Source organism: Ciconia boyciana, chromosome 7 (assembly GCF_034638445.1).
Source record: "Ciconia boyciana chromosome 7, ASM3463844v1, whole genome shotgun sequence".
Lineage (NCBI taxonomy): Eukaryota > Metazoa > Chordata > Aves > Ciconiiformes > Ciconiidae > Ciconia > Ciconia boyciana.
This window is the reverse complement of record NC_132940.1, coordinates 55,492,826-56,050,883: the sequence shown is the minus strand read 5'-3', so window position 1 is coordinate 56,050,883 and position 558,058 is coordinate 55,492,826. Positions and strand designations below refer to the sequence as shown.

At 49.7% G+C, this 558,058-nt stretch overlaps 19 protein-coding genes, 2 long non-coding RNA genes and 3 other non-coding genes across 68 annotated transcripts in view; 10 read left to right on the top strand and 14 right to left on the bottom strand.

Annotated features, from left to right (window-relative positions):
- Positions 1 to 10,456: 10,456 nt before the first annotated feature.
- Positions 10,457 to 19,987, bottom strand: PTMA (prothymosin alpha). The gene is given in 6 exon segments (XM_072867167.1): positions 10,457 to 11,326; positions 11,785 to 11,858; positions 14,442 to 14,535; positions 15,213 to 15,284; positions 19,764 to 19,841; positions 19,844 to 19,987. Coding segments are annotated over 6 exon segments (495 nt in total). The 5' UTR covers positions 19,973 to 19,987; the 3' UTR covers positions 10,457 to 11,278.
- A 72,267-nt stretch (positions 19,988 to 92,254) lies between these two features.
- On the top strand, positions 92,255 to 94,834 carry NMUR1 (neuromedin U receptor 1). The gene is made up of 2 exons (XM_072868677.1): positions 92,255 to 93,149; positions 94,431 to 94,834. Exons 1-2 carry the CDS (start codon positions 92,255 to 92,257, stop codon positions 94,832 to 94,834), a joined length of 1,299 nt encoding a protein of 432 aa, XP_072724778.1.
- An 18,463-nt stretch (positions 94,835 to 113,297) lies between these two features.
- Positions 113,298 to 121,237, top strand: NCL (nucleolin). Its single transcript, XM_072867582.1, has 15 exons — positions 113,298 to 113,501; positions 114,202 to 114,309; positions 114,919 to 115,207; positions 115,556 to 115,702; positions 116,155 to 116,337; positions 116,561 to 116,644; positions 116,900 to 117,035; positions 117,421 to 117,557; positions 118,026 to 118,152; positions 118,375 to 118,508; positions 118,867 to 119,002; positions 119,110 to 119,261; positions 119,777 to 119,903; positions 120,352 to 120,572; positions 120,759 to 121,237. Exons 1-15 carry the CDS (start codon positions 113,484 to 113,486, stop codon positions 120,836 to 120,838), a joined length of 2,079 nt encoding a protein of 692 aa, XP_072723683.1. The 5' UTR covers positions 113,298 to 113,483; the 3' UTR covers positions 120,839 to 121,237.
- On the top strand, positions 116,752 to 116,821 carry LOC140655037 (small nucleolar RNA SNORD82). Its single transcript, XR_012043613.1, has one exon. It is a non-coding gene; the product is annotated as a small nucleolar RNA SNORD82 (small nucleolar RNA).
- On the top strand, positions 119,394 to 119,470 carry LOC140655040 (small nucleolar RNA SNORD20). The gene has a single exon (XR_012043616.1). It is a non-coding gene; the product is annotated as a small nucleolar RNA SNORD20 (small nucleolar RNA).
- LOC140655031 (small nucleolar RNA SNORA75) lies at positions 120,083 to 120,222 on the top strand. The gene has a single exon (XR_012043607.1). It is a non-coding gene; the product is annotated as a small nucleolar RNA SNORA75 (small nucleolar RNA).
- A 2,444-nt stretch (positions 121,238 to 123,681) lies between the features above and the next one.
- Positions 123,682 to 131,375, bottom strand: B3GNT7 (UDP-GlcNAc:betaGal beta-1,3-N-acetylglucosaminyltransferase 7). Its single transcript, XM_072867314.1, has 2 exons — positions 131,292 to 131,375; positions 123,682 to 127,180 (listed from the first exon to the last, which is right to left on the bottom strand). The coding sequence occupies exons 1-2, from the start codon at positions 131,300 to 131,302 to the stop codon at positions 125,974 to 125,976; spliced, it is 1,218 nt and encodes a 405-aa protein (XP_072723415.1). The 5' UTR covers positions 131,303 to 131,375; the 3' UTR covers positions 123,682 to 125,973.
- A 16,650-nt stretch (positions 131,376 to 148,025) lies between these two features.
- ARMC9 (armadillo repeat containing 9) lies at positions 148,026 to 220,680 on the bottom strand. Of its 8 annotated transcripts, none has more exons than XM_072866436.1 (26): positions 220,613 to 220,680; positions 220,139 to 220,226; positions 218,289 to 218,414; positions 217,553 to 217,723; positions 216,383 to 216,538; positions 213,581 to 213,673; positions 212,302 to 212,326; positions 205,760 to 205,917; positions 203,769 to 203,867; positions 195,995 to 196,030; positions 188,537 to 188,571; positions 187,216 to 187,327; positions 186,178 to 186,270; positions 184,805 to 184,895; positions 183,778 to 183,901; positions 181,724 to 181,863; positions 180,831 to 180,907; positions 178,753 to 178,827; positions 177,559 to 177,649; positions 176,183 to 176,241; positions 170,074 to 170,178; positions 169,187 to 169,302; positions 164,883 to 165,007; positions 161,271 to 161,400; positions 156,539 to 156,711; positions 148,027 to 153,096 (listed from the first exon to the last, which is right to left on the bottom strand). In XM_072866436.1, exons 2-26 carry the CDS (start codon positions 220,187 to 220,189, stop codon positions 153,074 to 153,076), a joined length of 2,484 nt encoding a protein of 827 aa, XP_072722537.1. In that variant the 5' UTR covers positions 220,190 to 220,226; positions 220,613 to 220,680; the 3' UTR covers positions 148,027 to 153,073. The 8 variants fall into 8 exon arrangements, with proteins under 8 accessions (XP_072722540.1, XP_072722539.1, XP_072722537.1 ...); XM_072866433.1 differs by having other exon boundaries at positions 148,028 to 153,096; positions 161,271 to 161,403; positions 220,613 to 220,679; XM_072866434.1 differs by lacking the exon at positions 220,613 to 220,680 and adding an exon at positions 220,359 to 220,599 and having other exon boundaries at positions 148,028 to 153,096; positions 161,271 to 161,403.
- Positions 220,681 to 227,369: 6,689 nt separating this feature from the next.
- Positions 227,370 to 231,227, bottom strand: LOC140654679 (uncharacterized). Of its 2 annotated transcripts, none has more exons than XR_012043495.1 (3): positions 230,868 to 231,227; positions 229,184 to 229,260; positions 227,370 to 228,237 (listed from the first exon to the last, which is right to left on the bottom strand). It is a non-coding gene; the product is annotated as an uncharacterized lncRNA (long non-coding RNA). The 2 variants fall into 2 exon arrangements; XR_012043494.1 differs by lacking the exon at positions 230,868 to 231,227 and adding an exon at positions 229,359 to 229,471.
- A 1,010-nt stretch (positions 231,228 to 232,237) lies between these two features.
- PSMD1 (proteasome 26S subunit, non-ATPase 1) lies at positions 232,238 to 308,190 on the bottom strand. Its single transcript, XM_072868793.1, has 25 exons — positions 308,033 to 308,190; positions 305,507 to 305,550; positions 304,386 to 304,459; positions 303,975 to 304,144; positions 302,882 to 303,087; positions 301,407 to 301,550; positions 300,328 to 300,554; positions 298,818 to 298,878; positions 296,971 to 297,099; positions 295,688 to 295,776; positions 294,950 to 295,028; positions 293,952 to 294,125; positions 292,867 to 292,978; positions 292,026 to 292,222; positions 291,352 to 291,447; positions 290,746 to 290,810; positions 258,570 to 258,684; positions 255,405 to 255,521; positions 246,831 to 246,933; positions 241,398 to 241,567; positions 239,524 to 239,616; positions 237,838 to 237,930; positions 235,307 to 235,453; positions 233,290 to 233,444; positions 232,238 to 232,447 (listed from the first exon to the last, which is right to left on the bottom strand). The coding sequence occupies exons 1-24, from the start codon at positions 308,046 to 308,048 to the stop codon at positions 233,298 to 233,300; spliced, it is 2,868 nt and encodes a 955-aa protein (XP_072724894.1). The 5' UTR covers positions 308,049 to 308,190; the 3' UTR covers positions 232,238 to 232,447; positions 233,290 to 233,297.
- On the bottom strand, positions 258,700 to 281,632 carry LOC140654912 (uncharacterized). Its single transcript, XR_012043566.1, has 3 exons — positions 281,303 to 281,632; positions 280,843 to 280,952; positions 258,700 to 259,644 (listed from the first exon to the last, which is right to left on the bottom strand). It is a non-coding gene; the product is annotated as an uncharacterized lncRNA (long non-coding RNA).
- On the top strand, positions 268,032 to 279,480 carry HTR2B (5-hydroxytryptamine receptor 2B). Of its 2 annotated transcripts, XM_072868794.1 has the most exons (3): positions 268,033 to 269,089; positions 276,068 to 276,268; positions 278,334 to 279,480. In XM_072868794.1, exons 1-3 carry the CDS (start codon positions 268,780 to 268,782, stop codon positions 279,212 to 279,214), a joined length of 1,392 nt encoding a protein of 463 aa, XP_072724895.1. In that variant the 5' UTR covers positions 268,033 to 268,779; the 3' UTR covers positions 279,215 to 279,480. The 2 variants fall into 2 exon arrangements, with proteins under 2 accessions (XP_072724896.1, XP_072724895.1); XM_072868795.1 differs by lacking the exon at positions 276,068 to 276,268 and having other exon boundaries at positions 268,032 to 269,089.
- Positions 308,191 to 309,446: 1,256 nt separating the features above from the next.
- On the bottom strand, positions 309,447 to 317,188 carry C7H2orf72 (chromosome 7 C2orf72 homolog). Its single transcript, XM_072868265.1, has 3 exons — positions 316,646 to 317,188; positions 313,235 to 313,351; positions 309,447 to 312,191 (listed from the first exon to the last, which is right to left on the bottom strand). Exons 1-3 carry the CDS (start codon positions 317,181 to 317,183, stop codon positions 312,100 to 312,102), a joined length of 747 nt encoding a protein of 248 aa, XP_072724366.1. The 5' UTR covers positions 317,184 to 317,188; the 3' UTR covers positions 309,447 to 312,099.
- A 2,465-nt stretch (positions 317,189 to 319,653) lies between these two features.
- LOC140654349 (uncharacterized) lies at positions 319,654 to 326,788 on the bottom strand. 8 transcript variants are annotated; one of them, XM_072867543.1, is made up of 4 exons: positions 324,491 to 326,788; positions 323,851 to 323,984; positions 322,218 to 322,341; positions 319,654 to 319,748 (listed from the first exon to the last, which is right to left on the bottom strand). In XM_072867543.1, the coding sequence occupies exons 1-2, from the start codon at positions 325,260 to 325,262 to the stop codon at positions 323,878 to 323,880; spliced, it is 879 nt and encodes a 292-aa protein (XP_072723644.1). In that variant the 5' UTR covers positions 325,263 to 326,788; the 3' UTR covers positions 319,654 to 319,748; positions 322,218 to 322,341; positions 323,851 to 323,877. The 8 variants fall into 8 exon arrangements, with proteins under 8 accessions (XP_072723644.1, XP_072723649.1, XP_072723646.1 ...); XM_072867545.1 differs by having other exon boundaries at positions 319,658 to 319,748; positions 323,851 to 323,945; XM_072867548.1 differs by lacking the exon at positions 323,851 to 323,984 and having other exon boundaries at positions 319,655 to 319,748.
- A 145-nt stretch (positions 326,789 to 326,933) lies between these two features.
- On the bottom strand, positions 326,934 to 330,650 carry RPL35A (ribosomal protein L35a). Its single transcript, XM_072867553.1, has 5 exons — positions 330,551 to 330,650; positions 330,084 to 330,126; positions 328,764 to 328,916; positions 327,656 to 327,800; positions 326,934 to 326,992 (listed from the first exon to the last, which is right to left on the bottom strand). The coding sequence occupies exons 2-5, from the start codon at positions 330,092 to 330,094 to the stop codon at positions 326,969 to 326,971; spliced, it is 333 nt and encodes a 110-aa protein (XP_072723654.1). The 5' UTR covers positions 330,095 to 330,126; positions 330,551 to 330,650; the 3' UTR covers positions 326,934 to 326,968.
- A 179-nt stretch (positions 330,651 to 330,829) lies between these two features.
- IQCG (IQ motif containing G) lies at positions 330,830 to 362,785 on the top strand. Of its 6 annotated transcripts, none has more exons than XM_072867537.1 (10): positions 330,830 to 330,867; positions 336,044 to 336,191; positions 339,648 to 339,892; positions 341,071 to 341,199; positions 343,327 to 343,408; positions 350,301 to 350,462; positions 351,153 to 351,227; positions 357,459 to 357,590; positions 358,826 to 358,927; positions 359,440 to 360,271. In XM_072867537.1, the coding sequence occupies exons 1-10, from the start codon at positions 330,836 to 330,838 to the stop codon at positions 359,581 to 359,583; spliced, it is 1,251 nt and encodes a 416-aa protein (XP_072723638.1). In that variant the 5' UTR covers positions 330,830 to 330,835; the 3' UTR covers positions 359,584 to 360,271. The 6 variants fall into 6 exon arrangements, with proteins under 6 accessions (XP_072723638.1, XP_072723643.1, XP_072723639.1 ...); XM_072867538.1 differs by lacking the exon at positions 359,440 to 360,271 and adding an exon at positions 362,427 to 362,785 and having other exon boundaries at positions 330,843 to 331,148; XM_072867536.1 differs by having other exon boundaries at positions 330,843 to 331,148.
- Positions 362,786 to 362,935: 150 nt separating this feature from the next.
- Positions 362,936 to 433,891, bottom strand: LRCH3 (leucine rich repeats and calponin homology domain containing 3). Of its 13 annotated transcripts, none has more exons than XM_072867287.1 (21): positions 433,595 to 433,889; positions 405,191 to 405,335; positions 403,507 to 403,633; positions 402,573 to 402,678; positions 402,252 to 402,388; positions 401,174 to 401,283; positions 396,766 to 396,859; positions 395,760 to 395,880; positions 393,047 to 393,195; positions 390,283 to 390,359; positions 386,880 to 386,975; positions 386,389 to 386,440; positions 386,092 to 386,232; positions 384,782 to 384,829; positions 383,601 to 383,654; positions 377,626 to 377,674; positions 377,005 to 377,118; positions 376,255 to 376,373; positions 374,620 to 374,757; positions 372,340 to 372,417; positions 362,936 to 366,727 (listed from the first exon to the last, which is right to left on the bottom strand). In XM_072867287.1, exons 1-21 carry the CDS (start codon positions 433,830 to 433,832, stop codon positions 366,599 to 366,601), a joined length of 2,322 nt encoding a protein of 773 aa, XP_072723388.1. In that variant the 5' UTR covers positions 433,833 to 433,889; the 3' UTR covers positions 362,936 to 366,598. The 13 variants fall into 13 exon arrangements, with proteins under 13 accessions (XP_072723388.1, XP_072723397.1, XP_072723393.1 ...); XM_072867294.1 differs by lacking the exon at positions 362,936 to 366,727 and adding an exon at positions 366,738 to 367,806; XM_072867288.1 differs by lacking the exon at positions 362,936 to 366,727 and adding an exon at positions 367,813 to 370,058 and having other exon boundaries at positions 393,131 to 393,195; positions 433,595 to 433,890.
- A 1,150-nt stretch (positions 433,892 to 435,041) lies between these two features.
- Positions 435,042 to 449,903, bottom strand: FYTTD1 (forty-two-three domain containing 1). The gene is made up of 9 exons (XM_072867302.1): positions 449,721 to 449,903; positions 446,196 to 446,327; positions 443,004 to 443,149; positions 442,113 to 442,225; positions 441,178 to 441,274; positions 440,074 to 440,135; positions 439,143 to 439,217; positions 438,195 to 438,321; positions 435,042 to 437,093 (listed from the first exon to the last, which is right to left on the bottom strand). The coding sequence occupies exons 1-9, from the start codon at positions 449,821 to 449,823 to the stop codon at positions 436,998 to 437,000; spliced, it is 951 nt and encodes a 316-aa protein (XP_072723403.1). The 5' UTR covers positions 449,824 to 449,903; the 3' UTR covers positions 435,042 to 436,997.
- Positions 449,121 to 483,394, top strand: RUBCN (rubicon autophagy regulator). Of its 6 annotated transcripts, none has more exons than XM_072867283.1 (22): positions 449,121 to 449,184; positions 461,851 to 462,004; positions 464,452 to 464,535; positions 465,501 to 465,660; positions 465,836 to 465,942; positions 466,515 to 466,655; positions 466,874 to 467,030; positions 467,267 to 467,824; positions 470,374 to 470,469; positions 470,646 to 470,761; positions 471,248 to 471,449; positions 471,819 to 471,920; positions 472,722 to 472,796; positions 475,559 to 475,619; positions 476,634 to 476,766; positions 477,125 to 477,270; positions 477,634 to 477,698; positions 478,263 to 478,501; positions 478,903 to 478,964; positions 479,164 to 479,317; positions 479,702 to 479,795; positions 480,711 to 483,394. In XM_072867283.1, exons 2-22 carry the CDS (start codon positions 461,966 to 461,968, stop codon positions 480,872 to 480,874), a joined length of 2,955 nt encoding a protein of 984 aa, XP_072723384.1. In that variant the 5' UTR covers positions 449,121 to 449,184; positions 461,851 to 461,965; the 3' UTR covers positions 480,875 to 483,394. The 6 variants fall into 6 exon arrangements, with proteins under 6 accessions (XP_072723384.1, XP_072723386.1, XP_072723381.1 ...); XM_072867285.1 differs by lacking the exon at positions 449,121 to 449,184 and adding an exon at positions 449,973 to 450,068; XM_072867280.1 differs by lacking the exon at positions 449,121 to 449,184 and adding an exon at positions 450,016 to 450,036.
- A 437-nt stretch (positions 483,395 to 483,831) lies between these two features.
- On the bottom strand, positions 483,832 to 487,638 carry LOC140654207 (deoxyribodipyrimidine photo-lyase-like). Its single transcript, XM_072867301.1, has 10 exons — positions 487,542 to 487,638; positions 487,126 to 487,408; positions 486,792 to 486,937; positions 486,454 to 486,636; positions 486,119 to 486,277; positions 485,587 to 485,785; positions 485,345 to 485,497; positions 484,944 to 485,065; positions 484,683 to 484,842; positions 483,832 to 484,486 (listed from the first exon to the last, which is right to left on the bottom strand). The coding sequence occupies exons 2-10, from the start codon at positions 487,355 to 487,357 to the stop codon at positions 484,332 to 484,334; spliced, it is 1,509 nt and encodes a 502-aa protein (XP_072723402.1). The 5' UTR covers positions 487,358 to 487,408; positions 487,542 to 487,638; the 3' UTR covers positions 483,832 to 484,331.
- A 21-nt stretch (positions 487,639 to 487,659) lies between these two features.
- On the top strand, positions 487,660 to 496,076 carry LOC140654206 (uncharacterized). The gene is made up of 6 exons (XM_072867300.1): positions 487,660 to 487,963; positions 489,071 to 489,820; positions 493,474 to 493,902; positions 494,090 to 494,206; positions 494,523 to 494,608; positions 494,855 to 496,076. Exons 1-6 carry the CDS (start codon positions 487,891 to 487,893, stop codon positions 494,927 to 494,929), a joined length of 1,530 nt encoding a protein of 509 aa, XP_072723401.1. The 5' UTR covers positions 487,660 to 487,890; the 3' UTR covers positions 494,930 to 496,076.
- Positions 496,077 to 504,481: 8,405 nt separating this feature from the next.
- Positions 504,482 to 511,908, top strand: MUC4 (mucin 4, cell surface associated). The gene is made up of 11 exons (XM_072867792.1): positions 504,482 to 505,223; positions 506,552 to 506,691; positions 506,983 to 507,147; positions 507,430 to 507,585; positions 508,075 to 508,205; positions 509,056 to 509,144; positions 509,592 to 509,771; positions 510,240 to 510,392; positions 510,610 to 510,729; positions 511,028 to 511,072; positions 511,219 to 511,908. Exons 1-11 carry the CDS (start codon positions 504,539 to 504,541, stop codon positions 511,233 to 511,235), a joined length of 1,881 nt encoding a protein of 626 aa, XP_072723893.1. The 5' UTR covers positions 504,482 to 504,538; the 3' UTR covers positions 511,236 to 511,908.
- Positions 511,909 to 530,042: 18,134 nt separating this feature from the next.
- On the bottom strand, positions 530,043 to 551,839 carry TNK2 (tyrosine kinase non receptor 2). 7 transcript variants are annotated; one of them, XM_072867558.1, is made up of 18 exons: positions 551,303 to 551,514; positions 548,771 to 548,916; positions 545,535 to 545,832; positions 541,486 to 541,663; positions 541,270 to 541,340; positions 539,820 to 540,032; positions 539,583 to 539,735; positions 539,111 to 539,388; positions 538,909 to 539,035; positions 538,667 to 538,813; positions 538,166 to 538,260; positions 535,051 to 535,245; positions 533,454 to 533,545; positions 532,883 to 532,927; positions 531,177 to 532,492; positions 530,636 to 530,731; positions 530,420 to 530,547; positions 530,049 to 530,314 (listed from the first exon to the last, which is right to left on the bottom strand). In XM_072867558.1, exons 3-18 carry the CDS (start codon positions 545,709 to 545,711, stop codon positions 530,308 to 530,310), a joined length of 3,318 nt encoding a protein of 1,105 aa, XP_072723659.1. In that variant the 5' UTR covers positions 545,712 to 545,832; positions 548,771 to 548,916; positions 551,303 to 551,514; the 3' UTR covers positions 530,049 to 530,307. The 7 variants fall into 7 exon arrangements, with proteins under 7 accessions (XP_072723656.1, XP_072723659.1, XP_072723655.1 ...); XM_072867554.1 differs by lacking the exon at positions 548,771 to 548,916 and having other exon boundaries at positions 551,303 to 551,839; XM_072867555.1 differs by lacking the exons at positions 530,420 to 530,547; positions 551,303 to 551,514 and having other exon boundaries at positions 530,043 to 530,314; positions 548,771 to 548,904.
- Positions 551,840 to 554,205: 2,366 nt separating this feature from the next.
- TFRC (transferrin receptor) overlaps positions 554,206 to 558,058 on the bottom strand; it is a 21,347-nt gene continuing 17,494 nt past the window's right edge. The window contains exons 17-19 of the mRNA XM_072866666.1: positions 557,195 to 557,416; positions 556,576 to 556,716; positions 554,206 to 556,289 (exon numbers count right to left, since the gene is read on the bottom strand). Coding sequence (XP_072722767.1) covers positions 556,047 to 556,289; positions 556,576 to 556,716; positions 557,195 to 557,416 — 606 coding nt within the window. The 3' untranslated portion in view covers positions 554,206 to 556,046. The remainder of the gene's footprint in view (positions 556,290 to 556,575; positions 556,717 to 557,194; positions 557,417 to 558,058) is intronic.

Genomic DNA, 558,058 nt, shown 5'->3' with positions numbered 1-558,058 from the left:
ATTTCAGATCCTGAATTCAGCCACTGGGTGTATGCGGGAGGGATACAGTATAATTTTTTTTCAGGTGAATTGAAGTTGGACCGTTAATCCCCATGAGAAGAATCCCCGTTATCCATTGTAGCAGCTTTCTCATGAGACCTCACTGGTGGCTTTCAGCCTGCTGGACTGCAGAGTCTTCTCAGCAGCGTGACCCGTCCCAGGCCAGCCTTCAGACAAAGATCAACCAAAACTGCCTTCTGCACCCAGCACGAACAACACCCGGTGATGGTGATCTCCGTCAAAGAGGAGAGACAAAAGGTGTCCAAAAAGGAAAAAAGTAAAAGGTCAAGGGTCTTGAGAGCAGGTACCTCTGTGTTCCAGGACAGACGCTCTGCTAGGCACACACAGCATGGCTCGGGCAGGGACAGGGAGAAGGCGTCTCCTCTTGCCACGCTGAGCTACAACCGGCTGCCGGGAGCCCTGCCCCGTAGCACAGGGATGCTCCCAGCGGGGCCGAACGTAACCTGGATGCCTTTTGCTTTAATGGCAAACAAGCTGTGAATTCTCGCACCCGCTTAACCCTCTCGGCGAGGAAGGCGCCTGCGGGGATGCCCTCCCTGCAGAGCCGCACACGCCGGAGGTCTCCGCGGGGGGGGTAGCTGCCACCGACACGCGTGGCTAGGGCTCCCGCGGGGTGAGCTGCCCTGGGAGAGGGCCCTGCAGGCAAGCGGGTCCTGAGGCGGCCCGAGGGGACCCTCCGGAGCCCCTTTCCTCCCCGCCTGCCCCAGTTCGCCCAGTTCACCCAGCTGGAGCTGGCCGGCCCCGCGGCGGCGGCTCTGCGGCGGGTCATTGCCGCCCTCAAGTGGCTCCGTGGGAAATAGCTGGCAGCTCACCCGCTCCTGTCCCTGGACCAGCCTCTCCCAGTCCCCCCCAGCACCCACCAGTGCGGGGCTCAGCCTCCCTTAAAGAACCGACGGAGCAAACGCCGGGGCCGGGGGAGAGCAAGGGGCCGAATCCAGCCGGCAGAAAGGGAGGCAGGGGGGAACGGTGTGGTCTGACCAGACACCACCCAAAACCCGAGTGAAGGGCCCCCAGGTGCTCGGAGCAGGAGCCGTGCTTGCCCCAGGCAGGAGGAGCCACGGGTGCCCCTCTCCGTGGGGCTGACGGGGATTTGGGAGCCCTGGGAGAAGGGGCAGGAGACGCTGCCAACGCACTGTCCTCAGCGTGTCCCATCCCCAGGGCCTGAGCATGGCGCGGGCAGCAGTCGGTTCCCCTGCATGTGGCTGTTGGCACTGGGGCAGCAAAGGCCACAGCAAAGGGAAAAGTGGGGCTGGAAAGGGCAAGAGCGGAGCAGGAGGTCCGGGGTGCATGTGTCACCTCTGCCACCACCCGTCCATGTGCCCAGGGTGGCTCTGGACGTGACCCGAGGGCAGCCTCACACCACCCTCTGCGCAAAGCTGGGTGGGGGGGGAGCAGTGGGAGTGGGGAGCAACACGGCGATCCCCCCTTTTATTTACCAAAAAAGCTCCCACCTGGAAACTCACAGCCCTGGCAGGCATCTCCGGGGCAGGGCAGCCTCCCCCAGCCTGGTCCACGTGCCGGGCTCTGCACGAGGGGAAGGCTCCATGGTGGCGAGATGGGCAGTTTGGGCGGGTGGGACCTGGCTGGGCCACGCAAGGAGCCTCTCGCCACACGGGGCCCTTCCCAGAGCCCAGTGGCTCACAAAAACCCTGGTTCATCTGGAGCTGGTGCCCAGGAGAGGGAACCGGCCAGATTCAGCAGCAGCAGCAGCCGTGGGGGAATCCCAGCTGAGAACCACGGCTTTCCCCAGCTCATTGTTCGCAGCTGGGGTGTTTTGGCCTCGGCAGCTCCTGTGGCAGGCGCAAGTGCCTTCCAGCCACCGGCACGCAAAGGGCATTTGTTTCTGCAAGAGCCTCGGGGCAGGGAACGTGCTCGGAAGGCTGTTCCTCGCCAGCCGAACAGCTGCCACGTGGGGCTCGCCCCCCACATCTGGAGGGCTGTGAGCCGCCCCAGCAGCCTGCGGAAACCTGGCGTTGAGAGCAGGGCGGCCCTGCAGAGCCCGGACACGCGGCCAGAGGCCACAGAGGCACATCGGGAGGTGGAGGAAGGAGGGAGGGAGAAGCAGGTGAGAGCTGGGGCCACGCACAGCCTGGGGGGCTGGCACAGAGAGATTTGGGTTGAAGCTTGTAGAAAGAAAACTTCATCCTCACTGCCCTTCAGCCACGTCTTTGTCTGGGAGCCCTCCGAGCCAGGGTGTTGCAGAGCTGCTGGGTAAAAGCAGCAAGGCAACACAGGGGGAGGGTGATGAACACCACACTTTTGGCTTTAGGGGAGCTCTCTGCTTGGTTTTGGGGTCCATCACACCCACCCCCTCTCCAGCCATCCGCAGAGGCTCCCCGAGGCACAGGCATGGCTTATGGCAACAAAAAACACCCACTGATGGGACTCGGGGCTGGCTGCGAAGCAGGAATGTAATTCCGGGTGCCTCAGGCTCTCGCCTCCATGCTGTGACAGGGGAGATGGGGGACAGGGCCAGCTCCTTCGCCCCACACACAGCAAGCACCGGGCTCTCTCACCCTCGCTGCCCATCGCCAGCACCCCTCCGGGGTGTCACCTACACCGGCTGCTGCCCAGGCACCTTCCCCGGCCGCCGCGGGGGCTCTCAGCCGCCTGACGGCCCAGCAAAGCCGACTGGGGCTCCCGCTGGCATGCTGCCCCAGATCTGCCCGGCCCAATAACGCTCAGGCGGGGAAGCAGAGCCGTCCTAATGCGGTTAATTAGCTGACTCACGAAGGTTACCGGCGAACAAAAGGCGCACAAACAGCCCGGGGCCACGTTAGCTTCGGTGCCTGCTTTGCTACTCTTACCTTCCTGCAGGTGTAGGCAGCAGCGGGCAGCCCGTGGGACCAGCGCTGTCTTGTTCCACCTCACCCAGCTCCATCCTCCCCCAGCAGCACTGGGAGGGGGACAGGAGGGCTGGGAAATTTCGGGTCCCTCTGGCCCCTTTTTGGGGCAGAGATCCCGCTCCTGGGTCGCCAGGACAGTGCGGGCAGAGCCCAAGCCAGGCATCGAGCCGCTCAGACACGGGGACCTCGGGGCTGCCAGGTGACTTTGGTGCAGTCCCACCCGTCCCCAAAGACCAGAGGGCAGCTGGGGCAGAGGCAGGACCCAAAGGGCCCCTTTTCAGTCCAAGGTGCCAACTCCTCCTGCCCTAGGGAGCCCCTGGCCACCAGCCCTCAGTGCTGTGAGACCTGGGTGCAATCGCTGTTGGGGCTCGGCCCCCACCTCGCCCCACTGCACACCTGACGCCCACATCCACGGTGGCTTTCCCCACCGGCATCCTCCACCACAGGAGAGGAGTGGGGCCAGCCATTGCCACAGCCCCCCTTGCAGAGCATCCCGTTCCTATGGGATCCAGCTCTGTGCCAAAATCCGGCCTGCACCACCCTCTCCGTGCCAATATCCTGCCTGCTCTTCCAGCACCCAGGGGATGGGCTGGGTGGGGAGCATGGCAGGCACCCAGCAGGGACAATGAGCTGAGAAGGGATGAGGTGGGGACATGGAGCAAGGGGAGGAGTGGATGGCAGGATGGTGCTGCAGAAAGTTCTCCCAGTGTCCAAAAAGCTGGGCTGGAAAGGGCTCGTGTTGCCCTGGGTGTGCAAAAGGGGAACAGCGACAAATTGTGGGAAGGGGTCACACTCACGCTGGCTATGGAAGGCGGACACCAAGAAACCACCAGGGATGCAGGAGAAAGCCACGGGAGCGATGTGAAGACCCTGGTGGCGAGGGGCTTAAGGAGCCAGGGTCATCTGGCTGATAGAGAAGCAAAAGCGGTCAGAGGAGAGTGCAGAGGCTCAATTTCCATGGGAGGAGACGGCAAAACCGGCAGCTGAGGCCAGATACATTTGGCTCAGGAACCGGGAATGTCTGCACCCCTTGATGCTTCCTGGGATCCTTGCAGGGGGACGCACCGTGCTGCCCATTCACGCCCATCACAAACAGCCTGTTTGGGTTTCCTGGCAGGCTGGCCTTGTCAGCACGACCCACGGACACGGGACCGCCATGGCCTGTCCCCACGGTGCTGCCATAGCTCTCGGGGGGAGCGCTGGGGTGCCGAGCTTCCCCATCCCACAGCACTAGATGGTGCTGCAATACAGCGATACTGCTCTGCGCTGCACAGCGCCGGCGGCCGAGCGGGGAGGACGCTGGCTTGGGTCACCGCGTCGGCCAGGGACCCCGGGAGAGCCACCAAGGGCCACCTCGGGCCAGCCAGCCCCACGCCAGGTAGGCTGGTGGGCCACCCAGTACGGGACGTGCCACCCGCTCTGGCCCAAGAGAGGAGCAGCCCTTGCGCTGGGCTGGAGCCCCGTGCCAGCCCGGAGCCCCCGGGGATACCGACGGGCACACGGTTAGGACCGGGGCTGCTCCCACCGCCGGGTGAGGTGTCCCAGCACCTCCCGCAGGCACCGACACCTCTGTGCCTCACGCCTGCCTTCATCCCTTTTTCAGCCCTACCCCTGCCAAGCTGGAGGATGCAGAAGAAGCCACAAGAGCCCAAGGCCATGGCTAACAGCCTGGTGGGGCTCCCCACAGCCAAACGCAGCCCCCAGCCTTCACTGGGAACTGGCCTGCTCTGTGGGGTGCCCCACGGCCACCCCATGGTGCAGCACAGGAGCAGGGAGCAGCAGCTCCAGTGCCTGCTTAGGGGCAGGTGCCCCTGCGCTTGCCCCTTCCCACAGCAGAGCCCCACAGCCTTGCTCTGCCGGCTGCTCACTCCCCCAGGACATCACCCGGGAACTGCAGCCTTGCTCCCACAGCCTGTCCTGGGGACGGGCCTTTGCGCTGGGGGGTGTCCCCAGGGAAGCAGCACATTCTCACCTTGGGGGGCATAAGCAGGGCTAAGGGGGATTTGCCCCAGGATAGGGAGCCAGCCCCTGAACTGGCTGGGGTTTGGCTCACCAGGAGTCTGGGCTGCTGGCTCTGCATCCATCCCTGTGGGGTGGGTGCACCCCATGGCAGCTGGGAGCCGCTATGAGCCCTCACGCTGCTTTCGAGGCCTCACATGGTGGTGGAGCCAACCCCAGGTAGGCTCAGCAGGCTCCCCGGCCCCACGCAGGACCACGCTCCCTGCCACCTCAGCCAGGCAATTTAGAGCCACGTCCCTTCCCCACCAGTGGATCCAGGGACTGGCAGTGCCCAGGCTGCCGGCTGGGGAGCAAGTGGCTCACACTTGCTATGGGTTGTCCTCCTCAGCGTTGCCCATGGGTCATGCACCAGCTGAGCATCCAGGTCTCCAGCTGTGGGCAGAAGCTGCATCATGCCTTGCACCCCCCCACCCCAAGTCATGAAAGAGGGGTGCTGGTTTCCAGCTCCCTGAAAGACCGGGGCTGGGAGCTTGCTCTGCCTGCAGCAAAGGAGAGGGGGCCAGAGAGATGCCCACAGAGCCTGGGACACCCCCATGCCCAAAGTGAGTGGGAGGACCCACACCCCTGCCCAACACCCAGCTGGCATGCAGGGAGAGGCAGAGCCCCTCGCCTTCAGGCCTCCCTCCTGGGCAGGAAAAGGACACATGCAAAGACCCCATCCCTGTGGATTTACAGCCTGAGATCTCTGTCCCTGTGGATTCTCCAGGGGCTAATAGCACTGAACTTCCATGTCCCCCAGCTGCCCAACTGACACTACGTTCTTTGGAAAGGGACACAAGAGCCTCTCCAGATCCCCATCTGCTCCCAAGCATGGTGCTCGCTGCTTCCTTCCAGGTCTCTTCCTGGATCACACAATGTGGCACTACAGGGGGGCCCTCCAAGCCCCACCACCCCCAGCCATCCCCCACCACTCCCTCCAGGGCTCCCCAGTAGCACAAGGGCTCCCCAGCCAGCCATGAACAGGAGCCATGGCCCTCCTCGGGGCATGCAAAGCTGAGGGTCCCCTGGAGCCCTTCCTCCTGCTCTCCCACCCTCCAGAGAGGATCAGGTCAGCTGGACGAGAAGGAGCAGCCATTGGCGCAGGGAAAGATGGAGGATTCCCAGTGTCTGTGCAGGAGGAACCACAAGCGCCCCAGCCCTGCTCCCTCTCCAAGGCTGCCACCCTGGAGCAGGGAAGAGCTGGCAGCAGACATTAGCATCCAGCTGGGTTTCAGATCTCGAGGACCTCTGCTGGGCTGGGGACTGCCAGGTCCCCACAACTGCCAAGTCAGGGTCCAGGACCAGAGCTGCCCCAGCTCACCGAGGGGGACAGGCCATGGGGCACGTGGCAGCCAGGGACCAGATAGGAACCAGATCTCCCACATCTGCTCTTCAGCATGGGCTGGGCTTTCCCGCTCCTGGGGCAAGCACACAAACATCCCTACCCCACTTGGGAGGCACATCTTTGCTCTGTGGGATGGGCCAAGACCAGCCAGGGCCCCAGGCTCCCCAGGGGGTCTGCTCCCCCAGGACACCTCGCACCCCGAGCCAGATGGCAATTGCTCTACCCGAGGATCAGCTCTTCGCGTCTTATTTTCAACAGCAACCCCCCTTCTGTGTTTGTGATCTTGCGGAGTCGTGCCTGGAAGGCAGTTTCACTCATCAGACTCTCAAGCAGATGCCAGTTATTTACCCAGACACAAACTGCACCAGCAGCCCCAGCCCATGTCTAGTTTGGCGTCCAAGTCCTGCGTTGCCCGCAGGCAGGTTCTCCACCAAGCCCTCGAGGCACTCCAAATTTCATGAAGGTTGTCAAGATACAACAAGAAGAGTTTTGGATGAGGCTGACTGAAAGCTACAGCTGGTGCAGGACAGGCTTGAGCTGATGAAACAGTTCCTAACCTACTACAGGCAGGAGGTCAGGACTGGAGGTAGGTCTGCTGGTCCATACCCAGTCCAGTTGCCCACAAGGCGTGGGCTCAGCTGTGACCTTTGGTAGCATGGCTCCACCAGCGCCTTGCCTTTCAGGCTGACCACATGGAAGTTGCTCTCAATTCACCTGGTTGCTCAGCCACATGCAGGACATCGTCATGGCAGCTGAGGCCCAGGCACAGCAGAGTCCTTGGGAAGGGCTGCCCTTGGTCCAAGCGGCCATGTGTGCACATGGGCACAGCCTAAGTCCTTCCAGGCATATACGAGGTACCCTGCAGGTCTCCCGATGGCTACGTTTGGGAGCTACCCAGGCCATCTTTGGTGGTCAGCAGCCAGCTAGCGCACCCCAGAACAGCTTCAGATGTTCACCTCCATGGCCTCCAGGACCAGCACAATCAGCAGTCCAGCCACGAATCAAGTCACCCATGACACATGGGTCACATCTGCAGACAAGGGGCAGCACCAGCAGTACTTCTGCTCCGCAGGTTGCAGCTGAACATGGGACCTGTGAAGCCCTGGGTGAGGTACCCAGTACCACGGTGCCCAATGGCCGCATGCTCTTCACCTCCGGTCCTGCAGCATCAGCCCCTCATGGAGCCTGGCTCTGGTCACCAGGTGGTGATGGAGATCATCTGTGCACCAGAGGTCCCAGCAGGCAGCCCCTGGCACAAGGCCGGCTCACCAGGGAGACCATTTCTAAGACATCCTCTGAGGTGCCTTCAGCTGGCACAACTCCTGCAAGCCCTCTCCTGCTGAGGCGGGACCTGCTGCTCCTGATCCCCATCTCAAGACACCATCCAGGTGAGCAATCCCTGTAGCATTTTGGATTGACCCAGAAGGCCCCGTGTGGCATCAGGCACCAAATGAGATGAAGAGCCACCTTCAAGCCCGCACCCCCTCCGGGACCGTGCCGGCAGCAGCCTCTGGCAAAGGCCCCTCGCCCCGCAGCCCCACAGAGGCAGAGCCCCGGCACTGAGGGGCCTTTATACCCCTCGGTGGGGTGTGGCTGGCCCTGATTGGCTGGGACAGCTGACAGGTGGCAGCTTCGGATTGGCTCAGAGCTGTCTCCCTCACCCTGTGATTGGTGAGCTGCTGCTGCGACGGGTGAGACAGCAGCAGAGACAGGTGGCGGCACGTGGTTGGCTGGGGGGGATGCCTAGGTGGCAGACCGGGATTGGTCAAGCCTGGGTGTTGCTTGATTGTGGTTGGTGGAAGCAGCACACGGGAGGGAGGGAGGTGGAAGGGGCGGCAGGGAAGGTGGCAGTGTGGGATTGGCTGGTAGGCTGTGCTGGTGCATGGGGATTGGCTGAGGCCAGGTGGCTGGGCAGTGGGGCTGGGGCGGGGCTCCCTGCGGTGGCCCATGCACCGAGCTGTGACCGGTCTCAGCCTCCAGTGCCAGGACCAGCCTGTCCCTGCCCCACTCCGTGCCCAGGGCAGCGTCTGCCCTCTCTGCACCGAAGACATGGGAGCACGTCCAGGGGACATGGGGTGGCAGGGGGCTGCCAGACCCCCTGGGACCCAGCCGTGACTGCGGGTTGGTTCCGAGAGGGGGTAGAAGCAGGGTGGAGAAACACCGGGGCTGCCCTGCACAGCTGGAGGTGAGGACACAGTGCTTGGCCTCTCCATCTCCAGCAGCTGGGGGGCTCATGGCAGCCAGATGAGGACCAGGAACTGTGGGGCTGGGGGCTGCCCCCAGCTTGCCCTCTCCTCACCCTGGCTGCTCCGTGCCCTACCCATCGCCAGCCTGTCTGGCTGGGAGGCCGGGGCAGCCTCCAGTTTTACCCCACAGCCTGCATCCCAGACCAAAGAGGACCCTACTACACAAGACCCCCAGGTTTTGGGGGGCTGCAGGCCACAGGACAGGTCCTGCTCTGCAGTGGGGGACAGCAAGGCCACTGCTCCCCCAAACTCTGCCCCCCGGGGGCCTCGCGCCAGCTGTGCATGCAGAGTCCCTGTGTTTCGGTGACACGCGGCGCCTGCTCTCACCAGCTCCTCAGCTGCAGAAACTTATTTGAATAATTTGCCTCGCAAATCTGCAAGCACCCGCTTGAATCGCACGTATTGGAGCCCATCGCGGTGCACGAGCCGTGCGTGGGGCAGCCGCAGCAGGGACACGGGCACGGCCCCCGGTGCTGCACAACGAAGCACCGCTCAGCCGTACGGCGATACTCAGCAGTACTGTTTGCCACTCCCATGTTGTCATGTCCCATCGGGGACATCGGAGCACCCGCTAATCAAATCTAGCGCCGGCCTCCAGCCCTGCCGCGAGCACCCCATCACCCAGGCAGGCGAGAGGCAGGGCTGGATGTGGCCCATGAATTGAGGCAGTAAATCTGATAAGCTATCAGCTAGCACCACAATTAGTTGGATAATTAAGGACAAGGAGCCAGATTTTGAGCTTATTTGCCACCGGTGTAAATGCAGAGTAAGTGACCTGACTGCTCCCAGGGATCAGGAGGAGCTGTGACCCTTGCAGCCAGTGCATTAAATGCACGATGGTTCCTCTTTTAAGAAAAAAAAAAAATAAAATAAAAATCACTCCCAGCATCTCAACGCTAACTGCCGGGATGGCAGGGCGAGAAGAGGAAACGAGACCATCTGGCACGGCTTCGGCACGGGGCCGGGTCAGCAGGGGAAAGGGAACTCGCTGGAGCCGGGGTGAGGGTTTGGGAGGCACAGATACAAGGCGGGTTCCTGCAAACGGGTCTCCGCACACCTGGCAGAGCAGGCTGAGCTATTCTGAGCTCCAATGCCCTAGAGAAGGGAGGAAAAATGAGTTGGAGGAAGGTTAGGAGCAAAGCAGCAGAGGTCTAGGCTAAGTTACAGCATTTTTGGTTTGGTTAAAGCGGACAGACAAACCCCAGCCTGCCTCTCAGGGTCCCACCACCAAACCTCTGCTAACTTGGCACCCCAGAAATTGCTGGGTGGCCAGCACAGGCTGGAGCATCCCTCAGGGACCAGTTCTGGCTGAATTCAATCCCTGCTGAACGCTGCCTCCTCCAGCACACACACCCATCCTACCCCGCTGCCAGCGACGCTGTAAACAAGCCCTGTGCTGCCTCACACAGCCCGAAGGAAGGCAAGGCGTTTGCACAGCCTCAGCACCCACCATCCCGCAACCAGAGGGTCACCCACCTGCAGCAGACATTGCAAGGAAGGATTTTTGGGATGGGTTTCTCACCCCCACTGCACCAGCCAAACACAATTCCCAACAAGTCTGATTGTAGAGGGACAGCAGGATTGCTGCACGCCCTGTACCCATGCACCTCAGCTCGCTTTCATTGAGCCTGTTCTCTCCGTTGGTTTCCCAGTCTAACCTGTCCCTACCGACCCCCAAGAGCAGCCAGACCGTGTGGGATCATGCAGAGGCCATGCTGGGGGCACAGCTGCAGCTCTCCACGGAGCGCAGCCATGAGAACAGCTCTGCGCTGCAGACACCAGCTGGGACCACAGGACCCAGACCCTCCCCATCAACACCCTGCACCCCTCTACCCTCTCTCCAACTCTCTTCCCAGCCCAAGTCCAAAGCAAAGAAAGAAAGGAAGGAAAGAAGGGGAGAAAGAAATAAAACACTAAAACAAATGAAAAGTAAAACAAAAAGCAGCAGTTGGGAGGCAGCCTTGTTAGGACAACTCAGCAAAATAAAATTCCGGTTTATTGTTGGACAACATTGTTTCACACATACATCAAACAGGCCAAAAAAAAGAAAAAATAAAAATAAACAGCAACTTCATAGACAGAAAAAAAAAAAGAAAACCTTTTTATCTTTGGCCTTGCCACCTCATACAAACCACGATCTATGGTACAGCTAAAGTACATACACAAAAAAAGTTACTGGAATGCTCAGAATAAGATTGTAAATTTTTTTTTTTTGCATTTTTGTCTTTTTTTTTTTAATTTTTTTACAAGGTTTTGTTTTATTCTCCTTTGAGATAATGGTTTGGGCCTGGTCACACCACAAGTAAAGTCAGAAATAGGTAACAAGAGAGATATACACTTCAAAGCCCCCCTTTTGGTCAATCCGAGATCACTTAAAAATGGCGGACCTCCTAACAATATGTACAAAAATATAAAATGTAAATAAAAAATACAAACAAATTCTCCTTTAAAGTACTTTTAAGAAAGAAAGCAGGGCCTTGAAGTTTTGGTGCTTGGGGGGGAGGGGGTCTGTGGGGGAAGGGGGTTTCTCTCCCCGCTAACGGGCGAATCGTTTTGTATGTTCGTTGAGTGGCAGCGCCGCGCCGGGGGGCCGGGGACGGGGTTCACTCTACTTGGTGAGGATGACCACGGCGGAGGGGGGAGGAAGGGGGTGTGTGTGTGTGTGTGGGGATGGGGTTGCAACGGGAGGGAAGGGGGGTCCCAAGGGTGAAGAGGACGCGCTGGCCTTTTTTGTTGGTTTGTTTTCCTCCTTATTTAAAAAAAAAATAATAATAATTTGCTGCCTAGTCATCTTCATCGGTTTTCTGCTTCTTGGGATCAACGTCGTCGTCCTGGGGGGAAAGCAAAGCTGTCAGGAGAGGGGACGAGGAGCGGGGCTGCTGGGCGGCTGGCAAGAGCCACACCAAGGCAGGCAGTGAGGCAGGAGAGGGTTTCAGGTCCCTCTCCCGCCTCAGGGACAAGAACAGGGCAACAGAAGTGTTTCCCCCCTCGTGCAAAATCCTCTCTCGCAGGCAGCTCGGGGAGCCCCCAAGCACCCCCACCCTGGCCCACCATGAGCAACCTGGGGCTCCCCAACCCAGGGCCAGCAGCTCCACGCAGCCAGAACGGACACCCCCCTAACCAGGCCAGCGTATAAACGGAACTGGGCTGCATCCCCGGAGAGGCACGGGGAACGCACAGGCAGGCGTTCCAGCCCCAGAGCCCAGCCCGGCCTCTCTGGCCCCACTGACGCTCCCCCCAAGCCCTCTGGGGACATGGGTGGCTCTGAGGGGCTGGTTGCTCTTCTTACCTCGTCGTCCTCAGCTGCCCGTTTGCCTGTGGCTCCCTCAGCTTCGTCATCTTCATCACCGTCCTCTTCCTCACCTGCATAGAGAAGGGGAGGAACATGAGACCCTCTCGGAGGGTTACAGCACGATGCACTTCCCCTCTGGGTTTAATTCTGTCTCAGCCCCCCAGTGCCACGTCCAGTGTCCCATCTCCCCAGCTGGCACAGCCCCTGCTCAGGACAGCAGGTGCCCGAGGACACAGGGGTTTTTGGGGCATCCCCCAACTGACTTGACCCACCAAAGGGGAAATAAGGATTGGCAGCATCGAGTCTGGCTCACACCGCGTTTGTAGCGCAGGCAACAGGACGGCAAAACCAGCACCTGCCGCGAGTGCTGAACTTGGAGAAAAAAGGGGGGGGGGGGAAAGGGACAGGAAAAAAACTCTTTCTAGTGGCTGCTCCGCCTAACCACTCCATATTACTTCTGCTTCCCTTCGCAGCTATTAGTCCATCTTTAATGAGTTAAGAGAGCCAGAACGCATTAGTTCTGAGTCAGAACACTTTCTAATTATCGGAACAGCAAACAAATGCTACCAACTTATCTTACAGCCAGAGAGGAGGATGAGCAGAGAGCTCATTTGACCCACTTTGAGCTCAAATAGGCCAGTGGATCAGAACGACCAAGTCCATCGCCTTTGGCCAGTTTTGGGGGGTCGGGGGCAAGACTTGAGGCCCCAGAGGTGGAACAACCTCTTGGCTGCCAAGACGAGTCTCTTGTGTAACAGGAGACCCTACTAAAACTTAGAGCGTTAAGGCCAGTAAGCTGGCTTTACACCACTGCCACGAGCCACACGTATAGACAGTCAGGGGGATTAAGGTCAGCCCATCCTCCCTTCCCCTCTCCTCTCCCCGGCGTGTGCCCAGCCACGACGTGGCCCATGCAGCGGGAAGGGCCAAGATTAGCTCCCAGCGATGGATCAACACCCCAGCAGCCATCACATGCACTGGGCTGGCCCGGCGGGTCAGGTGACAGCACCAAGCTGATTGGGAGCATTTTTAGTTCTTTGAGCTGCTTTAAGCAAAGCAAATAATGAGATGGGATGGGGAGAAGGGTGAGAAAAATATACCGTCAAGCTCCCCTCTGCTGTCAAACTCCAGAATGGAGTTTGGCCAGAAGTGCTGGAGAGAAAAAAAGCCTGATGCAAGCTGCACTTGCTGCCTTTAAAATCTCTCTCCTGCAGCGTTCAGCTGCTCAGGTGCAGGTCTCAGTCAGGGATCACCCGAAGGCAGTGGGCACAGACTGACAGAGCCCGTGCAGGATCCCGGCAAGGCGTTCACGCCTCCAAGCACTGCGTGCCAAATCTTGCCTGCGCTCAGTGAGCTGGTAAGAGCAGGGCTGGCACTGTGGGACCAAAGCTCCCCAGGCTTGTCACAGCAGTATCCAAGCAACACTTCCACCCCACACACATGTGCCTGTGGCACACGCATCCCTCTCCTGCCCAAGGGAAGCAGGGAGAGATGGGCATTCCCCCTCTTCCACCCTGAAGCAGGGTTGGAGGCAGATGAGCTCAGGACAGCACACGGCAGCACTGTGCTCTGTCCCCAAGGGTTAAAATCCAGAGTATGAACAGGGTCACAATTCCCAGTTTTTTCCCTAGTGAGCCAGTTCCTACCAAAGGGCATGGCAGACAGCAGGCTGCTGAGAGCAGAGCGCTACCCCAAAGGAGGCAGCTTTCCCTGCTTACACTGTCTGAATAGGCACTGGCCTAATGGTCATTAAATTTCCAGCCCTGTCCCTGTCTCCCAAAACTAACCAACAGGTTAGCAGGTCAGCACATAAACTGAAAATTCACAGGGGATTAACCTAGTAACAGCTAATCAAGGGCCCCGAGTTCATTTCAGCATAACAAGAATGGTTTTCTCCCAGTCTTAACGAGTGATAAAAATAAACAATGTTATTCATCCAAGTAGATCTTGGGAAAAAAATAATAGCAGGGAGGGTGAGAAGTGATTCGGCAAGTCACTGCTGGATTTCTGGTTGCTGCTGCCAAAACCCACTTCCAGGCTGGGTCAGGTCAGGAAACAGGGGAGGGCAGGGAGATGTGGGACACTGCAGACAGGGAAGGTTCAAAGCAAGCCTGTCCGCTCGCATTGGAGGGGCAGGGAAGAGCTGCAGGTTCCTCTGCCCACTTCCACATGGCATCCAGCCCGGGAAAGGGCCAGGAGAGGGGACCACCTCAGCCTTTGAGCATGCTGATCCATGAACAAGGATGGTGACCTATCCTTGTGCCAAGGCACAGCCATCCAGGGCTGTCCCCATCCCACCAGCTGGCACTCGCATCTGCCGTGGCCGTTGCGATCAGAAGAGTCAAGGGCAGGTTTTACTACTCGCACGGAAGGGCTAACGCGCTTATTCAGCGCCGCGGTATGGTGCCGTCTGGCCAGAGGAGGGAGGAAGGAAGGAATCTGCCCTCAACCTGCTGGAAGGGATTCAAGGCTGACTTCACTCCCAGCACCAGCAGCCCGGGCGAGCGAGGAAGGACTGAGCCCGGCTGGCGAGAGCCGCCCGGCCGCAGCCGCGAGGGGGAGATGCTGCTCTCGGCTCTCCTCTGCTTCCCGAGTCTGCTGTCCAGGGCAGGACGCAGCCACGGGATGGGGGCGGGGGGAACAAAGAAAGTTACCATCACCCTCTTCCTCCTCGTCCTCTTCCTCACCACCTTCCTCTTCCTCTTCGTCTACTTCGTTGTCAGCCTCCTGCTCTCCATTTTCCTCGTTCTCCTTGGCAAGACAAAATATCACTTAAAAAAATGCACCGGGGAAGGGAGAAAAGACGTTCAGCAGAAGTGCGTGTCCCCACCTTTCCTGCCTAAAGCAAAGCACCAGGCCACCAGAGCCCCGGCGTGCGTCCCGCTTCCTGCCTGCTTCCACATGACACAGGCAGCCCAGGCACGAAGGATCAAGTCTAGAGTAACTTGGGGCTGCAGCTTTGAGGCCAAGACAAAGACTGCAAAGGCTCTTGTGACACTTCGAAATGCAGCAGAGTGAATTTCCCCCAGCATGTTAAAAATAGGAAACCAACCGGTTTACTTGTACACAATGTGTTTCCCCGCTCAACTGATTGTAACACTGTAAAAATCTAGGGTTTGTTTTTTTTCCCCTCTCCTTATCCAGTGCCTAGGAAGGAGGTGGCACTGGACACAACCTCACACAGCTTTCGGGGAGGGGATCCAAGCCCAGCTGCACACACATGAACTGCCCACAGGCTTGGGAGCGTCTGTTGAACCTGAAGCCCCAAAGGCTCAAGGGCTCTGCACAGCACAGTGCTACCATTTGGAGGGGTCCCCTCTCAGCAGGGCTGGGGACAAGCTCGCAGCAAAAGCAAGAAGGGAGAAGAAAATAAAAAGGCGTTGGCGTAAGGGCTGCCTCTCCCTGCAGGTCTTAGCCATACTCACAGCATTGCCGTTGGCCGGTGCATCTCTGCCATTTTCTGTTTCTTCAACAACTTCCTTCTTCTCTTTTAGATCCTGGAAGGAGCAGAAAAGCAGAGAAGTCACCCCAATTCCAGGTGCCTGGGTCAGAGAAGCTGCAGATCAGGTGTGAAAAACACAGTCAGAGAGAGCAGGAGCTGGTTTCTCTTCACACCGATTTGCTCTGCGATTTGGTCGCCACGTTCTGGCTCCTCCTTGGGAACGGGAGAGCGTGGGGGCGAATCTCAATCCAAGTCAGCCTTGCCAGAGAGCAGCTATCTAAAAAAGAGACTGCTCTGTTTCACCTCTGAGCTCCCAAACACACAGAGCTGGCTGCCTGCATATGCTCAACAGCAGCAGAGCTGGCTGATTGCCCATCTTAGCACAGTCCACGCAAGCTCCTGCAATGCCATGGAGAGCCGGCAGCCCCGTCCAATGTATGGGCTCCGCTGCCCCAGGGCTGCGGACGTCCATGGCTGCTCGGTACCTTCGCAGCAGGAACAAATCCCAGGGACTCATTAGCAGAGACTGCGGTCTCTGCCCTGCCTGGGGAAAGTCATACAGCAAATATTACATGCCTGGTCTTTCTCACAGCAGCAGAGAGGAGACTCCAGGATCCAGCTCGCAGCTTTAAGTGTAACAGGATGGGGTGGGGGAAGAAGTCTATTTTTACACTGCTCCAAGAGCCGTGCCTGGCTAGTTCGGTTCAAATCTCCACCACGAGCAGAGCGAGAGCTTGTGTGTTTTTGCTATTGATCACTGTCAAAATGTCATGCCAAGTCGCTCGGCAAACAGGCTGAGAGGATCCAACTTTATGTTCCCGCATAAAGAACACTTGGATTTAACACTGGCATCTCTGCTTGCATCTCTGCTTGCATCCTCCTCCCCTTCTGTTCCTCCATCAGCTGGAGCGAGATCCTTCAGCACAAGGAGCATTACCCCAGCCAAGGAAAGCAGAGAGGCCCTTCCCCAGGGCCAGCAGCACAGCCACACAGCCGGCTTCAGCAGCGACCACGAGGTGTTTAGAAGTTGCTGGCAGCTCCCTACTTCGCTGCAGCAGCAGCAACAGCAAGCAGCTTTGCCCCCCTCCCGCCCGCCCTTTGCGGCTGCCTCGCAGCCCGCAGTGAGCAGGCAACTTTCACTCCTGCTGAAGCACTGTCACTTCCTCGTGGGAACACCGGCGGGTAAGAGCACGGCCCCGGCCCTGCTAGCGTGACTGCTGCTCCGTTTTGGGAGGGTTTCTACTACCCTGCAGGCTGCTTAGATGAGGCAGCGCAGGGGTTTTAGACCACCAGGTTATTTAAACCACTCAGACAGGCACGGACAGATGCTGTTACTGGAGGCACCCAGGCTGCCAGTGCACCGAGGAAAGACTTTCTTTGGAAGCAAGCTTTGGGGCAACTACACCTGTTGATCAAAAGTCACCTAATCAAACCAGCACCCCAGGAGTCTGGGGTAAAACAAACACGAGCTCCCTCCTCCTTTCACTGCTCACATACGAATCTCCCAGGCCATCTCCTCCACACTGCCCAATTCCACAGCAGTTTTACACCCTCAGCAGCTCTCGCTCCTCTATTCCGCAGAGGCTGGTCGCAACCATTTAACCTCTCGCGCACCATCGTGCCGCTGCGTTCTGCAACCGTTGCCTCACATCAGGCAAACGGGCACGAGGGCGACAAAGCATTTCCTAAGTTAAACACAGCGCAAATCAAGCAGTCAGAGTTTCCACATCTCACTACGCCCGATGGTTCTCTTCAAAAAGAGTCGTTCACAAAACGTAAGCAATTCTCCCGGTGAAGGAACAACTCATTCTTGGGGATTTTTGCTGGACAGGTCTCCAGCCCTGACCTTTCCCGCCCCACTGAAGACACTCTTCAGTTTAACGACCATCAGGATGCCAGGTCATGAAGTCTGTGCTAGCAACAGGGTTGCAGAAGGGACCACAGCTTCTCCCTTTCCCCCGGCCCAGTCCAATACAAACAGACAGATGTGTACAGCAGCCTCCAAACCAGGAGGCCATGCAGCAGGACTGCCTTAGCTCCAAAGCTTTGACAGAGCCTCTAATTATAGGTGTGGCGAGGCTGTTTGTCCATAAAATAGCAACGGCGTTTAGTCACACACCAACCGCCCGGGGAGCTCTACCTTCGCTCCTGCTCCGCGCCCGGGGCGCGAGCTGGCCAGCACTGCAACTGCCCCTGCAGCCGCAGCTCCGGGCGGGGAGAGGCCGCGGCCGAGGGCAGGACCCGGGCGGAAAGGGCCGGGATCGCCCCCGCCCGCTGCCCCAGCAAGGAGCGGCGTCCACACACACCACCCCCCCCCACCCCCCCCCTCCCGCAGCAGCCGCCGCAGCCCGCGCCTCCCGCCGGCAGGGGGCCCCCCCGCGCCGCCACGCGCCGGGCCGCCGTTCAAACCACGCGCCACTCTCCGCGCCCCTCTCATTGGCCGCCCGCCAGCGCGCCGGCCCGGCGCCCCGCGGGCTGCCGGGAAGTGTAGTCCCGGCGGGGGCGGCGCGGCGGACTCCGGCTCCCAGGGGGCGGCGCGGGCAGGGCCGCACGTGGTGGGCGCCCCGCGGCACGGCGGCGGCCGGGGGCGGCGCTCGGCGCGGAGCCACCGCCCGGGCGGGGCGGGACCCCCCCCCTCCCCGCCTCCCGGGAGCGCTCCGGACGGCAAGGCGGGACGAGGGCGAACGGCCCCGGTGCCTCCGCGCTTCCCCCCCGCCCCCCGCCACCGGGTGTGCGGGGGGGGGGGGGGGTCACCTTGCCGCCGCGCGCGCCTCCGCCCGCCCCGCAGCACGGATCCCCATGTGTGTGTCGTCGTCGTCCCCCCCGGAGGCCGAGCCGGGGACGAGGCCCCCTTCCCCCACGCTGTAAAGGGCAGGGGAAGGTTAACGGCAAACTTGGCCCCGTTCCCCCGGCGAGGGATGGGGATCGACCCGCCTCGCCGCTAACCGGCTCCGGGAGAGCCGGAGGCGGCGGAGACCGAGCCGCGGCCCCGGAGCGGAGGCAGGGCGAGCGGAGGCAGGGCGAGCGGGGGGGGATACGGCTGCGGGAGCGGGAAACAGAAGTGAAATCGAAATCTGCCAGAAACGGCATTTTGTTGGCTGTTTTTTTTGTAAACCCTCCTCCCTGCCGGTTTTTTTTTTCGCTCCAGCCGCGCTTCCCCCGGGAGCGGCGCGACCCGGTGCCGGCCGGGGCGCAGGGTGAGGAAGCCCCCGGGCACGGCCGCCCCATCCACCGCCGCCTTCCCACGCACCCGCCCGGGTCGAGTCGGGTCCCTCCGCAACTTTCCCGGCAGTGGCGGGAGGACCCGGCCGCGGCCCCGAGGTCGACGGGGCGCATCGCCGCCCACGGCCCGGCGGGGAGCGCAGCCCGCCCCAGTGCCCGGCGCCCCCGGGGGACGCTCCGCCGCGGCTCGCAGACAAAGGCGGGCGCCGGGAGCCGGAGCGGGGACTCCCGGGAGAGCCTCTCCCGGCCGGTACCGGCGCTCCCCAACCTCTCCCCATCACCCCTGGCACCGACTCGCAAAGTTATCCCGCTGCGCGGAGCTCGGCCCGGAGCCCCCAGCCCCGCCACCCCAGCGCAGCTCCGCCGTGGGGGCTGTCCCCGCCGGGGCAACTCCGAAAATAGCAACTGCACCCTCCCGCCACCCCTCGGCTCTGGGGGCAGCTCCAGCGCAGCCCTCTGCGCCCCCCCGCCTCCGGGGGAGACTCCGAAATAGCAACACCCCGCATCCGGGGCAGCTCCGACACAGCAACTGCCCCCCCCCAACCCTTCCGGGGAGGGCAATTCCGAAATAGCAACCACCCCCCCCACCCCCCCTTCCTCCGGGGGTAACACCGACACAGCAATTGCTCTCCCCGCATCAACCGGGTGCAACTCCGAAATAGCAACCGCCACCTCCCCCTCTCCTTTTCGGGAGTAACTCCACAACAGTCACTGCCGCCCCCCGTGCATGTTCCGGAGCGCTACCCCCGTCCCCCCCCGCGCAGGGACGGGGCCGAGCAGCACCCAAGTTTGACGGGGCTGTCAAGCTCCCGCAGCGGATTGAATGAGGCGAGCGCTGCCCGCCGCCGCCATCCCCCCGCCGGAGACGGCTGCTGAGGCGCAACCGTGCTCCCCCACACACACTCCCCGAGCCCCTCTGCGGCCGGACGGCCCCGCAGCCGCCGCCGACGTCCCCGGGAAGGCGGGAGAGAGCGGGCCGCGAAGCCCGGCGCGGCGGGGCTCACGGCACCGGCGAGGGCGACGAGCACGTTTCCCGCACGCTGTAGACAAAGAAACGGCGCAGGCAGCTCTTCACGGCGAGCGCGGCGGCGGCGGCCCCGCACCGAGCCCCACCACGAACTTCAACAGAGGTGAGGGGGGGGTGAGGGGAACGGGACGACGATGACGGGCGGGAAGGCGGGGGGGGGGGTAAAAAAAAATTTTTTAAAAAAAGAGAAAAAATATAAAAAACGCCAAAAATCGCTTGGAAAAAAAAATATTACAGCAGAAAAAAAGCGGCGAGCGGTGGGCGAGGCGCGGGGCGGCGGCTCACCTTGGCGGAGATCTCGGCGCTGGTGTCCACGGCCGTGTCGGACATGGCGGGGGCGTGCGGGGCTGTGGCGGGGCTGTGGCGGCGCGGGCGGCGGCGCGGGCAGAACAATGCCAAGATGGCTTTGCGCGAGCCAGTGGGGACTCACGCGGCGCCACGGGCCCTCTTATAGAGCCGGGGGCGGCGCGCGCGCTGCCCCGCGCCGCGCCCATTGGCCGCGCGCGCCGCGGCCGCCGGCGCCCATTGGCCGCGGCGCAAACAATGGGCACGGCCGCTTAAAGCGGCAGGAGCCGGCGCCGCCGACACTGCGGCGATGAGTTCGGGCCCGGTCTCAGCGTGGGCGAGGCGCGGGGCGGTGGGCGGCGGAGCCCCGCCCCCTTTCCTCCCCTCCCTTCGCGCTGCCTCCGCCCCCGCCGCCTCCGCCCCGCCCCGCCGTGTGAGGCGGCGGGCGGGAGGGAGCTCACACCCCCCCCCCGGCCCCCGCCGCAGCCAGCCCGCATGCCTGCGGAGGGGCGGGAGGCGTGCGCGCCCGCCCGCGGAGGGGAGGAAAAATAATAAGAGTTAAAAATAATAATAATAATAGTAATGCGGGAGAACCGGCGCTGCGTCGTCCGTGTGTCGTCGTCCGTCCCCCCCCCGGGCACCCCGGTCTCCCGGGGACCTCCCCGCGGCCGGGGAAGGGTGCCCGCCCGGGACTGCCGGTGGTGCCGGAGCAGGCGGGTGGTAGCGGGGAGCCCCGTCCCCTCGGTCGCCGCCGGGGTACCCCGTTCCCCTCCTCCCCCGCGCAACCTCCGCCGTCTTTTCAGCGCCGCGGAAACTTTTGCCACAACAACAACCGCCGCCCCCGGGGGGAGAGCGGGGGAGGGGCGGCCTGCCGGGGGTGCCGGCCGCCGCCGCCGCGCAGAAATGCGGGATTCCCACCCATTTGCTTATTTTACAATTAAAAAAAAAAAAAAAACAACCAACCACCCAGGCTGCCTCACCGCCGCTCTCCCCACACACCTTTTCTGAGCTCAAGGCTTGGCACGCACCGGGAGCTTCCCCGCACTCCCCTCTCCGCAGCCCGCCGTTACACCGGGCCACAGCCCCCCCGCCCCCCCCCCGCCAGCAGGCACCGGGCCACCTCTGCCCCCCGCCCCCCCCGCCGCGGGGTAACGGGGCACCGGCGCGGCAAGTGAGGGGGTTTTGCCACACTCAAGATGGCGCCGAGAGCCCTTCGTGGGGCAACCACACGGTTTTGTCACCTGCCGGGAGCCGCTCCGCAGCCCGCGACGGCCCCGCGGGCGAGGCAGCGCCGCGCCAAAGCGCTCCGTGGTGCGGAAGGCGCGAAGGACGGGGCGAGGGGGGTGAGGAAAAGCACCCCCAGACGGAGCAGCGTCTCTGCCACACTCAATATGGCCGCCAGGCCGACGCAATAGTCGGCAGAGCCTGTCCTCGGAGGGCGGGATATAGGGATCGAGCGATGCAGATTGGTCGACAGAGCTGAGCGAACGCTGTGCTGACGCTTTGCGGCTTATTATTGGCTGAAGCGCCCGTCTGTCTAAAGCGGAGTGGTTTTGAAAACCCGGAGCGGGCGTGGGGCGGAGCTGGGGCCACCTGCCTGGGGTGCGGGGCACCCTGCAGGGGCGCGACCCCCCTGGCGTGGCTGCCGCGGGCAGCGGGTGCGCTTCTCCCGGCTGCTGGGAGCCGGGCTGCCCCTGAGCTCCCCCCTACAGCTTCAGGAGAGCTGTGGAGAAGCCATGGCAGCCCACACACCGCCTGGCACCAGGCATCGTGGCACGAGGCGTCATGGCACCGGCCTCCCTCGCCCCATCCTCACACTCGCCCGGTGGCTGGACACCGAGGCCACAGGGCCCCGTTTCCAGGACAAAATGTCCCTCCCGCAAAACAGGATAGCACCACAAACTGGCTAGTCGGTGCCTGGTTGCACCATGGAGGACTTTTCTCCTCAGCCTTGGCGTCTTGCCCCACACGGGAGCAGCCCTGAGGTAATGACGGGGGGGGGTCGGGGCCTCAGGGCTGTGGCGGGAGCGGGAAGCACCGTGGTGGCTGTGGCCTCGTGTCGGCCGCTGACCCTCCGGCCGGCCTTGCAGCAGGGCTGGCCGTCCCCTGCCCCAGCCATCCCCCAGCCCCAGGGGCCACCTCGAGCCCACAAGCCAAGCGCTGCCGCAGGAAACTCTCACTTTGCATCAGAGCCGCTCTCGGCACAACGGTGCCTCGCTCACGGCTTTCGGGCGCCGCCGGCAAGCTGGTGTTTAGTCAGGAGGGGCCTTTTGGGGACACCGAATTTCTCACGTTGGATGTCCCGCTCTGACCCGGCGGTGGGGCCGGGCGGGAGTGGGGCGAGAGCCTCTCCACACGCTCGGGGGAAGGACAGGGCTGTGGAAACCGGGATTTCTGGTCGCTGCTGGCTACGCCTCTTGCTTGGTGTGTTCAAGACAAGGGCAGCTGCTGTCTATTCCCAGAGACGGCACTCAACAGCGGCTGCGGGTTTGGGGCAGGTTGCTACCAGGGCTGGAGGCAGGAGCGCCCTCTGCTACAGCCAAGCCCGGGGCTGGCGGACGGCGAGCCTCTAAATGTGTCCGAAAGAGGAAAAGGAAAAAAAAAACACCAAACCACCCAAGCCCAGTCCAAAAATAAAGCACTTCTGCTATAACTTGGCTTTAATGTGTGCCTTCTCCTCAAACCAGGGATGTTCTTTTGGACTTGGGGTTCCCACGTTTCGTAAACAGTTAAAAAAAAATAAAAAGAGACGTGAGATATTTGGGGAAGAAAATTAAGAATCCTCAAGGGATGGGCATACCAGGATCTCACAGAAGACAGGGCGGGGGGGGGAGGAAAAAAAAACAACCGAGCCTGGAGTGGAAGCAAAACTGCCTTAAACCAATCTGCGTCGGAAATCCATGTATAGCCCTTGCTGCCGTCCCTCCGTGCAGCAGGATAACCCGGCTGGTGAGTGCCCCTGCGCGTATGGCAGAGAGAAACAGGCTCAGCTCGGCATTTTATGCCTCAGCAGTCCAAAAAGAAACAACAACAAAAAAACTGTTGCCTGTAAAAGGCAGCTGCTGCTTTACCTCTTCTCCACCCCTCCCGCCGGCCGGGGCTGGGGAGCGGCTCCGCAGGGAGCAGCAAGAGGAGGAGGAGGAGGGTGGAAGGGGACTTTGCAAAAGTGCCCGAGCATCGAGGACAGAAGTTTCCAGGGCTGAGCTCTGCTTGGGACCTTGCTCCGTCTGCGGCAGGCGATTGCTTTGGCAAAGGAGTCGAGGTGCTGGAGGAGGCGGTAGGAGTTTTCCCTCCTCGTCGGCCGTTTCCCTAGCTCAGCAAGTAGCAGCCTCTCTAATCCCTGGTGAAGATCCTGCTGCTCGGGCGATTATTTCATCGCGGCAAGCTGCTCCTCGGAGGAAATTCTCATTACGCTCTTCGGAGAGGCAGGGGAGGGGCGACTGTCACTCAGCTGCTCTGGAAAAAACAGAGGGATGAGCCTGCAGCATCCCCCGGCTCCGGCGCACGAGACGTGGTAGTGTTTCTAGGTCAGGCTGGTGATGCGGGACATGAAGCCAGCAGAGATGACATCCTGACTGTGTCACCTTCTGTCCTTCGATGGGCAAGGGTTGCATGTGGGGGCCGTGGCTTTGCGGACGTTTGCTCTGCGGGGCTTGGAGGAGCCGGTGGGGAAGGAGCACCGCTGAGGGGGCTGGAGGGCGATGGGGAGGTGGGAAGGAGCTTCACATGCGCTCACAGTGGGGAGTGGAGGTGTGTAGAGCACTGGGGCCAGCTCACGGGTCCAAAAAGCGTCTTCATGAAACCGTGAGGCCAAGGCTGAGACCTCGCCGCAGGAAGCAGAGACCGCTTGGAGAGCACCAGCCGCCCCAGCCCAGGGAAGGGCCGACGAGGCTGCCCTCCTCCCCATGTCCCAGGCTGCAGCTCCTCCGTCCATCCCCATGATCCACGTAAACAGGAGGGAGCAGGTCCCTGTGGCGTGCTTTAATTAAGGGATGGAGACACCGACTTCACCTTTCCCCAGAGGATTGCAAAAGGCCCAGGCGGGCCCCACACTTCAGCTCACGGCCATCCCTGCTCCGACACGCGCTCTGCCCCCTGCATTACAAAACAGGGCTCTGACTCACTGGCCTTTCCCAGCCCGCTGCTCACCGAGCCTGGAGACATTTGCAGGGATCCCTCAGAGCGATGCAGGGAGTCTGGCTGCTCTGCACCCCGCTGCCAGCACCCAGAGCAGGACATGGCGGGCAGGATGTGGCATTGTACCACTGATGTCCTCCTCAGGCCTCCGCATGGAGCCCTGGGGTGAGGACAGCTTTCTAGGGAGATTATCCCCTGTGACTGGAGGATATGGGAAAGGGAGGGTGACCTCGCCAGGTCCCCTGACCCCAGCAGGCAATGACATGACAGTCCCTTGATGTCCAAGATGCTCGCCGGCTTCTCCATGGCTCCAGGAAGCCACCGCCCCGGCTGGCTGAGAGGTGGTGGCAAGGGAGCACCCTTTTCTGCCTCCCTCAGCTGGGTGCTGGCAGGAGCCAGGGCCAGTTTGAGGGCAGCAATACACCCCAGCACTGCTGCTAATCCTGCCTCTGCCTATGGACAGGGTGGGGACGTGATGGGGGGGGGGGGGGGGGGACGACACACGACACAAGGGAAGCCTCCAATTTGGGATGCTGGCTTTTCCAAGGGAGCCCACAACAGCAGGAGAGGACCCAGCATCACCTCCCTGGCTGCCGAGGGCCAGCGCCGGTGATACCATGGCCCAGGAGCTGGCGCTCAAATCCCTGTCCTTCCCTGCCTGCGTGCCAGGACGACCCCAGCTCGCCCCTGGCAGGCTGCTGAGGCCCCACAGCTGGGTTTAAAGGCAACAAAGCTGATTACTGCCTTTCTCCCAAGCGGAGGGTGAGGAGGGCATCGGGGCAACCTGCCTCAGAGGCGGGGGAAGAGACCTGTGCCCCAGGGCGTGGGCTTGGTGAAGTTGGAAAACAGTTGTTTCTCTCTTTTAATGAGTTTTCTGGGTTTTCCCCTGTTTTGAAGGTTGGTTGTGACTACGAGCCCGAGTGAATAATGCCATGGATCAGACTCGGGGCAAGGGCCTATCACACAGAGATTACACACCCACACCTTGCCCCGGGCCTGGGCCTTGGGCCAGAGACATGGTTTCACTCCTCGGGGCTCCCATCCCACTGCTCAAAGTGATGCACAGAAGAGATTTAAAAGGAGAGCAAGAGAGGAAGGTGGGAGGGAGGAGGCGAGGCCAGATTCTCTTCCCTCCTGCCTCTCCCAGCGCTTTGCAAACACGAGGTCTTTGCAATGTCCTCAGGAAGAGGGAAAACACCCCCCTGCACGTGCCCAAGGCTGGATGAGTGTTGGGGCAGGGATTGCTGCGCAGTGTGGCCAGGCCCGGGCACACAACCCCGATCACGTCCTGCTTTCCATCCCCCTTCCTCCCGCTGTCCCCAGCAGGACACCCCCCAGAGCCACCCCACGGGGCTCCCCACCCATCTAGGGCCACCTTCCTGCCCCAAGCCGGCCACGGGGCACCGATGGCCATCATCCTGCAGGGACAACTGCATGGAGAGCTACCAGTCCTTCGTCTCGTCCCTCCTTGCTGCATCGGCACACCTGGGAGAAGACGGACACACAACGCGCGCACACACATTCACAAAACCAACCCCAAATCTGGATCAGTATCAGAGAGAATTAATTACTGGATCATGCATATTCAGATGAGAAACTCAGCTGAACCTGGCGGCAGTTTGGCGCCTGGGGCAGCCCTGGAAAGGAGAATTCATCTGGAGAGATATAAATCACCGCTCCCCTCTATCGCTTTCCCCGTGGAGCACTACCTCCTGGGGAACGCTGAACCTTGATTTCCTTTTTTTCCTCCTTCTTCGTTTTCAATCTGTGCAGGGCCCCTGTAATTACAATGGGCTGCTTTAGGGCTTGAGTTATTTATTGGGTAACAGCGACACACCTACCCAGCTCCAGCCGCCTGCCTGCCCGCGTGTCGCAGCTTGTCCTGCCTACCCAGCAGCGCCCGCCATGCCGTGCCGTGCCGTGCCTTGCTGCTTTCGCTCGAGACAGCACCGGCAGCAGCAGCAAACAGGGACCACCAGCCTTAAGCAGTCCACTAAAGACGCATCCATGGTGGTGTAGCCCCTGTGAGCAGGGGCGAGAGCCACACTCTTGTTTCATTGCAAAACACCATCTCGCACACACATTTGTGTGCTGCTACGGTGGGTGGTGGGTGCCACCAAAGTTCACACCGGTTGTGAAATCTTTGGCCCCATTTTACAGGTGGGGAAAGCGAGGCATGGAGCGGAGAGGTGATTTGTCTGGGGTCATCCCGGGAGATTGGAAGAAGAACCCACCCCTCCAGCCGATGTGCGGCTGGGTGAGAAGATGCCGGCCATAGCACTTGGCTCAACTCTTTGGCTGGCAGGACCTGTCCCCTGTGCCTCCACGTTGCTTCCCAGCGGGGGTCCTCTGCCCAGCCCCGGCTCTGCATCCCCCTGCCCAACCCTGTTCCCCCACACAGGGGCTTGTGCGTTTGGAGGAGACAAGCGTTCGGGGCTGAAGACCACATGGCTGGAGGGAATTAAATAATTGATGGACCAGAAGTCTCAAGCAGCTACCAAATCTCCAGAGGCAGCATTTGAGAGGCAAAGCAGAGCCCTTGACAAGCCCCTTCTCTCTGATATGATGCCAGCATGTCTCACTCCTTCCTGGGGCTTCTGGTGGGCTGAAGATGTGGGGTGCCGGGGATGGGAGCACTCCTCCGCTCACCTCGCCTCCCAGCTCGCCCCCCGCGCTGCTGGAGCACTGGAGGGGCTGGCTGCCTTCCAGCCAGGCAGGGAGGAGCTGGAGGGAAGGAGGCTGGCACTTCCAGGCTGAAACTCTCCTGCATGGGATGGTTCCCACTGAGCAGCACCCTCGGAAAGAGCGGGCTGAGCGGGGAGGAGGAAAAAAGCCTGCAAAATCAAGGCGGGTGCGCAGCTCTTCCCTGTACAAGAGCATGGGGCCACCAGAAAGCAGCAAGCTCCACGCCAGTGAAAGGGACAGCTCTTCTGCCAAGCTGTGTCCTCTGTGCTGTGGGAGCATGGAGAATGGCTTAAAAATTTACAGGCAAAAAGCAACTGGATAAATTCAGCGTAGAAATCAGAAGGAATTAAATCCAACGGTCCCGCTCCCCGCTTTGGAGGTGCCTGGGCCCCAAAGCCTCTGCTGCTGGGAGAGGGTCGCTGGCGGACAGCCCTCTTCCTGCTCCCTGCCCTGAGCATCACGGCAGAGGGGCCGGTCAGTCACTGCTGGCACAGCCACGCCGGGCATCGGGGGGTCACAAGGCAAGAGGGCTAGCGCCTGTGCGATGGCCATGGCCACGTGGATCCCGGGTATCAGCCTCGTGGGGTCTCAGCGGCGGGAGGAAGAGGTCTTCCCACCCAAAGCACTGATGCAGAGCTGCCACAGGATTTGTCAGGCTGCAGCGTGAAGCATCTTCCTGCACTAGACATATTTGTTGGTATTTAATCCACCAATAAAAGTGGTGCATGACCAAATTGAATATTTAATTTAATACACGCTAACCAGGAGCCGGTTGGCATTTCACCCAATGGAAAATGTTTGCAGCCCTGTCTCTCTTTTTAACTGATTTTTCATGAAAAGTTGTTGATTTTTTTTTTCTTGGGATTTATTCACATCTTTTTTTCTTTTAGGTGCTGCTGTTATGATCTGAAAATGACGATTGTAATTTACCAGCTCAGGAGTTTAATGAACAAGCTATTTGAATAACCATTTGGACAAGTATTAAAAAAAAAAAAGAAGAGAGAAGAAGAATCCATTTCAAATCCTCAGAAATAGCCCCCCCTCCACAACTTCAGTAATTTGCAGAAGAGCAGTTTCTTTATTTTTTTTCCCCAGCATACTAGATGAAACAGTTGAAAGTGTTTGAAGCTGGCAAGAAATGCATTTCTAGCTACTGATGTCATGAAAATATAAATTTGCCGATTTTTCACGCTGGGTCAACGTGTAGCGATAAGCACAATGCCATACCTTTAGGAGCAGTATTTGTTGGTAAACAGATGGGAAGCAGCCTATAATGTCCATAGTCCATAATATACAGCAAATGTGCATTGGTGGGGTTGCTGTCGGAGCAATAAATCGTGCATCTTCCTGGCGGAGCCTGGACCATCCTGTGTGCAGGCACTGTTGAGCCTGTTGTGGGCAAAACACACAGCGTGGAGAATCGCAATGAATAATTTAGAGAGTATCCTTGTTCATCTCTCTTGAACTGCCCATTGAGTCATTTCTGCTGCTCCCATTTCAAGCGGCTGGAGGAATCCTTCCTATTTTCCATGCCAAATATAGCAGTTTTTCCAGAAATGCTCAAACACACAAGCCAGGAAGTTTCCCTTCTCTGGGTGAGTCACTGGAAGTTCAGGCTGCAGTTTCACGATTGCTTCAAGCCGATTGAAATCTGTGCCGCTGCCAAAAGCAGCCATCCAGCCCTGCCCGGTGAGTGGCCTTGCTCCCTCCTTGTGCAACGAGAGTTGGATTAGGGAATGAATCGGGCTGAAAACAAATCCTGCCGGGTTTTTTTTTTAGGAGGAGGTTGATTTTCAACCAAATCATTTGGCTGCCTCGTCTCATGGCTGTGCAGACTCGATAGGAGAGGAAGTTTTTCTGATCTGAGAGGTGTGTTATAAGGATGCTCCTTACACCAGGGTGACCAAAGGCAGAGGCAAAGGGGATATGGGGAGAAATGCCATGCCCGTAGTGTCACAGATGGGTGCGTGTCCCCTGTGTCACACAGCTCAGCTGCAGAGCCAACAGCTCAGCATGGGAACACAGGGAGGATCCCTGCCTGGAAGGGATTTACTTGGGTGCCATTTCTCAGGTCCAGGGCAAGGACACGATTTGGGACATCGGGACCAATCTGTATCTCAGGACTGTCCCCAGCTAGGCCAGGATGCTCAGGCATCCTACTTCAGTGGAGACACCCATGATATGCAGGATCTCAGAGAGGAGGGATATTTCAACCTCCTCTTTTGGGAACAGGACCGCTCTCTTCCTACTTCTCTCCTTTCCACTCTCCCACATCCCCCAGCATTTTTTCTAGCTACTTTCCACATGGGTTTCCAAAGCAAGGGGCCTTCCTCCCATTTTTGCTGCCGTTCCCTTCCAATCTTTGCAAACCCATGGAACCGATTTTAAACAAATTTGATGGGGAGGTGAGGGGGAGATCCTAGATCTCCTTGCAAGTGGCCTGGAAACAAGTGGCTAAGCAGGGGGGACACACTCACTAGCACCCCCCCCAGAGAGACTGGCCACTGCAAACACAAGCTTTTTATTAGTCACCAGAGAATCCACACCAAGCACCATGGCTGAAGCATGGTTTTGAAACTGCAATTTCCCCAGCACTGCTCATCCTTGGGGGTGCACCTCAGCTTCTCCCAGCTTCACTGCCCTTCACTTCTCCGCACCCCCTGCCCCTTCCTTAGTGGGCGTGGGGCAAACATTGCTCTTGCAAAGGCTGTGCCCTGGTAGGCCTGGGGTTTTGGGGCTGCAGTCCGCTCCAGAGGGCCCCCGCGTGGGTAAACCAGCCTGGTTTGTTACATGTTTCCAGTCCTCTCAAGAGGTGCAGCTTTCATGGCTGGGGGATCCCCATGGCTCCATGGACAGCTTTTAAGGAAGGGTAACTGAGGCCAGCAAGCATCTTGCCAGGTGGTGTCGGTTTGCTACAAAGGAACTCGCATCTCTGGTGCGATATTTTTGAAGATCAGCAAAGCAGAACAGGTTGAAAATCCCTGCTCTAGAAACCTGCATTATTTTTTTCCTCCTCCCAACGTTTGTTCCATTATTTCTCAGAGATGGTGCTCGCCTCTGCAGAGAAGCCTTGCTGACGGGCAATTTCTCTGCCTGCTTTGGAAAGGCATCCCCGCTCGCCTCCGGTCTCTCCCTCCCTCCTCCGAGGGAGCCTCATGGCCAGAGTTTGCTCCCACTGGCCCCGATCCAGGCAGGCACTTATGCAGGTCACCGCTCCAACTCGGAAGCGGGGGGATCGCTCCCAGGCTGCCCTGGGGACTAACAGGTTTTCCTGCTCCATCTCCTGGAGAAACTGGGGAAGGGAGGGGGGGTCTGAGCTAGGGCCAGAGCTGGCTCCGGTGCCTGTCTCTGGGTGAGGTATTGGAGGCACTGGGGTAGTTCTTCCCTACCCTATGTGACACTGCTGTCCCCAGGTGCTGGCACTGCAGGGTGGCAAAGTCACCAGGGTGGGACATGGCACCTCCTGGGCACTCCGGGCTGGAAGGGTGCCTGCAGGCAGCGGCAGACAGCTGGGCAGCCCCAGCACCAGGTGGGACAGCCCCGTCACAGACTGCTGGCTCCCACCAAGGAAAGTTCCTCCTTCCAAGGGCTTTGCTTCCTATCTCCAGCATTTTCCATCTGCCAGGGGAGACCGGGGCCAGGACTCACCCCTGCTATGAAAGCCTCCAGGCAGGACGTGCCACCATCCCTGCCTGCCCTCCTTCTCTCCAGGGTCCCTAGGAGGTACGGCAAGGAGCAGCCATGCTCAAACTGCGACTCCCTTGGGTCCCTACAGCTCCTGCCCCACCATGGGGATGGCTCCCCACACAGGGAGCCAGGCGGGCACTGGGACACTGATGGTCCCTCCACAGATCCAGGTGACTCAGGGTATGGGGACATGGTTTGGTCACCCCGCAGTGCTCCCCTCTCCACTGCTCGCCTGCAGTGGGACCCAGCAGCTTAGCTCAAGCAGGCACCTCAGCTGCCCTGGTGCAACGGGGACCAGTGCCTCCTTGTCCCCCTGTGATGGGGGCCTGGGTGGGACACACAAATCGCTCAGGCTGGACACCTTGCAACAGCCAAAATCCGCAAGTGAGACCTGAGATGGGCGTCTGCTTCAAAAGGACATCGAGGGAGCCAGGAGCAAGCAGGAACAAAAGGCACTGTGGGGGGACGAGACCGCTCGGCATGTGCTGAACCCGGGTCTAGCCCTCGCCCTGCCACCTCTCACCTCTGACGTGTCCCATTCCCCCCAGGGGACAAACCTTCCCGAGGCCACAGCAGCAGGGTCTCAGCACCTCGTGCACACAAGCTGGGGAGGCTTCAGCACACACAACGCTCCAAAAACCCATCAGGAGGAGGGGACAGGGGAGGCGGGGGAGCAGGATGGTTCTGAGCGCTTGAAGGTCAGCCCGTACGGATGAATTCAAGGGATGCTAAGCCCTTCCACTGCATCCTTGTGCCAGATGCCCCTGGGTCGAACAGGCTCTGCCCGTGCCGGGGGTAGCGGGGTCCCCATGCGGCCCCTCCGGCTGCGCCGCTGAGCTGCCTCCTCCCCTCCGCGGCCGCCCCTGGCCCATCCGTCACAGGCTGGGCAGTGGGTGCCGCAGGACGGAGCGGAAATGAGGCAGCTGAGGCCCTGCGGATCTGCTGTTTATCTCCACGCTGCTCGCACGCCCTCGGTTGGTCTCCAGAAGAGTAAATCACCTCGGCCTTCCCCAGCCACGCCATTTCCACCCCGGCTGGGACAGTGGGGTCCCCTCCAGCACTTCCGGCACCCCGTGCATCCCGCAGCTGGCAAGCCCAGGCTGAGATCTGCTCCCTTAGCGTGGCCGGGACTCCACTCCCGTTCCCCAGCTGAGCTGCGCGGGCTTTGCCCCAGGATGTGAATTTGGGTGCTGGAATTTATCCGCGGTTGTTTTGGCTGTGGCTGAACTCCACCTCCGGGCAATGACATGTTGTTTCCATAGTAGCTAATGGACTGGAGATGGAAGGGGGGAAACACATACCCGCACTAAAAAGGGACTCGTGAGTAATGTGGTTGCTCCCAGCGCAGAGTAGAAACAACTTTCTAGTACTCGGCAGAGCCCCTCCTTCGCCCGGCGCCTGTAAAGTGTCAAGAGGAGAGCGTGTGTGTGCAGAGCTGTGCGGGAGCGGGCACCGGGCGGGAGGACAAGGGGGTCCGTGTGGGTGCTGGGGAGCTTGGGGGTGCACGGCGCTGGGGAGGGGCTGCATGGCGGCTGTGCAGGGGCAGCCTGTGCAAGGAGAGGGAGGACATGGTGAGTATGAGAGCCTGTGGGGAGGGTGCAATGCAGGCGGTGGGCACACACATGGGTGGCACGTGTCTGCAGGGGCGTCCGCACCCTTTTGCGAGCAGAGGGGAGTTCCCGGAGGGAGGAGGGAGCAGCCTTGGGCAGGCTCCCACCGTGGTGGTCCCCCGGAGCAGAGGCTGTCAGAGGCAGTAGTGTGGCTGGGACAAGGCAGGCCACAGGTATCTGAGGGCTGTGCTCATCCACGGGACACTAAAGGGTGACAAGGACAAAGTCTGGAAGGTGGAAAGAGGCAAGGAGCTAAAAAAGGGCATTGGGGAGGGGTCAGGACTCTTCATCCCTGCTGGACCCCCTGTGCAGGCACTGGGTGGGTCTCGGTGTGAGAGCAGGGCGTCAGCCCCACCTCCGCTGCCAGCCCGCTCGCAGCCTCCCCACCATCCCCGAGTCCCACGGCTCTCCAGGTTTTCCTCCCACGCCGCAGCCCTGGGCTCCCCCCTGGTCAGCCAGGCACAGCACCGCAGGTCCACCACACTTTGACATTTCCATCGCACTTCCATGGACCAAGTCTGCCCTCAGGGGACAACAGCACCGTTACTCCACGTGCAAACGGAGGGTGGCTCTTGGGGCCATTCTCGTGCCCAACTCTGGCCAGCAGGCCCGGCCGGATCCCTGCGCCCTGACTGCTGTTACAGCATTTTTCTTCCACTTGCATGTTCCCCAGCTTGTTCGGTTGCGTAGCTCCTGCCGTGTCCGGCTCTTTGTGTTGTTTGCTGTTAAGTAAATCACTGGCAGCTCCCCAGAGCACTGGGTAATGGCAGGATAATTCCCAGCAAGACCCTGGTAATTCACTTGAAGGAAAGCAGAGCAGTGGAAAACAGCACTATTAGCCATTATCCTGGCCTCTCAAAGGCCTCCTCGCCTGCAGAAATGCCACACGGTGTGGCAGGCATGCCTGCCACGGCTCCCAGATGCTACGGGCCATGGGAGGGCCACAAGCAGCAGAGGAGGCCAGGTTTCAGCCTTCTCTTGCCAACCTGGACCAGCAGACGAAATGCAGGCGAGTGCCTCTGCCCGCCATGGGCACGAGTGAGTTGGTGTCAGCCCTGGGAAAAGTACCCTGAGGACGGGAGTCGGGCGATGCAGAAGTGCCCATCAGGCAGCGCAGACCTGCAGGATGCTCTGGCTTCGGGTCTCCCACCGAGTGCATGGGATACACAGCAGGACTGAGGTCTTGAGCTGCAGGAGTGAGTGACCCTTTGGCCACGAGCCACCAAGCACCTGCCCTGCCACCGGTGGAGGGCTGACAGCCAGAGCGGGGAGGAGGCTGTTCACGATGCTCTGGCTGCCGCGGGATGCTGGCGGCTCCTCTGGACCTGGGGGAGCTTTGCTGCCTGCATCAGCAAAGATAACGACCCTTCCAGGCAGCCTCAGCACCTTTCACACCTCCCTGTTGTTGGGACACCCCAGTCCTGGCTGGACCACGCTGGAGACCAAGAGCAGGGTTTCAGCCAGGGGTTTGCAAGGTGCGGCTCAAGCACTGACCCTGCCCCACTGGGCCACTCTGCGCCCACCAAATCCGCATCCGTATGTGGATATCAATGCCAAATGGCTTCATCAGGACTCTCCGAAGAACTCGCAGCTGTGTTTCTGAGTTGCATGGGTGTGTGGCATGGCGGGGGGACGCCGGGAGGGCAGACCCTCCAAAGAGCTTGGAGGCGGACTCGAGGCAATGGGCTCCCTTGCAGAAGCCGCTTGCTTTCTTCCAGCTCTGCAATGGGGCGCCGAGCTCCTTTGCAAACCTGCTCCTGAAGTGGCTGCCGGCGTTTCTGAGAGAGGCCTCTGTTTGCAGAAGTGCTGAACTTCCCCCTGAGCCTCCCAGCAGCAGGAGGGAGCCTGCAGCTGCCGGTGGCAGCCCCCCGCCTGGCTCCCTGCACCGGCACCCCGGGAGGGCGAGGTGTGCGCCGCTCCACCCAAACCCATGCTCACACCCCTCGGCATGCTCACACATACACGGGCACCCACACACAGAGGAATGCATACACAAAGGTGCACGCCCGCTTATATATATAGGCGCAGGTTTTCAGACGCTTCTCATTGGTTGGCTTCAGAGCAAAGTCCCTGCTTCGTTGGGAGCAATAAAGGCTTCCAGGCCAGGCTAGTAGTAAAAGTAGTAAACTTTAAGGGGAAAAGGGTTCTCCGACTGTTTCCGCAGCAGCGGTCGCCGTTGCCTGACAAAGGCTTTTCCTCTGTTCACTTTATGCACGTGCACATTTGGTGCTGATTAAGTGTGTGGGACCGCAGCTCCAAGTGCGTGGGGCAGCTCTGCTCCCATGCACCCGCAGATGCACCCACACCCGCCCCGCATGCCCGCTCCCATCCAGGTTTTCCTTCCCAGCAGCCAGCCAGGGTCTGGGAGACCCTCCCCAAAGTGCCATGGCTGTGGTTGCTCTCCCGCGTGCATGGAATGGTGCATGGGGGATGGTTAGTGCATGGAAGAGAGTCGTGTTTTGATAGTCAATGCCTGCACATGTTTCACAGCAATGCCCCTTGCTCGTGCGGCAAGAAATGAATGGCCCCGGAAACAGAGGGGGTTGCAGGGAGATTGGGAGCAGCCTGTCCCTCTTGGAGAAGTCAGTTCCACCGTTTTGGGCACCTGAGGAGGTCCTAGCCCCCACCCTAGTTGAGCATTGCTGTTACCCTTGAATGTTTTGTGTCAGAGGAAGGATAATGGCCCTGACCTTGGCTTTCAGGCTCTACCACAGCCTCACACCATGGAGCACCCAGAGACAAGGAGAGCTTGAACTCACCTCAGTAAAGATGTCAAAAGTCCATCCTTTTGGAAACCAAGGGCTTGCTTCCATTTCAAAGATGCAACGATCATTTCCGTAACAGCATCGAGGGCAAAGCATTCACCCTCATCAGCCTGTGTGGCCTCCAACCCTGAGATGCTGGCATGGAAAGCATAGGACAGGTTTGAGGTACTTTGCATGAGTTGCTGGAGATAAATGCGGCAACACTACATGCTCACTGCTGTCTCCTCAGGACAAAAGTGCTCAGGTCCAGGGTACTGTGCTGCTATGGAGCAGCCAGAAATGGTGGTGAGAAAGGGAGGAGGTGGCAGAGATGTGGCCAGGTCCAGAGGGACAAGATGAAGTCTGCCAGATGGAGCAAAGCTTTACTGAGGGATACTTCAAGGTGATAGCTGAAGGTGAGATTTTACCACCCCTAATATAACCATCTAAGACTGGGATGCCCGCTGTCATCAAGGAGGATGGAGAAGCACCTTCAGTGCCCAGTTCATCCTCCTCTTCCTCCCACCTTTCACCCATCCCATTGTGTCAGTGGCCTTCCACCAAGAAGGCAAGGAAAATACTTCTCCACTTCTGAGGGATGTGTCCTCACATCATGGCCTGACTCCTCCCCCTAGGAAGCAGCCTTTCACTACCGCCTGGAAACATGATGCAAGGCCAGCTAATCTGACTCTCGTCTCCCTTGCATCTCTTTTCCTTTGATTGCTCTGACTTCAGCAGGGTCTTTCCTTCCACCATCACAAGACCACATGTTGGGTCGCTTGTGAGAAGACAATCCTGGCATAGCTGCCGTAAGGCATGTGAGCAGCTCTGATCTAATGGGGCTTCCCTTGAGCACCATGATCTGGGGGCTAGGATTTTGAGAAGGAACAAGTTCCCCAAGTTGAGACCTCCAAGGAAGGCCCTGTTTGGTCTTTCAGGTTGGTGGCAGTTCCAGACACGTGCCGAAGATTTACTTATCAGAGAGACTCCCAGGCCTTTGCTGACTCTGGGCTGGGGTTAGCCATGCTTTGGCTCTCCGCCCTTGACTGTTTTACACTGCATATTAAGGGATCCCTCGAAGGTAGAGAGGAGGGCAAGCTGGATGAGCTGTCTCCCCAGCCTTGATTTCAGAAAGCCCATTTGCTCACCTCCGGGTCTTAGTGAAGCAGATGGAGGTGCAGTGCATTTGGGAGGATCAGACCAGAAAGAATGGCCACCCCTCCCATGTGGCTTCTTTTACACCACAGGCCATTGTATTTTGCCCACTTACTCCTACAGTGGATGCCGAATCAAACACCTTTTCCAGAAGGGAACCAAGTCTTGATCTGGAGATAAACCCATAGAGTCTCAGCCTCTCATTAGTTGGTTGGTTCTGATGATTAATCATGCTTCTTGTTGAGGAAGGCTGATCATTTCTAATGTGGGTTTACCCTGGCTTTGGAATGTAGCCATTGGTTTGTTGCCTATATTAAAGCATTTAGTGTTGAAATGGAGGCAGTTAGGCTCCTGAGAGAGTATTAACTTAAAAAACTTCCGCTCCTAGTTAAGGTTTTTTTCAGTTAGTATAAAGAAAAGAGTCACAGGACCTCGGATGAAGACTAAGGTGGATGGTTTTGTTAATGGAGCAATAAAACAATAAATTTCTCAATGTGTAAAGGTGCTAGATTAAAATGAGTGTAGATGAGCAATAAGGATATTTTAGCATCAGCTATCCTCATAAGACATTAACAAAGTCAGGCTGTATGAACACCACCTTCTTTAAGACACTTGTGAGATCAAGCACTGATAACGATCCATTAAGTGGCCCTAATGCTGCGACTAATGCGGAACTGATACGAATGTGATGTTAGCCAGCAGAGGTAGGTATCCCAGGTATGTGCTGTGGGATACCTGCTTGGGGTATGTTGAGATGAATATGTACGTTTGGATTGCTGTAGGGGATCGAAGGGCGTGTCTGAGGGTTTTGTTTCCCAGGCTGAGGTCTCCGACACCTGTGGTGCATCTTCCTTCTGCCAAGCCAGAGAGATTGGGAACACGATGAGAAACGGCTGGAGGTTTTACTTTGTTAGAACGCGTCCTTCATGTCAGCAACAGGCTATAGAGTTTATGTCTTGTTGGTTTCTCCTCTGTAAATGTTCGGTGTTACCTACAACAACTGAAATTAGCTTTCCTGTGGCCTTAGGAAAACACTCATACACCTCAATCTCCGTTTCATTTAGATAACCGGACTAAGCATGTGTGCTCTCGTTCTCTCCCATGCTCAGGCTTCCCTGCAGTGGTGCTTTTCTACATCTTCTCCCATGTTTCATCCCCATTAAAAAAAACCCCAAAACCAAAGCAAAACTCAGAAGCGTAGGCAGGACTTCTGCGTCAGCCATGTCATTGCTCTCTATTTAAACATCCCAAAATTACATTACTCCTTGTAGTCCCATATTGCAGTAGGAGTTCTGGTTGAGTTGGTTGCGTGCTCTGAACCTTTCCATCTTCCCGCTCGGTATGTGAAGTCCACAATCTGCTCCTTACATTTGACTTGCTAAGATGTTTGGTTTGAATGGGTTGAGTTCACCAAAGGAGCAAACCACTGAGCAGGACTGTGATGCCCTTATCTCCTCACCTGTCTTTCTGCCATGTGCCAGCATTATCAGTGGTGAGAAGGATTCAGGAGCATCCACCTTCCAGGGGAAGCCTGTGGGGAAGACCTGTGTGTGTCAACAGAGATCAACTATTTCTGAGGCCCACCTGTAGCTGGCTCCTGTAGGAAATACTTTATCATGTTGTATCGCAGAGTCCTCAGTCAAAATGTTCACAAGAACAATGTTGGGATCATGCAGTGAGCTTCACTTACCAAACCCTGGATCATTTTTGTATACCAAGCCTTGCTGCCACAAAACGAGGGCGACTCAGTATTTATATTCTTGCCTGTTAGCTCTGTGTTGGTTGAAGCTCAGATTCTCTTCCACTCTTTTGCATGATGCCAGGTTAACAGATCTGAGTTATCCAATGATCTCATTTGCCTTTTTTAGAAATTCTGGCAAAACATTAGCATTTCTCTGATCCTCTTGCACATAAAGATTAGTAAGGCAGGACACCTCTGCCAGCTCTCTAAGGACTCTTCTGGGCTTGTGAATTTACTCTTGTATGTGCTCTAATATCTTTCCAAGATTCCAGTGGTCTATACGATATCTCATCTGATATAAGTATATCCCCCTCCTGCTCTCCTAATGGAATTACTTACTGAGCACAACTTTTTCATATCACTGTTAGTTTTATCATCTCCATGGTGTTAGGTGGAGACTGTATCAATGCTGTCACTTCTTTTGTTCTACATCTACCTGTGTCGTCCTCACCCCTGCCCAACATGATTCTTTTCCTTGTTCTTTTTTAGCTTTCCTAATCAATATCTTAAGTTTCCATTTTATTGACTGGTTTTTAGTGTCCTCCCTCCCCTCCAGTTGTGATGTGTAGCTCTTTGCTTTCCAATTTGCCACTGAATCAGAATGGGCTTGTAGCCAAACCCGTTTCCTCTCCATTTGCACTGTGACCTACCAGCTATCAAAAACTCTTTCTGAAAAGCTTACAATATTTTCTCACATTTTTTCTAAATTATTCCTCCCAACCAGTTTCTCTCCTACTTTCTCTCAGCTTTGGTAAAATTAACCCTATGGAGCATTGCGTGTAAGTGAGCCAGAACTGCCCTTTTTTGCCCAGAACAAGCAGAATTGGGTCACGCTGACTAGTCCCCAGGCAACCACTGCCTTCCAGCCCAGCGATTAATTCATCTGTATCTATCATAACGAGGTCTGGAGTCACGTTATTTTGTGTCCTGCGTGGTTGCTTTCATGTCAGATTATTACCTACAGTTTCGGCAACCTTCATTCTTTGTTTTTTTACTAGTGGACGTGTCAGACTTTCAGGATGGGTCTTCACCCAGGTGTAATTTCTCCAAACAACCCAGTGTGTTTTATCCCGGTTCCCCCAATGGCAGGCCAAGGATTAATGAACGGCTCCCGCTCTCTGGTTCAGCTGCCTGGTGCAGAGCCTGGCAGGCAGGACTGCTCTCGGGTGTTGGCGTTAGCACGTCGCTCCATGTGCGGTCCAGATCTCACACTTCACAGTTATCAATAATTCTAAACCGAGGAAACAACCCGTTCATAAAGTGCTTCCTCCCACGCAGCTCTCACACAGACTGTCCTTCTTAAACAGGCTACAGCCGCGGAGTGCATTGTTCCCCTCACGTGAACCATACCAGTGGCTTTCATTCCTATCAATGGCATCAAGTTTTTCCTCATCAGGGAGGGCTTCCCATTCCTTTGGCTTGGTGAGCACACATCTAACTCTGATGACCAAGATCTCTTCCAGCCATGTCCTCTGCCACGTGGGCTCATTTTCTTCGTAACACGTTGTGTTTCAAGTGCTTTTATCTCCTCAGCATCTTTGCCTTGCGCTGTCAGCCCCGTCCTTCCCCAGACTGTCACCAGCTCGTCTCAAAGCCATAGCAGTCTCCCGCAGAGCCCCAGTCTACGTGCAGCTCTGCCTCCTGCACAGCCCAGGGCTTCATCTGACAGAACCAACACAGCTGATCACTTCTGAGACCTTCTTCCTTTTCTTTTGGGGCTGGAAGAGTCTTTACAGATACCCCTTGGACTTTCTTCCATAGGATGGACACCATACTGGTGGACACCAACAAAGACTTGTCAGATGACTTCAAAATCCCACCCAGCCTCACCGCTACATCTCCCATCCTTTCTTCCAGGAGAAAGCACAGCGTGCCCTATAGCTCCTGGGCTATTTAAACATCTCTGTTTACTTTTCACCTCTCTGCCCTAGACTTTGAATCCACTTCTCCAGTTTATAATCCTTCTCCTCCAAATGCCTGTGGCACCACTTGTCTGGGTGCCCAGAGGGTCTCCGTGGTGGCTCCGGCCTCCCCCCAGAGCCGTGTCTGCTGGGCTGGGGCACCACTGGGACACAGGCACCTTCGGGTCTGGAGCATCTCCCCCTTTCCCTGGGCTGTTTGGGGGATCCTCAAACTCATGAGCCCCCCAGGGTGTCTCGGCACTGGGCCAGACACCACGGGCACCTTGTGGCATAGCAAGTGTGGAGTGTGTGTGGTGTTTAACAGCCACCTGGCTGGACTGTGGGGGTAGAAATGGGGCAAGAAAAAGGGCAGGGGGTCATTTCCAGAACAAATGCCTCAGCCCCAGGCTGGCAAAGGGCACGTGGGAACCTCCCAGCCCTGCAGCCAAGAGGCCAAGATGATGGGCTCTCTCCTGGTGCCGCAGGCAGTCAGCTGAGGGGAAAGAGACAAGGGAGAGGAAAAGCCTAGAGCATCTCCTGGCAGCTTGGGGAGACCAGGGGAGCGCAAGGGAGAGCAGAGCAGCGTCCTCCACTCTCCCCATGCGCCAGTAGCCAGGAGGCCATTGTGATTCGGATCACAGCCCAGCAGGGCTCGGTGTGCCTCGGCTTGCCGGGAGAGGCCGGTGGCCCCAGGGCTGCGGGCTGTTTTCTGCAAAAATGAGACAGCAGCCTGGGGCACCAGAGCCCGCAAGCGGGGCAGTCTGCCTGGCCTTCTGTGGGCTCGTTCCTCTTCAGGGCCAAACAGCTCCTGGGAGGGACATTGCTCACCCCTCCCTGCCCCCTCTGCTGGGTCCCCATGGGCTGTTGCAAAGTTTCCTGCCCGGCAAAATTTTCTGCCAACAGTCGTGCAAGGGAAACAGCAACAAATCTTTTCTGTGTCCCAGCCCCGGGAGGGGGACAGGAGGATGGAAGGGATCTCAGAGCAGAGAGGGCTCTTGCTCACAGGGGACACACAGCCCATGTTCAAGTCTGCCCGCTCCCTCACCGTGACACCAGCCGTTGTCCTCCCCAGCCTTCTGCAAAGTGGCTTTTCCCGTGGTGTCCTCTTGTCACCCCAGTCCTGTCCCCAGGGGACCTTTCTCACTCCTGAGCCGTGCTGGTAACTCCTGGCCTCCAGACTGACGGCCGAAGGCTTGCCGGGGCGCCTGGGCAGCACGGGCTGGCAAGGGAGGGTGGCTTAGCACGAAGCTTTCTCTCTCCCTGCCCTGTGCACTTTGTTGCCGGGGAAAGTGAGAAACACAACGCACGGCCAGCAAAGCCAAGCTGGAAACAACTGCATCCATGCAAGCAGGCAGCCGGGTACAGCCGGCTCCCCCCGGGCAGCCCTGTGCGGGCACCAGGCTGCGGCGTTAAAGGGAAGATCAAGCTGCTGGTAATCAGCTCAGGGCTCGGGCCATCAGCATCAGGCCAGACTCTGAAGGCACGGTGCCAGTTCCTCAGCCGCTTGTTTCGGTTGCTTCCACAACTTTTCCTTCCCTTAGGCAGCAGGGACGAACCGCATCACGTAGCACCAGCAGCAGCTACGACAGGCTGCCGGAGGGTACCATGCTGGGATGCCGATCCATCTCACTACAATCTGGAGCTAATTCTTAATCTGGCGATGAGCTTCGGGGATTTCCCAGTGCTGACACACTCTGCAATTGCAAGAGCGTCTGAATTACAGCACCGATCCTCCCTCTGCGTGAATGCAGGCCTCTGTCCCTGCAGCGGAAGGAGGTGGTTTATAGTCTAGATCCTATGACACCGGCTTCTCCTAAAGCCACCTCCTTTGTGTATCCTGGCTTCCCAGAGAGGTTCAGCTGCAGGCAGTTATTTTTATGGTCTATTTCTTGGTCCTTTGCTCATGCAATGAAAACGAGCGACCCAGAAGCCAGATGGGACAGGTATTCCCAGGTAGGAGCAACTGGCCTCTTTTAGGGGCAAAAAAAAAAGCCCAGAAAATCACATTAGCTTTTAATGTGGAGGGAGGCTTGGTAGGACATAGTGCAGCATGAAATCCAGGCTGTGTGAAAAGGGAAGAGAGGTAGAGCGGGGCAGCCCAGAGGTCTGTCTGCACCACTGCCCCATGGTAGCTAGCCTGAGCCTGGATGTCTCTCAGATGCACCAGGGAGCAGTGCAGGAGGAGGAACTGCAGGGTGGGGTTGACCAGGTGGTCCTCTAGCCTCTGGCCAGCAGCAGCACAGGGACGTGGAGCTTTTGTATCCAACAGACTTCCATGGATTTTTCTTCCATGACTTTGTCCGCTTGTTTATTGGCCATGTACAAACGTCTGAGGACCCAGGGCCTCTTGCAGTGGGGAGTCCTGCAGAGAGTCCTTGCGTGACCTATGCTGCCCGTTGCACGTCTCCACCTTCAGTCTCCATTTGCTGCCCCGATCACTCTTCTGTTGGAGGTGGCAGGAACAGTCACCCCTCCTCACCTCTTCCTTGCCACTTGGGATATTTTAACCTTCTATCATCTCCCCTTGGTGTCTCTTCATCCACGTTGGCGTCACAGCCGTTCCCTGCACAGAAAATCCTTGAAATGCCACTCCGAGCCTCATCCAGCTCTAGGGAATCCTTAGGAAATGGGAGGACCGGAGCGGCAGGGACAGGACCTGCCATGGGCAGGGATGCAGGCTGCAAACAACCTCACCCTTCATGGAGCAGGGATGCACGGATGCAGGCTGCAAACCACCTTGCCCTCCATGGGGCAGGGATGCAGGGATGCAGAGATAGATGCAGCAATGCAGAGCTGCACTGATTCAGGCTGCAAACCACCTTGCCCTCCACAAAGCAGGGATGTGAGGATGCAGGGATGCAGAGATAGATGCGGGGATGCAGGGATGCAGAGACGCAGGAGTGCAGGCTGCAAACTACCTCTCCCTCCATGGGGCAGGGATGCAGAGATGCAGGGATGCAGGGATGCAGAGATAGATGCAGGGATGCAGAGCTGGACGGATTCAGGCTGCAAACCGCCTTGCCCTCCACGAAGCAGGGATGCAGGGATGCACAGATGCAGGCTGCAAACCACCTCACCCTCCGTGGGGCAGGGATGCAGGGAGACAGGGATGCAGAGATGCAGGCTGCAAACTGCCTTGCCCTCCACAAAGCAGGGATGCCGGGATGCAGGGATGCAGAGAAAGATGCAGGGATGCAGGGATGCAGAGATAGATGCGGGGATGCAGGGATGCAGAGATAGATGCAGGGAAGCAGGGATGCCGGGATGCAGGGATGCAGAGATAGATGTGGGGATGCTGGGATGCAGGGATGCAGAGATAGATACAGGGATGCAGGGATGCCGGGATGCAGGGATGCAGAGATAGATGTGGGGATGCCGGGATGCAGGGATGCAGAGATAGATGCAGGGATGCCAGGATGCGGGGATGCATGGATGCAGAGATAGATGTGGGGATGCAGGGATGCAGGGATGCAGAGATAGATGCAGGGATGCAGGGATGCAGGGATGCAGAGATAGATGCAGGGATGCCGGGATGCACGGATGCAGAGATAGATGCGGGGATGCAGGGATGCAGGGATGCAGAGATAGATGCAGGGATGCCGGGATGCAGGGATGCAGGGATGAATGGATGCAGAGATAGATGCCGGGATGCCGGAATGCAGGGATGCAGGGATGCAGAGATAGATGTGGGGATGCCGGGATGCAGGGATGCAGAGATAGATGCAGGGATGCCAGGATGCGGGGATGCATGGATGCAGAGATAGATGTGGGGATGCAGGGATGCAGGGATGCAGAGATAGATGCAGGGATGCAGGGATGCACGGATGCAGAGATAGATGCGGGGATGCAGGGATGCAGGGATGCAGAGATAGATGCAGGGATGCCGGGATGCAGGGATGCAGGGATGAATGGATGCAGAGATAGATGCCGGGATGCCGGAATGCAGGGATGCAGGGATGCAGAGATAGATGTGGGGATGCCGGGATGCAGGGATGCAGAGATAGATACAGGGATGCGGGGATGCAGGGATGCAGAGATAGATGCAGGGATGCGGGGATGCAGGGATGCAGAGATAGATACAGGGATGCGGGGATGCAGGGATGCAGAGATAGATGCAGGGATGCGGGGATGCAGGGATGCAGAGATAGATGCGGGGATGCAGGGATGCAGGGATGCAGAGATAGATGCAGGGATGCCGGGATGCAGGGATGCAGGGATGAAGGGATGCAGAGATAGATGCAGGGATGCGGGGATGCAGGGATGCAGAGATAGATGCAGGGATGCGGGGATGCACGGATGCAGAGATAGATGCGGGGATGCAGGGATGCAGAGATAGATGCGGGGATGCAGGGATGCAGGGATGCAGAGATAGATGCAGGGATGCCGGGATGCAGGGATGCAGGGATGAAGGGATGCAGAGATAGATGCAGGGATGCGGGGATGCAGGGATGCAGAGATAGATGCAGGGATGCGGGGATGCACGGATGCAGAGATAGATGCGGGGATGCAGGGATGCAGAGATAGATGCGGGGATGCAGGGATGCAGGGATGCAGAGATAGATGCAGGGATGCCGGGATGCAGGGATGCAGGGATGCAGGGATGCATAGATAGATGCCGGGATGCCGGGATGCAGGGATGCAGGGATGCAGAGATAGATGCTGGGATGCGGGGATGCAGGGATGCAGGGACGCAGGGGTGCAGGCTGCAAACCACCTCTCCCTCCGCGGGGCAGGGGCTGAGGCCCGGCCGGGGTCCCTGTTTCGGGAGGCAGTGGGGTTTGCTCGGGGCTTTGCGAACCGGTCAGCCCCCACCCCCCACCCCGCCCCGCCACGCCACGCCGCGACTCGCAAGCGTGGAGCAGGGCGCCCTCTGCCGTGGGAGAGCGGGGCTGCCGCTCGCGGGGCGAGAGGTTTTGGGGCGGCGGGGGGAGGAACCCCCCGCCGCCCCAAAACCTCTCGCCCCGCGAGCGGCAGCCCCTTAGGACGGAAGGGGGACAGGGAGACAGACAGAGCCCCCTTCCCTCCACCGCAGCAACCACTTGGAGAGGCTGGATCCCACTTAGCCCCCTCCTCATGCTCACTCCCCATCCCCCATTCCCAACCAAGGGAGCTGTGACAAGCCCCCCACGAGTGTCCTCCTCCACGTGGAGTGCAGCACCCTGCCGTGGAGCGGGACCTTTCACCCCAGGGGAAGGAGGAGAAATGTGTTTGTGCTCCCCGGCTTTTCCTCAAAGGCTCTTTTCAAGCCGCAGCTCCCAGTGAGAGGTGCTTTGCGGCGTGTCTGGGCTAGTGAGTTTGGCTGCCGAGGACTTTTCCGAGTGCTTTTTGTCTCGTGTGGCTCCTTCCCTCGTGCCCCACGGCCTCTTGACCCTCCCGGCACACTCCATCTCGCTCAGGTCCCTCCTCAGAGGGAGCCATGCATCCTTCTGAGCATCCCCAAGCTGCTTTATGCACCCTGGTTTGGCAAACCAGCTCCAGAAAAGTTGGCAACAGTGAGCTGAGACATCACAGCGTCCAGCTGGCTCCTCTTCTCCACTGCCGGAGGGCACTGCGTGTCCCTTGCATGTCCTCGATCCCTTTTTTGAACCTGAACGTGGCCGTGGATTTGTACTCAGGCCCCAAGCTGCAAACTCGGGCTTGGAGAAACATCCCCTGCAGCTGCTTCCACTTCCCCAGGGGAACGTCTGGCAAAGCCCGACACCAGCCACAGGCTGATTTATGCTGCCACCTGAAATAAAGCGTTGCCCGTCCTGCTCTTCATGCTGGGTGAGCCGAACCCGTTCAAAAACCAGTTTCAGAAGGAAACTTCTGTGATCACTTGGTGTGAACCAGGCCTATGCAGACAGGTACGGGGGCACGCTGCACCCCCGGGCAGGGCATGGCAGGGGTGTTCACAGCAGGGGTGCAGCAGGGATACAGGCAGCTGCGGGGGCAGATGCCCTGATTCTGCAACGGACCACGGGCAGGAGCTCCCCATGGCTGGCTTAGAAGAAAGGGAGCAAAAGGGCTTTTACTAAGTCCCCAAGTCCCCTCCATCTAGGCAGATCTGGGTGTCACTGCTCTAGGGGCACAGCATCCCACGGCACCCAGTGGGAAGTGGCGTGGGGCACAGGGCAGCACCTGCCCTGCTCATGCCACGCACTGGATGCTTGGGGCAGGGACCCGGCTGGCCTCAAATTGCAGCCAGGACCTGTGTGACTGTCCCCTTCATGCTCACATCCTCAAAGTGATGTCCACTGCCCCCCCAGCAATGTCCTGCCCTCTTCCCCGTCCCCCCCCCAGCTCCAAAACTGCCTTTTGGGGAAGGAGGTGGTGGTCTTTGTGCGCCTTTAAGACACGGCGATGCTTTGCCAACGCCAGCTGCTCCCCAGCCACGCACGCTCCCCTACAATGCCCTTTTCATGTGCAGTGGCCGTCTGAGCAGTGAAATGCCCCTTCAGAGCAGCGCCGTGCCCGTGCCAGCTGTGACTCTCGCAATGCGGGTGCTCTCTCAGCATGGCACAGCATCCTTGCCAGCTCCAGCATGAGCGATGCCAGTGAATACCCCTAGACTGCGGGAGCCCGCTCTCGCTCAGTGCAAACATGGCATCGGCAAAGGTCGCTGGGCATCGCAGCTGCCCGGTCCTCCGGCATCCCCAGGGATGCGGGTGCTGGGCTCTTTTCCCCTGCCCTAAATGCCTGTCTACTCCAGGTCACCCGACAGTGCTGCAGTCATAAATCCCGGCCACCTGCCCTCAAGGGCCAGCGCAAATGCTGCCTCGTTAGGTTTAGCTAATAAAGCAACAACAACAACAAAAAAAGAGCTAATCCCCCAGCTCTGGTGCTGGGCACTGAGGTACCATATTGCACCGGGGAGGAGCTGCGAGGCAGCTGGGCCAGGCAGGCTGCGAGCGGGGCGGAGGGGAGCCTGCGGCCATATGGAGTCAACCTCGGCTCTGCTGGAAATTACAGCAGTCATGTTTCCAGGGAGGAAGCCGGTGTCCCAGGCCTGGCAGGTTTATTTGCAGCCTCCAGAGAGGCAGTGCAGCCCCGGGTGCGGGGAAGGGGAGGAAATGGGTTCAGGAAGAGAAGCAGCATCAGGGAGGATGCTTGCGGGGTCGGAGTGGTGGGTGTGAGCCTCCCCCAACCCCATGGGGCTGCTGCCATGGGCAGAGGGGTATAAAGTGCAACGCCAGGCACCTCTAAGGGCCCCCCTCGAAATGTAGAGTGTGGCTGTCCTTGAGCCTTGAGAGATGCCTCTCTCAGCCCAGTTTTGCCCCCATTAAGACCCCCCTCAGCCCCAACACCAGAGCACTTCCAGCTCAACACACCCCAGCCCAGCGTCTGTTCCCAGCCCCGGTCCCACCACAGTGTGGTGGCATCATGCCAAGTGCCACAGCAAGTGGATGTCCCATGGGTGACCCAGCTGCTTCCTGTCCGAAGGGATGCCTGCAGCGGTGGGGAGCAGGTCCCACGGGTGATGCTGCTGTCACACCACTTCCCCTCACTGCCCTGACCATGGCTCCCCTGGACAGCTGGGCTGAAGTCGGTGTGAATGTTGCACCCCACTGGAAGGGGACCTGGCTCTTGGAGAAACCCCGGCTACCCAGAGATGGGCTCTCCAGGTGCTTTGGTTGCTTGGACATTTTGGGAGGAAGGTCCCTTTCTTAGTATCCTTCCCAAAGTCTTCCAGATGCTGTCAGCCCTGGGGACTATGCCCATCTTGGGCTGTGACTCCTACACTGTATCACGCCTGATGTGAAGCCATGCAGATGTCCTCATTGTGTGACCCTGCCTTCCTCTCTGTCACCCTTCCCTCCTCTCGGGGAAGTCCAACGTGGCCCACATCCCTTGCTGCTGACCGTTGTGCTCTTGTCCAGACTGGGAAGCAGAGCATCCTTAGCTTGCTGGTCAAGGTGGAGCATCACTTTCAAATGAGCCACACATGCTTGCGCCAAGGACTGGGGTGTCCCAGCAAGGAGAAGCTACTCTGCCCTTAGAGAGAGCAACGTTGGATAGAAACACTCCCTAGTGCGATGCACTGTTGGGTGCTGGGACTCACCAGCCAGTGTTAGGTGCCACGAGCATCAGTGGATTTGGGCATGAAAAGCCAAAAGGAAGCTGCTACGTCATGACTGCCTACCAGGGTGTCTGATGAGCTGGAGCCCATTTGGCTGCAACGCTTTGCAGTGCTGAGGGTGTCTCTCCTTCCTTGCTGTGGACAGACCTGGCCACCACGCTCCATCCCTGGCTCGCTGCAGGCAGCCAGCCCAAGGAGGTGTTGCAGAAGAGTGAGACATTCAGCATCTTGGCTTCTCCCTCAAAACATCACCAGCCTCAGATGGGGGCTCTTCAGCTCTTGCAGGCATATTTCCCAAGGAGAAGTGCGTGCTCACCACTTTCTCCTGAGCTGCAGCCCAGGTTGGTCATGAATAATGTATCAGATGCCTCCGATCAATGCGCCTCACCCAGACAGACTCGCCTCCTCAACGCCAGCCTTCCCCCAGCGCCTTTCTCATTCTGCACGGCTGGACCCGCTGCCACTTGTCACTTGTTTGCTGGTGGCATCATGCAAGGACAGTTGGGACTCACACCCGGTGGATGAGTGGAGTCAGAGGCGCCAGCAGCCATGGCCAAGCAGGGGACTAGCTCTGTGGATCATTTCATATCCTGTTTCCAGTGGGAAATTTGGCAGATCCAGGATCTTGCACCCCACCAGCGGTTTCCCTGCGAGGCAGAGCTCAGCAGCAGCAATAGGTAACTCTTCCCTCCACAGCAGCAGGGATGGGAGATTCATATCCAGTGGCCTCAGCCGGAGGAGAACATGGACCTGGGGATACAGAACCAGCTCCATCAGGAGACAGAGAAGGCAGGATCAGCCCCTGAGGAGCTGCATGTGCTTCGTGGATGGGAGAGCAGCCTCTTGCCACCACCAGGCCATTTGCTATGGGAATAAATGGGTGATTTTTATCCCACACCCTCTTTGGATGCTGTGTCACTGGGCAGAGCTCCCCAGGTGAGGGGGAACGGGGCACAAACCTTCTGAAAAGCCCTTTGAGAGGACGCCACTGAAGCCTAATGGGATTTGAAGCCAAGGGAACTGGGCCAGGAGCAGCAGCACGGGCTGAGACAACCTTGAGCGAAAGGGGATCAGCAGAAGCGGATGCAGATAAGGAATGGCCTCTCCTAGGGCTGCGTGTCTGAGCACACGCACAGCCACTTGCCTGGGGTTTGCAAATCCAGACGGATTTATCCTGCCTCCAGGACTTTGGCCAAATAACGTCTTGGCAGGAATTTCTTGGCCAGACGCAGAGACAGCTCTGGCCTTGGCAAGGCCAACGCTGAACCCTTCAGGGAGGCCAGGACCAAGAAAGTCTCCAATTGCCTTAGACTTCCAGTGAGATGCAGGTACCAGGGCTCCAGTCATCCCTGTTAACTGCCCAAGCATCCTTCTCCTCTGCAGCAGCCCATTCGTGGGGCTCCCACAGCACCTCTCGGGTAGCTCCTAGCCAGCAAGGAAAGCAGAGGGATGCTCCCAAGCCTTGGACTGCTGTGCTTCAGCTGGTTCCTATTGCATTTCCAGGTTGCTTTGGGTCAGGGTCACCTCTGTCTATCACCCACCCAGTCACCACCTTCACCAGCTGAATTGCAGCCTCCAGCCTCACCTGGATGCGGTCAGACCCCCATCCCCCACCGTCTTCTCCAGGAGCTCAGCATCTGGCTCAGCATCTCAAGTTCTCTGTTCCCAGAATGTTTTGGGATCACACCATTACCAGCAGGGCCAAGACCTGATCTCTTGGCAATGCTGGAGATTAGCTCCAAGGCCTTGAGTTGGCAATGGAAAGAGAGGCAGAGGCTGCTTGGGGCTGTTTCCAGCTGACCCAGGCACGTAGTGGAGGTAATCTCTCCCGCAGGCCACTGCCCCTGCGGCCACAGGGAAGGCGATCGCTGACAATCTCAAAACAGTTATGAATGGACAAGCCTTGCAACCTCCAAGGACGAGAGCCCAGTGGTCTCCAGACATCACACCCACGTAAGCTGGCCGTGCTGGTGGGCAGGAACCGCAGAGCCAAGCTCGGGCAGCTGCGCTGGCCTGTTGCTCCTGAGCGTTTCCCAGGGTATCGATGTTGCGTGAGGATGTTCCTCCCTCCAGATGATGCTGTCCGATGATGGTCCCATAGCCCCACTGATTCAGAGCCAGGAGCAAACCCCATGGGCTCACCCCTTCCTGGGGAGTTACCCTGCCTCGTCCCACTGCGCCTGCACAATTTAACCCACCGCCTGCTTTTCCCAGCTGACGCTGCTTCGCTCCACCTTTCCGAGACCCTTGGCTCCCTGCCTCTCCTCCTCCTGTCTCGGGGGAAAGTGATTCCCAAGGTGCTCAGAGCAGTGAGGCCAGAAAACCAGGGCACTTCTCCAGCTCACCTAATTGTTGGTTACTGTCCCTCTCCCTCAGTGCCTAATTAAATAGAGCAGGAGGAAAGCCCAGGAGAAGCTGCTGAAGGCACAGGAACACGTGTGCACGTTACGGAGAGGCTGGTGAGTGGCCTCATCCAGATGGGCTGCTTCAAAAACAACAGGAGGTGAGCAATGCCAGGGAAGAAGCAGGAGCAGAGACCAGACCTAGTGTCCAGACCTGGATGCACACATACGACGCGACATGCGCTTCACACACGCTTGCTCCTAAGTGAGCTACAAGACAGCTATTAGGTTAACAAGAGCAGAGAAGAGAGCTCATCCCAGAGGTGATGTGGTAGGGATGAGCATGTCCAGGGCTGGCAGTCAGGCTCCCTCTCAGGCTCCCAGCTCCCGTCTGGAGCATCACCTTGCTTGTGTCCCACCTCAAACTTCAAGCCAACCCTTTTCTATTGAATTTTCATCATGGCTGGCTTGAACCCAGTCCCATGGGTACATGGGACATGAAAGACCATCTCCAAACTGATTTCCTGGCTGCCTCAGCCTTGTAATCCCTCAGAACCGTGGGTGGAGTTGGGCGCTGGCCCAGGGTCCAGCTGAAAAGCCCTGAGCAGACATGACTCCTTCCCCCATCACTTTGAGAGGATTTCAAAAGACCCATTTCAGCTTTGAATGCTTGACTCAAATCTGCCGCAAGCCAGGGCTGCCTGGCCCAGCTGCCCAGCTGCAGTGAGTCGAAGGGGAGGAACCCCTCTCCATCAGTGCAATAACTGCAAAGCTGCGGTCCTTGGGAAGACGTCGCTGCAGGCAGAGGAAGAGCCAAGCTGGTATTACAGAGGAGTCTTTCCCAAACATGATGCCAGCCCCAGCTCCTTGCTGGGTCCCTGCATTCCGATGGCCAAACCAGCTCTGGTTTAGTTCCTGCTCTTGGCTGGATGAGGACAAGCGGCCAGACTGCCGAATTCACCCACAGTGTCCTGATGGAGATGGTGAACCTGCGTGCATGTCACTGTGTGCAGGCAGAGCCTCGCTCGACGCACGGCCAAGCCGCACGAGAGCAGTGAAGGCAGGAGCCTGAGCGCAGGCAGCACATGGTGCTGGGACGCTGGAGTCCTGCCTGTGCTCATGACTGCCTGCTTGCTGGCGAGCACGGGACTGGCTGCCTCGTGCTTTTCTGCAGCCTTTGGCTCTCCTCTTGCCTCCTGCCAGTGACATCACGTGCATTTTTCCCAGTGACAAATAGTCCCTTGATGTCAGCAAGGGTCGCGATGCTGTTACACTTCTCACTGAAAGAAGCAATAAGTTCCTGGGTGGGGTCGGGCCTTTCTGGCTCCGCATCTCCCTCCCGCAGCCAGCCTGGCCCCTCAGGGATGCTCTGATGGGCGGCGAAGCAAACTTGCCAGGACCCCGTTTAATAAAAAAGGGGGTTTTGCACGAAAGCTGGAACAAACGCTAGCGGGAGCATTTGCTTTGCCAGGATGCTCTAGCCAGCTCCAGCCAAACTTTCCCTGCTCAGTATTTGTGTTTGTTTTCTCCCCGTTGCCTGGGCTATTGTGGGAGATCTATCTTCAGGAGAGAAAAGGCAGCTGGGTTTGGTGGCATCCCGCTCCTTCAGGCTCCAGCCCATTTCGGGCCATGCACGGATGAGGGTGAACTTAATGTGCGTTGCCTGGGCTGGGCAGCGGCTTCCATTGGCCTCGGGAGGGTTTAAGCAGCAAGGTGAGCCCCGGGGATGGACGGGGCATCCCGAAGCACCGTGCTGCCTTTCCCCGCCTGCATCCCTACCCGAGCAGAGCCCAGGACACTTCAAACCCCCGGTACCCAGCTTGCCTTGTCCCACTTGTGCCAGTGCCGGCAGCCTGGAGACCTGCCATAGCCACCGAGGAGGTTTTCAGATGCCCTTCTGAGCAGGTCTGGTTTCACACATAGGCACTGCGACAGGGCTGTGTGGTTTTATATACACGGCGCTCTCGTTAAAGTGTGGGTTTTAACAAGTCTTGAGGCTGATGCTGTGTCATCATTAGCGCTGTCTGTCAGGGAGCCCCAAGCACTGCTAACCCAGACAGTTCAGCTCCGGGGTTAATTCCTGTCCCCGAGAAGCCAGCCTGATCAAAATCCCTCTATGGCAAATCCCTCTATCCCTCTTTACCTACCTGCAAAGTAGCAGCAGAAACCCAGAGCCAGGTCAGGTTCCCTACAGGAAAAGAAAAAAAAGAAATCAAAGAAACGGAGCCTGGATACAGCCTGTGTATGATGTGGCCTTATTTTTTTTTCTGTATACCTGCTGATCTTCCAGGTGGACTTGCCACGGGTGGGTCTGCCCCTCCGTCAGCAGCCACAGGAGCCGGCTTGCCCTTAGGGTGGGTCCCTCGCAGCGTGGGGACCCGTACAGGGGCTGGAGGGGGGGGAGCAGCGGGGAGGGCTCCTGGGTCACTGCTTTGAATTAAAATCTGCTTTTTTTTGGTAGGTGAGCAGGCTTGACACAGGTTGGCTGGTGCCAGCCTGGCTTCTGTGCCTCAGTTTCCCCTCCAGAGGATACCAGCTGCTCAGGAAGAGCTGCTCATGAGTCCGACAGAAGATGCATAGACAGGGCAAGAGGCCACAGTCAGACTCCATCTCCATTGGCATTGCCAGGGGGAATTTTTCATGAAGACATGAGATGGCCACACAGCATGGTATCAAGAGAGGAGTCACTGAGTTAATTTGACTGCCAAATTAGCAACAAGGGGAGTCGTTAATGAACACGTCATGGTTCTCTGTCCCGGCCAGCGCGTTGCTGCCCAGGGCACAGGGAGGTGAGCAGAGCTCAGCAGCTGGGCAAAGAGGACAGGTCAGGGGCCCCGGCGAGGCGTTCACCCCGTGCCCCGCAAACAAAGCCTGGTGCAAGCGTTGCTGTTGCAGAAATTCAAAGCAAAAGAGGGGCTTGGGATTGGTGTTCCCAGTGGCACCCACCCTCCCGCCTGCACCGGGACCCCTCGCTTCCCCAGCGAGTCCTCCCCTTCCTGCAGCCATCCCCAGAGCATCCATCCTGCCCCAGCAGGGCCTGGGCGCTGCTCTGTCCCGCACGCACCTGCACGTGCACACACACACACACACACACGCGTGTGCACACCCTTCCCAGCCGTGCGTGGACCGCTCAGTGCTTCCCCCGTAGCTTTGCTCCTGCTGGAAGGTGCCCAGCACCAAGGGGTGATGCTTCACATGCAAACCCGAGAAATTATTAAAAGAAAACAGGCCATGAACACTTCAGACTCAAGCCTGGGACACTTTTTAAAGCACCCAGGCTGAGGCACGATGGAGCTGGAAACTTTTCACATCAGGGTGGGATTTTGCAAGGTTTTGGACACCAGGAAAAAAACCATTTGTTTTTCCATCCCTGCTCTTCCTCTCTGCACGGTCACAGCTCGAGGCCCAGGGAACAGGAGAGGCATTGGGGTGAAAGCAGCCCCAGCCCTGCTGCTGCGATGAATACCCCAAAACTCTTTGGTGCATCCCGGGAGAGCCGAGGCTGGCGGCCAGCACTGCTGGGGCCTGGATGTGTGCTGGCTCCCAAGGCTTGGCAGTAAGAGGCTGGTTAAAGCAGGGAACGCAGTGTGGAAGGTCTGCAAGGAGCACAGCTCTGCTATGGGGGGCTCCAGGCTGGGGACAGGGATGGCAACAGGGGCCTGGGGCTGTCCTGGGCTCTCTCTGTGTAAAATTTTCCCTGTGCCTCAGTTTCCCCCTCTGTAGCTGGGTCAAACATGTGCCCAGGGCCTGTGAAGGTAAAATAACCCTTGGCCAAACACACAGCTACTGAAAAGGCCTGACACACCAGTATGAGCATTCCTGACTGTACCCAGTGCATCGCAGGACCGTGCTCTGCCTCTCTGCAGCAGGCAGGGCTGTCCCACCACCCCAAACACTCAATGTGCTCCGTCTGGGCCACCGAGCCCCAAAACATCCCCCCTCCCGCCCGGTGCCCTTCCCAGCAGCTCTGGCGGGGTCAGAGCCACCTTCCCACGGGTGGGACGGGGTGAAGAGGATTGCTCTGCTCACCCGTCACCCCGTGGGGTGCACCAGCGGCTGCTCAGCTCCGCCGTGCCGGTACTAGCGTGGGCAAGGGCAGGTTCCCCGCCGGCCCCGGGGTCTGGCAGCTCGCAGGGCTCCTGCCTGCCCGCAGCCCCGAGGAGCCGGCAAGAGGGGGACAAGGATGGGGACCGGGATGGGGGCCAGCATCCTGGACAAAAGGGCTGGATTATTCGGTACAAGCATACCCCCTGCCGACGAGCTGGAAAAACACAGCTCCCCGGACAACCCCCAAAAAAAAAAACCCCTAAAACCAGCGGACAAAACCGGGCGGGCCGGGGCGGCCCCGGGGCGAAGGCCAGCGGCTGGAGAGGGGCCGGGCGCCAGCAAGGGGCTGGAGCCGGGCGTCGCCGGCAACACGCGTGAACAGCCGCCCACCGCCGTTCCGCCAGGCCCGGCATTAGCAAGTTTTTTCCACAGGAGGTTTGAGGTTTCCAGCCTTTCCCGGCCGGCCCCTCCGCGCAACACACGGGACCCCTGCGAGCCCCCCCCTCCCCAGCCCCGCGGGCAGGGGGTGCCCGGCGGTGCCCTGGCCTGGGGCATCCCCGGGGTTGGTTTTTCCGGTGCTTGGGGTTGGTTTGCACTTTCCCCTCCGGGTTTGCTTTTTTTTTTTGGCCTTTTTTTTTTTTTTTTTTTTTAATTCTTCTCCCCCCCCCCTCCCCTTCCCCGGCGTGGGGGGGGGGCCCGCCGGCAGCGCTGCCCCGGCCCGACCAATCAGGGCCCTGTGGGGTTGGGGGAATCGGGCCGTGGGCTTTAAAAGCGGAGCCCTTTGTGCGCCGCAGCCCGGCGGGGCCCCGCACCGGCGGCCGGCGGGGCCGCCATGGGATGCGGGGCCGCCATGGGATGCGGGGCCGCCATGGGATGCGCGGCCGGGATGGGATGCGCGGCCGCCCGCCCGCCGGGAGGAGCCCCGGACCGCGCTGCACCGGCGGCCTCAGGACCCCCAGCTCCCCCCTCGACAGGTATTTCTTCCCCCTCCCCCCAAATAAACGTGTGGCAGCCCGGCCTTGCCCTGCTCGCCGTTTTTGCCGGGTCTGGGGTGTTTTGGGTTTTGTTTTGTTTTTCTTTAACCGTCTTGTTTCCTTCCTCCTTTGCACATTCTGGTTTGTTATGGTCTGGTCTACTGGATGAGGCTGGGCGTGTTGTGCTGGTGGCGTGGGGGGCTGAGGAGGCTGGGGTGATGGGGGCTGCTGGTGGAGCTGGGGGTGCTGACTGCTGGTGGAGGTGTCGGGGCCTGTTGGGGACAGCTTGGTGTCACTGGCTGCTTGTGGCGATGGGGTGAGCGTAGAGCTGCTCCCTGGGGCCTCTCTGTTATTATAGGGTCGCTCAAGGGGGTGGGATCAGCACTGCCCATTGCTGCTGCCCCAGGCTGGGTGCTGTAGGTGCACCTCCAGGCTCTCCTCCCAGTGCCCATGGCCAGACTCCCCCAAACCCTTTGAAATTTGGCCCTGAACAGGCCCCACTTCAGCCTCTTCCCAGGTACCAGCTTGGCTGGGGGGGGGGGGCACTCAAACCTAAACTGGGGTGTCCCTGCAGCTGCTTTGTCACCAGGTAGTTCCATGAGCGGTGGCCCCAGGCAGCAGCTGCAGCCTTGCTCTGTCCCCAGCCAGCCCCGCTGCAGTGGGACCTGTCTGCATCCCCCCAGCTCAGCCCTGGTTCCCCCCTGCATTTTGACCAAAGCCCTGTTCCATCCCAGAGCTGCGCTGTGTCCCTGAAAGCAGAAAAGCTCCCTCCTGAGCTGGGTGGTGACGGTTGGAGCTGGCCGACAGCACCACGGGCACTGGATCTGGCCTGTGTCACTCTTTCTTCCATGTCCCTGACTGCTGTGCTGGGCTGGGAGGGGACACACTGGTGGCCCAGGCTGGAGCTGGGAGGCAGGAGAGGGGTTGGGTACGTGGTGGTTAGCTATCCCACCTGGGTTTGCTCTTTGCTCCTGAGGGAGCCCCAATGCTGGTGGGGACCCAGGAGTGGTAGGGAAGTGGCAGGCTTGGCTGGGAAGCATGAGAGGCCCCAACCTTTGCACCGTGGGAGATCACGTAGTGAACTACGGTGAACTTGGATGCCAGAGCGGTACGTCTGTGCCAAAGCCACTGGCCTTGCGTTAGCAGAGGATGGAGGAGACATTGGTCACAGTCACCTCTCCTCACCCCTGCTGTTACAGGGATGAGACCACCCTGATTGCTGGCTGGAGTGTGTCTGAGCACCCACGCAGCTCAGTGCACCCCAGTGGGGCTTGCAGTCTCCCTTGTGGCCCCACTTGGGATGGGAATGAGCCCTGGCTGGGGACCAAGGGCAGGCACTCGCAAGCCCCCACGTACAGGCAGCCATTGGTGTGGCCATTTGCAAGAGCGAGAGCCAGGGCTGACCGCAGGAGCCGGTGGTGGCTGTGGGGGACCTGGTTGCTGCAGGGGGCCCGGTGGCCCCAGGGAGCAGCTTGGGGGCTGTTACGCAAATCAAGAGGAGCCAGGAAATCTGTTGAAGGGCTGCAGAGGGCAGAGGAGTGAGTCTGAATTTCCCGTCTTGCCTCTGAGTCACTGGGGCTGACTTCCCTGGCTCCAGGATGCTGTGGTGGTGCCTCACCCCACAGGAGGGACACAGTGCCCCAGCTCCAAGTGATGGCCACCACCAAGCACTCCACCCTGGTGTGGCCAGCTTGGCACCATCCCTCCTCCCTGCAGACCAAGCCACAGGTGAGCACATGGGATGTCATTTGCCTTGCACAGAGGAGCAGAGCCCAGACCTCGGAGCAGCCCCTGGTATGTTGGAAGGGGACAAGCTTACCCGGAGCCTGGCCTGGCATGGGGAAGAAAATTAGTTCATGGCAGCTAAAGGTCCCCATCACCACATGCTCTTCCCCAGTGCCTGCTGGAAGCAGCCTGGCAGGCAGATTTCCTCTGGCACAAGCAAAACACACGTGGGTAAATGCCCTTGTGCCAGAGGAGATGGGCATCCCAGCAGGATGAGGCGTGCACAGCCCCTGGGCTGTTCTCCACAGGAGGAATGCCCCATAATAATCCTAAAAGCACCTTTGGGTGATGGAGGCCAGGTACCACGTGGCCCTGTGACACTGCCTGCAGACTGGCACTGTTGCTCCAGTGGGACATGGTGACCATTTTTGCTGCCCCAAGGCAGGGTGAGCAGGATGAGCCCCTGTGCTGCTCGCTGGGCTCTGGCTCCTGCTGCAGCCATTTGCCCCTGTGCCCTCCTTCCCAGCCGCCTTCCTGTGCTGCAGGGAGGCAGAGCACAGCTGAAAATTCACCCACGGGGTCCCCCCCTTCCTGCCTGTTTGCTTCCTCCCCTCCTGGCCTTGCTTTTCAGCGTGGCTTCCTAAGAAAACAAAGGTCACACCGTCATGCTTTGCCTATATATACACACAAACACACACACGTGTATGTGCGGCTGGCGCTCTTCTAATAAACTTTGACCACATTTCCATCCCGGTGGACAGAGAGGCGGCAATCTGCAAACATGCGTAGGTCAACGGGGACAGCAAAAATGAGCAACTGGGGGAGGGAGAGAGAGGCTTTCCTTTAGCACAGAGGGGAGCTGCTCTGCAGCTCAACCCCTTATTAGACAGTGGAGAAGCCACACATGGGGCACCCAGCACACTCCACCTGCAGGAAGGACTGTGATCTGGGTTCACACCTGAGCCATACTGCTGTGGGAGCTCCCCAGGGAGCGATGGCATGACTGCCAGCCTGCTCACCTGGGCTGAGCCCTGACAGACTCATTCTACAGCTGGGGAGGAACTGAGATGCTGGATATAGGTATAAAAAAGATGCTTTTTTCTCTGAGGGGCATCTGCTGGTATCTAAAAATGCCAGTTTTCTTTCGTGCAGAATGGGAAGTGTCCCTCCTCACTCCCTGGCAACTGCCTGTGCCCTCCCTGCCTGCACCAAGAGCCTGTCCTCTCCCACATCTCCTCGGATGTATTTTAAGCAGTGGCAGGGCAGGAGTGCCGGGTGGCTGTGCCCGTGCCCAGCCTGATTCAGAAAATCCCCACATCGAACTCTGGCTGGGAATGGGGCGATGGGGCACAGGGTCTGGCTCTGAGCCCAGTACTAATGGCTGCCTGGCTCCCGAACCCCCTGGCAGCCCCAACCTGCACCCCACACACCCCAGAGATGCTTCTGGGGGGAAGTTGAGCGCCACCAACCCAGAGGCAGCAAGCTGCCACTGAACATGCTCATTCCGCAGCTCCCCACTCCATCTTCCCTCCAAAAAAGCCCCAACTGCCCAAAACCCACTACAAAATCCACCCATGGGTATTCAGGTTGAGAGCGCAGGGGTTGCAATGAGTTATCTGCTGTAGTTTTCCAGAAACTTCCACTCTGGACTTGGCGTTACCACAGTGTTTCCCTTCTGTCTCAGCAGCGGGGTGCCAGTGGGGACAGTGCTTCAGCCTGCACTATGCTCGGCAGCGCTCGGGACAGAGCCGGAGCTGCCTGTGGGCTGGGGACAATGAGCAGATAACCTGCAGTGCCCTGTGGGCCTTGCTTCCTTCACTCCGTTCAGTCTAAAAAATAGTTTAATTATTAAAATACACTTTGGGAAGAGCTTTAGGTTGAGCAGGTAAGGACAAAACCCTCCCAGGCTGCACGGCAGTGGTGCGTCTGGAGGATCAAAACACCGTCGCTGCTCCGTGGAGGTGTGACTCCTGGGCACGGCTCAGGACAAGTGTCCCTTTCTGTCCCCAGGCTGCAACCAGTGCTCAGGGGGAAGCACTCAACCGGGGGCCAGGCTCCTCTTCCCAGGACGTGACTCCTCCGGGGCTGTGCCCCCCGCTCCTGGGTGAGCGAGGGCTGCCGGGCATGGGGAGACGGGGCAGCTGTGTGCTGAGCCCTGGCCCTCAGCCCCCCAAACCCACCACTCCATGCTGCAGGCAGCTGCCGCGTTGCCCCGCGCCTCCCTCCGCAGCATGGCTGCCACGTGCGCTGCCTGCAGCTCGGCACGCAGGCGCCTGCCACCCCACAGCAGCCACCCAGTGTGAGCCAGCCGTCCCTCCGCCCTTCCCTGCCGTCACACGGGCTCCAGATGGGGTTTTATTGCATCCTGTTTTGCAACGGCAGCGGGGACGTGCCCATCGCGGGGCTTCGGCAGGTCCTGTGCCCCCAACCCTGGCAGGACGGGGCTGAGCTGGGGCAGGCGGGGAGGCTGCAGCTCTGCCGGCTCCCGGCTTTGGGCACTGACCGTTAACATTGCTTTTTTTTACACTCATTATCACCAGGACGTGGTTTATTCCCAGGAAGGAAGCTGGGCAAAAGCATGCTCTTAAAATGCTCCAGCAGCCTTTGCAGTGGGAAGCCTGAGGGCTTCGCCAAGCAGCTGTCTGAAATTAGGGTAGTGGGCTGCAGGGAAGTGGCCTTTGAGCACTGTCAGGCTGCCCCAGTGCCCCCCATCACCTCCCTCCCCTCTCACCCCAGCCTGGGGGGGGTTCCTGGGCTGAGCAGGGGGGGGCTTGGCAGCTCCCCTGTTTCGTGGAGGCAGGAGGGGGCAGACCGAGTTATCTCCTCTGCTGGGAGGGGGCTGAAGGTGAGCGCTGCTCTGGCACCCAGCCCAGCGGCAATTACTCCAGCGGCATCGTGCGCAGCGATGATGCCACGCTGTAGGAATGGCAGGGGTGGCTCGTTTCTGCTCCCAGAGCACGTGGGAGCCACCAGGCTGGTATGGGGCTCACCCGGCCATGCCCCATGTCGGGTCTTCCCAGCCCTCGTGGGGGGTCCTGAATCTTCCCAGCTGTGACCCCCCCAGCCTGGTGCTGCCCTGGATGTTTCCTCTCCTGGCTGCAAACGGGGAACTTCTGCCTTGCAGTAGGCAGGTACGTGGGGTGCACCCCATGAGGATGTTCCCATGACCTGGTGTCCCAGTCACCTGCATGCTTTGGGCTTGTGAGCAGGATTTGGGCTCTCATTTTGACCACGCATGGCACGTTCCTGGTCTTTGTGGTCGCAGAGGGAAGCTTGAAAACAGACCTGAAGGCGAAAAGAAAAGGAGCCCCTTGGGCTGGTGCTTTCTCCTAGGGGTTTGAAGACAGCTGTGGTGGTGGGACGTGACCTGGAGCTTTCCAGCCTCTTCTCAACCAGAATTCACTTCTGTTTCCCCAGCTATAACATTTACTTCTCTCTGAAAAACACCCCTGCTGCCATTGTCACCCTTGGCCTTGCCGTGCACCCAGGCGGCAGGATGTGGTCCTTGCCCCCCTGCAACAGCTGCTTCTTCCCACCTCTCCCCCCTCTGGCCCTGCTCAGCACTGATGCCCTGGGCTCCCAGTTGCACTGGTGGACACTGGGATTGTGGCTCTTGGCCAGCTTTCCTCCCTCGCAGCATGGAGTGCTAGCTCAGGCTCCCAAGGCTGGGGGTGCTCACACCCCATCTCCCTCCATCCATGGGTACCCGCTCCCCATTTGTCTCTCCAGCCTTGGCTCTGGGTCAGGGTTTGCTGCTGCTCTGCCCCAGAGAAGGGACACCAAGCCCCAGTGCTTGTCTAGCACTCAGGGCTGACCCCCCAAATAATATTTCTCTCCTTGCAGACCCCCATTAGCTCTGCTCCCCATGCCTGCCAGCCATCCCACGGGATCTCAGCAGGAGGACAGACACCCACCACCCAGCCCACTCTCGCTGCGGCACGCAGGGAGCCCCCATCCCCCCCATGTGACCTTGTTTGGGGCCTGATGGTTATTAATGCGAGCTCAACAGGCAACTCCTCTCGGTGAACAGGCCAGCTGGTACTTGAGGGATGGAGGGGAATGAGGGTAGGGAAGAGGGAGCAGCTCCTGGCCAGATCCAAACCTGGGCAAGAGATGCGGGGAGAGGAAAACCACACGTTGCAGCAGGTGGATGCACGGGAGAGCAGCTGGCAGCGGGGAAGGTGGGCCCTGGTCCACCCTGGTCCCCAGGGCCATTGCTCGGGGATGTGCTGGGGGATGTGGCGCTCCTCTCCTCTGCTCCCAGCCGCTTCTGCAGGAGGCTGGCACACAGCATCCTCCCAGACACATCTCACCAGTGCAGGGCACGGGCAGGCCAGCGGGTTCATTGCGATGCTGAACTCCTTTGCAGGGAGGGGATGGAGAAGGGAACTGAGTATTTAATGCCAGCAAAGTGCCTTGACGCTGGTGGCTGGAAGGCACCGGGGAGGGTATGAGAGCCGTGATAGGAGTACTGCTCACCGGCAGCTGCCCGGGGCAGGGTGGCACTGGCGCACCCGCCGTGTCCTCTGCCCTGGCTTTTTGGCTGCTCTGCTGATGAAGGCATGGGTTGCCAGTCCTGCTTGGCACCCAGCAAGAGCACCGTGGGGTAGAGGAGGTGGGGCACAACAGGGGCTGGGGGCTTGTGCATGCAAAAGCAGGGGCTGTGTGGCTGAGGATGGCACCGGGCCCTGGCCCCAGCCTGTTTGCAGGTGAGCTGTGCCCTGCACTGCTGCTTGGCTCGATTTCTCCTTGGAGGGCTACGGGGGGCAATGCAAGCCCTATGTGGGGGGAGATGTTTTGGTTGCATCCAGCTTAAAGTTTGGGTAGTGCCAAAAGCCAGGGAGAGCTGGGAAAAGCTCGTGTGCAGTGGGAGGCTGAAGAGATGGGGCTGTCATTGCCGGGACCAGATAAACCTGAACGGGGGAACGGAATCAAAAGCAGATGGAAGATGAGCAAAGGAGCCGGGAACAGCGCCTGCAACAGGGATTCGGGGGGAAGGATGAGGCCCTTGCAGGCGGGTCCCCGGGCCGTGGCGGGGAGGACTGGGCAGGGGCTGGGAGCAGCATCCCACCCGCCTCCCCTCATTCCCCGGCCTCGCACGCCCTCCAGCGCCGCCCGCTCCCTCCTCTTCCTCTTCCCGGCAGCGGCTGGGAGCCGCCTCCAGCCCGGCCCCGCTGCCATCCATCCCCCCGCGGGCACCGGCGAGCAGGACGGGGCAGCGGAGACCCCCAGGGTCCCCTCCCGGGCCCCCCCCCCCCCTCCCCGTTTCTGATGCTGGTTTTTGTGGGATCAGCAACGGGGGGCACGGCTGGGATCGGCCGTCCCTCCTGCCACCCGGGAGGGGACGGCAGCGGGAGGGACGGTGCACCCTTAGCACCCCGCTCTGCCAGGGGACCCTGCTGCCTGTCCCCACGGGGTGACACAGGGGGGGCACAGCACACCCCTCTGGGTGCCCCCCTAAAACAGCGCACCCCACTGGTTGCCCCCCCGCACAGTGCCCCTGCTGGCTGCCCCTGGGACAGCACTGCGCGGGGGTCTGGGGGCTCAGGGCTGCCGTCCCAGGGAGGCTGGGGGGGGTCAGAGCAACCTTTGCAGCACCCCAAACCGTGCCTGGGGTGTCCTTCTGTCAGCTGCCTCCCCTTGGGGCGCACACACACTCACACACCTACCCCTGCACCCTCACACTGGGCCCTTGCTCGCACACTGGGGAGGAAACGGCGGGCACAGCCTGGACACACAGCATGGGTGCCAAATGTGTGTGCCCCCACATGCACACTCACACACACACACACCCCGAGCCACACACAGACTCCCATGTACCCCCCCAGTGCTCATGTGCACACATGTGCACACTCACATGCGCTCTTGCTGTCACACCCCCTCCGCCTGGCACACACATGCGCACACAGCCATGTGAGCACACACAATGCTGTGTGCAGAGACACACGTGCACTGTCACACGTGAGCACACACGGTGCCGTGTGTGCAGGCTGTCGTGTGTGCATGCGCCCATGTGCAGACTGTCACACGTCAGCATTGTCCCACGTGCAGAACGTTTACACACAGTGTCACACGTGTGCACATACGGCGTCATGTGTACAGGATGTGTACACACAGTGTCACGTGTGCAGACTGCCATGTGTGCACAGACACATGTGCACTGCCACATGTGAGCACATGGTTATGTGTGCTGTCACATGTCATCACACCAACTCCCATGTGCACGCGCTCTCCCATGTGCACCATCACGTGTGCACAAACTCACACGAGTGCCCAAGTCATGTGCACACGCGGTCACGCATGCACACGTCACCTGTGTCTCTCTCCTGTGCACACCCAGCATCTCTCCGTGCCCCCCCTTGCACACCTGCCGTGTCCCTCGGGGACCACCACGGCCCTAAGGCAGCACCCTGTGCTGGGCTGCGGTGCGGGGGCAGGACGAGACCCGGGGGCACACGGGAGGGCTGGGGTGAGGAGGGCCGGCAGCACGGCCCCAGTGTTGCTTCCACCAGGCTGAGGCCGGAACAAACTCATCACACGTGGGCGTGAGCCAGGCCTGAAATAACGCGCCTCCTCAAGTACAACTCGGACATGGCGGGGGGTGGCTGTGGCGGGGGAGGGGCCGGGGGGACACGCGTGTCCCCGGCCGTGGGGCACGGGGCGGGTGGGGGCTCTTTGTTCCTCCCGCCGCCGGTCCTCCATGATGTGGAGAGGGCGCGGGCGAGGCCGGTGCTGCGAAATGGCGGCCGGGGGGGCGGGGATCGGGGGGGAGCAGGAGGAGGAGGAGGAGGAGGAGGGGAAGGCCGGGCGCCCTCCCCGCTCACGCCGCCGCGCACACAAAAGGCTGCAGGGAAAACACGGAGGGCAGCGGGGCGCCGTGCGGAGCGGCCTCCCCGGGACCCCGGGACGGGGCTGCCCCCCGAGCCCGCACCCGGGGGCGCGCCCCGGTCCCGCGGCGGGGCCGCCCCTCCCCGCAGAGGTGTGTGTGTCCCCGCGGCACGCACATCCGTGGGGGGGTGAGCTCCCGCCCGGGGCAGCCCCGAGTGAGGGATGGGGCGGTGTAAGGGGGGGGTGGGGGGGGGACACGACGTGAATCCGGGCTGGGGCAAGGAGGCTGGTGGGGGTGCGAGCCGGGAGCGGCGGGACGGATGGATGGAGGGAGGGACGGGGGTTTGCTCCGTTGCCCCAGCCGGTGCTGGCAAAGTGCCCCCACGGCCCCCATTTCTGGGCACATCCCTTGGTCCCCCAAGGGGGAACGAGGCATGCCGAGCTGGCTGGCGTCCCCTGCCCAGCGCGGCGGCCGGGCGAGCACCACCAGGAGCGGATCGGGCCACCTCCGCCGGTCCTGCACCCCGTCCCGGCAGGCAGCGCGGTTCCCGTGCCCAGCGCTGCATCCCGGTGCGCCCGGGTCCGTCCCACCGGGGAGGGCTGCGGGCCCAGCACCGGCGCATCATGGTGGCACAGCCGTCGAGAACCGGCACCGGGACATGCTCACGCCCATCCACGTCCCGGCCCCTCCGGGACAAAGCCGTGCTCCAGCAGGCTGGGAAAACTCGGCAAGTCCGGGCACAAAGCGGCTTTGTGCCGGGCTCTTTGTCTGAAGAGGCGCAACGGCTTATTCCCGGGTGGCCAAAAAAGGGCCCCACAGCTGGCACCCCACGAGCACCCCAGCAGCGTGCCCCCGCCCAGCCCCGGGTAAGGAGGATGCGCGTCGCTGCAGACGCTGGTCCCTTTGCTTTTTGGGATGGGGCCCTTCCTGGGGGAGAGGCTGGTGGCGGGGAGGGAGGGGACCCGCCGAGCAGGGAAGCCTGGGTCCCCCAGCAGGTCTGGCTTCCTGGGCAGGTCGGGCTGGTTCAGAGGAGCTGCGGGGCCGGGGTGGCTCTCCCCAGGGCCCGTGGCTGCTCCCCAGGGCCCGTGGCACGCACAGCAGGCAGCTGGCAGGGGGGGTTAAGACTGACCCACACGCGTGGGGCAAGCTGGCAGGGGCTGTGGGCACTGAAGCCCATAGAGCAGGGAGGGGGCATGGACCAGAAATCACCCCTCCACCCCCCTTGCTGTTAGTCCTCCCCTTCGTCTCCGCTGTGCCCGCATGTCATGAGTTTGTTCAGTCTCAGCCTCATGGAAATGAGGAGAGGGGCCAAGCTGTAGCCCCACCCCACGCGCTCGGTGTCAGTTGAGTATCTCCACCTCTGGGCAGGTTTGGAGTTGCTGCCTACCCACCCAAACCACATATGGACCCTGCAGCTTCCGCAAGATTTGCTTGTTTCCCTGCAATGAGGGCACCCCCTGCAGCAAACCCCCCTCCTGCAGTGCCACCAAGGGGCTGATCCACCACCCCGATCATCTCAGTAGACAGCATTGGCACTGGCAGGTGTCACCATGGCTGTCACCCTCCCCTGGCTGTGGTGAGGGGTTCTGCCTGGCTGGAGAGGCCAAACACGCGTGGGCCAGCACTGGGCAATGTCATCACCCCACAGAGAGCAATATCGCCCCTCACGCACCCCCCATGTCCCTCCACAGGGTGCAGGTTTGGGTCCCCAAAAGGTGACATGGAGGCAGGGCACCATCTGGTGGTGCCTGGGCTCAGCGCATGCCAGCCCACACGCACGCTGCCCACCCACATGCTCCCGTGCCCACTCACACAGTGGGGCCCCCACGTGCATGTGCACACACACGTGTATGTACCCCATTGCCCACGCACTCGTGCACGTGTGCACACACAAATATGTGCACTGAGCACACGCACACACAACCCCACATGTAAATGCACCCCTCCGTGTTTGCACACCCATTTGCACACACCCACGGTGCACATGCGTTCACCCATGCACGGGTGCACACAGCTGCAGGCACACGCAGGTGGGCGCACAGGTGAGCCCACAGTTGCACACACAGGCACGGGGCGAGCGTGAGGCTCAGTGGGACACAGGGACCCACGCGTGGGCCATGTGTGTGAGCATGCACAAACATGCGGGGTGACAGTGCGTGCAGGCAGACAAATGGTGCTGCACTCTGATTTTCAGGCAGGTGGGCAGCGCCAATGGGGTCAGCACATGTGCGTGGCATACCTGCCAAATTCCCCGCTCCTCTGGGGCAGCAGAGCTGGACCAGGCTTTTATTTCTTGTGCCCAGCAGGGATTTCCCTCCTTTCCTCCTCGAACCTGGGGTAATTTTCACTGCTCTGCCACAGCTTCCCTGGGGGTCCTTGGGCATGTCACTTGACCCTTCCCATCCCCTCCCGCTTGCCCAGGGTGGTGGCTGGGGTGGCTGCAGGCACTGGGCATCGTGGTGCTGGGGGGGCAGCCACAGGGAGCAAGGACAGGGCATGGGTCCTTCCCAGGACCCCGAAGCCTCGCAGGGCGGGCAGCCACTCTCCAAGGGGTGCGTATGGCTGTGGAGGTTTTGGCCACCAGCCCAGCTCGCACAGCTGGAGACGGAAGAAGAGCTAAATTTAAAGGTGTCTGGGGGGTGGGCCGGGGGGGGGACCGGCTGGCGCAGGGCTTCTCTCCATCCGCCTGCACGGGAGGCATGGGGCGCAGGCATGTTTTCGGCCACCGCACCCTCTTTCTCGCTGGGCAGTTGCAGGCCTGGCAGGGAGAAGTGCCTGTTTCATCAGCGGGAAACGACGCTGGGCGCCGAGCTCGAGCGGTGTCACACACCCCAGTGGGGACGTCCCTTCCCCTGCACGGCCCAACCTGTTCCCAGCACGCACCCACAGATACCCACACCCTCCAGCAGCCCTACTGTGCACACCCAGCCACGCTCACACACAGCTGGACATGTGTGCACATGCACAGCTGGACGTACGCACGCAGGGACACACACTCATACCCCCCCAGACCCTCTCACCTGGGGCCAGCCCCCCTCCCATCGCAGGCGCTGGGTGCACACACGCCCCCATCCCCCCCACAGCCCCGGTCCTTCACCCCCCACAGTGTTTTGGGGTAGTAAAAGTACCATTTGAGGGTGCTTACAACTTTTATTTAAAAGTCCCTTTCCAAGATTATTTTCAGGGCTGCAAGCCAGGCACAAAGCCTGTATGCGAGCCTCTCACGGGCACAGAGAGGGGCTAAAAAACCCACAGACAAAAAATGGGGGCCACACTGCGCCCCAAAAGCTACCTTTGGCCACACTAGCCTGCAAAGACAGGAAGCCCCGGGTAAACCCTGGGGTTTGTCAGTGGGAGCGCCCATGTTTTGGGGAGCAAGGAGGCATCGAGCTGGTGGGGTGCCTGCGATGCCACCCCAGCACCCGCAGGCTCTGGGTCAGCTACATGGGTGCTCCCGGCCCCCCTCCCCATCAGACCCAGGACCCGGCAGACGCTGGCGGGCTTGGAGTTGGCTAAAATGAAAATAGAAAAAAAAGCCTGGGACGCCATCCAAAACTGCTTAGCATTAATTAATTCGTACCCGCGACGTGATCTGCCCTCAGCCCCAGAACATCCTAACATAGTCACGGCCACGGCCGCCCGCCCCAGCCCGCCTGCTGGCCGCTGCCTTATTTTAGGGTGGAGATGGTGCGGCCGCTGTCCTGGCCCTTGAATACAAATTGCTGCTTACCACCAGGCAGGTTTCCGGTGGGTGCCGGGGGCTTTGGGACGTGGGTGGTGGAGTGAGGGCAGCCATGCCAGTGTGCATGGCCTCAGCTATGGGGCTACAACCCTGGTTATGGGGCTACAGCCCCGCTTGCCCTATGGCAGCCTGCCAGCTCCCCGAAAACCACCCCAAAAAACCCCCGGGGGCTGGGGCAGCACAGCAGTGGTGCCACAGCGGGGCACCCCATCACCCCTGGGAGATGAGATGGGGGCCCGCTCATCTCTTGCCCCCCACGAGGCGGGATGTGGGCACCGATGTGCTGGGTCTGGCAGGCGCCCAGTGCTGACACCTCCCTCGAGGGCAGAGCAGAGCTGCCTCGTTTCCCCATGTCCCACCACTGCTGTTACCCCAAAACCCCCTTCTCCTGCTCATACAACCCATTCCCCTTTGATGGGATGAGGGGGCCGGGCATGGCACCCCAGCCTGGCCCTCGCCACGGGGTGCGAAGTGTCTCCTTCTGCCTCCGCCTGCTGCTGCCTGGCTATTTTTATCCCTGGCAGCAGGCAGGGGCTGTGCCGGAGCCACAGCTGCCGGCGGGTCTGGGGGCAAGGGCTGGGGCTGTGCTGGCAAGCCGGGCACTTCTCGGAGTCTGGCTCTCTGCAGTGGGGAAGCAAGGGGACATCCTGGTGTCATGGAGTTGGGGACAGCGATGCCACCCTGCAGAGTTTGCTCCATAAATCCCCAGCTACTGGAGTCCTGGGATGGGGGAAAGTGAAGCCAACCTTGAGCCTGGCCCTGGGAGAGGCAATCCCCCATAAGCGGGAGTGGAGCTGGCTCGGGGGACACCAGCTACCGCTTTTGGGGCCAGGGGTGGGAGGGAGGGAGGGGGAGGCAGGGGCGAGGGGAGCAGGCAGCGCCGTGACTCAGCCGGGGGTGGCAGCGGGTGAGGTGTTTGTGTTTAGTTTCTAACGTTACGGTTTCCACAGCACCGGGAAGCAGCCCCGGGGGGCCGTGGGGGGCCGTGGGGGGCCCGGCAGCACCGAGGGCGGGATGGGGCAGCAGCGGGACCAGAGTAGCCGCTCTGCCACTAACGCCACGACAGCTAAAAATACTGCGGGCTATTGTCGCCGGCAACAAAGCAGCTGGTGTATTTTTAGCATTATCTTCGCTGCCATCGGCTCTGCCGCCCTGCCGGGAAGCCCTGTGCCCGCTCCACCCGGGTACTGCCCTCAGAGAGCTGGGCAGAGCCTCCCACCTGCCCCCGGGCACAGCGCCCGCAGCCGCTGTGCCTCAGTTTCCCTCCTGCACACTGTGCTATGGTGCCAGCCCTCATCCCGCCGCTGTCATCCAACTCCCTCCACCCCACAGATGGCCCAGAGCTGCCACACTCGTCCCCTGCACGTCCACAGTGTCCCCTGCCCCTAACAAGTGCCTGGGGACGCGCAGCTTGCAGGGCGGCCGTCTCCATCCGGGCAGCTCCAGTCCAGCCCAGGCAGCTGGAAGGGGAGGGCAGAGACCAGATGCAATGAGTTGTCCGAGTGTCACCAGGAGACCGGTGACACTCCTCCCTCCTCCCTGCCGGGGCAGCAGCCTTCCCCTCCTCTGCCATTCCAGCAGGCAAAGCCAACGAGGCTGCTAAGCCGCCCCGTCCAGCCCCACTCAGCAGGGAGCTGTCATTGCTCGTCCTGGGTGAAACGAGTTGGCGTGGCCTCAACACAGTGGCCAGGCGGCCGGGGAGGCAGCAGGGAGGGCTGTGCCAGGCTGTGTGGGCTCTGCCAGCAGCTGGGCACAGCCCCAGCCCCAAAGCACCAGGATAACACTGGATTTGTGCAGATTTCCCCACCAAAACAGAGAGGGAGGGAGGTTTAACTTGCCTTTTCCCTGCCAGAGCAGCTCGGCTTTCCGTCCTTCTGGCGAGTCCTTCTCCGCGGCAGAGAGAACAGATCGGAGTGACTTGTCCGCAGCAGCTCTGGGGCAGGGACGGGGTGGCGGCGATGACCCAGAGCTGGGCTCGGGAGGTGGGTGGCTGGAGACAGGTTGGATCCACGGGTGGGCTGCGGCTGCCAGCGCGACTGCCTATGGGCACTTTGCTGGGCAGGGGGCACAGCCAGGGCAAGCAATGAGCCCGTCTGGTTGCGCTTGGATTTCACAGCACAGCCCTAAGCTGGGGCTGCTGTGGCCTCACTGTGATCCCTCCCCAGCCAGCTGGCTGCACCCCCCCATCGCCCGTGTAGGAAGCTCGGGACCAGGGGACCGCTCTCATGGCAGCACAGGGCAATTAATAACTCGTCCAAGGCCAAGCAGGAGGGACTGGTCACCCCTTCCCTCTGCTCCTCAAGTACCTGCTGCCCCTCCCGTCCTCAGAACAGTCCCAGCATGTTCCTCACTGCACACTGGGAGACCCTTCTGGTTTGCACAGGGGTGGTGGCTCTGCGCCCCTCTCCCCTGCCCTGTGCTCCCTTGGCATCCCGCCCCGCTCTCAGCTTGGGGTCCTGCTTGCTCTAGCTGCAGAGCCCCGGGCAGAGCACCCTCTCCCCGCAGCACAGATGGTCGGGGGGGTCCCTATTGCAAAGGGAAAGGGGGGTGAAACCTGATTCGGAGGGGCTGGGAGTCCCCCTTCCCCGGGGGGGGAGGACGGCTGGGGCTGTGTCTCTGCAGCGGGACTGAATGCTGCTGATGGGGCATCCGTGGCGGTGGGGGGGGTCATCTACGCCCCGGAGAGGGGAGAGCTGGGTGGGCACCCTGCCAGCAGCACCCCTAGAAGCAGAGACTGAAGGGCAGGCAGAAGAAAAGGATCTGGTAAGACCAGAGCTGTGCACGTATGTGCAGGGGATGCTGGGGAGCAGAGACCGGGGATACATGAGACAGCAGCACCCACGGGAGAAAAGGGGGGAGGGGGGCAGACCTTGCAGGAGCAGAGATTTGGGGCGGGTGGGGGAGGATTGCAGCGAGGGGGGAATGAGACCGCATCCCCCACTGCAGCAGGGACTGGGGGGGCGGGGGGGGATCGGGGTCCTTCCCCAGCCGCAGTCCCGGTCCCCGGCCCCCCGGCAGCGGGGCGGGGAGCACGCAGCCCCCCCCGGCCGGGCCCCGCGGTGGCGGCCCGGGGGAGCGGGAGGCAGCGGCGCAGGGCGGGGAGGAGCGGAGAGCGGCGGCGCCGAGACCGGCTCGGGCGGCCCCGGCACCCGGCCGGCTCCGGCACCGGGGTGGGTCGGTACCCGGCGGGCTCCGGGCTCCGGCGGCTCCGGCACCGCGGCGGCTCGGGTACCTCCGGGCGGCTCCGCACCCGGGCAGCTCGGTACCTCCGGTACCCCTGGGAGGCTCCGGTACCGCGGCGGCTCCGGTGCCCCATGGCGGCTCCGCACCCCGGCGGCTCCAGCGGCCCCGGCGCAGGGCAGAGGCGAAGGAGGCAGCGGCCGCGGCCAGGCAAGCGGGCGGGGGCGGCCGGGCCGGGGCTCAGCTCCCCCCCCCCCCCCCCGGCACCCCCTGCCCGCGCCCCCACCGAGGGCAACAGGGCACCCCGGAGGGATTCGCCGGGGAGGTGAATCCCCGGGGGGCCAGGGGGGTGCATGCAACCCCCTTGTCGGGAGCGGGCCGGATCCGGGATTTGCAAAGAACAAAGGGGGGGGGGGTGGAAAAATACCGGCGGGAGGGGAGGGTTGTTCGGCTGCAAACCGGGCTTGGGGGCGAGGGTGCATCGTGCGAGGGCTGGGGGGTGTCAGGGCACCCTGCCTGCAGCACCCCACCGGGCTGGGGGGCTGCTCGGAGCTGGGGGCTCTGCAGGGGACAGGAGTTGCTGCCATCCCGACGGCTGGGGGTGAGGGAGCTCTGCCCCCCCCCTCCCCCCCCAGCCATCCTACTGCAGGTTTCAGGGTACAGAGGGGGCTGGAGGATTTGCACATGGATTAGGGGGTGCCCAGAGTGTGGCACGGGGGGTGAATATACATGTGGGCATGGGGGTCCCCTGCAGGGGCTTTGCGGCTCTGTGCGAGGTGGTTTTAGGGGTGCTGTGCTTGTAAAGGAAAGTGGGGGTGGCAGTGGGGAAAAAAGGTGGCTGGGGGGGGCAGATGGGAGATTCATGGGGCTGGCATTGCCCCTTCTCTGTGCTGGTGGCAGAAATGGCGCCTGCGCTCGTCTGCGCGATTTGCCCACTGCTCTGCCAGCCACCTCTCTGCTCTGCACCCCAGTGCCCTCGCTGTGAACCTGGAGATGGCGGACTCCGGGAGAGTGGGCTGTGCTGCACAGGCACCGAGGCTGCAGAGGACTTGCACGAGGGCAGCGCTTCCCTTTACGTGATCTCGGCTATGTGACCGAGTCTCGCAAAACGAGATATTTATAGTGCTGCTCCACTAGCCCGAGGTTTGCAGGGCCTGGAACGGGGCTGGCAGCTGCCGGCCTCCCACCCAGAAGCCTCTGGATGCAGCTGAGCCGTTTCCCCTGCGGGGCTGGGGTGGGTGTGAGCCTGCAGGGTTAAATGGGTTGCGTGCAAGACGCTGGGGCTTGCTGCCAGACTACAGGTCCCGGCGTGCTCTGCTGCCTGCACTGCTGCCTGTGTGCTGGGTGCTGCAGAGGCCTCGCAGGGAGGGCGCAGGGAGCAGCTTTTCCTTTGGCCTGGGCCAGGGAGGCTCCGGCAAAGGAGGATGGTGCTGTGCAAGGATGGGGACAGGGGGGAGAGGCCACCTTTTGGCTTTGCTGTGAGATGCAAATTGGTCAGAGCTATTGCAGCCTGCGGGACGAGGTGAGAAGACAGGCTGGACTACGTGTCTGGGAGTGTTTGCCACATGCGTTGTTCCTGTGGTTCCAACCACCACGTATCCCCAGGCCCCAGCAAAGGGAAATGGGATGTTTGGGAACTGCCCTGAGTCGATCCGTGCTGCTCCATGCTCAGTGTCTGGAGCAGCCTTCTCTTGGGTCCTCCCAGAGCCACCAGCACGTGGGGATGGCCAGAGCTGGAGCCAGGCTCCTTCTTTGTGTCAGATGGTCCTACAGACTTAGTCCTCTCCTGACCAGGCATCTGCTCTCCTGCTTCCCGTGGTCTCTTCCCTCCCCTGGCACGATGCCCTGCAGTACACAGCGATGCCCCTGTGCATGCCCAGGATCCTCTCCCAGCCCCCGGATCTGCATGGTTTGCACGTGCCAGCCAGATGCCGTCACTGTGCTGCCATTGCTGCCACGTCCTGGACCCCCTCTCCCTCTTTTCACCCCCTCAGCCCTAGAAACACCGGCGCTGGGCCGGCAGCTGTTTTCCACCCTCCTGCTGCGCTCGCCGGGTGGGTGGCATCTGCTCACCCTTGGGTGGGAGGGAGGAGTGGGGCAGGGCGAGGCGGGAGCGGGAGATCAGGGTGAGGGATAAAGCCAGGCCTATTTTTATACTGCAAAGTAATTACCAGAGCTTTCCAATCCTTAATCTGCCGAGAGCACCCTGGTGCGATTGGATCCCTCCCCGAGCCTGGCAACAATTCTCCCATCACACGTCTCCTGCGTCAAAGCCCCGTAAACTCCCACACTTGGGCTCACACTGGGATACATGTGCTGCGGAGCTGCTGGCACGACTGCCCCCCCACCCCTGGCAGCCCCCAGCCCAGGAACAGGGGTGGGGACCCCATGTGGGACCCTGGTTTGCAGCTGGGAAGGGGGATCTCACTGCTGACCCCAGTGAGGTGGGATGCAGCCTTGCACCCTTGGCCACCTTGCTCAGCTGCCGTGGGCATCTCTGTCCCTGCCCTTTGGCTGGAGCCAGTGTGTAGATCTGGGTCCCAACCCTGTGGGCACGCTAAATCCATTTTCCCCTACAGCTGCCTCCCAGGGGTTTTTGGCCAAGGTTAGTGGCCCACACGGCACCCTCCAGCACCCATCCGCCTTGGCTTCCTGCCGGCATGGCTGGGGTCTGCGGGGCCCCTCTGCCGGCGGCACACGGAGTGGCTCTGGCCGGCGGTGCCAAGTCTCGGCTGGCGCCTTTCCCTGCCTCTCCCTGTCCTGTCACCGTGCCAGGGGGTTGCTGAAGAACCTGTTCCATAGCTCCCGCCACAGAGGAGGAAATGACGGCCGCTGTTTGCGGCAGCACCTTTCATCCCGGGGCTGGGGGACGGCTTCGCCTCTGCCAGCGTGCAGCTGGCTCCGGGGTGGAGTGCAGGAGCTCATCAGCCCGGGGATGGAGGCAAGGGCTTGGGATGGCTCTCGCCTCCCTCCAGCCACCCTGATCCTGGAGCCCACCATCTCCCTGGCACCTCACCCCAAAGCTGGAATGGGGTGTTCAGCCCTGCTCCATGGCGGGGGCCTTTTTGTGCCACAGTTCCCCCATTCGGGACCCCATGGAGTTCACAACACCCTTGTCGAATATTTGGGAGTATCCCTCGCTCCATCCATCTCAACGCATGGCAGCAGGCACAAAGTAAACTTGGCAGCATGCCAGATGCGGTGCCCCCAAAATGCTGCTGTTCCACGACAGGACCCAATTCCTGGGGTTGTGGAGGGTGAGCCACCTTCAGGGCATCCCCGGGTGACCCCACCAGTGTCCCTTCCCCCTGCCTGGCAGGGACCCGGCAGGCTGGGAAGCCACCCCAGCTGCCGCCCTGCCGGAGCTGATGGCCATAAAAGGCCCTGAAATGGAGGAGCTGGAGGGGGGGCCGGGCTGCTTCTTGAGCCCGAGCGGGATCGTCCGGTCTGCCCACGCGGGCCAGGCTTGCCAAGACGTGGGAATGGGGGGCTGGAGGGAGGAGAGCAGCCCCGGCAGCCTGGATTGGAGTCAGGGGGCTGGGGCACACTGGGCTCCCATCCGCCTTCCCCTGCTTCCCCGAGGGACGCGTTTGGGCCATGCCCCAAGATGCCGGGGATCTGCATCACCTCCCACGGGGAGCTCAGGGCCGGGGGGGGGGATAAAGCTGCCTTTTCATCGGGCACCTGAGCTGTGGGGTGGTGGGGGCCGGGGGGGGCCGAGGGGCACGCAGCAGGCTCCCCTGCCGGCCCCCCGCCACTTCTCCCCAGACAATGGCCGCCCTTTGTTGAGGTTTTACGCGCCTGGCCCCCTTCCCCGCGGCCCAGCTGGTGACATTTTACCACCTCCACATTCACATGGGGATTCAAAGGGCACAGATGCACCGTGAAACCACAAAGCACTGCCTCCCCCCGCTCCCCCTCCCCAGCGCCTTGCATCCCCAGGGAGGCAGGGCTGGGATGCACGCACCGGGAACCTCCCTCTGGGACTATTTCAAGGGCGACCCGCCAGCCCTTGGGGCTCCCTCCGCCCTCCTGCCCTTCCCCTGCCATCAGCCCTCGCATCCCTTTGGGACCCTCTTGGGGTCCTTACCCCCATCCCTGGCCCCAGGGGGTTTGGCATGGCGGACACCCGCTGATGGGAGATGAAGGGAGGCAGCACGGTGACCATTTCCAGGCTGGTGACGCTTGACCTTTTGGAGATGGAGCCGTGTGGGTGGTTACCCACCTCTGCCCTGCTGGCGCCTGGCTGCCAGAGCAATGCCAGGCAGGCTGGTGGTGCCAGCCCCAGCATCGCCCTGGGCTCCTGGGTGTAGCCAGTCTGTGGGATGCAGAATGGCCTCCATCCCTTCAGAGAGGTCCCAGCGTGCAGGTGTCCGGCTCCTGCCCCTTCTGTCTCGCTCCCAGACCTCCAGGGGGGTTTCCCTTGAGGACCTGGGCGAGCAGCCCAGTTCTTCCCAACTGGTCATTGCCTCCGCAGGGGCCTTGGGAAAACAGCCTGTAAACAGGCAGCCGGAGAGCATGAGTCACAGCGACCGAGAGGGAAATAAATGCATTAGGGGAATTTGCAGCGTGCGTTAGGTCATGGGGATGAGCCCAGCTTCTCCCTGCAATGGTGAGTGCCCCGCAGAGCCAGCTGTCCCAGGAAGGGGTTGTTATCCTGCTGACGGGACTGTGTCCAGTGAGCTGCAAAACGGAGATCTAGCCTTCTTCCCCACCAAAAGCAACCCCTGATCCTTCCCGCTTTCATCCCAAGGGATGAGCAGTCACCACCCCGGAGTCGGCTGCGTTTCAGCACGCAGCACCCTGCCCATACAGCCGTGCAGACAGCTTCCCCGCTGAAAGTCACCCCGCCATGGTTATTTTCGGCTGGCGGCAGGGCTGGAGGAGCTGGCTCTCTCCCAGCCGCTGCAGCGCACCCCGTTTGGGATTACATCTTGAATGGTGGGTAGCGCTTGGGTGAACAGGCTGCCTTCAGCATCCTCTCTCTCCTGCCAAATACCTGCCAGCTCCCTCGCCCGTGTGTAAAGCAAGAGTGCTATCTAGTGGCTAATCCCATTGGGGACACCAGTGACGCTGGGGATTAACTTCTGCAAAGGCCTCCGGTGACACCGGTCACCTCTGTGAGCATAGCCTTACCATCCCAGTTTGGAGACTGGTAGTCCAAAGTGGTGAGATGTTTATCCAGGGTCCAAAAAAGCTGCTCTTTTCCCTGGCCTCACTTGAGGCTGGAGGGACATCCAGGGCTCGGAGCCACGGGAGAGGGTGCGCAGGGCCTGGGAGCGTGTTTGCCAGGGTGAGGAGTGCACACATTGGGTGGGGGGAAGGATGCACACATATTTGCTTGGGGGGCAGGCAGCGTCTCATGCCAGGCGCTTCGTCCAGGGCACACTCTCACCCGGCTGCACCCTGAGGAGCCGGCCTAAACCTCTTCATGCTTCTCCCTCCGGAGCCACCGCCCGGTGTCCCCCAGGGTGGACCAACCCCGTCCCCCTCCCCAGCTGTGTCGGGGTTAGTGCCCCCTGCCCGGGCAGGGTCGGGGTACGGCCGGGGGTTCGGGGGGGTAAAAAGGGGCAGGGCACCCCCAAACCCCGTGAGGGCCAGACGGGGCTCATTTCCTTATCCGACCCCCCTGCGGTTGGCTGCAGCGGGCCCCCGCGGTGACGTCACTAAGATATGCAGATTTATGCGCGTTAAACCTTTTCCCGCGGGGCTCGGGGGCTCCAGGGGAGAGGGCGGCTGCGGGGCGGGGGGAGCCCGCCGCTGCCCCGCCCCCCCCCGCGAACGACCCCCGCCTCCCTCCCTGCCCGGCGGGTTGCCGTGGGAACCGGACCGGGTTTCTGATGTCACCGGGACGGTTGCTACGCGACCGGTCCGCTCGCCCGTCCCCGCGTGAGGTCACTGTCGCCATGGCGACGGGCCGGTGCGGCGGGAGGGGGGGGCGGGATGCGGGGCCTCCCGGGGGGGGGCCGGGGGCCGGGCGGGGCGGTCTGCGGCGGGAGGGCGGCCCCCGGGGCCGGAGCCGGCGCCGCTCGGCGGGGGGAGCGGCTGCCGCCCCCCGGTACGGACCCGGGTGCTGCCCTCAGCCCGGGCGGGGGGCAGGCACCGGCGGGGAGAGTGGGGGGGGGTGTCCTGCCGGGGGAACAGCGAAAGCTTCGCATTAAAGCAGTGAAAAAAGGAAAATAAAGCTTTTTTTGGCTCGGCCGGAGTTGTTATTTTTAGAAATCCTGGCGGAAAAGCTGCCCGCGTCGGGAACGTCCTCTCATTCCACGGGAAACGCAGTTCCCTGTGGAAACAGGCAGCGGTAGGGCTGGGCTCCGTGGGGAGCGGGGCACGGGTGGGCCGGGGCGGGCTGGGGGCGATGGGGCCCGCCAGGGTGGCATCGGCCCCGCACCGGTGCTAAAGCAGCCCCCCACTTTCTGCTCCGGTCCCAGTGCCCGTGGCTGCCGGGAGACTGTGGGTTTAACATTGCCCCCAGCTCGCATTCCTGCTGGAGGCGATTTATTCCTAAGCCCTGACATCTGCTGCGTGGAAAGCGATGGAGCTGCTCCTTCCGAGGCACAAATCCCGGCTCCCCTCCTGCCGCCGGCTTTGGGACTCTGGCTGGGCCGGGCAGCGTCGCAGCCGGGTGGCTCTGCTCTGCCGGGCTGGCAGCGGTGGCCCCGCGGGCACGCCTGCTCGCTGCCCCTTCTCCCTGGGGACATGCCCTGCCTCTCTGCAGGGCCACCCCCGGAGCTGCCCCCCGCCCCGGCGCTGCCGGTGATCCCACTGGCCACGAAGCCGTGGGGATTAGCAGCTTCCTCTGGCTGGGGATTTAGCCAAAGCTACTTAGTGAGAGCCAGGCGAGGTGGGCAGTGGCCAGCTTGGTTGGAGAGAGGATACAGGGAAAGCCAGGATACGTGGCCTGAGCCCTCCTAAGGATGCTGAGTGGGAAAGGAGGGCTAGCCCGGGGTTAATAGCTCAGCATCTCTTGGTGAAGGTTCAGCCAAACCGGGTGTCCCGCAGTGTCTTCCTTCACTCCAGCGAGCCCCCAGCCTCCGTGTTATTTCCAAAGCCTTGTAGAGACCGTCAAGCCAAACGTCCGTCCTGCGCAGGCGGGACAGAGGGACGGGGAAAGGGCAGACCCCGCTTGCAGGGCGCTGCCAGTCGAGATGTAGGACAAGAGCTGGCAGATGGAGCCGGGCAGATGGAGGAGCACGAGGCTGCACCGAGACGCTGTTTGCTGTGACGGGATCTTGGCTTGCTGCTGGTTAAACAGCTGCTGAGCTTACTGGGGCTGGGGGGCTGCGGGGCTCTTGGGGGAGGAAGGGGATGGGGAGCTCCGGTGACTCCCCAGAGTGGGGGGCAGCTGGGGAGAGAGCAGGGAAGGGCTTGCCTGCTAAAATCGCAGAGATAAGAGGTCTGGCTGGAGCTGTGGCTGAAGGATGGAGCAGGGGATGGAGGGGGCTTGCAGCCCCACCCGGGACATGTGCCTGTCCTGCCGATGGCAGGGGGAGTGCTGTGTGCATTGCTGCTGTGTTGGATCCCCTGGACTGCTGCAGAAACCACCAAGGAAAACTCCCCGCTGAGTCTATGCAAACTTTGCAGCAGGTGAAGCTGTGAGCAGCAGAAAGCCCCCACCCTGCCGAAGCACACAGGTGAAGGGGGAGCTCCATCAGAGGGACCCCAAATCTGCTCTGGGCTCCCCAAAGTCCCCTCTGGAGGCCTCATCGCCTACTAATGCATGTTGCCTTATGGGGAGAAGCTCAGAGGAAAATCTGGCTGCAGTGGGGGGAGAGGAAGGACCCCATGTCCCATGGGAAGAGTTCAGCAGGTGGAGGAGCAGGGTGGATCCTGGCCTGCAGCCACCAGCCCGGGGCACAGGGCTGTGCTGGGGATGGAGGAGAGCCTGGCTGCCGGCTGAGAGGTTTAGGGCCTAATCCTCCTGGTGCTGAGCTGCCTGTGCAGGATCAGCTGAGACCCTTGCATAGCATGTGGTTTAACCCAGGTGATTTGTAGGGATGCCATCATTGCAGTCATTACACTCCCGAGCCCTCTGTGGTGGCCTTCAGCCTGGCCCCTACTCCTTGCCCAGGCTACTGTGGGACAGGACAGGATGGTCAAAGCCCTCATCTGCCAAACCCGGAGCAACGAATCCTGGTCGCTGCTGAGCAGCCCCCACGTGCCCCGCCAGCTGCTCAAGCACAGGGCATGATCTGTCCCGCTGGCCCCTGCTGAGATGTAGTCCTCCCAGGGGAGGGGGCTCTGGTTTGTCTGGCAGGGTGGGGAGGTGGGAGGCTCTGTCCCTGCTGCGGGGAGGTATGGGCCAGGCACAGTGGCTGTGTGCACACCTGAGCCAGGTGAGGTTTGTCGAGAGAGGTGACAGCAGATGAGACCAAGGGATGGAGCAGAGAAGCAAGGACCAAGTTTTAGACGCCTCCCTCCTGTTTTACACCCGGAGCAAAAGCAGGAGCATCCAAAGCTGGAGGGATGTGGAGAGGAGGTGCTGGTAGGGAGCTGTTGCACAGCCCTTACCCTAACCCCCCCCACAAGTGGGGCACTGCCAAAAAAGCTGTCGTCTCTCCCAGGCGTGGGGGTCACACAGGCCTGAGGCCCGGGGACAGGGTCCTGCCATGCCACCCCGGCTGGGGACACCGCTCCGGGTCTGGTGCCATCGTGTGGACACATGACACTTCCACAAACCCCTCGTCCCCGTCCCTGCGCTCCACAGTCTTCCCGGCTGGAGGGACAGGGCTTGGCAGCGCTGCTTTCCCAGGCTGTCCTGAACACCAAGGGGGTTTAGCCCTCCCACCGCCCCATGTCCCCCGAAACCTTGCCCACTGCCTGCCTTTCCCCCTCAGCCACCGGTGCGGTGCCCTCCCTCCCCGCCCCATCACCCTCACTGCTGTACCCCACCTGCTCTGGTCACCCCCAAACTGTGACTGCATTAAGGAGTCAAGATCCTGCTGATCCGGTGAGGACCGCCCCCCGCCCCCCCCGCCAAGCCCCCTGGGCAAGGGAAAGGGGGACAATAAATGACCACAAGTGGCCAGACACAGAAGGATGTGATGGGCCTGGGGGGGATCCCCTCTGTCCCTCCAGCCCTGAGAGAGGCTCTCCCCTGCATGCCACCCTTCTCCCCCGCCATTTCACACCCCTTCTCCCCCTGTTTCACACCCCTTCTTCCCCATTTTCCACCAAACCCCACACACCCCTCCATGGACAAGCCCAGACCTGCTCCAGCCCCCCCTTTTCCCAGGGGGTCACCGTGCCAGCACGTTCCCAGGGTGCCCCCGTCACCGGCTGCACCCGTGCCCAGCCATGTGGGCACTGCTGCCCTGGTCCCTGGGGGCTGCAATGAGCGGGCACAGCGCGGCCCCCCCAGCCCACCACCGCGGTGCAGCGGGGATGCAGGCAAGTGCCTGCCTTGCCCGGGAGCCTCACACCAGCGGGGCCAGACGGTGGCCCGTGGGACACGGAGCTCCCACCAGAGGGAGCCAAAATGCCACGAATCGTAGCCACGGCACGGTCAGGGCCGCCCATCATTGCGGTGTCGGGGCGCCGGGCAAAGCCACAGCCCTGGGAGGCAAAAGGGGGACTGTCACCCCTCCATGTGGCGTGCAAAGCCAACCTGCCAGGAAGCCCCCTTCCAGCTGCCACACACCCCGGGGAGAAAACCCGCGTGTCTGGTCCTCCGTGGGCCAGCCGGGGGGCTCACAGCTCTCCTGTCCCAGGGGGCTCGTAGCCCCTGTCCCAGGCGGCTGTACCCCGCTGCCAGCACTCTCCCCCAGCCCAGCTGCCTGTGCAGTGAATTTGAGGCTGGTTGCGTCTGGAAACAGTGACTGCAGCAGCAAAGAGGGTGTTGCCCACACCTTGGGGTGACCCCAAATCGCCTCTCTGACAAGTGGGTTTCTCCCAGTTCAAATCATCACCCAGCACCATGTCCAAACCCAGAGCGGGGATGAAGAAACTCTGCTCTGATCACTTTAAAGTGGACGTAATTAGTCTAAATTAATGCAGACGTAAAGCACCAGAAAGGGAAGGTTTGAAACAATGCTCCTGGTGCTCTTGGAACAGCAGCTCGTGGCGTTGCACCAGAAGCTCTTGCCCATTCACACCTCACTGTTCCCTGGGTTTGGGTAGCGTTGGACACATTATTGGTGGGAAAAGGGAGCAGGATGGAAATAACCTGCCAGATGGGGACAGGAGGTGGGTGGAGGGAGAGTCAGAGAAGAAATATCACAGGCAGTGCTGCATGGTGCCAGAGGAAAATCTCTCCCATTTGCCCAGCATTTGCTTGTTTATTTAAAGCCCATCATTATCAGCAGCCACGTGGGAGGGGATTCACACCAGTCCTGAGTGAATCAGGTGCCACATTTTGGCCATGTGTCTAATCCACCAAAGTCCTCTCCAGATTCCTGCTTTCCACTGGAAAATGCCGCTTTCTGCAGCGGCCAGGAGGTCTGGGGATCCCAGCCCCTCACCTGCACAAGGGAGATTTTGGGCACATCAGACGCTGGGGCTGAGAGCAGAGGGCTGCCATGGTGTCAGCAAGAAGGAGAGAGGCTATGGGCCAGGGAAAATCATGGGATAAATGGGATCTGGGCCAAATCCAGGCAGGCAGCACCAGGCTGCCACTCAGCACTGCTGCCAGAGCAGCCTGGCACAGCCGGGGAGAGGAAATCCCAGCCAGCTTGGGCATTTAATCCTGTCTTCCCAGTGGAGCGGCTGGAAATACCCAGCTCCTGGGGACTTTGGGGTACAGGAAGCAACCAGAGGCCAAGATGCTTCTGGGAGACCACCAAGCCTGGCTGGGAAGCCCCCTCCGAGAGCTGCAGGTCCAGCAGGAGGGACACCCTTTTAGGGGCTGCATTTGTGCCCCAGACCCTTCCCACTGGTCCCAGCGATGCTGGAAGCAGCGTGTGCATGCCCCAAGTTTTGTGGCAGGCCAGCTGGGATGGGGAAAGATGCCTGCCTGTCTGGGAAACACCTCAAGGAGGGACAAGAGGAGAAAACAGGAATTTCCTTAGAACCACAGCAGCAGGCGGGGAGACAGAGGGAAACTGAGGCATGGGAGAGTGGACTGATGGGATGGGGTGGGACAAGGCAGTTGAAGTGTGTGTGCCAAATATACAGGTGCACAACTGTCCCCAACCCTCTCCTCTAGAGCTGCTGGTGAGGGTGGCATTAGGCTGGTGGCTGGTGAGTAGAGGGTTAACCCAGCCCATACCTTCACCCAGGTCCTGCCCAGGGCTATAAAGGGGCTGAGGGTGGATTAGGGAGAGGCTGTAGGAAGGGCTAATAAGGCAGAAGGGGATGCTGCTGCCTCCAGGCTTGGAAAGGGGGTGGCAGCAGTGCTGTGCTGGGGTCTGGGCAGAAGTGGGGGTGTGTGCAGTCACCCTAGAGCCTGTACCCTGGTTTGGGAGCATGTTGTACTGGACGGCACTGGGAGTCTTCCTGTGGTGAGGCTGTGCTAGCCTGGTGGCTTTCACCCATTGGCAGCCGTCCTGCCAGAGAGGGAAACCGGACTGGGTGGATTTGCTGTGCCTGTGAGATGTGTGTTTGGGCTTATCCTCAGTGCTTGCAGGTGGGATGTTTAATTATTCATTCTGGTTGCTTTCTGAGTGTGGAAATCAGGCTGAGAGTCTCTCATCTCTATCCCTCTACTTAGAGAGAATTATCATCCCTAATCTTCTTCCGTCCCCTGGGTGTCCCCAAGGTCTCAGCTAATGGCAGGGTGACTTTGCTGTCTTGCTGTCATCTGGACCTGCCACCATTTGGTGTCTGGCTTTGGTGTCATCTGGACCTGCCACCCTGCAGGTGTCCACTTAACCTGTTAGTGCCTGTGTCCCCACCTCTGGCTTCACTCCATCACTATACATGTCACACCATAATTAAACTGATGTGACTTGGCCCTGTGGCTTCTCATTCAGCCCATCCTGTGCCACACTGAGTGGGTGGGTTTGCCAGCATCCCCGGGTATGGTTACTATAAGTCTTATGGTGATGGTAGACACAGGTTGGATCTTCGCCTCCTGCCCCATCCTGTATGACAGCAGTGAAAGAGGGGCTGGTGAGGGTTGCAGAGGCAGGGAGAAGGAGGTGGGTGGTGGGGTTGTGCCTTTGGGCTGAGAGAGGTGTGTAGCAGCACTGATGGGTTTGGTGGGGTGGGCAAGCCATGGAAAGCAGTGTAGGCCAAAGGTAACTTCATCTCACAAGGGATGATCAGCTGGCCTGAGATGTGGTGAGCTGTCACCCTTGGGGGCCATCGACAAAGGCAACTCCTGCCTGCCCACCTCTGTGACCTCCGCTCACTGCTGGAGGGAGTGAGGTGATGCCAACAGCCCTGGGAAGTGCAGGTGAGCCCTCTGCAAAGCCCAGGCCACGGCATTTCTCCCATTTCTGCTTCTTGCCCATCCTGGTGTGATATATCTGATCCATCCCAGAGCAGAAATAGATTTCCTGGATGCTTCAGTCTCCCTGGCCTCTGCGATAGTCCCTTCTCCCTGAACCAAGGGGACAGTCGGGCAGGTTATACAAGGAGCTGGGAGCTTGCCCTGGAGCTCTCCTTGTATCCAGCTCCAATTTGCTGGCAGCAAAACACTACAAGTTTCTGAAGGGTCTGGATCCGCTGTCCTGACCGGTGGAGCCTGAGCATCCCCCGCTCTCTAGCATGGTACCACTGCTGGCAGCCATCTCGCAAGTTGAGGTGCCGTTTGCTGCCTGTGCTCAGAGATGAACCCTGCCAGCTCCCCCCGTTTGCTAGATTTCTTCTTCTCAGTGGGCAGGACTATTCCAGGTCATTTGCTCACATTTGTGTTTTTTTTTTCCTTCTGGGGGCACAGGCCACTTTTGTTCATGCTAAAGTTGCTGCATTGGCATCCCTGAGAGCTCATGGTGTGCCTTGAGTTTTGATTCTCTCTAGCTGAAGCACAAACTTTCTGCTGGAAAAAGTGAAAGTGTGTGCATGTGTCCCACTTTTTTGAATTGAATTTATCTTTTGGATGCAGAACAAGCCTGGAAAAGTTCAGCCCTGAAGTTTATCAGTGCCTGGAAAGCGAGGCTTAGAGTAAAAACCTGTCCCAGGATCTGGAGCAGAGCCTGGTGTTTCTTGCGTAGAGAAGATGCAGGGAGAGCATCTTGTCCCACGCCTCGCAGCTGGGCTCCGTGGCCATGTGAAAAGGACTTTGAATGTGGCACGTGGGACAGGTAGGTCTGTATGGCGGATTGGCAGCACCCTTGGCTGCCAGCTGGGTAGGGAGGTGCTGGACCCCACCAGGCACCCTGAGCCTAGCTCTGCTGGGAGATCCCCCCCTTTACAATCAGCACCAGGGTCCATACTTGGTTGAAATGCTGTCTTGGATTGCTGTGACATTTCAGGTGACAGGGTGACCATTAAGACAGTGTGACTCTCCCCAAAGCCTTCTCACCTCTCCCACCTGCCCCATGCAACTTTTCCTGTGCCTTGCAAGAGGATGCTGCAGATATGGGGAGGGCTCCCTGCTCTTCTCCCTGAAGCAGGGAGAGAGCTTACCTCTTACCCCCAGCCCTTTTTTCTTCCAGTGAACCAGGAAAGGAGCCAGCAACCAGTGTAAGATAGTCCCACTACAGACCTTATGATGAGTTTCCCTCTTTCGAGCCTACATCTCTATTTGCTGCCACGTTTGTGTTTTGTTGGGATGTTGTTGTAGCCGGTTATTTTGTTTGGGGTTTTTTTTATGGCTGGAAGGTTTGGTCTTGACTTGGAGAGTGAGTCATTATGTGGCAAGTGGGATCCCATCACAGAGACGTTATTTCCTTGCCTGGTATTCTTCGCAAACGAGGTTTTGCAGAGCTCAAGCAGCTGCTTTTCCTTCTAGCTGAAAACGTCTTCCCAGTCCCATTTAAAGGCTTATGAATCGGGTGCTAGGAACAATGTGCAGGCAGGGAATGTATATCTACCATGGGCCAGGTGGGAGAGCTAAATAAAAGTCATGGCAATCAATCCTGGGAGACCTAGCAGGCACCTTAAATCAACTTGCAAATGCAAAGTGGCCCTGAACCAAAGGCTGAGGAGAGAGGCTGTCCCCATGCTGTGCCATGTAGTTATCCATCTTTGATAACTTGCAAAAGAGGAGGTTTGGAAGAGAATAATTAGAGACCATAAAGTGACTCCTTGATGCATGGGAAGATGCCTGGGATCTGTGCTCCAGAGAAGGTCTTGCTGTAACCGAGGTTGGCTGGGATATTTTCAGCTGGTGAAATGCTCCTTTGGGTGTCTCCTGTCTTGGCTGCATTGCTGGGTGAAGGCAGGGCTGGTTTGGTGAGGTGCCAAGCCCCTCCTGCCCACCAAGTGTGTTGCAGCCTTTGCCATGGAGCAGCTTTCAGCCAGAACAAGGGATTTCCATCATGGCTTGTTTGCTGCTCCTTGGGCCCACGGAGTGCTCTGCCACAGCCCTGGGACCTGCTGCGGGCTGCCTCTCATCCTCCCCAAGCCGGGATTTTCCAGATTAAGGAAAATGTGGCCATGGCTGTGCCCTGAGCATGGGGCTGGGGGATGCAAGACCTCCCTGCTTACAGCTGTACCTCTTCTCCACAGGGATGCTGGAAAGAGGTAAAAAAATGCCATCTGCATTGCTGCTCCTGGTGCTGGCATCTGCTCCGCCACCTCTGCAGACCCTGCACAGGACCACAGGGCAGTGTCAGACAAGAGCTGAAGGAGGTGGTGAGGGGGAGGCAGGAAAACGGTGTGTTATTAGCAAAGCCCTGGCCGACAGACACATCTGCAGCTCAGGGAGAAATAACCTGATGCTTTTTTGATCTTGGGTGATTCATCCTGGCCTCAGTAGAAACACATGGTCTCCAGCCTCGTGCTGGATGGGGGACGCAGCGCTGGGGCTCTGTGGCTTCTCTTTGGGATGCCCTGGCTGCAGCCAGCCCTCATCCTGCTCTATCACTGCGCAGGGGGTATGGCCAAGGCAGCACCCCAGGTCAACTTGGCCTGATGGGGATCTGCAAAAGCCCAGTGCTCCTGCCAGGTGAAAAAGCATTTCAAGTCTATGCCAGCCCTGATTAGAAAAATTATGGTTGCCATGGAGCCAGAATACCTGCTCAGAGAGTGCCTGCCTTCCCCGTCCCCCCAGCAGACTTGGGGGACACATGCCATGGAGCAGAGGCTGATCTTGCTGTTCCTTAGAAAGCTGATTGCTTTTATCCCAGTGAACATTGAAATGGTCCTTTTTTTTTTTTTTTCCCTTCTTTCTCCTTTCAGCCCAGTCTGGGGTGGAGGAGAAATGCCCCTTCCCAGCAATTTCTCAGATGAGCTGTGGGGCTATAGGTGCAGTGGTTGCTGCAGGGAGAAACCCTGGGCTGTGAGCAGGGTACACAGGGTACCAGCCCTGCATCCCACAGGGATGAGGTTAGCTGTCCCAGAGGAGCAAGGGCTCCTTGCTGGCTCCTTTGCTGGGTGCCTGCACCCTGGAAAGGGTGCTGACAAGTTATGACCAGCTCAGAAAAGGGGACTTGGAGATCTAGAAGGAGCTACCACTACTGGGAGAGGTTAAGATGTCACCTGCTTGGGCTGTGCGAGAGGGGATGAGGAGGTAACAATGCTGAGATGAGATTTTTGGGAGTGGGTACAGCTTTCACACAGTGGAAAAAGGCCTCTGGAGAGTTAATGACTGGAAATGCACAGGGTAGTGAGTGATGGCCAAGAAATTACTAGAGGAGGGTGTCCCACACCAGACAAGGATGTGTGGGTGGGCTCTGCTGGGTAAATGACAGCAGCACTGCTTTGGAAAGGCCATGCCACTAACCTGTATTCACCCCCAGCTATGTTACTGCAAAATCACCCAGATCCAGGTCTATTTGGTGCCCTGTGGGTCTGAGTGGCCCTTCCTGGCCTTGGGGACTGAAACGAGCATCTTCCTGCCCTGTGAGATGCATCCTCCGGATGCTTCACCTCCAGGTGACCAAAGAGGGGCACCTTTGAGTAGGCAGCTCCCAGCAGGGAGAGAAACCCCTTTTACATCCCCGTGGCCAAGAGATTTGCTTGTTCTCCAAGGGGAGAGGGTTCATTCTTGTCCCAAAGCTTCATAACCCTGTTCTGTCCATGCTGGCTATCCCTGCCTGGGAAGATTTGCTGCAGCAATACAAAGGGGCTGCTCATCCGCTTACTTCGGTGGCAGTGAGGGATGCACCCTGGGGGCTCTTGCCTGCTGCAGGATGGCATGGAAGGGACAAGTGACTGTCCGTGCCTCAGTTTCCCTCTCAGATGCAGTGTCACTCAGTGGCTTTTTGTGTTCAGGTCCAGAGGGTGTTAATTAAAACTGCAAAGCAGGGGAAGAAACAGGGGGATGGAGCACAGACAGCTCTGTAAAAGGCTGTGCTGGTCTGCTCTGCGATTACCGTGAGTGATGTGCCCTTGAAAAGAGCCGGGAGTGGATGCAGTTGGTTATTAGGGCTACAGCTCTCAAGCTTCAAAGCCACTGTTTGTCTTCTCTTTCGGCCTCTTAATTCTCCTGTCAATGCTGCAGAGCTGGCCTCGCTCAACCTCTGTGTGCCAGCCTTAACCCGCATGTGGAGGGACCCAGGTATTGGCAAGAGACAACTTCTGCACTGGCCGGCTTGCTGGGAGGGATGGGTGCACGGCAGCGAGCAGGAGGAAGACTGGGGAGAGGAAGTTTGGCGAGATCCCTTGGGCTGGGGTTATGTAGGGAGCCTCGTGGGTGCCCCTGGCTTGCCTACTTGCTGCTGAAATTTCCAGCCCAGCCAAGAGATGCTCTGGCCATGGAGATGGCTGGGCTGTGGCTGATGGGTCGTGGTGAGGAGCGGGTTTTGGTGTGCTGCCAGCCATCCTCCCTGCTGCCTCCCCAGGAAGGGTTAATATAATAAAGTACTTGGTATGGGGAACAGGCTGAAGGGTCATGCTCCCATGTGCAGTTCACCCCCTTTAAGCAGTGGGGGAGCAGTAGTGGAAGAAGGATTGCCACCTCCTGGTTATTTGGTTTATCAGAAAATTGAAAACCAGAATGGATTACTCTGAAGCACTGTCAGGCCTGCAGGGACTCAGGGTGGGGAGGGCAGGTAGCAAGAAACAGAGATGCCAAGGGAAAAAAAATGATGTGCTGTCCCTGAGAGCTACCAACTCTTCCCAGAGATATGACAGCAGGTAGGGTGGGAGCAGTTGTTGAGGCCCTGGTTATGGGGGATGCTCCAGCGGGCTGATGAGAATGATGGAGGAAAAGGGGAGGCAAAGGGAGAAGGACCCCCAGCCCAGTGGTTCTGGTGTCCCAGCAAAACTGGGGCTGGGAGAGCTGGACTGTGGGTGAGCAGCACACAGAGGTCTGTTGCCACCTGGAAGCCAGGATCTGGCAACTTGTGGGGGACAGATGGACCCATGGTTCAGCTCTGAGTGAACCAAGCTCTGCCTGGTCCTTGCTCCTTGCAGACCATCCTTACCATGTGCCTGTTGTCTTCAGCTAGGAAAAGAGACTTCAGGGAAACAAATATTGAAGTTTAGTAAGAGCTCAGCAGCATCTCCATTGCTTTGCTCCAACCCAAGCAACCTCCAAACACCCCAGTCGCAGGAGACATCCTGTCATTCCCATGGGGGTGCAGGACAAATGAGCTGTGGGGGTCCCTGCAGGGACAAGGACACAGGTGCAGAGCTCAGGGGGCTCCCCAAGGGCTGCCCTGCAGCAAAGCCTGGGCAGGGGCGAGGAACAGGACAGGGGTGGGAGGCATCGTGGCTGCATGCAGGGAACAGCCTCTGCCCCAAGGATGGGGGAAGATAGCTGTGCCACAGTGCACAGAGCCAGGGGAGCAGCTGGGACTGTGCTGGGAGCCGGCTGCATGTGTGCGTGCTCAGCAGGGCAGCCAGAAAACAGGGGGAGGCAGATGAGGGAAGGAAGGGAGAGAGAAAGGATGGAGAATGAGAGAGATTTCCAGGAATTCTTCATCTCCTGATGCAATCTCTCAAGTGGGCTTTTGTTTAGACTCCTGGCGCCTCAGTGGTACAGCACAACCTGCCTCTGCACCAGCACGGGTCTGTCCCCTGCCTCGGGCATCCCCCAGGGAAAAAGCAGCCTGTGCTCCATCCAGAGGCAGGGACAGAAGTCTGTGCCCATCAGCTACTGTTTCTGGCTCTGCCACCCAGGAGCTGTGGCCTGTGACGTGCCAGCTCCCAGGCACTGTTGCCCACCCCAGCATCTGCCAAGCCAGCCCCACTGAGCCCTTGCCACCATTGCCCGGCTGCCATCCCTGCTGTCACCAGCCCTGTGACATAAACCCCTGGGTTTTAGCATGTCTCCATCCCCAGAGGGGATGAGCTTTCTTTGCCTTTGTCACTCCCATAGGAGTGCGCAGCACCTCTTCTCCCTCCCAGTTTTGGACACTATTTCCAGATCGTTGTTTTTTTTCCCCTTGCGTAATGTCTTGTTTACAGCCATTTACCCTCCAGCCCTTTGGCTTCAGTAGCTCCTCTCCTCTGCTGCAAGAGATGATGACCTGAGGAAAGTCACATCTCAGGGCAGCCCTGGACCCTTCCTGCCCTCTGCATGTTTGGTCTGCCAGCTCCTCTCTGTTTGCAGCCTGTTTGCTGCCCAGAGCAGAGGCAGGGCCAACTTAGGGCCACCAAGCCAGCCCAGAGCTTTGCTGGTCTTGTCCTATCATCCCTTGCCTGCTCTGAAATTTATTTGAGCATTGAGCGCTGCTACAGACCTGGACACGCAGCCCTTTGGGGCTGGCACTGGCATGCAGTGCTGCAGCGATGGCTCCGTTGGCATCCCTGTGGCCTTCCTCCCCCCCATCATTGTCACCCGGCAGGGACAGAGCCGGGCACAGATCCATCACTCCAGCACAGCGGGCCGCAGGCCAGGGAGGCCGTGGGCTGATTTTGCCTTTGCTGCCAGCCCATGCAAGAGGGGCAGGGTGTGCAGAGGCCAGGCACTCTCAAGGCTTTTGGGATCTTTGTGTCTTATTAAAATGGGGAGGAAAAATGTCTCCAGGGCTTTGGGGAATCAGTTCCCACTGTGTGAGTCACCCCCTTGGGCTGGTCCGAGCAGGCTGTCCCCACCTGCCACCCCTTTCCCCCTGGATGCCATCCCCTGCTGCTCTCCTTTGGCTTTATTTCACCAGCCAGTGGGGAAATGGGGTGCAGCATCCCCCCCAGCATGCAACTGGCACCCCGCAGCCGGAGGGTGCCCTGGAGCTGTGTGCCAGGGTGTGCGGTCCACGTGGGTGGCTCCCGAGCAGGGGCTGTGCTGGGTGCTCTGCCCCAGTGCCAGGCTGTGCCCAGTGGCCCTGGGGACATTTGCGCCCACCCGCGCACTGCCAACCATCTCTGGTTGCAGCCAGGCTCTCTTTGCTTCCCTCCACAACAGCGGTGAGGCAGAGCGTTCCCGTGGGCACTGAGCCTCCTGGGCGGGAGGGCACCAGTGGTACCTCAGTTTCCCCCTTGGGCTGTGGGAGGGAAGAGGGGTGAGCGGTGCTGCTCCTGTCTGCTGTGTGCTCTGGCATCAGGAGCGGGATTTGGGGGTGCAGGACCCCAGGGGCAGTGTCCTGAAGCTGGAGGCCACTGGATCCAGGCAGCTCCTCACAGCCCGGCCGCAGGTGCCGGGCTCAGCGGCGCAGCGAGCTGTGCAGGGCGGGAGCGGGGGACGCGGGGCTGGAGGAGGCAGGTCTCTCCAGGCCCCTTCTCCAAGATCCCTGTCCCGCCTGCTTGAATCCAGCCCCGCCGGAGGCTCTTCCAGCTCCATCCCGCCCGGCTCCCCCGAACGCCTCTGCGCACAGTGAGGATGGTGCTGGGGCAGGCTAAACCGGGGAGGGTCCCCGGGATGCTGGAGCCCTTCAGGGTGTCATCCCGGGGGGGGGGACCGGGTCCCCCACCCTCGGAAGGGATGAAGGGACCGACGCGCGTACCTGTCCCCACGGGTGCCTGCCCGTCCCGCGGGGTGGCAGTGCCCTCTGCCGTCGCACGGAGCGGCGGAGCGATGCGCAGCCGCCTCCCCCCTTACTCCGACACCCTCCCCGCAGGCACAGCCCCCCGGTGTCACCCCCTTACTCCGACACCCTCCCCGCAGGCACAGCCCCCCGGTGTCACCCCCTTACTCCGACACCCTCCCCGCCGCCTCCTCCCCGCCTCCGGGGGCCAGGAGGGGCTGGAGAGCCCCGGCCCCCCCCCCCCGCAGCCGTCAGCCCTGCTTCTCCCCACGCAGGAGCGTGAGGCAGCGGCGGAGCCCGGCGCGGGGCCGGGGCGGGCAGCCGGGGCGGGCCGGGGCGGTGAGGAGGGGCCGCCCGCGGGATGCGGGCTCGGGGGCGGGAGCGGGCGCCCGTGGGCTCCGCCGGCTGCAGGCTGGGCTCGGACCGGTAAAGCAGGTGTTGGAGGAGAGGGGAGCCGCGGGTGGAGGGGAGCCGCGGGTGGAGGGGGGCCACGCAGCCCTGCCACGCGTCCGTGGGACGCAGGAACGCGTGAGTGCGTGTGTGTGCGCGTCTGTGTGTACATGCGTGTGTGTGCATGCGTGTATGTGCGTGCATGCGTGTGTGTGTGCGCGTGTCTGTGTGCCTGCATGTGTGCATGCATGTGTGTGCGCGACTGTGTGCATGTTTGTGTGCATGCATGTGTGTGCGCACAGATCTGTGCGCGGCTACAGAGCAGGAGTGTTGCCCTGCAAGCGGGGAGTTATCAGCAGGACGGGGTGCCAGCACAGAGGACAGCCAGGAGTGCAGACAGACGGACAGACACTGGGCATGGGGAGGGAGCAGACCCCGGCGCGGAGTGAGGGGTGACGCTGCGAGCACAGCAACTTCCTCGCACCAAAGCGTGACAGGAGCCGGCTGGAGCCACCTGCTCCATGGGGAGTGATTCAGGTGACCCAGGGGTTGCACATTTGGAAGCAGGGACACCTCAGGAAGCCACTGGGTCCGTCTGCATCTGCCCCAGATGAGCCCGGATAACTGGGTGCTGCGCAGGCCCCCATGCCGGGCAGCGTCAGGACGGCAGTGGGGCCAGTCAATGCCTTACTCACCGCGGAGGCCACGCAAATGGCAAATCCCTGCGTTGCAAAGGCTGCTGGTGGGGCTGGAGACAGCCACAATGCCCTCCCCCAGGACCCTCTGAGAGTCAATGGAATTTATTACTTTAACGTATTTCATCTCTCTCTCTTTCTGAAGAGCATCTATTCAGCAGTGCTGCTTTGCAAACGAGGAGCCAGCCCCCGGCAGGGGTAGTGTCTCAGCACCGGGCTTTGCTTGCCCGCCGTGGGAGGGGAAGCCCCCGGCAGCCCCCCAGCTCACCCGCCAGCCTCTCTGCTGAGGGAAGACGAGAGGGAGAAGGTGGATAAGGGCAGGCGGCTTCTCTGAGCTGAGCTCCAAGGGGAGAGCAGCGGCAGGATCTCATTAGCCTGCCTCTTAAGGCAGTGAAGTCTCCATCCCCTCCCACGCTCCCTCCCCAGCCCGACCCTGTCCGGCGCAGGGGTGGTGGGACCAGCCTTCGTCTGGAGTTTCTGACAAGCCGTAAGTCCTTCCTAGGGAGGAAGATCAATTTTTCCCCCTGGCTGTTTTATGGTCACCCTGTCAGCCCCTCTGCATGGCCGGTAGAGTTGGAGTCGGGATTGATTTTGGGGGTTGGTTTTGGGGCTGTATCCTGCTCTGCTTCAGGAGCAGGGAGAGGGGACAGCCCTGCTGAGATCCCCCCAGCGAGGGGGTGAAAGGGCCAAGGTGGGCTGGGGAGCTGCCAGGGCTGTTTGTGGACGGGAAATGGGGCAAGGAGTGCTTGGGAATGCTGGAGGGCGGTTTGGAGATTTTGGGTGGTTTCTCAAAGGAAAGGCTGTGACTGTGGCAGGATGGGCACGAGGGTGTGGAGCCATGGTGATCAGCATCTTCCTGGCACCCTGACACCAATGGGGAGAGGGGCAGAGGGAGCAGGGGCAGCGGAGGGGTTGGGAAAGCTTCCCGCAAACCTCGCCGTCTCTCCACAGCCATGAATCCCTACGTCAACTGCTCCGGCCCTGAGTTCCCCCTGTCCCAGCGAGACTTTCCCATGGAGCCCATCAGCCCTGATCTCTGCAACAGAACTTACCCGGAGACCTTCTTCGACCCCAAGGATGCCAACCTGACGGAGGAGCAGCTGCGGGATAAGTACCTGGGTCCTCGACGGTCCAGCTTCTTCGTCCCTGTCTGTGTCATCTACCTGCTGATCTTCGTGGTGGGGGCTCTGGGCAACACACTCACCTGCATTGTCATCCTCCGGCACCGGTTCATGAGGACGCCCACCAACTACTACCTGTTCAGCCTGGCTGTCTCCGACCTGCTGGTGCTCCTGCTGGGGATGCCGCTGGAGCTGTACGACATGTGGAGCAACTACCCCTTCCTGCTGGGCACCAGCGGCTGCTATTTCAAGACGCTGCTCTTTGAGGCTGTCTGCTTCGCCTCCATCCTCAATGTCACAGCCCTGAGCGTGGAGCGCTACATTGCAGTGGTGCATCCACTCAAGGCCAAGTACGTGGTGACCAGGAATCACGCCAAGAGGGTCATCGTCACCATCTGGGTCTTGTCAGTCGTCTGCTCCATCCCCAACACCAGCCTCCACGGGCTGCAGCCTCTCTACGTGCCCGGCCGAGGGCAGGTGCCCGATTCGGAGATCTGCACCCTGGTGAAGCCGCGCTTGACCTACAATCTCATCATCCAGATCACCACCATCGTCTTCTTCTTCCTGCCCATGGGGACCATCAGTGTCCTCTACCTGCTCATCGGCCTGCAGCTCAAGAAAGAAAAGATGCTGGAGGCCTTGGGAGCAAAGTCCGGCGGCGGCCGCGACTGCCACAATGCCCAGGGACAGAAGAAAGTCAAGAGGAGGCAGGTCACGAAGATGCTGTGTGAGTCTGATGCTGGGGGGTCTGATGCTGGGGATGGGCAGAGCCAGGGAGTATCTCCCAAGGCTGTGTTGGGAGAGTACTGGGGGGAAACTGAGGCACGGCCAGTCCAGAGCTGCTGGGTCATCCCAGAGGAAGGCTGCGGGGCTGGCTCATGGGGTGTCGGGGCAAAGGCAGATCTGGTGGCTCTGGTCCAGTGGTGGGGATTGCTCGTGTCAGCTCCCTCCTGGCCACAAGACCTCCCCTCCTCCAGGAAAGTGCTGGGTGAGAAAGGGAAAGGAGGTGGGATGGGATGCGGGAACCTGCCCCCATCCCCCACACCAGACCTTGTGTGCTGGTGGTGGTGCTGGGATTTCCCAGAGAGGGACCAGTTCCTACCCAGCCCTGCAGCTTCTGCGACCGACCTGGGGCAGTGATGCACTGACCCAAGGCTGGAGTGGAGCATTTCTCTGTCCCACCGCTCTGCACCCTTGCTGCACTCCCCAGCCCCATCCCCGCCGCCTCTGGCCCCCTTCCCAGCAGCAGGAGCTGGCTGCCCTTGGGTAGCTGTCTCTCCTCAGCACGCTGACCTCCGCGTGCTCCCAGCCCCGTGACGGCACTGCGATGGCGGGTTGCCCAGCCCAGTCCATTGGCGGGGCCAGGGCTGCTTCTCTGCCACGTCCCAGACAAGTGGTAACTGCTCTCCAGCTTCCCCCGGCACCAGGGCTGGGAGGGGGACAAAGGGGGACTTGTCCCCGCATGCCACAGAGACGCAGCATGGCACAGGTATGGTGCCACATCGTGTGGGTATGCATCAGCAGACCTGGGTTATAAAAAAAAATGAACAGAGCACAAGGAGAGGATGCAAATAGCTCTCGCTCCTTGGACTTGGCCGTGCCCCATGGGTTACCCAGTTAGCAGGGAGTGCTTTTGCTTTGCTGGCAGAGGTGGTAGGGTGCCCAGAGGCTGGATGCCCACAGAGGCATGCCCCAGCCATGCCGTGGGGCTGTCGTGGGGCTGGCTGGCTGCTGATGGGGAGCAGAGATGCGTGGCACAGCAGCACCTGGAGCAGCCCTGGCAGGAGATGGAGAGAGGGAGATCCTGCCCAGACGTCCAGCCCCTCCGTGGCAGGTCAACAAGGCATCGCGGGGGCCTTCCCCTCTCCCTCTTCCCCTCTCCCATGCTTTTTTGGTGTTCTTTCCTATGGCCAAAGCCAAAACAGGGCAGTGCTTGGCCAGGGACTGGAGGTCCCTGGAGGGGTGAGCCCTATGCCCCCAGTAACGCCAGCTCCTCGGCTCCCCACAGTCGTGCTGGTGGTGGTGTTCGGGATCTGCTGGGCTCCCTTCCACACCGACCGCCTCGTCTGGAGCTTCGTCTCCACCTGGACCAGCCACATGCTCCACATGTTCCAGTATGTCCACATCATCTCAGGCATCTTCTTCTACCTGAGCTCGGCCGCCAACCCCATCCTCTACAACCTGATGTCCACCCGCTTCCGGGAGATGTTCAAGGAGGTGATGTGCTATCCTGGCCACCGCCCACCACAGTCACGGAAATACTCACCCAGTGTCACCCATGCCACCACCCGCAGCACCGAGTGCGAGCCCATGCCCAGCGCCAATGGGTTGCCCCTCTCCGACGCCGAGGAGTACGAGCTGGAGGAGGTGGAGGGGGACCAGGCCACCATGCACGCAACATCCCTCTGCTGATGAGCAGGAGGACACATGGGGACCGGGACCAGCTTTCTCCACCATCAGCATCCATCTGACTGTGGCACCCATCCCATGGTGGGGAGCGGGGCAGGAGCGATGGAGGGGTCCCCGCCTCTCTGTGCCATCCCACTGGGATGTGAAGGCTGGTTTTCTCAGCAGCGCTGCTCTGGGGACACGGCAGCGGTGGCCATGCTGTGCCCTGGATGTGTTGCACCTGCTGTGCTCAGCACCGGGGCTGGCCAAGGCCAGAGCATCCTTCGTGGTGCGGGGACGGCTTGCTTCTATGTCAGGGATATGCCAGCAATCCCCAAAAACATCCCATCCCTCCTGGCCCAGCGGGGTGAGCCTGCAGGTGCAGGTGTCAGGGGTGTCAGGCACCCTGGGCTGTTTTGGGACACCGTGCTGGATGGGTGCCCCGAGAGGTGCTCGCACCCGGGCTGAGACCCACTGGGGGGGGAGAGGTTTGCACAGGATGGAGTGGGGAAAAAAAGGTCTGTGGGTGCCTTCTCCCTCGAGACCTCCCCAGGGGCACCTATGGCACCTACATGCCCCTGATTTTCTTGTGCATCCCTTCAGTGGTGCCAGCCAGTGTCCAGCTGCAGGGTGCCGGTACAGCTCCTTGCTCCCAGCCTTCCTCCCACCCCAGCCCCCGGAGGGCAAAGGAAGGAGCACGGTCGCTCCCTCCAGAGCTGGAGCCTGCGGGGGGAATACAGGACAAGGGGAGCCCCAGGCTGCCTGCAGCGCCGAGGCACAGCTCTGCGCCTTCAGCCGTACCCCACAGACGCGTCCCACTCTCTCCCCTCCAACGCACATCTGGCGGGTGCCACCCTCCTCTTCCTCAGCCCGCTGTGGACCCCTGCACCCCTGGGAAATGCGGGGAGCCCTCCTCCATCCCTGCCCTGCAACGGGCTGAGCCTCATGGAGAATTAAAAAAAGCTGTTGGCCTCATTTGTGCCCTGGTTGCGTCCCCCAGCTCTGCTCCCAGCACGGGACTGAACCCGGGCCATTCCCCTGGGGAGTGACAGGCAGGACATGTGCCAGGGTGATGGGCACCAGGGGTGTCCCACCGGCTCTGCCTGCGGGCTCTGCTGCCATGGCGGGTCTGCGGGGCTCGGCGGGCTCAGGGCACGGCACAGCAGGGAAGGTGTGAGCGGGATGCACGCACCGTTCCCCGTCTCCGGGATGCTCAGGCCGAGCTGCCGCTGGGGCCATTGCAGAGGGGGAGCTGCCTCCGGAGCAGTGGTGATCAATCTGTCCCCAGACACGCAGCTTGGGAAATGTCATGAAAATGCCAGGGAGCGTGGGCTGGCTGGTCGTGCTCCCCCAGGCTGGAAGGACCCATCGATTTACTGTCTGAGATCGATGCTGCTAACTTCCCGGTGTATGCCAGGTCCTCCCTCAGGATGAAATATCGAGGCTCTGAAATGCCACCTGAGGGGCTGTCCGAGCAGCTTGAGCTCTTGCCTCGCACAACTTCCCCAGCCTCAGTTCACCCCCAGCCAGCCGGGAGGCTCCCCTGGCTCGGCGTTCCGCAGCCGTGCCTCTGGGCAGTGCGGATGTGCCAGCGGGGCTCACCTGGGGACCCGAGCAGAAATACCGGAGGAGCAAGCCCCAAGCAGAGCACTGGCAGGGGCATCACTGCCTGCTGCTGCTCTGCTTCCAGCCCCTCCCAGGCACATCACATGGGACCACGGCCAGGCCGGCAACTGAGAACGGGTAGGATTTGGGGCTTGCAAACTCCCTCCTGCCCCCATCGACCCAGACCCTGGCTCGGTGGCAGTGTGGCCGGCTCCCCCCCCACTTCCCACCCCCACAGCGGGGTCTGTAGTGGGCAAAACCCTTCCTCGGTCCTTGTGGGGTCCTGCTCGGTGCTGCTGGGTGAGGGTGGGCATGGGGCTGCAGTAACTTTGCCCTTCAGGGTCCTGCTGGCTGCTCGCAGCCTTTCTCCGGAGGATCTCACTGTGGCCAAGGGCATCGAGATCCATCTATTTCCTTCTCTCTCCGGCTCCCATCCCTGATGGTCCTGGCAGGGGACAGCACCCTGGCAGCCGTGCGGGGCCCCTCATCACTGCTGCACGGGTGGATGTGACTGATGTCTCCTTCATGGCCGTTATTGTCCCATCTCACTTCACCTGGCCACTTCCCTGGCCACAAATCTCCAGGGAATGGCTTTTTAATAGGCGGTCGATGGCATTTTATTATGCAGCAACAGCCGCCTGCATGGAGCTTCGGGGTCCCTCGTGCTGTGAGTTGGGAGGACACGTCCCCCTGCTCGTGAGCAGCTGGGCTGTGCGAGGATACGGCTGCAGCCGCTGCAGCTCAAGCTCCTTGGTCAGTGCCAGAGGACAGTGTGTGTCCCCCCAGGGTTTTTTGGGGGTCCTGGGGCTCAGGACAGCTGGAGTGGAGTTCAGAGCAGCCAGAAAGGTGAGGCTTTGCCTTCATCCAGCCTTGTGTCCAGAGCTGCCCTGCTGTCCCCTGATCTGGGACTCCCCATCCTCCTCAGCTACCCCAAATTCTCCTCTCTGAGATGCAAGAGGGGAATGTGCTGCTGAGGCCCTGGCGTGTCGGGCGGTGATGCTGGGGGCTGCCCCACTGCCTGCCCCCCATGCACAGCTAGGCCAGGGATCACCCTGAAAAACATCCCAAAGGCTTGCCAAAGCCGCAGCTGCAGCATGGCCGGTGGCACCTCCTGGGTGGAGATGTGTGGGCAAACTTTGCTCCCCTGGCTGGGGTTTTGCGACAGCGTGTGGAGACAACCCTGGGTACCGCATGCCAGCCGGGCTCACGAGAGATGCTGCAATCGAAGGCTCCCAGGCAAGTCCTTTAATCCCATAATTAATTTTAGTAAAAGCTGCAGCCAGGGCATGAAGCCTAATAAAAAAGGAACTGATTTCTTGGGGGAGAACGGTTTCATGGAGAGGGTTTTACACCTCTCCATCACTGTGAAGGCAGTGGCTGCTGGCTCCTCTCTGCCTCGGGCTCATTGCAGCCCCCAGGAAGGGAATTATGGAGCCTGTTTGCTTCAAGGACGATGCTCCCTACTGCCTTGCGCCCTTGGGGTCGGCCTGGTCCCCTGCCACCTTCCCGGTATAAATTAGAGGGATTATTCCTGCCGGGGAGGTGGTATAGAAGCAAAGAGCCCTGCAGGGTGGGAGGCAGCAGAAGCCAGGGATGGGGCAAGTTGCTCCCGCTGCTCCCACCCGTGTAACTGGTTGGGGGATCAACCAGCGCTTCAGGATGGCCGTGGGGGAAGGACAATCCCAAAACACTGCCTGGGAGTTCTGACCAACTAAATGATCCTTTCAGGACCCAAGGGAGCCTGGAGGGGACAGAGCAAAGGGACGTCTGGGGGCCGGGAGCTGGGGGGTGTGTGCGGATGCCGTTGCTCTGGGTCTTCGCTCAGAGCTGGGGGAAGCATCTCTCTGTCCCTGTAATACAGAGCACGTGGCTGGGTCGGGCTCCACACCACCATCTCCTCTTCAAATGCTTTGTTTCCAAAGAGCCATTCCTCAAAAGTTGTCCATCTGTCCTCCCAGATTTACAGCAGCGTCTGTCCAATGGCCAGTTCCTGCCTAACCGCCCGCTCCCGGCCCCAGGGGAACCCTCCTGCCCCTCTGTGCCCACTCAGCACCCCCACAGCGAGCACCCATCCCTCCTCCTTCACCTGTGGCCCCTCTCCCAGGAGAATCCCTCTCTCCCAGCAGCTCATCGAGCTGTTTTCCCTCCACGCTGCCGCACGCCTTGAGTGACACAGTATCTCCGGAGCTTCCAATAAAAAGATTTATCACCGTAGCTTTGGGGATTAAAAAGCAATCCATCTATGAGGCTGCCCCAGCCTTGTAAGGCTTTTTTTTTGTGCTGTGGTTGTTTGCAACAGGCATGGGGTGGGTTTTTTTTCCTTTACGGAGCCAAACTCAAGTTTAACAGCAATTGCCTCATATATTTGGAACCATGATAGATGGCTCCAGAGTGTGCCAGTGGATTTTTTGCTGTGTCTCCTCAATAAGCCAAAGGAAGGGTTGTTTTTCACTTCCTTCACGCAGCCATGGTATGGGAAAAACTCATACAGTGTGAATTTGGCAAAGCCCTCCTGTGCCTGGGAGTGAGCGGTCCCTGGCTGGGGCCGGGCGGTGGGGTGGATTTGGGCTGCCTGGCTGTGGATACGGCATGGTAGCCTTTCCCACCGAGCCCCCAGCCTTTGCAAGGGAAGCAGGGAAGCAGGAAAATGTAAGTGCCAGGAAACTGCAAGGATGTGCTGGGTTTGAGCTCGGCACTGATTTAGGCTGCTGTTTGAACCATATTCCAATTATTCCTCTTACTCCAGGATAGTAGTGGCAGTGAAAAGCTAACACCTAGGGCCTACAGACTGGTGATGGGCAGCATAGTGGTAGGAAGGAGGACAAATGGACAGGCAAGGGAAATGTAATACATGTAGGGTTTGATTCTGCTCCTCAGGGACACCTGTGGGCTCAGTTTTTAGCCCCACGCCGAAGGCAGCCCATCTTCCTGCCTGGCTCCTTGGTGGCTTCCCAAAGAGCCAGGACTTGCACAGGAACCAGCTTTCCAGGCAGAGGTGCACTGCGGGGAGGCTGGGGAGAGGCGGCATGGGAAGCACAGCCCACCCCAAGGGCCCTGGATGGAGGAGCTCAGCCGCGGCTCTGGATGCTTGGACTGACTCACAGCCATGTTGTCGTGTGACTGTCACCTGCTTTGGGGATGGTTTTCTTCACGTCACAGCAAACCCAACAGCCCTGGAGGGGTCAAGCCATGTGCAAGGAAGGGATGGGCTCCCCGTACCCGACTTCTCCCTGCTTAGGGCACGCAGGGAGAGGACAGATGGGCAAAGGGCATCTCCAGGAAATGAAGGTCTGTGTGTTGTTTAAGGACCCCCCTGCCTGAAATCCCACCATCCTCATGGCAGGGTGACGGGAAGGACATAGGTGCCATGCACAGTGCCCTTCCCCACAGCCTAGCAGCAACGTGCAGGGACAATTTCAGGGGCAAAGTGGCCCATTAAAGCCACTGGGCACCTTCACAAGCATCACCTGGGGCAGGGTTAAAACCCCACTGCAACAGGTTAGAAGAGACAGACCGTCTGGTTAGCCCACACCTTCTCCCGTCATGATGTGTTGTTGCTAAAGATGAGAGAATTGATGTCAGAGGAGCCTGCGTGATGCTTAATTTGATTCATGGGGACACTTTGGTTAAGAAATGAAAGTGATGCGTAATTAGCACGGCAGTAAGTGGATTAAAGCTGGCTGGATGGCAGAACTCCGGGACAAGCAGAAACTGAAAACAACTGGCTGTGATTGCTGGTGGGGCTGGGGTGACCAGGCTCAGCCCAAGGACCCCACATTGTCCCTAAGCATCGTGCCTGAGCAGGTCCCCATGGCTGGGGAGGTGCAAGTGGCGGACCCCGAGATTGACCTGGAGGACAACAGTCTGCAAAGGGCTTCCCCACAGCGCACAAAAGCCGTGCTTGGAGTCCCCAGCACCCCGGCACACAGGTCACAGGGGTCTGGGTCTGCTCTGGTCCTCTGCGTGGATGGGGATGAGGGGACACCGGGTCTCCGGTTCTCACTGGGGTGGAACAAATTCCAGCATGAAGAGGAAGGCTGGGATGCCCAGACTGGAAAAAGCTAACTTTTATCTAGTTTTATATATATTTAGGACCAGTGAAACATGAACACAAGTTCCCAAGAGCAGTGGTGGAGTCCCTTGAGGAGAAATGCCTCCCCACAGATCGGGTGCTTTTCTATAAGGTCAGCTTCTCTTCAAACACAGTTTTGAGGGTATTTGCTTCTGCTAAGGACCCAGTCTGCGTTACAGTCAGGAAAAGAAGGGCAGCCCTCATTCCCCCACTCCACCGTGCGCAGACGATGTCTTCTCGTCCCTCTCAGCACCCAAAGCACCCTGCGGTACCTGGGCTGACCCCCTCCAAAATGAGTTTGCAATGAAAACAAGTAAAAACCCAAGACACAGACCTGTGCTCAGGGCTAGACCCCAGCTGTCCCTTCTGCAATGTTATTATAGCGGCAGACTTTAATTACAGGGTTTTATCGCTCTTTGTGCTTATCACAGCAGCCAGGGTGAGTTTGCCTTCTTAGTTTGGGACTATTTAATGTGACACATTGGAGACAGCTGTCCGAGAGGCATCTGGAGGCCAAACACATCTTCCTTATTATCTTTCCTGAGCAGGTAGAGCAACTGTCTCACATTAACGACCATCTCACATTAATGATGCTGAGACCAAGTGTGAGACATCCCCTCCTGCCCCTGGAGCTCGCATCCCGCACAGGATGATCCCAGCTGGCCCTGGTGCTAAAAGCCAGGCCAAAAGCTCTATTTCACCCAGGAATCAGCCTGGGGCTGCCAGGAGAGGAGGACACAGGTCCCCAGAAGGTATTTGGCAGAGACAGGATGGAGCAGCTTCCCCAGGCAAGCCCCTCTCCATGCACCAGCAGGCAGGCGGGTGCCTGCAGGCATGGGAGCTGCGAACAGGCAGCAGAAAACAGAGGGAGAAATAAATCATTTTTTCCTCAGCTCCTGTGCCTGACCTCTGCAGGGACAGCTGATAAAACCCCTTTGCTGAGCGACACTTGCCTGCACAGACTGGGAAAGAAGCTCAGCAGTGCTGCCCTCCTTCGTCCCCCAGCCAGGTCCCGGCTGAGGGATGCTCCTGAGAGGGAGAAATCCCCAGAGGGCTGCAGGTTTATGGCAAGTGGTGAACAAGGTCCTGCTTTCCTCAGGGCAGGCTTTGGGCTTGTTGGTCCAAAGGGCTTGCTTTCAGGCGACTTCCAGCCCCAAAAACTTCCCTACAGGTTGCCTGTCTCTGTTGGCAGGGCCAGACCCCACAACCCATCAGTCTCCATGTGTCCTCTCCCACAGCAGTGGCCTCAGCACACACATGGGTGTCCCCTCCCCAGGCAGACCCCACTGTGGCAGGCACCTGCTTTTCAGTGTCCTGCTTGCAGGGAGAAATGTAAGCCCTGACCCCACTTCTCCCTTCCTGGCATCTCCCACTGCCCCCATTACTGCAGCCCTCAGATTATCACTGGCCCAAAGCACACCCTCCGCTGCACACCAACCCCTCCAGCACTTGGCTTGGTTTAATTCTTTTTAATTTCTCATCCTGTGCTCAGACAGCTGGGACCAATTCACTGCTGCTGTCACCACAAAGAAATCAAGTTAATGACAAGAAAGTCATTATAATTTAGGAGACCCATCAAGCCTCACTGCTGTATTAATGAGGAACAGGGGAGGGTATTGTTCCTGCCTACCCTGCTCTTTTCTCCCACTCCTACAGCTCAGCCATCCTGGGAGCCTGTTAACAGTCCCAAGCTCAAGCTGCCTTTTTCCAGGTACTGCCTTGTATTTGCACCATGGTCTGGGCCCCTCTGTTTAAGAGCTCTTTGCTCTTCCTGGTGTCTTCAAGTGATTTCTGTTCCAGTTAAAGGAAGATCCACATCTCTCTCTAGCTCTTCAGTTGTCCAAACTAATCCTGGCCCCATCTCCAAACCTCTCTGCCGAGGCTGATTTAAACAACCGCCTTGCACAGATGGAAAAGCAAATGGTTCGAGCTGGGTTTCATTTCTGTTTTTCTGTGGCAATCCCGGCTTGCAGGCGGTGAGTCCATCTGGCAGGAGCCTGAAACACAACAGCAGCAAGTGCCATGCAAAAGCATCATCTGCGTGAGCTGGGAGCTCCGCAAGATGAGGGCTGGGTGAGGACTTCCTCAGCCCCCTGCCATGGAAGGGAGACAGATTAGAGTGATTTCTGCTGATTGTGTGGTGCGTGGTTGAATTAAATATACAGCAGTGAAAAGCTAAAAGAAAGAAAACACAGTAAATGGTGATAATGGGACTGAAAACACCTGTTTGTACCCAGTTAGTGTGGGTGAGTGTGGCAACTGAAGTGTTTAGAGGTTTTTCCTCCTGGAAAGAGGATTTGTGTCTCTCTGCTGATTGTCCTTGTGCAAATGTAACTGGGAGATGTAATGGAGTTTAACCCTACTCCAGAAGCCATGGATTGCAGTAGGAAACCACCCATCCTTGGAGCTGAGATTGGTCTGACGGGTCATACGCATGAGCACCTCCTCCCTTGCTGGGAGCAGCAGCCTTCGAGAGGTCTCCGCGTCTGCTTGCCGGTCCTCCCAGCTCCTGGCCTGCTTCCTTGCCCCAAAAGTTTAACATCCCCCCGGCGCAACAGCTCCAGAGCTGAACAAGGCCTTTGGCCGAGACTTGTGCAATTTTAGTCAGCACGTGTGGGTTTGGAGAGGCTGGGGTCAGCAGTGAGACACCCTGTGCATGGCTCATAGTTTTCCCCCAAAACCTGCTAGAAATAGGTTTGGGGATCTCCAGCCCCATTCAGGGGGTCCCAACACCCGGCTTTTTTGTGCCAGTGATAATTTTGGTCGCAAAGCCTGACTGCACTTGAGCCAGGATTTGGGAGAACAATTTAAAACAATAGGAAAGACCAAGCCAAGCAATCTGGTATCCTTTCAATTTAGCACTTGGAGAGAGCCGGAGCATTTCCAAGAGCAAGCTGCAGGGAGACGTGGTCCCACTACAGCCCTGCTCTGCCAAGGGGCTTGCTTCAGCCACGTCCCCTCCTTGCCGGTGAGGATGGGTCCTCTCCTGTGCTGCAGGACCAGTGGGTACGAATTCACAGGTCACCCCAGGGTAACTGTTTTTGGCAGCTGGAATGCTCACAGGTGTGATGTGGATGATGGGCACTTGCCGGCATCTTCAGGACCTTCTGGTCTAATTTTCCCTCATCCAAGAGGCTGCTCTGTGCCTGGTGCCAGCCCCACAAAAACAGGCTCATACCCCAAGAGAGGGTTTTAATGTTTTTTGCAGAAAACAGGGCACTTTGCTGCGAGCCACCGCGTTGCTGCTGTCCCTTCTGAACCCCCTCGCTGCCTTTGCTCCAGCCTCAGCAGTGGCAGGAGGAGGATCTCCTTTCCACAGGTGAGAGCAAGGGCAGAAGCAGAGGTAGAAAAACAGATCCTGATTTTGTGCAAATACCCCCTCGGTTCCAAGGAACCAGGGGAAAAGAGAGAGGACTGTATATGAGTGAGCAAAGCAGGACTCTCCCTGCTTGGTGCATTTTTGCACACTCCAGTCCTTTCAGTGCTAAATGTACCTTTTAATACCTAGAGGATGAAGGTTTAGGCTATGCAGCACTGCACAAGTCCTGCACTAATGACAGTACAAGTACAGCTTGGTGTTCTTTGAGACCCACTAAGCTTTGCCTTTAGCTAGTTTTCCAGCAAAGCCGGTGTCGGGGACAGGGACTTGGGATGCGCTCGTCTCCCCTGCCTTTGCCAGGAGTGGGAGCAGCTCTCAGCCCCCCACACTTGGCCAATCTGGAGGATCATTTCGTTAGCTCCAACACAGTTTTTGGCCAAGGTTTTGGCAGAAGGTTGATGGTGAGACCAGGCTCCGTATTAACCCCTGTGCTGCCGCTGCCCTGGTGTGCAGCAGGGCTCAGGCCAGTCCCATACCGAAACCGCCTGTCTCCTCTCTGTGCACAGGCAGCCTTCACCTGCAACATGACGCAGCTGCTTGAAAACTGAAGGCCAAGGAAAACCCATTTAAATAAAGAAACATGGCACCGCTGTGGCTGGAGATGTTTGGGCTTTCCCTGAAATTTCCCGTTTCCCTTCTGGACCTTTCTCCCAGGGGATCTCCTTTCGCAGATGGGTTCGCCCCTTCCCAGGCTGTGGCTCATCTGCCGCGGGTGTTTTATTACATTCAAGGTTCTGGGCGATGCTGGCCCTTGGGCAGGAAGCGCCTTGTGCAGAGGAGCTCAGTTTCCCTGGGAGTGATGCCCCAAGCCAGGGTGAGGATGCGGGTGCAGGGCGAGCCCCAGCAAGGCAGCAGGACCGGTTCGGGTGCTCCTCAGCCGAAAGGCACAGGGCGATGCCACCCGCCTTGCAGGAGCCCCAACCAATTTCAGCAAGTTTAGGCACGAGGCTACGAGACTCACAGCCCGGAGGGTGCTGGGTTTGGGTATGGGCTGGCACCCATAGCGATGATGATTCATTCTGCTCCCGAAAAAGGGTGCAGAGTGAGCACTGCTCCACGGCTCCCTGACCTCTGCCCATCGCTGCACGGGCACATCCCGAAGCCTCAGAGCAAAGGGGTGCAGAGACCCAGCAACAGCAGCACGCTTCCCTTACCCTCACAGCATCCTCAGGAAACACGTTTCACTCCTAAAATCCCAACAAACCCTTAGGAAGGCTTTTATACACGCATACATACCAACATAGGTATGTATTTAGGCTAACCTCGGTCTCGGAAAGGCTTTTCTAGAGAAAATGCAGCAGCTCACCCAGTCAGGGCTGCCTTACCTGGTGAGGTGGGAGATTGGGAGCACCAGGCACTCCTCCTCCCAGACTCAGTGTCCGTCCCCCCCCCGTTAGCCATTCCCAAAGAGCAGAAGGCACCTTCTTCCTTGTCCCTGGAGGCTGTAGGAAAGCATCTTCCCTTCTCTGTCTTTCCAGACTTTTTTTTCTTTTCGACTCTTTAAAGAAATACATTTAAAGAGTCTAGATTTCAAGCGGTGAATCAAATCTTTGGGAGAAATGTAACTTCACGAAGCTAAATCAGGCAATAAACAGTGCTCAGAGGTTACTTACCCTGCTCAGAATAACTGTAAAAACCCCTCTTTTTCTAAGCAACAGGGTACCCAGGGAGCCTGTTCTCCCAGACAAGGCAGAAAGTGCCAACTACTTGTAAATTATATTAATGGACATTTTATTGGGCAGATGCTACATTATTGGACTATGGCATGGGGCAGAGAAAGTAATGAAGGCAAATGGTGCAGAGCCACCAGAGAAACAAATCAAATAAGGGTTTGACAGCATGATCTGCACTTGTATTTGCTCAGAGAAAATTGCAAGTACTTTTGGTCTTTGTGCTGGAGGCCAGGAAGGGCTGCGTGGTCTCCCCTTATCCTTGGGCAGGGGGTTGCTGACATGGATTTGAGAACTTAGCTGGAAATTTTGCCTCTGGTGGCTTTTTAGGCCATGTCTGCTCTGCCTGTCAAAGTGGCCGCAGGGGAGCTGCTGGGTTGATGCAGCGTGCTGTGGCTGGAGAGGCAATGCCTTGCCCATGGGGAGGTGGGAAAAACTCAGCAGAGGATGGCCTTGAGAAGTGTCCCGTCTCCCTGTGCTGCTGTGGGTCCTTCCTTCCTCCACCTTCTGTAAATGGGTCTTATCCAGCCTGCCGGGCCATGGGACATGGGACTCCTGCCACGTGCCGGGCTTTGAAGTCCCCGCAGGTGGGAGGCTGTGCAGCCCCCATAGCGATCTCCATCCTATGCCAGGTGAGACCCCTCGGGGAGTGCACGGTACCTGCCGGCACACCATGCTCCAAGGGTCGACACCGCCTTTCCCAGCAAGCAAATCGCCCTCTCCGGCTTGGAGCAGCGCTCGCTTGGCCACATTTGATGTGGTTAATCCCAGGCAGTGTGCAGGCTCTGCCCTGTACTCCACATCGTCTGCATAATAAATATGCTAAAGCAGCCAGCTAATTATTGGAAATACAGAGCGTGGCAGGAGGTGGGCAGACCCTGCTCATGTCTGCGCCATGGCTTGTTATAAAAGGGTTGCTCTGCTCAGATTTATCTTCCTGATCCCATGGCTGACAATATCCCAGAGCTGTGCTGGGGGCAGCACTGGTGCTCGGAGCCCAGACACCCATCCCCACTGCCCATCCATCGTGTGGCTGGGGGGCTTCCCTGGGGTAGGGGCTGCCTGCCCCCTCCACGGTCCTTCTAGCCCTTCCCTGGCCCCAAGCTCCCGGGGAGAAGCTCTCGCTCCTGCAGGTTGTTACAGCACTAATTCAGGTCCTAAGGTTTTTCACTGTGAGCTCCCATCCCACGTAACTATGATGTTCCTTGGGAGCAGCTCGTGCCCCTTCCTTGCCATCATATAAGTGATTATTAATGCATTAGTGTTGGGCTGCTGAACCATAATATCTTTATAGTCAATAGCGTTAAGCATTTAATTACCCAGTGGGATGAATCGATGGGCTTCTTTCTTTGCTCTACAATTAAAACTGAGCAGGAGACATGCAGTGTAATTTTCAGTCTGCTTTAAGCTTCCTCTGCCGTTTCGTGCATGGGGAGATGAGCTGATGGCTTGTAAGGGACAGGAAGGAGAGGACTTTTCCCCAAGAAACCATGTTCTTACCTCCCTCCCAGGATGCAGACATCATGATCACACACTCTCCCAGCTTAATGAGACACTGCTGGGTCGTTCAGGACCAGGTTTTGGGTCTGACAACACCGACAGTGGGAAAATTATTGCTCTGAGTCTTATTTTTAACTACAGTCATAGGAAGTTTGAAAGCAGTGGTTTTAACTCACACCCTGCCAGTGGGAATTTCTGCGGTGAGAGCTGGTAAGTTAAACAGCCCAATGTGCTGTGGGGACGAGGCACAAACAGCCCAAGAGCGGTCTGGGCTGGGGAAGTATTTCCAGCCCTTATTTTTAACCTCCTTTTGATGGAGCTTGCTGCAGAGGCTGGTGCAGATGGATGGTGAAAGCTGGGTGGGCTCAGCATCCCTGGTGCTGTGCTGGTCACTCCTGAGCTCTGACCTTCCCCGGGCCGTCGGGTGGTTTGTACAGCTCGACACCAGCCCGGGTCGCTTGAGCTCTGCAGGTACAGTCAAGTGCAAAGTGACCCTTTCCAAAAAGCTTGGCTCGTGGCTGGACCTCCCGATGCAACCACAAAAGCCTTCAGGATGGCTGGTCCCTTGCACTGGCAAATCTCATGGATGGGGCTTGGTGGGCAACTTTAGCTGGGACAACACAGCACAGCAGCTCCCTGGGGAAAAAACAGACCATTTCCCACTAAGGTAAAGAAGCCACCCGGCACGCTTTCCACTGGCACTGATGCCTGTTTCCAAGGGCAGTTTTGACTTGGCTCTGCTGGCTGGGGCCTGCCGGCTCCCCTGGCCGAGGCTGGGACATGTTATATTGGGGACAAACGTGTGTGTGTGCCTGGGGGCTCGAAGGGGGGCCCCGAGAGCAGCGGCACATTGTGGGTCTGCTCTCCCCAGCTGCATTTAGCTCTGTCCTGGTTTTAGTGGTAAGGACATGGGGAAGCCCTGGGTTTGCCATGCCACGCTGCCACTGCCTTCACTGAGCGGTGGGTGCATGCAGCTCCCGAGGCAGGGCTGAGCTCAACCCCTTGCTCGGATACAAATACAAAAATGCAGGGAGCAGAGGGAGATGCCTGCTTTTTCAGTTGGGACTCAACAAAGATTCAGTTTTTTGTTTGAGAAGGAAAAAAAAAGAAAAAAAATTCCCCTGGTTTGGGTTTGTTCCAGGCAGAGCGTCTGCCTTCTGCTGGCCCCGCGCCCAGGAGCTGCCGTGAAATGGAAATAGCCCAACACAAGCCTGTGAGCAGAGGGAGCTTCCAGCAGGTAAGATGTGAGCGAGCTGAGGCAAAGCCCTGGGCCACTGCACTGTGGGCCTGTGCCAAGGGGCAGATGTGCTGAGCCACAAGCAGTTTGCAGATGTTTTACTTGAATCTCTCGACAGTCATCTCCAGGGACCTGGCGCTTGTCTGGATCCCGTTCCCTATTGCCCCGGCTCTGCGAGATGAATGGGATGCACAGAAATGCCTTGTGGAAAGAGGAGCTTCCCCCTCTGAGCTCCACAAAAGTCCTGCAAAGCCTTCCCAAGCGCTGTGGGGCAGCGCAGGGAGATGAGCAATGGCGTGGGGTGGTGACGGGTGCACTGGCTGCTGGCCTGGGATCGCTGAACTGGGATCACCCGTAACTTCTCCCCAGGTTGACTTCCCTGGGGGTTATAAAGGTGTTTGCATGTATTGCTTCGAAATGCCTCCCTGTTCCCATCTCACCAACTTTCTCCGTCCTGATGGAGAGAGGAGGGTGCTCCCAAGCTCCCCTCTTGCCACCTGAATTGCTCCACAGCTCCCTAGCCTGGTTTCTCTTCTTTATCTCACACCTACCGCAAATCCTCTTTGTTTCAGTTCCACTTCTCTCCCTCGCACCTTTTTCGACCAGGGTTGCACTTGTTCCTCCTGCTGAGCGGAGCCAGAGGGGAGTCCTGCCTGGCCCGGAGGCTCTGGGCAGCTGTGTGGGCTTGCTGGGAGCTCACAGGCAGGCTGCAAGGTCCCTGCAAGGCTCCAGGCAAGGGGTGTTAGGGAGAAGAACAGGGCTGGCAGAAGGGACATCTTGCGGGAATCAGCTTCTTCTGGAAATAGAAAAGCCTTTTTTATTCTGCAGGGTACCAGGAATTATCACTTTGAAGGATTCTCAGAGGTCACGGGAAGACTAAATGCTGCACATACGAAACTCTCCGTGTGAGTCACCAGGACATTTCCTTGCCACAAACCCCAGCAAATGGCACAGCCTCATCCAGGAGAGATGTGCTGGGTTATCACCCACCATCGGCCGGAGGGGCAGAGGGTGTGTCTGGCTCCAGGGGCCCATGCCAATCCCTGCAGCATCCCACCTCCGGAAAGGATTCTCCCCAGAGAAGAAATTCCGTACTCTGCCAGGCACTGTTGACTTTCATCCCTGCAGCCCACCAGGTCCCGAGGTGCTCGTTTCAAGGCACAGGGTGTGGGCTGGCACGCGACCGCTCAAATTAAATGCTGTTTGTCACGGCAAACCTTGCGTCCACTTCACACTCATCATCCTTGAGGGCTCTCCTATCGGCATGGCCATGTGGGTAATGAAGAAAAGACTTAATTAGGGTACAATGCAGACTTGTCTCATTTGATGCCCTGCATTAATCAGGCCATGGGGAGAGTCTTCTCCACACACTGGGTATTTAGATGAGGTGCGTGGCTGGGAAGAGAGAGGACAAGTCCTGTGTGGCTGGCCCCGCTGGATTACCATCCATCAGCCATCCTGCGGTGCCCGCTGGGGTGGCTCTGGCTGGCAGCAAGCAATGGGCAGGGGAGCAGCGTGATGGGGCGAGGCAGGCACCGGTGGCAGGGGAAGGGGCTTTGCTGATGGGACATTGGGATGCTCAAGAGGTTTTAAGCAGCGTCTAGACCTGGGATGGGTAAATTTGCTTTTTTTTTGCTGTCACCTTTGCCATGCCATGCCCACACCAGGCCACTGCTCAGACCACATAGCAGCTGAGCTGTGATGCCAGGGAAGCAAGGCTGGAGCTGGGGAACTCAGGGCCACATTTGCAGGCTTTCCTAGCTTGTTCCCCCCCCTCTCTGGGCACCCACGGAGTGTTTGGTTTGAGGTCCCTGACCGTTTTCTGGCAGCAGATGCCTGCACAAGCCACAGGCAAAACTTTTCCTCTCCCCACTGCACTTGGCTGCTACTTTTATCTGATGGGTATCAAACGTGGGGATCGTCTCAGACCCTCCTCCGTGTCCCGAGACCTCCCGGGTGAGATGCAGCAGGCAGGGCCAGATGTCCTGCTCAGCTGCACCCACGGAGGCTTGTTTTGGGGAGCCAGGGTAACCCCCCCGGCCTCGGGACAGGAGTTGCAGACGTTTGTCACCATCTAGTGGAAACACCTAGCCGCGACCAGGCACAGGCTGAACATGACATTTGGGGATACTCACTACCCCAGCTATGGAGGTGTCCCCCTAGCTGGGCACCCATCTTGCCTGGCTTTTGGGGAGCCACATTTGCCCCTCAGCTCCGCTCCCTTCTAGCCCTGGGCACCGGCAGCCGGGCAAGGCGTCCCCAGCACTGCCAGGCTGGGGACAAGCACAGGGAACGAGTCTCTGCTGTGCCAGAAACTGTGAATCCTCAGCAAATCCCTCCTGGGGTCTTCATTAAACCAGCTAAATTCCCTTTAACTGTGGAATTAGATCAACGCTCCCAAGGTGCAGACATGCTACAACAAGAGACAGCCATAAAAGCACCTAAAATACACTTACTCCACAAATAGAGCTCTTAAACCTGCTCTTTTGGCCAAATTACTCCCCACTGATGCTGCCCTGCAGACCTCCCTTGGCCCTGAATCTTCTGGCAGTGCCTGCAGAGGAGCAGGGCAGTGCTGCACCGCTGGGACAGCCTTGCAACGTGATGTGTCTCCAGAAAAAGGCTGGCCTCACTGCTGCTCTGGCATCCTCCTGCCCAGTGCTAGGGCTGCCCGGAGGTCCTGACCACAGGTGGGATACGGAGAAATGCCAGTGCCTGCAGACCCCTGGCTACTTTCCTCCCCGTGGCATCCCTGGCCCTTTATGGCCACAGCAGTGGCTAGCAGAGTTGGGCCGTATCCAGACCTGCTCAGTGGTGCATGGATTAACATGGTGCATGGATTAACGCAGCGCTGCGGGCAGCATCGGTTCTCGCTCCTCCGCACTTGGGTCCAGCTGCAGCCTCAGAGGTGCCAGCGCCGAGAACAACCTGCCAGCGCCAAGGACAACCTGCCAGCACTGGGGACGCTGCTGGGAGAAGAGATGGAGCACAGGCCATAATAAGACGGCCCCTGCCAGGGCTGGGAACCGAGACTGGCCAGCTGCCAGCCCAACCCTTTGCTGATCCCACCGCTGGCACTATGTTATTAGACGCACATAGTGCCCTGGGTGCCAAAACTGCCCCTGGCTGAAGCAACAGTTGTCCCTTTCCCATGGCAAACCAGCCCTCCTGCAGCATGGAGAGGAACCAAGGCCAGCCCCAGCACTGGCAGCAGAGCTGTAAGAGCAATGATAATATGGAATTTTGTTGCACCACGTGCAGGCACGGTAAGGAGGGAGCAATCAGCTCTTGCTTTAGACAGTTAAAAATTCCTGCCAGGCCTCCACCTCCTCCATCTCCATCAATCAGCATCCCCATGGGCCACCCTGGACCTGTGTTGCTGCTTCCCCTGGGCACTCGGGGATGGCTCCTGCAGCACGCGGTGGGACATGAGCCAGATGTTGCTATTTCACATGCAAAGTCCAGCTGCCCTATACAAGGGGTTTCCCCAGGTGGGATCCCCACCTGCCTGCTTATGTGACCAGGGCCAGGATGTGGGCAGTGTGTCCCCCCCCATGCCAGCTCCCTCCCCGTACTGGCTGATGGTGGCAATCTCTCCACAGGCTGGCTTACTCCTAGAGAGGCTGATTGATCCCATCACCTCTCCATGAGCAGATGCCCTCAGCTATGGCTCTGTCTGCCTGGAAACTGCCTCTCCTCACCCAGCAGAGGAGAAAGAGGCACTAGGACAGCCTAGTAGCTGGGTATATTGCCTCACCCACAATGCGTCCCTTGCTTTCAGGTGGCACTGAGCAACTAAGGGGTGTCTCCTGAAGGCCATCAGGGCCCTGTAGGACTGTATTCATGGAGCTTCTCTGTTTTTTTTTTTAGGGCTCCCTAGGATCTTGTGTTCCCCAAGTTAAGGTCTTCTTTTGAGCAGGCCTCAGAAGGGCAAATTGCTATAGTCACACGTGTGTGTCAGGAGCTCCCAGGAGCTGGCTGGGCGCCCAGTTTGAAGTGGGAGGGGATGTACAGCAGTGGGGAAGCCCCAGCAATAGAGGCTGCTCAGGTCCTTGGGGAGCACTGTGCCAGGCAGCGGCAAAGCAGCACTCAGCCCTGCCAGCAGACTGGTAAGCTAAACAGGGGTGCTGTACGCTGCCCTGTGGTCAGTCCTACCCCGACTTCATAGCCACTGGGGTAAAACTCCACAGGGAGAAAGCTGGTGTCTTCTTTCAATGAATGAATTCAAAAGCATTCATCAAGCCAGCAGTTTTATTTTTTTCCTCCAGCCTTGGGCCTTTTCTCCCCGCCAGGAGCCAGTGGGGGGCCGCAGCTGCACGGTGCTCCTGTGCCAACTGCAACCCCAGCAGCTGCACACCGCCCAGCTCCTGGAGATGCTTCAAGCTGTCCAAGGGGGCTTAGTGCCTCCCGAGGGTCGGGGAGGGGACGCTGGGGGCAGCGGAGGGGTGTGGCAGAGGCAGCGCTGGGGAGGCCCCAGCCCTGTCCCTTTACCAAGGCCAAAGGAAGAGGCAAAAGCGTGCTCAGGCTGAGTTCCACCCCCGGAGCCGAGCTGCTGCAGGGCCGGCCTGGAAAGCGGGCCCCGGCGCCGCGCACAGCGGCTGGCTCCCGGCCCCGGCCCCCCGGCCCCCCGGGCCCCGGGCCCCGGGCCCCGCTCCCGGCCCCGGGCCGGCTCCACCACGTGGCCCGCCGATCGCCACGTGCTCTCCCCCGGCCCCGGCCACGCCCACCCTCCGCTAAGCCCCGCCGCCCAATCAGGGCGCAGGCGCCGAGCTGCCGCCCTCTCATTGGCTAACACCGATTCCTCCCGGGCGGGCAGCGCGTCCCCCCGCTCTCGCCCCCCACCTCAAAGACTCGCTCTCGCCGGCAGCTGTAACGCGCTTTCCCGTTGGCTGATCGCAAAGCGCCGGGGATTGGCGGAGTGGCTCGAGGGGCGGCGGCGGCGATTGGCCGGGCGGCGCGGCGCGCGCGTCGATTGGCTGAAGCGGGGGCGGAGGGGGCGTGGCGTGGCGGAGGGCTAGGCAAGCGAGCGGAAGGGGCCTGCGCTCGCTCTTTCGTTTCAGTCCCCGGTCCGGGTCGCCAGCGCCTCGCCGCCGCTCCCTCCGACCGCCCGGGGCCCGCTCCGCTCCTCGCCGCCGCCGCGCCGGAGGTGCCCACCCTTCTCCCGAGACAGCTCGGCCGCCGCCCCTGCGCCGCCAGGCACCGCCGCCATCATGGTGAAGATCGCCAAGGTGAGGGCGTCGGGCGGGGCCGCGCGCCGCCGCCAGGCGGGAAGCGAGCGGCTGCCGCCATGGCGGGGCGGACGAATGGCGATGGGGGGGAGCGGGGGGGAGCCGGGCCGCCTACCCGCCGCCGTCTCCTCAGGCCGCGCGACGGTTTCCAGGCCTCCCCTCCCTCACCGTGAAGATGGCGGCGAGGGGAGGGGCCGGGCGCTCGGTGGGAGCGGTCTCGAGCCCCGTCCCGTCTCGTTCTCCATGTTGCCGCGCGCGGGGGCCCGGGAGGGGGAGCGGGGCGGGGGAGGGGAGGGGGCCGCGCTGTGGCCGTGTCTGTGTGTGTGTGTAGGGGGGGGCACCTCGGCGCGCGCCGCGTGCGAGCGAGCGCGCGCAGCCCGGGGGGGGCGGGGCTACGCCGCCGCGCGGCCACGTGGTACGCCGGGGAGAGCGAGCACGTGGGAGCGCGGGGCGCCCCCCGCCCGCCCCGGGAGGGCCCCGCCGGGGCGCGGCGCCGGCCGAGCACCCCCGCCGGGCCCCCCGCGGCAGGGCTGCGCCGGCCCGCTGGGCGCCGCGGGGGCGGGCGGGGCGGCCACGTGGTGGGGACAATTGTCCGCCGGTGCAGCGGTCGCAGGTGGCCGGGGTGCCTCGGAGCGGGAGTGTGCTGCTCGCTCCCAGGCGGAGAAACGAGCGCCGCCTAACAGCTCGCTCTCTCTTTCAGACTCCCAAGAATCAGACCAAACAGAAAAAAATGGCTCCTCCTCCCAAAAAGGTCGAGGAAAGCGAGGAAGAAGAGTCCTCGGAGCTAGAGGAGAGCAGCGGAGAAGAGGTGACCGAGCTGGAAATGAAGTCGAAAGGATGCACGTGTTACAAAAGTGTCATGAGGGTTGGGGGGCACTTAGTACGTGATAGAGAACCAACATTCGTAACCGATTGGCTTCTGCTAGTGTGGCTGAAGAATAAGCTGGATTTCATAAGAGGAAAGCAATGTGGGGAAAACTAGCTTAGCTGCTGAGTCTGTGCTTCCAGGCTTTGGAAGGACTGCTGGGATCTCGAAGCTGTTCCTAGTACTGATGAGCAAGTGGATGATTAGTTACTCTACTAGAGCATCAGCGATAAGTGATTTATCACACACAAATCATAGGCAAGACTAAAAATTTCAAGCTACTGAATGCTACTAGAGAGGTCACTGGTCTTGCTTTGGGACCAGGGAATTTGGAGATGCTTTAATGTTCCATAAGTAGTCTGTTAAAAGCATGAAAAAGCTGGTTTTGAGCCTTACTAATCCGACAGAGTAGGCAGTTAGGGTCATTCAGCAGAAACTAAAGTCTGTCAGAAGGATATGCTTTAGATTGCAGTTGCTATATACTTGTCTGACATTGAAGTCATAGTAGTTTAAAGGTCCAGCATAAGAGTCTTACACTAATGTGTGTTTCAGATGATCCCTCAGAAGAAACAACAAAAAGCAGCAGTTACACCAGCCAAGAAGGCTGCTACCCCTGCAAAGAAGGCCGCTACTCCTGCAAAAAAGGCAATTACACCTGCCAAGAAGACTGTGGCTACTCCAGCTAAAAAGGCTGTTGTTCCATCACCTAAAAAGGCTGCTGTCCTAACCAAAGGAGCAAAAAATGGAAAGAATGCCAAGAAGGAAGAGAGCGAGGAGGAAGATGAAGATGATGAGGAAGATTATGATGATGAGGAGGAGGAGGAAGAGGAAGAAGATTCTGGTAAGTTACTTTTGAAATATGTGTGCATCCTTGTATAAGGTGACTAAAGCTGGTCCAGTCAGGTAGCTGAATTTGCGTACCTTTGGAACTGAAAGTTCAGTATGATTTAATACTCTTGAGAGGGGGATTCATTGATTAAAAAGTGGTGAGGAAAGAAAGGTGGGGAATTGGTGCAGTTTGCAGGAGAACTTGGGCTGCAGCTGCATGGCATGCAGCATGTGAAGCATCTTCTAGTTTCCTGATCGTTCTTCCCTGAACTTTGCCAAAATCTTGTGAAAAAAAGTACTTTACTAGAAAAGTTCGAAGGCTGAGTGGTATGGGTAAACACTTGCTGTACTGTTGTTGCAGATGAGGAAGAGGAACCAGCAATGCCTGTGAAGCCTGCAGCCAAAAAGCCTGCAGCAGTACCAGCCAAAAAGCCTGCAGTTGTGCCAGCAAAGCAAGAATCTGAAGAGGAGGAGGAAGAGGATGAGGATGATGAGGAGGAAGATGATGGTATGTGGGATTTAGAAAAACTTTGTTTTACTGACTCTAAAAAAATTTTAGAAGATGTTAAACTAATAAATGCTTATAGGGAGCTGGGGGGGTAATGTAATGGACTAGTGGGAGTGATGCAGAGTGTGTGTGTGTGTCCATTTAGTGCCCAGCTGATTTTAGCTGGCTACTTAGCTGGCTAGTGTCCATCAGATGTGGCTGAGTGGGTGTTTATTGCCCTGTTGCTAGTGGAACTTCTTTTTACTCTTGGGGAACAGGTGTTTAATGCAGTAAAACTTGAGGGAGAGGTAGCTTTTATAAACACTATAAATATATTAAACTCCTTTCCTAAGAACATGCGAACTTGAGGAGGCATGAAAAACACTATTTTACTTCAAAAGATTTTCTTTTCTTAGTCTCAGAAGGGGCTTAATCTTGAATGTGTCTGAAATCTTGTGCTCAACTTGTTTCAGAGTCTGAAGATGAAGCCATGGACACAACCCCTGTTCAAGTGAAGAAACCTACTCCAGCAAAGGCCGCACCAGTGAAAGCCAAGGCAGACTCTGAAGATGAGGAAGATGAAGAGGATGATGATGAAGATGAGGATGAAGAGGAGGAGGATGAAGAGGATGCCGAGGAGGAAAGTGAGGATGAAAGTGAGTTTAAATGTTTTTGAGACCATAACTCTCTAATAACAGGAAAGATGCCTGAGCAAAACTTTAGTCCTATCATGGTCTTTGGGCTGAGGAACAGTTGCTGTGGTGACAGGACAAGGTCTGGTCTGTATGACTGGTGTAAAGATTAATGCTCCTGTATTGATCCAGTATAGGAAAAGTTGTTTTGTACTTTTATTTCAGTGTTGTTTGTTCTCTATCACAGAACCTGTCAAGGAAGCACCTGGAAAGAGGAAGAAAGAAATGGCCAATAAAAGTGCACCAGAGGCCAAGAAGAAGAAAACAGACGGTAGGTGGTGTGGGATCATCAAATGATGCTTGTTTGATGGACTGTTATTGGACTATTGGGTGAGGCATGTAACTGAAGGGACAGGATGCTGAGTGGGGGTTTTTTTCAGCACAAATGATGATTATAAGGGACTTAATACTGAAGTATGATGTCACTTTTGAGCAGAAACTGATGTGCTAAAGCTGTCTGGAGTCTGGCTTCCAGTTCTTTTTAACTGCCTTTAAAAAAACCCCTTGATTATCTTTTCATTTAAAGGGCCCACTTCAGCCTTCTCCCTCTTTGTGGGAAATTTGGTCCCCACCAAGGAGTATGAAGAACTGAAGACTGGCATCAAAGAATTCTTTGGGAAGAAGAACATCGAAGTTTTGGATGTCAGAATTGGTGCTTCCAAGTGAGTTCATCAGTAGAATTTTGCTGCTTTTTTTTTTTAATTGGCAGTAATTTGTTTGGAGAGGCATAAGTGTGCTGATGCCGTTCCCTTCAAGGTGCTGGGATGGTTGCTTGATAATGTATGGAAGCTGGAAGAGGCACAGTACTGATAAGGGTATCATACTTGCCTGGCTTGCAGCATTTTCAGGCAGCATCTCCCTAAAGGGAGAGCAGCCACTTCAGTACAGAGCTGTTCTCTACTGTTTTGATTATGTGGACCAGTTCGCATTTATTTTGTTAACACTCTTAACTTGACTAGTGGGGACCTCTCTGGTTCTGGGTTTCTGTTTGTGTTCTCTGCTACAAGAGATGGATTAGCTTAAATAGTAAGGTTACTCCTCTTTCAGGCGATTCGGCTATGTAGACTTTTCATCTGCTGAAGATCTGGATAAAGCTCTCCAACTGAATGGAAAGAAGTTAATGGGTTTGGAAATCAAACTGGAAAAAGCAAAGAGCAAGGAAACGATGAAAGAAAATAAGAAAGGTATAGCCCATAACTCTGCATACATGTGCACATCAAAGAAGAGTAGTCATAATCGGGCTTGCAGTGTTACTGTTGGCCACTCTGCTCTTTTAAGGCAGATCTTCCTGGTTTGGGCTCTATATCATAAACAGTTTCTCAAGTGCTAACGTACAGATAGGCAAGTTCAGACTAGTATATCTGGAAATGTGATCCCAATAAATAGTACATACTGGGTGGTCTGAGGAGGAAATGTGGCTCTTTCTGAAGCTTTAGGACCCGTTTTCTGAACTTGATGCCTTTAAGAGAAGCACAATGGCAGCCTAATTAACTGTTGTAACAGTTGCTTTTTCAGCTTCTGAAAATGTGAACCACAATAGTGGTTTATTTTCTGCTGGATTGACTCACTCTAGTTCTTGCTGAACTGGCAGTGTAGATGAGAAGGGATTTTTAACTGGTAATATGAAAATAACTTTTTTTCTTTCTTTGCAGAGAGGGATGCTAGAACACTGTTTGTGAAGAATCTGCCCTACCGCTTAACTGAAGAGGAAATGAGAGATGTGTTTGAAAACGCACTAGAAATCCGAATAGTTATGAACAAGGAGGGGAACAGCAAAGGGTATGTAGCAGAGAAGACTGTTGGATGTTTGCTGTTCCTTAAACTCTTGGCATATTTTGATAAGTTCGTGTCCTTAAGCTACCTTGAGGGACCTGCTGCATTAGGTGTACTGAAAATGCTACTTTTTGAAGCATTTTTCTTCCACGTCCTTTCCCCCCCACTCATGAACTTAGTCATTCTTGGACGGAGGCATTTGCTTATGTTCTTTTCTGTGCTTTATAGGATGGCCTATATTGAATTTAAAACAGAAGCTGACGCAAACAAAGCTCTGGAGGAGAAGCAGGGCACAGAGATTGATGGTCGTGCCATGGTCATTGACTTCACTGGTGAGAAGAGCCATCAAGATCATCAGAAAGGTAATTTTCCAGACCAATAATGTGCATGCAAATGACATCGAGGATTTAATTCCACTTGTTTTGGAAGCTTGCTAGGGATATAGCAACTTGAAGCACTGCAGGAAAACTATAAGGTATTAGGAAGGCACCTTTTGCCTAGCTTGTGCTCTGCATGCTATGCATTTCATGTCTCTACTGCATGTTTTGGACAAGGGCGGGGGACAACTAGTCTAGGTGACCAAAACAGTGTTGCACTTAGCCTTGTGCCTTACCTTGAGGTGCAGAGGGAGCAACAACTCTCACCTTAGAGAGATGTTGTGCCTAGAGGAAGAGAGAGCTCTCCTCCAAACTTGCACTTACAGCACTGTTTTCTCCATAGGAGGTGGAGAGAGGGAGTCAAAGACCCTAATTGTCAACAACCTCTCATACGCTGCTTCAGAAGAGACTCTCCAAGAACTGTTTAAGAAAGCTTCTTCCATCAAGATGCCACAGACCAACCAGGGCAGGCCTAAAGGGTATGTTGTGCCTTTCTCTGGACCCCGAGTTAGTTGGCATTGCGAATGACTTACCTCCACAGATCCCTTGTGCTCCCAGCCTGAATGAAATCTTCCTCTCCAAATAGGTATGCATTTGTAGAATTTCCCACAACTGAGGATGCCAAAGAGGCATTGAATTCCTGTAACAACACAGAAATTGAAGGCAGAGCAATCAGACTGGAATTCAGTTCACCAGCATGGCAGAAAGGGAACATGAATGCAAGAGGAGGATTTAATCGTAAGTGTTCTATGTTTGATCATTTGGTCTTGAGACATTTGTGGCAGGAGTGCACCATTCATGCAAACTTAGGGCTGCTTTTAAAAAAAAAGTATGTCTGTGGAGTGAGACTTGCATTGTAAGCAAGTGTGCTGGATATGATGACTGATTATCTGAAATGCTGATGAAACTATTGCCGAAGTCCTCTAGATAGTCAAGTGCTGATCCAGCAGTGTCTGTCCAGTTAGTATCCCTGTTGAGAAGATGCAAGCATTTATTAATTAAAAAAAAAGGAAAAAAACCCAATTATTTTGACAGTACCAGGTTGGCTGATGGAGATACTTTGACATCAGGTTCTAACTGCAGTCTTGAAAAAGTTTGCAAGGACTTTAAGTGCCTGAGCTGTTACTTCAAAGCAAACCCCTTAGACCTGTGAGCTGTTTAGGAGCCAGTAGTGCAAGCTGTATGTGATGTTAAGAAACTGACAGTTGCCTTGCTCAGACATAATGATCTCTGAATGTATTCTCTTTCCATAGAACAAAGCAAAACATTGTTTGTCAGAGGCCTTTCTGAGGACACCACAGAGGAGACGCTAAAAGAATCATTTGAAGGCTCTATAAGTGCTAGAATAGTCACAGACAGAGACACTGGATCATCTAAAGGGTATGTTAAACATCAGCTGGGATCAGTTTAGTTGCTACAAAAAGCCTCACTTTAACTGATCTATGCAGTGCAGGGTGTTTGTAATGCTCATGCGGGTGATTCTTTGAAGCTAGTAAATTGCATGGAAGCAGAGAACAAGCTTACAGCTTTGGGTCTGTTTGTAGAGGGCAGCACGTGCTCACTTCTCAATGAGCTCCTTCCTGCCAACAAATCCGTGGCAGCCTATGGATTCGCACGAGAAGAATATTAACCGTTCAGTACTGGCAAACTCACAATGGGGCTCCCATCGATTGTGATTAGCCACTGCTGTTCCACAAGTAACACAGACCTGATCCCGGTGTGGTTGCAGAAGTGCAGGTGTTGTTTCCAAAGGGATTGCTGTTGAGTACCTGTAGGTGGTGCTACAGCTCATGGAGTTTGACTGTCTTTCTGTTAACCCGTTTCCTAGGTTTGGGTTTGTGGACTTCAGCTCCCCAGAAGATGCCAAAGCAGCTAAGGAAGCCATGGAGGATGGAGAGATAGATGGAAACAAAGTGATCCTTGATTTTGCCAAGCCAAAGGGTGAATTTCAACGTGGCGGTGGATTTGGTGGTCGTGGCGGCAGAGGAGGAGGAAGAGGTGGATTTGGTGGCAGAGGTGGTGGCAGAGGTGGTGGCAGAGGATTTGGAGGTAAGAAGAGACAAATGCTGCTGTCCTAAGGGGGTGTGCTTAAAAATTAATCCCAAACCGTTCTTGGGATTATGGTGTAGTGCTACCACAGAGCGCTTGAAGTGAATCAGGATGGGTTTGGAAGGGCAGTGGTTATCTGTGCATGGATACCTGTAACTCTGCTTCTTGACCTAATTTTCTTTCTAGGCAGAGGAGGTGGCTTCCGAGGAGGCAGAGGAGGAGGTGGAGATCACAAGCCGCAAGGGAAGAAGATAAAGTTTGAATAAACTTCCCCTTTTCTTTCCCTTCTCCTGCTCTCTGAGACTATCTGAAAGGACTCCGGGGGTTTTTATTCTCCTTTTATCTTGACGGAGCCTTCGGAGGACATTCCAAGATGCGAAGCAGTACTGTGAGCCACTTGGAAGATACAATTTTCATTTCAAGGAAGAGAGAGCAAGCCATTTTGACTGCTTGCCTATTCAAATGAACTTTTTAAAAAATGAGCGCTAGATGTGGGAGTTTAGCCCTTGTCTGTGAGTTGTCTTGAATTTATAATGTTTTACCCATGTACAAAAATATTTTTTTTTCCTATAAACTTCTGTAGCATTTTTGCTGTAAAAATGCAGAATGTTTTATCATTTGTGCTTCAGCACCCTGTCTTGGACAGATTAAAGGACCTAAACTGGTTTGTGTTACTTCTGTGCTGCTAAGTGAAGCAGGGCTGTGAGAAATAGTCTGGCTTGAGCCTTCTCTCTCTTAAGGTCATTAACGTCACAGGCAGCAGCTAGTGTCCTGCTTCTGCTCTAGCCTTTGCCAGCTCCCAACAGTGTACATGTGCTTGCACAAAGGAATAGGGGAGAAGAATACAATGGCTGAGGTAAGCCCTGCCTACAACCATACTCTTTTTTTTTTACTGAAGATGTATGTAATGTTGCATGCTAGCCAATTGGTTTTTTTACTTTTTTTTTTAAACAAATGAGTAAATTGGATCTTGTACCAAGGCCCTGCACCTCAATAACACTCTTAAAGGCATTGCCTCTTGTCTCCTCTTGACTTGTTCCTAAGTGTGAAGCAAATAAATTGAAATATGGGGTCAGGGGGAGTAACTGTGCTTGCCACCTTGACTTCTGATGTTCCTTAGAGGCTTGGTAAGGGCAATTGCCTCCACCCGAGGGGCGATGAAGGTGCTGGGTCCCTCAGCAGCAGTTACAGCCAGGCACTTGGCTGGTGTCCTGCAGTGGCAGCTGTCGGGGGACAACACTGCTCTCGAGTGACTGCAGCACACGGGCGCAGGAAGCAGCAGAAATGGCAGGGGGCAGCTGCTGTTGTGGTTCAACCGGGGCAGTATTGGCTGCAGGGCTGCGTAGCTGTCGGTTAAAGGCTCCCCTGGGCACAGGTACCCCCAGGCTCGAATGGCAACTGCCTGTGTCCCGCTGAAGGTCCCCTACCAGCCTGTCCTGCTCTGGGCTTTACTGCCCACCGGGCGGGCAATGACCTTAAGCCTCAGCTCCACCCTCCTTGCCTCTTGTAGCAATAGTGGGAACTTTATTGCCATGCAAAGGCCTTGCAGCCCCTCGTAGCCCCTCGTTTCTTTGTGCATATAGCTTCCCGCCATCCAGCCCCTGGAGGAGGGGGAAAAAGAGGGTTTCTCTACAGAGAAAATGTTTTTATATTAAACCAGTGGGGAAGCGGTTGCTTTTGGTTTGAGGGTGACCTGAGGAGGGGGTGTGCGTCATCTCGCCCCCTCCCTTGAGCACGGGGGTGCTCGCCAGCCGTTTGGGTAGCAGCCATTTTAGAGCCGCCGCCCGAGCCCGGCGGCAAATGGTCGGAGGGCGGCGGCGGGGCCGGCCGCCAGGGGGCAGCACCTGCCCGCGCTCGGGCGGGGCCGCGGGCACAGCGGAGGCACAGCGTGAGGAGGCGAGGCGGCGGGAGGCGGCTAGGCGGAGCGGCGGGAGGCTGGTGGCCTGCAGGGCCGCGGAGGCCTCCCCCGCTTATGCGTGAAGGGGTCTGGGGGCTGCAGCATCCTTCCCACCCCCTATCCCTGCTGTAACTGCCTCCTCATCCTGCGGTCAACCCCATTCCTGCCCATGGGGCCCATCCCACTTTCACACCAGAACATGGGCCCTGTTCCCACTGCAGGACCCTGGATCCCTGGCTGCTGGAGCATTCGCTGGTACCCTGGGGAGGAGTCCCACAGTGGGAGCAGGCAGCCCTGGGTTGCACTGGAGAGGGAATGGGCAAGAGCGTCCATAAGTGCAGTTGTTCCGCATTTTCTTTTTGTGCTACCTGTGAAATCCAAGATTCCACAGGGAAGCTGGCCCTGGCAGCAGGCAGCCCAGTCTGCCAAGTCCAGCATGGGCTGGTCCCCATTGGTAGCCTCTGCTCCGCATCACCGCGCCGAGCGGCCAAGCCATGTTCCAGCCCTGGAAACTGAGCCCCCAGCACCCAAAGAGCGAGGTGAGACCCACGGGCTCCTGCCTGGCTTTCCTCCTCTTCACCTCAGCCAGATTCAAACCTGATTCAGGTTTGTCCCTGCAGACATGGCTCACTCTGCTCTGGGGTCAGTGCTGACCCATGGCGTGTGTATCCCATTGCGCTATGGCCAGGGGACATGGTGGTGCTTCAGTTGGGGGAACAAAGGCAATAAGCATGGTCCTGCCATGGAGAAGGCGATAGGGACAGTGAGGTGGTGAGCTCCTTCAGCATGAGGAGGAGAGGGTGTTCAACAACACAGGTGAGTTTCCAAACCTGCCGAAGCGGCTCTTCCCACAGAACTGGAGGTGAGGAGCTCCTCGCTGCAGGGCACCAGGATGATCTGAAGTTTAGCTGGATCTGAAATGCAGCTGGAGGAGTGTATGCAAGAGAGAAAATATCCACCAGCCCTTGTTAAACACCACGCCAGGCTCCTCAAGGAAGCCGTGCCAAGGAGCAGGGCAGCCACAGCCCCAAATGCCCACTCCAAGCAGTGGTTTTGCCACTGTAGCCCATTACCAGGTTTCGTTCCCAACCAGCCAGGTTGTCTTGGCCAGCAGAAACCCACTAGTAATGACACGAGGTGAGGGCTTGGGTTTTTTTTTTTTTCTTCTCCTTCTTCTTATAACCTTTATTTAGAAACTAAAATATTCACCAAATCTACAAGGTTTCTCTGTACAGGTCCCGCCAGGTGAAGAGCAACACTGAGAGATTTCTGCATGCAGCCCTGGCTCGCCGTACGCATTGCTATGGAGAGCGAGAGCTGCCCCCTGCATATAGAATAAATACACAGCCTAATGTACTGTACCTGACATAAATTACGAAGGTGTCATTTTTGGAAAGTATTTCTGAACTCACTCCCATTGGAAGGAGGGAGGGGATGGGAAAGTGAAGGAGTGTTGTGTGCTGCCTAAGCCCAGCAGGCAGCGAAAATGCCCTTGGGCCTCTGCTCTGCGCTGCCAGCACTTGCCCCAGGGACATGGTGCCGCTGGGTGCATCGAAAATCAAATTTCACAGTATTGCCGCCAGCCCCGGTACCAACGGCCAAGCCCAGGGCAGCAACGGGCTCTTTCTCTTCCTCTTCAGCTTTGCAGCTTGTCTGAGCAGACGAGGGGCTTTTGCCGAGAAGTGGCGTGGCTTGGCGCGAGGGTGCCTTTTTTGGCTGGTTTATGCCCTTTTTTGTTTGTTTTCTAACCTGGGGAACATACAGACTTGGAATAAATGAAACAGGCCCGTTTCCAAAACACATTAAGAAAAGGAAAGAAAAAAAAAAAAAGGCACTGCACAGGGGGACCTTTGAGGTAGTCAAAATTTTTTCCTTTCAATGTCTGGCACCAGAGAGGGAGAGAGAGCGAGCGCGCATGTGCCTGTGTTTCACTGTGCGTGATCAAGGCCATGGACGTGGCTGTGTGTGTCCACCCATGTGCAGGGACATCTGGGCGTGCAAGCCCTGCGCACGGGGACACCTGCATGTGCAGAGCCTGTTGCCTGGGAGCTGGCACGCCAGTGCCCGTGCACGCGTGTGGCTTTGCACATGCCTGTGGCTTTGCTCATGCCTGCAGTCAGTGGGTGGAGAGTAATCTGTGGCCCCATGTGTGGCCGCGTGTCTCTCTGTGTTGGGGGTTTCCGTCACAGCACCTGGCTTGGGGCTCCCCTCAAAAGCTCCAGCGGCCCTTTCAGCCCAAAGAAAAAGGGCCATGTCTTGTGATACCTCTCCCTGTTGTGCTCCTTGGCCTGCCTCATCCTGTAGAATAAACACTGCAACAACCCTGAGAGGAGCCGACGTGGTGCAAAACACCAGCCCTCCTTCACCTTGTCCCCTTGGACCCTGCTCCATGTCCCAGCGCAGGACCAATGCTCTCCAACCTGCCCTGGAGCATCGCGCTCACTGCAAAACCGGGGCTGAGCCCTTAAGTGGGCACATATGGAATCCTTGGGGCTGTTGTCCCCCTCCAAGGCAACCTCACCAGGGCACCTCTGCTGCAAGGAGAGAGTCTCCTTGCAGCAGGTCCTGGGGACTCCTGCACCCGAGCAGGGGTCCTAGGTGTGATAAGACCCTGGGCTGTTCCAGCCAGGGCTGACTGGCTTTCTCTGCCGCTTCCTTGGCTGTGGGCAAGGACAGCCAGCCTCATCCCTTCCCTTTCCTGCCAGGAGGAACAAATCCCTGAGGAATTTCGTCTGGGTGCATTCCTCCGAGTGCACACACAGCGAGGCCGGCAGAGGGGCTGGGGAGACAAGCACAGCCTGGGCTGGTGCTAGGAGCCACCATCATCTGGGACCCTCTATCGGGGACAAAGACCACAATCTCCTGACCACCTGGCTGAAACCCTAATGGGGGCTTGGGGCTGGCGAAGTCCGGCCTAGGAGGAGAGCCCCTTTCCCCAGCTGTGTAGTGGGGACACAGAGAGGACTTTGGCAGGGGTGCACCCAATGCGCACAGGGTCAATGTTACTAAAACCTTGCATGGAGGAGAAATTTGAGATAACAAATAAAATCCCCTTGACTTTTGAGTTGTGAGGGGGGCTCACGCACTTGTAAACCGCTCAACTCCCTTGGAGAGGCTTCCTTGGACAGCCAGACCCTGAATATCTCCAGAAAATGCCTGTGCCACATCCCTCCCTGCCTCCCTGCACCCCCCTGTTCATCATGCTCCGGTAGAGTTGGTACCTAAAGCAGAGCACAAACCCCTCTGCCCTCTCTCTCCCTCTCTCTTGATTTTGTGCTAGATTTGTTGTGGTTTTTTTTCTCTCTTCTTTTTCAGCAACCCCCAACCCAGCTGGAGATAAGTGAACTACATTACAGTACAGGAACAAACATTATCACAAACCCTGCCCACGACTGCCCTCCTCGCCCTGGAGGGAGATGCCCCTGAAGGACTTGTGTGCCACCAGCTCACCGCCGGGATGGGCTGTCCCGGTCCCTCCAGTCCCAGCTCTCCAGAGAGCCTGAGCTAAAGGATGTTGACTTTTCTCGAGCACGTCAAGTTACTATGGACCAAGTCCCACATTTGGAGCAATTCTGGAGGCAGCAGTTTATGAACCACCAACATACTCCGGAAAAAACACGGCTCTTTGTTCATCTTGCTGTTCTTATTCTTCACAATGCCAAAAGTTTTGAAGCCCTCATGCCCAACAGGTGATACTTTAAGGACCTCCAAGCACATCCCTAGGAAGACGTCGTCGATGGGGTACAGCTCCAGCGTCTCCGAGGCCTTGTGCAGCCTCTTGGCCAGGGGCCCATCCATGATGAAGCCCCCACCCCCTGCATAAGGCGGGTAGTTGCTTTTGTTGTAGAGGGCGCTGGGCATGTAGTACTTGTTCTCCTTCTTCCGGATCGGCTTGGCCTTGTAGAGGACATCCCCCACGAAGAGGTCCTCTCCCTCCTTCTTGTCCTCCAGGAACTCCAGGATGTTCCTGGGACTCACAAACACATCGTCGTCGCCTTTGAAGATGAAGCGGACGTTGTCGCAGTAGATGTTCAGCCACTTCAGGAAATGGACTTCTTTGAGGGTGAGGTTGAAGAAGCTGTCCAGGAAATCCCACTGCAAGATGTCCCCATAGATGTGGTTTTCGTAATCCAGCAGTTTCTGGTAGTTGGTTCTCTCCTCCTCCTTGGAGGCCGTGCCCAGCAAGAACAGCGTCCTGATCCTCTTGCCATCCACCTCCTTCTCCTGGCCCCAGGTCCTCCGGATGGCCTCGCGGCGGTCATGCTGCGTGATGATAGACTTGACCACGATGAGCAGGTAGACGTCTCCGCTGCATTTCTCCGGGTGGTTAATCATCATGGGGAAGTAGCGGCAGTGCCGATAGAGCAGGAACTGCTGGAAGTTGGGCTCCAGTCCTTTGAACCAGTCCACCTTGCTGAAGTTCTGGTTGGCTGAGCAGTTGGTAGTGGTGACGTCCCAGGATTTTGCTTGCTTTGCTGTCATGCTCTCCTCCTCGTCCTTCACAGGAGCTTTCTCTTTCTTGCTCTTCCAGAAAGTGCTGGTGATGGAGAAGGCACTGTTTTTCTTCTGCGTTTTCAGGGGCTCTGGAGGGGGCAGCTCTTTCTGCTGCTGGCCCTGCATGAACTGGCTGGGGGCCATTCCCCGTTGCAGCACTGTCACCGTGATCACCAGCAAGAAGGAGAGGCAAACCGTTTTGTAGATGGTCTTTTTCCTAAAGGGACGAGACAAGGGGGTTAAGGAGAGGAAACTGCAGGCTGTGAGAGGCTTGTCTGCAAAAGCACCTCCTGGAGAGCTCATGAGATGCTCATAATCTGTGTCCCTTTTGACAGGCAGCAGCATTGTGGGAAGAGCTGTGGGACACAGCTCTTGCAGGGTCATCCCACCCTGCTGCTGCAGACCCATTGCCCGGGGAAGCGGCTGCCTCATGGGACAAACCCTGGAGCTTGGTAGGGGCTTGAGAGGGACCCTCCTGTGGTCCGTGGAACAGCGGGAAGGCTGCACCCAGAGATTACTGAGGCACCAAATACCCCTCCAGCCTGCTTTTCCACACAGTTAAAGGTGGGTTTCTCACCCTGCTTCCGTGGAGGAGATGAACTGCCCGGTCTGCCCATCTCCACCATGTTGCCCCCAAGCGCCCAGCTCCCCTCCACAGCTGGCACATCTGCACCAATTTCCTCCTGCCTCAGTCCTGCTTGCTCCAGCTGCCTCGGGCCATCTCCCTGTGCAAATGAGCACTGGGCACAGGTTGGCAGCTGGGTCCATGTGCCCACAGGGGTCTGGACGGCTTCCCGAGGACAGCCCCGTCTCCAGCTGCTCCCATGTAGAGGGGACACAGAAGGTGCCCAGTGGCCCCCTGAGCTCCTTTCCCTGCTGGCGGGTGAAGGGGACCTTGGCTGGGGAGCCAAAGGCGATGGAAGTGACACCCGTCTCATGGCTCCCCTGCACCCATACTTTTGGTGACAGAAGCATGTCCCAGCCCAGGTGCCACCTATTGGGGACAGCCCCTTGGCCTCCCACTCTCCCTTAGAGCCAGAAAGGTCCAAGATCATCTCTACCAGGCAGATGGCACCTTCACTTTGGGATAGTCCCGAGAAGGAGCTTGGGGCTGAAATCTGAAACATTTAACCCAAGTAATTTCCAGATAGCCAAAACAACAACAACAAAAAGCCTTGAAACTCTCTTGGCTCTGGGGGCCAGATTGTGATCAGCACTGCCAGGAAGCTGCTGGGATTTTGGGGCACTGGCTGCACCACAGCACCAGCTTGGTGGGACACCCCAATGCCCCTCAGGCTCCCCAGGGCAGGGGACAGCATTGCACTTGGGGACTCTGTCCACCCTGAAATGCAGGAGACCCAAGCAGGAACTGGGGGAACCAGGAGCTTTCAGGAGCTCCTGTCTCCGGCTTCACCCTCAAATACAAAGAACTTTTCAGCCCTGCGTTTACGTGGGAAAACTGTGATCATGTGGGAAAACTGTGATCGCTAGTGTGGACTGTGAGGGCGAGCGTGGAACTAAGTAATTACGTGTAAATGGATGGATATTCCCAGTCTGGTTTTATATGTGGCCACTCATCTGGGACTGATGAGGGAGCAGTTCTGATTAGATCTCACCATCCCTTAACCCTCTCCAGCCCTGGCCACACAGCTCTGAGGCTGTTCTTGGAAACCCTTTGGTCTGATACAGTGGCAACTTTAACCCCTGCACAGCCAAGCAATGTTTAAAACCTGTCATCAATGCCTGGCACTGCAGCAGAAATAAGCCTGGTCAACCCTGTATAATAACCCCAATTGCACCAATCCCATCCTGACACCCCAGCCTCACTCCCACCCCACCCCATCCCATCCCATCCCATCCTTGCACGCCCCACCACCCCAAGGTCAACATGTGATAACATACCCAGCCTGAAGGATGGCCAGAGGTTCCCCAGAAGCCATGGGCAGGGAATTACTGATATAATTTTAAAAAATTTGCATAGACCAGCTGTTGCTAACTGGCACGGATGGGTCCCACCCTTGTCAGGCTTGGCCTGCGTAGGCAGGAGCCGCATGGAGCTGCTCACCCCCATTACCCTCCTTGGGTCACTGCTTTTTATTTCAGCCCAGGCAGAAGACACTGACCTGGGGGTGAGGGGAGAGCTCCATCTTTTAGTAAGTAGCCCAAGTACGTCTAGATACATCGGTGAGGTGTTGCACAACAGCGCAGAAACTTATTCCTCCTTCCTTCAGCAGACGCTGTTTCCCAGCTCTCACTGGTGCAACGTGCAATTTTTGCTTTGTTACGAAAAACCTATTTGGGATTTTTTCCTGTAGGTCTGACTCTGCAAACGACGGGGGCACCACCGGGTCCAGCAGGAGCCGGGAGCCCTGCAGCCACCTTCTGCCCTGCAGAAACGTGGTCCCTCCACTGGCAGGAAAGTGATGGGGACTGGGGGGACCCTGAGCCACAACCGCAGGTGATTCCCACAGCAAACCAAGGATCTGGGGGGGCAAAAGACTGACAATCATGTGCGCGTCTTTGCTGATCTCGAATCTTTCTGCTCTGTGGTCTTCTCAGCTGGGAAGTACTTGAGGGGGGGAGAAACCAGGTCCTGCTTTCGGGAGACCCCAGGAACCACTGCTTGGCAGGAGGCGAGGGAGCTGCTTCGGATTCGCTGCCATCACAGAGAACTCACCTTGCTGAGCCCCAGCGCCCTGCTCTGGGGCACAACCCCCAGCCTGTCCCTGCCAGCGTCCCCAGGGGCCTGGGGCACCCGGCACTGCGGGGCCCGGGGACAGCAGCGACCCGGGGACAGCAGCGACCCGGGGACAGCAGCCACCCGTGCTCCGTCCCGGCTGGGCTCCCACCGGCGCCAACCGGGACCGGCTGCCCCAACCGCCGGTGTCGGTGCCATCGAGAGAGCTTGGAAAGGGTCCCAGCCCGCTCCTCCTCTTCCCTTTTCTCCACCAGGAAAAGCTGAAAAGCCTCCCTGTGAGACGGCCGCGCCGCTGCCGGCTGTGCCCCGGGCGGTTAAATATAAACCCCCAAATTAGAGGTGGGCAGTTTCCCTTTCAGGTGGTGATGCTGTGGGGCAGGCGAGGTCCCAGGAGACTGGAGCTTTCGGTCCCCAGAGGGGCACACAGCCACTTTTGATCCGCATGAAAACCTCTTTGATCGGCCAGGGCTATCTATTTATTTGGATTTTTCTGGCCCCTCAATTAGACCCAGTCACGGAGCCGGCGGAGGCACCGCCGGTATAGAGACATTTCTGTTGATGGTGCCAAGGGCCTGGGAGAGGGGATCTTATCCAGGAGCAGAGGCTGGGCAGAAAGCACCCGAATGTCTCCAAAAGCAGCCCACGCCGGCTGGGTGCAAGCGCCGAGCGGGGCCCCAGCTCACGACGGTTGTCCCCAGTCCTGGGGTGTCCGGGGACACGTCCCCTTCTTATAAGAGACGTCTGTTTTCTTATACAGGCGGTAAAAACACAGGGCTGGGAAAGAGGCAAGAGGAGAAACCCTGGATGTTTCCCCTCCGTGGGCATCTGCCCCCAGGCTGGCGCTGCCGTGGGACGGGGACCCCACGGGGCAGGTCTGGCTGCCCCACGGCCCCGCTCTCCCCCGGCCTCGCCACACAAACCAGCCCTTTGCAGGGAAGGGCTGGGAAAGGCATCCCCAGGGAAGGGGGGGACTGACCGCCGGCCCCTGCCCGGTGCCCCCGTCCCGGCTCCCGCCGGGCCGGAGCTCCGGTGCCCCGGGATGGGGCGAGGTTTGCGCTGGGAGCGGACACCCCAGAGAGCCTTCCTCGGGGTGCCCCGGCCCGGGGGTGATGGGGGAGGACCCCGCCCGGGAGCTCTCTGTAGAGCCGGGGCGGGGGGGGGGAGCGTCTCTCCCGGGACGGGGACGGACGGACAGGGGACAGACGCCGTCCTTTGTCCCTTCCCCATCCGCAGCCTCCCCACCCAAGTTGCCCTTTCCAGCCAGCCGCCCCCGGGGCATCCCTCGGAAGGGACCCGGCGGGGTGGGGACCGGAGCACCCCTCGGAAGAGACCCGGTGGGATGGGGACCGGGGTGCCCCTCGGGAGGGACCCGGTGGGAGAGGGACCGGGGAGCTCCTCGGAAGACACTGGGCGCGGCGGGGAGCGGGGGACCCCTCGGAAGGGACCCGTTGGAGAGGAGACCTCGCAGCCCCCAGGCTCCGGGCAGGGCGCAGCGCCGGGACGGCGGTGCGGGGCGGCGGGAGCAGAGGGCAGGGACACCGGGTCTCAGGCGGGCAGGAGCGGGGCAGGAGCGGGGCAGGAGCGGGGCAGGAGCGGGGCTCGGGCTCCCCGCTCCCCGGCCGGCACTCACCACTGGAACATGCTGGGAGTGGGACGGGGCGGCCGCTCCGCTGCTGGCCGGGGCTGCCCGCGGTCCGGGCGCTTCTCTCTGCCCTCTTCCTCCTCCTCTTCTTTTTTTTTCTTTCCCCTACTTTTTCCCTTTTCCCTCCCCTCGCTCTCCGAGGTGGAGCCAAGAGGGATGGCAGAGCAGGTAGGTTAACTCTTGCCCTGCCCCTCCGCTCCTCCCCAGCCGCACCAGCAGGCAGAGACTCCCCAGTGCTGGCAGGGGAAGGGGACGCGGGGGTTTAAGGGTGACACCCCACACCTCCTTCTGGGGACCCTCCCCGCGGCACGCTGCTGATGGGACACCCACCCATCAGCAGATTGGGGGTCCCACCCCAGCACCCCTCAGGGTCTTCTGCACCCCGGGCACAGTGCCCTCTCTGGGGTGCGTTAGCCCTGCCCCATAGCTGTTAACTGCAAAGGATCCCAGTTTTGGGAAGGGGATCCCAGTGCTCAGCAGGAGAGGTGCTTTTGGCAGCTGGGATTTGATCTCTGGAAAAGGAATGTGGGTCTTTTCTGCCTCCCAACGTGGGCAGGTCACTTTGGGATGAACCCCAAAATGGAGGTGGGGCCCAACCCCAGTTTCACAGGGACGCTGAGATCCCAGCCTTGCCTCTGTGTTTGGGAGCACAGCATGGTTGGGATCCCTGGAGCAGTGGAGTCACACCTCTCTTGGGACCCACACCTTGCCTGGGACCCACATTTCTCCCAGAACCCACGTCTCACTCAGGCTCCACACCTCATCAGGGGCCAACACTCCACCCAGGGCTCCCACCTCACCAGGCACTAACGCTTTGTCCAGGACCCACACATCTCCTGGGACCCACACCTCACCTAGGGGTGCAGGGAGTCAAGGGAAAGGGTTACTGCAGCAGGAAGATACCTGCTCAGCATGTGCGGACCTGTCTCATAGGTCAAATTTCCACCAGCACCACAGGCAGGCCAGGTGTCCTTCCAGAGTCTTCCTTCAGCCCTGGTTCGAAGCAGTGTTTCTCCAGCATCCCTGCTGCAGCCATATCAGCGTGGGACATCCCATTGCCCATTGAGAAGCAGATTTAAGACCTTCCTTTCCTCTTAAATGTAGCATTTCAGTTGAGGGTCTTTTACAGCCTTGGAAATCAGCCCCCATCATTTCTGATGTCTCCCTTTTTGTCATCCTCCCATCCCCACCAGCCGCTTGTATCAACCACAAAGCCAGGCTGGGAAGCCTGCAGGAAATCCTTTGGGATATTTCCTTTCCTGCCCAGCAGAGATATCCCAGTACCTTTCCCCGCAGCCCCTCTGCATTCTGCACGAGTGCTGAGGGTCAGGGTATCTCACAGCTCTCACAGCCCCCCGGACACACTGGGATTGTAATGGGAAAGGCTCTTCTGTTCTGAGGCTGGAAACGTGGTAGGACCCATGCAACTTCTGCTACTCAAACAGCATTTGGCCCTCTTCCAAGAAACCCCCAAGTCCAGCTCAGTTTGGTGAGGAAAATTGCATTGCTTTCTCCAGACTCGCTTCTCTCTCCTTATCTCGGCTTATCACTTTCCCACCACAGCAGCTCAGCAGATGCCCTGCAGCTCCGCATCTTGGGGGCTGTAAAAACTCCCCAGAAAACATTGCCCAAACAGGCTGCGCCAGCTCTGCGGCAGCCCACAACCTTATCACCACCAAAGGTCCCTACGCACCTTCTCTGATTTCTTTTTAGTCTGTTCCCACTGCCCACAGGAAAATCTGTATCTGCTGAACTCATGGCCCAAGAAAGTCATGGCTGTTAGATGCACGGAGAAAGGGTGTCAGGGGTACCTTAAAGATCCACATTGAGCATCAGCTTGACCAGAGCGGGATGCGAGAAGGACTCATCTCACCCCTGTAGCACAGGAATGGTGGGTGCATGCCAGCCCATGGCTGGGAATTCACCCCACTCTGCACAGAGGGGCTCGTGGTGGAGGGGGACCCCACTGGAGACCTCCCCTTCACAAACAGGCACAAAGGGATGCAAACAGCAAAGCCTCGAAAGTGCAGCCACCATCTCCTCCTTGCAATGTGCCCTGGGACCACGATGGGGATGGGGACAGCAGCATCCCTGCCATGGGGAGCTGGAGTAAAACCCAAAACACAGCCCTGGAGCAGCTGCTGCACCTGCAGGGGATGCCCAGATGGTGTGGGCTTTCGACACACTGCCAGGGCTCTCTGGATCCGCCGTCATCAGCGTGTCCAGCCGGCAAGCGCAGGGCTGGCCGCGGTGCAGCGTGCCCGAGGGCTGTGCTGCTCTGGCATGGAAGTGGCACTGCTGTGGGGCGAGGCGGGCGCCTGGCAGCCTGTGGCAGAGAGCTCTGCCAGCCATGCTCCCAGGCTCCTGCCTCTCCAATGGCTGCTTCCGTGCAGGAAAGTGGCAGGGCTGTGAGCCCGTGGACTTCCCGGATGCTCCCGTGGTGCTGCGCAGGGCTTCGGCTCGCATAACTCCTTCTGTGCAGGCAGAGCCCGCTCCCACCTCCCCCTGTGCAGGAGAGATGCACGTCCCGCTGCATGAGAGCATTGCAGACCTGGGGCGGGATGGCTGTGCAAAGCTTTACTTCTGATGTTCACTAAAGACTCAAATTGTGTCAGGTCTGGGGCTACTAGTGACAGAGATAAACACTGTCCTAGGCACCCCTGGCACCGCCAGCTCCTGTTTCAAGGCTGAATCTTAAGATGACACAGCATTTTTTACATTTGTTTCAACATTACATAGAAAAGTTTAGGACAAACCCAAGTTTTCACATTCTGGGGATTCACCCTGGGAAAGCAGAAAGGTGGCAGGAAGGCTAAAACCAAACTGAAAGTGGTTTTTTTTTAAAAAGTCCTCCTCCACAAACCTTCTCCTTGCCTCTTTCCAGCACCCAGTGAGAACAGGTTTTACCCAAGCAGCCACAACCCTCTGCTGAGAGCGAAACCTGAAAAAGCAAAACCTGAATTCTTTTGTTTGCCCAAAACTGGAGCTGAGGGCAACATCACTTTGCCATGAGCAGACTCAGCCACCAGCAGATCCCTGGTGCTCCTGCCTGCCCCTGCCTTCAGCAAAGCAACTGGTTCTGTCACCCTGCCCCTCCTTCGCTGCAGCACCCTTATTTCTTAGGTCTAAGCCATTAGACTGAAATTCGGAGGCACTGAGTGCCTGTTTAGCACTGTTGGCAGAGCTGCAGGTATCTGGAGAAGGGCTCTTGGGTGGCGGGTGCTGCTCAGGCATGGGAAAGCCGAGCTCCTTCGCCTTGTGCAACGCTGGTGACATTTTGAGGTGTGCTGAGCTGCTGGGGTCCCGTGAAAGCTGGCAGGGAACCGGCAAGAAATAACACTCAGGAACATTAATGTTGCATTGTACGGAGAGGCAGAAGGGGAAGGTAATGCACAGACCTTCCTGGGTGACACCCCAGTCACAGTTGGGGTGACATTGGCTTCCTCCTGACAGCAGCCACCCCCATGGCCGCCGGCTCCCAGGACCCATTTGGAGACCGCTGGTACCAGTGCCACACGCTCGTCTCCCACGCGAGCATCCCTCCCAGTGTCACCACTGGAGATGGGCCAAGAGATCTGTGGGGACATGAGGCTTTGGAGCTGGCATCTAACGGGGCTACGGGGCATCGTTTGGGGCAAAGGGAAAGAGGAAGGACCTGGGCGATGCCAAAATGGCTCATTTAGATGTTCTCAAAGCAAACCACAATGCTTTTTTTGTTTCAAGAAGCCTCTTTTCATTTCAAAGTGGACCTGAATTAAAATGTTTTATAAAAAAAAATAAGTACAAAGAAAGAAGTGAGCTTTTTTTACGAAGTTTATGTAATCCCAGAAGACTGGCTTGTGGCAGGTTGACCCAGCCAGTGTTTTCCCACTGATCATTTGGGTTTTGTTTCACTGGGAAAAGCTGCCCTGGTTTCTTTGCTCCAGGTTTTTTTGGTGTCGTTTTCTGATTTCTTTCCATTCCAGCAAATTATACATACACAGAAAAAAGTCTCATCTCTTCTCCCGGCGGCTCTCACACCTCCTGGCCACTCGTGCCAGCGCCACGGTCCCCTGGCTGGGTTTCCTACACAAGCCAAGGTCCCGTCGCTCTGTGATGACCTGTGGGGACACCCAAACCAGCCCCCTCCTCCCCAAACCTCCGAGCGCCTGGAGCAGGACCAAGGGCTCAGCCTGACCCGAGACTGGCAGCACGGGGTGGTCACACATTTAGGTTTTTCTTCATTAAAGGTGCTCACCTGCGATGTGCCCCGGGGTGGGAGGGAGGCTGAGACTTGCGTCCCACCAAGGTCTCTTATTTGTTTAGCTGAGCCGGACTCGCACCACAACGTCAGGACTTCGCACGCACTTGCAGGCAAACATCCTGGATGCAATAGGACAGGAAACGTCCCTTTCTCATTGCATGTTTGTTTTCTAAGCACTTTTCGTAATGCTGCTTGAACTTTGCTGATAGGTAGAGAGTAACCCTGGCAGGCTCACCTGTCACCGCTGCTCCCATGCAGGATGCTGGGGCTATGACCAGGGACCAGCACTGCCTCGGTCCCAGCCCTTGCTCAAGAAAGTCCCCCGGGCCAGTTAGGATTAATTATTACCCTGGTTTATTGTTGGGTGAACACCTCCAGCTTGGAAGCTGGGGCAGGTACCATGTACGGGCCGGGTCTGATGTGGGAGGCCAGAAAAAGACAGCCACACCCCCAGAAAGCTCCCTCGGCTTGCCCATCGTTAACGGGGCCATAAACCAGACCCGGAGCGTGGGAGGCGGGGGGTTATTTTACCCATTAACCCCAGGGCCCCACGGCCATTTCCATCCCAGCGCCTCTGCCAGAGCGGGGCCGCGCTGGCTCTCGGGCGGAGGCAGGAGGACGTTTCTGCCTTCCCAAAGCCGAGCTCTCCCTCCCGCTCCGTTGGCCTCGGCAGCTCACACCGAAACACCAGAGGCTGCCGAAACACCTCGAGTCATGGCCGAAAGCAATGCCCGTTGCCCTGCTTGGAATGAACCTCCCTGGCATTTGCATGATTTCTTCCAAAAACGAGGAAGGAGGTGAAGTTGCTTTGCAGAGCGATGGCTGGGCCAGCCCCCCCTACTCGGGGGTCCCCAAGCCGCTGTTGCCCTCTGCAGCCCCAGCCTGCCTCTGGGCCACCCCATGAGAGCATGGTGCTCGGGGGGGGACACAGACCCCACAGCTGCAATATTGGGGAATACGAGGATGGGGTGAGACCCGAGTGCCACGGGCTTAGGGAAAGGCAGGGGACAGGGTGGTGGCATGGTGTCGGCGGAGGTGATGCTGTTGCAGCCATGTCTCCAGGTGGGGCACGAGCCGGGGCTGGCTAGGAAGCGCTGCCCTGGCCTTTGTGCCAGGAACCTCAGGAGCAGGGCAGGGGGAAGCACTCAGCAAAGCTGGGGGAACAAAACCCTGGGGCTGGATCCACCAAGGGTTTGCATTTTTGGGCTGCCCCTTCCTCAGTTTCCCCAGCAGAAAGGCCCCCCTCCAGCTTTGGGGCTGCCACCTGGCAGGGATGCTGCCTCTTCGCCCCGGAGGATTTGCGCCCCTGGGACGCCTGGGTCTCCTGGGGAGCCTGGTGTGGCCGTGCTGTTGCTTTAAATCAGCAGCTGGATCCAGCTGTGACTGCGAGTAACCCTCGCCACAGGCCTTTTATGCATTTTCCAGCGGTTCCAGAGGCGCTTGGCGGCAGCATGCAGGGGAAACCGGACTCATGCTGGCGAGCAGGGAAGGGAGGGGAAAGGGAAAACATTTCCCTTCCCAAAGGAGCAGGGGGAGCCCGATGCTGCGGCTCTGGCAGTGGGCACGGGGGAGAAGATGGCTTGTGGGGCTGCTTCTGCGGCATGATGCGAATAGCCTTGTGGTTGGACACAGCGAGACAGAGGCTCTGGCTTGTCTCTCCCAGCCCAGCGTGCCCCTGCGAGAAGTGCTTACCCCAGTGTGCCTCAGTTTCCCCTCCTCTACTCACTCAGTTCAGCCTCATGCAGAAAGCCCCGAGGTCTGAGTTTGTCCCGTGAGCCTGTGGCAGGATGGCATCCAGGCACCGAAGACAACAAGCCCGTGAGGATGGCAGGATGGAAAAAGCCAAGAGGGATGGGAATGTGGGGTTGAGAAGGGAGACACGTTCGTGCTGCCCAGACCCAGAAAGGAGGGAGGAGGATGTTGGCGCGCCTGGCTGCAGGAGGGGAAGGGAAGGACCCATCCTGCTGCTGGAGGGGACTGCTGCATCCCGCTGGAGGAGAGGGAACCAGGAGGGAGAAGTTCCCAGGTTGGAGGGTTGGGAAAGCAATGTCACACCAGCACTGAAGCCAGCAGTCCTGCCCACAGAGATGCTCCTGCCTGCTGCAGGCACCACGGACCCATCCTGCTCAGCCTTGCCACCCTGACTGTCCTGCAAAGCTGGCCACGGGCACAGGCTGAAGGTGAAGCCCTGGTTGGGCATCAGCCCACAGAAGCCGCCCTCCCGGCTCCAGCCTGGGAAGGGCTGGGCTTGGGGGGCCGGCACGCTGCGCTCGCAGCCCCGCAAAGCCCTGCTGCCTGGGGGTCTGGCACAGACCCAGAAGCCACAAGCTGCAAGGCGCCGTGTTTTCCATTGGGCAGGAGAGCACTCGCGACGTCTCTCATGAGTCAGATGGAAAGGGCGGCTCAGGAGTCACCTGAGCCCGGCGGCTGCCTGCCCGCAGCCCCTCTCCAGCCCAAGTGGAAAAACATACGGCCCCGGCACAGCACATGCCTGCCGAGACCCCGAGCTCCAGCCGGGCCCCCTCCTGGGCCGGCAGACGCAGAAACGCTCACGTTAGCCTTTTTTGGTCAAATGGGTTTAGGAGGGAGGCAGAGGCAACTCAGACATCCCTGGCTCTGCCACTCTGCTCACCGTTAATCATCGCTCCGCTGCTGCTCGTCACCTGTGCCAAAACCTGGGCTCTGCTACCGCCACTGGTGGGTCTATCTCCAGCAAGAGATGAAGCGAGGGAGAAGGAGGGCATGCGGCTATGAATGTCCCCCCCTTGGCTACGGCTACTGGATTAAGGCCATGGCAAAGCTCCTTGCTTCTGCATGCGCAAGAAGGGAGGGCAGCACCTAGCAGCCAAGGTGCCACCCCCCGGGCAGGCACCCACCCAGCGCAGGGGATGACCCTTGCATGGGCATCACTCCCCAGCCCAGCTCAGGGAGGTGGCGGGAGAGGTGGCAACAGCTAGCCTGGGAGTATTTTAGCCATGCGAGAGCCCTCAGGAGAGGAGAAGAGAGCCGGCACACCCAGCTGCATTCCTGAGGTTTGGTTTCCATGGTGGGATGTTCACCCAACAGTGAAGTCATGCTGTGGGCTGAGATGGCCAGTGAGTTAATGCATGGATCCGGCTCCTTCCCTTATTCACAGCAAGCGCAGCTACAGCCCTGTGCCATCCATCGGGCTGACGGTTCTGCCACGCTGCCACGGTTCTGGTGTTTCTAGCGTCTTGGTCCGGGGAGGCTCCAGACACCGCTGCTGGGTTGATCCCTGCCTCACCGTGGGAAACTGGATCCTGCTGCAGGGTGGAGGGACAAACTGATGGCTCTCATGGGTCCTTCCAGCCCATTTGTATCATCACGCTGTGCTCCCTGTAATGTTTTACTTCTCCATCCTATTGCTGCCACTGGTGACAACAGGACAGAAAAGCACCACCCGAAGAGGCCACTCCTGCGGGGCCAAAGCCTTGAAGATCTGCCCAGTGTTAGGCAGAGGTGGGGAAGGACGGAGAGCTGGACAGCGTGGAAAGAGCAGGATGGAAAGCCCATCGTCCTCAGGGTGAGGTGGCAGGGACACTCCCTGGCACCAGCAGCTCATGGTGCCAACGCCTGGCATGTGGCCATGGCGTTCAGCTGTGGAGTCCCATGGATCAACGAACCAGAGGTCTGGTGGAGGAACTGGCGCTGGGATGGCAGCCAGTAAGCCAGTAAAATTATTCCAGCCTCTGGAGTGGTTTTCTGTAGGTCTGGAGGCACAGGAACATGGCTGGGCTGCCCAGGGCCCCATCAGCTGCCCTCCCCATTTGCTCAGCTGGCGAGACCTGGTGCTTTTGGGCTGTGGTTATTCATGCTAGACGGAAATGTCTAGCGTGACTTTTCAGCAAAGATCAAGTCCTTTGCAGTTCAGTCAACCAAAACCCCATAAAAAATCATATCTGTGTATGACGCATCTCCCGATCAACCACCACTGGAGCGCTTTCTGCACATACCCTCTCCACATCGGTCCAAGCCTCCTGCTGTCCCCAGCAGCCGTGGGCTTGAGGACAGGGGCAAGCTGAACCCCAAGGGGCCTCCTCTCTCCTCTTGCGCACAAACTGGTGTCTCACATGATCACCGATGCCTCTGGAATACAGTACGACACGGCTAATGCTCAGACATGTCGGGGGGGACCTCTCCGGGTGCCAGCACCCCCGTGAGCAGGGCTGTTTGCTTTTGAGACGGACCTAGACCTTCCCATGCATGTTTGTGTTCAAGCTAAACCAGAAAACCCTCCCTGCTTCTCATCTCACATGCAGCCAGATGCGGCGGTCCTAGCTGGGATATCCCCAAGAAGCCAAGCTCCCTTTAGGGGCTGGCACTGAGCCACCAGCAAGGACCGCTGCTCCAGGAGGGGACAAGCCACCTCCTGGGCCTGCCAAAGCAGGTGACATCCCTAGGGATCGGGGAGATGATGCTGAGGATGCAAAAGGGGCTGGCATAGCCTGGCAGCCGCCTGGGTGTGTATCGGCCAGACCGGGAAGCGCTCAGCCAAACTGAGCTCGAGCTACAGCCAAAGAAAACCGGTGACTCCAGGGCTGTTTTGCACCAGCCGGGATGCAGCACCAGCTCTGCAAGCCGGCGCTCGGGGCATCGAAGGGTGACAGAAGGCAGCTCCCTGTCTTGAGGACCCCACGAAGCTTTCCAGGGCTCTCCCAGCCCTTCCCCAGCCTTCGCTTGTTTGACACCCAAAGCCACATGAAGGTTAAGTGATGTACCTGGGGTGCACACGGACCCAGCCTCCGCTGCCCCCTCCCCGTTCCCACCCCTGACCCCACGCACAGACCCAGGTGCGACGCGAGGGTCCCTCAAATCCCCCTGCCCCTGGAAACGCCACCTCCCAGCCTCCCTCTTTCCTCCGGCCCTTCTGCCTTCACTCCATGCTAATGATATTCATTTCACCGCCTTTTCCTGGGGTGCCGGCCCCTCCAGTAGCAGCTCTCCGCTGGTCTCCTCCGCCGGCTCCCAGCTGCCCTGGGTGCCCAGAGCCTGGGTGACTCACGCTCAGCACACACTGAGCCCTTTCAGCAGCCCTCGGCCCTGAACACTGCCCCAGTCTTCCCAGCGCCGGCGTGCCGAGCCCCCCCCCAGCGCCCGCTGCCGGCACAGGCTCTTGGCCAAGGGGAGACATCCGCGTCCTCGCTAAGAGAGAGAGCGGCTTTCACGGCCGAGAAGCCAAAGCCCTTCCCGGAGTGATCTGGGCTAGGATGAGGTGCAAGCAAGCGGTCAACCGGCTGGGACGGACTCGCAGCCCGGGTCCCTTTGAGCAACGGCCAGCAGTCTAAAAAAAATAAATAGATGTATTTGAAAAGAAAAAAAAAGGATCACAAGCTCCTAACGGGACCGTTCTTGGCTCTGACAGATGAAACCTGCCAGGAGCCTTTTCCTCCCTTCTGCCTTCACCAAGCTTTCTCTGATCAACAGTGGGGCTCTGTCTGCTGCGCAGGGATGGGGACAGAGAAGGGGGTCCTCTGTTCCCCAGCCCCCAGCTGGCAGCGGGGTGGGCACTGCCGTACAAACCACCCCTCGCCTGGAAACGTTGCAAAATCCCCCATCGGAGGAGCCGCTGGAAAATCCGTTTGCAGAAGGAGTTCTTCGGAGCCAGGGCTGCGCAGAGAGCAGGCTGGAGGCACGCTGCCTGCGGCACAGCACCATCCCCTGCGCTGCACCGGGCCCTGCTTGTGCGAGGGGACTTGTCGCCCTCCCCGGGGACTTGTGTCTCATGGCCTGGGGTGAAGTGCTGGAGCCTGGGAAAGTCCACGCGTGGTGTTGCAGGGGAGGGTGGGGCTCAGGTGTACCCCCAAAAAGAGCCTTACCCACCTGCCACAGCCTAACACCAGGGCTTTTCAGCTGTCACAGCCTCTCCAGAAAGGTGTGCACACCCCAAGGGACCCAAAGAGAAAGGTGAACTCTTGTGAGCATAGGTGACACAGCAGGGACGCACAAACCCAGGGGAAGCCTCTGTGCACAAGTACCTCCTGCCTCTTCCGTTGCTGCCTCTCACTGCCTTTTTTGCCTGTGATTTTCTGTTCAGTTTGCCAAAATATCCAAACTACCTGAAAAAAACAGTCACAAACTCCTCTGGAGCAGAGGTAGAAATGTGTCTGTGTCCCGGGGGGGGTCATCATCATTGCAGCTCTCAGCAAAACGAAGGGGCTGACCCTCACACCCCAGGCAGCATCGCAGGGTCATCCGCGTTGCCAAAGCTGCGCCGATTTACACCCGCGGAGCACATGGACACGCATCAAACCCAGGTCCGGGCTAGGGAACAGGGCTAAGAGAAAGGGGAAAAACCTACAAACCTGACTGTCTGCAGGAGGCAGGCAGCCAGGCTCAGTGGGGAATCCCCACCTGCGGTTTGCTACCGACTCTCTGACGAGCCTCTGCTCTCGCCCAGGCATCTGTCCTTGGAGGGGACAGCGGAAGGATGTTGCCCAGGGGCCAGGCTTGTTCATTCTCTTCCAGAAGTAGGGCCAGAGAGGCGAAATCTCAAAATCTTAGTGGGAGGAATGCGGTGTCTGAAGGGCCGAGATGTGCATCGCAGCCACCCTCCCCTCTGGGTGTTTGCCAGGCTGTAGTAGCGGTGGAGTTCCTCTTCAGCTCCTATCTCCAGTGAAACTGCCACAATAAAGTTGTGTTTTATAAGCCCAGACAGAGGGGTGAGGGCTTTGCAAGTTGTGCTTAACCTGGGAAAGGTCACCCAGAAGCCACAGTCCTGGCCACGAGATCAAGCTGCTGGTGTGTGAACACCACTGCCAGCGACCAGCAGTCACAGAGAGCCCTGTGACTGGTGGCAATGGTCCCACAGCCCCAGTGTAGGGGAAGGACGCGGCTCGTCGCCAGCCCCCCCATATCACAGCAGTGAGCGCAGCCCACGGGGCCGAGCTGTCTCGGAGCAGAGAGCAAGTGCTGCTGCATCAGGCTGTGGCAGAAACAATGCCTGGCAAAACTTTTCCCACTCCCTCCCTCCCTGGTTGTCCTTCCACCATCGCCTGATCTGTTAAAGACTCTGGGGTTGGATCCTATCACCCCCTTAGCACAGCCCAGGGAGTGCATGGGGATGACGAGACCCACCGCAGGGGGCAAGGGCAGCTGTGCCAGATGTTACGGTGCCAAAGGGGGGTGATGGCAGCCACAGGGAAATGGCTGATGGATAAGGCTTAAATGTATACTGACCCCTGGGAGTCCTAGAGCCCAGAGGGACCCCATTTCCCAGGCCCAGTGTTGCAGAAGTGGAGAAAGGGCCACTGCACATTTCCCATGCCCCAGCCCTGCAGGGCACTGGGGTGGAGCCCTGCCCCTGCAGGCAGCTCCATCCTGGGCTGGTCCTGCATCCCAGGTGGGTCCCAGTCCACTGGAGCCATCCAGAGGTACCTGCCACCCCCCTCACAGGGCTGAGGCCAGTATCGGTATTAGTCAGACAATTTATTCCGGCCTTGGGATCAGCCATCCAGCAGCAGAGCCTTGGGCCAAGCCACAGTGCTGCCAATGGCATTATCTTCGTTGCTTGCAAAGGGAGAACCAATACATTTCATACCCAGGAAATACAGAGATTCTTTTCTCAATAATCTGGAAAAGCAACTGATATATGTGTGGAGGAAGGGGAGAGGCAGAAGGATGTACACGGTATTTATGGGGCTTTTATTTGTCACTGGTTCCTGCACAGCCAACCTGGACAGCTCTAACCTGCTCTAACCCGCTCCCTCCTTTGTGCCGGAATAAATTGTCTGACTAATACCCAGCAAACATACTGAACCAACAGAAACCTGACCAGATGCTGCCTGCATAAAACAGTGCGGCAGGAAAAAATAAAATTCAGGCTGCGAGCAAAAGGGAGGTGCATTAGTCCTTGCAAGGAAGAGACATGTTGCACTATTATTTTGTACCTCGTTAGCCGTGGGTGGTGTAACAAAGGAAAACCTGGGCTGGGTTTATGCAGCCCCAATCTTCAGCATGGGTTGCGCGTTCAGTGGCTGTGGAGGAAAAGCCAGATCCCGTGTAACAGCACTTAGCTGATGCAGGTACAGCATGGGCTGAGTTTATGTAGATGCACAATAAAAAGTTTTGCAATTTCACTGTGAAACTAATAGGATGTAGGAGCTATCCCCCCTGAACCACAGGAGTGGGGGAGACATGTGGTTGTCCTGACAAACAAAATCTATTTCTAGCCCTCAGGGTCACAAATACTAGCTTCAAACTGTGCCTGGAAAAGAAAATAAGCTGGTACTAAATAAGCTAGTACATAAGCTAGCTTATTTATGTGATCATGAGCCACAGTCTCTCCAGGGGTATACCTGCTGCAGTGTAGACTTATCCACAGCCACAGTTGCTTTGAGGTGCACCTGTCCAGCGTGGCCTTCTCCACGGGCACAATACCTTCAGAGATACACCTACTCCAGCGTGGCTTTACCCACAGCCACAGTCCCTTCAGAAGTAAACCTATTCCAACATGTCCTTACCCATGGCTGCAGTCCCTCCAGGGGTGTACCTGCTCTGTTGTGGGCTTATCCACGGCCACACGCTTTGAGGTGCTCCAGCATGACCTCATGCACAGCCACTGATGCTTCAAGGTGTACCTGCTGCAGCATGGACTTATCCACAGCCACAGATGCGTCAAGGTGTACCTTCTCCAGCGCGGGCTTATCCTTGGGCAACAATCCCTTCAGAGGTATACCTGCTGTGGCACAGACATAACCACAGACACTTCAGGGTGTCCTGCTCCCACGTGGACTCATCCACAGGTCACAGTCCGTTCGACTTGAGTTCACACTGGAGTTCCAGCCTGTCCAGTACAGCAGCACAGAAACAGCAGCCCTGACCACCTGCCAGCCCAGGCACATCGCCATTGCTGTTGTCAAAATGTTCTCAGGCACAGCAGAGTAAGATGATCAGCAGTACAGCAAGCAGTGTAAGCAAAAAGCAGCCACTAACGAGCACTAGACTCTAATATACAGTAAGGCAAGCAAGCCCTATGGCAAGCACCCCCATGGCAAGCACAGGAGCCTGCCGATTAATAGCTAAACAGCAATAACAGCTATAAATTCAATCTAGCATGTTCCAATCAAATCTGTCGTTATCTCAAGCCCTTCAAGCCCCACATTGGGTGCCAAAAAGGACTGTGGTGGTTTAACCCCAGCCGGCAACTAAGCACCACACAGCCACTCGCTCACTCCTCCCCTGGTGGGATGGGGGAGAGAATTGGAAGGGTAAAAGTGAGAAAAAAACTCGTGGGTTGAGATAAAGACAGTTTAATAGGTAAAGCAAGCTTTCCTGGAAATGGCTGAACACCTGCCTGCCTGTGGGAAGCAGTGAATGAATTCCTTATTTTGCTTTGCTGGCGCACACAGCTTTTGCTTTACCTATTAAACTGTCTTTATCTCAATCCACGAGTTTTCTCACTTTTACCCTTCCACCTCTCTCGCCATCCCACTGAGGGGGGAGCGAGTGAGTGGCTGTGTGGTGCTGAGCTGCCCACCAGGCTTAACCCACCACACGACCCTAAGGTCGTGGTGATAACACCCCCTCCATCATCTCCAACACGCCTAAGCAAGGACATATTTCCCCAGGAGCTGATTTTCTAGCAAGGACAAGGTATTCCCGGTACAAACCACACTCACAGCCCAGAGGAAGGTCATTCAGAGAAACGCATGGGCAACACCAGTAAGCATACCAGGCAGCAGGACCAGTCAGCTCACAGAAGATAAGGTAGTCTGCAACCTGCTGCTTTGCCCAGCGCAACAGCCAGTGTTGTAAGAAAGAGGCAAAATACGCTGCCAGCTCATCTAGCAACCCACTGTCCCATTCCCATTCCCCAGGAATGGTTTGAGAGGCATCTAATGAAGCACAGAGGTCTCACCGTTGGCAATTTAACACTTCAGTGGCTGACCTGCCCTAAACTGTTCTCATAAGGAAATGGTTTTGCATAAAGTACTGGCGTCAAAAGTCAGATGGTAAAGCTAATAAGAGATTTAATCAGCCCCAGCACAAAAGGAAGGAGATTCCTGCATAATACCAGGGATGGAAAAGCTCTCCTTTGGGATCTCTTTGGGATCAGGTCTGCGCTGCAGAAAGAGGCTGTGGTACAGGTGAAAGGAAAGGAGCTACAGCCAGCAAGCACCAAGCATCCAGGAAATTTTCGGAGAGCTCCAGCCAGGCATGAGCACCTTTCAAAGCCTCCTTTGCCTCTGTAATGCACAAACACGATCCAGCCCTGTGGAATAATTCCCATTGCAGGAAAAAATAAGGCAACCCCCCCAAACAAAACAAAAAGTTAGAGCAAGGGAAGGAAGGAAGAGACAGAAAACAGACAGAGACAGGAAACCACACGGACACTCTTCAGAGAGGCCACTGCTGCAGGATAAAGGGCCAGATTTTTACACATGTGCTGAGGTTCCTCCTGAAACTAATTTCAGGCACCTGAACAAAACAATCAGCTTTCCACAAAGGCTCAAACCATCCCCTGCTGCCAGCGAGGAGAGAGTGCTTGTAGAAAACTAGCTGCCTCCTCACAGCTGCTCGGGGGAAGATGGACTGGACTGAAATAAGGACATACTTCTATCTCACCAGCAACAAGGAAGGAAAATAATGAGACTTACAGCAAGTATATATCTTTTTCCAGATTGGATTCCACAGACGCAAATGTGTTATTGTTACCAGAAACGTGTAAGATCACCTGGGTTGGTTTTGGTTAAAAAGTCTTGGTCTTTGCCCCATGCATGAACACAATCCAGGAGCCAAGACACCCTGCTGGCACTCGAGATGAAATCGATTCTCATTGCTGCCATTTCTGGGTGACTTGGGAAGTGACATACAATTGCTAACACTGGCTTCTGCTTTAGTTGCTGTAAAGGTGGTTTCAGAGAACCTCAGAAGCCCCAACAAGATTTGTGGAGGTTCACAATTGCTTAGACCCACACCTTCCTGCGATGCTCAGCGCAGCTTTGTGAATCCTGCATCCTCACCACCTGCATATTCAGAGTCACGAGGATAACAAGGGTTAGAGAGAAACACAGTCTTACGATGCTCTCTCCTTGCCCCTGCCCAAAGCATTCTGAGGTTTTAAACTACGGTACAGAAAACAGCCATTTAGCTACTCAAAGTTTTTCATCTATGTGGAAAGCGAATCAAAAGTAAATGATTTCTCTCCCATTCTGCACAAATGGGGAACCATGCTCTGCAATGGTCAGGTTCTGAACTTGAGTGAGAAGATGACACCAAACTTCAGGTCAGCTCCACGTACACATGACTGAAAACTCAACCAGACCAATTTTTAAGCTTTGGGAGAAGCAAGCCAAATTCTTCTTGCTGTTACTGTGTATTGTGGTAGTGCCTAAAAGCCTTAGTTTATGGGCCAAGCTGCTTGCGTCCTCATGTCACATAAGCACTGAGGATGACTATGAGCTATGGGACCAGTTGTGCTGGCTCCCAAACCATTACTTGCCCCCAGCTGCAGTGTACCTACACTGGCGCAGCCGCTCTGGACAGTCCCAATCCCTGGATCTGGGCAGAAACAGGACAGCAACGGCTGCTGTAGCCAGTATTGCCGGGGCACGGCTGGAGTGATGGGACCCTTGAGAACTGCTAGTGTACTTCGCCTGTGAACCACTCCCTGAGGTGGTGGCTCATGACTAGGAGCTCCCTGGCATGGAGCTTTTGGTGCAGTTAGTCAGGATGGAAATTCTGGCTGTTTCAAACAGCCCAGTTTCCACAGGACTTGAGGATGGAAGGGGCTTAATCGAAACAGAGCTGTTGTCCTCAAGTCCCAGAGCTGCCTCATTTCAGTTCCCAGCTGCTCACTTGGAAGAGGAGGAAAAAGAAAGGAGCCAGTTTCGTGGAAAATCATGGTAGGCCACGATCTGCCGAGTTAACAAAGAAAAATAAACAAGTCATCTGCTTAACAGAAGCCAGTCCATTAGAATACTGCAAATTCGATCCAGGGGGAAAGCAGTTGGAGAAAAGGGTAAAAAATTCAGTGAGACATGCTGCTTGACAAAGAATTCATTTGGTGCTAATGGTCCTGCTTCTTGCTACCAACATGAACCACACTCCCAAAAGGCAGTGCATGAGCAGACATGAACAATAAAGCGATTTGTTCTCAGGAAGCATTCAACCTCTGCCAACTGTCAACTGGATCCAGACAAGAGCTAGGGCAGTCAGACCGGCACATGGCAGACCAAATGAGGAACTGTATCACTTGGCACAGAGCTGCTATTTCCAGCACTTACATCCCATCCTCACGTTAGCTCAACTTTTTCACTCTTCAGAAAAGGACTAGGTGTCTGTAATGAAATCTGGATCTACAAAGGCCAGAATTTTTCCTTGAGAGCAGCAGAGGGAGGTGTCTTCACCTCCCCAAATCCCTCAGTAGGTGGTCTGGTTTTTGGATGGCCTCTGCATTCACAGCTGTCAGCTACAGCCTAGTATGTAAGGCACCTTAAACATCTGCAGGATGAATGTTATTGTTTCAGGTATCCACTCCTCTTTATTTGTCCTGTTTATTAGCTCTCAGCATCATTAAAAGAAAAACAGGTAAAACGAAGTAACACTTTAAAGACTTTTAAAATTAAAACCATCAAGACATACTGGAAACCATTTTTTAAATTAAATACAGTGCTAGGTCACTCACACTCAGAGTGACCAAAATAACGGACATTCCCCAAACCTGTGGACTTGAAATCATACCAGAATAGCATTTCCCACATTTGAAGAAGATAAGAAAAAACCAAACATTTAAAGCTGTCACCTGGATTTCTTACTGTTTCTGTGAAGCATTTTCACTTTCACTGCAATAAATTACTGCCCTAGTTTCTTGGAAACTTGGACCGTATGCCAAGGACTGCTGAGAGAACTTGTAATAAAAGGAGGACAAGTTCCAGAAAGTTATTAGATGTCCTGGGGTGTGCCACTCAGCCTGTTGTTTGGAGAGCATCACATCCTTAAAGGGAGGAAATTTGGATCATGATCCTGTAATTGAATACAATGCCCTTCCACTGCAGGGTAGAAAGCAGCCTGGAGTTGGGAAGAAACTTGCTTTGAAACATCAGATCCCAACCACTGACAAGATGCCAGGCTAGAAGAATTACTAGTCTGATAACACAGTAGGACAATGTTCTATGTTCTGCACCCAGAAGCTGGTTTCTTTGTAAAATCTATTAGCAGCCGATTCCCATACAGCTTGACCAGAACAGTCTGGTCTTAAAGTCTGTTTTGTTTGCCTTGAAACATCTTGCTGTTTCTCACCCATCAATAAATTCTCAAGAGTCCCACTCCTTTTACAATTTATATGAATAGCAGAGGTTATGAAAGTGCAGCATGGCCTGGAGAAGCCCACATTGCTTAGTTACAGAGGTATTTTGGTACTTAGTTCCCACCAGAGTCAGTGGAAGCTTGCAAGGCTACATCTATATCCTCTTTGCCAGCCATGCCCACGCACCTCCTTGAGCTCAGCATGCTGCATGGCACAGCCAGCTGTGTCCAAGGTGGCCTGCAGAGCTCACACACTCCCTGGTTAGGTCACGCTCACTGAGCAAGGTGCACATCCCAGCTCTCCAACATTTCCTCTCCTGGGAAAGGGCTTGTTCCAATATTGAGCCAAACTGCAAGCAAGTGTGAGGATGGTCCAAACTGCCAGGACCATCCTCCAGGAAGTTCTGGCTCAAAGATGAATTCAAGCCGCAAGCTAAAAGGTAAGTCTGGATGTACTTAAATACCAGGGAGGAAGGTAGCCTGTTTGCTTTTCTGCTACCACTACTCAAAGATGTGCATGAATGCAACACAGCACTTTTTATCTCTACACTGTAACCTCCACCATGATTTATAAATACTAGTGGAACTTTGTTTAAAGGAAACAACTCAAAGCCAAACCAAGTAACCACTGTCCCTCCCCATCATGGCAATATTTTTCCTCCAGAGAACCTCCTTGCTTGTCTTCCCTTACACACTTAAAATCCTCCAACAAATAATACTTCTGACACCAAACCAATGTTACTGGTGGCATCGCACATGCCCAGGCTCTGCTCATGAAAGACCACGAACAATGAGTGGTTCATGCCTGCTTTCAGACAGGCCAGGCTGAACAGAAGGGAGTTGTGTTTTCAATTCAGGTGTTGAAACTCTGTTGTAGACAGAATTTGTTGCTAATAAAACAGAGTGAAATGTAAACAAATGCACACCCTAAAAGTTCATGAAACCCCAAACAACCCTATCAAAAAGAGAAAGAAAAAAAAGAAATCCCTTTAGAAGCATTTTTACCCAGTCACTGCCAGATAATTTTAAAGCACTTGTACAGAGTAAGCCCTCCATGCAAATTTAGACTTATGCAGTTTATGTCTCATATAACACTGTACATAAACAAAATTACACTGAATATAGAGAAGTTATATCCAAAAGGCATGCAAGCACCACATAGCACTTTGGTCCCAGAAAAACTTCCCTTGCAGATCTGTGTGTCAAATGCAATAACTGTATTTGCTTATTGTAAACAAAATCACAGCCACTTTAAGTAGAATCACACCCCTCTCATTCAGGCAGGCAATCTCCACTGCTCCCATTATGTATTTACCAGGGTGGTGTTGCATCTAGCAGCAGCCTCTACATGGCATATACGAAAAATACCTAACAACTTTTAAGAGTGAGGTGCAGAATTTGTTATGTGTCTGTTACTGACCTCTATCCAGGGACCTTTCAAGCCCGAATAGTGGAGTCCTACTAACAACAGCAGAATCAACATTTTTCATTAGCTTCAAAACCTTCCGACTGGCTTCACAGGGGCTTTTTGTGAACAAGACAGAGAAAAGGAGGACGCATTATTTTGTTGGCCTCTCAAATTACTGCTCAGCTGATAATTTATTTCTAAGCATATCCATAGTTTCTCTCAAGTATTTGGAAAATGAAGTTTCTTAAGCATTAATATAAAAAATAGTCTCAGTTTTCAAACTCTATACTCACACTCCAAAACATCTAAGAGTTGAACATGGAAAAATGTACATATAGAGTTCTGCATTGCAATAGGCCCAAGTAAGAAACAAACACACAAGTACATAAACTTCAGCTTGTTCCTTTCAGTCCAGTTCTGCAAGATGCTTTTTGTTTTTCACGAATCTTGATCTGCTGGAGCAGTTGTAGCCGTACCTACCAACTACCTTCAGCTGACTTGTAAGGAGTGATACAGTTTTGACCTTGACTGATGGTGAAGCCTGTGAGATTTTGGGGTTGTTGTCCCCCCCACCCAAAACAGTCTGCACTCAACACTTTCCAAAAGCTGCTCTGCATCTCAGAGAATCAGATCTGCTCCAGAGAATCATATCTGCTCCAACATGAAACTCAGCACTGCTGTAAAATAAGTAAAACTCAACTGCTGGAGCACTCTGTGTTATCTGCGTATGCAAATGAATGTGCTTAGCACTTCAGTGTTAACAACTTGGCCATTGATATTACATGCTGGAAAAAAGACAGCATTTCAGAGGAAAAAGAAAAGCTGCTTACCCTGGAAAACCACTAGGTGAGTTTTTATGGCTGTTTTCCATTACTGCCCTTTTGTGAACCAGAGGACATTTTTCCATTAATTGTGCTTATCAACTCTGAGAGGAGGTGGATGAATCTAAGCACAAGTCAGAGATTTTCTGTGATTTCTTTGTCTAGCATGGAGATCTATGCAGGGGCTATCAACTGTCTATAACAACTTTATGTCCTATGTAGTTTGGGAGTTAAAGCAACACCTGTCCTCTGCCTGCTTTGTGTTAGGCCTATGGACACCCTGAAGTTACTGAGCAGTAATTTGTAACTTCCACACAAATATGACTAGATTTTAAACTGGGGGATGTCTTCTCCTACAAAACATCCTGATTCCAATTTTAAGTCTATTATCCAAAGGGGTTACCTGAACTTGTTGTGTGAGAGCCCTTTCTGCAAACATCTGACATGGCGTCACCGATCTTGGTGGGTCTCAATGGCAACTACATCACATGAGGAAATGGCCTTGCCTCTTCAGTTGCCACCAGATACCAAGATGCACAATTCAAGGTCTCAGAAGAAGCATAAAGCTTTCTTTTGGCCCTATGGAAACGATTGGTGGCTTTACAACTCTTTACTCTAGGGGAAGGGACTGTCACTATTGGAGTTACTTTACCTTTCAGGCTGTGTTCCACTTCTCAAACAAGCGTGAAAATCCAAACCAAAAGCCTCACCTTCTCCCTTTTTGTACCTGTTAAAGCATTTGCTTTTGAAGTCTGCCTATGGCAAATACAGTCCCTGCTTTTTGTGCATTTCTGCCTCAGTGGCAGCCAAGTTCCAAGATAAACTGCATTTCTGGAAAAGTTGTTGCTGTTGTCCTAACGGCTGTGTCACATGAGGGGATGTTACTGAAAAGCCAACCCCCAGTGAAGACTTCAGTGTTTCCTGGTCACTGTTACTTTTGAGAGAAAGAACAACAAACAGCACTATCTTCATAATTCACTGGCAGAACTAACTGCTGTTTTTTTATTTAGTGGAGGGCTTCCTGATCTCTCTTGCCTAGCCAGCATTTCATATTCACTGAAGACCTGCACAAATTCCATAAAGACATAACCAGTCATTGCTCAGAAGTGAAGAAAATAAAAAAGCAACAAAGACCAAAGAAGATGGTCCACAGCCACATGTAAAGAGAAAGTTGCTTCTCATCTGTTCACATTCTCATGGTTTCTTCTATGAATGAAGAAACAAAGTTCTTCATTCCAGTTGAAAAAATGGATTATTCATTCCATAATGTTAAACAGTAGAATTAAGAAAAAAACGTAGGAAGAAGGAATAGGAGTAATTGCCGCAGATAAAGCTGCTGATCAGATCCTTAGAGGTGAGCATGGAAGCTGCCTTTGGCACTGGCACAGTGTTTTTCAACTGCCACAGGTCAATCAGAAGTTGATGAAATACTTTCTCTCCAGTCTCTGGTGGTCAAACACAGATCTCACTCCACACAAGACTGCTCCAGGCAGTGAGGTTTTGCACATATGGCATACATTTTCCCTCCCAGTGCAGATCCTTTGAACACAGATATCTCCCAGCTCATTCACAAAGGCATAATTTAAAAAAAGCAAGTGGCAGGCTAGTTCAGCAAGCAATATGTAAACAAGACAGTTACTTGGTCAGACTCCTGTGCTGAGCCCTACATACCGTCTCCAAAGGCCGTTTACTCTGACACAGAAGGCAGAGAGCAAGAGTTTCTTCTCAAAGTGGCAATGTCACTCTAGAGTAAACTATCGGAGACACTGGGACTATATCCATCTCCCATATCAGTCCTGGGCTGCTGCTGAGACCTTGAATTGTAATAACAAGGCCCTTGTCTTAGCCAGCTTTAGAGACAACAACAGATGCATCCCATCAGATAATCCCTGAATCACCGTGCAAGACCTACGCCGTGCAATGTCAATAACCTCACTCTCTTCTCAGTGGCAACCCCAGTAGAGCTCATTACAGGAAGCTGGCTCTGTCCTTCAACAATGTGACAGGTGATTCTTGAGGAAAGAAACTGTTCTCACTTCCTGTAGGACTGGCTGCCTGCAAAAAAACAGCAAGAAAGGGTCTGTCAGCTGAAAGCAGGATTTATTACAAGACAGGAGCAGCCTGAGGGCAACACTTGTTCAACCTGCACAGTGACACAAACACCACAAAGAACACACACAAAGGCACCTTAACCACTGATGTTGCAACTTAAAAATGCAGAACGTATTTATGGCAACCACTTGTCAGGGGACACTGAAAGAACTTGTGGAGAAGCAGGGAGTCACCAGGGCTCAGTCGCACTCATGACTAAAATCATTCCTCATTCTTCTGGTAGAGATTTTTGTATTACTCTAGCTGCACTGTGCCCTAGACAGAACTTGGTACACTGCAAACAGCTTGAGCTTGCCGATGCAGAAGAGCTTGGAACAGATGCAGAGTAAGGAACAAGACAGATTAAACCATTCAACCATGTCCACATGGACCACATACGTGCAGTTGAAAAAGTCTAGATTTGGAGGTCCACCCTACGTTTTAGCCATGCTGCCAGTGTCATTCCTGTACCAGCTAGGAAGTGGAATCCACAGAAAATCCCAGCATGGCTGGTTTTATTTGGAGGATCTTGGTTTTGCTTTAAGGTACAGCTTTAGAGCTCAGCTAACAGCAGTGGGCTACATCTCAGGCAGGAATCTGGCCCCAGGCCTCTAGCTGCACTAAGTACCTGTGCTTCCTCTGCATTCTTCAGGCATTCCACACACTGTATGCTCCAAGAGGAGCAGTCCAGCTAGTTCAGCTAGGTTTATCTAAAAGCAACTTATTTCCAGAAAATACACCTATAATAAATACTAAATGCAAGCTAAAAATGTGCCTCTAAAATAAGTGAGCACATCAAGTTCAGTACAATCAGAAACTCATCTTTTCCTCATCATGCCCATCAGCTATAAAACCTTGTATTTCTCCAGAAATACCAAGAAATCCACAAACTAAAGACAGTCTTCCACTGGGACAGAGTCTCTTGATATGTAAAAACCTACATACCTATGCAGCAGACAAATGGGAGGCAGCAATTGATGAAATCTACTGATTGCTGATATCTGTGCATTTGATACCATTTTTTACTTACAGATAAGTCAGCTACGAAATTAAAGGAACAGTAGCACAGAGCTTTACTAGGGAAACATTAGGGGTTCACCTGCTTCAGATGCCTCCCTGCACCTTTAAGTAACAGCTGGGAATTTAATTACCTTTGAGAACCTCAGGTTTGGACATAGATGCTTAAAGCCCTTTTTAGTCCTTTAAAAATCTGGTCCTTATGACCTTCCTCTCACTTTTCCCAACCATAAAAACCTGTGTGAAAGGCCCTGCAAGATGGACAATAACTAATAGGTGCTCTGTGACAGCAGACAACAATGCAGGATACATATACACAAAGTGAGTGGAAGATGACTTGTTTGAAAAATAATTTCTTTGCTATTTTTAGCAGGAAGATAAGAGTTTAACATTCAGTTGCTGACACCAAGTCTGTCTCATGGCACATGTGGACAGATAGAAGACAATTACCTGGGACCCCAATAGAAAACTCGGGATAAAAGGCAAATGGACAGATAGTAAGATGTGATGCCTGCTATACATTCAGCTTTAGGATGCACAGACAAAGCAAAGATAAGAGGTATATTGTAAGACAAATTCTATCCAATAAAAGCTAGAAGAGCCCAAGAGTCTGGACTTACAAATTACATATACTGAATCAACAGAGAAACCCAAGCGATGCAGAACTTTGATCACGCTCTGCTTTAATGCAATTTCAAAATAAAATACATTATACACTGTGCCACTGGAAAAGGAACTTATTCCAGAGTCCTGTGAGAGCAACATATGTATGTCACATCTTTCATAGGACACATGCACCTAGGAGTGTAAAGCTGCCCTGGAGAAACTAGAATATTCAGAGGAATTTTTGTGTGCACACGCACACTATGCTTTTCCCTTCTTCAGCAGAGCTTCTGCTTTTCAATGGGCTAGTGCTTTTGTAAATGAACCGAAACAGGAACCAGGGGAAGACTCTCGGGTGTTAACACCACATTCAGTCGGGGCAGAACAGTGCTCCTATCACAGGAAACAGAAAGCACTGATCTCAGAGGTAAAACACGGGGCACACACAGCAAAAGTAAAGCCGAAAGAGCTGGCAGTATTACCTAAGCACAGGACTGTTCAAGCAAGTACTCTCTAGGTCAAAATCTCCCTCCCTTAACCACTGAGGACATTCCCTTCCATTGCCTCACCTGTACTACCTGAATGAAACCACCCCATCTCCCTGCACATGCAACTGTGTGGAATGACAGTGAGTGAGCAACACAGAAGACTTAGGAAGCTCTTTCCAGCTCTGTTGCTGATTTACTAGGTTATTTCAGTTCTCTGTGTTTCATTTTCCCTACCTGTAATGAGGAGCTAACGATATACACATACCTCAAATTTCTTGGGAAGGTTTGCAAGGTATTATGAGTTACCATGTTTTTGTGAAATGTTTAAAGATAACAATTACAGCTAAAGGATACAGCTGATGTTACATTGTGATCACATAATCATTACCAAACCTCCTACGATACGTTTGGAATAAGAATATACAGCACATAGCTCCTGCCATTTTCATAGATGATAGACCCAGAGGCGTATTTGAATCCAGCTAGTCCTATCCACACTCCAGAGACAAAGCTTACTCATTACTGAAGAGTACATCTTTCTTCCCCTTCCCCCCCAAAAAAAAAAACCCCTACAGCTTACACACCATACATGTGTTTACTGTTGTGTGAGCATCTGAGATCAACATTTCCACTTTACTGGGCTTGTGTTGGCTGGCTTAAAGAAAGCGCCCATCCTTTCCCTCTAACCTCAAGTCATGGCCCTCCTCTCTTCTGAGCCCACTGCAAACTATTACTGCTTAAACCTCTTCAGGTGACAACACATCCATATGGTTCTAAAATACAAATATCCAGCTGAATGATGTGTACCACAAGCCGCACACCATGTTTGGCTGTCTGCTTACTAGGCTGCCCTGAGCCCATCTTCTGAACTGCCTGACATCTGGTCTACATTCAGTTGCAGTGTAGACACACCCAGGGATCCAAATTCAAGAACATTAAACAAGTTACACAGCAGAGTGAACAAGTGTCTAAAGAAGGAAAAAGTCTAATGACATCTAGAGAAAGTCTAATCTGAGACTAGAAGCTTCCCCCCAAACTTCTGAGAATTTGGGCCACTTTTCTCCACCCAGAGACAGGAAAAAGCATGTGTCTCAACTGCTCAGATGACAGCCTGGAAATAGGAGCAGTGTTCAGCAGGATACAATTACATGGCTGTACATCCTGCAGGTGACAAGTACAATGTCATATACTCCTGGCACATTTGTAGCATACGACTTCATTCCTGGAGAGCTACTACAGTGCTCCCTCCTTTCCCACCCCAAGGACTGACAAACAGAATGATGACTTTTTCCACTTACTCTGTCTGCTCCTTGTGGATGATCCTGAGGAGCTGGGACGGCTTGTTTGTTGGGGTCCAGACTGAGAAAACTGGGGGGCAATGGCTGGGATCTTTCCCTTTCTAGGGCTGGCACTCTGCACTTCAGGAGTGCGAGGGATCTTGGGTTTGCTAGTGAAGGCTGAGGGAAACTCGCTGTAGGAGGAGATGGAAAGGGTTAGCAATGCATGGAGAAATATGTATGCATAGTAAGTCTGCAACCAAGTGAAACCTGCAGTACATGCTGTGACAGCATGACAGACTGCTCAAAATTCTGGGAGACTGCAAATGGAAAGGAACGTGGCACCACAGTTACTGCCCTGGGGCATGTACTCACCGCACAGCCTCTAAACCTGGCTCTATCGACCTGTCTATCCTACTCAAACCTGGTTCTTTGGACAACAGGATTGAACAGGTTCAGTTAAGTCCCCTGCAAACAATTAATAGATCTTTAGCTTGTTTCCCATTTTATTTATCACACACACAGACTCAATCTGAGGTGCAAAAAACATATAGAAATGCTACAGCACAGGAATACATCCTTTCAGGGCACAGACACTATTATTTCTCCTAGGTATAGGTCACAATCTTGGCAGACACAGGCAGCCTCCCTGGCTCCCAGCTGCGGTAAGGTTTGTAGAACTCCCTGAAAGCTTTGTCAAAAGAGCAAAAAGCTGTGATGGCATCTATGAAATAAATTCCCTAAGCACACAGGTTCCTTGTTCCCACTGAGAACATAAACCAGCTGCTGCTATTTCACAGTCTGCATGTGCTGCAAGAATACCTTTCTTTAAAATTTAGTCCATGACTGTGTGAGGATACACTGTCCTTCCCTGCCCCCAGCATCAATATATTATTTCCCAGGTACAAAGATGGAGGCTACCAGGAAATAGCAAGTCTCTAAAATAACTCCGAATCTATATTCCTGTTTGCTCTAGTGAGTCAATTTTCTCTTAAAAGGAGAAAAGGTTAAACTGAAATAACAGCTACATGAAAAAGCTCATCATATTTGAAAAGGAAATAAAAGCAGAGCCAAAGGCAGGAGATCGAAAAAGGTGCCATCTAAAGACAGGCGATTAAAATGGAGTCCCCGTTTTATTACCTCCATCAAAAGAACCCTTTGTGACCATCAGGAAGGGTGATCAGGAGGATTTTCGAGACATTTAATCTCCCCTCCTCCCCTGGGAATGCTGCTGAGTCAGTGCTGATTAGCCCTTCCATACCCCTGCTTCACCTTGCAGGGAGATTTGAGCAAGTGTTTCTTTTGTATCTTAAATAGCATTAATTGTCTGTATTTTGCATACGTATATGCTAACTGTTAAGGACAGAGACATGCTAACTGGCCTGCTAAGAGCCATCTCTGCAGCCCATCTCTGAGTACTACAAATATTGCACTTGTCTCATTTCAAAGGAGGAGGTGGCAGATGGCAGCAGAAACATACTAGCAAAACCAAAAAAGTAAGATTGGCTCGATAAAACCCCAAGCCGTGGACCACAGACATATTTAAATATCTCTTTCCATAAAATAGTCTCATTGTTATTGCTTTTTTGTCATTTTATTCACTTTGGTTCAAGAGCTGGGTTTTCAATTCACTAGTGCTCTTCATAGTAATCTTATGTGTACTTTGACATGCTAACATAGATAAAAAAGGAAGATCCAACAGCCTCACAGCAGTTTTTGAGCCATAAATGAGCTTTTTTTTCCCTCATTCAGCAACAGATAACAAAACCCTGGATCTGTATTCCCATACACTAAAAAGCGTTTTTATAGCCATCAACAATCTTCAGAGTTTCACTACAGTAACCCAGGCAGCTAGGCTATAAGCACTTTGGAGACAAAGCAAAGTAATGCAACCAGATTCACTATACTTTACCAAAGACAGATACACAGAGTGGTCACACAGGATGGCTCACATCTTTGCAAACTCTTCAGGAAAGGATTATATGAAATAAGCTGGTAGCAAACACTGTAAAGTTGAAAAAAACCCTGCTGTTTTTCTGACAGGGTGCAGAGCAGATCTCACTCTCCATGTGCCCAGGTGTCACAGAACCACCTCATCTTTTACTACATCAATAAATAGGCCAAGATCAACAGAAAAGAATTAATCCTCAGAATAACACAGAAAACTGATATTTGGCATCCTTTAGAACTTGATGAGATGAAGAAAGCAGCAAAATCTACTGTGGGAAAATGTTCCGTAGTATTTGGTAAAGGAGTCATTTACGACAAAGTGTGGTAATTTGAGAGTAAGTGCTCAAACAAAAAAAAAAAGCAACCAAACAAAAAAACAAACCCACAACAAACTCACACAGAAACCTACATTTGCATTGAGAAGAAAGAAAACTGTTTACTTGGAAAAATGGAAATAATTGTCTATAAAAAAGTGCACAACAGACTGACACTGGGATCAGAATAATCAACCAGGAGACGTGACAGGACTTGAACATACAAAGGTGAGTTAGACCATTTTCTCCAAGAGAAATATACTTGGACTTTTGGCCATTTTTACCAGATTATCAGAAAAGCAAGACCATTAGAGACCTAAGAAGGCCCTACAGAGTTTAAGCTCTTTATTATGATGATACTGGACACAGTCACAATAAAAAAATAAGGGCTTTTTCAGCCAGCCACAATTGTAAACTCAAGTCTATTAGAAATTTATCCTTGATTAGCTAAAAAGCACAACAGATCTATATTCTTACATGATCAAAATGGAGCAAGGAATAGCAATGCAGGGGCAGCTGCCAGTCTGACATGCATCAGCTAGAACAATCATTTGTTCCTGTGGAAATAAAACAACTGCAATAGACATGTCACTACTAGGGCCTCGTTCTTCTCTCAGACTGATTTAGCGTAATTTCACTGATCTCTGTGCAGTTAAATCCCCAATTTATACCGCTAAGGAAGAGGGGAAATAACAGTGACTGCTTCATCACCACAACTCAGCCCTCCTTTTCTCATACATACCTCTTCTAGGAAGGTCTCGGTATTTGCCTAGTAGGAAGGAGACATCTCTTACAGCGGTCAAAACTATGACCAAAGCCGCAATTTATTCGTTCTGTTTGTTTTGCAAACAAACTAAAGTATGCTTTCAAGAATGAAAGAATGAAAAGGCAGGTCTAGCTATTGCAACACCAACATATTAACAAACACCCTTGACATAGGAAACCTGTGACTGTGAATGGCTACATTCCCATATCCTTAACTCAAGGCTGCATTTGTAAATACAAATTACTGTACTTATGCTAAGGAAGCACGCAATGAAAAGATATTACCTTCTTCTGCAGGATAATGCATCTGTGCCTTCAGTTAGAGATCCATCTATTACTGAGATTTAGACATACATTTATGAAGAAAAATGAAAGATTACTGGGGTTGTCTTTTTAATAACAGATTATGACTGTAGAGAAGCAAAGCCTCTCACCAAGGTGGGGGACAAGATGCTGCCAATTTGGCTTGCTTCTTGAAAGCCAAAGCCTCAAAAATAATCTTTCTCTCTCCATCACACAGCAAGCAATTTGGCCATAAAATTCTCATGGTCTATTTGTATTTGTAGTATTTGTGTTTAGCTACTGTTAGGACAGGCAACAGAAATAAAACCAGTAATGCTGGAATAGTGGTATGACTACTAAGCACTTCAGCTGCTAATGAGATATAATTTCTCAGATATTACATGGAAACAGCACAACAAACCAAACCCCCAAACCACACCAAACCCCCAAAAAACCCCAAAACCACACAAACGCATCTGTAGGACAGAAGGAAACAAAGCTCTAAGCAGAGTCCAGTTTTCAGAAGTGCTAGAGCTTTAACTGACACAAATAACTAAGCACTTCTGAAAAATCAGATCCATAAAGAGTTGGTAAAACCTTTCCTTTAACACCTCTCCACCCATTCTGTGTTTTACTTCTGGAATGTACTTGCTTTTAAAATTGCTCTACACTCACTGTTTAAAACTTGGCCCAATCAAATTAGCTATAGGAAAAAGCTGTTAATGTCTGAAGGACACACGTGGGCCCTGAAAAACTTTGGTAAACCTTGGTCCAATTGCTAATGAATTCCTAGCTCTCATCCAAGATATAACATCACAGTCCTATATATGACAAAGACTTCACAGAGGGCTAAAGGTATGAACAAGAGAAGGAGAGCAAGATTTTTCATCTTCTTTTGACGGAAATGGTTTCAAGGAAGAGTTGAAACCCATTACTGGGAGAACTCATAATATTGCCTCCCTTGCTATACCCATCTAGTGGATAAATGGGGACTCTGGTTAGCAGTGCTAGCAACTCAGCATGTTTAAACACTCTGAATCCACTTAAATGCTTAATTTTTCTTCCTTCTGCAAGTTAATTCCTGCCCTGTTCCCACAGTCCTACCTATTTCTTTACCAATAAATGATTTTTCATGGGTTAGAGCCGAGTCATCTAAGGAAGCAATCAGGAAGTTTTATTTGCAGAAGACTGCATGTGAAGTTCATTAATAATGTCTTGCTTGAGATTTCTCCCATTCTGGACCAGATGCTTAGAAATTGAGCAGCTGCCTCTGGCACAGCTAAGGGTATTTTGTTTGGCAAGCACCACCACAGCTGTCTCAGACCAGATTACATCATACAACAAATGACTTCACAGATTGTCTTTACAGCAGCATGGAATTAAATGGTAAGTCCCCTCAGACTCCTCTTGCACTTTTAGATACTCCTCTGGATAAATCATACCTATGCGATTGCCCATTTACTTTGTCCTGGGTGAAGTCAGTAGATTGGGAAGACAAGATATCATCATCAGCTGGGATGCTTCGGTCCATTCTATGGCCTGATGAGAGTACTTTAGATGGCTTCATTTCAACTGCTATTTAAAAAAGAAACACAGTTCACTGAGGAGTTGTGTCTGTACAATTTTACCAGAAACACAATCAAGTCACAGTTCCTGCTGTATGAAGGAAGCCTTGAGATAATGGCAGGCTACTGAGTTAGTGCGGCAGAGTACATTACAGCTCATCAGCCGAGCCAAGCCAACTGCAAGTGTGCATACTTCCAGCCCTTTGCAGTTGGAAAGTAAAACATGCTTGGATCATTTTCAAAGCAGCTACACTCTGCATTTGCAATGGGCTAGGAGCATGCAGACCATCAGTTAACATGTATCAGCTAGTGACCGATATCTCATTGAAGCCACAGGAATGCAACCACTTGCAGTGGTCTGTACATACCCATAGTAACAGGTAGCCACTGCAGACAAAAAACAGTGTTTTACACCTCTGTCAGACTGCAGGTCTATTACATTTGTTCAATATACCTCACTTTCTGCCTTGCACTAATGAAGGGAAGGACAGTCAGTTTGCTGAGAGACACAAGGCTACCAAGATGTGCAAGTTCAATATGAGTTTAGGGAAAATCCCTAGCCCCATTCCTCCCATGCTCAGGACAGGTTGCCATCCTGATTTGCTCTCACATGCTGATATGGATGCAGATCAGGTCACTTTCAGACAAGCATTTGTCTGCCCAGAGCATGTTCTGTCTGACATTCAGCATAATAAGTGTAGTAAGATGATCAGGGTTCATCTTTAGTCCACAAGTTTTCTGCTCGCAGGAGACAAAAAAGAAAAAAGAGCCAGAATTACTGATTCTTTACCAAAGTGATAAAAAGGGAAGATGGACCCAGACAAAATCAGACTGACTCAAGAACAGCTGAATATATCCAGGCATGGAGGACATTAAGAACTGCTCTCATTTTTAGAAAACAAAACAGGATCAAGGTTTCTTGAGGCTAAACTTAGCTTCCTTGAGATATGACCTTGATGATGCTAACTGTTCACATGAAGCTTTTATTCTAACCATTTTTTCACTCTTGGTCTCTTACTATTAATTTAATGACTTGACTGCATGACACTGTGTATCCCAAAGTATTCATGTGATACTGGAAAACACATTCTGAAGCGAGCAGGTTCCCAGTACTGCATAATGACCATCAGACCAAGATCAGAACTCAATAAACTCCATATTTATTTCACAGCAAAGATGTTTGGCAGGGCATGATGACAGTCTCTAGAAGCAGTACAATTATTTTTACACCTTTCTGTTATGTACTGCTCCCTGCCATATCTTAGAAGGCACTAGAACAGAAAGAGCTTATTTTGCATTGTTTTAAATTAAAGCCTTTCCAATTTAAAAATTACAAAACCCACTGCCTTTTGGAAAACAGAGGATGTCTAAAGACCCAGTCCAATTATTATACAGAATGAAAGTCTTGTCACCGACATGAACAACCAGGGGATCCAGCAGTGCAGTCTCTCTTTTCTTTTCTCCTACTCCTCATTTCTAAATCCCAAAAGGTAAGGAAGACAAGCACGTATTTCACTGGCTACTTGCAAAAACCTGAAACAAACCTCTGGCAATCCTTCAAGTAGTTCAGTGTTGTTTTATAGCCTGGCTTAGTGCTAGGAAGAACTGTCTCTGCCACACACAAAAATTATTTGTCTTGCTACATGTATAATGCATATAAACTTGCAATATGCTGTATATTCTGACCTCCAAAATTTTTCTACAAGACTATAATCTAGCAGTCTTATTGGTATCCACCTGCATATCATTTTGACTGAAAACAGCTAACAGACTGTTTTAGAAGCTACAAGCAAAGTTCTGACAACATGAAACATTAAAGTTGGGAGGAATTTCTTCAGCATGAAGGCTTTAAATCAGTATTTGCCATCAAAAATAAACAACATTTACTTTGCTGACTTACTCGGGCTCCCTGTTTAAACCTCCCCACAAATCTCTACAAGCAAACTGTCAGACAGCGTCAGCAGCACAGAAAAAGTGACAGAGGTGACTGAATGCATTTCTCTGGCAAGATATTATCAAAATGTGGTTCAGAAGGCATGCTGGGCTCCTGGTGGCTGCATAATGCCTTAGAAATTGCATCCAATTACACTTTGAAAGAGCAAATAGGAACACCTTTGATACCTGCTTGGCTTAATTTCCTTTATGAAGCATGAGTATGTAAAACTCCATTTTATTTTTTTCTTCTACATAGGAAAACTGTCATGTCAGTATGCTTTTGATTAGTTTACAGCCTCTGCTGTTCTGAGTGCTGCTCCGGGTCAGCTAACCTCCCTGCAGAATGGGCTCAGCTATACTCAAGGTGCTACTGCACAAAGCGAGGCTTGAGGACATCAGCTCTCATTCCTACACAACAGCAAGAACCCAAGTGCCCATCTTGAAGAGGAGCTTCATCTGCTTCTGTCATACGGCCTTCATTCAGCATGTTATATTTATCAGGTCTAGGCATTACGCAAGCAAATTCCTGTCTGCAAGACCTGGGTTACTTTTCTCAGAATCCTTTTCATTTCCTCTAGGAAATTTAAAAAAATAGAAGAGAGAGTAAAAAGTATGCTATTTCTTTAGTGCTTCAAAGCATATTTTTCAGCAAAGTAAAGGCATGCTTTGTCTGAGCTTATTAATAATTCTGTACCGGATATGCTGCAAGATCCTTTATCTAAGACTGGAGAACATTTCGCCTTAAATCTCTAATTGGAAATGTTAATGAGTCCCTGCAAGAAGGTTGAAACTCCCACATCTGAAGTTCCATGATCCTGTGGATATCAGAAGTTCAGAAATAAAGTATTTCAGAAGCCTATAACCTTTTAAATTCCATCACATGTTTCTGAGCTCTCAGGTCCAGCTGAGTTTGCATTAATTTCAGTTTAAGTTGCAAGGACAGAATCTTTAGCAGCATCACCCACAATGTAGCTATACAGCACAGGGCTTCCCATCCTCCACAACCTTTTATGGTTTGAATGTAGCTGCAAATCTAAGCAGATAACTGCAGCTGCCTTCAACTTTAATACAGAGGTCTAGCCACAGAGCCTGCAGGTGCCAGCAGACAGTGATTCATTTAGATCCAAACAAGGGTATATTTGATCAAGTAAGGGGCTTTGCGGGTTGGGAAGTGCACTGTCTCTGGGCTGCAGCTCTTTCCCTAGGCAGAGGACATTGTGGAGTGAAATACAGTATACTTTGCACATCGGAAGCCCTGGGTATGATCCTTGGCCCTTCCACAGAAGCAAGATGGAGCGAGGCAAGTGAGACCATTGGCCTCTGCTGACCACACATTACCTTCTGTAGCCATTCATTCAGCTTGAGCCAAAATCAAAAATCAAATCAAACTGTGTGCCCCAAGGTCTTGCAGACTGCCCCAGGGTCTACAAATGGAGGGCCAGTTCCAAGGCTACATTTAAATAAAATCTACAACACACAAGCTAGGCCCCAAATGCCTGCCCCAGTCAAGAAAGACAGCAACAGTTAACAACAGCATTCACAGAATATCCTTACATGAAGGGGAAATGCAGAGGTCAGAAATGCTGGACCTGCTCCCACCACAAATGGGAGGATGACCACTTGGTAGAGACTGCAGCTTCTCATCCTTATCATGACAAGAACTGGTATCATTTTCTGGCCTGGAGGAGAAAGGAGAATGCAGGGTGATGAACGCTCGCAGCATAAAAAGGTGCATGAGAGTAAATTCTAATTTATTCTAATTGCCTGTAATGACATAGAAGATATTGAAATTATTTTGTATTTCATATTGCAAACTAGTGCTAAGGACATAATTTAACTGCATGACTGTAGCTCCCCCAAACCAGCTGATGTTAGACGTATTTGAAATTAACATTTTTTCCTACTGCAATAAAAGAGCTGAGGAAAGGAAACCATAACTCCTTGCAGTCTGAAGACCCAAAATACCAGCAAGACACTTAAAGAAAAAGACTGTAGCAGCGGGCCTGAGAGGTCTTCAATACCTAGCTTTTTCAAGGATTTAAGATTTGCTCCTGAATATTACAAGGATTTCACTTTACAGAGCAATATGCAATACAGACCTAAAACAAAGTAGATAAGAAGTAGAACTGTTGATTTCCCAAGTGAGGTGGATCAATGAGAAACTGAAGTAGCTGAGGGACAGAAAAGGGACAAGATTGCTTAGTAATAAGCAATAAAACACACCAGAAGCAAGAGGGGTGTGAAAAGTGTGTGAAAAGAAGTTGGCAGCCACAGAAAGTTTCCCTGCCCAATATCAGGTTAAGGTAACTAGACTATATTTCTAGTTAGGAAGGATGCAGTTAATGATTTCACAGCTAAATCAGTTTCTAAGGAAATAGCTAGCAGAATATTAAGTAGTTCAGTCCCCCTTGAGTGATCTCAGCCAGTCAGCCTTTAAAGCGGGGGGGCGGCGGGGGGAGCAGCTTTCCAGTATTTCCTGGCTCCCTCAGCTCCACACAGCAAGAGCTTGTCCATACAGGGATCCCATGACAATTCATCTGAAGTAACTAGAGCCTTGTCTGCACTGGGAAGTCATAGAAAAATTAGCATGGAATAGCCGCTACATGTGCAGTGGCTATTTTGCATTAATTTTCTGTGTGAATACTTCTATTCAGCACTAGAAATCTCCCCCCACCCGCCCCTTTTGGAAGTATGAACCAACAACTCAAAGAGATACGTTATAGTATCTCCAACAACTGCTTCCTCTTTCATGATGTTTTTAAAATGGAATATGTTACATCGAGTCTCACATGAAGAACTTCAAACAAGTTATATTCACTTCAATTCTGAATGCAAGCATTTACACAAATTTTTAATATAGTTTAACTACTCTGCTGAATCCAAAACTTCAGATAATCCAGATCAACTGTCCTGGGCTATCCCTGGGTAGAGAAGCTACATATGAGGCTAAAAAGTCTGACATTTTTCATGCCATTTCATTTGATACAAACACAAGCCACTTAAATTATTTAAAATATGAAATACATCCACTTCAGATATTTCTTTCAAATTAAGGCAGCTAAGAGTTGGTCACTTTGTCTTCCTCTTGCAAGGCTTCCTAAGAGAGTATTTCCTCATTTTAGTAAATGAATTAATACTAAAATTAGAACAGCATAAAAGCCATCAAAGCTTGTCCTTTTCTGTTGTAAAATCTAGTTCAAGAATGTCTTCATCTATTTACTGCAGTTTTCTTGCGCACAAATTAGTTAAGGTACAAAATACAAACTTCTAATTCAGGGTGGTATCTCATGCTTCCTACTTAAAACATGGGAGCACCGAACACTCATATTACTTCTACCATTTGGCCAGAGCAGGAGGGAAATTAATTTTCACATATTTTCACCATGTTAGATTTCTGCTGTTTACGTTTTTCCTCATTGCTTTGTGCAGTGAGGCAATCTGTAAAGACTGCTTCACACCATCAAACTAACACTTCTCTTAGACCCAAAGCTACCAGAACCAGTATGGTAGAAAGGTGTTTTTAATTTGTACCCTGAAGCCGTCTTGTGGAGGCATGAGCTGCACAGCTGTTCATAAGGAGATTCAAGTTTTGACAAAATACGGGACCAGCGTCTCTTCGGTATCCCAGGATACTGTTAAGTAAACATACTGCGTAGATGGTGGTAGAGACATGCGATCACTTCTAGAGATTATTTCTGATGCATAAATTGCAATGCGCTACATGGCATCAGGAAATAAAAGCTACTCCCCTGGGTTTGCCACCGTTTTTCTGACTTCCCATAGGAAAGTCATTTCATTTTCACAAGCTTGTCTTTCTCTCCACTTGTAAAGCAGGAATGTAATGCTTAGACACTCCAGTGGTAACTAAGATTTATTCCTGAAAAATAGTTTCTAAATAGGCTGCAAGACTACCCTAACAGCCAATTCCACAGAATCAATCCCAGTCTCCTAGACCACCATGGGCAAAATACTGTGCAGGGAAAGTAGTACCTTGACCTCAGTAACACTGACCCCACAGTAAAGTGGCACCGTATATTTAGTCATGTATTAGCCAGTTTAGATTTTTAAGGCCTACAGTTCTTTCGGAGGACTGCAGGAAAATGATTAGATAATCACTGTGCTACTAATATGAGCTTGTATTAATTAGTTGCTGTTTTCTTCTTACACACAAACACACACACATTTAATATATAGTGAGAGGGCTTGCAAAAGCTGTGGACATTATGATGGTGCAAAAGTTGACCACTGTGAGAAAGTGGACACAAAGTAAAAACTCCGAATCCACATTCAGGCTATACCAGGCCGAAGAAGTAGGCGCCATGCTCAAACGGATGCCATTTTTTCCAGGCTAGTACTCAGAAGAAAAATCAAGACTGTGCAAGACAATTTCTGCCCTGGGATAGCCAAAGGTTCTTTTTCTGCTTTGGAAGTGTGTGTTTCATTCAGCTTGCTTTTTAAAACAAAATAAATGTCTTCCAGAGCTTTTTCCATGCCCAGATCTGGTATGTTACACTTGTCCATTCTAAGGTCCTGGTAACATAACCGATATAATCCCATATGAATGGTACAGCTGCCATGAAAGACATATTTGGATGTCTCAGGAGGGCTCCCAGTCAGATCACCTGCTTGTATGAATGCTAATGCCAGCACAAGACAGGGGGGTTAATAAACATGGGCAAGATAAAGCTGCAACCACTCCCTATCCAAAACAGTAGACTTCAATCAGATTCAACTACACCTATGTAACTACAGCCTAAATCAGTCCTCACTGTTTTCTGTATGGATCTTCCACACTAAAATGGGGAAGAAATGTATTTTAAGAAACAGAAAATATGAACAGGAAAGCAAAGAGTGGCAGGGGGATGAGATGGGACAGTCTTCAGACTCCAGGACTAATACATTCTTTTAAGAACCACCTCTACATTCTAACTTCATTACACTGTTGTATTTCAGGTTATCCATTCATTTTAATGTACTTAGCTATACCAATACTGTGATGTTTGAGTACTATTATTTATACTTCGTTAGAGTGACTTGTAGTCTCTCAGCTTAAGTATCTGCAGAAATGAAAACATTAAATCCTCATGATAACCTACTGCCTGTATCGTAGCTACCTGGATTTGATCAAATCCAAAACTGTATGTAACTGAAAGTCAAAAATAATTTAAATTTGAGATCCCATTGGTATTTTACTTCCTCAGTCAGGACAGTGAAAAAGAGAAGTCTCATCTCAGAAATTAAAAGATTAAGATATACTTGTTCTAACAGAAGGCAGAGCATATTCAAGGAGGTCTATACCATAAGATTTCTTTATTCCATTTACAATGCAGCCTTCTACCTCTGACCTCAGTCACACCAAGAGCAAGGTGTCACAGGCCCTCCTGCTGGAAAATGTATTTCTTCCAAAGCAGGAAATCCAACATAACAAGATTTTTGTGTTTCCCATTTTCTTTTTAATCTGTCCTCTTATGGGTTGCTAGCAAATCTCCCCTGAGCAATATAGTTTCTTGCTTATAAAGTGGAAGATCCCAGGCATTTTAGACACTCCATGCAATAGAATAGAATATATAATGAGAAGATGGACTATGAACATGCAGGATATAATGCAAATCTAAATCAAACTGATCAGTAAACATTTACTCAACTATTCAAAGTATGTGACCTCAGCCAATGGACCTTTCTCTGCCTACAATATTCCTCTCCTTTCTTTTTTTGAAATTATCTTTAAGGAATGACAATGGCAATGCACTTTTAGGTAGGGAAGGTTTATTTATCAGACATTGCTGCGGGTTTTTTTGTTGTTTTGTTTTCTAAAGGAGCTTAAAAAATCCAACTTGGTCTCATTTGTTTGGCCTTACGTTAGGTACACAGTTCTGTGGTAACCTGGCGTCACAGGTCTCTGGAGAGGCTCATCTATACTCTGACGGACACCAGGAAACAGCTTCTTCTTGGTTTTTGGAGTATGAGTCATTATCTGATACACAGGAAATAAATAAATTTAAAAAAAAATTAGAAAAAAAAGAGAGAGATAATGCAGTGGAAAGACAGGTAACTGGAACCATAGAGAAAATTCTATAGAAACATTGCATCAGAAACTAAGTTGCATTCTGGTGTCACTAGATAAAATTGCCTGGAATCACTGTAGGCTGTTCCATGACATCGTATCTCAGGTCATGTTTCCATCGTCAGCGTTGGTAGACCTATGGATTCCGAGATCCAGAAGGCATACAGTTGTGTTTACCCCGAATTAGTCACAGCACACTAAATGGCATTCATGCAAACTTTATGCTTTTTTACTTAATGGCTTTTTGCTGCTTGAGGTAAGACATACAACACTTGATCTGGCATAACACCTGCAGGAGCAGTTAACTTTTCAACTTTTTTTTTTTGAAATAATTTCAGACCAGCAGAGTGTTCCAGTATTAACTTGCTCAGCACTTTGCTTTGTGTGCCCACAGAGTCACTGATGTAGCACTAGAACCCTAAGGCTGCCTTTAGCTTATTATTAAGCCACAGCTTGACCACCTCCTGTGAAAGGGTAGCTACCTTTCTCAAACTTATTCTACTACTTCTGAACAGCAGCTAATAAAACAGACTGTGAAAGACTTGGACTGCTATGCAGGTAGAACCCAGCTCTTCAAGCAACAAATTGAAGAAAAGATTTTAGAAAGTGATTAAACTACTGAAATTAAACACTTAATCCAGCAAATTAATTTATTTCAAGATCCTAATGAGTGGTACTCACTCCCAAGTACTCAGTTGTTAGCAGCTTCTCTCCTGCAAGCTCTCCCACTTGAGGCTGCAAAACCTCATCTTTGTCCAGATCAGCCTCCATGATGTCATGGTCCTCCTGCAACAGCAACATGCATGTTATTTGAGCCCAGGTTCCAAGAAGTTTTCATTTCAAATTTAGTTCTCACTTCAGTAGTCACTTGGATGATACGTACTGTCCAGATAACTGACTGTTAGTACTGCACATGTAAGTGGTAATGTACAAGATTTTCCACCAAAAAGGCAGACACCTAAAGACAAACTCACCTAAACTTTTGATATAACCAGAAACTAAAGAATCCTGAGAGAAGAAAAAAACCACCCCTTTTCCACAAGCGCTATGCCGAAAATATTTAAAAGTATGCATTTGATGTTTATTCCCCAAGAAAGAAAAAAAACCCCAAAACATTTTATTACTCATTTTCAAGAAGTAGAGGTATAATTTTTAATCACTCAAGACAAAAAAAAAATCCTTACTGCTGGGCATTCAAAACCCCTCCTCAAGTAGTGGTTCCTGAAAGGTGAGACCACGGGTGTCCGACAGCAGCTGTTTTTAGAGCAATGTGAAGAAGCAGCAGCAGCAGCTACTCAGGTTTGCAAGGAAGCATTAAAGCTGACAATATGGGGCTGGTAAAAAATTCTTGGAATCAGTACTTTAGGATACAAATATCATACAAGAAGGCAACAATCCTCTGTTGACTTTATTCCTCAAAAACCAAATGTAATCAACTTCTCAAGTGAAAAGTACCAAGAATTCACTCTCCTGTGCCTATTTCTAGTATAACTATGGGTGATTCATCTTTCATGAAACATTCTGCAGCTTCTAGAGATCTACAAGCCAGGAAATTTTAAAGTTTGAGAGATGACTCCAGCAAACCAAAAGTAGTAATACATGAACAAGAGAGTATTTTTGCTTGTGTTTTGCTACTGAAAAGAATTCTCTTCTGTGCTGCACAAGATACCTTAAATAAGACCCACTGCAGATGAAGAAAATGTGCTTTGCTTTTGAAACAGGTTGTGACAGTAAATGTAAATGACTGTCAGAAAAAGTAAATGAATAATTCTAATAAGGTATATTGTAATAGTAACGTAGAGAGCCTGGCATAAACTCCATTAAAAACAATTGCCACTGAACTTTGATGAGCCCCAGAGCACAAAGAAAATGAAAAGCAGTTTCGCTTTAGTGAGATTAGGCTCAAATAGTTTTAAATAGCCAAAGTAAGAAATACCCTCTGCCACAAAGATTAGCCAATAATATAGAAGCTTGGACAGTGCTCTACAAAAAGAGCATGAGGAAAAAAACATTGGAAGTGTGTACAGGGAAGGTATTTCCTACAATGGAGATGGCCGACTGATTCCAGTCTTTGTCTGGTGACTAGACTGGAATCTACCAAACAAGACTACCATCACTCAGACCAAGTAGGTGTTGGCTTCCCCAGAGTTCTACAGGCTTGCCTTTTTTCAAGTTCAGTGACCCCTGTACCAAATGGCTTAAAAACATAATTTTAATTTTGATTTAGTTATTCTTATTGCTCATCACCTCCTCATTCACAGGTGTCAAGCAGAGATAAAAAGTACAGACACAGAGGGCTCAATTCAGTAGCCCACAGTACCATCCAGTTCAACTTTGAAATATCTTGCCTGGTCTTCCACTGCAGCTCTCAAAGGGCACAAGCCTCCCACAGGTCCCAAGTCATATCTGACAGCCTTGTGCAGGTGCTTCCAATGCTGTAGTTAATCTTAAGAGACATTAGATGCCTGTGTGTGAACAACTGAAGCAGTTACAGAAATACTGCCAATAATCCACACAGTGTTCTAAGGTTTAGAGTAAAATTTTTCCATAATGTATTTGTTCATGCATGGATTTAATAAAAAACCTAATTCTTCTGTAAGTGCTTTGAAGATACCAGATTGTTAATCCTCTTCATCCTCCTAAAGATGTATTCTCTAGACGCTCACCATAAAAGATAAGGCTGTATAGGACCTCGGGAAGATGTTCTATCTGCCTCTATCTCCAAGGCAAGATAAATTACAATCAGCTCCTAATTACCTGGGAAGCTGGGTAGGTGTGAAAAATAACCCAGATAATGGAAAAACACAGATAAACACTTGTAAACTAGACAACAATCATCTGTATCAAGCAAAACAAAAAAACCCCACACTCCAAACTCCACAATATACTGTACTTTGAAAAAAATTTAAAAAGTGGCAAAGATGAGCTTTATAAATAGTCTGGTTGAAATTTTTTTTATATGGTATGTTAATGCAGCATCAAGAGCTAACAGTTTTCTTCAAGGATGCTTTATAGAAGACTGCCTACACTGTGCCTGGGTAGAGTGTTACACGGTACAGTCAGAACATCACCCTGCTCTTTCATCCAGCTCTCTGCATGCATGATGTATTTAACTTCTCACAGATTGCCTTGGTTCCCCAGGTTCCACCTCTTCCAATATTCTGGTTGACATGTTTTGTCAGAGAGAGAATGCCAGTTTCTGGTTTCTGGGAAGTACCTCTCCCTGCCAACCTCGCTTCCTGACGTTATTTAACATACCAGGTAACTGAGCCTGAACATGTCCCTCCTCTGCCTCCTTGTACAAAGAGCTTTGACAGACATGCCATCATTCCACTGCTGAAATAACACAATTGGTGCCCTGTTCACCATTGCTCACAGGCTGCAGCAGACATTGGCAGCAAAGTCCTTTAACGTAATGGCTTGAAGTCCTGGGATTAGGTCTGTGATTAAGCTCTCTTTCTTTTGAGGTACTCTCTAGCTGAAGTGTATTTTCACACTGCAGTTTACTGATTTTATTGCCAGGTGCTGAGTGACAGGGGATCAGAGGGTGTCTGATAAATTGTCACTGTACAGTTATCTAATGTAGCTCAAGTTTGTAACTAATTTTGAATTAGAGCTACAATATCACATATTCACTTTTACAAGCAGCTTTTAAGGATGGTCCAAATCAAATAAAAAGCTAATTGAAAGATCAAATACTGAAGATAAATTAAGTTAGTATTTAACAGAACAGTGGAGAGAATATTAAGCACCAGAAAATATGCACTGTGACTGTGGGTATCAACACACCCCAGATGGCTAACATAACGAAGGTGGGTATATACTCCAGAAGCCAGTGCATCCTGAGCTCTACACTAGTTAATTTAAAGCTCAACAGACAAACCTGAAAGCCAACTTATTTGTGATTAACAGTATACACATAGACTTTTTTTTTCAGTTTATATGCTCCAATGTCACACATTACAGAATCTTAAATTTCTGAGTGTATGATGCCCTTAGAAATCCCAGAATTATCCTCCAACAGGCTAAACCACATCTTGGCGGCAGTGTTTAGGAGAAAGTAGTCATTACCACAAGATCTGCTCAAAGCCAAGACAGAATTCAACAACTCTAAATTAAACACAGATAAAAGCAAAAAACCATGAAAGGTAATAGTAACAGTATAGGCAACCTTTGCATGCCCTTGGAAACAATAAAAGCTGGGGCAAAACCTGCAAATTAAGTCTGCATAAGAGTCTTTTTGTTGTTTCTTAAGTTGTGAAGGTATAAATATTGATATTAAGTAGATCAGCAACAAATGATAATATCAACAAGTTTGAATGCATGTCATTAAATTGTCAATATATGGACATATTCTGAAATACATTCAGTCTATAGTAGTTTTTAAAAGTTATGTAAAGGCAAGACTTTTGATAAAGTTTTCCAAAACTTTCTGTTGCCAGATTGCAACATCAGATGTTATCACAGAACCCCAAAGAACAATAACTCACAGCATTTCCAAAATACAAAAGGGCTCCAAGCATTGAGGCAGTGAGTCAACAAATCTTTGCTTCTTTGACAAAGTAACAACATTATGCATTTTGTGTAGCATTTTGCTGCCATGCTGTTTGTATACTGTATTTTCTAAACTGAGGGACTAAGAAACCAGGCCTCCTTGCAGCAGAAGAGAATTATAGTTCCCAGCAGTAATAAGGATTTAGAACGTGCCACAATTAATGTTACACTAGAAACAGTTTTAAAATTGGCTGAGACTTTTTATTTTTAATATAATGGCAAAGCTAACGAAAAACTGAAATCTGACACTTCTCTGTTTCAAAAGCCTACTGTTATTTTTGAGTCAAATAATAAGAAGTGACAGAAGTCCATTCTAATCACATGATGGTTCAGTGGTAAAAATGCATTTCAAAATTATTTGACCTAGAGCCTTGGCTGGGATTGTGAGCAGCAGCAACTTGTCTAGTGGGTACGACTGAATAGAATTCACCTTCCTTTCATTCCCGAGAGCAGGTAAAATAATGAGTGTTCAATGCTATCAGGCAATTCAGTGCCACACCTTTCATGAAGGAGTTCCTTATCTCTGTGCCTTCCCAACAGAGCGCAGTATCCTTCAAAAAAGTATACTAGAGTTCAAGCGAACATACCACCCCCTTGGATTCTCATGATACACCTAAGACCCTCAAAGCCTTGGAACATCAGTTAAAGGGTGTTAAGCAGCATATTAAACAAAGGAAAGTTATAATGATTAATCCCCAGAAAGCCCATCTTGCACATCAAGCACTGATTTTGGGTGGGAGGAGCAGAAAGATTACTGAAAACTCACTTCAGGACTGCAGAAGGTGAAACAATTACAATGATCTAATCCTGGAGACTGCCAGCCAAAGGCTGGATCCTGCAAGGTGCTGCACTTCATAGCAGCTGAGAGCACGCCACACCTTTTACAAGGAGGACACTTAAATTTTTCTCTGCTTTCAAAACATAAAAGGCTCAATGTGCACTTGAAAATGCACTCAGTCACCCTGCAGTAACAAGGCAAGTTTTACGCTGTAGCATGATTGTCACTGTTCACCAGCATTTGCATTGATGAGCAACGAGCTAGTAGAACATGGACACAACTGACTTGGTTAGTTTTGTGTGTTTTATTCTTTGTTGGTTCAGGACAAAAACTTACTTTTTGTCTAAAAACTTGGTTTTCAGTAAATACATTCTCTAGTAATATTTCTAATACAAGAACATTTTGCAGAGATCACTAAGTCTCAATGTCACTGACCTCTTCAGGGCAGATACATGTTATAAACATATGTGCATGTATACACCCATCTAAATATGTTCAAGCACTATTCCAAGGACATCTACCACAGCTGTTCTTTTACATTTCTCATGCAAGACTTTTCAATAAAAGAAAAGTGCTATGTGGTAGACTTCTTTCAGACAAACTCCTGTGTAACTGCCAACACAGTATATTTTCAACGCTCCCCCCGTGCACTTATGGCAACGTAGCAATGGCAACATCACCAGTGAAGGCTGGGTTTAACATTTCCCTTGCATCATTTACACCTTGCTTTGCTTGTTAATTTAGATGATCAAGTATGCTGTGTTGTCTACACCTGGGATCCCATTATTCTATGCAGACAGCTTCTTAAAAAATGCTGAAGTTTTGGTATAAAATGCGTTTATTAGCAGAGCTAGAAATACACAGCTAACCGGTATGTATTTACTATGATAGTTTCTCATGCTTACTTTCTCTTTTTTTTCCCCCTTTTCTCTTTTTATGGGATTTATTTCTCAAGTTGTAATTACTGTTTTCCTTCATTACATACAGACAGTTTATTAAATATATTTTAAAGTTTCTAAGCAGCAAAAGAAGTCACACCCTGAACAGATCATGATACCTTAAGAAAAAGTAACAACCTGTTTATAAACTATTCTGGCGATATAGTGGTTCATTTGCTTCCTTTATTTTTAACTGCTGAAATGGGTCTGCTTGAAAGCAAGATTTCTACTGCTACAGTAACTCCTCATCTCTTTACTTATTTCAAGCTATAATCGTTTATTTATCACAGAGGTGGTGACTTGCCAAAATAAAAGAGTAGGACTTCAAATGAAGATAAAGTAACGGAAACAGATCCAATTTTCTTGTTAATACACCCTGGTAATTAAATAAAGGTAAAAAAACCAAACAAACAAAAAAAACCCCACCCAAAAAACCAAAGTCTGGCTTATTGACACAAATATTTTCTGTCTAGAAGGTTAAGGATTTTTCTAAAAGGTGCCTGAAGGCCTTTAAACTTACTTCCTCATCCTCCTCTTCCTCTTCATCGTCAGACACAATACTATCATTTAATGGCTCTTCTAGAAAGAAGCAAAACAAAATGGTATAAGAGTACCTGTGCAACTTACAGAATCTCTAGTTATTGCTCCTCTTTTACAACAGTAAGATTTAGCTTGCTTCTCATATAGACATCCCATTCTTTTCAGGACAACTATTGGAATTATTTACTCCTATAAAGCATTCTAGAAATCACTGAAATCAATTCATATTTTGGAAAATGGCAGAAACACTCTGGAATAGTTCTTTTCTCATAAATCCCACTATGATGTCTCAGTGTATTTACCAACAAGATTGAATGAAAGTGTGTGCACTTTCAGGTTTGTCTATTTTTCAATTAATTTTTAATAAAAGACTCTACTTCTCCCTACAAACACTTCAATATTGTACTGCTTTTATACATAAAAAGATAGTACTCATGTAGAATACTTATTGTAACTTTTGGACAAACTCATTTCCTTAGAAAAAAACAGCCAGGCTTATACTAGAAATCTGTACACTCAACTTTTACGAACCAATCAGACAAAAGCCTTTAAAAATACTATTCACAGGAAGAAGAGGAGTGATTCTATAACCTTGATGAAGAAATACTGCATAGTGGCAATATAGTGCTTAAATATTTCATTTGTTCTTTTACAAGCTAGGACCATAAAGACTGCTATCTTCTGCTCTTTCCAAAAGCCAAAGCAAGCAGTCAAACTTGTTCTATTTTTACTGTACAGAAAGATCTAATCAGACTTCATCTCCTTTTCATTATTTGTTTTCTCTTTCTTCAGCCTTCCTTTCAGCCACAGGGAACAGAAAATACAATAAATATTCCACCTCCTCATACTTGTCTGTATTCACACAGCATCTACAACTCCTAGGACCCATCAACATACTCTCCAAAAAGGATGGTCTCTGCCCCCTGTTCAGGAAAAGCCATTTCAGATTAACAAAGCTACACTCCTCAATAGAGCAAGAGGTGAGCAGAGACAGACCTAGTCCCTAAATCCTGCTTTACAAATTGTATCACCTGTTTATTTTTGCCATTGACAGCAGTCTCTCATTACTGTGAAGCCACTAGCATGAAAGAAAGCAGTCAAGGCCATTCTAGTTACAGTCTCAAAACTTTGGAACTGAGACCTACTTGGCCTTTTATTTCTTCTTTATAATTGTAACACAAAAGGTAATTTTAAAATACATCTGACATTCACATTCTGACATTCACTATTCACACTCTCTCAGACCATCACACTATTGTTATTCTTTGAGAGTTTCAACGCCAAGTAAAAACATGAGCTTTCTTATGGCTTTTGTGAAAGATTTACAGCTCAGATAGCTGCATCTGTTCTTCTGACCTGAATTGAGCTGCTTGATAATAAATTCAATCTGTCGGATCATTTCTGCATTTCCTTCCTTGATAAAGCAGCGCAGAATTTCTTCCATTCCCTGGATGTAGTAGAAAACATTGCTAGATCAGTATTTCATGTGACCACAGTGACAGAGTTTCGTTAGCTAAAATGTCATTTTTTTGTCAGGAAAAACAAAGGTAGTGTGAAACAAATCACCATGTCCAGCTCTAAGCACTCCATTTTGTCCATACGCTTCCCAAAGACAAAAGAAATATGCTGTCTAGATTGCTTCTAGGTTTAAATACGGAAGTATCCATGATGAACAGCAAATTTTTACAATAGATCTGCTGCTTCTGCCTTCTGAACTCAGTACACAGTAGTCAACAGAAAAGGGCGAATTTGCATTCACAGATACAACAGTGCAAGGTTCAGAGAAGGAAAGCAAAAAGCAGGACCAACTTTGACCTTCTCTTAAACCCAGTTTCTCTCTTTGTGGCCCCTTATAGGCTTGATGTTGTGTCTTTAATCATTTAAGATGACTTCCAGTCCTCGTGCTTTGTGAGGTAAAACATCTGACAACAATTATGTCTGCATAACTCTCTAGGTTAATCCTTAAGACATAAAGATACACTGCCTTCCCAGGCACAGCTTCCTCAAATCCAGAAGTCAAAATGCATTCATTACCATTACACTAACTTTCACAGGAGATCAATTCCTAGTTCTGCTAAAATCTTCCTCCCACTGCCTTCCCCAGCTAACCATGGCTACACCAGGCAGAAACAAAAGCAGCAAGAGGAAGTCATCCTCGTAGTGGCTATTCACTAGTGCAGAATGAGTTAAATAAGAGGAAAAAGTAGCAAGTCAGCTGAAAGCATCTCCTGGGCCATATCCAGTCTATGAAGTGCTAGATGGATACCACTATTCTAAAATAACACCTTTAATTTTAAATTTAGATAGAATCCTTCGCACTGCTGGAGCTCCAGTTCTGGGAAAAGACCAGCAAATATGGCAAAAGTGTTTGAGACATACATTCATACCTACCTGAATATCAAAGGTGGAGGGCCTCCTGTGGATTCCCTTCTCAAATACCATGGCTCTTACCTCACAACCCTGCTGCAACACTGCTCAACGAGTACCTGTGTGCATGCCATCTTTGGCATATGCGATGATCTTTGTGCTATGCAAAGCAGCACTTCTTACCATTGCTCTGGCTTCTTCTCGGACAGAAGGGATGGCAAGAATGCTGTACAGTGTTCCATTCACATATGGTTGTATCTAACAGGAAGAAATAGTCATACCACTAAGAAAAACTCTTACATTCACCCCAGTTGACTATAAGCAAAATTTAAGAGTGAAGGTGCAGAACAACTATGTTCAGACAGTTTAATCAGGCTAGCCCACACTTGCAAAAATTCCCACTTGGGAAGCAGTGAACTTCTAGGATGCGAATATACTGTGATACGGTTGATCTGAATCAGTACTGCTGCGTGCAGATTTCCCCCCCACCCCTTCTGAAAATGTACTCTTGCAAATTGACCTAGCCCTAAAAAAACCAAAAAAACCCCAAAGAAAGTTAGTTTGTGACAAACACTAGCGGCAGTACAAAAAAATAGGACAAAGAACAGGGACAAGACTGTGTCAGCATGCGCTCAAGACAGGCTTCAAGCACTGTAGCCTTAGGCACCTTGGTAAAAGCTCTGGCAACTTCAAACATCCTCTCACTCTGCTGCCTGCTACTGTCCCTCAGCAGAGGAAAAAAAACAGCTAGCATGAAAGCTCTGTATTATGATTAGTGAAAGACACCAGATCTGTCAAATTAGTTTTATCAGCACTTATGTGACCCTTTGTATTGGCCAGGTACTGTTGGAGCACTAAGATTTCCAGTCATCCTCTGTCTATACCCTTGGAAAAATGAACAACGAGCTCAGCTGGGAGCAGGGGAAGCAACGAAAGATAAGGGACTGGGATTTACACAAGGATTCCACAGCTGCTCAGAAAGCTCTCCTGGCACCTAAGAGCATTGCCTTCTACCTTCAACTTTGATAACAAAACTTCTGTCAGCTGCACTGGTGCAAACTAGGTTGTAAGAATGCACCCTCTGAGAGAAATTTCATGGCCATTCTAAGGCACAGACTTCAACGGTATGATAGCATTTTCTAAATACTTCAGTCTAGGGACTGGGATGTTATTTTGTGTTAGCATGTATGTATTAACTTTCATCATTCATAAAAACAAAGCTAGGGAAACAGTACAATAAAGGTATGCCAAGTTTCATCTTAATCAAAACAGTGCTGGTAAAGAATTTATCTACATCTTCTAATGAATTCACAAAATGTGGAGTAAACACTTGATTCAAATTTATTCTCTAGTTTCAGTTTAAGTGATAAACAAAAAACCTGATGATACAATCATTGTATATAAACATGAGACACAGTTTATATTTCGTTGCACCTTGCACAATAATCAAGGAATCAATCTAGAATACCCTGCTAAAAATTCTGCCTCCCTATGATTTCAACTTCATATAATATTTGCCCGCATTTTCTCCTGCCTTGAATTTTACTCCATGGTTAAAGAAGTGACCCTCTGCAGAGACAGCCGAAGCAATGCTTTATATAGCAGACAGCAGATATCAGAGTGATGTGTTGAAAAGCATTAGGTAGAAATAACTAAGAATTTTCAGCATTTTCATCTGAGGTAGTTTAATTTAGCATCTAAGATGCAAGCGTGTCTGGAGACAGAAGAAACTTGAACCTCAAAAGGGTTAAGTGGCAGGTTAAGTGAAGTGGTAGATAAAAACATATTAGGGCTTGAATGTCACAGGTGTACTGCTTTCTTATAATATTCCTTAAAACTACTAGCAAATTTGCTTCTTTGCACCTGAGGTTTTGCATAATGGCTTGCACCACACATTGTTCATCTAATGAACTATTTAAGCTTGAGATGGTTTGGTGTGAGATGACATTTAAACAACATCAGAAACTGCAATCAAGAAGGCACATGGACTGCATGATAACTATGCATCTAAAAGACTTTCATTCTTAGCTACCAACATTTGTTAAAGGAAGACATAATTATGTCTAGAAAGACCAGTGCCCAATGAAAAAAATTTTACATAATCGTGAATTTTAGGAAAATTTCACACAACTTAATTACATGAGGCTCTAACAAGGGAAACAAAACCAATTTACTTTTTTCCATTTCTTCCTTTCTTGCCTTTTTTATCTTTAATTTTTCTTTCCACCTTTTCCTTAACCCAAAGTTCCCTGTAAAAATACCTCATGATTCTCATGGCCAAGAAGATCAGACAGAACTTTGAGCACATGGTTTGCGATCCTTGCACACATTTTCTTCCCTGCAAAGGGAGAAAACATAAATATGCTTGAAAAAATATAACAGACCAGAGCAAGTTGCTTACTTCTTAAAATCAGCACTAAATGTAATTTACACGGAGTGATACTGTTCCTTGTCCCTGCCAAATGCTGCTCAGCATAACAGCTGAAATCAGTGGAGTTACTCTGGATTTACACAGTTGTAGTCTTGGACAGGATGCAACACAAAGGGATTTTTAAAAGCTTAACAATGACATTATTTTGCTTATGGCAAGCAGTCAATTTTTCAACCTTACCTTACTTTCCTTTTTAACAGGAAGCTTACTTTAAGCTTCTTTTTAAGTCTCTTGGACTTAGACAGGACCTTACTTTCTTGGGCAGAATCTCTGCATTGTAGAAGCGAAGCATGCAAGCATTTCACTCCACAAGGTGAAGGTTAAGCCCCTTGCCATTACTGATCAACTCAGAACCAACTTTCTTTTATACAAACAAATCTCTTTCTTACATAAGTAAAAAGTGTCCTTTGAAAAGTGGGCCTGGAATGTAGGAATGGCAGTCCTCACATACAGCTATGATTCAAAGAATCGAATCTGAGAGGGTCCCATTGATTAACTGTTTTCTTAATTCTTTAGGTTTTGGTCAAGCTAACCTCCATAGTTCGGGATTCTTGGGAAAGAGATCTGCTCAAAAGCATTGGTTATAACACTCAGATATCTCTGGTCATGTGAATCCCTGCTACTAATTATAGTCACTTGAAAGAATCCAGGTATACCAGAAAAAAGGATTCACAATCTTCCCTATCCACTTCTTGGAATAAGGTAATTCAAAATGTAAGACACCTGCACTCCGCAGACAAAGATTCATGAGCAAGGCAACAGAATACTCCAGCGTGTAATCAGACAGGCAATCTGTATCTGTTAGAACATCAACCAGCCAGAAAATGAGCCCATCTTTGATCATTGCTGACTGCAGTGCACGCCTAGGATTAAAAAACAAGAAGCCCACAAAAATCAGACCACATCATAAATAGCTTTCAAATATATTTATAGCTAATATAAGCACATTAAACCCCTACTTCATCTACCTGCTATACATTAGTCTGCCAACAAAAAAAACCCCAAACTACCCATTTTGGAAGAATCAATTAAACTAAGGAATTAACAAGCCTGAAGAAATTGAAGATGCAGATTCCCATAGGGTTAGAGGACTAAAACGTTGGGTGGGTTGGTTTTTTTGTGTTTTGCTTTGTTTTTTTAAACCTGCAAACTGCTGAGGTAAGTTTCTTCATTGTTTTCTAAGGCTTCTAACTCCACCTAAAATTGCATTTTCAGTTGTCTTAAAATTGGTAAAAAAAGCCAGCTACACACAACAGACCCATAAAACAAATTAATTACTACTTCTGCCATAGGTAGCCATAGCACTATAGCACTTTTGTACTGTTGATTTGACAAATGAGATTTTTTTGCTTAAAACTATTTGCTCTTTTCTCTAGAGATCCTTAAATCACATATTCTTTTAATTCAACCTGTAGTTGCCCTCGAAGAGTATACTGAATCAAGTGCTAGGTGGTCAACTGTGATCTCCTACAACAGAAATTCCTTGCTTTACAATACAAAAAAGAAGTATATACTGGTAGAAAGGTCTTACTGCAGAACACCATTTTTAATCACATTATTTCCAACGGGCATAAAGTCTAAATGACAAAGATCAAAGCAGGTATTTTCCTGGTCTTAGTACTTGGGATTTGGATTACTCCTGAAAGCTCATACACATTCTCAGTCCTGGATCTTGCAGTAGGTCTATGGCATTGACTGAGCAAAACAAGGGAGCATCTGACCACACATTAAAAGAGTCCCTCATGTCAAGTGTCTGGAATTAATCTTCTATAATATTAGCTATTATTTTTTAGAAAGTAAAGAACTTTCAAATTTTCAGTAGCTTAGTGCCTAGGCCCCAAAATTCAAACTAACTTGTACTATCAACAACTGCTTTAATAGAAAAATCATTTTCTCTAAAATTGGTTTAGGATTTCAAGCAGTAGGGTATGAAGATTTATTCTCTTTCATCTCAAATATGTATAAGGTACCATGTCAGGAAGCAGTCCAGAATTTTACCCAAAGCACATTTACATGTGCTTCATCCAGACAATTCTAAATGAGGCAAATCCAAAAGCAGCCCCCATTCTTCAACAAGCCCAAACAAACAAATAAAAAACCCCCCAACACTTGCAATCTTAATTTAGAAGAAACATAAATTAAAGTAACAAGAGCTAAACACATCCATCTACCTCCTTACATTTAGTTAACTATTCAGGGCTGAATATTCCTCCTGAATGCTGTGAAAACAGAGTTCCTAGATCATATTTATTTGATAAATGGGAGCAACATCATGCCCTTTACTGCTTTTGCATGATATTTCTTTTGTGGTGGGCATTTGAGTCAGATTGTTAATGCAAAAGAAAGAAACAAGACAGCCCATGCACAGACAGCTCCAGGAAAGAGGATCAACAGGATGAGGATGAAATCCTTGAAAAATGTTTGCAGAAAGGATAATGAAAACCTTATGCTTTGGAATGTAATGCAACTCTTTTTTTCTATGTAGGATCTTCAGAACTTTCTACATTAAGATTTTCACTTTGTTCAATTAAGGAATACATATAAAGCACACAAGGCTATGGCAGATGTACATTTTACTTGAGTCTTGACAGCTGGTAGGAAGTCAGGTTAATTCAGTCAGTTCTCCTCCATAATAAATGACACCGCTTTCACCAGTCATCAGAGGTTCTGATGATTGTTATGGGAAAATCAAGTGCTCTTCTTTCCTCCCTGAACAGAGCATAACTAGCCTGCATTTCCTCTCCTGCTGTCACCACTGCGTGCTGTGCTTTCATCACCTGAGGCTGAATTTCTGCAGAGCCCCCAGAACATTCTCCCATGTAAGGGAATCCTTGTCTTCAGCTTTCAGTCTCTCCTCCAGCATTCGCAGCAACGTTGGGTTCTGAGAAAGGTAGACACGACCTGGTGCAAAAAGCGATGAAAGAACAGATGCTGAGATATCAGCTTATGACAGAAAAGCTCCCTCTCCTTGGAAAAGTAAGCAGGATTGACCTCAGTTTCTTCTTGACAAGCCACAATCTTGTGCCAAGACCCAAACAAACCTGCACAAATGAGTTGTCTAGCAGACCAGTTGCATTCAATCCAGCCACTTGGGACATTAGAGGCTCCCACTTGCCAAGTTAGTACCACACAGAATGCACTATCCTCTTTCAGTACATGCTTTCTGATCTATCACAGTTTTGTATACTCTAGGAAAAGAACAGAGATGTCCAAAGAGCTGAGGAAAGTTAGGTGCACTACTGCTATTGACTTCAAATGGGATTTCTGTTCCTAGCAATAGGTAGCTCCTGAAGTAGCACCAAACCAAGGGCTAATTTGGGACAGGCAGAGATACAAAGCTGCATATATATGCAATCAAACAGCAGTGATGCACAAAGATTTATTCAGGTGAGGACCAGGAAGATGGAAGAGCAGCTGCACTAACTACTGTTGCACAGACTGGTAGCAGGTTTGCCTACAGGACCTTTAATTAACAGGGATTTTTCTTCCTTTTTTCTTTTTTTTTTTTTTTTAACCCTCATGAAGAGACTGAAGACTATATTAAAGACAGCACCTGGCTAAGTTCCCACATAGATCACAAATCATCAAAAGAAGTCAGAAATGCTGAATATATAGTGTCAAAATGAAAACTTTCCAGGTACTGAAAAACTGTTTTGAATTCATGCAACAAAAGACAGTGAATCCCTAGAAAAAGGATGCAAATAAGGCTCTAAATTTCCACATGCCATGGCATGCACTTGTGAAGTACCTATAAGCCAGCCTTATGTGAAAATGCTGTCTTTTTTTTTGCAGCAAATCTCTTACCTTCTGCCAGTGAAGCAAAAGCATTGATGAGCCTTGCCATATACTGTCTGACTACGTCACTCTTAGAATGTAATAATTTGAGGACACTTCTCTGAAAAAGAAAGCAAACATTAATAAAAACTGACTAGAGCAGAAAAAAGCCAAGTTAGTCTTCTATAATGTTTTAAAAGCGTCATTAAATTTTCACAGCAAACGAACTTTGAATGCATATCGATATCTTAAATAATGTCAATATAATTTAAAATTTCCCAGTTTCTTTTTTTATTGCCAAGGGGCTGAGGGAGAGATGGAAAATGAACAAATAAGCAAATTAGTGCTCCTCGGCTCAGTCTGTTAAAACACCATTAAGCTCCATAGTGTGGGGTGAGAATTATAACAAACCAACACAGTTATCAGTTAAAGCTGATATCTAAAATTAATATTTAGTCAGTGACAAAAAAAACCCTGTTAATTTTGTTGATGAACTTGCATGCAGTAATGTTACCTGACTAGGAATGCTTTTGTTTGACAACTAAGAGTGTGGGAAAGCAGCTCAGTAATTTACCAAGAACAGCACATTGCAAACTATTTTTAATCTGGTTTACTTCAGGCATTACTTATACATAACTTTCCTCTTACAGAAATTTACAGGGACAAAACCAGATCATTGATTTAATAATCCTTTAACTTTTCTAGTGAAGTTACTGTTGCAATGACAATGGGAGCCACAACGTAACAAGTAGGCCCAATGCTTCAAACACAACTGGGAAACTCAACTATACACAAAATTCACTATTACACTTGAAAAAAGTTGCACTTTTGTTAGCAATAGTATTGGATTATCAGTGACCGAAGCAACCTTTCAAAATCAACATACCAGCAATTCTCCTTTCTAAAGAAAGGTAACAATCCATTCCAAATTCACGGAAATACTATTGAACATGTTATTACAAGTGCATAACCAGATATTCTATAGAGGTATTGAGACTGAAGTCCTATTTTACTTCTTATCCTAGATGAGTGAAATGGATTGAAAATATTGTCTAACAATACATAATCACTCAGAAAGAGACATAGCATCTGATAAGCAAGATCTAACTCCTAAGGAAGGGGCTCAGTAGGCTTCTGCTCAACTCACGGACATCAAGCACAAGGAGAGGTGACAAACTTCCACTTGTCTACAAGAACTGTATCTACACTGAGACCTCTTGTAATGCAAAGCTTTGCCCATCACATTTAAAGACTGGGATGCAGAAGTTAAATGTATCACATGATTTTGGCACTACTATTTTTTTTTTTCCCTTCCAGAGTGTGATACATTTTTCTGATCAGCACTTTATAGAAACAAATGAGAATATCACATACAAGTTAGAGGAAAACCCTTTCCAGCTGACCTGACAGTTGCTGTGGCAGTCTAGGAGGTCATTACTGATGTAGGCTTGCAGGACAGTGTCTCTCTGTTCTCCAGGATATGATGTTGTCAAGCGCTAAAATAAATAACAACATAAATAAACCAGTCAAATAAATAAATGGTAATGTGAATCGATGACCACTGAAGATTTTAAAGGTGCTGATACACCATAGTTGAGAAACCTCTTCTCATGGGGAGAAGGAATTCAACCTCAGTGATCTAAGGGAAAGAGATGAAATTAACTGACCTGACCTCAGCTCAGTGATCCACTACAAAACTGTTACTTGGGAAGCTGTCATCACTGTCCATACAGGAAGGATACAGCATTACTTCCCATAAAGTTAAAAAGCCCCTCTAATAGCTACAGATGTGGTGCTTTTGTAAAACATCTGAGAGTACTGGGCTAGAAGAACCACTGGTCAGACCCAACGGATGTTTTTTTATGTGAAAATGGACATTGAAGTTTGATCAGAATTCCACTATTATCATCTTTCACGTCTGTCACTTTGAACCCATCAGCTTCCTTTTCAGCAGGAAAATGGAACTTCCTGTTGTCACCTTTCATTTTTCTGAAATATCATTACATGATCCGAGTCAACCAAAATGTAGGCTCTTGTAGAATATCTTGATTATAAAGGAAAACTGGTGATTCGAGTCAGGTCTTTCCTTGATACAGCAGTATTCATATAAATCTAAAACAGGGCAATACACGGAAAAGGAACTGCCTAAAACAACAACAATTTCCTTGAAAACACATCAGCAATTACTTCCACTGAAGATCTCAGGAATTCCTATCTGGCTTTCCTCAGACGGGGAGAGTACTGCTACAAATACACACCTACTGCCTGGGCTTTCTTCATCATCTCAAGAGCCTCAGGAAGCTTCACTGACAAAGAGAGAAGTTGCCTATAATGCTGAACTGATCACCAGAACAATCGCCTTGCTCACAAGATGGATTTTAGTCATGGACCGCTCCAGAAGGGACCTATTTCTTTATTTCTGCAGAGGCCATCTCCCTTACCCAGCGCAGAGCCTGCAGTAAGAAGGCCTTGAGACGATCATTCCCTGTAATCAAATCTTTCTTCAGCTTCTCATAATCCAAAGAGGGCAACAACGGCACATCCTGCATCTTCCTACAATGCAAACGGGAAATACATTAATCAAAACTCTCTCTTCTTATTCAGTGCAGCTGATGTTACTGAGGTGAGAAGAGCCAAAACAGGAAGTCTGCTTCAGGAAAAGAGCTTCCACATTTTTACACCTTTGTTACTTTTATTACCATTACCATGTTAGAACAACAGACTTTTAAAACTTGGACTTATTTTTTCACCATGCATGCAGCTCATTTACCATCATAACTTGCAGACACTAAACTCTGACAACTAGCCAGTTGATGATCTGAGCTTTTTAGTGGCACAAAACAGTACAGGAACATCCTTTTTTGCCCTGTGTTGACCACAAGGACATGAGGGCAGCAGCTTGTGGCTCTTAGTACACAGTTATAAACGGACACAGTAACAAGCTGGAGCTCCAAATTCACCTCTAAGCACTCATGCACACAGAAATGTCTTCTCCAAGGCAAAGGTGGTAGGCTGAATGAATTTTACAGGCTGGACTGTGTTGGCTTAACATAAGACTTAATACAGGACCACTTTCCATGCACCGGTACTATCTTGCTATTTTCAGTTTTAACACTGCAATAGAAGTTTCACTTAACAAAACTGCTTCCAGTCAATGCTTTAATTTTGATATTTAAATATTCCACTAAACAATTTGTATTCCTATCTTCCTATCCTACCACTTTTCAAAACAAATTTTATGTTGTAAGTATAATTGTCCCTTTAATTATCTTGTAAAAAACAGAAGGATCAAAATGGTGTCTCAAAAATTTAATAAAACCTTCACCTCAGATATACCATCTCTATTCGATCTTATAAGCCAAAATTTGTTAAGTCAGTCACAAAAAAAACCAACCTTGAACCACCAAAAAATCCACGTTACCGATTCCCACTTTTCCTGGATTTGTGAGAGGCAAACCAATTACAACAACAGTACTGTACTATGCGGAAACAGTAAAGAAAATACAGCAACCAACTCACAGATGTCGAGTGGCAGATTTACGGGATTAGCAACATCCTGCTGAAATTAGGATGTTACTGAACATGCCCATAGAAGAATACAGATCACACAATATTTGCATACAATGTTCACTGAGATCAGAGGAAGCATACAGAGGGCAAATGATTCCCATTTGCAGACAACTGGCAGTGCACTTCAGTTTACAAACCCCTCCTCCGCCTCTTCTCTACAGATATAAATGAAGCTCAGCAATAAATACTTACACAGGGGCTAAAGATGCTCTTAACATTGTGGAAGCCTGGATCAGAAAAACAAAGAAAAAAATAAATCACAACAGATTAGTCCAAATTTCACACCAACAGTGTTACTAATGAGGTCCACAGTGAATTCTTTCACTAAGGTTTTATAGGAAAAGAACTGCAGAACCTATGTTGCAAAATAGAAACATAGCTAAAGACAGAGGAGACTTCAGTGTTTATCTTTCTTTGCCTTAAAGTGTTTCACAGGTAAAAACCTCTTTTGTTATCATCTGGCTACGCTATCTTCACTGTCATACTCCAAAAACTACTGACACTTGAAGCATTAAAAAAAAAATAAATAAAAGGAAAAAAAGTGAGTAGAAACTACCATCCGAAGCCCACTGAGGAAGATTAAGAACTTACTAAACACACTTATTGACCTCAAAAATTTTCATACCTTAAACTTGCAATAATATTTCACTGGAGACCTAGCATGTATTACTGCATCCAAATTTGCTATAATTCTTTGTTTCAACACTAATGTTATCAGAGTGCCTGTTGCTACTAATATATACCCCTATATACAACTACTAACATGTAAAGAAAAGACTATGTATTCTAGCATGGATAAAACCAATATGGAACAGCATGCCATTTCTCAGTGGTTCTACCTAGGATAAATTCAATTTAAGCCTGGATATTTCCTCTGTGATGCAGTGTGACACAGAGCATATGCAGGCACCACTGCTGACCAAGTCAAAACTTAAAAAATATCAACACCATATGAAAGTTCCATATAAAAGTTGTCTGCTTCAGTAAATACTTTTTGCTAGAGCTAATTGTAGGTGAGCCAAGAAGCAGCAATTCTGGCATAAGCATGCTTCATATCATGCATTCTGATGTCAACTACCTGCCATATTCGCAGAATATTCGGTGTCGTCTCTTTGTGTTGATCTCCCAACTCACTTTCTAAAAAATCTCTTATTACCACTTATGTCTTTAAAACCGGTCTTCTCTTCTAACCTAGCCTCTTTCAATGGGAGCTATATAATCGATGTCTATTGTCAGATTTAAAACTGAGGGATTTAGGAGACAAAAAGCATGAAATACCATAGAGGATATTGAATTACACCAGCTGACATATTCTTGAACACACTACCTCATGGGTATCCTTCGTAATACAAGGAACTGCTCTCTTAGATGTGAAATAAGCTTATACGCACATTAGAAAGCATTTTATATTATGTTTAAGTCAATGAATGACTTGTACACAATAGACAATTAACAGGTCATACACTTCAAAATTAACCTGTCTTGCCAGCAGTTCTCAAATCATACTTTACTTTACACAGTACAAAAGTCTTTCAAAGTATCATATCTACCTAAACTGTTTCCCCCTCATTTATTTGTATTCATTTTTGTTAGCATTTTTTATAAATATCAAAAGTTAACTTTTGTTTAAACAAAACTGTTTTCCCAGTCAAAACCTATCACCTTGTACCTGAGTGCGCAATGAAATCACAAATCTTTCTCGTTGCCTTCCTCAGCACCCTTCTCCGTTGAAGGAAATGGGGAAGAAAGTGACTATAGTATGTTAAAGCAAAAGAAATGACAGAGCTCTTGAAGATGAGAAGGTGAGATGAAGAACAGTAGTGAGAAAAGAAATAGAGCAGGTCACTAAGAATAAACAATTGTATACAAAAGCTCTCTGCTTCTCAGCAAAGTCCTTTTTACCCACCACTTCTTTGCTGCCTTAGAAAGAAAAACATGTACTCCAACCAAAATCTAACTAAAGGATATATAGTTGGTAAAGATACATGCATCACCCTTCCACACAAATAAAACTTTTTGGCAAGTGTAAGATTTTGCAAGCTTTTATAAATTTCAAACTACAGAAACTTCAATTGGAAAAACATTTGGATTTTAAAAAATCAATCCGATCAAGCAGGACAAAGTCCTATAAATTCCCAAATTACTTTTTAAGCCGGCAGATGGAGCCCAGCAAAGCATTTAGTATGGTTCGGCTCTGTAGTCTACCTACACCAAAAAGGCACCACAGAGTGAGGCAGACCCTATACTGGAGCTCTGAAGGCTGGACCACTGAGATGGAGAGCCTTCTTGTCCAGCACTCACTCTTCTGATCAGACCCAAGTTTATCAGTCTAGAACGTGCACAGGAGGAAGGAAGTACTCTCGGGCTTTTGGTGATTCTGGGAAAGCAATAAGCATACAGTACATATTATGTCAGATTCAGTCAGGCAAACAGAAACAGGGAAAAGTTTTTCAGGGCTAGTTTGTCCTTTGCTGCACCTTCATTTCTGAACCTGACTGACTATGGTCAGTACCACTGATAAACAGAAAGAATGCAACCGTGTTACAGGCAGATATTTCCTTTCTTCATCTTCATCTACATCATTGCAATTAGTCATAAGTAAGCTAATCTGTATCCGTCCAGTATGGCATACAGAGTAAGACATTAGCTTGGGTCTCAAGAGATACGGCTTCTAGTCCTGATTCAGCTACCGACTGCAGACAGAATTTCAACATGTCATTTCACATCACTGGGCCTCGATTTTTCTCATCTGGAAAGCAGATACAGGCATCAGTCTCTTGAATAAGCTGTTTTTTGAGATCTACCAATAAATGGCAGTGTGCAATAACTAAATATTATTATTTTGCAATTAAATAATCGAATGCTCATGGCACAACCACCACAAACAGAAAACCAACAGATTTAGTGTTTGATTATGACAGAGTAATTCTGCAAAATAAGTTAACAACAGCTGATACAGTATAGTATCAACTCTGGTACAAGTATTTTCCTGTCTTGGAATTTATTAGGCCTCTATTTTAAGTAATTTTATGGGAACAAGAATTGCAGTAAAATATCTCTAGGAAATTCTATTTCTTCACTGGGCATTTTTTGGCAGTTACACAACCCAGCAGCTCTCCTGTGGCTCACAGGGCTATGATTTCAGGGTCCACACTACTTCAGGTCAGACAGCTGAGGCACCCTGTGAAGCACAGAGCCATGCAGCGTGCCGAGGGACAACATCACACACTCTCCATCTATTGCTCAATGTGTTTGAAGAGATTTTCAATCAGTTTAATTTTCAAACAAGTGATCCACATACTGTATTGCTGAGTGCTGATCATTCAGTTTAACATCCAGGCTACCTCTTGCCATAGGATCTCAACTTTTCATCTTTTTATCCTTGTTTTTAAAGAGGAAAGACACGCGGCACCCCAGACCCTCAGAGCCCTGCTATCCTACCAGCCTCTCCTTTCCTCATACCATGGCCTCTTCAGCTCTCGCTCCCAGACCACCGTCAGTCTGGCCGGCACCACCTCTGCATCCATTCCTCGGCTGCTTTTGCCGCCTCCTGCAGCAGCAGCAGCAAGGGATGCCTGTCCCAGCACAGAGCTCGAGCTGATACCCCCGACAGGCCACAATGGTTCGTACGAAGCCCCATGCCTCATTTTTAATGCTGGCTGATTTGACCAGTTGGAAGCAGCCGTTCTCGGCAATAGGAAGCACTGGGTTATGAACTCAGGTGGAAATTAAGCCTGGGGAATACAACCCATACTCTGCTGAAAATTTCATGGCTTCCTTCACAGTAACATTTCTAATTAAAGGGTGAATTAAGGCCCATCCTAACATTTAATTTTAACTTGGTTTAATACTCCTATACCTTAAGCAGAGCGCTCTTCGCTTCGCAAAGTGCCTTGCCCCACGCAAGCAGGGAAGGGTAAATGTGCGTTACAAATTCCCTAGCAGGCAGCCCACCAAAGCAAATACAATTCCTCCTCAGCACCTACTTTCGCATTTCACTAGGTAGTATTTGTTTGCTTGTTTCTATTTATCCTCTTTGGTATGGATCTGAGATGTCCCAATCTTGCGATATTTACTCAGTTAAATATCTTTATATAACCTAACCCTCAAAAGCTCTAGTTCCTGACGTGCACATCAGCTTTAACAAAAGGAAAATCACACCTCAAATACAGCTGGGTCCTACAAATAATCTCTTGCGTTTACTTACATCAGCACGTTTAAGACGTATAATCTCGTCAGTGGAAAAAGGTCATTGTGTTCACCATTATCTCTGCACATAGCAGATCCAAAGCCAAGCTTCCATATGCATGACTTCTGGCAGGAGTGCCAGCTGAACCAGCCTTCACCCCTCTCAACACACTGCTACCACGGAAAGCAAAAGCAAGAGATTCTCGGAAACAAAAACCTGCCCTACCACCAAATTAATAACAAAACTCTTTTTAAGTTCTTTGCAAAACTTTAGCCACATGCTTTTAAAAATGGACTTATGTTGCAGATACATGTAAAAACATGAAGCCTTTTTAATTTATTTTTAGGAACAAAAGGGATACGTTTAACTGAGGAAAAGGTTAATATTGAAGTCTGGAAGTGGGCAGAACAGAGCCCACTTCGGCCTTTTGTTTTTTTAATCCTCACAGATCCTTTCTTCTCTTTGATGGTGTTCATTCTCAAATCTAAATGCTGAACTCTGATATCTTGTCATTTCTGTGGCAATACTGCAAAAACTCCAACTCTACCGTGTTTTTGAGAGAGAGTACTTGGATGCTGGAAAGTTGGGACTCATTTATAAAAGCTGCTTTTAAATAATTGGACAAGAGAAAGTAAAACCATCAGCACTGTGCATTCATAGCCCTCAAAACACTCTATAGAAAGTAAATTCCTAATATTCTTACAAAGTTAGTAGAAACATTATGATCTTCATCTCCAAGTGATGAATCCAAAGCCACAGACTGAAAGGCAGAGTCAAAGGCACTGCTGACAGGTAGCTTCCTCATTACACATCTATCATGTCAACCACCAGACGATGCCTCAATCAGCCAAGTTTACGTAGCTCCTCTTTACTAACAGTTTTCTTAGACTAAAAGCATTTATTTTCTCAGCATTTTCTCCCAAGCCCCTTCCCCAATCTTACCTTTCCTGGAACAGGTTAAATATTAATTCAAGCTTTTGAGTAACAGTATTCCTTAAATTGACAGTCAATGAAAAGACTGTGAAGAACATGGGGTGTACATGACTCATCTGCAATACACGACTCCCAACATTCACAGATTTAATCTTGAACAAAATACTTTTCATGCAAAACCTATCTTGAGACAGAACCATTGGTCATAATTGAAACACATGCAGAAACTAGGTGTCTTAAGGAAAGGAAAAGAAACAAGCACAAGAAAACAACAGTCCAAGCATAGCTCATTCTGGCAGGATCATGGGGTATGACTTATGTTTGTGCTGGTTCTTGCCAAAGCCAAACCAGGTACCATATTAAGTCAAGTAATTCTGTCACGATGCAGATTAGACACAGATGGCAGCCCTTAATTTTTGAACAAAGCGAGGCATGAATATGAACAGCATGGAATAAAACAAAGTTCAAAGGGGGAAAAAAAAAATAAAATCAATATTTATAAAAGAAAACAGATGCATTTCATGTGCGAGCCAAAACCACAATTGATTTTATCAAATACTGCAGCCTGGTATTCAAACCAACTCCTCTTTGCTATTTGATGTATATATTCGTAATATGCTGAAGGCTAAAGCTGAAAGCCAGATTCTGTCCACAGTTACCACTCTGAAAACGTGCTGTAAGAATTCAGTGTAAATTCAATGCAGATTCAGAATTAATAATCAAATATATGTGATGAATATGTGAAGAGTAAAACCAAAGTTTGAGCAAACTTGTACATATCATTAGAACTCACAAATTTATGTTGAGCTCATTTGTTATATGCTAATGACAACAAGCCTGCTACATGCAGAATGTTACAAGACTCTGAGCTTGTGTAACCTGGCAGGTCTACTGGGGCTATGCAAATTTATTTCATAAGAAGATCTTCAAATGTTTTTAATTATTTTTTTTTCTTACTTATACTAGAGATACGCTGTTATGAAAACTATCCACTTGGCATATAAAACAGGTTCTCCAAGACATCTGAAGTGTACATAAAAAAGTCACACTGTAATATTATGTGATAATGTAATGACAAGACAAAATGTCAGAAAAAGTATAAAATACTATATGTGAACAGTGAGGGGAGGCTGAAAGCTATCTATGTATTCAATAAATACCTCAGAATTAGAGTCAGATAGCTTTACAAAAATTTTATAAACAACTCTGTGTTGTAAGTTACTACATTCTACATTGTATAAAGTTACATTTAACTAAGGCTACCTGTATAAAGGCAAAACTTTTCTTTAGCAAAGATAATTTAATTCATAATTTCTCATCTGTAATCAACTTTTCTCAATCTCAAAACAGGCCATTATGACAGGGAACAAAATGCTAAATGTCAAGCAAAAGGTGTCCATTATGACCATTCACATCATCAACAGGAACAGATTGATTGATAGAGGTGATCTTTTAACACAGGTAAATGTGGATAGTATTCTCTACATCAAGATAAAAAGAAGCACGTAAGGAATAGTCCACTGCATTCAATAATTCTATGACCATTTCTCAAAACAAAATGTTGTTTTAAGTAGGAAGTTGAGTGCCCACAGGGTTTACTGTAATTCCAGGTGATGAATACGTTTGGAAAAAAAAAAAAAAATTACAGTTTTTCTTGGAAGGTGAAATCTTGTTTTACCCAAAGAAAGTGATAGAAATACAAATATGGATTATTTTAAAGTAGAATACTGACTGACATTTTTCAGATTTGGTGTCAATCACTTTCATGATTTGATTTAGTTAGTAAGAGTTACTTAGAAGTAACTTAGTTACTTAGAATTAGACTAATTTCCTCCCTTTGCAAAGAATGCACTGACTATGGGCAAAATTAGATACTTATGGTGTACTTGTAATATTGCCAGAATACAAACCATCTGGGTTACAGAAGTCACAGGCAGTACACAGAATACCGTTTTGCTTTTTCAGTTTTCAATGAAAGAGGATCCATTTTAATTGTATGAAACAATTTGATAATCTTTACTACAGAAACAAAGTTTCACTTTAGAAATTAAAAATACAAAATACGTAAAATACCATGCACCTCTGAAGAGCACAACTCAATTTGCTGTATTATCTTAAGCAATAATATTTATCTGCTTACTCAAAGATGTTGTGGGATCAGCTGGTGTTGGCACACTTCAGAGACATCGTATGCTGTATACACTGATGTTCATGTGGAAAAAACAATTGCTTTCTGCATGTTATAAAGAAGCTGTGTTTCATGTAAAAGTTGTGGACAAAGCTGTTCTTTTGCTGACATGCTGGGTTACGTGTATTATGAAGCCATAAGTTACTCAGAACTTCTGTTCTGTTCTCCATGCAGAAATCCCAAGCCTGGAACATTTTTTGGCTCTTTATAAACCATACGGTTAATATCATGGCAAGTTAAAATGCACTGAAAATTGTTACACATTGTGAAATGAAGAGAAATATAGACTGTGACAGACTGAGCAGGCAATGTGAAAGGATATAAAGATATAGACACTTACATATCCGTCATCACAAGGGCTCATAGAGTAATATCCCTTTACAGGCAAACAGGCACACATTAAAATAAAGAAGATTAAAAAAACAAGTTAACATAAATAAATCACAGAGAAATGCACAGTTCTAAAAAACCAACAAACCAAAATTAGCTAAAAATTAACAGACTATTAGCTTTGAAAATAAAAGTGTAAGCACCTTCTCCCAGTCCATGTACTTGTACGTTTTAGGACTAAAATCAGGGTGTCTCTCCTGTGATATATTTACATTACAAGTTCTCCTTTCAACACCTGGCAAACATACCTAGTCTGCACATTATTCCATTATAACTGTCAGTTAGAATAGCTACGTACCAAGCACTGACACATTTATGTGAATATATGACTTCTATCGTTCACTACACTGAAGCAGCTAAGAGAGAGATACCAATGAACGTGATATCAATCAAAAGATCCCGGCTTCTGAGAAAGCAGCTGCAAGTATTCTCCATACTTGCTTTGACTGGAGTTTCTCACCAGCACATAATGAAAGCTGAGACACCCCATTTAAGGTGTTTCAGCAATGCTATCAATTCCTCATCCCAAAAGGCTCCAAGGATAAATTAATAAAAAGTCTCTGGAAGGAAACCTAAGATTTAGTTACTAAAATAAAAAATGGTGATAATTCATGGTTTGAGTAGTTTAGTACAAAATATGCCATATTGTCTTTAATTAGACAAATATTTAACTTAGAACAGCTTTGTATCTAAAAAGAACAGTCTTAATTCAAAATAAAACTACACAGTTCAACACAATGAAATAAGACAACATTAATTATTCTGCTTCTAGTCTTTTTGTGCAAACCTGCCAATACTTACTTTAGAGGACATATTTGTGCAGATGAATAAGCACATAAACAGGGTATTTTGCAGGTTCCTCTAACAGACATATACAGCCTTATACAGAAAGTATAAGAAACTTGCCACTTTTCACTGTGAGCAGAAAATAAAGTTCTTTCTATTCTTTAACCAATTTTAAAAATCTGACATTCTTGTTATTATCATCACGCTCAGAATTCCCTGATATGAATGAGCATTTTAACTTTCATGGTGCTATACACACATACAGACAGTTCCCAGCGAAGACATTTTAAAATTAAGACAAAGGACAACATTGATAGAGACCAATAAGTGAGCAAAAGAAACCAGGAGATAACCTGTATCATGAGATGAGAGGACATTTCAACACACGCATGACCTGAGCCAGTGAAAATGTACGTAAACATCAAGACAAAGATGACATTAAAGGAAAGTTTTGACATTAAAAGGAAACCACAAAAGGTTGGACCAGGCGACCTTTCAAGGTCCCTTCCAACCTGGGCTCTTCTATGATCTGAAGACAATAAGAGGAAAAGTTTGTGGAAACGCCTACTGATGGCAACACCTTACCTTTAGGGATGAGGAATTTATGCAAACAAAAAAACCTGCCCAAGTTGCTGCAGGTAGTTTTATCACCTGCAGCAACTTGTGAAAAAGGCATCATATACCATATCTGCAGAAAAAAAGAACTTCTCTTTGCTTACATATAAAGAGGTAGGCTTGTTTCTTCTTTACCATATATAAGTGGTAACATATAAGAATCATCCCATGGACAGGGATGGAGAAGACTGATATATTTCACCCTAAGAAAAGCTTGCTTAGGGTAGATGCTGTTTGCTGTAATGTGGATATTATTTTTAAATGAAAGAGCGTACTTCCACATAATGCTTGGTGAATCCACTCTGAATGGTTCAGAGTAATAAAAAAAAAAACAAAAACAAAAAACTTCTGTTACCCTGTCTCCTAGGTTTCATGTGGTCTCCTGGTGCAGAAAACTCTTTGACAAGTAAGAAACAGAATACCTGCCACCAACTATTACAGATTGATGGCATGTTCACGTTTGCAGTAAAAAGCATGTTTGAGGAAAAAAGCACAGAGCACAAGAAAAAAAAGGAGCCCATGCTAGTCTTTAGAGCTATCCCAGAAAATGAAAAAAATTTCTCCTTGTTTACAGTTTGTAAATGACAGCTTAACTTTACAGAAAAGCTGGTGCTTTTGTCCAGTGACAGAACTAAAAAAAAAACCAACCAATTTCTACAGCTTCAAGAGCTGTGCCAAAAGAGACCTAAAACTTGCAAGGGACATTAATTCACATAATTGTAGCTACAGGTAAACATAATCAGACTGAATAGCAGTAAAAACATAATGGGCATTTATTCAATTCAGTGGCACAGGAGCAATATATGCAAACAACTATACAGCTTTCTAGTCACAGAAAGATTCTCCAGTCATTAACACATCTTGACTATTGACAGAAACTGCGCATCTGAAGAAGCAGTTCCTGTTTTCCCTTTAATTCAAAGCTGAGAGAATCTTATTACATTATCCCTAATCCAAGAAATTCCAGGAAGGTGTACATCTTACTTGAATCAGAAAATCTATTTGTGGGCTTAAGACTTGAGCCTGTGATACATTTGATGGGCAGTGATTGTACAATGCTTCAGTGATAAAGAGCCAGAATCCTCTTGGCTTCATGATATCTATTAAACTGAAAACTGCAGGCATCAAAAAACTACAACCCAGGCTTCTTACCCACCAGATAAATCACTATAAGAAAGAAAAAAAAAAAAAAAAAAAAAGTAAAACTTAAGTTATCTCAAGAGTATTAAAGACATAAGGGACTATGATAGATCATTGTATTTAAACTATGCTTTTCAAATTTACCATTACCCACATCAGTTCCCTGTCCAAATGAACATTAGAAAGTCAGGAATCTGATTAAATCTTCAAATGAATGTTTCCTCAGCTTGTCAGACCTGGTGCTCTGACTGTCTATTCTTAGATCCAGACCTTTTGCTCTGACAGTTCTCTCAGGTTTCTTATCTCCCAAATCAGGACCACACATGTCAAATGACATGATGGAAGATGGAGATAAGATTCAACTGCAGCTAGGAAAAAAGCCTTATGGTAAAACAGGGCTTTAGAGAAGCCTTGGAAACACTTCCCAACCGTAACCTGTAACTGTAGCGTGGCCTCTCTCCCACTACATGCAGCAGATGCATCCTGTTAATGGATTGTAGATCAGGCTCATAAACTGACCCAGAAGGTCACAGAGCTGGCAAGAGGCATGAAGTTGCTCTGTGAAAGAATGAGATCCAATCCAGCTTACTGGAGAGCACAAAGAAACAGCCAACACCAGAAGCCCTTGCTAAGTAAGATTTCGTGGGTATGAGTACACTGGGAAAGTCTTTTGGTTAAGAGACATGATTGCCTCAGGTCTTAAAACCAGTTTGGTAAGAAAGACTCGTTCTGGGATTTGTCCTCCCGATACGAATTTCTTCCAGTGTGAAAGGACAGGCCTTCACCCACGGGGAGGTGCGGGGGGTGGCAAACCAGGAAGCTGATGTTTGTACAATAACAGCACACATTAGTAAGTGATACATGCTACCTTTATTGTAATTTCAAAGCCTGAGACCTCAAGGATTTATATTACACAATACTACTTTCCTGACATTAAAAATTGAGCACAGAGTACAATGCACCAGGAACAAAATCAAGTTTGCATACAAATAATGCTACCAAGGATATAATCCAAGGCATACTCTTTAATTTCCTTGGGCGACACTTCATTTTGGTTACAGCACTGGTACAGTCCTCCATCCCAGTATAACTTAAAACTACCAGTGTAGTGTATCTGATTTAACAAAACATACTGTAGAGCTCAAGTACACATCTCAGAGAACTGATGCAGCTTTCGCATTTTCTGCTCTCAGAACCTGCTCCCAAACCTGGACTGTCCCCTGAGTTGCACCAGTATAGCTGACTGTGAACTCAAGCACCTCCTCTTTCCAAACTATGTAATGCACATCCACTCATCCCCTAAGTAAAAGTGGTAGAAATTTAAGGCTGCATGTCAGTAAAACAAAAAAGTAATTTCCTTGCTAATGATTTTCTTTTTTGCTCACCTACTTAGAGATACTGATCCGCCAAAACTAATTTATTTAAGGGTCTGGTCCTGACATTGGTGATGTCAGTGAGATAGGGTCAAATCCTGAATACTCAGTGCAACGTGGGGAAAAAAAACCAAAACAAACCACCATATTTAATGCCTGCCAAAACTGTTTAGACATTTACTTTTTTTTTTAAACCTCTCACTTATCTTGCCTACACAGTGACCTAATGGTAAGGATGAGCAAAGGAACTGCCCCTCTGGTAGTCTCTTCCCTCTGCAATTATACAGGTGACTGCCCCTTACAGCAGAAGGAGTTTTATGAAATGGAGTAGCTGGAAAGACCACACTCTAGTGTCTCTAATGAGTTATGAGCAAAAAGTGAAGGGACCTTCCAACACAAATTCAGCACAGATGCTGCAAACTCATGCTACTACTTAGTCTGGGTCATGATGCCTCCAGCTTTATTCCAAAACTTATGTGAAAACCTGAAACCACTTAAGGATAGAACAATAACATCTAAGTGTATAACAATGAGGTATTTGGAATCCTTGAAGAAAGAGTAATGGGATGCCTTAGTGGCCTAGTGGCAAACAGTCAGAATTTGGTTTTTAGTCCATCTCATCTGGCTTCCTGGATCAACAGAGTCAGGGATTGGTTAGAAGTATTTTGGGATGATGAGGAAGGAGTCTCATTTTTCTTCTCAGAAGATGGACTGTATATATTTTTTCTTCTTACACTTATTTGTGTTTCTACATGTTTGATATTCATGTATAAAAACAGAACTCTCCACATGGGAAATAAACAAGAAAATACGATCAATCAAGTGTGGACAAAAGGATAAGATGAGGAAACCTGGTTATGATGCAGTGAAGGTCTACAAGCAAAGACTGGGATTAGCCCTCCGAAACTTGGCTAATGCCTCAGACAGCCTGAGTGTGTAGGTCTCCTTAGAGAAACAACATTAGATTTCAACCACAGTAGCTACTATAACCTCACTGTCAAGGAGTGACCTAAACCAGTCGAGAAACCCTTAATCTAAACAGTCTCAGTGCTATAGCTGTCCTTCACTAGAGAACTTTGCTGGCACAGCAACTACCTCAAATAGCGTGGGTGAAGGAGCCATAAAGTCACACAGAAATAGTTATGCCAGTAAAGCCTAGTATAAAAATAGATACAACTGTGCCAGAAGAACACAGCTTTACTCAGCTTAACCTGGCTAATTTGGGACAGAAGGGAGGCAAAAATTTACTTCCAGGAGGGAAAAAAATCCACCACCACTAAATCCTCTTTCTCTGACCTATCTACATAGCTGGAGACTTTGCTAAAGTGGCCATAGTAGCGTAAGTATAGTGGCAAAGACGCTTCCAGAGCAGAAATGCTTTTAGAGACACTTTCAGAGAAGCAGGAGTAAATAAACATGATGCATAAAATCAACAATCATGTCACAATTGAGCAACTTTTAGTAGAAGGAAACAGAGGAAGTATGGCTGCAAGAGATTTTGAATGGTCACCTAATCTGTCCTGGAGGAGCAGCCAAGCATCAACCATTCCTGGTAAATGGTAACCGTTTGTCTACCTTGTTCTTAAAAACCTCTGGTTGCAGAGATTCTGGCTGAAATACTGTGCTTATACACTGCTGCTTACCCACTTCTTCAATGATCACTTATTGTTCTTAAAACTCTTTAAAGTCTTTTTTTCATAGAAAGGGAAACAGATGCCTATACCTAAAGGCTAAACCATACAAGGACAGACGTTTATGCTAAAATAGCATATGTGATAGGGGTACAGAAAGACATATGCAGTCTAACAATAATCCACCCAGCTTTCATCAGTGAAGACACAGCTTCAGCCACTTCTGCACTCTCTGCAGAGCGGATAAAGAAACAAATCAGCACCTTGCACAAGGATGACACTCTTCCGTCTGCCCCCTTCCCAAAAGGGTTCAAGAGATCAGAGGATTAACTTATGATAGAAAGAAAAGAAATAATAAGAGTGAAACCCTGGGCAAATGGAGCATCTTGAAAGTACAGGAGAAAAAGAGAAGCCTTGATGCAAGCAGAGAGCAGGAACAGATAGAAGAGGGCATGTGGCTGTACAGAATGATCTCAGTACAGCGAAGGGGAGCTGGGAGACACACACAACCCCAACATCAGATGGCAAAAATGTGGAAGACTACTAGGATACATAAAGCATTATCTTGGAAAGCCATTGGCAGGGAAAGAGGGAAGACCTCTGAAAACTGCTGGTTAGAAGAAAGATGGGGGGGTACGTTATGGGGTGGGAGATAGCATAACCATGCACCACGGACATGGTGTAAATCTGAGGACAGAGGAGTTACAGACAGCCCCTAATGTTGAGGTAGCAAACAGAGAGTATGGTTCCTTCCTGAAACCCTGGGATATGCAGCCTGCAAAAGCTGCTAAGAGTGCACCTCCTAAATACATGGCAAGTCAGAGAATGGAGTTCTGACCGTTAACACGGAAGTGAGGGCATTTAAAACATCTTGAAGAGCAATGTGGAATAATATTTATCTTTGAAAAAATACTAGCACATAGAAAAGGGAACATTTTTATTATCTCCTCATCTTTCTGTAACAGATTTTTGAGAGGAACAAAATGTACCCATAGCGTCATTGTTATTAAAATCCTTGGCTAGAATAAGGAGCAAGAATCTTATTTTCTTCTGCTTTTTCTTTGACACTTCACAAAGCTCCCCTACTACAAAGTTAAGTATACATGAACATCTGCCATGGCAAAAACAATAAGCACAGTTCATGACTTTGGCTTGCCTTTGTAAAGCAGTGGCACACAATATTTTAATATTAAAATGTTTTAATGCGGTTTTAATGTTAACGCTTATTTGAAAAATTTGAACAAGCTAGGTATTAAAAAAGGTTGTACCACTGAACAGCTCTTACACTATCATTAAGGCAAAATAAATAATTGTATCTGTTGCCGTTAAAATTTCATACCCCCAGGCACAGTTTCACAGCACTAGAAACTATCCTAAGCTGGTTCTGCTGCTGGGGGAAAAAAAAAAAAAAAGCTCCCTCTCCATTTAGGCAGAATAGATTGAGCAGAACATTAACAGGCACAAGCAGCTAGGTCTACTGCAGCCATGTGAAAAGGAACAAGAGGCTGGTGAAGTGGGAAGAAAAAAACCCTAGGGATCCTGAGCTGCTTATGAATGATATCAAAGATCCTTAGATATGGGGTTAAAGCCCACCATGTAAATCAACAAGGTGGCTTAGGTGTATCATCTAACTGCTCATCTAACAACTCTCTCTTACAGAAAAGGGAAGTCCTCCCTTCCTCTCTTCCCCATTTGTTCTCATCATCCTGTCTGATGCTGCTCCTTTAGCTGCCTAAGCCAATTCACTCTGGGGTTATAAGAGCATCACTGACAGCAGAAAGGAACAGAGCATGTGCCCAGAGCTGAGCAACACCACCACCTCTTTTTAGCTAAATTAAATCGGCTAAGATGTGCCATCAAACCATATTCAGGACATTAGTTTTAGTGTTTGTTTTGGTTTTTTTTCTTTTAAAAACATTCAGTTAGCATTTTAACAGATACACAGCTTACTGTTATAACAACAACATAATTAATCATAGTTATGCAGCTATGACCGCATAACAGTGTCATTCACCAGCATTTGAGATCAACAAAACCTTATGTATTGCTATATTCTTATACAAGCTTGGACACATTATGTTTTGTCTTTACTATCTCACATTCGTTGTTCAATATACTGCTTAAGTGGTATTGCCTTTTGAGATAGTTACTGTAAAAAACCCCAAACATTAATACTTACAGTTCCAGGCCTTGTGAAGTCAATACTATGTGCTACACTTTGTCTCATCTGATTGCTAAACAAGCGAACACAAACACTTTGAAGATACTCTGGTGTGATCTAAAAATTAGGAAATATAAAGAGAGAACAGGATTATATAAAACTTACACTTTCTACCAGACAAGTGTTTCTATACTAAAGTTTGGTTTGTTGTTTTTTTTTTTTTTTAAGAGGGCAAGAAATCACACACCTGAGACTCATCGATGCAAGCACAAGGTATATACTGCAACTACAGTTCTGTTCAGAAATTAAGAAAACTGTAATTTTCCTCTTCATCTTTTCATTTGGGAATAGTTATGTTATTCACAAGACTAACACTAAACACTTTCAGAGAGTCTAGAATAAAAACAGAATTTGTCACACCTGTGTTTGCATACAGACTTTCCTCAATCAAAAGGTAAGCTGTCCAACAGTAAGTATGAAGCAGTTTTGTGCTTTAGACTTAGTCAATGATATGCTCACGTGTTGTCTAGCTAAAAAGCAGAACTTATACAACTGTCTTGTACAGCAGAGAGAATAAATATGAATTACACAGTTCAGCACTTTGTGTTTCAATGCAAAACATCTCAGCGGGTTTAGTTTTTCTGTTTTGGGAAATCTACACCACAATAGAACTGCTTAATTTCAGAACAGTTATTAGCTTCCCCAGAACAGAAGTGAGAGGACTGAAATTATAGAAACGTGAATGGGGACACTTCTGATATTCTCAGACCTACAGCGAGACAACAAAACCCTTCAAATTCAGAATGCTGTAACTTCAACATGATTTTATTCAGTACCCAACTCCACTTTGGATTCAGAAATGACAGAAACCAAGATCCATAACGAAAGAGCACCCTCAGCTGGACACACTTGGGAAGGATCAAAAGACTGCCCAGCACAAGGCTTACAAAGGAAATTAAACAAGCATCCACAACAAAAGATAACTAGTGTCTGGTTCCTCCACCACAGAAGGCACTGAAGTGTGAAATGGGAGGCAGCAAATGAATGACTATGTGTTTCTTATTGTTACCAAAGCTCATGTGAGCAGATACCTTTCCTAATCTGCTATAAAGCAAAATGCACACCTACAGGCAAATTCTTCCCTGCAGTAATGATGTGAGCAGACAGTGATCCCAGATGCAGAGTAACAAACTACAAGATGTTCACGCTGATGACAGGAGGAAGGTACATACTGACTTTTCAGCAGGCAGCGCAGGAAATCCTAGGTTATTCTCCCTGCTAACAATTCACAGCTCCTTTAAAAGCATCTAGAGGCCACTAACATGTGCCATAAGAATAATCTTCAGGTTATACAGAAGTTACAATACAGAAGCATGCTTGCAGAGAAGATAGCACAAAAGATGAAGCATAAAATCATCTTTGTATAAAAAATACCCATAAGGAAGTTGTACCTTCTCCAGTTACATACATGTGGCCCGTTTCACACAGTGAATACCTCATTCACTCCTACCCCAGTTCCCTTTACCAATTAAATTAACAAGTTCCATTAGCAGAACAGAGAGCAAAGCTTTTCCTCACCAAAATTTTGGATGAGAAGATTGTTTCCACCACAGTGTAACTTAAAACAGACCTGGCAGCAGTTTTAAATATATAACGACTTCTGATGGGCTAGATTGCAGTCAGTAATCACATAAATGCCCTCTAATAACTGCTGATGCCAAAGCTCAAAAGGGGACTCTCACAAGAGATCTGAGATGTCTTGTGAGATGGTGATAGTTTCTTCAAGATTTCTGAGCCAGCACAATTCAACCCATCTTCTGCACTACCTTTATCCTAGTACACAGGGGCAATGGAAGAATCTCTCATCCAAAGTGCTGTGTTTCATTAGTAGAGACACAGTACTTACAAAAATGCTCACAATTACGAAGTTTAATTCACATTTTAGTGGCATTCTCTCTCCATTTTCTGGGAGGTGGGGGAAGCACGTACACATCTGAGTCATGTCTTACCATCTTGCCATTGACTGTGGCCTCCAAGGAATCCACCAGCTCTGCAGTGACTCCAATGAGATTATGGTAGTCTGCCTGCATTTTGTTAAATCGTTTCAGGTAGGTCATGGTCCTGTGCTCAGATTCCACTAACTGTTGATGAAGATGTTGCAACATTTCTGTCAAGAGAATAATAGAAATAACATCACCTTTTCAACTGAAAGGACAAAAGAACTCACAAGCATTTTTACTGCTCTGAAGGGACAACTTTAACTGCTGCTGTGGAATTACTTTTATCCAAGGGGTGGAATTTCCCTGCAAGGATAATTCCACACTACTAGTGTGATTTCATTTCATCGCAACAGCTACAAGTATTTATTTTGCCTTAATTGCCCAAAGAAACAATTGTTTCACAGTTACAGCAGCAATGCAGCTATTAGACAGTAAACATCACTGAATACATTTGTGAAGAGGATACTGTTTTAAAGGTCTCTTAATACAAGAAGTTCCATGCTATCGGAGACAAAAACGAGGCTGTGGGCATCAAATCAGAAGAATATATGACAAAATGCAGCTCAGACTTGGTTAACTGAACTTGCTATCTGCAGATGAGATTCATGCACTATCTTCTACATTCACTAAAGTAACAGTGGGTAAAATACATTATCACATCAAGCAACTGGAAAGGTCAAGCAGCCACTTCAAAGATAAAACAACAAAACAGGAGAATGACAGTACCCAGAAATTCATGCCAGTGTTTATTAGGTTACACTGTGAGGCTGGGTGTTTTCTCCAGCTAATTTATAGAAATAGACCACTAATATTTAGGTTATGTGGTGCTTTGCTTATTTTAAAATAAATACTAAGTCTTCTTTCTTTTAAGGAAAATGGTACAACTCACAACATTCAAGAAAAAAAAACAACATTCAAGTTACCCAGTTCCACTCCAATTTTTATTTTATTTCTGTCTAAATTTAAAAAAAAAAGAAGTTACATTCCTGATACATTTTGCTCCTTCGGGTTCAATTACTTCAGAGCGGAAAGAAGCTAACTAAGCACCAACATATGCATCCTCCATCCCAGTCTCAGATGTAGCCAAATTAGCATTCTACATGGAAGTCAAGCACAGAATCTGGCGCTGTGTACCACAGTATACATCTTCATGACTGGACAAAACTATGAAGGGAGGCACAATCATTCTATTGTTACTGCTGATGCTTATGTATTTTGCTAGAACATTATGTTTTAAATTAGTTTGCTGAGAAGCCAGTATTGCTCTGGTGTTCTAAAAATGGCATCACGCCCATCTGCAAACAGACTGAATATTTGTGATAGGACTTTCTGGTAAACAATGGGCAGGAATCAGCTTGACTACAAGGTTTCAGACAGAAGTAGGATTTGTTTTCACAGATTTAAAAAATTTTGGGGTTAGAGTAGAGCATTCCAAACAGCCCAATATGACACGATTTAGGTCCAAACAGACCCAGAGGGAAGAAAAACAAAGTAGCTAAGATGCAAAATTGGAAACTAGAAAAACTAGTTCCTACTCCTGGCTTTGAACAGCCTTTGCCCATGATCTTTGAGGAAAGCATTATCCTTTTTCATGATTCACTGTCTCTTTCCGTAAAGATGTAGATCATACATTCCTGCAACATAGAAGCACTGGGAAACATAACTGATACAAGTAGAAATCTTTGGGATCTTCATCTGGAGAATCCTAAGCAGTACAAACTTTCACTGCACAGTTATGCTCTGTGTTTAAAAAAAAGCTCAGCATATAATACCTTGCAGCTATGATAAACAAGCTCTGGAGAATTTAGGTGTAGTTATTTAAAAACTGTCCCTTGCCATTTGCTCCCCTGCCCTCTGAACTCAGGCATGAACCTCTGCTGTCCCATGGCAGCTGGCATAGGGGTGGTAACCTTAAGCAGAGGGAAAAATGGGGAGCGGAAGTACCATATTAGCACCACAGCTTACCTGGTAGAGCCTTCACAAGTCATCTTCTACAATGGCGATTTAGTTATATTGCAGGTAGTGATGTACTAATCATGCACAAATATCTGCCAAACAACTTCCGACAAACTGCTTCAAAAAGCAGTAAACACGTGAACATCAGACGCAAAACTGCCAGAAAATTACTATTCAAATAGAACTGTTCATAAAGCTTTCATTACAAATCAAAAAGATCAAAGTCATTAGATAGCTCTACGAATTCAGATGTTGGAAATTGCTTTAAAAACTTGTCACATCTTATGAATTTTTAGGGTTTCTGAAATAGGCTGCTTTCATCTCATTTATATGAAAAGCAGTAGATGGCAGAACAGCTTATTTTTACTTTCAGAAAATTTAGCAAAATTATCTTTGTAATGGGATCTTTTAGAGAAAACATGCATTAATAGACTTTAGCTATAAACTTTAGCTATAAATTGACAGTCTTAAAATAAAGCATGGAATACAGAGAAGGTACATTTTCTTAATTCTAATCTGCATTTTTTCAAAATTTATGAGTTAAGAAAAAAAAAAGGCAGTTATTTTACTCTCACAGCCTCCTCCCCTCTAAGAATGGCTACTATCGGAGAATCATTCATGAATCACAGTATTCTGCACCTGCAGGATTTGTGACAGACACCTGATATCAAACTGCAAATCAAGCCACCCTTCTGATATTTTTCTTATACTTTCTAGGAGGGAGCCAAAACTGGTGTGAAATAACAACAGAAGCCAAGACAAGCCACAGGTCCTGTTCAAATCCAGCAAAATGCACTTGGAAAAAAAACAAAACAAAACAAACCCACTAGAACAGCTCCCAGTAACATTAAGTAATCTTGCTGAGAGCGCCAAACTTTTTACAGTTCTTTAAGCTGTTAAAACCATCTCAACTGCAATCAATATTCATCAACTTAAAAACCAGAAGAGTTAAGATAGCTTTCAAAGACAACCCAAATTATTCTTCCTTGATAATAATCATTCAACTTTGATTTTTATTCCACAGCCATCACTGCTAAACTGCTACCACAGCTTTAATATGAGACACCTCCAAAACAAGAATATTTTTCTAAACTAATAAAGATTTTGAGAGCAACCATTGCATAAAACTAGCCACTTTTCAGCACTTTATTCCTTTGCCTAGATCAGCAAATTGGAATACATTTTTATTTAAATCAACACATTTGATTCAGAAATTTCCAGTGGATGTATCTAGAGCATGACTTTCACTCAGCGGAAAGTTGGAAGCACCAAGTCATGAAACATAAGCCTACTAATAATTTGCTTGCTTTTCACAGCCCAGTGGGGAAAATTTCCAGTGATGAAAATTTGTCTTCCAACTACAGTCAGCAGGAAAAACTGCATAACCAACGCAGCTCATGAATGCTAGTCTTGGCAAGTAAGAACCAGGGTCCAACTTACCCCTTGCCTGTTAAATCCAGGGATTATCAGTTATAAACACTGGTCTTTACTGAGAAAAGAGAGTCAAAGAGAGGAATCACAAAGTCTTGACATATCTTGCATTTTTTACATCACTATCTTCTCACACATAAGTAATTTTACTAAAAAAGGAAAAATATTTCATTAAAGTTTCTCTTACCAAGATGGCAGGAAGCTTTCATCATTGACATGTAGCTGACCCAAGTACAGACAGCTGTTGGAAGAGCTGGTCCTGCGCTGCCCCATTCCCCCCTTGCATTCCTGCTGTATCCCCACAACCAGTAACAGCATTTGTGCAGACAGATCACGGAGCTACCAGTCCAGGTAAAAATTAATATTTAGTTGCTTGTTTAAAATGTTAAATCATTGCCATCTGAGTCAGGATAGGGGAGAAGGAAAGAATGCCTTTCAGAGGCAGTTCACATTTAAGTCCCCTTGCAGCAGAAACCAAACTGCACATGTAGTAGGAAGCAGAGAGTAACACAACACATTTGGCTTCTCTCTTTCCCTCTCCCAGACACAACTTCCAACACTGACAAATGCTTTCTACATATGATAAGCTTATGGGGGAGTGGGGGAGGGGCAGGGGATGTTCTGGACCTAATACCTACCAGAACCATTATTTATCTGTGGAGGAAAAGAGGGGAAAATAAAGGACAGAGGACTAACCTCCTGGTTTAGGAGGATACAGTGTACAGTAAAGCTTGTGCTTCTGCCAAATGAAGATGCTGGCATTAGGCATCACTTGAACTACTGCATGTTTCTACCAGTATTCTTGCCTGCTCTCTCATGCATGTAATTGTCAAGCCTTTTTAATGTTTTGACTCCAGTTCCTATGAGCAGTGAAGGAGTTACACATATGCACATAATTCCACAATAAGCTTTTCTCTCTAAGTAAGAGATTGGTCATTATCCTTTATGACAACTTCCCTACACCTCAGACATGCTCCCTGAACTCGTGCTTGCCCTCTCTGTCTCTCTAATCTCAGCCCACCCTCACATACTTTGCTAGAAGCACTGACTCTGGCCGGGTTGAGCTCCTGCATACAATGCAGCAGAGCTCTCAGCAGAGGAGTTGCAGGTCCCAGGAACTGCTGTCAGACACCAGGGCTCCTTAGGTGACACCGAAACCTTGCTCTTGGGAGAGGCACTAGTTACCTTGTCTCCTTGCTTACCTCACTTCCATAAAAATTACTATCCATATTCTAAACTGACATCTTTCCACATTAATAGTCATTCAGGCTATAGCAAATCTTGACAGACAGGTAGGTCACACTTCACCTTCTCTTGTGCAGCAGCCTGACACACTTCTCCACTCTCCCCTTTCCCAAAATGGTGGAAGAGTGGCTGTGAACTCATCCACAGATTTGTAATGAGGCAGTGAAGGGGACAGTAGCTGAACACACTTCCAAATACTTCATTCCCTCCATTCCTGTTAGCACAGAGGCCACACAGAAGGTCTGAAGCTCTCTGTGGAAGATGCCAACCATTCTGCAATTCTCTTTCCAGCCAAACTGAAAACATATAGGAGAGCTGTAAGTTAAGCACAACTCCCACACAGATGGCTTTAAAAGTCACACAGGTATTAAAGTTTTTTAGCAAATGGGTAAAAAGCCAGACTGCAGCAGGTTAATCAGGAAAGGTAAACACACTAAACTCTCCAGGACACCCTCAGGAGCATATGTACCACCCCGCCCAAACTTGAAGTGCTTCAGGATGTCAGACTAATGACTGGCAACTATTTACAAAAGGCTGTTTTCAGGACTCTTTGCCATACTGGTCTTCATTCCTGTGTTGCCTATTAATTTTCTTTGCGTTTCTCCTTCACTGATAAAGTAAACATTCTCCAACAGCGAGTATGTACTGTGGATCCCATATGATCTGAAAAGCGTACTGCAAAAATAACCTCTCAGATCCAAAACTTTCATACGAGACAGGCCTCAAGTAACCTTTATGAAAAATCCAACCCGACTCAACCTCCAAGGCACGTAACAGATCTACACATTAAGGCTAACCTGCATAGATTCAGTACCATGACAGTCCCTGTACTTGTACAAAGCACAGAACCTGTCCAAATAAAAAATAATTAGGCCCAAAATAGTTCAGGCCCACCCAATCATGTAGTTATTTCTTTTTAATCAGAGTATGGAATTATTGCCTTCAGGAAAGTCCACCACAAGGAATAAGAGTAACTTCTGGAAAATAAAACTCCACAAAGATCTTTCTGTTATTCAATGAAAGTCTAATGCAACACAAAGCACAAAATAACAAAGAAAATACCTGGAACTCACAGTGGGAAATGAGCCTAACTTTCTCCTTAATTCAATCCACAAATAGTAAGTGTAAAATTACAGATTAAAATAAGTCAAGAGGAAAAGTCATTTTAGGAACCCAGCTGGGCTCATACAAATCCCTACCGATAAAGTGAACACAGAAAGTCAAGTGAAAAAATGAATGCAAGGGAGTTGGGAACCTAAGTTCTATTTAGTGAACTGATTTTTAAAAGGCACATATTTCAAGCACCATCAGCATCTAATGGGATTCAGTGACAAAATTATTTTTTTTTATAGGACCCAAGTCACTTACACACTTAAGTGTGGATGAACAGCTTACCCAAAAATGCAACACATCAGAGAGTCATACTTAAATTAACACATACTTATTCAGGAGATACCAATATGTACTATTTTAGGAGTTTAAACAGGATGAGTGAATAGTGAATTAATCAGACAGTCATCAGAATAACTGAATGAGATTTGAAATCTGGAAGATGCAGATCAGCATAAGCAGGTATGGGAAAGGAATCTGAGGAAACTTACTTTCATCGTAACTAAAAATAGAAAGCTGGTATGCACTTTGTACAGAGTTCTCCACTTGTTTTTACTGTATTTCAGGACAGAATAGACTTAAAATACAAATCCCACTACTAGGCCCCCTCCCATTTCTAGTACGTGCCTATGCTCAACTCTACTGACCTCAAGCAGTGTAGCAATAACTATCACCAAGATAGGGGTCTGGATTTCAAAGGACTTTTTGCCACGCATCACTAGTTTCCCTGTCATTGCAGGCGTACTTTCCACTACTATTATAGCCCCTAATAATCTTACAGAATATCCTTACCACATCTCAGCATTTACCTTTGTTGCACTGTCCATTCTCCTTCTGTTGTACGAGTAGGAGCAGTTCAGGAAAATGTGTGTCCTTTCAGTATGTGTTTGTTCCAGAGACGCAGAATGAGAAATTCAACCCTGGCAAACCCAACCAAGCCAAATATTCCTACTGTCCCAGGCAACAGCCAATGCCTGATGCTTCACAGGAGAGCAAGAATAAATGAATCAATAATAAATACATAAAAATCTCATAAGTGCACAATGTACAATGTTGCATGGAGACTTGAGACTTTTTGCTGACTTTTAAAGATACTAGATTCAGCCCTGAAGTATAAGATATGGTAACTCCAGTCTAAATGTATTAACATCAAAATCAAAAGTCAAACTGCTGATTTTACATAATATATGCAAATGGTTTAGGGCAAGTGATATTTTATACCCAAGAAATATTCAGGGCTCAGTTAGGATCCAGTCCATTACCCCATAAAGAGGAATAAGCAGAGAAAAAATTTTTTTCAACTGTTCTATGCCAGACTCCCACATAACCATCTGTAACATGGGATTGAAAGCAGTGTTTTGATCACTGCTCCCCATCCTGGCAAATGGACAGGAATGGAACAGAAGGAATATAATTTCCAGCTCATCATTCATTACCACCAGGGCAAGATGCTGCTTTAGAATAAAGAAAGATGTACCTGGAAAAGGACTTTCAACTTCTCCTGTTAAAAAAAAAAAAAAAAAAAAAAGCCAGAACAAAGCCTCCAGTTCAGTTCTCTCTACCTTGCCCTTAACTGTATTGACCAAAAATGGAGAAGATAATTTGTCATATAGCTAGTTAGTTTGCAAATTAGGCCTGACAACACAGCTTAAACACTATTGTTAGAAAAACAATACAGTCTGAAGCACAAGCCATTTAGTAAAACAATAATTTCTGGAACCCTTAAAAGCCCTGGAAAACTTTCAGCTAGTCCCTGAAATGGCTAATTAAGAAGACTAACAGCTTTACACATGTTAAGAAAGAAGTCAGGTCAGGTCGGTGCCTTGGGGTATCCTGTACTTTATACATGGAAGCAAAGAATTGTCATATGATAAATATTCAGGTTCATATGCATCTATACATTGTCTTTACATAACTTTTTCAAAAGGTTTTTTTGAATGTGGACTATAAACAATGTTTCCTAAAAACACTGAACTGCAACATTACTGCAATTCTGCAATAAATCTTAGCAGCATACTCTTCCAATAAATTATATTGCCTCTTTATAGTAATTCTAATTATCTCCAAAGTGTTTTCTCAAAAGGATACAAATAAAGTGAGAAGCCGGGGAGTCTGTCTGGCTTTGAGAGCCAGAGTTAGGAACTTTTCCAATCTTGACCTTAAATCCAATGTCCAAGAATCCTTGTGAAAAGAAAAACAAATTATGACAGTTGTTCACCAAATACGTACGCACTGCTGAAAGTACTGTTTGGATCACAGCAACCTTCCACTAGTAATCAAGGCAGCCAGCATTGTATTGAAAAGAGTTTCCCTTCACTGTTACTGAAGTGAATGTGTTTGCTAACTAATATACAAGTGTACAGAAGTTAGAAGAGAGTTCAGTATTATTCCTAGACAAGAGTTCTAAAAACACAATGTAGCTTTATTTCACGTGTAAAACTATTATATAGTGTTGGTGCCTTGTATGCACATGCAGCAACTGCCCCTAAATTAGAAGTACCTTTAAAATATAAGCAACTTGAGAAAAAGATAAAAAGATGAATATGAATTTTAGATTTATTAAATAGAGTACAAAATGAATAATTTTCCATTGCTCAGTTTTCAAAAAGTAATCACTGTAGTCATCTTTCACTCCTAACGAGATCTGAGAATTGTAAATTTTGTCAATAACTATTGCAAGGGTTATGACATGACATCAGTGATCAGGGTACAACATTTCTAAAGTAAGAATTTGGAGAAAAACAGCTCACGTACGAAAAATAGACCAACATATCAGCCACTAACAGGAATGCTGTCTTCTGCCTGACATAGTGTCTCATAAGCACAAGAAAATAACAGTTAAGGAAAAAAGCCAAACTACATGTAAGAATTCACTGAATACTCATTTCTTCTATTTCAAACCTTCAGTTAAGCTAGCTTCTGCTTGATGAAAAGCTAGCCATGAGATGAAAAAGCAGTATCTTCCAACAAGCAGCAGGAGCTTCCTAAATTTACTGCTGTATATGTATATGTTGCAAGCTGTTCTCGCAGCTCAGATTTGCCCTTATTTCACCATGTTGGAGAGCGTACAGAATTTACTTGCTGCATTTACCAGTTCAGTATCCAGACAGTGGTGCACCACAGTACGCTGTATATTACCAAAGAAACCACGTCTCCTACAGAGAGGAGTGTATATTATTTTTCAAGATGTATTACACAAACAGACAGGAACTCCAGCTATATAAAGCATCAGACGCCTGAGAAAAAAAAAAAATGCCGTAAGAACACTGCTTAGCAGACTAGTGACTCATTGCTGTTCTTTCTCAAACGTAAAACAAGCTGTGTTTCAACACTAACACGGAATGAGCTGTACAATTCCCACAAGAAAATATGAGTGACTGTGGACTAAGAGCTTGGACACTGGGTTACTATGAATAAACCTGAGGATCTCATCTTAGATAAGGCATTCAAAAAAAAAAAAAGCTGCTAAGTATAATTAAAAAAGAGTAGTCATAGCCCATCTCTAAGGTCAACCAGTATATCTCTTAATTTATAGCTAGTCCCAAAGGAAAATGGCAGTATATGCCTTTTTTTGGTGTTAAACTGGAGCTCCTCATCAGCTGGTACATCCAAAGTCAGCCCTAGGGCAAGTATCACACAAGCTTTGATTTGATATCAAAAAAGGTGTGGCAGCAATGCAGGCTGAGGATATCTCCTCCCACCATAACAGCCTGCAGCTCCTTAGATAAGCCAGCACAACTGTCCATGTAGTAGGATGGTGAAGCATTTCAAGCATATAACCCTGCAAAATATTATACATATTTTACAAACAAATTTGTGTATGTGCGTGTGTGTACATGGGAGCTGTATACACACGCATTCACAGGCAATAAAGCAGATCAGTTCCTTGAGCCAGTCCAAGTGCAACCATATAACCAGCCACTTCCAGCAAACAAAGAAGTTAAGGCACAGTTCCACCGCAGGAACAAGCTGTCAGCAGGTGGAATGGCAGCTGTACCCTCCCCATAGGAATTGCCACCAATACTTTGGAACATCAAACCACAGCTCTGGGCATCATCTTCTAACCATCCACCTGCATGATGCCCACAAAGCAGTCAATGTAAGGGTGTTTTATTACCCCTTCATCAATAGAATAACTGTAGATCATCATCATATTGAAAATGCACCTGCAAATGAGATCTATTTTGAAGTTCAAGCACACTAAGTTTTACACTCTATTCTCACCTTGCACATGCAAGCCTAAGAACTGAACTCTGAAACAGCCATTCAAAGGCAAAGGCTAAAACATATTTAACAAAAAAATTAACTAGGAAAAACGCCTGCAGCATGAGTCACCAAACCACTAAGCACAGCTATGCTCTTCCAGCATTTTTTTTTTTTTAGGAGTGGGGAAGAATCTCAAAACACAGACAATGGTGACTCATTCTCTGTTACAGGAGGATAACTTACAAACTTGACTTTCTCTTTTCCACATTAAATGAAACTGCTTCAGTCTCTTATGCCTAGCTATCATGTTTTAAATCCAGCTATATATACACAGATAGTGGGGCTGGGCAACAACCTTAAAGTAAGCGGACTTAAACTACTATATAGCGATTCCCAGAAGCACGCGTATTTCAGGGTTGTGTGGAAGGTAGGAATTCGTATTTATTGACACAAAGCTGGCGTACCATTTAGGACTCAAGCAAATATAAAATACATTTAAGATGGTACTCTGTTATTGATAGCACTCTCACAACCCTTCCTCCATCAAATATATGATCTTCTATGATTGTATAGTTTCTGTTAAAGGAAACAATAAAAGCGATTACCAAACTAAACATCATTCAATATCTATCACCCCATAAGAAAAATCATCATAAATACCATCTCTGCAAAATAGATACTTACCTGGAAAAGTTCTTTAAATGAAGGATGTACCATGGGGTTTGGAACAAAAGGCAAAGCATAGAAGGGAAGAAACTCTGTAGTCTGGCTCAGTGCAGCTCCTTTTGTTTCCAGGTATGCCTTAAAACGATAAATCCTTTCCTCAAGTTCAGCTTTGTCCTAGGAAATAAAGCAGCATATTTATTTAGAAAACTACCACTCTGAATGCACTGTAAAGCTGGCAAATATAAGCAGAGACCTAAATACATTAATATCAAGTTTGAAATCCCAGAATATCTGTTATCTAAACAGCAACATTTATTTAACTAGAGAGCGTTATATCTTGTTTTCACCACTGCAGTTTTCACCATGTTGTTATTTGTGTCGTCCAGGTCCAACAAAAGTAGAGACGGACAATTGCTTTTTGAATGTAAATTATTCCTGTCCACTTCAGGCTAGATTTCTAAAGCAGAGTGCCATTTCCACACTCAGAGCAGAGAGGAAACACCTATTTAGACATGCTTTATTTCAGTGATAAGTGCAGAACTGTAAAGTCCACTCACATAGCACCAGGAAGGGGAGCTGGCACACGGACAGACTAAAAGCTCCTTAGAAGCTGGAAAACACACTGAAGGCATCCAAATACTCCTGTAGCAGCCGACAGGTGTAAGGCAGGAGCTATTAAGCCCTCGCTGATCTGGCCGACTCCAGGCTACTTAAATGTCTCTTCATCATAAAAGTCACATGTAACAGAGATTTTATTTTATGACAGCTTGGAATTATAGTTTTCAATATGATATATTGAGCTGGTCGAGATTCAGCTTCCTCATTTTATCAGAAATGTTTATATTTCAACACATAGCTTCGGTCCAAACTGGAAGCAAAACAAGTGTTTTAAGAATCTCCTATGGACTACAATTAGAGGTGCGAAAGTATCAGCATGCTGGTATTTTCCACGGTAAAATACTTCCGGAGCTCCAAGATAAGGACATCTTCAAATTCCATCTCTGTACTTCACAATACAAGGGGTCTGGTTCAACTAAAATGCAGACTGAAGTCCAAAACCTGGATACATATTCTGGGAATTCTTCTTACTAAACATCCCATCCTCATCAAATACATGAAATAAATGACAAACAAGTGAAGTAAAACAAACAAAAACAATTTGAAGTTTGAATTGTGAACTAAACTTACAGGCTTTCCCATAGAGTGTTTTAAGAGGTAGGTGGCAAAGTGAATGTGAAGATAGAACTCCAGCTTCTGAGCAACCGGTTCATTGTCCCGGACTGAAGACGAAATATGCTCCTCCCAGAGCTGGAAGAAAACTTTCTGCTCACCATTTTCAAATGCTGTAAGCAGATCTTTCTGCAAAGGGGAAAAGCATTCAGTGAAAAACAAAACACAGAACAGCTACATTTTTTTTCAACAATAGGTTAGTGAATGAAGAATTCAAGTGCCACCTGAACACTCTGAATGAAAAGTTTTATCCAAAATCTCTCACCATTCAATGACCACCTAAATATTCTTCTTCCCCCTGTCTTTAATATCTTTGAGAGCCTGCATCAACCATCAATACAAGAAGTAAAGCCCAAATTTTCAAGCATGTCATCTGAGGACCCACCTTTACCATAAGGGAAAAATACATGCCTACGGTGTGTGAAAATCAGTCTTATCAAAGTATGGCAAGCTAAAAACCTAAAATAGTGTGAACCAAAACTACTGTCTCAGGTTCAAAAGAACCGGAGTTCTGCAAAACAACCCCAAACTTGAAGATTCCTGCACTCCGAGAAGACTGCTTGCAGACTTCTTCAAATAATCAAGAATCTGTTCAGCCAGTTCAGATAATCTCACTGCTGTAATAATTCCATGGTGGTTAGTGGCCTTTAACTGTTTTTAGTATTACTCAAACTAAGTGTAAATTATGCATTACCTGAACAGGCAAAGCTTTTGAATCTCTTGAGGAAACACCTGCTGGTTTAGGTAGTGGCTTCCCTTTTATTTTACATTCCTTTGTAAATACTTTCAGTGTTTCTTCAAATTCAGCAAAATCCAAATACTACAAGACAAAACCAATATTTTTTTAGATTATTAATGCCTCATTGAGTGACCATGAATTGCCAAAGTCCTTTAAAGTTTCTCTGTAGCAGGGTCCATAAATGCCAAAGACTGCACAGCAACAAACCAAGAACGGGTACCTCATGTGGTAGGAAAATACCATCTCTCAACTAAACTTCCTCCTGCATTCTAGAGAATAGTACTGACAATCAAGCACATCCTCTAAAAGAACGATGCCCCTCAATTTAGCCAGTAATTTCATTCAACCAAAGAAGAAAAAGAACTAAAATCCATTAATGGTATACCTTGGTTGAAGAAACAAGTAAATAACTTCCTTGCAAATAATGTTCTCAGAGGGCACAACTCTTAAGTGTGACTCTCATCTCCACAGCAGCAGTCAGACAGCTTGAATTCTAAGCCAGGTCACTCATCTGAAGCTGTGCAAGCCAAATTAATGAACAACTAATCAAGCACAATTCTTCTGAGAAAGAGATAAACAGCGCTGCCTCTTCCTCCCGCAATGTACAGTCACTATATTACATACAACCTTCCCCTCCTCCCCCCATCTCAGGCGTCTTAGTTATTGGTTGCTGAGGCAAGACATCACATTTCATTTTGCAAACTTGATCGGGATGCCCAGCATTGCCACAGAGAACAGGAATCATTTACTTTCTTCACTGTTAACATAAATAGTATAGTAGCAATTAAGTACTTAAACCTCTTTTTAGATTTGTCTTCTGAGATACACAAAAAGATTTAAGTTGTGTATGATTTTGCCATTTGGTAGACTCTTTAGGGCAGGAAGTAACTGTCCAGGCTTTCAACAGACAGCCTGGTGAAAGCTGGGTACAGTGACAGCTGACTGCTGCTCCTGATCACCCCTCTGCAGCACCGGCATCTGTGGAACCCTGCAATAGGTTGGGTCACACAAGCACACAAGGCAGGGTGGTTAGGTTGTTGTTTTGGTTTTCACTTGGGGCTCTAAACTAGGCTACCAACACAGTGTTGATCAAAGGAATGAGGCAGTAACAAGAAGTAGAGATGACAGTTTGTGTTCTTGTTCCAAATCATAAATATCCCATTTTAGCCAATTTATCCAGAAGGTTGAAGCACAGACTACCAGAGAGGCACCTACCCTTGAAAGTTTGTCTGTCTTTTTCACAGGACCGTTTCACACTTTAGAATATCTTCTGATGACCTCTTATGGGCAATACGGGTAGAGGAATGCCTAGCTGGAAAATCCTGCTTCGGCATTAAACCACGGAGATCAGCAGTCTCAGGACTTCAGCCTGGGCTTTGTCAGCTCTAGGGTTTTTATACGCCTCTGTGATTTTATACACATACGGAATGAGGTAGCAGCTAAGCAATCACCATTAAAGATCTCACCATTATCACAGGTTGGACCTGAGCCCCAAAGCTGTCTGTGGATCTAACCAACTTAACTGTTCCTTTAATGAAAGCCTCATTTGCAATGAACAATAAATAGTTCTAGATTGATTTGATGTTTGACTGCTGGCATTTAATGGACATTAAGCCCTTTGAATCTACAGAGCATGACAGGAGTCAATATGATTTCAGGGTATAGCAAACACTTGGCCAGTTAAATAAATCCAGAATTTAGACGACAGTTACAATGCCTGGCTCTGAATACAAGCATTATGAAGTTTTGCGTTGCTCATACCAACCAAAAAAAAAAAAAAAAAAAAAAAAATCAAGAAAACCAACCTCTCTCACTAGTCCGAGTAACTCAGCTTCATAAGCTAGAACGTCACCCATCGCTAAGCGTTACTGCTACATCTCATCGCTGATACACCTAGAAAATTGTAGAGAAGGGGGGTGTTACAGACAGCACAGCAGTTCACAGAGCCCCGCCACACACAGCCCGTTAGCAGTCTCATCTCCAAACAAACCGCATGAGAAAGATATCCCCCCCCCAGTAAGGCACCTCCAGAGAAGTTCCGAAGCCGGTCCTCCCCGACCCCAACCGCTGTTCTCGCCAGGCCGCGGGGCGGTCACACCGGCTCTTCACGCAGCAGCCCGCGGGCGCGGCCCACCGCCCCCCCACCGCGGGCCGCGGCGTTGCGGCCGCCCCCTCAGGGCCGAGAGCATGCGGCCCCACCAGCTCCTGAGCCAACCGGAGGGGAAGGAAGAGAGCAAACCCCGAGTGCCACCGGCATCACCGCGGCGCGGCCTACCTACCCCGCGGCCCCGCGCCGCCGCCGCCGCCGCCGCCTCCTGTCGCCTTGGCAACCGCAGCCTCTCGCCGCGCCGCGCCCCCTCCCGCCGCACATGATCCCTCTCAGCCAATCCCAGGCCGGGAAGGGCGCGTCACGTGACGGGGGTTCTCCACCGTGCCGGCGGGCAGCGCCCCCTGGAGCGCGGGAGGGGAGCTGCAGCTTCCCGCGGGTTGTGGGGGAGAATCGCTTTTTGCGGGTCGCCACTCTCTGACGTAACTTGATGAGAGTTTGGGGTCACGTTCATTTATTAAAATGCTCTGCCGTCTTAACATATGGTTTTGTACCCCCTTGCCATCCTGGGCAGGCCAGAAGTCTAAAAGCGCACCACACTGTGTGCTTGTCCATAGGCCCGTAGTTTTCAGCTGCACAATTACATGATTTCTTAATTACAGTCACTACAGCCATCGGGCGGTATTTGCCCCCACCACACCTGCCACCAAGCACTGTGCTGTCTGAGGGGATGGAACCTTCCCGCTGTGGTTAAAGCAGCCCGTGGCCAAGGCCGCCTGCTCCACTTACCTCACCGCTGGGAAGGTTCGTCTGAAAAAGATATCAGGCAAAACCAGGCAGGGCCTTGCTGAGACTGAGCACTGCATGACGAGCCTGAATCGCAGCCCCAACACGGCCGGGGTGAGGGACACCGAGACCAGCCCCGTGCCTCATGCACGCACGGCTCCGGTAGGCGCACGTCCGACATGTCGTTACTTCATGGAAGCCTGACCAAAACAAACAGGAGGATTGGCCAAGCCCCTTATCGAGGCTTCGTCCCATTTTTAATTAAAACAGTGGTGTTAATGAACCTCTTGCCATTAACACCAAGTTTCTAGCAAGCATTTGCTAGACGCAGCAAAATGACATTGTATCACCAGTGATGTCCTGCCCGGGTTTTCGATCTCACCCCGTGCAGCCTTGTTTACCACCACGAAGACCTAGGAAGACCCACATCCTCCAAACGTCCCACAACCAGACACAGCACAGCACCATCTTTCTTCCTTTAAAAGGCTCCTAAAGCAGGCATCTGCATTTAGGCATTTGCATCTGCCCCCCCCCACGGATTATAACCTCACAAAACCCAAAAGCTAATCTCACCAGCCAGCTCAGAGGCACTGCTCTCCACTGGGACCATTTTCCAGCCAAAACTTAACTTTCCAACACCAGCGTGGGTGAAGGCAGTTCAGGGTATAGCCTTCCCTTGGCTTGTGATCTAAGGGTATTCTTCTCCTTACACAATTAAAAAAACAAATTAAGGAATAGGAAAAAAGAAAAGATCACCCTTGAACATTCTTGCCAGATCTAAAATTATCAGCTTGATAGGTGAAATGTTTGGAAAGAGTGAGGTGATGGGAAGCAGAGTCATGACAGATGGTGAGCAGACACTAGCCCTCTATCCACAACCTGTGGGAATTATTTCACCGGTGCTCCATGGCCAGCCAGCGGTGGGTTGGTATTTGTGAATAAAATACTGAGGCAGACTGCTGCTCTTTGGGAAAGGAAAGGCAGACATTAAATATCTTACGAAGGGCAGAAGCAGCCTTGACAAATCTATGCCCCCTCCAATGTCTTGCTGCTTCAAATTATGGTTGTCCTGGTAAGGGACAGAGCAATGGTTTGAGTCGGGGTTGTGCTAAACCACCCACGTTTTACTTACTTGCATTTCATGTGATGGATGAAAAGGTGCCAGGAACAGGTCACTTCATCCATCACCTCTGTCTGTTTCAGAGGCCCTTGAAAACGTCTCATTCCCCAACTCAGCATGCTTGGGAGACATTCTCAGTTAAAGAAATCCTGCTAGGGAAGGAGCTTCTCCTGGAAATCAGGAGAAACCTCACCAGTCTTCTTCAGGCTGCCTCCTTCCCCAGCACTCCCTGCAAGTGCATCACAACAGGTGGGGGCAAAGGGACAGACGAACAGATTCCTGAAACGCCAGCGAGGACCCCACCACTCTCAGCGCATCGCAGAGAAGTCTGCGGGGCACTGCAGTTTGCGTCGCGGCGCCCTGCCACGTGTTGTTGAAAGATGATACAAGCCCAGGCCAGAGTCGGTGGGGTGGTGTGGTACCCGTCAGTGTGTCCTGCTGCAAGCCAGAAGGACCTAGGTGGAGGAGACTGGCTGCTTGTCCGGGGTCATTGCAAGCAGAAAGGGAATGCTTTGGCTGAACTTGGGCAGAAGAGCCCCAGGGCGAATAATCTAGCAATACTGAAATCAGGCATGAGGTTTTCCGATTAAGGAATTGGTCAGGACCACGGGTGGCATTTGTTCTGGAAAGGAATATGAGCATCCAACACTTTGTGCAACACCTGCCTTTGCCATCTTCCCTTGAGCAGGTGCATTGGCAGCTCAAAGGACTGCTATGCTTCCAGGGTTTGCCACTGCATCACTGTTCAAAGGTAAAGATAAGTATGCCCCCTGCTATTTATTTTAAAAAACAGACACTGCAGATAAATTTTTGTAGCCCTGTGGCTTCTTGGAGGATATTGACAGCCTGGAGTTTGGATCAAAGATATTCCTAGGAAACACACTGTAAGTCTTAGAAAGCACTCAGCAATGCCTAGAAAGCAGTCTGCGATTTCTAGAAAGCAATGGGGAATTGCTAGAAAGTACTGGGAAATTTCCAAGGAAGTGCTCTGAAATCCCTCAAAAACACTTAGCTATTTCTAGAAATGTCTGCAATTTTTAGAAAGCGCCTGAAAATTCCTAGAAACCACAAGGAAAGGCCTAGAAAGTGCTGGAAGTAAAGCATGTGAAAGCCAGCTGAATTTCCTAGGAAGCACATAAAACTGTTCAGAAAGCACCCTGGAATTCCAGTCTGTAATACCTACAAAGTTCTCTGCAATTCCTAGAAAGAACAAGGATATTCCCGGAAAGCACAAAGAAATTCCCAGAAAGTACGGGAAAATTCCTAGAGCCCAGTCTGAATTCCTAGAAAATTGTGGGAAATTCCTAGAAAGCCTATTGAAAATCCACAGAAAGCCCACTGAAATTTCTAGAAAGCACATGAACATTTTTAGAGAGCACCAGGGAATTCCTAGGAAGCAAAGGGAAATTTCTATTCTAAACATTAGGTTGTATTCCCATTGCTCACTGGGAGCTTGACAATTAGCATTCAGATTGGCTTTTGTAGGTACTGTGTGCACTGGTAAGTGGTCAGGTCAGTACGTGATTGAGCTGGTAATTGGAATTTCTGGGTTTGGTGATTTGTATACTAAATACCAAACTTTTATGTATATAAACAAACATAACATTTATATGTATGAAACTTCTATACTTAATAATACAAATAGTAGACATACTCTGTGTATATGTAGAGTACGTCTACAGCCAGAGGTTCCTTCTTTCTGTTGCATACACTTCTACAGAGATCTCACAAGGGCAAACTTTAAATATTTATGTTGAGTTTTACCGTGCTAGAGCCTATCAGGCATTTAGTGCATCCCCAGCAGGACAAAGGACTGGGTCCCTCGGCCATTTATAGCCCACTTGCCGCCGATGTGTGTGCAGCCTTCTGGGCTCCTTCTTGCTCCAACTGAAGGAAGGCAATGGGGCTGTGAACTCCTCCTCCTCCTGTCACCTGTCCCTCTAACTTTTTAAAGGAGTAAATGACTCTTAGAGAATGGTCCCAAGGTTTTGGAGCAGACCAGCTGCAGCTGCCCTCCTTCTTTGTAAAAGCAGCTACACTGTCCTCTGTGTTCCATCTCTCCTGCTTTGCTTTGGTGGTGATCAGGCACTGCCCCTGGGGAAAGAGAGACAGATTTTATGCTAATTTTCTCCTTTTCCCATCTTCAGGATGATGTGCATCCAGCTGGCTTTCTCCTCTGAGCAGGCAAACAGGACTGACATCGTGCTCTGGGCAGGATGGTGGGAAGGGCTGTGTGGGATCTGGGCTTTGCTTGATCATATTTTTTCTTCTTTTTCTCCTCCCATTCTTGTAGAATTCCCCTTCCAGCAGGCAGGCAAGGCTGCTGTGCACACACTGCCTTGCACATGCTTTGCCATGCTCCTAGGGTGCTTGGGCAGACACCCCTTTTCAGGGAGGTGCTGTCCAGGGGTGAACACCCACCTGCTGGCCAGCACCTGGGGTAAGGTCAAGAAGATGCAAAGCTTGTGCCTCAAACCTGAAAAGCAGGACTCCACTGCCCTGCGTGCCCAAGGGAGGACCTTCATCATCACCTGGGGCATCACTCCAGCTCCATAGTTTAGGTTTTTCTTGGGGCAGGTGTCACCGCCACCTCTCCCAGGGGCTGAGCATTCCTGTGCCTGGGCCACCGACTCTGCCAGCTGCAGGTCCCAGACTGGATCATAACCTGTTGCTTGATTAAGAAACAGAAGGCTATTCTCTATGCCCAAGTGGAAGATTTTGCAGGAAATGTCTTCTTGCAGTAGCCTTTCCAAGTGGTTGCATTAAAAATAAAAGCAAGCAGGCAAGAGAGGAACATTTTTCAAAGCTTAAACATGCTGTTATTTTTTGAGTCAAACTTCAGCTTTTAGTTCCCAAAAAAGATTTTGCTTTGGATTTTCAATGAATACTTTGAAGGAGCATTTAGGCAATAAATAAATAAGAAGTCATTCGAGTTTTGAGTTGATGACATGTTATTGTTGGTTGGAGCACGGACCGGTTCCTACTGGGACTGGCTGGACGGCAGAGAGGTTTGCTTGGACCAACGTTCTGCGCTCGGGCAGAGCTCTTGCCCAGCAGTTCAGACGCTGCTCACATACCAAGTTACACAGCAATGCTTCCCCAGGGCCCTCTGCAAGGAAAACCAAGGCAATGGAATTGCAAAACCTCTCTGCTCTCCCCAGCATCAGGCTATCATAAAGCTGCTCTGTCTCCCTTGGATGGAACTTGTTTAGCTGCTGCTGAGCCTCGAGTTTCACCTCTCCCCACCTCTCCCCAGAAGGATGCGGTCAGCCTGTGCCAGGCTATTTATATGCAGACCCTTCTCCAGTAATTTCCTGTAACCAAAGTCCCTGACCAGGAGAGGCACAACGAAGACTTTGATTTTGTGCCACAGGATGTGTGAAGGAGGCAACAGGGTGAACTCAACTTTCCTGCTCAGCGCAGAGCAGGGAGGGACTGGCTGGTGGGTCCCCCAAAACCTCCTTTCAGCTCCATTGCAAAATGGTGAAGGAGGCTCCCAGACACCTTGCAGCTCAGCATGGAAGGAGCCAGAGCTTTCTTCTCCCAGCAGGACTTTGCAGATGAGGACAGGAGCATCCAGGGCTCAACCTATTGCCCTGCAATGTCAGTCCCCCACATCCCTCAAGTGTCCACCTGGAGAGGAGACGCTGCTCTGCAAAACCTTCTTGCTGCTGCCACCACCCCGGTGCGGGCTGGCCAAAGCCCAGCCCAGGCTGGAGGAAGGAGGGAGTCCACCAGCGCTTTCTCTGCTCCTCCACCCCGACAGATCAGCCCATGCTGCCTTTCCAGCCGTGGCAGAGATCACCCTTCAGAGATCCCTACAGGGATGGAGCTGACAACCAGGAGAGACTGGCTGCCTTTGCAGGGCTGGGGGGTGCCTCCGTGGGGGATGACAGCAGCTCAATGCCCTGGGCTCGAAGGGGAGCCCAGCTGGGCTTTCTGGCATGTGCTCATCTAAGACATGGGTCATTAAGCCCCCAACCAAGGTGAACACCAATGCGTGAGAGGGTTTGGCTTGCAGTAACGGCAAGGCTTTCCAGCCAAAAATGGCAGGGGGCTAGGAGGAGGGAAGAGCTAGAGATGCTCCATTGAAAAAAAATAATATGGAGAAAATAGTCTGGGAAACTGGGTGCACAGAAACAGCAGGACAGAGCTTCCTTGTCAGGAGAAGCATCCCCAGTCCCTGTGCCAGCCCCAGGGAGCCTCACTGCCTTCATCGCATGGGCACAGCTTTGATGCTGCCACCAACACAGACTGATGGCCATCTGTCCCGCACCACTGACGCAGACCGATGGTCACCGGCCCGATCCCTTGGGAACAAACTGCAAAACGTCCAGGCCTGCAAGAGGACCAAGCAGCAGGTTTCATCTATGAATGAACCCATGAACTCTGCTGTCCAATACAGATGTTTCTAGCAAATTATTTTCAGCTGCTTCTTGTTCATCCCTGAACCCCAGATTTCACGCTTAAGCTAAAAATAAAAAAGATCTCTGTGTGAAGTTAAAGTAAACAGAGAATTTGCCCAGCCCTACAGGAGCTATCTCAGCTTCTCCTCTGGGAGGACATGGTGGGGAAACAAAAAGTTAATTCATCTTGGTTCTCATTGACACAGAATGGAGAAAAACAATCAAATGGGAGAGCCAGCCTAAAGCTGAGAACAAAGACAATGCACCAATATTTCAGGTCTTTTTCCTTCAAATCTGAAGGGGAAAAAATTGCTCCATGCTTCATCCCTTGCAGGTTATCTTTGGAAGAACAATGTCCCCATAATTTCTGCTGACAATTAGCCTCGCCTGTGCAGAAAGTCTTCCCTGGGTCACCAGAGCAGCTATATTTATACACTTGGCCAGGGATGCTGTTGCCACCGAACGACTGCCCTTGGCCAACCCCAGAGCCAGCCCTGCACCAAGGCTGTGGGCAGCGAGCCCCAGGGTGTCCCCCCATGCACCCTGCCCTGCTTGCCAGGACCCGCTTCACCTGGACCCTTACAGTATAGACCCTCCACCATTTTCTGCACATGCATTGCAAACGCAATGAAAAGAGACATATATGTTGCTTAAACACACACATGCACGCAAGTGTCAGGCAGCAGGGTCCATCATGAATCCCACAAGGTTGGGATGTCTGGGGTTCATGATCTCCAGGACCTCTGATTAGCTTGTCTCCTAAGGACCTGGGCAGAAATAGGATTTGCCTCGAGTCACCTCTCTGCAATATGTGGGTAACACCCATTCCCTCCCACACTAGAAGAGATGGCTCACTGGAGTACCTGCACAATACTACTTCTGAGCAAAAAGTAGATCTTTAGTTGTGCAGCCAACGCCAGGAACTGGAGTACAGACCTCAAAACAAAACTCTAGACCCAGGCTGCTACCAGCTGGACTATTTGACCATGCAGAGCAGGATTTCAAAGGCCAAGTCAAGCCAGTCCTGAGCTGGAGCCCAACAGCAGAGGCTGGGGCAGCATTTCCTCCCAAGGCAGAGAGTGCAGGCCAGCCCAGTCCAGTCCCACCAGTGCCAGAGAAACACATAGAACCAGATCTGCCAAAACCAGTTATCTTCACTGAGGGAGTGAAGAGCCTTGCTCCCATGTGAAGCCACCCTGGGGAAACACCAGCACCCTTGGGTGAAGGCCTTCAGGCCCACTGGTCCCATCAGAGTTTGCAAGCAAACACCACAAGCCTTGCACGGTCCTGCAATGTCCGTGCTCCCCATCTCCCCCATCCTGCCACTGCCGCAGGGTTAAGGTGTAGCCAGAGCTGGGCTGAAAACCCAGCCCATCACCAGCGCGCGAGAGCAGCAGGCAGGAGAACAGCCTGGGGCAGGCTGGGGCGAGGGTGGGGATGCTCCAGCCTTCAGGATGTAGGGAGATAAACGGCCAACGTCGCCATCGTTATCAGCGGTGCCCAACCTTCATGTTGAATGGCGAGGAGGAAGAGCTTCGCCTGGCCCTGGAAGGAAGGGGAGAGATAGGGAGGGCGGCACCGCTGCAACACGGAGAGGTGGGAAGACGAGATCTGCTGAGTGCCTGCCACTGCTGGGCCCCTCCTTGAAGACCCCTTACCCTGGGAGCTTTACCTCCAGCATCTCCATCCCCGCTTTTGTCCCCAGCACGGTGCTGAGCAGGGGGCTTGTACCTGAGTTAACCATCAGAAAGTGGAGACTGAGGACATGTCCAGGGCCTCCTGGAGGAACTCTGGGACCTGTCAGAAGCGGCATGCTTTTGAAGTGATATATTTCTCACCAGGGTTAAGGGGGATGAGGCCCATTAGTCAGGAGGGACAGAAGCATGCTTCCTGCCACCTTGGCCTCTTCCTCCGGCAAACCCAGGAGCAGTAAGTCCAATTAGTCCCTGGCAAACACCCCAGGGGTGGGTCACTCCGCAGCATCCCCAGACAGGCCCAGGAGAGCAGCACTTCCTAAGAAATCAGCACTAATGAGTCACTGTGGCTAAATGGCATTATTTAAAGCAGCAGAGAAGGTTTCCAGGGTCCTGCCATGCCTTCTCCAAACTGGAGATCAGAAAGCCAGCAGTGGCCTCCGTCCCCTGAGCACAGCACTGAGCCGGTCCTGCAGTGACTGGCCCCATCTGTCCCCAGGGAAACTGGTCAGGCCCCTTAGTGTGGGGACAGGATCCAGCCCAGAAGGCTTTACCCCAGTGCTTCCATTGATTTTCAGTACTTCCCTTGCCGGGCACCATCTTACAGGGATGCACAAACCCTGGGAGAGCCTGGTGCAGGGGGATGCAAGGTCTTGGCATCCACCACAAGAAGCCAGGGAGCCCAGGGAGGCATTGGAAGGGGAAGACACCCACTGCAGCACCGAGAGCTGCTGCTGACTGATCCACAGTGAGTGCTCTAGCATCTTTCCAGAGCCTTCCCAGAGGTTTTCTAGTACCTTTCTAGAAGATCTCTGGAGGTTTTCTGAGCCTCAGGTGGTCGCAGAGCAGCATCCTCAGCAGCCTGATTGGTAAACTGAATAAATATGTAGAGGTTAGAAAAAAAATCCCATGTATCAGATCATTCTATAGTCAGGACACACTGTTTTGTATCCTATGCTCTCATAAACTCACCATGAGAGGATCTCTTGTCCTTGTGCTGCCTGGAGTCTTTTAAGAGGTGCCCCCTGAGCTAGACACATCTCACCAAGGCACAGGACCAGCATCCTCCCAAGCTGCGGCGTGGATGGGAGACGTTTATCCTTTATGAACTTACAGGGCCTGAGCACGCGTACCTGAGGGGCTGCCCACTGTGCAGGAAGCTGGGAAGGACCTGGACGCTCCATGACAGAGCAGGCTCCAATTGCACAGAGCTCAGCCGGTGAATTCCCCAAGGGGAAACCCTGTCTACTGATATCAAATTCACGAGTAACCAACGAGCTGTTCATTGCATGCACAGCTTTCTCTGCAGAGAGGTGTAAACAGGCACCACTGGAAGCCACTTACTGTGCATACTCCTGCCAAGAGAGGAGCCACTTCTCAATCATCAGACCTCCAGCAAAAGGTCGATTTGCACTTGCTAGAAAACACTCCTCATGGTTGTTCCGCCCCCCAAGCACCATCCCACCGAGTTGCCCTTTCCTGCTTCCCCCTCAGCTCACAGCAACTCAGATTTGCAGTGTGGCTGTGGCTGTCACCTTTCCTCCTTCACACTGCTAATCCATTTGCTTCGCCCTTTAACCAGCAGCCACCTCTGTCGACGCTCCTCCAGCTCCTCTCCCCCCTCCCCTGGACATTCTCCCGAGCAGGAAAATGCAGAGCAGCCGGGGGAAAAAGCCAAGACAGCGGATGCTTTTCTGCGTGCGTTCTCTCTGCAGCGTCAATCCTAAACCACGCAGTTTCCACGTGCGTTTACACAGTGAAGACAAAATGCAGCGAGTGGCAGAGCCAGGGAAGTGAGAACAGACAGGCCAATTCCCAGATCTCCCTCCTGGTGTCCCCAGCCTGGCACACGTGGCCTTTTTCTTCCACAGACACCAAAAGCTCCTCTAAAAATCTGACTGCCCGAGTGTAACCTTGCCACATGGCCCCAGAGTAGCAGCTCAGAAATCAATTCGGGGCTATCTGAGGTTTTTTAGTTTGCTTGTGCCAAGGGAGCTCCAGGAAGCATCACTGCCAGAGGCAGGAGTGGTCTTACAAGCACAAGAAAATCATTTAGCACAAGAATCGAGTCTCCTGGATGGCGCCCCAGGCAGTACATGGCTCAGTGGGAACTGCTCTGTACGTACAGATTTACACAGCCGCACTGAGAGCCAAACCTGTAGCAAGCGCCAGGAATATACTGGCTATGCTGAAACGTCTGTTATAGTGTGAAAGGCTTGGCAAAAAGTCCTGTGAATAGAAACAGACTGTTCACAGCTCAGCCAAGGCATCAATATAGGACTTCAGGTCCTTCTGAGCCAGCTACTCCCAGCATTCCTACTCGGACTCTAGAAATCTCCCAGCAATATCTGACCATCCAGCAGGTTGCTGAATGACCTGAAATGATTTTTTTTTTCCTCCTCCCAATGTCCTCCCCTCAGCACAGTATTTTGTAAGATGACACAAGGCATTACTAACAAATTACAGAAAAACACCACATACCGCACTGGTTGGCATCAGCAGAACATGCAGGAGTAGGGGATACAGGTACCCATTCCAAGGGAAGGGATTCCAGCACCAGAAAGACTCACATAATGTACATGTGTCCAGCTTCTGTTTCTTGTGCCACAATACCAGGTCCCACTTTGAATGACAATGGGATTGGAGCAGTGATTCCCTCTTTGTTTCCAGTTTTACTGACGGTAACATTGCCTGTAGCCACTTCAGGTTCACTCTTGGCTTTGCTCCATGGGAGAACAGTTCTAGATCACGCTGAGAACTGCGAGCTCTGACCAGCACCCTTACTGAGACAGCATTTCAACTTCAGGGACTTCTGACTGAAGCCTAGGACTCAAAATTGGCTTTCAGTCCCATACCTCTGCTCTGTACTGCTTAAGCTCTGCAGAGAACAAAGGCGGACTATTCTATTGCTATAGTAACATTCACCAAAATAAACCATCTGCTGGAAAAGCTCCCAGGCACTACATGCAAGATTTGTCTTCCATTATTACCGATGCACATGAGCTTGTGGTATGTTCACATGGAGCAAAACATTCCCAACATACATACAATAAAAACCTCATTCCGTTTAAGTGTTGTTTCAAATGATGGAGCTTCCCCCAGCATTTGGGTTACAGCTGACCAGGGCCACAGTCTCTGGCTTGCCGGTGATGCACCCTTTGAAGCGTTACAGCCCAACAGGTGAAGGGCTGGCTGAGCTGACAGCAGACGGTCGAGCTGCATTCTTTCCTTCTGACTGCTACTCATTCCATACCCCTGACTGCAAATCCCCCCTTGGCTAATGATGCACATCAGTGTAACAACCTGCATGTCTGGATTCACCCCATCCAGGCCTGTAATGTATTTCTAGCTGCCTGCTCACATCAGCTACTATGTTCATATCTGGTGAAAGCAGTGAAAGCACACAGGAAAAAAAAAAAGGGATTCTGTGAAACAAAGAGAAACGTGCCTCATTTCCCCATCACTAACATCCAGAGCCCTTCTATCAGCCCCACACTGTTGCACGAATACCAGGATGAGCAAGGGGGAAGATCAGTGCAAAGTCAGTATCACAGAGGTAATTTGGAAGCAGACCTCATCTGGACAGCTGTTGGCAAGCAGAGACCTGCCCTCTCCGTAGCATCAGTGCTATGGCTGGGCCAGACTGGAATTGGTGACTTTGATCAGCCTAAAGAAATGCTAGAGAAAGCAGAGATGTGCACAGATCCCAATGACTCTACAGAGGAGCAGAGTCAGTCAAGCTTTGCTGGAGGAAGATGCACGACTTGGGTCTAGTTTTTAACATTTGGGGTGAGCGGAAAAGACTGTTGTTAGGCTTCCTTTTTTTTTTTAAAGCAGCAAGTTTTCTGTCAAGAGTTTTTAATATATTTATTTGAAAACAAGGTTTTGTGAAAGAGTACACTAAATAGCATATATCTGTTCTTCAGCCATAAAACACGGACTATCAGCTTTAGCTCAGCACAGATTGGGGCTGCATGCACTGAACAGCAGATCTCGATAGAAAGGTCTTCATGTCTGTCTTTCTGATATCAAGCATAGTGTCTTCTTTAGAGGACATGATCCTGGAGGAAGGGGAGAGAGAAACCAGAAAAGCAAACGTATTTAACTAAGGCTTCTTGTGGTTGGCCCCACACACTCGCTCGAGCCTGCCACTGACGCAACATTTACAGTTTTTAGCAAGGAGTTTGTTTTCCTGCCCATCCACCAATTCAAGTGCATAATCTTTGCTCTTGGGAGCACTGGGACATGCCAGCCCATATTTGGAAATAAAGCAACTGGGTTTCTGCCTCTCAGTGAGAAACTTGCACATCAGTTCAGGCACTTTAACCAAGGAACCTGAGAACCGCACCATTCATTGCCTGGAACAGATCTACAAGTATCCTTATGTCGGGCTCAGAGAGCACCACAGAGCCCATGATGGGAGCGTCTTTAAATTCTGCTCAGAACTGCTGGGAAGACAAGACAACCCCAGAAAGCAGAGTAGTAGTTCTCTTTTGACCAATCCTGCCACACTGAGGTCAAGTAGATGACAGCTTTGTTACATACACCACTTGCCCCTCTGGGACCATCTTTCATGAGCTGATTATTCCCAGCTCAGCTGTTGCCTGTGACCCCATGCACTGCTCTAACTCTGCCCAGCGAGGCTCTACTCAAGAGTAGCCAAGCCTGCGAGATTAGAGACCAGATCCAGTACAACTAGGTCAGGCCTGATCTGGAAGAGTGGACTTCTCTTTTACTGCTGCCAAACTCTTCAAATCGGGACAGAGCATGTTTCTGAATCTGGTGCAGAAGCCGTCAAAGAGCTAAAACAAGAGTGCTGGGTGCTGGTAACTGCTTCAGTTGATCCAAAGAAGCTTTTCCTTCATTGGGATTAATAAAGGTGAGTCTGCACACTACACTGTACCTCAGGTCTTAATCATCAATGTACTCGAAGGGCTCTGGTGGTTCAGGTTCCTGCTCCTCTTCCTCAATCTTCGGACCGTGAGCCGCCACGGGTTCAACCAGCTCCTCCATATCCTCACTGGTGTCCTTCAGAATGATGATGCCTCCGATGGAAAGCTGCAAGACAAGTGCAGTGAGCATTAGAGCTGCTTGCCTCTGCCTCGTGGTGGAGTGTTTGTGGCCACAATGTTTATGCTAGGCCATATGAGACACCTCAGCAGGAATGAGTTTCAGAGAGCAAAGCATCTGACACTCACCCAGATCCCTGCTTGATAAGGGGATGGAACAGATGGAGCCTATCCAGGCTACTTTTTGCATTTCCACTATCTAAGTCTCAGTTCGATAGCAAATGGCATCTGGATTCACAGCTTTACCCCAGTCTCAGTCCGGGGCTTTCCACATGAAAACTAATTGAACATAATTGCTTTATAAGGCTCATCTTTTCAGGGCAACGAAGCTTAGTGAAGCCTCTGTGTAGCCGCCTCCCAGAAGGCTATCTGAAACAGAGACTAATCTCATCACCAGCTTCCACTGACTGAGGAATCCTATTAGCAGAACCTCGTAAAAACAAAGGGGAATTAATTACAAAGATCACAACCAAACATCCTGGCAGGCTGAAGCAACTCTGTGCGTCTCCAGGACTGAAACACAAGGTGTGAAGAGGCAGTGCTGTGTCACGCCTGGCTGGGATCAGGGCCTTTGACCACAACAGGATTCCAGGCTATATACAGCATTTCAAAGAGGCCTTTTACTCTGGCCTTCCCCAAAGCTGAGCAAAGGTCCAGAACAGCTCCATTTCGAGAGCCTCCTTGGTTACACACCCTAATCCCAGCAAAAAACTGCACTGTTCTGTTCTCTTCAAAACCTATTTATGGGGGTTTAAGGCAGGAAACCGCACTCCCCTCACCAAAGACTCAGCTCCTTTTGAGACTGAAGCAAACAGCTACATAGGTCCACATTTCAGCTGCATGAGTGGACACTTACTGGACCACATAGCAGATCTTCCCAACCCAAATACCATTTGGGTCACCTCCTCTCTTTAAAGGATAGAAACTGAAAAACCCTTCCACAGCTATGCTAAAGGAGACGTTTCAAAAGGGGATGGTGGACAGAGAATTTCAATGTGTTGATGGAATTCCAGGAAATCAATTTATTAAAAACATAACTATTTTCCTGGAAAAAATATTACTACTTCTGAACACCATTTCCCATGCAGAATCCTGCAAAAGGGGGAAGTCAAGGGTGTTATTTCTTGAACAAAAATAAAGGCCAGAAGATTTTGACTCATGAGATTTAGAGATCAGGAGCAAGCTTATTAGCTTTGCAATATATTTGAGCATCTCACAGAAAAGTTAGTTACCCCTTGGGCTTAATGCTAAAAGATCTTTTTCATTCTCCATCTGGCAATCACATACTATCTCTTCTGTATGTTAACAAGAGATGAAGGCACTTTTGATTAAGATGAAGGTCAGATGTAACTGAACAGAAAATCTGTTTAATGAAAAACCCCCTCCATTTAGGTATAAATCCCACTGCAGGATAATAAAGCTCCAGCACAAGTCTTAATGTATTTCACTGCTTTGACAATGAGCCTGTATAACTTCTCAGCCCATTGTAATGATCATGGCTCAGTCTTTATGTCCCCAGCAATGTCATTAATGCAGAGAGTATGTCTGATCGGTTTCCACGTTGCAGCGTTTGACGTAAGTAGAAAGAAAAATAAAGCAGCATTACATGGTGAAAAGGTTTGCAGCAGCTCTGGCTTTCCCCCAACTAGAACTGCATGTGATCATTTGGAGAGAGGAACATGAAAAAGCAAATATTACAACAGTGAAGTTGCAAATCTCTATAACACATTGCCTCTCTCAGCTGGTGCACCACTGTATTCTCATGTACACATAGAACTTCTGGGTCCTTACGCACAAGCCCAGCACTGGGAACACTCTGTCAAGCACACGGACTAGGAAGGTGACACTTACTGGTTTGAAAGGCTGATATCGGCAGCTCTCTGTCATAGTGAGAACTTTGAGCTGAGCAGGCATGACTCTGGCTGGGTTGTCCAGAAGCTGGAAGTTGGGTTCAGGCTCTTTTTTCTTTTCTTTTTCATCCTTCTTTTCAGTCTCATCCTGTGGAAGGGGAAGAGAACATCAACATGATTTTAACAGTAGTCTCTAGCCCTTTCACAATTCAGGAGGGTAAGGTACAACCTGCTACACTCTTAGCACAGGCAACAATTCCAGAGCATGGTGAGAAGCCAGCCTCTTGCTGAGGAACAAGCTAACACGTATCTATCAGCTGGCACAGACAATGCCAGTGTGGCTCTAAGCACTCTCATCATGGCAATGCCTCACTCTCAACAGCAGGGGAAAATAAGTTCACCAAGAGGTGGTAGCGGAACAGTTTACCTCTGGCTTCCCCTTCTAATACTTCCTCTGTAAACTCACCACTTTTGGTTCACAACTGAAGATTCTTTAATATCACTATTAAGCACATGAAAATTGCCAAAAGCTGCCCTTCTATTTTTGCAGCTATACAGCTATCACTGACAGCAGCTCAACTAAAATGACTCAATCTCACTGACTCCCTAGGGAACTGCAGTTAAACCCTCCTTTACCAATGACTCAGCAGCTGAAGGCAAAAGCTCAGAAGGAAAAAAACACAGCATCCTTTACATGCTTAAGAACACAGATCATGTTTTCCCTCTTGCTTGGGAATATCTGAGTTGCAAACAAAAAAGACTGCAGAAAAGATGGAAACAACCAATAGGAAATTATCAGGAACACCACCAAATGCATGGCACGTCCTGTAACAGCAGACAGGACTTTCTCTGGCGCAGTGACTGCTTGTTGCTGTGCAGATCTCTTGGAAGCTATGGATTACTAGTCATGTAACAGGCATAAGAGAAAAACAGGAAAGCAATTATACCTCTAAAACATTAGGACAATGGCAAAACACTCGACTCAAACACAGCAGGTGGCAGCAAGCTCCCTTTTTACTATCCTCGTTTTTCTGCTTGATTCAGCCAAGAAAACTTTTCAGACATCTGGAGCATACACACACAGACACGACACGTGAATCCTTTCTAATATATTGCTTCCTCTCAACACCTGTACTTAACTAAGTTGTAGCAATTTTAGAAGAAACATGCATCTGTTCAGCACATTTTGCTTAGCATATAGTGCTGTAAGAATAATTCAAAGAAAATGCAACGTTTAATGACAAGGAAACATTGATAAAGGAGCAAAGAGACAAAAACCAGAGATTCTACCTTGCAGCAAAAAGACAAAAACCAGAGATTCTACCTTGCACGCATGAGATGATTCATTTTCTGAGCCAACTGTATAAAGTTCAGTGCCTACAATATGGCTGCATTTAAGTAGGTCTTGGAAGGTTTATACATACAACTTTGATCTTATGCCACACTCCCTTCACATACCATTTGTGTGTTTCTTTTTAAAATTAAAGAGGCAAAAAATTCTGTGACCACATTGCTTTTCTCACAGAGATGTTAAAGTGGAATCAGTAAGGTTTCTACTGAGCATGTCAGCATTACTCATTTTCAGCTTACAGTTGTTCTTGGCATATTTGCATCTGTTAGCAGAGCATAAAAGGAAGGGTCCTTTGTCAGGGTACAGCAAGAATTTTAGCTGCCAAATGTTTTCCAAATTACAGCAACCACCAAGAATTCATTATCCAGCCATTTCTCTATCCCTCAGCTTGCTCTAGGATGATACATTATTCACAGATGACGATGACAAGTTCCAGTGTCAGGTCTATGAGCTGAAAGAAATAATCAGAGGACCAAAGCAATCACCATAACTACTGAGCAGCATACGGATCCTATGCTCAAAGATCAGCTGGTCCTGAGGTGGGTGTGAATAAACATTTGGCATTTTGATAGATAGGCAAAGCATGTAAGAAATTGCTGCCAAAAAGGTGAACATTTCAGAATGGGGGGTTAAGCATGTGCAAAACCAGAAAGTTTAAACTCCTCCGTGCTTGTAACTGAATTAGACACCAAACACATACTACAACATTGAGTTCTTTTTAAAAGGTCAGAGGTACCAAGGACATGAAATTATTAAGACTTTTTCCACATTAATAAGTACATGGACAAGAGATAAAATTCCCTTGGTCTAGAAACAGCAGGCAATGAAATAATGCACAAAAGGTTCATGCAGTTAAAGGCACATAAATTTGTTAAAACAAGCTTCTGCCTTTAAGGAAGTCAGTTACTTAACAATATTGAGGAAGATTTATTTCTCAGAAATAATGTATTCATAAATAATACCACCTCTTGCCTCTAACAGTGCGCACATACACACACACACACAAAGTAAAGATGCTAACCAGTGTATGCAGTACACTGAAATGTGTGTTAACGCTTTGTTCAGAACCAACACAGGTGGCAGGGGGGACAGCATTAAGTGGGTGCCAGCTTTCATGACACACCTTCCACATTTATAAAGGGGGGAGAAGACGACAATTAAGTTTCAGTGTTTGCACCCACCACTTCCATCTTCTCCTCTTCCTTCTTCTCTTTCTCCTTCTCCTTTTCCTTCTTCTTGGCTTTTGCGGTGATGGACAGCACAGCAGTGGAAACCTGGATATGTCAACAGAGGAGGCATTCAGCATGACTGCAACACCGTACACTGTGCTTCAGCTCCCCAGGCAGGAGAACAAAGGGAAATCAGCGTTAGGTCAGTTCTCAGTGCAGGTGTCAGTAAGACCAATTCCACTTCCTACCCACTGCTCTGTTTAAGAGACAAATACACCACCACCAAAGCAAATAAATTGCACAGATGGGACAAAAAAATACCATGTGTGCAGACTGGGTCCAGCCACATATGCAGAAGGAGAGCAAACTTCCTAATTTAGAGATTAATCATTACTGTCTGGGTCTCTATGTGAGAGGTTGGTTTGTTTATTTTTAACAGAACAACAAACGGAATTCTTGTTACAGGAAAACCTGTTGCCAGAGTCTCCAAGGTAAAGAAACATGTATACAGCTACTCTTTAGAATGATGTAAAGCTGTTCCACTGTCCCAATCAGACGGCTGTGTTTCTCATTGATCTAAAGAAGTGGATATGCAAAATGCCCTGTGGAGGAGCCCTCAGGAGACTTTGGCACTCCTGAGCCAGAAAGTACCCAGAAGCAACACTGGAATACAAGAATTCAGCACGTCTCCCTTCCAGTGAGCACATCTCTCTGTCCACAGTAACTGTCCCTGTAAGGCAGTAACTTGCTCAGAGGGACAGGGAACAACCACATTTGTCACGTTGCTGGTGAGGCTTTCTAGGCTAAACGTGGGCTCTTGGCACATTTTAATTTTGGCCAGGAAAGTTTAAGAGAAAGGATTTGTCCAATTCCCATCCTATTCCAAAGGCAAGAAAGCAGCTATGAGCAGTGAGCTTTGCCTTTCATCAGAGTTCATTTCTGGGTTCCTTGGTGGCTTGGAAATCTGTCCTGCCCAGCATTCAATCCTGGCAAAATGTTTTACAGTTTTCACACAATGTTATTCATCAGCATGACATGCCTGAGGTCTCCACTGCTGCAATTGCTCCCTAAGGGCTGCTCTGCCTGCTGCTGTGGTCTGCTCAACAGCTTTTACCATCTTACGCCAGGAGACAAATTGCTTCCACTATTGTCCCTCTTGTCATCCCATAGGTCTCATCTCTTCCTTTTCAATACCCAGATATTCTCAGTTGCACGCTTACCTTTTTGCAATCCACAGGCCCAACAGCTATTATTCTAGCACATGGGCCCACTGTCCTGAGCCCATGTACGCTTCTGTCCTTCCATATGGGACTATTTGAGAAGTGTCCCACCTAATATTCTCAATGTTTGTACTGCCTTAGCATTGTGAAGCCCACGTCATGAACGAGGACCCCATTGTGCTTGGTACTGCACAAAGATGATACACACATATGAATCAGTAGCTTCTGAATACGAATTCAATGCTTCTGCTTGAGCACTGGAGAGAAGGGAGGTTCCAGTGACTCAGTAGCACAGCAGTTGTATGCCATGATCAGCAACAGTCCCAGGCACAGCAGGAAAAAATAGTTAGAATTCTCTTTCAGAGACAATAGTGCCTGCCAATTTTTCTTTTGCTCTTTAGATTCCCTGTTAGTGCCACCAAAGTCCATGTTTATACTAGGAGTTAGTTTTTACAACACAGAAAGCTAACCCAAATACCTTTTCTTTCTCCTTTTCCTTTGGTACCTCAAGAGGTGGGGGGTAGGCAAATGTGGACGGTTTACAGTTGGACTTGTACTGGACTTTTGGCATCTAAGACAAAGAGTTAAAAAAAATTGTTAGAGAAGAGAAAAGCAGGGGAAAAAATCCACAGCAGAATAATTACTTTAGCTTCATTTTCCTTCCAGCAGAGACAAACACAGATCCTCTAAAGAATACAAGCTTCCCCTTCTCCCCCTCCGGAAGCTGAGAAACTGTTATCAGTGGCAACAGTTCAACTAGAACAATGTTATTTAATTATTCTATAATTTGACTCTGGCAAGCCCTCCTGGCCTCCTCCATACAGTCCACACTATTCACACCATGCTTTGTTTTCATTGTTTCGAAGCTTTTGTGGTTTTGATGTTGTTGCTGTGCCTGCTCATATTAACACAAAATTGGTTTAAGATCTAAGTGAAGATCTAATCTGTCAATGCATGCTAAGGCAAACCAAGCACTGCCTGACATTCACCTCTTGCAAAAGGACACTACATTTTGGGGGTGGGTTACCAGTGTCACATATTCTCTTAGCTATTTAAGCAAGGGCAGAAAGCATCTTTTGACGGCCAATCCAAATTCTTAAACTGAATTAATTTCTGCAGTATCTCAACTCTCTTCCTTTACAACACATCATGGAGCAACAATAGAACAGGGCCTGCTCTGAGGAAGCAAGGTGGGTGTGGTGCAGCCCACAACATACATCCAGCTTGTAGCTGGCTTTAGAATGCAAGCCAAGTTATACAACATAACCTCACCTACAGCCATTTGGGCTCTCTGGAAACTCTAAGTGATGGGGAGAGGGAGTCAAAATGGCAGTACAAAAAGGTGCAAGGCAGCAGCCAAAAAATAATGGCAGCAGCCAAAAAATAATGGCAGCAGCCAAAAAGGTGCTGAGCCTATCACCGCTGAGGAGGTGAAGAGACAAGCAGCAATGCAACCTCTGGGAAGTATTCAGGACAGAGATGGGAGGGGGAAAGGAGAAAAAAAAAAAACAAAAAAGGCATTTCCATGCAAACCTCTCTCTTCAAACACAGTGAGAATTTTGAGCTGTGTGTGGATTGACTTGATGCTCAGCCTGAAACAGATGAAGAAGAGCAACCTAGAGCCCTAAGGTTTTGGTCCAGGGGCTGCAATCCAGCAAGCTGGCTCAGTCCCAGAGGGACTCTGAGAGCAGCTCAGCCCTATGCAAGCTCTGTGCATCACAGAATAAGGCTGCAGCAATGACAGGAAGGGGCTGCACACCCCTGTGCTGCCACATTCGGAAGCTTTTTTGTGGAAGTTACTAGCTCAGGTCTTCAGCACAGGAGTCCCAGCATGGTACACAGCTTGCAGGGGCCATACCACAGCTGATCAGCTGGAAGAACAGATGCATAAGAAAAGTGCAGTACCCACAACTGCTTGGTTTTATGTTTACTCCCCAAGGAATCCAAACAAATCCTGTTTTCCCACTGCCAGCCTTCCTAGGGGACAATATCACATAATTTATTTGGGAGGGCACGGGGGCAACACACTTTTTTTTTTTTTAAATAACCTTGACCTTCTGGAGTGATAATGGGGTGGTCTCTGCCCATGCATACTGACTGAAGTTCCTTTCTTTGTAAGCTACTTTGAAGTAACGGGGTCAAAGTCTGCTCTCTACATTTTTCTTGTCCCTATTCCCACTACCAGCTCTGCAATTTAAGCCTGCTTTTCAGACTTCTTCCAGTTAGTCCCTTTTCTGGCACAAATGAGCTGGAAACATGCAAAGAAAACCAACAAATCCATGCACAGCCGTCCCAGACCACTCGAGTCTTCCAAGCACCTATCAGCACCTCTTCTCTCTGCTCCTTACATACCTTAAGATCCTTGTTAAGGCCAATGACACAGGTTGGGGTGAAAGCCAGCGACAAGAAGTGTGACAGGGGGAACCAGAACCAGAACTGGGTGAAGACCAGAACCCCCACCACAGAAGGCATGTGAGTATGTCCTGTCCTCGACTGCAGTGAAATAGTTACGTTGTGGCCCCCTGTAAGGAATCATAAATGAAATAAGTTAGTTAATGCATTGCTGGGTACTCCACAAAGACACCTAAGCGATGCATCTCTAAAACAGCTGGGGGCTACACAGCACAAGCCAGGCAATGCTGTCAGCTTTCTCCTCTGGAACACACCTCCCTCCTTTACTGTGATCTCAGTAAAACGTAACAACCAAACCGCTCTATCTGCTAGATATTACCCAAACACAATCAATGAATACAGCCCTTCCACGCTCATTTTGCCAGGATATAGGTTAAACAAAAGTACAATGCAGAAGGCAAGGAGAGGGGGAGAAAAAGGCAAACCTTTGCCATAAGCAGTTTTAAAAGATAGCGTGTAGATGATCCACAAGACAAGACTCACAAGGAAAACAGCGCATATAAAGCAGTGCATACAGAAACTTTTCTTTCTGTGGCTGCCTCCCTGAACTGTCAGTTATTCAGAAGAAATATGCCTAGGTTTTTATCCTACACCATCTCAGTAGAAAAAAATGTAAACAGCAGCAACTTCAGAAGTTGCTTCTAGAGGTTATCAATCTAAGCAGCAAAGAAACAAGCTCCTGCAGTCTTTGCAGCAAAATTACATCTCTGCCAGACAACCAAGTCTTAGCTTTGTACTTGCAAAGCAGAGACCAAAACAACTCCATATGTTGATGTAGTGCAGAAACATCCAGCTAGAAACCAAATTGAAAGACTGGGCTTGCAGACAGTGAGAAAGTGTTAACCTGATCTTCAGTCTTCTGATGAACACAGTGAATTGAGTTGAAGAGGGCACCAGGCAAGTTCATTACCGCTGAGGAGACCAGGTGCAGGGAGGTTAACTTTGTTAAAATACAAACACCCACTCGTTGCAAGCCCACAGTGCTTTGTAGCTGAAAATCCTGAACTGGAGTAGCATTCCCTCGCCTCGCACAAACAGCCACCTCGACAGGGCCAGGCAGCAATGGAGCTGTCTGAGTTTTAAAGACAAGGAAAATAAATTTTTGCTGCCAAAACTAATGAAAGCCCTGAATGAAGCAGTAATCTCATCTTATGTATCTGTCAGTGTTAGTCCCACCAGAAGCAGTAGAAGATGGAGGATTTTGATGCCCTCCTGTAAGATACTCTGCATACATACTATCTACTTGCTTTTCCTTTTGTGGTAGCAATAGATCTCCTGCTGTTTGACTAGAGAACTCCTTCCAGCTGCCTCTTTGAAGACAGACAATTATACGGTCTCGTCTTTTACTACTGCTAGGTCTGCTCTGCTTCTCATTATCTTCTCCAATACCAATCTCTCGCCCTTATACTTGAATTTGCCACAGCATTAAGGAGGGACTGCCTGAGGTCTCGTGCTAGCCTTAAACATATCAAACACTGCACACTCAAATTTCTGGTCCTCTCCTGCATCTTTACTTTGAACTTTTCTTCACTGCATCACTGTATAAGGGCCAGGTCAGCGATCTGCAGATATTCTGGATCAAGCAGCCCAGTGAATGTTGCACAAGCAGCTTAACTAGACTTTATCAAACTTCTGGACTTTTCAGAAGTTTGAGAATTTATTTTAACGTTTAGTATTATGTTATCCAATCTCTGGAATTTCCTGGATGAGTAACAGATTTCATATTCAAAAGATGCTGTCATGCTACTTCTTTCTGCTGTTTTACACCCACACACACAGCCCACCCTCACTCCCAGGGTTTTGCAGGGAGCAGGAAAGGTGGGGAGACATGATATTGCACAACTGTGATTTATCTTCATGATTAAGTAGCAGCCCTGACAGCCTGGAAGGGAACACATTCCAGACCTTTGTCTGGATGGATGAAAGCTGTGACATGATGCCTGGAAAAAGAAAAAAATTTCAAAAAACACACAAGAAAAGTTTTCAGGGCTCCTTGGGTAGTACTATAAGGTCCATCTCCCAGAACTCACACTGCCCCTGTGCAAGGTTTGCTGGAATTAAAGTGGCTGTTCTGAAGGCTATGAGGATTTGCTGCCTCAAGTTTAATGTCAGTTAACAAGAGGGGGAGTGCAGCAAGCAGACACCAATGATTTATATACTTTGATGAACACACTCTTTACATAGTCATGGTAGCACTTGGTAATACTCCGGCAGTGTAGCCCGGGACAACACACCAGCACAACAGTCATTAGATAAAGATGCTTTGTGGACCTTGGAGATTAGTTTCCAACCCCGGCCTAGGCAGCATCCCATTTTCAAACAGTATCATACTGTTTCTTTCTCTATCAGCAAAGACTTATAATCCGCTTCATCAACGTAGTGAACCAAGATGACCTGAAGTGTTAGCAGCAGCACATAAAAGTCAAAATCTCACAGGACGAGCCATCAAAACCCCGGCAGAGTTGATTTCAGCATGTGCCAGTGACCTGATTCAAACAGGCAATGAAACACAAGGTAGCTCTAATCTAATGGACAAAACCATTAGCGCAGGATAATGGCTTTTTTCCTAACTACCAGAGAGTTAGACCCAACTTTACATGAAGAGCTTATGGAACAGGGACAGACAAGAGAAAGGTGGGAAACAGTAGCACTGAATTCAACACATGGGAGAGCAGACCTTATGCATCAAAGTTTATTTTTTGTACTGAAGTCTTTAACATCCAAAATATAGCACATCATGTGAGATGCACATTTGGAGAGACAGCAATGAGGAGACAGGCAACTCCTTTCTCTGTAATTTCGAGGACACTCTCTTTGTCATCACTCATTACAAATGTGTCCAAATTGTGTAGAATCCAGTACATCCACCATCAGGCTGTCAACCGCTTCTTTGGCTTCAGTCTGCACTGCCCAATGCTACAATCTGTCCCCAACCCATTGCACTGCTGACCCCACCCAAACCTTTCCTAAATACCGAGAAAAGGATTTTCCAGATATACTACACAGATATTTGTGTAGTGACTGCTGCTCCTCCTTTTTTCTCACTGACTGAGAAATGTGGCATTAAGAACCAAAGAAGATAACTAGAATCCATAGGGCAAAATAGTTTTCAAGCAGGTAAAATGCTGACATCTAATTAGATCAGTATATCCCTTTTGTAGCTCACATTTACAAATACATACTCCAGAAAATAAAGCATATTGATTTTGCAAAGAACAGAATGGGAGTAATCAGCCTGGAACAAGAGAGCGTGTTTATACATGAAGGGGAGCGTTATAAAAGTTCAGAGGTTTGGGGGGAAAAAAGAATCCCTAAATTTAAATTTAGAGTGTCTAAATTTTTCTTATTTTATTAAAGAAGTAAAAATGTAGCTGCTGAGCCTAACAATTAGACAATGACCAAATTCTTCATTTCAACTTCAGTGCTCCCAAGGTACCCTGCTCCTTCCATGAAACCACCAGTCTAATGACTGCCTCATTATCAGAGAAAAAAAAACCCACCTCCCGTGCATCATTTCCCAGTCACGCACTGGAAATCTTGCACTTTTAATCAAAGCCTGTCATTGGAAGAGAATTATACTTTTCTCCTTCCCCCACCAAAAAAAAAGAAAAAAACCAAACACAAAAAAACCCAACAAAAACACCCAAATTCAGTTGCTCCAGCTGTGGCAGATGACACAAAGAACCTTTTCTTCCTGGTAGTGATAATTAAATTCTATAGCTCATTGTTTCAGATAAGCACTTGCAGTTGTATGGGAGAGCTAAAAAGAATTTATTCTTTTAAGAGGCTCTAATAGAAGTGGAAATAGGTTAAGAAAGGGTAGTTCACAGCCTTCCCCCAGCCGCTCAGCAAGAAATAGAGAGGTTAAAGTTGGCACACATTGACATGTGGTTTATTAAAATTGGATGTTTCTGGTTTCCAAGTCATTATACAATACATGAGTGACACAGGAAGCAAATAAGGTTTTAGCTGCATTTTTATGATTTAATCTTAAAGGTCGGAATTCGAAGCAGGTCTGTACCGCTGAGAGAAAAATCTGGGAGCCAGCTGGGCTCTGGCTTCCCAGCAACACAGTATGAGTATGGGAATGACCAAAATTATTCTAACAGTCTTGTGCCAAGAACATTGCTCAGTCTGAGCTCCAGGAGGGGTATCTGGGAGGCAAGAAAGATGAAGAAGGTGGTTCCTGTTGCTTTCTCCTCTGAGTAGCCCTACTCATAAAGCACAGAGCACCCTGACTGCCACATGCCCACCAGGAAGAGAGCTTTTCAAGCATGCTTCCACGCAGATAGGTGCAGGCAGCCCTAAGTTTTTCTCCGCCCACCACATGACTTGGAGATGTAGTAATTTCATACGGACACTCTGTAACCACAGTGCATGGTGCTGCGCTTAAGCCATGCCACAGAGACAAATATATGAGACTCCGTTGCCTATGTGACTTCAGGACTAATGTTGACCTCGGAGTATAGGGAAAACCAGCTTGTTTCTACCTACCACAGGGAATAACGAAGTACATGGCAAGAAGAGGTGACAGCACGAGAGACCAGATGGGATAAACTGTTTTTGGAAACTTGGAAAGGGGATGCTATTGACACACACAGCACAAGTCAACGCCAGTAGAAGGAAAAATTCAAACCAAAACATTGTCTGTCCTCTTTGCTTACAGAAGCCTTCCTTAATAGGCCCTGCAATTCAGCCCTTGTGAAATGCTAATGCCTTTAGAGAATCCTATCCCTGGCTCAACATTTAGTCATTAACACTCATGAAATGACATTTCCTCTGCTAGAAAAAGGTAGTAGTCTGTGAAACTAACTAGGTCTTCTGAAGTAACACTGATGCTGTTAACTATGCTTCCCTCTTTGTGCAACACCTCTCTTAATAATCAGGAAAGAGGCAAAGCCTAGTTTTTAAAAACATATCTAACACGTATATATATTTTAAACTGGTTATGTCAAGTTTTAACAGAAAAAGCAAAATATGAGGACTGGATACCACAAGGTATCCAAATTTCTGGAGCAGGTGCTTACTTAGAAAAATAAAGCAGCAACCTATCATGCTATAAATCAACATTCAGGGTGACAAAACAGACTTAGAGCAAAAAGATCATATTTGTCCAGACTTCTGGACATGAATTCTGCCCCAATAACTGGGTTGAGTCTCTCCTAACAGAAGCATGGTGATACAAGCTGAAACTACAAATCGGGGTTTATTTCTTTAATTAGCTAAAATGACTTGAAATTTGAGATTTCTTGCCACTATTACATGACAGGCATAAAGCCAGCACCTCATCTCCCAGGTGAAATTTGCTATTACAGCTATTGTAGCCAGAAAAGTTTAAGAAATTTTGACTGCTTTAAATGTTTGGGGAATTACCTGCATCCAAAATGCCTTGTGCCAGGATTGCTCCAAACTTTGCCATAACATCATCATGCTTATCATTGATCACTTTGGAATAGAGCTGTCTGAACTGGCTGACCTGGATAAAAAAAAAAAAGAAAAAAAATAGAGAGAGATTATAAAACCGACTACATGAGTCAAATATTCTGTCTTTAATGGAAGCATGCTGGATTTCTGCATCCTAGGACGACATCAGTCTTTTCAATGGCTTTAGTCAGTGGTGTTACAAGTCATCCACTAAAAATTAATTACAGAGGTTTTCCCCACTCGAAGATACCCATATAGTGATTTTAAAATAGTCAGGATAGACATGCATTCCCAAACCACATTTTGCAGGCCTTATAGGAATAGCTTGAGAATCTCTGGAGCATCACTGGAATAAAAGACCAACTGATGAGTTTGTAGCAAGAACTACTATAGGTTCTTAGGTGCGTGACACTGCACTTCATTAAGTCTCCTCCAGTTCCTACTGCTGAAAACCTCAAACCTATTCCGTTTTTCCTGTACAATATTTCTGCTGTATTGGTAATGCCCCTATGGTGCATCATCAGCAAATTTTGCTACTGCACTCCCACCTTTTAAGTGAAAAACATTAATGAAAATATTTAATAAAGTAACAGTTTATGCCATGGTACGTTCACCACAATATCTTAAGTGCACATTAGTAAGGGAAATTGCTAAACCTTTGCTTATATTATCGTCATTGCTTCGAACAGCTTCACTGGTTCATTAAGTGTTGAAGAGAGAACAGTATCACATCCAGCAATATCTAAGGCTTTATCACAAATTAATAACTTATGTCTTTTAATATATACAGTGGAGCAACAATACAGCTCAAGTAATTTTTATAGCCGAAAAAGCAGACCAGGAAATCCCAATCTGCAACCCAGTCAAAACCTGGGAAGCTGCATCCCATCTACAGCATGTCTGGAAGAATCTTTTATACCTCTTCCCTAAATTAATTTTAATCCAGATGTCCATGTGACATTTTGTTTTCTTTTTTTTGTTTTTGTACTAAGCCTTCACTTGACATGCTCAAAAGCAAAGGAGGTCTTTTCAAAAAGGCTCCTTCCGAGGTGCCTTGAACAAGCTCCTCCCCACTACTGGTCCACTTTGTTGCTGTTATTCCAAGTCCTCTTCCTACACCTGCAGCCATAGATGAGAGGACAAACTTCTAACTCAAGGCAATAGGGCCAGACACAGCCACCAGAGACACAGAGCAGTTCCTAGTATTGCAAACAGTTAAAGTTTCCAAGTATAAAACCCTCATACCTGACAAGCCCCTAGCCACTTTTTCACATGAAAAAAGCACGTGCCTCCCCAGGGACACCAGTGATATTCGCTCAGTGACAAGTATCTGAAGAAAGGTCCTACCTTTCAGCTGTGAAACACACTTAGTGTCTGCTGTAGGCAAAGAGGCCAAACTTTACCACCACCATTAGGAATGTACTCTTGCACAGCCTCTGATGCTGCCAGCACCTAATTGTACCAGTGAAGGAGACTTAAACGCTGACTACGACACTCAGGAAACTCTTCTGGCTGATAACAGCACCCAGCGAACAGCCGGTACCCCATCCATGCAGGACACCACAAGCTCCAGAGCTGTGCTAAGGCAGCACAGAGCACCAGGAGCAGCCTTCCAGCATCACTCCTAGCACATGTGGCCTGTCTTGGGGTGCACTAGGGAATCTCAAAGCGCTTACAGAAAGTTTTCGCACCTGCGAAAAAAATAACCATTCATACAACTGAGTCAGTGACATGAGAACTATGCTGGGAATAACATTTTGTTAAACTGGGATTCATCAAGGTACAAAAAAAAAAAGATCAAAACAGAACGAAGAGCTCACTGAGGGGATAAATCAAACTGCAGGGGTTTCTCAGCAAAGCACGAGATCAGATTCCCCAGTAAAAGCACTTCAGAGCGATGAGGTAATCCTGCAGCTGAGGTAATGCTAGCAATAAATTTCATCACATTTCATGTGTGAATTTTTGACCAGAGGCAGTAAGAAGTTGAGGCTCTACCTTTGAGAGATTATGGCCAGTGTCTGGGATGGAAAGAAGATAGAGGTTGCTTCTCCAACCCATGAGCATTATACACAAGAGCCACAATGCTGCTTGGCAGCCCTACTCACTTAGTGAACACTTCAGATTAAGACCACGTGTTTTCTGCAAAATAGTTCTCAATGCACATTAACTCATCACACCATTTAAAACACAGGTGCCCTAAAGGAACAGACACTCTCTGGTTGATACACTCCCTGCCTTTGCTCTTTCAGCCACTAACGCAGCTGTACTACTTGTCACCTCGACTCCCTCAGCACTGATGGCAACTAACCTGATGAAATTTAAACCAGTCTGTGACAGCAAAAGACACGAACATTCATACGAAGAAATCATGACCTGCTAAACATGACTGTATTAAAATTACTTTTTGTTTCACACAAATGGACAGTCTCACAACTGTGAAGCACCAGAGCAGCCAGCCACTTTTAAACAGGACCAGCAAAGCTGAACAAAATAACACTTCTCCAGTAGAGCAGGAGGCATTTATTAAAACTGACAGGGGAAAAACAGCAGCTATTTCCATTTTTCAGTCTAAGTCAGTCCAACAATTTGTGTGCTAATATTAGTCCTCTATTCACCAATTCCCCTTTGCATTAAAAAGTTTTTAGTAACTAGTCCTTCTCCCCAAAAGGAGGTGACTTAAATTTCCTTGCATTTATTAAACCTAAGAAAAAGGAGCAATGTACATTTTCAGGGCAGCCACACAGACAGATGTGTGGCAGGGAGATACTGCACACACAATAAAGGATTTATTCTGGATATACTGACCAAACTCTGCTCTTGCTTCACTCCATTTATGCTTTTTCACGCTCTCCTGATTTTTATTTATAAAAGCTTACACTGAGGTTTACACATTTAATATAAATAGTTTGTTTCTTACGCCTGACCTCCTGCACACTGGAAAAATACCTTAGTTTGCATTTGCAAACTATGGGCCTCATGCAGTATCAAGGGCAACCACGTGCAGACTAGGTGAACCAAAGCCTTCAGATATTATTCGGATCAGACACACAGAGACACAGAAGCAACATGTAAAACTATTCCTCTGGTTGAGCTGAGCAGTAGGATTCCAGTGCCTCTGTTCAGAGCACATAATTCCCGTGACTCTGGGCTCAGCTTCTGGGTTTGGAATATTTATAAAAACAGATGGATGTTACAAAGCTCATTTGGTGGATTGTAATCTGGAATTTACACCATAATCAAATCTTCAGAGAACGAAACCCTGGGTGAAGCGAGAAGACATTCAGCAGAACTGCTGATGTTCATGCTGGTATCTGAAGTCTGATGGAGCAGCACCTCGGAACAGAGGGCAGAAACACCTCACTTGGGAAAGGCGAGGCAGGGCTAGCAGGGGAAGTTGTCCACTTCCCCTGGTTGTGGCACGCTGCCCCTCTGAGCACCCTTTCCCTAATATGCCTTCCACAGCTCCTACTCACATGTACATTAGTCCAGAGCAGAGAAATGAAACACCCGGGCAACAAGCCCACCAGGAACCCATCAGCTGTGGCATCAGGACACTGTGCAGGGCAGTGAGCTAACTGGGACATCGACAACTGCAAGGGACCAAGGGACAGAAACCTGGCTGCTAAACCTGAGCGGATCAATTGCCACCTCTCCAGGCAACACGGACAGGTTACACCAGGGAATCAGCTGAGAGCAGGCATTCAATGAACAAGCACTGAACAGCTACAATAAGAAATAGTCCTTATACCCTCTACTTACAAAAATACAAAACATGTAGTGCCCTATCAAGAGTGTTCTGCTTTCAGATAAATTCTGCATACCTGTGCATCGTGAGCCATGGACCACTGACAACCCTGGAAAATGTATTGAGCAAGCGTGCCCTTTCTGAAGTTCTACTTTAACATTGGTGGAAGCAAAATAGTTCTATGAAAGGGTGGGAGACCACCCTTCCTGGCCTTAGGGACCAGGCAAACCCAGATCAAAGGACTGCCTCAACATTCGAATGCACGGTAGGCCTGCATGCTTATTCAGGCTGTTCCTATAAAGCAAATGCTTCACAGGAATGGGATTTTTGACTGGATCAGGTCTCAGCTGAAAACCTTCCTTGCTGCTGGGGAAAGCCTGCTTCGGCAGCTCTAGCTGTAGCAGTTCAGGAAGATATCATCCTCACATGGAGCCATTGCTCCATCTCTTTGGAGAAAGCAAGAGCAGTACAGACAAAAGCTCAGTTCTGCCTTTGTTGTTGGGGCACTCACCTCCTACAGAATGGAGCAAGATATCAACAGACAGTAATTTCTTAAGCTGTTGAAGCAAAATTTGCCAGAGTTTGTCTAGTAGAGCCCTTTAATCTGCTACTATTTTTCCTTCAAACCACAGCAACAAGCACAACCCAAACTACTGAACAGGTTTATTGAACGTGCTATAAAACCCATAAGCTCTGTTTCTCCCTTGAAATCTTCAAGCACTTTAGAAATTTTATAGCGTTTGGAAATACTATCAAGAAATTTATTTGGGTGACTTACAGGAAGAACTCTTAAACGTAGGCAGTGACTCATTTCATCTTTCCTAACAATACATACACGCCATTACGATAATTAGTGCTGGCCTAAACAACATGCCACTGATTTCAAATGAAGCCAAACGCACAACCTTGGAAACACTGAGGAAACAACACAGGCTTTAAGACATGAGAATGATACAGCACCATTTCCTACCACAAACCTGAGGGGCTGTCATTTATCAGGTTGTTTACCACTTCTCCCTCCACCAGTCAACATTCATGCACATGAAGCCCATGAGACTGTTAAGAATATGACTTAATAAACAGTTAACTAAGGGAAACAGTGGCAGGTGATGTGCACGATGCTTTTTGCAAATGCAGGGCCTTAAGAACAAGACTATTTAGGAATCTGTTTTTTAATAAAACAGGTTTTAAACTGTTTGCATGTTCTATCTATCTTCTTCAAAAGCTGAAGTTATTCTATATATGCTTGCTCTCTTGAAAGAGCATACAGCATGCAGAAGCATCTAACAGTAACACGCTTACATGAAGGAATGTGAAGGTGCTACTAGAATATAGCAAAAATCATTCTTGTATCCTAGCAAGACCTAGCATTTCCTCTAAATGGCGGGGGGAGGGGAAAGAGCAATCTGGTCCTGGTTTCTTCACAACATCTTAAAGATAATAGGCCAAGATGATCAAAGGAGAGTGGAGGAAAAGCCTTGACCTTGTTTACTATCTTCTCATTTTGCCAAGATGACTATCCTAACACAAAAACAGGAAAAAGTAAAATCAATTCAAGATGTTAGACATGTAGTTTATCTCCAAAATTGCTGTCTTAATTGCCCTGCAGGTCACAAATACATAATGAAGTTGTCATTGATTTCTGTTACAATGATCTCATCACATCTATAATTTAGGATTCCATTTCACAAAATGAACTTGTTATTGTTCTATATCCTGCAGTAATATGGTTCTTAAATGTATCAACAGAGGTCAGGAAAAATCATGCTGGCTGCACATGGAGGAACTGTGTTTCAACTCCAAAGAGGCCAAATCAGCTTTACACAAGATTTGCTACCCCTTTTGGCACTTAAGCAACTTGCAAGTTCAAGTGACACCCATCTAATGACAACTCTTTATTTAAACTCTTTATTTAAATTTAAACTCTTTAAATTATTTGTTTAAATAAAGAGTGAGCACACCAAAGAGGAAGACGAATACAAAGGAAAGAGAACAGCAAAAGTGATTCAAAGGCATACATCTACATTCTCTCACAACAAAAATGGTTTCTTTTAAACCAAAATACTTTTATTCTTAAATCTGTTTATTGCTGGCATTTCAGCATTGCAACGCTCAGCTCTCAAAACTCTGAAGTTATTTTATTCCTGAAAAATCTAGATCTATTCAAAGAAGATTGTTTGCTACTATCTTCATCCCAAATTATCACCAGAGAATTTAAAGTCCTTCTAACCCAAAGCTCACAAACAAGAAGTTACCAAAAGAAAAAAATAATTCCCAAACCAGACAAAACTGAAAAGTAATGACAGGAAGCTTGTCAGACTATACATCACAATCTTTATTAAAGTCACCATCTCTCACATGCAAAGCATCGTGAAGTATTTAGCAGCAGTGAGATGATGATACGTAAAATTTAGCTTCTCTGTAACCCCATTAAGACCACACGTACAGCTTGTGGGATATGAAATCCATCATGCTCCTCTTACTAGCTGCTTATCCAGCAATGCAAATACTCACATACATCAGGTTAGGCACTTTGGCACACAGTGTACCAGCACGCCACTTAGGAATCTAATCAGATCAAAATATGTCACTGTAATCCAAAAATGGCTAGCTTTCTGAACTCCACCCTTTCACATCAGAGTAAAATAATTTTTCTTCAGGCTGGCAGAAAGCTCAAAAAAGTTTCCCATGGATAATAAATAACTTAATTGGCAGCATATTCCTCAAAATATTCCTTTTACTTTTGAGCAAGAAACTATGATGGTTATAACTAACTTTTGGGGTATTCAAAACAAATAAAATTTATATATTCTGTGTTAGTTCCTGAATTAGAAGAATATTTCAGGGATTATATATTAGTTTATAATATGTAGGGTTTTTTTGGGGGGTAGGTTTGTTTTTTAATATCTGCAGTGCTTCTATGACTGGGTAACGAATTGCCTTCTGTATCTATATTATGTAACACCACACAAATTTTGGCTCAAACAAGGCCTAAAGCTGGCATAAAGCTTTTTCCAGTTCCTCTCCCCATTTTTAAACAAGCCACTGAACCCCAGACTATACATCTCATCCTGTATTTGCTAGCCAACTATTTTAATCACCCATTTAACAAGCCTAGATATTACACGTGCCTCTGAAGTCAAGGTTACCAGGCCTCTTTGGGGAAAGAGATCTGACTTATTACACACCTCAAATAATCTGTATTTTTGCTAGCTGTTTTCCTGTCTGCACTTTTCTTTAGGACACACAGACTCTTTCACCTATCATCTCAAAAGGAGTGAAACTCCAATAAACAGATTCAGCAACTAATCCACAAGTCTTGGATGTCTGACTGATTCAGAGCAGTCTGCAATTCCCATCCCAAGAGGATTAGGGTGCTTTGCAAGCTAAAATGGATTTATTCTCATAATGTCCTTTCATAGAAGAAAGTATCATTGTTATTTCTTTCAGGTGGGAAACTGAGGCACAGGAGAGCTATACAATTTGCCCAACATTAGAGGAGCACAGAATGATTAAACCTGATCTCCCATATTGAGGGCTGGCATTCCAAGCACCTGACCAAGGAAGAAACAATAAAAACAACAAGCAGTTTCTTTCCATAGAAAGATAATTCAACTTCACATTACAGAGACTCTGTATCTTGGAAAACAAGGGGATCCAACAGAACTCTAGTGTTCTCCGCTGGCTTATTCAGTTGAACTACAATTCTGATAATATAAACAACGCTTCCGGATTCTGCTCAATGAAAACTAACTAGTTTATTTTTTTACTTTTTCCTTTTTTTTTTTTTTTTTTTTTTTTAAATAATTCAAAGGAACAAAGTGTCTGCCAGCAAATTTTCATGTTCCATGACTTGGAAATACCCAAACACCTGTATTTGTAGATTTCCTTCGCTGACTTTCCCAAGTAAAATTTTCCACTGGACAAAGAGGTTTTTTTTTTTTCTTTCTCCCCATCCAAATGCAGTAAAAAAGGGGCTGTTTTTATCACAGTTCAATTTCTAAAATGACATCAATAAAAGCAACCCATATATGACAGCTGAGTACTAGCTACTGCTCTGCCTCAGCACTCACCAGAGCAGATGAAATGTGGAACCTCAGAGCTTCTATTAATGTGGACTTTTAGTCTGTACAAATGTTTGCATATTATCATCTGTCATATATTCACAGGGCAATCTATTTTTAAAAGCTAAACACAGCATATGCAATCCTTTTTGCGTTCTGAGCAGAAAGAAAAACTCCATTAAAAAAGCCTTTCCTATAAAGCCACTAAGCCCGTTCTGACAAAAGAAACTGTTTCACCTGAAAAGTTTAAGACTTCTAGCTAGAAAAGAAACATAGTTATAACAGGACTTCCCTGCAGGATGGCCCCATCCAAAACTACTTTACTATCATCAAAAAAAAACTTCTTTACTAAATAACAGGGTTCACATAAATCATGAGCATACAGGCCTCAGTGCACGTTAGTGGAAGACAGTCACTTTCATATCATTACAAGATGCTTTTAGACCTTTTAAGAAAGAGCATTTATTGTTGTAACGCCTAGAGTTAAAATGCTGTCATCCATCAGGCATGTTTCGATCAGCATGCATCGCTCCCCCATTCAAAAGTGCATGCTCTGATCCATGCAGGAGCTTCCTGCTTGCATTCAGCTCTGGCTCTTTACAAGGCACGTACACCCTCTTGCCAATGCTTACGTGCAGTGCCAAGTGCTAAAGATTCGGCATCTGAGACCATTTTTCCACCTAACAAGCCAGTATGTAAAGTATGCCACATTACCTTTGGGCAGGTAATCTCAGTCTGCTGGATCATGATAAGGGCAGATGCAATCAGAGCTCCTTGACGTACATAGTTCACAGGATCATTTGTCATTGGCTCAAGCAAATTAATTGCTTCCTAAAAAAACCCAAGAAATAAGCAGTCACAAAGTTAATACTATTATTTTTAGTATCCCAGGATTCAGTACCCTAATGGAAGGTTACCAGATTGATGCTGTCACATATACTTTTTAATATATTTTGCCTGTTCTTGGTAAATGAAGCAGAAATCTGTATTTCCGTGGATTTTCATCAATCAGGGAGAAAAAAAACCACAAAAAACAAGTGATGGATGGAACAAGATCTACCTGCAGAAATAGGGCAACAGATAAACAACAGTTGTTGTAAGCAACAGATGCCTTCAGCACATTAGAAGTACTGACATGTCTTAAATAGTACACATAAATTAGTCGTACACATTCTTTGCCATTCTTACCAACAAAATATATCAGCATTACCTTCATTTTCTGCGTAAGGAACAAATGAACCAGAGATATCAAACAACATGTTGGAGGTTATAAAATGAGATGGTAAAACAATCCAGGTCCCAAATTCTTGGCCTGACACTTTATTGTTAGAACTTTTAACATTTAGCAGCACATGAAAGCACTCATGTCAAACCTACATCAAGTAGGTGCCTCTGAGCACCCATGTAGTAAGTCTAGGTTTTTAAAACATTTCAAAACACTCTATTGCTTCTTCAAATTCAGTAACTTCCCAGCTAAGAGCAACAGGAACATGATCCATGATGGTCTATCAATAAGCATTCCTTTCAATGCAGTCATTGATTATGAAAAGCTATAAGAGAGGCTATTGTAATAAATGCTGCTTAGATGTACCCAAGACCAGCACGTGCAATTTGCAGGCATCTCAAACTAAATCATATCTTTAGGCACATTTTTTTATCTCCATTTACAGTTCTGCCACTTTGCAAGCCATGACTTAAACATACATAGAATTATTACAGACACAAATTCATTTCTAACCATGCAAGGTCCTCAGTGCACATTACACAGGACAACTGAGCTCATCTAAACTCACTGCTGCCAAAACAAGATCCCTCTCTTTCCTCAATTTCCCTTCAGCTATCCAGTCTCTCCCTTTTCCCTGTGCTAGCTGCAGCCCTTGTCTCACCTCTCAGTGAGCTTTTCCAGCTCGATAATTCAACAGAGAACTGTTCCTTTTTTTGCTGTTGTTATCTGGGTCAGTTTTCTGTGAGTTTGTGTCTGAATCAGCTCACTAGGGAGCTGGACATGAGACAGAGCAAAGCAAAATTTGGCAGGAGGGAACAAGACTACCCATTTTAACAGCAGCAAGCTGTTAGTGGGTTCAGCCAGCCTTCACCCACCACACTCTTCAGATTTAAGCGGAATAAACCTTAGATAGCAGTTTGTACAGCCATAGGCTGCACAGATAAATTTGGTCTGTGGCAACACATGGGCTGTCTAAAAGCACTCTGAAATGGCACGTGAAGTAAGCTGTTAGATACTCTTTGGAACAGGAGAGATAACAGACATCCACCCTAAGCAGCTTGAAGAGCTTTTTTAATCTATTATATGATCTTCTGATTACAGAAGTCAGACAGAATCACTTGGCGATCTCTTGTACGGAGCTCTCTCCTGTCCATACTGAGGACATCAGCAAATAACTGAATGAGCTTCCCAGCACAGACCCCTCTCGGTGTTATTTCTGTCAGGGTGAGGCTTTTAAAAACAAGCTGATTTTATACAAAACACTATTTCTAAGAACCACTTCTAGAATAATATCATGCCTTCGTTTAGACTGCTTTTGCCAATTGAGCTGTCTTGAAGGCTGTGCTGCTTCTCCACCTGAAGGTGACTCATTCATTCTTTGGCACACATTCAATACCATGTATGGAACATCCACTATGACAAAAAGCTGAACTTTCCAATCTCCAAAGTTGAATATATTTGGGCCTTCAAAACCTACTAATATAAGCTCTGGAAAACATGTCTGTATATAATCAGATGGTTTAGGTCTTTATCACACAATGTATCTGGAAATAAAACAGACTTTGTGCAACCTAAAGCATTTCCACTTAGATCAACTTGTCAGATGCAGCAGGTTAAAAATAATTAGCTCCTTGATTCCACTTTCCACTTGAGAATAAAGTAACCTGGATAAAAATAGGACTTTCAGTTTGCTTTCAAGTCTGCATGCTTTAGATACTGGAGATGGCAGGCACTGCATGTCAGCATTCTGTGCATTTCACAACACAAGGGACAGGCTGGGGAGCGCTCACTTGCAAGAGCCACAGACCAAGTGTTTAATACTATCTGAGGAAGAATGATACACATAAGCGTGAGATTTATCAAAGACTCAGAAGCACGACATATTCTTCCACATGGACAGTCTGTGCACCTGTTTTGAAACTGTGATTCAGTACTAGTACAGATTATATACACATGTGGGTGAAGTAAAGGAAGCTTATACCCAAGATTACTTGCTGCTTGTCCCAATGAGCACTCACTTCCCACAGCAGAAGTAGGAATCCTTCTACTTTAAAAGGTCCCTTCTATCTGTGAGAGTTACCCTTCACTGACACTTACAAAGCGACAATAAAATTTACTGGCTGTGAATTATACACCTGACACTACAGTAAATTTCATTAAATTTCATTGCACTTGGCTTTACTACATGGATCTTCCATGAATTGTGTATCACAGAAAAGAAAGGAGCTAGAAGTTACGCAAAACACCTGCTGTTTTCCTGTCAGTGGCATCCCCCTATTCTCCCTAAAGCAGTCTGTAAAAGATCAACTCCAAGGGCAAAGGAGTATTGATTTTGGAGTACTGAACATACATTTAAAGTTCAGTGGCAACTTGACAGTAAGAAAACTCTAAGAAAAGTTTTGAAGACAAAATTCCAAGAATGTGGCAATAATGTATAAAAACATTCTTCTAGTTTATCTATCCTGTACAAGCAGGAAAAGAATCTCTATGCCCAGGACAGTTAAAGAATTTAAAGAAGTACTGCTCTAGTCCAGCTAGCTAGCAGTGTACACGTGCAAGAAATCTCATCTCTGTGTGTGACGTTTCCATGCAAATGTCTCTGTGGAAGGAAAGAGCAGAAAGAATCTTGTCAGCAGATGGCTTCTGGTCCTCACCTTGTTTCCAGTGCCCGCACAGCAGATACCCAAAGCCATGGCAGCCCCATAACGCACATGGGGATTGTAGCTCTCTGACAGCAAAGAAACCACACTTGGACACTGCTCAGGAGTCCTAAAGAAAGGCAAAAAAAGAATGTTGTTTATTATTATTGTTCTTCAAAATATGGAGACTTCACTGTGTTCATACTGGAAAATTTAAAATTGTCCTTCCACACTGTATGTTTTGCATCTCTCAAAATGTAACCAGAGGGGTGGAACAAATGGACTAAGAGGAGAACAGGGAAGTGCACAAATGAATAAACTTCCCTATCACTGCAGATACCATGCACAGTTCCCACTACTAAAGTCTTCCTTTTCAGTGCACATTTTCTTCCTTTAAAAGATTACCCAGCAGAATGACATATCTATTGAGACTGAGGTCTTTATCTCTAGAAATCATGCTGCTGTGACAGACTTTCCACTTGCAGAGGTTTAGTCTCCATGACAGACACAGTACTAAATCCCCCATGAGCAGACACAAAACCCAATTCTAGTATTCAATCAGCCTTCAAGGTTGGTGGGTCCCAAACTCCCTTTTGCAATCACTTCTGCTGACTCCTCCTCACCCCCACCTACTGCTGTAAATCAAAGCATGTGAGGAAATGCTGATACAACACACACTTCCAACCAGTGTATCAGCAATGTCTACAGTTGCCTTCTTACAACATCAGGCTGTGATTTTGCTGCCTTTTAAGAGATCTGAAAAGGTAGTGTATGCTCCATGCCTCGCCCCTGGGAACCAGTGTCCTGTTGGTCATTACAGCAACAGAACTTCTAGCCCAGTGCTGGGGGAGATGAAAGAAACCCTTAATTTCCTACAGCAAGAAGCACATGTTGCTAATGCAAACAGTCTTGTGATGTTGCTAATGCAAACAGTCTTGTGAACATTGAGTATTTCTGAAGTAGGGCAGAACTCACTTGCAGGTGTGGATATATTCATTTCCCTCCTGTCTTTGTAGTCATATTCATCACTCTTAATTTTGATGCCACACAAACCACTTCATAACATCATACACTGCCAATTTCAGCATTTCTAACGCAGCAAAGGCAAAATTGTTTGTAAAATAGGCATCTCTGCATCAGACAAGTCTCCATTCTGAACTCATCGCAAGCACATTCATCACAGCTAATCTGTTAATTTTACCCAATCTCATGACATCACAAACACAAGAGCAATGCAGGAATATGGTTGGCAAGTACATGCTCATGAAAAAGAAAGATGGGAAACTATAAATTGCAAGTGATTTAATTATGTCTGTTTTCAAAGTGCACATCATCTCGTTATCCACTCCATCTCACTGTGTCTTGCAGCCCAGGCTAGCTTTTTAATTGTCACATTCACAATCCTAAAAGCAGTCTTGCAAGCCATTTACTTTGACTATAAACTGATTTCAGTCTGAAACATACAAAGGAAGAACCAAGAAGACCTTAGTTTTAGCTTCCATTCTTACATTTGCTATACTGAAAGATGGAGATTGGAGGGTGGCGGCAGTACCTGTTGTACACAGGAAATATAGCATCACGTTGGATCATTGTCTAACAAAGCACTCAACAACTCAAGAGGTGGAAAAATCATTATAGAGTATGCTCCACCACTGGTTTTACTTAAATGAATACCTGAATCATAGAAAACAGAAGTTAAAAAAGCCTTAAGCAATAAGCTGGTTCATTCTCTTCTTTCACTGTGACTGGGGACCAAAGACATGCTCATATAACCACACACTCATACTTCAGTTAAACTCTACACACAAAATCAGTTAATTTCTACTGTAACTATTATCTCTTCCCATTTCAACACTTTCCCATAGTCTCCTCTGATAACTAGACCTACAGTCCTCTTTACACTCCTCTCTCCTGCTCCAGCTGATCGCAGACAGGCAGCACCACCACACAGGCTCCAGTCCTCCTCCAGAATTGCTGAAGGACCCGAAGGCACCCAGGTTTCAGAGGCTACTCAACCCCCCAGCAGTAATGGCAGCAAGTACCCAGATCTCCTACCTTACCCCTGCTTCCAACAGTCTGCTGCTTTATGAGTTTTCCTAAAATATCTGCATGGGGAAAGAATCCCAGCTGCCACCACCACCTTAACAAAAAAAACAAACAGCAGCAAAAAAAAAATACACACAAGAAGAGAGGAATGAACACAAAGTTGCTGGAAACTCTGCTGCCTCCAAGATGCAGCCGTGATGACAAATGTTAAGAAAGTGTGAAGAGCTGGGAAATGGAACGATTCTGTCCTGCAAGCAAGCAGTAGAAGTGAAGACTATAAACTAAAAGACACATTTAAAACTACCTGTCAGTCTCTTGCTCAAATAACAGCTTGGATGCTGACAATGTTGTTTTAAAAATGAGCTGATGTGGAGACCAGGAATCACAAATCCTATAATAAATGAGCCCAAGCATTCAGCTGCACAGAAGACTTCAGCTCTTGCACAAAGACTCTTAACACCTTTGTGTTTGCTTTACTTCAGCAAATGTTGAACAGGCAGATTGTGAGCCAAAGAAGAGAAAAACATCTTCTGGCAAAGATGTGATTATGCACTTTGAAACATTAATCATTAAATTCCTGTTCAGAAAGCTGGATTTTATAGACTCATTAACTTGGACACATCTTTGTGTCTGAAGGCTCAGAAGTTCCAACACAATTCTTATTATAAAATCAGGATTAATGTACACTAATTGATTCTGGAATTCTTAGCCAGATTTACATTATTTGTGGCCATTATTTTAAATGCTTTTATCTCAAATCTATCCATAAAATGATCCAAACATTTTGACAGGGGGCCTTCTGTAAATCCACTTTGGGAGTTAAAGCTACTTAAGGGGTCCCACCACTTTCCCCAGTAATGCAGTCTTCTCACACCCACAATCTTCAAAAAGTGTCTTCCCACATAACAGAGAACTAGAAGGCAGAACCATAAGTGGGTTGAGGAAGCTAAAGAGCCTTGTAAAAATGTTTATCAGAATAACAGGACTTCAGTACACAAGAGCACTGTTGGCATCGATGCTTAAGCAATAACATTTGCTTGCTTGCTTTATGGCTGAGACGCTTTACAAAGTCCTACAAGCTGTTGCCAAAGGTTAGCCCATATAAACCCAAAATCACACTGAAAATTCGTAAAACGCAAAACAATTCTGCCAAGTGATCAAAAGAAAAAAGCCCTCATAAGCAATTACAGGCTGCAATCGTGCTCCCATGGCATTACTTCCAACTGGCAATCCAGTTGGGGAATATGTTTAAAATATGACCACGTTCTCCTCCCCCTGGCCTGAGGCTTTCACCCTTCATTTAGAGCACAGCCACACGAGCTGCTGACTTGACATTCAGCACAATGGAGGGGCAGTCCTGCTGCTGATGGAGGAAGTTTCCACTTCACTGGTACCAAGCCCTGCGCAGGTTCCCAAACAAAGTCCACCCCTCTGGCTCCCTGCTGGAGACCTCCACCACTCTGTTGTGCTGACGGCTGAATCAATGTGGTTATTGAGTAGAACCCTCTGGTGGGAGAGGGAGAGAAGTAACAAAGTGTGAGAAAACTTAAAAGCAGTATTAAAAAAAGATAAATGGTTTATCACAAGTCACACTCAACAACAGGCTACTCTTAGTCAGTCCTAATACGGACATCTGTCATTACTGCAAGTTAAACATAGAAGATAACATCACATGAAATACCAGGATAATATCTGGAGATTTAGTGGGCAAAAGTTTCATCTCCAGACACAATTTCCCCCCCTTCTTAAAAGTCATAGTAAAAATTCTAAATCTGGAGTATATTTAATGTATTTTGAGGTCAGAAGCAACATACCACAGTCCTCTAGTCTGACCTTCCCATAACAGAGTCCAGTAATTTCATCTAAAAATTCCTACATTAAAGCCTAAGATGTGTCTCTAAACTGGGCTGTATATCTTAGAAAGACGGGCAATGTCTATTTTTAAACTAAATTATCTTTAATGCACTGGTTCCTTCCTTTTTTCCTAACACTGGTTTTGCTCAAGCAGTTTGCTTTTGCAATTACATTTTACTACAACAGCAAAACAATGACAAAAGAATGGCCTGATTATTTCCTTCATTTTCATCTGAAAATTGCTCAACTGCTCCTACATAAGGCATCAAAACACAGATGTCAGTGAACCCAGACCCATATACAAAAACCAAACATCACAACTAGCTTCAACTTTGTTCTCTCTGTTACCAGGAAACTAAATGAATCAAGAAGCCAAAAAAGCCTAAAAGTTTCTTCTATAGAACTTCAACAGAGTAGTCAGCTACAGCTTTGTTTCCACCCTACACCAGGATCAATTCTACTGTTGTGATATACAGGCTGCAGATGAAGGACTTCCTCCAAGATCCAGTTTGGTTTGTCTCAGAAGTCATTAACAAAACCATAAAGAAACATAAAGATGCACCAAGACAGTAATGAGAGATTCTCAGCAAAATATAATAGCTAGCATTTTATTCGTTTTACTCATCAGCTGGTTGCACTCAAAACTTCCACGAGAAACAAACACCCTATGTGGCTAAGGATTTTGAATCTTCACCAAAACCAGAACCAGAGAAAACACAATGGAGCTGCCTAACTCCTGCCCAATGACCTTAGCCTCAACTTTCATCTCACCCCTGGGGATGTTCATCTCCTGGATATAATTAAATTTAAGTGACGTTTATAGACATATAAATATTATATAACATATATAAAAAGCTGATACTTAGCTTGTAAGCACCCTAGAATTTCTGAGAAACCAAAGAAAGTTTTGGATTCTTCATTACTTCCGAAGAGAGAGGAAAGAAAGTTTTTCTTAAGCTGCCAGTGCAAAAATTCACAAAATAAAAACCAGGCTGTTGATTGTTACTAACACAGACTAATATGACAAAACCACCAGAACAGATCAGCTGGACATGGAAGGTGGTCAGTTTTCCTTTCAATCCATGATGTTGACCATGGAAGGTTCTCCACAGTTTGCAGAGAACCCTGAAATTGTATTTCCTTTTCACCACGGAACATTTCTCACAGCAGCATTATTAGGAACCTGTAAGGAACCTACACTGGTTTTTTTTTTCTGAAGGTAATTACAACTGCAACATCTGCAGATACTGTAATTCTTAGTAGGCTTTGCCTACAAGAGCCTTATTGGGCTACTGAAAGTTGAGGAATGCTGTTAGGTACATCAACTCTGTTTAACAATCCACTTTAACCTTTTTTTCCAAGATGCATGCAACAACAACACAAGACAAATTAAAAACTCAGATTGCCATATCCTGAAGCATATTCCACTTAGTTTCTTAGATCACAGCCCAGTTAGAATCGCATCCAAATACCTTTGCGCAGTTTATCTCCAATTCTGTAAATTGCACATCTTGAAGGTTAGAGGACTACCGCCATTTCTCTTTATATTTCAGCAATATTTAAACATGAAACCTGTATATGCATATAAGGTAGTATCAATAAATAAACAAACAGAATACTGAAAATAAACCATCACACTGGTCTTGTGATTGAGACTAAAAATGGAAGCGTCTGAAGCATCACTAACATACACTTATTTTTTAGTCTAAATATTTAAGGACTTTACAACTCATTGAAAAATGAAATGTCAGAGAATTAAAGAACAATGTCAAATATATATTTTGAATTCCTTATTAACTCTCCCCAGTAATATTTCAAAAGATTCTAAATATTTATGACTTTCTAAACGATTGGACATGAATTAATCATTTGATACAGAACTATTTCCACAAGTTGCTTTGGTAGTGCAGTGGCAGATAAAAAAAAAAGAAAAGCTTAACGGAAGTTTCATTTCATCCATGAATGAGTTAATAAAGGAGGAATGCAGATATCTAATTGCACAATTTGCAGTCATTTCTGAAGGGCGTGTGTGTAGGCGAGGGGGGGAAAACAGAAGACGGAAAACCTGCAGAGAAAAATGCAACAAACTGACATTTCAGTGTAGACTAAACATGGATGTAAACCCCATCTCTTTCTCTCTTGACAAAAAGGATCTGAGCTATTCCCATGCCAGGAATTTCCTGCAACTACCTCGTGTGCAACACAGCCTCCTTCTCCACAATGTTCTTCTCTGAAATGCCTCCTGATTGCATAAGCAAGACTTGCTAAAGAATGAGAACTTCTAGGAGGCCTCCCACTGTCAGGAGGGTGAGGCTGAGTGCTGCCAACAGGCACAGCAGGTGAACTTGAGGGACATGCACTGACTGAACAACACTGTCATCGGTGTCAGCTCACGTCTAATGTAGACGTGGCTCCATTCAAATAAAATAGTATCGGCAGTTTGAAAACAGAAATAACAGTAAGGGGTGGGGAAAAAAATAATATCTATGCACGGTTCAAATATTCTGGTTATGGTGGACCAGGAGTGGGGTCTAGCAAGATTTAAGGTTTATCATCATTAACACAGGAGAAGAGCTGGACGTGGGGGCAGGACAGAGGCCTGCACAAAAAGCCTGGCCGGAAGCACGCAGTGAAGAACCTGCTGCAGATCTGTAATAGATATACAGGAGGATGTGTTTCTCAGAAATGACTCAAACCTGGGAAAGTTAAAAAAACATCACAAGAGGCAGATAAGTTTTCTAACCATCTGAAATGAAACAATGCACCAAGATGCTACGCAAGCCTACATGCAACTAAACTCATATCATCTTCCTCTGCAAGTTCCTAAGAAAACTCTGTTTTCATCTGTATTTAAAAAAAAAAATTTCCTTTTCAATTAGATATGAACATGTTCATACAGCTTTCATCAGAGCAATCTGCAGGCAACAGTACAGCCTTCAGCTGGTGCTTCATCAAGGTGCCTCCCCGCTCCCAATTTATTTAATTTAACCATTCTAGTGGCTGAAGAGAAGATTTTGTCATATAAATGACATTACAACATCCACTGAGGCATTCCAGAGAAGTGGGAACACTTGATTTTCACTTTGACCAAAACAACTCTTTACTGCAGTAGCCAACAGTGATGCTTCTCAGATGGTAAGATCTGTGAAGAAAATTTATAAAGAGGTAATACAGAACTCAAGTTGACAAAATTACACTTCTATAACTCTGATACTTCCCCCACACTGAAGTGATTGAGGGATAGCATCTACTGCACTGTGAAAGAGAAAATGTGAAAAGCAAAAAAAAATAAACCCCTTCCAAGATAATGCTTCAGCTCCAACACAGGCTTGCACCAGTAACTGATGTTGATGATTAGCAGATGGTTCTGACAGATGCATTGTCTATTTTTTTTTTCCCCAGAAGTTTTAATTCTGATATTTAAATTCAGAGATGTGACATGAAGATCTGCACGTGGCATGCACCCACAAGTAGACCACTGAAGTTGAAGGATTCATCTATCTTTTACTATGCTTTGGTGGTTTTACTCCAGAACATATTTTTTTTCCATTTATGATGCAGACATACTGCCAATAGCTCCATCTCCAGAAAGCAGTAATGATTCCAGCCGCCTTTCAACAAGGAAAAAAATAGCTCAAGTGTCAATGATGAAGGAAAACAAGTTTCATCTGTACAATCAGAAAGAGTGAACACTGGCTGTGTTTAATCCAATGGAAATTTTGGTAAACACTTCAAGTACAGTTAGATTAACGCCAGGAGAGCCTTCAAGATTTATAAAATAAAACAGAAGTTGATTAGACATAGTTGAGCTTAAGTAAAAGTGAATCCAAATGCTTATTAGCCCAACACAGTATTATCCTGTCTTGATTTCCGCTTTTTGTATGTTTTCATGTGCTCTACTCTCTCAGTACTGTCAAGGGTGACAATGGGGAGGTGGTCAGATAAGGAAACAGAATTACCATAGCTGGATTAATCTTTATTTCCTAATATATACTTTTATGAAGAATAAAGATACCAGAAGTCAGTTGCAAATGAATACAGCATGGAATCTTACCGAAGGTTTCCTTTAAACAGGAAAAATAAGGAACAAGTGAAAACTACTTTGCTGGAAATTCTGTTGTATAATCTGAACACACTTTAAGTCAAGTATTTCTATTAAATTTCTGTCAGCAACTTTCTCTTTGGCCCCAAAGTAGCTGTATCCTAAAAATATGAATGCCTTTTTTTTTTTTTTTAAACAAATATAAATTGATTCCCAGCTCAAGCCTGGTGAGCACTAGCAATTCATGGAATGTAACGGCTGGTGACATACAGGGGGTCAGACCATGTCTGGCCTTAAACGCAAGGACTCTATTACACACTTGTCCAGCTAATGTCCTTGGAAGTGAACTCTATTTCCATTTTAATGCAGAACTATAAGATGACATTAGAGACCATACACATATCTGACAAAGCTGGAAGGTAACAAGAGAACACTCATGGTAACAAAAAGCAGCTGCATGAAGAAAGACTTAAAGTAACAGTGCACACACTTAAAATAGCGTGCTAGACAATACTTTTATAAAATTAGTGTAAAAAAATTGGAGTGTTTACAGGGCAGCAGAACTTTTTAGGGTTAACTCTGCCTCTGTCCAGAGAGCGAGTGCGCACACACTACCGTGCATATACCTACGATATCGTAGCGTGAAGGGTCATTTACAGGATCTGCACATCCTGATACAGCTACAAGGAGCATACATCATAGTACTGGAGCACTGAATCAATTAACCCTCTCTGGCTCTTTTCCAGCCAAACCCCCACTCATTTACTTCCCTGCCTTTCAAGCACTGAAGCTGGATACACTGGAACGAGTCAATCAACAAACCAGGGCTGCAGCAGACTGTGAGCTTTGCTAATGAACAAAGAGAAAACTGCACATAGACTCTGCTAATCACTTAAGTAAAATCATCAAAAGAATGGAAGAGAAAGGACAGCAAAAAAAGAACACAACCTTATTTCTATCTTTTTTTAAATGTGGCAAATTCTTCTCCTCCATTCAAGAGTTGGAGAAAACACCTGGATAAGAAATACAGTTTTCCCAAAACAGAAATTCTTAATCTTGGTGTTAGAAGAAACATAAGTGCTAAACAAAAGCACACAAAGAGACAAGCTTTAGAAAAATTATAAAAATCAAAACCAATGAACAACTTGTTTTCCAGAAAGCAGTGAAAAAATCTTATCTTAAAATCCACCATGTGATGAAAAAGAAAATTACAAAGGATCTTCCTGGATGCAAAGCGAACTCTACTAAAATGCAAGAGAAAGAGGTAAGGCTTTCTTCACCTGAAAATTGCAACACATCAAATCTTCTCAGTAACTGAGCATTTGTTCAGCTTAACACCGTGACAGCTGTTTCACTCTCTGCTTGAAGGGGGAAATGTAAGCGTTAAGTCTTCAGCAGAGTTGAGAGAGAGACAGACAGAGAGGGAGGGAGAGAAAAGGCTGTGCTTAATAAAAGCCCTGCTCAGATTACAAAAACAAGTGGTTTACTCACTCCCCCCCCCCCCCCCCAGTAATGGGTAAATTTAGATGTCTCAGTTCCATAAATCTTTACAGTCCCCTTGAGACTGTCACCAGTGTTTTATCGTCTACAGCTTCCTGACCCTCACCTGATAAATTAGGAACTGTAGACATTAAAACGGAAACCTCATACATCACTTCTGAAGATATTTTTGGGGTCACCCTCTGTGGAGAAATAGGATTCTTAATAAGGGGAAATATGGGAACTGCCGTCTGCCTACGCACACGCTGCTGGAGACTAGACACTTGGGAGAGGAGGAGTTGCATACACACAACGCAAGCATCTGCCTTTGCATCAGTTTGTACTTACAGAGAGCAAATCTACGTACACTGTATCTAAAGGGAACCATTTGGCATCCAAATTCATCTATCACTTTTTACTGCTGTAGAAAGAAAAAAAAAAAGGAAGCTAATGCATTGCTTACTTTTCACAGCTATTGAATTGTCTCCTATAATCTTCTGAAATCTGAACCTCGCTATAAAGGGGAGACCAGACCACTGAACCCTACCAACCAGAGATGGACACAAGACAGGACTTTCATTTTTAAGACTTAATTGCATCCAGCAAGGCACAGGATAAAAAAAATTGGATACCAGCTCAGACACGGTTACAGTATCTCAAAATAGCAGATGACCAGTTTACCATACTGACCATGCTGGCCTTTCTTCAGGACCATCCTGGACCAGAGAGGAACAGTGAACTCTTACGCCATACACAATTCCTGTGCAAAATACAGCTCCTGAATACATTCTGCTGGACACAAAAATGTCCTATCCTTTACATTTCTTGAACGGGTCTGGAGTTGGCAATGGATCTTTGTCACCTCTCTCAGTAACAGGAGAACCCAAGCAGGACTACCCAAGCGATGAACAAGGAAACAAAGTGCGTTGGGCAGCTTTACTGATCCTCCTGGTGATAATCCCCACCATTGGGGGGAACATACTTGTCATACTGGCAGTGTCTCTGGAGAAAAAGTTGCAATATGCTACCAACTACTTTTTGACGTCCTTGGCAGTGGCAGATTTGCTTGTGGGTCTGTTTGTGATGCCGATTGCCCTTCTCATAGTATTATTTGGTAAGTACAGCACGTTTGTTTTGTCAGGCTAGTATATGGGGTACAATTTGGGAAGGTCTAATTTAAACAGAAAAACTGTTTGCTTTCCACCATTACAATTTTAAAAATCACTTGGATGAGGGCTGCTAAATCTTCTCTCCCTCTCATCTTAATATTGCTTACTGTCTTTAGGGGAAGTATACCCACTGTGAATATTCCTTCCTTTGAAACAAACCATTCAAAAATCACCTGAGACTTAGAACTGATACTAAATTGGAGCTGGACACGGGAAATTATATTTTGTACAGTGTAATATTATTTTTAACAACATCAGCACAATGTTGGTATCTGTTCTATTGGATATTACACTAATCACAGGCAGTCTTCTCTTAAGAAACATGAAATGAAGACTAGGTATCTGTTCAGTACACTGAACAGGTTTTGAACTTTCTAGGAGTCAGGCACCTGATTTTACCTTAGTATTGACTCCAAGCTCCACGAGCAGTCAGAGATGGTCCCTGGCACCATCGGTGTCAAAAACTTTACCAGTACTGGTTTCAGAGAAATTGATTTTCTCCCACCCTGGGGAAAGTGGCAGGTTCGTAAAGCGTCCCAAAGAATTAACTGATCTGTCAAGCCAAGGAAGCCTCAATCTGTGTACCTAATGTTTGAGACTCAGATTTATCATTTAGTCTGGTTCATATGGAACAAAATAGGTGTTTTTTTACATGAGCATATATTGGGTATAACATTTTCTTTCTGGTTAGTCATTACAGAACAAGCTTGACTTTTTCATATTCTCTCATGTCCAGCTTAATTCAGATATTGCTTTTGACAATCAGAGGCAGCTCCATGGGAAAGTCTCTTTTACCCCTGAAGTTTCTTTAAGAATACATTTTAAATAGTCTATTTTCATATCATACAAATGGGAAAAAAAATCAACGAGACAGGTTTTTCAATAAACTTAGGGATTTACACAATTATCTTTAAGGTATAGATACCACTGGGCCCTAGATAATGAAAGGCTGCAGGAGTTCATTTTTCCTATGCTAGATCTCCAAGAGTTACCTGAGCAACAAGCAAACACATTCATAAACTTTATTTCAGAAAGGCCATCAGTAGCTTTTGTTTGCTGCAGAAAACTGGTATCCCTTTATTAACAAATGTGTTTATTCACTAAATGCTGTGAGACTGAATTTCTGTATGTTACAGACTGCTTCTCCCTAAACAGAAGTATGAACTGGAGGTCAGAATTCAGTGCTGGGATCATAAAATAGTCTTTTTTCAAGCAACAGTTTCTAAAAAGACAAATGAACATACATGACCAGGACTGTGATTTCTAACTTGAAAAAAACACAGCCACTTAGGAAAAACCTTGGTATGTCATGTATGTTCACATGTGTGTGTAGAGGCAAGAAATAGGTATGTACATACATACAGATACTGTAACTGCTTTGTTCCTGCCAAAGGCCTCATTAATAATAAAACTAAAACTACTAACCATAGAAAGTACTAGTATTGGACTAGCAATCAATACAAAGGGAAGGCAAGCTCTGGATTTTGTGGAGTTGTTTTATGGTGGTGATGGAGTTTTTTTGTTTTGGATTTTTTTTTTTTATTATTTTCCTTTTGCCAAACTAATAAATCTTTTCTTTTTAACTTTATAAAGAGACTATTGCTCCTTAATCTCTCAATTAATCCAGTGCTAACCTTGGTTACAACAGTTTAAAACACGCTAGGAATCTTAATTTAAAAGTCAAACAAAAGCATCTTTCATGTTGCAGGAAGCTTACAAGAAAGTAGCAAAATTAGTTATAATTAACTAAGTAAGACTGTGACCAGCCTTTCACATAGCAGTGGTTAAAACTGAAATTTCTTGCATACAAATCTCTCTTTGGCAGCCAACCAGAAAAACTGCTTTGCCTCTTCACCGACTGGGAGAAGATGCTGAGGTGTTTATAGAAGTTCAAAGCATGAGAAAAACATGAGGAGTTACTGGAACAAAGCTAGAACAGACATTTAAATACATAACAAGTCTAAATCTTGAAGCTACATTAGCCAGATAGCTACTTGAACATAGAGTAATCATTGATAGCCAGAGAGCCAATTAAATCCAGGCTCCTGGCACTTCCACACAGGAATGTTTCCATAATAATGAAATAGCTGGGTGCAGCTTCTAGATACAGAATACAAATATTATGCTTCCGATTTGGGACTGATCTCTAATTATGAGGTGAATATTTGAAGGAAAAGGTGTGAACTAAAGTGCAGTCACATTAAATGATCCTGACTGTAAAAACTAATGTGTCACAGAGTGTTCAAATTCAAAACCTACTACAGATATTGGCTCCATGCCCTGACAGTACGCTTACAGAAAAATCTTCAGAAATAGACTGTCTCAGTAATAAAGAGCTGCCCCTTTTATAAAATAAATAAATCTGTAACTCGCTCACAGGTATAATACCACAAACAGCAGAGTGACCAAGATGTACTCTGGTACAAATACACATTGCAATTTTAATTTAGGAGTGCGAGTGTCAGAATATACAAACAGTTCATTGCTTTTATTGCTTGCTAAATTCTTCTAATTTCTCCAAAAAAAAAGGAGGGTGTGTTAGGAATAATTGCATTCTCTGAAATCTAGCTTTCAAAAGAGTTATCCAAATTTCTAACACTGAGAACTTTTGAAGGAAAGCAAAAATGTTGCTATTCATCGGATAGCGAAATTAGCAAATAAACTTGAGAGATCCTCTCATTTGCAAAGCCTGCATCAGGAAGAAGTCTGTTATCCCCAGCTTGGTGGGCAATGGGTTACTTGGAGACAGTGCATGTACCATCTTTTAAAATATATTCTCTATTCCTGATACTCATCCACTTAAAAATCAGAAGGTAATGCTGATCATCCTAGGCTGCAAACCATTATTTTTAAAATCTGTCACAAGCAATCGCCATCTTAATCTTCCCTCATTACTGATGACGAACCACAGCAAACCTTCCCTTCTTGCTTGCGCAAACTACCAGAGAAAACTGCTTTAACTGAGGGCTACTTTCCAAAATCTCAAATCTAAAGATAAGACAACAAAGGTTTATTCCTCACAAAGCAACTCTAATAAAAAAAATTACTTTAACTAAATTCAAAAAACTATGTGACAGTGAACAACTACTGTTGTAGCAGAGAAATAAAGGCAGGCAACCACGGGGGTGAAACAGCAAGACAGCAGCCTGGAAACGCCAGGCCTATGCAGTCCACAAAGCTGAATACTGACACAAGGGTGAACACCACACATGCAGGCTACAGACACACACACACCAATTTGAAGACTGAAGCCTAGGCTTAAGTCAGCTAGTGATTAAAAATACCCAATTTCCATCTCAGTAAAAGCATAATTATCTAACAGCAACAAAATCCCTTACAGGCAACACATTTCAGCAGCCTGTAACAAAATCCTTTACAGGCAACACATTTCAGCAGCCCTTATAGCAGAAGAATAAACTGTTTCCAAGTCTATTTAAAGATCTCTCTTAATCATGCTTATATATGTACACAAGCAGTACTTTCTCCCAAGCTTTCAAAAAACCTTTTGGCTTATGGCAAAAGTAGCTCTTCTATACTGTACCTTGTTTTAAGGATTACATGTTTCCAAGGTATTTCCTATAAATAAAGCTTTTCTTAAATAAAGATTAATCAAGGGTAGACAGTTGTGGTAAAAGCTCATCTTACTTCTCTTAAGGTGCAAGACAAATCTTAAAAGACGTATTTTATCTTGTATTGACTCAAAATAAGGAAAGTAACCTGCAACAGCAGCACTGCTCGCTGCAGTGCTGGGAAGATCCGAGGCAGGGCTTGTAGGAAGGAGGAATATCTTTTTATCTTATACCACCTGACAGTTGGAGAAACCAGACAAGTTTTCAGGCAGGCAAGTTTGTCAGGTAACCTAGGCATTTTAAAAAAAAATTTAAAAACCCAATCCATTAGCTTGTTTGAATCAGCATTTCAACTCCAAAAGAAAAAGGAGGTGGAGAATCTCAGTCAGCCCAGTAAATGCTCTGGTTTGCTCCAACAGTGTGGATCTATACTAGGAGAATCAGAACTTGTAACAATCCAAACTAAGCATGACCTGCTAATGGTTTCGTATCACCGCTTGGCAGGACATACTAATTTTACCTTCAGTCTGAACTATAAAGCAGGACAACAAACAAGCAGGTCACTGTCATGTTCTAGGGTCAGAGATGCCTTCTGGAGTCCTGAGGGGAAATTAATATTCCATCTTTTCCCTACTCCTAAACTAACAGAATAGGCCAACATTGATACACACCACCACCTCCAGGAAAGCACAAAATCTCAGCCCAGAGCAGTCCCTCAAACACTAGGCATAGAGCTTCTAACACAGGTGTAACCAACAAATCAAAATAAGTAAAAGCAAAATATACCACAGTATGAATCCTAGACAACTACATGACTCTTCTGGACTTTGAAGTATCAGTTTCACAATATTTGTTTTGTGTAAATAATAAGCACATTCTTCAATTCTTATCAGCCTCTGCATTTAAAGTCTACTCTGATTTTGTTTGGATAAAAACATCATATCATACACACAAATATAATAGTACATAATGCTATAATCATGAATGTGACAACTTACTGCCTTCTGCACCCAGTTCAAAACAAAACGAAAATAAAGAGAAGACAAAGCTTTCTCTGTTCAGTTGCACTTAACTAACAAAAGCTCTTACAACTCAAAAACATGCAAGGTTGCTTTGCATCAGACAGCTGTTTAAATACATCTATATTTAAAAGAAGGAAAAGAGCTTTTTGTTGCAAAATATTTAAGGGTTTTCTTCTGCAAAGAGTAAATTAACTACAAAAGGAAAGAATTTATCACACTGCAATTCTGCAGAAAGCAAAGCAGTTATAATCCACGGAGCGGCTTGTAAGTACTCTCCAACAGAAGTATTAGCTGCTTGCTCACTTGAAATCCAGCTGTATTATCTGCCATCCTTCAAGATGTAGAATACATTTTCCATTGTTCACGTTTTATCTGAACTAATCCTTCATCACAGAGTCAAAAGTGGTTGTCTTATTTTTCTGGAGCAAGCAAAAACATTTAAAGCCCATCAAATCAATTATTTCTTTTAACTGTTTTTTTTTTGTTGTTTTGGTTTTTTTTCTTTTTTTTTTTCAGCTGGTTACATGAGCCACAAGACATTTTCGTTTTCCTTTTTTTTTTTCCTTCAGAAAGGCACCATACCTTACTGCCAGCTGAAAATGTAGATAGAAAAACTAAATATGAGTAAGCGTTTCATAATATACTAATTACAACTTTCTCATACCTGCCTGACAGAATAATTTTTTGAAGCATAATTTCAACCATAATATCTATTTTAGGAAATATGCAGCTAGATACTAAAATTTACTGGTTAATGATTTGAAAGTAGACCGCCTCTTTCCCTTCTGCCTCACTGCCTACGTCATCCTCACCTGGAGTCCACTGCTTTGGGGATGGGTGAGGTTGGGTTCAGGGCTCCATCCATCCGCTTTCCTTGTTCAACGGGCAAGGTTTCACACCATAGGTAAGAGTGCGGACAAGTATGTGCTACGTCTGACTTTATAAAATTTTCCATCCTCTGGAGTTTATAATTCAAGTCAAGGCAGCACCATTATAATTTCCATCTACCAGTCACATTATGAAAAAATGTTTTAATCTCAAACTACTGCAACATTACCACACTGATAAGACTGGGCATTACAATAGTCCAGCTCATTTGACATTCTCAGCACGCAGATCTATTTATTCAGATCAAGGAGATTAAAACCAATGTGATTTGTTAGAAATGTCTTTTTTTTTTCCTTAATTGTCATTCAGCAAAGAACTGATTTCTCTGGCAATACTATTAATGTGCCTACTGATTGAGTACAGCTGAATTTTGTAAGGAAGGAGAATATATTTAGTAGATCAACTTCTGCCATCAGAAATAGAAAAAACTTCTGTGTTCACACATTTTTCCCTAGGACTAGAGAACATTCTTACAGACACACAACACTAAGGTGCACCTCAAATTGAACACTGCTAGCACTGGATTGCAATACAAACTACTTGTGAGTGAAAATAAAGCAGTTAAGAAAAAAAATAATCAGAGTTTCATTAAAGTTCATTCGCTTTGGTATTGTAAACATTGATGGGGAGACCCAGCTCTCAAAAAAATATGAGCCTTTTGGAAAGCTGAACAATACAAAACCTTTATGTTGGACACAATGCAGTTGACAGACCCTATGTTTGCTATAAAGATTAATATTAAGACAGATAACTACTGGAAGAAGTTACAGGATGCCAGACTTAAAATCCAAGCCATCACTCTTGGGGGGGCGGGGGGGGGGAGGGCCCGCCGGGAGGGGAAAGACACACATGAAATCCCTTCAATTTTTATCAAATCATTACTGAGACAGAAGAGCTTTGCTTTGCCACATTAGTACTCAACTGTATCTGGTCAAGTGACACAGTAAACTAATTTTAAAACTGTGTGAACTAGATTCTTCAAGGTCACCACTAAGATTCAACCACGGTTCTGCACTGATTGACTAATAGATTGGGTATGACCTGTTATCCCCTCCATTTAATACAACCTTGAATCATAGGACTATCAAGTAGACATAGCTGAAAATAATCATTTAACAGCAGGGTGCAAGGGCCAAGCACAGTCATGGCCCATTTTTAAAAAACTTTTTTATCCAGAGTCCTTGCCACAAAAAGCTTATGATCTAAAAAGAACAAAAAGACAGGAAAAGGCTTGTAATACACAAACAGCCTGATCAATATGATGGAAGCAACCATGCCAGTTAGGAGCTAACTAAAACGTAAGACAGAATCTGGCTGAGGCAGTGGCAAAGCTCAGTTCCTGTAGTATTATGAACTTCTCAAAAGGTACTGATGCCAAGGGAAAACCACATACTGAAAACTCTCAAAAAGCTTAGATTCTAATGAGTTTTCTGTTCTCTTTCAGACAATGCCTGGCCTTTTCCAGCTGCCTTGTGTCCTATCTGGCTGTTCCTTGACGTCCTCTTTTCCACAGCTTCCATCATGCACCTCTGTGCCATCTCACTAGACCGCTATATTGCGATTAAAAAGCCAATCCAGGCTAGTCAGTACAATTCATGGGCTACAACAATCATCAAAATCATCGTGGTTTGGCTCATTTCAATAGGTACGTGAGACTCAGAGACTGGAAAAGGAATGCAGAAACTTTTCACGTCCAAAACAATAGATGAAAGCTGGACAAAATGGAAAATTTGGCCAAGTACTATTGATTAGCAGACCCTAACACCCAGGCTGGCCTAAATCCACCTCTTGGATCATAAATAGCTACATCATAAAAATCTGCCTGAACCGCTCCTTATCAGGCTTACCAGAAAGGGCAAGGATTGAGTAGGGATTATCATCATTCTTCTTCATGTTCCTAAAAGTCCAAAAAAACAGAAGACAATATCTGCATGCATAGCATGTCTTCTGGGAAAGCAAGATTTCATGTTCCTGTGGTAGTATATTCTGTCCCAAACACAATTTTAAGCCTTGAGTAGATGCTGCTAAAATCTGCGCCTTACAATTGTCCCATGAAGCAAGTAACAAAAGGTTAATTACTTACATCAAAGATTGAAAGATAAATGAGTGGCTGGTAACATTCACACTGAAGACTGAGATGCACTGGCAATATAGCATATAGAAAGGCTAACTTCTAAGAAAAAAAACAACGAAACAAACAAAAACAAACCAACAAAAACCCCCCAAAAACCCAAACCCTGAACAGTTTATATAAAGTATGCCAATGCATAAACTTTTATGATATTAGCACCTCTGTGATGTGCATGTGGCACCTCACCTTAAAAAAATCTGTTAAATGAGCTAAGGCAGTGAAAACATTTAATTCGAGTAACTTAATGCATGCTGCAGACAGCCACAGGCATAATGCTGTATGCTCTGTGTGCAAGAGAAAGAACAAAATTATTCTGGATTATTAAGGCCAATGATGCATAGGAGAATGGGTACATCCATCTCCTTGGCTGAGGCATACATACCTAAACCCAAAAATCCCAACTTGAAAAAAAATCTGGAAGAGCTGCGATGATAGGAGAAAAGATGCTATCTCTATTTTATCACAAAAAAGGAAACTGTTAGCATGACAAGACATTTACAAGTTGACCTTTTAACGCCTGATTTATTGTTATTAATCAGTGCTGTACTTTTTCATTTATTTTTTACTTAACAAAAAAGTACTCTGCAGCTGAGCCAGGGTTCTCCAAATCAAAGGTTAATTTGGTTCAATCCTCATTTTAAATGTCTGCTGTATCTGAAGGTATGCCTCTTATTAAGAAAGGGATCAAGTGCCTGAAGGGTAAAGCATTTTGCTCTTGCTGCCTTCAACCAACTTCAGTAAGCAGAGTAGCAGAGGAATACAGTAAATCCCTAGATCTCATTAAGTGGTATCAGGAAACATAGCACAAATAACCTTCACCAGACAGCAAGGAACCTATTGTTTTTGTTGTAATGTCAGACTGCTGGCAAATGAAGTGCTGACTATAATTTAGTGGTTATAAAAAATTCATTTAAAAGACAAGACTGCTAACATTTTTTTTAAACGAGTGGTGAATTACAGACCTAGCTAGCCTCATTTAAACACTCTTAAATATGCAAGAGACTTTAAACAACAAATCCATCTCAAACACACACTGCATAATTCTGGCACCTATTTAACTACTTGTATATATGAAAGAGTCAAGCAGGGTGAAAAAAATCAGCTGTGTCCAGGCACTTGATGTGGTTAAGATAAGAGAGAAAGAAAAGTTTTATGTATTTACAGAACTGCCCTTCAAAAAGTGCAAAGGTTACCCCGGGGTGGGGGGGAAGCAGATAGCATTAGGGAAACATATTTCACTGGAGGAAAAGCCATACTAATTCTAACAACCAGAGTCAAAGCAATTAATGTGTTTTACACTTGAGAAGTTGGCAACTTTTATACTGCTTCCTCAATCACTAAGGGTTAGGCCCAATCTCCTTAGAAAGGGCACCCTGCTCAAGCTGAGCTTGCCAAGTCTCACAAAGTACTATTTGCCCAATTACCTACATGATGCTCTCAACAATTCACGTTCTCTGTCATCCTGTGCCTGCTCCAGAGCTCAGGAACTACCTTTCTTTAGAGACCCTGAGGCTTCAGGCCCAAAAAAAGAGATTGCCAGCGATTACCATACGCTAAGTACTTGGTTTTTCTCCTGTAGGCATTGCTATTCCAATCCCTATCAGAGGCATTGAAGATGGAAATGGCAACTCTACAAACATCACATGTGTCCTGATGCCTGATCGTTTTCATGACTTCATTCTGTATGGATCAGTGGCTGCGTTCTTCATTCCCCTCGCTATCATGATAGTCACTTATTTTCTGACAATCCAAGTGCTACGCAAGAAGGCCTACTTGATCAACAAGCCACCTCAGCGTTTCACTTGGTCAACAGTGTCCACAGTATTTCAGCGTGACACAACACCTGCCTCCTCACCAGAAAAGGTGGCCATGCTAAATGGCTCCAGAAAGGACAAGACTTTATCCAATGACATGCCTATCTGCAGAACATCTACGATTGGGAGGAAGTCCATGCAAACCATAACCAACGAACAAAGGGCGTCAAAAGTTCTGGGGATTGTATTTTTTCTTTTCTTGTTGATGTGGTGCCCATTCTTCATAACAAACATAAGTTCAGTTCTGTGCAACTCCTGCAACAAGGAGGTTTTTCAAAAGCTTATGGAGATATTTGTTTGGATAGGATATGTATCCTCAGGAGTGAACCCTCTTGTCTATACACTCTTCAACAAAACATTTAGGGAGGCTTTCAGCAGATACATCACTTGCAGCTATCGGACCACAAAGCCTATCAAGGCCCTTCGGAAGCGCTCCAGCAGGATCTCTTTCAAAAGCTCTGTGGCAGAAAATTCCAAGCTCTTTGTCATGCATGGGATGAGAAACGGGATTAACCCCATTATGTACCAGAGCCCAATGAGGCTGAAGAGCTCACCCATCCAAGCATCATCGGCCATTCTGCTGGATACATTGCTGCTCACAGAGAATGAAGTTGATAAAACAGAAGAACAAGTCAGCTATGTATAGTGGAATGGCAGCCATGTCCATATCATAGTATTACTGTATGTATTATTCTAGGTAACTGTGCTATAAGAGGGTATAAATACTATTGTTTTCTGTTATTTATGCAAGCAATATCTTATAAATTTATATTAATTCCTCTCTTCCAAAGTCTCCTCCACTTTAACCCCAACCCCACGGTGGCAACGACAACTTCATTCCATGAAAAATGACTAATGCAGAACTGTAGCCTACAGGAAGAGGGAAATAAATAAAAGGTAAATCAGCTTGAGTATCTGACCTCAGTTCTCATCATCTTCAGTCCCTTCAAAGTACATTTTTTATGAGAAAAGCATCTGTACAAACACTACTTTAACATTCACTCTGGCAAGAAGACAGAACACTCTGTAGGTTGATGCTCTATGATGAAATTAGCAGGGGGATACAAGCCTGCTGGTTTTAATTTAAATCCACCTTTACTCTGTGTAAACAAAACAGCACACAAGCTCACTGCATTGCCTCCTACAGACACATTCCTCTGCTGAGACTGTGTATCCAAGTACGAGCTTTTCTTGTTCTCTGAGGGTATGTATATCACAAGCAGAATCACTTGCTCCAGAGACCAGAAGGTGTACGTGCCCATTCCACAGGGGTAAAACTGGTTCTTAGCAAGGTGAGAAAAAAATTCCACGTGCTGAAATTATCCCTTTGTGGTTTTACTATAGGGTGGGCAGAATCTCCTACCCACCTGAATTTCATCTCCATTACTCTCAGATACACATAAGCCTGGTATTGTCAGATTTGTCACAGAAAATTGCCCTTTGTTCTTTTCATACTAAGAAAATGAGAGCATTTAACCAAAATAGCACAATACCACATCAATGATCATGAGTAAAACAGGACAGGCAGTGCCTGGAACATCCCTTTAGTTTTTATGAACAAAATTCCTTTTTTATGACCACTAGAACTTCAGTGAAAGCCTTGTCTCATCCAATATAGTTCCCACAAAGCAGAAAAATCACAGATAGAATAGCTATTTCACTTGAAAATAAGAGCAACTGTTTAAGAGACAGCAGAGACAACAGTACTATCTAGACCTGCACACATTTGCAGTTTAGCTTAGCTGAAAATAATTTCATTGGACTAATGGCATAAGATTACAGATCACAACCTGCACTCTCTCAAACATGCTCAAGCCTTCCATCAGAGCACAAAATTCATAGAAAGAATCGCTCCTCACAATCCGTAAAAGCTACCAGAGTCTATCATCTGGGAAATCAGGAGCTTCTGACAGTTCCAGACCATCTCTCTTTGGGAAGGGAAATCTGATTTCCCCAAGGTACTGGAGTTCTTACAGGAAGCAGCCAGCTCACCATAATTTTCAATAGTTTCCATTTACAGTAAAATTTTCAGCTTGGGCTTTGCTTTAATTTTTAATGTTTTCAGAACTCTTTAGTTACACACTAGAATGATGTACAGCAGAAGGCTTAGGTTTTTTCATCCGCAGAACAGAAAGTACTAAAGATAACATGTCCTTCCAATATTCATTTTTATATATGTAATTTAAAACGTATGCAAGTTCAAAACAGAGCCTAACATAACAACTGCCAGAGAGTTCCAGGTGAAAGTATTAAAAATACTTCTGTGGTACTTACAGTAATTTGTCTCCTTCCTTCCCTTTTTGGTGATAGTCACTAGCCACTTAAGTTAGAGTAAGCTCTAACTGCTGTTACTCCTCTTCCGCTAATCAAAATTTAAGAGGATCCTGTAGTTAAAAGCAAGAATTGATGGATTGCTATAGCTGTGAAAGATGCCTACATCTAAAAATATTTGAGAAATCAAAAGCCTTTAATAAGACCTAGATTACTCTGAAGCTCAAGGGGGGAGGGAGTAGGAATAAAACAAACCCGAAAAACCCCAGAACTTCTGGGTACATAGCTGAAAACATCACAGACTAGTGTCTCATTTAACCTAAAGCAGTCACTCTGGAACCAGGTAAAAGTGCAATCACATCCATGCACAGAGTGATCACAGCAAAAAATTAAAAGCATCATTTGCAATGCAGGAACCAGCCTTCATGAGGGATAACACCAAGAGGCAAAACAGGCACAGCACCGTTCTTGAGGGGTTATTTCCCAGCAGCCAGAGAGCAAGAAGCAGTCATCTTTGAAAAGTTATCTTGCTACTTAAATAAATCCATGCTGATTAAACAGAAACCACTCATACAACAGGCAGCAATCATCTACTTTCAGCAACAACTTAAATTTTCCCTTTCCAGCAGGAACATCACAGCTGGCTCACAGCATCTGGAAAGAACAAGAGGTAACTGAGTTCTCTTCAGTCTGACCCTGTTCTTGTACAACTATCAGTCTGCAATAAGCAATGACACGAGGAGTAATTTGCCCTAAGTGTCCCACAGAGAACAATTCCAAGGCCTCTTCGTAATCAGTGGTTAGACTCCACCAAAAGGAAACAATCCTTGAAAAAGTCTCACCCAGCAAAGATGTATTTTGTCAAGCCAGCATATAGATTTCTCAATTTTAGTAACCATAAATAGAAGCTCAACATGTTCCAGTTACTGAATTTAGTCAGCAACAATAAACCTCAATCAAAAGGACTAGTGACTAATCAAAAATACAGTCCTCCTACAGAGAAAGGAAATTTCTCCATAGACAGAAACACATCATCAAGAAAACATGCACATTCCATTTAACACACTGACTGTAAAAAGAAATTGCTTGTCCACTGACAAAGCGAACAAGCTAAGAATTCAGGTAACAGTCTTGGAAAGCGTAAGGACAGATGGAGAAGAAAGATGAAGAGAAGATACAGAACTATGAAATAAAAGGACAACATAATGGACAGCAGAGATCTTGTTTTAGCAACTGTATCTACAAGAACAGATTTGAACAAAGACATTACCTTCATTAGCAAGACATGATTGAAAATAAGAGAGTCACTGCAAGCTACTGTAAGAAAGCAGAAGTTTGTTGTATGGTAACTAAGGACAACACTGCTCGTGTGGTACAACACTGACAAGTGAGACAGGAGGCTCAGGACTACATACTACATCCACAAGCATCATCTTTAAGTAACGCAAATACATAAAATATATTTTTACATGCTGGCTGTGAAGTGAGAGTATTTTTATAGCTTCCAGCTTCCTTCATAAAGATAGCAGCCTAAATAATAATTGGTAACAGGTTTACAGTCACTTTTTAGTAGAACACAAGACCTTTTTACAGGAGAAAGGGGTCACGCACTTCCCATTTAACCAAAAAAAGCCCCACCCCATTCCTTTCTCTGGAGTGAAATGCTCTCAATTCTTTCAGAATCTGGCCATGCCAAACCAACCACCTGGCCAGCTCTATGGCCTCTATATACTACATAAAATGATAACTTACACAGTTAGGTAGTTCAACTTTCCTCATTATCACAGGAACTTCTATCTGGCATATTTAATTTCTTTTTAAACTACTAGAGAAGCAAGACAGACAAAAGTCAAAGCTGATCTGCAACATACAAGCACTATGGGAAAAAATACATTTTAGAAGAACAATGGACAAGTATGGGGTTTTTTTGTTGTTTAATTATTTAAAATACATTAGGAGATATTTAGTTGATGTTCTGGCTGCCTGTCTAATTAAAAATTACAGCACAGACATGGACATAAGGACTACCTATAAATATATCCACCTCAGCAGTCTTGCAGAGGGCAAAATAATGGAGTTTGAAGCCTAACAGAATGAGTGAATGCAAATAAAGGGAATACCTTAAAAAAAAAACCAAACAAAGCAACAAAAGACCAAGACAAAATGAAGCAAAAACACACAAACAAAATCTTTCTTAGGATGGCCTTTAAGCCATCCTAAGAAATAGAGAAGGAAGAAATTCAGCTAATCTCAGCTGTGGTGATATAAAACACATTTTGCAAAGCCAGTCCCAAACCACCTGGGGTTCTATAAACTGCAAGCCTTTAGTTTAGATTCTATCAGAAAACTTTTAGGCAGCCAGAAATATTTACTCATCACTTATCTTGTATTCTCCAAGTGTAAAACTCTTCCTAACCACATCACACCTGGCCGTACTAGTATCAATTTTCAAATGCATCAAAATAGAGTTAAAAAATCCAGTATTAAGCAAAAGTCAAGGCACTGAGAAGAGACACTGGATGCTATAAAGCTGTTCACCAGCATACAAGACGCGCACTGATTTTTTATGGTGCTTCACAGAAAATGTCATTTTCCTACACCATTTTCTTATTGTGGAAAAATCTACAGCCCTGCAAGTTGGTATGAGAAAGCAAAAGCATTACTCTCCTAAATCTTCTTCTAGGCTGTCATATGTAACATCAGCCTTAAAAGGTAAAGTACTACAAGCACAGTAAACCTGGTAAAGGCATACTGAACAACCTGGGACACTGGAGCCCAAAGAGGCAGGACACTTGCCAGAGCTCTTCTGGCTCTTTGCTTTGCAAGCTGGAGCCAGGAGTCCCAGAGTTCTGGCCAGTTCTCAGGACTAATTTAATATTACCACGAAGCATTAGATTTCTTTCATCAAATTGATAAAGATGCCTATGTACAACTGCTAAGAAGCACTCCTTTGTTTCACTTCCCCTTTGGCTCTCTAGGTAGCCATCAACATGGCAAAAACAACAGTCAGGAGAGAAGTAACTTCTATATTTTTGCTTTGGCATTGACACCACAGTGTTTACTGTCAGTGTCCATTCCCATGAGACGCGCTGTTTTCTCCAGTTGTGAAGAAAGGCTTTTGCCCTGCAGAACAGGAGAGGAAGCTTTTTCATTTTTAAATGTGAGGCTAGTTACAAAAATAGGAAAGATGGCTTGCTGTCCATTTTTACTCTTATTTTTAATAATTCATGTCAAACCCTACTTGCCTAACCACATATAAGATTCCTTGCATCCAGGTATTGAGGTCCTTTCCAACCTCTGAAAAACAACATCATGCTCTTAAAAATAAGGAGCTTCTTGCTCTCTGAACTATCCTCTTTACAAATGTTCTAGACAGGTGATAGCAACTCATCTTCAAATTCATTAAACCCTGCACAACAAATGAGCCTTTTATTCTGCAAGATGCACATCAATACTCCCTAATAAAATCCAATAGGAAGTTTTTGCCATAAAAAAAATAATTCATCAACTTCATTTAATGGCTCAAAGAATCTCAGCATTTTTGATGACTTAATTTGAAACTCCAGTCACTGAACAGTTGTTTTAAACCAAATTCAAGGATTTGGTCAGACAACCAATTTAGTTATAAATCGCACTGCTTAAAATGTTTAGTTACTCAGTTAAAAAGCCTTAGTGTGTATAATCTGAGAAGCTGAAAATATTTTTCTGGAATTAGAGGTGTGGGGGGGAACATACTAGCCTGGTTTCTCTCCCTCCTCTCATGCACACTGTGATTTAGTGATCTGAAAATCTTTATATATAAGCTTACAGGCGTATTATGGGCACTACAGGCAGTATTTTTAGGCCCTAAGGCACAAATGACCTCCCGAAGGAATACTTTTGAGTTTTCAGCAGGGTACAAGCTAGGCTGAAGAAACTCTCTCAGATTTAAACCAATCATATTAATCTACTTATCTGTGTAGACATTCCAGTTTACAGTAGGACGTTAAAACACTTGCTGAAATTTTCAAAAGCTCTCAAGTGATATAAGGCTCTGAGCCCTATTTTCCAAAGTAAGTAAAATCTCATGCATACAAATAGTCTAGAACAAAGATAAAACAATAGCAGGGAAAGAATTAATGCAAAATGTCATAGTGCAGTGTTTGAAACAATTAATGTATTTGTGCAATCTGACTGTACAGCTATAATTTTCATTAGAGATTAGATTAGTTTTGCCAGAGATGCCAAGGGACTTCTCCAATGCACTACAGTTCGGTCAGTGAAGACACACAGCTCTGTTTCCAGTTTCAGACCTGCAGATAAAGGCATTTTCAAATCCACAAAGACTTCAGTGAAAGTATAGGGCTTCTTCTGATTATAGTAAGATTTCTGTTACTATTAACCTTTCACTGAAAGGGACCCTCATACTCCTCCCTAGGAAGACTGAATAAGACAAAGATAAAATGGGTTGGAAAGTAAACAAAACCCTTTTAATCTTTCCTATGCAAGAATTAACAAGCAGGTATGTTTCACTAAATTCCTCTACTTCACAATTAATACACTGAAAAAGTCACTGGTACAGATCACATTAGAGTGACTGTTAGCCTCATAATTACACAGGAGATCTGCTGTCTGCCTACTGCATAAAGGTAGGTTGCAGGAGTTAAAGAAAACAAACTGTCCAAGTCTTCCTGGAACAAAATCCAAGTATCTGATCTGTGTTTGCTTTAAAACAAATATATAGTGTTAAAATATCAAAGGCTATGTAAACACGAAGAATACAAAAGCAGGAAACATTTGTATTTCACTTGCATCATCCTAAAATGAAGCACTGAACATAAGCCACGCAGAGTTCTCCTTGTTTGGGTAGCCTACACTTATCGGCCGAGACTACATCTTCCTTTCTGGACTCTCTAGAGGCTGCATTGTTCCTTCTCCTGCCCTTAGCCTTTTCCCAACAATATTGCACCAAGGCAGAAGCAGCACCACAACTTAAGTCCTACTTCCCCATGGCTCTTATTCCCCTGGACTTAACAACTGCTATGAGAGCATTAAACCTTTTTAGTTGATGCTTTCAAGCACTGCTGCATCCCACATTGAAGCCTTCTCCCTACCAGTTTTGTTATATCTGACATCTACCTCCTCATTTCTTATATAAACTAAAGTGTTTCAATACACTGCAGCATTGCTCTAACATATAGCAATATAAAACCAAAGCTGACTACATAAACCAATCACATCTCATTCTGCAATATAAACAAAGATCAATTCACGATCTAAAGTAGAAAAAATTAAGATAAAAATAATTCTTTCCATTTTAAAAAGTAAAACACTTTAAATTTATTGTGTTTTCCATCTCACCGTAATAGTGTTAAAAAAAGAAAAGGGCTGACCAGAAATCACAAGTGCCTTAAATGCTGTTTTCCAACAGCCGTGATAAATATTTTATAAACCACTTTATCTGTTAGTCCTTCTTTCTACTAAACATCAACAATAAGGTAAGTTTGCTATCTACGATCACTGGCAAAAGTATCAGGACTAGGAAAACAGAGACACATTACAGTAGCCAAGTCCATACATCACTTTTCTTCTTGCTATTTCACAATACAGCTTCTTGTACAGCCCTGCATCCACACTGCAATCTCCAAACATCTCAAGCTTTATTCATGCCTCTGTACCATTTTACAATAACATTGTACTTAAAAAGTGTCTCCTGTAAGAGGTGGCCATTTTTAAATAGAGAGAAGATGTAAGAAGTCTCAGGTTTTTATGCCGTACTATTTTGACTGTCTTGTGAGTTGTGAAGAGGAAGAAAGGAGGAGACAGTTTTGAAACAATTCTCTTCAACCAGAGCATTTTCTGATAATTTAATATGGTGGCATGAAAATGATCAGTTGCAAAATACATAACTAGTGCCTAATTTTTGTAAGGCACTAAGCTGAGAGGGAAAAAAGCCATACCAAGTCCTACAGCCAGCAAGCTGTGCTTTCGATCCCCAGTCTGCAGACCTGTGGTCTGCTTCTAGTCAGCAAAACCAGAATTAACAGCAGCAACACTGCTGGTCAACAAGCTTCACTTCTACATACATGGCCCCCTGGAAAGCTTTAGGGAAACCTGGAAACTAAGACTAGAACAAGGAACTTAGTTTTGTGCCATATGAACAGGACCCCACAAGGTACTCTGCAGCTCAAGCAGTATGATTGCTACTGCTTTGATCCCTGGAGTGACTTGCCTGCAGACGTTCACACAGCCAAGCAAGCATGCATCCAACATCCAAGTGTGTAACTGCTATAGCAACATTAACCCCTACTCCCCTAATCCCTTCAAAACTCTTTGCGCCATAGCTGATGTTTTGAGCAATGCAGAGTCCATCAAGTGTTCCTTACATGGCTTACCCTCAAAGTACCACAGGACTTGCTGAGCAAACACAGCTAGTGATCCTGTTGCAGAAGCAAGAATTTCACCAACTTGTCACCTTTGTTCCAGGCAACAAAGACAACTTTGGAAAAGAATGTAGGAAGAAAACTCCTGAACACTGATGAAAGTGCATTTTAACATTTTTTAAGTTATCTGAGAAGATAAAAGGTATTGCAGTTACAAAAAATCCCAACTGATACTAATTTAAAGAGAGCCATAACCACAGACTGTTTTCACTTGGTATGTTAAGGAATATAGAAATTCTCTTAAGGAATTACATGCTAAGGAAAGTACCAAATGGCATAACTGGGTAATTTGATATCTTTCATAACACACTTGAAAATTTAATCTCGCAAAACTTAATAACCTAGACTTGAACATCCTATCTAAACCTTGACTCATGAATTTTGAACAATGAAGTAGCGATACACATTCTTTTGTAGACTTTTCCAGTAATTAAAAAGTGCAAAAAAAAAACCTAAAAAAATTCCTGTGCTTAAAAAAAATTTTAAAAGTTAATCTTCAAGTTAAAGCAAAACCTTGTTGCTTTAAAAATTGTCATGTTTTATTACATTACGTTCTATCACATTTTACTCTGTTTCTATGCTGCTTTCATTAACTCTGCTCATAAAAGCCAAGCTGTGGCCTTGAATGTACACGGTTGCATGTATGTGTACATGCAAGGAAGGAAGAGGTAAACAAGGTAAACCTTCCTAGCAAGGAAGACTCAGAGGTAAACAAGGACAGAAAAGCCTTACAGAATGTTCTGCTATGCAAACATATTACCTAAAAATAGCTGGCTTTGTGACGTTTATGACACTTTTAGTTCAAATCCAAGAGGAAGAACATTTATTCACAGACAGCTGTAACTAAAGGAGAAAAACTAGGTATTTATGATACAAAGTAAATTTGTGGGCTCTAGCTCTGTCATGTTCACCAATGGTGCTTTTAAGGAAATTACTACCCTCTGACTATGTAACCTCCACTCTTATATGGATTATTCCTACAGGAGGAACAGACAGAAGCACAAGTCTGTGCATACTGCTGCTGCAGTGTACAACCCAGCAGATGAAGTTATACTTCCAGCATGTTCAACCCTACAGTAATGGCATGAATTCCCCAAGAAAAATGTAGACCATATTAAACAAATTTATTCTCTTATTTCAATCCTGACTTCACAGTTCCCTTTTTGGAAGCACATACAAAGAATTCAACGAGACCTCTTCTCACAGGAGCTTCAGTCGTGTTCCTTCACATGAGACAAGATTAATTTCTGGGGCTTAGCCCACTGTGTTACAGACCTGCTCACCTCCCATCACAAAACACTTCATTTGAAAGCTCTGCATACCTACCAGCTAACAGATCACTGCCTCTCGCCAGTATTCAATGCTGTATTAGTGGTCTTTAAGACAAGTAAATCCAGTTAGACTTCAACAAACAACAGTCCTAAGAAAGAGATGTTATTTTAGCCATGAAATCTGACAAACTCACAGCTCACTTGCTCTATATGTCTCTGCATGCCTGCAGTGTTGAGACAGGCCAGAGCACACAATTAGTGCTAACTAGCAGTTTCAGCAAACAGGAAAGGTAAATGTAAAACCAGCTTCCAGATTCCCTACACCGATGGACAATATTTCTTTCCAGGAATTGAAACATGGCTTTTGGTTTATAATTAGAGTAATGCAGGGGGTAATCTGTGGGGCCCTCTAAGCAGAAAATCCCTTCCATTGCTGCACGTGAATGCAGGGGTCTGGGCTAGACAAATCAAGGGCTCCCTCCAGAACTGTGTCTTAAAGCAAAAGAACTGATCATGTAATTTGTGAAAGTTATCAAGCAAAAAGCGTTAGCAACTACAACAGCCTAACACAAGCCTTTTACCTTCAGAAGCCAGTGATAATCAGCTAAAAAGTTTTAGTCCTTTGCTACCAAGTAAGGTGGACACTGGAATTTACAAGGAAATGTTCCTTCCTATTCTGCAAGCAGGTTTTGGACTGTACCTCTCCAGAAAGGGAAGGGAAAGAGGCAGGATAAGATCTGAACCACTGCAGAGCAGGTGAAAGACTCAAAGATTATGTCACTCATTTCCTCATTGCTGGATATGGAGAGAACAGGCCCAGAACTATCTTGCTCCAACAAGATGCCAGCACATGGTAAATGGTTTAGCTCAGAGCCTTGAAAGCTTCTCATTTTGGTAGGAGCTATCAATGTCCAATTATGTTTTGCATTTGTTGAAAAGAAAAATTACACTGAAATCAGAGATCAAAAGTGCTGTGTCACAACCTGTTTGGAAAAAAGATGCCTGAAACTATGGAAGGCCTGCATGGAATTTTCCTTCTGTACACAGATGCAGAAGCCAGTTAAACAGACCCTTTGGCTTCAGGAGAGACACAGATTGCTATGCAGCAAGGAATGAGCTGTGCTCATTGAAAGCAACAGAGCAGAAGCTCTTGGGAGACACCTGCTGCCCACAGAGAGAATTCGTTCTGTTTGTAAGCTACACTTAATTGCAGCCAGAATATGCTTCAGACAAAACAGAATGGAGCAAAGTAATTTCTACGTGAGGAACAACTTGGTTAATGACAAATTGACTGGTCATATCAGTAACGCAGTTTTTAAATACCAGCTTTATGCACCTCTTATCCTGCTTTTTAGGATGAATTTACATACTGCCACTAACCCAAAGAAGATGCGAACAAAGATTTTTAAATTGGAGTCCTGGACTCAAGTATCCACTGCCTCCTCTCAGACACACTCAAAGGCTGCAGCTTGGCTCAGTGCTCAGATCACACAGATTACTGTATTAACAGATGAAGGTGTAGTCCTTGGGGAGCCTTCTAATTCCTCAATCTAATAATAAAAACAAAACAAAAACCAAAAAACCAACCACCCCAAACACCTCTTACCTAGGGAACTATAGAGCACTACAGAGCACTACAAAATACCAGTTCAGAGACAGATTTCACTTTAGAGAACCAAAGCAAACATCATGACTATTTTGTGATGTGCTTACACTACCACAACATAAGCCCAGTAACTTGTTAGGATTTAACAGTGGATACTTAAAAAACAACAAAGACTATTTTGACATCCTTCTTCAGATTATTTTTACTGAAGTCACAACCTCCAGGAACTTTTTAGATAGCAATTAGGCAGACATATTTGAGTACTGATGCCTTTAAGAGGCCTGGCACAAGCACTGTATATTTAATTTTTAATTAACTCTCAATCCTGCAAATATTAATTTTTCATTCTATTTGTCAACTTCATCTAACTGTATTCAATTAAGCCGTAAGTCCGGAAACCTACAGAAAGGCTCGTTAAGCATCTGCTGAACATTAAGGAAGGCTTCTAATTCTGAACCAAGTTTTAGTTTCGCTCGATTTTTTGACTTTTCAACCTCCATTCAGTTAGCAATTGAGTCATTTTGTGAAAGCAATAACATACACATTTCCTGAAAATGTAACAGACATCAGTTGAAGGCTGTAGAAGTAACCAAGGAAGATACTGTACCTGAACAGAATGAAACCAAGTGACTCGACAGCTGCTCGCCTCACATCATCATTCACATCACTGACCTACAAAAGGGAAAACAGGACATTCAGAAGATAGTTAAAACACTTGAGGACTCTGCAACATTTCAGGCCAGGTGTCAGGGACACAAGTTAATCAAGAAGGCAGGATTATAGAGAAAGTTAACAATCATGTTCAGCCTTAGCTGAAACAGCCTCACCCTTGTTCATACACTGTGACTGCAAGCCTATCAAAGAGCAGACAGACCTCATCTTTTACAGCTTAAGTTGTTTTTTCCCCAGCCCATCATTACACAGACTATTCACTGCAAACCCATTACCAACTACTTTAGGATCATGTTTTATTTTTTAATATGTTCCTTTTTTGTGATGCCAGGTTGAATATTCTCTTGCTGAAAGTCTACTTATCCTAATGTCAGAAGAGCCTGTTATTTCTACTCATAGTATTAAGGAAAGCTTTCATCACTTCACAATCTCTGATTTGGACCAGAACATTAACACTGTAGAAACAAAGCCTGTCAAAGTGATATGCTTATTCTCTCACCACAAATTTCTTGCTATGTGCTCCTAAGCCCACAGTACTTACAGCCACATGCAGTAGGCGTCTGATAGCCTTGTTGTTCCCTGAGCCACAGTATGCCATAGCAACAGTGTACATGCCAGAACGACGGAGAATTGGATCCTGGAACACAAAGCATCAATATTTAACATCCATCCAAACAGGGACTCAGTCATTCTGACTTTAAATCTGTTCCACTCTTGGGCCTGGGATCTGCAAACAGGTAGCCTCACTGATTAATTGTTCATTAGGGATGAGTAACAGGACAATCACCAAAGCAGGGTTGTCATTACCAGTTTCAGAAAGTTACTATGCCACAGAATGCCAAAGAGAATATCTGGCAGATGTGTCATTCTGCTTCTTATTCACTAGCTGCTATTGACCACTACTAGATCCTTCAGGATGACCCACCTACAGCAAGTTTCATCTGTTTTTAACCATCACACCCTGTTCTGCTCCTTGTTGCTGCTCACAGGACTATGGAGACTGAGTATGAGACTAAAGAAATACACAGCTAAGCACTGCTGTTCTTGTATTTTTGATCAGAGTGAAGCAACCTGTGAAACGGCCCCACTTCAGACCTATGTAAGAACTTCCCTGGTTCGAAACAGCCAACCCACCATAGCTGGAGATTTCACAAAAGGACAGGAAGGTCACCCGTGCAACAAAAGGGACAGGAATTAAGTCACAGCTAAACTTACCTTATCTCTGCAGAGACTCTCAATGAGAGCATCTGCCTCCTCCATCCTCCCATACATGACCAGAGCAATTCCAACCGCAAGGCCTCGCAAAATCTTTTCATGCTGGGTTTCCTGTGCATAGCCAACCATGTCCTCAATAGCCTGAGCATTTTTAGATCCCAACATAACCAATCCCAGTGCCAGGCCAGCTGCCTCACCTGCACAGCACAGAAAAGCAAAAAAGTCAAGCGAACTCTGTTCCCAGAAGCAGTAAATATTACATCTAGAGAATCACACAAGATGTAGGCCAACAGATCACTTCTGGACACCACCATGCCCAGCAACTCCACTATTTATGGCCAAATGTGCTTGTAATGATAACCTACCAGCCACAACTTAGTGCTCTTCCCTACCAAGTTCAATTTTCTCTTCCTTGGGCCAAGAGCTGTTGAGATAATTTTCCTGTGAACCCCTGCCAATGCAGCAGTAGCCCCCACAAGCTTCTCCAAGCCTATCTCTCAGCCAAAAAGGGCACATGGCTCTGGAGATCAACCACACTAAATAAAAAGCATATGACAAAGGAAAGAATAGAGCAAAATAAGGGATTGTTTAAAGACCTAGCATGTCATATCAATATTTGGCATAGTGCCACGGACCAGTCCTGACAGGACCTCTGAACATTACCGCCACATAACTAAAGAACCATGATGATCAGGAAAAGGTCAGTAAATAAAACGCAGCTAAGGCAACCTAGAAGCAATCTATGCTGCTAACAGAAAACCTGAAAAAAAATCCCACCAAAAAAACCCAGATGCCTGATAAGGCCTCAGATGGTTATTTGCTTTGAAAGCAGAACATTTACCTGTCACTGCATCATCCTGGTATAGATTTGTTTTCAGCAAATCGTACACATCTTGACGTGCTGTCCCCATGGCAGCCAGACCCAAACCCAGGCTGCCACCATGTCGGACAATCTAGAGAAGCATACACAAGTTCAGTCATTATAAAACAGGGAACAATATGGCTTCAGCTGAAGCAGACATCTTTCCATCAATATAAAGCTGCAAACTTTTAGCCCCAAACCACCCAAAATGATCCCCTGACCTGTTAGAAATACCACTTTCACCGTCTCAGGCAGTAACTCTGATGAAAGAGGCAAAAAACAGAATAGAAACAGCAGTTCAAAAGCCCATAAACAATGAGTATCAGAAGCTTTACACATAACACGAGATCTGAAGTATCTTTAAGGTCTTTTTCCCCCACTGAGTGATTTATGTAAAACCATAAATCTGTGCCATGTGTAAAAACTGCTGCCTAGTAATAGCTTTTGAATAGAACAGTAAATCAGTACCCACTTAAACAGTCTACATCCTCTTTTGTTCTAACAAAGGACACAGGAAATGCAGTACATTTGCAGTAAGACAAGTGGGATCCGTTCACAGAATTTTTAAAGTAGCAGTCTGAAATTCCCCAAAGAGAAGAAGGGAACATATACTGGGAAAATACTCATCTATTCCTAACTTAAAAAGAGACTTTTCATAGAGGTCTACAAACAGTAAGTGGTGAAGTAAAACACTTCTTTTTGTATAAGATGCACTAAACCCACAGGGCAGCAGAAGCGTTTTGTGGCTTGTTCCTTTGACAGCTAAGCCATAAGCAATAACAGTGCCTGAATACTGCAGGTTCACTAGCAAAACAAAGTAGATATACGAGTAGTAAGGAAGATGAAGCTAGATTCACTGTTAAATATGTAAGAATTTCCTAAAAATCTTACCTAAACCTTGAGCAATAGGTTGTTAAAACCAAACTTTATATTTAAGGCCCACAGGAGGCGTATCACACTACTGCCATGGTCTTAGTTACCTCTAACCCCCACTTCTAAACCAGCTAGCACCCTTCTGGATATTCCCAACAAAACAAATGTTCATTACTGAACCCAGTACATACATCATTACTGGCATTCTTCAGCTGGTTCAGCAAGTAGTCAATGATGTCCCCGCCATGGTTAGCATGAATGAGACCCAAGGCATAGAGACCTCCGCCTTCCTGGTAGGCTGACCCTGGAGAGGTGTCCTTGGGTAGGTATGTTGCCATTAGCTGTAATGCTTCCTTCTCATGACCCTGTATGCCCAGTGTGCAGCAGGAAGGGACGACAGTGGGAAGTGAAAGGTGAAAAACAGTGGATGCAAACACTTCACAATAATATTTAAACAAGTCAGGAGAAAACATGTTATAGCCATTACTTTCTCCACAAAAAAAAATCAGCCTTTCAGTGCTGTACAATCAGCAAAGAATCCTTCTGCACTAAGGTTTTATTAACCACAGTACACGAGTATTCATCAATCACTTGGTCACTGATCTAAAGCAGGACAAATTTGGCCTGAAGCTACACTAATTCATTCGCTAGAGCACTTTAATGAGGGTTGAGGCACACAAAACAATTACAAAGACTTCCTGCTATTTCAAAACAGCTTTAAATATACCCTCCCTGTGAATGAATTTGAAGAAAATGACCACTATTTAGGTCACCATTCAAACTTACTGAAACTTACTACAGTAAGGACTTTGGTACTGTCCCAAAACCACTTAAGAAACACACACCTGCAATTTTAATAGCTAGAAACTACTGACTCTGTTCAACTCACAAAGGAAGAGGAGAGCTGGGAAGAAGACTCTCTCCTTGAGCCATGTCATCCTACCACCTTTTTGATGCTCATATCTCGTCTGATATCCGATGCCGTAAGCCACATCGGATATCAGACGAGATGGACTTGATAAAGCACAGCTTTTCTTTAATGCAAATATACAAACTGTGTTACAGCTGTGCCTTGCAATAGACTAGGTAAACTGGAGTGCAGGCATTATTCAGAATCCCAATTTCAATGCTTTCAGTGTTCACAAGTCAAGCATTTATACTGAACAGAGGGAAATGAATGCAGTGTTACCTTGTGTATAACACCCAAGCTGGCAGTAGCAGTAAATTTAGCCCAGTTAGTGGCCCTGGCCAGCCACTCCAAATTGTCTCTGGAAGACAAAAAGATAAAGGTTATACAAAGTTTTTCATACAGCCCGTTCCTCATCCTGCAAGCAGGGTTTCACAGCACTAAAGACTACTTTCAAACCAGAAAGCAGGTCCAGAAGGCAAGGCGGCCAACCACATTTCCACTTTATACCTCTCTCCCCTTCATCAGCCCTGATTTTTGGCTGGTCGTTGTCAAGCTTTGAGATACTGGTGACCTCAGTGAAAGAAGGAGAACAACTGCTCAATATGCAGCCCATCAACTCTCTGAGAGAAACTCTAGCAGAGTTTCTGGAGCTTTCCTCAAGTCCCTGGTAAGGTCAGCCCTGACATTTCCCTTCCAAGAGTCATTCAGCACTGTCAATCTCTACCAAAAGATATACATCATCTCAGAAATTCTCCAACTAGTAAACAAAGAGAACATGAATTCCAGATCTCCACTCTCCAAACTGCTCATATGGTTAGCAGTCAAATAAAGCCAGTTTGTGAGAACAGAGAAAAGGAAACAATTCCAGCTTCTTCCCTCTGCCACCACATCAGTTTTCAGCCCCTTTGTTTATTCTTCTCTAAGCCCATCAAGTTCTGCAGCCACCCTTTTGAAAGTATCAAGCCACGTAGGAAGTATCGAACACCTCTAAATGGAGCTTCCTTGCCATAGATTTACCTAAGGAACTGGTCACTGGTTGTACCACAATGCATAAAGGAGTTTGCTATAACCGTTGCTGTATGACACACGGAATTCCGCACTGCATCCTGAAAGAACAAAAACAATCAGTATCACCAGTCAGCAAAAGATATGCCCTCGGTCACTTAACATGCTTGCCAGTACACTAGAAAAATAGATTGTAATTATGCTCAATTTAACCGGCAATTTCCCTTTAATCAAAGTTAATAGATTGTTAATACATTCTAATATATCCTCAACCCATCTTTCCAGTGCAAACCAATCCTTTCTATGAGTTTCTGCCAGAAATGTGATTACTTCAATTGCAGCTTAACTGGAGAACTCCCCATCTGGTTCTCAGAGTTGAGCACTGCAGAGCGTGTGCTGCTGACGTTTTCAAGCCATCCCTGGAACACTATGCAGGATTACTCCCAAGCACTTAACCAGCAGATGGAAAAGATTTTCCAATACATCTGAAGTGCCTCCTGAAACAGATGAACCCACTGACAAGCATCCCGTACCATTTTTGCTGATAATGTGCATCTCATTTCACATATAAAAAACTTCTCCTATCATTTCTAATAATCATTTAGCTTAAGATAGTCTAATTTACCTGTAAGTTTTCATTTACCCATCCTTGAGTAGCACCTTCCAAAACAAAACCAGTTACTCAATTCACTAGCACTGCCTACATTACAGTATCTGATCGGTTTTGTCTTCAATGTGGAAATATTAGTCTCTGAGCACATATCAGGATTTCTTTAGCCAAGCTGAAAATGTGGTTTCACATAACACCTCAACCAAGATACCAACATACTGTAATCTACAGTCCTGGCTGACTCCCTCCCTCCCCAACCAGCAGCATTTACAATGGATCAGTCATGGAGCTGGAGGGTGAGTTCGTCCATCTTACTGACCAGATGGAAAACAAACCCACCAAAAAAAAAGGGGGGGGAAAAGGATTAGTTTCTACAACCAATCAGCAAGGAAAAAAAAAAACAAACAACACGCTAATAGCAACCTGTCATTAGGTCATACTAGCTGTAAGTTGAAACAATCTGATTATATGGCCTTCTTTGGGTGCAATCAGCTCTTCTTCAGCCTCACACGTTCAAGTTTTAAATGTTAATTTATTATGACTAAACCACAGATGTGTATCCTCAAAACCCAGGAAGGCCATGCTAAAACATAAGATGATGTTGTAAAATAACAGCAACATGGTCAAAACAAATGCAGGATGAATCCGATGAATCCAAGACAACCATATCTAACAAAGCCCTTACCTTTGTGTTTTTGAGGATCATGAGGTCTGTATTGTTGTTTCGTATTAAAAACTGCAGATGTAACTCAATGGCCATTTCCCCACTTAAAATTTTAATCATTTTCGAGATCTGGTCCTTAGGCTCTGGGTTCTTCACATACAAGCAAAAAGAAGAAAAAAACAGGAGAACCCAACTATGGCTCTGTTAAAATACAGTTCATGAGAAGCCACTCTGGTATGTTCCCATCACCATATTCCAAAATCTATCAGGTTGTAGGACTAAAAGGACATTGCTGCACAAGCCCAAACCTCCCAGATAATCAAGTCCCTTTGTGCACAACAGTGCAGGTGGGAGAAAATCTTTGAGAAGAAATGTATTCTTTCATTGAAAGCAAAAGGATATGAGTGACATCTGATATTCTGCAAGCTGCTGTTTGGCCTTACAGGTACAATGACTCTCCTCCAAGAGGCAACTACTTTTATAAATGTGAACCTGTACTTCCATGGAAGTTTTAATGGAGAGGACCACAAAGCCACAACACTTTGCATGACCCTGCTGAGCTGCAGCATCATTCTTGTGAGCTACAGGCTTTATTTAGAACAATGGCTAGTAGAACTAGGAATCTAATACATTCATCTTCCAGAGCTCTTTGAGAAAGCCTTCTTCTTCCTCACGATGGAACAGTTTCCACAGATAAAGTTCCAACTGAAGCCCCTTCTGAGCAGGGTGAAAAGCACACTGCAGCTTTTTGTACTGACATTGTTAGTCAGAGACCAGCCAAGCATGAGTAGTTCAGCCCTTAAACTAATCCTCTCAATTATTTCTTTGTAGTCAGCATTCTGAATTGTGGAAGATTAAAAGCTCAAGAACATTTCTGGCCATATATCTAGTTTTTATATACTTGTCCCTTGGCACAGTCAGCAATGCCAATGCAGCAGAAGCTGATTCAAGGCACCTTTCCTGCACAAAAGCATTGTTTACAGGTTCCTTGATGAGGCAAGAAACTCGACCCCTTTTGTTTTCCTTGTGCAATATAATTTCAAGAAAAAACTTCTTTTTGCCCTTGATTAATTTCTAAGTGATCTGCAAGACTCTCTCAAAGGTTACCAAGTCTAGTTTGCAAACATGCACCATGGGGAAAAAGAAAAAACAAACTTGTCTTGGGTTTTACTTTCCTCTCGAGTAGCATTTCCTTTCCTCAGCATTAGAAGTGTCAGAATTGCATTAGTTATTCTACATGCTGAAGTGCAACTGTATGTGCATGTTAGAAGTGGAACCCACTTTCTCTAATACTTGGGAAAAGAAACTAAACAAAAAGATTCTAAACAGCTGGCTCAGCAACACAGCCACCATGCTAGCCAGAGGCAACACCTTCCTCCTTCATGGAAAAGAAACTATGGTGTGCCAGCATCCCCTCCTGCCATTCCTGCAGAACCATATCAGTTCTATCCAGCCAGAACTACAGCCGGCTTTCAGAAGGAAAAGAAAAAAAATGCATCAAGCTAATTCATCAGCTAAGGTTCTCAGCAGCAGTCAAATTTCAGGCCCTTTCTTCTCGAATAAGTTAATTATTTCAGTATTAAGAAAAAGCAAACATGTGAGCCAGATCCTTCTGTCCCCTTTTTGGGGGCTCAGTAATTCCTGCCAAAATCTACCCACTTCCCACTCTCCCCCAACTTTCAGTATCTGAACTGCTGGACTTTCAGACTGTCAGATATTTGGTCCTCAGAGATCATCCGTCACCTTGTCTCCAAGCAAGACAGAAGTAGAATTCCATTCTTAATTAGCCAAACCAATTTAGCAACCCCAGAGATTCAAAGAGAACGCAAAACAAAGTAAGCAAGGCGTATTTTGGAAATGGCACTCACAATTTCTGCAGACTTCCCTGCACAAGTGCTTCCTGGTTTCTCTTCTGCTTCCATAGCATCACTGAAACAAAATAAAAACAAAAAATGCAACCCAGTTCATCACTTGTAACTAGTCAAGCACTGTAATTATGGCTGAACACTGCCCTGAAAGAGTAGCCTGGGATTTGGAGATGATGACTGGAAACAGGACTTGGACAGGACAAGGACTGACTATCTGGAGGTCACTGCTGAGAAGCAAACTCCTCCCCAATTCAATTTTCAGGGAACTTGAAGACAAAGGCCCAGAAACCCCCCCCTCTTATTCCATCTATAGAGACAACAAAAATAGACATGCTTGTAGGGAATGAACAGGCAGAGACAGGGCAGAGACAGGTGAGAAAAGAAGGTCAAACAAGGCACCAAGGATAATTATATCCTCACCCAAAAGCCTCCAGCTCATCACTATTAGGATGGATGCTAGAGTGTTGAAATGGAAATGAAACATATTAAGCTGTTAGCACCTTGTCCTAATGCTTCACAGCTGACTTAAATTATTCTGTGCCTTTCCTTTTATTTCACTGGAAAAGAAGAGAGGAGAATGCTTGCTATGCCCATATCACTGATTCAAAAGCATTTAGACCTAGTTCCTCACAGCTGCATAAGCCCTTATATTTAACCAGCCTTGATCTAGGCAGCATTCTCCATCACACACTATCAAAGACAGTGCAGGGACCAGGTTGTGTACAGAGATGACAGCTCTGGTGATTAAAGGGTAGATGGAGCACAAACTTCCTCTGCTGCCCCCAAGCTGGGCAGCAGCCTTAGCATAGACTGGCCAATGCTCAAAAAACAGAGGTTTAAAACAAAACGATCTCAGTTACCTGTGAGCCATCAAAAGAAGAAATAAAGAATATGGAATGGTTAGTGCCAACTTTGGTTTTCTTAACAGCGGCTTCCTGCAGCTAAGATCCAGTGATATTGACCATTGAACAAGTTTTAAATGTCAGGACTTGTAACAAAACTCAGACTAGATTTGAACTAGCTTTTTTTAACTGCAAGTACAAAAGGGTCTGTAACAGTACAGCATCATCTGAGCTCACTCTTCCCACAAGCAGGTAGCAGACCACAAGCTATGATGTGAAACCAAACTTGCACATAGCTGCGATGAGCTTTTTGCTTGCACTCTCCCCTTCCTTAGCTTTACAAGTTGCTGCAAAAACCACACGACATCAGAGTATTCCCGAGCAATTCACACTATGGCTTAATGAACTACTGCTCATTAGCCGAGCCACAGTAACTGCATCATGCTTACCTCAACTGCAAAGGAAAATGCTTTCTGTCAAACAACAGTGGATTCTGGTAATATACAATTTTGCCCTGAGCACATAGGACGTCTTGTCTATTACCCTGACTTAAATGAAGGGGAGTAACTCCATTGCTTGTAATGGGCATCCATAAACAGAACAGGAGGCTCCATCAGAGCAGGACTGTAACCGAACAATTACACCTCTTCTCAAGCCAATCTCCCCACCTGTCTTTCTCCGATCCAGGGACGGTGCCAGTGTTGGTGGATCCAGGCACGGACGCAATAGGAGTGCCAACCGTGCGGAGATTCTGGATCACAGAAGACAAGAATTGCTGGCTCGCACTTTCGTACAGATCGAAGCAAATTTGGTAGGCCATGAGAAGGTTATCTTCCTTCACCAGTTTTTCCAAGATGTCACTCACAGCCTGTGGGTCATCCAGGAATATCAGGCACTGAGCGGGAGGAAGGGAAGAACGGGGCGGGGGGGGGCAGAATAAATAAATCAGGAGAAGACATTACATACTTCAGAATGAAAAAGCAACACTACCCGAGGCCACCCAACATTTTCCCCATTCCCTCATCTGCCACTTCCACTGAACACCCCTCCAAAGAAAGAAAAATTCTCTCTCTCTCTCATAGGAGATAACATAAATCTTTGAAGAGTTTTCATAGGTCAGTTTAAAAACAAGACCAAATATTACAAATTCAAGACACACCAGTCAAGCCTTTCTATTTCTGCAGCTTTATCTTTGGAAATTGACAGTGTTGTCTTACTAAAAGCAGAAATTTCAGAAGCAAATTAAAGAAGCATCATTTTGTAGGGATGCCTCAGCTAAAATGGAACAGGCATAACACTCCTGAGTCACATGTACATGGCATACCAAGATTGGCAAAGGCCTGAGAACACCTAAGTAACTTCATAACTGGTTGTCTAAACACTTTCAGACAATGGCTTATGAAAAAAACAAAGCATTGTAAATGTTCTTTGGAGGAATAAATAAAATTCCAAGCTGTGAACCTACTATCTGATACTCCCTACATAGGCTTGAAATATTCTGCCAGAGCTGTCTATGTCCCCAAACCACCTTTGAACATGTTTCTTTCTCTATAAATTGACCAAATGTGCAATATTTGCATCTCTTTTTCAAGTCGATCTCACTTTGATATATATTTGAAGCATGCAACCAGGAAAAGATATTTCATTTAACTGAATAAAAAACAAAGATCAGGTAGATGTCAAATCAAATACATCTAAAGAAGAGTAACTTTTGATTGATCTTTAAGCACCAGTCCGAGAAGTTTACCTGGCACACGTTGATAAAGTCTGGTTTCTCCAGATTCATGTAGATTTTAACTAGAACTCTCAAGACTTTATTACGGAACTGTTTATTCTGCATCAAAGACATACAGAGCTTCAAGCTGTAGGCTAGCATCCCAGGAACGTCATTCTGAAATAAAATTCAGGGATATCAAGTCTGGGTTTGGACTGACAAGCAGGATTTAGAAATTAAAATAAAGCTACCTCCTTTCTATTTTAAAAAGCAGAGCAAAAGACATGCACACATAAACCTTCACAGTTTCCTTTCCCATTTTCAGAAAAGGTTACTTGCAGGTGTATTGCAGTTTATAGAAAAAATACTATAAAAAATGTACAGGACCAATATTTAATTCAGTAGTTAAAACATGCAAAAGATTCATTTAAAAGTTCAATACCTATTTCCCCTTCTTCACCTTTCTTGTTTGAATAATCAAGAAAAACAATAATCTTGTTTGAATAATTTCACTTGAATGCAGTGAAATTCACTGCACTAACATAAAACGTCAGCAAAACAAACCATGCACCAAGAAAAGATCCCCAATACACCTATTTCTTGCTAGAGACTGAGAAACAGATTTGGTTACTAGACCTCAGAAAGGTAATTTGAAATGAGGGATTTATAATGGGCAATTAAATTAGTAAATGCATAGGACAGCAAACAGAACAGAGAAAGCAAGATGGATGCCTTATGACTATCATTCCTGTATACAGAAATGGGAGACATCCAAAAATACAGGAAAGCTGTAAACTGAAAAGTGGTAAAATTTAAAGGATTTAAACCATGTGTCTGGCATATGATTGAGATACTGCAGCGTAACAAGATTACACACAACCACTGAGCTGCTGCAAATGACTACAGGCATGCTTCTCTTACTGCCATTACTAGGTAACAGGACTTACCTTAAACCCCCAGTGAAAGATGTTAAAGCCAGACTATATCACCTTGCAGTCAGGGCAGGCTAAGACTACACACAGCCACTTACTGAAAATTAGAGCAGCCCACCCAACTACTGGATTTTTTTGTTTTGTCTGCCATAAATAAATCACTTACCCAGCCCTAAGGATCCCTTCCCACAGTGAATTACAGCAGATGACAGGCACAAGGTAAAAGAGCTGTTCTTACATTACGCTGACCTAAGGTCTGCCTAGTCTAGTATCATATCTCTGCTAGTAGCTGACAGAGAATACCTCAAGAAGAGGGCACACAGCCAAGTTTCCTGGGAATATTCTCCCAGCAACTTGCAGCTTAGAGATTTCTTAAAGGTAGGGGTCTCTATACTTGATAGCCCTGAGTGGCTCTGCCTTCCATGAACATGTTGAATCGAACACCCCTGAGTTTCATCTTTTATTCTGTTCATACAAAAGAGGGCAAGTTCCAAAGCAACATGGATCTTGCATTTCACTTCTGGATCCATACCTGGAAGAGATTAGCTACATGCACCTCCTGTCCCTTGCACGTACCGATTCAAGGATGGTTTTCTCAAAGATGTCCAGCCTGCGTGTCTCTAGAGCAATGCCAATGGCCTGCTTGTACTTGTGGTCATCCAAGCACCGCTGAAACATTTTGTTCACTATCCCTTCTAGCCTTTCATCGACAGGTTTCTTCTCCCCTTCTGGCAGCTCTGCATTCTCCACACACTGCTTGGTATAGTGGTCGATACATTTTGCTGAAAAGATATTGAACAAATACGGGGGGCGGGGGGTGGGGGGGGGTGTCAACTTCCTAGATGTTTGCAGGTTTTTTACAGATGAAGAGACCAGTATGTGCATACACACATTCTACCAGCAAATACAGCATATGGAAAACTACACAAAGGTAAGGCACAAGAACTATTTGTGTAGTCATATACAGATAGTAGTGGAAGATACTTATATTATCTCCTAACAAACTCCGATTTTAGTGCCAAAACCAAGTAGATATTTTAAAAATGGAACCAAGGACATGATCTTTGTTCAAGTGTCAGGATATTTTAAATAGATGAGGAAAGAGCAGTAAGAGACTTCCTAGCTCCACTGTAAGCACTAGCTGGGGAGACTGAAAGCCGGCCCTGGTCCATCATATCCTGTACAAGGTAAGTGATACTAGCAGACAAGACTTTTTAAAAGACATTCATATTATGCATGCACTCAACATCTGACTTGGTATCTTGTTAAGGGTGGATAAAAAAAATTGTACCCCTCAGTTAGGTGCACAGCTACACTTATTAGCTGATTATTTCCAAAGTTATGCTGAAATTGGTAATAACATTAGCACACAAATGAGAGAAAGGACAATAAACAACCAAAGCAATTTTCCTATTAAGAACTTGCAATAGAATAAGGGTTAAGAATAGGAAAAAAATGCCAGAACTCCTAAGTCAGTTCCATTACAGAATCTCAAAGCAGGAGAAAGAAAGCATAAATAAACGGGGTAAAATTAGCTGCAGCATCAGTTTAAATGAATACAAAGAGAGGAAGAGGAATATGGAGAAAAGAAGCCAAATCAAGTAAAATCTCAAAGTTACAGTAGTTTTGGCAACACAAGAGCTTTTCTTTTGCAACAATAGTTGTTTACCAATGATCGTCTCCACATATTCCGAGTTGTCGTTGACATTGAAGAGGTCACCTGCTCCCAGGGCATAATTCAGCGATTCCTCAAAAGCTCCCAGGTGGTAAAAAACTTTAGAAGCAACTAGAGCAGCAAACTGCCGGCTCCGAAAGCCCTCATCTTCATAGAGAACTTCACTGCAAAGAAGAGAAAGAAGATCATCAGCTCTGTGTGCTCAGTTCTCTTTAAGGCCACGTGATCGAACTTGCATCTTTGGGACTACAGCTCCAACCCCACATCCACTTATATTACTGCTTTCTGGAAAATATGGAGCTAGATGCTGTACTAGCCAGTATCAAGCAACCAGAACTACATTCACTTCATATCTCATGTTCTTTTTAAGCAGCACACCCTGAAGTAATAAGTGTCTTCTCTTACATTTTGTCCACTGACTCAGAGATTTCTGCCCAGAAGTCATTGACAACAGCATTCAACTTGTGAAGAGCAAATTCCTACAAAAAATAATAAAAATATATATTACATAAAAAATGCATTTATTACCTTTTCCCAGTAAAAATGAAGTACCACCTAAGACTGATATCATAAACACTGACCCATTTCAACAGCAAATTCTACTTTAAAAGATCTTTGCAAGTCCTTTGCAAATAAAGGGCTGTTAATTTAACAGATAAGACAACCCTGATGTTCCTTCCCATGGCCTCTCTGTGATGAATGACTGGCTAAAATGACTGACAGGTGAAATTCCTTAAAAGTTTTCAAAGTCTTTGTGGCAACCTTTGTGTAGCACATAGAATTGGCCTGTGGTCTATGCCAGCCAACTCTATTTATTTATTTGGACACAGTACTTCAGCAGATAAACAATATCCGGACTACAATCAGCCCACTTGTAATCAGTTAGAACAAAAGCAAGGCTCATTTGGATCTGTTACCACCTATGTCTGCTTCCAAGCAAAACATTCAGGGGACTACCAATATTACAAGATGCACCTCCCCCTCCTAAAAGGGGCTATGTTAACCGCTGAAGTAACTAGCATCATCAATACACCACCACTTCGAGTGTCTGGTGTTGTCCTATGGATTCATATACTCTGTGGACTGTAAAGTTTCTGTGGCTGTTTTCTTCTCCTACTACTATTGTGATTTTTTTTTTCCCAAGTGAAAACTGTAACTGTGATTTTGTTTTACATTGCTTAAATTATGCTAAAAACTCAAGATGTTCTTCAGCTTTAAATTTTACGTACGCAAAATGCAGTGTCTGGAACACTTTTAAGTAACAAAGCCCCGTTACCATCAGAGAGCTGGGAGCTTTGGTGAATAGAGATCTCTGCATGTGAAGCTCCAGTTTGATTCATGTTCAAAACAAGGAAGTTTGCCATCTGTTATCATGTTATTTAAGCCCTTCCTTTCAGCTTTCAGGCTAGATATGATCTGGGGCCCACCTGTTGCTGTCCAACCATTGAGATCCACTAATTTCTGATTTTAAGCTCTCAACATAATGCATTTGCTGTTATTTGCTCCCAGATGTAAAAGCTTACTACCTTGAGCTGTGGCTCTTCTTCGTCCAGAAGAGAGATAATTCCAGCTGCAAAACAAGATCATAGTCAGTTTTGGACACTCTCTGTTTCAAAAGTGCATGTGTTATTTAGTTCAAAACCAACAAAACAGGAAAGAAGGCTGTCTCTGGAATGCTGGTTTAAAATCTTCAGTATTAAAATTCAAAGATCAGATCCAAGTTTGTATTAAACATGATATAAAATAGTTTAGAATTTATAACTGAAAGGTATACTGTTTCTAAAAGATGATCTTTCTTAGAGGAAAACATATTAGATAAGAACTCAGAGAATCTGGGATTTACTTCTGGCTCCATCACTAGTTTGCTGACTGCTTTCTAGCAAATCAGTTCCCACTTCCCCAAGGGGCATAAAGAAGATCACGTTAAAACATCCTAACTTTTTTCATGCCAAGGAAACAGGCCTCATGGCTAAGAGAAGATGATGTATCTCACAGCTTTAGCAAGACTCCTGATGCTGTCCCAGACCATTTGTACAAACAGCTACAGAAATACTGTTTAACTGACATAACTGAAAGAGAAGTTCACAGTTATTTGGGGAGCTCAGTCTGAAGAATGGTTATAGAGGGTTTCATTGTCAGACTGCAAGGACGCAACTGAAAGGGTTGGAACAGGATCTGATCAAAGTCCAACACAATTCACTGCTTTTAATCTATCATCTGTTGTATAGATTGATAAGCTTTTTAAATCTAACTAAGACATCAAATTGGAAAGGCCAGCAAGCCTACTGGGGGGCTGAACTGGGCTTTCAAAGGATCTCGACAAATTTCAAAGGAGAGTGTGCAGGTCAAAACTAAATTGTACAAACATAGAAAGGAATCTGAATAGGACAGTGGATTAAGATGAAACATAATTAATAATATCATATGGCTGCAGTGGGAGGCAGAGAACCCAAACTTCACACTGAGATGTGTAAGTGAGAGCGCTTCTTGGCAGATATGAGGCAATCCTTCCCTCTGCTTGGCACCGGCACACCTGAGCCAGACCGCTGTGTCCAGTGCTGGGCACCATGTTTTAAGAGTTATGAGCAAACCAGGGTGTTCAGAACTGAGCAATAAGAACAAAGAGGTCTAGCAATCGGGACTTACGAAGGTTGACTGGGGTCTGTAAACGGTTAGGCCACAGAAACCTGGGAAGGGTACAGAGTTCATATATGTACAGGGCAGCTGCCAGCAGAAAGAGAATGATATGATCTTTGTGTCAGATATGAACAGGAATAGTAAAACTAAGCTTTATTTGGAGCTTCAAAGATTGAGGTTTGATGATAAGAAAAGTATTCTGACAGCAAGGCAGTTATTCACTTTGCCTAAGAGGTTGTATAACCTCCATTATAAGAGATTTTTTAAAACCAGGTTAGACACATGTGCATCAGTAACAACTGAAGGAGCACTGATGTGGCCCTTAGGCAAGGAAGGCAGGTTCAGTAGCCCACCCCACAGCACTCCTTCCAGGTGTTTTCTGCAACTGTACTCCAAATGTATGATTTCACTTTTTTTTTTTAAAAAAGCTCCTGCATTTACCTGATCTAATCTATCAGGAGGAAGCAATCCCACTCCTATTCAACCTACCATTTCTACCTTTTAAAAACCCCTTTGAAATGAATTCCTACTTCTCCTCAATTAAAATAAGACTTAAACATAAAGCAAAGGGTTCAGAAAGAGAAAGCTACTTGCAGACTACTACCCTCTGCACTGTTTCTCTCACAAAGCCACAACCAGTCACGTATTACTTTTGGAAATACTTCCCATGTTTTTTACACTATTAAGTTCTCGGTAGATACAGAAACAGTGTTTAACACCTAATTGCTCACACACTCCATTAGCCCAGACTCTTTAGGTTGGCTTTTCCTCTGCAAGGCATTTGACCCCCTCCAAAGTTCAAGTCTGCCTCTTCCCCCTTTCTCATTCCCTGCTGTACCTCCTACAGACCCCTACCGCCCACAGGTTTTACACCTCCCATGCGTTAGTTATCCACTTTAAGCAGGCGAAGACCTTCAGTTCACGACTGCGGCGCAGGAGCACCCCACTGTCTGCCAGGGGGCTCGCAAAGCCACCAGAGTGCCCTCTTTCAGTACCGGCAGGAGGTGGACGCGGCGCCGGGACGGGCAGGCAGCCGCCCCTGCCTCCCGCGCGTCCCCACCGAGCCCGCCGGAGAGCCGGCCCCGCTCAGGCCGCCGCATCACCCGGGGGAGGGCGGGAAGCCGCCCCGGGGGAACACGGGCGAGCACCGGGAATGGGGCAGCCCCCCCGCCTCCCGCGGCTCAGGCTTAAAGTGACGGTTGCGGCGAGCCGCCGGGCACCGGGGAGGCCTCCCGCTCCCGCCGGGGCGCACGGCGGCTACCGGCCAGGGGTGTCCGGGGCGGGGGGAGGCCCCCGTGATGGGCGGCCCCACGGAGCGCTGCGGCCGGCGCCCCCGCGGCCTGCGGCGGTGCCCAGTCACGGCCCTGACTCAGCGAAACCCCGGCGGGTAACGCTACCCCGCGCCGCTCCCTCACCGGCCGAGGTGATCATGGTGCCGCCCGCCCGGCCCGCGGAGGGAGGTGGGGTCCGGTCCGGTCCGGCCCGCTCCGGCCCAGGTGCGGTGGTGCCGCCGCCCGGGGTCCACACCGCGCCGCTGCCGCTCCGCCGCCGCCCGGCCCGGAAGTGCCGCGAAGGGCCCCTTCCGGCAGGACCCCGCTGCTCCCGGGAAAGGTGCCCGTGGCGATCGCCTGCGCGGGGCAGCGGAGAAACAGCCAGGCGCGACCGGGGCAGCTCTGCCTCCCGGGGCCTCGCACCTTCCTGTGCCCCCGCGCCGCGGGCGCCGCCAGCCCCACGCAGCTCGCCACCCCCACACGGGGCCCCACGGACTCCCCACCAACCCCACGCACTCCGCAGACCCCACACCGGGCCCGCAGGGCGGCCACCTCATGCTTGGCCGGGGAGGGTAGGGAGCCGGCAAGGGGGGCTGCGGCGCCAAGGGCTGTGGGATCCCCACGGGTGACCCCGTGAATGCCCACGTTTGCGCTGTGCCCCGACGCACGGCTGCCCCCTTCTGCCAGGCTGCACCGCGCAGGCGGCGGCTCCCCCCGGCCAGGACAGGCTGCCCGCAATGGGGTGGCATTTTGGGGGGCAGAGGCGTGTCCCCCGGCATCGCGGGATCGGGGATTTTACCGCGTGGATTCACCACCTCTTGCGGGCCGCCTCTGTGGGCCCCGGCTCCTCACACATACCTCGTAGCCGTGGGGAAAGGCCTCACAAACCCGTTTCTCTCTTAAAAAGGGAAGCACGCGTACAGGTGCATCTGGCAGCCCCTCGCCAAATCCTTCTCCCCAGCCGTCACTTTGCGGCACAGGGCACCGTCCCCATCTCCCACGCACACGTGTGCCTGAAGGTGCCCCAGTTGTGGAGGAGCGTGGAGTCATTTTGGCTTCTGCTTCGGTTCCAGTACGCACAGATGGGAAATTCAGGCTGGTGGATTCGCCCCAAGGAAAATCCAGCTCAACAGCAAATGGTGCTGCACAAGAGATCGAAGCGCCCAGACTTCAGCGACACTCGTTTCTACCTGTTTCTACTAAATAGGAAAAAATACTTTCTGAAGGGCTGGAGTTCCTTGAGGAAACCTAATGGCCTCAGTTAGCGAATGTTATTAATGAACGTTATCAGAGCCCTACCCACCGTGCCAGGAGGGTCAGCCCCGCTCTTCTCAGACAGCCGAGAGGGTCTCCAGCCTTCCCCACTGCCCACGGGAGAGCAGCCTGCCTGAGCTACACGCAGACCGATTCTGCTGATCTTCTGGATACCATATACTGGGGTCACTTCCATTCCCTCCCAATATACCTTTTATTTAAATCAAGGGAAATATCAGTTAAACCATGCATAATGCTACTTTAAGGATAACACCATGGCAAACAAAAAACAAACCGAAGCATGTTCCAATTCAGAAATTAAACGTCTTTATTCTTTACAAGCAAGCATGTAAGGTAACAGTGCCCTTAAATTATTAAATCAATTAAACATGTAAAACTATCTGCTGCACCTCCGCATGTCCAGCTGGTGAAAAAAAAAAAAGAAAAAAAACAATTCAAGTCACTTTTATTCCTCAGTCAAAGGAAAACAATACTTGGTCAAATATATTCCCACTCATACCTCCTAAACCCCAGGCAGTTCATCCACTTCCACAAAAGTCTCACTGCAAGGGTAAACTTGCTTGATTTACTTTAAAATTACCAGTAAATAAATCCATTGGATTTGTAGCACTAAGATAGGTTTCTAACTGCAAATCTGTACTCTTGGGCCACCTCTTCATTGGTAAATTCTAGGCGGCAAAGGCCAAATACTGCAAGAAAATAAAGATTCACCTGATCATGCTGTCAAGTCCTACTGGACTCCCCTAACCAAGGGCTTTATCGGGAAAGTACGTAACTGGCAGACCTGGGCTCTGCTGTGAAGACGAGCAGAGGGACTCCACTGCATGGCAGACCTACGTGCTCATGCCAGGGACAGAGCAGGAAGATACCTTCATCTCACTAAGATGCACTTGCTACTCAGTGCTGAAGCCCAAGGTCACGAATACAGCCACCCACGCCAAGTGACTTAATAAAGTCATTTGGTTACATCTGTATTTTCGACCTGGTCATAAGCAAAGAAAACCTACAGAAATCCTGCAGGCTGGAAGGAGAGTGGGTTCGGTGCCCTCTCTGCAGAGCAACACGCTCTGACAATGTCAACTATCTCCTAGGTTCACTCTCCGCAGCCCACACCCACACAGGAAAGTGTTTCTGCTGTGAAGAGCTGCCACACGCACTTCCCCAAATGCTGCTCACAGGGACTTGGCATCCACCTACCCCCTCGCTCCCGCCTTCTTATGGAGCAGCTACAGCACCTTACGGCTGCATTTCAGGCAAAGCTTTCCTACGTAGACCAAGCCTAACTATCCCAACACATTCACGAGCAGCATAACACAGAGACTTGCTAAGCACACCTGGAAACGCTCCCCATCTCTCCCACTCAGCCCCACCAGCATGCCCCGGACACCCTCAACTGCTCTCTCCCAGCCAAAAGGGCAAAGCACCATCACAAAAGGGACCGAGTCTAAACCCAAGAGCTGCTAAGCTCCACTCCAGCATTAACATCATTGCTCCAGCGAGGTAGGTAGGTGTTGCTGTCCCCATCCTACTGTTGGGGAAACTGAGGCACAGAAAAATGGTTTGTTGAAAAACGTTGATGATCATTATCATGAGCAGAGCGGGGTAAAAAAACCCATTCCCTACTCCAGGTAAGAGTTAGAGGGATGCCGAAGGCACACTGCTGGGAGAGACTACTGGCCGGAGCTGGCAGGACTGCAGACTCTTCAGCTGCCACTGGGAAAAAAGGAGCAAGAGGAAGGACAAATGTGCACGGAGGACGTACTGCCATAATTCAGCAGCTAACCCAGAGAAGAGGTAGGCAGGACATGATGGACTGTAGTTTCTGGCCTGAAACTTCAAAAGGACAGCCACTGCCAAACAAAACCCAGCTTGTGCTAAAAATAAAACAAGACCTGGTTTATGTTGCATTAAAGTAAAAATAAAGGAGGTATTCATACCATTGTAATAATATTCCTCATAAACCAAGGATTTATAATTAATTGTGTTGCCCCACAGGCTACAGGCAGCCCTTTAGAACTACTTAAATAGATTATATTTTTATATTTATTTATGAAGCAGCCACATCTTGTTGAGAGGACTGCTGCAGGCCACCTCCAAGACCTGCCACCACATCGCTGTGGAGATGTCCCAGGTAAGATGGGCCTCTCCCGTAACACCATCTAGCATCAGCCACACCGTAGCATCCGTCTGCCACCCCCTCCAACCCAGGCAGTCCATCAGTCAGTCTATGAGCACCAGGACAAGCCAGAGGGATGGATCCTGCTCCAAACCACACCCTGCTCCAGCTGCCATTACTATCAGTATCTTTTGTGTTACTCTTGCTACCCACAGTGGGCTGCATTACTGCATTTCTTCACATTACACAGTTACATTCAAGCCTTTTCAGTAGCTGGTAGATCCGAGACCTCATATTTAATCCCATTGCAGTCTCCATGCTACCCTGTTATTTGTCTTTTTTTTTTCCTGATCAGAGAGAGGGCGGGAACTTCAAAGCAGCAATAAAGCAGGAAAACAAGGCAGCAGAATCTGTTTGCCAGGGAGGCCAGCCCCAGCAATCTCAGCAGGGAACTTTGCTCAGAATTAGAAAGCGTTCCTCTTTCTTCAAGCAGGTGGCTGCATTTCACACACAAAGTCCCCACATCATCTTGCCCAGGACGTGAGATACATCCCCAAAGGGCTTCTCAGAAGCCCAGTGTCCATTGGCAGCTCCAGGCACCCCCGGGCAGCAGGGTGCAGCAGGGGATGGCTCTCTGGCCCAGACCTCAGAGGCTGTTGGCAGCTACAGAAGACCCCGGCGAGCTAAGCCGAGCAGCTTCTCCCCAGAGCAGTGGGTCCTCAGAGGAGAGGGTGAGTGGGCATGCACCAGCTCCTCCTCCCACTGCTCCAAATCCACCGGATAGATCTGGGACACAGACTGTGCTGGGCGCCCAGCAGATCTAGGTGCCCGTGTCTCCAGCAGCTTCTTCATAGTTTCCATTGGGAGAGAGGATGGTCAGAGCCACGTCTTCCTCGGGGTCCTGCAGGTCATCTGCAAAGAGCAGAGAGACCTCAAGGGAGATCTGAATGAGAAACCCTTCTTCATGCAAAATGCAACTTAAAAGAAAGTATGGGACAAAGCAATTGATATATACTTACGACCTAAACACAGCTGATTTTTTTCATAACTGATTTTCATTTTGCTTTACAAACTCAACATTGGTTCAACAAACAGGGGTGATCTATTACCAAAGGAGCACGGGGCCCAGCTCCCTGGCCTCCTGCAGTCTCAGCAATCTCAGAGCAAGCTGCATGGCCATGATGCATCACCTGCCTGGCACTGACTGCAAGATCAGACACTTATATTTTCTGACCCTAGGGGACATGTCTCAAAGCTGCACAAACATTTCAGTTGTTTTCTCACACCCTTATGCTTTTACAGTGGAGGAGCTTCCCTTCCTCTACGTGCTCCGAGGGGCAGTCTGGATCTCCACACCACGCACCTTGTAGCCTCCTGCATGGGGGCTCTCTGCAAAAAGACAATCACTGCTGGGAAAGGCAAGCAGAAGTGCCAATGGTACAGCAAAGACTGAACATGAGGCTATTTGGTACCTGAACCCTTTGAATCAGGGAGCCCAAGGCTGACCGCCCTCTTCCTCCTCCCCCCTCCCCCCAAATTGCAAGTGGTTTGGGGACACTCCTTCCAGCTGTGTTAGCAGAAAACATCATGTAAGATCAGGGTGATGCTTCCAATTCATTGTTTGGATGGACAGCAGTTCTGCTGCCAGGAACTCCTGCAAAGTGCAGCTGAGTCCAGCACTGCTCCCAGGGGTGTAGCTGGGCACCAGAGCCAGTGTATTTTTATTTAGCCAAGCAAAAGGTCAGAAAACAAGGGGACAGCAACACAGCAGCCAGGCGTGTGCTGTTTGTCTTCAGGTTCTGGCCAAGACACGGCTAGGGAAGAGATGTCAGCTACGGAGCTGGAAATAGCTTAAGGAGGCCACCAGCAAGGGGTTTGGCACCAGGACCACCAGGGAGTCAGTGAGGAACCTCTGACAGACACAGCAGGAGTACAAGGGAGGGAGCTGGGCATACCTTCATGAACATTGTTTGCAGCTTTTGCTTCATGACCATTTCTCTGGCTCCTCCGGCTCCAAGAAATACACCGCAGAAAGGATGGGAGCCTCCACCTCTCCCTGTCTTTCCCCTCTTCTGGATAAACCAGAGAAGACAAGATCAGACTGGCAGCAGGTCAGCCCTGCTGCTCCCCCACCTCCCCACTGCTGACTCACAACATCTCCCCTCCACGAGCCCAACTCCTCGGAGCAAAACTGGGTCCACTCCACAGAGCCCACCTCTGGAAAGCACAGAGCAGCTCCTGGCAATCCTTACTTCAGGCTGAAAATCTCTGCTGCCCTGGAAATTTGTCCCCAGTGTCGGTTTCCACTTTGCCACCTCACTGCCAAAACCATCCTGGATGTGGCAGCCCAGAGTGAGCAAGAAACCTGGCAGGAGCTCAGCCAGCACACGTGGCAAGGCTGGGGACTGACACGGTTAGGGCATTCCTGCAGAAGGAAGTTTTTCTTTTGTATTATCACATAGCTTCTGCCACATCAACCTATTTACTGCTCCCCACTTTATTAAGCAACTCCTCCCTCCCAGGGAGACCTGCTGGACACGCAGACTTGCAGCGCACTGAAAACTACCGCTGTAACTGCTTGCAAAATGCAGAGAGCACGTGGCCTCCATCAATGTATAGTATTTATTCTGAAGGACAACAAAGGTCACAGCAAGTTACTACAGGCTTTCAAGCCATTATAGTAAAACACTACAGCAGCTTGTAAAACACTACACCAGCATATTTTATATGGTCTCCAACAGCAGCAGTTCAGCATCTCCATTGAAATATTGTCCAGCCTTTCACCTCCTAATCAGATAACAAATGATAAACCACTTCAGTGCTTCAGTGTCCTTCAGCTTATCAAATCATTGCGACACTAAAGGGTTCACAGTGGCAGTGTTTTCTGCCAGTCAACAAACCAAAACCTCCAGCCATAAACACACCCCCTCCTCGCAGTGCGTGGGGACTCTGGGCACCACTCAGGCATGCCAGGATAGCAGCCCGGCACATTTCTGCTTAGACCTGAGAGATGCAGGAACCCCATTGCGATTCCTGTCCCAGCTCCACCACACGAGTAACAGTGTCCAGGACCTTCCCAGCATAGGAGGGCTGCAGTTCCAGAGCAACTGTCATGGGCAGAGCTGAGCAGCCATGTGTGTAGAAGAGGAAAAGGCTTTGAGGCTGGGCTGAAATAAAAAGGGCACAAGCACACGTACACAGAGCGTTACACTCGGTACACCTCCGAGCACCCTTATCCAGATGCAAGAGCGTCTTTTGTCAGCTTAGCACAAGCCACTTTCAAAGTCAAGAGGGGAAACAAGACAAGCTCAGCCCTGACCAAGGACATCTTTACGGTGGCATCCCTAGAACCTGCTTTGCAGGGTGCTCCACAACCCCATGCCCATCTTTCCCACAGTCCTCCTTCACATTACATTAAAGATACTATTCCCCTTCTGCTTGTGGGAAAGCCATGGGGCAAAGGAGAGCAGGCTGCAAGGAAGCTGGTGCCTGGCACTGCCAGGTCCCCAGCTCTCCAGGGGCACAGCTATGCCCTCCAGAGGCACGGATTCTGGACTGAGCTGATGGAAAGAAGCACCTGAGCTGCAGCAGCTCTGGCCACATGGAGATTTTGGAAGGCAGCGCTCACATGGACATGGAAAGAAGCTGCCCCTGCCTAAGGCTGAACCCTGCAGCTGATGAGCATCCTCATTACACATGCAGGTCCTGGGACACTTAAATGACTAAGAGCACCAGGCAGCACATCAGAGGTGAATTAAAGCAACAAGCCGAGTCCTCCTACCCACCATGCTTACAAAGCACACACAAACAGGCTGCAACACCCGCTCTGGCTCCTTCTGCTCCTCTTTCTCCTCTGCTGGCTGCTATGCTGCTTCCATGTCTGCACGAAAGACAAAGCCACAGCTAGCCACAAAAATACACGTACTGAGCCAAGCGCCAGCAACGTGCAGAGGTAGGAAAAAGTCACGTATGCTGGGATGTTTTACTGCCTCTGCAGCTGCTGTCCCACCAGGCTGCTGCAACCAGAACCGGAGGGCTCACTGGTTTCTGCAAGCACACCAGAAATTCTTGCAGGAGGAACAATGTGAGGAACACAAAAGCCCATAAAAGAAGAGAAGCTGGAAAGGGGATCATGCGTGCCTCAGTATAAAGGGTTGGCAGAAGACAGTCCTGCACCCTCACAGTGGGTCCTGGCCATCTTAAAGCTCCTCAACGTTCAGATCCAGGATTCTGGACTGAACTGATGGAAAGAAGCACCTGAGCTGCAGCAGCTCTGGGATCCCAGAGGACACTGTCAATGTGCTGCAAGCAAGTGCCAGGATCCTTCAGGGTAAAGGCAGCGAGAGAGCAGAACACCAGAGCCCCTGGAAATGATGAGGAGCAAGGGAAAAGTGGGAAAAATGAAAGAAGGGAGAAGGAAAGGGAAACAGCCCATGACAAGCAGTGCCAAAGATTAAAGTGAGCCGGGGCTGTTTTGTGTGGCTCCTGTGAGGGCAGAGCCTGCCCAGCTGCCCAGCGCCCCGCGTTCGCACACAAACATGACTCGCCTTTCGCTCCAGGGCAAGTGCTGTTCCTCAAGGCTTGTTTCACACCCAGCTTTCATCCTGCCATCCTCATATCGCTTAAAATGGCCACCAACAGACGCATGGTTTTAAACCCAAACACCCACTTGCTGTTGTTCTTATTCATTATGCAAAGCCAGCACAAGCACCTTCCTCCCGCAGAAAGGTCAGGTCCTGCCTGCACCCTACAGCAAGGGCTGCACCCCAATCCTGCGTCCTCAAGAACACACATCCATAAGCATGGATGGCCACCGCGTCACAGCCGTCAGCTGCCACATCCCTGCTATCCAAGAGTTGCTCTAGTGCTTCCCAGCCTGCTGGGAAGTTTGTCCTTCCCAGCTGCCAGGACTGGGAACCCCACCAGAAAGAGGCAGAACCCATTGGGAAGGCTCTGATCCCACCAGCATGAAAGAGATCCCACTGGGGAAAGCCAGATGTGATTGGGTGGGGGGAAGATCCCATCAGGAGTGGTCAGAACCTAATGGGAAAAGCAAGTTCCCATTGGGTGGGGGGAGAACCCATAAGGATTGGTCAGATCCCAATGGGAAAAGCCAGATCCCAGTGGGGTCGGGGGGAGATCCTGTCAGGAGTGCTCAGAACCCAATGGGAAAAGCCAGATCCCTTTGGGTGGGGGGAGATCCCATCAGGAGCGGTCAGATCCCATTGGGGTGGGGTAGATCCCACCGAGGAGAAGATCCCACGGGAAAACGGAGCAAATCCCATTGTAAAAGCCCACGGCCCCCGGGTGAGGGAGGGAGCGGCCCGGCCACCCGCTGCCCCCCGGCCGGTGTCCCCCCCCGGTACCTGCGGGGTGCTGCAGGGCGGCCCGCAGGGCGCGGCAGGCGGCGGCGCGGCAGTCGCGCAGGGCGGCGGGGCTGCCGGGGCTGTACCGGGCCGCCTGCACCGTGCCGGGCGCCGGGAAGTGCCGCCGCAGCGTGGCGTCCAGCACCGCCGCGTCCTCCCCGTCCCCGCCGGGCAGGAGGACGCCGACGACGGCGGGCGGCGGTGCCGGGGGCAGGCGGCCGCGCACGTCCCGCACCACCTCCCGCAGGCGGGCCCGGGCCCCGCGGCCCCGCGCCGCCCCGCCGCGGCACAGCACCAGCAGCAGCCGCGCTCCCAGCGCCCGCCGCCCGCCGCTAGCCCGCCGCCGGGACCGGCACCCCGGCCCCGGCCCCGGCCCCGGCCCCGGCGGCACCTCGTCGCCCAGGAGGTCGCGGGCGAAGGCGGCCAGCGTGGCCGCCGCCGGGGCCCCCTCCGCCACCTCGGCCACCAGCAGCACGGCCCGCCGCCCGCCCGCCCGCTCCACCAGCGCCCGCAGCTCCTGCAGCTCCGCCGCCGCCATCCCCCGCCGCCGCCGCCGCGCACCCTGCCCGGCACCGCGCACCGCCCCCGGCACCGCACCGCCCACTGGCCCCGCCACCGGTCCCTCGCACCCTGCATCATCCCCGGCCCCGGCCCCGGCCCCGGTCACCAGCTCCAGCACCGCCCGCCCTGCGCCACGCACCGCCCCGTGCGCCGGCCCCGGTGCAGCGGGGGAGGTGAAGGGTACCCCCCCCCGCCCCGTGCGAGGCGGCCCGCAGCACCTCCAGCCCCGTCCCGGCACCCCCCCAGCTCCCTCCGGTGCACAGCCCTTGCCTGCTGCCCGGTGGGCACAGCGGCGAGGGTGCTAGAGGGGATCTGGGGCCCCCGGATCTGCCACGCAACCAGCCCCGGAGCCCTTGCACAGGCCTCCTGCGAGGCTGGTCCTGTTACCCGTGGGGAGGTGGTAAAATTCAGGCAAAACCCACGCGCTGTGGAGGGGCTAGGAAGCTGAGAGAGGGATGAGTGAAGGCTGTGGTGACCGCCAAGTGGGACACACACAAGACCATGATAGAGGAGCAGCTGATCACATACCCCCAAGGGTAGAACGTGCCCGCCGGGGTGTAACACACGGTACCCCAGGGCAGCGATGGAGTGGCCTCTGTGGACATCGTGCTGGAGGAGGCACTACGTTGCTGCGCAGCCTGGCCAGGCTACAGCCACATTTGGGAAACAATTCCACTTTGGGAAACAATTACGCCCTCAAAGGCCATACCCACCCCATTGGTCACAAGTTCCCCAATTCGTGCACAAGTGCAAAGCCGAGCTGCAGCCCCCACCCCACACGTTGCACCTCCCAGTCCCTACCCAAGCTGGTCCCCTTTGGCTTCCTCTCCACAAACACCACATCCATCCCTTTCCATGCAAAACGCAGCCCATAGTCACAGCCCCACCAGCATCGGCAGCGCTCCACAGTGACATACACATGTCCTGTCAAAGCACTAAATGTTTGCAGGGATAAGTACGGAGCTGTAATCAGAGCTGCGGTGTTGGCACATGTTACGCAGCCCCAGCATGGGAAAAGGCCCGTATCCCACGAGCCAGCTCTGCCAGCCCATGGTGAATGAAAGCCACGTGACGGCAGCCGCTGCGCCCGGCCCTGGCAGTTGCTTGGTGTCAGTGTGCCTGGCAGATGAACCAGGAAGCTCCGATTCACGGCACATGGTAAACACTTCTCCTGTTCCAGATCAGAACAGGCTCCTCCAAACAGGTAACATCTTATCACAAGAACCCGGGAGGGGATAAACAGCTCAAAGGAGCAAACGTCCGGAGTCACCTTGGCCACTCACTCTCTGAGGCCGTTGGGAGCCAAACCACCTCTGTGGGACGGATGGAGGAGGCTCCAAGAGCACTCGAAGTGAAAGCAGAGCAGAAATTCACGTGCCTGCCCTGGATCAGTCATTCCCAACGCGTGCATTGGGGCACACTCATGTGCCACAAAGGCAGCTGAGCCAGCGTGCCTGCTCCCTGCCTGTCCTCTCGGCCACCCGTCCCCAGAGCCTGGCAGGTCGGCAGCCACCGCAGGGAAGGGACGTGCCACGGGCTGGTTCCCAGGCACAGCAGAGGTGTGGCAGCTCAGGAAGGTCGCTGTGCCACCAATTTTAAGCCAGGAAAACATTTACCCCAGCTATGACAGGCTTAGCAAACACTGCCCTATGCCAGCACTGCGGGGGCCGGACAGCCTGGGCAAGGGTTTCAGAGAGACTTTCTGCCCTGGGTCCTAGCAAAAGTAACTTACACATTGACAAGTGCTGATAAGCAAGTCGGGGGGAAATAAAACAGGAGGATTAGACTCCTCTTCCAAAGATCAGGGTCTATTGTCACAAGAGGCCATGCTTCCATGCCAGTGGGGGAGCCCTGAGAGCAGCTGTCAACATGGTAGAGCTACAAAGTCAGACATAATTCAACAGCCAGGTCTCGCCTTTGTGTTGCCCAGATTTTGTATTTACAAGGATTTTTTTCTCATCTGGTCAGAATCCTGCTCATGGTCCTGTGGAGAAAAGCCCTGGGTGTAATCAGCACCATGAGCTGTGCCAGCAGCAGCAGGAGGGGACAGGAGCAGGTGCTGGTCCCCAGAAGCCCTCACCTTGGGGTTTCTCTGCTCATACTTTCCCTCACTACAGAATTTTGGATACAGCCCTCACACAGATTTGTTCATAAGCCAGTCACAAACGGAAGGTCTCTGGGAAGAGGGACCAGCAGCTTTGGCTGCTCCCTGCAAGGAACAATCCAGAGACAGACACTTGCTTTGGCCAGTTTGACCGGGGAAGCCCAGGTCTCTTGAAGTTGGCTCTAAGGAGGCAGGATGCTCCCTGTAAACTGCCACAACAAGACCCACAGCATGTTTAATCTCCACACAAGCTGCCAGCACAGGCTGTGGTGTGATGGTGCCAGTTATAACTTGTCTGATGCGCAAAGACCATTACAGCATGCGTCTCACAGGGCTCTCTTTGAGCAGTGCTGTGCCAGTGATTCACACAGAGACCCCAAAGTGCCTCAGGAAATGGGCTTTCAAGCAGGCGATTCCCCAAATTTATGAAGATGATTCCTGCAAAGAAGGCATAGAAAAAATTGAAATGGTCTTCCTAAGTCAGCTCAGAAGAAGCACCACTGGCTATTTCTCTGCAGTGCCTCTGATGTTTAAACTGCCAGCACAGCCTCTAAAAACCAATATTTGGGACCAGATAGAGCTGTTCTTCGTGGCCGCTGCAATTCTCTAGTTAATTTTGGGTACACATGTACCATTGCCAGCAGAGGCTGGTTGGAAAGGTGAATGTCATCTACAATACCCAAACAACTTTGTTTACATTTCTTTATTCATTAACAGAGGTAAGATCTAATAGCAAATACAAATTTATCTTCTTTTGTGTTACTTAAAGAGGTACAGCTCAAACAGTTCAGAGACAGTCATGAGCTCAGCAGTATTTGTAGTCCCCGACAAAGTGAATTCAGAGCTCTGGCAGGCATCAGAGCAAAAACACAGATGTATTTACAAGGCCTGACACTCCTTCAAACATCCATCTGACAGTCACATTTGTAGAAAATCTCTACAGATAGCCCTAAATGAGGGTAATCACATCTCTTACACATGCCCATGGCTGTTCAGAGCAAACACATCTGCTCAGTTTGGACTTCAAAGGAGGAAGAGAAGATGCTTTGTTCAGAGAAATAAATTTATCATGTGCCTTGAACTCTAAACAAAATCAAAGGTCCATTGGATTAGGCCCCTTAAGAGATGCATTTACTAAGATTAACCTCTCTTCTGAAAAGAGTAGAAAAAGGACAGGTAAAAAGGATTCTCGTGCCAATTTTGATGACAGGAGTGGAGAGAGGCTAAACGAGCAAGAGGGAATCTGTGGGAGCAGCTCTGAGCCCCTGTGTCCAAGACCCAGCCCAGCTCCTTAAGCTCTTCCTCTCAGCAGCATCGGTGCTCACAGGGACACTTGGAAAAGCCTCTGTGCCAGCTAAGAGAGGGAACTGGCTGCTGACAAGCTAAGCCTTAGCAAACCTTTGCACAAGTGCTCTTTCGCAGGACCTGTTCTCCAAACCTGCTTCCACTTACTGCTTTAGAAAAACACATCATCATTACCAGATGCTGGAAAGCATCTGCTTTACTTGTGCAGCACTACCAGCTGCCACCAGGAGCATTGCTGCAGGGCACCGCTGAGCAATTCGTCCATGGAGATCTTCTTGGGTGTCCCAAAGAAGTATCAGAGGAGGGAATTGCGAGTGAAGAAAATACCCCAAACCCCACCTATGCCCTCGACCTGAACATCCCAGTCCCACTGATCCCCTTCTAGCCCCTGTCTCCTGTTCACTCCTCCATGGCTCTTCCCATCTCCTCCACTGACCTTCCCCAAAACTCCCCTCAACCTTTCTAGCCCCTGAACCCAGATCCCTCCCCACTTTTCACCCACTGAAGCTTGAAATGTGTTAAACCAGACATGGATCCTTCCTGTGACAAGTTCAGTCACAACTGAATCCAAACTGGGTGGTCACTTTGTTCTATCCCAGCTCCCCACACCCCAGACCCAGCCACCTCCAGGGACCACTGAGGCAGCCCAAGTTTTGCTCCCCTGGCAGCCTGTGCCGATTCAGCCCTGGCCTGGATCCATCCAAGTCATCGCACACCTCTGAGCTCCGCTCAGCAGAGGATATACCCCATCAGCAAATAAAGCTGGGAATTCCCTGATGGGGAAACGCCAAACCTTTCCCTGCCTCTCTTCTCCAAAATCCCATTCCCTTTGAAAGCCATACCTCATCCTGCCCATGTCTGCAGTTGTCCTAAGTTTCCTTGAGTCACCGTCCCATTCTGGATGGCAGAGGGGCATAGGAAGGTATTTCTGAAGAGGAGGATGGGGACCTGGCACAGGGCCCTGTGCAGAGAGCCCGCGGTGTTGGGGCAGCCCTAATCACACGGTAGGAGGGATGTCTCTGCCTTTCCCCTTGGAGAGCGATGGAGGCTGCCCTTCAGCCTGCTCTGCTCTTTGCTCCTCTGCTGGAAAAATGTTCAAAAACTGGATGGCGATAGACATGAAATCAGACCCAAGGACCAAGCTGCCTCTTCTGGCCTTTTTCTGGCTGTCCTGCCAGAGGCTCAGCTGGACCCTTGCCTTTGGTTTGATGACAGGACCCAGGACTAGCTGTTCACAGCCACCAGCCTCCATTTTTTCCCAATACACACGTGCCTCCAACACCAGCAGTCCAGCTTTTTGTGCGCGTACCCTTTGCAGAACCTCTTAAAAGTTACCCCAGACCCCAAGGTCATTTTCGCCCCATCCTTTAAAGCAAGTTTTTTCACAGAACCAGCACCTCATCCAAGAGGCTGCCAAGCACCAGCACCACCCAAACACCTACAGCAAGGTTGTTTTGCTTCATAAAGCTACACTGTCTTTAAGGATGTGGAAAGAACCCATATTTGAAAAATAACCTGGAGGATTCTTTCCCTGAGAAATGTTCGTTCAGAGGCTCTGCACCACCCTCAAATCCCCCCCCTTCTGTACTATATTGCACAAACCTGCAGCTTCAGCAGGAGTTTCACAGCCTTTGATGTTACACACAGACACACAGGGAAATTAAATAAATACCAAGTTTTTAATACTTCTTTTGGTGATAGTTAAGATCTTAGGTGGATACAAGATCTGTAAAAAAACCAGAGAAGAAATACATATAAACTCCCACTGCAAAAACATGCAGCTAACCATAGTGCCTTGCCATGCCCAGAGAGGATGTGAAATGAGTTCAGCTATTATATGAGCCATTGGCCTTAGAAACAAAAATAATCTACTGCTCCCACAGTTCCTCCCACCCAAAATAACCCATCCCAGTAATTCAACCTGCTGGATGTCTACTGGTACCCACTTGTATGGAAGGCCAGTTCTCTGCAATAGCCCCTTTAATGGGCAGTGGGCTAAATGTTGGGTTTTCATCTGCATAGATTTTTTTCTTTTTTTGCCCAGGAATGAGGAGGAGTGAACACAAATGTACTGTTTTACTTGGAGTGCCTCTAGTTTGAAGAGGATGCTGATTGATTTCCTGTTACAGAAGGGCTCAGCAGTGTCAGTCTGCACTCGGGCACAGATCAGGACCGTCCTCCAGCTGATTCTCAGTCCTACACATGCTGCAGGTTCAGCCCACACCACTCTCAGTCCTCCCCCAAGAGCTGTGCTGACACCTCCGTAAGCCAGCACTCAGACCCTGATCTACAGATCTCAGTGGAGTTTGGGTCAAGATACAGCAAGCTTCTTTCACCCATCGTATTGAAGGGACACGACATTCACGGGCTGCTCAGGCAGCAAGCATGAAAACATAGCATGAATGACAGCAAGGCGTTGCATGCCCAGACACACCACGCTGAGCTACCTGGCAAGCCTGGAACAGCTGCACGTGAAATAGCGAGTTGCAGAGCATGCTCTGCACATAACCATCCCCAGGTCCTTCCATCAGGGTAGGTGGGAAGGATCCCATGGATCAGTGTAACAAATTTAGACAGCTCATCCCGGACCCTTCAACTATTCTGGTGTGAGGACAGTAGCTTGAGAAAGGCCTAATGGCAAACAGCACTGCAACAGGAGACGGGCCTTCATCTTGTTTGCAGCATCTTGTCCAACAAGCGAGAGGGGGCAGCAAACTTTGCTCTCCCACCATCCTGTGACTACAAAGAACCCTGGGGAATTTCAGGAACTTTGTGCTGATGAGAACTACCAGAGACCCCTGCATTCAGGCTCTCCTGGGAAAAAGCGGTCTTAGGTCTTACATCTGGGTTTCTTTCACTATCTCAGTTTTGGGACAGTCTAAAATCCAGAGGCAGCTGGCCTGCTCTCACTCCCTCTCTGTTGACAGCTGGTTTCTTGGGGACAGCCCAGCACATTTCTTGGGGACATTTTGATATTTGAGCAAGGCATTTCATGCAAAGCAGAAACTCAGTGATTTTTGATAGCAGTTTCCTGGGGTAGATTGTTCAGCCAATGCAGCAAAGAAATCTGAGCTTTGTAGCAAGGACAGCGTGATGCTGAAGGAGCAGTGTCCCCTCCTGGCAGCAGCCACATAACTGAATCATGCCTGTGCAAAAGGACTTGGCAGACAAGCAAGGCACCCAGAGGGAAGTATTTCTACAAAGGGACATCCAGGTGAACAGCACTAAAACCAACCTGCCAGATTCTGCTGCCCAAGGGAGTTCATTCTCCAGCTGTCTTTGATACCTCGTGTCGCATATGTTCAGGCAGAGCACAGCAGTAACTGAACTCTGGGAGCAAAACAATAAATGGACCCCAGGAGTCAACTTCTAGGAGAGGAAATGCGTGTGATAGAAGAACAGCAGGCATCATCCTGGTGAAAGCTTTGGCCTATTGCTCACCCAAAAAAGTTGGTGCATCCCTCCAATGAAGAACGCAGGGTCAGTGAGACCGTGAAGCTGTTAACAATCATGGAAAGCCCCAGCAGTGGAGTCACGACTGCAGTTCTTACACTGAGCAGCGTCTCCATAGCCACGTGTGTTTTGGGGCAAGGAGCAAGAGCCACCACTGTCCAACTTGGAAGAGGACACACAGTTGGCTCACACTACATTGTCCATCCCCACCCCAGCACTTAAACCCTCATTTTCATTTCCAGCTCACATTGCCTGCAAGTTCCAGCTTATCTTCCTTCCTGTATCTGAACCTGGCCATCAAGCATCAATTTGGTCTACAGTGTCCCTCAGACCCTTCCATGCCCCACCCTGAGCATGTTTTTGTTTCCAAAAAGCCTGTCTCTCTGTCCCTCACCCCTGAGTTTAGCTATGTTCCAGGATACCTTCATGGCAGTTTAAGACTTCTCTCAGTGCTCTACATGCAGCTCTCTTTGCCTCCAGGATACCACCAGGCTGGCCTGGTCTGTAGACTGCTGCTTCCACCACCAGTTGCCAGGCCCCATCCAGCAGACACTGCATTCTCCTAAGCGCTTCCACTGCCTGGTCCAGCTGCTCCTGGACGTCTGGATGGATCATCACAAGCACCAGAACATCCGGCACGCAGGGGAGGAAGTTCCTCACATTCCAGAGAGCCTCATCCAGGTGATCCCACCGCATGAGCTGCTTCAACACAGTGGCATGCCAGAGCATAAAAACCAGATGTGGCCGAACCTCCTCTTCCATCTTCTCCACCTCCTGTAGTTTAGCCCTGATGTTGCCTGTGCCACACAGGTCCTGGGAAAAATCCACCAGCACCAAGGGAGCTCTCACATCATCACTGTCCACCTCCACCACCAGCACCCGTCCATTCTGCCTCCCCACTATGTCCAGCAGGTTGAGGAGCTCCCAGGTGGTTCGGTCCACAAAGAAGCAGACAGCAGGCTCCTCTGATGCCATAGCTTCCTCCCACACAAGTCGTTTTGCTGCACTGCTGGGGAAAGGAGTGGAAGGGGTTTGCTGTAGCAAAGGCACTCGCATCACACAGGCCTTGAAACAGGCTACGCCTGCTGCTCTCAGCAGCCACCACGTACCATCAAACACACTGGTTTTGGTGTGACCAAATGAATGTGAAAGGAAATAGCAGTTTTGACACAAAGATTCAAAAATTGTAGCCATATGCTATTTGACTTTGGACCTCCCAGGAACAGGCTTTGTACCTCAGTAGTCTGATACAGTAGAAAAAGATGAGACAAAAGGGATCATTACATATTTTTGGGCACCTTACCTCAAACTCAAGAGCGCTTATTCCCTTCTCATCAGCAAAATCCAACCACATGATAGGGACCACAGTCCTACCAACCTGCTGCTACAGCCCAATTTGCCCACTACGTTTCCTCCTCCTTCCTCTGGTAATGCCTAAAACTGGAAATTCAATTTGTATTCCACCCCATCCTTCTTTGAATCCTATGTGTACAACCTGCTGGTATTTGCGGAAGACTAAAGCCCTGCTTGACCTGATCCAGCATCCCATAAGCTGCAGTTTCTCTCCACACATTTAAAAAAAAAATGCAGCTTTCCACTGCAAGCGTTCTCCTGCTGCTGAAGACAGCAGTAGCAGCAGGTTTAATTCTTGAAGCAAGTCCAGCAAAGTAATTTCTATACCAGAGCCAAGTAGCCAGGTCCAGTTTTTGTTTGAATTGCCATTCAAAAGAAAGTCTTAATTTACCCAATAGCATACTCTGAATACATGACTACTCCACCTCCTTCAGAAGGAAGAGGATTAGTTATGAACTACCAGCCCACTGCAGGAGAGAAGCAAAGCTCGCAGCTCAGAGGGCTCCCTGCCGCATGCAGGCAGTGGGGCCAGGCAGAGAGGGGGAAGCTCTCACGGGGAAGGAGGGACCTGCACTTGAGTGGGACCAAGGGAAGGTTAGGGCAACGACTTACCTGCCTCACCAGCTAGGGGTGCTTTCCAAATGGCTGAAAAACTACATGGAATCAGTGGCATCATCCACCCAGGGTACCGACGGGTCATTTTGGGACTATGACATCAGCAGTAACCACACCAACCTGCAGCTGCCTGAAACCTCCCTTAAAACTACCCCGTATTCATGAGGGATGTACTAAGAAACTGAAGGATCTTTAATTTTTCACCACGTTCTTGTTCAACAAACCTTAAAGAACTCATGAAAGTGATACACCAGTCTGACGTAAGGATCCTCCCCACCCCGCATTACATATTGCGATAAGGCTGGCCAGGAAACCAGCAAGCATTAACACCCAGGCACTACAGAGTTGCGTGATGAAAACGTGTCTAAACAAATTTCACAGAGCAGATGCTACAGGCATGCATGCTGCCCAGGTACATGTGGTCTCATTCTTCGTGACTCTGCTAGAATCACTATTTTTAGATGTGAGCTAGGACTTACACCTGCTAGGATTTAGTGTCCCATTACAGTTTTGTCTCAAGAGCAGTCATCTCCAAGCACAAGAGAAACAGGAGTAAGAAGTTTCCCTCTAGTAGGTACGCAAGGAAGTATTTCTCATGTTCTATATAAAGCTTGTGTGCACAGCGTATGAGGTTGTAAACATTTATTGTTTAGCCCTGCAAACCATTCGGATTCCGTGATGGGAGGCACAGACAGGTCGCAGTAAAAGCTCCCAGTTATTTGTCTTTAGAATGTAGTCTGCTCTACAAATGCCTTGCCAAGCACGGGTCGAATCTCCATTTCACTGACTAGCCTAGAGCCACTACTCCATCCCTGTGCCGTGAATTCTGATATGTTACTGAAAAAGAACAAAGTCCCTCAAAATAGGTGGGGGGATAAAAATAGAAATGTACAAAAATTAAACAGATTCTCCATTTTATTTCCAGTAAAAATTTAGATCCTAGATGGATACAGCATCTGTAAAAGACAAGAATAGAATCGTGTTACAAATCCTGTTACTGGACTGTACTATTTTAAAGACAAGTTTTGCAGTTACAATCTAGATCATTGATCTCTTCAACTACTATAAAAGCAACCCCCCCATTTACACAGATGAGGTGCAAGAATGAAAAAGTGTAGCAACATCACTAGGAAGATACTGCATCAAAACTCTGGGTGATGGTCCTAAAGGGACAGTCTCATCGAAACCTTGTGGCTAAAACAGGTCCTAGTGGACAGCTCAGGACAAGACAGCCCTCAATTAAAACATTTGGGAGGTAGGAGAAAAATCTGTCAACAGGTAGGAACTGGAGAAGAAGGGTGCAAAAATACATGTACAGGAACTGGGGAAAAGAAATCAAGGCAGCTTTAGAAGGGAGCTAAGGAAGAGTCCTGGAACTCGAAGAGCCTTTCCAGACAACCTGAGCAAGCCTACAAAAACCCTTGACAAGACAACCCCCCTTCAGCACAAGAAGCCAGCAACAAACCTCTCCTAGCTCCAAAAGGAGCACTCAAAGAGCCATATTGAACACACAACAGCAACAGAACAAAACCATAGTTCGAGTTTTCCCTCGTACTATGTGGGGTTAAAAGGCACCCCAAAAACTGCCAATATGTTGTTGCTAAAATAAATCCACTTACCACCCGGATTCTGTGTCCAATGGCCTTGGCAGGAAGGTTGGAGCGGAACTTGGCACGAACCATGCCGCTGTTCCCATGGGCGCGGGTTACCTTCCCCCAGATCACTCGTGTCCTGTTAGGCTTGCCACCGGGGGTTACAGTGTTGCTGAGGAAAGAGAGGGAAAGAACCGCTGAGCCCACCCCATCACAGCTCTGCACAGGACTGACAATGCAGCCTCTTTAAGGCACTTCCATAACTGTATTCCACAGCCATCTTTAGTTCACCACATTCCACTTACCTGTGAAATTTGCTAGGCCTGGGATTTTCACTATACCTTCCAAATAAGGTAAGTATTGCAGCTTGTAATTTATCAGAAGATCCACTGGAGAACTATTAACAGGTCACAAAACTTAAAAATTTGGAAAACACTAATGCTAAGATGATCAAACCAAAACCTAATCCATTGGTATAAGACTGCAAAAAACTGCTTTAGAAGGAAAGCCACGTGCCGTCTTGGAAATGATGGTGGTCAAGTTAACAGTCTGATCACTTTTATTCAAGGCAATTCTGAACTCTAACAACCACACTCAAAGAAAAAGTATGTGGAAGGTAGTAAGTAATTGTTCTTAAGATCTCCACCAATGCCAGCACAAGCAGAAGTGACAGTGCTCTGACGTAGGCATGCAAAAGCCAGGATACAAATTCCTCCAAGCTTCACAAAATAATTCTGCTGTTCAAGTAATTCAATAGCTCATCATACTTGACACAAATTCACCTCACTTCAATTTACTCTACCAAGCTGCCTTCGGTTTTTGCCAGTCTCAGGCAAAATTTTTCTCATCCTATTTACTAACGTAACATGTTGTAACATAACAAGTGAATGATTATTTCACATAATTTCATGATCTAAATTAAAAACACACAGACCAATTAAAGCAAAAATAACCCAGGACTTTAAAAACGAAACCAACCCAGGAAAACTGGTCTACATAGTACTCCATAGACATTCTATTGATAAATTGAGCCCAATTTATTTTTGTTCTAACAAAAGCTCTATAAGCAGACTGCTCACATCCTGGCATTTGCAAAAACAGAGAGAGGAGTTCATAACAATAAAGAGTTACTTACTTTTTAGCTTTGTATACATAGGCACACCTCTTGCCCAAGTAGAAGTCTGTCTCCTGACGGGCGTAAACACCTTCAATTTTCAGAAGGGCAGTGTGCTCCCGCTGGTTTCGGAGGCCACGTTTGTAGCCAGCAAAAATGGCCTTGCACCACAGCCTAAAGGCATTGAAAACATTTACAAACTATAATTCACTCCAAAGTATCAAATGTAAAAACAAATAATGTGCTGTTTCAGCAGAAACTATTTCCACACCAGTAGAAATTTAGCTGAGGAAAAATCCCACTGCTTTTGCTTTTACTTAATTACTGCAAATCCTTACATTCAGCCAACAGAGGAAAGCTAAGTAACGGGGACATGAAGTATTTATGAGAACGTTGTATCTTTCTTCTTGTTATAAACTTCTGACACTACAGGCTTCATATGAAAACCAAAATGCTTCAACATTAGTAGGTGTTATGTCTTCAAATGTCTACAAACACTCTGTGATGAGTAAATATCACTTTTTTTCTATACACCACATAAACTGAGTCTCCTGTGTTGCAGTAACTACAATAGGAGAAGATATTAATTGCTGTTAATTTGTAGCCTCAAAGGAATTAACTGCAATCTATGGGGACAGCCAGAGAGACAGCCCCTCATGCACCGGACAAGTAACAAACTCCTCAACAATTACAACAAAGACCTGTCTGTGCTATGCATGTAAAGCAATTATAAGGCTCACTCCACACATCATGTATACATCATGACTGTCTCAACTGCATCCAGCAACTGTCCCATAATACAGCAGTATTAAACGAAGCTATCCAGTTCTACCGTCCACACATGCACAACAGAAGATAAACTTCACAGATAAATATTAAGACAAAGCGCTGTGATTCAGATTCAATCCCTCCACCATTTACCACCTCAATCCCTATATCCATAAGAAAACTCGATGGCATAGTAGCTCCCTTACTCAAGGAAAACAGAATGTCAAAGCCTCTACTGTACACTGAAGGTTCGCAAACACTGTGCTAATAAAAACACCATTAATATCCCGCATCTACTGACAGGCCCGGGAAAGCGTGGCACACCATATGAACAGCTACAACCAGTTTAAGGCAGAGGCTTCGGAACAGACACACGACTGTGGGCGTTTAACAGAGGGCCCAGCAGGATACCGGGCAGAGGGGCTGTCCTGGAAAATGAGAGCAGCCACAGGAAAACGGATCACTGCCCGCAGCTTTAACAAAACACTCTCAGAAACGCGCAGTTTGCAAGAAGACCTGTCAAAAGTACACCGTAACAGCGAGCCGAGAGCTAACTCGGGGCAGGTCACTCACCTCCCGGTCATGGTGTCCTCCTGAAGCCCTGGTCCCAGCAGGCCTAGAAACGACACACAAGGCATGAGCCTCCCAGGCCGGCAGCTCTGTCCAGCCGAGCGAGTGGGAGCTGCCGCAAGCCCGGTCCGGGAGTCAGAACATCCTGACGGCCAGGGGCCACCCACAGCACGGCGACGAGAGCACGAGGGTCGCCAGCCTCCCCAGGACGTGCTCCGCCTCACGGAGGAGGGAAGGAGACCCCTCCGCTTCCCCAGAGAACAGGACGCTCCAGGCGCCTCAGTCCCCCTTCAGCTGCGGGCCTCAACCTGCGGGCGGGACCATCCGCCGCACATCGGCGCCATCCCGCCTTCTACCCGCTCCGCACGGCACCAGCCGCAACGCCCCGGGAGCCCCGCGCCCGCCGACGGCCCCATGGCGGGGGCAGCTCCCCCCCGCGCTTCACCCCGCGCCGCCGCTCCACAGCTCACCCCCACGGCGGCGAACCAAGATGGCGGCGAAAGAGAGAGCCGCCGCGCTGCCTTCCGGGATATGGGCCGGGAAGGACCCTCTGCGGCGGCCGCTAGCACCGCCTGAGCGGGAGAAACCGAGGCGGCCCCGGCGGGGTGGGTACACCGGCCCCCAGCGCGCCCCTCGCCCCGTCCCCCGCGTCTCCTTTCTGCTCCGGGTGGCGATGCGGGGAGGGCCGGCCCCAGCCCCGCCGTGCAGGCACCCGCCGGGCAGCCCCGCGAGGCCCCCGGAGCGTGGTGGTCGCCATGGAGACGGGCGCCACGGCCGCCGCGTCCCGGTGAGCGCCGCAGCGGGCCGGGGCCGGGGCCGGGGCCGGGGCCGGGACCGGGGTCGGGCCCAGCACCGGCAGCGTGCAGGCGGTGCCCGGCCCGGTACCGCCGGCCCAGCCGCTGTGGGCAGGGCCCTGCGGCCGGCCGGGGTGGGAGCGGCGGGAGAGGTAAATCGCGGCGCGGAGATGGAGGGGAGGCCTGGCAGGGCGAGCGGGGCCGGAGCCCCGCAGCGAGAACCGGCTGCGGCGGTGGAACAAGCCGAGGAGCCCTACGAGGGGGCAGCGAGGAGGTGAAGGGCAGCGCTTGATGCTTCTGGGTTGGCCAGGGCTCTGGGGCCCTCTTCTGATGGCAGCTCTCCGGGCCCTGCCTGTCTTCCTCCGTTCTCACCTTGGATTAGTGAATCATCTCAACATTTATTTTACTCCTGATATCGCCTCGGTGACAGAAAACATGTATTTCTATGCTCAAATCCCTGTAATGAAGTCACACATTCCTGTGTTTTCCTAAATAAGAATAGGTGCAAGCATGCACTTAGCCATTTTCCCAAGTCAGGGTCATTCACTCCTGATTTCTGTCACTTCCCTCACATAGCCAGAAATTCAGGTGCATTTTCAGAGCACTTTAAGTGATTTAGGAACTTACTCCGACGTGAAATGTGCCTTGGCCGTCCAGACTTTCACTGTAACTTTGTTCCTAAGAGTCTTAAGCTGCATTTGGACATGTGCCCAGAGTGCTTTTATGAAAAATTGGATCTCAGGAACAAAATCTACTGTCATCTTGTCACCAGCTGGGCTTGGAGAGCTTGAACCTGAGACTGAGGAATTAGATCCCAATCCAGGAGGAGAATTAAGTCTATCGGTCCTTTGCTGGGCCAGGTTAGAAGCACTCAATGCCTTGTAAGCATGTATAAGCAGAGGTTTTTCTTAGAAGAAATTGTTAGGAAGTAGGAGCAGAGAAAGGATGGAATATTATGAATTCTCCAAACTATTCTGTTGGCTTCTACTTTAAGGAAGAGGTAGAAAGCACAGCAACTCTCAGTAATCTACCCAGTTAACAGTGTCAAATGTGTGGTAGGAACCTCTGCTCAGAGAAAGGACACAATCCCTGCTTTGAGGAGAATAAACTATCTATCAAAACACTGTTTTCCAGCAGTAGAGAAGCCACAGCCAATAAATGCTCCCTAAATCTTATCTTTTCCTGTCCCATACAGATTTAGTCCCATATGGGACATACAGCTAAAAGTAGCACCACATCTTTCATTCCTGCACTCGGTTCTCCTGGGTTCTCACCAGTACAGCCTCAGAGAGCAGGAGCGGAAAGTCTTTCTCTACAGTCAGGATGAAACCTAAATTGCATCTTTAAGCCAAAACCAAGATTACTTCAGCTTTTCAAGGTTTCTTTTCTTTTATATACATATAATTTTTTTTCAAATGAGCAACTTATGTTCTCACATGTGTAGTGGTAGGCAGAGTTTTGTAGGGACACAACTATTTTGCTTGCCTAAGAGACCTTTTTTTGGTAAAAACTAAGGTGTTTCTAATTTATGGCCCAGCCACTGCCACTGTGGATATTTAGAATCTCTCTTTGCCAATCATTTGCAAAACAGAGCTAAAAGAGTTGTGACATTCTCAGCTTTGAATTTTCTCACTGGAATTCATCGGTATCTCCTTAATTGACTAAAAGGAATGCTGCAAAAAAATGTTGCCTTTGAAGCCATTTTAGTTTATCAGGCAGCAGGATGGGAGAAATGTGCATCCAGGACTCTCACACAGCAGAGGGAGTTGCAATCCCCAAAGGAACAGGAGGCCAGACCTTTTATACAGTTGTTTTAAAAATTATTTCTCGATATGTTTTTCTTTCCCTTTAGATCAGCAGGGAAAGAATGTCAACCTAAACTCTTGGGGGAAGCTGAATCCTTCACATACCTCTTTTTTTTTATTAGAGAGTTTAATGAAGGAGTTGAGCAAAGTGCAGTGATTAAGGTTGATGCCAATGGCTGAATCAGGATGGTCTGTGGGCACTGTGTTAATGCTCTCCCTAATCCAGGGAGAGCAGCTTGCTATTCATGGTGTTTCTTCATGCCCCAGACAGTGGTTTCCTTCTCGCTTCCAAGTCAACATAAGCACAGAGGGTACTGGCTTGGCACATGCATCTGCTGAGTGAGTATATGATTATAAGAGGGGATCTATAGGAGGAGCAAACTAGCAGGCTTTAGAGAAACATTCCAGCTGTGAGCTTTCTTAAAACGTATTAATATCTTGAGTTAATGCTCTCTTGGACAGAAGCTGCTGATGGGATGGAGGAAAAGCTATTGCAACCTCCTTTGTTTCCAAATAAGTAACTTTTTCCTATGAGAGCTGCAAGTGTTATTTCTTCTTTCAAGAATGCTGTTGTAATCATCTGTCACAGCTCTCCCACAACAAATCTTTTTTCACCATATTTTTAGCATTAGGACTCCACATGTAATAGATTATTCTCATGTTGTTTAGACTCAAAATATGGATCATAGATTTTTTAAAAAGATAAAAATGAGTAAAACATTTTAAAAGTATTTTATTAGTGCCTGTTGACTGGAAAGAGATATCGTCTGACTTTCTCCATGTAAAAATTTGTGCATCTCCACTTCTATCACTGATTCCAAGTTTGAAAAGAAAGCAAAAGCGATGCTTTTAGTTTATTACATAGATTATTAGTTATTTATTTGTTAATGATATTATCAGATTCCTATCTCAAGCTGTAGCAATGTTTTTTTATAATTAAAAGACAGGAGAGAAAAAGTCTCAGAAGTAAAGGGAGGAAATCAGTTCCTTCTTAGTCATAGGTGACCATCAAAAGCCCTGAACAGTGGGATTAATTAGGTAAGTCAGTATAAATAGTAGAAGAAGGATAGTAAACGTATTGATAATTTTCAGAATTACTCCTTTGCTGTTATCTTTTCCTGCCATGATTTAAGCAGGCTTCTTCATGAAATGATTTAGGGTGCCTTTACCATTATCTTGTCTGGAAGGCTGTTCCATATCTTCATCCATCCAGAAGTTAGAAACCTCATCATAATTGCCTGGCTTAGGGGAAATTACACTTCTTTGATCCTGGACCAGTATTATCCTTTGACTTAAATAGCTCTGTTTCTCCCTGGTATCTACTCTTCATATGTATTTGCAGGCAGTAGTCACAGTCCTCAATTCTTTTAACCTCTTGTAAAACAGAATTTCTATTCCCATCATCACCCCACTAGCCATCTTCTGTACCTGTGCATGTTTTTTAACACAAACGACTAGAAACATGCACCATGCCTTATCTGAGGTTTACCGATGCCTTATGTGGCGGCACTAATACTTCTTTATATCTGCTGAAAATACCGGTCCTGCTACATCATAGCACTTCGCATTATTCATGGTTCATAACATTGGAGTCATGCCACCCCCCGAACCCTCTCTTCCACCCTGTGCTCCCGACCTCATAGCAGAAATTCTTGTGAAAATCCTTAATGCAAGACTGTGCACCTGGTAGTCTTGCATTCTGAGATATTATTCAGTTAATCGAAGAAAAGGGTCTAGGCTGAAAGGAGCAATATTCCAGTCTTGTTGACTATACACATAGCTGTCATGAAAAAGACTGCCACTCACACACCAGGCTTTCTAGTTGTAGTCTTATGCACAAGGAGAGGAGGAGAGCTGTGTCCTGTTACAAAGGACGGTACATTTCATTACATGTTGCATTAAACAACTTACTGCAAGAGACAGGGACATCAAGAAACAAATATATAAAATCTAAGTTATTTTTGTTCCATTTACCTATTATGATACTAATAAACACCTACTAAACCTGCACTGAAAAGTGACCCATATTTTCTGCCCAAGTGAAATTAATTTCATGTTCCAATTGTAAATTACTATATTTTCTTCAACAAAAGCAACAAAAAAGGACAATGACAAATGGTAACAGTTTCAGAGAGGTCACAGTAAGTATGCATTTTTTTAAACACTTGTAAAGTTGTTTATGAACAATCACTGATTTCCAGTGATCTAGAGCATAACTGCATCTAAACCTCTTTAATTTCCACAGAACGTGGCCATGTCTTACCCAGTTAATCATGCTAGCAGGCATTGTCTGATGTATTTCCTTGGCATGCTTACAGATTGGACTGTAATATTCTGCAGACCTAGAATATGTTTATTCAAGGGTTTTACAGATGGCACAAATCCAGTTGTAGGTATAGTGCCAAATGAAGATTTTGTTAGTGGATGTTAATGCTGCCATTGCAATGGCATTCAGGATCTCAGTCATCTCAGACTCCAGTTGTGCTAGGTGTTATACAAGAATACCTCTTTTGTGAATATAGGGTTTGGAGGGATTGTTTAATGGTTTACCAAAACATTAAAAATCTCAGAGAATTTCTCCATTGTTATGCAAGTGTTTTCTTATACATTTTTCTAAATGGACCAATTTCACTTCGATTAATAGTGAATTTCCACCGTTCCCTAGATGCACTTTCACAATATTCCATCTGTAAGCAAGGCAAAGGGTTGCTTAATTGTGTATCAGAGCAGTTTCACATTTGAAATGCAATTTAGAATAAAAAAACAGAGACTGTTAAAGATAGTTTACTTAGTCTAGATATTGTTTCTTGTTTGACTTTCAACATCTTAAGGTGGCAAGAGTTCCTGCTGAGGGGATTGGGATCACAAAAATGTTAAGGCTACACAGTAATAACGAGGAGTGATTACAGCACAAAGGTTCACTGTCTGAGATTTTATAAGACATGTGGATTTATTTTTTTTTCCTTTTAAAAAGGCACCTTCATTCCTTTGTTTCCCAAAGAACAAAGTCTGTCATGAAACATGGCTCCCCCTTGAACTGAATGGTGAGGCCACATCACCCAGTCTGTGCCTTCCATATCCATTCCCTTCTCAGCCTATCTACCCAGATCTACTGTAGGAGGGACCAGGACCTACTTTGTTTTGTGAAAGCTAAACATTCCCGCTGTCCCTGCATGCAGCCATTAGCAGAACATGGCTCCTCTTATAAACAGTGTATGAAAGGCTATAAACAAAGCTAGGGAAGTATACAAAAGGCTGCATATAAGGCTATTTCAGGTCTACCTTTAGTTTAAACTACTGTTACTAACGTTACTAACACCATAGCGTCTTTCTCATTGGTATCTTTGGTCTTTGTTCCTCTTAGCAAGAATACAGAGACTAAAGAAATGGAAAAATTAACTCATCTGGAAGCTCTGCTGTTCACTGCTGTGCTGGAGAATTGTGTCGATCAACTCTCAATTCTTGGATATATCATGCCGGTTTCACATGAGGGCAAGCCAGACCTCAGCCATGTATGTGCCTCTATCCTCCCTGCTTAAAAAAAAATATCTCTTTTTTCTTGTCTTGGTTTTATGTCTTCTACCAGCATTTTTTAAAAATCAACTCAGATATTTTTTCTGCTAAGTGCTCCATGACCCTTGGGTGAAGAAACACAATAAAAGTGCATGGATGATGACCAATTTTAATATTTATACTGCAGCATCATTGAGAAGCCTTTGTCAAGACTTTGTGCAAAGGACCCTACTGACCCAAGATGAGGTTCCTGGGCTTATAATTTTAAAATCTCGGTGGTTAGATGACAAGCAAAGGATTAGGGAAAAGGAAGCAAAACATATCTAGGTTCTTACGTAGATACACTGCTATTTTAAAAATACAAATGAATAGGATATTTGAAAGTACTCAAAGCCAGGGTAATTCTGTTCCTCTCTAAGTCCATGATAAAGTTCCTTTAGTTCCCACAAACAATTAATTAAGAAAGATTCCACTTCAAAATATATTAGTAACTACCCATTCTCAATGACCGTTATTAATTAGTTGATTTCTAATAGCATCATACCTAAGAGGGCTTGGGCAGAGATATAAAGAACAGAGAAGAAGCCCTAATGCAGCCCAAAGCTCGGGCAGAGGTTTGTTGCTGTGGAGGAAGGTGGTGTGATATTTCTGGTAGCTGATAGACATAGGAAACAGGATGGGACCATCCTGAGGGGTAAATGGTTCTAAGTTCTGTTGTCATACATTTTAAATGACATAGCAGGCTGCTTCCAGCTGAAGCAGGGTTGAAACTCTTTTTTAAGAGGAACGCAAAAAAGAAAAAAGTGTGTGACCAGGATGGAAATAAAAACTGGGATCCGAGTTTTCAGATCTAGTGCTGTTCACTCTGTCTAATGTACCACTTGAGAATGCAAGAGAAAGGTAAATCAATATGTTGCTTTCTACGTGTTTCCTTTCCATACTACCTTCTTTTCAAAAAAATCCATTGCAAAGCAGCCGAAGCTGTGACAGTGAATTTCAGGGCGTGAACGATGCTTAGACTGTGCAATAGAGGGCACTCCTCCCCTGGGAAGAGCCCTGTGAGCCAGCCTCACCTGCTTCCAGAGGATCCTTCTCCCTCACAGGGCCGGCTGGGAAACCTCTTATGTGCCAGCAGCAAAAGCACAGAGAAAGAGTGTCTCTCTAGGACAGTAGGAGTTGTTCTTCAGACACACAGACTCAGGCTGATAGACCTACTAAAGGTACACTTAAATGATAGAGAAAACACCTTAGCTTTTCTCTTCAATCACAGATGCTCATTTTTACCAAGTCACTTCTTAAAACACAATTTTCTCACAGACTATAAACCCTACTTGTGTTCTTAAAGATGCCAAAACAAATAGAGAAGGAAACCATTTAGAAACAAGAAAATAGCTTAGGGAAGCTACTTGCTAACTTTTGTGCTCTGTAATTTGCTTCTCCTCCCCGTTTCTCAGTTTACATTTGGCTGTTATAATTGTATTTGTAGAAGACCTGTATTTGCAAAGCACCCTGGAGCTCTGTCAGTCAAACAAAGCAATGTCATTTTCAAAGACTGACATCTAAATTTCAGTTGATGACATTTTTGAGAGGATTAATCACAGTGTTGGCCAGCACCTCACTGATTTTCCAAATCGAGGACTCTTGTACATTGCATCCCCCAGAGGAAGGCAGCCTTTCTATTTGCTGAATTTTGGGCAAAAGACTAGCAAAAGGTAAACAGCTAGGAGACTACACAGATGGTAACACATGCAGTTTACAAACTCCTTGCTCTTACATAGTTATTTGGTAATTATTAGTGTGTAAGTCCCTACTGTTTACAGACAATCCAGTTACAGCCCATCTTGAACTTTCCCAGACATTAAAAAACATCAGAACATTCATAAAATCTAAATTATATTAAAGCAGTTTGTCTGCCAAAATTAGTCCTTTCTGAAGTACAGCCATCACCAGCAAACTATTTAAACCCTTTTTTTCTAATTAACTATGTAATATTCATTTGTCTGTGTATACTTTGCATGCAATTCATTTAATGTAAATTTAACTGTCCAAAAATTAAGCATGTAGTCACCTAGACTCCTTTTGTAGTCAGTGGTGAGTTAGGCACTGCCAGAGGCTGATTCATCCTATCTGGAGATGTCCAAGATACTCAGAACGAAGCAGCCCCTGTGCAATGCCCTCACGGACTACGGCAGCATCGCAGACCACTAACGGAGCCTCGCTTGACAAGTAACTTCTTGGAAGTACTACTGGCAGACACAGTTGCCGCCCTGACCGCTTATTTTTACTCTGCCCTCTATGCTGTGTTGGCACAAACGTGTGTGTGATTGTGGAGGGATCTGGACTGAGAGCTGGTGCTGCTAAAAATATTTTTTTTTTTCCCTTTTTGCTGGAAAATGTTTAAACTCAATGAGTTCTCTAATCCATTTCCTCAAGCAGCCAGGGTGGGGAGTAGGCAGCTATGGACTAGGATGGGGCTGGCAGTGACTGCGTTAGCTGGCTTCAGTGGTACTGCTATTAAGTGTTCAGAGATGCCAGTAGGCAAGCAAGAAAATTTTCTCTTTTAATGTCCCAGTGTATACACCTGCATTCTTATCCATAGCACATAAAGCAGAGAAATTCCTCGAAGCAAGGCCTCAGCTGATTTTATAGTGTGCTTTTGCTTTTCTGGGGCTTTTTTTGTATATGGCCACAAGATACCTTTCCATGTAGAAGAGGGCTGCCAATATTTTGAATTTCTTCTTTGAATTCATGTTATACTTCCTCTGCTGTCACTCTCTCAAAAAACTGAGCTAAGCAGATAGCTGATGTCTATCGCTTTTATTTCCACACATCTCAGCTCTTGTTATAACGATAATGTTGTACGGAAAGGTCGTGGTGACAGGCAGTGGGAAATGGCTAAGATGGAGAGAAGGCAGAGGGGAAGCAGGCCAACAGTTTTCCAGTGCATAAAAGGTGCTGCAAAGGAGGACGGAATGATTTGTTCTCTGAGCCTATGGAGACTAGGACAAGAAGCCAGGGGCTCAACTGCAGCTGAGGAGAAAAACACTTATGGTAAAGATTGTTGTGATGTACACCTCTGATGTGCACCCTCCTGTACTGGCAGAAGGGTGCATAGCCTCCATTGCTGGAGATCATTAAGTACATGTCAGGAATGACACAGTCTGAACCATCATCTCTTGGGGCAGATTAATTCACCTTTTGAGGCCTTTTCTAGTCCTGTCACTTTAGGACTTTTGATCCCATAAACTTTAATAAGCTTACATTGTGTGCTCAAACCTAACCAAGATAAATATTTCTGCTCTTCTACTCTTTGCAGAATGTAGCATACACTACCAACTGCTCTTAGTATAGCTTCATTCTAGTTAACTGTTAATTTTTCTTCTTCTCACATAATGTTGCAGAGGGTTTACTTCTACTGCCCAATGTGAAAGCAGGTCTCTCTTATTCCCTTTTAGACTGGCACCCAGGAAATGAAAGAAATCATAGAGACCCAGAAGGAGCTGGACATTAACTGCCAAGAGCTTATGTCAGCAAGGCAATGGAGTGGGGAAACAGTTACCTCCACGTCTCTCAAAAGCGTCGAACACAAGCAGCAGCTGAGGAAAACGGAAGATCTAAAAAGTACCCATCATCTTTCCAAAAGGGCCATGAAACACACTGCTCTGTCTGTAGAGAATCTCAGAAAAATTCAGGCTGACAGGTGAGTGAAGTGCAAATATGATGACTGTGGGGGATGCTCAGAGCTGTAAAGTTCTCAGTCTGTCTCTTGAAAGCAAAAATACAAGCTTCTCACTCTCTCACTGCTGGTGTACCTCAGTCTTGGTCTGGAAGGAGTAGCTCTAAAGAGAGCAGTGGGGTCTAGTTTTATAGGCCATTTAGTTCTGGCCTTTGCTTGCCTCTGGATGCCAAGTAATGACAATCAGTTTATTTTGAATGGAGTTGCAAAATATTACCCAGTTGATAATGGTTGCTTGGGTGGAATTTGTGCCAGGGACTAGCCAGTGCTGATGTTCTGGTGTCTGGAGTCAGGTTCCCCTAGCATATATGTACAGGCAAAGTGGGATCTGGGCATTGTCTTGTGAACTCAGTGCTACTGCAGGGCACACAGAGCCTCTATGGCAGCTACAGCCATTCTCCTTTATAGAACAGATAATGTATATAAAGACCAAAGAGTTTCTTTCTTTTTTTAAATAGATTTTATTCCTGCACCTAATCCAGTGCCTTGATTTGCAGAAATACCAGCAGCTTTTGGTTTAAAAGACAGACTGGGGAGCTGAGCATTCAGTACCCATTTTTCTGCATCCTGGCTTCTGTCTTTTAATGTTATTTCAACAAAGGGCTTAAAGAAGATCCTAACACAAATGAAGAAAATGCAGCTAAAATATAAATACCACATGCACCATGAAATTCAATAAACTGTACAAGCCCATGTACTTGTTAAGATCAGCTTAGGGCTGTACTGGGATGTTTTGGCACCCACATATCCCTTCATAGACACATTTGTCTGCATCCTCAGGTCTCATTTTCCAAGATCCACGTATCTGTCATCACTACTGCAGGCCAGCAGCCTTCTTCCTAATGGCAGCACAGTCTGGCACAGCATGGATATGTTTGTGCCTCTTTGCTCTTTCCTAGAGTAGCATTCAGGGCAGCATTTTTAAATTATAAATTTCAACCAGCTCCTAATACAGAGTTCTCCAGGTGTACAAGAAGCAGATATAATGGGAGAAGCACTCCTGGGTTTGATAGGACATAAGAACAGAAATGGGATCTTATATTTCCTTACCATTTTAGCTGTAAACAATAATGGATAAAGGTGCCAGACACTGTAGTACCAGCACCTATAAATTATTGTTGTGTTCCCTTTCTTCCTGGCAGGCAGTATGCAAGTGATGTAATTACAGTCACTATGAAAAAGATACAGGAATCAGGAACATTTAATAGCCTAACAGAAGCTAATGAGAGAGAGAAGGCAAAAAAAAGCAAGTTTCATGACATCCTCATCAGGTCAGTGTTGTGTTCAGTACTTCCCTGCTTAACTGCTGAAAGCCAAAGCCCATTCCCTCTCAGTACATGCTAAAAATGAAAAAAAACCACCCCAAAATACAGAAAGGATTCTGCTTTTTCAACTTTAATTATTCTGTCTTCTTTACACACTGCACTTCTTTCCCCTTCAGAAAGAAATAACTGATGGTTCTGATACTGATTTGAGCTATGAATTGCCTGAGCTTTGACCACGGTGGACACCAGTGTCTGCATTAATGCAAATGCTGCCCCATATCAATTAAAACATAATGTGATGTAGGAGCTCCTTGATCTTTAACTCTTGTCCCCAGTGAAAGGCAGAGCAACAAAGAATCTGCTCAAACCAGGGCCAGCAACATATGGTCTTTAGGGTATGTGATGCCCAGGAGAATCTGCTCTGACCCATATGCTAATGTGCTCCCTTTTCCCAGTAGCGGCGAGGGGCTAGCACAGATGGTGACAGAGCCAGTTGTCTTATTTAAGACTAATCCACCAGCCACTGTGTTACAGATGCTCTTCTGTCCCAAATCTTATAGGGTACAGATTCGTTACTGTCTCAACTCAGACTGGTGATTCCTTAGCTCAAACTTCTGTGCACTAGAGGTTTGGAGTTTTTTTAGTATGGGAAGCTCTGGTTCAATCCCAAGCCTGTCAGAGAGAATAGCAGTTATCAGAGAAGTATTTGACCATTTTAAAGCTACTTTGTTCTGTGTAGCAGCTCAGGCCCATCATTTAGGGTAGACAGCAAAGCTGCTGTAAGTCATGATTTGTCATGAGTCCAACCTACTGGAACAGCTTGGTGGTGGCTCAGGCATCTGCCTCTGGGGCAAGTCCCCAGCTTCCAGTGAAATGTGTGATTTCAAGCATGAAACCCAACTCTTCCACTGTCTAAAACCAAGGGATTTATTGTTTAACCATGGAAGGGACAGAAAGCAAAACTGAAAGCAGCAACTGCTTGTGGAATAACTATCCAATACTGGAAGGTAGAAAGGAGCAGACAAATTATAATCGGAAAGGACATAATCCTTTTTATTCCGTTCTGTCAATCATATCTAGCCACTATGTTGTCTGTTCTACTATACATTCTTCTCATGGAATGAACTTGATCTGTCTTTTGATATAATATATACTTGTCTGGTTTTGTGTCAACATACTAGTGTGAAAGCAGTCTGCAGTAAGACTAGAACTCCTTATCAGGAGCTTTTGTTCATCACAGCCACCCAGCTAAGGACTCTGAAAATGAAGTGCATGTTTGATTGTAAGGTTGGGATAGCGTACGAAGTCTCAGGTACCAACTGTAGTATTTACTGGCTTTAAATCAAATAATAAGCATAAAAACTTAGAAAAGCACTCTGACTGAAATAAGATACTAAGACCTAGAATATTACTGCATCTGTTTTGTTTTAGACAGGTAAACACTTCTCTAGCTTTTGGCCTTCACTCATACCCCTTCATGGATCTCGGAACCTGAGGCAGTGTTTTTTGAAAGATTTTAGGTCTGATATGAAAAAAACATTCTCCATACATATAATGAAGCATACACAATTTGGCACTGTCTGCTGATTAGGCATGCTTCTGCACAGAATCAGGGAGATTTTTGCCTGAAACGCAGAGACTGTGGCTCAACAATAGACATCTTTCCACTCTGCTGTAGGAATCGCATCATCCTCAAGTCCACTTCAGGCTTTCAACAAGAGCATCCCCTGGTTTTTGGCTCATTCTCCCTTTCATTCCCATCCTCCTTGCTCAGTCTGTGCACCTCTTCTTTCAGGATTTACTTACCAAGTCACTGCTTTTGGTGAGAAGTCTCTGTTTCTGACTTGCAGATGTGCTGCCTCCCCAGGGCTCAGAGTGAAGAGATGAATGCCTTTTTTGCTACTCAGCCACAGGAAGCAGCTTGTCTTCTGCTGGTGTGAAGAAGCAGGACAAGCTTTTGTGTGCACTTCTTTTAGTTCAGCTGTTAGAAACTCATTGAGTAAGCAGGATAAGTGGGGCAGTGTTCAGCTAGGTGCTGCAATGTATCGGGAGATGGGAAGTTCCCCTTCTAGGTAAACAGCTCTTGTCTTTTTTGATATATTCAAGTGATTGTATTTTCCCATTTTTCTTCAGGGAGGAGGAAGGAAAGAAGGAGATAAAGTCACTCGAGAAACAGCTGCAAAATGTCAAGAAACAAACTGAAATAGAACTTCAGGTGAGATCACTTAGCACTGGGCATCACGCCAGGGGGGAAGCTTGTTAGCAAGCTTGCCTCTGCTGCCCAGGAACTATCACTCAGATGAGAGGATGTGTGGCATATATAATGATCCATCATTTAGAAATATAGAAGCAGAATAATTGCAATAAAGATTTGTATTCTGAATAAGCCTGCTAATGACTTTAAGAGCAGTGTCCAATCATTTCCAAATGGGAGCTCAAAATACTCATAATCATAAGAGACCATGATCAAATTAGAATATCCCAAAAACACTGCTGGGAGTGGCAAAGCACAGACATCTGCAATCTGTAAGAAAGAGATTATCTGCAGATAGAAGTATCTAAGGTTCTGTCATACTTACTCATGCAGACGTGACACCTGGCACAGAAGAAAGTGTGACAATGAGGGTGTGAGAAAGACAGACACCTGGCATAGGGGCATGCCATTTTTCTACTTACAGTTTTGTCTGGGGAAAATTACATTATTTTAATCTATTTTTCTAGGCTTCCAGATATTAGAAAATCCCAAACATGGGAGTCCTACACAAGGGCAGATCAATGTTATTGCACATACACTGTCAACTTGATCTTTCTGGAAAGCTTCAGCCCTTCTGTCTGCAGCATGCAAATAGTATGTGCATGCAGGGTAAATCTGGGCCATTCTGGACATGTCAGACTTGTTACACAAGTGCAGATCAATTGAATGGCATATCACTGGTCACTTTGATGCTCACCAGACAGCTCAGACTTGATGCTCATGTGTGCTTTAGAGCAAAAGCACACGCAGTTCTGTGCAGAAACATGGAAACGTAGCCTAGCCCTGCTGAGGCAGGAAAGACTGTGTGATAGAAAACAACCAAACAACAGGCAGGTTCAGAGCTATACAAGGACTGGAAGAAGGAACAAGAATCTGACGCTTGGTTCAGTACTGAGCAAGAAGACAGCAAGGGCATCTGAGGAAAGAATCGCTATCACTGAATTTTGTCTTTGGACAAAAGTGTGACAGTAATCAAACCAGGATATAGTTGGCTACAGAGAGGAATTTTAAGCCATTACATGCTGGTGAAATACAGTTTATAGAATATGAAGGTTTTGTGTTGGCAGCGTGGATGCATGTGCAGTGGAAAGTTTAATTGTAAATACAGGACGGTTCTAAGAACATGAAGGACGTATTGGCACTGGTAGCGTATGCAGCTATCTATAACTGACAAAACACCAGAAGTCCAGGGGAGATATTAGAAGAGCAGAGAAGAAAGCAGGAATGTACAAGATGGGAAAATTCATTTAGGTCAGTACTCATTTACTAGCGGAGATCCTGGAAATGCATAATGTACACTGGGAAGTGTAGCAAGATGAAAAGAACACTGGAAAAAAACTGGACATAACAGGGAGGAGAAAGAAGAGGAGTCACTGAAGGAAATGGAAAGTTAGCAAGTTAGGAGACAAACCAAGAAAGAACAGTTGTGGGGACTAAAAGAGAAATGCAGGATGAACTTTTTTTCCCTACAAATTTGAACAGAACATCTAAAGGATGTAGAGGTAAGAGCCAGGACTGAAAAGGGGAACTGTATACCTCAATACGTACTTACTTACTGCCACTGGAAATGGTATGGGAGCCTATTTCCAGGCCCTGTGGGACAACCCAGAAGTCCCTTGACATCTGTGTGGCAGTCAAACGAAATAAGCTGGTTAGTTTGCCAGGCTCAGAGACTGTATGTTGTCTGTTTGCTTCTCCACGTTGTCCCTTCTCAGTCAGATTCTGATGGCTCCGGGGAAGCTCCTGTTCTCCCACTCCCCAAGCTAGTGAATATGATGAGGTAGTTCTCCTTCTGTGTAGTGCTCCTCAAACCTCACAGTGTCTGTGCACATAATATATGTATCTGGTTGTGGTTTAATGCCTTCCCGGGGACTGGTATATAGGGGGATGTAATTATCTGGTCTCACATCAGCAGCAATGTCCTGGCACTGTGCAGTCAGGCTGGACACTTCTCTGTGTCCTGCCCTGCACCTCTCCTACCTCTTGCAGTCATAAGAAGGTGTGTAGCTCCTGTGCTCTTCTCTGTGTTCTTTCAGTACCTTCTGCTAATTCAGTTCTTGCTTTTTGCCTCATGAAGTGGGATCTGCACTCATCCGAGATTTTGTTTTTATATTTCCAGCTTGAAAGTCCTTTTCTGGGCTTACTTATAGTTCCAGCTTTGATAACAAATCAAAGACAAGACTACTTTCAAGTACTGCTTTCCTCCTGTGCCAAAAATAATGGTGTCTCACTCTGTCTCCCAAGGGAGAATAGTTTCTATTTGCTTCATATGGGATTTTCCCATAGGCAGTTTTACAGACACTTGCATGATTTGTCAACCTTGCCAACTAATTAAAAACAAAAATACAGCTTGCTGAATTTGGAGTACTTTGAACAATAATAATGCACAGACCTGTAGACAAAAGCCTACATGGTTGTCTCCAGTCTAGTGGATGAGAAAACAAAAGTGAGCAAATCTAATCATGAAACCAGAAAAACACGGTCTTTGCTTCACACATGTTGCGTGTATGTTTGTATTTTCAGCCTTGCTACCTCTTAATGAGATGCTAATTAATGCTGTATTAGCCTGCTCAGCTCATTTTTTTTTCTAATGGAACACAAATCAAATGCTAAATGTTCTTATTTATTTTGTTTTCTTTCCTCTTGGAAAGCACTGATGTCTCTAATGGAGCTGAAATGATCAGTCTGGTTTTGCTCTTACCCCTCTGTGCAGGAGCATCACCGACAGCTCTAGTTTGGCTGCAGGAGTTCTGTTTGCTGCTGCAGTGTTCATTTTCTAGCTTGTACAAAAATACTCACTTTCTCCTGTTTCCTGGACAAGTGGTGGCAGTCTGTACAGATTTTGAAACAAGTTAATATCGTATAGGATTATATAGTTTAACATAAAAATTTAGGAAATGTAAACTTCAGAATTCCTGCATTGCTGTTCACCCAAAGACTTTTTATGTCCTCTAGGTTTTGTGGTATACTCGTGCCATACATGTGTGCAAGTCATGGTATAATTTTATAACAAGCAGTAATATTGCAGGCTACCTACCAGACAGAAAACCAAGACGTTGCACCACGGTATCAGTGAAAACAGGTCCGTAACTTTTATTCAGTGTGGGCTCTCATAACATCCCCAGCTCTGCTGTTATCTGTGTGCCACTCGGTAGTGCTTTTAGTAGCGTGACTAAAATCCGTCATGCTTCCTCCCTTATCCTCTCCCAGGAGGACAAATGCATCAATGAAGTGTTCTGGGGAGTGTTTTAAACATATATACACACCCACTGGTGCATGTTTCTACTGGAGAAATGCACCAGGCGATTACAGTAGAAGGCACATTGTTTGTGATGGTCCTGAGCTCCTGGGTGACTTCATTCCACTGCTGGCAGAGCCCCAGGGCAGCTCAGCAGGACCCGGAGCTGGTGCACTAGATCCAAACCTGGCTCCAGAGGGACAGGACTTTCAAAAACATTGCTGCTGCCAACAGGTCTGCTCCCTCCACCAGCAAACTCCCCCTTACGCAGCTCGCTCCCGCAGTTGTTGGGATTGGAGGGGAGCTAGCAGAGGGCTGCAGAAGCTGTTATGTCAAAGCTGGGTGACCTTCCAGGCCTGCTGACCTTTTGGCTGAGGCATTTCGTGGGGGTGTGCAGCATGGGGATGTTCTGGCAGCGGGGACAGAGATGCGGGCTACGGCCTTATTGAAGTGTATGTAGGGCTGCATGTTGTGCTTTCAGGGAGAGCAAGTCCAGGCTGCAGCAGCTGTGTAGATCTAAGCATATCTTCAGGCTTTGCAAGCTGAGATATTGCAGCTGCCAGTGGAGAGGGTTGAGCTCATAGGCACTCGGTGTGGAAGCAAGGAGGCAGGCAGCAGGGCTCTCTGCCGGCATGCTCGCTGCCTGCACGTAGCACAGCACCCGTTCCCCTGCCCCCTGCGAGTGCCTGCCAAATGGCGGGCGCTGGGTGTGCTGCTGGCGGCAGGAGGTTTATCCGACTGCTGGAGGAATTCCTCAGACTGTTTACTCCTGTTTGCTATTTTTGTAACCAGCTGTATTTTAAGTGACTGTAAATACTCATTGCTGTGGAAGAGCTGAGAGATCTAGGTGGCACTTGCAAGAGAGATAAATCAAAGTAAATGAAAACACAGGAGTGTGCATACCCTCTCCAGCTAAGCGCAGTTGCTTTTGCAGCCAAACAGCATGTGTGGGGCAGACTCCTATGGCACCGGGTAACAGCAGCAGACAGGCCTCTGAGCTGATGTCTGCGAGCTGAGAGATCAGAGAAAATCAGCTTGTTTACCTGCTTGTGAAGCAGACTGGCTCTCGACAACTACTTCCTGGGGTTTGATCCTGGTCTCTGCCAGTTTTGTGATAGTTTTGGACACATGAGGTATGATTTTGCATCTTTGGTTTGGCAGATTCAGCACTGAAGTCATCCCACATAAGCAGCCCAGAGGTGTATTGCATTAACTATGAAAGCGCTCCGTGTCCTGGCTGGGACCTTTGCTATGATAAACCAGAATTAATAAATATTAACTCATTTTCCCTGTGCCTGCCCCTGAAGTTCAGGGAACAGCATACTCCACAGATGGTGCCCACAGGTTGTGGGCATCTACTGCTGCATTTACTACCTGCAGCCTAATACCAAATGTGCCCCGGTTCTGCAGCACCAGGTCCATCAACTGGGCTGCAGTAGCTGCCCACATGCCTGCAACCGGCTTGCCTTCTCCAAGCGAATGCGTTGCTGTAAACCACCCGTGGGGTTTTGTGTTTCACTTTCTGTCTGCTTTGGATCATGTAGCCAAGCCCCCAGACTCCCCACCTCTAACAAAGATGTTTTACAACACCGCAGACCAAATCCAAACCACAAACATGCCATACAACACAGAAAACAAACAGAGCAGATGGGCCTCCGTCCCAGCTGGGGCCTGGGGCGCTGGAATCAAAAGCACTTTTTCCTCTGCTTTATTAAAATATGAAATGAAAAAGAAAATAACCTAGTGAAGTGTTCATGCACTGCCCCGCCTCTCTGAGTACTTTGTAGCCTAGGCTGAACCCTTCTTTTCTGACCTGTTTGCAGATCCTTAGCAGATAGCAGTAACACATCGACATCAGCAGCGCTTGGCTTTGCTGAGCCTCAGCACCACAAAAAATCGGTGTTTTTCATTAGCATGTCCCCAGTCTCTCTGCCAGCCCCTCAATTTAGACATGGTTTCATCATGACACAGGAAGACAATCTCAAAGTCATACGGTCACCTCCCATGTCTACTGACCAGGAACACAACCCCTCCCAATGCCCACCAAAATTTAATAGCAGGGAAAATAAAGGCCATTACCAGAAACCTTAATAGGGCACAAACAGGTTATGTCTGTAGCTGTCTGCAGTCATATGATGATATGGCCATAAAATAGTATCTGATGTTGGAAACCTTCAAAAAAATGTGAATGCATGACTTTTTCACCCACAGAACAGCATCAGCCAAGGCCCCTAATTGTCCTGAGCCTTGTAAATATACTTTACTCTTCCTAACTATGTCCTACAACGGGTGCAGAGGGAAGGATTTTCCTTTTAACTGTTCCAAACTCTTCTTATAAGGAAACCTTTTCCAAATGAGTCATGCTGCAGAGGCTTTCAAACACAGAGCTATTGAGCTGGCTTCTTCCTGTGGCATTTTTCCATGTTTACACAGCTAAGGAATGCGAGGGTGCTTCAGAGACAAGATACGGCTTCAAAACATTTAAATGCCAGCACTTTGGTATTTCATCTTCAGCTGCAAGGTTAGGCTGATGAACATCAGACCTGTCATAGCATGGCAGGAAAGCAAAGAGAAAGGCTGTAATGGAGCAATCGGGCGCCAAACCAGAGGCATTAAGATTATCTTGCATAATTGCACAGGAGGCTTTGATGACCTTTTTAACTCTTAATACAAAAGTCTAGAGTTTTTTATTTTACAGGCTGTTCTTCCAAGTTCCAACCCCAGATTAATGCACTTTTATCTGTTGCTCAAAGAAATTCCTGAAAAAGGAGTAAAGAAAACAACAATCCCAAATCAAGCAAATGCACTTTGCTTCCTGAGCACACTCCAAAAGCTGGACAAATGGGGCACGTTGGCTCAGGATTCTTGCCCATGGGGGAGCTCCTGGGGACAGAATTCCCCAAGGAAAGCTCAGCTCCATTGTAAAACAAGGCATGGGGACGGGGAGAGGCTGGGAGCTCATAGCCAGCTTTTCCTTGGCACTTCTTCCTCACCCTGGGTGTATGCTTTTATAACAAAGCGGGCACCATCTACCTGGTAAGATTTCAAGAAAGAACTGTTTAAACATATGAGTGAGTCAAGATTAGATTTTCACCTGTTCCTAAGGTTGTGTTTATACAGTTGCTGCATAACTAGAAAAAAATGTGTCCAAGGAATAGAGTATACTTTAGGAAATCAAACTTTGGCATACGTGGGGCTGAGGCATTATCATCCTCTTACAGATGCTCACTCACTGAGATGGCCTAATCCAAGTGGTTAGTAAAGCCTAACTTTAAGCAGGTGAAATTATTTGGCTTCTTTCATGCTTATAATAAGCATGCCTGAATCCATTCCTGGACCAGAGACCAGAAGGCCTGGCTTCTTGTCCCACTCTGTTCATCACTCCACCCTCTCCAGAGGTAATCACACCTCGCTGATGAGTTTATTGCCATCTGTATGGGTTACAAATGTAGCTTCCCTTTGAAGTAGAGGCTGAAATGGGGCAACATTCAGGGAAAGTGTGATGCCTATAGCCTTGTCTCTTCTGAATTTATCAGGGAGTGGAGAGATTAAGAAACAGTGAGCTCACCTCAGTCTCCAGGCTTGCTTTTGTGCTGCTTCTCTCTCCTCCACTAGAACCGAGATAATATGATTGCCTACCTCAAAGATCAGCTCCAAGAGATGAAGGCCAAAACGAACATGGAGAGCTGCTACATGAAGAAAAGCACAGACCTCCAGGTCCACCAAACCCAGAAGAAGTGCAGCAATGCAGAGAATGTCCTGGACAAGGAAATTCAGGTAAGCCCTTCCCCACGGCCCCTACTGGAAAGCATCTCCAGCTGGTAAGGAAAGAGTCCTCCCTCTTTCCCCAGATGCCCTTTCTGTTCTCCATCACAGTCACCAACACCTCTGTTTGAACTGGATCGGGAAACTCATCCAGGTTAGAAATCTTTCTCTCTTCCTTTGCTTCTCTGTATGGTCCTGCAAACAGCAACAGCACGGATGGCATGGCTGCAGGAGACAGTGGCTGGAGGGAGGGACTGCTTAAACTAGTACCATTGTCAGAGAAACAGACCCATAACTATGTCCAAAGGGTGTAGTTATCAAGGCTCTTTAGCAACATAAGCAGCCCAAAGTTAACAAGGCTGTTTAGCAACATAAGCAGCCTGAGCTCCCAGCATTGCCCATAGCACATAATGCTGATAGAGCTGTTTGTGTGGCCATAAGGTGAACTGGACTAGAAAACTGTTCTGCTTTTGCAAGCTTTTTTTTTTTTTTGTCTGATCAAGGTCTGATCTAGTTGTCCCTTTTTCATGGATGGCTCAGGGGCAAGGACTGCCTCGGTTAATTTTCTCACTGGGAAAAATGTCTGTGGACTACACAGAGAGCTCCTGCACTCTTGCTCACCAGCTCGGCTTTCAGCAGCATGTGTGCACACACGTATGCACTAACATTGTCTCTCATGTTTTCTGTCTGCGCTGATCACAGAAGTTGAGGAGCAAAACTGATGAGGAGATTCGAGTCCACATGGAGATTGAAAATTTCCTCAGGCAACACCATAAGGTATGTGTGACTGTCTGCTAATGCTTAAAATAGCAACTGATAAACATCATATCATCGATTAGTGCCTAAAGAAAATCAGTTATTGCTCCATCAAATTTACCAGGTTCATGATTGCTGCTGTTTGAATGACTACTTATCCTCAAGTCTTAATTAACCCAGCTCTCCCAGGCTTGTGATTTGCTACATTTGGATACATTTCCTTAAAATTACAGTTCATGTAATGGTTGGCATTGTTTATTCAGGTGTCATGAATTTTTCCTCCCTCAGATAGTTGTATTCAGCTAATTGGAACTTTATTTAGACCTTCCTTGGCAGTAGCTGGAGCTCCCAGTGGCTCCGTGAAGAATGCTACTGCACAAAGTGAGGGCAGCAGTTTCACAGACCCAAGTGTTGCACAGAGGGGGCCCTAAGAAGGAAATGACACAAACTGCGAGCCCAGTTTTGCCTTGTGTCCTGGTTTCAGCTGGGATAGAGTGAATTTTCTTCCTAGTAGCTGGTACAGTGCTGTGCTTTGGATTTTCATATGAGAATAATATTGATAACACGCTGATGTTTTGGCTGTTGCTAAGTGATGTTTACACTGGTCAAGGACTTTTCAGCTTCCCCTGCTCTGCCAGGTGCACAAGAAGCTGGGAGGGGGCACAGCCGGGATAGTTGATCCAAACTGGCCAAAGGGCTATTCCATACCATACGACGTCATGCCCAGTATATAAACTGGGGGGAGCTGGCCGGGGGGCAGCGGTCGCTGCTCGGGGACGGGCTGGGTGTCGGTCGGCGGGTGGTGAGCGGTTGTATCACTGTTTTTTTTCCCTTGCGTTTTGTTCCTCTCTTGCTCTCTTGTTGTTTTCCTTCTCATTACAATTTATTATTATTATTTTTTGTTCCAATTATTAAACTGTTCTTATCTCAGCCCACGAGTTTTCTTACTTTTGCTCTTCCGATTCTCTCCCCCATCCCACCGGGGCGGGGGGGGAGGGTGAGCGAGCGGCTGTGTGGTACTTAATTGCCGACTGGGGCTAAACCACGACAGTCCTTTTTGGTGCCCAACGTGGGGCAAGAAGGGTTTGAGATAATAACAGATTAACCAGAGCGTATTAAGGAATTTAGATCTGTTAGTAGTTGCGGGCCACAATATTGATTCATCTGTTCTCAATACTGGTTTACCTGATCTGCACCATGCTCATTTTTTTGCTGTACACGTTAAAGATCGGTGTTGGTTTTTGCAGTTTGCTGTGCTCTGCTTTAATTGGTGATGTTTTGCCTGTGAGATTTGTTATTAAAACAGTGACCTTGGGTTTATTTTGGTATCTAAGTGCTGTACTGAAACCATTACTGTATGTCGGGTACCACCTTATGGAGACAATTAGCAATTATACTTCTTCCTCTGAGAGGTTTTTTATGGAGGAAATGCAGAATGGCACCTTTGCTACTTTCTTCTACAATGTTTCCTCCTTTGTTACAATAACTTTTCAGTATCTTAAACATCCTTGGGTAGTTAAGATACTTCTATTGGTATTGCTTGGGAATACTATTTCAATTTTGTCCAAGATTAGTAAGCAATTTAAGAATATCATCCAGAGATCTGCCACAAGGCCGGATAGTTACGAGTGGCAGGGTGTGTGGGATAGCATGGGCAAATGCCTAGGACGGTGGGCACCTCCAGTGTTTTGGAACTTCACCCCTGAACAAGTGCAGAATCCAGAAAAATTAGTAGAATATTTGGAAAAAGTATGTTGTCACCCTGGCAATTCTAGGGAGACACAAATCACTGCAATGTGCTGGGGCCTGGCCCATGCCTACCGAGCCCTGTTCAACACTATTCACAACCCTCAAGGATCTGGTGACAAAATGACAGGCACTGTGGTCACTCCAGCCCCCCCTGCGACGGGCACTGCGGTCACTCCAGCCCCCCCTGCGACGGGCACTGCGGTCACTCCAGCCCCCCCTGCGACGGGCACTGCGGTCACTCCAGCCCCCCCTGCGACAGGCACTGTGGCTATTCCAGCCCCCCCCTGCGACAGGCACTGTGGCTATTCCAGCCCCCCCTGCGACAGGCACTGCGGCTATTCCAGCCCCCCCTGCCACAGGCACTGTGGTCACTCCAGCCCCACTGAAACGGATAATGTGGTTCAACCAGGGAACCAACCCGTGTCAGTATCAGTCTCCCCTAGACACAAGAACAAATCCTGGAAGCGAAGGTCAGCTCATTTAGAAAGGGAAGATGAAAGACCAGGGCCATCACAAGGAGAGGAAGAGGAAGAACTTGTGGATGAGACGGAAACCACCCGATCCCTATCCCTGAGTGAGCTGCGAGATATGCGAAAAGATTTCAGCCGTCGTCCAGGCGAGCACGTTGTCACCTGGCTGCTCCGATGCTGGGATAACGGGGCCAGTAGCCTGGAACTAGAGGGTAAGGAAGCCAAGCAGCTGGGATCCCTTTCTAGGGAAGGGGGCATTGACAAAGCGATTGGAAAAGGGGCACCAGCCCGCAGCCTCTGGAGGCGACTCCTGTCAGCTATGAAGGAAAGATATCCCTTCAAGGAAGATGTTGTATATCGCCCCGGGAAATGGACCACCATGGAGAAAGGTATCCAGTACCTGAGGGAATTAGCCGTGTTGGAGGTGATTTATGGTGACCTGGACAATAAGCGGTTACCCAAAGATCCAGATGAGGTCCAGTGCACACGACCCATGTGGCGGAAGTTGGTATGGAACGCACCGTCGTCATGTGCCAACTCACTGGCAATACTGACCTGGAAAGACAGAGAGGGTCCAACAGTGAATGAAGCAGCTAGTCAGCTCCGGGAATACGAAGAAAGTCTCTCTTCCTCCCTTGTCTCGGCTGTGGAGAAACTGTCCCGGGAGGTCCAGCGATTCAAAGAAGATAGGTCCTACTTTCCACCTGTACAGACCAGTATCTCAGCTATTAGGAGACAGCGTTCCTCTGCTCAAGAGAGAGGATACAGAGGGTACACACCACGGGGCACCCTATGGTTTTACCTGTGTGACCACGGAGAGGACATGAGGAAGTGGGATGGAAAACCTACCTCGAACCTAGAGGCGCGGGTACATGAGTTGCAAGGAAAAACAATCACCAAAGGGGGTTCTTCCAGGAAAATTGCTGCTGCAGTTTCCAGTGGGCAGTTCCCCAGACAGAGTAAAAGGGATGATCTTACTCCTGATTTTAATGAAGGAGCTCCTCAGTCGTATGTACAAGAGATGGATAACGAATATTATGATCAGGACTAGGGGGGCCCTGCCTCCAGCCAGGTGGAGGAAAGGGACAACCGGGTTTACTGGACTGTGTGGATTCGATGGCCTGGCACATCAGACCCACAGGAGTATAAGGCTCTTGTAGATACCGGTGCACAGTGTACCCTAATGCCATCAAGCTGTACAGGGGCAGAACCCATCTGTAGTTCTGGAGTGACAGGGGGATCCCAACAGCTGACTGCATTGGAGGCCGAAGTGAGCCTACCTGGGAATGAGTGGCAAAAGCACCCCATTGGGACTGGCCCAGAGGCTCCGTGCATCCTTGGCATAGACTACCTCAGGAGAGGGTATTTCAAGGACCCAAAAGGGTACCGGTGGGCTCTTGGTATAGCAGCCTTGGAGACGGAGGAAATTAAACAGCTGTCCACCTTGCCTGGTCTCTCAGAGAACCCTTCTGTTGTGGGGTTGCTGAGGGTTGAAGAACAACAGGTGCCAATCGCTACCACAACAGTGCACCGGAGGCAATATCGCACCAAACGAGACTCCCTGATTCCCATCCATAAACTGATTCATCGACTGGAGAGCCAAGGAGTGATCAGTAAGGCTCATTCACCTTTTAACAGTCCTAAATGGCCAGTGCAAAAGTCTAATGGAGAGTGGAGACGAACAGTAGACTATCGTGGCCTGAACCCTAACCCTAACCCCTGCCTCGGGCAAAGGCAAGCCCATTCGTGGGATTGCTTTTGCTCAAGGACCTGGGTGCACTTGGTGGGTAATGCGAAAGGATAGGGAAGTCCGCTGTGTACCTCAAGGGAATTTGATTTTGGGTGAGAATAGCCAATGAACTAAATGGTATGATGTTAATAGCTATATAATACTGTATGTCATCACTTTTATGGTTACTATACACCCTATCAATGGTATTTCAGTAAGAATCACCCAGATTAATGAAGAATGAACTTTGATGAAACCAAGCAAAGTGCAGCAGTGATGGAACCAGAACTGACTTCAGCACGCACAGTCCAACACCACACACCATCTCTCCTGCCCTGAAAGACTGTTATGACAGATGGAGCCCAAAGTCAGGGACTAAATGAACTCAACGGACATTTTAGAGGGATGGCCCATAGACATAGGGAATGGTATCTGTGTGTATACATCAAAAGACAGGAAAAGTGGTGGTGATTAACTGGGAGGTATTGGAAAGGGCAGAACCTGGGCGTGATATAGATGGTATAGAATAAGGGGTGGATGGTGTCCTGGTTTCAGCTGGGATAGAGTGAATTTTCTTCCTAGTAGCTGGTACAGTGCTGTGCTTTGGATTTTCATATGAGAATAATATTGATAACACGCTGATGTTTTGGCTGTTGCTAAGCAGTGTTTACACTGGTCAAGGACTTTTCAGCTTCCCCTGCTCTGCCAGGTGCACAAGAAGCTGGGAGGGGGCACAGCCGGGATAGTTGATCCAAACTGGCCAAAGGGCTATTCCATACCATACGACATCATGCCCAGTATATAAACTGGGGGGAGCTGGCCGGGGGGCAGCAGTCGCTGCTCGGGGACGGGCTGGGTGTCAGTCGGCAGGTGGTGAGCGGTTGTATCACCGTTTTTTTTCCCTTGCGTTTTGCTCTCTTGTTGTTTTCCTTCTCATTACAATTTATTATTATTATTTTTTGTTCCAATTATTAAACTGTTCTTATCTCAACCCATGAGTTTTCTTACTTTTGCTCTTCCGATTCTCTCCCCCATCCCACCGGGGCGGGGGGGGAGGGTGAGCGAGCGGCTGTGTGGTACTTAATTGCCGACTGGGGCTAAACCACAACACCTTGTCTTAATCTGAGGAAGAACCAGGGTTGGATAGTTGCTAACTCACAATTATTGTACCTATTTTCAGCAGCAAACAACCATGAATGTCCCTGTGCTGTTGATCCAGAGGTTCAGAGCTCTGGAGAGCTCTCAGATAGCTCTGCTATCATCAACAGCAGTGCCCATTACAGTGAATAACACTAGAAAGCATCTCACAAACCGTATGACCTGTAGTACTGCAGGGTACCTAACATCACCGCCAGTACGAAATCTAATAGGAGATGATAAACTTTAAAAAATGTAATTTGAGTGCAAGAAAGTGCTGTATCTTGAAAGCAATTAAATAGTGTCCTCCATGCCCCAGAACCTTAGTCTGATCAACACTTCATAGTGAGGGGACTTTCCATGTACAAGCTGCAGCCTATTTGACCTCTACCAGGAGGCAAAGTGCAAGCCTCTCTGTACTCAGACAGCAGCTGGTGGCTTTATAGGGGCCCACAGAGAAGAGGATGACCATGCCCCCCATCTCTCTTGTGTGTCCAGCTGTGACGCCGTAATGAGATTGATGCTTTTCCTCAGATTATTTTTCCTTGCAAGCAATCATGGTTGTTGCTATGGAGAAGTTATTCGTGAATGGGAGGAAGTCATCTGGATGACTGTTTCAGCAACACCTGCCCTCCTATTCACGAGCGAGACAAAGCCAAGTTCACAACCTGAAATAGCGTGAAGTGCTGTCCCCTGGGACCTTATTCCTGCTGCGCTGAGTTTAATCCAGAAAGTGGGCAGGGAGTCAGGCAAAGAATAAAAGCTTTCTCACTGTCAAATTCTGGTTCTGAAACCCCCCTCCCTCTGTATACGCACAAAGAATGGCTTCTGGTTGTCACTTACTTCACCAGGATTGACTGTCCACAAAAATACCCCCCCAGTGCTTCTCCATTCTTCATGCACCTCTGAAAGCGCAACCGTCTCTCTTCATCCCCAGTCCAGTGCTGCGGCTTCCATGGTGAACCCCCAGCGAGGGGCCTGCAAGCCACCAGTTATTCATCACTAGTCCTAGGTGTTTGATCCTTTCAAGGCTTAGATGAGAAGGAAACAATGGACATGTAAAATTTACGGGACTCTTACCACCATCCTGAGAGTCAGATAACAGTAGCAAACCTTTCCCCTGTACGCTCTTTGTACCATGCTAAGCACCCCTCTATCCTCATGCAGATGGTGGAAGAGAAGCTGGAATACTGGGCAGACAAGTATGAAAATGACACAGATGCTAAAGATGAAGAACTGGATGCCCTAAAAGCATCAAAGGCAAACAACTTGGAAACGCTGCAGAGACTTGCCAAGGAGGTAGGACATCAGCAGCATCTCAGTGCTCAGCCATGCAAAACTGCATCCTGGCTTTTTCCTACTCTCGTTCAGATAAGGAACCAAGACCATGGAAAAAAAAAATCAGTAATCTTGAGGTGTAGGGTGCGATTATAAGCACTGGTCCTGGGAAGGCAGGGACCGAGTAGTCATCTTCTATTTGCCACCTGTGACATCAAGCGGGGTTGATGATCTTTCCCCTACAGCTATTTTCAAATATCAGCAAGTAATCAGAGAGCTACTGACAGCCTTTGTGAAGGGCAAAGACACCGTTCCATCCCATCAATATGCCTCACCTTATTTGTTGCCTTAGTCTGAACAAATCTGCTCCTTCTAGCAACATCTGGGTATGCCAGGCTGGGACTGGAAAAGGCAGCTCCATCCCTTCCTGCAGATGCACATTCACAGCTGCACAGCGCTGTTATAAGGGAACTGATTCCAGTTAAAACCATTCCTGCTCCACATTGGTTTCTTGGTTACCTGCCGTGCGCTGATCACAGCTATGCAGGCACAGAGCAGGAAACACAGGGCAGAGAGAAGTGTCTAGAAAAAGGGGTGTTTTAAAGCCAGAAGGAATTAACTTGTAATCATTCCTTACTGTCACTGGGTCTGAGACGATGGGACCGAGTTGGACGTTTCCCTCCTTGTGGGCTCATTTTTCACTCCGTACACTGTCATCTCAGCGTCCCAAGTGTGTTTGTACCTCATCTGCTGCCTCGCCTGGGGGAGCACGGGTCCTTCCCACCACCATCTGTTGCCTGAGACGCCATCAGACAGCCATTTTACAGCACAGGATCAGAGGGTTAATTACACCCAGGCCGTGAGAGGTTTCACTTTGGCAGCAGCTCTCAGTGCCTTAGGACTGATGGTGGTAATGAGCAACATTTGCCATCTGGATTCAGGAAAGATCAAATAAAGGAGGTGGGGGAGGAAACTCTACGCTTACACATTACCCTTGGGCTGCCAGGGAGCTCCTTGGTGCACAGGGTGGGGACCTGCACTGTGACCCACGGGCCAGAGCAGCCCCGGCTGGGCTCTGAAAAGCGTGTAGCAAGGATGAGACCCGCAGGCAGGCAGAGGAGAAGACTCCTTGCGCCAGGGTCCAGGTGAGCCCTGCCCTGGCAAGCTGCTGGGCAGAGTGAGCCTGGAAGGCTGGCCCTACGGTTTAGGGGATGTGTTTCTCATGTGGCTGTTGCCACCCCTGTGGTATCTTGCAGTGCCAGATGTTCGAGGAAACCATCATCAGTGACCGGGTGGAAAAGGAGGCCAAAAGAAGACAACTAGAGCAGGATGCCCTGGAGCTGAAGAGCATCCTGAAGGTAAAGGGGAGCAAAGCTGAGGCAGTGCTGTTCCATCAGCAGTTGGGAGTTAATCATTTGCACCACAGGCTTTGTTCAGGCAGAAAATGGCCTGAGAAAGTTGGCTGGTGTGGGGCGGCACAAGCAAAGGGCAGATAAAGCCTGTCCCTTTCTTCTGGGGCAGACACAAAGCCAGCAGCTAGCTGCAGGTTTGAGAAGGGGGCGAAAGGGGAGAAGCCAGTCTCCTCGAATTATGGGGGGCCGTGCTCATCACACCAGCCCCACTGCGCGGGTGATACGGGGAGGGTCATGGGGCAGTTCCCCTGCTCATCCCCTTGCCACCAGCAACAGATGCCCTCAGCACGGACGTGGATAGCTTCAGCATAACCAGCATAGGCCCAGCTGCTGCTGCGTGGGCCAGGGGTTCCCTCCTGCAGCTGGGGAGCGCAGCGGAGACGCTCTGGCCATTGAGCTGTACCAGGTACCCCAGCAAGTGATTCCCCCTAAGACCTCTCTCTCTCTCCTGCTTCCAGCTGCAGGCCTGGTGGAGAGGTACAATGGTCCGCAGAAACCTTGGCCCCTACCAGGCTCTCAGGAAGATTCGGGAGAAACAGCTATCGAAGCAGAAAGAAAAAGGGAAAAAGGGAAAATCTGGAGCAAAGAAAAAGACACGATAAGTAAAGAAACCTGGCCACAGACATGCTCCAGCACTGTTGCTGGGCAGGGCACTGCAGTCTGTCTGTCTGACAGGACAAAATAAACCATGTCACAGAGCTCAGACTATTCTGGAGAACACAGTTCATGACAGACACAGTTAAGGTGAAGCTGCAGTAACTCTTAAGATCTTGAAGCTGCCCTTGTACAGCAGAGACACTGTTTCTTCAGTAGACAGGGGAACTGCATCAAAGCAGTGAGAAATGCTATAATTCCCCAAAGTGCTTTATGGGAAACAGGACAGCTAGCGGGAGGTAATCCTGTTAACAGCCCAGTAACTCACCTGCATGGGATGCGCTCCACCGAGAACCCCCTCTGCAGACCCCAAAGCACTGGCCGTGGCTGGAGCGCTGGTGTTTGCTGTGGCTCTGAGTAAGGCAGGGAGGCCAAGTCACCCACATCTGGGCCCAAGCAGCACTCTCCCTGCCGCCAGTGCCAGCATTAGGTTGGCAGGGAGAAAACCGCTGACAGTTTGCAGTGTAAACACAAGGGCAGTCAAAGCATGCAGGTTTCCATTCCCACAGTCCTACAAAATGTCAGCGCATAGACAGAATAGCTCCAAATACCTCCCGACCGAGGGAAGGAACAACGGAAAAAGACAGCCGGCCGCGCTGCCTACAGGAGCTGATCCATCACAGCCGTATCCACCACCCTGGCCACTGTCTCTGCGCAGTGAGATGAGGCAGCAGGCAGGGAGCGAAGCTGCTGGGGAGCAGCGTGCTGCTTTTTTAACCAAGAAGGGAGCCCTCTCTCCTGACACGACTGTTGATCACATGCAGGTCTGTGCACAAAGCAAAATTAGCCCTGCGGTTGAGCTGGCTGGTTTCTGACACGCCCACGCGGGAGAGTGAGCTCAAACCATACCGAGTCTGCTGTGCATTTTGTGACCAGCCCGCGCCGGCCCCATCCAAACGTCCTCGTGTCCAAGCTGACCTGTGCCAAAAGCTCTAAAGTTCAAGTGAGATGACTGAAACCATGAGCAGAGAGCCTTTGGCTCAGAACTCTCTCTGAACAGGAGAGAAGGGGCTGGTGCCCAACTATCAGGCAGAGTCAACTGTCAAGGGAGCACTTAAATTTAGACGCTCTAGACAAACTTGCGTTAGAAGTATCGGTATTATTGCTGGAGCACTGCTGCTTACTTTAAACGGAAACACATTCCCATTCCAGCACTGGTACCGACGCCGTGAACACGTTCACTCGCTTTCCGTGGTCCCCACGCAGGGGTAAGACAGGGATCGCTCCAGCCCCATGCTGGCAGGAGCCGAGCCAGGACTGTGCTTCACCCCAGATCTGCACCACGGCTCCTTATTGCAGGAGGCACCGCAGAGCAACCGTGGGAGTTACGTTCCTAATTTTAACTCCTCTTTTCCATGTGCTGCTGACTTGGCACATTTCATTTAGCACTAGTATTTTCCGTACGTGGTGGGTGTTAACAGGTGACATGTTCGGGTGGAAGGAATGAAGTTTGATCATGAACTCTTCAGGGGTTTTGAGGTAAGGAAAAAGTGGGGTAGCACGGAGCAGCAGTATATCTCCACTGTTTATATCAGACTCTAGGCACACATTAGTAATACAACCAAACAACTGAAATCTGAAGCATGGCATCAGCTGGGCTTTGCTTGCTTTTCAGCAGAGAACAATATAGAACATAATTCTGAAAAATGCTCTGCATCCAGGGATTCTGCCACGGCTGGGCTCCCCTTCAAGCCCCAGTTCCTGATGCCAGTGTAACAGCACTTGTTTTTAGGATACATCAAGTCCCTGGAGCTGCAGCGAACAAGCCAGTAGGAAGTAAACACACTGCGCTGGATCATGAAATAATTCAAAACTTCCATTTCAGTGACCGCTATCTCAAAGAGAAAAAATAAAAACAACCCCTAAACCATAAATTGCATGGGCACAGCAAAGTCTGCTTCCAAAATCAGGAAGCTTCGTGCCTGTGTGTATAGGGGAAGGGCTACTTCTTATGTCAAAAATGAAATAATAAAAAAAAAAAGGCAACAGAAGAAGTGTGTTTAGCTAGCCTAGTAAGGTGGGGAGTGCCAAAATCTCTTACAGTCCCAACACGAGCATCCTGGCTGCTGGGTGACTGTGACAGGCGTAAAGGTTTTTAACCTGACCGAACCCCCGTGAGCTTACACCTCCCAGGTAAGAACCGCAGGCTCTTGCATGGGGCCCACAGCCACGCTGCCATCCGTCCGTCCAGCTCCTCCCGGCCTCCTCCGCTGCACCAGCCCATCCCAGCAGTGCGGCTCTCCCGACGAGCCTTACCCTGCCCGCTCGGGAACCGCAGTGGATTTCTGTTTCTTGGCTGTACAGCTGCCAAGTAAACAGGCTGAGCGCATCCAGTGATGGGAGCGGAGAGCAGCGTCCCAAAACCCGGTAGTTCTGAGGAACTGTGCAAGGGTTGGCACTGCTCGTTTTTTCCAGCTATGGAGAGATGGGATCGAAGTGCACATCCATGCTATTTTCCGCAGGGAAAAACCAGAAATCACAAGCCCTTTGGAGAAACTGGTTTCCAGGGAGGTAAATGGAGAAGAAAGGCTGGAGACTGAGAAGCTGGTTAGGAGGAAGCTTTAGACAGAGGGGTGGAAATGAACACCTGGAGGGAGTTGGGCAGCCCTGACGAAGGCAGGAATGGGCTGTCCCAAGTGACCGACGGTGTCACCAGGACGTCAAAAAAGGACGCTGACGCAGCTTGGTGGGCAGGGAAAGCGTGACGGGGGTATGCAGTGTGTACGAAGTAGGGTCGGTCTGTGGATCTCTGGCAATTTCTAGGCCTTACTTTTTTTTTTTTAAATAATAGAAACTAGCCATGAGGAGGGAAGAAAAGAGGAGCGAGCGTTTCGGCTAATAAGAACAAACCTTTTAAATGCTGCAGGGGCATGAAGCAGGGGTGCAAGTTTTACAGATCCCAAGACAGGATAAAACCAGCCAAAAGACGAGAACGGCAAGGAGCACCAGCACTGGCAGCAGCAAACTCCCCAAACCTAGAATGTGCATTTTACATTGAGAAGGGAAAAGCCAAAGGGTGTGGGGAGGGAGGAGCAAAGGATTCTGTACAAAATCGCTGCTTCTCAGTGTCTGGAGAAGGTTAAAAAAATACTGAAGAAAAAGCTTCTGATGTGGCTGCAGAATGTGTGTAAAAGTGCTGGAATTTTTCTATCTTGGTTAACTATGAAAACTAGAGAAACAAACCAGGTCCGTTAACTGCCAACTGTGACGATGGGAAAGTGGAATAAACACCCGACACAGAGGATGTGACATTCATTGATGCAACAGAAAAACAGCAGGAACAATACTGTAATTCATGTAAGTTTGAAAACTTTATTTCAAATTACCCATGGCTTCCTTTTATATTATCAATGTGCTAGAATTTCACACTACTGGCAGATACAGGCAATTTAAAATAAAGTATACAATATTCAGACACATTTATACGTAACAGACTTAGAAATTATGGAATGTATTTACAGACATACAGCATGGGATGGAGCTTTAAAATCCTTTATTAATTACACGTTTACACTGTTTTCAGAAATAACAAAATTAGATTGCTTTGTAAAACATCACAATATCTATACAAAAGAATTTTTTAATGTCCAAACTCACCTTAAAAGTCCTCTGTTTCTAAAACGTTTTTTCAAAGAACCATTTATAGTCATAAAAGGGTAAAAATACCATTTGCCATTGTGTCACTACCAAGAACAACAGAGGTGTTCTCGGCACTGTAAAAAGTCCTCTCTGATTTACTTTAAGCAGGCCACCGAGGTCGGGGCCTTTACGAGAGGCTCCCCCTTCACAAGGGGGAAGACCCAAACCCCGGCTGTTTTGCCCCAACCACCGCAGTGCCATCGGGGCTCCCGAGTGCCCGTGCCGCTCGATCTCGAGTGTGTAACCTTGCTGAGCCCCAAACGCCGCTCAGTGCTCGACATGGTTTGACGAAGGATGGTGACACAATGGAGTCAGCGTGTAAACACCAGCAAGCACGAAACACTCACACGGATTCCTCCCCCATCCTCCAACACAAATGCCCCAGAGAGGAAAGACAATTGCCTCTTTGCTTTAACACACAAAATAGAATTTTATACATGTTTTCTTTAAAATATTCTTTTCACGAGATACAACAAAAATTGCACATAAATACACCGAAAAATCCCAACCCATTTTGCAAAACAGAACTGAAGTTGTTTTTGGTATGATACATTAAATAAGCCATATGATGAAACTTCAGGTTTGGATTTTTGTCCTAAACATCTGGTCAGGATTTAGTGTTTGCCAGCATGAAAACACAGCATTACAAACATCAAACTAACATGACCACGTACACCGAAACTGCCAGAGTGAACCGTTGCTTAGAACAAAGTAAGTGATACTGGGGACATAACGCCTGCCCAGCCACGCAACCATTGCTCTTTACGTGAACTCAGCTGCTGTGCGTACGCACCGCTCGTACAGAGGAGTAGCTGTGTTAACCAGACACAATAGGAAATGGCCATTTCTTGCAGTTCAGGCTCAACTCCCCACCCCATTAATTCCTAAAAACTAGTATTAATGAAATGTCAAACTTCCACCAACCTGAATACTGTTAAGTTTCACTTTCCCTAAGTGCTGGAAGCTGGACTGGAACAAAAAACACACCCTCACAATTCCATGAAGGGAATGTTTTTCTTAAAACGGGAATATTTAAATAGTCCACAAAGGGTGTGCTATTAAAAAGTCAGTATGCCCCTGTAACAATACAAATGACCTAATGTTGAAAACTAAGATGAAGTCAGTGCCCCCCTCTTTCAAATTATGTGCAGACAAACATACAAGAAACACCTGTGGTCTGTGCTGTTGGCTGCCAGTAGCAGAATCTTCCGCTCAACAAACTACAGCAGAGACTTCAGACACTTTTATGTAATCCTTTAAGAATTACCAACACTCCTTGCAAGCGAAATTAAGTGAAACACAAGACCTACTTAAGGAGGAAAGTACGTCTGTATGGAGGTGCTCTCTTCCTATGTGTATTGCAAGTTATTGGCATTTTCATTTCTTGCAGGGCTCAGGGCAACACGCTTACCCAGTATGAAAAGCTTTCTCTTTGCAGCTGTGCAGTTTTAAATACCCTTCAGGTGTTCTTCTCCACTTGCAACCTGATCAGCCAATGCCAATAAGAAGCAACTGGAATAACTATGTGAAATAAGGGATTTGACAGTCACTGCAATGGGTCTTGAAAGAAATACATGAAGCAAAACAGAGCGGAAACAAAACTGCAAATCAAAAGGGGAAAAAATCCAGCTAAGACCAGTCCTTGCCAGTGTTCCCATGGCTGGATTACTTCAGCAAAAATGACTTTTAGCTAGCCTGTTCCCGTTTCTTCTGCTTCCTTTATCCCCATGAAATCCTCTTGGTGTATTCTGCTTCAAATATATCCCCAGATGCAATACCTCCGATGCCTGAAGTTGGTCTCGGACGCTGTGCAGCATGTATTAGTAGCGTAACATTCTGGGATGCTTTAAATTGGCCAAAACCTAACAAAGGAACTGCACGGGTGGAGAACTGGATTTTGCAAGGTCTTTTTTGTGGGGAAAAAAATAATTATTGTAACTGATCTGGTAGTGAGCTTGGCCTCGTCACTAGGACCAGAGCACACAGAGCTAGTCTTTGGGGTCAACTTTCCAGCAAAATGCAAAACTTGTCGGCTGCCTCTCCCCTTCCTGTATACTGAATTTCCATTTTTATGTTAAGGAAAGAGGAAGGAAGTAATGGTAGTTCTGTAAAACCAGTGCATCTTCACATAATTGCAATGATAAAAGGCTTTATTTATTAAAGACTTGTTAAACCTACAAATAGAAGCTACCTTTTGCAATAGATTGCTGCATTGGCAACATGCAGCCCAATTACTGAAGAAATTCAGTAACTGTGTTCTTAAAATGATAAATTCTCAGTGGCTGGGACACTCACCAGAGTTGGCATGTCTGCATGACAGGATGCTTCAGCCCCTAATAAACATCTTACTTGATAATGGGTTTCTAATGATTAGCATGGCAGGCTGTAATTCTTCACACTGCAGAGAAAATACACACATGGTTCTTGATGACATCTGGTCATCATTTGACAAAACTGCTGAGTAACCAAACGCATCCCTACATGATGGGGATCATGTAGAAGGGGAGGTGAGAGGAGGTAGGAGATCTCCCTCCACTGATGTTGGAAAAATTTTCAGATAAAGACATGTTAAAACCCAAACAGAAAGTGAACCCCAGCAAAAATGTTAATGTGATTAATACAATTTCAACAGTTCTGGTTTAGTATCCGTTACTAAAATGTTTCTTGTGGAGAAAACATGAAGTATTTTTTCCCTTGGGGGGAAAAAAAAAAAAAATCCATTTTTTTTCCCTTCAAATTTTAAGTAATGAGGACATGCCGACACAAGTTACAGCTGCATGAGGTTCAACCCTGTTATCAAACACTGCAGGTTAAGAATGTGTTGCAATTTTTTTATATATATATATATATATATATATATATAATAGAAATAGCTGTTGTTCTTTGGAGGCAAAGAAATTCCCTTTGTTTGAACTCTGCAGGGAAGGAAAGAAATTTCATTCCCCATGTGCCTGCTGCAGCAACATCCTTTTTTTACAAATGAATTCCCCTAGGAATCGCTTTCCAAACTCTACACCCATGTCTTCAGTCTACAAGGTCAGTTTCTACAGCTGGCTCCAACAGCCAGTCACTGGAATTCCCTGCCCTCCTCCCAATGAACTGTTTTTTTTAAAATAAGGGGCAAAAATATTAATAATAAAAATGTTACTGGAAACTGTTGTGATCTCCAAAAAAATGGAGAAATGAAGTAAAACATTCCTGTCAGGAATCACGGAAACTCATTTCCTTAGAACAGAGCTCTGTGTGTTTGGATGCACTGCATGGGCAGTAAAGTCTTCACGTCCTTCTGCTTAGCCAAGGTAACCCAAAAGGTCCCGGAGATCTTTACACAGCAGACAAGTGGTGAAGTTGCTGCTGCTTTGGGGGTGCCAGCTCCAGGAGCGCCTGGACAGTCACAGCTACCTGTGTCAAACCCTTCTCTTCTAAAATATGTAGAGGCAAACATAATTGCTCCTGAATGGGGAACAAAACAAAGACAAAAACAAAATGGATGAAAAACACTCAACTGAAAAGAAAAAAAAAATTAAGCAAAAGGTGACCGAAATATGAAATGTTATGGACAGCTAGCACACACACAGCTATGAAATGGAATTTCTGCTTGTGACTAAAGAACCGTGAACATGACTACTCAAAGGAGGAGGCCTTGGGGTAATCCTTGCGTTTATTTATTAGAAAATTGTACAAATAAGAATTTGAAAAAGGATTGTGGGAGAAGTGGGGAATAGCAAATTGTCCTCTATCTCTGCCCACACTGAAATGGCAGCAGTTTATGAAACCAAAAGTAGATGAACTTAAGGAAGGGGAAAGCTTTGCTTCAACATGATGACCTTGCTACAACAGAGTAGGAAAGGAACCATGGCTTCCTTTCCAAAACACAACTGCCTTTTTGAGGGAGTCCTCATGTAGCAAGCCTGTTTAGCTCTCAAACGTGAGGAAAGACCTGCTTTAAAGCAGAGCATGAAATACTAGTGTGTGCTATGGAAACACTGTGCAACAGGTCTAAGAGGAAATGTCATACTTAAAAGCAATTCTCATCTCATGAGACACACTGCCCATCTGAAGTCCTTCTGTCTGTATGTATGTGCTGACCTCTCTCATTACAAAAATTCCTTGGAAGGCACAAAAAAAGCAGAAAGCACAAGTTGTTTTATGGAAGAAAAAAAAAAAGACTTGCTTCTATGTATGACTGAAATAACCTTGATCATAAATGTGGAAAATGCCATTTCTCCTGTCCAAGGCAATGAGAAATCGATAGTATATTTATAGGCAAATATCCATCCTATGTTATGTGCGAGTCACTACCAATTATTTATCTTCCAGAAGTACACCTGCTTAGCAGGTTACCTCCAAAATCATTCTAAGGAATAAGAGTAATACGCAAAATGCAAAAAGAGGTTTCAAAGTGTTTATTAATAATTGTGCTATTCTCAGTCTAAGATGGATTTAAAGCCTCATCCTACGTAAGTCCTTGGCACATCCTGGCCATCCTCACTCCACAACAGTCAGGATACATGTCCAACAGTTCTCTGTATCTGTAGAAAATAACCAAAGCGTGTCCCTCCTATAGAGCTACAGAGATTATTTTTCATGTGTTATTTCCACAGCAACCTGCATTTCTCCACTCTTTGAATCTTTACTGATTTTTGATGTTAAAGAAATCCTTCAGCATAAACAGTGGCAGCCAACACTCCTCCCGCAAAGCTCAGAGCAGAGAGAAAACAAATGAACCCAGACTGAAATTCTCACAGTAAGCCATATGATCAGGCTGAAATACATTTTTCTTCCAGAAAATTTATGTTATTTTCAAAGAAGTGTGCTTTTGAGAAAATACTTGTAAACTTGAGCAAATATGCCTTATCTTTTTTCTTATGTATGCAAATACATAAGGGGAAAAGCTTTGGAATGACTCCATACCACAGACAGTCATGACAAACAAAATTTAAAAACCGGAAGGCACTGTTAGTGTAAAACCCCTTGCAGCTTTTATCACAGTGTTCATTAGAAGAAGTTAAGAAACATAGGAACTGAGTTCATTTTAGTTCATACCAGTAAGCAGTGCAAAAATAGCTTATTTAAAAATAAAGCAATCTCCCCCTGTCAAAGGTCCCCTCTTTCCTCAAAAATGTTTTGCTTGGAGAGAACACTTTGTGTGATTTGGAAAGAGGGCATCAACTCCTCTACTTGCTCCTTTGTTAAATACTCACTTCATGTTACAAGAGCTTGTGAGATCTATGTACACGTAACACATTTTTACTGGTAGTGACCACATCTGCAACTAAACTCCTGTGTATCTTAAACTGTGCTTCAGAGTTGTTGCCAGCTTAACGTCGGAATGCTAACACCACTTAAACTGGGCTTACAAGCCATTTACTGTATTTTCAGATATAACAAAAATTTATTGAAAACACATTTGGAACAGCCATTTTACTTAACACTTACCTGTCACTGGTCTCTGAGCAGAGTTCCCTGAGTCAATCTACACTCTGAGGAGACACGGTCTTTTACACATCACATGGGGAGTGCCCTGAAGTTCTGAGGTGTCCCTGAGACATTAAAGCATTAAAGCACCAGGATGCTTTTCCTGGGGAAGGAAAAGCTTTGAAGCTTTATGGAAGACTACCTGAGTTTTGTAAAACAGTGAAGAGTGATCGTGCAGCCAGGACTTATATTTCTGCAATTGTATGATACAAAGGTTTCTGAAAGTGACAGGATAAGAGGAAGAAGGGAATAAGCATGAAACAAGCACGGGCTGGGGCACCCACAGTCAAGTGGCAACTCAAGAAGTTTTTAAGTTTTATCCAGAGCACAGTAAAATGCTATGACATTCTGTGGCATCTGATAGAATCTTAAGGATTTTTCCTTCTGTGCCACAAAATGTTTCTCTCAAAGCTGTTGAAGAGCTCAATTTTCTGAAAATTTCCTGCTTGATCTGTTACGAAGCTCAAGTAGCTCAGGATTCACTGACAGTTATTTTAAAAATCCTGACTCAAAGTAATACACCAGAGTCTACAAATATGAGAAGTCAAATGTTCTCACAAGCAGGATAAGGGATGGGGGATAAGAAAAAAAATATCAGTAACAAAGTCCTGTGGACAAAACTTACCAGACCATGTCTCCTAAGACTGTGAGATCCGATCAAGAACACTGATGTTGAAAAAATACTTCGCATTCTTTAACATTTTTCATCAGATAATCCTGAAGCAATTTAGCAAAGTGGGTGCAATTCCCATTATACAGATGGGGAAACTGAAGCACAAACTGACAATGCAGTTTTCCCAGTACTACACCACTCGTCAGCAGACTATAGCATGCATACTAACCTCAGTCCCTTGCTCTAGCCCACGGGCAGTACTTCCTCCCTTGTAAAAGCATTATATCTGCTAAATATGACACAGCAAATACAAATGTGAATTATGTCACACATGGTTGTGTGGGTGCACCAATGTGTTTACACATCGTACTTGTCACCTCTGTCCCATCAGTGGGAAAGAAAGCACTTCATACACACAGTCTTGACAAAAACCAAAATCCTTTCCCAAGCACCAGCGTGATGGAGGGAGGAAGCAGCAACACTATCCTTCAGCTAGAGAAAAAAGGCCCAGCGATAGAACATACAGAGCGTTAGCATTAGAGTACAGTAAAACACCACAAAGCCCCAGAGCTGAATGGAAAGGGAGACAAGACTGGGTTCTTCTGAATCTGTCCCCAGGGAAAGAAGAGTCTCAACTGTTCTTTTAACGCTGAGGTTTAGCTGAAGAATGTCAGAAGGGGAACAAAGATTGTCCTGTCCAGAGTGTGTGAGCAGGAAGGGAAAACAGACAGAAAAAAAAAAGGTCAGTCAGTTAGCCATAGCAACAACCATGAAGCAGTCAGTCATCAGACATCTCAGATATAACCTACATGTTTGAGAAGCGTATCACAGCTGGTTAATTCTCATCAAGGAATCTGCAAGACTCCCATTGCAAAGAACTCACTTAATGCAAACATTTAGTGTTCAGTGAGGTGCCTGTCACCTGTACAGCTTAAACATGTAAGTACTCTTTGCTGTTAAAAACATAGCAGTTGACACATGCCTTAGTGAAAACCATTTTTCTCCAGGGGAAATGAAGAGGCTACAGGTTTCCAAGATGCTGTTGGCACTGAGTACTCACCAAAGCTAAGTCTCCACATGTATCTTAGTTAATGAGAACAGTAGGACAAGGGATTATTTATGTGTAACTGATGCTTGAATGCAGTATCCTGCAGAAATAGCTATTGCTAATTAGAGTTTAAGTGTTCTGTAACGATTCCCACTGTGTATCTTTTCCCCCTCTTTCACACAGGTAACTGCTGTAAATCAGTGAAATCTAGATGCACATATAAATCTGTTCAACTGTCAGTTTCTTGTGATGCAAGAGCTTTAACTAGCAAAGTCCTATAGAAATAGCTGCTCCACTGTGGTGCCTGTAATTAGCATTTTCTAAAAGTAGCCTTCCTCTTAGAAGGTAAGTATTTCTACATAGATCCATACTTTCAGAAAGCCTTTTATTTTTGTAATTAGAATTTAAATGAAAGGAAATACCTGCAGGCATCTTTTCCAGAAAAATATACTAGGCTGCCACACCATTCTTGCATACAGATATCTCACGTTCACATCTCAGTAGACATTTAATGTAGACATGCGAGAGCAACTTTAGAGTTCAAGCGGGGGTATTTCAGTAAGTTTCCCCAGAGACACTCTCCTTGAACTCTTTCACATTAAAGCAAGAAATATGAGAAAAACAGGAGGGTCCTAGACAGTAGGTGTAGCAGATGTAGCAGACTGGGTCTATAGGGGACTTTTTCTTGAGTGGCTTTTTTGTTTGTTTGTTTTTAAATGTGGGTCATTTCAGTGTAATGCAATCCCATAAAAATTACATCTTCATATTTGAGAGAGCTATAAATAGGGAAGCTGAGATGGAATTGAACAATTTTGCCCCAGACAAATTTATATTGTACAGTTCTGCTGGGAGTAAGAGTCTGAAGTTTCTTAGGGGACCAAAACAGCACAGGATTTCAAAGTACTAATGGTTACTTACAACTCCCTACCATGTTCCAACGCGATTCACCACTGAGTCATGTGAAATTGCCAGGCAGCTCAATAAATGTTATCCTAAAATCCCAATGGCTCAAATGCCTGCAAGTGAAGCTATCTGAAAACACCAGAAAATACTGCATGACTGACTTGAGAACATTGCTTTTAGAAATAGCTGGGAAATGAGTCACTGGGTCTACCTTTCCCTTTCACAATACAAAAGAAAGAAAACAGCACCTACCACAGAAACACTAATGCTTAGCAGGATAAGAAACAAAATCAATTAATACGCTAGAAGAAAAATTAAGAAAAACATGACGTATCAAAACTATTTGTATTGAGACAGCTGCTGAATAAGACACAGTGGAAAAAGGACAGGACAGCATAAAACAGGGTAACTGGACTCCGATGAACTATTTTCTATGTTCCCACCTCCCAGCTCTTCCAAGTTTCAGAAGAGGACAAGGAATACCAGAGGATAGACTTCTACCACTGGTACATAACAAAAGAATTAGGATCTATGCAAAGATAGCTACCATCAGAGAAAGGCCAATAATACTGTGACTTGTTGGTAAGACAGTAAAGATGTTCATGTAAGAGAATTATTCTGTAGGAACACAAAAAGCTTTGGGATAAAAATAACACATGCAAAACATCATCCAAGTTTTATCCCACTTTTAAGCTGTCAAATATCTAATCTTGAGAAAATTTAATTGTTTTTATAGAAATACCTTGCAATTCTAAAGGCAGACTTGAACTGCATCAGCTACTATGAATTTGAGGCACAGCAGTAAGTAAATCAGACTTCTGATAAACTATATCTGACTTCATTTTGCTCTGGAAGACAACGCAAGGTAAGTCTGATCTATACCGCAAGACACAGCTTATACATGAACCTTCTAAACTTTTAATCATTTAGTTTTTATCAAACCTTTCAAAGAAGGTTTTATTTTCTGAAGCATCATACAAAACTGCACCTGAAACATTGTATCAGGGTAGTAGAAATACGTACCTGAGGCACTCCAATCCTTCTGCAAGCTTCCAAGAAATTCTCCACATTTCGTCTGCATTTTGCCATTGTAAGTTTAGGCTGCAAAGAAGTAAAGGAGGCAGGCATACAGTGTTCTTAATTGGCAGGATTTTAAAAGATCTTTATTTTTTATTTAAATAAAACTCTTAGTAAATGTCTTTGCCAAAAACATACCGCACTGACATAAGCTTCTCTAATTCAAAGCAGGCTCTGTTGTAGTTTGCTTTTCTTTAGAAAAGCAAGCCCAAATTTCAAAGCTATTTTATGAAAAGCTAATTTATGAGTGCTGGATGTTTGTTAAAAAAGACAATTCTAAGCTGTGCAATATTTATATACAAGGTGTTATACTAACACTTTTAGTGACTACAGTATGATAATTTTAAAAATATATTTTGAATGAAACACACATGCATGGCTTCCATGCTGTGAGCTCAGAGAAAATTCATGATATAAACCAATCTGGAGTCTGTTCTAGATTACTACAATACAAAAATATATAAATATCAAACCATACTTCAATTAACAAAGAGATAAAAAAATGAAGGCTAGATGAACCAAAAAATAACAGAAGAAAACTGGAAATGAAGCTTGCTGCTTGTAAGCCTCTTGCAGATGTGTTTGAATTGCACTCACTGGCATTTTTCAAGTAAGCTTTTTTCTACAGTTAGCTTTCACACCTCTACACAGACATACCACAGCACAGGCTCTGTCTTGTTTCTATTCTGGAAGCTTATTCTTTTCTGGTTAAAGAGACACAAGTTTCCTGCTCCTTTGAACAAGCTACCCACAGTCTACATAGCAGCAGGCAGCGGCCTCTGTGGGTTCAATACTTTTCCATAAGTGGTGGGGTTTCTGCTCTGTCTCCTCAATGTGCCATATTTCCCCACCAAGAAAGCAGGTTAAAGGCTAGTGCTGACTTCTTTCTCCCAAAGGACGAAGGGAATACAAAGATCACATTGTGACTGAGGAATGACATGATGCCTCTTCTGCTCCTGGAGCCGTGCCACTAAAGGCTGCCTCTTCCTTGGGATTTATATGACAAAGCCATGATTTAATTCCTAACACAGAATATTCAACGGCACATAAAACCAGGCCATTGAAAAGATATTCTCAATGACGCAAGTCTTCTGAATAGCGGCTGTATGCCTTCTCTCTTAATGATTCCACAATCTGCCTAAAATGTTGGCGTGTCCAGTTCAATCGTTCTCAAAATAATGAGGACATCTGCCTGTTCACATTAAGTCCAAGGGAGAGGAACCACAATGATACAGTAAGCAGCCCTGTAAGTGCCAGTTCAAGTTCCAACCAACACAAAGACTGACTCCAAAATAAGGAAAAGTAAACACAACATGCATGTTTCAACAACTTGCCCCAGGAACAATCTTCAGGGTTTTTTTCCTTATTCACACAATTTAAAGGTGCATAACAAGCAATCTGCCTCTCCATACTACTTTTAAGTAGCTGACCCTAAATATTTTCACTGAACTTTCTGACTTCCACAAATACATATTAGGTAAATAATTTGTTGTTATATCACAGTTCTTGACCTTTCTCTAATTCTGTGCTTTCCCTACATGATAGACAGTAATGCACCCAGAAGTATATCATCTTTATTGCTTTCCAGAAACACTGCAGTTAGGCAGGGTAAGAAAAACAACTTCAGAAATTTTCAAACTTCTCTGTGCTCTTCATTCCTTGCTCTCAACAGTCCCCGGATATACCACCTTTTTTCCTGGTATCACAAAGGTATGACTGGATTTGTTTTGTTCCAGGAGATGCTGTTCTCCAAGTAGTTTTAGTGTACTCTGCTAAAATTCCTAAGCAGAGGAATTTGTAGTGCTGTGGACACAAGAATCAGCTTGGCTTCTGTGCCTGTTTTCTCTGTCTTGTGTAGTGGGATCCTAAACGTTGTAGCCAATGTTGTATTTTCCTGCTATCTGTTTTCCTGAACTTCTTGGACCTTTTGATCTTTTGAAATATCCTATTTCAGTTTTCATGCTGAACTGTCTCTTATTTCACTAGTTTTCAAGTTACCGTTAACATTTTCTTACAATCTGTGTTAAAAGTAAGTTCATTTAAATGAAACAACCCCAAATATAATTTCTTTTAATGAACTTGTAGACCTTTAGACAGAACAGATGAGTTTTTTTGTCACATATGTTCACAGAGGAGAATACTGAATTTAGCATGTGTCTGGATTACAGAACTTTATTGGATGTTATTTTGGACACCTATAAAATACTATCATTATTACATACTTACAACAGCAGGTGAGGGGACATGAATGCTGGGAACAGATCGGGGACGCACATGATTAGCTAAATGGCACAGAACAACACCATCGGTGAGAGCTGCTCCAAGATCACTGGGCAATGACACTTTCAACCGTGATTCTATATTCTGTAGAAAAATGGAACATGGACACACAAAAAGTAAGAGCTGGTTTCCTCCAACGGTTTCATTCTGCGGAACATTTTGTAAGAGGCAGAAGCACTTCCATTACAACTCTCTGTCCATCCTCATGACGCTTCTAAACAGTTTTCTGAGTAACACCAAGGAAGGCTCTGTGCACTGCTGTGGCCCAGAGCTGACCACAATCTGGGAGCAGTTAAGTTCAATAATGAACAGTTTTCATTGTACAGCACAGGGGACTAATACAACCATTATTAAAACATAATGGAAATCGAGGTCGAAGAACAGTATTCCTAATTCTTCATATTCTCAGAGAATGGTTCTGCCAAGGGAAGTGAAAATAATTGTCTCTGTGGGTTGGAGGACAATATAGTTACCCAAAGTCATGATAACATTTTTCGCTGTAAAGAAAAACCCAAATTACTTGGCATAAATAGTTTTAAAGAAATGAGGTAGTTAGCATTTGTGTAAGGGAATGAAATGTTATGCTGTATCTAAATTTTTTTAAGTATAAAAAAAAGATTTAAGCTTACTTGGGAAGCAGAACAAGAGAGACTACATACAAAGCATTCTGAGATAACAGAAGAGAGGCTCTGCAAACAGCACCAAGTTTTGTTTTGTGTTGTTTTATTTAAGATAACTTTCTCTTTTTAGGAAAAAAAGATTGTGTTTACTTTAAAATTCACAAAGAGAAGGAACTCTTTCTGTCCATCTGGGATGCTTATGGCTTTTAAAATAAGCTTTAACAAGTAGGATTTCTTATTTCTTGAGAAAGCTCAAACAATTAATTAGAGCACCTCAAGGAATCCCTTCATGCTCTCCAGAAAGAAGTCTGGGGCAAAGCAGAGCACTACCTTAATGTCATGTGACATTTTCAATATTCACATGTATTGTCATTGTACCTGGGCACAAACGAGGAGCGTGGTGGCCCTGAACAGGCAAATAGCACAACCATAAGGAATACTTGTACCTCAGATGTTCTGCACTTAACTAAGGATAAGGCAAGAATCAATAGATGGATCCAGAGCACACAAGGAAACCATGCTGTCACCATGACTGGCAGTAGTCTCCACATTACATCTGCTTTTCTGTGGGCTTTACAGCAAAGAGGAGTTTTAAAAAAAGATTTAAAAGAAGACAGTAAGGCAACTCTCCAGGGAGTTCCTTACAAGTGTGAAGGCTGATAAGGAAGAAAGAAAGCATATGTTTATTTTAAAAGCAGACATCACCAGACAGTCAGAAGCAGGAGTCAGCACAGTATATTTTACAGAATTTGAAGCTGACTTTATCCACCACAAAAACCAAAGTGAACGCCACTGCATCCATCTGAAAGAAACACTCAGACTGTACAATGTCATTTAATTCTGGTCAACTGTTCACCATATTGGTTCAGTGAAATCGATCTAAAACAAAAGGACAGATTTAGCAGGATGCACACAATGCATTTACTAAGATGTCCACATACTGGCTCCTGGCAGCACTTACCTTACGTAGCTGCTCTATTAGCTCCAGCTCCTCCTCTCGCTGTTTGGAGTTTTGTCTTACTCTAGGGTCTGCAGAATCATTAGCAGGAGACAAGGCACGGGTAGAAGATGAAGTAACAGCTAAAAAAGTAGTACGAAGGAAAGAAAATTACTACGCATGGTTTGGCTGATTGTGCTTCACTGCTGTACTACACACGCACACACAAGGTTCCAGAATGGGTACAGTGCATTCCTTTTCACAAATCTGTTTCTTTCATTTGATTATTAATCAAGCTAATGAGGTGTTCTAGAACACATTTTCCTCTCTGTTTAGATTCTGTTCTTTCTGTTGGCTAATAATAATTCACCAAAGGACGACAAAGTTTTGCTGGATGTAGTATGTTGAAACAGTTCAGTCTTTCTAGAGAAATTGCAATTTTGTTATGTGCTACTGTGCAATGCAAAATTTATCAAGCTGCCTTCATCAGTGGTTGAAGGCTTTTGTGGCATTTCCTCAGTATCTTTTTACATGTAAGCACAGACCAGGAAGAACAAAATCCCACATTTCCACAAATATGAGAAAAGAATATTTGACAGCTCTAAATAAAAAATTGCTTATTCATTAAGTATTCAATGCCATATGTCTACAAATGGAACTCTAAAAGTATTTTGATGATAATGACCTGAAGTAACAAAAGAGTGCAAAACCTAGGTAATGCAGATGTTAATATAACGTAGCAAAACTAGCTAATTTCTAAGCTATACAACCTACCTTTGTTTGCTTCATCCCTGACAGCTGCTCGGAAAAGGAAACTCTCAGGTCGCTGGGAAAGGTTTCTATAGGAAGGCGGGGCTGCATGGCCAGGATATGGAGGGGAAAGGTGGACTAAACAAATGTGGAAAGGCACAGGAAAGGAAAGGAAAGGAGGAAGAAGGAAATGGTTAGAGTTTAAATAGGAAATGGGTTCAGCAACATGGTAATTGAAAAGAACAAAACAAAAATTTTAATGTAATAATGACAAAATAAATTACAGCCATGCATGATAAAAGCGCAGAGCAGGAAAAGGCACTTCCAAGGACGCTTGCATGCAAAGCACATTCCACATACCAATTCCAACAACTGTTCTGACTGTTGCTCAATGCATCTGTGTGCCAAAGCCTATATGAAGGCCTAAACCAGACAAACCCTACGCTCTGCCTGAGGACATGCTTCACCCCTGTTGTCTCTTCCCTCATGTGTTTCTAAGGGGACCCAAATAACTGGGTAAATTCTCAAACACAGCAGTGCCCCATACGGAGATGGGAACATATGCTCCCTTCTCTTCATAGTACAAATAAGCAAGCAGGCATTTTTATCTTATTTTTCAGAAATTCTTCTTCCTTTCCCTGTTACCTGTCTGAGTGGTAGGTGAGCCGGGGGAGATGGTAGATCTGTCATCACTCTGTGGACAAAAAAACAGAAGAGTATAAATGGTCCTAATCTGGAAAAGCTCTGACTACATTTTAATTTGCTGCGTTTTAAAAAGGCTCCATCCATCTAAATGTGTTTCAGAAAAAAACCACAGTATGTTGTTCCCCAAGTCTCATCTCTGCAGAAAGTGACAAAGTTTTTTATTTTGCAGAAATGACACAATTGCTTTATTCTGAGGAAAAAGAATGACGAAACAGCACTGACTGTGCAATGACAAATCTCTGTTTACTCTTCCTTCCAACCAAAACTTTCAAAGTATTCTTTGCAAAGGGGACACAGAAAAACAGATAACTAGATAACATACAGAACTTGCATTACAACAGCACTGATAAGGATACACCTCTGACACCTTTGCTAATGCAAAACTGCTATTTACTGAACATCACTCTCCCCAGCGAAACACACTGTGTTTTTATTACAGGGCTTACACAGACTAATGATTTCTTGTGATGAATGCATTCAGTATAGCAGTTTCCACAGAAGAGAAAGAAATATAGGATATCTGTATTCAAAGGTAAGCTGGTGAAGAATACAACAAGAGTACTTTTGATGAACTCAACTTGGTCAAGAGTAATCAATCTTGTACAGAAAAAGCAACATCAAAGACAACCAAGAACCCCTCAGAGCAGAGACTGGTTACCATGTTTTTATAGCTTAGGCCTCCTGTAGACACAGCCTAAAGCTACGATGAGGTAATATCTACTACAGTTTAATCAGGTAAATTGGATTCTTACCCTACCTGAACTTTTGATTAGAAGCTGACAGACTAACACCTGTTAAAACAGATGTGTGGATCCAAGAGTTTTTTGTTGGCTTTACTGGTGAATGATAATAGCAAGAGATACCTTGATAGGACTGAAGGTAGAAGCATTAGGCAGGGTAGTAGCACAGCTTTCTTGATTCAACCCTGAGAGCGACTGAATGCATAAAGAAAGAGAAGGCAGTAGCAGTGTTAGCAAATGGCTGGCTGATAGGTCATGCACAAAGGTGGAATGCAGTAGGCAAGTTAAAAAGGAAGAGGTGATCATAATTACATTCTCAGAAATGCTCAACAGGCAACAGACACATACTTGCTGAACTACACTTAAAGCCTTCCTACCCTCCTGAACTTTCTGGCTAATAAGCTTGGGAGGTGCAATGTTTCTTTTACACACAACACAGTGACATCAAAAGCAGAACTAAGAACAATAAGTGAGGTAAAAGCTTCTTTAGTAACACCTAATGTAACACCTATTCCATCAGACAAAAGGAAATTTTACCCTACAACAGTTCATTCTGAGCCACTATTCAAAATAAATAGCTTTTTTTTAATGTTTCAAGTATGTTACACATTTTTAGTAAGTTATTTTCCTATCAACTTTGTAAAATCAGAGAAAACCACATCTAACAGGCTCATACTTTGTGTCTGCCACAAACACCTAATGCTGATCCTTGTGAATTACACACAAAGTAAATAAGATTCCGTCAGTGGAATCTAGCTCTCGGGGAAGATGTCAGTGTGAAGATTTACAGTGTTGTCACAAAAAAAGTGCAGCCGAATTTCAATTATAGCCACTATCAAAACCAAACAAACAAACAACTTTTCATGTTTACAGAACAGGAGCTCCAGCATGCCGATCTGTCACTGACAGGTGGATCTAGAAGGCCAAATTCTGTGTCTTATTGAAAGCACAATCAAAACGCTAATGTTTGAGGACTGAATGGCTCGAGAATGAAACTATACTTTCTGAAACAGCATTCAACAGCAAAGTGGCAGTTCAGCACAGCAGAACACCACCAAATGACACCTAGAAACTCCACAAATGTGAACGACACACTTGGGAGTGTTAGTATTTTAAACTGTTTGCAACTATTCTGCCACTTCAGAACAGTACAGCCAGGGAGGACTAGAAGAAAAGGTTATACTCAGGGCAAGCCTTAAATACAAACATCTGTAGGCCCTATGCAGACTTAACAGCTGATCCTTAAGGCAGTCTCCTTCTCCACAGCACTGCAGAGAAAAAACCATGGGTTTCTTTTTTTAATTTGTTTTAAAGAGTTTCAAAATATCACTTGACTTAAGCAAAACATTAGCTAGTATATGAGAACAGTAAAATAAAAACAGAACTAGGTGGTCTGTAACATTAACATAACTGTGTATTTCTGTATGAAAACAGCAAGACAACCTTGATGCAGACTAACAAGAAGTCATCACAACCCACATACCCAGCAGCGGGTGAAGGGAAGGGGAACACGGCACACCACAGGGTAGGACAATCACAACAGCAACACACTGCATGCTCTTCACCTGTTTGCGGGTCCCTGGCCTTCTTTTAATGGTATTGGTGTTATTGTCAATCTCAAACACAAAGACAGGCTCAAAGCCATTCTGTCAGGGACAGCAAGGAAAGAGACGGAAGAAAGGAAGAAGTGAGGCAAAGAACAACTGTAAGAAAAGGTAGCCACAATACAAAAGGAATGAGGATGCTGCAACTCAGACTTACAACACCCTACTGCACATGCCGCACTCGGCCTCTAGGCCTAGCACTGAAGTCAGCGAAATCTCCCTGTGCCAGAAACAACTGTAGATACAGGGACTGCCAAAGCAGAGCCCAACCAGAACTCTGCATGAACCAAATAAGGATATTTTAAGGGAATGTGGTTATTAAACGTTTGAATACACAAATGGATACCAACGGTCTGAGAGAAAACTCCAGGGTACAAGTTAGCATAATTCAAGTCTTGCTTACTTTACCCATACCATTATTATTTGTAACATGCTGGTGCCTAAAAGCCTTAATTTAAAATGTCTCAGAGATCCCATGTGCTACCAGTAACACCATGGCCTCAGGCCACGTTTGAGACCACAACAAGAAAACACAAGCAATGAAGGGAGCACAAGGCAGCAATGACACAAAGGTTATGAAAGGAAGAGGTCACACCAGCTGCCTGATGCTCATCAAGTATTTCATGGGCTTCACAACAGAGAAATTGAGCAGCAGTTTGAGAGGATGTTTTGGGTTTTTTTCCTTCCATAGTACTCACCTTGTAAGGGACAGTATGAGAGAAAACAAGAAGATACTTGGGGAAAAATGAGATTCATAAGCAATCAAGGCTGAAATCAGTAGCCAAGTCTGAAGCCTTGATACTATCTCAACAAGTAATCTCAGTTGCAACAAATGGGACTATTCTTGTGAGAAAAGCAAGCAGGATATGACTAATATAAAATTTTGAGGTATACAGAACATTTGCTCAGAAAGGCCAGTGATTACATTTCTTCAGCAACATTTTAGTTAGTCTGGCTATTACAAGTCAACACAAAGAAATCCACCACAGTGTGCAATAAAGTACTACAGCCAAGCTCCACTTCACTTCAAATCAGAGGTATGTAGAAGAAACATACAACTAAACTGAACTATTAACTTTCACAGAAAGTATGGGTAGTCCTTTTGTGGGTTCAAACAGACTGTCCTGGAATTGTTTACAAACAGAATGAAATGGTCAGAGTAACCTGTACAATGTGAATACATTTTAATTTCAATTAGTGAGAAAAGACAAGGAGAAGACCAAAAGAAACATGATGTAAGATTTAAAAAAGGAGATTCACAACTTAAATTTTGGTTTTAAGAAAATTTTTGTTAAAGCAGTAACAATACCAGAAGAGGGAAGTAATAAAATAAAAGAATGCTCACTTGCTTTCTAGCTACATATTAGACATCACTTTTTAAATCTTTTCCTTACACCTGAGCTGAAAACATTGTTTGGAGCAAAAGAAAAGCAACTGCACAGTTTAGAGAGCTCTGATGTAATGAGGGAAATGCTCAACAAAAGATCTTTTACTATACCTCTATGTAATATTCTCCTCTTTTGCCACAAAGTGTTATTCTCACACCAGAAAGCTAGAACAATCAGTGGAAAATCTAGCAGAACTTTTTTTTTTTAAATTAATTTTTTTTAAGCTAACCTATCTGCAAGTTTCAGTGTCCAAAAGTTTTGTAAGGTAAAGTTTCCACTACTGCATGCAGTCTTTATGCACAGAGAGAAAAAGACAGAGAAGAAACTATGTAAATGGCAAATGTGTACTGAAAACTGCCATTAGCAAATAGAATTTTGATATGAAATGCCTCTATACTTTGGTGGAGGAAAAAACCATCCTCAGAAATTAGACCTAGCTAAATTTCAAATGCATAAGGACAGGGAAAATGTCAAATGAAATGCAATAGAATATAAAAAGGTAAAAGTAATTCCAACTCTTATGACAGACTTTTTTTTTTTTGTAAGCAAACTTCTGAACATTTCCTTGTTGTTGAACAAGTTTTTACCATACAAAATACATTTCTGGAAAAAAAAATGCTACAAATTCCTGAGCAAGTGTGGACTTAATGTTCCAGCTACAATAATTGCCAGAAAGAGCTGCCCTAGCATATGTCACCATTAGACACAGCATGTATTTCCACTACAAAATAGAGCTGCAGATCATACTTCAGCAGTTCAGAAAACCCAATATTTCATATAGTATTATAGTTCACTGCTGCTGAAAAGAGCAAAGAATCAAAAGAAAAATGAAGCGAGAAATGACTGCTTTCAAATCTAGTTCAATCTCTCCCTACCAGCCTGTCCACTTTTTTGTGAAGTGCAAGGACGTAACTTGGTTAAAGACACAAAGGAAACAACCAGTGATGGAAGCCATTTCCAAAATAACTTCTGAAAATTCCAAATCATGTAATGTAAAATTCTATATATTAATTTACAACAAAAGTCATGGAATCACACAATCAAATAGAAATGGGTCCTTAAAGGTATCTTTAAAATACATTCCAAAGATGAATTCACTGACAACAGAATATTATCACTTAACCCAAACAACTGCTATTCTCCTGTTTCTTATTATCTAAATATGAAAGCACATTTTTATATGCTAATTGATTGTGATTTCTCTAAACAGGCACATGCATGATCACAACTAAATCTCTCTCTAATATTATGAGCTTTCTTTTCCTCCCACACAGCGCTAGTCATGTGAAAGCAGGAAAACCAAAAAGTCTGAATAAAGGGACAGTAAGCATCTTGACCAACATGTTCTGGAGAGAGATATTCTAACTGAGAGCACTGCCTAAAGAAAATTTAGGCAGATAATGAAAGCACATGAATTAAGAAAATAAATCCCAGGCATGCAGTCATGCAACAGCAGGCAAATCAGGTGTATTTTTCTTTTATAGACATGGATTATGGCATTAATTTTATTCTTTAATTATGCTACATTGCTAAGATGCCATAAAGGAAGAAATAGCATAAAACATGAAGTATATAAATGTTTTTATTTTTAATAAGTGTTCAAAATAGATTATTTTTAATACACCTTAATTGATAAACAATAAAAAGGTATGAGGAATATTTCATGATTTGTAGCATTCACATGTAGAGCGGGTTTTCCCTGTGCTATGATATGGTTACCAAGATACTAAGTATTTCTAACCACAATGTGCAGGATGCAAACAAGTTAAAGTAGAGGGCTGTACTCAAAGCATTAAAATTGCTTACTTGACACTGAAGAGCACATCAATTAGGAAGCAAGCTAAATGGAGAAGGAATCAAACCAGAACAACTAGAGGTGAATTTTGAATTTTAGAAGCTGTTCTTTACTATCAGTAATTTTCTTCCGCTCTCAGAAAAAGATAAGCTTTAATTATTTTGTGGAAAAACATCACTGTGTTACTAACAAATGGCTGACAGTACAAGTACCAACATACTCATTCTATTAAAGTTCACAGCTAAGCCACTTTTCAAAGATGCTCATGTTTTATGCTATTTAGATTAGCTCTAAAATAGTTGGTCTAATCTGAGACAATCATAACATGTTGTTATTTCTATGCTTTAGAATCTGCCACATAAAAAGGCCATTACGTGCAGGATCTTACCACTAACAAGGCACTATCATCAGTATGCTGAGACCTTCTGGATGGAAAGGGACACTGGGAGGCGGGAGAGATGGAGTAATGTCAGAAACACACAGAATGTCAGAAACACACGGTATGTGAACAGACAGAAATTTTGGAACATGTACTGCTTGTTTATAGCATTGTGAGACTTTTGTTAAAAATCCATAAAGTTATGTAACTCTGTAGGAATATATAGCCACATGACCCATGAATTATAGTGTATTCGTATTACTTAAGGAATCAGTTATTCTGCTTTCTGTGTTGTCTCAAGGAAATACAGACAACTATGTATTCACAGTTCTTACTGTGGTAGAACAAAGGACCCTTAAAAAGAATAAATTAAGAACAGAAGAACATTAAGAAGGAAAAGGAGCAAAAACTATTTCAATTACCCCATGTTTCAGTAATTTTCTAACAAAAAAGAGTTAGTTGGAAAATGCTGCTAAAGAACTATTTATATTCATTATATTATTAAAAGTTTTGATCTGATTAACACTGCCAAGTGATTTATCTTCCCCTGGAGGAAAGTGGGGATGGCAAGCAGTGGAAGAGCTATTACTATGCAGAAATCTGATGCAGAGAGTGAACAGATGTCATTGGCTCAGCTGTGTATATTCTAGAAGACTGAGCCCTGTATGATTTGTGTTCCCTACTGACTTAATGTTTTTGATTATAAAACTACACTAGAACAAACTTCTAAAAAATTTATTTATCTCTTTTTCTAATAGCCCTCAAAATTCTAATGCTTAATCTTTCTGGGGTAACTGGTGATCTAATGATAGGAAACCAGGAGAAAACTGATCAATGAAGGATGAGTGCAACACAATAGCTTGTCTGAATACTCCCGTTAGAAAGTAAACTGTACTGCTCACAAGGAGCATCTTAAAATGGAATATGAAATGTATTTTCTGTATAAAACATAGAAAACATACAAGAAACAATAAAACACCACACTCGGACAGGCAATCTACATGAACAGAGGAAATATTAGACTGGTCCCATAAGCAAAAAAATCCCAACCCAAGGCTTGATAATAAGTGTGAAAAAACTATGCTATAACCCAGTCCTGCAGTTCTCCATAATCAGGAAAATATCTCTGATGGAGAGAGCTAAGAATTCAGGTGCTGACATCCCTAGTAATACTCTTATTGGACTCTTACCTCGCTATCCAGAGGACTTTGCTTCTGAGGACTTAAGGATGCTTTTTGCTATAGAGAAAAAGGCAAAATGAAAGACCAGTTTAAAATAACGTGACAGAGAAACAAAAGCTCAGAACAAACCAGCATAATTTAGAAGTGTTTTAAAACACGAGAAGTCTTAGTTTTTAAATAAAACATGCATTGGGGAAATTTCAAGTTTCCACTGAGCTGAAACTTCACGGATATTACTAGTAAAAAACCAGCCTTTATTCCACATGAAAACAAAAAACCCAAATTGGTTTTGCATATTAAAGATGCATAATAAACCCAAAATATAACCCAAGGGAGGAATTTAATTGCTGAGAATAAAGTGCTCATGAATAACAAAGGCAACAGAAGAAAAACAAAACCAAAACCCCTAAAAGGCTCATCAATGAATAAAGTGCATCCTAAGTATCTAAAGTCTTTAGCTGAAAGACTGAGATGAATCTTTAATAAAAGCAGCTTTTCTACAAAACATTGCCAGGAGCCTGAGATTAGTTGGTGCTAATGAAAAGCCCAGTTTGAGGCAGCTAAAAGGCTTTTTCTAAACTAACTTTATACATTACATAAATGCAATATAACATTCTTTTCCTCTCTGCAGACCACCCTAAGCCCAAAATATTAACTGTAACATTTATTAAATTTGTGATGGCAAGATTTGGGTAGGTCACCAGACCAGTAAACAGTAAAATAAATTTAAGACAACTAGCATATAAACAAGTTTGCGTGTTAAGCAGCAGACTACTTCATACTGACTGCAGTGAAAGAGAAAGTGAAGACGCAATGTCCACAGAGTATCTGATGTACCATACATTTGCACCTGTGCTTTACCTGGAGGTAACTTATTTACGCATCATAAAATATCAAAATAGATCAGGCAACATTATCTTCCTGTGTGTACGATTGATTTATTCTCTGCCAAATCTGTCTTCAAAATTAAATTGCCTCTATGCCTTCTCAAATAAAGACCCCTTCTTTCTTATACCAATCCTGTCACATCTATGCAAATGAAGAATTGAGAGAATGAGGCAGACTACGTAAAAACACAATTCTTTACAACAACCATATTTTGGGTAAATCTCTTCTGTCTTCCTCCCCAGTTCTAGTTTTCTCCATGTTAAGCTACAGCACCAACATTGAATGGAATTAAATGCTATTTCTCCATTTTCTTTATAAGGTGTCATGCATGCCCAAGAGTGCAATGTGCAAGTATTAATGATCTTGGCAATTAATTTTCATTAAGGGATTCAGAAAAGATAAAGTAACAAGTAGGTACTAAAAGGGGGTACCTTAACAAAGTCAAGGACAGCTTCTCTCTGGATCTGTTTTGTTCTCATCCTCTCCTCCTCATACTGAAGCGCTGCTAGCTGGGCCTCCCGACGGGTACGCTCTATGTGCCTGCGGTGCAGCTCAGGATCTGTATTAGGCACCTGGAACAAAACAGTGCACCAGGCTGTAAAGACAGAACTACACAGGGTAAAACAGATAGGTTATGGAGAAACAGCCCACGTCTTATGGCTAATGTAAGTTTGGTTTTGCATCAAACTCGTCCAAAAGAATGAAATAGTAAGCACTCAATGTGTTACCTGACTGTGGTGACTTGATAGAGAGAGAAAGTAAGGTGAATCAGCTGGGGGTCTGACAAACAGAAAAACAGAGAGTAAGTATACTTTTTATCTTAGATATAAACAAGTTTTCATACATGAGTTGTCGGTGACACACAAGTATCTCGTCAAATCAGAAGAGTAACTGCTTGGTAAGCAAAGCTGTTAAACGAACTGCTGCAATAATGATTTAACTCATTGTGCATGACAGATTTTGTGCAGTCATTTCTGTCTCTTCTCCTGAATTGTGATAAAATTTTTCTACAGCTCAGGATGTACCAATGGGATTGTATATTTGGCCTATTACATTGAGACACCCAGTACTTTATACCCATTCTCTAAGAGCTGGTTAAGTAACCAATCCAGGAACTTTTCAGATGATCCTCATTTAGGGGAGCAACTGGCTACTATGGTTATTTAGGGAGGGGAGGAAAAAAATTAATCAGTAGAAACTGTATGTTTCTTTTCCCTACCTCTCTGTCCTGTCCACATAACTCCTTAGTACTTGGTGATGCTCTCTGTCCTGCATCAAATTTAGAGTTTCAGGTCTTCGTAATTCATCAGTGTCCCTGCAGGTAAACACCAGGTGGAAGGGGGATTTGCCACTGATGCACATAAACTACTGTCAGATGAATTCTTCTCTAGATTACAGCTGGTTTTGTAAGAGTAATTGCCTAGACAATTAGCTTCAGATAAGCACAAAGGTGAAATTCAGGATGACCAAAGGAATCACGTTGTGATACCAAGTCAGATCACAACTACTGCAGTTCATAATTAAATAAATGTAATTTAATTAATAATGATTTCAAAATACACAAAGATGGACTCTCTCTCTTAAGACTATGTTCTGGTTACTGTGGCCCTTATCCTGCTCTGGAAAGAACAGAATTATTTTTAAACATTAGCATCCTCTGATATTTTCAGAACAAATCTGCTCACTTCACCAATCAAGTGATGACTTTCTAACTGTCAGTGATACAAGCCATCAAAGTCACAAATAACAGATCTGTCTCTTATCCATCATATCAACAATAAAAGAGAAATTTTGCAGCCAGTTCTTTGCTAGAAGGCAGCTGCTAGCACTGAAACAATTCCCAGCTTCCACAATCTACAGTACATTCCCTGCCATGTTGCTTCCTAGAAAAAAAAGTTAATGGAAACTGAGTACCTTACTCTTTACAGCCTAGACTCTGCAACCTTCACTCCTGGGGCAACTATGGAATAGAGAGATACTTTCCAATGCATTTCCAAAAAATGTCAGTCATGCTGCCTGTGTGTGTACACTTAACACCTATTCTGCACAGAGAAGCTTAAGAGATGTGGAAGACCCATATGCTACAGGTCTCCTCTGTTACTTAAATTAGCACTGATGCACATGACAAATCCATTTTGAACAGACAGGACTGGGTTCAACTGAGTGCCAAGAAGTGTATTCAGACCAGAGTACACACAGCTTTGTTGCATCAGGAATGCACCACAGTCTGTCCAGAGGCACAAACTGTACTTACTGAATTGAATCAACTAATCTAAGTACTCTTGAGATGAAGTCTGCATTACATCCAACTCTAAGAGTTTTAATGGCTCCAGCATGCTGAAGAAAAAAAAGAGGCTGCCTGCCAAGGCATTTGCACAGAATTATTGTGGAAGCAGTTTACAGCTTGTGGTTGCCACAAATGAAATATTTGACTAATACAAGCTTAAAATATAAAAAATTACTCATTGTCATATGGCTGTTTTTTCACATTTTTGAAGGCAACAACAATATGACCTGTTTTTAGTGCCTCATTAAGAATTTCACTCTGCTGCAGCATAATATGAATAAGCTACAATTCATTTAGATCGTTGATTAACTACTTCCGCATGAAGATCCACTGCCATTCTTAAGTTAAATTTTGAAAACACTGGATACCCTAGTGAACTACAATTTCCTTTATCATTAAAATCTGTCTATGTAAACGGAAGCTCTCTCCTAGCTAACTAGCCTTGTCTTATTTCCTTCAGATATGTCATGCAATCCAGTGTTTGTAAAGTCTAACTATTCCCATGTTGACCACAAATGCTCACATAGAAAAATAAATAAACAAACAAATAAAAAATCCCCAGTCTTTCAAACCAACAGCACTCACTTTATGTGGGGAGAACATGTCAGACTGCTGTATTATTTTATGTCTTACCTGTAGGCCCTAATGGATTGTGCTGGTTTTGGCTGGGGTAGAGTTAATTTTCTTCATAGTAACTACTATGGGGCTATGTTTTGGATTTGTGCTGAAAACAGTGTTGGTAATACAGACATGTTTTCGTTGTTGCAAGTAGTGCTTATACTAAATCAAGGACTTTTCAGCTTCCCATGCTCTGCCAGGTGCAGAAGAAGTTGGGAGGGGACAGCTGACCCCAGCTGACCAAAGGGCTATTCCATACCATATGACGTCATGCTCAGTATATAAAGCTGGGGAAGAAGAAGGAAGGGAGGGGATATTCAGAGTGATGGCGTTTGTCTTCCTAAGTAACCGATAACGCATGATGGAGCCCTGGTTTCCTGGAGATGGCTGAACACCTGCCTGCCCATGGGAAGGAGTGAATGAATTCCTTGCTTTGCTTTGCTTGCGTGTGCAGCTTTTGCTTTACCTATTAAACTGTCTTTATCTCAACCCACGAGTTTTATCACTTTTACTCTTCCAATTCTCTCCCCCATTCCACCAGGGGGGAGTGAGCGAGTGGCTGTGTGGTGCTTAGTTGCCGGCTGGGGTTAAACCACGACAAGAATAAAGAATGCTGATACATGCTGAAGAAGTTACCCTCCTTTATATCAGTACAGCTACTGTATCTGCACATTTACTGCACATTTCAAAATGCCTATTAAAATGTTGCCATAACTCTGGAAAAATTTATAGACTATTCTTGCTTTCACTTTCTCTTTCAATAACATTTTAGAATGCCATTAAAAATTAATTTCTACTGACAGTGTAAGTAATGACATACTTATGGCTAGCAGCAGGTTTTTTTGTTTGTTTGTTTGTTTTTTTAACATTCCTAGTACAACTGAGCTGGTTTTCTGCTGAGTCCTTGCACATTCACTTTCACTTCACAGAATACTGAAATGCTTCAATGGCATATTAAAGGTTCTATCAATTTTGATTTTAGTTCCATTAGCAAGAAGCTATACATTTGCTTATCTTCTGGTCTTTTAAATAGACATCCAAAAGTCTCTTCTCAAACCTAACCACCTCATTTATATTCTGTCCAACTCTGACGCATATTTTATGGGTAAACATTCCCTCCGATAAGCCAAGCAAGCATTAAAGAGTATGGACATAATTCAAAAAGTCTTCGTTCAACTAAGTGACCTGTTTTCAGCATTGACTCCCATTCTGTCCCTTCTTCCCCTGACGTAAGCTCGTGATTATGGCACAGAACAGCACATCTTAAATTAAACTAAACCTGCACAGTATTACAGATACCAAGAGTCCACCAAGAATGTGACCTCATATCACATCAGATACTCCATAGTAACTCTCTTTATGCTTTCCCTAAACCTGCAGGATGTTTATCCCTTCTGTCCTTTATGTAATATAGCTTAAGTCAATTATTTAATCAAAGCACAAATTAAATCATGAAAAGCAAATATTAAATCAGTTTAAAAGTATACATTTTACTTTGTCAGATTTCTTTAACCAACCCATTTACAGCCAAGCCTTTTGGTCACTGCCATTATTAGAATGCAAATTCCTAATCTGGAGCAATAACTTATAAATAAAGTGCCATGCACATTTCTGGTGAAGCAGCAGTAAACAATGTCATTTTCTAAACACATTCAGTAAATATGTGCTCTGCTTTCATCATGAAACTTTGGATAAAGTTGCTGGTACATGTTCTTACCTGTTTTGATGTAAATATCGTCTTGTATCCTCTGTTCTCTGAAATTCTCTGATGGATACAGGCTTTACTGGTGAGCCCTAAGCAAAATAACACAGAAGACTGTTAGCAACTTGTTCAGAATACTGTACATTAATGTCAAAGAATCTCTTTGTAGAGCAACATTTGTAACTACTGCTATCAAAATACCTGACAAAGAACCACAAAACACAATGCAGGGAGATGTTAATTTCCAACTAGGCAAGCTCACTTATTTTTTTCCTGCGATTTAAAGAAACTTTAATTTCAAGATTAAACACGCCTACTGATAAGTTTAAGAGTTTAAAAACCTCGACTATTAACAATCATGCAGAGAAGTAAATGTAGGTAAAAAATAATTAATGTCATGTAGAAGAAATGTAGAGCTAGCTCCAAAGAATGTATATACAAGTGTAAGGCAATGCAGTCTGGACTCTCAGAAATACAGGATACAATAGCTGATGCCCTCTTATGATGCCCTAAAGACACATCACAGAGGGACTAAGGAAGCAAAACATGGGATGAATGAGAACACCTTAGGCTTAATTTAAGCTATGAAATCATTTATCCCATTGGGAACAGAGACATATTGCCCTTGGTGTTACTTTAAAACTTTTACTGATACCCATTAATGTAGGAAGATGGAAACTTTTCAAGATTAACTTGCCAATTTTCACTCATGCCTCTATGTATGTTGCTATATTGCATACAGTTAGCCTTCCCAAGTAGTAGAGTATTTTGGATTGTCTTTTTAGAGAAACTGCTGCTTCAGTTAAAAGCAAACAGTTTAATTTTTATGAATAGATAGGCCCCTATGAATAGCTTTTTTTGATGTTGGTCAATGCCTTTTCACTATTTACAGCAAAGAGTCCTTGGGTTGTATTGCCAATAGTGGCCTTTTCTGAGTTTTGCTCTTGTGTCTATGCTTCAAGTGGCACCAGCTTTTGTGATTTGATATTGAATTTATGAGATTTGCAAACTGAATGCACCTCTTGGATATCTGCATCACTGATTTTAAACACAATAAACAGTCATATAAAGCGGAATAAATAGGGACCAGGCTCCTACATGAATACTAAAGATCCACTTTTTTTTTTCTTTCTTCAAAGAGCAAATATATTTCTGCTTCAAAACACACAAAACTTTGAAAGGACACATTTGAATCGCAGCACAATAGGTACCGTTTAAGCATATCAACCATAAAGATTTTCTCAGACAGGTTATTCATGTAGTATGTTCAGTGAGCCACTGAACTGTGCAGCTGTGTACATAGCTATTAATTAAGACTGATAGAACACAGAAGTAAACACTATGTGGCTGAAAATCTGTTTCTATAGGTTTGATTTCTGAGGACACTTCCAGAAGCGTACCATCCAAATGACTTAACAGGGAACAGTTTTCTCCATGTTGTTCGCAGCAGTGGCTGCTACAACTGGAACAAAGGCATCTTCCAGTTTTGGTAATTCATACAATTTCAAAGCAACTCCAGTTGCACACTAATCCTTGTGCAGCTAGAAAGCAATGAAATGACATGAGATAAAGAAAAGTGACAGTAACTTCACCGGAATCATTACCCTTGTCTGCACCAGGACATCATTTGGCTACAGTAAGCAATCAATTAAAGCAGCTATTATTAGCATAGTATGTTGTGAATGCTGTCAAAAAATACATGAAAACAAACTTCATGCATATGTTGCGGGGAAATGGGTGCACACATCCTGACTCTCAGGAATTACATTGCGGTTACTGTTACTGAGATTTCTAAAATGCAGCACTCCAGTGCGAGTATTACATACCAGCTCAAACAGAAAGATACTCAAGAACAAAATGAAAAAGATACTGATTAGACTTGTTGGGGAAAAAAACCCAGAGAGGCTACTTTGCCTGCCCCTCCCTTTTTTCCCCTCCTTTTTTCTGTGAGAGGAGAAAACAGGGCAATGTCCAGAGCTACTGAGGTCTGTTTCTAGACATTTGTAAAAAGCTGTCTAGCAATAATTTTACTTATTGTTCATTTAACTGTATACTTTTACTGACTGAGAACAGTTTCACGTCAGGTTTATCTGAAACTACAGATGATGTTTTCTATTCAGAAAGGTGACTATATACATATCCAAGTCTGTACCCGTGGGTTCAAGCCTTGCTCAATAGTAAGAGAGAAAGAAATTGTTTGCTGCAAATAGCAGGCTTTCTGAAAAGTATGAATATTTAAGTTAGTCTAAACTTAAAATGGATGCTCAAGACAGTGAGTTTCTTGGCAAATAACTTATAATCAACATGAACAGCCAAATGAATGGAGTTGCAAGATTCTTGTACTAAATCTTTATGCTGATAACAATCGACTTCCCTTCAGAAAGCTGGTATATATTCAGTACCATCAAGTAAAGGTTAACAATTTTCTAGATATCACCAATTCCCAGTTGGAAGCATCAATTTCAGTGTTTTCTGAAGAGAGCACTCCTTTGGAAAAACCATTTACTTCACATATGCCTAAAGCACAAGCTTGCAAGAACCCACATGACAGGAAAACAGTGTGGCTGCCTTAGACTTATTCCACATATTCCAAAGGGCAGTTGGGAGCAGCTTAACACTCCAGCTCTGACACTCCACAAAGCACAACACTGTGCTCTTCCCCCAGATCAGACTTAATTTTTTTTTTTTAAATAAAGAAAACCTCTGAGGACAAGAAGCATTAATACCATCACAAAGGCTTTCCTGAGGCATATGAATTTAATTTAAGTAAAAGCACCACCTCATTAGAGATTCGCCGCTGATCAATATATGCCATGAATTGTGAGCTGAGGCTGTCTGAGTCCATGCACTTGGGTTGCCTCACCTCTTCCTCCTCCTCTTCTGTGGCACAGCTATCAATATAGTCGATCTGATCAAGATCATGTTCCACTTGACATACAGAGACAAAGAAAACACCCATAATTAGATAACCAACAGGAGAGGAAAAAAACCAACACAAAAGCAATGTCAGGAACTAAGGCCCTACTGTTTTTTTGGCGTCTGTGAAAGCTCAGCCTGAAAGCTCTTGAATTTTGCCTGGCCCACTAACGTTTGTTAAACATCGGATTTTGAAATAATTATAAAAGTAATGGTTTCTGAAAAGCAATGAGAAACATGTATCAAGCACAGTTTTAAATTGCTGGCCACAGATACTTTTGCAGTGACTGAAAAAGTAAATAATGTGACTTTTTTTTCAATACTGAAAATTATCTATCAAAATCTATCAACTAACACCAAGACTAGACAATGATTTGTGTACATTTCGAATCATTTCTCTTGGTTCTAATTCATCGCTGTCAGAAAAATTAGAATGGATATGACAGATACTTCTACTACTTTTACTACTACAACAAAACAGAGGGCAGCATGTCCAAGTTATCTGGATGCAAATGCAATAAATATAAAAAGTGTATGTGGAAATAATGAAGGACAGTACAGAAAGCAACAAAACCCCTCTAAAGCAATATAAAAGCATCTTCAGTTTTATTTTAAAAAGAGGAATGAAAAAATAAATTAGGAACCACTGAAACGAGAGCACGAATCAGCACAGTTTGGCTAGTATTGATTTTCCCTTGTGTGGGCGATATTATGTAGGGCAATTTTTTCACTTGTCACTGCTTTTACACATTCTGCCCAGGATTCTGAGGGTCATGACATTGAGCAAACTACCCTGGTGAAAAATACTGTGCTGGGGATGCAGGGGAAAGCATAAACTCCCTTTCTGAGCACTAGAGCTTTCTTTTTCTTAAAACTCTTCACAAACTTGCTCCAGACTCTCTTGCAGACATTCTTTTTCTACTCCCCCGCCCCTTTCCTGCTTGTCTAAAACAGACTTCTCTTTGCTTCACCACACAATCTAGCAACTGTTACTGGCAAAGCCACCTCCTCTGCTACTACAACCATCCAAAACAGCATTCCTATATACTTTGGCTTCATTAAATCTCCATCTCAGTTTCAAATCTTAAAAAAAAAAAAACCAACAAAACAAACGAAAACAAACCCCCCTTCTTTCCAGCCTTGCTTATTAAACTTTAATAATAATAATAATAATAATAAATAATAATAATAATAATAATACGGTATAAGGTGAGAGACATTAGTATCTGTGTTAGGAACACAAAATTGGAAAGGATCTCCTGGATCACTGACAGACACGTGCTTGTGCCCCTCTCAGATACTCATGAACTGACTGTGCTCCATCTTAAAGACTAGTGAAGTATTTTGCAATCCCTGGTGTACAAAACCCAAAGAACAAAATAAAGTTAGTCTTAGAGGCGGAGCTGGCAGCACTACCTGTTATTAAGGCTGCCCACAGCTTCCCATAACACCATGTCTTCGATTCTTCTAACTTTGCCAGAATTTAACTGTTTGAACTGAATTTTTTGTCCATTAATGTGTAAAAGAGTGTGAGTCAACCAAAAAGTTTCAAATATTTCTAGAAGGTGGCAAAAACCCCAAAATATTGTGGCAGAGAAAAGTAATACCAAGAAAAGAAGATGGCAAAAGATGAAGAGGGGGATGAGGAGGGAATAAGGAAGAAAAAGTGGGAGTTGGGCACGGAAGATTAAAACTAGGTGGTAAGAGTGAGACTCAGACAGGGAATATGAACTGGAGCTATTAGGGGAAATTGAAAACAAGGAGCAGCTGAGAAAGAAGAAAAATTAATCAAAGTATATGGGGATGAGATCTAATAATCAGTAGTGAAAAAAATGGAGAAAAAAATGGAGAAGAGGGAATGACTGAAAAAATCAAACCTGGAAGAATGCTAGAATTGGGACGTGTAAAGAAGACGACGACTGAACTGTGAGCCAGTGGCAGCAGCAGATTATTGGAAGTTAAAATTGAGAAGGACTACGGAGATCAAGAAACATGGGAAGCGCTATCACCTCTTAAACAAATATGAGGGTGCTATTGTAAGACTGCAGGACAACACATTGAGAAGTTGCAAAAAACCAGTGTCACTCAGAAATACCTGTCCCTCCTAGATGGCCTTGTTTCAATTAAAATCCAAGACTGCCAAACAAGGCACTTTTGCTACTTGGAATATGAAATTCCCTGACAAAATTGCTCATCCCATTCCGACAGCAACTGACAAGAGCACTGACAGTTTACTACTGCTGTAAATTTTCCCCAGCAGCTCTAGCAGCAAAACTCCATGGACTGAAATTCAAGATTCCAAAATACTGTTTGAAGCATTTGGAGACTTTAACATAGCACATATGCAGAAGCTGACAATGTTTCCCAGATAATCGTAATTCTGATGCTATTTGATTTTGCCTTGTAACATCCTTAATACAGCAGTGTTTTTACACTGTTTACACAATTGTGTTTTTGTGTAATTCCACCTAGACCTTTCCCTTTTTCCTCCTTAGACAACCTACTATTTATAGCAAATATTCTGGAACTTTAATAATGATGACAATAAATATTGTTAGCCAAAGATCAGTATTTACCTCCACCATTAGTTACGACTGTGCTCCCTCGGTTTTCTTGATACTGACTTTCTCTTCGCAATCTCTGTTCTTTAGTGATCTCTGCCACGCGTAAAGGGAGATCTGAGAACTCATCTGTTGGCTTTAGAAAACAAACAGTGAAGTCAAGAAACGTTTTTCTTTGGAAACATCATCTTGTAAGCTACTACCTCTTGATTTGTATTTTTACTTCAACTGTCCTGTTTTGCACCTACATAACACTAACGTAAAGCAAAATACAGCAATAGAGTATTTTTTTTACAAAAACATATATTTAAGCTCTCTTAAAAACCCAGCTTGCCTACAGTTTCATTTGCATATCTGCAAGTGCTTGAAAACATCCCAGGATGGAAACTCCTAGAACCCTCTCAAAAACCAAGCTAGGAGTGCAAGCAGGTGTATGGAGTACAGCTCACTGAAACACTTTAGGTCTTGGCTACTGCTTTTTCTAGTTGCCCCAAGAGGAAAAGGGAGCTGCTTCCTTGGAAGAATAATTGACAGTCTCCTTGCTACGAGATCCCATTTTCCTGCTTCTAAATGGCAAACAGATTTTAACATTTGAAACAAGCTGCAAAGAAAGAAGATGAAATTTCCATCTCATTTTTGAAGCTTAATTTTCATGTTCAGATTTATTTTATTGAAACAACTACTCATGAGTAATTGTAGTTGACTCAACATTGTAATAGGATACTTATAAGCTTTTTTTACAATGAAGAACCCCCTTTTTCTCATCTTTTATGCTCCAGTAGATTCATCTGTCATGCACTGTTTTATACATTTCTCTTATTATTTCCAACTTTGTGTCCATCCCATATAAAATTATGCTTGTTTTTCTCCAATAAAACAACAAATAATTTTGGCGCAAGGCAACCTGCACACTAACATGGACATGTTACCATGTAACATGGACATGCTTCCAGATGTATACGTATTACTTCTCTTTCCTGTACAATATTGCACTCAACAAAAATAAAGCTGCAACACTTACTTCATTCCCTGACCATCTTTTGTCTCCACTGTCCACACTATTGAAGCCAGAATCAAGTGCTCCATACGGCCGGCTGGAATAGAGTTCCTCATGGCTGTCAAACACACAGTTTTAGTTACTGTAATATAAACACCACCAAAAGCTTCTCAGCTATTACAGAACAAAAGCAGAAACAAGCTACCAAGCACAGTTGCAGTGTGTTCACAAGCTCGGCATATTAGAAAGCATCATAGTGCACTTGCCACATAGGACAAGAGGCACATGCTTACAGCTACAAACATACTCGTCAGTCAGCTGTCCACCTGTCTACTTAAATTAGCATTTTAAGAGCTAATCTGATCCAAAGTATATATCCTTACTTCAAACATTTCCCATGCAGAAATTATGTCAAAAGAAAACTGCAAAGTGGTCTTATTTCACTGTTTAACAAGACAAACTTTCATTTTCTGCTACTCATATGTTTTGGTTGAAATACAGACCCACAAACTTTTTCATAAGTAAGCATAAACCCATGCAAAATTACTAAAAATACAGGTATATCAGAATATACTTCTACACAAAAGTATGCATAATGTATTACATAACTATCTTCTGTATCATAATTACCTACCTAAGAAACTGTGCAGTAAGCTGGACAGTATTTCAAATACTTCAAAATATAATAAATATAGAAGTACAGTTTTCATCTACAAAGCCTAACTTTGTCAATGACATGTCTAGACAAAGGCGTTAGACATGTGCCTAGTGTTACACTACACATAACCAAACAGCCATACAGTTCTCTAAATTTCTGGGCTCAGAAACTACGTAATTCAGCAGTACAGCCATCACAGATGTCAAGTCTGGCAACTGCTGCAGATAGCTACAGTAAAAGAGACAATGGGACTTGTCTGATCCACTGCAGATGGCATTTCACAATGACTCAACTGTCCTACTGGCACTCGATGCCCCAGGGAGAACTGCAGCAGTAATTACTACATAATACACAAGGAAGAATGAATTTCAGGAAGCTAATTGCTTCACCCCATCGTAACTAAATTGCAGGTCATTTTCTCAACTGGTACTACTCTCAAGTTGTTGCTCCCTCTAAAATGCCCCTTTCAGGAAATACTTATTTTCAAATTACTATTATTATTATTTATTATTTATGCAGCACCGTTTGCATGCATAGGACTTTGTAGAACAGTGACAGACTATTACCCCGGGCTATTTTAATTTGCAGATAGACATAAAGTAGCAAAAAACTAAGAGGAGGGATGGAGGGCTACAGATGAGAAACGTTAGGCTATACATCTGCTTCTAAGCAGATCTAGATTCTGCAAATGCACACCAAAAGACAAGCTCTTGTACCTGCATGGACTTTTGATTAACTCAAAAGAGTGCCACCTTTATGGTACCTGTATTTAAACAGAAAGATCATCCGCATAATAAATCCTTAGCAAGAAATAAGGGGAAAGGAAAAACAACTCCCTTCTTTTGGGTGGGGAAGAAAAAAGGAAGACCGTGAAATCGCCCAGTACAGTTAAAGAACGTGAATCACTAACAACAGAACCATACTTATGCTAACAGTTCACAGTACTTAAGTACTGGATTTAAAACACAGGCCAGAGAAAAGAAAAATCCAGCTGCAGTATAATTCCATTTTAAATGCACCAATATTTTCAGAATCTCCTGAGAACCCTGTTCTAAGTTGAACAATTATTCCGAATTGAAGAGCATCAAAATTACTCTTTGGCTACATCTCTAAAACAGAGAAGTATTTTGATACAAATTTTCTTATTTTAGCCTTCCTTTTCAATTATAGCTTTTGAAAAGCTATACATCTAACACTAAGGTTATCTGGAAGCTCAAAAATTCATAATCACTGTTCCCAGGACTCTCTTCTTTTTAACATGAAAGCTGCTCTCTGTCTCCCCAACTCTCACATCTAAAACAACTATTCAATGCTGCATGCTTTACGCAATTACAATTGTACAGCAGCCATCCTGAAATCAGTTGACACTTAAGATTTTTATTCCTCCCTGACCAACAAGGTTCAAGGAACAACAATTAAGCATTGAGATAGATCAAAGCATCTTGGGGCAACTACAACTTACCCAGGAAGCTACATACAGCTCGAAATCAAAGGAAGAGAAGCTAAACGCCAGGTAAGACCAACAGCCGAAGGAAAGACTTGCCAACATTTCGAAGACTAAAACACAGCTCCAAAGCCACAATGAAACACATATTTTTAACTCCTGTAAGAAAGAGCAGTTGCCCAAGTCCCAAAATATCCACTACACTGGTTTATGTACGAGTACTTCATATTTTAAACCTTCTAAGTTCAGACTATAGCAGTTTGCCTCAGTACCAAAGGAATTGCTACACAGCTTCGACAGTTCTGTCTCCTCTCAATCACATTCATTCCAGCACCAACCTGAGCTGCTCTGAACTTCAGTGTGGCAAATGAGAGACTGGCTGCAGCAGAACAAAACTTGCTGCAAGATGAATTTCACATAGCTTATGCTTAGAAAAGGACTGTAACATACAAGATTTCACTTTGGTAAGCCAGTTTGATATAACGTGATAAGGCTAAAACAAATAATTAGCTGTGCTCAAACCTCCAAACCACACTTTCTGCCATAATGTTTTAGAATATCTTGTTTTATTAGCAGTATTAACAACTTTGTTATTAAAATATGTTTGACCAAGAGTGAACTGAGAGCATGACTCAAACTTCTTTAAACTTTAAGAATCTCTATCACTTAGTTTCAGATTCTTAACCTCCATGGTATTTCACTTAGCTTATCAGATAAAACAGCAACAAAGTCTAGGTGTACTCACTGATACCTTATTTCTATCAGTCACCTTTGAAGACAACAAACAAAGTTCTTGTCACTTGCCTGCAAATACTAACTATATTGTAGTTGAATGCTTTTATTTCTCTCATTCCAAGTTCCAGAAGAATATAATAATTTGGGATCCTCTCTTCCACTGGATCATTCTACCATCTCCTCCTAACATGTACTCTGATCCATGGACAGTTCTTCCATAGGTACATGAAGACAGGAGGAATCACCTGCAACACTAAATGCCCCAAACAGCATGGTAACAACAAATAATTCTATCACCAATTCTTATCTCCTCTTGGGGATGGAAATACAGCTAAAGGAAAGCCAGCTGAAGCTCATTTCATAGGGCTGAATCTGGAAGCAATTCTAGAGAAAGCATCCTCAACCAATTCTGCACTTATTTTTACATTCATAATTCCAAGCTATGATTAAAATACATTAATTCTTCTCATTTCACAAAAGCAATTAATGAAAACTTCCATAGTAATATACAACTACAGACACCAATAAATCAGTAAACACATAGCCCACTGATTTTGTTGGAATTTCTCTTAAAAAATAAACAAACTATGCTAGAGATAAACAGATCATGACAGTTTATCATTTAGAGCCTTTTCTTTTCAGTAACAGGACGGTATCCCCAGTATTATGCAGAAACCTTCTGCAACAGCTTATAGTCTACGAAACTGAGTAACACTCATAAAATGCTCATATGTTGACCTCAGCTAGAAAAATAATTTAAGACATGCAGTGCTGATGAGGAATCACTCTGTCAGTCCCTCATGCAAATTCTTCTTCACAAATCTGACTCATGATGATTTATTGTGAGGCCCTCTAATTTGTTTTTTATTGCTGCTAACACAGCGGTACATCCTTTAGCAACTTATTCCTCCACACCTTATTACCACCTTCCAAGATGACTGAGGTAATTTTTATATATATTTAGTTTCATACTTCACTGACTCCCTTTCTTCTATATTATGTAACAGAAATAAATCTTAACTCCCGCTTTTCTCTAGACGTCTTAATTTAGCAGCTGATATGGCTGACTGTTCCAATATTTGTGTTACAATGCTAAGCAATAGTGCCAAGTGAAAGCTTGCCAAAAACAACAGTTTACTAATGGGGTGGAGATCAGCATTTACACCTGTGGTTTGAGCACAGCAGTTATAAAAATCTGTACAAAAGGTTAAAAATCACAGCAGGGATATACTTCAGTAAGTATGTGGAAAATATTAAGATCTTATTAACTGAACATACATGTTAACAACGTGAGAGAACGCCCCCTGTACTGTGAAGATACCAACACTCTCTTCTTACTGTATATCAACTCTAACACTGCCTTTCATATGATATTGCCCAGGTATTCTTCTGAGCTGCCCCTCACTTCTTATATAGTTGTACCTTGTTAGAAGGCACCATAAGGTAACTCAAATTATATTCTTCAAAGCCACCTCCATCAATGCACTTACCACAGAACAATCCTTGGATCTATCTTTTTTTTAAAAAACTCAGGTGATTGACAAAATTTTCCTGAATATCATGAAAACTAGGAACTTCGATTGTGCCAAACTTACCAAGATCCAAATCCCATGGGTCTCCTATCATAATCAGGCAAGTCTGGAGCTATCTTGCATGCTTCTATGTTCAGGTATTTAAATATGTGAATTTTTCCTTTTATACATATCTAAAAAAAAAAAGTTAAGTATAATTTGACAATACATTTTCAAAGTACTCTACAGACATTTAACCTGTAGTTGAGAGTAATAAATGAGCACATTTATGTCAACCAATGCATCTTTTCTTCTAATCTCACTGCATTTTAGAGAAACAGCTATAGTGGAGCATCAGGGGGATGCCTGTGATAGACAAATGGAAGCTGTCCTACAAGTACATCAGGTCCGCATGCAACTTTGTCAGCTGGATGCTGAAATTTCATCATGCAAACAAGACATAAGCATTTACAAGTACTAAAATTTATACCCTTGGCATCAGAACAGATGCATCCCACCCATGCCCAGCTTTGAATGGCAGTGGCAGACCGCCAAAGCAAGCTCAAATTTAAAGTGAATGAAGCCAATAACAGCTGTCCTTGCTTTCAAACAGGAGGCAAAACCCTACTGAAACTACAGGTCTTAGCAAGTGCCACTCTTGATTCAGAAGCAGCAGTTCACAGTAGAACCTGTAATACTCAAGGGCTTATATACCCACATTAAAAATCAAATGATTAGTCACTAATCATATTGCAGTTTCTAGCTCAAAGGCCAATTTGAGCACTCTACTGCAAAGTGAACCAGCACACAGCAGCACTGAGGCCTCAGTCAAAATTCTGACATTTGAGTGGCACAAAATCAGTCCCACCTAACAGAGCTTCCTCTCTCCTACACTGAAAGCAGAAATCTTCAGCTAACGTTAGGACAATGCTAACAGTGGAATTCTTAGTAATATCCCATAGGTGAGACTACTAATACAGTAAAGTCAGAGAATAAAAAGGGATTTTTCAAGCTGTGCTGTATCTTTAACACTTTTAGACAATACCATTTATTTTAAGTCCTCTTGTTCTTAAATAAAATTTGTAATATAATCCTTCAGCTTTTAACTTCATTCTGCCCTTTTTAGTTGAACTAGTCATCTGAATTCCTAGCTGCAGTTTACCTGTGCAGGGGGTGACTGGAGAGGGTTGTTCTCTAACATGATGGTCTGCAGATGTCTGAGGTTCCTATAACAAACTGGTATTGTTGTTATTTTATTGCAGGAGAAATCTAATCGAATCAAAGGCAACTCAGCAAGCTCTGGAGATGGAAAATAAACACAATTCAGATTTAAAAATCAAGAGTATAAAAATATGTGCTTTACAAAATAAGTAAGCATGCTGCTTCTAGCTCTCAGGGGAAGAAAAAGGCACTGAAAGTGCCTTTTCTTAAGTAAAGTAGTGCTTGAAGTTTCTGCTGTTGTGACTGACAGCCTTTATCTCACCTTCAGGTAAATGCACCAAATTATTTCTTCTGACATTTAGGTCCCGCAAAGATTCCAAATTGCCAATCTGTGGAGGTATTGTCTGTATTTCATTACAGCTCACATCCTACCAAGCAAGAGTAAAGAATGAGTTAGTGGTTTTGACATTACCACCACTTACTGGTAAGCCTCTGTTCACTAAAATACGTAGTGCTTTATTTAGGGACTGAAAGAAAAAGACAACTATTTACATAACACCTCAGATCCTTATATTCATTAAATCTCATTGCTGATCTGAAGCATTATTATCACTTTAAATACATGGGGAAATAAAAGCTTTAAAAGATTAAGCATTCAGATGTAGAAGTTTATTTCAAGTTATTTCATTCAAGTTACTCCGTATTATTTGGGACAGCACAACTTGCTATATAAAAGCTTTTTGCCAGAAACAAATGCACCAACAGCTCTAATTCCATCCAGCTTTCCTTTCAAAAATAGAGAATACTCTTCATTAAATTGACATGGATCATTTGCTCTCCAGTGCAAGGCATCTTTCCCTCACATAACAATTTTGTAAAATCTCAAGAGTATTTCAAACTCTTTTCTAACACCTCCATACAAAGTCAAAACATAGTTGGAGATACTATGGCAGATAGAAATCTTCCTTAGGCTAAGAGCAGATTTAAGTAACTTGCTATTGCATATAAGTAACTGGCTTACAATCACAATCATACAATCTATCATTTACATTTACTTTGTACAATTACAAAGTCCACAGCAGAATGAGAAACAGGATGTTGGTCTTGCACATGCCCAGATAGCATCCTAATTACTGCATTATTTTGATCAGTTTAAAAAATTGTTATTTCTTCTGAAGCATCTGCGAACCTATTAAACAGATCAATTAAAAATTAAAGACTGAACGGTATTAGTTAAAAAATAACTGTATACTCACAAGCTCTGTCAGCTGTCTGAGCTGTCCAATTTCTTCAGGTATTGAAACCAACTTATTATTACTTGCTATCAAAACCTTTAGTGGTAGACTACAGAGGTGTACTGGCAACGTTGAAAGCTGGTTTCGACTTTTTGGACAGAAAGAAAACAAAATCATCAGAACTCTAATGAGAAATCACCTCACATCTTAATGCAATGAAAGACACATACAAAAAGCACACTCCATTTAGATTATCAACTCAGTTTTTATATAATTACTGTAAAAGTAGTTCCATGAAGTCTTTCTTCATTACTTACTTTATCTAGTTATGTGTGAACAAACTCTGAATATCAAGTACCAAGCCTGATCAGATGCTTTCAAACTCAGTGCTGGGGAATATGATATTTTCATGCCCTCTCAGGTGCTTCTGATAACTGGCCACCCTCTGTCACAAATGAGTATGTTTGAACAGAGTGCAAAAGCCTTTCTGATAGGTAGTATTGCAGGTCAGCACACACAAAATGCCACAGAGAAAGTCATTACTTACTGAATATTTAAAGTATATTTCTAATTGAGTAAGTCATGTGGATCAAGAATCTTGCTATGATGGATTTCACTATTCCAAAATCCAGTCTTGGGCATTTCATAATAAACTACTGTTAAAACAAATATGAGGTCATATGACTGGACCATAACCTCAGATGAGAATCAGGAAGGATAAGAATGGATTGTAAAAGAGAAAGATTCCCTTTAAAAATAAAACATAGCAAGGAGCAGTGACTGGATGATTAGAAGGAAAGTTATTAAGATCTTAACTAAGGCTTTGATCAGATGTTGACATTTACCAAAATATGCTGCTGTATTTTCCATGCTTGAAACCCAGATTTCCCTGTTATTAAAGCAAAAAAACCCCCACATTCTGAGCAGTAGGTGAACCAACAGCAGCTTTTAAAAGGATAATAATTGGACTGCACCTACTAGAGATCACAGCAATAGGAAACCCATACCTGATTCATATCCTATTCCTACAATTCTCACCACCCATAAAAAAGAAAATAAACATAAGCATACTAAATTGGCAAAAGTATAACACCAGAAGGAAATAGCCTGAAGTTTTTCTTGATTGATATCACTGCCAATTTGTGATGAGGAACTTTCCACACCTCTTAAAAGACCTTCTACAAATGGAGGATGCTGTACACAGTTGAATTTCACCAACCAGCTAAGTTGCAGCAATTAGCTTTTAATGCTGGCAGAGAAGCGTTAATGCTTGAGAAAGATCTTTAAAAGCCACCAATACAGTGAAGGTAAAGGGAAATTGCATAAGCCTCATTCAGCTGCTGAGAGCTGAATTGTAAAGACTATCCAAAAGCTCTACCCTCTCTTTTCAGTCTGCATGCCTGTATTTCACATGAAAACTACTGGAATTTATTTTGTGAGTCCTTTAAGTTGGAATTAGCTTTCTTCTTCATACTCCACTTCTACAAACTGCTGCTTAATCCTCATGTTCCCTGGTCCACCCAAGTGGGTAAGACTGGTTCAGGTTGCTTTGACTCAATGACATACAATGTAACAATGTGATTACACACCATGTTAGCATTACTTATGGATGCATCAAAATTTATAAACCTAGACCAAAGCAAAATTTAAAGATGAAGATCAGAAGATCTAAATGCTGAAGCAAAACTTCTAAGACAATTGTTACCTGATATTTAGAAATGTTAAAGACTGTAAGTTCAAAACAGCCTCTGGGATGTATCGAATGCAGTTCTGGTACAAATTAAGACTCTCGAGGGAGACAAAGTGACATGCTTCTGCTGGAAGCTCTGACAGTCTGTTCCGTGACAAATCTGAAGGGAGGGAAAAAAATAAACATTCAGTAAAGCTACCTTAAAACTTCACGAGGACAAGTATTGTCTGTATATTCACCCTCACACAGTGGAACAGTTGGACAGGAATCAGTTTCGCTGTCCTGCTTGCAAAATTTTCAAGATTATGAAGTGACCCTTACTTCACACATTAAATAAGTCAACATCTTTTAAAATCTTACAGCTGCAATGAGGAAAAAGAGAGCCAGATGCAACATTCCTTTCATAGTCACACTTTCATATCCCGAATTGCCTTACGCTTAGAGGATGCTAGTTTAAGATGCTGAAAGCCCAGCTTCAAATCTCTGTTCCAGGACCATCTTTAGATTATGGAGTTGGTATTGGGTGGGCAGTGCTCTAATGAAAAGAATCAGAAAGTGCTTTTCTCCCAGCCCCCTACTAAGGTACTCTCTGCTACATGGAAATATCAGCTTCAAGTTTCTGGTCTTAAATACATACTTTAGATACACACATATTTCTAGGTAACAGTTCTAACAGGGGAAACGTGAGGCACACACCTCAGACAAGCCTTCTATACGGCTTCTAGACAAAGCATTCCCTCCTTCAGAGAGATACCAGTTCAAGCCTGTAATCTCAACCAGGCAATGGAAGGATTTTCAATAAAGGGTCTTCCCAGCTGCTGAAAAATGCCCTGCTTGCTACTAGCAGTAAGGTTTACTGTTTCTTTGTGATTGTACATTCCTTGCCTGGCAAGAGACAAAAGTTTAACCAAAACTACTACCAAATGTATGTATTTGAAGAACCAATGTTTTTCCTTAGCCAGTTCCAATTACGAGTTTATATCTATAAAATATCCATCAGTATTACTCTCCTTCAAGAGTAAAAGCTGCATTGTGATAAATAATGCAGTTGGCAAAGGATTCTTTTTTCTTTAAAGGTCAAGGAAAGCTCTTGCTTATAAATGCCAAAGGACAGTTCTCACACACACTGACAGCTTCTTAACACTCCCAGCTCTTAATTATAACAGGAGGTATGCTCACATCAAGAGCACCTTGCATGAGCAGGGAGTTCCTACAGAGATACTGCCTGTTTAATAAACTGACGCTTCGCTTTCACGTTTTTAAGGGAGGGCAGACATTTGTTGTAAAAACCCATCTAACCTGAATTGGTGTTGTGAATGATTAAAAAAAAATATATCAAAATTTAATTGCTATTTTCTTTATTTGTTTTGAATTTCAATTTCTCCTCATCAGCACATGAGGATAAAAGCTCCCACCCCAAAGCATATACAATAAACTGACATAGCAATTTCTGTATCTTTATTCCATGAAGGAACCATCCAATACAGATTACTTTTTAAAGACTGCCAATGCAGATAGGTGTTGTGTCTCTTGACATTTTTTATTTCTTTTAAAAAAGGGAAGCCTTACCAGAGTAAAAAAAGTTCTCATCAGAGATATCCTGCCTACCACTGTTCTAATGTATGCTACTCTAGGTTGCCCAAAAGGAAAAGAGGTCACTCCAAGTGCAGCTGGACTGACTCTAGGTCTACCTCAATGCTTAGAACAAGCCATGAACTACTACTGATAAATAATCAGTAATTAAAAATCTTAGTAGAAAGAAGCACTATGAAAAACTTTGTAGAGAAAAACCTCCAGATGTACTTTAATGTACAAGTGGGAAGGAACTGCACTATCCAATCTACAGGTATGATTGAAGCTAACTACAGCAGAGGCTATGACAGATATAAAGTTCAGCAGATGTTGCAGGGTGCACACAGACAACAAAACATGAAAATCATGGAAACTTCTAATCCACCGATACAAAAAGGTAAGGGGGAACATAACAAAACTCCTTGTCTGTTCAGCAACAAGTATTTTAAAAAAATTTTTAAAAAAATAATAACAACTAAAAAAAAAAAAAATCACACTAAGTGCTTCTTTCCAGCTTGTATCAGCCTCAAACATGACCTCAGCTTAAACTTGTTCAAGCTTGATTTTGAAAACTCAACATTTTTAAATGAACATTTCTGACCAGCTCTAATAGTGGGAGCTAAAACTACAAAATAATAGAAGTCATCAGCATTAAGCCTGCACTGCATATCCAGAATCGTTTAATTGCCTTATGACAGAAAACAGTTCTAGATCTTTTCCCCCCCTTTTCTATTTTTTGTGAAAGAGGACAACCTCCCCTCCCCTTTTTTTCTTCTAAGAGCAAGGAAAATCCTGCACTTACAGATTGCTAAAGACAGCTTCCATAAACATCCTAATCTTACCATATGCTAATCCAGATAAAACATCAGATAAATGTGTCAAATACAAAGAAAGACCGTTGTGATGGACCCTGCTTCAGGCTACTGCTGAACCCAAAGTTTTCTTACCTCTGTTGCTCATCCCAGCCCCTTTTTTCTGTCAGAGTTTCCCACAAACTCTGATCAGAATAAAATATAACAGTTTTTCTGATCATGTCACCACACAGCCCCACAAACCCTATGCCAGCACCATGGAAAAATGATGGTGCAGGCAGGAGAGTCCTTTGTTCTGGTGGCAGGGATTACTTTTGCCAATTTAAAGCACTCACCAAACTCCACCCTAAGTGGAGAGAGCAAATAAATTGGACTGATCAGAACTTGCTTAAGAATCTGTAGACAGTAAAGGAGGCAATAAAATATCTGTGTATATCCTTCAGGGACACAGCATACACTTTCAAGGGAATTTATGCAATGGACACTTATTTTGCACAAGCCGCCTCCCATAATACACTAGCCTGTCCTAGCATTTCTTCTGCTTTACTTCCATAATTTAATTCTCATTAATGTTTTAGTGAAAATGACAGCAAACTCCAACCCTTCCCTCCTCCAAGTTGTATAGCTGCAGTAGATTTAAAGCAGAGTAATAGTGCTAAAACTATGCAACAACGCGATGTCCAAAACTACAACACTACCAATGGGATCTCTCCCGTGCCAACATCGCTGTAAAATGTTATCAGGAAAAGAGCGATTTCCAAACAAACATACTGTCCCAACACAAATAAAAATTATGTATCCTGACCAATCATAGTATTTGTAATCACTGAAATTATCTGTGATACATAAAACTTGCCATACGGTTTCACAGTACAGTTGTATGTTACTATATAAGAAAGGGAGAAGAATGCAAATTATTTCAGAGATGACAAGAAACAAGCAAGAGTTATTTGGAAAAAATACTTAGCTTCCACATTGACTAGATGTTTAAGCACCTATTTATTTTAAAGAATTATTACATTGGTTCACTCATAAGGTGTGTTTTTCTTAGGGACTCTGGAAGATGGAACTGAATTCCACCACCTATCTCACAATATACTAACATCCTTCAGCACACAGCTGTGCTGGCGAAGGCTGTTTTAATACTACCCATTTTAACAAAGAAATAGGCTTCCCAAGTAATGAACCATATTTTCTGGCAGAAGAGTCACAAAGAAAAAGTTTATTTCAACTCTGTTTTAGAAAGGGTTTAACCACAAACATGAGAATTCTCAATTGCTTTTGGTTTCATTTTATCTTACCAAAGAACATTAAAACCTAGTGTTTACCTATTGTTCAGACCATAAGGCATGGGAGTACTAGTCAAGAACTTCATATATTCCGAGCTACGATTTAGTATTTCTAAAAAAATAACTCCCATCAAAATAACATTACGTGTGAAGAAATGAAAATACATTTTAAACAACAAATGAGCTCACAGCATCATAGAAGAGACACCCCAAAGCTGGTTAGCAGCAACAACTAAGTTTTTCCACACTTCCTTCAACCTACAGTGATTTTTAAAACTTGGCATTTCTGTTTAGCAGTAGAAATTCAGTGGAAAGCAGATTAAATCAGAGCTGAATTTTGATGCTGCAGTATAGTCTCTTAAATCATTCAAACTGGTCTAACCAATTACAAGTTTGGTTAATAAGGTTGCAGCATTTTTACTCACATGATGGCCATGAGAATGCTATCTTATATACAGCATCCATGACTTCATGCGCTCAAATGGGGAGCTAAGAAGGAGGGTCTGCCAGGACCATAAAAAAAGGCAAGTGCTAAGAAAAAGAAAGACTAAGCTATACTGTAAAATAAGAATACCTCGAGAATTAGATAGAAGCAATATATGATAAAATACAGTGTGAATTCTGAACGTGCAAAGGAAGAACTGCTTTTGGTTATTTGCAATCCTCGTCTTTCCCCCCTGCAAACCTCCAACAAGTATTTAAATTTCCCAAAGTCCAGAATGCAGCATCCCTAAGACTCGGTGACATTTCTGATTTTGGCCAATTTCTCTGGAACCCTCTCCCACTCCAGAAAGCAGACCTTATATGGGACCAGAAACGGGGCAGAGTACAGCAGTCATTGTACAAAACAGTTCAAGAGCTCCATCCTCTTCCCCACCTTCCTCCTAAAAATATCTGAATGAAAGGAACAGCTCTAACAAAACCAGGAGAGAAGTAAAGAAAAAAAAGCACTCTAGTGACTGGTTATATATTTACACATATGCTACCCTGCAGTACAGCAGTAGCTGGTGCTTTTTCAAAAGAGCGGGGGTGAGGTAAAGGAACAAAAACTAAGGTATTTTATTGAAAATATCTTGTCAATTAAGACTTGTTTTAGTGAGTTTTCTGCTACTGTATCCATAAAATAACTGTTCAACAACAACCAGAAAATAGAAAGGTGTTATAGTACAAATTATTGTGCAAACTAAAATTTGTGCAAAAATTTCTCTCCATTTCTCAGAAAAATGACAGAATGTTACTGTGAGATAATTTTTTTTTTTTTTTACACAGGTATTGTATAATGAATTAAGAAGCAATTGGTAACTGTCAAATCAATCAAGGAGTAATCAGCATGATGCAGATTATTTGCTTTAATATGTATGTGTGCACCTTTGCTGCTTGACATACCATAAAATGCAAAGAGCAAATGACTAATTCCCCCCGAAAAGCACAAACATTGAATTTCACTATGAATAAGCATATAAGTGAAATACGGCTATTATAATTTGAACTAGGATTGACTTGTTTGTATTCACATTTCATGGGTTAAAATTTCTGTTACCAGAAATCTGCTTTAAAAACAGTTCTTCTAGCCTGCTAAAAATGGATGCATTTCCTTGACGGCAAGATCATGTGGAATTTTGGCAAAGGGGAAGCGTTCTTTGGAACTAAGCTCTTTGTGAAAGATAAAAAAGCCACCAGTACAAATACAAAATGAAATCTGAGAGCGGAGTCAGATCACTGACCTTTCCATCTTAATTGGGATTCCGTTCAGAAAGCCAGCAAATCCAACGTTAAATGCGACTAGAGAATACACTATGTTTAAAAAATTGCATCATTTGGCATTAAATGTAAACTCCTCCTGCTCAAAGAAGAACGTTCCTCTAACATCGAACATTAGCAGGGCTGTGTTCACACATCTTTAACTTAAGCTGTAACACAAATTTTGTCTCCAAAGGAAAACCACTGATGCATAAAGATGCACTGTTTAAGGTACGGGGTACTTAAACCCACTGCAGACACTAGAAAGAGAGGGAGCTGCAGCTCAACTGTTGCTGGCACTCAAACTAGCTGGGCGGTGGTGAATTCCAATTCATCACGAGATGCTAATGTGATCAGTACACTAATCCTGTTGCGACGGGAATATGGCTTTGGCTCTCATTCCAATTAACTATGACAATGAGGGCCAGTTCTAGGCCTGGCCTGTGCTACAAAATTTTGTTGATAAAAATCTGCCTTTTGTCCCCAGAGATCTGCATGTGTTCCCCACACGTTTAAATTTTTTTTTTTTTTTTTTAAATGTAAACCAGCCAAGCCTCGATTTTTGGCCGCCTGTTCAAAACCAAAAGTCAGCAACCCCCATAACACCCGCTGGCAAAACACTAATGTAAGAGAGATTGTGACATCATGTCAGCAGCTGTAAACTGTGGGCTCCCACCCATGATGTATCATGCCTTCTTTAACAACCCAGTTGCAGCTGTGTGACATCAGCCATGAACGCGCTGCAGTGATGCAACAATACTGGTATCTGTGAATTAATCTGAATCTTTGTGGTGACACTGGCTGCTATACGCTGCCCTTGACTAGGATGACTTCATCTGAAGGGCAAGAAAGTGTTCTGTTTCCCTAAAACTATGAAGCATGCATTGTAACTTAAAAGCACACTCACTGTTTTCCTTTTATACCAGACAAATCTAAGATATATTAGCTGCAGCTTACAGACAAAAATATATTTTCATATAAATAATTAGATAAGCCAGGGGGCTGACAACCAGTATAGTGACAAAAGGAAAAAGGCAGAATGAACTGCTGTAAGAGGACAAAGTACAGCTGTTCAAGAAGAAATACGTTCAAAATCTGGAACTGTGTAAACAGACTTTTTTTTTCCACATACACAACTTAAACACCAGAAGCAAACTCCACTGTTTCGCAATGATAACAACAAAACCGCATTCACCTGCTTCTCATAAAACACTGAAGAATATCCTTGAAGTAGTTGATGTAATCTCGCAGATATGGAAACTCGCTCACCTGAACAACTTATTTACAACTACCATTCTGAAAGAGTCAGGCTGCTCCCTGGAAATTAACTGCTTTAGGTTACAGGCATCTTTCAGATGATGTCACTAAACAGATCTTTTGAGGAACTTGACGTCATTTGATTGCTCAATTATGACATTTAGAATCAACTCTATTAGAACGATTACTCACATTTCCAAATGCATTTGAAGCACATTGTTATATAAACCTTAACTCCACTTCTTGTTTGTCATTCATTCTATTAGCCAAATAAATTCATGGATATTGATCCCAGTTTTACGAATTGATTTGTTTCACCTCCTAAACATTTCAGAACTTGAAATTAAAATCTGAGAAGAGCAATGCTTGTGATCCTGCTGATTTTTAGGAAACATTCCCATAAAGCTACTAAAAGAAAACTAATAAAATGAAAGCATAGCCCTAAGCAGATGAGCTACTGGTATTATTGTACTGACTTTTCTTGCACAAGAAAACTAGAAATCATCATAAAAGAATACCTCTGTGATGTAATTCTGATGCTGTTGGTCTCTGCACTCAGTACCTGGGAATGTTTTCCTTTCTAAGCACTGAAAACATTGGCATCCCTAGAGCTTCATTGCACACCTGGAGGATTTCCTGACACAAGAGGGGTGATTTTACCTCTTCCTGCCTTCTGTGATATAACGCTACCACTTTTGTCATACCCTAATTTAAAACAAACCTCAGAAATGTCGTCTCCTGACTCACCTGCCAGTCCTGTCAAACCTGAACTTTTCCCAACTATTTTCCCATGTATCTAAGATACACTTCCTGTAATCCTATTAAGTTAAGGTGAAAGAAGGTGGCATTTACTGAACCAAAATGAGGCTGTGTTCCTTCTTTATTTTGCCTAGGTAATGCACGCTGCTGACGTGATAGCACCACTGCCCAAGCTGGAATACCTGAGTATCAGGCATAATGAAGACTGTTTTCACCTACATGATTTTTGTAGCCCTGTAATGAAATGCATCCCCCAATTTCTAGCTTCAATTTCCAGTATTTCATGAAGGAAAATTAGATTCAGACATGCAATCTGTCCTTGATACACTTATCACATTTCAATTCTCAGCAGATCCATTTTTGATATGTACAATCACACTCCTACTTAGCAGCAGTACTAGCAGCATTAAACTGTGTTTTAACCATTTCCATGGACTAACATTTTGTAACCAAGAATCTCCAACCTGCTGTTTTTTGCAACATGAGCAGGCTACGATTTCTGCAGTTACAGAAAACAAGGCAAAGGTTAGTGGTTTCTTCCAATGTCAACTTGGCGGTGCTATGCCTGGAATGCAGAGGTGCTTACCACTAAAGCCCACTTCACCAATCTGAGAATATACTGCATAACATGCAAAACAAATTGAAAGATTACACTTCACACTGAAATCAGTCCTCTAGATTTCCTGCTTTGTGTGCTAAAGACGAGGTTTGTAGCATGCTTTTAACCAAAGCTGCTTAACACTGTCCTTTATAAAACCTGTTTCAAATCACTGCCAAACCATTGTCAAGTTTCAGATGTGTGGATCAAAGTTTCACATATGCTATTTCCTCTGGCTACACTTTTATTTTGGAACATTCAATACAAATAACAAAGCTTCTTGCCAAAGGTTTTAAAAAACAAGAAAACCCCTCACTTCTCTGAAGAACTCTCACAAATCCCTTGCTTGAAGCAATTTTCATGAGTGAGAACTATGGCCAAAGCATTTACCTTTTCCTTCAACACCTAGATTACCAACTGAAACCTGGCTAGTTTTTTTTGTTTTTTAACTCAGGAGCATCAACAGTCACACAAGGGAGTTTTGCAGAATCTGGCTTCCAAATTACTTGAACTACACTACTTTTTTTTAGCAGCAAGTTGCCCCTTCAACTCTTTTCCATTAAAACACATCACATAAAAACAAGAAATGAATCAAGTACAATTCTCTTACTGAGCTTAGTCTCTGCAACATTCACCACTCTCTGTTAAGACTAGAAAAATCTATGTACAAAGATCTGTAAGAACTTTAATTATACTAAATAAGAAAACTCAGTCACACCTGGGATCAAAGAGGAAAACAGAAGATTCTAAGCACCAACTCCCATTCTCCCTCCCTTTTTTCTCTCCACATGATTTTAATGCATATTTGCTGGAGCTTAGCTTTCTCTTTTACACATGAATGAAAACCTCACAGGTGTCACCATAAAAAACACTGACTAAACACAAACATGTATTTTACAGTCCTGTACTTAATGTCAGCTGCTGTACATCCTCTGACAAGAAAGCACATTCCCAACGAAAGCGTGATTTTCTCACAGGAGCAGACCACATGAGTACTGCAAGAAGAGGATAAATACTGTAATCAGAGTAACAACTTGGAATACAATGCCACTTCCTCTGAGAAATAATTTCATTTTCCTTTTGCAAGGAATGATATCGCTTGTTTATTAAAAATTAAAAAAAAAACCAAACCAGTGGAAACTATAGATCATCATTACACAGTTGTTCTTGTGTGGTTACTGGAGAGCAGGCAAGAGTGACAAGCTCCAGTCCCTGCAAGGAACTGAGAACTAATATTCCGTCGACTCCAGTTGTTTTTCCTCTAGCTGGCTCTAGAGCAGGAAAATCAGTAGCCTAAATGAATCAAACTGTTATGTCAAGTATTATTTATTCATTTTTCAGTGTAGACCCTGGCTTCACAGTCAAGCCACTCCAAGCCAGTGAAGGGAACGATTCCTTACTGGCCATGTGTTATCATCCCCTCCCTTGCGCCAGCACTCCTGATGGTGCAGCCACACAGCCAGTTGGGTCTCATTACTGAGAACAAATCCTGCAAAAAAACAAAGCCACAAATAGTTTTCAGCCCTTCTGAGGCATGATCTGATTCATGCTACAGTTGTGTAATCTCTAACATCAATACAAGGGAGAGGACAAGAATGTGTGGCTGTATGTGTAGGGAAGAAAGGGACCATGACTTTTGGCAGTAGCTGGGATTTGGACTAGCTGGTTAATAATAACCATGAAACTGCACTTTTTTTGGTTCCTTAACACACACTTCTAATAAAACACAGAGTTCTTTTCAGAGTAGCAAATACAGGGTTGTGATCAGGGATTTATTTCCAAATTTTGCTCATTACAGATATGTACCTGTGTATACAGCATGATATTTAAAGGATGGCACATGGCGGAGCAAAGCAAACACTTCAGGAATGAGATGCAACCACTTTTCAGATGAGCAGGGAGTGGAATTCAGTGGCTTTAAAAGGAAGGCAGATGATGGAAGTCAGATGACCTACCAGCTGGGCCTTATGACTGGTCAGTAAACAACAGGACAGACTACAGACAGAATACAAACTGCAACTGAATGCACTGCTATGGCAGAGATGATGCAAAGTGGAACTGTTTATCCGTGTTTGAAAATAAGGATTAATTCTAACCCGTTCCTATGGGGTTTGGGGTTAAAGAAGTTTTTACACATGCTCTAATTCCAACTTCTGGTAGATACCACCCCCCTCCCCTGTCTTCCCTCTTCCAGCAGTTTCATTCCCTTTCCTCACTAAACTTGGGCATCCAGCCAACAGCATAATCATGCTTCTCCTTCAACCAACCCTAAAACGTAAAGCCAAACAAACTAAAATAAGTGAAAGTTGGAGAAGCAGTGTTGCAAGAGATCTAACACTGAGGAAATGACCCAGAGTCTCCAGCTCACTAAGTGCGGTTAAATTGGGGAAGTTCAGTTCCTCACTGGCCAGCTGCATTGCAGGTCCCTCTCTTTTTTGTGCAAAACATACATACAGTATGTATCTCCAGGGAAAGCAGCCTTTGGACTATACCTACAAAGCTAGTAAGGAAGCATACACTCCTTCATTGATAAACCTGGTTTAAAGGAGCCTATTTTGGTTTGACCCAATCCTGCTCCTTGTTGACTTTAAACTAAAAAAGAATTTAAAAAAAAGAAAAAAGAAAAAAGAAAAAAGTAAAAAGTCAAATCATAGCATGAAACCTGTATGTCTAGCCTTTTCTACTAGTTTAACCAAGACAGTTTAAAATGATATCTGAAAGCCTTGGAGATACACCAGTATAGTTGGATCCCAGAGGGTGTAAAATTATCACTTCTATTGGATACTCCTTACCAGCCCTTTTCTATAAGCTACTGATTCTGCAACACTTGTGTGGGCATTTCCCAATTCACATCAGGCAGAAAAACAGTCAAGTTAGCTCACATGATTTTTTAAGTTGTTTAAACTACTCTTGCAAATTTTGCCTGAAGCTAACTTGGGGAAGACTTACATGAACTGTATCTCTAGCGGATACATAAGGGCAGTGACTTCCTTTGGCATTTTGTAAATGTTTTGCTGCAACACTTAGAATCATTACACGGTTCAGATTTGCTGCTTTGATTCAGGCCCTCAATCCCAGCATATACAACATGAAATTTACCTCTCCTGCATTTCTTCCTCATCTGTTTTTATTTTTATTTAAGACATCTGCTTTTCTCATTTCTCACACTCAGGATCATGAGGAATGAATACCAGGTAAATGGACATATTCCCACCAAAAGTATCAGTGCTTCCCACTATTTGTGCTTCCCATAGGCCTGAGCTGGTCTTGCCCCATATTATTTAGGAAAGACATACCTCCCCTTCTGTGGACTCTCTCCCCCAATCAGGAAACAGTTTCTCATTTTCTTTTACATCTCTTCACTCTCCCATGAATACTTCAAGACAACTGGCAACTCAAGACTTGAGTATAAAACTTCTCACTTTCACAGGGGCAGAACTAACCTGGTTGTCACTTCATAACTTACAGCAACTTGTTCTTAGTGACCTGGTTTACAGTGCAGAGGAGAGACGAACTGCTGCACAGACATAGGAATGAATGTGGCAAAGGGCTGCAACTTCTTCAACCTGCTGTAGCAGTGTCTCCTGAAACCATACTCAAACTTCATTAAACTTCAGTTGAAGACATTCTTTTGCAGGCTCGAGTTGGAATGCTGAATCTAAAAGTCAAGTCACTTAATAATACATATTTTATCATCTTGTTTTTAATTAAAAAGCTTGCTATGGTCATTATAAAACTTGTCCTGACATCATGGTAAGTTGTATTCAAAAATATACTTCTGTACAGGACACAATGCAAGGTGCCACCTCCAGAACAGAGGGCTCAGCTACTGTTGTAATGGGCAGACATTTGCTCCTTAAGAGAGAAGGCTGTGTGTTCTACGTAGCAACTTTTTATTTCCTTACTTCTACAAGTTTAAAGAAACACATTCTTCTCATGGTCCGGAGACTGACCAGTAAGCACTCAGAGGCCTTCAAGGTCTTCACGCACATTATCATCTCCTTCAATTCTGTTTCTCTCACCTTTCCATTTTTACATGGAAAACCTGTAGCATGCAGTATGTACAAAGGTACCACACACAGAAGAAGCTATGTAAAATAGAAAAGGCTCTTGCCAAGAAACTGTACTGCACTTACAACTTCTCCTCACAAAAAAAGACAGGAAAACAAAAATATGATAAATATTAGTTCCTCCATTTCATGATTAGGCTCTAAGATACTGTGCTAGATACCATAGTCTATAGTTTAAAATCCATATCAGCTTTCAGTTATTCAGAAAAGGAGGGGGAAGGGAAGGTCAGATAACGTGGATAAAGCAATACCACAGGGTAATATAAAACATAATGCAGACAGTGTACAATGTTAAGTAATGACACTGCTGACAGAGGAGTATCGAGACTTCCTAGGTAGCACTGAGCGAGGCTAGGAAACCCCTATAAGGCAGCACAGTGCCTTTTGAATAAATTTATACTGTCCAAGCTGGCATTCCCACAACCAGCTTAGGCACTCCAAGTACACCTACTATGTTGTTAAACCACCCTCAACAATCTGTTCGTGGATATGGAGAGTTCTACCTGAAGAGACTATCAGTGAGGAACATTGTATGTTACTGTCAATTCCTTAATGCTCTGCTCTGGCTTTCATCTGTATCAGTGAAATATCTCATATATTCAGCAATTCCAACGGCTCTGCAACTAAACTGTAACTTGGGAAAGGAGACCTGGCATGGAATAAGGCAGGAATAGGTCAGTCAGGAGGGCTGGAAATGTAAAATGCAACCAGCAAAGATTCCATATTTCCACCATTCATCTATTTATTTTACTAAAAGCTAGTAATGACTTCAATTCATCTTAATATTGTACATAAAATTCTCCATCTACAAGTATTTTCACATATAAATGTCAGACAATATAACAGCTGCAATTTACCTAGTATCATGTTAGTTTTGCATATTCCCCCTATATATGTCACCAATCAGTTCAAAATATATTAACTTACTCCCTTTTTTCCCACAGACAGTTTAAGTAGAATGATATATTAAAGTTAGCAATAGATGGACAGACCATAAAGAAAAACATTTTAGCTGTGAATACACTTCAAAATGTCTTCGGTGCAGAGTTAGTAACAAACCAGCCCAAACCAGAACTGAAAATTCAAAGGTCCTAAAAAGCAAAGTGAGTAATTTCACATAAAAAGGCCAATTACTTTCAGAGAAAGGCAAGCATTTCTATAAAATTTTATGCCTGTTATTACTGCATTTCTCTGAAGCTCTTAATAGAGTGCCTCCGTATTTACGGCACTTAGATACAGCTTCATCAGACTACACAGTAAGGTCACCAAGTATGTCTCATACCATTGCAGACACTAATCTGTCTTCAGCAGAACGGTATTTTATTGAGGAGAAAAGTCAATAAAGTCCCACAGTCAAAAGTCCTATGTTCTTTTAATGACTCCTTGAGGCCATCTTTCATGCTGACATCATCCCTAACAAAAAAAGTCTGTTACACTTTACACAAGCAGCGTTGCAATTTTCAATAGGACAATTATTGCCAGAATTCTAGAAAAAGAGCTGGAGACTTACCAAGTCATCTGTGCAGTACAAGCCATTTTAGTGTCAAGAAATAAAACAACAGTATAGGATATGTATGGAAAATATCCCGTATCAAGCAGAGAGAACAGCCAAATGAGGAGATAAATGACAGCAATTGCCAAAACATATGTTCATAATATGAAATAAATTTTGAATCTGGAAACCATAAAAGTAACCTTCAGTGAAAAACACACCATGCAGACATTAGCAGGGATCAAGGACTACAGAACTGGCGGTCACAGTTTCATACATCTTCACTTTTTTAAAAGCTAAGCTTGCTAAAAACTAGTAGCAAGGCTATCAAAATGATTGTTACATTCTCAAATTAATATTTGAGGTGAATTGTATGAATCTTTTCACAAAAAATAAACATTATGAATCCCTAGCAGCAAACATACAAAACAAAATACAAACTGAGCTGACTACAACTTAAGGGTTTTCTTCAAAAATTTTTTTTTCTGAAGATTTTTTTTTTTTCAAACTGAGGAGTTTTTTCCAAAACCAAACCAAACCCATCCCTGTTCAGGAAAATGCTTCAGTCAAGGTTTAACAGTAAACATTGCTCTTAAGAGGCCATGATGGAAATTAATCTCAAACTGCAGTAGTCACTTTGAAAGATTTTGGCTGGTTGGCTCTATCCCTCCAGCTCCTTCTGAAAGTGTTTGTGCACATGACAACTCTATCTATACCATCTCAGTACAAACTGCATGGAGCAGGAGAAAAAGGAAAATGAAAGCTTTTTGCCTTGCTAGAAGAATTCTTGACAAACACTGAGCCACAGAAGAAAAGCTGCGTGGTGACTGCCCACACTGCACAACAACAATGATGAGAATTCCACTTCCAGAGATCTCCATTATTCCATTTCATAATGACTATTTAACTGCTAGTATTTTTAGAGCTCTACATATATATATAAAAGCTTATTAAAAAAAGTGTTCATTCGCAAATGTGTAAAAAATCCAAATGGAAACATCTCAGTTACAGAGAAACTGCTTCATACATGCTAACATATGGACACAAGCATGACACTCGAAATGTATGAAAGCATCCTAGTGCTCCTCAGCAATGCGACACCCTGCCTTCTGCCCACTGCTTATGAAATACTTGACTGTGTTCCAGCAGAGCAGGGTTTCATTTTACAAGAGTGCTTCACAAAGTTAGCAGTGAGGGGAAGTGTGCGGTAAATGAACTCATCTCCCCAACCCCCCAGATAAAGTTTCTTCAGGTACAAAAGGAATTACCCAACTAAACAAATCGATTTAAAAAAAATAATTCATTTTAAAGCAAAAGACATTAAAAAAGCTTTGAAAATGGAGCTAGAACTATTGCCAGATTGTAAATTCATGTGCAAACCTCTGGATCCATCTATTATTTTTTCCTGTTAAAAATTATGGACATTGTTAAAAACATACATTTAATATTTATTCAATCCATTTATCTTTCCCAAAACCTCACTAGGATAACAGTTGATAAAAAGAGGGACAGTCTTCAACTTAGGTGAAAAAGCAGGTAAACTAGTAGTTCCAGCACCACAAAAAATCCCAAACAAATCCAACCCCAAACCATAGAAAATAGTCCCACTGCAACAATCACTCCCTGGATTTTAATCAAGAGACTTAATGGAAATAATTCAACTTTAACAACTTTCAGAAGTCTGCACAGAGGAGTGGGGAGATAGGAGAGAAGGGCTTTGATGCAGCAAGGGTACTGGAAAGCTTAAGAGTCCTGAAATTACAAATTTGATCTTCACTGAATAGCAAGGAAGAAGCCAATGAATCACACACAGCAAAATGGAAGGGTTATACATTGAAAATAATTGGCCCTGATATGCAATTTTTAAAAGACATTATAAAAACAGCACAGCATTAAAAGATTAATTTAGCCTCAGTATAAATATGGAAGTGATCAGCAAAAAGAAAGCAGTAAGGGTAGGAAAATGTGAGTTGAGCAGGATATTTGAAGTTTATACAAAAAGAAAAATGATGATAAAGCACTAACAATAGTGACGGTACTGAATATTTCTCTTGCCCTGAAAGTAATATTGATCTTGTTACTGTAAGTACAAGATGATGAAGAAAATCTATCCCGAGATCACTAGAAGCACAGAAATTCATCTATACTTCTAACAGAAGTAAAATAAAACTTTTCAGGCTACTATAAAGCAAGAATGAGAAACTTGTGAAAAGTCTCACCATAAAATATATTTGAAAATAAAACCATTTTAGTTTATATTTCACCTGATAATATTTAACATTCTCTACAAACAAGAATTTCCCCATCTCTGTTAAACTGCAACTACAGCCAAAGAAGAAACAGCTGTTATAATTGTGACAAGAAATACTACATAAAAGAAATACAGAGCACTGCATTTAATTGATGCAGAGTAAGATAGCAGGAGTGGTGGCGATCATATGACAAGCTGCCACAAACTGATTAAAAATTTGGTCAATGAAAGTTTGCCACTGAAGTTTGACATCCCCTGAAAAAGTTAACACCAACAATACAGCAGGAATGACTCTTCTGTCACAAGAACTACATGGAAAAGTTGTCACGTGGAAAGTAACTTGAAGAAAGCTCTTGAACAGCTGCAGTGAAATAAAGTTTATACAGTGAAGTTATACTGATGCTACAGGTGTGAAGCAAAATTAGATATACAATTTAATATGCACACACACATGTATTAAATTTGTTCTTTAATCTTCTTTCTCATCACAGAAGATGCTACTTGTCAGAGGTAGGCTGACTCTGTTTTATGAATCAAGATCTCCAGAACACCACAAAATATTTTTGCTTATCAAAAAGGATGTCTCCAGCTTTACAACTGGAGACATTCCCAGCTCCTCCTAAGTACGGTCATCCCTGCACAACATGAAATTTTATGAGATTACATAATGTAGTAATATAGTTTCAAATCAACTGGCATGGAAATAAAATACAAAGGCATATAAAAAAACCCCTCTTTCAACAAATTTGGTCTATGTGCAATATAAAACTTGAAATGAAATAAAACTCAAGTCCCCCACATAAGATGGATGGCTTATGATTTCTTTTTTCCTCCTCTCTTCATGGGGCACAAACTGTGTTTTCTAGCTTTAAAATTACATGACTTTGCCTGAGAAGTAAAACAATACACTGAAGAAGTTCTTCTATAAATGCCTCTGACATAAGCATGCATCACCGTGCAAACAGTGAGGAAGCAGGACGTACCACACAAATCAGAGAAAGCAAGATGCAAAGAGATGGGAAATGCAGCAGTAGAAGGACTTCTTTAAGGTCAAAAACAGAGAATGGAAATAGAATAGGCAAATCTAAGAAGCATCATTTATTTTAAGTATAAACACATTTTCTTCTAATATGATTAAAAAATAGACACCAGTGTTCAGCAGACTGAAATATCCACAGTTGAGAAAACTTCTCCAAGAGGGAAGTGGTAGCCATGTCAGCCTACATACAGACCCTCTCTGCCTCCTGCACTGCATCACATCGGTGCCGTGCAGGAGCAAGAGAAATTCTCATGATTCTACTCAGGTCTTTTTGTTCGTTTGCTTTTGTAATCCCCAACAATTGTCAGGTATCAGATACATTTCTTGCTACTACACTGAGAAAGCCCGAGAGACATGTGTTGTAGTCATTCATTAGAAGAAATCCCTTCCCCAAAACAGAGGGGACAACACCTTATTCAAGTTATCCCAGAATCTGCTCATACAGCTTGCAATGCATGCCTCTAAAAAACCCTTGTATTTCTATTTATTACACATTCAACATGGTCAAGAGTTGAAAAGAACTGCATCATATGGGAAGGATACAGTCGGGTTTAAAAAATAAAAAACAAAATCACATTTCTGTCTGAAAATCTAATTAGAAATAATAACAGTGATTATCAAACCTGTAAAACTATTTTTTCCATTTAAATACTGCAACTCTGGCAGCACTGTGCCAACAATTGCATCATTGATGAAAATATGTATTTTTGCCTTTTGTTTTACATATCCAAAGAGGAAACACGTGTTTTAAGAAAAAGGAATATGAACTGAATAATATTTTAATTTTATTTAAATGTGAAAAGCTATTTAAATGGTCTAGTCTCAAATTGATAACGTTATTAAAATGGAACTTCCACAGACTTCTTAACCACTTCATGAAGCAGCACTACACGGACTGTGAATAGAAATTATACTGCAGTAACGTTGACACAAAGAACTTAACAGATTGACAGATGCACTTCTCATTTTCGCGTATATTTGTGAAAGCAGAGATGGCAGATGTTTAAAAGATTACATCTGTATTAGTCAGCTACATAATTCACACTCAAGTCACGTGCACTAGAAATATGTGGGGGAAAAAAGTACCACTTCCGTTGTGCCTTACCTCCTCAAAGTGCTGTACACTCCTTAACTAATAGTAGTAAACACAATTCTCTTACCTGTTCCCTAATAGCAATTTGAATAGAATGTTATGGCGCAGAAAAAGTTAAACTCAAGAAAAACATATGAAGCGTGTTAATTTCATAATAGAGATTTCTGGCAAGGAAAGCCATGTTCAAAGATTTATTTTATTAGTACTTTAATACTTTGGTCTAGATGAAATTCTATGAACTGGAAGAGATTCTTGCATTAAGTAACAAAAATGGTCTTTTGAAAAAAGCAGGAAGAACAATCAAGCTTTGCAACCTGTAATACAGTACTGCCAAAGTATTTTCAATATCTGAGAGAAAAAATTTTTAGAAAACATGGTATGTAGAGGTGTTTGTAGCCACAGAAGTATCCTCAAAAACAAAATATAAGTTTCGGATCTAGGATACACGTAGTTTGTACCACGCTCTTTATTCATACTTATCATTTTTCGTATTTATTCAACATGATCATAACCATCGGCATGCTTAAACTTGTGATGAATGTAATGATATGGAAAAAGCATAGAAAGTTAAATCTGTAAAAAATAGGGCATATCACAATCAATAAAGTTCTCAAAATAATTACAATACAGCTGTGTTTTTGTAACCCCTCATATTCTTGATATCTTAAAGTATAGCCCTGGGAAAAAGTTAATTCTTCAAATTATGACAAGCCAAGTTGGAGAGAAACTATGGCTTTATCTTCATATTAAGGTTTGTTTGGTTTGGTATTTTTGTTCTGTTTTGTTTTTTTTAATAAGCACATTGATACTCTTAAAAGTATATTTCTGGTAGTATAAATAAACCTTCAGGTAAACAGTAACAGATTGTAAAAAGAATGTTTTTGAATAGAAAACTACCCTCCTTCTTACTCTACATAGAGAGAGAAGAAATCTCTCGCTCAACACCATTTGCTAACATTCACTGTGTCCATTAGCCAAGAGAAAGAAGGATGTAATACTTCAGGAAGATTTTAAATAGCTGCTGTGCATTTGGGCACTAACAAAATAAACCAAAATCTTCCATCTCTTATTTCAAATTACAAGTTAATGCTTTTCCCCCCCTCAGGAAAATGAAAAAACCAGCAAGGATAAAAATTGTGAGCGAGTATCTTAAAAACAAAAAAATAAGAAAAATAAGTTGATCATAGTAAGAAATTTGCCGTTAAATATTGTCTCGTGATAAATGATATGACAGTACCTTTAAACTGAAAATTCAATTCAAAAAGCTGATTTAAAAAAAATGTGTTTTCAAGGAGAACAGGAATTACAAGACAGATTGAACAGTACCAGTGGGTGGGGGGGTAGTATTCTTCATGAAAATTTCCTTCACCATGCTCAGAATGAAAAGCTGGCATTTAATCACCAGTGAAGGGTATCAACAGTGAAGCTTCTAGGCTTTCCTGCCTACACTATAACTTTTAACGGTAATCATAACAATCTTCTGACACACAGGCATTCCTGAATGATGGTATAGGATTTGCACAGCAGCAGAACAGAGCCATGCAATATATAATACTTGAATATTTTGCAACACATTACAGCTCAAATGATCAATCTGCTGTTTGAGCATAGATGGGTTCCAAAGATATCTTTTTACTCTGCTAAGCATGAATCTACCCACCCCTTGGCAAGCCAGCAGAATAAAAGGAAGTAGCAGATATTTTATGGCTCATAACCACATTCAGTCATGGCCCTCTACAAAAACATTTATTCCATAGCTGAGCTTGGAGTCAATGCAATGACAAGCACCTAACTGTCCTGCTATTATTGTGCTCAATGACTCTCTTACTCCTAGAGAACAGTGTGTATGACACCAACTCAAAGACCAGTAAAAGCCTTAGGCTATGACTGAACTAAGAGGTAATATACATATGGCCATAGTAATAATGAATTAAGCAGGTTTAAAGTACTACTTGCACCCTAAAATTAATGTTCTCCTCTAATTTGAAAGGAATTTTCTACCAAACATTAAGATACCGATTATTCCTCTTTTTATTGTGCTAACATCTTGGATGAGAAGACTGGAGTTGGCAATGAGAGAGGCATTTGAGACAGAGGGCAAGATTAACAAGGAAAGAATAAAAGGTTAAGACATGGAAGGTGAGCTGAAGGAGATGGAAAACAAATAAATGGGGCAGAAGAGACAGAACTGAGATACCATATCGCTGGGGATATTGCTGGGGACAGAGGAATCCCAGCCTGCTAGAGCACAATCCCCTCTGGTACCAAGTACAGAACCCAAGACCTGCACATCCCATCACTCCTCTGCTCTCAAACATCCATACAACTCAGAGGCAAGAGCATCCCACTCTACAAATAGGTCCCAGGGAATGACAACCTAGTGCTATCTTATTGGCTCAGGTAAGAGAGACCTGATGGATGTAAATGTTTGAACTGTGCTGATGAGTCACATGGATACCAGCATGATTCCACATGACTGAATCTAGAAATTCAGACTGAATCTCTGACTGGAATTCAGCATTAGAAAAGTAACCTGAAAAAGGCACTGATATTTTGTACAGAGAAAACTCAGTTAAAAACTTACGTAAGACTGCAAAATCAAGCACACAGACAGTATAGCCTATAATCAAAGATGTTCACGTAAATTTAATTGCTCATTTCCTGTGCGTATCTACTGCCCACAGGTCTTTAATTAACAACCACATACTACTTTGTGTTCCTCTTCAAGATTTTTCTTTTCAAGTACATTTCTTCAAACAAGATGAAATTACTGTAGGGACTGATCACCCTAACTGTCTTATGCAAGAGACTGATATGGAAAAACCATTAGGGAACAAAGCAGGGAATTACAGAAAGAAAAAGAGATAGCTAACCTGAAAGCTGGTGAACGCTGGTTTGGAAAAATAGATTGCATCCTGTCAGTGTCAAATATTTCCTTCATAATACTAAGCAAATCTTCTAAACTAATTTTTCCAAAGGTAGTAATTAATCACATATTTCCATTTTTCTAGATGTTGAGCTTGATTTCCAGTACTCCTGAGGAGTCACCAAGGCATATGAAGTTAATAAGAACTGCATTAAAAAAAACCCCTAACCTGTAATAGCTGGGTTGCCTAAAAGTTCAGGCACTACGTGTTTTGAATTTGGTACCCCAAATCAGCAAATGCTTTCAAACGTGGTACAATCCCAAGCTTCATATATGTAAAATGCAGTAACATCACCTTGCCTCACTTCACGGAGATTACACAAAAACCAGTATTTGAAACCCTTCCAATAGTATGGAGCACTACCCAAAAGCCCAAGGCAACAATAATATATTTCAGTATTCAGAGCTAAGTTTCAACAATAAGCAGAATAAAGAGACTAAAATTCACATGGGTCATTGAACAATGGGGGGGAAAAAATGAATAGATGCTCGCTAATCCTACTGCCCTCTGCACAGAGCAGACTATGGTTAAAAACCATATGTTCCAGCAGCCAACACCTAGGCTGCACAGCAAGTGGGATTTTTTAGGCATATCCTCATTTTTGAGTGCTTGAACTACATTTGGAGAAGACTATGACTGTAAATACTTTAACTTTCAAATCAATAACATTACCAGCTAGAAAAGAACAAAGACCCTGCTCACTCTAAGGAGACTTCTGGGCTCTGTCAGTAAAAGCAGTTTGTAGGTGGAATCATAAGTGAGGCTGAAGTAAAGGACTATTGGGACGGTTTTGGGGAGTTCAAAGTGAAAAATAAAGCCCTATTCCCGCATATATACAGAAGTACTAACTTATGCAAAACAATATAAAGAAAAGACCACAATGTATTACCCTTTGCATCTTCTCTAAATATCTATAATTCAGAGAACTAAGCAATATTTTAACTCAAATGCACTGATAAAGTCTAACCGCCAAGACACTTTTTAACGTGAATGGGTTTTCACCCCTCCACTTTGGAGAGGGGGACACAGCAGATGAAGAAGAAAGCACACTGCATAGCCCATGACTTCAGCTAAATACACAACTGCAATTCATTCAAGCTGTCTGGCTAACATCGGAAACCATGAGATCCAAGCCTGATTAGTTATTATAGAGAGAAGAACCCTTGAATTGAGTTATAGCCTTTTCGTTAGCTACCATGTAACTGTATTTTTAACACATGCTGTATAATTTGCAGTGTTTGTTGTAACTAATTCTTTACTGCTGGTTCTTCTACTGAAGAAACTAATTATTTCTACCACAGTCTAAAGCTAAACCTAAACCATCAGTTTAAAATTACTTGCATAAAGTAACGTATTTTGCCAAATGAAAGCATGAGATCCAAATCTGTCAGCAGTAACGTTTCACTGAATGCAATTCAGCTCTATGAGCTATGCTCTAATAGAAAAAATTCCCAGGCCCACTGACTCAAAGGCTAGCACATTGCTTTACAAAAAAATAATCAGCAAATTTACAACAAGCCAGTGGTAAAAGGTTACAAAATAGAGTTAAGGTGTGATTTCACAATTGATGCAAGTCAAGTTAAGCTTATGTACCTGCCAAAACAGGCCCTCTCATTCTCATCACCCCATACAGTCTTTCCACCCTTTCCGTTTGCTGACACACACACGTGAAAACGTAGCGAGCTGTCCAAGGATTTGATCCAACTAGTCACTGCCTGAGTTTTCAGCCAGATAAGTACGAAACAGCTTGCTGGAAGGCAATACGATTGCTGGTGTTGACTGTGCAGCAGGAGATGAAGACAGAACTTCCCCTTTTGGCATCAGCATAGAACTTGGATCACATTAGGCTGTGTATTTACAACTGACTTCAGGGAGTACTTAACCAATATAAATTTGCTACCTCCAGGCACAGGTACAGCCACAGGAGAAGACAGCTGGAAACACCACAAGAGAAACAAAGATATTTCCCTTTTTCCTAAACTAATTTGTCCTTCATGTGACTGCAGGACTCAATATATTCACCTATCAATCCCTCTCCTCTTTACTTTTTATGTAGTTACAGTTATCTCCAAAAATATAACTAAGACTGTGTATGCAGACAAGACAGTAGTAAAAAAAAAAAAAAGTCTGATCGTGATGGAGGCAGGGAAGTGGCAGAATACTAGGGAAGTAACTAGAAACACATGCAATCCTGAATACCACTCAGAAGGCTTTACTGGTAGTAAAAGTTTGATTGTGGGACTTTTTTTTGTTTTAAAAGATCAACTCGCTAAACAAAGGCATTCAGAATGTCACGTATCATTTTTATTGCAACAAGGCTTAGAAACTACAAGCTCAGACTCCACTTTCCAGTTGCTATAAAACATTAGGCAAAAAGACTGCCTGTGCGCCAAGAACCTTTGAGCATTACTGCAGGCCTCAGCTCTCTATCAAAACCCAACACAACCCATTCAACAAAACCAAACTATAAACTATGACAGTCAACTGCTCTCCACATTTTGAGGGTAACAAAAAAAAGCAAGAGGACTGCCCTCAACTTACCAAAGCACCACTCTGGGATAATTCCATTAGCCTAGACTAAGAATTGCCAGTATTTATGCACAGAACACACGAGATCCAGACTTTCTAGTAACAGAAACATAACAAGAAAGAAAACAAGAGGGAGCAATAGTCAAATTATAAAGGGACTGACACAAGTAGGAGGTAAGACCAAAACATGGAACTGAATGGAACAAGCTACTGTCTAAAGTTTGGGGAATGATTGTCATCCTCCCTCCTTCTTGCCCCTACAGCTACTAGAACCTCTGTACTGTGTATTTCTGTTTGGGTTTTGATAAGGGTAGGGCAAATATACAAATCTGAGCACAAAACTCTGAACTACCCTAATGAAAAGTTAGGTTTTGATTTTTAATACTGAAATTTTAGATAATCTAAGTACCAACACTGCAAACTCTTCTGACAAATAGCCTGCAACTTGAACAAAGAACAACCCCATTTCCTTCCAAGTTATCTTAAAGATGATAACAAAATTACATTCAAGATACAGTAACCCAAAGAGGTTCTTTTTCAAACAATTATTTAGTTTTAGGATGGTTTGGATTCTGCTGTTCTGGCTTTAAGAACAAATGTTTGGGAAACATGGCTACTGCTGTATAAGCCATACTGTACTCCTCAAGCTGTTTTACATTTCATCAGGTAGTATCAACCAGATTGCTGGCAGGAAAGAAAAATACCAGTGAGACCTCTTACTGCAGAACACTCATATAGTCACTGTAATCCTTCTAAATGCATGCAAGCACTTAGCATATAGAAATTTTATTGACACTATGGTCAGATTTTACCATTTCTATGGAGAGCTGCTAAGAACAAAACTATAGAGATACCTTATGGGCGAAGTCATTCAAAAGGTAGTGGCAGACAACTTTTTTCTTCCTTTCCAGTCTTGCTATCCTTGTTCACTATTAATATATTCCAGAAACAAGACATAGTACTCTGCATGTAATTATCTTACTGGTTGATTTTCATACAACAGCCATTTTTTTATTGCATAAACTCACATATTCCCATCTTCTTTAAAAATGGAGACAGTGAGTGGTTTAGGTAATTACAGCTGTCATGGAGGGTTTGACAAGTAACTTTTCTGCTCAATGTATGCTTTAGGCCACTGGGAAAGCTGTCAAATAGTTACATCAGAGCCTACATTAATACTGGCAAAATGCAATTGTGCTTCCTTTCATATTTAACTCAGCTGGTTTATAGCCCTTCCTTTTCTTATTCCCTGGTTCAGAAGACAAGTGGAATGAGCAAATGGGTTGTAATTCAACCCAGATAAAAAGGGGACAGATAATGGAGGTTCAATGAAAGAGTAGTAAAGAAAAAGAGAAGCACATCCTTGCTTTGTTAATGAAGAAGATGGCTCATTCTTTATCATCAATAAGCTTTGTAAGCTTGAGTCACATCCTAAAATTCCAATTAAGTTATAAGGGATGAGCATAAGGAACAGCTGCTTTCCCCTCTTTCAGTATCTAAGTTATTACACTGCATTTCTTGTACATGAGCCATCCCACATGTACAAGAACGTTAGATGGACTACTGCATCATGCACTGTGGGGAGCTACCTTCCCACTAATCCATTCCAAACCTCTCAAGCATAGATTGGCCCATCTTCAATTTGATTTTATATTACATGATCTTAATTCCAGTCAAAGTGCAAAACGACTGGAAACTCACTATTACTTCAATGCCTGAAGTTACCTGCTCAGTTCTGAGAACAACCTTGAGCACTGATCTTGCTTTAAAAAGCCTTCTGTGGGTCTTCACCATCTGGAAGAGAGCAGTGCTCTCACATTACTAGTGAAAAGTTTAGTGACTGAGGCAAATGATTAATGAGGAACTTAAATTTTCCACTGATGCCTAACAGAAATATTATATTAACTTCCAGAATAAAATTGCAGCAAACCTGATCTGGTCATATGGTTTAGTTTTAGGTAGTCCTGTGAGGAGCAGGGAGCTGGACTAGATGATCCTTATGGGTCCCTTCCAACTTGAGATATTCCATGGTACTATGATCTGTTTATCAAATACTTTTCCAAAGTTAAGTTACGCCTGCCAGAAACTCAGCTCTGATGTTTGTTTAGTGAGTGGTTAAGAATGGTACCTAGAAGCTATTACAGCTTGAGCACCAGGGTTAGTATTACTGTCAACTCTGAACTCAAAAAAGATCCAAGGAAATGCGATCTTCCCATTGACTTAACGTTTGAAAACATACCTTATGGCTGACATCTACCTAAAGGGATTCTCCCCTCACCCGTCATCAACCTCAAAATCTGCACAGAGCACCCAACTAAACTTGATCAAGCATCTAATCTCTAACGCCCTGTTCCTACTGACCCGCTTTGCTGGTTCACCTGCGTTAACAACAGCTTCCAGGCAAGGCGAGTGATTCTGTTAAGGCTTAAGGCTATGCTAGATGCTGGTCTTCTAGCAGTGTAGTTACATTAATGAGGGATGTGATTCATTCCCACCTCTTTAGCATCAATGCAGTTACAGTGACATGAAATTACTTTTGTTACTACAAGAATGGGAATGAGCTATACCAGTATAACATGATTCACACTAGAGAGGTGTCTATTCTGGCACATAAAAAGGAGTAAGATTTGCATATATATTGTTTTGTCTTCAGTTTTATAGTTTGGGAGTAATTCCAAACACTTTAATGAAACTCCACACACACATGCCCCACCTGATGTGCTTTGAGTCTTTGTGGCACAGCATGCAGGAAGGCACTTGGAGACTACAGTCTAGGGGGTTATTTCAAGTGTTTATTTTAAGTGTTTATAACACCTAACACACATATACATTATACCATATTAGTTGTGGCTACTCCCATACAAAACAATTGGAAGTTACACAAGAAAGAAATTGACATGGGGAAAGAAGTGGATTAAATTTGTAGCTGAACACTCAACTGAAAACTGGGGGTCAGAAATGCTTGCATGGATTTTTCTCCACTGCCCAGCCTTATTCAAAACAAAAAAGTCATAGAACAGACCACGCTAAAAAAAAGGCACAAGATGAAGTTATTCACAGCAGCCTTCAAAACAGAGCATTTAAACAGAATGTGTCCCCCCAATAAGCTTTGCTTCTTACAACTTAAGAACAGTTCTAGCTTTTTTCTCAGGTTCATTGTGATGATAAATGCACAAAAGTGTATGGTATGCACTGCTGCTTATTAGCATTTAATGCTTCTTGAACAACTACAATGCAAATATTCATCACAATAGATGGGAACCTTGGTGGAAACAAGAATTCCCACAAATTGTTTAAGAGTACAGTAAATGAATAGTATTATAAACAAAAAGCCCAAATCCCTCACAAACGCGTATGTTGCATTTGCTCACAGATTAGCCCACTACACATTCATTGTGCAACTGCATTTGTAGAAAACCCTTTGAACAAAAATAATTTTATACCCTAACAAGAAGTGTTTTCTATTTATAGATGTGTTCAAGTCAAACAAACCACATCTGTCTCAAGGTTTGGTTGGGTGGTGTTTTTCTTTTTTTTGTATTAGCGACAGATTTTTGCATAAATAGGATGTTACAGGACAGAGTATAAGTCAGACAATTTTAAAGGAGGCTCCATTTTTAATTACTTAACTGACAGTGTACCAACACACTAACAAACATGGTAACTTTCAAAATGCGATGTTTGGAGTTTACTTCTAAGATAGTTTATTTCTAAGCTACAACAACACAAAACATGAGAAAATCTAAATGACTGCATAGGAAGTAAGCAAAGCTACAAACAAATAGCATACTGACACCTTTTACAACTACTTTTACTTCACTTATACAACTAGACAGTCAAAACATAAACTAAATTTGCTCTATGTAATGCATTAAGAAAATTTCTACATCCTCCACAAACTCTCATCATTTCCCAAGTCTCATCTCTCTATTCAATACAGTAACGTGTGAACATACTCCGCAAATGTGTTTTTGCTTATGATCAAGGTGCTTACAGGGAAAGTGTACATTTTTAGTCTACTCCTATGAATATACTTGAAGACCAGAGGGAAAAAACAGCCCTATTACTGCATCTTGTAAAGTATATCTTAAAAAATCTTAATATTTTTATCCATATAATACAGGGAAAAAAAAAAGAAAAGGGACATGATTGCGTTCACAGTACCTCTCCTATCTTGCTTATAGCTGTCAGAAACGGCAATAATAGAAGCATAAGAGCACAAGAAACAGTTGTCTTTAGCGTATGCACACCTGACAGCCCTTCTTGGAAAGCTGGTTTTCCCTGTCAACAGCACAAGATGAGAGATGGCGAGGGTGCATATATATGTGTGTATATACACACACACTCACATATACATACATCAGAACAAGAACATGCCTGGCTAAAACCACATCAGTGAGCAGCAGTACTGAGAAAAGCCGCATAACTCTTTTAGAAACAGCCTCTAACAAGGGAAACACCTCTAGAGTGGAGACGACAAAGAAAAAAACCCAACAAATCGAGAGATCTCCTCGGCCAGACCCACGACGGGCAGAGGAAGGAGGAGTACCCTGCGACAGCTCCTCCACCCTGCCTCTCAGCCGAGGAGAGGAAGGGCGGAGAGCGAAGGGAGGAGGCGAAAGCGTGAGGGAGAAACGGCCCAAGAGGAGAAATATGCCAAGCATCGCCTCCGGTGAGGAGAAATCCCCCTCTACACCCACACACACACTCTTCAAGAGAAATGGGGGGACCTCTCAAACATCCACTGAGGAAATTTCTCCTCCTCATGTATCCAGCTTCAATTTACTGAAGAGACAGCAAATTGATCACCTCAGCCTCACTCTTTGCGGGGGGGGAGGACAGCCAGCCCCCCGAAACCCTGTCTGATGGGGAGCTGCCAGGCCCCGCCACACCGGCTACCCCCTGCCCTGAGGCGCTTGCGAGAGCAGGGCAAGGCATTTCCCCTACCCTCCTTTCCCGCTGTCTCCCCCCCCCAACGCCGCGTCCCTCACCGGCCTGGGTGGTGTCGCTGAGGTCGTGGTTGGCGGCGCTGGCCCGCGGGTAGTCACGGAGCTTCCTGCCGCTCAAACTGAGGGTACCGCTGGCCGCCGCTTCTTCTAAGGCTCGGTCCAAGGAGCGGCTCCACGAACCCGGGCCTGAGGGACCTGGTGGCGGAGGACAAGCCGCCGCGTTCCCCGCCGGCATCACGGCAGAGCCGCCCTCCGGCGCCGCCAGCACCGCGGCCGCCATTTCCCCCCCGCCGCCGCCCGCCGCCGCTCCGGCTTCGCGCGCCACTGCGCAGGCGCGGGGAAGACCAATGGCCGGCAGGGCGGGCACAGGCGCCAGCCTTGACAGGGGGGCGGAGTGCGCATGCGCAGCCGCTCGGCTGTGGATACAGGGACGGCGCAAACCAAAAACCCCGAAACGTCCTTTTCCTGTCTGATTTTTCCACTCGCCTGAGGTAACCTGGCGTGCAAGGGCGCCCGCCTCCCCTTGACAACGGCTGTAGTGCCCGTACACCTTCAGAAATTCAGAAAAATGCTAGTTTACCCACCTGGGTGGGATGCCACACCAGCTGCTTTTGGGCAAGAACTTTGGCTTTTGGGCAAGAACTGCTCACTGCTGCTGCTGCTGCATCATCAGAACCCATTCCAGCAGCAAATAAAGAAGATAACGCACATATCTGAACTAGGTGGGAGAAGTACCAACTGCTTCATGCTTTTTTCCTTGATGTCATCAATACTTAAAAGGTCGCGCTCTTTGCAATGTCCAAATAAATGCCGGTCTTGCTCAGGGAAAGCACAGCTCAGCTGCTCACGCTGGAACTGTTGCGTGTCTGAACACTGCCCGAAGCTGGCAACCGTACAGACCTGAGCTGGTAACAAAGAACAAAGACGGCAGATAGTCCGGTGCCAAGGCACTCGCCATAGTCAACACCTTCTCAAATACAGGCAGTATTTTTTTCCTGCACCACCAATTAATAGCAGCAGTTCCACAGCTCATGCAAGCCTCCTGCCAGCATCGCACTGGAAAACACGACCGCGGTCGTTTATCAGGGTGTTCATGCTGATCCTGTAATACAAGGTTTAGATTACAGCGACTTCTCGCTAGCAAGACATGTCACAGCAACATGAAAACCAGTGCTTGGGCTGACAGATTAAGGGATCGGGTACTATAATCACACCAAACCATTAAATTAGATGGCGCTACTGAAAAATACATTCATAGCTGACGCATTTAAATGCAAGTGAGCTTACACAGCACCACTCCAAGAAGTGCTTAATTTTCAGGGTATTAAGCTGGGCAATGAATGCAAGCCCTCTTTAAATTAGGCTGCTTTCTGGTATATTCTTCAGAGCATTTAATAAGAATTTAATCATTAAGAACCCCTTGAAGGATATCAGAAAATTCACATAACCAATACATTGCCCAGGTGGTTATAACAGGAACAAGACAGTATGAAACCTGTAACTTTTTATTTTAAAAAAAAATTAACAGCTTCAGAATAGATCAAATGTAATAACTTCTCCAAAAAATACCAAAAGGTACAGTGTAAAGCATCTTCTCATTAAATACAAACTAGCATTTTTTGATGCATTGCATCAATGTTTTGCATCCATGTTGATGCAAAAGAATTTTTTTTGTTGCATCCTGGCACATGGAAAATGTATACACTGAAACAGGATGACTGACAACATTTTATCTACTCAAATTCTAACAGTGGGACATTTAAAAAAAAAAAATTCCTTCTAGTAATTAAGAAAAAAACCGTAACACCATTACGTTTAGTTTGCTTCTGCTAAGGTATATTTTTCAGCATTAAAAAGGAGGGTTTAAGTACTATATAGCATCAGGATGCACTCTGACTTTAAAACTGCTATACAAAAGCAAGCCCTTCTACCGTCAAATGCTCTTCAACATTGAAGTTCCCGGTAAATGCTAGTTAACTTGGAATTTGAGATAAAAATGCAAGGAAACCAACTCTGTAAGAAGTCCAATGTAAATTCTTCAAGAACAATAAAAGGAATTAAACCCACTTCAAACACCATAAACACTTCTGGATGCAGCAACCCAATCATTCTTTTACCTGACTGTACCTAAATCTCATTGCTATAGAACAGTGTTAAATTCATCAGTTCCTGGTCTGGAAGCAATTCTGAACAGGTGCCTCAGTTTTAGGGATCACGTAAATTCAGATTGAGGATGCCCCAGTTGTTACCATCCTGCAGGTTCTGATGCACAAAGCTAAGCTTAAAGCAAGTGACTACACGCTCCTGCTTAATGCCTTACGCACACTGGCAAACTGAGGGCTTTTGTCCAGCAACATTCCCCAGTTTCAGCCAATTTCAAGATGTCTGACCACTTCTGATCAGCTTCACATCTTACCTCTCTTTGGTATATACAAACAAGTGCCATTAGATTGCTTGCCTCTGGCTACTTGTAAGAGCCAGAGAAAACCCTCTGGGGCAAGGTATGCAAGATGAGAATCCTGTGTCTGGGAGGGTAAGAACTCTACCATACCACTGACTTTCTTGTGAACTGTTGTATTTATTCCTATGAAATTATTCAAAAATGTGAAGTTATTGCATTAAGTTTGTGAAAAAAAAAAAGACTTACAAAAAGAAATAGAAAGCAAAGTTTAAGAAAAAATAGGAGACAGACATACTCCATTTACAGAGGAGGATGACAAACTTGAGCTATCTGTAATATAAATTACTCTCATACTGCCTGGGCAGTATTCCTCCAATATGATCTGGACCACTTTTAAGGATAAGAGTAGAATAGTCTCCATCCCAATTACATATTTTGGGTCTCAGCTAACAGCTTTATTTGTGAAAGTGAGGATGCAAAACATTTAGTTTTCAAGAAAGGAAAAAAACTGAACTTCAAAAGCACAAAGTACAACCAATGCTCCCATGAAAAATGCCGCTACATCACTACCAAAGTATTCATGGACTGAGACTCTGTGCCAAATGGCAGTCCAAAGGAAAGTTCATAAGCAGTTCCTAAAAAACCCTAAAATGGGGTTTATAATGAAACACTTACACAATCTTTACCATAACAGAGGGGTCAAAGAACAGATACTGAGCACTCCTAGACAAAAACCCCCAACTTTTAAAATTTGTGTTTCTGTTTTGGTTGCAAGATTAACCAAAATCAGTTTGTCATCAGCTGGGCAACAGAATCTTTTCCAACCAGGTGATGGTTCCACTCCAGCGGAGCAGTTTCCCCACTTTCCCCCCCTCAGGGCATCATGTCTTTTACCATTCAAAGTAAAAGTAATAAGATAGATAGCTCTGCCACCATCCTAGCAAGAAGTCTGGAGAATTTCAGTGACGTATGCTGTATTCTTCTGCCCACTTTTATCTCAGTTTCTTAGGTAGGCGGGATCAGTGCTCAAGCCCATCTGTCAGGTTAGCCCACTGTTACAAAACGACTTCCTTTGTGCTGAGACAGCGCTGTTCTTTGTTCCTTCAGGATCCCAAAACGTTCGTTCAATGTCATCCCTGTCTGAAAAATAAAGTCATTTCACCACAAATGTAAAAGACGTTCATTTAATCAAAGTAGTGGAGACAAGAATAATTTTTTCCTCATTCTGGATCATCAATTGACTTCTTAATTGCCTCACTTCAATTTAAAAAAAAAAAAATATTAATTTGATTTAATCGTTTCCCGCACCATTTAAAAATCAGATGGGACTATACATCAAGAGCTAGCATTTCTCAGAATTCATTAAGAACACATGGTACACAATGTCAAGACTGAAAGTCTACTCAAAATATCGTAAGTTAAACTGAGGACAGACAGACTGAAAAAGGGAACTTTCACTACACTCATTTCCCCACACAGACTCTATGCAACTTCAACAAATGCAGCATTTTAACCATGTTAATGCAGGTTGCTTTCCAGTCCATCCAGTTGAGGCAGCAGACTGGAGTCCAAAAGTTCAATTAATTTTACAATATAGTAGTAGACTATTTTTGACATACTGCTTATTCATGGAAGGAACAAATCCAGACCGACGCACTGATCCTATGTAGTTTTCTACAGCTGGCAGTAAGGAGCTGATTACAAGAACAGCATCTAACTCTGTCACCCTGTAAGAATTCCTTCAATGACAGCACTAAGATTCCTGCACCACCTCGCCTGTCTTCATGAAACTTGTGAAAAATTGCTCATCTTTCAAGCCTTTATGTCATCACATTTGATTTTTTTTTTTTCCTAGATGCATAGCAAAAGTTGCCTTATAAATTCAGCTGTCGGGGTTCCATGCAGGTTACACAACTGAAAGAAGCTCATCCCTGAATTACGCACACTTGCTGATTCAAGCACAGCAGAAGCACCAGAAGGCTTTTAGAAATGTTCAACAATTTAAATCCCATTTAAAGCATGTGGGCACGCAAGACATGAACTCGAGGAACAGGAACAGTGAGTTTAGTTACTTGCTTGACGTTACATAGCAAGTTAGTGGAAGAACTGGAAGTGGAAACAAGAAGTAGTAACTAGTTCCCTCTTTCTGTCACTAGTGAGTCTAGGAAGAAAGTGCCTGGATCACTGGCTTTTATCTGTCCTCAAACTACTTCCACAGTTAAGGAAGGAAACTGCATTTACCTGTTTTCCAACACTATTAATATCAAACTGCAATGGAACCCCTTTGGGAATCTTCTTCTCTTCAGATTGGTCCCTCTTCATCAGAAATGGTGGCACAGGAGTACAAGTTAATCGTAATTTCTGGGAACTGTGAAAGAAGCATGTTACAAAGGACACAGTGAATATGTGTTTTATGCAATAAGGCCTTAATGCTGATAGAGGTATGGATTTTTCATCAAGCCATTTGATCAGGCTGGCTGAATAGCTGGAAGGCACCAATTCAAGAAGTAAAAGTCAGGCAAACCATAAAAGGGTAGCATTTGTTATTGTTACTAGACAGCAAGTGTCCCGACAGGAAGCGATATTATCTTTTATCTCTCAATCCTACTGAAAAACGCATAATTTGAAGTTAATTATTCCCATAAATACAAAAAATAAAAATTGGTACAGTATTCCTTACAGATAAAATGCTACTAATGAAAAAAGCTACTCGAGATTTTTAAAATAAAACACCTCATGAAACAACAGTACCATCAACTTCCGAAAGACAAATACAGCAATGTGTTCTTAAAGCACAACTCTAGCAGCCTCTTTATGAATCACAGAGGAACTAATACCATCACTCATCAACTAGATGCTAATTCATTTTCATTCAGAGAGGGGAGGAAAACAGCTGCAATACAGTCTGATTTGGAAGAGGCAGACAAGGTGAAAGTCTACCGGCCCACAACTCTTCAATTCCATAGACCACATCAAGCTCCTAACTGGGAGATGCCTTGAGAAATCGAGCTGTGATATTATTCAAACACAGCTAAGAAACACTCAGAAAGGGGCCAGATTTAAAAGTCTTCACAAGAAGCTGTAAACTTGAGGTCATCTGAAATAATATTTGCAAGAAACTCACTAAATGGATCAGAACAGTGATTTCAGCTATGTTAAGAACATTTCAGAACTTTTTTGAAAACTCACATTGGGGTTATGATTGCTCCTGGGTTGTCAATGGATACAGTCAGAATCCCTCCACTCGTGGTAGAAGTTCGCCATCTAGTTCAAAAACACAGAAATCACTTACAAAAACGTTGCAGAAATTTCAGTCAGAGTATCTTTAAATACGTGTCCAAAACACTGGCTAGTAAAGAATGTACAAGCTTTCAGAATGTAGGCCAGTATGAAGACCACATGCAGTCAAACATTCTACAAGGAGCTTGGCCATTGAGTCTTTATCTTTTACATTATCTAAACCTATTCAGGTGAGTGCTAGATCACATGCTGGCAAGGTGTACAAGAACTACAGCACTGACTGAAACGTTCACTTTTTAAAAACATTGTTTCCTTGCCACAGATGGGGCCAAAATGGTCCTCACAGCAAATCAAAGAGGTGACAGACTGCAGGTCTGCGGCATACGCTACTTACTCAGACTGTTGTGTTACCAACAAACAAGCTGCAAAGAGCCTAGCAGGCACAGAATGATATGGGAAGAATACATGGGGGGATAGCTGAGTGTCTACTTTGTGACCTGCCTTGCTTATGTCCAAATTGCTTCATAGGCTTATATGTATATTAAATAAAACGGAAATTACATCAAGAGCTCAGGAGAACACTGACATTTGAGTTTTTCTTCCAGTCTATGCAGTATTCATGAGTGGTAGAGATTAGTCTGATCCTCTGAAGCTACCACCTTCCCCCTCATTTCTGCAAGCGTCTTATGCAAACAAACTCCTCCTGGTTAAATTAGAAGATAATTTAGGAAGTAACTGAGAACAGGGAGAGGATCACTGTCACTCAGTTGATATGCCTACAGGGGAAAAAAACCCATTCAATTATCATAGCCAGGAAGCCAGAACTAAAACGAGAATCGTACAAGTAACCAAACTGAAGTTTTCCAAATTAAATACTTACTGACGAGTTCTCTTTACTGTCTGATTATCAAGATCATCTGTTGACTGCACTTGGGCCTGCACCTGAAAACACATCAATACAGACACTGGATTTGAATACTGTTTCAATTCCTGGAAATACAGCAGTTCAAGAATAGAAGTTCAAAGCTGTTTGTATACTCTGCACAAACAGGGCTGTACTTTCAGAGGGACTTCTAAGATAACTATCCTATTACCGTTGTAAGACATTGGAAAGACATTACTTTAAGAACACAAAATGATTTAAACAAAATTGTCAATGACAGTAACTTAACCAATAGAGATGGAAACATTTTTGAGGACTATGTTAGCAAACATACACTTCACCAAGATACACCAAAACATTACCAGGCCAGAAACAAAAACCTGGCTAGTTCCTAATCTGATCAATGTTAACATACATAATATTCAGCATGCCACTAAGTCCCAATCCTGTTTTAAAGGACTTTGGTTTTGTTTTTCTTCCTCCTGATCCTGTCTGTAATCCCATAATCCATGCAGATGGAAGACAGCAGCTACCTACAAGTCACAACGATGGCAGATGTAGAATGAAGGCACAAATGAAAACAGAGACCACCACTACCGTTCACTGCACACTCTCTCTTCTCTTGATCTTACTCAAAATAACCAAAAAATCCTTAACTAAAATAATAACTTAGATAACTAAAATAAATAACCCCAAAATAACAAAAAAAACCCCACCACCTCCAAAAAACCATAATCAGATTCTAAAATATGTTTCTGGTCTATCCTTCACCTGAGGCAACTGTGAAAGCTGCACAGTGCTTTCTAACATTTACTTTTAAAAGGAAAAATGAATACCTTGCAACTACCCTCAAACACTCTGACAAGTTCCATGCCCCTCTGAACAGTCCAGCTACCCTGGAACAGGAAGCAAGACTCAATGGATTACAGTAACTGAAGAGGGCAAGCACATTTCCCTAGAAGAACCCGTGCCTATTTCCCAGTCCACCTCAAGTTTCTACTCAGATCTGATACTCAAAGTCAATTCATTAATATCAGTGTTATAGGTTAGCTTAGAACCTGTGAGCACAATTTTGCTGTTGTTTTCAGTAATTTTTATTACCTTCAGGCCCCTTCTAAACAGGAAAGTTGCTTGACGAGTGTCTTTTTGCTGATTTAATTTGTTTCCAATTCTGGCAAAAGTGGACGGCATGTTATTCCTGTAATATTTATTAAAATACGGTTATCAAAGGCTCCACAGTAACATCTTAGAGAGACCACTATGAAAGTCAGGAAACTACCAATACATCCCTAAGGACATCTGCAATGCTGCCTCTTTGAGGCTGAACACTTCAGTTGCAATAAGCTTCTCATCTACTAGGAACAAAACACATTACTCATAAATGGAGAAATCACTTCTGTTACATAGAAGCCTAGCACTCCTATGTCACAGGACAGCATGGTTATTAATTCTGCTTTTTACTTTGCTCAGTATCCTCCAGCACTTTAAGCACTGCTGATTAGGTGGAAAAAAAGGAGCAGTCTTGATATGTATAAAGAAAGTTTGTTTACAGTTTCCACAATAGACTGACATTGTGAAAATTTTCATCATGGAAACCAGTTAAGATGCAGTTCATAACAGACATGTTAATTCCAGCACAAGTAAAACATGCAATAGCTTCCATGAAACTGAAGATGGCACCAGGTTCCACAAAGGCATTTTATTTAGAAAGTTCACTAACCCATGGCTGTCACTTCAAAGCTACAGAAATCCACGTTGGCTGTTTCCATATAGGCTGCCTATGATTTAAATACCAGGTGCTCACGAACAGAGGTACTTCCTGTGTGCTCTACACAGTAATAAATATCTGGGTTTGTTTCAAGACCATGTTGGTCCTATGCCCAGCTTCCAGATTTGGAGCACTTCGTACACACAACAGTCTTGACCGTATTACCACTGCCAGTACCTACCGTCTTGTCTTGGACTTAGTCCTGTCAAACAAGACTCACTATGGAAAGTTCTCAAGAAGAGTTCAGAAAGCAGACGTGGTATTTTACCTTCTGTTTAGCAGGGCAGGCCTCCTGAGGGCTGGAGCTTGTTTTCTCTGCATTTCAGATTGTCTCTGCAGGTTTGTTTTCTTTTTCAAAACTGGATAATTCCGCTGTGTATTCTTAAAAAACAGTAAATATATATAGCATATATATATACTGTATACACACACTTTTCCTTCAATTTCCATTTACAAACTGCATCTGGAATACATTTGGCTTTGCCTACCTTTCACAGCCTAGTATAATTTGAAAATACCTTCTACACTTCCATGAATTCTATATTCCCCTCATTACCAGGCAAAAAACCCCCAAAACAGCAGAGCTTAGCAGTTATTTTTTGATTACTGTATCTCCCTAAGCTGACAAAATGCATGCTCCACATGCCTTTAAAATTACTCTTCTTTACGAATCCAAAAGCGGTCCCTGATCTACAACACTGAATGAGATGGAGCGGGCAACAATGCACTGGAGGAGTGCAGAAGGGGGAACCTACTGATGGAGTTAAGTATTTTGCAAAAACTTCCATTTTTTGTAACAGGCACATGCTTAACACCTGCATTTCAGCTGAATCATTGGTTTGTAACAAAGTAATGCAAAGACAATAAATCCTAATAAGTGAGCTTTTCTTGTAAAAATACAGTAACTACCTCCATACTTACACAGCATATACTTCTGTACTTCAATTTTCATGACTTGCAACCCAATTAGGTGTTAAAAAACTTTTGAACCTAGTCATTAACCACCTCACTCAAAACAAACAAGAACTCAGCTAACGCATCCCCAATTTAATAAGAGGTTGTACCAGTGTCTCCATGTTATATTTCAGTAGCACTGTTCTGAAGCCATTGTGTTTCATTTTTTTAATCTTACATGAACCACTGGAATTGCATTAATTACCTTCTCGCTAAGTGGCTGTCTGTTCAGAGGACTAATTCCTTTGTGTGAACCCATTGCTTTCTTGGCTGCCAAGCCAGTTATAACTCCGTAAGAACGCTTCTTCCCCGCTATCTTCTTTCTGCGTCCCAAACGATTTTTACCATAACCTGCAACAAGCATGAAGAGTTCAACAATTCTTATTGAAAGAAAAAGCTTACTGCTTTAAGATACTATGCAGGCACCACAACTTATTTGGCTGCACACGTCAAGCCTTAGAGCAGAAGCTATCACTACACTTGAAGACAATTTGGTCATTCAGTTATTTTAGCAGGTCTGACCCAAGCCCTAGCACAAGAATAATCAGCTTCTCATACAGATCACAGTTTTGCTCTAGTTCATGGCATTCATTTCTGTTGAAAATTTGTTATTTGACATGTCTACAGGGACAACTTAAGAGTCACTCTGGCATAGAAAACTACCAAAATACTCTGAAATGGACCTTCATCGAGTGCTGAATAATACAAAACCAAACCAAAGGAAAAAAACCAAATGACCAGCTACCCACCCATTCAGCAAACTTTAAATTACCAGTTTAATTTAAAGAAAAGAACAGAAAAAAAAGCAACTACAAAGCTTATTTATTTAGATCAGTGGTTCCTAAGGCATGACTTAAGAAAAAAAGAATATAGCAATTGCCCACAAAACCATATTAAACAGCATATGAATTACATCACATTTAAAGTGTTTTCAATTAGAAGTCTGCATGGCAGTCTGGACGAAAACGAGAATTGAAAGCAGCCTTTGAATACAAAAGGCTTGTAAGTCTGAGGTCTGTAGTATAAACATCTGAAATCTCCAGTTACAAGGGTTTGGTTAACCCTGTATGGAGCCATTTTTTTCACACTATGAATACAGACTATGCTTCAGTTTTATCCCCAAGTACCATCCTCTTTAGAATCTCAGACTGCAAGACAAATTTAAGACTAAGGAGTCAGGTCTACAGCAACAGACACATCTAGCTTTGACAAATCTGACTTCATAGCATTGATAATAAACCTGTGCTTCTTCATGAGACAGGAACCATCACATGAGGCAAGCCATTGATCAGAACCCAGCTAAGATAAATTTGCCATGGAGAAACTGCTGTGTACCCACATATTGTGGATGGTTAGCAAATGCTCTTCTTTTCAAATAGAAAAGCTGAGAAACAGGGTTACTTAGGCTGAAAGGGACCTCACGAGCTCTCTGGACCAACCTCTGCTCAAATAAATGGCAAACTCAAAGTCAGCTCAGGCTGCACAGGGTTTTGTGCAGTTGCATTCTGTGTATCACCAAGGACAACTTTTATTGAAATGAACAATGTTCTTCTCTCTGTTTCTCCCCCCAAAAGCTGAAAAGAGTCCCAGCTCAAGTTCCTCGCTTCTTTCCAGAGAGTTTGGCAGCCACTTCCAAAACCACAAAGAGTTGAATGCTGTTGATCATTTGTGGTTTCTGTAGCCGTCCACAAACAACAGAGGATTTGCTACTTATCAGAATAACTTCAATGGCAACGGAGCAGCAATAAACTATTGGTCATAAGCTACTAATAACTAGAATGCTCAGAAGAACTATTTAATGATATCTTCTGCTCAAAAAACAATATTAAAGAGGTTTGCTTTCAATGGGAGAAAGTGTGTGGAGCTGTACAAGAGGGAGCAGTTAAAGCTATTCACAACGTTTCAACATGTCATGAATGTGGCAGTTTTGAAAGAAAAACGTTTGCTTTTTCCTAGAACAAGGGCAGGCAAGGAGGGATGGTTCCAATAGAGAAAAGTAACTGCCAAGACGGTTGTATTTAGAGTTTTATATTTGCAGCTCAAGTTCCTCCTAAAATTCTAAATTCTAATACTTGCTTCTTTTGTGCCCTTTGGATCATAAACAATTGCATTTGACAACTGCAGTCATAAATAGAAGCCTACATGTTTGATAATCTACAAATTAAATTCACTTACTCTTTCACCTACACAAATACTCTTACACTTGGGCTGACTGATGTAAGATATTTTCCTGCACTGTCACCAATTTACTAAAGATGCACAAATTAAGTAACACTGCTATGTTGGCCTGTATAAAAAGAAAAACTCCTCTGAGCCCTGCGCAACACGACATTCCACTGATCCCCAAAGACATTTGTGTCTAAGATGCTAACTATGAGCTGCTGCTACAACAAATATCAAGCAATGAAGAAGATAAATGGGATCACTGTGAATACACCAGACAGATGTGTATTTGTTTTAAATGAATGCTACTAAACAAGAAACTGCATGTATTAACTTAAACGCTTCATTAGCTTGGATTGAGGTGGTAAGCTTTCTGATTAGACAGTATTTTCCCATATTTTGATAATCCAGTGCTAAAAAGGTACTTTTCAAAATTAAACATAAGCAAAACCAGTCTATACTTCAAGCAGGTACTGGACTAAAACCTGGGAATCATTTTAGAATATGACTCCTGTTTATCAAAAAGACCCCTGAAAGTTACTCAGGGAATCTACGGTAAAGCTGTTATTGTGCACTTTTCCTCTCTTTACTCCCTGCCTATATGATTTTTTTTCCCACTTCTGTATTGCACTGTGAAAACATTGGCTTAAGAAGGCTGACATGGTGCTTCCTTTGCATCCCAAGGTCTTAACAAGAAAAGCCGACTCAACACTCTGCACTATCCATTTATATATCCCAGAGACAGCATTACAGTCTGCAGTAACAGCTATTTTGGAGAGGCCTACTAGGAGAATTCTACCTAGCAAATATAAATATGCTGGCTCTTTTGCACAAAGCTCTGAGCTCTGGCAAGGCCTCCACATTTCCTAATGTACAGGCTTTGGCATAAGTACTCTTTCTATCCATCTCTGAGAAGGGACAAAGTATCAACACAACTTCCAAAATTAAAATAAATGTAAAAAAACAGAAAGAAAGCCAATCCTTCCTTGAGTCAAATAGAGTCCATCAAGCACCTCAGCTCCTGTTGGCCAAACAAATCAATGACTTTCTCACACTGAACCAGAAACAAAACCAAACATAAATGGATCACAAAGAACTGAATTATAATCAAAACTGCATATGACACTATGTAAAAGACACCTGAATTGACCATGTCAATCCATACATTTTCATTAGGTTACATTTCAGCTCAAAAAAAATATTGCACAATCCACATTATGTTTGACATACACACCTTTCTGCTGTGGGATTCCCCACTTGGAGCCTGGTGTCCTGAACTGTCGAGTTCGATTCTGCTGAAGCCCTCTTTTCATTTTGGGGGAATACTGTTTTCTCTCTTCTTTCTTGTTCAGTTTAATTATATCATCTGTAAGCATAAAATAAAAGAGAAAGATTTGACACATTGCAGACATATTCTAGTTCTGAAGAAAAAACCCTAGCAGGTTGGACTCATGGGAAACAGACCAGTTAATCTTGCAAAGCCAGCACATACAAGCTAAGGTTCCAGAAATATCTCTATAGAATATCCAGTCCCTGTTAGTCTTACAGTACTTCCTTTATAATATAATGCCCTCGCAAAAGAGAAGCAGTTGCATACATCCAGAACATCCAAGAGACTTGAAAGATCGTGGCATGCCGCCCAGCATGAAATTTGGAATTGAATGACTACATTAGTTTTTGTATACCGTTAAAGAGAAGGTAATCCCAGCACCAACAGACTTTGCAGATTCCAGACAAAATGTCACTTCTAGCCTTCGTTCTTTCATCCTAAGTTACTTAAGAAAAATCACACAGAAAGAACTCAGCCTATCAGTTATCTTCATGTGTTCACTGAGGTTGAGATGATAGGAAAAAAGCAAGCAAGACTTCTCTCCCCAGGTATCTGCAATCCAAAGCAATCATCTTACCTGTTGCCCAGGGAAACAATGTTGAACAAATTATTGATCAGTTTAAGAATAAGTTTAAGATAATAAACTGATGAAAAGTGAACAGCAGGTTTGTCAAGTGCAAATCATGCCGCACCACTTTGATTTCCTTCACTGATCTGGTAGCTGGCTCAGGAGGTAAGAGTAAAGCAACAGATGTGGCATGCTTTTATTTGACTGTTGGCTTGTTTACAAAAACACCATAAAGGAAAATGTTAAATTATATTTATTGCATCTAGATCAGGAGAGCACAGCTGATAAAAACGTTATGTTTTAACGGGGAGCTACCACAAACACGTGGACATCCTTTTTTGAGTCGGAGAGAGATGGGAATGGGGTTACTGTGTTTAACAGAGTTCAAATGGACTCGGATGGGGTAGAACTGAGAAAACAGCACAAAAAAAATTAAGAAAAAACTCACAACATATTGTTATCCAATATTTTGTATGCTGCTGAAGTAAAGCTAAGAGAAAATCAGCTTACTTTGCTGCAAAAATGATAGATTTTTTTCCCCTGAATATTCAATCGGGATAAGGAATACTGATACAGGTCACTCAGGGTTTGATTCCTCTAGAATCTTCTTTACCAAAGGGATCATCCCTAGAGCGAGGATTCCCAAACTATCCTTTTTATATGACAAAGAAAACCAAAGCCACTTCAAAATGGTATACAGCTCCAAAATAGCAGAAACGATCACTGCCAACAGCAGTACTCAATCAGGAGCATTATTTCAACTTAGCGCCACTAATAAAGTGATGTTCAACAAAAACTGAAACTCCCAAAACTGTTAGAGCAGAATATGTAATTCTGCATAATGGCTGCTTCCATTCCTATGTACCAGCTATACAAAACCACCACATTCAGAGAGCACGGCTCCTTGCTTCACAGTTCATCTGCTCCATCTTAAATCCCATTTTTGCAAGTTAGCTGTTGCTGCACACAGAGTTACAAGTTTTTAAACAAAAGAACTTAAGTTTCAGCTATTCTCTTATTTGGGGAAATGAAGGATATCTGGGACTTCATGCATTTGTTAGCTGAGACACACTGAAGCATTCTCCTATCTTGCCCGAGATCAGAGATGAAACCTACAGCTAGAATAGCAGAATAATCTGGGAACGTTATCAAACTGGAAGCTTAGCTTCAAATGAGTTGCAGATAACACACTAGCAACAAAAAGAGGTGTCCTGGTTTTGGTTTAATCTTTATTACTACATGAGAAAATATTCAACATTAAAGTCCAGATCTTAAGATTTCCTAGATTAATGTTGTCCCAATTTTTTTGATATCACAACAAACGTGGGATCACATCTTATCTTTGTTTACACCAGACCACACAACTTTGACCTGGGGACAGTAGACGTGGATGACACTGTTCTCATGCAAGTTACCCTTGCAAAGAAACAAGTTAAGGGACACACCCGCTCACAACAGCTTCTTAAACAAAACGTCACCATGACACCACAATAGTCCTTTGCAATTTGCTATTAGTCAATGTCCAGGACATGTAGTCATGGCTAAGTGAAAGGTTAATTTGGTCAAGTTAGAAACATTAGAATATATGGAAATAGAACTAGCCACTCAGAATCAATAACTCCATTAATCTTGGTAACATTGGAAACAAAGATTCAGTGTGCTATACTATAAGTGAAAATAGATTTATATGAATGCTGTAATGCTACTCCATGTCCAGACAAACTCTAAACATCATTTCACAAGTTATCTCCATTGCCAAAACACAGAACTCCACTGGATCATTTACAGAAGGAAAAATTGTACAAATCCTCTTATTTTAAGGTGGTCCACAAAGGCCATGTCTACTGTTAACATTCTAATTCAAATCGTGATTTCACTTTTTGAAGCAAGTCTCCTGATAGTACCCATCTACCATGCTCTGGTGGTGTCATGGAGCAGTCTTGGAGCATACCAAACCAATTTTTCTAGACAAAACTAAACTGGAAGATGCACTCCAGGAAAGCACCAAATGTGTCCCCAACTGTTAAGGGGACTTAGCACACAGGACCAGAACAGAACTACTCTGAGATACCTCTTTGAAATATATATAGCATGGACGTCTGGTTTCAGATACACTCGAGAGACACAGCCCTGCAGATCTGTAATGAGGCTGAGCAACTTCCTAACACACACAACCAATGGGAGGACAGGGGAGAAAGGGGTGGATTGCCACAGGAAACTACGTGGTAGAGACAACATCACGCTTGATCTGACTGGTAAAGTACTGCAGAGGAGTTACGAAGGAGACGTGCCATTACCAACTTCCAAACCTGGGAAGAAAAAAAGGCAAGGCCGGCTGAGCAGCAACCTAACCACCCCCGCCCCTGCAATTACGAGCCCTGGGACGCTCCCCCAGGGCCACCCAGCAAAGGGCCCGGTCACCGCCGTGCCAGACGCACGCAGCGCCCCGGTTTTCGGCCTGCTCCGGACACACAAATGGAACAAAGGGGACTCACCCCGCTGAACCCGGCTCCTCCCTAGCTAGGGGCAGCGACCCCCCGAGCCCACACCCCTGGGAGCCCCGCTGCTCCCGAGGATACAGCCAGGCCTCACCTCGCCTCCCCACCACGACGGGCCCACAGGCTCCCGAAGCCTGCCTCGCATTCCGCCCCCCGCCGCGGTCTAGCTGTGGTAGGGTCCTGCCTCCCCCCCCCCGCCCGACTTGGCGCAGGCCGCATCCCTACGCCCCCCGTTGGTTCCGACCGCGCCGGTGCCCGGCAAAGCCCTTTGGTTCGGTCCTCCCCCCCGGCCCTAGCGCTTGGTTCAGCCCGCGCCCCTCCAGCCTCTCCCCCACAGCGGCGGGCCCGAGGCGCTCTCCTCACCGAGGGACATGTCGATCTTCTCCAGGCTGTCGCTGCTGCCGTTCCGGGCCCCCGCCGCAGCCGAGGAGCCCGAAAGCGGCGCCGCAGCCCCGAACCCGCTCATGGCTGCCCGCAAGACCACCGCCGCCTCCCCTCACCGCCACAGCCGATGGCCAGCGGGCTGCACGCATGCGCAGGGTGCGGCCGCGCATGCACCGCAGCCCTCCCCCTCGGGGAGCTCACGCATGCGCAGTAACCTCTTTTGGCCCTGGCAGCAGGCGCCTGCGCCCAGGAGAGGAGCTGCCTCCCCCTCTTCCACCCTCCCGCTCGGGAACTGGTGCGTCGCCCCCTGCCGGCCGGGAGGAGCAGGTACAGCGGAGCGGGGGGGTCGGGGTGGGGGGTGGCGGCCTCGCCGGGGCGTCCTGGTCCTGTCCCCCCGCGTCGCCTTTGGAGCTGCCGCCCCCGGCGCCTGCACTGCCGCAGCCCAGCCCAGCGGCTGCCGGGGTACCGCGGGCCGGGCCCCCGCCGCCCGCTGCCCTCAGAGCCTGGGCCGGGGGGCGGCCTCGGGGTGCAGCGTGCGGTGGCAGCGCCGCGCCTGGGCCCAGGGCGGCCTCGGGCCCGGCGGGTGGCGATGGCGGGGCCCGCAGGTAACCGGCTGGGTGCGGGCCGTCTGGAGACCGCTTGCAGGAGAGCTTCTCCAAGGACAGCTGACAGCGGGTGTCCTTGGGAAGGGTGAGGGCCGCCCTGCCACGTCGGCGGGGCGACGGGGGCCTGGGGCCGCAGAGTGGCGGGCGATGCTGGGAAGCAGGACTGGTGGTGATGGGGGGGTGCCGTGCGGCCGGGGTTTGGGGGACAGGGCAGTTGTGCTGCAGGGCGTGAAGTCATGGGCTGGCCGGAGATGTTGCAGGGCAGGGGAAAGGGTGTTCAGCTGGGAGGCTGAACGCGAGATGACGTTGCCTGCCATCCCAGCGCAACTGAGAGAAATAACCTGTTCTGTGAACAGCCAAACCAACGCAGGCTAGTTTCTAACAGAATTATGCCCCCAAACGTCAAACGGCAGGGTTCAAACCGGGTTCCTATTTCAAAATACCGTGTCAGGCCTAAAATTACTACTTAAAAACAGAACAGCGTGACTATTGATGTTTTGTTTTCTTTGGGTTCTTTTCAGAGTTGTTATCTTCTGCAGCTTTTGGTCAGAATCACATGATTCAGAAACTCAGAAGATAAATTAACAACTTGGTTTTTGAACAAGGAATCTAGTGAAGCCTTTTTTTCCCCCCGGTATATTTGCATTCTTTGGAGATGTGTGTATTGTTGGTGGGTCAACAGTACGCACATACCTCGTGGTCAGCTGGCTGCTGCTAAGTGAGTTGTAACAGGGCTGGGATCTACCTCTTTTCACTCAGTGGCACTTCCTTCATCCGGCACTCTCTTTATTAAATGTAAGGGATGGTAATTGTCTTTGAAATCTCTACGTCTTGCTCATAGTTGGTTGAAATTGGTCAGTGAGTTCCAGAGATAGTAAAGGAAGGAGCAGATGGGCAGACAACGGGATCGCAGAGGCTGGACTTCCTTCAGAAACCAGGCAGTAATGCCGGAAGGAAATCCGTATCGATTCCCCCCGTTCGCAGTGGTCACCTGGCATTACTGTCCACATCTCCCCGAGTGTCTTCCGGGAGCTGTGCTGAGGCTGCCGTTCAAAAGTTGACTTCCCTCGCCCTTGGCCTTCAGTGGGCTTTGCAACATGACCAAAGGAGAGCTTGTTTCAGGGTCTGACTGACTGCCTCCAGAGAGGGGGAGCTCTGTACCAAGACTCCAGGGGCTACGTTGTGAATGCCCTAGGGCGGGAATAAGTATTTCCATACATGCAACCTTGCACACAACTCCTTGCAGTAGGAACGCTCCCCCGTTTCGTTAACTGCCCACGTACTCCACGTGCCCATTTGCTAAAATAAATACTCTGTGGCAGATGCGATATCCTCAGTGCCCGATACACAGCTAACTCCTCGCGTGCGCAGTCCCTGGCACGTTGTGTCCCGGGAGGTGCCTGCACTGCAGTGCTCCGCAGGCCTCTCCCCTTCACTGCAGAACTGGGGGTCTTTCGAGGAGTATTATTGTGAAAAGCAAGAATGAGAGGAGAGAGCTGAGGCTTTCTGGCCTCTGCTCCATCCTGAACTGCAGACTGTTGACAAGGCCTTGGTCTCTCCATTTACACTCTTTATGCATCTCTTCCCTTTTAAAATAAGGCCAGTAACATGCTCCTGGATGTTCCTCTTGCTCCTTTCTACTGGCTAGCAGAGAATGGCTCAGTTAGTCATAGGACATCTTCAGCTAGTGAGAGATTTTTCCTCCAAGCAGGAGGAGCTGGTGACCAGGATGCTGGAGGCTGGGAGTTCTGCCCCATTTTCTTCTCTGTGTTCTCCCTGTGCAGCCTAAGTTCAGACATGGAGGCTTGGAGCCACATATTTGATAATTTATGCATTTTCCTCCAGATGACAAGTGGGACTTGAGGTTCTTAAAGTCAGGCTACATTTCTAAAGGGAAGATGCTATCGCCAGATGACCAATAAATATTAATAATAGAAGAGTCAAATAAAAGATTTTTTTTTTTTTAACTTTAAACCAAATTCCTGTGATGCTATAGCACGCAGCTCCATCTGGTGACTATGTCACGCTGATAAACAAATGCTCTGTTTAGCCAAAACAAATACGCCCACTGCAAAGGTGGCAGATGCTGCCCGCCCTCATGACAGGTGGAAATCAGACAAAATCCAGATTGTACCACATCCATGGGTTGCATTTATTATCCAGACAGGACACCAGCTGTCTGCTGCTCAGCACAACAGAAAACCAGGCAAAGATTCTGATCCTGAAGAGTATTTTTCTTCTGTGTTCAAAATGGCTGAAATGCCATAGGGATCATGGAGGCAACCATGCAAACATCAGCTCTTAGTTTTCTGTCCAGCTCTCAGGATTGTGTCAGCATCTAGCCCCATGACAACGGTTCCACATAGCATTGACCGTTATAAGAACTAGTACTTTAACTGTATAAACTACTGTACAGCTGCAGCCCTGCTGAGGTTGTTACCACTGTAAGAAGACAGTGTGTCTAAAGCATCCACAAGCTGTAGTAAGTTTTGGGGCTGGTTCTTTCCTGGGCCTTTCCCAGGCTCTTCCTGAGCACCAGTTGTCTTCTCACAAAAATGAGACTTCAGGGCTTGGCTGCCCAGTAACCCCTGTTATGTTACACTGTGGAGGAACTGCAGACTAGATGTTACCTGCTGAACATCCTGGCTGAAATTCAGGTGTTACAATTACAATTACCACACCCGAAGAATCAGGCACTAAATGCACTTGTAGATTTAAAGCCAGAGGGGGCTGTCTAGCCCAAGCTGTATGTTGTGGGCTGTGGAATATCACACCTGCACTGATCCCAGAAACGGGTGAGCTGTTCAAGTGCATCTTCCAAAGGAGGTCTCTGCTTCCCCTGGGGCGTTGTTCCAAGGCACAGGCACTACTACTATTAAAAACAGCTTCTTATTCCTAACGTGAAATTGTCTGGCATCTACCAATAACTTCAATTTCTGCCTTCTCTGTGAGGTTTAATGAGTAAAGAAATTGCATTGAGTTGATAACTGACTTTATGTCACCCAAATCTTCCACAAACAGCAATCAGGTCTGTGAGATTCCAAATTCTGCTACTGGTATATAGGATATATAAAAGGATACGTATATACTTTCATACATTTCAAATTGTTGACCTCTACTGGCACTCCTCAAATTTTACATTGGAGGATTAATCTCCAGTTTAGTCTCAGTGCAGTCCCAGAAGCTAACACAGCTGTGTGTGACTGTACGCTCTGTGTGATCAGGCTTATTTTTGATTGAATGATTTTTTATATGCTCTCTAAATTGACAATCGTTGAGTTTACTTAAGTGTCTATAAATAACATATGCAAAAAAACATAATGAAGCAGGGGAAAAGGAGAGATTTTTCTGAAGAAATTTTGAAAAAATCACTGTAAAGCAACATCCAGGCTATTTCTGACTTGTGGAGCTAGAAGAATCTTGTAATTCCTGATTTAGGAGCTAAATTAGATCTGTCAGCTACATTTGCATGTTCCATTTCACCAGGTGTGATCATCTTAACGATGATCACAATAGTCCTGATGACTTGATTTTCTCCAATATTTTTACTGTGAGTTAACACATAGTCTGATGCCCTGATACCAAACATGCTGTGTACAGCCAGTGTTTTCAACGCACGTGGTCAGTGCAGTAGGCTCTATGCAAGAAAATTTCTGCCTGACTGACAGCCATGCTGGAAGTTGTTCCACACTTGTACACCATTACTATGTATGGGGAGTCCTAGTCTCTTAATTAAGTGCCTTCTGAAAAACGTTTTGTTGTTGTTAACTGCTTTAAGAATAGCAGCATAGAACCTGGCTCCCCCAAATGCTGCTGAAGTACCGTACTGGTAAAATAAGCCACACAGGAAGTCTCAGGTCAAGGGGTGTCTCTTCATGTATGCAGCATCAGCGAGCAGCATATACTTATCATTAAAAGTAACAGTTACAAGAAGTTTCCACTGTGCAAAGGACTACCTTTGGTTTCTGAGGCATCAGACAACTCCGGAGACATATCTGGGTTTTGTCTCCCATGATAATTTGTCGTTGACTGTTCTCAGTCTGATGGCAGCTGCATCACTTTTTCCTTTTTCAAGTTTCATTTCACTGCTTTTTAGTGGAAAGCACATATAATTCTGCAATATTTTTCACATCCTCTTTACTGTAGGCAACAGAACAGAAACCCTCTTTCTGTTTGTCTCTGCTGGTATGTTTGGTGCATGAGCAGGCTCTCAGGGAAGACGTTGTTTGGCTGATTTTTTTCTTGCCATCGCAATTTTCTCACCTATCTGAAGCAGGATTTTGGTGAGCGGTTATCTCAGTTACTGATTATTGTGGTTTTACACTGTGGTGCAGCAAAACCTCAGTGCAAACACTTTACTCAGAGGGCTGACAGTAACCCGACTGGCAACTCAACTTTTGCTGAGAACAGCGTATCGCTTTGGGGTCCTACAGCAGCCTCTGTCAAAGACACACGCCTGTGTGTATGTACCTATAGGGGTGACGGTGGGCTGGAGGACGGCACCGCGGGGCCCGCCTGTCTCGCCCGCCCCGCTGCAGCGCCAGCAGCCGTGACTGACAGGAAACCTGAGGGCCCGTTGCTCCCTCCTCACCTACTCACGCAGGACGTTGACTCACGGGGCATTCGCCTTCTGAAGGCGGCAACAAGGCTGACGCCGAGGGCAGCGTAGAGCTCGGGGGCGGGAAACCGAGGTGAACGGCCCGCCATGGCGCTCGGCCCCCGCCTCAGCGCGGCCGCGCGCAGGGCATGCCGGGAGCTGTAGTTCTCCGGCCGCGCGGAGGGTGCCGGGCAGCCGCGGTGCGCGTCGGGAGCTGTAGTTCGCGGCGGGGCGGGGCGGGCGCTCGCCCCCACGTGACGGTGGCGCGGCGGCAGCGGGCGGTGGCGGCGGGGCCGCGCGCGCCCGGGATGGAGGTCGGGTCCCGCGAGGGGCGCGCGGAGAGCAGGTGGGGCCGCGCGTGGGGGCACGGCGTGACGCGCCAGGGTGCGCGGGGGGAGCCACACGCGTGGGTGGGAGGCCTGGCCCGCCGGGGGGGCGCGGCACGTGTGCGTGTGTGTGACACGCCGGTGGGTGCGTGTGTGGGGGCAGGACACGCTGAGGAGGTGTGAGTGTAGCGGGGGGCAGGGCCTGCGTGGGCAGGCGGGGGAGGCATGACATGGCGGGGGTGTGGTGGGCAGGGCACGCCGCTCTGCGTGCGTGTTTGTGCCGGGGGCGCGGGGGAGCGTGTGTGCGCTGAGGGGCGCGCTGTGCGTGCTGGCACCGGGGACAAGGCACGCGTGGGGGCAGGGTCTTGTGTGTGCGCAGGGGGTGCACGCGTGGGGTAGTGGGGTGCGTGTGCAAGTTATCTAGGACACGGCAGGGAGCACGGGATGTGCGTGCAAGAACACGGGTGGCAGCAGTGCCAGTGTGCCTGGGAAGCGCTGGGGATGCGCGGGGGTGTCCGGGGTGCCCTGGGGAGCTCATGCGCTGCGTGGGCGTGTGTGGGAGCGTGTCTGCACACCCAGCACCAGCGCACAGATGCGGGGGTACCTGGGAGTGATCCTGGGACTTGCAGAGCATGCCGGCTGCCCCCGGTTCGGTCCCTCGTGGGGAGGAAGCACGCGGTGAGCTGGGCTGTTCGAGCAGCGTGTGGCCACCTTTACCCGCCCGGGACCAGTACACCGCACTGCTCCCTGGCCCGGGCAAGTGTCTTGGCCGCTGGAGGGGCAGTGACGGCTGCAGACGTGTGCCCTCAGTACCCGATGCCTTGTCTCCACTATGGTGGTGACAGCATCTCTCCATCAGCCGTGGCCAAGACAGCAGCTGCCGAGCCTCTGCTTCAAACGCCTTGTGCTTAAGGGCGAAACCATCCCGCCCTGACGCCGTGCTGCTTTTCTGGTGGCTCTGCAGCTTGCTGCTTTTGGATCGTGTCTCCTTACCCTCCTGGCGGTCGGCTGCATCGCCCCTTCTAGGTGCTGAAAAGAAATTTTCAGCTTCTCTTTATTTCTGAAGGCGAGGCCCTGCGCCTGCACGTGGCTGGCGGTGAGAATGGCCGTGCTGCGGTGGCTTCATCTACGTGGTCTTATTTTATGCTTTAGGCATGGTTTTTCTTGTTAGCATTTATAAAAGCAGCAGAGATTGTTCCCTGGAGGTGTTTTGATGATGAGTCCTATTTACTTCAGGTTTTTGCATGTCTTCAGCCTTTGCTTTGTGCTTCGGTTTTGCCCTGGTGCTCACAAGCGCAGGGTGGATGTTAGATGGAAATGGGAGTGTTGGCTGGGGAGGAGGGAGCAGCTGAAACTTGATATGGGAGAGAAGCATTCCTTATCTGAGGGGCTCAGCTAGCCGCTCTATTCCTGCTAGCAATATCAGCCGGGAGAATGCTACCGGTGCTTTTAAAGCTGCAGTGCAGGTTTGGGGTGCCTTTTGATTTGCACAGTTCGAGCTATTCTCCCTCTTTAGCTAATGCTTCAGACCCAGCAGGTTCAGAAAGGTAAAAGGAATTGATTTCATTCACTTCGTTTTCTTTCTGGAATCATCTTTGTGCATTTTCTTGCCTTTGCAAGTGCAGGTCCTGCACTACCAGACTCTACCATCGTGTGACTAATAGGGCTGACGTGGTGCCACCCCCAGCACTCCACCGGGGACGAGGAGGGCATCGTCCCCTCCGGTGCTGGCACATGAGGTGGCCTGCTTGTTCTCCTGGCTGTCACTGGTGCACTGGGGGGGATCCTGGCACAGGCCTTGCACAGCCTCATTGTCCTTTGTGCAAAATGGTTTAGCATTTTAATTCCCGGGGAGGTGCCATTTCACTACAGGTTGTAGCCGTGACTGATAGCGATAGGGTAGCGGTCACTGGATCCATCTTCCCATGGAACATGGGAAATGCAGAAGCAAAAGTCCATTGCTGAAGTCCATTCTTCTGCTGGGGCAGGAGAGGAAAATGAGGATCTTGTGCTGGATTTTGCTGTCTCTCCTCCTGAGCAGCAGGTCTGAAATGCATCGGGGAGCAGGGGCTGTAACGCCAATGTCCGTCGAGGCACGGCAGGTTAGTGCCCTAACTGCCAGGCAGAGAGCAGGGCTCTCGTGCCTTGGAGTGGCGGGCGGGTGATGTGATGGATGCAGCAGCCCCAGGGGGAGCAGAGGGGCCGTTGGTCAGCCGGGTGGGTTAGCAAAGAGCTGCCGCCTTTAGCTCCGGCACCAGCGTGGCCTGGGGACGGCAGGGCCAGAGGAGAGGGTCCCTAAGGGGAACCAGTGCTGGGAGCGATGGAGGAAGGTGAGCAGCTGGTTCCGGGGAGGTGGGTTGCGATGGGGGTCTGCTCTGCGTGTCGATGCCTCTGGCTGCCTACTTGCTTGTTGCAGCAGGTCCTGTGCAGATCAAAGCCCGATGGACACTATCCCCGGTCCACAGGTTGTGGTCATCTGCTTGTGGGAGGCTTCACCAGCATGAGCAGGCAAAACTATTTGCCATGCTGGGAGAAGGCTAAAAACCACCTTTAATCCCTATTTTCTTCCCTCGTCCTTTGCCAGTGCAGAGCAAGAGTGCTCTGGCGAGCAGCAGGTTTGGGCTGCGTTTGCTGTGGCAGCCTTTTGTGGTTGTGCCCCCAGTTTTATACCGGTGCAAGCTTTTAGTACCGGTGCAAGCAGCCCTGCGTTTCAGTTTCCCAGCCAGCCTGCTCGGCTCTCCCCGCCAGGACACTGCAGGGCTGACCCACTGGGCTGGCAGAGCTCTTCTGGCTTCCTCTGCCTTGTCAGCCACTCCCCGTGGCTGCAGATGAATTGCACGAAGCCTGCCTTTCTTTTAATCCCATTTCCCAGCAGTGCTGAGCCTGCTGGAGGAGCAGGCGGGGGAGCTTGAGGAAAGGGGCTGCTGGTTGTCTGGGAGACCCGGGGACAGCGAGGCGGCAGCAGGCTGTGCGCAGCAGTGGGTTACGTAGCACCTTTGGGATCTGCAGGAGGAGCTGGCAGCTGGCACGGGAATGTCCTTGGAGATCTGGCGGCAGTCCCTCCACGACCTCAGCATCCTCAGCCTGACCTCCTTAGTGTGCTAAGAAGGATCGAGAGACTCCTCCAGGTAGAGGACAGTTCAAGCGGCCATTGCTAGATGCTTCCTGCAGAGCACAGGCAGACACACAGCAGATGTTTGTGAGAAAGACAAGCTTCATTTTTTTAAATTTTTTTTTTTAATGCTAGCTACCTGTGTGATTCTGTTTTGGAAAGTAACTGGGGATTGGTTTTATTTTAAATGAAGAAGTTCACCTGAGTCAGCAGCATGGCTCCCTGCCTCTGCTGTGAGTCACCTTTGCTGACTTGGACCAAGAGAAGTTCCTACTCTTGCTGGCATGGAGGGGCTGAGAAAGCCTTGGGCTTTCTCATTTCCCTGACGCAGCATTTCCCTGATGTCAGCAGCAGCAGCATTAAGCCATTCCTTGCTCCAAGGCTGGATTCTGTCTTTTATCACTCCAGTGCAAAAGGTTCAGTTATATTTGGAACAGTTCCTGACAGCGGGTTGATGCTGCTGTACCTGAAGATAGAGTTTGTGGTGGTAAAGCAAGGAAACCCAGCACCAAGTTTGCAGAGCTGGTAGCTAAAATTGGAGGCTGGATCAGAGGTCGTCTTTAAGGAATGAAAGGGATGCGGCTGAGGTCTCACCGGTGCTCCACGAGCGATGGCCCTGCAAACACCCTCGGCTCTTCTGGCTGGGGGACCGGGCTCTGCTAGAGCAGGAGAGCAGGAGCACGTGTGGTTCTTGCAGGGGAAGCTCTGCTCGTGTACTGTGACCTCTCTGGGGTGTGTTGCTCACTTTGCCCTTCCTGTAAGTTGGTGCTTTCATGATGTGATATGAATTGGCCTTATCCCATGTCAGGCTTTCTTTAGCACTAGGAAAGGAAAATTCTCTTTATTCAGGAAAAACCAAGCAGATTTCTCAATATTGCTCTGAACAGCTGCGGAAACAGGGAACTTGAGGGCAGCTGGGACCCAGGCTTTTGCCATCCCTCCTGGCAGCCCAGGCTCAGGCTCTGTCAATGGGAGGGGAGCAAACCCTGCCATGAATTCAGGGTTAACTGATGAGTCCAGTTCAAGCTGAAATGTGGTTAGCTGCACTGTCTTGCGATGTCCCTGCCACCTGCAGCCAACTATATGGGTCTTTGTTTCTTCAACTTGTGTCACTGTATGCTTTTCAGCATGCATCATGTTCCAGCCCAGAAACAGCTGGGTTTTGGGTGTCAGTAGGGTCTTGTGCATCCAACTTGTCAACTGCTTTGGGCCAACAAGTCCCATGGGATCCTTACTGTCTTACAGGGATTTAATTCACTTTTGGTAGCTTCTGAATCACCTCTGCAAAGGTGCTTTCATTGCATTGCTTGTTCCCTATGTGCTTCTGAGTTCAATGTTTTAACAATTTGAGGTTATTTCGTTCGAGGATTGCTTAACTTTAGTCTGCCTGTGCTAGGAGGGAGCTGTGACTCCAGTCTGTCGGATCCTGGTTTCCTACCTCTGGGGAGGTGCACAACTCCTCCTTTAATGAGACAGGTCATTTGGTAACGCGTGGCTCTGCGTGTCCTACCTCCGCATCCTTGTGTGCATCGCCTGCTTTTTATAGCATGAAATAACAGGGAGTTTCCCTGACTCACTGACTTGGAAGATCAGCAGCGTGGCTGAGCTTTCACTTGCGTTTCCTAACTGTGAGCATTAGAAATATTTTGGGGACGAGCTGGTGAACTTTTGAACTCAGTGGCTGCAGATGCTCTTTGACCGGTGACGCTGCTCTGGGCATTTGCGGATGCCCAGAACGGCATCGCTGGTCCCCAGTCAAAGAGCATCTGCATCCCTCAGCACGGATGAGAAAAGCCCATAGGAGAATGGCTGGATCAGTTTTCTGTGTCTCCCTGAGTCAGATCTCCTTTGGGAAGCTGCTTTTGATTTACATCCGTGCTTTCTTCTTCAGTCTCTCCTGAGACAAGCCCTGACCATGCTTGTTAGTCTAAGTACATCGTAGACATACACATACTTCTTTATGCACTGCAGGTCTGTTTTAGAGCTCCTGGGCTCTGCTGGTGGAATGTGTTGGCCCTTGCATGGTTTAAGCTTAGGCGAGCACTGAAAGTGGTGAGGCTTCGCTGGGAAGACCTCGTGAAGGGAGTGGATGGGGAGCTTGAAGTAGAGCCAATATTTGATGATCTGCTTGTTCACTTAATCAGTTTTGCAATAACAAACGAGTTGCAAAAAGAGAATATTGGTGAGAAAAGCTTGGTTTTAAATACCAGGATTATGCTACTCCTTAGTGTCCTCTGTGCAGCAAGAGGTGTGCAGCCCACACTTTCATCCACAAGGATGAAAATGAGAGCAGTTTTAAATAATGTTGCTTATTTTGAATTTTTTTTTCTTTTTTTTTCTTTTGCTTTGGAAATCCAGTTTGTTTTGGGCAGTGAGAGGGATTAACAGCTGAAACCCTGGCTTGTTTTTTGCCAGTTGAAAGGTTGGACTTTCATTCTAAGCTGTCACCCCTGGTGCTTCTGTTACAAACCCTGCAGAGGCATGTTTTTTTGGCATTTACACCCCCAAATATACCTTGTAAGATTCCTGTTGCTTCTGAGAGAGTGGCTGCTATCTGAATACATGTTTCTGATGGCTGCTGTTCCTCTGGCAACACTGTCAAACAGCTTGAGGGGGGATCTTGGTCATCCAAAGCTTCCTTCCCCAAAGTTGCTTTTGCATAGGCAAATGATGTTACCTCTCTGCACCGTCACTCCTGCTTTATGGTGGATAATGGTCATTCCTTGCTGTACGCAGGGCAGCTGAGGGGGTTGATATCGATGAGAAGTGCTGTGCAAGCTCCAGAGTACAACTGCAGTTTGCTAAGCTCTGTCCAGAACGTGATGAATGCTTTTGCAAGAAAGTCAGCTTGTGCCTACAGCAGCTCTGGGGCCAGAGAGCAGCTGTACAGGTGGAGATGTGGCTGAAGAGTTACTAAACTTGGAGTGGAGCACTTCTGCATCCTGCTGGTGCTGGAGTGCTCGATGCGGTGCGCATTGCTCGGGGGCTGCCGCTCCCTGTAAATGTGGGTGCAGCGCGGCCAGTGTCTACTTAAATGGTGGACATCATGCCGTTGCCTTGCAGGTGCTGTACTCCTAGCGTGCTGCTGCTCTGAACAGTCTCTGACAGAGCGCGTGAGTGAAGAAAAGCAAGAGGCTGGCTGGAGAGGTGTCCTCCAGCTTTGTTGGCCTGTATTAAGCAAGTGGTATATTGCAGGAGCCATCAGTCTTTGTTCTGGCTGTCTCCTGAGACCACATTGGTGGTGGCTACCAGTCATCACAAGCATCGTTACGATAGGGCCTCTTGTCCACAAACCATGCACGGGAGACCACAGGGAGGTGTAAGGTCCTTTAGCTCACCTTTGCTAGCTTCTGGACTACGGAAGGTTTCAGCCTGACCAGAGTCTCCTTGGAGAGAGTGCAATACCGTGGTTCTGTTGTGAAGCTCCTCTTGCTGTATATCTGATGCAACTTGCTGTGTTCTTTTGCAGGAGGGAACACTGGAAGCTGCTAGGCAACCTGAAGACCACAGTGGAAGGCTTGGTGTCCACCAGCAACCCAAACGTCTGGTCCAAGTATGGCGGCTTGGAACGGCTCTGCAGAGACATGCACAGCATCCTCTACCATGGGCTCATCCATGACAAGGTAGGGCTCTGTCCTGCCAGCACTGCTGTCTGTCCGTAGCAGCTTCGGTGCCTGTCATGAGCAGGTGGGACAGTCCTGTCTGCCTGCAGCTTGCTTCAGTGCTCGTAGCATGGAGTGGCTACAACACTTGTAGCAGTGTGGGAAATGATTGAAGCAGGGACTGAGCTTGCCTGGCAAGTGCTGTGGTTGTCAGAGGGACCTGGGTGCATGTTCTTTCTATCTCATCCACCTTCGACGTGGTTTTTCTAAGTACCTGTGCCCCCCACGCTGAGGCCAGCCCCCTCTCCTTTCTTTCTGCTGCAGCCAAGCAATAAAGCTGCATTCGCAATGAGTCAGCCCCATATCATCTGCACTTGGAAAACTCCCCAGTGAGGTCTGGCAAGAGAAACCTCGCATCTTTACTGTTTCTGGTTAGCTGTGTTAATAACAGGAGCTGGCAGCCAAATCCGTGCTCTGCGTGAATAGGATCTCTCTTTCCAGGCCCTTGTTGTGCCTTGCAGTTGCTCACCCAGACGTTCCTCCTTCCATGGCTGCCTGGAAGATTTCTCCTTCCCACTTATGTGCAGAGGCCTGAAGGTCTCCCCTTCAGCTTGCAATTACCACCACAATTAATTTACAATGGAAAGTTGAAGCAAGTCTGCAGGGCATGCCTGAAGGCAGGCTTCCCATCAGTGGCTCTGCCACCCAGAGAGCGATGCAGAGAAGTGAGTGATGCAGAGGAGCCCCAGGCAGCTTGCATGGGCCAGCTGGGTCCAGGAGCAGGAAAACCGCACCTATGCAACGCTGCACCCGAGCTAATAAACCTCCAGGAAAAGCCAGGCTGGCAGCTCATCCCAGCTTTGATCCCTGGATGTATTAGCTGCAGTTAGCACTCATTACGGTGCTGCTCTGTTCCCATTAGTCCCCAGTGGTATGGGCCAGGACCTTTGGGAGATCCACAGAGAGAAGCTACCTTTTGCATGTGAGGAGTGCAGTGCTCCCTTCTCATAGACATGCTGTTAATAGGCTTCAGGAAGTGAGATTTAAATTATTTATATTTGTCTGTCTCTTGGTAACAGTTCATGCCAGACCTGCAAAGCAGGATGGTGTGTTGCCTTCCTCGATGCTTTTACTATAGGCAAAAGCGGCTCTTTTACTTAGAAATGTCTCCCCTGCTTGGGCATGTGTGATACCCATCAAGCTATAAGAGCTGCAAAGGGAGGCCCGTAAAAACACGGGCTGTATTATACGGGCCCTAAAAATAGGAAGCTGTCTTCCTAAGAGCAGTTTTCTCATAGTTGCTCCAGCAAAACACTTCCTTACTTATTATTTTCTTATAAACTTTTTTCCTACAACTGGGAATAAATAAAAAAAGGTGAAAAAATCTATATGTACATGTTAAGAGAACTAGGGTAAGAGGTTTTTAAACTTTTGAGTGAATTTTATTTATTTGTCCAGAAAACCCCAATTCAATCTAGAGGACTAAAATTGCCATGTTAGTTCTCTAGTCTTAAAAAAACCAAACCAACCCCCCCGCAAACAAATAAACCACAAAACAGAACCCATTCCTCTGACACTTGTGAAAGAGGAAATAGAGATGGAAGAAAAAATAATCAGCCTTTTGGTGAAGAGAGACATTTTGGAGCTGTGCTTACACCCGATAGGGTGGTGAGGAGAACAGCAACTCTGCTGCAGTTCCTCTTTAACAGGAAGAATAACTAAGAACAAAATAATTCATTGTCTGAATAAAGCTGAGGCAAACAGCAGCAAAGAGCTGATAGAAATGCAACACCAAATTTACCTGGGGTGCTCAGCTGTGCTGGTGTCCTCGGTGCGGGCTTGCATCAGAAGACAGCAATGGTTGCTGGTTTTGCTGGGATGTGTTTCCATGTTGCCCTTCGTGACCCCTCACTGAGGTCTGACTCTGTAGTGCTGAGGCATCGGGACTGTCTTCCAGGTCCTGCTCCAGCAGGAAGGGGAATGGTGACGTGGGAACTTGGTCAACCTTGAGCTTGGCAGACCTGCGGTTGGCCTTTAGGATCCTCATTGCACTGCAGCAGAGATGTGAGCCGTTCGGTGCCACGTCCCGTTCCTGTCCCAAGACCTCTCCTGTCTCCAGGGTATGAGGGACTGCGATCTTACCTGGTGGAAGAAGAGAAGCTCAGGAGATGTGTTGTCTGGTCACTTGTGGGCTGACTGCAACTGAGAGGTCACCGTGAGAGGGGCAGGAGACGACTTATCTACATCAAGCCAGTGGTTTTTGACTTGATCCCTTGATCTACAAAACTGTGTTACACGCTTGCATTGTTTCTCCTTTGTAAAGCAGTGCTGCTCTTCCTCTGTCTGTGTTCTGGCCCATCTTGCCAGGGCTTGGGGCTCTCCACTCATGGTAGCTTGGGGCTAATGGGGGATGTTGTCATTTCACTGGGACTTGGGTGGTGGTGTCTAACCGTGCCTGTCCTGGGCAGGTATGCTGCAGGCAGAAGGATTACTGGCAGTTTGTGAAGGACATTCGCTGGCTGAGTCCTGGCTCTGCTCATCACCTGGAGAAGGTGGGTTCTGGTGGGGTGGCCTTGTGTGCCCAGCAGGGAGGGGGGAGGGCAGCGCAGCTGGGCTGCGAGCCTCAACGGTGGGATAGCAGCACCTTGGCTGTGGGCCTGCTGTGGGTAAAGCGGCTCCACGGCTTGTGGAGGGTGAAGCAGCCGCGTGTTTGTGTACAAGCCACGTCCCGGGAACTCGGCGTGGCTTGAGCTGAGACAATCGGCTGCTTATTTCTCCCAGGCCAGTCTCCAGCTCGGCTCGGCCGGCTGCAGCAGGCATCACCAAGGGAACCGGCACAAGCGGTGCTTGTGTGTGTGCAGGGGTGATTCATGTCTCTGTGCGAATCTCTAAAAGTCTGGGCTGCCCCATTTCTGGGTTGTGCCTTGACCATGCATTTGGTTCTCCCGTTTCTGGCTTGTGCCAACCGCTGGTGCGTGGGGATGCTCTCGGCCCTCGGCTTCCCCGTGCCGACGTCCGTGGCCCCCGCTGTGGCTGGGCACAAGGGGCTGACCACTGGTGGTCCCTGTGTCCAACATGCTGCTGGAGGGGCTTGGGGTGTGACTCCAGTCCAGTTCGTCACGCTGCAGCAGCTCAGGTGTTTAGCTTCCCCAGTTAATGTGTCAGCAAGAACATGACCGTCACCACTGGGGTCGGGTTGGATTTGGGAGTGTGGGGTCCTTCCAGGTCAGGGGTGAGGCACACGGGTGGGAGAGCGTGCAGGAGAAATTCACAGTGCTGGTGGCTGTCAGAGGACTTTGGTCGCTGGCTGACCTTTGAAGCGTTGGTCCTCCCCGGTGCTTTTGCCTCCCTGGTGGCTGGGGAGCTGCTGGTACTTGCCCTCCTTCCCTCTGACAGTGACCAGTGCTGGAAAGCTGCCGTTATTGGGGCAGGGGGAACCAAATCCGTGCAGTGGAACAACCCCTGCTCCCCCTCTTGCCTCTGCATGCCTTAACCTGTGCCTGGCGTCCCTTTCCAGTTCATCAGCCTGCAGGAGAGCAGCCAGCCTGACCCAGAGGGCCCGGGGGACCAGGCCATCGCGCAGCTGTGGCTGCAGCACAGCCTGCAGTGCCACTGCCTGTCGGCGCAGCTGAGACCGCTCCTTGGGAACCGGCAGTACATCAGGAAATTCTACACAGGTAAAGAGAAACGAGCCTTTTCCTTCTTATTAGGAAAATATCTAGCTGGTGGCATTTCCAAGCCGTGTGGGAGTGAGGGGGGGCGGCAGGAAGGGTGGTTTGCATGTGAGCAACCAGCGCTGTCAAACCACGCGGGTGAGAGGGACCCCCCCAAGCAGCAGTTTTCTCTCCCCAGACACTGCCTTCCTGCTCAGTGACGCCCACGTCACGGCCATGCTGCAGTGCCTGGAGGCTGTTGAGCAGAACAACCCCAGGCTTCTGGCTCAGATCGACACCTCCATGGTGAGTTGAGGTCCTGGCTTTTCCATCTGGCTCTCCCCAGATGCTGGCTGGCTGCGGCTGCTTGTGCGAGGTCTCATTCAGGGCACATGGAGCCCTTGGACAAGGGGCTGGACTTGGAAGTAACAAAAGGAGCTCCAAGAGGGGAGGAGAGTGATGAACTGATCCCTGTGCTGCCTGCGTGAGCCTGGCAGGGGTTGGGGTGGGGGAGATGGCTGTGTGGAGCCTGTAGTGAGGTACCTCGCTTCTGGCTGGCATCAAGGATTTGAGTATGAGGACCTGAGGACCAGTTCCTTATAAGAGGCACCTCTAAAGCCCTCTCCAATGGTCCCAGGCTTCAGGGCCAGCAAGCAGAGCTGCCTGGTTGTGAGGGACAGCCACCCTCAGAGGGGATGAGCAGCACCCCAGGACACCTGGGTGCCCACTCCTGCTGGTGACGCCAGTGACCCCCCGTGCAGCCCCGTGCCAGCTGCCCCCTCCCCAGAGGAGGGAACAGTGGCGGCTTTCTTTGCACAGAGCTCCCCAGAGGAAGGCAATTAATGAGGCTTCATTAAATGGGGACTGTGTTCTTTCAGCTGGCCGGCACGTCACTGCCATCCCTGTGCGCGTCAGGTCCTTCTGCTGGGACAAGAGAGATGTGTGACCATGACGCTGAAGGGCAGGAGAGCCATCTGCCTGGGGCGCTGGGCTGCCTGGATCATTTCGCTGAGAGCCTGGTAATTTCCTGACAGGAGCCTGCCATGCAGCTGCAAACAAAGAGCTGTTTCCCTTCTGCACCACAGTGTTTTTCCCTCCCCATCCTCCTGCCCCCAGGGCTGCCGCATCCTTTGCTGGCTGGTGACCAGGCGCTCGCAGGTCGATTCCTTTCCATTGCTGCTCCTTTGACGTGTAGCCCCATAAATGCTGATTTATTAATCATACCACCTCTCTTCAGCTCACCAGGAAGAGTGATGGTCCGCCTGCGGTGACCAAGAGTCAGAGCCTGACTGCCCTCCCCGCGTCCCCGTATGTCCCAGCTGCAGGTTGCACGCAGCAGCGCTGCTTTGGGTCCTTCTCCAGCCTCCACCATCCAGCCTCCTCCAGCCTCTCAGGTAAAGAGGGTGGGCTGGGAAGCTCAGGGTAGACCCAGAAAAGACTTTGCCTTTTTTTCTGCTCTTGGATTTGTTGTGGTGGATGGGTGCGAGAAGATCTCTGCCCGCGATGGGAGGGAGATCCCTGGCCTTTGCCCATGGTGGGTGGATGTGCTGGTGTGAAGACACAAGCTTATTGCTATAGGGTGGTCTGCTTGTGCCAGGGTGCGTGATATCCTGCTCCTACCTCTGTCCAGACAGGAGACCAGCAAGCTCCTCCGTCAGCTCCAGCTCTAGCCAGCTCCAAGAGTGCTGCCCATCCACCCGGTCCTCCTCCTTCAGCAATGGCAGGTCCCCTCTGGAGCAGCCTGGCTCTGCCACCTGCTTCCACGTCCCCTCACCCAAAGACCCCTTCTCTCCAGCCAGCGAGATGAGCTCCAGCACCACCAGCCACAGTGAGGACACTTGGACAGGGAGTCAGGATGATCCGCAGAGTGATGCTAATGATGGGCCGGAGTACCTGGCCATTGGGAACTTGGGACGCCGGGGCCGGGCATGCAGCAGCGCCAGCACCACCAGCAGCAACAGCACTAAGAGCAGTAGCTCCAAACTCTTCTCCTCCAGCAGCTCTCAGAAACTGGACTCAGTCTCATCCCTGGGAGAGCAGGGGGCAAGTGGAGGTGGAAGCAGGGGCCTGAGCCTGTTGCGCCGGTCCAGCTTCTCAGAGGGACAGTCGTCAGCTCCGCAGGGCATCCTCAAGAAGAGCCACGTGCGCTCACACTCCGACACCAATGTGTCTTCGGGGAAGTTGCACGGTAATGGGGCAGCTTTTCTGGGATGGCTTTGGGGTGTGGGAGTCCCTGGTACTGGGAGGCTGATGCTGGCCGCCCCTTTGACTCCATGGATCAAGTTGGCGAGAGGAACAGTGGGCGAGCGGTTGGGAAATTTGGTCTTTGCCCTTACCTTTCCTGCTCTGCACTGGAGTGATGGGCTGACATCTTGCTTCCCAGAATTCCCTGGGCTGGTCTGTTATTGGTATTGGCAGCTTTTACCAAAAACTTAGAAAATGGCAGTGATGCTGTGGCATTAGCCGTCCTGCTTCCCCACTGGCCTTGCCTGACTGGGGCATGGGGCCATGGCAGGGCACTGGGCTGGGGCTCATCCTACTGGTAGGGTGTCATCCTACTGGTAACCTGCTGGGTCCTCCTGTGCTCTTGAGTGGGTGAATGCATGGTGGGGGGGAGTGGGATGTAAGGGGACAACAAGTTTGTGGGCGTCTGCCCCACCGGTTCTGCCTACATGGGAGAAGTGGAGATCCTTGCTGAGTAGTAACCAGTCTGTCTCTGTTTTCTCTCCCTTAACGCTGCCCTCCTCCTCCTCTGTCTGCCCAGGAGGCCTCAGGGATATCACCATTATAATAGAAGATCCAGTAGCAGGTTTGGGAGCCAGTATAACAGCCCTTCATTAGTGGTCATTGCATCAAGTTCAGGATTTCCATCAACCCATTAGTGTCCATTTAGAAAACCAAAAAAATTCTTTCTTGCCTGTGTCCCAGCTGGTGCTTTGAAGGGTAGTCAGGTTTATGCATGCGACCTGACTGAAGATCCCAGCTTGGTTGTTGGGAGCGGTGGACCGGACCAAGAAGGGTGCCCAGCTGCCCTGCATGGCGTTAGGGAGTGCTGGCCACCGAGTCCCTGAGCTGCGTCCCCTGCCCTTCCCGCCACCCCACTGCCTCGGGAGCCAGGAGAGATTTCGTCTCTCACCTAGCAAATAAGGGCTGGCAGCTAAGCAGGTGTGGGCTTCAACATGTTATTTTTCCTTTCATTTAGTGGATCTGTGGCACGGGGAAGTTTGATGTTGGTTGAATTCAGCTGCACCCCAGCCAGCTGTGCTTGCACCCACAGCCAGGACTCCCGGGTGCTCTTCTGGGCTCGGGGCAGGTTTCCCCCGAGCAGAAGTGCTGGGGTGCTGCCATCCCTTTGCTCCACATGCAGAAAGAGTCAGCAGCTCAAAAAAATGGGCTGTTTTCTTTTGCATCCGTTGAACAGTGGCACTGGGTTTGTCGAGCTCACGTCTGGGTGCTGAGGGCTCTGCGGCTGGGAAGGCTCCTTCCTGGAGGTGGTGGGCATTCAGACAGATGTGTCCAGCCCTGTGTGCTGCTCCAGCAGAGGATGCCGAGCGCTGCCTCGCTTTACCCTTCAGCAGTAGGCTCTGTTGTATGTGGCATACCCCAGGCTGGTGATCACGAGGTGGTTTCCGTGCTGGTTTTTGGCAGGGTTGAGGTGGCTGCAGGATACCCTGCCAGACTGCAACAATTATCTGTGAGAGCCTCTCACCCTGACAGGTCTCCTTTGTCACCCAGCCTGTGGGGTGGGTTGGTCCCAAGCCCCATCCTGGTGGCTGCCGCTTCATGGTCTTGGCAGGGAGATACTGGTGTTGGTGGGCTCAGGAGCCTCCAGCCACAGCAGGGTTATGGCACAAAGCTGGGAGCAAAGAGGAGTAGGAGGTTGAGAGGATGGGATTGCCCTTCTGTTATGCTCGGGAGGTCGGGAAGTCAGCCAGTGCCTGCCCCGAGTCCACACCCGTATGCTCCTGTCCCGCTTCAGTCAGGTTGTTTTCAGTCCCCTTCAGCAGTCCACCGTCACCCAGCCGCTCCATCCAGGTGCTCCCTGGGGCTGTGGCTCTCCACAGAGCACCAGCCGTTGCTGGTCTCCGGTCAGGCCAGCTCCTGGCAGTCGCCGCTGGCTCAGCCTGGCAGGGAGTTGCACCACAGCTCGTGCGTGGGGCAGAGCCCTGCCCATAGTCTGTGTAGGTCACCTTGAGCACTGCAGCCCAGGCTCCAGGGTTGTGTGCGGGGAACCCTGGCTTCTTGTTGAGCAAGAGCATGTCCTTCAGATGCCTCCTTCTGCTGTTGTCCAGGCTGCTGTGCAGGGCTGGGAGCCCCACAGATCCCTCGGCTGCTCAGGTTTCCCCTTGTCCTCTGACTCTCTGCCCTGGGGGATAATTCTTCCTCAGACATGCTCCAGCAGGAAGAAGGGGCTGGCAGAGGCGCTTGCTGGAGCTTGTTGTGTCCCCCAGCTCTGCTGGGGGTAAAGAGAGGAAGGCTTGGGACTTGACTGCTCTGTGGCTCTCATGAGCTTCTCTCCTTCTTTCCCCTTCTCCTCTCCTGCCTGAAATGCCCTTCTAGTTTTGTCTACTCCTGGGCTTGCCCTCAGCCGTGGCACGGAGCAGGAAGATGTCCCTCCTTGCTTCCCATCCATTTGTGCCTGCCCGTGTGATGCTGAGCCCCTTTCATTTCACCCTGTGCAATGGCTGGATGCCTCTGGGGATACTGATGTGTGCCTGGTGTCATCTTCCCTTCCAGAGTCCCATGGCGATCCAGGTGGAGGGAAAGGGCCAGCTTCTGCTTCCACCCAGAGCAGTGAACTGAGCACACCCAGCTCCCTCTACATGGAGTACGGTGAGTACAGCCAGCCTCAGTGGGGATCCTTGCTCCTGGGCAGGCTCCTCCATCGGCTGTGGTGGCCTCAGCTTCTGGCACCTGCTTGTGGGATACTGGTTGGGCACTGGCAGGGCTCGTTAGCATGGGAATAGCAGCAAGTCCCTCCCTCATACGTTTGTCTCTTGCTTTTCTAGACTCTGGGCAGTACCTGAGCTCAGGGGAAGGGATGTTCAGAAGACCCTCGGAAGGGCAGTCCCTCATCAGCTACCTCTCTGAGCAAGACTTCGGCAGCTGTGCAGACCTGGAGAAGGTGAGAGGCAGCAGCAGCCTATGTGCATTGGAGAACGTGTCTTACTGCAGGTTCAGTGATACTTACCGCTGTGGGGAAGATAATCCCACAGTATTTCCCGCTATAGAGCTGTGCACAGAACTTCAAGGTTGAGTTCCTCAGTGGTGTCTGGCAGCCAGGATCTGCCCATCCAGCATATACACAGCAGCTTTGCAATATGTTAGGGCTCCTCAGGGACCTGTGCTGACTCCCTAGAGTGGATGTGTTGCACATCCTCTTTGTAGGATGCCCCTTGTGTTTTGTGAGTATTCTGGTGCCCAAGAAGGCTTTAGTTTCTAGGTCCTCGTAGAAGAGTAAGGTTTCGTGGAGTTGGCAGGGATTAAGGTCTTTCTACCACCCTCCATGAGTAATAAGCTCTTTCCTGTCACAGGTGGGGAACAGGATTTTACCAAGTCTTCCTAGTTTCTCCATGGTACAGCCTTGAATGCTTTTGCTCTTGCCTTGCAGGAGAATGCCCACTTCAGCATCTCAGAGTCCCTGATCGCTGCCATTGAGCTGATGAAATGCAACATGATGAGCCGGCAGCTGGAGGAGGAGGAGGAAGACAGTGACAAGGAGATCCAGGAGCTTAAACAAAAGATTCGCATTCGGCGCCAGCAGATTCGCACCAGGCACCTGTTCCCTACCTGCCAGGAGATGGGCTCAGACGGTGGGTGATGTGTTTCGTGCTCGTCAGCTAGTGGGATGTGGGTTTTCTATCCGTTGCCTGTCCTTATAGCATCGTGCCTTCCTGCCTGTTTGTGGGAAATAGTCATATTACTACCAAGTTGCTGCAGAGATTTGTGAAACCACTGCTATTGAACACCGTAATGGGACTGATACTGTACATTGATAGCACTTGTGCGCTGCTGGCACTGAGTTATGGAATGTCATTTCATTTCGAACCCATAGTGTTTTCCGTCCTTGACCTCCATCCCTCCCTGCCCTGGCCATACCTGGCTATCAACTTCTCCCTTAGCTGTCGGTGACCCTTCAGACCACTTCCATTGATGGCCTGGCTGTGTTGCATTTCTCCCAGGTCTTGTGGCGACAGACAGCGGGTCCCAGTTCAGCTCCCACTTCTCCATGCAGCTCTCTGACTCCGGCTCTGCGGAGGATGTGGAAGAGTACGAGATCCGAGGTAGGAGAGAATGGCTGTGTTGGCTTCTTGCATAGAGACAGACTTCTCCTTGGTGTGGTTGTGTTGAGGTCAGTCCTGCTGAAGAAGAGCATGTCCCTCTGGCCTTCAGGATGGCATTTCCCAAACAAATGGCTGAATTCTGAGCATGAGCAGAGCAACCAGTTTCCCTCAAGTGGTGGCATGACTTTCCTTTGAAATCCTCTGTAACGCTGTAGCATTCAGTGCTTCTGGCTGGTAGGTGGTTTCCATTTCATTGCCTGGTCCACATAGCGGCTGTCACAGCTAGAGAGAGGTGGGAGAGCTGCCATCCTGCTCTCCTCCTCCCCAGGCAGAAGGAGCCATAGCTCTGACCACTTATCTCTTGGGTGGCAGTGGTGGGCACTGGTCACATCCCAACCTGTAATACCTGTAATCTCTGCTCCTGGCAGCTTGGGTGGCTGAGCTTATTGCCCACAGGAGACCTGTCTGGGTCCCTGGGTGTCCCTTTCCTTCAGAGCCTTGTTCATCCTCCGAGGTGGATGACTGACTTCTCAGCAGTACCTCCATCTCACTGACTTTAAAAAGAAGATGGAACAGTCCAGTCTCCAGCTATAAACTTCTCGTCTCTTGACTGTTGACAGCAAAGTCCTCCTTTCAGTCCCTGAGGGCTAGATTTTGGGCTCGGTTTTGAAGCCCACAGAGGGGTGTGTGAATTCAGTTCTGGGCTTCTCTTGTGCGAGTGCTGCTCTTGTATTATGCCCTTTCTCTTTGGCCTGGCCGAGGCACTGAAGTCAACTGTTTTGTCATCACCGTGTTATACAGATGGTAACGATGGATCTAACCTGATTCAAATGTCCAAGAACGGCCTGTCAGTGTCAATGGCTTCCTTGTTCTCAGGTAGTACCCCGCAGTGCTCCCCTGTGGCACGCGTACGTGTGTGTGCAAGGTGTGTGTGTATGTGTGTGCACGTGCACACTTCTCAGAAATCTGCCTGATTTGGGAACTGTGAACAGTATCATCCAGACATCAGCAAGAAAAGCTGTGGCAGGATGATATGGCACGATGGAGCAGAGAGGAGGCAGAGAAGCTCTGCCATGGGCTCCATCCCCCAGGGCATTTTGCCATGCGGTATTTTGGATATACCAAACGTGCCTGCTGCGGTGAAGACCTGCGTTGCCTGGGGTAGGGCTTGGCAGGGTGATGGCACAGCTTTGTGGCTCTGTAGCTGCTGAAGGCTGAGCCTGGGCTGGATGAGAGCAGAGTCCTCTCCAGTGTGGGACCAGGTCTCTATACCAGGTGCCTTGGGGAGCCTTATCCTGCTTGACTTGGCAGAGCTGGTGTGCCGTAGCTGTGATCTGAACCATGGCCAGCCCTTCCCGTCCTGCTCAGACTTGACTTGGAGAAGAATCCTTCCAGAAAGAAGTCCTGGAAGGAGGAGTAGTGAGAGCAGACAGGGTACAGGCAGTTTGTTCATGCTGGAGGCCCTGGGCACCGGGATCACATGCAGCCAGGTCTTGCTTAGTGTTTTTGTTGTTTACAGTATGGCTAGATAACCCTTCTGGTCTGCTGGCTGCATTTAAATAACCTCCATGTGCTCCCTGTTTGCTTTAGCAAGGGAACAGCCTACGTGGGCTGCTGCTGAGCTCTCCAATCAGGTGTTCGGCACCAGTATGTTGCTCCTGCTAGAGATGCTGGTGCTCAGAGCTTCCCTGTCAGCCCTGCTGTGTCCTGTGTTTACAGCCCAGGGATTTAATCCAGGGGGGCTCATCCTGGCCTGAAGCTGACATACGGGAGCTGGGGCACCGTCCTTGGGTTTGGGGGCTGTTCACGAGCCTCTTGGGGACTATCCCACCTGGTGATAGCATTGGCAGCAGAGGCATTTTGGGCAGCTAACTGGAGGCTTTGGGGGAGTGTCTGCAGTTAAGGTTGGGAAGCGAGTGGTGGCAGGATCCCAGTGCTAGCCCCTGTGGGAGCCTAGGGTCAGATTTGGCTCCCTGTGCCATCCCTGAGATGATGGCAGTGCCTGAGTGTGCCGGCTCTGCTTCCCCATAACACTTGGCCCACACTGTGCTGCGTGTGCCCCGCTGTTTGCTCGTGTTCATCATAGTCTAGGACCATGCGGCACCTTCCTGCGCAGAGCTGAAGGCACCAGAGCATGGCAGGTACGTCTGGCCGGTGCCCTACGCGGTCGGGAGGCTGTGTTTGCCTGAATTCCCTGTTTTCTGCAGCTAGAAGTCCGTTCGCATGATGTAGATATGCAGATTCCTTAGCATTAGGATGCTTTCCTGTGCCTGTTTCTAGCAATGGATGTCAGACAAGGAGGGTCAAGCATCCATGCTGAGCTCCACTAGCATGAGTCTGTAAATCCATGGGCAGGACCGGGACTTGCTCCCCTTGCTGCCAGGGCAGCCCTGCTCTTCCTAGGGGAGCTGACGGCTCGGGGCTGGCACTCTTTGCTCAGCCGGCTGTGATTCCCTTGGCCTCGGTGTGTGGTTGGTGCCTGGCTGGGATCAGATGGGTTCTGCGTGGGTCTGTGTAGCTGACCTGCTTGGGGTGGAGGGGCAGGGACCCCGAGCTGTACCTGCCCTAGCCAGACACAGGGCACTGGGTCGGGGGGAGCTGCAAGCCTGCGTTTAGGGGGTGCTGTGGTCGCTGCAGACCTTGTTCCTAGAGCTCCCCAGAGGTACAAAACAGAACTGTTGGGCTGAAGGTTGTAGCATTGGCCTCTCTTCTGTCCTGACCTGTAGTACTTTCCCCTTGGATGCCCTCCTTCCCTTTTCTGGGAGTCTGTCTGCAATGAAGCAGTCTGCTTCTGCCTGCCTTGTACTGCTGGCAGAGTCTCCTGTCCCAGGGTCCTTCCACCGTTGAGATGAATTCCCTGTCAGGGTTTAACCTGCTGGAGTGAAAGCAAGCTGAGTGATGCAGGTAGTGCTGGGTACTGCCTGGTACCCGAGGCTGGCACTGAGGAAGGATAAGGGGTAGCCCAGGGCTGTTGGGGAGCTGATGGAGAGGTGGAGGGAGCAGAACCCCAGTGTTCTGCACCTTATCTTGGATCCCTCCCTCCTTGGGAGATGGGTCTGTGGCCTCTGCAGAGGGCTGGCCCCCGTGGCTGGTGGCCCACTCTCTGTGTGGATGCTGACGTGTCTCTGGAGTGCTGGGCTCAGGCTGCCAGTCCCGGCTGTGCAGTCGCTGACAAGCTGTCGCATGGCCACCATCTGATCTTACAGGTTGCGGTCAAGTAGAGAGGAGGGCTCTGCATCCCATTGCTAATCCCCTGCAGCATCTATATTGTGTGTAGAGAGCTACTAAACCTTCTTGCTAACCTTGCTGTCCTGCCCTCCTAGCTCCTGTGTGTGTACTGTTTCAGGCCATGTCACTGCTACGACTTGGCGTGTGACCTGTTCCAGCAGCCACTTGTCTCCCCCAAACCCCAGGCTCACTGTTTCCACAGCATCCCACCATGTCCTTCCCTTGTAACTCTGGCAGGCGACTGATTAGACTGCACCTCTCCTTGCTGCTCAGTGTCACTGGTAGAAGTTGATGCTGTAGTTCACGTGCTTTTGAACAGCTTGATGAGTTTTACAGTGAAGCTTTGGTTTGAAATGAGTGTATCCTCCTGCCCTGCCCCATCTGCTCCACCTTGTCTGTTTGTGATTCAGATGCAGACATCAAGAGGAACCCGGACTCCAGCAGGAAGTCCTTTCTCTCCTCGGACTCCATGTACGTCTTCGACTTGTGGCAACACATCTTGGTACCAAGTTCCCCTTCCTGCCCACCTCTGCTCTTCCACATGCATCAGCTGCTGTTTTGCACTGGAGTGGACATCCCTCCCTCCCTCCATCCCTTTGCTTAGCAGTGGGGCACTGAGCCCTAGTCTTAAATTTGGGAAGCAGAACCCGGGATGATCAGGATATTCGCATGAGGTAGATATGGTATGGACTGGTGTCAGGAGAGATGCCCATACCTCCTGGTAGGTAAGAGGCTGGGGAGAGGACCTGGCACAACCTGGAGCATCTGGACTGGCTGCTGGCTTGCTGCTCACTCTGAGCCTCCCCTGCCTCCCCCCTCTCAGCTGGGACAGCCTCTTAGACTACATGGTGCTGCCATGTTCTCTCCAACCCCCGCTGCTGTGCTGTGACCCAGAGGTGCAACCGCTGGCACACAGCGATGCTTACAAACTCTCTGTGCAAGTGCAGCAGCAGCTTAAACGTGAAGGGCTCAGTCCTTTCCCGGTAGTGCCCTGGGATGGAGAAGGTGGGGGCTGTGGGGAGGTGAATCACAACCTGTTTTAAGCACAGCCGCTGTGTTAATGCTCTGAAAGCAAAACCCCTTTGGGATGCAGAGACCCGTCTGCTTATTGGGTGAGATACAAAGCTATGCCCATGCTTGGTAGCTTCTTGGGTGGGTTCGTACTGGGAGAGCAGTTACTTCTGGCTCATACAGACACTGGCTGTCACTTTGCAGCTTCCCCTGCAAACAGGCACAGGTTTTGTTAAGATATGTTTTGCTTGCCTTTCTAAACAGTTGTTGTTGTGCCATTAGCCAGCTTTGCTTGGGGGCAGCTGCAGAGACAGAAATCAATCACGTATATCAATTTTAAGCCTGTGTAGCAGTGCAGAAATAAGGTACTGGAGTTGAAGGGAGCATCTTGGGCTTGAGCTGGGACTGGCATTGGGGGTTGTGAGGAGGGCACAGCTGTGAGACCCGGTACTAACCACTCCCTTTGCTGTCTAGATCCCACTGCTTCCTCAATTCCAACTCGGCGGAGGCTGTGGCCATGGGCTTGCTGAAGCAGTTCGAGGGCATGCAGCTCCCAGCCGCCTCTGAATTGGAGTGGCTGGTCCCCGAGCACGATGCCCCGCAGAAGGTAGGGGTGTGAATCCCTGGTCATGGATTGCATTTGATCTTCCCCGAACCCCTGGCTTCAGCCCACTGCCGAGGGGCTTTGCTAGTCCTGGTGATCCCTTCGTGGAGCTGGAGAAGGGGTTCTGTCTGGGTTCCAAAGATGGATACAGCCAAGCGGGGCTTTGCCACCGCAGCCTCCTACAGCAGAATACCTGGATCTCTGGGGACGTTCCTTCTCCAGCCCCCATTCAGCTGGAGCAGCAGCTTTGTGCCTGGCAGTTTTCCAGAGGGCTGCAGTTGCAGGTTTCTGGCAAGCCAGCCAGGTGCATTGCCTTTGCAGTACCAGGCAGGGATCTGACCCTCTTGCCTGCCTCTCCCAGCTCCTGCCCATCCCCGACTCTCTGCCCATCTCTCCTGATGATGGAGAACATGCCGACATCTACAAGCTGAGGATTCGGGTGCGCGGAAACCTGGAGTGGGCCCCACCGCGACCACAGATCATCTTCAATGTTCACCCAGCCCCAACGTAAGGACCCGCGCGGTCAAGGGCTCTCTGGGGACCTGCTCTTTCCAACCCTTTTCCATCAATGCCAGAGTTGATTATCCTCTCCTTCCTGCTTGACCGCTGAGGCTTCCCTGCTCTGAGCCTGGTAAATCCACAGCGGTCACCACCGGCAGCTGGTGCTGTGAGATGGAGCCAGTGCCTGCGGTCAGTGCCTTTGGTGTGTACGAGGGCACAACAGGGCTTTTCCCCTTGGATTTGTTGTCCACGCTTAAGTGGCAAAGCATGTGGCCATCACTGCCATCCAGACCTGTGCCAGTGCCCGTCCTCTGGTGCCAGGTGCCGTCAGGGCTGGACTCATGCATGTTGTCTTCTGTCTCTGGGCAGGAGGAAGGTGGCTGTGGCCAAGCAGAATTACCGGTGTGCAGGCTGTGGCATCCGGACTGATCCTGGTGAGTGCTGGGATCCTGACCCATAGCTGGAGAGCAGGGAAGAACCTATGAACGAGCAGGGAGATGCAGAGTGGGTGGGTGGTGGCAGAGTTCAGCACAAGGTTGGTAGGGAAATGGTACGCTGCCTTTGCCAGCTCTGCCTGTATATTTGGTGTGCACCACCCACAGAGGAGCCCCCTTCTCCAGAAGGTCACGGGGCTGGTGGAGGCAAAGAGCAGCCAGCCTGTCCTTTGGGAGGGCATTTCCGATGTTGACTCTTCTAAGGCAAAGGCATCTGTTGGGGTCCTAGAGCTCCCAGCAGGTTCTGCTGCGGGTACAGCTGCAGAGCTCTTTGACCGGCTCTGTTTCCTGAATGTGTAGGTAGATGTGGCTGCATGAGACTGGACTGTGGTCCCAAACGCTTTTGCAGTTGGCAGGGGTGCTGAGCGCTCTGGGACTGGAGGAGGTACCAGCAAGGCAGACTGCCTTGCTTGTTGGAAATGCTGAGCAACGTTGGGAGTCCAATATGTGGTTGGGCAGAGCCCGTGCCTTGGCTGACCTCCCTGTCTGCCTGGGTTTGGCCAGATTACATCAAGCGGCTGCGGTACTGTGAGTACCTGGGGAAGTATTTCTGCCAGTGCTGCCATGAGAACGCCCAGACGGTCATCCCCAGCCGCATCCTGCGCAAGTGGGACTTCAGCAAGTACTATGTGAGCAACTTCTCCAAAGACCTGCTGAGCAAGATCTGGAGTGACCCGCTCTTCAACGTGCAGGATATCAATCCTGCCCTGTACCGGAAAGTGAAGTCTCTCAACCAAGTGTGGGTAAGACCCTTTCCACACCTTCCTGAGTGGGGTTTGGGTGAGGCAGGTGGCTGCCAGTTGTAAACGGTATTCCAGGGAAGCTGGGGAGAAGCAGATATTTCAGTTTTTGAGGCTGAAAACCTCAGCAATGTGGGTTTCATTCACCTCTTGTTCTTTGCCCACCAACATAGGAATTTCAAAAGTAATTTCTGCCTGGTGTCCAGCCAGGCTTTGGTTTATCTCCTGGAGCACACTGATTATGGTTGTGCTCACTTTGCCGTGCATGGTGTAAACACTTCGGTAGCAGGGGACCAGCAGCTGAGGAGCAGCAGTCGTTTCACCAGCACAGGAAATGGGGCAGACCTGCTTGGCCAAGGACTGTGCTCTGTTTATTGATTCTTGTGTCCCCCCTTCCTCTCCAGCTGCTGCGAATCCAGCTTTTCCACATGAAGAACATGTTTAAGACGTGCCGGCTAGCTAAAGAGTGAGTCCCGGGCTGTGAGATGAAGCTGTTTTGCTGTCCTGGATCTGTCCCGTAGCAATTTGCACTGGGGATCTGTGCAGCCTGTGCAATGAGCAATGGGGGAAGAGGGGAGTGGAGGGGGAGAGAAAACAGAAGCGGTGGAGAGAGGGGGCTTAGTGGAGTCGATTTGCTCTGAGCTGTGGTTTCTCTGTCCTTGCAGCCTCCTAGACTCCTTCGATGCGGTGCCTGGCCACTTGACGGAGGATTTGCACCTCTATTCACTGAGTGACCTCAGCGCCACGAAGAAAGGGGACCTGGTGCCTCGCCTGACGGAGCTCCTGAAGGCAGGCATCCTGCACGTTGAGAAGTGCATGGTAAGGCCTCCTTGCCTGCCTCCTGCACGGCTCCGCACCCTTGGGAGCACCCTTGGGAGCAGGCTTTGCTGCAAAGATAACCAATGGGGAGGCCTTTGATGTGCAGGGCAGCCACCAAATTAACTGAGTTAAGGCTAACTGTTCCTGCTTGCTCCACAGAGCTCCCACCCAGCATGTATGGGATGTTTGTTACCCCATTTTGGCTCTCCCCTACCCCTGACACATGTTGATTCTGCCTTGCTGTGCTCCATGCTGGGGAAGGGCTGTCCCACATGGTTAGAGCAGGGCACCATGTCCTGCTGTCCTGCTCCGCTCTACCTCCTGCCCTGCTTGCCAGGGAGATGAGGAGCATTTAGCTGCTTTCCTCACCTTTTCTCCTTCCAGCTGTGCCAAGCCAAAGGCTTCATCTGCGAGTTCTGCCAGAATGAGGGCGACATCATTTTCCCCTTTGAGCTCAACAAGTGCAGGACATGTGAAGGTGAGATGCTGGGGAGAAACAGGGAAAACAGGGAGGGGACAGACGCTGGGGCCACCAAGGTCTACCTCCAGTTTGAGTGGCATTTGTGCTAGCGAGAGGTACAGAGGCAGAGCCAGCCAGACCAGAGTGCCTCCGTGCATGGCCTGTGTCTCTGCACCACGTTATCACAGCAGCAGATCAGCATTATAATGGTGTTTGGCCAGAGCTGCTGGTGCAGTGGACTGTGTAGGTCCCTTCCTGACCACACTGTGTGCTGCCTGCCCTGGCAGCAGCGGACAGTTGGGTTGTGACTGCAGCGAGCGGGTGTCTGAGAGCCCTGGCTTCCCTTCTGCTGTGGTTATGGGACAGGCTGCAGCCTGCACACAGTTCCCCTGCCCCTGCTTGGATGGCTGGAGCTGACCTTGTAGAACAGAGAGAGCCTGAAGGCTTTGTCTCTGTGCCCTTCCTGCCTGCCAAGAAATCCCTGGGCCCCTTCAGGAGTCATCCTTGATAATGTCCAGTACAAAGGGCCAAGCAGAGCTTGTCCCTGCAGCTTGGGACCAACCTCTGAACTGGCTTGAAATGGCTCCTGACAACATGCAAGCCTTGTTTTGGCAGGCGCAGTGCCAGAGCAAACTTGGAGCAGAGTCACTGTTTCCTTGGAGAATCAGCAAAGTTTGGGGAGGGACCTTATGCAAAGCCTGAAACCTCCCGCCTGTGCTCCCAAAGGCTTTGCAAGCCAGTGCAGGGACCCTGCAGCGTGACTTCTTGCTGCTTCCAGAACGGTGCTGGACCCCTGCTTCTGGTGCTTGTTTTGCCATGGCTTTGGTTCAAAATGTCCTCCTGGACAAGCCTGGAGCATCCCTTCCTGGGGTGCAGAGCATCAGGCAGTCTGTGTCAGCCTCTACCAGCTCTCAGCCATGCTCTCCCCCACAGAGTGCAAAGCCTGCTACCACAAATCCTGCTTCAAATCCACCCGCTGTCCCCGCTGTGAGCGGCTTCAAGCCCGGAGAGAGCTGCTGGCCAAGCAGAGCATGGAGTCCTACATCTCGGACTACGAAGATGAGCCGGAGCAGCCAGAGGCGGTGGCAACCACATGAGCATGTTGCAGCGGAGGAGCAGATCGTGGGTTTATTTACGTGCGTGGCCTTCATCACCAGAGACTGAGCCACGTGGACTGGAGATGAGGAGGACTGTCAGGAGGCCTGGAGCACCGTCTCGAAGGGATCTGTTTTACCCCGTGCAATAGTACTGGGCTGGGGAAGGGGCATCTTCCATCGTCCAGGTCTGCTCCAGGTAGCGCTTGCACTCCCCAATGCCTTTGCCTGGGGAAAGGCGGCTGCTCCTGCCTGTCCTGCAGGCAGAACAGGGGCCTTTTCCGAGCAGTTGTTCATGCTGGACCAGGCAGGGCTGTGCTGCCAGTCCCCGTGCCCTGCTCCCCAGCAGGGTCCCCTGGGGGGTCAGCACTTTCTGCTCATCAGCTGTATACTAGGAAGCTCTGGCCACGTCTGCTCCGTGGAGGGGGGAATCAGCTCTCCAAGTCCTCTGATCCCCTGTCCTGCTGCTGGGTGTTGTGTGCGTGGAGGGAGGGTGGGGGTTTGGGGTTGGTTGTACATTTAACAGCTCCCTTTCTCAAATTTGGCTTGGGACACTGCTGGAGAGCAGTTGCTCTCACTCCAGGATCAGAGTAGAGGAGATGGCAGTGGTGAAAATGCCAGATTTCTGCCTTGCCTCTCAGTGCCGTCTGTGCTGAGCTGCTTTCTCTGCCCTCCACCCGCAGCCTGTGCTGCAGAGGGGCATTGCCCCCAGAGCAGCTGCACAAGGGAACCGGTGCTGCCGGGCTTTCGGTGGAGGCAGATCCCCGTGGCCGGAGGATGCAGTAAGCGAGGCTTCCAATCCAGCTTCCTCCTCATGCTGCTGGTCTCCCCTCCCAGGGGAACATGTCCTCCTCTAAGGGTGACATGGGACCTCACTCTGGTGGCACCAGGACCTGCCTTGCGTGCAGCTGCCTTCTGCCCGAGACCTGTTGGGATGCGGGTGAAGGCTCAGCCCTCCGGCCGCATCCTCTGAGCCTCTGTCTCGGTTTGTTCTTTTAGGTTAGGTTTTTGTTTTTTAATCTGCTGGATTTGGTTTTATTTTTTTAATGCAGTTGTTTGTATTTTTAACTGTGTGTTTCCCCCCCCAAGGAGGTGCTGCTTGAAATGCCTCTTTAGGGGACATGCGATCTGCTTGGGACTCACCAGTATAAAACCTCCAGGGCTGTTCTGCTCCTGGTTCCTCACCCCTGAATGGGGCTGGCGTTTGCCAGATGTCCCCTCTCCCAGCAGATCTCCTGCTCCCCTTGGGGAGAGGTCCCTGAACCAGGCAAAGCCTCAGGGCTTCCCGGCTGCGGTGCAGCGGGATGGCCAGGCAGCCTGCTTGCAGTGGGGGGTGCACGGAGGAGAGGGGTTTGGCACTGGGGTGCTGCAAAGGGTTGGTCCCTCGCCGACGCAGAGCTGCCTGCCATGACCTGCGTCTCTGTGGGGTCGGACCTGGTGGTACAAGGTGAGCTCTGCGCTCTGGGGCTAGCGGTCAGTCGAGGAGGTGCCTCTGCATCGCAGGGGGATGCTTTAGCCCATGGCACGGGTGAGTGTCCAGCACCACCTTAGCACGGGTGGGATGTGGGGTGGCAGTGGGGTGTTTGGAAGGACAGTGTGGCCTGTGTACGTGCGAGAAGAGTGTTGAGGGACTGGGGAGCAATACACTGGCAGAAGGCATGTAGGGACAATGGCTCTTGCAGTGTGTGCCCTGGCTTGAGGCTGGGATGTGACCCCTCGTGGGCTGTCCCTCTGGGGGTGGCAGGGGTGGGGCGGGGGGAGAGGTTGGGACCAGGAGAGGTGGCCGCATGGCTTGGTCGGGGAGGGTGGCTGCAAGCCTTGCTGCTGGGGCCAGGCTGCTGCACAGCAGCATCTCTCCCCTGCTCTGCAGCATCCTGACAAAGCCAGGTCTAGCCCAGGAAAGGGGGTTCAGCTCCCCACTTGCTCCCCTGGGGTTTTTGCCTCGTCCTGTCTTGCTTCTGCTTGTTTTCCTCCAGGGAGCAGCTGCTCTCCCGCTTGCTCTCCATCTCTGCAGGCCCTGGGGCTGCCAGACGCTGGTCCGCCTTGGTCTTGCCCGTCCCCAACCCCAAGCCGAGCCCTCCTGCTGCTGCCCGGAGCTGGCACCCCCTTCCCTGGAGCTGCCTCAGCAGCACACCTCCATCCACCCTATTTTGTTTGAAGCACTTTAATGTCATGGGACAGCAGCTGAGAGGCTGCCCGTGTCCCTTTCTAGAAGCACTGAGTACATTTAGAGAAGAGGGAAGGGATTTTGGCTTATTTGTGGTTTTCACCCTCCGTCATGGACTTTGTCTGGAAGCAGTGGGACTTGCAAACCTGGTGGAGGTCTCCAGGGCAGGGTTGTACCCAGCACTGACATTGCTGCCCAGCACTGACCGCCACGAGTAACACTGGAACTGGCCATGGCGGTGAGCTCTTTGTAAGGGAGGGCAAGGGGTCCCCAGCCATCAACTGGAGCCCTCCCCGCGGGACTATTGCACAGTGTAGCAATGAAAATGCCGTCCCTAATAAACTAAGTTAATAAGGGGCCTGGTTGTGTTGTGGCATCGTTTCAGGTAGGGTAACAGTGTGTAGCCCCCCCTTGGGGTCAGTGCTGCAGTGCCTGTTGGCCCCTGGGGCAGGGAGGGAACAGGATGTGCTAGCTGATGGCAGTGGGGGGACAACTTATGCAACTGGTTATGCATCACCAGATGTCACTGGGAGGCAGTTATTGTCACCACCCCTTAACTAATCCATCTGGTTTATGGCCTCCCCCTGCAAACTGCCCACTGGACTCAGGGCAGGTACAAGCCACTGCGTAAGGGGCTCTCTGTAACGCCTGCTCCCTTCCTGAGCCTGCCCTTGCTGCTGGCAGAGGGGCATGGCCTGGGCTGCCCCATCCCTTCTTGCATCCCTGTCCCACGCAGCCGGCTCTCGCCTCGCAGCAGTGTTGTGCATTGCCCCATAAACACCATAGACACAGGAGATGATACAAACTGTAAACTTTAAAACAACGGTTGAAGGATGCATGGGCAAGCCTGCAGGCAGCATGGCATGAGGAGCCAGTTTCTGGGGGCTTTTCCCCAGAAAAGCCCTGCTTAGCCTAAATCTAAGCTGTGGTTAGCAGCAGCAGCGGGGACTTGCGCTTAGTCCTGAGCACAGTGGTTGTAGAAAAGGTTTCTGGCAGGCACGAGCATGCTGAGGGTGGGCTCTTACAGCTGCCAGCAAACCCGTGGCAGCGGGAGGGCCCTGCATGGCCCCATGGGGCTCCAGCAGCTGCCCCAGCGTGGCAGCTCGAGCAGGGGGTGATGGCAGAGAAAACAGACCTGCAAAACCCTGGGGCTTGCTGCTGTGACAGTAAGCCCTCCAACAGCACCTGGGGCAATCCCTGGCCACGGTCTAAGGCACGAGCTGGCGCCTTGGCAAAGGCACGTCTGCACCCAGCATAGAGGGGCACGACCACTCTCGAGGCATGCTGTGCCCGTCACTGGGAGAGCGTGCGGGGGGCATAGCGACGTTCGAACTGGCCCACGTCGAACTTGCGCTTGCAGCCGGCATAGTTCATGTAGCGGATCTTCCCAAAGATGGCCCGCTCTGCCCAGCCCTGGTCGTGTATGCCACAGATGGACCAGAGGCAGCCTGCCAGGCATGGAGACAGAGTGTCGGCTCTCCCCCTTGCTCCAAGGCATCCAGAGAGCACGTGGGATGTGGGTGCAAAGCAGGATGGGCTGGAGCATGGGCTAGGTTGTCTGCAGAGAGCCCTCCCCTGCCGCCATCGCGGCCTCGGCCTTCAGAGATAAGACCCCCCACCCCATGCCCCTGTCCTGCAGCTTGCCTACATATCCGTTGGGGTCCCTCCCATCCAGCTCGTAGCGGTCGTTGAGGTAGATGGCAAACCGCAGGGCCTCCTCAGGGGAGCGGGTCCACTCCAGGATCTTCTTGGCCCAGTACATCCGCAGAAAGCCATGCATCTTGCCCTCCCGGACCATTTGGAGCTGGGGGAGAAAGGGACAGCTGCAGGGGTCGGTCCATGCCAGCTCACCTCTGCCCCTCGGGAAAAGGCGCAGCATTTTGCGGGGGAGATGCGGGGCACTACCTGGGCAGCATTCCAGAGAGGGTCATGCGTGGTCCCCTGCTCCAGCTCCTGCAGCTCATAGAGAAAAGGCCTCTTGTCTTTGGCATGGAGCTTCAGGGTGGTTTGCGCCCAGTTGTAGGCACCTGTGAGCAAGGGAGGTGAGGAGCAACGCTGAGCAACCCGCTCCTGCAGGGCCCCAAGGAAGGGATGGAGAATTGGGCTACTGAGGGCACAGTGCCCTGGAGGCACCAGCCTTGAAGAGGGCATCTGCCAGCTCCTGTCCTACCTCCAGAAGGTACCGAATGATGGCACATTAGTGCCCCTGCAGCCACTCTCCTAGCAGAAATGGGATTGCCAAGTTGGGGTGACCAGTTGGGTACCAGCCCAGCCGGCAGCATTGCCTACCCAGCCTGGAATGTTACCTTGCACGCTGTCGTAGTTCTCATTGTAGTAGCAAAAGTTTTCAGCCAGCTCCCGCCGCACCACAGCCTCCTCCACAAACGCTTCCACCGACTCCTTGTACTTGCCCCGGTGCTTCTGCACCTCCAGGATGGCTCGTTGGGTGGAAACCTGGCCTGGGGACACAGGGAGGGAGCAAGTCAGGCTGCCAGTCCAAGCCACTGTGCTCGGTCCTGCTGCAGAGTGGGAAGCCTGGGACACTCACCAAAGTGGAACCACGGGGACAGGTTGCTGAGCGCTGCCTTGTTGGGGTCGTTCCGGTGGGAGCCAAAGGATTTCAGCCGCTCAGCGACGAAGGACTGCAGCACAGCCAGCCCCGCAGCTGTGCCGGGGGTTGCCCACTCCACCTCCTTCACGGTGCAGTCCACCTGCAAGCTGGAATAACATGCCTCCCACGCGATGGGCTGGCAGCGACCAGGCAGCGTGAGTGCATTTGCAGATGCTCTTCAGCCAGGGCTGCCCTTAGTGTTATGTCCCCTGGATGAGCCCAACCAGCAAGTCCCCAGCTCATGCCAGCCTCCTCCTCTAAACCAGCCCTGCATGGCAGAGATGTGGGAATTGAATGAATGAGGGGGGAACCTCCCTTCCCCAGGGCATGCCCACCTCCACACCGCCTGCGTGTGACCTCAGGCAGGTCACTGTCCCCATCCCCTGCCATCCCCTCCCAGGATCACAAAGCAGCTGTGAAACGCTCTGGGACTGGCTGTGAGCGGGTGTGGAGTGTCTCCTGCTGGTACCTCTGCCGGGCAGGAGGGGGGATACGGGTGACGAACGACGGGGGGGAACTCGGTGAGGAATTCAGGGAGCTGAGCGTGGATCTTGCCCCGGATGGTCCTGGCACTGTACTCCTGCTTGGGGGAGGCAACCCAGCAGGGCACGATGTTGTGGGCATCCACCTGGGAAGCAAAGGTGTGGAGGGTGTGAGCAGGAGAAGCAAATGATCCCGATGACGACACACACGCTCCCTGCTCAGATCACTCCAGCACACCTCTGCAGGCATGAAACACCGGAGACAAGTTTCTCCCATGTCTCATCAGCCAGAGTTTTCCCCTCCCAGAGCGCGGGCACCCACCTGTGCAAACGGCACATCCTCCGGCAACCGCTCTCTGACGTCCTCTACCCACTGCCGGGGGAGGCGGAGGGGGCAGAAGTCTGTCACCAGCCCGCCCACGCCATGCTCCACCACGAACGCGGGCAGCACATCCTTGGCGTAGCCCAGCAGCAAGTGGAAGGGGATGTTCAGCTCTGCGCACTCCTGCAGCGAAGGGGAAAGAGCTATGGGATGGTTCACGCCCCTGCAGACCCCATCCCACCACCATCCGCTGAAGGGATGGAGCTGCCTCCCCCTTCCCCAGGAGCCCTGTCCCTGCCCTGTCCCACCCAGCGTGGACATCCCCGCAGCGGCTGTACCTCGGCCACCTCCTGCAGGCCCCTCAGCATGAAGCCGTAATGGCGGATGGTGGCATCCAGGAATTTGGGCACCAGGCAGAAGCAGACATGCAGAGGCAGCTCCTGTTTGAGGGCCAGGCGCTGGGCATAGAGGAAAGCCCAGTTATCTGGGGAGAAAGTGCACGGGGCAGTGTCGAGGGGATGCTCTGCCGAGGGGAGGGAGCACGGTGTTTCACAAGAGGAATCCCCGCTGTAGAGGGGGGACCAGTTCCAAGGGCTACCGTGGGAAGTGACCAAGGCTTTTGCCACCCATGGGAGCTCCGTTTCCCGGCCTCCTCTGCCACCTGGTTCGCACCTTGCACCCGCTGGTCCCGGGACATCCAGTAAAGGATGCACCGAGCATCATCCTTCAGGTCCGAGCCCTGCGAGATGAGGCGAACCCGCTTTTTGTTGTACTTGAACTCCCACACGGAGGGGGCCGCCTTCCGCCGGGCCTCCTGCACAGCTTCCTCTTCCTCCTTCCTCTTCCGAGACACGCGTGGCAGCTCCGTGGCCTCGGCCTTTCGCTTCCCTCGCCCCCGCCGCATCCTTAGGACTGCCCGGGCCAACGCCTGGAACAGCGTGGCTGCGTGGGGCCGCTGCGAGGGGAAACGGGACCGTACTGAGCTCCCGGTGCCTTGCCCATCCCGGTCTCCGGTCCGCCCCCAGAGCCCGGGGGGGGCGGGGGGGGCCCGATCCCGGTCCCCCGGTTCCCCTGTCCCCTGTCCCTACCTGGCAGCAACGCGGCCCTCCGTGTGTTATACAAGCAGTGGGCGTGGTTAAGGGGAGAGGCTATGGGCGTGGTCTTTTTGGAAGGGGCGTGACCCCAACACCTGGTACCGCCCCCCCGCACACGGAGGCCGGTGCTGCGCCGGGGACATCGGCGCAGCACCGGCCCCCGGGAAGGGGGGCAGTGCCCGCCGGTGCCTCCCCTCCCTGCCCCCGGGAACGAGGAAGCGGCTCCGGCCACCTTCAGCCGTCACTCGGCAGTGTAGCTCCCCGCTGGTACCATTCCCTCGCCCTGCGTCCCAGGGTACAGGGAGCTGTCCCCACGCGGGGAGTGGGGGTGCTGGCTCTGGACATGTCTGGGCAGAGAGGAGGGCTGTCCCTGCCCCTGCTGCTGCTGAGCCTTGCCGTGCTGGTCCTCACGCTGGGTAAGGGCTGAGCGGGATGCGGTGCTCTCCGTGGGGCAGGTGGTGAGTGGGGAGCGGAGTTCTCCAGGGTGGTGGGTGGCCCCGGGGCAGCTTCACCCACAGAGCTGAAACACTGTGGGTGCTGTTGTCCTCCGACATCTCAGCCCCATCGCAGTGAGCGAACAGGGCTGCACTTCGCAACACAGGAGTGACAAGCTTGGCTTTATTTCTTTTGCCTCTCACGTGTGTCTCCGTCCAGGCAGAAAAGACCTTGGTCCCAGCTGGACCCCCTTGCTGAGCCTTGGTCCCTGCTGGGCTCATTGGCTTTGCTACAACCTGCCCAGCAGCACCAAACGGCCCTGCCTGGATGGCAGCATCACCGGGATGTCACGGGCCTGGAAAACGGCAAATGCCGTCCCAATGTTTGCACTTGACACAAAGCAAGAGCAGTGTTGAGTCGAGAACAGGGAATAAACCTGAGGCTTGTATCTCCTGCAAGCCTCAAGCTACAGCCGTAGCTCCCCTCCTCCTGCATCCCTCAACCCCCCTGCAGATCTTTTGTGGGTTGCAGCACATCTCTAACAACTCACCCCTGAGCTGCAAGCTGGGATTTGTTCCTCTATGGCCCCCCTCTGTGGGGCTGGTTCCCCCGTTGCCATTATTTACACCCGGCGCTATCAGTTCCTGACTATCTGCAGCAGAGCGGTTTGTGTAAACTGCTGCTGCTGCAGTTCCAGCCTGTCTCACGGTCACCAGTTCCTGCACGGCTCTTCCCGTCGGACGGGTTTGTCTGACTTCCTCCAGGGATGGGTAAAGGTGGTGGAACAGGTCTTAGCGCTGGTGCCTACAGGAGTTTCTGCCCTGAGACCGGCGATGCCCATGGCTTGTTCCTGCTTTATCAGGCTGGGGGATTTACGTGGCCTGCCTTGCTGACGATCACGTTGCTGTTCAGGGCATCCACGTGCTTGATCCATGCAGGACGGTGAATCCCCACTCGTGACGATCCATGGCTAATGCATAGCTTGCGGAGCTTATGCTGGCGGTGATGCTGCACTGTCCCCAGCACAGCCATGGTCTCAGCCTTTCACTGCCAGCCCTGGCGTGCCTCACTCTCCCACCTCTTTGCAGGGACCACTGTCACAAATGTGACAGTCACCATGCTCCTGACTCTCCCTACCTCCTCGACACCCACAGAGACCTCGGCACTGCCGCCCACCACCGACTCCTCCACCGCAGCCACCATCCCTCCCTCCAGCCCTGAAACCTCCACCCCAGAGGTGCTGACGGGTGCCTTCAGAGCCACCACTGCAATGCCTCAGAGCAGCCCGGCAGCCTCCAGCATCACGACACCGCAAGCGAGGGGCAGCCCAGCCCACAGCACTCCTGTGTCACCTGCCGGCACCATGGTGCAGCCTGAGCCCACCCCAACAGGGCTGGGGCTCACCACCGGCACCCCAACTCCAACCACCGTGGCCACAACACCCAACTGTGCTGAGACGACCATTGTCACATCTGTGGGGACCAGCACAGCCCTGGCTGTCAGCTCGTTTGGAGTCAAAACGAGCACGCTGCCTCTCCCCACCTCCACTCTTCTCTCCTCCACCGGGGTGGGCACCACGCTTGGCACCAGCACCCACCAAGGGCCAGCCATGACCACGCTGCTTGGCAGCACATCTCCAGGGACCGGCAGCACCTCTTCTCCCACCACACCAGCACCGACAGCCACTTCGGATGAGCCCTCGACGACCCCGTCGGACACCACGGCCACCCTCGTTACCAGCACGGGGGTCTCCGGGAGCACAGCCGGGACCACCCCTGGTACCTCCACCCCTGGTACCTCCACCCCGACAGCACCCGAGACCCCCAGTGCCGCTGCGGGTGAGTGCAGCCACGGGGCACCGGGGGGGCAGGGGCACGGGCAGGGTGACAAATCCCCGCGGGATCTCCCACCCTGCTCCCGCCGGGCGCCAGGCTACTTGGCCCCAGCGCAGCCCGCGGCCTGGCCCCCAGCCCCAGCCCCGGGGCGGCCGCCCCGTCTCCAGGCTCTGCAGGCCGGCGGGTGGGTCCCACGCTGCTCCCCGCGCCCAGGCCGGGCTGGCCGCCCCGTCACGCAGCGGGGACGAGGCGCTCCCTCACACCCCACGCTGCCGGCCGGGGACGGCGGCACCGGGCCCGGGCCACGGCGTTACCGCGGCGCGGCGCGGCGGGCCTCACGCAGGGCGGGGCTGGGGGCGGGGAAAGCGCGGAGGGGCGTGGCCTGTGGGAGGGACGTGTCTGCCGTGGGGTGCTGGGAGGGGCGGGGCTTCGGGAGGGGGCGGGGCATCCACGGCCCGGCGTGGGCGGTGCTGTTGGGCGGCTGTACCACGGCGGTGTGAGTGTACCCCAGGAGGAGTGTGGCTGTACCCCAGGAGTGTGGCTGTACCACGGCGGTGTGAGTGTACCCCAGGAGTGTGGCTGTACCCCGGTGGCGTGACTGTACCCGAGGAGTGTGACTGTACCCCGGCAGTGTGACAGTATCCAGGCGGTGTGACTGTACCCCAGGAGTGTAGCTGTACCCCGGCAGTGTGACTGTACCCCGGTGGCGTGACTGTACCCAAGGAGTGTGACTGTACCCCGGCAGTGTGACAGTATCCAGGCGGTGTGACTGTACCCCAGGAGTGTGGCTGTACCCCGGCAGTGTGACAGTATCCAGGCGGTGTGACTGTACCCCAGGAGTGTGGCTGTACCCCAGGAGTGTGGCTGTACCCCGGCAGTGTGACAGTATCCAGGCGGTGTGACTGTACCCCAGCAGTGTGACTGTACCCCAGGAGTGTGGCTGTACCCCAGGAGTGTGACTGTACCCCAGGAGTGTGGCTGTACCCCGGCAGTGTGACAGTATCCAGGCGGTGTGACTGTACCCCAGGAGTGTGGCTGTACCCCAGGAGTGTGACTGTACCCCAGGAGTGTGGCTGTACCCCGGCAGTGTGACAGTATCCAGGCGGTGTGACTGTACCCCAGCAGTGTGACTGTACCCCAGGAGTGTGGCTGTACCCCGGTGGTGTGACTGTACCCCAGCAGCGTGACTGTACCCCAGCGGTGTGACTGTACCCCAGGAGTGTGACTGTACCCCGGCGGTGTGACTGTACCCTGGCGGTGCCACGGCTGTGTGGCTGTGCCCCAGGAGTGTGACTGTACCCTGGCAGTGCCCCTTCCTGGGCACCTGTGTCCCAGCAGTGTGATGGTATCCTGGTGGCTGTCCCAGGAGCCTTTGTCCTGGGGTTGCAGCTGTACCCTGGCAACACCCCGCTCCGTGCACCTGAACCTGGCAGGGAGACTGTACCCTGCCCCAGTGCCCCTGGCCATGCACGTGCCCCTTGTGTCCCTGTACCCCAGCAGAGTGGCTGTATCCTGACAGAGTACCTGTACCCTGGCCTAACGCCTACAGTGTGAGAGCACCCCAGCAGAGTGCCTGTACCCTGGTGATGCCCTCAGTGCGCCTGTGCTTTGGCAGTGCCCCAGCGCACCTGTACAGCAGCAGGGTGGCTGTGCCCTGGCAGTCCTCCAGCGTGCCTGTCTGCCTGCGGAGCGCCTGTACCCTGGCCCAGTGCTGGCAGGCACCTCCAACTGCTCTTGTCCCTGACCCTGAGAAGAAGGAAGCGGCTCCGGCTGTCAGCGGTGCACTTCAGTCATGACATGCTGTGACATGGGGAAGTGATGCCTGTACAGACAGCCCACAGGACAAACCCTCAGCCTGGAGCACGCCCTTCCTGAGTGCCGCCTGTTCTCTCAGCCAGTTCCTCGCACTCAGACAGAGCGGGCTGTTGTCTCCCGAGGGCGTTGGTGCCGGCAGCCACCAGCGAACATCACCCCTGTGGCGGAGGGTAGGGACGGTCCCAGGCAGCCCAGCTGCTTCCCTGGGCTTTTTTCCGTTGTCACCGTCCCCTCAGCAGGCAGAGGACGGCACGGTCCCTGGCTGCAGCGATCTGGTCTGCTGCAGTGGTGGCCCTGCCAGCCTGCACTGCCGCTGCTCGTGGCTGATCCGGGTCCAGCGGTGCAGCTGATGTCTGCTCGGCATCGCGCCCATCCCTGGGAGTGTCTGTGTCAGGTGGAAACCCCTGCTTCGCTGCCAGCACCTGGGGAGTAAAAGGACCCACCCGGATGCTCCTTCTCTGCCGGGCAAAGGAGACCCAGAAACCCCAGTGCTGGGGCTGTGGGGAGCGCTCGGAGCGGTGCTTGCAGGGGGGGCATCAGCTGCTGCCCACCCGGACATGGCTGGGCAGAGAGGGGTGCTGCCCCTGCCCCTGCTGCTGCTGAGCCTCGCTGGCCTCACCGTGCTGCACCTCACGCTGGGTAAGGGCTGAGCGGGATGCGATGCTCTCAACAGGGCGGGTGGCGAGCGGGGAGCATCGTTCCCCGGGGTGGTGGGGTGCTTCACCCACAGCAGGCACCTGTGGGGTGCAGGGGGCGAAATGCTGCGGGTGCTGTTTGCTAAATGGGAAGCAGAGGTGGACTTACAGCTCCTCCTTTGTGCCAGGATGAGGCCCTTCGGTGCAGACACCCACCCAGGCACAGGCTAGGATCAGACCTTTGCCCTCCTCCACATTATTATTTAACCAGCTGCTGCCTGCAGCGGCTCTGGGAGGGCACGGCTGCAGGGGCTTTGGGATTTTCTGGTGGGGTTGGCTGAAAGCAGCTGGTGGCCTGTGGCTTGGTCCCCCATCCCCATGTGAGCAGAGCCCCAGACTCACCAGGTTTGTGCTGGGATCACTGGAGAATCCAGCCTGGCATCTCAAAGCTGCCACCTCGAACGCACCTTTTAACAGAGGTCCAGGTAGCCAGGCTGTTTTGTGCATCCTTTTGGAGAGGGTTACAGATGCCCAGGCTTCCCAGGGACAGCAGGCTGCTCCAGCGTGGAGTCTGTGTGGGCAGAGAGGATGGCCCTCCCGCTTCCCTCAACCCCCCTGCAGATTTTTTGTGGGTTGCAGCACATCTCTAACAACTCACCCCTGAGCTGCAAGCTGGGATTTGTTCCTCTATGGCCCCCCTCTGTGGGGCTGGTTCCCCCGTTGCCATTATTTACACCCGGCGCTATCAGTTCCTGACTATCTGCAGCAGAGCGGTTTGTGTAAACTGCTGCTGCTGCAGTTCCAGCCTGTCTCACGGTCACCAGTTCCTGCACGGCTCTTCCCGTCGGACGGGTTTGTCTGACTTCCTCCAGGGATGGGTAAAGGTGGTGGAACAGGTCTTAGCGCTGGTGCCTACAGGAGTTTCTGCCCTGAGACCGGCGATGCCCATGGCTTGTTCCTGCTTTATCAGGCTGGGGGATTTACGTGGCCTGCCTTGCTGACGATCACGTTGCTGTTCAGGGCATCCACGTGCTAGATCCATGCAGGACGGTGAATCCCCACTCGTGACGATCCATGGCTGATGTGTAGCTCTGGGTCCCTTAGGGAGCTCGTGCTGGCGGTGATGCTGCGCCATGCCCAGCACAGCCATGGTCTCAGCCTTTCACTGCCAGCCCTTGCACACCTCCTTCTCCAACCTCTTTGCAGGGAGCACTGCCATGGATGTGACAGCAACCGTGTCCCCGCCTCTCCCCACCTCCCCGACACCTATGGAGACCTCGGCACTGCTGCCCACCACTGACTCCACCACCGCAGCCACCATCCCTCCCTCCAGCCTTGAAACGGAAGCCTCCACCCTGGAGAGGTCCAGCACATCCCCGGAGACCAGCAGCGCCTCACCTCCCACCACACCTCCTCTCACCACACCAGCACCGACAGCCTCTTCGGCTGAGCCCTTGGCAACCCTGGAAGACACCACGGCCACCCCTGCTATCAGCACGGGGGACCCCGGGAGCACCCCCACTCCCAGCCAGCCAGACGGGACCACGTCCAGGACCACTCCTGGCATCTCCATCCCGACCATGGGGCTGACGCCAGGCACCCCGACGGTATCTGGGACCCCCAGTGCAGCCACCGGTGGGTGCAGGCATGGGGCACCTGGAAGGCTGGGGCATGGTCAGGGTGACAAATCCCCACGGGGATGCTGGGCATGTACTTGGGTGGCTTCATGTAGGTGGCTTCATTGAGGCTTGGTCTGTCCCCCGCTGTAGGAGCATCCTCCACCTCTCTGCAGACAGTGCTAACATAATGTTGCTTTGCCCAGGCACGGAGGCCTCTTCCTCCACCACCAACTCAACCCAGACCCCGGAGGTTACCCTCAGCACCCCTGCAGACCTGCCAACAACACTGCCTGTCTGTCCCACCACCACATCCAACACCAGTAAGTTCAGTGCCCCATGCGCATCGCCATCCCCCCAGCACCCATGTCTTTGGGCTTCCAGGGGCCAGTGCAGGAGGTCCTGGAGCCCCACTGCTTTTGCCATGCTCTCAATACGGGGGCATTGATGCTCTGTGGGATGTGTAGTTCGCTGTACAGGTGGAGGGTTGTTCTCCTGGCAGTGTAGGGTGTCCATGACATGATTAACCTGGGAGGAGATCCCATGTCTGTGCCAGCGATCCTGGAGAGAGACCCCCAGATCCTTTGGCACAGCCCAAGGTTCAAGGGCAATAACCAGAGCCACATTTTTTGTCCCTAGGTGCATCTCACCTCTTTCTGTCGCTGCGGCTAACCATCCCCCTGGACCTGGGGAACACCATGGTGCAGGAGCTGGTGTTGTCCAAGGTGAGGTGTGCCAGGAGGGCTGCCACTTTGCATCTGCCAGCCACGGTCCAGCCAGCTGGGGAGGGGGTCAGGCAGCCAGCAGGAGGGGAATGTCTGGGTCTCACATTGAATGTCACCCGGAGCCCTTTCAGATGAAGGGCAGACCCTCCTTTGGCTGCTGTGGTCCAGGATCAGGCCCCTCCTAGGTGGGGAGCAGGGGTAGGAGACCTCCTCCGGTGCGGTTTGATGGCTGTCCTCTCCCCCCAGCTCCGCGGGGACCTGCAGACGGCATTCCCCTGCGCTGGCCTGGCGGTGGAGTGGCGAGGGAAGAGGAGGACCTGATGGCTGCTCCTTGCCCTGCTGGCACCTGCGTGGACTGGCAAGCCTTCTGCTCCCAGCTCCTTACTCCACGGCGGTGCAGCCCTTTGGGGTAACCTGTACATCTCCCCTTGAACCTGCGACCCCCCGTCTTTCACTGCACACCCCCAGAGGACCTCCAGTGCCCTCCCCGTGGGCTGGGGAGCCCCTGCCCCTTCCCGCAGCCTGTCTGTAGAGCCTGAGCCCTCCCACCACCCTGCACCAGGCCTGGCTGCCACGGTGGGACCCCTCCCAGTGGGGCTGGGAGGGGGGGACCCTGCGGGGGCTGGGCTTTTACAGCTGGGACTGAGCTGGCTCAGCCACAAAAGCCACCCTGGGAACTGGGGGATGAGAGAAAGGAGACCTGGAGCCCCTGGTACCGCTGTGCCCAGGGCACTCGGGGGCTCAGTGCTGGTGACCTCTGAGGTTTGCAGCCTGGGGAGGCTGCGGTGCCCATGGTCTCCAAGAGATGCTCCGTGGCTGCTTCACATCCAGAGTGGACCAAGATGGAGCCTGGGGTGGCTCTGGGAAGGAGGCAGGAGAGGAAACCGCCCCCCTCTCCGACTCGAGCCCGGTCCTGGGCCAGCGGCACACCGGCTCTCCCCGGCTCACCTGTGGTAGCACTGACAGAGGAGCACACCCATGCCAAAGAAGGCCAGGCAGTAAAGGGAAATCCTACGTTTTCCGTGGCAAAGATGACAACTTCTTTTTTTCCAAGTTGCCTTCCCCAGTTTTCAGCTTCACTGTCTAGCAGAGGTACTGAAGAGGAAAAACGGCTGAGTCCCAAAAGCTTCGCAGCGGAGAGACGGGCTCAGGGCTGTCCCCTCCTGGCAGGGGCTGCCGCAGATGTTCCCGAGGATGGCTCTGCACCCCGACAGGCTGCGGGTCCCTGCTTCGGTGCTCTCTGCCCCATGACACCCCATGGCTGCCGGGGCAGCTGTGAGCACCGTGGGGCTGTGGAAATCCCGTGGGCTGTGCTCCTTCCCTGTTTTTTTCCAGTCCCAAGCTAAGGAGACAGCCGCAGCGTCTATCCCCCTGCAGTAAAGTCATTTATTAACTGATTAATTAGCCAGATAAAATCCAACCGAAGCAATTATTAGCCTAAGCAAGTCACCTCGCCGGGAGATTGAAAACTGAAATAATTAGCAAAATAGCCATGTTGCTCGTCAGGGGTTATTTTCGGCTAACCCCTGCTCCTCGCTGGCAGCCCGCGCCGCCCCAGCACAGGGAGGGCTGGGAGGGGGTGCATGGGGCTGTGGGATGCCAAACCCAGGGCTGGCTCCCAGGCTCCCCGGGTTGTCACCCAGCTGGGAAGAAGCCAGCAGCTGGACAGGACAGGGAAAAGCACCCTGGGATCACCCAGCTGCCTGCTGGCTCGCAGGGGCTGGGAGAGGCTGGCCTGGTGCTGGAGGCTGAGCCCAGGCAGCTCGTCAGGATGCTCCCATTTGGGATGCCCTTTGCTTCCCAGGCTTGCCCCTTTGCTCTCTAGGATGCTGCCTGGCTTTTGGGGGCTTGCTGGAGCTGTCGGCACCAAGAGAGGTCCCTTAGTGCCCGGGCAGGGAGCTGGGGAGCAGGGTAAAGCCTGCCAGAAAGGGTCCCCGTGCCGGACGCCTGGTGGGGTGCTGGGAAAGAAATCCTCGTGCTCTGCCTACGCCGTGGAGCTGGGCCAAGAGTCCTCCCACGCCGCATCCCGCCGGGCTGCTTTCTCCGGCTGTTGAATCCATAACTTCAGACCCCGGGACATGGCCGGGGGCCAAGGCCGGGGTAATGGAGCCAAACTGCGTCACAAAGGGAGGAAAAGGTCCTGAAGTGCCGGGATGAAAAGGTGACCGGGGTACTCGCTGTCCCCCGCCAGCATGGCTGCCTTCCACCGTTATTGTGGTCAGGGGGCGTCAGGAGGGAGAAGATGCTCCAGTCCCACTGAGCCCCTCTGCCCCCCAGCCTGGGAGGGAGAAGAGGGGCACGGTGCGGGGATGTGGTTCCCATGGGGACGGTGGACACTGCCCGGGAATTGGGGACACGGAGCTCTGACAAGCTCCTGACACTGCCCATGCTCTCTGTGCCTGCCGTCCTTGAGGCAGCTGCCACTTTCACCCCACGGCTGCTTGCCTGCCACGGACCCCTGACCAGAGGAGCCTTGGGAGGTTGGATCCAGATCCTGCTGCTTTCCCCGCCCGTAAATAATTTCTCAGCCTCTTCACTGTAACTTGCTCCCATCTATCAGCATTGTCCAGAGGAGCAGACCCTGTGCCCAGCAGGTCTGTCACCTTCGGAGGGCCCAGCAGCATCACCGGGCACATGTCTCGAGTCCCTTGTGACTCAGGTGTCCCTTCCAGTGTCCCCCTCCCTTTCACCCCCGCTGGTGGCTATAGCCTGGCTCCTGCTGTCCAGCAGGAGGGTGTTGCAACATGCCCAGCTTGCCAAGTCATCCAGAACCTGCACGGTTGATGGATAACCTGGTTCCCCACCACCACCACCCCTGAGCCCTCTCCAAATGCCCTTGCCAGGAGGCTGGAGCGGTGCCAGTAGGAGATGCTGGGATCTCCACAGGGCTGGAACAACCAGCCCATTAATTCTAGGAAGGCTGATAAGGCACCATGCTGTGCCATGCTGTGCCATGCTGGATGGTGCAGAGCCCCTGGGCGCTGGGATTCATGGCACTGACCCCTGGCTGTGGGCTCCTGAGGGGCTCTGGTGCCCATACGATGCTTTGGTCCTTGATAACTGCGGATGATGGTTATCCTTGCAGGAGCTGGTGGCTTGCCAGGACCTTGGTTTCAGGCACAGCAGAAGGATCAATGAAAAGCCCCTTCCCAGGGTGGGAACAGGGCACCATTCTTGAGATGAGGGATGACCCATGGTGGCTGCAGGGTTTCCTGGGAGGGTATGCCAATGCCAGAGCAGAGGGATGAGCTCAGTTTGTCACCCCTGTGACTCTGCTGGAGGAACAGCAGGGAGACAGGGCTTTTTGGGGACAGCATGGGCAGGAGGCACAGGCACGAGGGTCTCCGGATGGTGCCGGTCCCAGCACACCACGGGCAGGAGCTTGCAGGCGGGCTGAGTGCGAGGTGGGCTGAAAGCGCCTTGCTTCAGCTGAGTTATTTTCCCCTATGCTGAGCAGCACGTTTGCAACAATCCCTGTGGTTTCCACCATGTTTTTCACCTCAAACACCAGCTGGAGCAACTCTCTCCAGCGTCAGCACATATTCCCCGTCGGGGTGGCTTTCCAAAGCGATACGGCATCGTCAGCACAGGCAGGAACGACTCTCCCACGGCGGGTTTGCATCCCTCTAATCCTCCGTCGGCCCAGGTGTGGTGGCCGCTTGGGTGGTCACTGGCTGGGCGGTCACCCCGTGATCTGCAGTGCTGGTTGCACAGGGCCCTGACGCACCGTCCTCCCCCCGGCTTCGCCCCCGTGCTGGCATTTTCGGTGGGCGGTCGTTTGTTCCGGGTGAGCAAGCGGTGCTCTCCCATGATTTACCGTCTGTGCCCTGTTCCCGCTGCCGGGGGTAATGCGTGGGTTTACAGGATGGGGTTTCATTGGCCGTGACTTGGCCTCCCCTGGCATTTCCCCCGTCGAGGCTGCCCGGCCGGTGGGTCGGGGTGTCGCTTGGTGTGCCCTGCCGCTGCCGCCTGCCTGATGGAGGCCGGCTCCGGCGGGACGCTATGTACTGCCTAACACCCCTAATAACACTTTGCAGGAGTTGCCTGCGGGCATTTCTGGTTAAGAGGCATTTAATTGATTACAAAACCATGTAGTGGTGGGAGTTTGCATAATGCTGTTCATGGGGGAGCTGGCAGCAATTTTCAAGGGGGGGAGCGGCAATTGCTGCTCCAGGGGAAGGGGGGAAAGGGAGACATAGGGGTGAAGTGACCCAGGGGATCCCCGTAGCAGGGGAGGGGGTCCGGGGCTGCGCCTTTTCCTTCTCCAGCCTCTGGGGATTCTGGTCCCACGTTGCAGAGGAGCTTTCCTGTCCCATTCACCCCTCCCAGCACCCTGGCACTGCTGTGCCCTTACTGAGGTGCAGGTTTAAAACCCTGCTGGGGCATGCTGGGGCTCTGGACAGGGATCCCCAGTACTCCCAGTTGCAGCTGAGCACTGGGGGGCTCGGCTGACACCCCAGGGCCTGCCCCCAGCCATACCTCTCCCTGCTTTATAACCTGCCTCTGCTCCAGGGGAAGCCTTGAGCCAAGTGGGAACTTGTGTCCTGGCTTGTCCCGGGCTGAGGCACGGCTCACCTGCTGATGTTAGTGCCCATGGTGTCCTCACAGGCATGGTGGCACCAGCTGGCATTGCCCCATCACCACCATCCACAGCTCCGTGGCCCCCTCCCCTGCATGGGGAGCAGGTCCTGTGGGGTCCATGGGGTGGCTGCCATGGGGAGCAGGTCCCACAGGGATCACAAGGAGGCTGCTGTGGGTAGCAGGTCCTGTGGGCTCTGTGGGGTGGCTGCCGTGCCACTGTTGGCTGCGCCATGCACTGCTCCAGGCTCAGCTTTGCCAGCTGGTGCTGGTGGCGCAGGGAGCTGCACCGGGCTGTGCCCAAGTCCTGGGGGGACTAGATCCCTGGAGGGTGGCCTTTGGGTAACCCCCAACCCATGCCCCAGCTGAACAGGGCATCCAGCCCTTGGGAAGGGGAGGGCTCAGCAGGAAGGGAATGGTGACAGGGACATTGGAGGGAAAGCACCGGGGGCGGGAGGGAGTGGCGGCTGCAACCTGCCTCCTTCTGCCATCCCTATAAATAGGAGGGAGCAGGAGTGCACCTGTGGGACTCCAGCTCTGCAGGAGAGAGGCAGGCAGGCAGGCAGGGACAGACAGACAGACAGACGGAAGGACAGACAGAGCTGCTCCTCGCCGCTTTCGCCTCCCTTTGAGCTTCCCAGTGCTCTGCCTGCGTGGAGGCCTGAGGCATGGGGACCAGGGGATGGACGCTTTCCACCTTCATGGGATGCTGCATATGGATTCTGCATGGTACGTCCTATATTTTTCTGCTAGCACATGTGCTACCCAAGCCCTTGCAGGGCACAGCAGTTATGCTCGTGAGCTGCTTTTGTGTCCTGGCTGCACTGGAAACTCCTCTTATGACCAGTCCTTGCAATACATCACAGCCAAAGAGCTAGAAAATTGTTTTACGGGGCAGGCATCACCCTGAGGGGCTGGTTGCAGGTGTGGACCTGTGCGAGAGGCGAGAGCCCAGCCCAGGAGCCTGTGTGCAGCCGTGTACCCCTCCAGCAAGGGAGCCAAGGGAAGCCAGCCAGCAGAGTGGGGCTCCAGGGATGCTCTCATCCCTCCCACGTCCCGCGGAAGAGCAAACGCCAGTGCTCCATGCTGGGGCCTCTCTTGCGCAAGCTTCCCATGAACGGGTGGCGTGGGGTAGATGGAAGGTAGATGAAAGAATTCTTCTCCACATGGAAGAATTAAGATAAAACACAGATTTACTGTGGTGGAGTGTGCCAAACTAACATGGGGGGACTTGACTGATGTGCTTAGTTTTCCCTGAGATGGGGAGGGAAGCAGCTGAAATCCTCTGGCTGAGGGGGGTTCATGCAAAGAGCTTATTTCAGACCTGGAAGATGGTGAGGAAGCAGCCTGCCAGGAGGGGGAATGGAGGGCTGGAGGAGGATGGACCTCTCGAGGAGTGGTCTGGCATAGGAGATAATGTTCATTAATGACTCTGGCACAAGCTATCTCAAGCTAACGAGCTGAGCCGGAGGTGAGGTTGGAGGCACCTTTGCTGCAGGGGGATCTGTCTGCCTGGCAGGGGGAACCTGATGAACCGGAGCACCAGGATGGGGAACAGGCTTGGGCTGTCAGGCTGCGGTGAAACCCTGCTGGGTCTCACCCTCGGGGTGCCCTTCGTCTCCCCTAATTGCAGCTGCCTAAAGTCAAGCGTCAGCAGATCCGCCTGGCTCCTTCTGGAGCCAACGGCAGCAGCTTGGTCCCCCCGGAGCCTGCATCCGTGTCCTAAAAATAAGACTGGGTGAAATGTCACCCATGGGTGCCAGTGGGTGCTGGGAGAAATGCCTGGGATGTGGGGTGGTGTCTCCTCCTTTTAGTGAAGCTCCTGGATGTGGGGCAGGATGTTGGCAGCAGGAGGAGGGAGCTGTGAGCATGGCTTGGCCCTGGGAGCCTGTGAATATTCCCTCCACAGGCAGGGAAACCCTGGTGCCTGTGCCCAGCTGGGGGCAAGTGGGATGGGGGCAGGAGCAGGCGGGTTCCCATCCCGGGAGAGGTTTAATGAGCTTATTTTAACTGCAGCGGGTCAGAAGCCATGTGCAGTCAGGCAATGTTTCACTAAGCCCTGGCTGTCCCATCTGCCAAAGGGCTTTGGGCAAAGTGTATTTAAATGTCCCTCAGACACCTGAAAGGTGAAAAAACGCAAGAACCCCCCCAGGCTCTGCAGAAGCGACTGCGCTCAGGGCTGACCCTGCAGCGAGGCAAAGAGGGCTGAGGGCTGTCGTCAGGCGGCAGAGCCCCACAGACACCCCTGGGGCTATGAACTAGACTTACCGGGCCCCAGGTCTTCCCAGTGGCCAGGCGGTACCATCCCCAGTGTAACTCGGCTAGGTTACAGCAGCTGCTTTTGCCTCCGTGTTTGCACCAGCATCTCCCCCTGACCTGTGATGAGCTGTGTCCTGTCTCAGCCGGTGGCTGCTGATGCTGGGGATGCAAAAGGTGCTGTGCAGTGCTGTGCCTAAGGCAGCCCAGGCTGCGCTCCTCGGCTCTTAAATCAGAGCCTTGGGATGAGACAATAGGGTTTAAGAAGGGGTGGGAGCATCCTGATTCTCAGCTGGAGGGGATGCACGGCTGAGCCTGTCAGGCTGCTGGCTCTGGCACCCGGTGTAACATTTCGCTTTGTTCCTCTCTGCAGGGCTTGGGCCTGCCACTGCTGTCCCTGTCACTACTGAGGGGCCATTTGCTATGGGGACAGCTTCTCCCATTGCAGCGGAGAGTGAGGGGCCCTATGCCCCGGTGATGGGCACTGCGGAGACAAGCACTGCAGCAGCTGATGCTGAGATAGCCGAGAGCATCCCCGCAGGGAGCCTGGCAAGCCCGTCCTTCCCTCCTGGGGCTGAGCCAGATGCTTTGGTGACAGCAGTGAGTGAATACGGCTCTACAGTACCAACTTTGACGAACGTGACCAAGCCTCTTAACGTGTCTCAGGACAACGAGAGGGGTTCAGCTGCTCCCACTGCAGCTACAACCGCTGCTGCCATCTCCGCACAGCACCCTGCTGTCACCCCAGAAGCAGAGCTTGATGTAACAGGGACCACTCCTGATGCACTCCTGGGGACCACCACTCTCTTTACAGACGTGAAGGAGGATGTCCTTGCGGCTGTGACCAGAGAAGGAGTAGAAGATCTAGACCCCACCGCCAGTGCCATGTCGTCCCCCCCCACCCCTCCGCTGGCAGCCACCTGGTGGGCACAGCCAACTGCTGGCAGCCCTGTGGGTGCCAATGTCACTGTGCTGCCGAGCCAAGGGCTGACCACAGCCACGGGACCTGTCGAGGAAGGCATAACCCTGCCTGTGGATATCCAAAGTGAAGCCAGTGCCAACTCCTTGAGCCCCAGTCCCGGTGCCGCGGGACTGCTCACGACCCAGCAGGATGGGGTGGTGAGCGGGGCCATGGGCATCACCCCAGAGTCAGTGGGAGAAACGGCCCCGGCTGCCGAGGAAAATCCCTTGGCTTCGGTGCCCGAAGATGTGGGAGATGCAGTAAATGGTGAATTCAGCATGGCTGGCTCATCCCGCCCGCCTCTGGAGAGCATGACAGTGTCGGGAACAGTGGAAAACCCAGGGGACTCCTCCCTCCTCCCTGCCGAGGCTGCACCGAGCCCGGCTGCTTCGCTGGCACCAGCTGCTTCGCTGGCACCGGCTGGCGGTGGGGACAGGGGTGGGCAGGGAGCTCCTGGCATGTCATCGGACACTCCTAGTTCAGCCTTGTTGCTTGCAGCCAGTGAGGCACCCGCAGTGACAGGGGACACAGCCACCTCGCTGCCGGCCCTAAGGGTTCCCACTGATGCACAGAGTGACATGAATCCCCCAGCCTTGACCACCGCACTGCTCACAGGGGGTGTGGGGGCTGTGGGTCTGGCTGAGCCATCCCTGCAGCCTGCCCCATGGCAGAGCCCCACTGGAGAACAGTCATCTCTGCTTGCTGCTGCTCTGCCAACCCCCACGGACACCCCCAGCACTCCTGGGACTGCTTACCCACCCCTGGGTGTTGCTTACCCACCCCTGGGTGTTGCTTACCCACCCCTGGGGGCTGGCACCCTGCCTGCAGCTGACGAAGGGGCAGAGACACCAGTGAGCTCTGACTTCGGTGCTGCCCCAGAAGCACCCGTGTCTCCATCCCTCGGAGGGTCACAGCCATGGGGGACGGCAGCTGGTGTTCCCCAGGGAGCTGATGGACCCAGCACTGGACTGAATTCAGCTTCAGATGCCCCCAACCCAGTGTCTTTCGTACCTGATGGACTGGCATGGCCTGCTGCTGGGGTCCTGGCTCAGGGGGCTGAGAGTGCAGGGGCGACAGCACAGGCAGGAGGTCCAGGGGATGGCAGTCCCTATGCAGATACCAAGAGTGACACGAGTCCTTCAGCCACCAGCACTCAGCAGGACCCTGCTAACACTGGAGAGCTGCCAGCAGGAGGAACAGGGCCTTTGGTGAATGCCGAACTGTCTCCTCCCTCAGCTCTTGGGGACGGAGCAGGAGCAGGAGCAGCCCCAGCACTGGGACAAGTGTCCCCGCCTGGTCCTGCACCTCCTGGCAGTGCTGGGCTGGAGCCCAACCTCTCGGGGGCTGAAGGGCCAGGGGACCTGCCCGGTGAATCCCCCAGCACTCCTGGGGCTGCTTACTCACCCGTGGGGGCTGCGGCCAGCCCCGTGTCTGGGGCAGAGACACCAGCGAGCCCCGACCTCGGTGCTGCCCAGGGAGCACCTGTGCCTCCATCCCTTGGGGCGTCACAGCCATGGGGGATGGCAGCTGCTGCTCCCCAAGGAGCAGGTCTCCCTGGAGCTGAAGGACCAGACACCAGCTTGACTTTGGCATGGGATGCCCCCAGCTCAGCAGCTTATGGGCCGGCAGGACCCCCATCACCTGCCCTTGGGGACCAGCTTGGCCCAAACCTGGGGCTGCCAGCAGTGGAGGAGCATGGAGCCAGCATGGCAGAGCAGCCACTGGGAGGAGCGGGCAGCAGCACTGGGTTTGAGCCATCCCTGAGCTCGGCTGCAGGCAGCGGGATGGCAGCTGGGATGGATCAACTGCCCGGTGCAGGGTCCCCATCCAGTCCTGCCTCTCCCGGTGGTGTGGCCGCAGCACCCTCCGTTTCAGATGCAGCCAGCCCAAGTGCCCTCAAAGGAGCGGGCGGTGCTCCTGGAGCTCTGCAGCCTTCCCTGGGTGCGGGGCCAGGCGTCCCTCCTGCAGCAGGAGAAGGGGCAGCTGAAGCGGCTGGTGACGGGGCATCCCTGGGGCAGTCCCAGGCCCCTGCCGGAGCGGCACCAGCTGGTTCAGGAGCCCCTGATGGAGAACTGGGAGCCGTGCTGCACTCTGCATCTTCCTCCCCATCTACAGAGGGGTCTTCATCTCCTGGGATGGTTGGCGAGGCTGCCAATGGAGCAAGCCTTCCTGGAGCTGGTGGAGCTGGCAGTGACTTGGAGACTGCTGGCCTGGTGGAGCCCCCTGTGTCTGCCCCCGGTGTCCAGAGTGGTGCCGATCTTGGAATTTCTGATGCAAAACTGAGCCAAGTCAATGTGGTGGAGCTGCCTGGAGGAGCCTCAGCGAAGGGGGGACCTTCCCCTGGTGCCAGCCTGGGAGAGGGCGCAGGAGCCATCATACAGATCGCATCGGGAGCGCTGGCCCCATCTGCCCTCACCTTCCCCCAGGAGATGCAGCCCCCGGTCCCGGTGGCTCCAGATGGCAGCGGCGTCTCTGACCGCACGACTGCCTCGCTGGCTGCTTCTCTGCTTCTTCCTGGGCATGGGCTGAGCTCGGGACTGGCACCCAATGGGGACCCCCACTCTGCCCCCAGCACCCAGAGCGGGAGCAGACCCCTGGTGCCAGGGGCACCAGGTGGGCTGGCAGGAGATGCTGGAGGCACTCAGACATGGTCTCTTGAAGACGAAGTGGCCTCAGGAATGCCGGCACCTTTGGGAGAAGCGTCCCCCCATGCCCCCGCATCCCCCAGTGCTGCCCTGGTGCTGCCTTCTGCTCCTCGGAGAGAAAACACTGCAGAGGGGGCATCCGCCGACGCCAGGCTTTCCACTCCACTTTCGGGACGTGAGTCGATAGTGGGGTCCTCTGCAGGGGGAAGGGGAGAGCTGGAGGCTGCCGCGCTGGGGGGGCCTGCCCTGCTCCTGCCTCCCCTGGGAAGCCCCAGGGTCCCCTCCAGCCCTGTTCTGGGGGAAGCAAGTGCCGTGCTCCCCGGAGTGATGGCAGGGCGAGGAGACATGGCTCGGCTTCTTCCTGGTGTGACTGGAGCCGGGGCAGCCATGGAGACCCCTGCTCACGCCCCGCCAGCGGGGAGCCCAGGGCTCCCTGGCCTTCCTCCTGCCGGGATCGCTGCTGGCAGCCCCGGATCAAAGGTCCCGGGACCAGGACCTGCTGGTGGCTTGTCACCCGCTGCCCTGCAGCCGTTCATGGGTGGGAAGGTGACCACCAGCCTGGCAAGCGGAGCCCCTGCTGCTGGTGGGTCAAGCCTCCCCGCAGCCTTCCCAGGCCAGGGGGGAGCCCGGGGGGGGTCCCCAGCCACCCTGCGCCCAGCCGTGTCCTGCAGCCCGGCTGCTGCCAGCCCGGCCCTGCCAGCCCCGCTCCCCTCAGGCAGGGGGACCCTCCCCAGGCCAGGAGCAGCCACTGTCGCCTCCCATGCATCGTCCCCCATGTTTCCAGCTCCTCCAGGAAAGCCGGTGGCCGCCCCGACCCTGCTGCCTGGCCCCGCAGGTATGTGAGGCTTGTGGGGCGGCCCGGGCGGGAGGAGCACGTCTGGCCTCCTGACGGACCATCCTGGGGGACATTTGGTGCCCAGAGACCGAGGGGGCTATTTGGAGCCGGGACCCCTTGGGGAGACGCACCATGAGGAGCTCCGGCACATAAGCTTGCATCTTGGGCAGGCTGAGCCTGCCTTCAAGTGTGGTCCCGTCAGCTGGAAAACCAATCCCTTCCAAATGCTTTGTTTTATTTAACAGACATAAATAGGGAGCTAGAGGCTGTAAGCATCTCTAGAAAGAGCTGTGGGTGTTTAATTCCCTGCCGTCCCCCTACCACAGTCCTGTACAATATTTTTCCCCTCCTAACGGCAGTCCTTCAGTGTGGTGCCTCAGCGGGGCTGGAGCAGGAGGGGACAGTGACCACAAGGGCCATCACAGTGGGTTTAGGGCAGCTGTGTATGCGTAAGGCAGCAAAAAGGGTGGTAGCAAGCTCCTGCAAGGGAAGGTGACATACAGGGTGTCCCAGGCGGCTATTGGCAGTGTCCCCTTCATCCTCCTGCTGCCCAGGCTGTGTCCCTTTGGAAACAAAATCATTTCAGCCCTTTGAGTTTTTGGCACAGACTTACAGCTTTGCTGTAAGTGTGTTTTGTTTGGGTTTTTTTTTTTTGTTTTCTTTTCCAGTTGCAGCTGTGCCCCTCTATGCGTATGGAGCGAAGGAGAATGATTTGGAGTACGTGGATAGGAGGGTGGATTTTAATTCTCCACTTTTCAAGCCCGAGACTGGATTCCCATTTGGGAAAACCCTGCACGACTCTCTCTACGTGAGTCTACCTTGGCTTGACTTTCTGTTGGGCAAGCGGCCATCCCCCAGAGACCTGGGGGAGGCACCAGGGGCCAGGTGCCTGGGATGGGACACTTGCGGGGGCAAATCAATTGGGATGCTGCCGGGATCTGTTTACAGGAGGTGACTTTGTGGCCATTTTGGTGGTGGCAGGTGGTGGCCTTCCTTGGGCGTTGCTCAAAGTAGGCTTGGAAATGGGAGGGCTGCCACCCCTGTGTCAGGGGGTCCCTCTGGTCCTGAGCTCACCTGATGGAGGGATCCCTCTGCTCAGTTTACAGACAACGGACAAATCATTTTCCCAGCCTCGGACAACAGCATCTTCACGTACCCCAACCCTCCTCCCAGTGGCTTCAACGGCCATGAAAAGGTTCCCATGATCGCCGTGTTTTGGGACAACGCCGACTTCTCCAGAGGCATTGGCACCACCTTTTACCAGGTGAGTAAAGTCACCCGGGTGCATGGTTGCATGAAACACCTTTTGATGATAAACTCATCACCTATTCTGTGGATGGCCCTTGAGATGTGTAATTGATGGAGCCCATGAGTGGGGTTTCCCTTTTCTGGGCCAAAGCTAAAAGCTGTTGCTCCTGTGCATGTCACCTCTTGAGCTGTCCAAATCTCATCCAGACCCTTAGTCGCAGTACTCCATGCATGACCCCAATCTAGACCTGCCTTTGCCCTGAGAGCTAACACAGATGTGGGTGTACCCAACCTGTAGGAGTTCCCCACCCTCAACACAGACAAGCCTCCATTTGTCCGTGATGTGGAAGCGAAGGTTCGGCGGTACCTGAGGTCCTCCTACTCTGCAGCCTGGACCCTGAAGATCACCTGGGAGAAGGCACCTGCCTACGCAGCACGGACTGACACCTGGAGGGTAAGGGGCTGATGGAGCTCAAGGGCTTGTTGAGTTGTCAAAAAAACCCCAAGACCCATGGGCGATCACCTTGTCTGTGCCTGAAAATAAGAACCAGTTTTGTGAAAAAGGTCAGTTTTGAAGACTTATGCCAAAAAGAACTGGGCTGTGCCCATGTTTTGGTGGGTTTCAGGTTTTTGGGGGACATCTTTAGTTGAACTCTCCCTGCTCCATAAAATCTTTCTCTTCAATGTGGTGGGAGTTTATCGTGCACCAGAAACATTGTTCTTCAGGAGCATAAAATTGGGTGAATTTGAGGCTTCTCATGGTACAGCATCAAAGTAAAACCATCATATTTTCCACACAAAATGTGAGCCAGCCCAGGCTGCGTTTGCCTTGCACATCAGGACCTCAGCCCTGCTGTTCCCCAGTGAGCACTGACCCACACTCCTAATTTTAAACCCAACAGCTTTGCTCGCTTTCTTACCTGTCCGCAATGCTTCTCCCCAGACAATCACATACCAGGCCGTCCTGACCACCGATGGCTTCAGGTCCTACGTCCTGATGCTGTACCAGGAGGGAGGCATGCGATGGGATTACACCAGGCTCACTGCCACCAATGTGCTCATCGGCTACACCAGGTACAGCAGGCTCAGCACCCTACCCCTGCCTCCTCCGAGCACTGGGCTGCGTGCCACCCTCTGCTCTGGCTGGTTTAATCCTTCCCCGTTGTGTCCCATGAAGTGCCCTGCAAGGATGAGGGCAGCCCAGATGGGGTCTGCACATCCATATAGCCTAACATATGGGGGTCTCACAACCACATTTGCCCCGTTAGTGGATGGATCATGCTGCAGTACGCTGACTTGCTGGGCTGTGCTTGTTGTAAGATCCACACACCCCTCTGGGGTCCAGGGCTCCCAGTATCCTGGTGGTTTTGGTGGAAGGAGTGGGGAATAGGAGATGTTTGCTGAACTTTGCACCAGTCAAGGGAAGGGATTTCCGCTGCTTGGCCGGAGCGGTTGCTTCCTGCCTCCTCGCATTACGTCTTGCCCCGTGCATGCCGTCTCCAGGGTTTGCTCATTAGCTGCTTGCTGCAGCTGGGTAAGGAAAAGGTGGCCGGGACGGGAAGCGCGGGCGGCACAGGCATGTGTGTGCTTGCCTGTGCATGACCCCTCGTGGGTTTCCACTCCATATTGCCCTGCAAGATGCTGGAAATCATGGAAGCTGGTCGCGGGGGTTTTGAGATGTCCGCGGGTTCAGCCCATGATGCAGCAGGAGCATTTGCAGCACCTAAAACTAACCGCACCCTGTAGAGAGAAGGCAGCAGGCTGGGGGAGCTTGTGCCTTTGCCCTCCTGTCCCCGGAGCTGTGATTTGGGTGCTCTGGGGTCCCACTGGCTCAGGATCAGGGAAGCTGAAGGGCAGGCTGGGGCTGGGATAACTGCACCCGCGAAGAGCAACCCCTGATTTTTCCCCTTTCCTCTGCATGCAGTGGGGATGGCTTTTACCACAATGACGACCTGACTCAGAGACCTCCAGCTGATAAATATCGCCCTGACCAGTTCAGGGGCTACAACGCAGGTAGTGCCGCACAGCCGGGGAGGGTTCACGCGGCCCCTCAGGGGGTTGGGGAAGGGCTGTGTGGGGAGGGGGACATTCCCAGGGGATGAAATCCACCCTGCCACTGTGGCAAGGCTCTCACTGAGTTCACTGAGGCCAGGGTTTCCCGCCAGGCAAATAAAATGCTTCCCCTGGGTACCAGCTATGCTCTGAGGCTGAAACATCCTTGATGTGTCCATGGACTCTTTTTCTTGCAATAGCTCTGTCCCAAGGCTTTCTTCTTTGGCAAGAGCCTCTTCCCCTGTTTCCCTGCTGTTGGGTGGCTGTTAAGCATGGGGTGCCATGGCTGGGGGTTAACACAGGCTTAGCTTCCAGCATCAGCATCGTTCGGCTCTCGCCTCGAGCAGAAACTGCTGCTGCAGTCCCCGTGGCTGGAGGTGGCAATTCACGGTTTGTCTCCCTGCTCAGACCTCCGTGGGCTGTGGATTTACAAGCTGGAGACCCGCGTGGCCGTCAACTACCGGCTGAAGTGCCTGGCGTGGACAGGGCGGCAGCAGGAGCCACGGGCTTGGACCCAGGGCCTGCCTCCCTGCCCGTGCTCCCTGCAGCAAGGGCAGCAGGACCCGCGCTTCAAAAGCAGCCGGGGAGGCAAGTGGACACACCGCTTCCCCACTCTCCTCATCACCGAGCTCTCCCCCACGATCTCCCCTGCAAGGGTGGCTGGGGTCCCTCCTGGCTGGGCAGACAGGGGACCGCAAGGAAAATGAGGGGGGGCTGCCCTTCCTTGCAGAGACAGGGAAAATGGGGAGGTACGAGGGCTGACCCGTCCCTGTCTTGTTAGACTGGATGGAGCTGTCTAAGCTGCATGGAGACAGGGGGATGGACACTGCCCAGCACCGGGCTCTCACCTTGGGAGACTACTTGGATGGTCTCCATCAGTCTCTCCAAACTGCCTGTAGCACCATGGGTGATGTGATGGGAGTGATGGATAACAAGGAGCCAACCCTGGCCCCGCTCGTTGCCCCGGGGCAGGGATGCTGGCTGGGAAGAGCTGCACCGGGGCAGGCATGCTGGCCAGGGCGAGCTGTGCTGAGGCTCACTGCTGCCCTGTTGCAGGCTGGTGGGCTGCCCACGTCTCCATGCTGCACTCCGCCTCCCCCAACCAGCACGGCGCCGGTGTCCGCTGCCTGTACAACAGCCAGAACCAGCTCATTGAAGGGCGGCAGGAGAGGTACTGGAGGTCCTCCAGGCAGGCATCCCCCTACCGCGGTAAGCACAGACAGCCCTAGCATCCCCTGGCTGAGGCTGGCATTGCTGTAGCCTGTAAATCATTTTAATCTCCGTGCCAACCTATTTCCTGACATGCTGTTGCCCTCGGTGGGAGCGTGGACCTGCCAAAAGCCAAGGCGAAGGCCCTGCCTGCCCAGAGCCAGCCCGTCTCCCTCTCCTCTCCCCTTCAGCCCCTTACGCTAATTTTTGTCTCCAGACCAGGAGCTGAAGTTGTACGACTGGTGCTGTAACCAGGCGGGCAGTGCACGCCTCTGTGCCCGCTACAGCGAGAAGAGACCGAAGATCGGCTGTGATGGATACCAGTCACCCGGCACGGGTGGGTTTGCAGCCCGTGCGTGCCAGGGTGATGCTACCTTGGTGCCCAGGGCTGGGGGGAACATCCCAGCCACCCCATGGTTAAGGCAGGAAGAGCCCCGGGCAGATGAGGGATGGGTTCCGGGGTGCTCACGTGTGGGTTATGCTGTGCCCTGGGCTGTGCGAGGTTGGGTGTGGGCATCTCCCTTAGCACATAACCACCAGCGTAGTCTGGGGGTGACAGCACCGGGAGGGCAGGAGGACGGCAGCTAATGCGGTTGTCGGTGTGAGCTGATGTGGGACTTGCTTGCAATCCCCAGCAGGTTCCTCAGAGGAGTCAGAGAGCGACTCAGAGGAGCAGAATGGTGAGCAGGCTTGGGGGTCTCCTCTCCGCCAGCAGTTTCCCGCTGCCCCCATCCCTCCCCCGTGGAAACTCCCTGGGGGCTCCCAGCTCACCCCAGGCCCCTGGGGAGGAGGTGGCTGGACAATCCTCATTTCTTCTTCTTTGCAGATGGAGAGGACAAGTAACTGGGGGTTGCACATCTGCGACATGGTCCAGGCCACGGCTGATCCTCGGAGTCCTTTGCTCCCGCTCATCCCCTGTGCCTCCCCACTGCCCCCAGCACCCATCACCCCTGCCCACAATGCAGGGCAGCTCACTTGGCTGGTGCCTGCAGTTGCCTTCACTGGCACAAGTTCATTTTTCTAACCCAGACTTGTCCCAAGAAGTCAGTTGCTTTAGTCGTCCTTCCCCAGCTGCAGCTGAGAGGGTGCTGATGGGCACCTCCTTGCTGGAGGTGGGCAGGTACCCCCCCACCCTCTCCGCCACCCCCTGTCCTCCCTGCATCCTGCTGTGCCTCCCATGCTGCGGGGTGAGGTTGGTCCCCCAGCACCCGGGGAATGGGTTTTTGCACCTTGCGGGGGTCGACGGCGGCCGAGCCCTCGAGTGCTGCAGTGCACCAGGCTTGCCCTGTGAGCCAGTCCTGTCTTGTCCCCCACTTCTGTCCCTCAGCCATCCCTCCTCGAGTGGTCCCCAGGCTCTGTGCCCAGGAGAAGGGGCGATTCTCCAGATCAAGCCAGAGGCTGCTTGATGCCTCTGCTGAGTGTGCGAGGGCAAAATGCAACCCCATGATCAGAAACGTTGGGAGAAAAATAATTTTTTTGTGCATAAGAGGGCATCTGCCTTTCTTAAAAAAAAAGAAAATCCTTGTCAAATCTTGTTTGTTCAATAAAGCCTTCGAGGTGTCTGAGCATCACTGATCCTGCGGCAGCCACGTCCTCTGCTGAACGGGGTGGGAGGTGGTGGGGGCAGGTTGGGGACAGCGGCATTGCAGGATGCTGCTGCCCTCTGAGCTGGTGCTGGGGATGTGAGGGTCTGGGCTGCGGCTGGGCTCTGGGGCAGCGGGGCTGGAGCTGGGGTCTGCTGCACCCTCCTTGGGCACAGCATCTTCCCTCAGCAGGGGCAAAGGGCTGTGGGGTGTTTGCGGGGACCACGGCCTGGCCTGTGTGATCTGAGCCACTGTGAGTGGTGCCTGGGGAGAGCCGTGAGGGAGACTTGTGGCTTTGCAGGGGGAATGAGGGGATGGAGCAACAAAAAAAGCTACATCCGTCTTCTCTTTGGCCCTGTGGGTAGGACCAGCAGAAAGCAGGGACTCAGGAGCTTGGTGACAGGGAAGCAGGGCTGGCGCACGGGCACCATGGGGTTACTCTTCACTTACTCGGCAGCATGCCTTAAGTTTTGGTTTATTCTATTTTATTCCTAATGGGTTATAATCGCTGCATTGCCCCACCGAACTCTGCTATCAGCAGCTCTGCCACGTCCAGTTACAGTGCACTAGGGCATACCCTGGTGCAGACACACTCAAGGACTATCTCAGTTGCTTCTGCAGGTCCTCAGGGGAGGGTGAAATCCTCTTGCTTTGGCCACCCAACATAAAACTACATTTTTCATTCAAAAAAAGCACCTCCTCCAGAGTGAATCCTCCCACAAAGACCAGGCCGCAAAAGGCAGCCGCCCATCCTCTGCCTCCACGTGGGCACCACTGCCAGAGACCCCGAAGGCGGGCGGTGGGGCTGGCAGCAGCGGCTGGCTCCTCCGGAGGAGCCGGGGCAGGACTGGTGGTGGGCTAGGGCTGCTGGGGGGGCTGGCTCGGACGCCTGATGTGGGGTCTCTGGATCCTTATCTGTAAAGGAGGGACAGGCCACATCACGCTGTTGGCGCTGCATGGGCTCTGCTCTTCACAACGAGCTCAGAGCCCAGTGCAAGCCACAGCGTCCGTGGTGCTCCGGGACGAGGCACGGCTCCCGAGCATCTTTGAGACATGGGGCCAGGACGTCAGTCCCCAGCCCACGGCCCCCCACCCCAAGCCCCCATGGGGACAATAACCCCGGGCAGACCTGGACTGAGGGGTCGATGGCCTGGAGCCGCAGTTCCCAACGTCTTTCCGGGGAGTGGGAGTGGGCGGACTCTGCCCGCTCTCCTGCCGTCATCAGAGCTGGAGCAGGGAAGATGAGCAGAGCTCAAACAAGACCAGGGTGAAGCAGAGCTAGGGTGGGGGGATTTCGCAGAGATGTACTCACAGGAGAAGGGCCGTGGCCTCCAGAAGGTCTCCTTGGCCCTAGGAGGGGGGGAGCAGGAAGGGGACAACGTGTTGGGGGGGCTGGGAGGGCCCCTGCCTTGTCCTGGTGCCGGGGTTGGATGGGAGTGGGGAGCAGTGACTGAGTGTGGGGGCAAGATGAGGCTACAAGAGGAGGAGAAGCCCCGGTTGCTGTGCACACGCAATTTCTAGCCTTGCCACAAGTGCAAATGAACAGAGGCACTTCCTGGAGAGCCTTGGCTCCAGGGCTGGCAGGGAGCTGGCAGCAGGGGCAGGACACAGCTCCGACCGGTGAGGGGGGCTTGGGGTGCTGAGCTTCCTCAGAGCATGGATACCACACCAGGACCAAGGGCTGGGGAGGAGGGAAGGAGATGCTGGTGCTTCCACCCCAGCCTTGCACCTCATCAGTCATCTTGCCTCTCATCTGCAGGAGAGCAAGGTCCAATCCTGCAACCGCCTTTTTCTTGCTCCAGATCAACTCTTTCCAGAGCAACGTGAATTGCAGTGGAAATCATTTAGATGGTATTCAAATTAAAATTAAATAGAAAGCCTGTCTGTAACCGAGCACTGGGTGAGATGAGGAAGAAATGCAAATATTCCTTGACATGGGGGAAAAGAGAAGGTAGTGTTCAACCCACTGATATTATTGCACCCCTGTGCAGCAGATGACTGGGGAAGGGGCTGGAAGATGCTAAAAGACCACCTGGCTCAGCCCCTTCCCCAGGGCAGGCTCCCCCTGCCCCTGGCCAGATGGGTCCCACTAGTGGTGGACCTTCCAGAGATGGATTTTCCACTAGTTTTTTGGGGTTGGCAAAGCTCCTCCTGACACCCAACCTCCATCCCCTGCTGCACTCGCAGCACCCACCCCTGTGCGGGTCCAGCCCGTGGCTCACCCCCGGTGCCGGTGGTGGTGCTGGCGGCAGAGGTGCGAGGCCAGGCAGGCGGCAGCGAGCAGGACACAGAGCAGAGCCAGGGCTCCCACCAAGATGCCGAGGAAGGCAGCGAAGCTGACGGCCAGTTGCTCACACCGGGCGCCAGTGGGGGAGAAGATGGAGAAGGGGAGGCAGCTGCAGATGGGGAGGGAGGAGCGGTGATGCCATGGGGAGTCACGGCCGTGCGCGGTGCCCTTGCCCATCCCCAGCGCCATTGCTACCTGCACGTGGGCCCCTCAGGCAGGTGCTGGCACCAGCCACCGTGCTGGCAGTAGCCCATCTTGCAAGGGGAGATGCAGAGGAAGCCAGCGGTCCCCACGTAGTGGAGCTGGTAGCCTTTGTAGCCATACAGACCGCAGGGGAAATAGCGTCTCAGCTCAGCCACCGTCACTGGGGATGGACGGCACGGGTTCAGCCATGCGGCAGCATCACCCCTCGACGCTTTCCCAGGTCTCCCTGAGCCGGATCCGTGCCTGGGGTGGGGACTGCCGCCCACCTGCCTCGCCCGCGGGTGTTACCCGAACCCCAGGGCACGCAGGGTGATGGGGACAATGGGGACGGCAGGCTGCTCCTCTCAGGATCCCTGGCTCGGCGCCGGGAGCAACTCACGCTTCACCAGGTCGGTGATGTTGTCCCGGTGCAGGCGCTGGAAGAGGAGGAGCGTGCCCGCCTCCCGCCGCCCCTGCCGCCTGTTGAAGGCGCCGGTGATGGCCCCCGGCAGGTCCTCGTTCAGGAACCGGATGACGGTGCCGCGGCTGTCATAGGCGAACTCGGACACCACTGCGAAGGTGAAGCCATCGCTCTCTGTCCTGCGGGGAAAGGACGGGGCTGCTGGCAGAGCTGCTGCTGCCTCACAGAGTGACCGAGCCTCCCTGTGCCTCAGTTTCCCCGTTTGGGGGCTGGTGAAGAAGGGACGAGGCAGGAGATGGAAGGTGCCGTGGGGCTTGTGTCTCCAAGAGCTTACCAGCATCAGGGCTGGAAAAACAGACTCTGGGGCGGGGGAAATGCCCTTTGTGTCCCAAACCCTGCGGCCCCATGCCCAGCCCTGCCCCACCGGCTCCCTGGGGTGGGCAAGGGGCCACTCCACAGCCAACTCACATCTGGGTGATGTTGGTGTTGCTCTGGAAAGCCTTCACCTCCAGGGAGCCCAGGATGGCTGAGACCTGTGGCAGGGAGAGTGGGAGGGAGTGAGGGGAGAGCAGGACGGCACCAGCACGGGGAGAGGCTGAAGGGCGATGCGGGCACCACGGCCAAGCCCCAAGGGCTGCTCTGGCCTTTCGTTCATGCGCTGGGGACCTGGCACATGGCCAAGGCCGCAGCTGACATCACGCGGCTGGTGCTGCCTCCCTCCGGCCCTGCGGATCCGCTGGATCCCCGGGGATCCCGCGGGAGGGGGCACACAATGGCACAGGCACCCCAAGCTGCCATGCTGCCTGGTGTGCCGGTGCGTCCCGCTCCCCGAGACCATCCCCTCCGGTGACATACGCTGCTGTCGACTTCCCTGGCAGTGGCGTTTCGCAGCGTCCTGACCCTCAGCCAGACACTTCTCCGGGGCAGATCTGCCAGGGGGAAGCAGCAGCAGTGGCTCTGGCATCCCAGGACTGGGGTGAGCAGGGTTGGGGTTCACCCCCCACCGGGCACAGGCACCCACCTGTGCTGGGCAGCGGCCGAAAATCCCCCCCTGCCACCAGGCAGCGCTGGTCGGTGAAAGCCGGGGGGCAGGCGCAGGAAGGGGCGCAGGTGGTGGGGTGCAAGCGGCAGCGTCCCCCGTTGCTGCAGTAGCCCTCGGGGCAGGAGCGGGAGCCGCAGGCCGAGCCACAGCCTGGCCCCTCGCCTGCGGGACCGGTCAGGTGGAGGCATGAGCCTGGCTGCAGTGGCAGAGCCCCAGCGCACTGACCCATCCTCAGCCGCTCTGCAATGCCTTTCTTCCAAGTTTTGGGGGGGGGGGGCTTTATGCGTTAGGACTTTTAGTGTAAATTCAGATCCTCAAGGAAAAGCCCTTCCTCCCAGCTGGAGCCTTTTGCCCTTGTGAAATCCCAGCCTACTGCATTAAAACAGGAGCAAAAACCATCACCCCAACCCCACCACAGCCATCTGAAAACAGGATTTAAGTTTAGCCCCCCAACCTCTGCATGTGCATTTGAACTTTGATGGGATGAGATTTTTTTTTTTTTTCAGAAAGAGAAAAATTGCACGGGAAAAGTTTCCCTTTCTGGCAGATTAGTGAGATCTGCAGCCTGGGAGCACGAGGGGTGGCCGGACTCTGGTCCCTTCTGTTGAGGATAGCAAGGGCTTGGGTACAGAGCTCAGCCAGCTTCCCCTCCTCTCCTCTCTGGCTAGTTTGGGTCCCATGGGAGCCCTCCTCCATGGAGGCCCGTGGGGTGATGGGGACGAGAACCATGCCTGCCAGGGTGCCTGCACTCACCCTCCTCGCCGGCCGGGCAGGAGCAGATGTAGCTGCCCACCGTGTTGGTACAGGTGGCATTCCCCGGGCATGCTGTCCCCTGCGCACACTCGTCGATATCTGCCGAGGCAATGCAGCATGGCACCAGAAGAAATACCTCCGCCGGGGTCCTGCGGGCACCCCAGGTTCCCGGTGGCCGTGGTGAGCCCTCGTCACCTGAGCAGTGCCGTCCGTCGCCGGTCAGGCCAGCCGGGCAGGGGCCGCAGCTGGTGTGTGAGTCACAGCCCACGCCGGGGAAGCATCCCTGGGCGCAGGGGTCCGGAGCGTCCTGGCAGAAGGGACCCGAGTAGCCGCCCTCGCACCTGCAGGCTGCCAGCTGGGAAGGGGATGGTGACACTGGCTTAGGGGACACGAGGAGGACGGGTGGACAGAGAAGACAGCCAGTGTGGCTGTCATGGGGACAGGCACAGTGTGGCACCGGAGGAGCTTTCCAGGACGCTACCTGCAGGGAGGACCCCCCCAGGGTGACGGTGTCACTGTAGTCACACTCCTGGCTCCTGCTGCAGCTGCAAAGGGTGAAGTGGAGCTGGAGGAGGGCGGAGAGGTTGTTGGACCCGACAGCCTCCAGGTTGACAGTGAGTGGGGCCATCCCACGGGGCTCCCACGTCAGGGTGCCGCTCTCTGCCGGGGGGAGAGGTGGGAGTTAGAGGAGGCGGCAGAGGAAAGGGGCAGGGTGGTCGGTGTCCCCCCATCTCATCCCAGCCACCCCATCTCTCCTTCCTTACCTGATATGTTGAGCTCCAGCGAGAGGTGGGGGACAAAGCGTGCGCCCACCCCCGTGGCACGGTACTGCCTCCTGACCCTTTCTGTCCTGAAGGCCATGAGCGACGCGTCACCGGTGATGACGGGAGGGAAGGCGTCTGAGGAAAGAGCAGCCCAGCACATGGCTGGTTGTTTGCTACATGGCCTTGGCACCCCTTGGCTCTGAGTCCCTCCTGGTGAGGATGGGACCCCAGGCAGATGCTGCCATGACCACCGACCGACAAGGCCCTCGTGTTGTACAGCATGGTGGCATCTCGCAGGCTTGGAGACCAGCCAGCCGGGCAGTGCAACTCCAAGACCTTGGTGACTTCTCTCCTGCCTCACATGGAGCAAGAGAGCCCAGGGAGGGAGCAGGGCACTGCCTGGTTACCCAAGCCATGCCCTCTTGGAGGTGAGGATCTGCTCCACTTACTGAGTACTGTCTTCTTCTGCTGGAATTCGGCTGCGAGACTCTGGGTGGCCAGGCCCAGGGCCACGTCCCCTGTGCTCAGCGAATCGTAGATGCACTCCTTGCTGCCACGGCACTGTGAAGCTGCGAGCTGGTATTGGCTTTCATTCTCCTGCCGCAGCCGAGACAAGAAGATGGGTGTGAAGTTCATTACCGGTAAGTCCAGCGGCTGAGCAAACAGGCTGTGCTCTCCAACGGCCCCTGCAAGAGAGCACAACATGGGTATGGCCTTGGGTTTTTAAGGTTTATTATATTTTAGGGCTCATTTCCACGGATCAGTAAGGAGACCAAAGGGCTTCCCTGGCATCACTTTTGCTCAGGCAAGTGTCTAAATGTCTCCAGCCAAAACATGGCCAGAAGGTGCAGGAATGGGGGGGTCATCAAGGTGGATCCCAAGCCTGGACTTACAGGTCATCCCGTAGCTGTAGATCTCCTCCTCGCTGCTGTTCACAGGGATGCTGGTACCGTTCGGCATCTGGAAGTCATCTGCGGGGTCATGGTCCCACACACCTGGTGGAGCATCACCAGAGGACTGGAGTCCCCCATGCCGGGGTTGACCTCCTCTCTGGTGCTGGCCAGTGTTTAGTTTAGACCCGGGGTCCCTGCCCTCACAAGCACGTTCCCCCAGTGTTTTCCAGCCTGCTTCAGGGTGGGAAGGGGACTTTGCACCCTGGCTCTGCAGTGGTGCCAGAAGTCCTCACCCAGGAGACCCTTGGTGCTGTTGCGGTAGTGATCGGGCAGGCTGCAGACCACGCTGAGGATCCCGGAGGCGGCTGAGATGGAGACGGCGATGGCCCCATCGAAGATGGCCGTGACGGAGGAGGCATTGATCAGCAGGACACCGGGGCTGTAGTACACCTTGGCACCCATGTCTGCAAGAGAAGGAGAGCACAGAGGGAGAGTCCCTGCAAGGCTGGGGTCTGAAATGATGTGCCTGAATTTGGGGAGGGGAGTGCTCCCCATCCACCCCAGCCGAGTCAGAGACAGGGTGCAGGTGGGAGACAGTTGATGGAGCTCAGGATGGCAGCCTTTGTGCTGGGCAGGGCTGGTCCCCATGGGATGGGGACACCTCTCATCCCCCTCAATACATTTAACGTCTAACAGCACATCCTGCTCACCTTGGGAATAGGAAAACTGGATGGTTTTGTCATTCAGGAGGACTTGGATGTCACCCTGGCTCCCCAAGGTCCACTCAACCTGCAAATCATGGCAGATGTCCCAGTCAGTCCCTCTGCTCGTCCCTTCCTGCCATCCCCCCATGCTGGGGACACTCAAGCTAAACCCTGTCCTCTTCCAGCCCTGGCAGAGAGGCTCAGCCCCGGGGGCCATGCTGGCATGCTCTTCACCCCAGCAAACAAATGATAAAGCAGCTTTGATGGTTGCACAGAAGAGGACAGCAAGTTGCCCCCCATCACTGCTGGCATGGGACGTGCACAGGCCACCACCACTGCTCGGCTGACCATGGCAGCGTGGAGAGCTGTGCTGGGGGGCTCCAGGCTCTGAGCCCCCTCCTCACGCTGCTCAACAGCTGCTTCTGGTGACACCAGGAAATTTTGCTTACTGAAACAGGTGTGGGGAGCAATTCTGCAAAGCAAGGAAGAGCACGCGCTTGTGTAACGTGTCCGGAGGAGACTGGTGATCAGGGTGAAGGCTGTGCAATGAAGACGGTGGTGCAGACCGTGTTCCTGCAGAGCTCCAGGCCCTTGCTGACCAGCTTGCAAGAGGTGTTAGAGTTGTGTCTCCTTAGTCTTAGTCCAACCCCCAGCTATTAGCACTTTGCTGGGGTTACGGGAGGTGGCAGGAAAAGGAGAGGGGATGCTCCTTGGGTCCCGGCCACTTGTAGGTGATGCAGAGCCAATGCCCAACCTGCCAGAGGCATCTCTCCTGTTAGAAGCTCAAACTGATACCCAGGTCGCTCCTACTCACTGTTGTGGTGATGGTGGTGGAGATATACTGGGCAGCAAAGGCCATGAAGTTGGTGGCGTGGGCCGTGCCAGTCTGGACCGTACGCCCATGCAGCACAAAGCTGGTCTGGGTATCACTGGCCAGCAGCAGGACAAAGTCCCCGAGCCCATTGAAGGTGTAGGTGAGTCCATCCAGGGTGGTGATGTGGGGGTCCCCAAAAGCACCAGCTGGGGTCCAAAGCAGACGGAGCCGTTTTGGGAGGAGGAAGAAAAGCAAATGCTGGTGTCATTGCATGGAGGAGAGCAGCCCCCGGTGCTGCGCTGGGCTCAGCACTCCCCACCGGGATGCTGCAAAGTGTGGTTAATGCATGGGGTCCACGTACCGCTGTGCCACGCACTCAGTACTCTGGCACAGAGGAGGCAGAGCCCTGGGGACTCACCGGGGGTGGGCGGCACGTATCCCTCGCAGCTGACCCTCGGTCTCTTCTCAGCAAACCTGGCACATAACAGGGGCTTCCCCACGCACCGGCAGCACCAGTCGAATGCCTCCAGCTCCCTGTCTGCAGAGGAAGGAGGCCGGGCACTGGGGGGTGTGGGGGTCCCCGCTGCACCTGCAGAGCGCTCGGTGCTCAGGGTGTTTTAGGGTGAGGGAGCACCGGTGCCCACTTACCAGCGGCGGGGCGGATGGGCAGGCTCCATGCTCTCTCCTGCCAGCCTTCGAGCAAGCTCCCGTCTTGGTACAGACACCGCACCCCGGCTCCGGCTGGGCTGGGGGACGCAGTGCGCAGCATCCTCACAGAGGTGTCCGCCAGGCCTGAAATGGTGTGGGGGGATCGTGGCCACCCCCAGAGCAGGAGGGGACCCCCTGCTGTCCCCCCATCCCGCAGCTGGCCCTGGGGGCCATGCTTGGCACCTCTGCTCTGGCGGTAGCGGGGGTCCAGCTCTGCCTGGGGCTGGGAGCAGGGGCATGGTGGCAGCTGGCTGTTCCAGGTGGCCGGTGCTGGCTCTGCGTCCAGCCACGCCAGGCACTGCAGCCTGTAGTTCACCCGGGAGCGACTGTCCAGCCTGTATATCCACAGCCCACGCACATCTGGGAGAGCAACCAAAGAACAGCACAGCTCGGCTGGGGTCTCGCCTTGTGCTGAGGGGGATCCCGTGGGACAACTGTCCCTGGCCATTGACCTCACACGAGGTCTCCAGGCTCCCTCTAGAGCCGGCGTGGCCATGGCAAGCCACAGCAGGACACGGGACACCTGTGCTCTGCCCTCGGTGGCCAGCCCTTGCCCGGTAGCTTCGCTGGCCCATCGCCTTGCAGGGACACATGCTGGGGACATGCTTCCAGCGTGGGGCACATGGGTCCCTCCATCCCCACTGCCCCGAGGGCTCTCCTGGTGCCGTACCGGTGCCGGCGCTGCTGTGCTGGTCGGGTCGGTACTTGACAGCTGGTGGCTTTTGAGTCAGCTCATTATTTTGGGCATAGCCATCGCCGCTGTGTGGAGAGAGGAGGTTTGGAGTCACCCTCCCAACACAACCCTCCTCTGCTGCACGCAGAGCAGCTGGGGTGGGAACTGCTGCCATTTGCAGGAGAGAGGGTTTAAATGGGACAGGGTTGCTCCAGGGGTGGGAGCTGGGCTCTCCTGGGGACAACGTCTCCGATGGTCCCAACATAGTGCTGGGAGAAATCCCTGCTGTCCCAAAGCACAGCCACACGCGTGCACAGCACCTGGAGAAGCCGATCAGCACGTTGCCCACAGCCAGCTTGGCGTAGTCCCACCGCATCCCGCCGTCCTGGTAGAGCAGCAGGGCGAAGGAACAGTTCCCATCGGTGGTGAGGACTGCCTGGTAGGTGCTCGTCTGGAGAAATCCAAGGCACCCCCTTAGCACCCCCAAAGCCTCCCCTGCTCTCCCCACAGCGCAGACTGAGGCGGTGAGACCCGAAACGCCCGCATCAAGGCGCAGGAGACCAGCAGCCCAGCCCTGCCCCGGCCATCGCTGGTGACAGTCCCCTCCGACACCTGGGTCCCCTGCTGCTCACCCGAGTGTCATCCCGCCAGGATGGGTATGCTGGAGCCTTCTCCCATGTCACCTTCAAGGTCCATTTTGCTGCGTAGGGGGTTTTCAGGTATTTCTCAATCCTTGCTTCCACGTCATGGACAAGGGGGTCTCGGGTAGAGCTGAGGGTGGAGTACTCCTGCCGGTTGGCAAGAGAGAGTGTTAAGTGGGCGAGCTGGGAGCTGGGCTCTCCCAGGAGAACATCTTTGGTGGCCCTGACCTGGTACCAGGTGGTGCCAACACCCTGGGAGAAATCTGCATCGTCCCAAAAGGCGGCCACCATCGGCAAACCCTCCTGGCCGCTGAAGCCCCGGGGAGGTGGGTTGGGGTTAGAGGGGACGTAGTTGTCCGTGGGTGGGAAAATGATCTGCCCATTATCTGTAAACTAAGCAAAATAACTTGTTATTTGCTGACATCCCAGGCAGCTCCTGGGATGGCTTTTAGCCTCCATGGGTGAGCAGAAACAAGCTATTTTAAATTGCAAAAAAATTAACATTCGGATTAAATCCAGTTTCTGCTCCATTTCCGTGGTGTTTTTTTTTCTACCAAAGAGGCTGCACATGCCTTACATGCTCAGAGAGGGGGGAACTCACGTAGAGAGCATCCCGCAGCGACTTCCCGAAGGGGAACCCAATCTCTGGCTTGAACAGGGGGGAGTTAAAATCCACTGTCCTCTGGATGCACTCTTGGTCCCCTCCCTCCATGCCGAAGGGGTAAAGTGAGGCTGCCGGCACTGAAAAGGGCAGGAGATTAATCGAAAAGGTGAAAAAACATTAATGTCTGCTCCATCCTTCCTGCAGCCAGGGCAAATTCGCCTGCTTGCCACCGAGATGCTGTGCCCAGCCAGACCAGCACTCTGATGGCTTGTAACCCAATTTTTAACCCAGTTTTTAATTCAGAATAGGATGCTCTCAGATGTCCTATTTCACCTTTCCCCATGAATCTGGCAGCCCAATGTGCAATGCAGACGAGTCACCCTGGGCCGGGCCGTACCCTCAGCCATCATGGTGCTTGGTAGGCTGACAACCCCTTCCTGCTCTTTGCTTTGGGAAGAAGAACATCTACTTACCGATAAGCCCGCGGGTGGGTCGGGGCTCAGGGGCAGGATTTCTGTGGCCAGCGGTAGTGTGGGCAGATATACTTGATGCTATGGCCGGTCCTCTCTGTGTCCCAAAGGCAGGAGCCGGGGCAGTGGCAGGGCTGGTGGTGGCTGGCCGTCTCCCCGGTGCCGCGGTGCCTGGGGCCAGGAGAGCTCCTGCCTCCTTGGCTGGGCTCGCTGGGGCTGTGGGTGCAACAGCCACAGTGCTGCCTGCAGCCATGGCTGTTTTCTCCCCCCAGGCAGGTGCCCCTAGAGATGTCCCGAAGCCGGGAGGTGATGTGCTCGCTGCCTGTCCCATGGCACGGATGCTGAGAGCCGTGGGAGAAGTGGCGCCTGTTGCCGGCGTGGGGGGCGTCTGTCCGGCTGCTGGCTCCCTGGTTGCACCAACACCAAGCAGGGACGAGGGGGCTGTTGCTGTCTCCTCCGCTGGGCTGTGCGGGCTGGGGAGGGGTGAACCGGGCACTGGAACGGCAGGGCTGGGACTGAGGATGCCCCAGGACCTGGCAGTTGTCTCCACCGAGGGGGTACGTGCTGCTGGGGACAGGACATGTTGCCCGCCTCCGCTTGTCTCATCGTGAGTTACAGCGGGGGACAGGGCACTGCTGGTGCTGGTGGCCTCTGCCATGGCAGATGGCACGGCGGCGGTGGCCCTGGTCACCACAAAGGTGTCCCTGCCGGCTGAGGTGGCTGGCGGGATGGTGTTGCTGGGGAACACTCTGGTGGCTGGCATGGTGGCCAGGCTTGTGCCAGCAGTGTTGGAGACAGGCACGTGGGTGCTGTTGGTGCTGGCTGGGGGTGCTGCACCCTTGGCGCTGCTCTCAGAGGAGGTGGTGTCCGCCCAGGCGGTGGTGTCACCGGCACCTGACCGGGATGCGGCTGTAGACTCCCATGTGTGTGTGTGTCCAACAGCCAGCGAGGAGACCCCAGCTGTGGGCTTGTCCTCAGCGACCGGGCTGAGAGCCCTCGAGGCTGGGTTGTGGGTGCTATCGGTGGCCTCAGGGGATGGCCTTGGGGTGAGACGGGGGCTGCGTGGAGCAGAGGCACTGCTGGGGACAGGAGAGGTGGGTGTCGTGACCCGGTCGAGACTGGCATCACCTGCTCCCGCTGCTGGACCAGTGACAGTGATGCTGTGGGTGACGGAGGGTGCCACCACCACCGGATGGGTGTTCCCAGAGACAGGAGGGGACACACTGACATCTGGCTCAGCAGTGCTGTGGGGGAGGCCAGGGGAGGGTGTTATAACTGGCTCTGGAGCTGTGGGTGATGCTGTGCCCACGATGGCCACTGCCGTAGGGCTTTTGCTGCCCGGGGCAGAGCGTGCCGATGGGGTGGCATCACCGGTGCCTGGCTCAGCCACCCCAGCCACAGCAGTGGGCAAGCCCAGGGGCAGCTCTGCAGCCCCGTTCCCTGTGGCAGGAGAAGCCGTGTCCATGTCCAAGTCCATGCCCGTGTCTGTGTCCGTGGTAGGCTCAGCAGTGCGATAGCTGTGGTCCGATGCAGCCGTGCCTGGCAGAGCAGCGATGCTGGCTGTGGCGGGGGGTGATGCCAGCGCGGCTGTCCCCAGGGCGGTGTCACTGCTGTGGGGGGTACCTGTCGCAGCACCCGCCCTTGTGTTTTCAACCGGGGTTGAGCCTGGAGCTACCTGCGTCGTGCTGCCATCTCCTGCCGGCTGGGACCTGCCCCTGCCTCCCTCCACGGCTGTGTTTTCAGGGGGTGGCAGTGTCACTGGCTGGGGTGTCTTGCCAGTGGCGGCGTTGGGGAGGGGGCTGGCCGTGGCCGGTGCTGGGCTGGGGTTAGCCACAGCTGGCGGGGCTGAGCGACCGCCCCTGGGAGCGAGGAGAGGCAGATCCATTGGGGGCCTGGTTTCGGGAGTGTCGGTCCCAGGTGGCTCTGGTGATGGCCCGGTGGTGACGATTGTGTGGCTGGGAGCTGGCCCTGCTGCACTGGCACCTGGGTTCTCCTCCATGCTCACCTCCAGGGACACTGTCCCCACCACTCGCCCCGCAGTGCTGCCATCAGAGTGGGGGTCACCTGAAGCACCCGTTGCTGGCAGTGGGGTGGCCGGGGACACTGGGGATATGCCTGCTGCCATCTCTTGGGAGGTGCTGGATGGGGACACCCCCAGAGCCATCCCTGCAGTGGCACTGCCTTCCAGGAGAGTGGGAACGCCTGCTCGTGATGCCATGGGGACGCTGGCTGCTCTGGGTACCCCCGGGGTGCCTGGCACAGCCATGCCCATGCCTGGTGCAGCGCTGGGTGACCACGTCTCTGCCCCCAGAGCTGCCCCACGTCGGGACCCAGCCCAGAGCGGTGGGGCTGGAGCAGGTCCAGGGGTGACACCAGTTCCCAGGGGTGCTGAGCCCACACTGGGACCAGGCTGGCTGCGGCTGGGAGATGCATCAGGCACAGTTGGGGTGGCTCCGGTGTCCCGCAGCATTGTGGTGGCATTGCCACTGGCCAGCGATGCTGTTCCCATCCCTGCTTCACTAATCGGAGTGTTGCTAATGAGGGATGATGGGTGGGCAGCTGGCCCAGTCCCGATGCCATACACACCAAGGGAAGATGTTGGTGCAGCAGTGGCTTGAGGGGCCCCATCTGGCTTTGCCCCACCAGCATCCATGAGGGACAATGACGTGGCCATGCTGGGTCTGGCTGGAGGGGATCCGCCTGCAGCCATCTCTGCTGTGGTGGCCCCAGGGCCTGCTGAGGGGGTCTGGGGGAGCAGAGACCCCGTGGTGTGCACAAAAGGCCCTGGAGAAGGACGATCAGGGCCATCAGGAGCTGTGTGGGGGGACAGCCTCATGCTGAGCCCCCCTGGGGTGGCCTTGGTCTCCAGGGAAGCGGTGCCTGCTGTTATTCTGGCACTGGGCTCACTCCTGACGGACACCAGCTCAGCACCAGTGCTTCCCAGAGCTGGGAACAACGTGGTGGGGACGTGCTCTGCAGCAGTGACATCCATCACCATAGCCGGTGTGCCCGGAGCTAGCGCAGTGGCCTGGGGGTGGGTGACAGCGTTGGCTCCAGGCAGCCCATCTCCAGCAGTGCCGGGGCCCGCGCTGTGGCTGGGGGGAAGCGTCTCTCCTGCACCCGGCCCAGCACCCCCAGGGAGCTGGGGTGAAAGGACTGGAGGCAGCTGAGTGGGGGGCACAGGGGGGTCCTGTGAGGTGTTGTGGCTAGCGTTGGATAAGGCACGTGTCGCTGGCTCTGTAGCCTCGCCAATGCCAATGGTGGCAGAAGAAAAGGTGACCTTTGCTGGGGATGCGCTTGGGTGGTCTGCAGACGGGGGGGTCACCATCCTGGCTCCCTCTGTGGCCGTGTGTGGGGGACTCCTGGGGAGGCCAGTGGCAGGGCTGGCTGAGGCTGCGGCTGCTTTCCCAGGGCTGCCCGTGTCGTGAGGGATGCTGGCTGCTGTGGCCGGAGGTGAGGTGGCTTTGTCCAGCCCTGCTGTGACCTCCTGGGATGGGAGCACAGCGGTTGCGTGTGGCTCAGCAGAGCTCTTGCTGACGCTGGGGGGTGATGTCCCTGCGCTGTGCTCGTCCTGGGGGAGTGATGGCACTGTGGTCCATGCTGTCCCTGGCACTCCCTCCGCGGTGACAGCATCGCCCAGCTTCACCAACTCATTGGCATCAGTCAATTTGCCAGTGACTGAGGAAGATGCTTTTGTCCCTGGCACTGGCTGAGCAGCCGGGACGTGTACCACTGGTGGGGACAGACCTCCGCGTGCTGCTGGGGGGACACCTCTCAGTGCACCGGCAGCACCCATGGGTGGCTCGGCCGCAGTCCTCTCTTGCACAGGGACAGTTGTTGCCAGGACTGGCTCTCCAGGGATGCTGTCCAGAGCCACTCTGGACACGTCCACAGCCTGCTTGGGAGCGGTGCTGCTGTTTGATGGTGGTTTGCTTGTCCCCATTACAGCGAGGACACCTGGAGCTGGGGACGATGTCGCTGTGGCTGGCTCAGCACCGCCACCGCCTGCGGCAAGACCCACCATGTGCCCTGTTGGCGCGAAGGACGGAAGCTGCCCGTGCCAAGCGGTGGTGGGAGCCGGAGGGACGCTGGTCGGGTGGCTGGCAGCGCCTGGAGGGGAGACCCCAGCCCCTGCCCCTGCCTGGAGGCTGCCTCGCATTGCTGGACCCCCACGGAGAGCTGCCGCGCTGGGAGGCCCCCCCTGCTCACCGCTGGTCCCGTCTGGGACCAGCGCTCTCGCCGTCACCTGCGGCACCAGGCTGCCTGTGGGGCGAGACAAGGCAGCCCCAGCTGGATCAGCCCCGCCGTGGCCCCATCAGGCAGAACCTGCCCGTGGCCAGCTGCCTGCCAGACTCACCTGAGCCGTGGCTGCCCGCGGAGGTGGTCCTGCCGGCAAGAAAGGGGTGCTCTGGCTGGGAGGCCGCGGTGGTGGGGGGCACCTGGCACGTGCCCAGGTCCGGAGGCAGCTCGGCGCTGGTGCTGTCAGCCGCGGGGAAGACGCTGCCTGGTTCTGCCAGGGCTGGCGCGGGGGCAAGGGGCTGCTCCCCTGACTCCCCGGCTTGCGCTGGCAGGAGAGCAGGTTGGTGAGGGCAGGACAGGGCAAAAAACAGCCCAGGGGCCCCAGAACCCCCATTCCTCCTCCCTGCTGCGGGAAGAAGGTGCCCCCAGGCCACAGGTTGCCCTCAGGGCTGGTGCCCACCCCAGCATGCGCAGCCGGACTAATGCCGAGAGCAAGACAGACACCTTCCCCATGGGCGTGAGTCCCCGTTTGACCCACAACCCCCTCCCCTCCTTCCCCTGCCGTGGTCGGGGGACCATGCCAAGGCTGTGGCATCAGCAGGCAGAGACGGGGGCAAACCCCAGCTGGGCACTTGGGTTCGAACTTGCAGCGTTCAAGCAGCCAGAAAGTAATTTGCAGCCTGTCACCCATCGCCTGTCACCCAGATGGTATCGACCACCTGATCAGACCAGCAGCGGTGCGGACGACCCCGGCACTTACCTGGCAGCACCCAGAGCCCCCACAGCACCCAGCTCCAGAGCGGCCACCAGCCCCGGCACCCCATGGCACTTCCTTGGCGGCAGGGACGGGGCTGTGGCTCTCCCTGTCCCAGGGGAGCGACGCAACGGGGCGGCTCTGTCGGTGAGCTCTCCCCTAGGCGGGAGGGACGAGGGCACCACGTGCCCTGCCTGGGGCACTGACGCCTCCACTTCCTTGAAGCCCACCGTGGAGGTGGCCGCGTCCCCGTCCTGGGGACCCACTGATGCTGGGGGACACCCATTTTGCCATGGGAGGTTTTAAGGCCCTTCCCCGGGTGACCCCCATGGTTGACACCCCAAGGCTGGGGGAGTCCCCAACCCCTGGGGAGCACCCAATGGGCTGCAAAGTCACCTGGCCCAAAGGCCCTGGGATGGCAAGTGGGGACAGGGGTCCCCAGCACCTCTGGGAGGGGTGGGTCAGCCCTGGGCCCTGCACCCCCCATCTACCCCCCCCCCCCATTTGCTGCTGGGTCCCTGCCACGCTCGGACGAGCAGCCGATAACCCCTGGCAGGGGTGGGCTCGCCGCCAAGGAGGAAGAAGGAAGGATCAGCCTCCCGCTGCCGCCTCGGGGTCCCGCGTGCTAACCCTGCCCCGTCCCCCCTCCCGGCACCGCTGGCACTGCCGCCAGGGACCTGCGTGCTGGGGTTATCTGTGCCATCGCGCAAACACCCACGCAAGCCCAGCTGGGGTGGGGGTTGTTCCTGCACGGGCGGCAGGTCCGGGCCTTGTCCTAGGTTGCAGGTCACCTTCCACGGGGGACAGCGGCCAGGCGCACCCGGCTGTGCAAAGGGAGGCTGCAGCAAACACTGCAGCAAACACACGTTTGCTTCTTCACGGGGCCTAGCCCAGCTCCGGGATCATTTAAGGTGGGGGGGAAATAAGTGGGTGAAGGTGTTGTGCCTTCCTCACTTCACTGACAGCCATCCCACCTGCCTGCCATGCCCTGGTAGCTGCACCTTAGATGGGAAAACTGAGGCACAGAGAGCCCAAAGCACCTATGCATAGCTGTGCCCACAGCAGCACCGGCAAAATTCCCTGTCCCCATGCTCAGGGAGGGCTGGGAGGCCGGAGATGAGCAGAGCTGTCGGTGCACATGGCACATAGGCGATGTGGCTGGGTACCATCTGCCAGGGAGAGGGACCCACGGCCATGGACCCACAGCCATGCCAGGGCAGCCCTTCCTGCCAGGTGACTCACTGTGCATGGCAGGGTCTCTCCTCTGAAGCCACCAGCTCTAGAACACAGGGCATGCTGGGGACCAGGTACCACCAATGCCCATGGACCCGGTGGGTTTGGGCACCGAGGTCCTCCTCCACCTGCACGGAGACCGCTTCCTGGTGCTGCTGCAAGGTGGCACCCCAGGGAACCCAGCTAAGGGGCTCTGACACCTGCTTGGGGGGGGGTAGCACTGCCACCTGGCCTGGGACGCCATGGGGGCCAGCCCCCTACCTCCCCATTAGCACCTGGCTCCGGCTGCGCGGTAGCATCCGGTTGCACAACGCCCCTCGTGTGGGTGGGGGTGCGACGCCGGTCCCGCCACTCCCTGCCCGGGCATGAGTCAGGCAGTGGCCTGGAGCCGAACTGCGGCGGGGCGCCGGGGCAAGGGGGGCCCTGCCGCAGTGGGCTCCCTGCACAGGGGCATTGCCGTGGGCAAGCACCGCCCGGCTGGAGGGGGCAAAACCGTGCCCAGCCTTCAAGCTTTGCTCCTGCGTGTGGGACAGCGTGTGACAAAACCCAGCAGCCCCCGATGGGGAGACCTTTGCATGCCAAAACAGCCTGCGAGCCATCACTGGCGGGTTTTATGGGTGCCTTTGTCATACAGCTCCCTGGGGATCCCCAACGCCTGCTGGGCACCACAGCACATGTGCATCCCCTCCCAGGCACCCTGCACCCGGGCTCCATCCCTGCGGCAGGTCCCACGGGTCACAGTCCCGGCTGCCTGCAGGGAGGAACCGGTGCCCATGGAGACATGGCCTGTCCCTGTGCATCGGCAGGGATGAACCTGGGAGACGGCCACAGGCACCCTCCTCCTCTCCATAGAATATTTTATATATATATATATATATATAATATATATATATTAAAATTACATTTCTCTTTACAAAAACAATTCAACAAGTGGCCAGGGGACGGAGCCCATCGCCGAAGCCAGGGCGCAGGCACCCTGGCAAGTCTGGGGCACTGGGCAGGCTCCCTTTCGAGGTGTCCACGTCCCCCAAACAGGGGCTCAGTCCAGAGTCCAGCAGCAGGTTGCATGGGTGGGAGTGGGCACCGGGGGGGTGGCCCCACGGCGAGATGCCTGCTCCGGATCCGATGCAGCTCGCCCCGTCCCCGCTGTCACCGCCTGTAAGAAGAGGAGAGGACGTGAGCTCAGGAGGGGTGACGGTGCTAGCTGGCCAAGAGCAGCGTGGCATGGAGACCCCCCCCAAAAAACCACCCGTGCCCCTACTTCTGGCGGGCGGTGCTGTAGGGATCGAGGAGGTGGGAGCTGGCCTGGGCCAGGTTCCAGTCGAACATCTCCAGCACCCGGTGGCACTCGACGCGGGACTTCAGCCCCAGGCAGAAGAGCTGCTCCACCTGCAAGGGGACGGGGCACGGCGAGGGGGGTGACGGGGTGCCACCACTCTCGCAGGAGCCAGGGTGGGGGGACGGGGGCGTGCGGTACCTTCAGGTACTGGATGGCCCGCTGGACGCTCCAGCCGTGGTTCTGCAGGGCCGCCTGGCACTCTTCGGTGGTCACGCCGTGCACAGTGTCCTGCACCTGGGGGGGGCTCATGGTCAGTGCCCGCCACCACCCCTGGGCAGCGAGGAGCCCGTGGCTGGAGCCCCCCATCCCAGCTCTGCCCCCGCAGAGCACCGTCAGCCTGGAGCTGGGACCATCCCCAGGATCTCCAGCCCTTCCTGGGCCTGGGCGCAGACACCATGGACCCAGCCCGGAGAGCCCAAGGGGACTGCAGTGACAGCCACCTTCCTCCCCCTCCCTGGGGCCGTAGGTAGGGCTAATTCGGGTTAGAAGGGCTTGCGATACCCATTTAGGAGTTGCAATGACACTTCTGCCCCACAGCATGTCTGGGGAACCCCTCGTAGCCACCCCTTGAGGGCTGAACATGGGGAAACCAAGGCACAGGGTGGGGATGGCTCTTGCCCAAGCGAGCCCATGGCCACCGCACCCCTTCTTGCCCACGGACACCAGGGATGCCACTTACCAGTCGGATCTTGTCAGCGGGGCGGTAGCCATCTGGGCCATCGTAGACAATCTTCTGGAGGCTGCAGGAGGCTTTCACCAGGCACTTGGGCCCAGGGTTGCTGTTGTTGGAGGAGAAGTTGGCCTTGCAGTCTGGCGGCGGCTGCTGCACCATGGGACGGACGGTGGCTGTGGTGACCGGGCGGGACGCCAGCACCTCCTCGGGGCTTTTGGCCTCCTTGAAAAACTTCTCGTACTTGTCCAGGTAGGCAGGGCGCTCGGGCAGTAGGTAGTAGTGGGTGCTGCTGACCTTCTGCCCATCCTTCACGATGGGCAGGATGCAGGGTCCCTTGGAGCAGTCCTTGCCCTGCGCCTGGATGACCTTGGGGGTGGCGTACTTGGGGTCGAGGGCGAAGCTCTGCGTGGTGGGCATGGGCTTCCCCGGCGAGGTGGAGAGGCAGGAGCAGAGCGGGGTGCGTTGCTGGGGGGAGCCCACCTGCAGGGCCATGGGGCTGGGCGTCCGGGAGGTGGGCTGCGACAGCGGGTCCCGGGGGGGAATCTGGGGCGGCCGGTCTTCCTCGCCCCCCGAAGCTGGGGAAAGCTCCCCTGACCAGCGCCCGGGCTCGTTGCGGCGTAGGGGCCGGGGCGGGATGGGGACGCGGGGGGGGATTTGGGGCTTGTCATCAGCGGGGACAGCTGGTCCCAGGGGGACGTTGAGCCTCTTCATGCACTCCTGCTGCAGCTCCTCGAAGAGCTCAGTGGTCTGCGTCAGGCTGGGCTGCTTGGTCTCCTTGGGGGGCAGGAAGAGGTTGTCCTCCAGCACTGGTCCCCGCTCGCCCTCGTCCACAAAGCCATAGTTGGTCTTGCCCCGCCGGCTTGGGGGGCTGGTGATGGAGCAGACCTCGAAGTCATCCTCGTCCTGTGCCACGTCATCATAGGCAGGTGGCGGGGGCAAGGGACGGGCGTCCCAGTCCACCACTGGCGTGGGGTGGAGGGGCCGGGGTAGAGCCCGCGTGGGGCTCTGTGGTGGGGTCTTGTCCAGCAAGGAGAAGGCCTCCATGGCCAGCTTGACCAACGATGGGGTCGTCAGCTCCCCCACTGGCGAGGGGCTACCTTGGGGCACTTCCTCCCCAAAATCGATGAGGGTTACCTCACCGCCTGCTGGCCCCTCGCTTGCCGGCCGGCTGGGTTGCCGCTCGCCCACCTTAGTGCCCGGTACCCGTGCCGACGGCTTGACTGGCCGCAGACCCTTCCCTGTGCCTGGCTTCTTCAGGCAGAGCTTTCGGAGACCCCCCGGCAGACCCTCCTCCTCCTCACTGACTGGGTCGTAGCAGGGCTCTAGGAGGGGATGGAGAGGGATGGTGAAGGTTCTGGCACCCATCTCTGGGGTGAAAAGGGGGGCATCTGCATCCCCAAGCCCCCCAACTGCCCCATAGCTTCAGCCACCTTTGCTCCCCCCTTGGGCGCAGCGATGCATGCCAGGGCAGGGGGCAGGGTGCCGGGAGGCCGTGGAGTGGGGAAGGGCAGGGGTACCCTTCCCCACCCGGTGGCCCCACAGCACCCTGCCCCAGGCTGGCCACCCTGCTCTGCATCTGTGCCCCCATTGCAGATGCCATCACCCATAGGTGCACGGCGGTACCCGGGGGACAGAGGGGGTGAAAGGAGCTAAGAGAGAAAAGAAGGGGGGCAAGAAGGAAGGAGAGCAGCACCCAAAAAAGCCCGACTTACTGGTGAGCAGGACGGTAGGCTGAGGCGGGCGCGGAGGCGGCTGCCCTGCGGGAGAAGAGAGAGCCCGAGAAGAGGGGAGGCACGGGGTGAGCGCGCAGAGCAAGTGGCGGCCGGGGCGCTCGTTAGCGGGGTGCATGCTTTGTCGTGTCCCCCATCACTGGTGGGGCGCAGGGAGGATGCTGGTGGGAAGTCCCCCCAAGGGAAAATTGCAGGTTTAGGGGGGCTGCAGCACATGCACAGCGTCTGAGCTCCCTCCTCGTGGTGGCTCCGCTGAGATCCCCCGTACCGGAGAGCCCAGCCGCAGGAAGCTGGGAGGGGACAAGGGACCCAGACGAAGGGCAGCGGGGCAGAGTCCAGCCGGGCAGAGCCACCGGCCGCCCACGCTGCTGGTGGTGGCACATGGCCAGGTGTCAACGCGCCCTGTCACCCCAGCTCCCCCCTGGGTCTGCAAAAAGCAAGTGTCAGCAGAGAGATGGAAAGGAGAGGGTTGAGCCCATCACCCTGGCAGCAGGGCACGGGGATGGGGGCTTTGCACAGCTGACGGGCAGGGGGAAGGGGAAAAGCTGCTCACTTTTAGCCCTGCCTGGAAGCTGGGTGGGTCTGGCAGCGCTTGGGTCAACACCTAAAATGTCAGGAGGGTCCATGGGATTTCCCAGGTACAGCCTGTGGGGAGAGAGTGTCGAGGGTCAGTGAGGGCCGTGTGGGTCCCTTTCCTCCCACACCACGTCCCTCAGGACACCCCACAGCCCTGCCGCCACGCACCATGTCCCAGCAAGTACCATCCCCACAAGCATCACAGCATCCCATCCCAGAGGCTTTCGGTGCTATGGCAGAGCCCGGTGCTGTCCCAGTGTCACCCTCCCCTCTCTGGCTCCACGTGCATGATGTGCCACGTCCAGGGGACTGCAAACAGGGTGCAGTGCCCAGGGTGCTGATGCGGGGTGTGGTGCCTGGGACACCCCCCAGCACCGGGGTGCCGCCGCAGCACGATGCTGCGCCCAGGGCACGGTGCCCCGGTACGGCATGCCGGTGGGGTGCCAGGAGGCCTGGGCGAGCCATCGCAAGCCAGGCGCGGTGAGGCAGAGAGCCGGCGGGAGCCAGCGCAGCCCGAAGGCCTGGGTGTGTGCCGAGCTCGGTGCGTTCTCGGCGGCCCGGGCGGCACGTACCCAGCGCCTGTGCCCACGCAGCGGGGCGCGGGGAGGCTTGCCGGGGCACGAGCTAGGTCCGCATGCACGGCGCCTCGGTTCAGCCCTCCGAGGGCTGCCGGCACAGCCCATGGCATGGGGCACCGTGGCGGGGGTCAGGCCGGGACGGAGGGCACCGGCAGAGCTGTCCTGAGGCTGGGATGCTGAACAGTGGCGGAGATCACGATCCCAGGGGATAGGCTGCGCCGAGCCCGGCACAGGAGCTGGCTAGCCAGCGGGAGCTTTCCAGGCTTTGAAATCCTATCCTGCCCCCCATACACAGCCCTCCCACGTCCCCCCCAGCCCAGCGCTGGCAGAGACCCCCCATGCCCACTGCCCCGAGCCAAGGTGCCCCTGCCCACCGCCCCCGGTGCCCCCAGCACCCATGCCAGGCCTGGCCAGTCCCACCTGGCAGGTGGGGGGTCCCACCTGACCCCCCCTCCCCATCGCAGACCAACTGGGGTCTCTCCTGATGGAGTGGAGGGGGGAAAGCATTTTGGTGGATTTTTTTCATATTTTGCTTTTTAAGAGGATTCATGCTGTTAAAAGCGTGGGGCCGGGCTGCACCCCCGCCACAGCTTCTCTCCATGCAGGCACTGAAAGGCGTGGGTTTAGCAGCCCTGGGACACCCCAAAAGCATTGGGGTAATGCGGCCACCTCCAGGGTGGTGCTTACTGATCTCCCCCTGCCCCGGGACAGCCACAAGGGGCTGCGGGGCTGAGAGAAGGTGCTCCTCCCCCGGGACAGCCCCCCACAAGCACAGCAGCCCCCCACGTCCCTGACCCCATTAGTAAGAAAAGGCGAAGGAGTTAGTCCAGCTGCACGGACCCTACCCGGAGCCACTGTCCCCAGTACAGCAGGGGGGAAGAGATGCTTCAAGGGTGGGGGGGGGGCAGCCAAGCCATGGCTCGCTCCCGTGCCCGGCAGGCAGCGGGGAAGGCAGGGAGCAGGCAGGAGATGCAGAGAAGACAGAAAGTTTCTTACTCATCAATTTTATCGGGAAACCCCCAGCAGTGCTGCGGGTTGGTGTCTCCATGGCCTGTGTGGATGAAGCTGTTTTTAAGCGGCTGGCTGATGTCATGGGCCGACAGCCCCGCCACCGAGGTCACCGTGTTTCGGGGGAACTGGCCCACTTTTAGGGTCCGCTTATTCTGACCCCGCCACCAGTAATTCTCGGCCCTAAGGAATAAAAAGGACCTCGTTACTGATGAGGGGATGGGATGAGGACATGCGCCTGCCCTGGTGACAGGGGAGGAGGTGAGGTGACTCGCCCAAGGTCACGCAGGCAGGCGGTGGCACAACTGGGAGGGGAACCCAGGCGCCCAGGATCCCAACCCTACGCCGGCAGCATGCTCTGCCTCCCACCCTGCGTGGCCCCTGCACCGGGAGGCGCTGGGGATGTGGGCGGTGGGGAACAAAGCTCCCCATTTGCACCAGAAAAGATGCGCCCCTTTCTCCTCCTCCCAGCTGCCCCAAATTATGCAGGAGCCTTGGGGTGATGCCTGCACCGAGCCGCTCACCACTAGCCCCCCTGTGCCCCATGCAGTTGGGGACGGCACAAGGGACATGCCCGGTGTCTGCTGACGAATCCTCAAATATCCCAGTCCTGCAGAAGAAACTGGGGGGGGGCACGGTGAGGGGCCGGGGGCCGAGGGGTCTCTCTCACTCCCTTCCTATGTTATCGGTGAGCCCCGCGCAGGCTGGCTTGGGGGACTCAAGCTGCAAAACCTCCCGTGGCCGTGTGAGTAGGGTGGCTAGGGTGCCGGTCCCCCAGAGAGCCCAGCCAGCGTGCCCCAGGAGCCGGCCAGGAGCCGCCTACCTGCCCCAAGATGCGGTCACCTCCAGGGTGGGACGGGGCGGTCACCCAGCCCGGGGGGGGGGGTGCAGGGACAGGTGGGATGCAGGGAGGGGCACCCCAAGCGGTGCCCCCCGCCCAGCCCGTGCCAAATCAATGGGAGGGCTCCAGCGCTAAAACATCCCCCCCCCTCCCACCACGTCCCCCTCCTCCCTGCAGGCCGGGCCCCCCCGCTCCCCGCGGGCAGGGCGCGCACCGGGCAGGGGGCGGCGGGCGGTGTGCGGTGCCAGCCCGGCGAGGCTGGCACGGGCCCCACGGTTTCCTGGAGTCACCTGTGAGTCACCCCCGGCCACCAGCTCAGCCCTTTTCCTGTTTACCTTCCCCGCTCGCCGCCAGCCAGCCGCCTTACTCAGCGCCGGGACCCCTCGGCGAGGCCGCGGCAGAGCCCCGCCGGTACCGGGCACCCTCCCTCACCCGCGGCGGGCCGGGCGGGAGACGGGTCCCCTCCCCGGGAGGTCCCCTCCGCTGGCCCTCCCTCCGCCCCAACACCGCCGCATCCCGCCGGAGGGATGCTGCGGCCGGGCCGGCCCCTCCGCTCCCTCCCCCAGCCTCGTCCCACCGGATCCGGGCTCGGACCCCCGGCGCAAACCCGCTCCGGCTCTGCCCCGGCATCCCCCCGAAAGCCCCCTCCCGCGGCCGGCTGGGTCCCCGGGGGCCTTCAGGTAGGTCCCTGCCCCTGCCCACACACACGTACGCACGCCCGGCGCCCGCCGAACGACAGGCAGGGGCTTGAAAAGGGGTGGGGGGTGTTTACGGTGCCCCGGGCGGCCTCGGCGGGGCCGGATGCGGCGGCCCCCGGAGGAGCCCCCCCCACCCTGCCCGGGCGTCCCCGCCGGCAGCGCGGGGGGGGCGGGGGGGCAGCCGCCCCCGGGGGAAACTGAGGCACGGGGAGGGAGCTCCCCTCCGGGCCCCTCGGGAGCACCGGCAGCCGCTGGGGCTCCTGCCACCCCCCGGCTGCAGGGCCCACGCCGCCTGCCCGGACCCAGCAGCCCAACGTGCCCACCGGGGGCCAGCGAGGACCGGCGTCCCCCGGGGAAACTGAGGCACGGGAGGCTGCGCCCCGGCTCCGCCGCGCTCCCGCCCCTCCCCGACCCATCGGCGCCCCCCAGCGCGGCCACGTCCCCCCGTCCCGCCCCCGCCACCCTCCCGTTCCGTCCCCCTCCCCCGTTCACCTGGGGCCGGCGGCGGGGCGGGGGGCGCGGGACCCCCAGCCCGGCCGTGATGCGGCGGCGGGGACGATGCAGGCGCACTGCCGCGGCCGCGCCGCCCTCCGCCGCTCCTTCCCTCCCTCCCTCCTTCCCTCCCTCCGCCGACGCCGCTTCCCTTCCCTTCCCTTCCCCTCCCCTCCCCTCCCTGCAATTAAACCGCCAGACCCTGGGCAAGAGTCATCCCTGGCGGCGGCGGCCGGGGAGAAAGCCGGTCCCTGCAGACACACAAATCCGGCCTGATTCACCTCCGGGCCGTGACTAACGGCGGGGAGCCGGCCCCGGGACGGGGAGAGGGAAGGGGGGAAGGACAGAGCCGGCTGGGGGGGAGGCCGGCCGACCCTGTGCCGGGGGGGGGGGGGGGGCAAAGGGACACTGAGCTCCTTCGGGGGGGTCCCCGCTGTCCCCGAGCTGGAGGGGGACGGGCACGTCCTGGGATGGGGATGCGGGGACCAAAGGTGCCCCCAGCCCGCAGGTCCCCGGGGCGGCGGAGGGAGGGGGCCATGCCCCGGCGTGGGCGGCGGGGCCCGAGGAGCGAAGCCCACGGCACAGGCGGCGACAGGTCACGCCGCTGCGGTACCAAGCCCGCAGCGCCTCTCCCAGCCCGGTGACAGGGGCACATCCCTGGGTGCTGGTGGCATGTCCCCCGCCGCTATCAGCAGGGAGCGGCCCCGGGGCGCACGGTTTCCGGGGGCAAGGCCGGGCAAACCCACAGGAGCAGTGGGGTGAGTCAGCAGGGGCGGACGGTGCGGGCAGCGTGGGCAGCGCGGGCAGGGCTGTGCTGCCCGCAGGCACGCCTGTGCCCCCGCGCTGGGGTGGCCCCGCAGCGCTGTGCCACCCAGGGAATTGCACACCTCTCAGGGGAGCAGGGGCAGCTCTGCCTGCCTGTGGGGTGTGCGGCCAGGTGTGCTGGGGGGGCACAATCCCCATCCCCATCCCTGCTCCCCACAGCTCTGCCAGTGCCCGTGGCCTCCCCGTTCTTGGGATCCCCCCGTCCCCGTGCAGGCTGGCAGCTGGTCTGTGTCCCCCTGTGCAATACCTGCCCTCGATGACCGTGATGATGTCGTTCATCTGGATGTGCAGCTTGTCAGGCTCCTCGAAGTCCTGCAGTGCCCTCATATCAGTGGGCTGGGCCTGGGGGAGAGAGGGGGGTTGAGGTTAAGGGACGCAGCCCCCCATCATGTCCATCCCCCCTAGCTTCGGGGCCAGGCCCAGCCCCACACAGGGCAGAGAAGCCCCAAAAATGGGCAAGAGACAGCACCATGACTCCCAGCCCCTCCCCAGCCACAATGTCCCTGGGGGGGGGCAAGGGCACCAGCAGCACCTGGATGCTCCACAAGGGCAAGGTGGCACCCAGGGGTCCTCCTGCTGTGACCATGTCACTGCCTGCCACCTCCCAGCCTGCAGAGCTGCCTGGCCCAAGCCCTCCAACTTCACCTCCTGCCTCGGCGATACCCTTAACTCTGCCCACACTCAGGTAGAGCTGATGGGATAGGGGCACCGGGGACCCCTGTGTCCCCCTCCCCACCCGCTCACCCACCTCCACCAAGAAGTCCCGCAGGGCCACGAAGGTGGGTCGGTCCTCAGGCTTGTGCGCCCAGCACTGCAGCATGACGTTGTAGACGTCCTGGGGACAGTCCTCGGGCCGTGGCAGCCGCTCGCCCTCTTTGTCTATCTTGTGCAGGATCTGTGGGGCAGGCGGTGCCGTCAGGGGGTTCCAGGTCCCCCCTGGTGCTGCTGGGGTGAGGGGGGGGGGGGGGCAGGTCACTGCCATGCACCCACCTGGCTGCCATTGAGGCCGATCCAGGGCTCCTGCCCATAGGTGAACATCTCCCAGAGGGTCACCCCGAACATCCAGGTGTCGCTGGCATGGGAGAAGGTGCGTGTCTTCAGGCTCTCGGGAGCACACCTGCGCAGGGAAGGATGTGAGCATCAGGAGGTCGTGGGTGCTGCAACCCCAGGTCCCCCCCTCCCTGGGGCTCACCAGGCAAAGGGGACCTTACGGTGCTCCTGCATCACGTAGTGGTCGTCATTTTTGGGCAGGGCCCGCATCAGCCCAAAGTCCCCGATCTTGACCAGCTCGTTGGAGGCTAGCAGGATGTTGCGGGCAGCCAGGTCGCGGTGGATGAAGCGCTTGGACTCCAGGTAGGCCATGCCCTTGGCCACCTGGATGGCATACTGGCAGAGGGTGGAGATGAGGAAATGGCCCTGGTTCTTCCGCAGGCGGTCCAAGAGGGAGCCCAGCGGGGCCAGCTCTGTCACCTGGGCCATGGGGAGGGAACAGGAGGTCGGTCAGGCCAGGGGCACCCTGGTTGGGCTGGTTTCCAGCCTTCTTGTGCCCCCCTGGGGATGCCAGCAGAGGACTCGGGGCATGGACCCAGCCTGGCTTTGCTTGCTCCATCATGCGGGACACCCATGGGGCGGCATCGGGGTCGGCCCCATCCCCCCCCACTCACCATCTTCATGGGGTGGGAGAGCACCACGCCGTAGAGGCGGATGAGGTTCCTGTGGTCCAGGGAGTGCATGGCGTTCACCTCCCGGATGAAGTCGTCCAGTGCCTCCGGCTGGCTCAGCACGTCCGTCTTGAGGCACTTCACCGCCACGTTCAGCTACGGCCAAAGCGAGGGTGAGCCCCAAAGCATCTTCCCCCCCAGGGTGGTCCCATGCCCAGCTCCCCCCCGTGACCCCCTCACCGTCTTGCCAGCGGGTGTGCACCACTCGCCACGACGCACGACGCCAAAGGAGCCGTCGCCCAGCTTCTCAAAGAGCGAGAGGTCCCGCTCCCGCACGAGGCAGGTGAGGGAGTTCTGGCCCCCTGCTTCGGGGGGCGGCGGTGTGGGGGGCTTGCGGAAGGTGCTCTGGGGCTGGGGAGGCAGCTCTGACTCAGGGCGCTTCCCGCTGAACACCTGTGGGACATGGAGGCAGGTGAGACACGGGTGCAGAGACACCCCAGGTCCTTGGGTCTGTGAGTGAGCAGTGCTGGGAGGACCCCCTGCCTGGGCTGTGCACTCTGGAACCTAATGATGACCCCTAACTGGTGATTACCCAGGGCAGGCTGGCTGCAGGAGTGGGCTCTGCTCCTCCAGCTGCCTGCACGCTGAGCTGCGATTCATGGGGAGGGAAGGGGTTGTGACTCTCACAGCAGCCCCGGCAAACCAGGCCGGTAGCCAGAGGGCCCTGGGCACTCCTTGGCCAGGCTGCACCCACACGATGTGCCCGGGCACGAAGCCAAGAGAAACCTTCAGCTTGGGCTGAGCGTGGTGACATCCCCACAGCAACGTGGGCCTTGCAATACACGCTGCCACCACCACCAGCCCAGAGGGGACGTGGATGGGCTCTCCCTGCCTCTCCCCCAGCTGGGACTGATGATGTGCCAGGACCCACGATGTGCCCCACGGGACGGGGTCCATCCCAGCCTCGGCAGCCAGGACCCGTGTGGGGCGTGCGGGGGCTGGGCCCGGCATGTGGCCGAGGTGGGAGGTGGCATTTCTGCGCCCGGTGCGAGGATGAGTAGCCTTCTATTAAAAGCCCGTCCCGTCCCTGTCCCAGCCCAGATGAGTCACGCAGGGGAGAGGCCATGACCCAGCGCCCAGCTAGCAAGCACCTTGCTCTTTTGGGGGTGCAAGGTGCCAGGGTAGCAGCAGCACCATCTTTGGACAGGATGGCATCAGGGGCGTACGTGAGCATCCCGAGGTCCCCTGCCCCGGTGTGTCCCCAGCCCTCAGGGACAAGGCTGTGCCCCCTTGCCGTGAGGCAGCGGGGCGGGCAGGGGGCCAGGCAGTGCTGCTGCCCACAGAGCTGGCTGGGGCGAGATGCACAGGCTCTGTGGCTCGTTAGCTGTAAATGAGTTTCCTGGCAAAGAGGCAAATAACGCGAGGGGAATGAATTTCCCAAGCGCTGAGGTGGCAGGGCCGTCCTTCGCCGGGAAGTGACCCAGGAGCCCATGCGGGACCAGGGCGCCCGCTGGCAGAGTCACACTGCAGGCAGGGCACGCGTGCCAGGGGCTTCTGCCCATCTCCCTGCCAGCCCTCAGGGACCGGTAGCATGGGGAGAGCCAGGCACCAGGGAAGAGCATGGGGAGAGGTCCAGCTCCTCCTGTCTGCCTCAGTTTCCCTGCCACACCTGCCCCTCTCCCATCCCTACCTTGCTCATCCAGGATTTCCGCTTGCACATGGCTTTCCTGCGCTTCACCGCCTCCCACAGCCGCCGCTGGCCTGCAGGACACAGGGACCGTCACCGACCCAGCACGGGGTGGGGGTCCCCTCCAGCCCCATGGATCGCATGCTCCTCTGGGCTCCCAAAAAGATGCTGCACAGCCAGCCAGAGGTACCAGGGGAGGTCTGGGGAGGATGTACGCACCGGGGCGTCCCATGCCGATCTTCTCCAGATCCTCATTTTTGACGTACTCAAAGTGGGAGAGGCGGGTGACGTTGAGCTCATCCCGGATGCGCAGGAAGTACTGCTGCAGCTGCAGCTCGGTGAGCAGCTCCAGCAGCCAGTCCGTGCCCTCCTCCGCCTGCATGCTACAGCTCAGCCTCTGCCGGGACACCACGCTGGGTTAGGGAGGGACCCTGCCCCACTCCCCTCTGCCGCATCCCCCCTGGGAGAGTAACCCGGAGGAGCTGAGAGCCGAGGCTGGGGTGCTGCCTGGCTAGGGTGTGAGGGATGCTAGCGGGGTTCACCTCCTGAGCCCATCTCCAGCTCTCCAGGGGGGTCAGGAGAGGCACCCCATCAGCAGGACACCCAGGGGTGGGCAGGGACTCCTGCCCTGCCCCATCGTGCCGGTAGAAACACCAGCCCGTCCCCTCCACTCCAGCACAGGCTGTCCCCCGGCAGCGGGGCCAGGGACACGGGAGGGTGCAGAGCCTCAGGGCGTGGGATGGACATGCCTGGCAGCAGCCCCCAGCCGAGGGGCACCCCACAGCCTGGCACTGCGCCTGTGCGGGGGGCACCCCATGCCTAGTACCGTGCCTGCCAGGCTCCCTTTGCCCAGCTGGAGGGGCTGAACGGGGAGGGGACAGCCACCTCGGCACTGCCTCTCGGCCCCCCGGCATCCCCACACAGCCGGCTGGGCTGGGGCACAGACCCACCGCACGTCTCCTCTGCCATGGGTGGTGGCACCTTGCTGGGCAGCCACAGGGAGGGGGCAGACAGGGACATAAGGGTCTCTGGGTGGGTCCTGGTACCCTGTGGCTGAGGCACAGGGCACCCCAGCGCTGCTGGCGTCACCCCCTCTAGCTGTGCCAGGGCACGGGGAGGGAGGGGATGGGGCCAGGTCTCACCCACGGTTACCCATGCCCCCCCTAAACACTCCCCATCCCTGCCCACTGTCCCGGCTCTCCCCCCCGCTTTCATCGCCACCTTTCCGGGAAGGGACACGGCTCTGCCTCCCACTGCTGAGAGCCGGAGGGGAGGTGGGACCACCCATCCCGGCCCCACAGCAGGGCAGCCCCCTCCATCCTCTCCGCCAGGAGACGACGTGGCCCCCGGCATCTTCGCCCCCCACGCTCGGGTCCCTCGGCCGCGTCAATGCAATTACAGCCCTCGGCACTGGGCTAAAAATACGGCGGGTGCGGCGAGCAGCTGGGCATGGGGGCACGCGGGGGCACACGGGGGCATGCGGGGCAAAAGCAGCCGCTGGCCTTCAGCGTGCGCTCGCGGCTGGCCAGGGACGGCTGGTCCCCTGCCCGCAGGCAATGGGGACAGGGCCGGGTGATGGCCAGCATAGGGTCTGCCCGAGGCGGGGGTCAGCACTTACTCGGTAGAGGCGGAAGCGGGTGAGGAAGGGGAAGGATCGGCGCAAAGCCTGGAAGCGTCGCATCCTGCCTGGCTGCCTGCCGCCGGCCCCTGGCACGACCGATGTCCCTTCCCTGGCGCCGGCGTCCCACGGCAGAGCCCACTCAGCGCAGCCGGGGCACCCGCAGCCCCATCATATGGGTTACAGAGTAGCCCCCCGGGCTCGGCTGCCCCATATATACCCCTGGAGCAGGCAGGGGGGCTCGGGGCGTCCGTCGGCCGGAGACGGGCTGTGGCTCTCCTTCTCCTTCCGTCCGGCTCTCGATCCTCCCGGCCAGCCCTCCCCTTCCCCAACGCAACGGGGCCGGGGCGGGGGCAGGCAGGGCTGGGGGTGACCCCCCTGGCTGGAGCCGCTTCCTGGGGACCCCCAGCCAGCAGCGGGGTTCAGTCCCGGCCGGCTGCCTGCGCGGCGCTCCCCGGGAGGGGTTATTTTCGGCCGGGGCTGGGACGCGCGCCCAGGGGGCCGGGCTCCCATCAATGTGCCGCTTTCTCCCTTGTTCGGCGAGCGCCCGCGCCAGCAGCTGGGAGCCCGGACCCCCGCTCCCATTTCCATGGAAACTTGCCCCGGCCTTGGGAAACGTTCCTGGGCCTCAGTTTCCCCCCCAGGAAGCAGGGAGGGAGGGAGGGAGAGGAGACATCCGGCTCTCCGCTCCCCAACCGAGGCCACAGGCACAACGCCAGGGCAATGGGCACTGCGGGGGGAGCTTCTGGCTTGGCAAATGTACCCGCTGCCCAGCTGCCAGCCCCCGTGGGGCTCTGCCGTGGGGTGCTGCCAGCACCCTGGGGCTCGCTCCCCTTCCCTGGCGGAGCTGGCACCCAAGCCCAGCGCTGTTGTCTGCCTGCGGGGTCCCTGGGGAGAACAGCTGGCTGCACCGGCAGCCATGGCGTGAGAGAGGGAAGACCCGCGGCAACCTTTTGCTGTGGCCCCCACCTGCCCGGCTCCCCCAAACCGTGGCCATCGCTGTGCCGGGGGGCAGCCGGGAGGGGGTTAAGTGCATCCCCAGGCTCCGAGGAGCCTCCACTGCGGCTTCCACCACCGGGATCCCGGCTGGCACCCGGCGGCACAGGCACCCGGCACAACAAGCCCATTGACTGGGGACACCCGGGCGTGGTGCCCTCGGCACCAACCTCTGCCACGCGCCAGCTCCCCAGCCCAGGGGACACCGGGGACGCGGGGGGTTCCTTGCCCTGCAACAGTGCATCACCCTCATCAGCCGGTACTGGCACCCGCTGGGACTGGCTACCCACTGGGGCTGGCGCGCTGCCTCCCGCACCCCAGCCCACCTCCTGCGCACCCAAATCCCGGGTGAGGCTGCCCAGTTCAGTGCCTGCACTGGGACTACTGGTCTCCAAAAGGGAGTGGGGGGACCCAGCCTTGCCCACTGTGCCGGGGGAGGCTCTGCGCCTCACCTTCCCTCTCCGCGATAGACCCATGGGCACAGGGGGTAACACCGCAACCTCGGCTCCGAGACAGGCAAGCAGAGTCCCGCCAGCGAACTCCCATCCTGGGGAGCGGGGGGTCACAGATGCCTGTCCAGCCCCCACGATCCGGCAGGCAGCAAAGACCCCCGGCGCAGGTGCCGCTCGGCCCCCCCATGCCCTGCACACACGCCATGCCTCGCACACCCACCCCTGCGGCCCCGGGGATGCACCCTACGTGCACCCAGGCTCATGCACGGGCGGTGACGACTCTCACGTGCACCCCGGGACCACACAGGCGCAACTCCCGGCACCCCGCACACCTCTTGCCACCTGCACAACCGCAGCCGACCCCCCACGCACACGTCACCACCGTGCACCCCCCCAGCTACCGCCCTGCCCGGCCGCACGTGCACAAACACACCGGCACGGCACAGCCGGCGGCAGCGCACCAGCCCGCTCCCTCGCCTCCGCCTGACGCACACCTGGAGCCGCCTGCATCCCTGCACGCCCACGGGTGCCCGCCCCCGGCGTGGCACGCTCCTCGCCTCCGCCCGCCGGCGGAGGGGCACAGGCGACATCCGTGCTCGCCCGGCATCATGCACGGCCACTCACACCCGCCCAAGCTGGCACACGGGTGGCCAAAACCCCCCAATTACTCCTACCCACGATGACACCCCAACGCCCCCCCTACACCCCAAGGCAGCTACACCCTCCACATGCACCTATGGGCTCCCTACACCCCTGCACAACACCCCCACGCACAGCCCGACGCCCCCACAGCAACACCCCTACGTGCGCAGGGCGGCCCGCAGGGCCACTGGCTGGATGAGGTGCTGCCACCGGGTGACACCATCCTGCGCAGGGCACCGGGTCCCGCCCCGAGCTGTGCCGGGCCTGGCTGAGCCGCGCTGCTGCGCACCCCTCCCCTGTGCCTCAGTTTCCCCAGCAAGACGCAGCAGGCAGCCCCACTCCCGCGGGTCGGGACAGGAGCACAGCCATGCAGGGGGCGTGCTGTCCCCATGCCACCCCAGATGCTGCGGGGTACCGTGAGTGCCAGAGAGGGGAGACGCCATGCGGGGACCCCCCCAGCCCCACGCCAGCCGCCAACCTACGCCCCACAGCAGGACCCTGCCCCTCTTGGGGACACCCAGCCCAGCTGGGTGCCCCCCACCGCTCCCCCCCGCACTGACCCGCCGGCACGGCATGCCCGGGGCGACGTCCTGCCGGGGTGATGGCGCAGGGCGCCCGCTGCCCGGCCGCAGGGCCCGCTGCCCGGTGCTGTCCGAGAAGCTGTGGGGCAGGGGGCCGAGCATCTCCTCCTCCTCCTCGGTGCTGCTCAGGCGCTGGTAGTCGCATCTCTCGCCCATGGCCGGCACGGTGGCGGCGGCGGCGGCGCGGTGGCAAGCGGGGGGCTCTGCAGAGACGCCCGCGCCTGCCTGGGGGTGGCGAGGGCTGGAGCCGGGCTCGGGATCACATGGCAGAAAGTTGCTGCAGTTCCGGAAAACAGCGAGAGGGTGAAGGTGACCGCGACGGTGATGGAGGGGAGGGGGGGATGGATGGAGGGATGCAGAGGAGACGAGAAAGAGAAGAGGGGGGCAGCCCCTCAGGCACCCATCCTCACCCCGATCCGAGCCTGGCACCACTGTCTTCCTCCCGGCTTGGCAGCCCGACTGCCTGCCTGCTGTCCCCACTCCAGCAGCCGAGCGGAGAGGCAGTGGCATCGCTGCCAGCCCCAGCACCGCGCTCGCAGCCCCCTTCTCCCCCCACCCCGGCACGGTGCAGCCCAGCAGCGGGGATGCGGTGCGGGCAGCCAGGCGGAGGAGGAGGAGGATGAGGGGTGAGCATCGTCCAGCAGCCGGGGCTCTGTGGCAAGCGGCGTGGGTGAGGGGGCACCTGCGGAGCTGTGGGGGGGCTCTGGGGCTGGCAGCACCCTGCTCCTGCTCCCCCGCGCCAGCGGAGGGGGATGGGATGCGCTGGGAAGATGGCTGCTCCGCAGCGACCCGGCAGCATTGGCGCAAGCACGGCAGGGCTGGGAGAGCAGCCAGGCCCCGGCGGGCACTGCTGGGATAGGGGTCGGGGGGCACACCAGAGGACTCCTCCCAGGGTCAATCCTCTCCCCCCACCCCCTTGCAGGGAGCTGGGGGTCTCCTAGACCTCTGCCGGGCGCTGCACCAGGCACGGCCCCCAGCAGAGGCAGGTGGCACTGGGAAGCCACCCCCCCGGATGGGGAACCCCCCACCTGCACATCAGGACTGGCCCGTACCCCCACACTGCCCGGCCGCAGCCCCTCTCTGAGCCCCCTGGGCCACAGCTGCAAGCCTGCAAGGAGGCTGAAACCAAGGGGGGGGGGGGGGCCTGCAGCCCCCCCGGGACCCGCCTGCCCTTTGGGGCATGGCACAGCCCCGGGGACCAATTTGCTCCTCATGCCAACGCCACTGGGCACAATGCCCCTTCCTGACCCCCAGAAGTGCCCCCACGGCCCCCCGCCGCTCCCCCCACACCTGCCCCCCCACACCTGCCCCCAGACCCTGGCATAGCCAGAGGAGTGACACCAGGCTGTCACCGTGCCAGGGCAGGGGGCACGAGCCCATCCTGCCCCCCCTGGAGAAACACCCCCAATCCCGGGGGCACCCGCCCCAGCTCGGGGGGGCCGGGCGGGGGCAGCCCCTCGGTGGCTCCTCCTGCCATACCGCGGAGGTGAGCTCAGCCACGGAGCCGAGGCGGCCGAGCCTGCGGCGTGGGAGCAGCGAGCCACCCCCGCGCGCGGCCCGCCGGCGTCACCGTGCTGGCACGCCACGGGCCGGTGACTGATGCACGTGCTATGCCACCTTCCCTCCGGCCCCAGCTGCCCCGCGCTGCCCCGAAACCCTCGCCAGCCTGCCCAGCGAGAGCGATGCTGCGGGGTCCCCAAGCCGAGAGGGGATGACACCTGTCCCCACAGCCCCAGGCATTGACTCGGGTCACCCCCTTCCATGAGTCGGGTCCTCCTGGCCTGCCCAGGCTCAGCTGAAACCCGAAGAACGAGGTCCCCTGCAAGGGGACGCATGGCATTGCGCCATGCCACCCCTGACCTACCTGCAATTCCCACCCCAGGGGGGGTCCCCCCAAAATGACAGCCGCTGGACAGGGCAACGCTGTCCCCTGCCCCCCAGGGCGGTGACACTCACACTGACCACAGGGTGTCCCTCCCCTCCGTGGGGACACCGGACCTCCCCAGCCCTCTGGGACACCACGCGTGGCCCCACATGCCTTCCAGCACCCCGGGGGACCAGGGCTGCAGCATCCCCTGCGCCCACCACCCCACACAGAGGACGCTGCGAAGCAGTGGGTCCCCAAAACAAGCTACGAGAGGGGGATGGGGTCCCCCACTCACCTCCAGCACATCACCCCACTCGCTGTCACAGCCCGCCTGCCACCTTCCTGGTGGCCGTGTCTCCTGGAAGTGATCTCACCGGCTGCGGCGGCAACAGGGCGGCCGCGGTGGCACCCCGGGCTGGCTCGCTCAGTCTTGGCGGGGCCCCAGGGGCGGCCCGAAATTGCGGTGACACACTCCCCGGCCCGGCCGCCATGGCACAGGCATGCGGTTACGCACATATCCACGTGTACAAACGCACCCTGCTCCCACCAGAGACGGGGCTGCCGGCCACATCCTGCCCAACCCTGGGACACTGCTGCCACCTGGCTCCCCAGGGACCGTCCCCAGCCCCTCGCAGGATTGCACCCCATCCCCCGCGTGGGACCCTTTACCGGTGGGTGTTTCGCCTCTCTGGGTGCTGGCACCTGATGCTGCTTACTCGGCCGGCTCGGGCAAGCAGGAGGTCTCAGGGGGCCAGCACGGAGTGCTGGTGACCCCTGCGGTGGGGGCGGCCGAGGAGGCCGGGGTGCCAGGTTCCTCCTCGCTGCTGTCTCCGGGCTCCCAGGACCTGGCCGCATGGCCTGGTCCTGGCCACCGGCACAGAGTGTCACCCACTCTGAGCCCCTGCCTGCAGCAGCAGCTGCCTGGGGAGGAGAGACGCAGCCAGGTGGGGGGCCCTCCCCACCCCGGCACAACCCCAATCCCTTCCCTAAGCCTCTTTCCTCCACTAAATCCCCTCCGCAGGTCGAGCCAGGGCGGGCTGAGCCTGTCTTGCACTTCCCGGCTCCCCAGCACGGGCAGGGGACAGGCAGGAACTGCCGACCCCATAGCTGATCCCCACCTCAGCCCTGAGCTCTCCCACCAAGGCAGGGGCAGAGCGCGGTGTTTTGGGGGACAAAGCAGGCAAAGCACCCACCCCCCAGCACCCTGCCCACACTGCCTGCCCTCAGCTCCGTGCCTGTGGGCAGTGCCAGGGAGAGGGAGAGGGCAGTGGGCTGCCACGGCGGGGACGCTGCCACCCTGCCCCAGTGCAGGCTGGTTTGCACCCGCCGGCCCCTGCGCTCGTCTCACCTGGGCCGCGGTGGCGGCGCTGCGGGGGTCCCTCGGCAGTGCCAGCCCCGGTGTCGCAGCGAGCCGGGCGGTGTGCGAGGGGGCACGGCGTCACAGCTCAGCCATGGGGCTGGCGGGGCTGCGGTGGCACCGGCCGCAGGGTCCCCCTGGGGCAAAGCAGGAGGGAGAGGTCAGGATGGGCCCCCCAGCTCGGCACCCCCTGTCTGCCTACCCCGGGCCCTCCAGACCCCCCAGGAGCACCCAGGGCCACCCCCTGGCCCTGCCCAGGCAGCTGAAAGAGCCCTTGTGGAGCTGCCCCATCACGCCCTAGGGCGTGGGTGGGCTTTGCCCCCAGTCCTGCTGGGGAAGGGGATGCACCGGCACGAGTCCCAGGTCCAACCAGCCCCTCTCCCCTCGGGGTGCTACCGCCGGTACCCCCATCCCCACACCACTGCAGGACACGGCCTTGGGGTGGGCTGCAGCTGGCATGAAATGAGTTTGCCAGGTTTCAGGCCAGACAGGCACAAAGCCACGTCCATGCTATGGCATCTCCTCTCCACACTGGGTGCTGGGAGCAGGGGAGGTGGGACCCACAGGAGCTGGGGGGGGAGGCTAAACCTTCCCTCTTCCCCAGCACCAGAGCAGAGCAGCATCCTGGCCAGACTATCCAGCATCTGCTGGTCATTAGTGCTAATTGACAGCAGCTTAATTAGCCAGGCTGCAGCATAGGCAGTGCCCCCTCTGGGGTTGCTCAGCAGAGGGCTGGAGTGAGACTTTCTCCTAAAAGCCTTCCTGTCGCAGAGGGGACTGCGTGTGGGGCAGAGCCCCCTCTTGCCCCGAAAACCCCATACGAGTGGGTGACGACCCCTGGGATGCTTTGCCCCAGCTGGCTACCATCCCTCGCAGACGTGACTGGAGTCAAAACCCTGGTGCTCCAGGGACAGGATGGGGCCTTGAGCTTCCTCTCAGGGGAAACTAAGGCACAAAGTGAGGTTTGGTCCGCAGGGTGGCTGGGACAGGGCTTGCCTACAAGCATGCAGCGGTTCCCAGTCCTGTGGGGGCTGCTCCTCTGCCCATGGAGGCCCCCCACATCCCAGGGGGAGGCTGAGTCACAGTGGGCACAGCAGGCTGGCAGCTGCCGGAGGAGGGAGGCATCGCCAGCCCCCCCCAGCCATACCCACAATACTCCACTGGCAGAGCTGGCCCACGCCCTGTGCTAACGAATACCGGGCTAACGAGGCCCGGGTAGCTCCAGGGGTTGGTAACAGGTTGCACAGCCTGCACAGCCCCCACCCTGCACCCCTCGGTCTCGGTGTGGCAGGATGGGGATGCAGAGGCTGCTTTGGGCCTCGCTCCCAGCAGCAGGCTTGGGGCCGGCAGCAGGACCAGTGCTGCAGCCGGGGGTGGGCCCACAGCACCTGGGGTCTGTCCTGGACCCTCTCCCTAAAGAGGGGCCCGGCAGTGCAGACCTGCTCAGAGACACCCCTCCAGGCAGGTCCTGTTTTTAGGAGAGTTTTGCAAAGCCCGGCACTGAAAAACTTTGTTTGAGGGCTTTGCCCTGAGTCTGCTCAGCAAAGGGCTGAGCAAGGGGGGGATGCACGACCCCCAGAGCCTGCAGCACCCGACAAGGGGTTACCCACCTCGCAGGGCGGCAAGCCGATGCCGGAGCCCAGCGGCACCGGGGCACCCCGGGGAATGCCGCACCAAGGCGGCCCCAGGGAGGTGAGTGCGTGGGGAAGCACCAGCGCAGGGCTCTGCCCTGGCCTGCCCTGCTCAGACAGCCCAGCCCCGGCACGGCCTCCAGCCGGCGGCTGGCAGCAGCTCTGCGGGCAGAGACGCTGCCCCTGCCCGGGCTCCTCCAGCCGCCTGCAAGCCCCCTCCCCAGCTGCCACTTGCAGAGCAGGCGAGGGGTCTGACTGCCGGGAGAAGCTGAGCAGGGTCCTCCTGGCGAGGTGTGATTCTCGCCTGGGCTGTCGGCACCACCTTACCAGATTTAACTTAAAGGTTTTATTAAAAAAAAAACAAAACCAACAAAGACCAAAAGTACCCAAAGAGTCCGGAGTGTTTAGAGAAAAACCTGCCGTGACGTGGCCGGACACAGCCACGGCGCTGCCCGCCAAGCCTGCGGGCAGAGGCTCTCCGCACCTCGCCGCTGCCCTGGGCTTCAGCGGCGGCACGACACCCCGGGGCGCGGGGCCGGACCTGGAGGACAAGGATCCTCTGTTCAGCGCCGGGGAAGAGGAAGAGCAGAGCAAAGCCGCCTTTTCTCCAGGAAAAAAAAACCTTCCCCCGGCTTCCGCTGCAGTTTGGGAGGGTTCAAGGGCAGCGGGCACCCACTCGCACCAGACCCCGCTGCCTGCCTCCGCTGCTGACTGGGGCCCAGCGGCCCGGCAGCGCCCGGGCGCGATGGCAGCACCGGCAGCCCGCAGTGCCACAGGGCACGGTGCCAGCAGAGCCCGGCGAGGCGCAGCGGGCACACGCAGTCGCCGACCCGGGCAGTGCCGCGGTGCCAAACCACGAACCCCCCCCCCCGCCCCTTGCATCGCTCCTTACCTCTCCGTTCACCGCCGCTGCCACCGCATCCTGCGCCGGGTCTGCAGTGTCACCGCGGGGAGAGGACGGGCACGGCGGCGCTCCAGACGGCCGGCATGCCAGGCAGGACGCGCCCGCCCGCCTGCCGGGGCGGGGTGCGCCGATCGACGCCGGCGGCCGGGTCCCGGGCGGGATCCCCCGCGGGGCGGCGGGCACCGGGGGCCGGACCCGGCCTCACACCCGGGCGGCCCTCCTGCGGCTCGGGCGGTGTGCCGGGGTCCGCGTGCCGGGGGTGCCGCCGGGGTGCTCCTGCTCCCCCGGGTAGAGCTCGCCCTCCTCCTGCACCCCGCCCCGGGCCTCCCCCTCCTCCTGCCGGCCCCGCCGCACCCACCAGCGGGCGCGGGCCGGGGGGCTCACCTCCCGCCGCCCCCCGCCCCGCTCCTGCTGCGCCCGCCGGCTCAGGCCCTGCTCCTGCCCGGCTTTGGGGCCGTGCTCCTGCACTCCGCGCACCTCGCCCCGCGCCCGCCGCGGGGGCTGCGCCCCGGGGCTGCCCCCCGCTTCCCCCGCCGCCGCTTCCTCCGCGCCCCGCGCCCGCCGCCGCGCCCGGGCCGCCCCCCGCTCCCGCTCCCGGGGCCGCCGCGGCTCCGCGCCCGGCTTGGGGCTGCCGACGCCGGTGACCGGCCCGGGCCGCTCGCCCCACTCCTGCAGGCCCGTCCGCTCCCCCAGCGGCACCCAGTGCCCCCGGCCCGGCCCCCCGCCGCCCCCCGGCTCCCCGCCGCCGGCGGCCACCAGCTCCTGGCCGCGGGGCAGCGCCCCCAGCCCCGCCTCCTGCACCCCCCGGGAGAAGCCCCCCTCCTCTTGCACCCCCGGGGCCACCCCGCCGCCCTCCGGCACCCCCGGGCTCAGCCGCCCGCCCTCCGGCACCCCCGGGGCCCCGCTCGCCCCCTGCCCCCGGATGGTGCACGCGGCCCCGGCCCCGCACGCTGGGGGAGCCCCCCGGGGCCGCCCCCCGCCGCGGCCCCCCGAGCCGCGCCGCTGGAGCCCCGGCTCCGCCGCCGCCGCCCCCCCCTACCCCGCCGCCGCTGCCTCCTGCCGCCGGCGCGAGCTCCCGGGGCGGCGCGCGCGGGCCCGCCCGGCCCCCGGCCCAGCTCTTAAAGGCGCCGCGCCGCCGCGTTACGTAACGGCGGGGGGACCGGCGGGGGGACGGGGACGGACGGACGGACGGGCGAGGAGTGGGGCGCGGGGACGGACAGACGGACGGACAGGTGCACGCGCAAACAGACGCGGGCAGACTCACCGCGGAGCAGCGCCGGGCCCCGCCACCGCTCCGCTGCGGCGACCGGGGGGAGACGGGACACAGGGCGCGGGCTGCCCTGCACTGCCAAGGGGCAGCCCAAATTCTGGCTCCCAGGTGCGTAGGGAGGGGCTGGCTCTGCCGGGCTGCAGCAGAGCTCCACGCAGTCCCGGCCCTGCCTCTCGGGGTGCTCTGCACAGCCACTGCAGGGAGAGGAGCCCTGCCAGGTTTGGGCAGGGAGATGCGGGGAAACAATGTGTTTCCAACAAGTAAATCATCCCTGTTGGAAGAGGAGGGACCAGAGCTATGCCGGGACAGCCTGTAAGGAGCGAGTAGGGCTCCTAGAGAAGCTGCCTCCCACCCCAAATGGCACATCTTCACGGGATACGGCGTTTGTAAAACAGGAGGCGAGACTGGCACCAGGGGTGGAGGAAGACAGCACAGGAAAGCTGAGCATATTTAAAATGCAAAGCCCCAAACCAGTGCAGTCTCACCTGAGCCGGCCTCTGGGGCTGGGGATGCAGCTCCCGCTCTGCCAGAGCGCTGGGGCTCTCAGCAGTAACCCAATACCCATCTGCACCTCGACCCCAGGGTGGTGATGAGGGGCAGGGACAAGGCAGGGGACAGCTCTGGCTTCCTGGGACACAGACACAGCCCGCCACCTTCTCAGCAGCAGAGACCTGCAAAGCCACGGACATTTCATCCTCCTCCTGACATCCAGCCCAACACCACAGGCTCTTTAGGGTCAATGCAGTGACTAAGAGGCAGCAGGCAGGACACGGCCACGAAAGGAGGGGCGTCCGGGGGGCTTGCATATGTTGCTTCTCCACCTCACTGCAAGTCCTCATCCCACTTGCCTGCGGTGAGGCAGGACTCAGAGCCGAGCAGCATGGTGAAGTTTGGACTTACTCTTGCACATCAACAAGGTGGCACTGGAGCGGCCAGTTACCAGCCCTGATGGGGCAGGAGAGCAGCATCCCTCCAGCTGCCCAAGCTCACCCGTGGCCACAACAGCATCGTGGCTTTGCAAGAACCCACGAGAGGAGTTGACTGTTCAAGCTTTAAAACTTTATTCAAGCAGACAGCAGGTAACACAGAAACAGAGTTTAGCCAGTCAGTCAGTCAGGTGCCAGTACTGAGCAAGGCATCCCAACAGCCCAGTAGTCAGTTGTGCTGCCTAGCCAGGAGACAGCCTTTGTCTTTCTCTGCTGGCTATAAAGCGCATGATTAAGTCTGACATCAAGATGCATGCAAACACTACAGTGAGGATACCCAGACAGCAGCTCTTAAATGCCATCCAGAGAAGCGTCACTAGGAAACACAGACAGGGCTGTACACACACCTCAGAGACAGCAGGGCAGTTAAGGAAGAGCAAGGAGTTGCACAAGCCTGGGCATCAGGCTTCTACAGAGAGAGATGAAAATCCAACCCTCCGAGTTGGTGAGCACTGAGCTCAGTAACTAGGCTGGGGGCTTGTCCTTGCCCATTCCTTGTGGAGGCCCAGGTCTCTGCTCCAGCTGAACACTGTTCTTTCCCTCAAGGACTACTGCTAGGGCTCAGGTCACTCGCGGTGACCAGAGCCCTCCAGACAGCAGAGAGCCCCAAGCCCTACATTCACCTTTAATTCCCCAGGTATTTGTAACTGATTTGAAGGAAGTTTACTAAATCACAGAGCACACAGTCTAACTAGCCTAGTTTCCGCTAAACATTCAAGCGCCAGTCCCCGTGACTGGAGGCAGGAAGCCACTTCAAGACAGCACCGCTATTGAAACAGGTCAGCCTGTGGAGAAGGTAGTCTAGGGAAGTACGTAGCAGACCGCAGTTTGTATCTGCATCACCACAGGAGGGTGGAAAAAACAGGACTGCAGGAAATTGATCTACGTTATATCCTAACCAACAAGCTTCACAGATGACATTGCATAAGTATAGAACAATTATGGGAAACACTGTCCCCGATAATTACGCACACCCATAGTGCAACATATGGAGGTCACTGCCTCCGATATAACACTGTGGTAGGCAAAAACTACCTTGTTCTTTACACATTATGGAAGACACTGCCCCCGATAATGTCAATTTTGTGATACATAAGGTACTGGAAGTTTGCAGGAAGCTGCCATTTAAAAGTCGGGCCAATGCCTAATGTGCGGTACAAGAAGTTTGTGTGTGTTGCCGCAGGTGGAGCTAGGGCTACACAGCGAGCCACTCCGCCAGGGCTGGTAAGGAAGCTGTGCTCCCCATGCAAGCACACGGCGTCCAGAAAGGGGGGGCAAAGAGGGAGTCTGAAGCCCACAGACGGGCATGGACACCACAGGGAAGCCAAATTTCTAGTATTTCAGTTTCCAGCCAGATTTTCAGCATTTCAGGGATCATTTTGGAGTGCAACCCAGAGACTTGCTACCGGGTTTACACCTTCAAAGTTTCTTCCAGAGGAGTGTTTTTGCCACAGAAAGCTTAATTGCTAGTTTTCAAAAACTTTTTTTGGAGGGGCCTGTTTAGATTATTTTAAATGCAAAGTTCCAGTATCTTGTTTGATTGTAATAGCAGATGCTGCTTTATTCAAAAACGACAGTATAACTGTCATAATTATGGAAGGCACTGCTTCCGATAATTATCTTCTATAAAAAAACACACCATTTATAGTGAACACTGTCACTGATAAATAAATAAACAAATAAATATCTCAGTGCCAAACAAGAGCCATCCTGCAAAATGGCATCAGTCAAACAGGGTTTGGCCAGCAAGAGACTCAATTTCACAAAAGGCTGCAGGGCAGCAAGGTCTGAAGTGCCAGTCTAGGGCCGTGTCTCAATGCCACAGGACTCGCTAAGTTGCCAGCTAAGGATATAAAGGGGGCATTAGATAATCTTTGGGTCATTTTCCCTGGGTATTGAGACCTACCTCTGCAGAAGCAAGCCTTCAAGATGTCATTGGGACCCTGCTGTTGAGTAAGGCGGGCCAGGCACTTCAGAGCTTGCTGATAATCCAGCACTTGCAGGCTATTACTACGTTGTTTTATTTTTGAACTACAGGTTGGTCTCTGCAGCTCCCTGCCAGAGAAGGGATCCTCATTACAAGCATTAAGAGGAATCCATTCCCTATTTCGTCACTAGGTTTAGGGGGCCAACAATTAAAACCCTGAATAGATGAGGTACCTCCCCACTCAAGGTACCAGTTCAGGAGTCACCTGAGCTGTTAGTTCTCAAGTACACTGGAAAGGCAAGCCCACAAGCAGCTGTACATGACCGGTTTGCACTGTGGTCAGATGGGAGCCTGGTCAGAGGAGATTTCATGGTAATCTTAGTACCTGCTTTAGAACTGCCTCCTGTGAATTTGTCAAGGTGAGGTTTAAATTTTATGTTCAACTTTGGTAAAAAAAGATTTGTTGCCAGAAAATCTACAGGAAAAAATAATGCCATGCTAGGGAGTGGGTTTCCCTAATCCTGCACCTTAACCAGGTGTTTGCCATGTCTAGAATTCATTGTCTGTATCCCATATATCACCCACTAAGGCATTGGCAGCCCCTTTAATGGTCCAGGTCACCAAGGCCAGCTGCTCTTTCAGCATGTTCAGATCCACGCTGTACCTGCTGGTTCTCAACAGCTGCAGGTTCTCCAGCAGACCCTGCAGGGTGTGGAAGCCTTTGCCGAAGAAGATGTGGCGAAAGGGAGCATCTTTTGGAGAGAGGTACGGGGAGAGGAAGTCATACTCCACCTGGAGTAGAGGTGCAAATTTAGGGTTATACTCTCACCTCCCAAGTTTTTCTTTCCTGCCCCACCACGACCTCCCAACCTCTGATCCCCACCCAGCCCTTTTTCACAGCAGCTCTGCAAGGGACAGACACTCTCCTGATAGCAAGCGCAGAAGTCAGTCACGTTGACACTAAGCAAGCAGAAGAGACACCGGTCTGCACAGTGCCCATGGCTCCTAAGGAAGAGGCCCATCCCAGCCAGCACTCTCTTCCTTCGTGAAGAAAGGAAAACCAGTTGCAGATACCCACCTTCATGATCCTGTCATTCAGGGCTCTGCGGACAACCCTGTTTTCCCTGTCACTGTTTGCAATATCTCTTCTCAGTGCATCTGTAGCTCGCTGGAAGTCACCACGGGCAAAAAACAGCCAGTTCAAGGTCAGCCCCAGTGCCTGTGAGGGAGTAGCTGTTAGCAAACCTGATTTTCTCCTTTTGCTGCTCTCCTACCAAGAAAGTGTTGGGGGGTTTTTTTGCCAGTTTAACTAAGCAGCAGATCAAGTTCCTGAAAGGCTCTTCTGCAGTCACTGAGCTCAGCGACATCTCTCCCCACCCACAGATTCTTGTAGGCTTTCAGCAGAGGTGCAAATGAGATGCAAAGCTGCACTGTACTGTGAATGGTAACTGGAGGAGAAACCATCCACATCCATCTCCTCAAAAGCTCACCACAGACAAATTAGCTAGATTTGTCTGCCACAGCTACTCTGCCTGCACTGCTCTATAAGGAACATCAATTCAGGTCACATCTTGCTAAGCCCTCGTGCCCAAAGGAGAAAGATGTCCACCCTGTTGTATCCAATAGCAGCAGAGCCTTATTAGCACACGGCCCCATAACAGCCTACAGGGATTCAGTACACTCTGAGCCTTTCTTACCCTCACATCCTGATCGTAGGGCAAAAACTTCTCCTGGTACACTAGCAATTCTTCACTGTATCTCTCAAAGTCCAGGAAGAGCTCATGATCATGGGTCAGCCTGAGAGCTATTTGTCCAGCAACTTCTGCAGCAGCACGCATAAGAGCATACAACTTGTCAGTTTTCTTCAGGTTCTCCACAGTGTCCTGAGTAGTGCCCAAGAAGGGATATTCCTCATCCTTCTGCAAGAAAGAAGGCATTGAAGCTAGGCAAGAGTGCTTCTCCAGCTAGGATTCTTCACCTCCCACTACAGTTTGCTTGCTACTTCTACCACATCCCAACTCGTTGCGCTGCTCAGTAGTGAGACTTGAGTGGCAAAACTTCAAAGCACAGGGGAAGGGAATAGAGCTCCTGCATCTCATCCCTCACAGTTTTCAGCGGTCAGCAGGATGCTCTGCTCGTTTGTTAGACCCAAAGACATATAGACCTTTTCCCCTCTCAGAGTTCACTGCAAACGCACAGGCAGGCAAACCCCAGCAACCAGTTTGGTACGGCAGCACCCTCCAACCGTTCTTCGCAGGATAACTCAAGGTTTTTTGTGGAACAAGTCTGACACTAACAAAATCCAAGCATTCATAAGCAGAGGAAGCCGTTATCACAAAGGCTCCCAGAGCTACCGGAGCAGGCTGCTTGGCTGATGCCATTTTTGCCAGCCCCAAGCTGCAGCAGCACACCTGAACAGTCCGACTTAGTAATTGCTCTGGCCAACAGTACTGCTTCCCCAATGCGCTTTGCTTGCTGACCAGCAGGCTATAGCTCAGTCTTTCACTGAAGCAACAACAGCTTGACACCTTTTTAGTGCTTTTAACTTCTGAATCATTAAC

Bases quoted from the DNA above. Each gene is read 5' to 3' on its own strand.
- LRCH3 (XM_072867297.1), bottom strand. From the start codon at position 433,832: ATGGCGGCCGCGGTGCTGGCGGCGCCGGAGGGCGGCTCTGCCGTGATG. The intron at 403,634-405,190 runs GTAACAATTGTC...CTGTCCAAAAAG, and splicing joins TTAACATTTCTAAATATCAG to TCGAAACCAGCTTTCAACGT. The intron at 396,860-401,173 runs GTAAGTTTGGCA...TGTGTTTGACAG, and splicing joins CCCATGGGATTTGGATCTTG to CCATGAGGAACTCTATTCCA.
- LOC140654206 (XM_072867300.1), top strand. From the start codon at position 487,891: ATGTCTGGGCAGAGAGGAGGGCTGTCCCTGCCCCTGCTGCTGCTGAGC. The intron at 489,821-493,473 runs GTGAGTGCAGCC...ACCTCTTTGCAG, and splicing joins GACCCCCAGTGCCGCTGCGG to GGAGCACTGCCATGGATGTG. The intron at 494,609-494,854 runs GTGAGGTGTGCC...CTCTCCCCCCAG, and splicing joins AGGAGCTGGTGTTGTCCAAG to CTCCGCGGGGACCTGCAGAC.
- IQCG (XM_072867536.1), top strand. From the start codon at position 331,045: ATGGAGGGGAGGCCTGGCAGGGCGAGCGGGGCCGGAGCCCCGCAGCGA. The intron at 341,200-343,326 runs GTCAGTGTTGTG...ATTTTTCTTCAG, and splicing joins TTTCATGACATCCTCATCAG to GGAGGAGGAAGGAAAGAAGG. The intron at 343,409-350,300 runs GTGAGATCACTT...CTCCTCCACTAG, and splicing joins AAACTGAAATAGAACTTCAG to AACCGAGATAATATGATTGC.
- TNK2 (XM_072867554.1), bottom strand. From the start codon at position 545,711: ATGGGCGAGAGATGCGACTACCAGCGCCTGAGCAGCACCGAGGAGGAG. The intron at 539,736-539,819 runs GTGAGGGGGTCA...CTTTGGCCGTAG, and splicing joins GCACACCCGCTGGCAAGACG to CTGAACGTGGCGGTGAAGTG. The intron at 535,246-538,165 runs GTATTGCACAGG...TTTATTCCTTAG, and splicing joins ATCACGGTCATCGAGGGCAG to GGCCGAGAATTACTGGTGGC.
- NCL (XM_072867582.1), top strand. The intron at 115,703-116,154 runs GTATGTGGGATT...AACTTGTTTCAG, and splicing joins TGATGAGGAGGAAGATGATG to AGTCTGAAGATGAAGCCATG. The intron at 117,558-118,025 runs GTATAGCCCATA...CTTTCTTTGCAG, and splicing joins GATGAAAGAAAATAAGAAAG to AGAGGGATGCTAGAACACTG.
- ARMC9 (XM_072866433.1), bottom strand. From the start codon at position 220,189: ATGGGTGACGTTCTAGCTTATGAAGCTGAGTTACTCGGACTAGTGAGA. The intron at 183,902-184,804 runs GTAAGAGATTTG...TTTTTGCACCAG, and splicing joins TTTTGCTTCACTGGCAGAAG to GTCGTGTCTACCTTTCTCAG. The intron at 180,908-181,723 runs GTGTCTTACATT...CTCCCTTTGCAG, and splicing joins TCTTTGTCTGCGGAGTGCAG to GGAAGAAAATGTGTGCAAGG.
- RPL35A (XM_072867553.1), bottom strand. The intron at 327,801-328,763 runs GTAAGTAACTCT...CTCTTTCCTCAG, and splicing joins TATGTATACAAAGCTAAAAA to CAACACTGTAACCCCCGGTG. The intron at 326,993-327,655 runs GTAAGTGGATTT...TGTCTTTTACAG, and splicing joins TTGGACACAGAATCCGGGTG to ATGCTGTATCCATCTAGGAT.
- HTR2B (XM_072868794.1), top strand. From the start codon at position 268,780: ATGTCCTATCCTTTACATTTCTTGAACGGGTCTGGAGTTGGCAATGGA. The intron at 269,090-276,067 runs GTAAGTACAGCA...GTTCTCTTTCAG, and splicing joins CCTTCTCATAGTATTATTTG to ACAATGCCTGGCCTTTTCCA. The intron at 276,269-278,333 runs GTACGTGAGACT...TTTCTCCTGTAG, and splicing joins GGTTTGGCTCATTTCAATAG to GCATTGCTATTCCAATCCCT.
- MUC4 (XM_072867792.1), top strand. From the start codon at position 504,539: ATGGTTGGCGAGGCTGCCAATGGAGCAAGCCTTCCTGGAGCTGGTGGA. The intron at 505,224-506,551 runs GTGAGTCGATAG...TTTCTTTTCCAG, and splicing joins TTCCACTCCACTTTCGGGAC to TTGCAGCTGTGCCCCTCTAT. The intron at 508,206-509,055 runs GTACAGCAGGCT...CTCTGCATGCAG, and splicing joins GTGCTCATCGGCTACACCAG to TGGGGATGGCTTTTACCACA.
- LOC140654349 (XM_072867543.1), bottom strand. From the start codon at position 325,262: ATGGCTACAATTTTTGAATCTTTGTGTCAAAACTGCTATTTCCTTTCA. The intron at 323,985-324,490 runs GTATCCTGGAAC...TTCCTCTCCTAG, and splicing joins AGTCTTAAACTGCCATGAAG to AAGTTGACTCCTGGGGTCCA.
- LOC140654207 (XM_072867301.1), bottom strand. From the start codon at position 487,357: ATGCGGCGGGGGCGAGGGAAGCGAAAGGCCGAGGCCACGGAGCTGCCA. The intron at 485,066-485,344 runs GTAACATTCCAG...CCTTGCTCACAG, and splicing joins GAACTACGACAGCGTGCAAG to GTGCCTACAACTGGGCGCAA. The intron at 484,487-484,682 runs GCAAGCTGCAGG...CATGCCTGGCAG, and splicing joins GGACCCCAACGGATATGTAG to GCTGCCTCTGGTCCATCTGT.
- NMUR1 (XM_072868677.1), top strand. From the start codon at position 92,255: ATGAATCCCTACGTCAACTGCTCCGGCCCTGAGTTCCCCCTGTCCCAG. The intron at 93,150-94,430 runs GTGAGTCTGATG...GGCTCCCCACAG, and splicing joins GCAGGTCACGAAGATGCTGT to TCGTGCTGGTGGTGGTGTTC.
- RUBCN (XM_072867282.1), top strand. From the start codon at position 455,252: ATGGAGGTCGGGTCCCGCGAGGGGCGCGCGGAGAGCAG. The intron at 455,290-461,850 runs GTGGGGCCGCGC...GTTCTTTTGCAG, and splicing joins GAGGGGCGCGCGGAGAGCAG to GAGGGAACACTGGAAGCTGC. The intron at 479,796-480,710 runs GTGAGATGCTGG...TCTCCCCCACAG, and splicing joins CAAGTGCAGGACATGTGAAG to AGTGCAAAGCCTGCTACCAC.
- C7H2orf72 (XM_072868265.1), bottom strand. From the start codon at position 317,183: ATGGCGGCGGCGGAGCTGCAGGAGCTGCGGGCGCTGGTGGAGCGGGCG. The intron at 313,352-316,645 runs GTACCGGGGGGG...TGGTTTATCCAG, and splicing joins CGCCCTGCAGCACCCCGCAG to AAGAGGGGAAAGACAGGGAG. The intron at 312,192-313,234 runs GTATGCCCAGCT...TGCTCTTTGCAG, and splicing joins TGCAAACAATGTTCATGAAG to ATGACCTGCAGGACCCCGAG.
- FYTTD1 (XM_072867302.1), bottom strand. From the start codon at position 449,823: ATGAGCGGGTTCGGGGCTGCGGCGCCGCTTTCGGGCTCCTCGGCTGCG. The intron at 443,150-446,195 runs GTGTGTATGTCA...TGCTTGTTGCAG, and splicing joins GGGAATCCCACAGCAGAAAG to GTTATGGTAAAAATCGTTTG. The intron at 437,094-438,194 runs GTAAATGCAGTT...TTTATTTTTCAG, and splicing joins TTAATAGTGTTGGAAAACAG to ACAGGGATGACATTGAACGA.
- PSMD1 (XM_072868793.1), bottom strand. The intron at 304,460-305,506 runs GTAGTAAGCTTT...TATTTTTTGTAG, and splicing joins AAGAAGAGCCACAGCTCAAG to GAATTTGCTCTTCACAAGTT. The intron at 292,979-293,951 runs GTATGTACTGGG...ATGCTTCTCTAG, and splicing joins TGAAGAATGCCAGTAATGAT to ATTGTCCGACATGGTGGCAG.